Source organism: Mustelus asterias, chromosome 23 (genome assembly GCF_964213995.1).
Source record: "Mustelus asterias chromosome 23, sMusAst1.hap1.1, whole genome shotgun sequence".
NCBI lineage: Eukaryota > Metazoa > Chordata > Chondrichthyes > Carcharhiniformes > Triakidae > Mustelus > Mustelus asterias.
In genome coordinates, this window is record NC_135823.1 from 50,322,948 (window position 1) to 50,899,663 (window position 576,716).

Below are 576,716 nucleotides of genomic sequence, written 5' to 3' on the forward strand. Positions count from 1 at the left end.
AAAACCTTTACTTTAAAAAGCTTGAGCACATAATCCAGGCTGACACTCTTGGTGCAGTACGGAGGGAGTGCTGTTCTGTCAGAGGGTCAGTACTGAAGGATTGCTGCACTGTCGGAGGGTCAGTATTGAGGGAGTGCTGCACTGTCAGAGTATCAGTACTGAGGGATTGTTGCACCGACGGAGAGTCAGTTCTGAGGGAGTGCTGCACTATCGGAGGGTCAATACTGAAGGATTGCTGCACTGTTGGAGGGTCAGTACTGAGGGAGTGCTGCACTGTCAGAGAGGGTCACTACTGAGGGATTGTTGCTCTGTCGGAGAGTCAACACTGAGGGAGCGCTGCACTGTCGGAGGGTCAGTACTGAAGGAATGCTGCACTGTCAGAGGGTCAGTACTGAGGGAGCGCTGCACTGTCGGAGGGTCAGTACTGAAGGAATGCTGCTCTGTTGGAGGGTCAGTATTGAGGGAGTGCTGCACTATCGAAGGGTCAGTATTGAGGGAGTGCTGCACTGTCGGAGGGTCAGTACTGAAGGAATGCTGCTCTGTTGGAGGGTCAGTATTGAGGGAGTGTTGCACTGTTGGAGGGTCAGTATTGAGGGAGTGCTGCACTGTCGGAGGGTCAGTACTGAAGGAATGCTGCACTGTCAGAGGGTCAGTACTGAGGGAGCGCTGCACTGTCGGAGGGTCAGTACTGAAGGAATGCTGCTCTGTTGGAGGGTCAGTACTGAGGGAGTGTTGCACTGTCGGAGGGTCAGTACTGAAGGAATGCTGCACTGTCAGAGGGTTAGTACTGAGGTAGTCCTGCAGTGTTCGGAAGGTCAGAACTGAGATAGTGCTGCACTGTCAGATGTATCATCTTTTCAACAAGATGTTAAAGCCAGGCCCCATAGTCACTATTTCAAAGAAAAGGAGGGACTTCTCCCCAGTGTCCTGACCAATAGGTATACACAAAAATATAGATTATCTGATCATTATCGCTTTGTTGTTTGTAGGAACAAGCTGTGAACAAATTGGCTGCTGTGTTTCCTACATTACGACAGTGTCTACACTTTTAAAGTATTTAATTGGCTGCAATGCGCTTTGGGACATCCCAAGAATGGGATAGAAGAGTGGTAAAGAATTCCACAGATTCGCTACTCTCTGGGAGAAGAAATTCTTCCTCATCTCTGTCTTAAATGGGCGACCCTCTGGTCCTAGACTCTCCCACAAGGAGGAGCAATGTCTAAGCATCCGCCTTGTCAAGCCCCTTGAGAATCCTACATGTCTCAAAAAGGTTGCCTTTCAATCCTTCTGAATGCAAAATGAATACAGGCCCAAACTGCTCAACCTCTCCTCATAAGAAAATCCCTCCTTACCTGGGAACAACCTATTGAATCTTCTCTGGACTGCCTCCAACACCAGTATATCTTCCCTTAGATAGGGGGACCAAAACTGTTCACAGTATTCCAGGTATAGTCAACTAGTTCCCTGCATGCTTTTAGCAAGACTTCCCTATTTTTATATTCTATGCCCTTTGACTTAAAAGCTAACATTTAATTAGCCTCCCATATTACCTGTTGAACTTGCATGCTAGTTATTTGTGATTTATGCATGAGGGCCCCAAATCTCTCCGTGCTGCAGTTTTCTGCAGTCTTTCTCCATTTAAACAATATTCAGTTTCTTTATTCTTCCTGCCAAAGTGCATAACTTCACATTTTCCTGCATTATATTCCATCTGCCAATTTTTTACCCCCTCACTCAACCTATCTGTATCTCTCTGCAGATTCTTTGTGTCATCCTCACCACATGCCTTCCCACCTACGTTTATGTGATCTGTAAACTTGGCAATAGTACATTCACTTCCCCCGTCCAAGTCATTAATATATACTGTAAATAACTGTGACCTCAGCACTGATCCCACTAGTTACCTACTGTGGCACTCCACTAGTTACAGGTTGCCATCCTGAAATTGCCCCCTTATTTCAACTCTCTGTCTTCTTTCAGTTAGCCAATCCTCTATCCATGTTAACATTCTACCCTCAACACCATGCACTCTTATCTTTCTGGTTCCCATTTATCTATCCTGCTCGTTACCACCTCAAAGAATTCTAATAAATTTGTCAGGCGTAATATCCCCTTCATGAAGCCATGCTGACTCTGCTTGATTATATTATGTATTTCTAAATGCCCTGCTATTACATCTTTCACAATGGACTCTAACATTTTCCCAATCAAGCTAATAGGTTGTGCAAGGTGCTATATAAATGCAAGCTTAAGTCTTTATTTCTTTTTGAATTTAAAGTATACACTTTCTTTGAAGAATGCTGGCGAATAAATAGAGGTTTACCCCGTCCCCAAAACATGTTTTTTACAATGGTATTTGTTGCCTTATCTTTCAGTTCCATTAACTCCACAAACTGGTGGAACCCATTTAGTAAACAACAGTGATTGAGGTCCATTCCTAATTTCACAACTTGTAGTTTTTTATTTTAGCATCGAGTGAATTTAAAAGTGACAGTATCATTACCTGCATATTCCAAAATTGTCATTTGCTCCATCTGTGTGGTGAACCATTGTTGGTTCCCACTGGATAGTACTGAGCCAGGGCTGGCTAGTACTACAAGGATGTATATATGTTACTGTTGGATTGTACTACTGTTGCTGTTGGGTTAGGGTGGGGTTGTTACACCTGTGTTTGTTACTGTTGTGGCACATCCCAGTCGGGCTCCGCCTCCTGGGAGAGGTATAAGAGTCTCTGCTCTGGCCGGGACACCTTCAGTCTGGGATAGTGTACTTAAGTTCTGATAGCTTCATTAATAGTAAATAAAAGCCTTCATTTACTGAAGCTTCGAGCCTCGTGTCTAAATTGATGTGCATCAATCTGGTTTATGCTCAATGAATAAGAGTATTGGGTTTGATGAATAAATTCACTGCTCGGATGCCAGTGAACCAACAACCTCAGGTTTTTTCAATGGTTTGAGATGTTTGAGCTGAGGTTGGTGCAGCAGTTGAAGTGAAACATTTCTTCAGCCTGGGCGCAAAACAGGGATAAGCTGATTGCCTGTCCCTTAGAAATTTCATCCCATTGTACCCCCACCCATTTTACACCTGCTGTTACACAACCTACTTGAAATTTGCGCTACATCAAAAGTTGAATTGCCCCAGGCCCAAACAAAGGAAAGAACCAATCAGACTCCTTCCACTTGATTGCTATCCAGTGACATGTTCTGGCAAATGTATGCATAGAATCTTACAGTGCAGAAAGAGGCCATTCGACCCATCGAGTCTGCACCGACCACAATCCCACCTAGGCCGTGTCCCCATGTCCCCATGCATTTACCCTAGCTAGTCCCCCTGCCACTAAGGGATAATTTACCATGGCCAATCCACCTAAGCCGCACATCTTTGGACTGTGGGAAGAAACCGGAGCACCCGGAGGAAACCCACACAGACACGGGGAGAATGTGCAAACTCCACACAGACAGTGACCCAAGCCTGGAATCAAGCCCAGGTCCCTGGCGCTGTGAGGCAACAGTGCTGCCTCATTATTAGAGATGTAGTGATGACTAGTTTGGAATGGGCTACCGTTGGCTCCCAGTGTTTGCTATTTCGACCCATGCTTGTGGAATGGTCAAATTCTGAAGACAAACCCAATGGGAACAGTGGAACATTTTATTCACTTTTCACGCCCACCACTCATTGGTTCTTTCTGGGTGATTGCCAGTTATTATTGAAGTAGGGTTGGTTTTGTATAGAGGTATTGTACAGCTATGAGCAATTGGATTTGGAAAGCAAAATATAGTTCCATTATGGCCAACATATTGTGAGCCTTTCACTCTTACACCAGTACTGGATTTGAACCCAGAACTGAAAGGCCAATATCCTAACCCACCATAAGAACATAAGAACATAAGAAATAGGAGCAGGAGTAGGCCATCTAGCCCCTCGAGCCTGCCCCGCCATTCAATAAGATCATGGCTGATCTGACGTGGATCAGTACCACTTACCCGCCTGATCCCCATAACCCTTAATTCCCTTACCGCTCAGGAATCCATCCATCCGCGCTTTAAACATATTCAGCAAGGTAGCCTCCACCATCTCAGTGGGCAGAGAATTCCAGAGATTCACCACCCTCTGGGAGAAGAAGTTCCTCCTCAACTCTGTCTTAAACCGAACCCCCTTTATTTTGAGGCTGTGTCCTCTAGTTTTAACTTCCTTACTAAGTGGAAAGAATCTCTCCGCCTCCACCCTATCCAGCCCCCGCATTATCTTATAAGTCTCCATAAGATCCCCCCTCATCCTTCTAAACTCCAACGAGTAAAAACCCAATCTCCTCAGCCTCTCCTCATAATCCAAACCCCTCATCTCCGGTATCAACCTGGTGAACCTTCTCTGCACTCCCTCCAATGCCAATATATCCTTCCTCATATAAGGGGACCAATACTGCACACAGTATTCCAGCTGCGGCCTCACCAATGCCCTGTACAGGTGCATCAAGACATCCCTGCTTTTATATTCTATCCCCCTCGCAATATAGGCCAACATCCCATTTGCCTTCTTGATCACCTGTTGTACCTGCAGACTGGGCTTTTGCGTCTCATGCACAAGGACCCCCAGGTCCTTGTGCATGAGACGCCCAGTTCTTGAATTTGGTTTCAGTGAGGTACATGGAAGACAGATCTGAGTGTTCAATCTACAATTACTGTAAGAGTGCCTTATGAAACAGAAATGTGGTTGTGTTACTGGTCTAGATTGAGGACCCAAGAAGCACCATGGTCCAGTATTAGTGTTGATAAATACTATGGGGGCAATCTTACCAAAATTTTCTAAGTGGCGAATGTAATCTTTAACTAAGTGTGCTGGAGTAAAGTCCATTCTGAAGGAGTTGCACCCACAGATTTGTTTTAACTGGATAAAGAGAAAGCTACACAACTGACGAGGGAGAAAGGATTAGAAGCTTCTGTTCCTAGAGTTGGAGGAAGAGGTTAGGAAGAGGCTCGTGTGGAACGTAAACACTGGCTTGGATCGGTTGATCTGAATTACCTCATTTGGGGCGGCACGGTCGCACAGTGGTTAGCACTGCTGCTTCACAGCTCCAGGGACCTGGGTTCGATTCCCGGCTTGGGTCACTGTCTGTGTGGAGTTTGCACATTCTCCTCGTGTCTGCGTGGGTTTCCTCCGGGTGCTCCGGTTTCCTCCCACAGTCCAAAGATGTGCGGGTTAGGTTGATTGGCCAGGTTAAAAATTGCCCCTTAGAGTCCTGAGATGTGTAGGTTAGAGGGATTAGCGGGTAAATATGTGGGGGTAGGGCCTGGGTGGGATTGTGGTCGGTGCAGACTCGATGGGCCGAATGGCCTCCTTTTGTACTGTAGGGATTCTATGATTTCTATTCCATGATGATTTCTGTGCTGTATATTCTATATAACTTAGTCGATATATGATAGGGTTTCACTCTTTGTTAATATTGGGACCAGCCTGAGTTGGTGCCACAATACAATGTTCATTGCTGGCTATCCTTATTCTTGACTCATATGCCTCGGTTGAAGTAGCTGGAAGTCACAAAGGTCTTTGTGATTTTTAAAAATGTAATATACTTGACCTTGAGATGTGGCCAGTTCCCTGATTGATCCACAGTTGCCCCAATTATTTTAAAAGTCAAACCTATATAGAATCATATCACAGAATTATTCAGCCTAGAAGGAGACCATTCTGCCTGTCAAATCTGCGCCAGCTCTTTCAAAGAGAAATCTAGTTAGTTTTTAAGCTCATTACTCCCACTCATATCTCAGCAATTTCTTTTGCCTTCAAGTATTTATCCAATTACTGTTTGAAGTGAACATATTTTATTTGCTATTGTGTGGGTCTGGAGTCATGTGTAAGCCAGAATGAGTAGGAGTGACAGGATCCTTGCCCAGAAGGACAATGCTGGGATTTCCACTACACATTTTTCCTGGACTGAGCACACAAGTTGTCAGATTTATTGGATTCATATTAACGGTGAGATTTGAACTCTTCATCCCTGGGTTTCTGGTTCAATTAGTTAACCATTAGATGGTCTCATCCTTAAATAATCCCCATGGATCTCCTGATGCAGGGAGGGTTACCAAAGACCACTTGCTGAACCTTCAAATGGCAACATTTTGCTCCTCATCTGGTTGGCTCAATAAGGAAATAGGGTGCTTTTTATTGGCAGTGTCAGAAATAACAAGCGTCAGGATATGGTAACAATGTGGTTGTGTTACTGGGCTAGTAATCCAGAAATATGGGCTAGTAATATAAAGACCTGAGTTCAACTCCCACCAGGGCAGCAGGGAATTTAAGTTCAGTTGGTTAATTAACAAAATAGCAGTAACAGTAATGATGGCCTTGGAACTACCAGATTGTCATCAAAATCCCTTTTGTTCATGAATGTCCTTTAGGGAAAAAAATTTGCCATCCTTACTTGATCTGGCCTTTATGTAATTCCAGACGCACAGCAATTGGATGACTCTGAAATGGTCTAGCAAGACACATAGTATTCAAGAAGGCAGCCCACCATCTTCTCAAGGACAATTAAAGATGGGCAATGGACCTTGTCTAATGAAAAGAAAATCACATCCTGTGAATGAATAAAAGAACAAGTTGGCCATTCAATCCCTTGAGCCTGTCCCACCATTCAGTGAGATCATGTGCCTAGCTCCCATATACCCACCTTTGCCCCATCTTCCTTAATACCTTTGGTTAACAAAAGTCCATCAATCTCAGCTTTAAAATTTACAATTTATGATTTACAAATTTAATTGCTGTTTGCAGAGGAGAATTCCTATTTTTTCCCGTCCTTTGCATGTAGGAGTGTCTCCTAGAAGTTTCCCTCCAAGCCACTCATCATCCTGATTTGGAAATATATCATTGTCGTTACATTGTCTCTGACTCCTGGAACTCCTTCCCTAATAGCACTGTGGGTGTACCTACACGATGTGGAGATGCTGGCGTTGGACTGGGGTAAGCACAGTAAGAAGTCTCACAACATCAGGTTAAAGTCCAACAGGTTTATTTGGTAGCGAATACCATAAGCTTTCGGAGCGCTGCTCCTTCGTCAGATGGAGTGGTCTCTGTTCTCCAACAGTGCACAGACACAGAAATCAAGTTACAGAATACTAAATTAGAATGCAAATCTCTGGCTGTTCCACTGTAGAGATTTGCATTCTAATTAGTATTCTGTAACTTGATTTCTGTGTCTGTGCACTGTTGGAGAACAGAGACCACTCCATCTGACGAAGGAGCAGCATGCTCCGAAAGCTTATGGTATTTGCTACCAAATAAACCTGTTGGACTTTAACCTGGTGTTGTGAGACTTCTTACTGGGTGTACCTACACCACAGGGACTGCAATGGTTCCAGTAGGTGACTCAACACTATCTTCTCGGGGCAATGAGGAAAGAGCAATAACTACTGCCTTAGCCAGTGACACCCACATCCCTTAAAGAAAACTCCACTACTGAAAGTTCTGACTATTATTTAGATTATATTTTCTAGTCCTAAACTAAATCCGGGTGGCACGGTGGCACATAGGCGGCACGGTGGCACAATGGTTAGCGCTGCTGCCTCACAGCTCCATGGACCTGGGTTTGATTCCCAGCTTCGGTCACTGTCTGTGTGGAGTTTGCACGTTCTCCCCGTGTCTGCGTGGGTTTCCTCTGGGTGCTCTGGTTTTCTCCTACAGTCCGAAGATGTGCGGGTCAGGTGCTTTGGCCATGCTAAATTTCCCCTTAGTGTCCCGGGATGCCTAGGTTAGAGGGATTAACAGGGTAAATATGTGGGGTTACGGGGATAAGGCCTAGGTGGGATTGTTGTCGATGCAGCCTCGATGGGCCGAATGGCCTCCTTCTGCGCTGTAAGGTGTCTATGATTCCTATGACTTCACTTCTGTCTCACCAACCAGCAGAATTAGTTTCACGCCACCCACCCTTTCTGTTCCCCTGAATACCTTGAAGAGTTCCCTTCCTAACCTTGCTAAGGTGTGGCACCCAGAACGGAACATAGAGCCCAGGTTGGCGGTTCTGTACAGCGGACTGACTGTTTACGCGGTCTAGGTTATGAATCTCCCTCAGTATACAGCGTGGGAAGTGTGGAAAGAGAAGTGGATTTTAGTTTAAAGTGGTAACAGCTCACCGAGGAATAGCTGCAAACAAACGTTTGAGCCAAGGATGATTTTTCCATCACTTTGTTGGCACGAAAAATAAGTAAAATGAAGCCATTCAGAACCTTGTGCTTTAACAGAAGAAAATGAACGCTTTTGTCTTTCAAAATTCCTTGAGAATTGATGGAGTGACGCCAGGGACAATATTTCTGCATTCTTTTGGCATCTGTTGCTGCTCTGTGCTGCTGAGATTCTGCCGGGATCTGCGTTGGTGGTTTTTGGAAATCCTGTCCCACTGTTAACGAAGGGATTTAGATCTGATGCTTCAACGCTCGTTAATACTGTGGCACTAACACTGCTGATGTCTGTTGCTTCAGCTGCCTCTGCTCTGTGATTTATGTTCTTGTCCCCATGGTAAAAAGAAACGCAACAAATCCCTGTGCTTTGGACTGTTTGGGAGAATTTGGATACTGATGCAGTCAAAGAGCAAGTCTCACAGAGGGACAGTGACAGTTTGGCAATAAATGTTGACTAGAAGGAAACAGCAGGAAGGGAGTGTAAGGTCACGAATTGTCAAGATGTAGTGGGGGGAAGAAACAACTGAAAGGAGGTCATCTGAACAAGTCTTGGACAGGAGGAGTAGTCAAAGGAGGCTGAAGAGAAATGGGGTCAAGAGGAATGTAAATGTCCGTCAGAGAGAATAAGGGTAGTTTTTAGGAATTTATGTTCTCTCTGATGGTGCAGCGCTTGGGCAAGGAGGGAAGAGAAACTCTGGGACTGGGGTGGCACGGTGGCACAGTGGTTAGCACTGCTGCTTCACAGCGCCAGGGACCCGGGTTCAATTCTGGCCTTGGGTCACTGTCTGTGTGGAGTTTGCACCTTCTCCCCGTGTCTGCGTGGGTTTCCTCCAAGTGCTCCGGTTTCCTCCCACAGTTCAAAGATGTGCAGGTTAGGTTGATTGGCCAGGTTAAATTGACCCTGGTGTCACGGGGATTAGCAGGGTAAATATGTGGTGTTACAGGAATAGGGCCTGGGTGGGATTGTGGTCAGTGCCGGCTCGACGGGTTGAATGGCCTCCCTTTGCACTGGAGGGATTCTAAAAAATACAAAGCAAAATGTATGTAAAGAACACTAGTGTGACAGGGAAAACCGGGCAAAGAACATGGATGCCAAAAGCCAGGAACAAAACGGCCTTTGTTACATAGGAATGTGTGTAAGCTGAAAACTGTCCACCCGACTTGTCCCACACAATGCCTTGTGCATCAGGATATACCCTTCCATCCCACCCAAAGGCACAGAACTCATCTGGGACAGCTGAAAGTTAAAGACCCTGACCAATTAAAGGACAAAATCTGGAATATTCGTTCCTGACTCTCTTAATTAAGAGATTGAAACATGTCTTGAGATCACTTCTGGCTTTGAATTCCCTGCAATACCTACCTCTGATACAAGGGAATCTCTGCCCCAGGAGGGAATATGCTTGAAAGAATTTAATGAATTCAAGGCCATCACACAAGCCCACAGCCTGTTCCAGAGGTTGTCTTTTCTTTGAGAAAAGAAACATTTTCTGATATCTCAGCTAGTCCTGGCCTTACATAATTTCAAGTAGTGATCCCTGGGTCACCCATCATTTTAGTTGGAACAAATTGTCTACACATCTTGACTACAATGGTTTTATATATTAGAGGCATAGAAATATTGACACAAAAGATCCATCAAAATGTAAGTGCATAATCTCCATAACAATAATTTCTACTCAGCCAAATTTGGATACATTCTAGCTTCAGTGCAGCACTAAGAGAGTGCTGTGTTGCCAGAGGTACCACCTTTCAGATGAGTAAGTGAAACAAGGCCCTGGGCGCTCTCTCAGGTGGATGTCAAAGATCCCAGGGGGCCACTGATTTTGAAGCAAAGCAGCAGAGTTATCCCTGGTGTCCTGGCCAATTTATCCTTCAGCCAACATCACAAAAACCATACCTGGTCATTATCTCATTGCTGTTTGTGGGATCTTGCTGTGTATAAATTGGTTGCCGCATTTCCCATATTAAAAAGTGACTACACTTCAAAAAAAGTATTCCATTGGCTGTAAAGAGTTTTCATGGTGGCTGAGAAAGGGCATTATGTAAATTCAAGTCTTTAGTTCTCTCTTTCTAACTGTTATGCTGAAGGATAATAGGAGGACAAGATGATAAACTACTTTTTCCCTTCACCTTATTCGGTTTCATTTCTGAACAATTGCTTGTTCCTGCCCCAAATATTCAGCAAGTTAATCCAAGTGAACATCTGCATCCTCCAGATTAAGAAATACCTGCACAGACCCCCTGCTATTCACTATCTGGGCACGATGGCGCAGTGGTTAGCACTGCTGCCTCACAGCGCTAAAGACCTGGGTTCAATTTCTGGCTTGGGTCACTGTCTGTGCGGAGTTTGCACGTTCTCCCCGTCTCTGCGTGGTTCCCTCTGGGTGCTCCAGTTTCCTCCCACAATCCGAAAGATGTGCTGGTTAGATGGACCGGCCATGCCATACTCTCCCTCAGTGTACCTAAACAGGTGCTGGAGTGTAGCAACTAGGGGATTTTCACAGTAACTTCTCTTTGATTTGATTTATTATTGTCATATGTATTAGCATACAGTGAAAAGTATTGTTTCTTGCGCGCTATACAGGCAAAGCATACCGTTCATGAAGAAGGAAACAAGAGAGTGCAGAATGTAGTGTTACAGTCATAGCCAGGGTGTAGAGAAAGATCAACTTAATGCGAGGTAGATCCATTCAAAAGTCTGATGGCAGCAGGGAAGAAGCTGTTCTTGAGTCAGTTGGTACATGACCTCAGACTTTTGTATCTTTTTCCTGATGGAAGAGAGAATGTCCGGGGTGCGTGGGGTCCTTAATTATTCTGGCTGCTTTGCCGAGGCAGCGGGAAGGGTAGACAGAGTCAATGGGTGGGAGGCTGGTTTGCGTGGTGGATTGGGTTACGTTCACGACCTTTTGTAGTTTCTTGCGGTCTTGGGCAGAGCAAGAGCCATACCAAGCTGTGATACAATCAGAAGGAATGCTCTCTGTAGTGCATCTGTAAAATTTGTTGAGAGTCATAGCTGACATGCCAAATTTCCTTAATCTTCTGAGAAAGTAGAGGCATTGGTGGGCTTTCTTAACTATAGTGTCGGCACGGGGGGACCAGGGCAAGTTGTTGATGACCTGGATATCTAAAAACTTGATGCTTTTGACCATTTCTATTTCGACCCCGTTGATGTAGACAGGGGCATGTTCTCCACTACGCTTCCTAAAGTCGATGACAATCTCTTTCGTTTTGTTGACATTGAGGAAGAGATTATTGTTGTCGCACTTCATTGCAGTGTTAATGTAAGCCTACTTGTGACACTAATAAATAAACTTTAAGAAAGGGCTAACATTTAAATAGCCCCATTTACATCCTTGGGGAATCCCAATGAAGTATTTTTGGAGTGCAATCAATGAAGACCCAACAGTCAATTTGCACATAGTAAGCTCCCACAAACAGAAATGAGATAAATGACTAGTCATCAATTGGCTAAAGGATAAAATTCTCATCTCTTCTTCAAGTAAAGCCATGGGATCCATGTAAAGTGGGCACACAAGATATGAGTTTCACATGTCATCTGGATGATAGCAGTTCAGACAATGAGCACTCCCTTTGCACTGAAATGTCAGTCAGGATTTCTGTGCGGGGCTTGAACCCAAAATTATTTGACTCAGAGATGAGAAGATGCTACTCCACTAAGCCAAGGCTGAGGAATGCCCATTTGGAAAAGCTGCAAGCATCTGAGGATAATTGAACTGCGTCCCATCAAAAGAGCCCAAAATAAACTCACATTTATACAGCACCTTTAACATTGAGAAATGTCCTAAGGTGATCCATGGAGGAGGAGGCACTGAGTCTTGACGGAAAGCGCTGGGATTGGTGAATGAAACTTTGGTTGGAGAAATGCACTTTCCGAGATTGGTTTAGCAAATGGAAAGGGCGGTGAATGTTTTGGTGAAGGAGAGTTTTATGAAATAGGGCTAAGTAAGTTGCAGGCTGTGAGAGCAAAGTTAGGGCTTGGTGAATGGGTTGCCAGAGTTGAAGGACTACAGGGGATAGGGTAGCGTTGGGAGAATGGAGTTGGAAGAGTTTGCAGGGGCAAACCTCATAGATGAGGACAGAATATTAAATGTAATCTATTTGGGAGAGGGTGAGTGAATGCAGGTCAGTGAGGCGGTGGAGCAGGGTAGGGGGAGTGGGGGAGAGGGGGGGATCTGGCAACAACAACAACAATAACTTGCATTTATATAGCACCTTTAACACAGTAAAACATCCCAAGAGCAATTATCAAACAAATTCAACACCCAACCACATAAGTATATATTAGAACAGGCAGCTGAAAGCTTGGTCAAAGAGACAGGAATGTCTTAAAGGTAAGAAGAGCGCAGTGTGGAGACAGAGCTGTTTAGAGAGGGAATTCTGGAGCATCGAGCTCAAGCAGCTAAAGGCACAGTTGCCAGTGGAAGAGCAATTAAAAGCAGGGGTATTCAAGAGGCTGGAAATCATAGAATCATAGATACTCTACAGTGCAGAAGGAGGCCATTTGGCCCATCGAGAATGCATCGACAACAGTCCCACCCAGGCCCTATCCCCGTAACCCACATATTTACCCCGCTAATCCCTCTTACCTATGCATCCCGGGACTCTAAGGGGCAATTTAGTATAGTCAATGCACCTAATCCGCACATCTTTGGACTGTGGGAGGAAACCCATGCAGACACGGGGAGAACATGCAAACTCCACACAGACAGTGACGCAAGCCGGAACACAAATGAAAGGTCTCAAAGAGGGTAATAGAGTTGGAGTGAACCGGAAGGGGTGAGAAGAGCAAAATATTGGGAGTTGGGAATGTCGCTTTCTAATTCTTATGCCAGCTAAGAAAAGTTATCACTTTAAATGATGGCTGACAATCCTGGAATCTTGCTGTGTCAGGATTCCTTGCCAGAGCACTTCCAGTCGGCACCATTCCCAATCCTGAATATTGCCTGAGCCTGGAATTCGAAATGAGCTTACAAAGAGAAACTGATGCAAGCCAATACTAGTTGGGCATTAAGTGAGTATGGAGGAAGTCTGGAGTGGAGGGAGTGGAGAGGGGACAGTGTGGCAAGAGATGTAAAATTTAGGAAGAATGTTTGAAGGATATAATTTTAGAGCAAACAGCAAAAGAGACAGGAAACAAAAACAATCATTATTTTTGAAAGCAGGCAGTATTTTTGAAGGCAGAGGTAGTGGAATGAGGTGGTAATAATTAGTTCACCTGACTAATCCACATATCATCATTAATGGACAATTGACTAGGATATTTCATCTTTCATTTCCTTCCCATTATTGCCTCATCCCTTTTTTTTCAAAGATAAACTATGCAATGAATTGCATTCCCCTCTCCTTCAGGGCATTCCTTCTGAGGATTTGGCAATCGATAGCCTGGCTCCCTTTGATACCTATTAATAGTGCAGAGTATTTATTGACTGTGAGAGACATCACACTCATACCTAATCTTGACCACCCAGCACCCACACGGGGGCTTGTCCAGCAATGTCTGCTGGCTAGTGAGCAGGAACTGTTGGTGGGTGGGGTTGGTGGACCCTGATGGATATATTCCTTTCTTTAACTTAGGTATATTGAGGCCAGTTGTAGAGTTTTTACTGCTGGCCCCATTGGGATCAGCTAAATCAAAACAGAGCAGGGATGGAAGCTGCTCCCTTGGCCCACTCCCTACATCCCCCTCAACTACCGACCACCTAGCAGTACGGTGGCACAGTTGTTAGCACAGGTGCCTCATAGCGCCAGGGAGCCGAATTCTATTCCAGCCTCGGGTGACTGTCTATGTGGAGTTTGTACATTCTCCCCGTGTCTGCGTGGGTTTCCTCTGGGTGCTCCAGTTTCCTCCCGCAGTCCAAAGATGTGCGGGTTAGGTTGATTGGCCTTGCTAAATTGACCCTTAGCGTCAGAGAGATTAGCAGGGTGGGATTGTTGTCGGTTTAGGCTCGATGGGCCGAATGGCCTCCTTCTGCACTAGTGAACCTCCCACTGCCGGCTGTCATGTGTATGGTTCTTTCTCCACAAGTTTGTCTCCCTCCCTTTCAAAACTACCATCACCACCCCATTCCTCAAAAACTCACCCTTGACCACTTGGACTTTCCAAAATACCATTTATTCTTCTATATTATATAAATAGCAACTTCTTGTTTGGTACATCACTGTCCCATGTGGCTGAACCGTCTTCTAGACAGGAAGACCTGATTGAGATCTTTAAGATCTTGAAAGGGTTCAATAGGATGGAGGTAGGGAAAATATTTCCATTTGTGTGGGTTGAACAAATGTAGGATAGTCACTGACAAATCCAAGAGGGAATTCAGGAGAATTTATCCAGAGAATGGTGATAATGTGGAACTCGCTACCACAGGAATGGCTGAGTTGAAGAGCATTGATGCACTTAAGATGAAACCAGGGAGGAGAAGTTATTGGAGTGAGATGAAGTATAGTGGGAGGAGGCATGTGTGGAGCACAAACCACCGGCATAGAGCAGTTGGGCTGAATGGCCTGCTTCTGGGCTGGAAATTCAATGCAATGTTCACAAGGTAAGTCTGCTGATCATTCACCTCTTAAACAAGTGGGGTTTTCCCATTCTCTGTATCTATCACAAAAAAAATGTAATGACACGTCCCCCATGGCAGGCCGTGGCTTGTGTACATTTCCAGTGGGTGTAACCACAGCTGACAGCTGCTTTAGTAAATAATCGAGGAGAACCTGCTACAGACTTACGGTCTGCAATAATTCATTTCTCAGGGTATCGTCATGCCAAAGTGTCGATTCAGGGATGGGGAGTCTTGGTTATGTCTCATCTATTGGCTAATGGAATACAATGGCATTTAGAGTGGTTATAGACCCCAGAAGAAGCAGAGAATATGGGTGTTTGACTGATGATTAGAAATCAGGTGTGGTACTGAAAGCAGAGGACATGAAACCTGTTGTAATCTGAAAACCACATGATTTTCTTTTCCCTATGGGATTGTGGAAAGTTGCATGTAGTAAGAATGTTCCTCTTGTCACAGAATTCAGACTTATATTAATGGTCAGTGGAGGTCTTGTGGTGCAGTGGGTATCACCCCTATGTCTTGCCCGGGTGCTCTGGATTCAAGTCCCACTCCAAAGACTCGATGGCTATGGAAGATGTATTCGTAACATGGCCAAATAGGTTGATTATCAGACTGTACATCCGTCCTTTATGCCTAACGGCAGACTGTAAGAGCAAAAGAAATTTCTGGTCAGTCATAGTGCAGGAGGCAAAGGCAGACAACTGCAGTATTTTGTCAAACAATCACAATCCAAAGGGAATCTATAGTTGCCATTTCCCTCTTAGGACATGGTATCTGAAGGAGGGGAAGGAGTAATGGTCATTCTTCAAAGTTTTATAAGAGCTGTAGTTTTATCCTCTGATCTTACTATATGCATTTCTAACGAGAAAATAAACCATTCGGCATTTCCGAAAATAAGACTTTTCTTTAAAATAAACTCAGAGACCCGGGTTCAATTCCCGGCTTGGGTCACTGTCTGTGTGGAGTCTGCACGTTCTCTCTGTGTCTGCGTGGGTTTCCTCCGGGTGCTCCGGTTTCCTCCCACAACACAAAAGACGTGCCGGTTAGGTGGATTGGCCATGCTCAATTCTCCCTCGGTGTGGGTTGGTAAGTTTGCTGACGACACCAAGGTAGGTGGTGTTGTGGATAGTTTGGAGGGATGTCAGAAGTTGCAGCGAGACATAGATAGAATGCAAGACTGGGCGGAGAAGTGGCAGATGGACTTCAACCCGGATAAGTGTGTAGTGATCCATTTTGGCAGATCCAATGGGATGAAGCAGCAGTATAAAATGAAGGGTACCATTCTTAGCAGTGTAGAGGATCAGAAGGACCTTGGGGTCCGGGTCCATAGGACTCTTAAATCGGCCTCGCAGGTGGAGGATGCGGTCAAGAAGGCGTATGGCGTACTAGCCTTCATTAATCGAGGGATTGAGTTTAGGAGTCGGGAGATAATGCTGCAGCTTTATAGGACCCTGGTTAGACCCCACTTGGAGTACTGCGCGCAGTTCTGGTCACCTCATTACAGGAAAGATGTTGAAGCCATTGAAAGGGTGCAGAGGAGATTTACAAGGATGTTGCCTGGATTGGGGGGCATGCCTTATGAGGATAGGTTGAGGGAGCTTGGTCTCTTCTCCCTGGAGAGACGAAGGATGAGAGGTGACCTGATAGAGGTTTACAAGATGTTGAGGGGTCTGGATAGGGTGGACTCTCAGAGGCTATTTCCAAGGGCTGAAATGGTTGCTACGAGAGGACACAGGTTTAAGGTGCTGGGGGGTAGGTACAGGGGGGATGTCAGGGGTAAGTTTTTCACTCAGAGGGTGGTGGGTGAGTGGAATCGGCTGACGTCGGTGGTGGTGGAGGCAAACTCGTTGGGGTCTTTTAAGAGACTTCTGGATGAGTACATGGGATTTAATGGGATTGAGGGCTATAGATAGGCCTAGAGGTGGGGATGTGATCGGCGCAACTTGTGGGCCGAAGGGCCTGTTTGTGCTGTGGCTTTCTTTCTATGTACCCGAATAGGCACCGGAATGTGGCAACTAGGGGATTTTCACAGTAACTTCATTGCAGTGTTAATGTAAGCCTACTTGTGACAAATAAATAAACTTTAAAACTTTAAATGTCAGTAATTATCTTTAAGCTCCTCACCATAGAATCCCCATAGTGCAGAAGGAGGCCATTCAGCTCATTGCATCTGTACCAACTTTCCGACAGAGCATCCCACCTAGGCACTATCCCTGTATCCCACATATTTACCTCACTAATCCCCCTCACCATACACCTTGGGACATTAAGGTGCAATTTAGAATCGTCAATCCACCTAACCTGCATATCTTTGGACTGTGGGAGGAAACCGGAGCACCCGGAGGAAACCCACGCAGATATAGGGAGAATGTGCAAACTCCACACAGTCACCCAAGGCTGGAATCAAACCTGGGTCCCTGGTGCTGTGAAGCAGCGGTGCTAACCACTGTGCCACCATACTGCCCCTGGTTCATTATGAGTTGAAAACTTTATCTTAAATCACTTCTAGCGTTTCTGTAGCTAAACATTCCATGCAGTCCAATACTAGGCCATACAGACCAGAAGGGATCCCGCTTCTAACCCAATCCATGTTGTGTGGGCAGAAGCAGCCAGAGAGAAAGCAACAATTAGCCACAAAGCCCCTGTGCTGGGAAAAGAGAAAATCAACCAGGGTTCTGACTTTTTAAAAAGTCCTGGGATATGGGTGATGTTGGCATAGATTGCCCACTGCTCACGCTCACTGCCGTGTGAATGTGGTGGTGGGTCTTCTCTTTAAACCGCTGCAGTCTGTGTGGTCACGGTTCTTTCTCAGTGGTTTTGGCTAGGTGATTCCAGGAGGTTGACCAAGTGATGGTGCAGCATTAGTCCAAGTCAGGCTGGAGCGTGTCCTGAACTCGGAGGGGTTCTCACACGTTGCTGCTCTCGGTCGTAGAGGAAAAGAAGGTGTTGTCAAAGAAACTTCGGTGAGTTGCTGCACGGCAGTCTGTACATGATACAGGCACAAGACCTCCAAAAAAGGGAATGACTTGAATTTTACAATGTCTTTCAAGACCTCAGAACGCCTGGAAGTGCTTCGCAATCAGTTAAGTACTTTAATTTTGAAATATTAACACTGTTGCTACGTAGGAAACATGGGAACCAATTTGCGCACAGGAAGGTTCCACAAACTACTACGTAATAATGACCAGATCATCTGTTCTTTAGTGATACAAAAAAAATGCGGACGCTGGAAATTTGAAATGAAAAACAGAAAATGTTGGAAATTCCTGATCAAGAAAGTCATTGAATTGAAACTAACTGTTCCTCCATAAATGCTATCTGACCTACTGAGAAGTTACAGTGTTTTCCGTGCTGATTTGTTCTTTAGTGACATTGGTTGAGGGATAAACGTTTTCTGAAACACTGGGATGAACCCCCCTGCTCTTTTTCAAAACAATACATCCACCTGAGAGAGCAAACAGGGCTTTGCTTCAATGTTTCATCTGATGGACAGCAACGCTGACAGTGTAGCACTCCCTTTGTACTGGCACTGGGAATGTCAGCTTGGATTGTGTGCTCAGGTCTCTGGATTGGATTTGACTCAGAGGTGAGTGTGCCACCTCCTAAGCCTCACCTGACACTGAAAGGGGTGACCAATGAGTTGTGATCATTATCCAGTGAACCTTTCGTGGGTGATCTTTGGGTAAGGTTTGATGAAATGTCACAGTTAAGTTATTTCTATGACTCTCATCTTCCTGTGCCAGTCATTGCTGCCTATCTTTTTTTCCAAAATTAATTTATGGGATGAGGGTGTCTCTGATTTGGCGAGTATTTATCGCCCACCCCTCATTGTCCTTGAGAAGGTGTTGGTTGGTTGCCTCCTTGATGCAACATGTCGTTAGGACTCCAGATGTAGATCATTTGCTCCCCTTCCTGTTTAGGTGATCATCTGACCAGTCCCTGACCTCCAGCCAGTCTCCATCAATCTAATGCTAATAGGAATCTGCAGTTTTTAGTTTCAAGGTATTTTCATGACTTCTCCTTTCATAGCAGCCGTGATGGCCCCAAAAAGCAAGAAGGAAACCAACTCCGATGTTAAAATGTTGCGTTAAATCTAAGCAGTGTATCAGTTCAGGCCGGGGTGACCCTCTTATCAGGGCTGCTGCTCCACAATGTAACTCAGGAATATGAACCAAATCAAGGTACGACTCTCTCCATTCTATCCAGATTCATACGCATCATTCAGTTCTGGGAGCTTGCAGGTTTGAGTAAACCAGGAAAATTGCTAAATAAAAGGAACCTGATTTGAGACATGAGCGAGACAGTTTTCCAATCTGTTTTATTTTCCAATTCATTCACGAGGCTTTGTTTTTCTCTTTGGATGAAGCAGAAAAGATTGTTGAAGACAAATCTGAAAACCAAAGATAAAAAGGCAAAGAAGGGAAGTAGAAGCCAAAAAAAAAAAGACATTAAACAAATAGGAAAGGCCAAAGAATGAAATTCAACAGGAAACGAGAGAGAATGTGTCGGAAGAGACCACAGCCTGGATCCATTAGTATCAGATGTTCCTCTCAAGCTTTCCAAACATATTTTTAACCACTTAGAGTTTAACAAGACTTATCATCCCAAACTATAGATTTAGCTTTAAAAATAATTCTACAAATTTATGAGTTGTCGTTCTTAACGCTGCTTAGTTTTACTTGATGAACAAACTGGCAAAAGTTAAATTTTGCAGAGGCTCTGTTAAAAGTGTTTTGGAAACCTTTTGGTACAGCAAGGGTTAATTGACCAGTGTAATAGTTCCAAGCTCTGTAAATAGTAAAGAATGTGATTGAGATCCTACTGCTTGCCTGTAGTAATAAAATTCATTTTTTTCCCCTTATTCTTTTTGCTGGATTCCCTTTTGTACTGGCTTGAGAAAGAAAATGCATGAATGTTTTGTGCTTGCATAACCATAGTTGGTAATATCATTGGATTGAGACCTAACCTGTGATCCAGAAGCATTTTATATACGCACATAAACATATCTTCCTCAACCTCAAGTTGAGGTTGTATATGATTAAAGTCATTTCAGACTTGTTTTAAGCACTTACGATTTTTAATTTTTTTTAATGATTTGGGTGTCGCTGGCTGGCCAGCATTTATTGCCCATCCCTAGTTGCCCTTGGAGGACAGTTGAGAGTCAACCACATTGCTGTGGCTCTAGAGTCACATGGAGGCCAGACCAGGTAAGGACAGCAGATTTCCTTCCCTAAAGGACATTAGTGAACCAGATGAGTTTTTCCGACAATCAAGAATGGTTTCATGGTCATCAGTGGATTCTTAAGTCCAGATATTTTTTATTGAATTCAAATTCCATCATCTGCCGTGGCGGCATTCGAACCCGGATTCCCATAACAATAGTTGAGTTTCTGGATTAATAATATAGTGAAAATACCACTAAACCATTGCCTACCCTTGACTCTGGATGCAATGTAGGAAGCTGGAGAGGTTTAATGAGGAGCTCTCCTTTCTGTGAGCCAAAAGGTTCAAGTCCCAATTCCAGGACTTGTTTACCATGGAAGAATCTAGCCACTGGTTCAGGCAAGCCAACCTGTGTCAGTGCCAATCTCTAGCCCAGATAAGTGGGGAGGGATACAGCAGAAGGAAGGGCAACCAGCTGTAAAATTGCCAGCCAAATCCAAAAATATAAACCATGGTTGATACAAAGGGTGATCAACAAACATTGTGGCGACCCTGTGTAACATGGGAAAAACTGAAAGAGAAAGGAAGGAGTGTAGATGCAATGTGGAGCAATTGGAAAAATGCCAGCTCAGGTCACAGGAGTATTCTGTTCACATGGGTTGAATGGGTGAAGCACAGAGGGCAACCAGAAGGGAGTCTCATCCCTAGTAGAGGGGAGAGATTGGAGAGAAAGGATTTGAATTCCAAATCATATCCTCTTTCCCTTGGACTACAGCAGACAGCAAGTAGTTGTGGATAGGAAGCAGGATAAAGGGAAAATACTGCGGATGCCGGAATCCGAAACAAAAACAGAAAATGCTGGAAAATCTCAGCAGGCCTGACAGCATCTGTGGAGAGAGAATACAATGGAGGTGAATGTGTTGCTCCAGAGGGAGCTAACTAGAAGTTTATATAACTACACATTTTCAATATATTTTATTTTTAAATTCACACAGCGTTCAAAGCAGATTGGAAAAGTTCAACAGTTCTTTCAGGCCATCCACGAATTCCGAATGGCCATCTTGATGCTTGCTTGTACTTTCTCCAGCCTTTGTAACAGGAAAATAGAATAGAATAGAATCCCTACAATGCAGAAAATGGCCATTCAGCCCATAGAACTTGCACCGACAACAATCCCACCCAGGCCCTATCTCCGTAACCCCAAGTACTAACCCTGCTAATCCCCCTGAAACCAAGGGGCAATTTAGCATAGCCAATCCACCTAACCTACAAATCTTTGGACTGTGGGAAGAAACCGGAGCAAACCCACGCAGACACAGGGAGAGCGTGCAAACTCCACACAGATAGTCAGTCACCCAAGGCTGGAATTGAACCCGGGTTCCTGTAGCTGTGAGGCAGCAGTGCTAACCACTGTGCCACCATGCTGCCCTAATTGACTTTATGATAAAACCAATTGTTGCATTTTGTTCTTTTTGGAAGACCCCCTACGGGCTACAATGTTTGTCACAGATCCGGTTGGCAATTGCCGGAAAAGTAATGGATGGGAGGGGGAAGATGTAACTTGAAGCCCCACAAGTACATTGACCTAGTGAATAATGAGAAGTGTTACCAGCCATTTCCTCACCGTCTCCATACCATAGGCAGAATGTGATCCTATGCAAGAGATTTAAATTATGCACTTTTCTGGAACTGATATTATAAATACTTTGAACATATTGCATTCTCCTGAGCCAAGTTTACAATATCTGTGCTTCTTTTGGCAGCCTTTTCATCAACATGGCCAAGTTGTAATTGTTCATTTGACTTTCTTTCCTACATACTCCAGCCAGCAGGTACAGTGCACTGTGAGCTCTGCTGACCAAGGAAATGTCCCAAAGCTCTTCAATTCACCTCTCAGGTCGTTCATCTCAGCACGTTATTCTGAAATGAGCAAACTCCTGCTACAGAATGTGAGCTGTAACAGTAACCATGAGCAACATTTTTGGGGGCCTTTGTCAATTCTAGATTATGAGAAACAGAGGATGCCAAAAAAAACTTTTATTTCCCTTTTTTGCATTTCTTAGCTGTGATGTATTCCTTTAAAGTTGTCAGTCATGTGTTCTCTTTTTGGCATTGTATAGTTTATAAAAACCAGCTGTGTTCTCCAGTCTCTGTGTCAAACAAGATGCCATATTTCCTGATGCAAGCCCGTAGCTCGGGAGTTTTTCCATCACGGAAGTATCACGGATCAGCCTCAGCCTGTCCTCAGCGAATGCCCATGCAAGGGTCCCTGGATAGTGATTAGCCACTGGGTGTAATCCTGACCTTCGCCCAAGGAGACTCAGGTCAACCTGAACGCCCCAACAGAGACTCCAGCTCAGGCTGGTCAATAGGACAGTCTCGGGGAGTTGAAGTTAGGTTTTCCCTGCAGTCTTTCTGCTTTGATGACTAGTCCTCTGAGCTCAAAGGCCTTTAGGAAAGTTTTAGTTCTCAATGCCTCTAGTCAGGCAACTCAGTAACAACTCAGGGTCTAGCCTGGGACTGTTCTGGGCTGTAGGATTCAGTATCATATCAGGTAGTGCCCTTACACACAGAGCTATCAACAAAGCCTACGACCTTTTTGTTGAACACACATTTGTGTTTATATAATAACATAGACCGTTGTGATAAGAATGTGGAACCACAGGGAGTGGTTGAGGTGAATAGCCTGGATGTATACAAGGGATAGTTGCACAAACATAAGGGAGAAAGCCATAGAAGGATATGCTGATTGGATGAGAGAAAGAGGAATGGGAGGAGGTTAAGGCAGAGCATAAAAAATGGCGTGGACTAGTTAGGCTAAATGACCTGTTTATGCAGTACATTGTGTGTAATATGTTTGAATATCGGTTGCCATGATGTGGAGATGCCAGCGTTGGACTGGGGTAGGCATGGTCAGACGTCTCACAATACCAGATTAAAGCCCAACAGGTTTATTTGGTATCACAAGCTTTTGGAGCGCTGCTCCTCCATCAGGTGAGACTGATGAAGGAGCAGCACTCACCTGATGAAGGAGCAGCGCTCTGAAAGCTCTTGATACTAAATAAACCTGTTGGACTCTAACCTGGCGTTGTGAGACTTCTTACTGAGTATTGGTTGATATTATCAGTAGAGGCTGTGGTGTTGCATAAATTATTTCCTTTTCTGCAGTTTGGGAAGCGACATTGTTGGCCGTGGCAGAATCGAACATATGAACACACATACAAACATATGCATTATGAGCACAAGTGAGCCATCTGGCCCCTTGAGCCTGCTCCGCCATTCAGTAAGATCATGGCTGATCTCATTGTGGCCTTATCTCCATCTTCTGCCTATCTCTGATAACATTGGACTCCCTTGTTAGTCAAGAATCTACTTCTGCCCCAAAATTATTTGATGACCCTGCCTCCACCTCTGTTTGGGGAAGAGTGTTCCAAAGATTTGCAACTCTCCAAGAGAAAATATTTCTTCTTGTCTCGTCTTAAATGAGAGACCTCTTGTTTTTAAATTGTGTCCCCTAGTTCTAGTTTTGCCCACAAGGAGAAACATCCTCTCAGTATTCACCCTGTTAAGTTGCTTCAGGATCTTATGTTTCAACAAGATCACCTCTCAATCTTCTAAACTCCAATGGATACAGGTCCACCTGTCCAACTTTTCCTCATAAGATAACCACCCCCCCAACTCACGTATTAGTTGATTAAACCTTTTCTAAGTGCTTTCAATGCATTTATATCCTTTCTTAAATAGGGAGACTAAAATTGTACACAATATTCCAGATGTTGTCTCACCAATGCCCTGTACAACTGTAGCAAAACATCCCTACTTTATATTCCATTCACCTTGCAATAAATGATAACATTCCATTTGCCTTCTTAATCATTTGCTGTACCTGCATACTAATATTTTGTGTTTTATGTACTAGGACACCCAGATCCCTCTGTACCTTTGAGTTCTAAAATCTCTCTCCATTTAAATAATATGCTGCTGTTTTATTCTTCCTGCCAAAGTGGACAAATTCGCATTTTCCGACTTTATACTCCATCTATCAAATTTCTGTTCATTCACTTAACCTACCTATGTCCCTTTGCAGACTCCTTATGTCCACTTCACAATTTACTTTCCTATCTATCTCTGCAAATTTAGCAACCATAATTTTGGTCTTTTCATCCAACTCATTTATATAGGTTAGAAACAGTTGAGGCCCAGTACTAATCTCTTTGGCACTCCACTTGTCACATCTTGCCAATCCAAAAATGACCCATTTATGCCTACTTCCCGTTTCCTGTTGGCTTACCAATCCTCTGTCCATGCTAATATGTCCTACACCATGACCTCTTAATTTGTGCAGTAACCTTTGATGTGACGCCTTGTCAAATACTTTCTGAAAATCTCAGTACGGTACATCCACAAGTTTCTTGTTATCCACATTGCTTGTTACTTCCTCACAGAAATTTCTCATGTTGTAATTTTATTGCAAATAAGCATTTTTAATCCAAAGAGAATCGCTTTCCCAGGAATCCACCTAACAAGGTGGGCAGATTGAAATGACAGCAGATTTGTGCCCTTACCCACCTAGAATTCAGCCTAGCTTTTCAGCCAGCATGTAGCACAGTGACAGAAACAATGGTGTGTCACTTGAGCTGTCAGTTGTGAAATTGAATAAACTGGATCAGGGAATCTATTAGCTTTCTTTTAAGGTAGGGGAGAGAGAAGGGAAATGAGGCCCTCATTAAAACTAAGCGAACTGAGATGTCAGGCATGGTTCAGTTGGAAGCAGCCCCTAAGTCAGAATGTCATGGATTCAAATCCTACTCCAGAGACTTGGTGAGACCTTAAACTGAGCACACGTCAACTATCTCAGAAGGATGCAAAAGATCTCATGGCACTATTTCAAAGAAGAACTGGGGAGTTCTTTCTGGCATCCTGGTCAATGCTTAACTATGAACCAATATGACTAAATTAGATTATCTGGTCATTTCTCTCATTTGGATTGGTGGGATCTTGACCTGTACATAAATTTTCTGCTGCGTTTCCTGCTTTCGAACGGTGACTACGCTTCAAAAATATTTCATTGACTGAAATATGCTTTGGGACATCCTGAGGCGGTGGAAGATGCTGTAGATATGCAAGTTCTTTCTTTCTTTCAAAACAACAAGCAACATAACACAATGGAAAGGGCTTCCTTGTTGACTTTTACTGGGGAGGGGTAGGAATAAATTATAGGTGAATAAGAAGATGGATACGACAGCTTGGCAGAGCGTGGAAACTCTGAGCTTTTGGTGAACGCAGAACTGGAAAGCCCCACCCAATGCTTTCAATAGATGTGGATCGGGACTGACTTGTACATAAACCACAGACCTTTCAGTCCCACCACATTGTAAACGAACAATACTTCCAACATTATCTTCAAACACGTCTGCTTAATTCCAAGGCCTGTACACTTGGCAAGTGAGAGGCTGAGAGAACCAGGGCTAAAGAGAACCATTCGCTAAAGTTTAAAAATATTTTACAAGCTACATGGACGAGGGAATATTACGAAATTAAAAGAAGCAAAGCTCCTTTTTGTATCAGTGAATGAAGGATTCTATTTGAACTGGAAGTATGGCTCCAAAAGAGAATTTCTTTCCACAGTAATTTGCTTTTATCCAGTGGTAAATATGGTTTCCTGCTGCATGAAAAAGTTAACTCCTAAGTCCAACTCTTGTGGATCAAAAGCCAGATGGTGATTATTTATATTGATAGGAAGACTAATGTTTAACGAAAAATCTAATGTTGCTTTAATTCTTTTTCATTTCAGTTTATTTTGATCCCATAAAAAGGGTAAACCAATCCTCTAATAATAATTTCAAAGAGCAGTATTTCACTTAACAACATAGTATAAATACATAAAGTAAAACCGCATTTTAGTTTAAGTCAAATAGACATTGGAAATAAAAATAAACTTTTAAAAACTGACTTAAATGACCTACAAATGAATACCATCCAGTGGGAGTTTGTGAGATGAATGAGGGTATTTGTGGTAGCATGGCCTGCTTAAGGGGCCGTTCCTCGCGGGCCACATGGTCAGGTCGCACCCTATGAGGTGTCGAGACATTACTGAGCCGATGGAGTATGAGGGCATGCATCCCAGGTTGGGAAGGATCAGCAGTGGGAGTCAGGGAGGAGTAGTGTACAGTCACATAGTTATTCTATCAGACCCTATTTCCATGTATCATTACTCATTGCTTTAACAATAAAGCCTTTGCATTCTGAAGCCTCATCAAGTCGGCCTTGATTTATTACATTGGCAACGAGGAAAGATTTTCCAAGTTTCTTAGGAATTGCAGTGCATGGCTAGAGGGGGAAGAGACTGAAGCATCAAAGATAACAAAAAGCAAGGGACAGGTGCAGTGTTAAAATGCCTTTAATCAGGAAATTAGAACAGTTTGACTTTGAAGTAGAAAACTGGAGCCAGTATATTGACAGATTATGTTACGTTTTGTAGCGAATGAGATAACAACTGATGAAAAGCGGAAGGTTATTCTGCTCACAGTTTGTGGCCCACAGACTTACAATTTAATCAGAAGTTTAACATCGCCTGATGCTCCAGACACCGAGGATCCGATTTTGCCAACGTATTGCACTTGTTTTCAAAGAACAAAGAACAAAGAAAATTACAGCACAGGAACAGGCCCTTCGGCTCTCCAAGCCTGCACCGACATGCTGCCCGACTGAACTAAAACCACCTACCCTTCCAGGGACCATATCCCTCTATTCCCATCCTATTCATGTATTTGTCAAGACGGCCCTTAAAAGTCACTACCGTATCCGCTTCCACTACTTCCCCCGGCAACGAGATCCTGGAACCCACTACTCTCTGTGTAAACAATCTGCCTCGTAAATCTCCTTTAAACCTTGCCCCTCGCACCTTAAACCTGTGCCCCCTAGTTTTCAGGCGTGAAAACTTGGTAAAGTCAGGCGTGAGCGAGTAGCGGTGAGTGAGGCCTCACTCGTGCATGCATTTAAATTGACCTAATGGGCTGCACAGCCAACTTTACCGGCACTTCCCTCTTTACCACCGAGTTCGCCCATCCAGAATTGGCATGACACAGACACGCTCCATAGAAGTCTGATTCAGGCGCTCCAGTTAGTGAGGAGGTAGGTGTCTAGCGTCTGACGGCTCTCTGCTTGAGATTGGTGGGGAGAGGAGGGGCGGGGGAAAGGTGGGTCTGCTGCCACTCTGCTTGAGATCAGTGGGGGGGGAAGGGGAGGGTCCGCTGCCACTCTGCCTGTGATCAGTGGGGGGGAAGGGGGGGTCCGCTACCACTCTGCTTGAGATCAGTGGGGGGGAAGGGGAGGGTCCGCTGCCACTCTGCCTGAGATTGGTGGGGGGAAAGGGGAAGGGCCCGCAATTGGTCTGGATGGTGGGGGCTGGGGGGATAAGGGGGTCAGTAATGTAATGGGGGTGGGCCAATATCTGTGGGGGTCAGGGGGAGGCATTGTCTGGCCTGAGAGGGATGTGGTAGGGGAGCGGCATTCTATCATTTTGTTTTGCGCATGCGCAGTTGGAGGTACTGATTGGAGCTGCAGGATTTCGGATGCATTAAGCCCCACCCACACAGTCTTCTGCGGCACGATTCAGAATTGCTGATATTTTTGCAGGCGGAGTGCGTATGGGGGCGCCTGAGAACGGGTCTAAAAGTCGGATCTGAAACTCTCCCAATTTCAAGTCCGCCCAGCACTTAGAATCAAAATGGTAAAATAGGGCCCCTAATCTTTTGACCAGATAGTTGAGCTAGTTAAGAATCATTTCAACCCTTGACCTTCAATTATTATGCTGAGGTACAAATTTCACTCAGCAGTCCGAGAGCCTCGGAGATAGGGGCGGCACGGTAGCACAGTGGTTAGCACTGCTGCTTCACAGCTCCAGGGACCTGGGTTCGATTCCCGTCTTGGGTCACTGTCTGTGTGGAGTTTGCACATTCTCCTCGTGTCTGCGTGGGTTTCCTCCGGGTGCTCCGGTTTCCTCCCACAGTCCAAAGATGTGCGGGTTAGGTTGATTGGCCATGCCAAAATTGCCCCTTAGTGTCCTGGGATGCGTAGATTAGTGGGTAAAATATGTAGGGATGTGGGGGTGGGGCCTGGGTGGGATTGTGGTCGGTGCAGACTCGATGGGCCGAATGGCCTCTTTCTGTACTGTAGGGTTTCTATGATTTCTATGATAGACTCAGGTTTCGTGACGAGGTTGAAAGGACTAGTAGAGCATTGCAAATTCGGCCCAGCTTTAGCAGAAATGTTGAGCGACCATTTGGTCTGTGGTGTAAACAGCCTGATTTTACTAAAGAAAATGTTGGCAGAGACCAAACTTTTTCTGGACAAAATGGTGGAGCTAGCCCAGGTGACCGAATGTGCAGAACAGGGTGTAAGCAAATTGCAAGGCGTGCCAAATGAAGTAAACCACTTGTGGCGGGAAGCGGCTGTTGCAAAGGTCGGGTACTAAAGGGTCCAATAAAAAGGATACAACATCAAGGGCAGAAGCTTGCTATCGGTGTGGGGGAGAAGTAGTGTACAGTCGTATAGTTATTCTGTCAGACCCTATTTGTATATATTGTTATTCATTGCTTTAGCAATAAAGCCTTTGTGTTCTGAAGCCTCATCAATTTATTACAATATTGATGAATAAATGGTGGCTGTACCACTGTGCGTCATAGAAAGGGCTGTGATACTAATGGATGAATGGCAACTAGTATGCTGTGTGGGATAGGGCTTTTTTAAATGAATTAATGGATGGAAGTTCACTGGCGTGAAAGGAATTATTTTATTTTCATGGGATGCGGGCATCAATGTTGCCGATCCCTACCTAATTTCCCTTGAAAAGGTCCACGCAATATTGGTACATGAGCAGTGCTGTTAGGAAGAGATTTGATTTGATTTATTATTGTCACATGTATTAGTATACAGTGAAAAGTATTGTTTCTTGCACGCTGTACAGACAAAACTTACCGTTCATAGAGAAGGAAAGGAGAAAGTGCAGAATGTAGTGTTACAGTCATAGCTAGGATGTAGAGAAAGATCCAAATCTGTAAGAGATTGAATTAGAGCATTGCTAGAGAATTTAAAAGACTTAGAATGAAGTTTTAGAAGCATAGAACGAGATTAAAAGATAGAATTAGATGGTATGCTGGGCACAGCTTGCAAGAAATCTCCTCCCTCCAGCGCAATCTTGGATCCTTAAGAGTCTCAGAATTCTATGATTCTATGAGAATTTTGACCCAACAGCAGTGAAGGAATGGTGATATAGTTCCAAACCAGGATGGTGTGACTTAGAGGGAAAATTGAAGGTGGTAGTATTCTCCTGCATCTGTTGGCCTTGCCCTTCAATGCGGTGGAGGTCATGGGTTTGGAAGGTGCTGTCGAAGGAGGCTTGAAGAATTGCTGCAGTGCATCTTGTATATGGTAGACTTCACTGCTACTGTGCATTGGCGGTAGAGGAAGTAACTGTTTAAGGTGGTAAATGTGGTACCAATGAAGCAGTTGCTTTGTTCTTGATAGTATCGAGCTTCTTGAGTATTGTTGAAGCTGCACTCACCCGTCCTGGCTCGTGTCTTGTAGATGTGGACAGGCTTCCAATGGTAATCTCCAGGATGTTGACAATGGGGGATTGCAAAATCACAAAATTGTTACAGTGCAGAAGGAGGCAATCTGGCCCATCATGTCTGCACTGGCTCCCCAATTGAGCATCATGGCTTAGTTCCATTCCCCTGCCTTTTCCCTGTACCCCTGCACATTATTTCTATTCAAGTAATCATCCAATGATGATTAAACAATGGTAATGCCATTGAGTGTCAAGGGGAGATGGTTAGATTCTCTCTTGTTGGAGCCAGTCATCGCTCGCACTTATGTGGCGTGAATGTTACTTGCCGCTTGTCAACCTAGGCTGGGATATTGTCCAGATCTTGCTGCATTTGGACACGGTCTGCTTCAGTATCTGAAGAGTCATGAATGGTGCTGAACATTGTGCAATCATCAATGAACATCCCCACTGGATGGGAGTCATTGATGAAGCAGCTAAAGATGGTTGGACCTAGGACACTGCTCTGAGGAACTCCTGTAGGGTAAGAATGAATGCAAGCTTTATTGCAATGTATATATGGCAGTGTTGTTGGGCATATGAGGGAATATTTTTTCATGTTGAATTTTGTATAAAGGTGTCTCTCTGCTGAACAGAATTATCAGTAAGACATACCCTATCCTAATCTAGATAAATATGTTGCATAAATACTTCCAGTAGTTTATAAAACAGTGAGAGGGCATAAATTGAAGGTAAGAATTAAAGAGATTATATTTATAGTTGATTGGAATCTGAAATACATTGCCATAGCCCTTGTTCTAACAATGATTCAGAATGCACTGCCTGAACAGGGGATGAAAGCAATTTCAGTAGTAACTTCCAAGAGGGAATTTGATAAGTACTTGAAAAGCAAAAAGGGAAACAAGGAGAGTGAGATTCTTTCAAAGGTCCAGTGCAGGAATAAATGGGCTGAATAGTCACCGTCTGTCCTGTATGATAATCAATAAATAATTTCAAAAGGAGAAATTAGATAGTTTGAAAAAGAGTAACATTATGGGCAGCAGTAGGGAAGCAGGATTTAAACTTGTGAAGAAAAATACACGGGCACAGACATGATGGATGAATGATGGGATTCTGCTTGGCACACATTCTCTACAGTTCTATATATTTTTTAATTAAAATGATAAGACAGCAATCCAGTGTTATCAAACAGAAGTATCTCATTTTCAGATAACTATATTTAATATAAAACTATATCATAAAGCAAAGGAAGTGCATAACTTAAATCATGATATAATTATTCATAATATTTCTCATATACTCTGGTCTTTATGTGGCCCACCAGCTGTAGACAACAGTTCAACGACCTGCCTGAGCTCTGATCTTTCACCTTCCATTGACGTGAACTCATTCAACTCAACTGCAACATAACTCACACCATGTCCTGTTCACACATCACTCCTGCACTCACTGACCGACAATGGTATCCCAGGCTCCTAGTCCTGGGATACAAAATTCTCATGCACAGGTATAGACCCCTCCTTTATCTCAGTAACCTTCTACAATCAAGCTTTGTGCTTCTCCAGGTCTGGTCGCTCCAGAATCCCTGGTCTCTGTCACTTTGTTTGTCACATTATCAGTAACCCCCACAGCTTGCCTCCTGGGCATGCAGAATCTCACTAGCTGTTCTGTCTGGAGACAATACACATCTCTTTAACCTGTGTTTAATGCTCCCTCCACCCACATTGTCTGTATCTTTAAGACCTGGTTGGTTGTAGGGATTCGCATTCTAATCAGTATTCTGTAACTTGATTTTGTGTCTCTGTGCACTGTTTGAGAGCACATTTCCACTCCATCTGACGAAGGAGCAGCGCTCCGAAAGCTAGTGGCATTTGCTACCAAATAAACCTGCTGGACTTTAACCTGGTGTTGTGAGACTTTTTACTCTGTCACTTCGCCATTGGGGCATTCGCCTTTAGCTTCCTGAGCACTAAGCTCTGGGAATTCCTTCCTATTACCCCCATACCTCTTATCCCCTCCTTTAAGCCACTTTGAGATCAACTTCTTTGACCAAGCTTTTGATCACCTACTATGTATATATATATATATATATATATATATAAATCTCCTGTTATGTGTAAATTTACTTTGATAACATCCTTGTGATGAAACACACTGGGACATGTCACAGCTCCTTCAGGGCGCTATAGAAATGCAACTTGCTGTGGCCGCCTACGGGTGACGTCACCGGGTGACGTCACCAGGGCGGGGCTGTCAGCAGTGCCACGTGACCGGGTGACGTTGCGGGGCAGCTGGAGCGCTCCGTCTCGAGCCGATTCATAAACAAACCGTCCGAGCGCGAGCGAGCCGCTCACTCTGCTAGTTAGTGAACTAGTTAGCGAGTTAACTCCCAGTTAATCCCCATCACCCACTCCCTCATCCCTTCAACTCTTGTTACTGTATCCAGGATGGAAGCGGATCCGCAGGGTAAGGATTGTTACAGCCCGCGGTACAATCTAACAACTGCTCCCCAGAGAGAGGAGAGAGAGAGGGGAGAGAGGAGAGAGAGGGAGGAGAGGGGAGAGAGAGGGAGGAGAGGGGAGAGAGAGGGAGGAGAGGGGAGAGAGAGGGAGGAGAGGGGAGAGAGAGGGAGGAGAGGGGAGAGAGAGGGAGGAGAGGGGAGAGAGAGGGAGGAGAGGGGAGAGAGAGGGAGGAGAGGGGAGAGAGAGGGAGGAGAGGGGAGAGAGAGGGAGGAGAGGGGAGAGAGAGGGAGGAGAGGGGAGAGAGGGGGAGGAGAGGGGAGAGAGGGGGAGGAGAGGGGAGAGAGAGGGAGGAGAGGGGAGAGAGAGGGAGGAGAGGGGGAGAGAGAGGGAGGAGAGGGGAGAGAGAGGGAGGAGAGGGGAGAGAGGGGAGAGGGGAGAGAGGGGGAGGAGAGGGGAGAGAGGGGGAGGAGAGGGGAGAGAGAGGGAGGAGAGGGGAGAGAGAGGGAGGAGAGGGGAGAGAGAGGGAGGAGAGGGGAGAGAGAGGGAGGAGAGGGGAGAGAGAGGGAGGAGAGGGGAGAGAGAGGGAGGAGAGGGGAGAGGGGGGAGGAGAGGGGAGAGAGGGGGAGGAGAGGGAGAGAGAGGGAGGAGAGGGGAGAGAGGGGGAGGAGAGGGGAGAGAGGGGAGAGAGGGGGAGGAGAGGGGGGAGAGGGAGAGAGGGGGAGGAGAGGGGAGAGAGGGGAGAGAGGGGGAGGAGAGGGGGAGAGAGGGGGAGAGAGGGGGAGGAGAGGGGAGAGAGAGAGAGAGGGGGGGAGAGGGAGGGAGGGAGAGGGGGAGAGAGGGAGGGAGGGAGGGAGGGAGAGAGGAGAGGGAGGGAGGGAGGGAGAGAGGGAGAGGGGGGGGAGAGGGAGGGAGGGAGAGGGGGAGGGAGGGAGGGAGGGAGGGAGAGAGGGAGAGGGAGGGAGGGAGGGAGAGAGGGAGAGGGGGGGAGGGAGGGGGAGGGGGGGGAGGGAGGGGAGGGGGGGGGAGGGAGGGGGAGGGGGGGGGGAGGGAGGGAGGGGGAGGGAGGGAGAGGGGGGGAGAGGGGGGGAGGGAGGGAGAGAGGGAGGGAGAGAGGGGGAGAGAGGGAGGGAGAGGGAGGGAGAGGGAGGGAGAGGGAGGGAGAGGGAGGGAGAGGGAGGGAGAGGGAGGGAGAGGGAGGGAGAGGGAGGGAGAGGGAGGGAGAGGGAGGGGGAGGGAGGGGGAGGGAGGGAGGGGGAGAGAGTGGGAGCGTGGAGGTGGGGGGGCGTGAGAGGGAGCGTGTGTGAAGGAGCATGGAGGGGGGGTTGTGGGGGGGTGTGTGAGAGGGGGCGGGTGTGAGAGGGGGCGTGGAGGGGGTGTTGTGTGAGGGGGAGCGTGGAGGTGGGGGGGTGTGAGGCGGCGGTGTGTGAGAGGGAGCGTGTGTGAAGGAGCGTGGAGGGGGGTTGTGAGAGGGAGCGTGGAGGGGGGTGTGAGAGGGAGGGGGGGCGTGTGCGAGGGAGCGTGCAGGGTGTGAGAGGGAGTGTGGGGGGGTGTGTGAGAGGGGGCGTGGAGGGGGTGTTGTGAGGGGGAGCGTGGAGGGGGTGTTGTGAGGGGGAGCGTGGAGGGGGTGTTGTGAGGGGGAGCGTGGAGGGGGTGTTGTGAGGGGGAGCGTGGAGGGGGTGTTGTGAGGGGGAGCGTGGAGGGGGTGTTGTGAGGGGGAGCGTGGAGGGGGTGTTGTGAGGGGGAGCGTGGAGGGGGTGTTGTGAGGGGGAGCGTGGAGGGGGTGTTGTGAGGGGGAGCGTGGAGGGGGTGTTGTGAGGGGGAGCGTGGAGGGGGTGTTGTGAGGGGGAGCGTGGAGGGGGTGTTGTGAGGGGGAGCGTGGAGGGGGTGTTGTGAGGGGGAGCGTGGAGGGGGTGTTGTGAGGGGGAGCGTGGAGGGGGTGTTGTGAGGGGGAGCGTGGAGGGGGTGTTGTGAGGGGGAGCGTGGAGGGGGTGTTGTGAGGGGGTGTTGTGAGGGGGAGCGTGGAGGGGGTGTTGTGTGAGGGGGAGCGTGGAGGGGGTGTTGTGTGAGGGGGAGCGTGGAGGGGGTGTTGTGTGAGGGGGAGCGTGGAGGGGGTGTTGTGTGAGGGGGAGCGTGGAGGGGGTGTTGTGTGAGGGGGAGCGTGGAGGGGGTGTTGTGTGAGGGGGAGCGTGGAGGGGGGTGTTGTGTGAGGGGGAGCGTGGAGGGGGTGTTGTGTGAGGGGGAGCGTGGAGGGGGTGTTGTGTGAGGGGGAGCGTGGAGGGGGTGTTGTGTGAGGGGGAGCGTGGAGGGGGTGTTGTGTGAGGGGGAGCGTGGAGGGGGTGTTGTGTGAGGGGGAGCGTGGAGGGGGTGTTGTGTGAGGGGGAGCGTGGAGGGGGGTGTTGTGTGAGGGGGAGCGTGGAGGGGGGTGTTGTGTGAGGGGGAGCGTGGAGGGGGTGTTGTGTGAGGGGGAGCGTGGAGGGGGTGTTGTGTGAGGGGGAGCGTGGAGGGGCGGGTTGTGTGAGGGGGAGCGTGGAGGGGGGGTTGTGTGAGGGGGAGCGTGGAGGGGGGGTTGTGTGAGGGGGAGCGTGGAGGTAGGGATGTGGAGGGGGGGTGTGAGGGGGAGCGTGGGGGTGGTGAGAGGGAGCGGGGCGGGGGTGTGAGGAGGTGTGGATGGGGGGTTAAAAGAGAGGGAGTGTGAGTGTAGGATTGGAGGGATTAGGACTGCAGCCCAGTTAGTGCTTTCTTGCCCCAGTCACCCCACAACAGCAGCCACTCCTCATGTATTAAACCGATTACCAGATTGTAATTTTAAATTAATTTTTCAAGCTTGCTCTTTATTGGTTTCCTCCTTAGTTACTCGGGTGATCTAGTTGTGTCCTCCACAGCTTCCCCTCTGCTCTCTCGTGTTTTGCTCAGAGACATTGCTGACGATGGGGGCGGTGTCCCTCGGAATGTGTTTGTCTCCAAGTTAATAACGGGCATCTCATCTTCCCTCATCCTGTTTATTTGATATTTATATTGTAACAAACTTGTTGCTAATCAAGTGTATTGCTTTTGTAGCTCAGTGATGTGTTAAATGTGCATTTGACACCATGTCTCTAACCTCGAACTGTTATTATCACTGAACCCTGTCTGTTTTGCCAAGGGGAGTGGCTATGTGTGTGTTTTAAATCAATTTGGAATTAAATGTTTTCTTTCCCTTTCCACACTGGATTTTTGTTGTGACCCTTGTTAAAGGATTAATCCAGTAAGAAGTTTAACAACACCAGGTTAAAGTCCAACAGGTTTATTTGGTAGCAAAAGCCACACAAGCTTTCGAGGCTCTGAGCCCCTTCTTCAGGGGGGGCTCAGAGCCTCGAAAGCTTGTGTGGCTTTTGCTACCAAATAAACCTGTTGGACTTTAACCTGGTGTTGTTAAACTTCTTACTGTGTTTACCCCAGTCCAACGCCGGCATCTCCACATCAAAGGATTAATCCCCATGTTTTAAATGTTCTTGGTTTTCAAACGATGAGATTCAGTTGCTTGCTATTTATTTGTTGTACTGAACTTGAACCAAACCTGATACAAGTCAACACGGTTCGTTATCAACAGTGACTATTGTGGTTTGTTTTATTGTAAGCCGTTATTATCCAAATTAAGCAGGAGACTTGCAGTCTATGAAGACTGTGTTAAACATAATGCAATTTGATCAGATATTGTAACGAGACACTGTTTATTTTGAATAGGGGTTGTGAGGCAAATCCTATTGTTTTTTTTTCTGGGGTGACTATCTCCCTGGTAACTTGCCCAAATCTCCCTTCAGTATCACGAACCTAGATCGTTCATGTTAACAGACTGTGAGGAGCACTATAACCAAATTCTGTTGCCTCCCACCATCAGACTCCCACTTTCCAGCAGAGGTGGATAGGATTCTTGGATAATTGTGTTTTTTCTCTCACACTACACCCACTCCCTGTATAGGCCTGGAGGTACTTAATACCAATTGTGGTCTCTTTCCCTGCACTGCCATTCTCTACATTTAGCTTGGTGTAATCCCTGCAAATTTAACTGGTTGAAATGGCTTAAAGCCACACCACGCATCGTGCACTTATTCATTGCAGTTGGTTGGGAAGGTGAGTGACTACTAAATTGCTTCAGAGTGGATGAGAATCATAGCATAATACAGAACTGATTGAGGCCAGTCAATTTTATCTCATTTGCTGGATTTATTGCAAAGATATGTTCTAAATTGTTCTTTACATCATCCAGAGTTAAGCATATAAACTTTAGGGATACGCTTGCACAGCAATGAGCTAGCTGTCTTTTGACTTGGGGAACTATTCAGAGTTATCTAATTGAATATTGTAGTGCTGTTTAATGTGTTCCTGTGACCTTCGAACGTTCATTGTCTTTGCACTGACAATGTAACTATTTTTTGCAGGATTCTTTGAAATGATCTCATGGCAAACTTGACAGAGGTTAAAATATTTGGCGCTGTAGTTTAGTTCCACATTTTCTAATGCTAACTTGTTGGGGTTTAGTTAATATTCCTGGCTGACCATAGATGCCACAGAATTGCACGTTTCTGCAATTGTTGCTCTCACATATGCGCAATCTCTTTCTTAGCTTTGGCAGTTTCATGGTCTATTCCCAGCAAACCTGCACTTTCCAAGGGTGTCAATCATTTGACATATTGGTGCACACAATCTACTGTGGTCATTCACTGTAATGTTTTTATTGTATTCCCAGGGCTCCCCTGTGGAAGACCCTATGACAGTCTCCCCAGAATGGTGATTGTCTGATTACTCATTTGATTATTTATTAGTGCCACAAGTAGGCTTACATTACACTGCAATGAAGTTACTGTGAAAATCTCCTAGTCGCCACACTCCGGCACCTGTTCAGTACACTGAGGGAGAATTTAGCATGGCCAATGCACCGAACCAGGATGTCTTTCGGACTGTGGGAGAAACCAGTGTACCCAGAGGAAACCCACCAGACACTGGGAGAATGTGCAGACTCCACACACAGTGACCCAAGCCGGGAATTGAACCCGAGTCCTTGAAAAAAATTATTTGGTTTGACCTATAAAGAGGGCAGCAGTGTTGACCACTGTGCCACCATGCTGCCCCCAGTTGTTGCTGAGGTGGAATCTTGCTGTGTGTAGCATAGTCGATACAGTGGCCTACATAGTACAATGAGCTTCAAAATAACTTCTTGTACACTTCATACACCCTCGCTCACATGATGCCCAAAAGCCTGTCTTATAAATATTTTCAGTAGCAATTATTCTGTTTCTGTGCTTTTGTTAGATGACCAGCTGACCACACTGGCCTCATTCATTTGTTTTACACACAACCTACTACTTCCTCCCAAATAATCTTGTCAAGAATACTTACTGCCAAGGACAGTGTGTGCCTTAACTTGATGCATCCTACTCTATTGAGAATGCAGCTAGCCAAATGTATAAACTCGGCAACCAACTTGCAATTACCAACCAACGTTTGAGTTGTGAAGTGTATGTATATCCTGATGAGCCATTTCCTATGGATCATATGATTTTTCCTATTATTTTTTCTCTTTCCTGAACACACATGAAATGTAGTTCCCATGATTCTTTTTCCCCGCTGGTGTAATTTCCCTCTGTCACTTTTCTGTAATGCATAAAATTTTAATGTTTACTTTCTTGGTTGGTTCTCTTGACAGTAGTCCTTTCCTACCTGCTGATGCTTTGTCCCATAAAGACGGCATGGTGGGCTTAGTGTTTAGCACTGCTCTCTCACAGCACAAGGGACCTGGGTTCAATTTTGGCCTTGGGTGACTATCTGGAGTTTGCACGTTCTCTCCCTGTCTGCATGGGTTTCCTCTGGGTGATCCGGTTTCCTACCACACTCCAAAGATGTGTGGTTTAGGTGGATTGGCCATGCTAAGTTACCCCTTTAATGCCGGAGGATTAACAGGGGTTACGGGATAGGGCTTGGGTGGGATTGTTGTCGGTGCAACCTCGATAGGCTGAATGGCCTCCTTCTGCACTGTAGAACATAGAACATTACAGCGCAGTACAGGCCCTTCGGCCCTCGATGTTGCGCCGACCAGTGGTACCAATCTAAAGCCCCTCTAATCTACACTATTCCAATATCATCCATATGTTTATCCAATAACCACTTGAACGCTCTCAACGTTGACGAGTCCACCACTGCTGCAGGCAGGGCATTCCACGCCCTTACTACTCTCTCTGAGTAAAGAACCTACCTCTAACATCTGTCCTATATCTCACCCCTCAATTTAAAGCTATATCCCCTCGTGCTAGCCAACACCATCCGAGGAAAAAGGCTCTCACTATCCACCCTATCTAATCCTCTGATCATCTTGTATGCCTCTATTAAGTCACCTCTTAACTTTCTTCTCTCTAACGAAAACAACCTCAAGCCCCTCAGCCTTTCCTCATACGATTTTCCCACCATACCAGGCAACATCCTGGTAAATCTCCTCTGCACCCTTTCCAACACTTCCACATCTTTCCTATAATACGGCGACCAGAACTGTACGCAATACTCCAAATGCGGCCACACCAGAGTTTTGTACAGTTGCAGCATGACCTCCTGGCTCCGAAACTCAATCCCTCTACCAATAAAAGCTAACACACCGTACACCTTCTTAACAACCCTATCAACCTGGGTGCCAACTTTCAGGGATCTATGCACATGGACACCCAGATCCTTCTGTTCATCCACACTACCAAGTATCTTACCATTAGCCCAGTACTCTGTATTCCTGTTACTCCTTCCAAAGTGAATCACCTCACATTTTTCCACATTAAACTCCATTTGCCACCTCTCAGCCCAGCTCTGCAGCTTATCTATGTCCCTCTGGAACCTGCCACTTCCCTCCGCACTGTCCACAACTCCACCGACTTTAGTGTCATCCGCAAATTTACTAATCCATCCTTCCACATCCTCATCCAAGTCATTAATAAAAATGACAAACAGCAGTGGCCCCAAAACAGATCCTTGCGGTACACCACTAGTAACTGAACTCCAGGATGAATATTTCCCATCAACCACCACCCTTTGTTTTGTTACAGCTAGCCAATTCCTGATCCAAACCACTAAATCACCCTCAATCCCATGTGTCCATATTTTCTGCAAAAGCTTACCATGGGGAACCTTATCAAACGCTCTGCTGAAATCCATATACACATCAATCGCTTTACCCTCATCCACCTCTTTGGTCACTTTCTCAAAGAACTCAATAAGGTTTGTGAGGCACGACCTACCCTTCACAATCCTGTAGGGATTGATTCTATGAAATGCTTGTCTTTTTCATTGAGAGAGGGAACACTCGTTAGGATGTCCTGAAACTGTAGGAAATACTTCAACTTTGCACATGAGACTTGGGCCAGTCTGGGAGCTGGAGTCAGAACATTTTACAAAATTGATCAAACAGGTGCAAAGAAATACACTGGGCTTAGATTCCCATAGAGCTGTTTTCTTTCATTTTAAATAAATTAGCAACATCCAGGTTTTACTGATACTCATTGGGGGCGAGCATGTGGATAGTTGTTCCTGGTCTTTGGAGTGGGGGGAATGATGGTGGAGGAAGAGAAAAAAATCACTAGTCAGTGACTTGCAGCTGTGCAAGTGATTGGACTTTGATAGTGATGCTTCCACAGTTGAATTGTGTAGTCATATCCACTGCCTAGATTTGTGCATGGAAGAATTGCGTGAAGTAAAGCCCCCAAGTTCTATTGGTGTCTCCTGGAACACAATGGCTGAAGGAATTTTTAACTCTAATATTTGGATATTACCTTGATTAGATCTGGTAGTTTATGGTTGAATATCCAAAATCAGTACAGTTTTTAGTCTGTGGAAGCAAATGTTTTGGGATAGTTATATTAAGTGAAATTAAACCTTCTGGCAAATGTTGTGCAACGATGCATGATGTGTTGCACACTCAGTTATAATATTGGGATTGAGTGACTTGACATCCATTCAGGTTAATGCAGTTATTACAATACACAATTATACATTGTCATTTAGTATCTCAGCAATTTTGTGCTTTTACAATCTTTTCAAAACAGTTTAGTTTGATCTAGTGTTGCAAAATACTACTTTAAAAGCAATAAATGACAGCATTTGCAAACTGATAACTGCTCCTGTCTTTAATGTTGTTTGCTAGTTTTTGATTTTGTTGTTAAAATATTTCAGTGGAAGAATCTATGGTATTTTGTTTTAGAGACTTGGCAAGCATCTAAAACTAAGATTAACTTTCAGAAAAAAATGCATATATTTTCTTTTGTGTCTGCACAAGCAGTATAGAGTGTAGTTTTTGGCACTATTTTAATGAGGGGAAAGGATGTTTTTCAAGAAATGCTGTAGAATTGAGTGGTTGAAAGAGTCATACAGGAACAGAAGGCAATTATGGCAAGCAAGATGTAATGTATTATGAAATTTGAGAGTCTCTAATTTGATGGCAGAATGAAATAAATGATAAATTATATCAAAGCTTGATTAAAATAGTGTAGTGTTGGGCAGACTGTTTTATTCACAGGATGTGGGCATTGTTGGTAAAACTAGTGTTTATTGCTAACCCCTGATGACCCCAGAGAATGTGGTAGTGACAACTGAGTGGCTTGATAGGCTGTTTCAGAGGAAGGTTGAGAACCAACCACATTGAAAGTAGGTCTGAAGTCCCATATCAGCTTGACCAGCTAAAAAGGGGAGCTTTTCTTTCTCGTACAATGTGAGTGAACCCAATGGGCCTTTATGACAGTCTAATAGTTTCTTGGTCATAATTTACTGGTGCTAGCATTATATTCCAGATTTATTTAATTAACTCAATTTAAATTTCCCACTGCCACTTTGAGATTTGAACTAACTTCTCTGGATTATCAGTCCTGGTCTGTGGATTACTGGTCCATTAACATAACCACTATGTTACTGTACCAATAAAATAAACCCTAGAACCTGACAGCAATTTATGCATCCATCCATGAGTGTGTTAGGAAGTTAAGGAACTGTGCATGAAATGTGCCCATTGGAATGAGAACCTTTTGTCAGACCGAATGGTGCAAAGTTGAATATGCTAAAATTGAATACCCACCAGGCTATTTCTCAAAGTCAGGAGGTAATCTTCATTGTGTAGGAGCTCCTGAAGCTCAGTGATGGTTCAGCTGGCAAGGTGCCTGACTTAGTTTGGGTGGAAAACTTTGCAACGGCATAATTCCTTCAGGACAATGATCAAATCATTCTGGAACTGAAGAACAAAGTAGCATGTGTTTCTGAAATTGGGAATGTTTTAATCATAGATTACTTTGCTGTAGTGGTTGAAATGAGGCAGAATTTGTACAGAAAGTTGGTCCCTTGCTTCAGGCTGTTAAATAAGGGACCAGGATCAGCACTTAGCATGTCATTATATAATTTAACCTAAGGGGCTTAAAAACTCTTGGGTATAAAGGGTTGTTGTCAGGGTAAGGAAAGAGTGTTTATGAAATGTAAGAGCTGCAGAGTGATTGCTGAGGAAAAAGATTAATAAAATAAACCATTAAATTAAAACTGGATGCTCTCCAGAGAAATCTGGAAAGGATACAAATTGGAATACCTACTGTCTTTAAAAAAAAAGCTAGGGTGCGCAATGCTGATGCATGTCAAAGTTTTTCAGGCGGAATTCCAAGTCATTGATAAGGTAAAGTATCTTGGGTTCTCAAGGGAATGCGCTCAGGCATAACATCTGATGGTACGCAATAACACATTCAGGCTAACTTTATAAAGCAAAGTCTTGGGGGATAAAAAGGAAGAATTGGAAAACTGTAATTACAGTGGTCATTTGGGAGAGGATTAAACTGTTGTTTATGTGCGTGGGAGGGAAACATAGGGTGGTTATGGAAAGTGAGTTGGTTAGGGATGACTAGTGCAGCCCCAAAGGATTCTGTGCTTGGTTTTCATTATGTTTACTAATGATCTCCATAAGGACATTATAAACTGAATCTGCAATGGTTTGACCTTGAACATTGAAGTTTATTTTTATGTCGGTGTTATGGCATCTCTAAGCCAATAGGGTGGGAAAGTAGTCTGCTTGCAGGCTTTGGTGCATTCTATCATTGCACAGGGAGTTTTATGATCTTTCATTCCTAGCCTCCCCTCTTTTTATTTCATCTCGCTCGCCCCTGCATTACCTCCATTTCGGTTTTTAAAAAAAGATAGGAGGCTGATTTTTTTGAAGCTGAAGATTGTGCCCTATATAATTGTGCAGTCATGTACTATTGACTTGTGGTGTTGGTCCTTTCGTCACTGTGCCAAGATACCTGCATTGATGCATAGGTATTTCCACAACATGGTTGTTGTATAGTAACACTAAATGATTATTTCTGTAAACAAAAAGCTTGCTATCGGAACATGAAGACCAAGTTGCTGCATTTTTCTGTCTGTGTTGGGATTATGTTCCATTTGATTGCCACCTTTGTTTTTTCATGTCTCTGTCCATCTACTTGGCAGATGCTTTCTTCATTGCCCATTTCCAACAAAGAATATAACCATCTCCTTGACATTGTGACATTGCTATCACCGAATTCCCCCAACATCAGTATCCTGGTGATTGTCATTAACTAGAAACTCAACTGGACTAGCCATATTAATGACTACAAGAGCATGTTAGAAGCTGACAATTTAGTGGCAATGACTAATTTATTGTCTCTCCAAAGCCTGTCCACCATCTACAATGCTCAAATCAGGAGTGTGATGGAATACTTTCCATTTACCAGTAATTGCAACTCCAAAAGCACTCGGGGAAACTTGACATCAGCCAACACAAAGCAGCCAGCTTGATCGGCACCCCATCCACCACCTTAAACATTCACTCCCTCCGCAACCAATGCACAGTTGGACCAGTGTAATATGCAGCAATCTGCCTAGGATGCTTTGGTAGCACCTCCCAAGTCCACAACCTTCTTCACCTAGCAGGACAAGGTCAGGAGATGCATGGGAGCACCATCGCCTGCATACATTCCCCTCCAAGTCTCTCACTGTCCTGACTTAGAATTTTATCAATGTGGACAAATCTGCACCAAATCAACTGCAGTGGTTCAGGAAGGTGGATCACCACTGCCTTCTCGACGGCCATTATGAATGGGCAATAATTGTTGACCTTGCCAGGGATGCCCACATCTCAAATAATAAAAAACAGGCAGAGGATTGTGGCAGATGAATTGAGCGCTTGAAGGAAACTGCAACTGTCCACTCATGCATATAGATTCTCAAACTGCTAGATGAGAAATTAGGCCAAACCCCCTCTGTCCTCTTGGGTTGATGTGAAAAATATCATGGCATGCATTAGAATCATGGAATGCTTACAACACAGAAGGAGGCCATTCAGCCCATTGTGTTTATGCGAACTCTCTGCAAGAGCAACATGGGTAGTCCTCTCCTGCTCTCCTCCATAGCCCTGCAGTTTTTTTTCTGTTTGGGTACTTGTCCAAGTCTCTCCTGAAAGACATGATTGAATCTATCTCCAGCACCGTTTCAGGCATAGCATTCCATATTATAACTGTGTGCTATGTTTAAAATAAATTCCTCATTCTGCCTCTGGCTCTTTTGCCCATCTGTGTCCTTGACTTTCAACGCTTCTGGTGACAGGAACCATTTCTTTCTATTTACTCTGTCTGGACCTCATGACTTTGGATATCTTTCAAATTTCCTCTTATCCTTCACTTTTCTCTAAGGAGAACAATCCTGTTTCACCAGTTTATCATAACTGAAGTCCCACATCTCTGGAACCATTCTTGTGACCTTTTTTGTTCTGATGAAGAACAAATTAGTTCTTAGTGTCCTAGCCTATATTTATTCTTCAGTTAAGATCGTCAAAGAGGTTATCAGGTCATTTAGGCTGCTGGGTTTCCCTCTGTTAACACTAACTGCACTTGCAATTAATTTTGACATTAGGAATGTTGTGAAAGGTGCTAGACAAATAAAGAACAAAGAACAATACAGCACAGGAACAGGCCCTTCGGCCCTCCAAGCCCGTGCCGCTCCCTGGTCCAAACTAGACCATTCTTTTGTATCCCTCCATTCCCACTCCGTTCATATGGCTATCTAGATAAGTCTTAAATGTTCCCAGTACAGCCTCCACCACCTTGCCTGGCAGCGCATTCCAGGCCCCCACCACCCTCTGTGTAAAATATGTCCTTCTGATATCTGTGTTAAACCCCCCCCTCACCTTGAACCTATGACCCCTCGTGAACATCACCACCGACCTGGGGAAAAGCTTCCCACCGTTCACCCTATCTATGCCTTTCATAATTTTATACACCTCTATTAAGTCTCCCCTCATCCTCCGTCTTTCCAGGGAGAACAACCCCAGTTTACCCAATCTCTCCTCATAACTAAGCCCCTCCATACCAGGCAACATCCTGGTAAACCTCCTCTGTACTCTCTCTCCAAAGCCTCCACGTCCTTCTGGTAGTGTGGCGACCAGAACTGGACGCAGTATTCCAAATGCGGCCGAACCAACGTTCTATACATCTGCAACATCAGACCCCAACTTTTATACTCTATGCCCCGTCCTATAAAGGCAAGCATGCCATATGCCTTCTTCTCCACCTGTGATGTCACCTTCAAGGATCTGTGGACTTGCACACCCAGGTCCCTCTGCGTCTCTACACCCTTTATGGTTCTGCCATTTATCGTATAGCTCCTCCCTACATTATTTCTACCAAAATGCATCACTTTGCATTTATCAGGATTGAACTCCATCTGCCATTTCTTTGCCCAAATTTCCAGCCTATCTATATCCTTCTGTAGCCTCTGACAATGCTCCTCACTATCTGCAAGTCCTGCCAATTTTGTGTCGTCCGCAAACTTACTGATCACCCCAGTTACACCTTCTTCCAGATCGTTTATATAAATCACAAACATAAATCACAAAAAGCAAGCTTGTTCTTTAGTACTGGTGTTGCAGTTAAGTGGACAGAACCATTTGTTGCTTTGCTAAATGCACCTGTAAACGTGTGTGATTACCATGCAATATTTGTAACTTGGACTATGTGCAGATGATGGTTATGATGAATCTTGCCAATGGTGGCTGACATTATGGGAGCCCTGTGATTTGCAAATGTTTACTTTCAAACAAAGGAAATGTTGTGTTGTAGGGGTAGAGGTAATGGAAAATTGTTAGGATCCCAGTGGATTTTGTAACTGGACCAGAAGATCCCAGAATGGAACCTTGCACAAAACATTAACTTTTAGTTTAGTTACAAGACCACTAACTAGTTTTAACAAGAAGAGAAAAAGCATTTATTAAACATGAAAAGTTGGATTATGATACAATGCTCCTTTATTCCCCCTTAGCTCCATAAATATACACAGATTTTAAGGTTAACACAAATTACAAAGTATATCTTAAGTTACAATGGCCACAATAACACAAAGTCTTATCATTGGCTGTGATCAAATCCACATCCTCTACTCTGAATCCAAGTTAGTGTCTGTGGATTTCTCCTCTGAATCCCCACCCAGATGATTGTCACATGAGAGTTTTCAAACTCCATTCCTAAAAAAAATGCTTTAAAATCTTCTTCCACAACAATGCTTTCCATCAGCAATTTACATTCTGATATCCAATCCTGGCTTCATAAATTACTCGTTGAAACAAAGTTTTCACTTTACTTTCAACAGCAAATCTCATATCCTCCCTCTTCAGGAGTTCTTGTTTTGACTGTGGTACAAACTGTTCACCATTTCTTTAACTATTGATTCCCAGGCTCTATTAAGGTGGCATCAAACTTTGAGTTTGAGTTACTGAAGCTGTCTCTTTAACTCAGAACGCTGTTTACTTTTTCTTTTGAATTCTTCTGATACCTTGGTCTCTGTTCTCTTAACTTCAGTCTTAAGTCATTCTTTCTTTGATTTGATTTATTGTCACATGTATTAATATACAGTGAAAAGTATGTTTCTTGCATGTTATACAGACAAAGCATATCATTCATAGAGAAGGAGAGAGTGCAGAATGTAGTGCTACAGTCATAGGGTTTAGAGGAAGATCAACATAGTTTGAGGTAGGTCCATTCAAAAGTCTGGCAGCAGTTCTTGAGTTGATTGGTACATTACCTCAGGCTTTTGTATCTTTTTCCTAACGGGAGAAGGTGGAAGATAATGTGTCCAGGATGCGTGGGGTCCTTAATTATGCTGGCTGCTTTTCCGAGGCAGCGGGAAGTGTAGACAGAATAAATGGATGGGAGGCTAGTTTACGCGATGGATTGGCCTACATTCATGACCTTTTGTAGTTTCTTGTGGTCTTGGGCAGAGCAGGAGCTGTACCAAGCTGCGATGCAACCAGAAGGAATGCTTTCTACGATGCATCTGTGAAAGTTGGTGAGAATTGTAGCTGACGTGCCAAATTTCCTTGCTCTTCTGAGAAAATAGAGGCTTTGGTGGGCTTTCTTAACTATAGTGTCGGCATGGGAGGGATCAGGACAAGTTGTTGATGATCTGGACACCTAAACACCTGAAGCTCTTGACCATTTCTACTTTGTCCCCATTGATGTGGACAGGGGCATGTTCTCCACTATGCTTCCTGAAGTTGATGACAATCTCCTTTGTTTTGTTGACATTGAGGGAGAGATTATTGTTGTTCACCAGATTCTCTATCTCATTCCTGTTTCTCCTTTGAGATCTGACCCATGGTAGCGGTGTCATCAGCAAACTTGAAAATTGAGTTGGAGGGGAATTTGGCCACACAGTCATAGGTGTATAAGGAGTATAGTAGGGGCCTGAGGGCACAGCCTTGTGGGGCACGATGTTGAGGATGATTGTGGAGGATCTGTCCCAATCCCCAGTTTATCTGGACTAAGGAAGAGGTGGACAGATTTTTAATTAGTAATTAATTAATTTGGAGGGCTATGACGAGCAGGCAGGAGTTGAGGCTGAGATGAGATCAGCCATAATCGTATTAAATGACAGAGCAGGCTCGAGGGACTAAGTTGCCTATTCCTGCTCCTAGTTCCTATGTTGTGTATTGTGTTCCTTGGGAAGTCTACCTCTTGCTGCTCCCTTGTCCTGTCCACCTTCTCCTGGAAGAGTTGAGAGATGTTCACTCCCTGGTATACTTTAACTGCAATATATTCAGCTAAAACTAAATTTTGAAAAGACCTTTCTACTCTATTAGGCCCCCAATTGCTAAGCAAACACTGCTTCTTCTGCAAGCTTCTATTTACTCTTCATGCTATAATCCCCTCTAAGTACAATAGAAACAGTTGGAGTTGAAACCAACCCCACACATACTAACACCTTTGTGCAGCATGGATCTAACAATAGGTTTTACCATTCCAGCCACAGAAACATTAAATTAAACCCATTTAAGATGTACCTTATTTCTATGTTTGCCAGTACAAATATAAATCCCTTTAAAACTACCGTTTGTCTTCCTAACAACAGAGTGCAAAAATATGTTGTAAAGGTGCAACACAGTGAGGTGAAGAGATCCAATTGTTTTTGCACTTTATCCCATTTTCACCTTCTCCTAATCTCCAGAATAGGAAATGGTGTGCAAAGGTGAGTTAGAATACACTTGGAAAATTAGGGAGGTTATGCTAAGCCTGTGTACTGTTCCAGTCACCATTATTAAAGGGATGCAAAGGTAATGCAGAGGGTGTAGAGATGACACCAGAAATGTATGGATGTACATATCAGGAAAGGATTGAATAATTGGGTCTCTTTCCTCTCCAAAAAGAAGGCCAAGGAGTGACATAATAGTGACCTTCAAATTATGAAAGTGGGTACAGAAAATGTTTCCACTTGTGGGGAAGAACATAACTGAAGCCATCAATATCCAACATTCACCAAGACATCCAATTAGGAATTCAGAAGAAACTTCTTTACCCAAAGAATGGTGAGAATGTGAAACTTACTACCACAGGGAGTGGTTGAGGTGAATAGAATAGATGGATTTAAGGGGAAGCTAATGAAAGAGAAGGCAATTAAGGGTTATGAGCATAGATTTAGATGAGTGAGGAAATATGAGGAGGCTTCAATGGAACATAAATGGCAGCATGAACTGGTTGGCCTGTTTATGCTGTATATCCTGTGTAATTGTATGAGTTGTTCAGAAAGCTTGTTGTTCCAAACCTTCAGAATGAAGATTGATTGTTACATTTTTAACACCAGCTGTTGAGTGGAATGAGTGATGAAAAACTGAGTGGAGTGTGTTCACTGCCAGAATCTGTCAGATTTTCCTTCTGTCTTAGTCTCAGTGGAGGGAAATCAGATGGGTTCTGTTTTCAGAATGTGATCCATCTGTTCACAATGTCATTCATGGTCTAGTGGAAGTGTTCTTGGCATTTTGGGTTCAAGCCCCGCTTGAGTCATTAAGGTCCAGGCTGACATTCCAGTGCAGTACTAAGGAAGTGCTGCACTGCCGGAGGTGCTGTATTTCAAATGAAACAGTAAACTGAGCCCTGCTGTCTCAGCTCGGCATAAAAGATCTTATGACATTACTTGAAGTAGATTAGGGGAATTCTCCCATGCCCCTGGCCAATACTTATCCCACAACCAGCATCACAAAAACACACCACCTATTATTATCACATGGCTGTTTGTGGCAGCTTGTGTACAAGCAGTGTTGCCTACATTACAACTGATGGTACTTCATTGGGTATAAAGCACTTCAAAATGTCCAATGGTTGTGAAAGGTGCTATATGAATACAAGTCTATCTTTAATCTGGACTCGCTTTCTGTGCAACACTTGAGGGAGACCTGTACTGTCAAGGTTAGAAGTTGGGTGGCAGCACTGAGGTGGATAGCACAGAGTGCTGCACTGTCAGATGTTAGCACTCAATTATTGGGGGCACTGCTATTTATGTACTTTCCACATATTGGTTTGTGGGGACTATTCAAAATCTGGTAATAATACAGTTAAATATAAGCTATTTCCACTGACGGGAGGGATGTAAACCCAAAGACATTAAATTTAGGATAATTGTCAAAATAACAAATTGCATCTATTTTAAAGGAGATTGTGTAGAGAATTATTCACGTGATGCACATCTTTTGATGTGCTATAAATTATATGTCTTCCTTAAAAGAAAATTAAATTGTGAAAATGGATTCTTAATGAATGGTATAATGCATTGAGGTGACCAGTTTGAGAATAATGGATTACTATTTTGTGCAAAAGCTTTCCAGAAGATAAGCCAAGGGTTGTTGACTCAAAACAAGTGGGCTGTACAGCTTGACAGGTGCTGAGTGCAAGTCCAAAGATGTAATGCTAATACAAGGCTGAGAAAGATGATTCCTAATATGCTTCAAAAAAGATAATGGAAAGGGCATGACGGTATGCAGATCAACTACAAAGGAAAGTTTGTCTTGCGCTGTTTGTTTCCTTCAGGAAAATATGTATTTTTCTGGGAGCAGGGATGACATGTAGTGGTTATGTTATTGGACAAGTAATCCAGAGATATAGATGAATAATTAAGAGAATAGGAATTCAAATTCTGCCATGTAAGTTTGACAATCTAACTTTAGTTTATAAAGAAAACTTGTATCAGTAAAAATGACACAGTTTTTGGATTGTGATAAAATCCAATTTGGTTTACCATTGCCTCTACTGCCCATTCCCAGTTGTATCAAACTGCTATGGTATTTCAAGATAAAAGCCCATCACCATCTCTGGGTAGGTGCTCGTTACACCCATGTTCCAAGAATGAATAGAATAGAACCCATTGCCACTAGTTAAGAGGCACTTGCATTTTAATAGGGCCGTTTTCATCCTCGGAACATCCCAAAGGACCTTGCAGCCAAAGTGTGGCCATTGTTGTGACACAGAAGCTAATTTGTGAATAATAAGATACCCCAAACAGCAGTATGATGATGACCAGATAATCTGTTTTGATGGATGAAATGTCAGTTTATCATATGTCTTGGGGTGGTACAGTGGTTAGCACTGCTGCTTCAGTGCCAGGGACCAGGGTTTGATTCCCAGTTTGGGTCACTATCTGTGTGGAGTTTGCACGTTCTCCCCGTATCTGCGTGGGTTTCCATTGGGTGCTCTGGTTTCCTCCCACAGTCCAAAGATGTGTGGGCTAGGTGGATTGGCCATGCTAAATTGACCCTTAGTGTCAGGGGGACTAGCTGGGGTATATGGAACAAGGTTAATGAGCTTGTTGCGCATATTGAAATTGGCCGGTATGATGTTGTGGGCATCACAGACGTGGCTGCAAGGGGATCAGGGCTGGGATCTAAATATCCAAGGATATGTGTCCTATCGGAAGGACAGGCAGATGGGCAAAGGGGGCAGGGTTGCATTGTTAGTAAAGAATGAAGTTAAATCAATAGCAAGAAGTGGTATAAGATTAGAAGGCACAGAATCTCTGGTAGAGTTGAGGAATCACAAAGGTAAAAAGACCCTGATGAGAGTTATGTACAGGCCCCCAGCAGTAGTCAGGATGTGGGGCAGAAAATAAATTGGGAGAAAGAAAAGGCACATAAAGGCAAGATTACAATAATCATGGGGGACTTCAATATGCAGGTGGACTGGGAAAATCAGGTAGGTAGTGGATCCCAAGAAAAGGAATTTGTGGAATGTCTAAGAGATGTTTTTTTTGGTGCAGCTTGTGACAGAGCCAACTAGGGAACAGTCAATTCTGGATCTGGTGATGTGTAATGAGGCAGAGTTTATTAGGGAAGATGAGGTGAAGGAATCCTTGGGGAGCAGTGACCACAGTATGATAGAATTTACCCTGCAGTTTGAGAGGGAGAAGCTGGAATCAGATGTAACGGTATTACAATTAAATAAAGGTAACTACAAAGACATGAGGGAGGAGCTGGCCAGAGTTGATTGGAAAGGGAGTCTAGCAGGGAAGATAGTGGAACAGCAATGGCAGCAGTTTTTGAGAGTTATTCGGGAGGCACAACAGAAATTCATCCCAAGGAAGAGGAAACGTGCTAAGGGGAGGATGAAGCATGGCTGACGAGGGAAGTCAAGGACAGCATAAAAGAAAAAGCATACAAAGTGTCAAGGATGATTGGGAAGCTTTTAAAAGTGAACAGAGGACAACTAAAAAAGCAATAAGGGGGGGAGATGATGAAATATGCGTAAGCTAGCTAGTAATATAAAAGAAGTTAGGAAGAGGTTTTTTCAATATATAAAAGGTAAGAGAGAAGCAAAAATAGCCATTGGACCACTGGAAAATGAGGCTGGCGAAGTAATAATGGGAAACAAAGCAGTGGCAGAGGAACTGAATAGTTACTTTGCATCAGTCTTCATGGTGGAAGATGGGATGCCAGAGCTCCAGGAGAGTCAGGGGGCACAGGTGAGTGTAGTGGCCATCACGAAGAAGGTTCTGGGGAAACTGAAAGGTCTGAAGGTGGATAAATCACCTGAACCGGATGGACTACATCCCAGGGTTCTAAAAGAGCTGAGAAAATTGTGGAGGCATTGGTGGTGATCTTTCAGGAATCACTGGCAGAAAGGGTATCAGGAGACTGGAAAGTAGCTAATGTAACACCGCTGTTTAAGAAGGGAGGGAGGCAGCAGACGGGAAATTATAGGCTGGTTAGCCTGACTTCGGTCATTGGCAAGATTTTAGAGTCCATTATTAAAGATGAGATCGCAGATAAAGTAGGACTGAGTCAGCACAGCTTTGTCAAGGGGAGGTCATGTCTGACAAATCTGTTAGAGTTCTTTGAGGAGGTAACAAGGAAGTTAGGTAAAGTAGAACCAGTGGACATGATTTATTTAGATTTCCAGAAAGTCTTTGACAAGGTGCCGCATAAGAGATTGTTAAATTATTTAAGTGCCCATGGTGTTAAGGGCAAGATCCTGGCATGGATAGAGGATTGGCTGACTGGCAGAAGGCAGAGAGTGGGGATAAAGGGATATTTTTCAGGATGACAGCCGGTGACTAGTGGTGTGCCTCAGGGGTCAATGCTGGGACCACAACTTTTCACAATATACATTAACGATTTGGAAGAAGGAACTGAAGGCACTGTTGCTAAGTTTGCAGATGATACAAAGATATGTAGAGGGACAGGTCGTATTGAGGAATCGGGGGCGGGGGGGGGGGGGGGGGGAGAGGCGGCGGCTGCAGAATGACTTGGACAGGTTAGGAGAGTGGGCAAAGAAGTGGCAGATGGAATACAATGTGGAAAAGTGAGGTTATGCACTTTGAAAGGAGGAATGGAGGCATAGACTATTTTCTAAATGGGGAAAATGCTTAGGAAATCAGAAACACAAAGGGAGTCCTTGTTCAACATTCTCTTAAGGTTAACGTGCAGGTTCAGTTGGCAGTTAGGAAGGCAAATGCAATGTTAGCATTCATGTTGAGGGCTAGAATACAAGAGCAGGGATGTACTTGTGAGGCTGTATAAGGCTCTGGCCAGACCCCATTTGGAGTATTGTGAGCAGTTTTGGGCCCCATATCTAAGGAAAGATATGCTGGCCTTGGAAAGGGTCCAGAGGAGGTTCACAAGAATGATCCCTGGAATGAAGAGCTTGTCATATGAGGAACGATTGAGGACTCTGGATCTCTACTTGTTGGAGTTTAGAAGGATGAGGGGGATCTTATTGAAACTTACAGGATTCTGCGAGGCCTGGATAGAGTGGACATTGAGAGGATGTTTCCACTAGTAGGAAAAACTAGAACCAGAGGGCACAACCTCAGGCTAAAGGGATGATCCTTTAAAACAGATGAGGAGGAATTTCTTCAGCCAGAGAGTGGTGAATCTGTGGAACTCTTTGCCACAGAAGGCTGTGGAGGCCAGGTCATTGAGTATCTTTAAGACAGAGATAAATAGGTTCTTGATTAATAAGGGGGTCAGGGGTTATGGGGAAAAGGCAGAAGAATGGGGATGGGAAAATATCAGCCATGATTGAATGATGGAGCAGACTCGATGGGCCAAGTGGCCTAATTCTGTTCCTATGTCTTATGGTTTTATGCTCTAAATTTGTGGGGTTATGGGGATAGGGCCTGGGTAGGATTGTGGTTGGTGCAGACTTGATGTGCCGAATGGCCTCCTCTTGCACTGTAGGATTCTATGATCTGGAACCATGGAGTCTATCTAGGTCAATGATGAGCAACCTAGGCTAGTGAGTAGGCTCCATGAATGGCCTGCACGAGTGGCCCTCCTTCATCTCAGTCAGCTGCAAGTTTGAAATCTGGCTTGTTCACTAACCACGACCCCATGAATAAGATTAAATCCACTTGATACATGCTGACTATTTCATAACGAATTACAGAAAATGCTTAATTTTTAAATATTAATAGAACTATCATCAACTTCAAATGGTAAAAACAAAAATATGTACACTTTGGACACAAAGGGAGTGCACAGCTCTGTTAATGTTGTCAATCAGCATGCACCTCACTTCACTAGCCCCGGCTTTATTGTGTGTATCACTTCATTCATACTGGTAGGGAACAAACTACACAGACACACACCAGCATAATGTCGCATTCGTGCGTGTGGGCAGTGGTCAACAAAATGTCTTATGGCTGCACTTGGGACCCAGATGGGTCACATGGTGGGCTGTAGGTTGCCCACCACTGAACTAGGTTGAAACCTTCCCAGACTTACTTCACATAGGCACATAAACACATCGATCGGGGCTGTACTTAAGGAAGTTTTTATTCAAAGAAAATATAATTAGCAGTATTAATAATTGCAGGAGCACATAAGTTAACGGGCACAAAAAATGTTAGATTTGATTCCACAAGGAAATGTCAGTTTCTTATGATGGATAATTATCTTGAGGAGGTGGTGCAGTGATTGCAGCTGTGCCACAATTTAAACAACACACAAGTTTTTCGTGCCAATCAAGCAAACTGTTGCAAATATACCTTCAAAACTGGATGTCTTGTAATGCTGATCAAGCTCATGACGCAGTTTTTAAATTGTCAGAATGATTCATTAATGTGTGTATATTATATGTTTGCATGCGTGAGTGCTCTGGATGACACAAGTGAACTAATCTGCCCGATTTAAATTTAACTAACACTTGCTGTTTTTAATTTGGGTGGTAACTTTAATATCTTAAATATTTTTAAGGCTTAATACAGCATGATTCAGTCTGTAATACTTAAGTAAAGTCCTGGGCCTCTGTTACTTGCAGTGAGACAGACCTTGGCATTGTCCTGTTGTTGAAAGGCCTCATTGTGTTGTCTGATTGTGACTGGAACCTGAGCTCCCTGCCTCGTGTTGCCAGCTTTAGTTAGAGGTTCCATCATGTGAGCTCCCTCTTCCAACCAACCTGCCCCAGTAAAACATCTTTCTTTTCCCTAGCTCCAGTATATTTGCTTAATGTTCCTGTGATATGTCTTTTCTGAGTTACAGCAATTCCTGGAAACTCCAGGGCAATCCTGGAAGTTTGGTGACCATCTCTGTTCCAATTTCAATTCTCTTCCCGCACCTAGTGCACTAAGGCAGATTTTCATCTGTATCTAATAGATAGTGATTTCCTGGAACAAGTCTGCCAAGGGCTTATTGCTGGAGGGGTGCCACTCCACAGAGTGTGGCTGACCAGGGGTGTCTCCTGCTCTTGCAGCTAGCCATTGGCGTGTTTAGAAAGATTTGCAGGTTTATGCATTCAACCTGTTTGCCCATGTTACGAACACATCTTCCTTGGCCATCAAGTCCTGGGGTGAGACTTGAACCTGGAGCTTCTGGCTCAGAGGCAGGGGGGATGTTACCTACTGTGCCAACAAGACCCCCTTTAACCTTGTCTGTAATGGCTCCAAATTGAACAGTTGCTCATTCTAAAAGTGGGTCACGACGAAGGGCAATAACTCAAATGCTCCCAGTTAATCTCTTGCTGCTTCATAAAAGGGAAGAGGAGATTGCTGTAAATTGTATTTACAAATTTCCACCAATCTAGTCAAAGTTCAGATATAAAACATGTTGCCATTCTGCATTATTCATATATAGTTTTGATTATGCGGTTGAATCAAAATAAAGGTGAACAGTATATAGAGCCAGAATATCTCTGTTCTTGAGAGAAGTTATATTTTGTCTCTCCACCAGTTGTTCATTTTTATTTCCCTCCTATTTAAACTTTTTTTCCTTTCTCCCTCTTTTTGTTTTTACTCTCTCCATTTATATGGCGTTTAGCCAAAGAGGAGAATCTTTTTGAATTAACCTGCAGAGGGGGTGTGGATGAAGGGAAAATTGTCCACAGTTCAGTGTGGTGGGTTACTGAGAATTTAATTCTGTGCTGAAGGAAAGGGTAGGGTGGGAATAAATTGCATAACGGATCACAGGATGTTAATCTAACTAAATAAGCAGGAACTAGGTGGTGCTAATTACACATTGTACTCCATTGCACTGACTGTGACCATGCTGTGAACATTTGCAAATTTCCTTTTAGCTTTAAATGATGGGGGATGGGGAAATTGAAATCCGAATAGAAATTCCGACATCCATCAACTGGAGGCCTTCACCAGCGTGGTATCTCTCTGATGTATTGGACTTTCCACCAATCACTGATATAATCTGAACTCTGGTTAAACCCATTAAACAACAAAGGGTCCATCTAAATCCATCCATTTCCACTCTGCCATCATTTGTGTCTCACTAGCTTCAACTCCTTTTAATGTTCAGATTGAATCTGACTTGAGTTACTCGCACTGTAGGTCTATTGCTGGGAATTTTTTCTTCCTGCATCTGGAACATCATTGCACAGGCCAAGGTCCTGATCTCTTCCCTCGCCATTGTGGCAAGGCTCATTCATAATTTCAGAGACTGACTTCTCCAATGTTTTTCTCGCTGATCTTATTGCCATCAAAAAGCTTCCAACTTAATCCTCGTCTATACGAGGATTCCCAATGCCTCTTGCGTGCATCCACCACTTTTGAAAAGCTTCTGGTTCTCAAATGCTTCCTCAATCTTGCTGCTTTGTAGCTAGTGTTCCAGCTTCATAAATTGGGGATGGTTCGCTGATGTTCAGCACCATTTGCGACGACTCAGAATTTCTAAATGCAGCCAGGCTTGGGCTGACAAGTGATGAGTAACATTTGTACCATGCAAATGGAAGGCAATAACCATTCCCAAAAATGGAGCATCTAGCTACTACTCCTTGACATTCAATGGCATTATCATCACTGAATTCCCCCACTATCAACATCTTGGGGGTGACCATTGACCAGAAATTGAACTGGACTAGCCAAATAAATACTGTAGCTACAAGAGCAGGCCAATGGCTAGGAATCTTGCAGTGAGTAACTTCCCTCCTGACTCCTCCAAGGATTGTCCACCATCTACAAGGCACAAGTCAGATGGGATGGAATACGGTCCACTTGCCTGGGTGAGTGCAGCTCCAACAACACAAGAAGCTTGACACCAAGGACAAAGCAGCCTGAATTGGCACCCCATTCACAGACATTCACTCCCTCCACTGAAATGCAATAGCAACAGTGTATCATCTACAAGGTGCACTTTAGGAACTCTCAAGTTCCTTAGACAGCGCTTCCCAAACCCATGACTGTTACTATTTAGAAGGACATGGACAAATGGGAATGCTACCACCTGGAAGTTCTGTTCCAAGTCACTCACCATCCTGAATTGGAAATATGTCGTTGTTCCTTCACTGTTACTGGGTCAAAATCCTGGAACTCCCTCCATTACAGGTCTACAGCAGTTCAAGAAGGCAGCTCACCATCACCTTCTGCGGGACAATTAGGGATGGGCAATAAATGCCTTGCCAGTGATGCCCACATCCAGTAAATGAATTTTAATAAAAGCTCATAGTGTAAGAATCTTGCACAAATTTGGCTTCAATATGAATTTGTTATAAGTAATGGCACCAAAAGGTTAAATGAAGACAGTGGTAACATGTTTATAACCTTCCAACTTCTTTCCAGCAGCCTTGGATTATTCTTTTGGAATTGTTTGACTCGACTCTATTGTAACAAATGATTGTAGTGTTGAGAGTGAGTTGTTGGCAGCAAGCCTAATTCAAAATTGTATCACAACTTGAAATTAATGGGACTAATGACAATGATGGGCTTGAAAGAAATCCTCAGACCACAGTTTGTGCTCGTCTGCTAACTACATAAACAAAGAGCTTGAATTTATATAGCAACTTTTCACAATCATTAGTCACCCCAAAGTGCTTCGCAACCAATGCAGTTTTTTAAAATGTGCTGTTGGAAGATGTGGCCGCCAATTTGTGCCTAGCAAAGTGAAAGTAATCAGTTAATCATGTTTTCATGATGCTGGCTGAAGGATAAGTATTGGCTAGGATGCAGGAAATAAGTCCCCTACCCTTCTACAAATAGTGCCATGAAATATTTTACACCTGTCTTCTCAGGCAGATGGGACCTCAGATGTCTCATCCAAAAGTTGGCACCTCTGACGTTGCAGCACTGCACTGGGAGTGTCAACTTGGACATTATTTGAGCCGCTGGAGTGGGACTCGGGCAAGAGTGCAATGCACAAATCATTAAACTATGCATCATTGGAAGGTGGTGGTGTAATGGTGTTATCACTGGATAATTAACCTAGAGGTTAATGCTCAGGGCTCAAATCCACAGCTGAAGGTGAAATTTAAATTCAATAAAAGCCAGGAATGAAAAGTCTAATGATGGTCATGAAGCCATTGTTGATTATCATTAAAAACCCATCTGGTTTACTCGTCCTTTAGGGAAGGAAATCTGCCATTCATACTTGGTCTGACCTACATGTGACTTCAGATCCACAACAAAGTGGTTGGTTCTTAAGTGCCCTCTGAAATGGCCAAGCAAACCATTCAGTTCAAGGGTAATTAAGGATGGGCAATAAATGTTGGTCCAATCAGTGATGTCCATATTCTAATCAATAAAAAAACTTCATATTCAATAAGTATTGTATTATGTTGATTTACGACTGTGATTGTGCCCAGTAACTTGATCAAACGTTTCATGTAGGAGACCCCTCTCCGTGTATTCTGTTTGGAGAGAACAAGTCAGAACACAGTAGGAATAACCTTCATATTTTCGTTTTTTGATTTGTTCGTATAGAAAATCTGAGCGTAGTACAATATTTGAACTTGTTTCTGCTTCCCAAATTTCCATTCGATGCCACCCAGGCCCTGCCCAGCAATATTCTATTCTTTAGCATCTTGTTTTCTCCCTCGCCTGTAAAGGCCATTGAGCATTTAGTTCACATATTGTTCTTTCGGTGAATTCAGGAAATTCTACTGGGCGAGCTACTAACCCAGTTTCCTTTGCAGTGTTACAGTTTATTCCTGCCTTGGCGAACACACTGATGTCACACAAGTTGCAGTCAGTAAACTGAATGCAATACAACGGTGACTAAAATTCACATGGTACTGCATTGCCTGTAAAGCACTTCAAGGCATCCCATTGATGTTAAAAGCCACATCCCTTGTGTGTGCCACTGTTCTGTGTTGTCCATGTAGAAAAGTGGGAAGCTGGAAAGCACTGGGACCTGTAAACTAATTTGCTCTGCTGTGATGGTTAAAATTTTCCCCTGTATTTCAGGTCAAAGATGTTAAGTACGGAAATTTCTAAAGGAAATGTGGAGTTCATCTGGGTTGATTAGGAGCAGTATCCAACTCCCAAACTTTTCCAAATTGTTTTATCCTTCCTTGTCTGACAACTTAAAACAAAATGTCCCAATTGGTTCATTTGATCAAAAGAACACAATTCTGACCATCCCAATCCCATTCAAAAAAAAAAGACAACACTGGCTTGTGAGGTTTAAGATGAATGTATTCATCAGAGAGAGAAACTATTTTCTCTGGTTGGGGAAGTCAGTAAGAATGGGACATGACCTTAAGTCAGGCTTTCCAGGGGTGATGTCAGGAAGCACGTATTCACACACAATTGAAATCTAGGGGTGGGGTTCTCTAGCTGTTCATGCCAGGGGGATTCTCTGGTGTCACTGCAGCGAACAGAGATTTGGCTGAACATCAAATTCTCTGTCCCTGTTGACAGCGGGGCATGAACTGCTGGAGAATTCTGGCCTCTGACTCCCCTCTAAGTTTGAGGGTGTTGGTTAGTTGAAAATTTCAAAACTGAAGCTGAAAAGATTTTTATGAAGTATTGAGTGACACAACCAAGGTGGGTTGATGAAATTAAGAGACACATTAGCTCATTGAATGGTAGAACAGCCTCGAGAAGCTGAATGGCATACACCTGTTCTAGCTCCTGTCTGTGAGCTATTTGCTGAGCAGCAGATTAATGCAGAGGAAGTTGATGAAAAATGTTGAGAGCTTAATGTTTCTTAAGTGTTTCTTCATAGTAGTGTGTCAAGGATTCTGTGAATTGTTGCAGTTAGCTTAAACATGCAAGTGTTGGTGACTATAACTTGTAAAAATTTACCAAATCCTATTACATTTGAGGTAGGTTTCCTTAAAATCACGGGGAATTTTAACATCCAAAAAAAGGTGGGTTTGAGTCGGATGGGATGTGAAATTTAAATCTCAAGCCAGACCTCAATCCATCCATTTCCAATTTTAACAGAGACAGGGTGGGGAGGGCAACCAGCCGATCTTGGGAAGCATTCGACAATTTAAATATTGAGACTGTGTGCCTCTATTTTATCTCTCCCCGGGCTGACCCAGGTTTCCGGGGCTTCAGGAAGTCCAACAACTAGAGAGGCACAGACCTGCACTTTATTGCCCCACAGGCTTCCTACCTACTCCCGAGGTGCAAAACACTTCAGACTGGCAGCTGGGCGGGGAACAATCAGGCCAACTTCTAAGTGGGGAATCTGTTGGGAGAGAAGATGCACGCTGTTCAGTTACTAATCCAGACTTTTTCCAACCATAACTCTTGTACGTGGCTCAGAAACCGCATCCCAGTTAAGGTTGGTTGGGGCCATAGAATCTTACAGTGCATTAGGGGTCATTTGGCTGATTATGTCTTGTACTGTCCCTTTTGAAAGAATTGGTCAGTTCAATCCCACATTCCAGCTTTCTTCTCGATCGCCCTGCAAATTAGTTCTCTTCAAGTGCATGTTCAATTCCCTTCTGAAAATTCCTGTGGAATCCACTTCCACCACAGATTCCAGATCTCAATCCACTGTGTGACATTACTACTTCGTTAATTTCTTTATTTGGAGCAGAATTGTAATGAGCATTGTTTGTGATGTTACCAGGAACCAAATATGATCACATAGGCGAAGGAATTGTGTGAATAATTTGCACCTGGCTTTTCAGGTGGACCTAAAAGATTCTGTGGAACAATTTGAAGAGGAGTAGGCAAGTTCACCCTGGTGTCCTGGCCAATTCGTCAACATCAGTAAAACTGGTGATCACATTGCTGTTTGGAGCTTGCTGTGCACAAATTGACTGTTGCGTTTCCTACATTAGTAACTACACCTCAAAAGTCCTTCATTGGCTGTAAAGTGCTTTGGGATTTCCTGAGATTGTGAAAGATGCTGTCAGGATGCTAGTCTTGTTTTGTTATTTTTTGTATTTTGAAATGGTGATATTTTAGTTTTTACCTGTTGTTTTTGCAAGTTGCCATGGTGTGGAGCAGAACCAAAAAGTGAAAGGTCTCTGTGACACTACCTTTTTTACAGGTTCAGTCTTGTGGTACATTCTGGCATTTGCTCTTAAAAGAAACACAAGATGGTTTTGATTAGAAATTGCTGGCATCAAATAATTGGTCTCGTACATGTTAAGGGCAGTGAATGATTTTGCCTGAACTTTGAAAAACGTTTATGTATTTGTCACAAGTGGGCTTACATTAACACTGCAATGAGCTTACTGTGAAAATCCCCTATTTGCCACATTCCGGCACCTGTTAGGGTACACTGAGGGAGAATTTAGCATGGCCAATCCACCTGACCAGCATGTCTTTCGGACTGTGGGAGGAAACTGAAGCACCCGGATGAAATGTGCAAACTCCACACAGACAGTGACCCAAGCCGGGAATTGAACCCGGATCCCTGGTGCTGTGAGGCAGCTGTGCTAGCCACCATGCTGCCCCTTTAAGTATTGCTAGTTAGAAATTTTGTTGCCATTTTCAGTTGGAACCATTTCAACGTGTATTGTACAATGGTATCCTGTGACCATGAGAAGTTGAAGCATTCACCATTATTTCCTGCCCTGGTGATTTTGTTTTTTGGTGATTATCCACATCAGGCCTCTGGTTTACTTCAGACAGATTGGACAGAATGTTAAACATTGCACTGGTGTAGTTGTGGGACTGGGACAGAAAAGGGATCAGATGTACTGACTTGTGCAAGTACATTGTTCCATTAAGTATGAACAGTGGGGTGTCTTGGGTTTTTGAGAATTTTCCAAGAATAATAAACGATCAAGATGCTTCTACTTGCATCTGGCTTGGTTTACTCTGGTATTTGTGTGCGATTGGAGAGGGGGGGCGGGATTTCTAGTATATGTTAACTCACTTTTTAATCGCCTCTCCTGGTTACTTTTGAAACTGGGCTCTTTGACAACAACGCCCCCGGCCCCCCAAACGCCAGCCTCGTTATCTTCCTACACATTGGCGCTCTCCTTTGTGGAATGCTTTCAGAGGATTTTGTTTAATTCCAGATTTTCTGTAAGTCTTGTCGCAATTCATGTGCTGCAGCAGTAATCTCAATGTCCTTCACCAGTTAGAAGCAGATTCTTACACACTCTTGGGTTTATTAGATAGTAGTGCATATGTGTCCATTAAGTTATCTTGTGTTGGTGTTTATTGATCAGAGGCAACAAAAATGGAGTGTTCAAAGTCTAATTATTTGTTGTGATCTTTCTTTTGAATCAACATAGTTATACCCTTACCAGATGTAGTTTACAGGAGCATTCTGAATTAATTCACCTAGGAAAAATTATGATACAATACTGTAGATTATGGCCACAAATATTGTGTATATATATCATAAAGCTGCTTGTATGTACTGCTGCTTTCCAATAATTAGGGAATGAATCACAGTTAGTATTCAGTAAAGTGGGGGAAATGTGAAGGCATGGTGGATGATGAAAATTAGGGTGAGGAATGTGAAGGCAGAGGAACTAGACAAGAGCACATAGGGTGATGGTGGAACTGAGGCTCCGTGCCGCGGAATATTACAGATGAAGATCATTGAGATAGGTCATTGTTTCATTTTTTTCTGCTACCATCACCACCTTAATCTGGAGGTTTTTCTTTTGCTGGACTGCAGTTCTTATGGGTGCTGGTTCCTCTATTCCTTTACCATACTTCATGTTTGACTACAGTAGGGGCTGAGGAGCAGAGCTGGAGCGAAGAGATGATCATCTGCCCCCATTGTTGCAAAACTTTTCGTGTATATGCACTTTCAGCGCGCACTAGCCAAATGCTGTCTGGCTCAGCACAAAAACTATCTACATCAGCAAGTGATTAAGAATGGATAAAATAATGAAAAAACTTGCACCCTGAGGTTGTAAAGTGCAGTTTAAAAATGCACCAAAGACTATCTTTGAAGTGTAGTCACAGGTTTAACGGCAACAGTCAATTTTCACACAGCAAGCTCCCACCAGCACTAGTATGATAGTGACCATATGTTGGTTGTGATAACTTTTTTATTCATTCATGGGATGTGGGCATCACTGGCAAGGCCAACATTTATTGCCCATCCCTAATTGCCCCTCAGAAGGTGTTGGTGAGCTGTTGTCTTGAGCTGCTGCAGACCATATGGTGTAGGTACAGTGCTGTTGGGGGGAATTCCAGGGTTTTAATGCAGCAACAGTAAAGGAATGGCTGATATATTGACCCTCGGCACTTGAGAAAACAGTGGTGGTCATCATTGGATAGTGCCATGAGAGCTTTTGCATCCAAGTGAGAGGCAGATGGGGGTTTTTGTTTGATATTTAAGTAATAGAAAGTCCTCCAATACAATTGAGATTAAGTATTGTGATACGTTAAATTTTTCTTGGATCAACTGGGGAAAAATTTACGTGCCTATGTAAGGAAGTGAGTGAAAGCATGCATGTGAGACGTGTATTAAAGCCCATAGCAGACTTAGCATCGGACCAAACTAAGTGGAATGAGCTGTAATGATTGGTTGTCAGGCTTTGGAATGGGTTTGGGGGGGAGGGGGGTGGTTGTGGAGGGAGAGAGGAGAGAGAACGTGGCTTTGAGCCAAGACGAACATTTGGATATTTCCTGTTTACTTGCAGCATCCTTCCACTCTGTCAGCTGAGCCAAGTTCTCAAAGAAAAAAAGTACTCATGACCCTGAATGCTCATTGAGAATTAAAATTCTAGCTTGCCGATCTATCAACTTTGTTGCTGTTTATTGTGTTTATGTACGAGCTTCTCCCAGCTCGTGTAGAACCTGAGTTGTTCAGATACATCATACGTTAGTTAGTCTTTTTAATACCTAGTGCATGAGTCATGAGTTTGGAAATCAAACAATTTTCTGTTTCCATTTTTAAAATGGGCCTTTAAATGGCTGTGTGCAACCGCAGCATTTTATTTTGTACTTAAAACCAATCCTTAAAAGGAGGGAATTTTTATTTCAAGCCATTTAAGATGGGGTTCATAGATGTGAAGAGTTTGTAATCTTGTACTTTTCTTTTCCTTCGATTGGAATTTGACTGTATTGTACCTTGACCATCTCCTCTGACCCTGCAACCTGCCTAAATCTCTGTGATCCTCCAATGCTGACAGTTCTTTAATTTTTGATTTTTACAATCTCAAAACTTACCTTCTTGACCAATGTTCTGGTCACCTGTGCTATGTAGGCTTGGTGCCAAATTTTATTTGTTTACACAATCTGCAGTGTCTTGGTGCATTTTACAATGTTAAAAGTGCTGTATAAATGCAAGTTGTCGTGGCAGGTATTTTGCAACAGAATCAGCTTTTCTTTGGTTCCCACAACTTACTTTCTCCTCTTCCTCAAAGGTCCTGCTTCCTGTGGTGCTGAAGTTTCAGTTCCACAAATGCCAGCGGCCTTCAGTGAGTTGACCTGAGTGGGTTTTCTTGTGTGCGAACCTCACTAGAGTGATTAATAACTATTTGGCTGTGAGAATCCCTCCTCTCAATCTGATGCATTCATTCTCGCATTTGCAGTTTCCAGAAGGAATCACTGGACAATAACAAGAGGCCAGGACTAGCCAGATGTATAAGAATAATATTTCAACATTTGTCTTGATCACCAGTAAATGTTGTAATATATTCACCATAAACATAGCTGTAGGTGTTTGTGCATTACAAATAAGGTGGATATGTATGAAGTCAGTCTTCCTCCCCCCACCCCAACACCAACCAACACACCTCCTCCTCCTCCTCCTTCCCCCCCCCCCCCCCCCCTCCCCCGCCACCACCAGAATATAATCTGAGGCCACTTGAATGGGATTAAGCTCCACTCCAGTGACTTGAGCCCACAATCCAGACTTGCGTACCCAGCGTAACACTGAGGGGGTGCTGCAGTATCAGAGATGCTGTCTATTGGACAAGAAGTTGAATTTGACAGTGTCAGGCACATTGGGTAGATGTGAAAGATCCCATGTCACTATTTGATATGATACGAGGAGCTCCTCCCAGTTTCCTGACTAATATACATCCACCAACCAACATCTCTAAAACAGATCATCTGGCCATTATCACATTGCTATCTGTGGGATCTTACTGTATGTAAATTGACTGCCTAATTTCCCACGTTACAACAGTGACTACAAAAATTCTTAGTTGGTGCTATAGAAATAGAAGTATTTATTTCTTGTGCCTCCAATGCCGTTAAAATAGCCTGGCATGCACCTTTTTTGTTTTTAATTCTTTGGCATGTCCTGCTGCAATTGTACAGCCCCCACCCAGCATGCTGCTTATGCTTTTGATCTCCTAAGGAGGGATATATCTGCATTGGAGGCAGGTCAGAGAAGGCTCACTGAATGAAAGGTTTGTCTTGAGGAAAGGTTGAGCAGGTTGGACCTGTACTCGGAGTTTGAACTTATTGAATCATGTAAGATTCCGAGGGAACTTTGATTCCACTTGTGGGGGAATCTGGAACTAGAGGGGTCACAGTTTCAAAATAAGGGGTTTCCCAATGATCATCTAATTTTATTCACCATTTTTTTGAAGATACCCTTTTTTATGTTGCCTCTCATTTCCACTTCTCCTTCATTTTCTTTGCCAACCAGTCGCTATAAATTCCAAACTGTCTAATACTGAACAGCGTGTACCCTCTTGTTCTAAGACTTGCTTATCAATCACCCACCCATATGCTCAGCAACTTTCACTGCCCATTCCCACATTGATTTCAACATCTCCCTTATTTCATAAATCCTTCCTTATGGTCGACCTTGGAGAGCAATGGTGGGCAACCTGTGGTCTAGGAGCTACGTGCGACTCACAGGATATTTTGTTGACTGCTGTCCATGTGTCGGTTGTCACGTTCTGCTGATTTCCATCCATGTTTCTTCCTACTGGTATGAATGAAGTGGTACACATGTAAAGCAAGACCAAGTGAGGTGCATGCTGATTGCACGTAACATTGACTGAGAGCCATGTGTCCAAAATATTTATTTTGTCTTTACCATTTGAAGTTGATAGTTCTATTAATATGTAAACCATTTAAGGATTTTCTATTACTTGTTGTGAAATATTTGGTGTGTCTTAAATGTATTTAATCGTATTCATGGAGTCATGGTTAGCGAACAAGCCTGATTTCAATCTTGTGGCTTACTGAGATGAAATGGGCACACTTACAATCCTAGGTTTCCTATTGTTGTTGTAGAGCCTACAGGTCTCCTACTATCACATAAGTCATATCTTCTAACTCCTCTTCTGATGCTGTCTGAATTCTTTGAAGTGTCTTGTCACAACGGTCACAAACTGTACTGTATTAAAGGTGCTATATTAGAGCAAGTCTTCATGGGGATACATTTTAAACCAGTTTGCTGGGATTAGAAACCCACCCAGTTGTGGAGAGTTCAATTGGACAGTGTAAAACCAGAGTTCCACCCAAGCCCCTCAGTTTCCCTACAGCTGGCCTCTGGTTGGAGTTACTCTCCCATCCTTGGTGCCTGCTGTGCAAGAGATTTTCTTCACACTTCTGCATTCACAAGATTTAATTTCATGAATCACAATTGCACTGTACAGAATGGTAAACAGATGAAACAACTTTTGTCATCAAATATTGTATGGATCTATATTTTGCATACCAGGATTGGGTTAAGAAGTGTAATTTTGCATCTATTCTGCAGTGATGAGTTAACTGTGCTTAGCATAAATGCCCTATGGTGTTGTCTGTGTTTAATGGGACATAAAGGAGCTGTATGCAGATTAGGGGGACTTTGAATTAAAAAAAATAATGCCTGTTGATGATCCTGATCCAAGTATAATTTTCCATGGCTCATTTAAATTTAGTATTCCTTGGATCATAGAATATTGCTGCACAAAAGGAGGCCATTCGATCCAATGTGCCTATGCTGGCACTTTAGAAGAGTTAGTCCCATAACCTTAAAGAAGAAGCAAAACGTTGACCCAGAGTAGCTGTTTGTAGCAAGGTGCATCCTTGGTTCAGGGAAAAAGACATGTCGGAAGCTTTGTTGTGCTGTGGCCTTGTTCTTTTCACTTTAAGTATTTAAAGAATTTATGCAGTTCCCTTTTGACGGTTTCCGACACCCGTTCGGGCAGAGCAACAATCGCCCTTCTTTCCTGCCTTGACTCGTGCCAGTTGCCTTAAATTTCTGTCCTTTTGTTACTGATCTTTCTTTAAGTCTCTACTTTCGCACTCTACCCGACCCATTGTGATTTTTGAACATCGGTAACCAGTGCTCGGAGAACAAATAATCTTCTCCAGTCTCCACATTACTGAAGTCACTTATTAAGCCTCATATTGACTGAAAGTACAAATCGCTAACTTTGAGTTCAATAATCCTTTTTACGGTCACAAAATTCTTGATATTTTGATCTGTTTGGTTTTTGATTTTAATGAGGGTGGTTTCACGTCTTAACGAGCATTGAAAACTTTGGACAATTTTCTTGAAATGAACGGACTTTATTCAGAGCAAGCTTATTACAATTTTACAAGGTGCTATGCAAGTATAATTTGTTTGGTGCTAGACTATGTAAGAAGTTTTTTTTTACAATACATTGCAAACTAGAAAAGGGCCAGAATCTGATCACCTGTTCACAGCAAGTAATGGCTGGGAAAAGATTTGTATATAGGATATGGGTGCAGGATTAGACCATTTGATGTCTTGAACTTGCTCTGGATCATGACTGATATTCTACCCTAATGCCATTTTCCTGCTCTATCGCTATATCCCTTGATGCCCTGAACAACTAGAAATTTGACATCCTTCCTGCATCTACCTTGCCCGGCCCTGTAAGAATTTCATATGCTTCAGTAAGATCACCTCTCGTTATTAAAGAATATAGGCTCGATCTCATCTATCTCTCCTCGTAGGACAATCTGCCATCCCAGAGATCAATCTGGTGAATCTTTGTTGCACGCTCTCTCTCTGTTGCAAGTATGTCCTTCCTTGAGTAAGGAGACCAAAACCCCACACACTACTCCAGGTACAGGCTCACCAAAGCATTCTATACAAGCCTGTACTCCAATTCTCTCTCAATAAAGGCTGACATACAATTTGCCTTCCTAATTGCTTGCTGCACCTGCATGTTAGTCTTCAGTGACTTATGAACCAGGATACTTGGGTCCCTTTGGTCATCAAGTCTTGGGTGAGTTTCGAACCCAAAGCTTCTGGCTCAGAGGCAGGGCCGCTACCCACTATGCCAAGAGCTCCCGAGGAACAATGGAGAGATGGATAAGAGAGGGGACAAAAAGCCCCTAAGGGGGGGTACTTCATTAAATTCTTTGGGCTGTCCCAAGGTCATGAAAGGCATTAATTAAATTCAAAGCTTCCTTAGTTTTTAAAGAATGGAGTGAAGGAGAGAATGGTACTTTATAGAAGTTATAGTTAATGGATATTGACACTGGCTCAAGATCCCTTCCCTAGTCAATGGATCTAACAATGAGCTTTGCCCTCACCACTTAAGGTATTGTGTTGCCATGGCAAGATCAGTGTCCTGTACTTTAGCAAGGCCTTTGACAAGGTACCACATGGTAGGTTGTTGCATAAAGTTAAATCTCACGGGATCCAGGGTGATGTATCTAAATGGATATAAAATTGGCTTCTTGACAGAAGCCAGAGGGTGGTTGTAGAGAGTTGTTTTTCAAACTGGAGGCCTGTGACCAGCGGTGTGCATCAGGGCTCAGTGCTGGGCCCACTGTTATTTGTCATTTATGTTAATGATTTGGATGAGAATATAGGGGGCATGGTTAGTAAGTTTGCAGATGACATCAAGATAGGTGGCATAGTGGACAGTGAAGAAAGTTATCTCCAATTGCAACAGGATCTTGATCAATTGGGCCAGTGGGCTGACGAATGGCAGATGGAGTTTAATTTAGACCAATGCGAGGTAATGCATTTTGGTAGATTGAACCAGGGCAGGACTTACTCACTCAGTTAATGGTAGGGCATTGGGGAGAGTTACAGAACAAAGAGATCTAGGGGTACATGTTCATAGCTCCTTGAAAGTGGAGTCACAGGTGGACAGAGTGGTGAAGAAGGCATTCGGCATGCTTGGTTTCATTGATCAGAACATTGAATACAGGAGTTGGGATGTCTTGTTGAAATTGTACAAGACATTGGTAAGGGCCACACTTGGAATACTGTGTGCAATTCAGGTCACCCTATTATAGAAAGGATATTATTAAACCAGAAAGAGTGCAGAAAAGATTTACTAGGATGCTACCGGGACTTGATGGTTTGAGTTATAAGGAGAGGCTGAATAGACTGGGACTTTTTTCTCTGGAGCGTAGAAGGCTGAGGGGTGACCTTATAGAGGTCTATAAAATAATGAGGGGCATAGACAAGGTAGATAGTCAATATCTTTTCCCAAAGGTAGGGGAGTCTAAAACTAGAGGGCATAGGCTTAAGGTGAGAGGCGAGAGATACAAAAGTGTCCAGAGGGTAATTTCTTTCACAGAGGGTAGTGAGTGTCTGGAACAAGTTGCCAGAGGTGGTGGTAGAGGCGGGAGCAATTTTATCTTTTAAAAAGCATTTAGATAGTTACATGGGTACGATGGGTATAGAGGGATATGGGCCAAATGGGGGCAATTGGGATTAGTTTAGGGGTTTAAAAAAAAAGGGCGGCATGGACAAGTTGGGCCGAAGGGCCTGTTTCCATGCTGTAAACCTCTGACTCCTCATGGCAAGATCAGTGATTACATTGGCACTGGTGTAATTTTATCTATTTGTGCTTTGACCTGATGTTGTGATTTGTTAGTTCTGTATGTTGGATACAGTCAATGACATTTGTTGCTGCCTTTGAAACATTTCCTCCGCATTTGTTTGATGTAACCTGCATACAACTTGTCAAAAAAATATCTAATTTTAAAGTTTCATTGGGTGGGGGAACAAAACTTGAGACTATTAATATAAGATAGTCAACAATAAATTCAGTGTAGGAATTCTAGAGAAACCTCTTTATCTAGAGAGCTCTGAGAATATCAAACTTATCTCAAAGGACAGTGCAGCACAGGAGCAGGCCCTTCGGCCCATCAAGTCTGTGCCGATCACATTCTACCTAAACCAACCGCCTGTATCTTTCTATACCCTGTCTGTTCATGTGCCTATCCAGTAAGTCTTAAATATTGCTAACGTATCTCCCTCAACCACCCCGCTTGGCAGTGCATTCCAGGCCCCCACCACCCTCTGTTTTTTTTAAAATTCCCCTGCACATCTTTACTGAACCCCCCCACCCCCCCAACCTTGAACTTGTGCCCCCTTGTGATTGTCATTTCTGCCCTGGGGGAAAAACTTCCAACTGTTCACCTTATCTGTGCCCCTCATAATTTTATAAACTTCTTTCAGGTCGCTCCTCAGCCTCTGTTTTTCCAGGGAGAACAATCCCAGTTTATTCAATATCTCTTCATAGCTAATACCCTCCATACCAGGCAACATCCTGGTAAACCTTTTCTCTACTCCCTCCAAAGCCTCCACGTCCTTCTGGTAGTGTGATGACCAGAATTGGACACAGTATTCCAAATGTGGCCTAACCAACATTTTATATAACTGTAACATAACTTGCTGACTTTTGTACTCTGCCCTCTCTGATGAAGGCAAGCATGCCATATGCTTTCTTCACCACCTTTTCCACCTGAGATGCCACTTTTAAGGATCTGTGGACCTGTATTCCCAGATCTGTGTCTACGTTCCTGATGTTCTGCCATTTGTTTTATAGCTCCCACCTGAATTGGATCTACCAAAATGCATCACCTCGCATTTGCTCAGATTAAATTTCATCTGCCATTTCTCCGCTCAGTTTTCTAGCCTATCTATAATCCTTCTGCATTCTCTAACAATCTTCATCACTATCCGCAACTCCATCAATCTTACTATCATTCACAAACTTGCTAATCAGACCAGTTACGTTTTCTTCCAAGAGGTGAATAATATGGATGCATTTAAGGGAAAGCGAGATAAAGGCATGAAAGAGAAAAAAAATAGAAAGATAAACGGATCAGGTGCAATGAAGAGGGTTGGGAGGAAGCTCGTGCTGAATGACATGTTCCTGCACTGTACATTCAATGCAATTCTTGGGACTTTAGATCACTCCTTTAAATGCACTTCCTAATTCTCTAACTTCATGTATTTTCTGAAATATGTTCAAAATAATGAAAGCCGAGACCTAGTCCAACAATGCTGTTCAGCAAACATTTTGACAGTGCAGTTCTACCGTATCAGAAATTACTAATCCCTCTATTACCAACTTCTGAAATTCTTCCTGCCATCATAGTCAAGTTCACATTTTCCCACATTACGTTCCATCTGTGGAGCCAACATTTTGAGTCTGGATGACCCTTGGTCATCTAGACTAGAAACGTTGGCTCTATTTTCTCTGTTAGACCTGCTGAGATTTTCCACCATTTACTGTTTTTGAGTGGTGATGGTACTATATGCACTGAGCCATTCTGATGCTGGGATAGATGGGGAATTCTTTTGAGCAATCTGTGGGTTGCATTGGCTGAATGACAGATGGAATGTAATGTGGGAAAATGTGAACTTTAACTGTGTTGGCAAGAAGAATACAGTGTACTAGTTAAATGGAGATTGCAGAACTTGGTGAAGCAAAGGGATCTGGATATCATGGTACATGAATCTCAAGTTAGTATGTAACTACAGCAAGTGATTAAGTGAATGGAAAGTTGGAGTTTATTGCAAGGGGAGTGGAATATTTTGCTGCAGCTGCATAGAGCCTTGGTGAGATTCCTGTGGAAATAGTGTGTACAGTTTTGTCCTCATTTGAAAAAGGAAGTAATTTGCATTCAAAGCAGTTCAGTTAAGGTTCACTTGGTTCATTCCTGGGATGAAGGGCTGATCTTATGAATAAATGTTGCACTGGTTGGGCCTATACCCAATGGAGTTTAGGAGAATGAGGGGTGATCTTATTAAAAATATAAAATCCTGAGAGGACTTGGCAGGGTGGTTATGGGGAAAATGTTTCCCCCTTTGAGGGAGACGAGAACTAGGGGGGACAGTTTAAGAATAAGGTGTCTCCATTTTAGGGTGGAGATGGGGAGAATTTTTTTTTCTCTGGGTTGTTGGTCTGTGGAATTCTCTTCCCCAAAAACCAGTGGTGGCTGGAGTGTTGAATTTATTCAAGGCTGAGTGAGAGAGATTTTTGATAGACAAACGAGTTGAGGGTTATGGGGGTGCAGACAGCAAAGTGGAATTGAGACCACAACCAGATCAACCATGATCTTGTTGAATGACAGAGCAGGTATGAAGGGCTGAATGGCCTATCCCTGCTCCTATGTTCACTGTTCCTATGTCAGTGAAATCCAGTAATGGGTTTGTGCCTTCAGAAGGAGAGAAATTACTTGCCTAATTCAGCAATGAACAGATTAACGTTTGACTATTGCTCCTTATCCTAAATGCTCATTGAATACACTGACTCCTGATCCAGCAACACCTCAAATTTAAAATTCATATCTTTGGGATCAAATCCTTCTATGGCCTTGCCCCTCCCTATCTCTAATCTCCTCCAGTCCTGTAATCCTCTGAGATCTCTGCATTACTCCAATTCTGGCCTCTTGTATATCCTGATTTTCTTTTTTGGCTGCTGTGCTTTTCAGCTATCTGGGTTCTAATCTCTGGGGTACCTTCCCTAACTCTCCGACTTTCTCTTTCTTTCCTCCTTTTCAACACACTCTTAGAAAGCCTTCTCTTTGTCCTAGTTTTTTGGTCTAATATTGCCTTCAGTGGCTCAGTGTCAAACCTTTATCTGATAATACACCTGTGAAATGCCTTGGGACATTTTGATGTTAAAGGTGATAAATATATATATATATAAATGCAAGTCATTATTTAGGTTCGTTTCACAATAAACAAGCTGCCTTAGGGCTTGGCTGTGTTGGGCTTTACCAGTATGATGATTACCACTACATTTTTATGACTAAGTGCAGACATCTGGAAATGTTGGTGTCATATCCAGAAATCTGACTGAGGATAATTGGAAGCATGAATGATGACAAAAGTCTGATTTCCTCACCACCCTCATGCATCATGGTTTTATTTTCCTCTTCGAGAATCTGGGATATGTTGGTATAGTTCTATCCTACATTACTTCGGGACATCCTGCGATTGTAAAAGGTGCTATAGAAATACAAGTCTCTGCCTGTCTTTGTCTTTATTCCATCATTACTTTGTAAGTATGTAATGCAATTAATGAACAGAAGGTTAATTTTATTGCAACATTACAATTGTCTAGAATGGTCAGTGTAACAAATGGAAGTGAAGGCTGGCTTCAGTTTTACTGTCACACAGCAATTTGAAATGCTTTCTCCTTTTGATTGCTGGGTCAAGTAGAGTTCAGAGTTATAAACAGATGTTGGGTCTAGTGGCCCCTCAGCTGGGCATTGTACAAAGATGAAAAAGTAATGCTGTACTGACATCTCACGTAAGCATCACTCATCAGTCATTCCGTAGAATTGTATTGATTTTTAAAATCTCATTTTGTCTTCAGTGTTGGCAGAAAGAGAATTGTTTGGTATGGGGGTGGGGGTAATGGTTTGGGAGGGAGGGGTGAACAATCTAGGAAGGGGGGTGGATTGCTAAGGGTGAGGAGGACATGTAGCACAGGCCTTTAGAGAAGATCACACTGTTCATGTACTTGTGTATCCAGATATCTGGTCTAGATATGCAGGTCCAAAGCTTCAAGTGAAATATACCCACATCCCTGTGGGAGAAATGCTTCAAACATTTAATATTCCATTTATTTTGACTTTCAGGTTAAATGTCGTATTTAAAATGCAAGCCTGCTTATGAGTGGTATATATTCAAATAAAAAGTGTGTATTTGTATCTCCTAATTACTGGGTGGTGCAGTTCAGTTGTGGCCTCCTCCTTCCAGTTTTATGCGTCCAACTTCCATTCCCCAAGGAAATCGATGCAATTTGTAACATCCTAAGTACACTTGTGGTTATATTGATGTTGTGTGACCTTTGCTGTGATTTACTGCAACTGTGTTCCATCTACTTGGGTTGTAAGTCATTTTGTATTTTTTTCACAATAATGATCTGCTGTATTCTGTTTTCTCTCCAATAGAATATGGACTGTACAATTTGTCCTGATCAACAGTGTGGGCAGCACCAGTAACTTGATAGTCCCCCTGGGGGGGGGGGGGGGGGGGGGCACTTTTAAACTGATTACTACCCAGGTGGCTGCTTATTGCTGGCAACCTTGATGTGTTTTAGTGTGGTTGTTCTCTTGTTGCTTCTGAGGGAGCTCATGCTGCTTCTTAGAAACCCAAGGTGTTTTTCTTTTAAGGCTTCATTTGAAACTGATTGTGTATCATGTCCTATAAACAATGTCTCGGCAGATCTGGACTTTTCATTAGAATATCAGGCAAGTGTCCTATTTACTGTGTGCTGGAACACATGTCTGCTCTTATTTCCAGACTCTGAGGATTATTTGGTATTTAGGACATGTCTCTTTTCAATGGAATTAACTTTGCATCTCACAGGATCAATGTAACATTAACATGGATGTATCTTACCAAAAGGTTCTTGGTGTGTACTAGTGTGGGCTGTACAGAACAGTACCTCCTGCACTGACAGCTACTGAGGACAGCCTGGTTATAGTAAACTCGCCACTGAGTCAACTTTCAGGTGGCTCTTAACACTGAATCTATGACAGTAAGGGTCTAATTCATTCATGGTCCCAGCCTTGAATGTTTGATGTTCAGTTGTTCGTTTATTGAAGCAGCTTGCCATTGCAGTGTAATCATCCTCGGAAACATTTAATTCCTCAAAGACAACATGCAATGTTTTAAAATCCGTCTGTAGCTAACCCTGAGAAACTAGTAAGATGATGATTGGGAGAATGCGGTTTCCTGTAAGAGATTGTTTTGACTTGCCAACTCGGTGTCCTGTCTGTGTATAATGCCTGCTTCTGTTTATTGTAAAATTGAGGCTTTTTCAATTAAAAGGAACATCTTCGTGTACTTTGAAATGAGATGGGGCTAACTTACAAGAGCATTGCCAATCCATCATCTACCTATTATGACCTAGTTGTGGGCTTTCCCAATATATCAGCCTGATTTAATCCTTTTTGAAAAAAAAAAGTGTTGCATTGGCCCAGGCACCACTGATGAGTAAAGCTTGCCTGGAAGAGTGAACGTTAGCAGTACTTGTAATGTGAGGGAGTGTCTTATTACAGAAACATTGATTTGTACAGCCTGCAGCGTGCTGGGGATAATGCTAAACACTGCAGCATCATTTTGCTGTAAAATCAGGGTTGCATTAGCAAGATCTGCAGCAAACAGGTGTCTGGGTAGATTGGCAGAACTCGTCTGTGCTTTTTACTGAGAGTGGCCTTCGTCTCCCACCTCTCGTGGCTGTGTATGTGTGATTGTGATCATTGGATCTGTCTTTTCAGCAGTTAGAGGTCTGGGATATTGACTGCATCTGTACTGCTGCTCAGGTACAGTGAAGAGGAAAGATGTGCGAATGACAAAGGCTGAACAAAGCTGCACTGAGTTGCAGCAGCAGTTTTCTCTGCTGCACAGTGCAGAATTTCATGGGTGCTTGAGGGATGACGATTGTTCCTGGTCGACAAACCCACAGAGAAATTGGTTTAGAAATTGCTGGAAGATGTATTGCATTGTGGACCACTGGCTCTATATTTTGAATGCTATAGCATACGCTCCGTTTCAAAATCTGAAGATGTGTAGCTTCTGGTTGTCAGGGTTAGTCTTTTGTTTGGAAGCTGGTGTTCTGCCATTCAGCAAAATACTTGGAGAAATAAGCCTTGCAGAGATAATGACCGTATAATGAGATTTGATTTTCTTCAGATCTGGTTTTAATACTTGCAGCAGGAGCTTAATATTGTACAGCAACTACAAGTATTCTATTTGAAACTTATAAAATTATGACGACTTGGAGTTGTTGGGTATTTTCACTTAGATCAGAAATCGAGCACAAATAATTGCAGTGTGTATTTTTCACAGGTATATTTATTTGCAATGTTTGTTTTAAGATTGTAACCTGCCACTCTCATTCCTTAATTTGCATTACAATTCTTATTTAAATTTTCTCCTTTTTGCAGTACCACCTGAGCTATCACTTGAAGAGAAGGAGGAACTGGACAATATTAGACGGAGGAAGAAGGAACTAATGGCTGACATTGAGGTGAGTCGGTCTGGCTTTTGAACCTGGTACCTGATTTCTCTGCTGTTATTCCAGTTCTGGCCTCTTGTATGTCCCCCAGTTGCTTTGGGAATCCCAAGCTTTGGAATTCCCTCCCTGAACGTCGTCATCTTTCAAGACACTGCTTGAAACCTACCTCGGATTGAGCGTTTGGTCATCTCTTTCGATGTTATCTCTTTTGGCTTTGTGTCACTTTGTTTGTCTTATAATGGTGCTGTTGAAGCACCTTGAGTTTTATGTTTACTTTTGTTGCCTCTCGATTGGAATGTCCCAATGGACACCTGCCTAACCCCCCACGTTCTATCCTCTGTCATCCAAAACTCTGCCTCTGTTCTAATTTGCACTAAATCTTGTTCTAGGACTAGGGGTCACTGTTTAAAAATAAGGGGTCACTCATTTAAGACAGATGAGGAGAATTATAAAGGTAGGCAGAAATGTGGGATTGAGGTGACAATCAGATCAACCATGATCCTATTGAATGGCAAAGTGGGCTTGAGGGGCTGAGTGGCCTACTTCTAATTTGTATGTTTGACGAGACCAGTCACCCCTGTGTATGCTGACTGCATTGACTCCTGGTCTGGCAACGTCTTGATTTTGAAATTCTCACCCCTGTTTTCAAATCCCACCATGGCCTCCCCACTCCACATCTTTTGTAATCTCCTGCATCCTGACAACCCTTTGAGAAACCTGCACTCCTCTCGTTTTGGCCTCTAAGCAGCCCTGTTTTAATTGTACCACCATTGGTGACCATGCCAGCAGCTGCCTGAGCTCCCAAACATTCCCTGTCTCTATTGCTAAAAACTACTTCTGATCACACTTTTGGTAATCCACTCTAATATCTCAATGTATCTTGGTGTCGGTTTGGTGCTTTGCAATGTTTTAATATGACAAAGACATATAAATACCAGTTGTTGTTGTAATTTGTGCACCCATATTTTTTAATGTTGATTACACGTTATATGGCTTCGCATCTATTACCATGGACTCAATTTACATCAAGGTCAGATTGAATTTGGGTCTATTGATTTTAAGCTTGATTCAATCTCCTTGGCATTAATGCATAACCTCTGCTGTAGGAAAATGTTTTAAAATTAAAGAACTTGTCCAGAGTGTGCTTGTACGTGTGCTGGCACAGGACGCCATCAAGAAAGGGAGACCACCGGGAACTTTAGGGGGACTTGGTGACACAAATTCTAATCTTCTCTTTGATCCATTTGAATTTATGCACATCTGCATTGAAGTTGATCAACACTCTGAACAATTCCACATCTAAAAGCGCTGCCTAATTGAAAATGTGCTTGCGCACTCTGTCTCTGTAGCAACCCCTTAGAAGCATATTTGCAGAAGATTACATTTTATTTGATGTGACAGCAGCAACATTCTTATGTTTGCTGTGCAAAGCATTTGCATTTTTGCAAATCCTGTATTTTTCTATGCTCTCTGCAAAATATGGAATGGCAAATGCAACCTTACAGGTCATAGCTGAGAATGCTGCATCCAAATTGGTGTTTTTAAAAATTTGCTCTCTATATGGGTGTTGCTGGTGAGACCTTGTTTATTGACTATCCCTGGTTGCCCTGAGGAGATGATGGGGAACCACCCCCTTGAATTTCCTCAGTCCTTGTGGGTCCATGTTGGCATTGCTCTAGGTCTTTATTTATGTTTGCATTTTTCTAAAACAGCTTTATAAACCTTAATTTTAATTAAAGTAAATAGTCTGTGTTCTCGGCTACTTTTGAGGTTCTATTATTTGGTGTATTTACCCTTTCTTCTCCCTGTTTATAAAAATAGCACGCCATATTAAATTTAATCTGCTATCTGGCTGCTCAATTGATTAACTTGTCTGACTCTTAAAGTCATTACGGTTGTCTTTTTTCTTTCTAATTGCATCATCCACTCGGGCGGGGGGGGACGGGGACATTACAGTTGCTTCCTGGCCTTCAAACAAATTTATTACGCTGTTGGATTTTATCTGAATCTATGTTGAATACAGTACACATCCTCATTCTAATACTAGAACCAATATAAGACAATCGGACCTTTTCTGCGTCCCACGCTATTGTGTTTTGGGCACCCCATTGTCCTCCGGCATACACTATAACCATGGCAAGTGGTTTGTCATTTGTAAGCTGTCATTTTCACTGCCTCCTTTGTGCAAAATAATGATACTTTGGGAACAATTGTGTTCAATGTGATAAGTATAGAAATCTAACTGTGCTGTTCTACATTGCCCGCCCTCACTTCAACTGCAACTGTAGTAGAGCAGAGTGCATCACTTGGCACTTGCCTTGAGTAAATCTTCAGGATTCTGTCCCAGATTTTCCTGTAGCATTATCCAGTTGCTTTGCAATTCTTGTTCTTCCTTTCGTCCTGGGAGTAGGTTTGAATTCCCAGGAGAGGGGGGAAAAACAGGGGAGTGATTTAGTTTTGTGGTATTGTCTGTCTACAGCTGCTTGCCACATGAATAAGGCTTGCTTTGTTGGGCTCTTATATTTCATCAATTACTTCATCTTTTGAGGCATCAGGATTTTGGAATCTTGTTGGGGGAGGGGTGGGGGTTGTGGTTGGGGTTCTCTCTTAAAGCTATCTTGTAAAACTGCAGTTCAATGCCTTGTAGATTTAACGTTTTAATATTTATTTTACAGAGGCTGAAAGATGAGATAGCTGAGGTAATGAGTGAGATTGAGACTCTGACTTGCACTGATGAGAGGTGAGTTGGCTGTTCATATTCTAACAATTGCTGCAGCTCAGATGGTTTTAAAATCTTTTATTAAGGAAGACATGGGGCGATGTGTCTGCGTGCAGTAAAATTATAAGCATGAATGCTTTTTGAATCTGAAGATGAATGCTGTTGTTGCTTTGGTTGATGTTTTATTCGACTGTAAAAATGCTGGCTCTATTTATATAAAAAAGGACTTGATTTGCATTAATCAATAAAATATGAATGCACCAACTTACTACTCCAAATGTTCTCTGCAAATATGTATTGATTTAAGTAATATTTCCCAATAGAAATTTTACAGCAAGAGATCTGTTTTGCCCTGCTATGAGGGGATCATCATTCCAATGGTTGCTTTTTAGAAACTAAACTGTTACCCTAAATGACCTTTCCGTATGAGGGAGGCCTGCATGTGTGGATTAGAGCAAACAACATTTTTTTTATTTTTCTTGTGTTTTTTGGAGTTGAATTGGTTAAAAAACTTGACGTATTTAATGCTGGACTTGTAATTTAATTGTCTCTCCCACCTTTGAACTTGTAATGGTGGAGTAAGGTGATGGTGGTTTGGGGGGGTAGTGGTTTGGAAAGGGGTGCAAGTCGGAGCGAGACAAATGACACTGATGCTAACGCTAACAATTTTAAAGATTCTGCAGCAACTGAATCTCATGTCCTGTAGATTTTCAGAGCCACATTGCCAACAAGGCCCTACGTTTAACAACAACTTCCATTTATATAGCACCTTTTAATGTGATAATACATCCCAAAGCTTTGTACCAAGCTACATAATGAGACATCCAGATCAAACAGGGAAGTTTGAAAGGTCATCTTAAAGGAGGAGAGTGAGACAGACGTGTAGGGAACAAATTCCAGTGCTCAGGGCTGAAACAACTTGAGGCACGGCTACCAGTGACTGAGTGATGAAAATCTGGGGCCAAATTGGAGAGCGCTGAGTTCTTGAAGGGATTTGGTGTTGGAAGAGGTTAAAGATAGCAGAAGGACGAAAAGCCATGCATAAAAAATGGCTACCATTGTTGAGTTGCAGGAGTTTCATTTACTGTGGGCAGACTTCATGAGTTCCCATGAGAGGATGAATACAAGTTGAATAACTGTGTGGGGAGGAGGAAAAGAAAGTGAGGAATTAGAAGGGAAAGAATGGAGTTCAGTTGCCGAACTGTGTTCTTTGCTTCAGAGGTTCTGCCACAGGGTCAGAATTGAGTGTTAAATGAAGTGTGCCTTAATTTTAAAAGAACAAAAAATTACAGCACTGGACCAGGCCCTTCGGCCCTCCAAGCCTGCACCAATAACTAAAACCCCCTAGCCTTCCGAGGACCATATCCCTCTATTCCCATCCTATTCATGTATTTGTCTAGACACCCCTTAAAACTCACTATCGTACCTCCTACCGCTACCTCCCCCAGCAGAGTTCCAGGCACCCACCATCTGTGTAAGAAAAATATTATGTTAAAATCTTTGGACCTCCTCCAGTTTTACATTACCAGAAATAAGTTGTTTCACTGCTCTCTGCTTCAGTTGACTCAAGTCCCTCCTCCTGTGGGTACCTCAAACTGCATTGTTTAGGAAAACCCCCGTTTCAGCTCCCAGTAAATGACAAGCAGACTGATTTGGAAAGCATTAGATGATTTTAGTGCCTCTGGCTTTTGGATGGCCCTTGATTGAGATGTAATACATGATAAATTAAGGTTGAGGGGCGTGTCATTAAACCAACACCCAGACATACCGCAATGACTCATTCCATAAGCTGTGCAGTTTCCTGGCATAGCAGATACTGTTGCCAGTTCAGGGAAATTTATGGAGACGGAAAGCAACTTCCCAAAGGCTGTGGTGTACATGGAACATAGAACTGTACAGCACAGTACAGACCCTTCAGCCCTCTATATTATGCCGAGCTTTGTCCGAAACCAAGATCAAGCTATCCCACTCCCTATCATTCTGGCGTGCTCCATGTGCCTACCCAATAACCGCTTGAAAGTTCCTAAAGTGTCCGACTATCACAGCAGGCAGTCCATTCCACACCCCAACCACTCTGAGTAAAGAACCTACCTCTGACATCCCTCCTATATCACCCACCATGAACCTTATAGTTATGCCCCCTAGTAACAGCTACATCCACCCGAGGAAATAGTCTCTGAACTCTATCTATCCCCCTCATCATCTTATAAACCTCTATTAAGTCGCCTCTCAGCCTCCTCTGCTCCAGAGAGAACAGCCCTAGCTCCCTCAACCTTTCCTCATAAGACCTACCCTCCAAACCAGGCAGCATCCTGGTAAATCTCCTCTGCACTCTCTCCAATGCTTCCACATCCTTCTTATAGGGAGGTGACCAGAACTGCACACAATATTCCAAATGTGGTCTCACCAAGGTCCTGTACAGTTGCAGCATAACCCCACGGCTCTTAAACTCAAACCCCCTGTTAATAAACGCTAACACACTATAGGCCTTCTTCACGGCTCTATCCACTTGAGTGGCAACCTTCAGATCTGTGGATATGAACCCCAAGATCAGGGATAGTGTCACAGCTGTAAAGAAGGTGGAAGCCGTGGAGGGATTGTCTACGGAGTCTCTGTGGGTGGCAGTTCGGAGCGGGAAGGGGTTGATAACTTTGCTAGGTGTTTTCTACAGGTCGCCCAATAGTAACAGGGATGTTGAGGAGCAGATAGGGAAACAGATCCTGGAGAGATGTAGTAATAACAAGGTTGTCGTGATGGGAGACTTTAATTTCCCAAACATCGATTGGAATATCCCTAGGGTAAGGGGTTTGGATGGGGAGGAGTTTGTTACATGTGTTCAGGAGGGTTTCCTGACACAGCATGTGGATAAGCCTACAAGAGGAGAGGCTGTACTCGATCTGGTACTGGCTAATGAGCCTGGACAGGTGTCGGATCTCAGTGGGGGAGCATCTTGGGGATAGTGATCATAACTCTCTCTCCTTTACGCTAGCATTGGAAAGAGATAGGATCAGGCAAGCTAGGAAAGTGTTTATCTGGAGTAAGGGGAAATATGAAGCCATCAGGCAGGAGATTAGAGGCATAAATTGGAAGGAGGCATTTTCGAGGAAAAGTACCGAAGTAAGGTGGCAGATTTTCAAGGAATGTTTGTCTGGAGTTCTGCATGACAATGTTCCAATGAGACAGGGAGATGTTGGTAGGTTACGGGAACCGTGGTGCACGAAAGCTGCGCTGAACCTAGTCACAAAGAAAAGGAAAGCGTACAAAAGGTTCAGAGAGCTAGGCGATGATGGGGATCTAGAGTATACGGCTTGTAGGAAGGGACTTAAGAAAGAAATTAGGAGAGCCAGAAGGAGTCACGAGAAGGCCTTGGCAGATAAGATTAAGGAGAACCCTAAGGCGTTCTATAAATATGTGAAGAGTAAAAGGATGAGATGTGAAGGAATAGGATCTATAAAATGTGAAGGTGAGAAAGTCTGTACAGAACCGGAAGAAATAGCAGAAGTGCTTAATGAATATTTTTCCTCGGTATTCACGGTGGAAAAAGACCTGGGTGGTTGTACTACAGGATTGAGGCGGCCTGAAAAGATTGAGTATGTGGACATTAAGAAAGAGGATGTGTTGGAAATTTTGAATAGCATCAAGATAGATAAGTTGCCAGGACCGGATGGGATGTACCCCAGGTTACTGTGGGAGGCGAGGGAAGAGATTGCAGAGCCTCTGGCGATGATCTTTGCGTCGTCGATGGAGACGGGAGAGGTTCTGGAGGATTGCAGATGTGGTTCCTATATTCAAGAAAGGGAATAGGGTTAGCCGAGGAAATTACCGACCGGTGAGTCTAACCTCAGTGGTTGGTAAGTTGATGGAGAAGATCCTGAGGGACAGTATTTATGAACATTTAGAGAAGTTTAGTATGCTCAAAAGTAGTCAGCACGGCTTTGTCAAAGGCAAATCGTGCCTTACTAGCCTGGTGGAGTTCTTTGAAAATGTGACTAAACACATTGACGAAGGAAAAGCAGTAGATGTGGTTTACATGGACTTCAGCAAGGCGTTCAATAAGGTCCCCCATGCAAGACTTCTCGAGAAAGTGAAAGGGCATGGGATCCAAGGGGCTGTTGCCTTGTGGATCCAGAACTGGCTTGCCCGCAGAAGGCAGAGAGTGGTTGTAGATGGGTCTTTTTCTGAATGGAGGTCGGTCACCAGTGGAGTGCCCCAGGGATCTGTACTGGGACCCTTGCTGTTTGTCATTTTCATAAATGACCTGGATGAGTAAGTGGAGGGATGGGTTGGTAAGTTTGCCAACGACACGAAGGTTGGTGGTGTTGTGGATAGGTTGGAGGGATGTCAGAAGCTGCAGCGTGACATAGATGGGATGCAAGACTGGGCGGAGAAGTGGCAGATGGACTTCAACCCTGATAAATGTGTAGTGGTCCATTTTGGCAGGTCAAATGGGATGAAGGAGTATAATATCAAGGGTAAGACTCTTAGCAGTGTAGAGGATCAGAAGGACCTTGGGATCCGGGTCCACAGGACTCTTAAATCGGCCTCGCAGGTAGAGGAGGTGGTTAAGAAGGCGTATGGTGTGCTGGCCTTCATCAATCGAGGGATTGAATTTAGAAGTCAGGAGATGATGATGCAGCTTTATAAGACCCTCGTCAGACCCCACTTGGAGTACTGTGCTCAGTTCTGGTCGCCTCATTACAGGAGGGATGTGGAAATGATTGAAAGGGTGCAGAGAAGATTTACAAAAATATTGCCTGGATTGGTTGGCATGCCTTATGAGGATAGGCTGAGGGAGCTTGGTCTTCTCTCCTTGGAGAGATGAAGGATGAGAGGTGACCTGATAGAGGTGTACAAGATGTTGAGAGGTATAGATGGTGTGGATTCTCGGAGGCTTTTTCCCAGGGCTGAAATGGCTGCTATGAGAGGACACAGGTTTAAGGTGCTGGGGAGTAGGTACAGAGGAGATGTCAGGGGTAAGTTTTTCACTCGGAGGGTGGTGGGTGAGTGGAATCGGCTGCCATCAATGGTGGTGGAGGCAAACTCGATAGGGTCTTTTAAGAGACTTCTGGATGAGTACATGGGACTTAATAGGATTGAGGGTTATAGGTGAGCCTATATATAAGCCTAGGTAGGTAGGGACATGACCGGCGCAACTTGTGGGCCGAAGGGCCTGTTTGTGCTGTATTTTTTCTATGTGCTATGATCTCTCTGTTCCTCCACATTCCTCAGAATCCTGCCGTTGACCCTGTAATCCGCATTCAAATTTGTCCTACCAAAATGAATCACCTCGCACTTATCAGGGTTAAACTCCATCTGCCATTTTTCGGCCCAGCTCTGCATCCTATCAATGTCTCTTTGCAGCCTACAACAGCCCTCCACCTCATCCACTACTCCACCAATCTTGGTGTCATCAGCAAATTTGCTGACCCACTCTTCAGCCCCCTCCTCCAAGTCATTGATAAAAATCACAAATAGCAGAGGACCCAGCACTGATCCCTGTGGTACACCGCTGGTAACTGGTCTCCAGTCTGAAAATTTTCCATCCACCACCACCCTCTGTCTTCTGAGATAGCCAGTTACTTATCCAATCGGCCAAATTTCCCTCTATCCCACACCACCTTACTTTCTTCATGAGCCGACCATGGGGAACCTTATCAAACGCCTTACTAAAATCCATGTATACGACATCAACTGCTCTACCTTCATCTACACCCTTAGTTACCTTCTCAAAGAATTCAATCAAATTTGTGGCCTAGACTTGCCCTTCACGAATCCGTGTTGACTATCCCGGATTAAGCTGCATCTTTCCAAATGGTCATAAATCCTATCCCTCAGGACCTTTTCCATTAACTTACTGACCACCGAAGTAAGACTAACCGGCCTATAATTACCAGGGTCATTCCTATTTCCTTTCTTGAACAGAGGAACAACATTCGCCACTCTCCAGTCCTCTGGCGCTATCCCCATGGACAGTGAGGACCCAAAGATCAAAGCCAAAGGCTCTGCAATCTCATCCCTTGCCTCCCAAAGAATCCTAGGATATATCCCATCTGGCCCAGGGGACTTATCAACCCTCAGGTTTTTCAAAATTGCGAATACATCTTCCCTCAACATCTAACTCCTCCAGTCTATCAGTCTGTATCTCACACACATCCTCAAAAACATGGCCCCTCTCCTTGGTGAACACTGAAGAAAAGTATTAATTCATCGCCTCTCCTATCCCTTCTGACTCCATGCACAGGTTCCCACTACTATCCTTGACCGGCCCTAACCTCACCCTGGTCATTTTTTTATTTTTCGCATAAGAGTAAAAAGCCTTGGGGTTTTCCTTGATCCGACCCGCCAAGGACTTCTCATGCCCCCTCCTAGCTCTCCTCAGCCCTTTTCTTTTAGCTCATTCCTTGCTACCTTGTAACCCTCAAGCGACCCAACTGAACCTGGTTTTCTCATCCTTACATACACTTCCTTTTTCCTCTTGACAAGACATTCAACCTCCTTTTGTGAACTATGATTCCCTCACTTGGCCATTTCCTCCCTGCCTGACAAGGACATACCTATCAAGGACACGCAGTATTTGTTCCTTGAACAAGCTCCACTTTTCATTTGTGTCTTTTCCTGACAGTTTCTGTTCCCATCTTATGCTCCCTAATTCTTGCCTAATCGCATCATAATTACCCCTCCCCCAATTATAAACCTTGCCCTGCCGATTGGCCCTATCCCCCTCCATTGCAATAATGAAAGACACCGAATTGTGGTCACTATCTCCAAAGCGCTCTCCCACAACCAAATCTAACACTTGGCCCGGTTCATTACCCAGTACCAAGTCCAATGTGGCCCCACCTCATGTCGGCCTATCCACATATTGTGTCAAGAAACCCTCCTGCACACACTGTACAAAAACTGCCCCATCTAGTGTAGGGCTTCAGTGGCCTTATACCCTCAGCCCCAGGTAGTTACATCTGAATCTATCTACATATGAGATTCTCTGGTCTCCCCGCAGCATCTTTCTAGCAGTGGAAGGCGGCACGCCATTGGTTGGTGGTGGGATCTGCTGGTGGCAGTGTAATTAGCACTGTTGCCTCACTGCACCAGAGTCCCGGGTTCGATTCTGTCCTTGGCTGACTGTGCAAACTCAACACATTCTTCCATGCCAGGTTTCCTTCGGGTGCTCCAGTTTCCTTCCATAGTCTAGAGATGTGTAGGTTAGGTTATGATTATGGTAAATGCACGAGGTTACGGGGATAGGGCGGAGGGGATGCTCTTTCGGAGGGTCAGTGCAGACTTTGTGGGCTGAATGGCTTCTTTCAGTTCTGGAGTGATTTTATGGTTTCTGCTCCCCTCCCTAGAGATGGACTGTATGATGTATGACTGTAATATGGGTATGGTACAAGAGAAATCACCAACAGAAAGCAGATTAAAGGAAAAACGCAAATCCATTTTCAACCAACCTAAACAGGTTCTGAGCTTTACAGTCAGTAATTATGGTAATGAAGGAAACCATTTAGCTCATCAAATCCATGCTGGTTCTCCATAGGGCAATTTAGTTGGTCTCATTTCCCCATTCTACCCCTGTGGCCCTTCAAATTTATTTCCCTTGAGTGCCCATCCAGTTTCCTTTTGAAATAATTTGTCGTCTTCATTTCCACCACCCTTGTAGGTAGTGAGTTCCAACTCGTTACCCCTGCATCTCTTACCCAAAAATCTTCATGTGACCTCCCAGTCCTTGTATCCTCAGCTAATGAACATCTTTTCATCGTCTACCTTGTGTAAACCTGTCATGATCTTGAATACCTCTATCAAATCTCTCCTCAATCCCCTTTGCTTAAGAGATGGAGCCTAACTTCTCCAACCTAATCTTTTGTGCCTAAAGTCCGTCATCTCTGGAACTTCATGACCATGTTATTTGAATGAAGCTGATTGTATTGTTAAATAATATTATGGTCAGGCGGCGTTACCACAATGACAGCAGAAGGTGTGATCTGTGACTTGAACATTGGCAGAGGTTAAGTCACTGGGCATCTCCAGAAAAAAAGTGACTTTGGGCAGGGGATCAGGAACCCCTCTGAGAAGCCTTTGCCACCTTCAAGTGATGCGGTTCAATACTGAAAGAATGACAGTGGACAGTCGCAAACATAATCAGTTATGTTCAAGACTGATCAATAGATATTTGGACACTAATAAGAGTAAAGGGATATGAGAATAGTACAGGAAGGTGGACATGAGGTAGATCAGAAAAACCTCGTTGAGTAGTGCAGTCAGCTAGGAAGGGCTGAATTATCTACTTCTATTTCTCCTGTTTCTTAATGAGGTGAGGAGGGCAAATAACTGGTTGCATTAATGGTCAATCCGTGATATGAATTCATAGAGAAATAGGAAGAGGCGTTCCTCACTACTTTCCTTATTTTCATATTTGCAGTAAGACAACTCAAAGGAACAAACAAATGGCTATGGGGAGAAAGAAATTCAACATGGATCCCAAAAAGGTAATGGATATTTAAGTTTGGATATTTTAATTTATCAGGTGGTGACCTTGTGGCATTGTCGCAGGACTAGTAACCCAGAGACCCAGGGCAATGCTTTGGGATGGCGGTTTGAATCCCACCATGGCAGATGGTGAAATTTGATTCAGTAAAAATCTGACCTAATGATCATGAAACAATTGTTGTAAAAGCCCATCTGGTTCACTATTGCCCTTTAGGGAAGGAAATCTACCATCCTTCCCTGGCCTATACGTGACTCCAGATCCACAGCAAAGTGCTTGACACTTAAATACTGTCAAGCCACTCTGTTCAAGGGCAATAAATAGCCCACATCCCTTGAATGAATTAAAAAAAAAATATTTGTTATACTCTTTGGTTTCTTTTCACTGATCTGTATCATCTGCTCCAATTTGGTATAGCAATGAGATATCTTCAGCTGTGTCCCACTGTATATTTTACTGCATGTTGCAATATAAATGAAATAGAAGTGCAATGCTTACGTCACAGGATTGAATTTAATTTGGACTGTAATTGTTCTGCATCTGTGTATGTATATTGTATGGGGGTGGTGGGCCTGGCCCTTCAGCAGAGAATGTGGGAAAGGGTGGTAGATGTGTGAAACTCACTCCCGTACAAAAGCAATGGATGCTAGCTTAATAATTTTCAATCTGACATTGGTAGATATTTTGCTGTACTCGTGTATTAAGGGATATTAAGGCAGTAGAGTTGAGGCACCAGTCATGGTTTCATTGCATGACCGAACAGGCTCAAAGGGCTAAATGGCCTTCTCTGTACTTGTGTTTTTGCTTTCATTTTAGTCCCCAACACTACTAGTGACAAGGGTAGCCTGGTGTTCAAGAGCCCCAGGATTGGAGAGAGCACAAAAGATCAGCCTTAGTTGGTATAAATAAAAGCACGGAGAAATTTGGGGAGGGCAATTTGGAATTTAGTGTATGTATATATTTTTGGAATTTGCAGTGTTTCTTTTAAAAAGATAGAACAACCTTGAGCACAGGAGATTTTGTGGGATGTCAAGTGAGGATGCTGCAAGGATGGCAGTAGACAAATGGTTGACAGTAGAGGGTGCCAGCTGAGGATGGGGGGGGGGGAAAAAAAGAAAAGCGGATGAGAAATTTCACGAGCGGAAGGAGTGCAGTATGCCCTAATCTGGTCACCAAATTGCATCTAGAATTTTGAGGGAATATTTTACAGATGTGCAGCTTAGCAAATGGATAGTTATTTAGCAAACCAAGCTGATTTTGCATGTAAGAGAATGCTCGGGCAGGAGTGTAGTTAAAGTAGAAAGGATTCTTGATTGAAATCCAAGGTATTGGAACGCTGGCCAGTAATGTGATTGCAATGCTTTGGCGAATGAGAAGAGGAATGGGCCTGGTACAGAACACTGCAGGTCATCTAACTTGAAGAGGGGGCTAGATTCTACTGCACGCAAATGAGGTGATTGAGTAATGCGAGAGAGACTGGAGTGGATGCTGTGGGACCCCCAGCCCACAGCATCCCTTAACCAAGCCGTGTTCTTCATGACTGTGCCCAGGTGTGTACGTAGTGAATGCTGGCATGCTATTCAACTGTGGGAACATTGTGGTTTAGTCAGTCCTGCCTTTATCTGAGATTATTTATGACCCAGAAGGCTGATATGTAGGTCCTTCCTTCTAGAAACTTTGACAAGGTGTGGCCTTCCAGTTAGTCCCAAGATTTCCGCTTCTGTTTGCAATTTGGTGAGCCCTGCTGAATGCTGCTTGTTTGTCTGCATGTTGGGTACGAAGAGAGCTAAGCTGCGCTACTTCCACTTGTAAAACAGCTTGCCTGTACTTGCTGTCCAAGCTCCTCTACAGATGAATGAATGGTCACTTGGATGAGGTGCCCATGAAGTTGTGTCCCAACACCTTCAGAAAAGGTGAGGGGGTGGGGTGAGGGGGAAAAGAGGTGGCCTCAGCATTTCAGTCAGGAAGCTGCCCTGGCAAGCCCAAAATTGTTCTGAGTCTTGTTGTTTTACCTGATTGCAGGGGATCCAGTTTCTAATCGAAAATGATCTTCTCCAGAACACTCCTGAAGACATTTCCCAGTTTCTATACAAGGGAGAAGGGTTAAATAAAACAGTCATTGGTGACTATTTGGGTGAAAGGTAAGTATTTGCATTTAACAGACCTCAGTAGGAATTTATATGCTGAGAGTTAACTAATTGTATTAACTGATGCTATGGACTAGATAAGTACACTGTTTGCAGAGCTGGATAAAGTGTTTTTCACACAGCAATAGTATTGGGGGAGTGGGGGAGGTGATATTGATGGTGTGTGTTTTACTTGAAGTCTGTAAAAATGTGTTTTGTACACCCAAGAGCATTTTTGGAATTTCTTCCCATTTGGGTTCACGTATGCAAGCCTCTAACTTATGCATGACCCAGACTGCCATGGTTCCATGGGGAAATGCAATATGTAAAGTGGCGCTGAGCCTCACAGGTCAGGTTGGTCATGGTCCCCATTCTCTGCCAAGATGGTTGAGCTCATGGGATGGTGCTGCTGTTGGTATTATCTTTAATATTAGTGGACCAGTGGGGATATTTGTGTGGACAGTGCTCTATTGCTGGGCAAAGATCAAAGTGTGACTGGGTTAGATCTAGAAAGTACTGCTCTAGAGTGTGGTGGAGGCAAACATAGAAACGTAGGAGGAGGCCATTTGGCCCTTCGAGCCTGCTCCACCATTCATTACGATCATGGCTGATCATCCAACTCAATAGCCTAATCCTGCTTTTTCCCCACAACCTTTGATCCCATTTGCCCCAAGTGCTATATCCAGTTACCTCTTGAATACATTCAATGTTTTGGCATCAACTGCTTCCTGTGGTAATGAATTCCACAGGCTTGCCACTCTTTGGGTGAAGAAATGTTCCCTCACATCTGCCCTAAATGGTCTACCCTGAATCCTCAGACTGTGACCCCTGGTTCTGGACTCCTCCCACCATCGGGAACATCCTCCCTGCATCTATCTTGTCTAGACCTGTTAGAATTTTTTAAGTGTCTGAGCCCCACCCCCCAATTCATCTGAACTCCAGCGAAAACAATCCTAACCTAGTCAATATCTCCTCATCCATCAGTCCCGCCATCTCCAGAATCAGCCTTCGCTGCACTCCCTCGAGCGAAAACATCCTTCCTCAGAAAAGGAGACCAAAATTGTACACAATACTTTAGATGTGGCCTCACCAAGGCCCTCTATAGTTGCAACAACACATCCCTGCTCCTATACTCGAAACTTCTCGCAATGAAGACCAGCATGCCATTTGCCTTTACCGCCTGCTGCACCTGCATGCTTATCCTCAGTGCTGGTGCACAAGGACACCCAGGTCCTACTGCACACTCCCCCCTCCCAATTTACAGCCATTCGGGTAGTAATCTGCCGCCTTGTTTTTGCTTCCGAAGTGAATAACCTCACACTTATCCAAATTATACTGCATATGCCATTGATTAGCCCACTCACCCAATCTGTCCAGATCATTCTGAAGGATCTCTGCATCCTCATCACAGTTCACCCTCCCACCCAACATTGGTATCATCTGCAAACTTTGAGATGTTACATTTTGTTCCCTCATCTAAATCATTAATATATATTGTGAATAGCTGGGGGTCCCAGCACCGATCCCTGTGGCACCCCACTAGTTACTGCCTGCCAATTTGAAAAGCACCCATTAATTCCTACTTTGTTTCCTCTCTGCCAACCAGTTTTCTATCTATCTCAATACACTTCCTCCAATCCCATGCACTTTAATCTGCATGATAATCTCTTGTGCGGGACTTTGTCAAACGCTTTCTGAAAGTCCAAATATACCTCATTTACTGGTTCCCCCATGTCAACTCTTCTAGTTGCATCTTCAAAGACTTCCGACAGATTTGTCAAGCATGATTTCCCCTTCATAAATTCATGCCGACTCATCCTGCCACTGCTTTCTAAATGCTCCGCTATAAAGCCCTTGGTAATCGATTTGAAAATTTTCCCCACTACTGATAAGCTTACTGGTCTATAATTCCCTGTTTTCTCTCTACCTCCCTTTTTGAATATTGGAGTGGCATTCGCTACCCTGCAATCTGCAGAGGCTGTTCCAGAGTCTATAGAATCCTGGAAGATGACCACAAATGCATCCACTTTCGAGAGCCACTTCCTTAAGTACTCTGGGATGTAGATTATCAGGCCCTGGGGATTTATCCACCTTCAATCCCATCCACCTTCCCAGCACCATTTCTTTACTAATATTGATCTCCCTCAGTAGTTCCCTCTCACTAAATCTTGCATTCTCCAACATTTCTGGCGTCTGATTTGTGTCCTCTTTTGTGAAGACAGAACCAAAGTATGTATTCAGTTGCTTGGCCATTTCTTTGTCCCCTATTATATATTCCCCCGTTTCTGTCTGTCGGGGACCTATATTTGTCTTCACCAACCTCTTTCTCTTCACGTGTCTATAGAAACTCTTAGTGTCAGTCTGTATGTTCCCTGCAAGCTTACTTTCGTACTGTATTTTCCCTTCTTAATCAACCCCTTGGTCCTTCTTTGCTGAATTCTAAACTGCTCCCAATCCTCAGACCTATTATTTTTCTTGGCCAATCTCTCTAATTTCCTTTGTAAGCCATGGATTAGCCCTCTTGCCCATTTTGCTTTTGTGCCAGACAGGAATGAACAGTTGCTGCAGTTCCCCCATGCGTTCCTTGAATGTTTGCCATTGTCTATCCACTGTCATCCCTTTAAGTAACTCTCCCTAATCTATCAAGGCCAACTCGCACTTCCTATCCTCATAGTTTCCTTTATTAAGATTCAGCACCCTAGTCTCCGAATCAACTACTTCACTCTCCAACTTGATAAAAAAAAATTCTATCATGTTATGCTTTCTTGTAAACTCCCTTTCAGAAAGCAAGCTTCTTGATGCATTTTCATTTTTAAAAAACTTTTATCTAATGCACCCTATGGTTATTGCAGACATCTATGTTAATAGGGATCAAGATCATAGCAGTACTGTGTGGGTGTACCTATACCACATGGGCTGCAGTGGTTCATGGTGGCTTTACCACTCCACCTTGAGAGTAATTAGGGATGGGCAATAAATGCTGGCCTAGCCACATCCCATGAGTGAAAACATTAAAACTTATTTAATGCAGAAGCATCATTTTTCTGTTCGTTTCAAACTAAAAGTGAATTTGAGATGTTATAATTTTGAGTAGCATTGATGTGATTAAAATAAGGAGAAGCAACTTTACTGATGGGAGGGTTAGCCAGAGAGAGCGAAGAATTTAAAAAAAAACACATCGAGTTGTGGTCTGGAATGTACTGGAAGCTGATCAGTCATAACTTTCTAAAGGGGATTGGATAAATGTTTAAAAGGGAAATTTTTCACACCTATGGGGAGAGTGCAGGAGGGAATGGGATGAGTAGTTGAATTGCTCAGAGTTGGCACAGGCACAACTGACCAAATTTGTAGAATTGCAAGAATATTAAACGCACTATGTTTTTTCTCGTTGCAGAGATGAATTTAACCTCAAAGTTCTTCAAGCATTTGTTGAGCTTCATGAGTTTGCCGACCTTCACTTAGTTCAAGCTCTGAGGTTTGTTTTACTGCCCCCCCCGCCAAAGTGCTAAGTACAAGTTTAAAATGATTTAAAATCCAGTGCATGAACATTCTTGTTGGGTTTATATACTCTCAAACAGTGCTCTATTATTTTACAGCTTCCTGCATAATATCTCCTCTCTGAGGAGTACTTGAAAGGGGGATTTATTTTATTTAACGAATGCAAATCCTCGAAGCCAAATGATAGCCTCTCAATTTGCTGAGTTTAAGGTGATTACCTGGCCACTTAGTCTGCAGAGGGAATGCATTTCTCGGTAATGTGCAGCATTGTTTGTATTTCACCAAGTGCATCAGGGGTTTGTAATGAAGCCCCAGCAGAGGAGGCTGGTTGTGCAGAGGGCCTTGGCTACTCTGAGCTTATTTAGCAAGGTGCATGAGGGAGTATAGGAGAAGAGTTGACATTTGCTGATGTGATACAAGAATTATTGCTGGCATATGGCTTCTATTAAAAGTAAAGTTTATTTATTAGTCACAAGTCTTACATTAACACTGCAATGAAGTTACTGTGAAATTCCCCTAGTCGTCACACTCCAGCACTTAGTGGCTGCCCCCAAGGTGGAAGTTTGTGGGTTCAAGCCCGACTCGAGAGACTTGAGCACATAATCCAGACTAGCACTCCAGGCTAAGGGAGTGCTGCACTATTGCGTGAGATGTTAACTGAGGAGCTCTGGCTGCCCCCTCGGGTGGACATTCAGATGTACAAGATCTTCTGGCAATAGCCAAAGGAGAGCATGAGAGCTCCCCATGGTAATCAGCATGACTCAACCAGATTACCCGGTAGTTATAATTGCTGTTTCTGGGAGCTTGCTGTGCTCAGGTTGGCTGCTATGTTTCCTACATTACAATAATAAATACACTTCAAAAAGTATTTCATTGGCTATACAGAGTTTTGGACACCGAGGTGAAAACCACAGTATAAATGCAAATTCTATTATGCGAATAGGACATCTGCTCGTGCAGAACCAACACTAACATGGACCTGTCTTTATGTTGCTTTTTATGAATTAAAACCAGTTACATATGGTAGCACAGTGGTTAGCACTGCTGTCTCAGCGCCAGGGACCTGGGTTCGATTCCCGGCTTGGGTCACTGTCCGTGTGGTGTTTGCACGTTCTCCTTGTGTCTGCGTGGGTTTCCTCTGGATGCTCCAGTTCCTCCCACAATCTGAATGCTGGTTAGGTGCGTTGACCCGAACAGGCGCTGGAGTGTGACGACTAGGGGAATTTCACAGTAACTTCATTGCAGTGTTAATGTAAGACTTGTGACTAATAAATAAACTTTACTTTTAATAGAAGCCATATGCCAGCAATAATTCTTATATCACATCAGCAAAGATTTGTTCATGTTTTTGTATGTCGGAGGGCTAGATTTTTACATTTTGTAATTATGTTGAGTTTTATTAAACCATGAATACTTTTAAAAGATGAGAGAACATTCTAGTTAATGGTAGCTTCAAGCTGCTCAAGTACTGAGCGACTAAATGCTTTGTGGAGCTCATTGCAATCAATAAGCCCTCAGCACCTCTTCACTCTGATCTTAAATGACTGGTGCTCACAGCTGTCCATTTTGTTTTTTTATGGTGACAGGCAGTTTCTATGGAGCTTCAGGTTGCCAGGTGAGGCACAGAAAATAGATCGAATGATGGAAGCATTTGCCTCACGATACTGTCAGTGTAATCCTGGGGTCTTTCAATCGACAGGTTAGTTGGATTATGTCTATAAATAGTAAACTAATACAATAGTATTCATTCCTTGGCTTCATTTTTTCTTTTACACCCCGCTAGGTCTTGTCTTTGTTTTACTGCACCACCTCCTGTGAAGCAGGGGAAACCAGATTTTTGTTAGGAAGGGATGCTGAAGGGTTACAGAACCAAGACTGGTCAATGGGGTTGAGATACCAAACAGTCTATATTGAAAGGTGGAATGGGCTCAAGGGGCTGACTGGTTTCCTCCTAATCGTAAACTATGATTACAAATTATTCCACTAGTAGATGCCTCAACAATTTTCTACTGAGTTTTTCACCCCATTTTAATGAGCCTGACTAATAATGGAACACCTGAGTTTGTGTTCAGCAAGCTAATTTCCTTACCACCTCAGAGGATTTCTTTTGGCTATACTGCTTCAGCAGACTAGAGGTTGAGCAGAAGAGGGAGTGGATGACTGTTCAGCAGTGGTGTGGGTAGACACATCTCTGATCATTCCAGCAACTTATTTTGAACCTAATCATTGTGTCAAAAGCTGTTTCTCTTCTGGAAAAGTCTCTGAAAATTTGATTTTTGAGCTGGATGGTGAAACAAGATGAGAAACAGCCAGGATTCTCACCAACAGTGAGGATTAATGCCAGCCTGCATTAATGCATCAAATTGTTATTTGAGCCGATCTAAATATTGGAGGTCTGGGGTAGGACTGGAATGACAACAATAATTTTGCCCCAAGGTAGGTTTTACTAGTGTTGGAAAATAGTGATTACAGGAACCCCAGCAGATTTTCTCAATTTGACTAATACATGAGATTTGTTCAACCCTTGAAGCTTGGACATAAAGATATTGATCAGTTCCATGCCTCCTAATTAAGTGTTGATTAAACTGTGATAGCATTGATGATAAGTTGGTTGACAGATAACAAAGGGCTAGTGCTCACTGGTATTTCAATACCATCCAGGCACAGCTATTCCAGTACTCCTGTGGCTGGCCTCCCACCAACTGTAACCATGAGCTCATCTAAAGCTCTGCTGCCCATGTTAACACCCTAGATCTATCTTTCCCAACCTGTTGCTCCCTCATTTTGGTGGTTTTACCTTCACTGTTCCCTGAATTGATCTGTCTTGCCTATTCTACTAACCTGTCTCAAATGGGCTTCATTGAAGGGGTTCTTTCACCTGATGGCCATTTTTCTGTCATATATGCTAACTAATTAGGCAAACAAGAAGAATTGTTCCCTGGTCTAGGTGATTGTGGTTTGTGGGAACTTGATGTACACACTAGCCGCCATCTTTCCCACATTACAAAGTTGACAACACTTCAAAAGCACTTCACCAGTTGTAAGACATTGAGACACTGGTGATTGTGAAAGGTGCTATAGAAATTCAAATCTTTATTTTTGCAGCACAATCTACTGGACTTGCTGAGGTCATAAACTCTGAAATTCCCTTCCTAAACTTCTCTGCCTCTCCTCCTTCCAGAAGCTGCTTAAAACCTACCCCATTAATCAAGCTTTCGGTCACCTAATATCTCCTATGGTGTTGTCACAATCCCCATAGAGACTGATAACTTTTAAAGAAATATGGCTTTCCCAACATCCGATGAAAAGAATTGCACAAGATTTCAAGTTTAAATTTTGTTGTAACAAACTAAAATCAACATCGACTAAACAGTGCTGGGCAACTCTTATGCAAAACTAAAGAAAAGTTACTTTCCCAATTAACTAATTAACATTAACACAACCGAAAATCCCAAGTTATTTTTGTCCCTTCGGTCACGCTCCCAGCAAATTTGTAACTTTGTAGATAAAATCCCAAACACCTGACTGTTCTGCAGGTCTCTTCTCCCTGCAACACCAGAGTACGTCAGTGTCTCATTTGAAAATTGCTCCACTCAATCTCCTGAGCATCAAACTGACTTCCAGCCACAAGGCACACTCTGGTGACTCTAGAGTCTTTAAGACTCAACAAAGCTCTTCTCTTCAAACAGGAAATCCATTCTCTCCAGCATTGTGATGGTGGTTAACACAAAAACAGTCTTTCCCTCTGCTTGATGCAGCAGCAGATGTTTTCCTCATTCTCTCAGACTTTTAGTCTGAGTCTGTGTCAAAGCAGACCAACTGTGCTCTCTTTTTGGTCTAGAGCGTGAAATTAGCAGTTGGATTTCAACCTGGGTTGTCCCCATGACAACCAAACCACATGTGATATCTCTGGGCAGAGCTTAGAATGATCATTCCCCCACCTCCCCCCAAAATTCAGTCTCTCATTCGTACGGTGTCAATTTTCTGTTGCTGTGATGTGTCTTGGGACATTTTATTAAAGGTGCTATGTAAATGCAGGTTGTTTTTTTACCTGCTGATCTCAAGAGGAATCTCTTCTGAATTATTGCTGCAATGTCATTTAAAAAAAAAAAATCATCTAATGAAACCAAATCCAGCCATCCTCCTAAAGCTCATTAGCACCTTACTGAAAAGAATAATGCTGAAGATTTCGAAATGACCCTGTCTCACTCCCTGGTCTCTGTGGGGTTTGCTGATCTTGGCCGGGGCAGTGGTAGATGATTTGCAAGCTCTCATGTAGGATCAGGAGGTCATTTAGTCTCTTGAGTTTGTCCTACTATTCAACAAAATCATGGCTGAGCTATGACCTAACTCCATATACCTGCTTTTTGCACAAATCATGGATAGCAATCTATTAATCTCTGATCATCCAGAGTTCCACACTAACACTGTTTGCATGTAGGAGATTCCTAATTTCATTCCTGAAATGTTTGGCTCTATCTTTAGACTAATTGCTCCCTAGTCCTGAATTCCCCAAGCAGCAGAAGTGGATGGAACTATCTGTTCCTCGTGATATTATTAAACCTTCCATTAAATCACTCTTAAATTGTTTGTAATCACTAATTTGGTGGGTTAAGTGTAAATTCTCCTTGTAACTTAATGTTTGGAGTGCAGTTATTAAGCCCCCTTTGCAGAGGGTGTAGGTAGATCTGGTCCAGATTCCTAGTTGCTGACTGCAATCTGGTTTCTGATGACTTATGGAGTGCACCAGCAATGAAACTCTGCAGTGAGGGAGACAATGACTTGAAGAAGATTGGCAAGGAAACGGCATGGGTGTCTGAGTTTTAGCAGCACAGTAAAACAGTATGCACCAACTACCCCCACTTAACACTGCTGACCCTAAAATTATTTATTTGAGAAACGCTAATTAAAACTTACCAGGGAGGAAGGAAGAAAAAGTAAAATATTTTGGTTTAGTTTTGAACCTGTTAGTTTCTGTATGGAAGCCTATTTTTGTTAAATCCCTACTTATTTCCCCTTCCTAGATCCAACTCTCCAAAGAATAGATTAGAAAATGGTTGCTTCTGTGTGCAGACGTCTTCCAGCTCCCCATTGCAGCAGACTCTCTAACGAGGCAACAGACCAGCCAGCAGCTTTTATTCAGAATGGTTCTGATGTCATAGAATCATTAGGGTACACAGGCCATTCAACTCATGGTGTCCATGCTAACTCACAATAGAGCAATTCAGTCAGTCCCATTTCCCCCACTCTATCCCGAGTCCTGCAAGTTTATTTACCTCAAGTGTCCATCCTACTTGCACCACCCTCGTAGGCAGAAAGTTCCAAGTCATTACTACTCACTTTGTTTTAAAATGTCTTCCTCGCCACTCCCTGTATCTCTTGTCCCAAATCTCAGGTTTATGTTCTCGTAAGATCAGCTAATAGCAACAATTTTTGTTTGTCTATCTTGTGTAAACCTGTAATAAAATCCTGCGCCTCTATCCAATCTCCCTTCAATCTTGGCTCTAAGGAGAGCAGCCCCAGCTTCTCTTACCCAACCTCATTGCTAAAATCCCTTAATGCTGGAACCATTCTGGTGAACCTCCTCTGCGCCCTGTCAAGATGACTCTCATCTTTCCAAAGTCGTTTGTCTTTTCCTGAAGTTTGCATGATGACTGTCTACTATGGATCAGTGGTAGCACTCTCTCTTCAGAAGGTTGTGGGTTCAAATTCCAATCTAGAGACTTGAGCTTAAAATCTAGGCTAACGCTTCAACATAGGGCACCTTTAGTGTGGCATTGCTGGCCAGCTGACACGTTAAACTGAGGTCATGACTGCATTCATAAGATGTAAAAGATCTCGAGCACAATTTCAAGGAAGAGCAAGAAGTTCTTCTCCATGTCCAGGGATTAATATCTGACCCTTTAATACCACTAGTGAACAGATTGGATGGTCTAGATTGTATTGATGTCTGTGTGCAAATTGGCTGATCTGTTTCCTATGTTACAACAGTAACTGCACTTTTAAAAAAATTCGGGTTGAAGTGCTTTGGGTCATGCATTTCACAACCCTAGCAAGTTCATTCTTTACTTTGAAATGGAGGTGTCACTCTTTAATGGGTTACAGTAAATTGTTGTTGGTCTTTGCCCAGGGCCTGATTTTAAAGAATCTGAAAAGAATGGCTGCTTGGCTTTCATGCACATGAAGCCAAAGTTCAGAAAACATGAACGATCGATTAGTAACAAGAAAAATTTGTAATTGGAGCATGGCACACTTTAAATATAAAACAATTTGCATTTATTTGGCATCTTTAACGTATTTTAATATTTCATGGGGCTTCAAAGGAGATAGTGTCCAAATGTTTGGTCAGAAGTGGAAGGTTTTCTGAGGAGCAGTGGAGAGACCCAAGGCCTTGGCAACTGAAGGCACAATCAACATTAGGGGAGAGTGTACTTAATTGGCTTGTCTTTCTCCTCAACAGACACTTGCTACGTGCTATCATTTGCCATAATCATGTTGAACACAAGTTTGCACAACCCCAATGTGAGGGACAAACCCGCAGTGGAAAGATTTATATCCATGAATCGGGGCATCAATGAAGGAGGAGACCTCCCAGAGGAGTTGCTCAGGGTAAGTGCTTAACCAAAACTCTTTTCCACCATCCCTACATGCTTTCTCAAAATGTAGATGGAGTGGTGACGGTGGATAAGTGGCTTTCAGTGAGTTAATAATTTGTATTTTAGCCTAGGTCAGTTGATAGGAGGGGTGGGGAAATGACCTGTCATTTTAGCTTTTATTGTCTGTGGGATGGTTTTACTGCTGCATTTGTCTGTACTGCAAAATAATGTTATGTCTGTGAACAAATTGAGCTCCACTTGAAATGATTCTGCCAGTATATAAAGCAACAGGGCAAAGAAGATTTATAGGGATTCCAGAACTCGGGGGTTATATCGATTGAACTCTATACTCCAGAAAAAAAATCTCTGGAGTGACCTGATGATAGGTCTTTAAAATTCTGAAGGAGTTTAATAGAGCAAACAGAGATGTTTCCAGTTACGGGGAGACACAATCTAGGGACCGCTAATAAATCCAATAGGGAATTTGGAAGGAACTTTTTTATCCAGAAGTGGTTAAAATGTGTAACTATCTAGCACAAGAATAGTTAAAACAAAAAGCATGTGTGCATTGAAGGAAAAGGTAGATGAGTACATGAGGAAGAATGGAATAGAAGGTTATGTTGATGAGAGCTGGAAGATGTCGAAAATGAACACCTGGTATAGGACAGATGGGCAGAATGGTCTGCTTCTGTGCTCTAAATATTTTGTAATTCTCTAACTGGTGTATTGTGCTTTAGATTCATGTTAATCTCTCTCTTTCCCATCCCTCTGCAGAACTTGTATGATAGTATTAAGAATGAACCTTTCAAAATCCCAGAAGACGATGGGAATGATTTGACCCACACGTTTTTTAACCCTGATCGAGAAGGCTGGCTATTAAAATTAGGTTAGTTGGCTCATCATACTCTAACAGTGTTGTAGAAAACTTGAGATTTATTACCCAAGTCTTGTTTCATTTTGGGTATCTATCAGATTAGGTACACTTGTAACCCATGCCACACTCTCGCCTCTAGTCAGGAGTTTGACGTCCCACTCCAGAGACTTAAGCACATAAATTTGAAGACACTCCAGTGCAGTACTGAAGGAATGTTGCACTATCAGAGGTGTCATTCTTTGCATCTGTCCTCCTTGGGTAAATTTAAAAGACCCCAGGCACTTTTGAAAAGGAGCAGGGAGGATCTTCTCAATGCTCTAAACCAACATTTATCTCTGAACGAACATCAGTAAAACAGGTTATCTGGTCACTTTTGCAGATGCAACTGCTGTGCACAAATTGGCTGCTGCATTACAACAGTAAACATACTTCAAAAAGTACTTCAATGGCTATAAAGTTCTTTGGGATACCCTGAAGTTCTAAATGGTAATGTATAGACACAAGTCTTTCATTCAACAGAAGACGAAATAAAGTGCATCATTTACTGGCAGGGCTGTCCAATTGTATGCTTGCATCGTGGTTTTCCATCCGTTGGTTTCAGTGGGCAGAGTGTGATGAGTGGGCATGTGGACAAGTGTAAAACCACCTACTATGGGATTCCGGTTCATGAGATCCCTCCTGACCAGTTGAAGTTAGCTGTTCTGTTGGGATAAGGCACTGTAGTGGTCTCTGCTTCTGCATGGAATCAAAGAGGTCAAGCACATTCTCTGATGCATCAATGCTGGTAGAATCCTGGGCTTGGGTTATCCTTGAATGGGAAATAGTGAGCGAACAGTTTAAATTGAAGGGATTTTGTCTCTTTTTTTTTTCTGCCACTTTCGTTCTATTGGGAATGTAGCACTGTGCCACCTTTGTCTCTGGATCAAAATCCTGGAAGTCCCTACCTAACAGCGCTGTGGCGGGTGTTATGTCAAGGCTATTGCAATGATACCAAAATGGGGATGAAGTGATGAATTTGCCATAGCTCGAAAGTCACAATACTAAATTGTCTTGCCCATTTTATACTGCTTCAATCTTTCATTTCTTAATTAATTCATGGGATGTGGGCATTGCTGGAAAGACCAGCATTTGTTGCCATTCCTCATTGTCAAAGTGGTGACAATGAACTTGCATCTTGAAGCACAATCCATGTGATGTCAAGTATGCCCACAGCACTTAGAGAGGGAGTTCCAGGTTTTTGACCAAGGAACAGTGATAAAATTCCAAATCTGGATGAGTGTGGCTTGGGGGAGGAAACTTGCAAAAGTCCCATGTTTCTGCTGCCCTTGGCCTTCTAAGTGGTGGAGATCACAGGCTCAGGAGGGGTGTTCTGGTTGTAACCTTTGTGTTGTCCACTGACTGCTACTAGCAATGTCTGTCTGGTTTTGCCCGATGTCTCTTGTGTTGCCCTACCTTGTGTTTCAAAAAAAACAGGTGACGCTAGGAGTGGCTGCCTGTTTGTGCGATGAGCTTGTATACAGTTCGGCCATGAGTATGACGTATTGGCAGCACCAAATGATAATGCCTGAAGAAAGGAAATCAATTGGGCCATTGCCCATCATTTGCCCCAGAAGGTTGGCATAATCAACAGTGTGCAGGAGAAACAATTACTGCAACTATAATACCTGGAAATTACTGTAATTTTTCATATTTTCTGTTTAATAAAAGGAACTATTGTGTGTTGTATTTTAACACTGGTTTCTTTCTACATGCTTTGCTCATCAGTATGTGGGGTTTGTACAATGATGCTGATTTACAGTTCCATTATTCAACCAACATATTGGATAGTGGAGCTGGAAACATTGTTTACAAAACTAAACCATTTGACTTGGTGCTTTTATTTTGCTGCAGTACTGAAGGGAGTTGCATGATTGTTACATTTGAACTGCTTCAACTTTCCACATATGAAGCAGGTTGCACCTTCAGAGTTATAATTTGTATGTGTCTCTCTTTTCCTTGCATTATTTGTGATTTTCCTATTGGTTTGTGTGTTTGCTGTAGTTTTTTTTTATAAAATTGGCTTAAATGTGCCTTCTTGTTTTCCTTATGGCCTATGACCTGTCACCTTTCTGTTCTATGACTGGCTGTCTCTGCTTATTCTGCATTAGGAGGTACGTACCAGAGGAGGTTCCTGATTCTCTTGACTTGGTTGCATTACTTAACTTCTGTTTTCCCTTCCCTCCTTTTTGTATTTTCCCTTTCTTTTTAAAAGAAAACATTGTTGTGAAGTGCCTCCTGCGATAACGCTTTGCTGTGTAGTTTCATTCCACTACGAGATCTGATTCCCCCCCCCCCCTCCTTTCTGCGACACACCTACAGTATCTTGTAAGGATTGTTGGCATATTCGTTCGTGAAACGCACAATCTTTGACTTTTGGGATCCTGGTATGTTTGCTTCTCTCTAACCACCAGACCAAATTAGTGAAATACTTGTATTCGCTGTTTTGCTGTGCCTTGCGTTAACTTCTCAAACACTATGCTAGAACCAACACTGAAATACTAGATGACATGAATTTGTATCTGATTAATACCGAACATGGTATTGAAAAGGTTTGCATGCACTCTGAGATTGTAGTAACTCGCAACAGGCACTTTACTCCGTTATTTGCACTTGGCCAGACCTTTCGGCATGTATGCTGCTGGCAGGCACAGTTAACTAGTAGCCACAGACTGGTAATGTTCTGGATTAATCATTTAGCATTTTAACTGGCTGTTTGCTATAATTCAAGCCTTGCCCATTTACTTTTATCAAAGGTGCTTCCTCACAGATCTTCCTTGTGGTGATGAATATAAACAATGCTGGGGTAGTTTTAGGGAACTGCCTTTCTTCCTTCCTTCCTACAGTTTTCAGGTAGGGCAATTGATCGAACAAATTGATCCAATTTTCCTGTTGTTCTGGATAGGGAATGATTGGAACATTACACATTGGCATTGGGTTCTGCTCATGGTCCACAGTAACATTGCATATCTGTGGAGAGTTTACCATTTCATTCTGCACAAATTATATACGGCATTCCTAAATTTTAGTGCCACCTCCCAGCAACAGTGCTTTCTGTCTCTTAGGCTGGAGTCTTGTTGAGAACTTAAAACTTGCTTGAATAATGTGTTGCTGAGCACCTCCTATCTTAAAAGCATATGGGATCCATGGCTTTAGAAACAAGCAAAATCAAGGAAGTTGTGCTGAGTCATTCTAAATAACTGGTTAGACCTCGGAACATTTTGTCTGGTTATGGGCACCACAATTTAGAAAACATGTCAAGGTTTTCGAGAGGGGTGCAGAGGATATCTACTGGAATTGTATCAGGAATTTGGAACTGGATTACTTGGAGAGACTAGAGAAACTGGGATTATTCTCCTTGAAGAGAATCTTAAGACGAGGAGATTTAATAGAGGTATTCAAAATCAGAGAAACAGGAGGAGGCCATTCGGCTCTTTGAGCCTGCTCTACCATTACGTACAGCCATAGAATCCCTAAAGTTCAGAGGAGGCCCATTTGGCCCGGCGCAGTGGTTAGCACTGCTGCCTCTCAACACCAGGGACCCGGGTTCGATTCCTGGCTTGAGTCACTGTCTGTGTGGGTTTCCTCCGGTTGCTCTGGTTTCCTCCCACAGTCCAAAGATGTGTGGGTTAGGTTGATTGGCCATGCTAAATTGCCCCTTAGTGTCCCAGGATGTGTAGGTTAGAGGGATAAATTTGTGGGGTTAGGGCCTGGGGTGGGATTGTTGTTGGTGCAGACTCCGGGCTGAATGGCCTCCTGCACTGTAGGGTTTCTAAGAGTCTGCACCAACTCTCTGAAAGAGCATCCTACCCAGGGCCAACTTCCCCGTCCTATTCACGTAAACCCGCACATTTACCGTGGCCAACCCACCTAACCTGCACATGGTTAGACTGTGGGAGGAAAGCCATGTAGACACGGGGAGAATGTGCAAACTCCACATACACAGTCACCCATGGCCAGAATTGAACCTGGGTCCCCAGTGCTGTTGGGCAACAGTACCACTGTGCCACCATGCTGCCCTAATCATTCATTCCTTATGATCATGGCTGTTCATCCAACTCAATAGCCTGATCCTGCCTCCTCCTCCCCCCTCCCCAAATATCCTGTGATCCCCTTTGCCTCAAGAGCTATAATCCAGCTCCTGCTTGAAAGCATACAATATTTTGGCCTCAACTTTGATAGCAAATTCCACAGGCTCGCCACTCTCCGGGTGAAGCAATGTCTCCTTATCTCAGTCCTAAAAGGTTTACCCCATATCCTGAGACTATGACCCCTGGTTCTGGACACTCCTACTATTGGCAACATCCTTCCTACATCTACCCTGTATAGTCCTGTTAGATCTTCCTTATTCTTCTGAACCCCAGTGAACATAAACCTAATCGACTTTATCTCTCCTCATACATCGGTCCGGTAAACCTTTTTGCACTCCCTGTATAGCAACAACATAAGGTGACCAAAACTGTAATATTACAGGTTTGGTCTCACTTCGCCCTGTATAATTGCAGCAATTGTCTGTATCTTAAAGACCTGGCTAGCTGTAGGGATTCGCATTCTAATCAGTATTCTGTAACTTGATTTTGTGTCTCTGTGCACTGTTTGAGAGCACATTTCCACTCCATCTGACGAAGGAGCAGCGCTCCGAAAGCTTATGGTATTTGCTACCAAATAAACCTGTTGGACTTTAACCTGGTGTTGTGAGACTTCTTGCTGTGTTCACCCCAGTCCAACGGCGGCATCTCCACATCATCATTGCAGCAAGACAGTCCTGCTCCTGTACTCTAATTCTCTCTCTGAAGGCCAACATACCATTTAGTTACATTTAGTTCCCTCATCTAAATCATCAATATATATTGTGAATACCTGATACCTGTGCTACCCCACTAGTCACTGCTGCCATTTGGAAAATGATTTGTTTTTTTTCCCAGTCTGCCAACCAGTTTTCTATCCATCTCAATACACTATCCCCCAATCCCATGCATTTTAATTTTACACGCTTAACCTCTTATGTGGGACATTGTTGAAAGTCAAAGTAAACCACATTCACTGGCTCTCCCTCATTAACTCTACTAGTTACATCCTCAAGAATTCCAGTAGATTTGTCGAGCATGATTTCCCTTTCGTAAATCCATGCTCTCTCCGATTCTACCACTGTTTACCAGGTGCTCTGCTATAAGATCTTTGATAATAGACTATAGTATTTTCTCCATTACTAACATCAGGCTGACTGGCTTGTAATTGCCTGTTTCCTAAATAGTGGAGTTACATTGGCTACCCTCATGTGTACGAACTGTTCGAGTCTATAGAATCTTGGAAGGTGACCACCAGTGTATCCACTATTTCTAAGGCCACATGTATCAGCCTTCAATCTCCCCAACACCACTTATCTATTGATACTGATTTCCTTCAGTTGCTCCCCCTCACTAAGCGATTTAGTGAATAGGTTTGCTAGTGAATAGGAGAAACTTAGATTTATAATAGTTGACAAAAAAAATCATCTGAAATGTGCTGCTTGAAAAGGTATTGGCAGCAGAAATCATTTTCCAAAGGAAATTGGTTAAATAGTTGAAAAGAAAAATTTGCAGGGCTATTGGGCAAGAACAGGGTAGTAGGGCTAATTAGATGGTTCTTTGAGAACTAGCACATTAACAATAGGCTGAATGGCCTCCTTTTGTTTTGGATTAGAATCCTAGAATCCCTACAGTGCAGTGAACGAGACTATTCAGCCCTTCAAGTCTGCACCAAATCTACACAGGGCCATTCCTTGCCCTATCCCCATAACCCCACATATTTATTCCACTAATCCTCCTAACCTGCATGTTTTTGGACACCTAAGGGGCAATTTAGCATGACAAATCCACCTAACCTGCACATCTTTGGATTATGGATGGAAACCAGATCACCCGGAGGAAACCCACACAGAGAATGTGCAAATTCCACAGGCTGGAATTGAACTCTGGTCCCTGGTGCTGAGACAACAGTACTAACCACTGTGCTGCCCACAGATTCTGACATTGTGTTTATAAATTGCTGTGTTCTTTAATGGGGCCAGCCCGGGGACAGTTCACCTCAACTCTTGAGCTCAGCTGGGGCACAGATTGAGTTTAAAATGCGCTCTGTCCAGGGCAGTGAATATAAGGCAGGGTTAGGACTCTGACTTGCTATTGACTGACCCTACTGGATGGTACATGTGTTGGGTTAGTATGGTAACATTTTTGTCAGTGCCACAACTCATTGTTCACAAGTTTGTTTTTGTTCCTTCAACACATTCAGACTCTGATCAGAACCATTTGCCCTGTTACAAAATGGCTACAGATGGTGAAGGAAGCTAGCTACAAAACAGAAAAGGACTGGTTTTCCAACCCATCCCCTCCCCTTTGTTGCTGAAGGGATTTTAAAAGGGTTGAGTCACCATCTATTAGTAGAAGGTTGCGCCAAAACATCCTGCAGATTGAATTTGTTTCAGCTGTCATAAATATTCTTTGCAGCACATAGTGTTTTCTTCTAGGGAAATGTGACCCCTTCCTGCCAGTGTACTGTGCTTTTCAAAAGTAACATTTGTGTGTCTCGTGTGAAAAATGAAGAGGAAAAATATGTATAATGCCACAGGATCACTTGTGGACTTAAAACAGATGGAACTTTATAGTAAGAATATTTGGACTAGCTAAATAATGAAATGTCATTGTGTGGTAGGAAAAAAGTGTGGGTGTTTTGCATTAGTCATGTGTTTTTTTGTATAAAAAAGTTGTTAAAATGACGTTTTAAAGTTAAGTTGTTTCTAAAGCTTTTTCCTGTGTTTTCAAAACTTCTTTTTTACTTTAGGAGGAAGAGTAAAAACATGGAAACGGCGATGGTTCATTCTCACAGACAATTGCCTCTATTACTTTGAATATACAACCGTAAGTTGCCTGAGCTTATTGAACATAAAGATAATATTTAAAATTAGTCTAAAAAAAAACATTTTCTTGACAGTAATTCTGCCTAAGGCTGATGAAAATATTTGAGTGCAAGAAATTTGGTGTGAATCTTCATCATTAAAGTATAATACATACTGACTTTCCAGATTACTCAAACTGGCATAGTGACATTCGGACAAAGATTATCATAGGCACTGCCTCATTTGCAGCAAGTGTATTGGCAGATTCACCTTTGGATTATCTTTCATTATTATCTGGATTTTTAGCCATTAGTTGTGCTTTGCTTTCTCCATCCATCTCATTATATATCTCAGAACCCCACATGCCTAGCTGGAGTGAAGAAACAAGTAATTTAGTCCTACTTTATTTTATATTTAATCATTATTTCCCATATTTATATTTATAATGGAAACTGGCTATGTAAACATGTCACTAATTAAATGTTCCTGCCAGTGATGGCATTGCATTGCCTCTGCCAACTTGTTAGTGGTATTGGGTCTGCTGCATGTGCAAGTTGAGCTACCATAAAGGGCACATGTCATTGTGATTCAGTACTGGAAAGAAACTAGTGGGCTGTGTGTGTGTTGTGGAATCCAAATTGCTGATGTTCATTAAGGTCTTAATTTATCATTATCACAGGACAAGGAACCTAGAGGAATAATTCCATTAGAGAATCTCAGTATCCGGGAAGTTGAAGATCCACGCAAACCTGTGAGTAATTGACTTCGTGATATTGGGTCATTTGTGATTTATCTGCCTGAGTGAATCAAAGAATTTGGCAATCGGACCATAAAATAAAAAAAATACCATGTTAATGGATTTTAAAAAATTGTCAGTCTTCACTTTGTCACCAGACTTGAATGAATTTTAATCTCAAATATTTAAATACTCAAGGTCAGCTATCCCCAGTCCTTAACTTGTAAGGGTGTGGTTATTACCTGTGTGGGCAATGAATTCATGCTTTAAGCACATCACTGTACCCAATTCAGTAAGGCATAGGCAGGAAGACTTTATAATTGAGAAAGGAATAAAAATTTTAAAAGCCAATGTGCAGACTGCAGGGCTAGCCCTTAATCTATCTCTTGCTCCAAACACCAATTCATTTCCACCACAGAAGAGATGCACCCGATCCAAGCTGACAAGGACGTGCAATACACACCTGATCTTGTGCTTGATCTTAGCCAAAAGACTCATGGAGTAAGCAAGTTCCTGCAAATTGCAGTGCAGTAGAGAGAAGGCTAGTACATGTGACCAGAATCCCATGCCCCTTTATCTTTGCGATTGATGTTTGCTGTCTGGGCTTGTGGATTAAGAATAATACCAATGGGTTGCTAATATTTGTGGAACTGAAACTTGAGAAACATTCAGAATTTTGTAAAGGGTGAGCTAAAATGAATTCACTAACATGAGCACCTAACCCATGTTGGAAATTCTTTAAATGATGGGGACTGAACAAAGGTGGGGCTTCAATTCAACGCCTCATCCAAAAGACAATGTAGCTCAAACAAGGAAGGACAAAGTATTGGAGGTGTTAGCAGTCTTAAAAGTCGTTAAATCTCCAGGTCTAGATGAATTGTGACCTAGGCTGCTGTGGGAGGCAAGAGAGGAGATTGCAGGGGCTCGGACCTAAATTTTCAATTCCTATCTGGCCATGGGGGAGATACCAGATGACTGGAGAACAGCTAATGTGGTTCCGCTATTCAAGAAGAGTTGTAGAGATGAACCAGGGAACTACAGACTAGTGAGCCTTGTGTCAGTGGTAGGAAAACTATTGGAGAAACTTCTGGAGGAAAGCATCTATCTCTACTTGGCACAGTTTGATCAGGGATAGTCAGTATGGCTTCGTCAGAGGGAGTTCATGTCTAACAAATTTGATTTGAATTTTTTGAGCTGACCAGGTGTGTAGATGAGGGTAGTGCAGTCAACGTAGTTTATATGGATTTCATCAAAGCCTTTGACAAGGTCCCACATGGGAGACTTGCAAAGAAGAAAAATTCACATGGGATACAGGGTAATTTAGTGCATTCAAAATTGGCTCATTTGTAGGAGACAGGGTGATGACTGCTTTAGTGATTGTAAGCCAGTGTCCAGTGGCGAACCACAGATCTGTGTTGGGCCCCCTATTATTCATTTACATTGACTATGTCATCCACAAATTTACTAATCCTACCTCCCACAAAGATTGGCTGGGTTGTTAACAGTGAGGCGGCGTGTCTTGGACTACAAGATGATAAAGATGGAATGGTCAAATGGGTAGATAAGTGGCAGATGGAATTTAACCCTGAAAAGTATGAGGTGATACTTTTGGAAGGAGTAATTTGACCAGGAAATACTCAATGTAGAGATGAACCAGGGAACTTTAAAATAATCTTACTGAGTGGACGAAATATATTGTCAAAGGCATTTCTATTATTTGCTTCTCTCGTAAACCTGCTGTAACAAAGTTCTGTGGAACAAAGGGACCTTGGTGTGCTTGTCCACAGATCTCTAAAAGCAGAAGGGCATGTTAGTAGGGTGGTGAGAATGGTATATGGGACACTTACCTTTATCAATTGAGGCATAGATTACAAAAGCAGGGAAGTCATGTTGGAGTTGTATAGAACTTTGAGGCCACAGCTAGAGTACGGTATGTAGTTCTGGTTGCCACATTATTGGAAGGATGTGATTGCACTGGAGGGGGTGCAAAGGAGATTCACTAGGATGCTGCTTGGAATGGAACATAGAAGTTGGGTAGTTTTTGTTGGAGCAGAGAAAACATGTATGTCCTGATCAGGGTGTACAAGATTGAGAGAGACATGGACATAGTGGATAAGAAGCAGCTGTTCCCCTTAGTTGAAGGGCCAGACCTTCAAGGTGAGGGGGGGGTTTGAGGAAAAACCTTTTTACCCAGAGGATGGTGCCAGTCTGGAATGCACTGCCTGGGAGGGTGGTAGAGGAGGGTTACCTCATTCTTTAAAAAGCATCTGGATGAATACTTGGCACATAACATTCAGAGCTACAGGCCAAGTGTTGGCAGATGGGTTTAGGTGGGAGTTCAGGTGTTTCTAATGTGTTGGCGTGAACTTGATGGGCTAAAGGGCCTCTCCACACTTTATTTGATCCTAATAGGACTTGAACTGTCAACCTTCTGACTCAGGGACGAGTGTGCTAACAACTGTGCCATTGTCAATGCAGCTTACTATCGACTCCTGTTTTGACGTCATTTTTCTGCTCTTCAGAACTGCTTTGAGCTTTTCAATCCCAGCCACAAAGGCCAGGTAATCAAAGCCTGCAAGACTGAAGCTGATGGCCGGGTAGTTGAAGGCAATCACGTGGTTTACAGAATATCTGCACCAACACCAGAGGAAAAAGATGAATGGATAAAATCAATCAAGTATGTAAATAGGTTTTGGTGTCTCATTTGGGTATGATGTTCTTTGTTCTCGGTGCATCTGAATTTATTTATAATCTAGAACAAGAGTTCATGAGGGTACCTGGCAATCAAATATCAAACTTGGTACTGAATCATGTTTTAACCTTGTATATATATTTTTCATAGCAGTATCTCTAGTGCAGGAGGCAGCCATTCGGCCTGTCGAGTCTGCACCGACCATAATCCCATGCATTTACCCTAGCTAGTCTCTTTGGCACTAAGGGGCAATTTAGCATGGCCAATCCACCTAACCTGCAAATCTTTAGACTGTGGGAGGAAACCCCTGCAGACACGGGGAGAATGTGCAAACTCCACACAGACAGTGACCCAAGCCAGGAATTGAACCCGGGTCCCTGGCGCTATGAGGCAGCAGTGCTTGGAACTGTGCTGCCCATGCATGAAAATGTAAAAACTTGCAGGGCTTTGGGTAAGGAGCAAATTGGATGGTTCTCAAAGCACTGACGGGCACATTTGCTTGTGGGGGAAAGGCCTGGTGTAACATTGCATGAGACTATGCATGACTGGTCAAGTACATCTTTCCTTAATTGTCTTATGGTCTAAAGATTTGGCTATACTCTATTTAGAAGGACATCCATCTTGTGGATGGTTCAGTGCTCTGCTGCCTTTACCGTGAACAAGCAGAACTGCTACTGAAACCAGTATCTCGGTATCACAACCTCAGCTGAGCGCTAATTACCAGAATTAGTCTTAATTTTATGCTCCTTGGATCTGGTGAATTCCTGCTGCTGTGTAGTTTTTTGGCATCCTATAACAAAGACATGAGGGATAGTTTAGATTGAGCAGAACATGTGGCATAAATATTACTTCTAAAACCCCCCCTATAATCATTAACAAGTGCCAGGCAAGTTACCATCACTGAATCCCCCAATATCGACATCCTGGAGGTTACCATTGACCAGAAACTCAACTGGACTCGCCATATAAATATGGTGGCTACCTTCCAAACCCACAAGCACTACCATCAAGAAGGATGAGTAGCAGATACTTAAGGACACCACCTGGAGGTTCCCCTCCAAATTATTCACCATCTTGACTTGGAAATATATTGCTGTTTCTTCACTTGTGGGGTCAAAATCCTGGAATTCTCATCCTAACAGCACTGGGTATATCTACACCTCAGGGACTTCAGTCGTTCAAGGCAACTCACCATCACAAGGGCAACTAGGGATGGGTAGTAAATGCTGGCCTAACCAGCAACACATACCATAAATGAATTTAAAAAAGGATGATGGAAGCAAACATGGGCACAACGAGAATCTTGAGATTTTAGACACAAAAACACAATGCTGGAAAATCTCAGGTCAGACAGCATCTGTGGAGTGGAGTTTGGATGACCATCAGAGCTAAAAATATTTCCATTGGGATTAACAGTTAAGATTATGACAGGCAATTGGGGAAGAGACCTCACCTTTGAGTGAAAGTGGAAAATTAATTGAAACAGGTACACTACTGGGGTTTATGGAGGGAGAGATGCATTTGATGTAGAAAATAGCCAGCATCAAAGCCTGCATTATAACATGGTAATTGTATATTTATTTTCTTAGTCCAGTTGCAAAATGTTTGTATTGTAATTGTTCTAAACCTGTACTGTAGAATCTTTGGACATTTGCATGCTCATGCTTGTATAGGAGTGACCTAAAGGAGAACTTAAATGCTGGTTGCTCCAAACAGGCTCATTGTTCCTTAGACTACTCAAAATATCTGAAACAATTGCAGGTTATTTTGCCTGCTCCACCGTCATCGTGGCTGATGTGCCTCCCATTCATTCATGTAGTGAGTTATTTGTGGAAACATTTTGGCATTATAATCATGAATGGTATCCGCAGGGAAACTGTCAAAGTTTTTAGAACAGTGGTTTATGGAAAACTGAGGAGTCTGTTCAGAGAACACAGACCATCTGGCAAGTGTTCCAAAGAGTAAACTCAGTGTAAAAAGTAAATTACATAAGGTACAAACCAAATCAGTTTTTTTCAATGCTGTTTGTCGCTCACTACATTTACAATTAGTTAATATTCACAGAACCCATTTCCAAACCTTTGGTGGCCTTTTCTCACTGCATTTGTGGTGGCTGCCACCACAAGCTTTAGTGCACCCCTGGCTCTTAGAATATTACAGTGTGCAACACTATCACTGATAGATGCCAAGGTTGTGTGTATCCCTGGGAAGAGCCCATAGAATACAGATTACTGTTATGGTGAAGCTGCTGGGAATGAACCTTGACAAAAATGATGACCTCGTTCCAGACCTCCTTTGGCAAAGGCACATTCCAGGAGGATGTGGACAATGATCTCTTCCCCATTGAGGAGTCTGTAGTGGGGATGTGTGGAGGTAGATACCAGGCAATCAGGAAGAAAGGGCTTTCTTAACACCAGCCAAGCTATGTCTTGTTGCTTAACTTTGCATATTTAAGGACCTGGTTTAAAGTTTAAATCTGCATGGACTAAGATATGGTTGTTTTTTTTTTAGAGCCAGTATCAGCAAGGACCCCTTCTATGACATGCTGGCCACCAGGAAAAGGAGAATCGCTAATAAGAAATAACGGTGCAATCACATGCTGGCTCCGAGTCGCCTGGCAGTACTGAACCACAAACCAGTCTTTTGAAGCTTTTTTAAAAAAAAAATGAAGGAAGCAACAAACTGTCCTTTCTGGAGTTTATTGGGCATTCCTCTGCCTAGTTTTGCATAAGCCTTGATTTTTAAAAAAGTGTTAAGACAGAATCAGAAACTTCAACTGAAGCAACGTGCAGCTGTATGAAAGTTTGTTTTTAAAAAACATTTTTGCACAAACTAGTTTCTATCTAGGGGCAAATCATAGCACCTCTGACCCAGCAGGCCTGAGGCCGGAGTGCAGGAGGTTGGATGACTTTCGCAAAAACAAATGAGCTGCATCTACACAAGGAAAAAATTGTTTATCAACATATTTTTGTTTATCAATTTATATTAGAAAAACTAATTGTATTAATTTGAAAGGCCATAAAGATAAACAGCTGTAAAATACTTTAAATATTGCTAGAATGAGTAAAACTATATAGAAAAAAAGAGCATTAATCATTCTTGTTGCAACCTGAGAATCATGGATTAGTGCTGTTTCTGGCACAAGTGAAACCAAATGTTGACTATTCTCACCAAGAATGATCCTAATTTAATATATAACCTGCATTATAACATGGTAATTGTATATTTATTTTCTTAGTCCAGTTGCAAAATGTTTGTATTGTAATTGTTCTAAACCTTTTAAGTTATGTGTAAATATTGTACAGTGTTTTGTTGATACTAAAATATTACAATACATATTGTCAATGGCCTGCAGAAATAAAACCTATTACAGTTGGGGAAAAAGGATCCCTTTAGGTTTTCTCTAACCTCTTGACCATGACAAACACTCAATCTAATCTGTGCTGCTCCCATTCTGACCTTTTGCAGACTCTCATTTCCATCATGGCTTTGCCTTCAGCTATCTATGCATTGGATTTCTCTCAACTTCTGCCACCTCCTAAGATCCTCTTTGACCAAGTTTTTGGTCCCCAAGCTGCTATATTAATAGTTTTTGTATAAAGCCAAGAACAATTGAGAAATCCTAAAGTAAAATAACAAGGACCATGACTAGATGTGTTTGTACTGGCTGAAAGACACAGTAGAAATGAACATTGGGATAGATGCCAAGGTTGTGTGCATCCCTGATGTTTAAATAGTTGTTGGTCCTAATTGTAAGAGACTGTAGATGGTCATTTTTCTAATCAGGAATTTCATGGAAGCTACTTTTTAGAAATCCAAGAATTAACTAAGTCATAGAAACATCAACCTTTTGAAGAAACATCAACCTTTTGAAGAAACATCAACCTTTTGAAGAAACAAAAATAGAAAAATGCTGGAAAATCTCAGCATGTCTGACAGCATCTGTGGAGAGTATAGAGCAGAACCAACATTGAGTCTAGATGACTCTTCATCAGAGCTCTGAGGAAGGGTCATTAGCCTCAATGTTGGTTCTACTGTCTCCACAGAAGCTAAGATTTTCCAGCGTGTTTCTGTTTCAGATTCCAGCATCCACAGTATTTTGCATTAATTGTTGAAGAAAGCAGTTTGTGAATCTTTTACTCACAATAGCAACAGATTAAAACTGGGGGTAGAGTATACTGGAGATGCAAAGACAATGACTTGTTAGGATTTTTTTCTGATGATTATGTGGGTGATGAAAATGCATTTAGAGGATTGATGTCACTGCTTTGTTTGAATAAGGCCTTTCATTGCAAAACATCTGTTTGAAGACACTTAATTGAAGCAAACTCTACTTTCACCATAAGATTAAATATCAGGATATATATTCAGTGATACTTTCTCATCCCTCTGCAGAGTAATTGGTAATGAATAAGTTTGAATTCCATTCATACCCCTATATAAAACTAGTCAGTGGCTTTCTCACACAGCTGTCATCTACTTCCAGGAAAAAACGAAAGCCTACTTTTAAAGTTTTTAAATACAACAATCCACAAATGGTTTATAATCAAAGGATGTTTTAGGGAAAGGTTTTGTTTTTCCCAAATAAATCAAATTTAACAATTCTAGGTCTAAAAACAAAGTTACTTTTTTGAAAAGCAATCAAACTCACAAAGGATTAAGAATATTGATTTCTAGACTATTGTCCTGACATGCTGGTCCCACTTCCCAGTATTCAATGCTACATTACCTACCTTTGGCAGGGGTCCTTTTTGTTTGAATGCAGTGTAGCTTCTAAATGCAAACAGACTAGGACATAGTTAACAAAGTATTAAGCTCTATCGATGACATGATCCCTCCCCCATTTTGGACCATTTCAAAATATAGAATGATTGAGACTAAATTGACAAAGATAAAAGCATATTGAGGCCAAGTGTACCTCTGTGCTTTTTACTTATCACAGGTAATAAATAGTATTTACAAAGATAATCTGGGTGCTGTATTACATGTCAATTTAAAAACCGTATGCCATACCTGATACCAAAAGTGTTAATTCTATTCTTTGAGGATCATGATTTCTCCTCCCTCAGATGAGCTGGTGCAACACTTCCTCTCAAACATCTCTGGATTATCCTTTCTCACTAATCGACCTTCAATAATATCAGGTCAGATGTGGAGCCATGAGACTGTTTCCTCAATGGTGTGGCAGCTGAAACATTGTTCTGTTGGATGTTCCTGCAACCATGATAACTGCTTCCTCTTATCAAGCTATGCAAAGCGCTCTTGCTAAGCTCAGAAAAGCTTTGCACCTTTGAAACCTTAACCAAATGTAAATAAACAGGAATATTTGAGGCAGGGAAGGATTAGTGGTCTCAATGCAAATCCTGACTACAGATGCAAATCTTTGCAGGTGACTTCACCATAAAGGAGTGCCAAAGGTTGTTGGGGTCTGACCCAGCTAACAATGTGTTAACTTCCTGCTGCATGAGGTTAGCTTAAAGAATTTACCAGAAAACCTTATTTTTGTGTTTTAACTACAATATCAAGAATAATAGGAATTAGGTCTGGTTGGATTCACTTTCCCAACATGGAGATAAAAATATTTCAATCTTGATCGTAATTCTGGAAAAAAAAACTTTTTTGGTTGTCACATACATTGTATTTTTTTTTCACTACAGATTAGTGGAGAGTTAAAAAATGAACTGAGGCAAACCTCAATTTTGAGAGGGGGGGGGGGGTGGGCAAGCATGTCATAAAAATAAATCCTGTTATTACAAAACTCTTCTTTTTGTGCTCTTTATAAAAAAGACAGCTGAAGATTCTCCCACTATCTCCATTGGTAATTATACCACTTGGATACTCAGCCAAGTCGACCTATGAATAATCTTTGGAGGTAGTGAAGCAGGGCAGCAGGATGCTACCATTATCTTTAGTGTTCCAAACTAGGCACAGGACTCAAGGTCCCCATGATTGAACAGCCTGACCACTACATTGTTGAGGTTTAGGCACAAAGGGTGGAGGAATTTGGGTAGGGTTTCCAGCATTTGTGGAAATGCAGCCTGGAATGAGCTGGTGTCTTTAGGGGAAAGCACTGGGAGGTCAGCAAGCACCTGTCATCCACAATTCAAAGAAAGCTCAAACGTTGTCAGTAAAATTTATACTTCAAGTCAGAGAAAGCTCGCAAAGCTATAAGAAATCAAATTTTACTTGCTGCAATTTAAACAGTAAAACACAACTGAGAGGGAAATCATCTGTGGTGGTACTCATGTGTTACATGAAGATAAAAGCTCTGAATACACAACTTTGAACCAGTGCACAAGGGAAATGCTGTTCTTTGCTTGCATTTGGATGTTGACTTGCCCGATGTGAAAGCAAATGCATCAACACATTGCGTTGTATACACATTTCTTTTCAGCTTTACTTCATGTTTGTACATTCTACAAATTTCACATGCTACAGTACAATATGGGCAGATGGTGGATTATCCATCCAAAAAGTCTCGACCAATCCAATTAATTAAACTTAAACATACTTCAGTACAGCTCTGAGCCACACACACTTTTTATAAGAATCACACAGATTACATTTTTGTTTTGACTTGTTTTCCTGATACAGGACCAAAGTTGAAATCGCTGGTATCACAGTTTGAGTGTGTCTCAGTTTTAATCTAATTGACAGGATCCATTTCTGTCTGTAACTAGAAACATTTAAAATGACTGTTTATGGTCAATACAAGGATAGGAAGCAGCAAATGTGCAAGAAAAGGTAATTGCTGCATTGCAGATAAAGCCCAGCAGAAATATATACCCAAATCCTTTGCCATCACTTTTGGGCAGCAGATTCACATCTTTAATGGTCAAGATGGCACTTTAAAAGAAAACATATGGATATATGTATAATTTTGCCCTGGGAAACATTTAAAAAGAAGTTTAGTTGTACAAAGTGTACACTAATTTAGAACAGTAATACTAAAATAATTTACATTCTAAAGCCCTTTTGTTGCACAAATAACTTGAAAACTTAAAATGAAGAGTATCCATTACTGAATTACTTATTTTAAATTAAGAATGTGGGAAAAAAAACCTCAAAACCTGATATTCTAGGTTCATGTCATTTTGAAAGTTATTTAAAAGTTTCTAGTTTCAGACAGTAACTCAGTACAGATAAGTAGCTGTTAAGATTTCTCTCAAAAGTCTGCTTCTCTTATGACCATTTTGTTCTTGAAAAACTTTGGGTTTATCAAATAAAATTTAGTGCTCGGTTTATTCAAACAAACCAATGATTTCACAGTCTGTTGCACTATTCCTGCTTTCCAAGTAGCCATTTCCTGGTCCTTTTTTTGCACCAGTTTGCACCCGATATTTAACCACTAAAAATTACACATAACACATGAGTAGTAATCAAACCTGAGTCTGTGGCTGAGCAGCATTCGAATCTTTTAAAAAAAATTCCAGGGTGACCATTTATAAATTACAGTTATTTATACAATATTTGTACAGTGTTCATCAAGGAACAGAAACTAACAATCCATTTCGGATTTTTCACTAAATGTGTAAATTAAAAAAAAAATTCCCCAAGAAGAAAACTAAAGTTTTCCCACCCGGTTGGTAAAATTCTGTACAGTATTTTAAGGAATAAAGCACCACAATCTGAATTGCCAAGTGAGTGTTCTTTGACGGTATCACGCTTTGCAGAGATCGTTTAACCCAGTCACGCATCTGAGCAAAAACAGAAAAGATTATGTAATTAGACTCAGCATTAGCTAAATTAGCAAAAGTAATCCCCCATTGACCAGACGGTAGCTTCCTTTGTGAGTAGAGTATGGAATCTTTCTGAAGTTCTTACTACTTCTGGTTCTGAATACTTTTGGATTACTGTATGCCAGTTATCGTTAGCTGGTGACTCAGCCAGTGAAGTAAACCCAGCTCTAAAGATTTAGATCTAATGGCATGATATAATGCAGAAGCCTAATGACTTGCCCATTGCAACATCAAATAAAGATGTATTAACCAGACACCTGCACCATTGCGTAGCATTCGTTAAAGTTACAAATCACATGTTTAACTTCCTGCAACTAAAAAAACCCAACTAATTCCTTTAATAGAAACTGAGTGCAGAGAAACAGGTAAATGGGGTTTAAAAAAACCCTTTTTGTTTCTAATTGTCACAGTTCAAGGGAATAAAAGATGAATTCTTCTTTAGTGTTCACAGACAGCATAGACAGAAGATAAAATGTTCCAGGGTAGAAGGTTAGGTGGTTTGAAGTACTAAAATAGGAATTTTAAATACAGCAATGATTGGCTTCCCCAAGGAAGATAAAGGAAAAGGAGGCAGTGGGAATGGTCTAAGATAATAAACCCATGAAAAATATCTAGAGTAATAATCTAAAAAACTACACTAGATATTGAGTCACCAAACTACATAAAAACATGCATTAATTCTTAGTACTGCATCTCTTCTCGCTAAACATTAACACTCAAGTATGATTATTTAAGTGAATTAGTAGAATTGACATTAACGCAACGCCATCAAGAATTCTGACCAATTTTGTTTAGCTTTTTGTGAATGTTTTTGAAATACTTGATCTATATCTGTGAAGATTATCCATAGCCTCGTAGCAAACAGATTGGTGGATTCAGTTAGGAGGAGAATCTGGAAAAACTGCAGCTCTTTCCATCAGAGATGGTGATGAGGTGTTCAAAATTGTAATATCATTCAATAAGATAGATAAATCAGGGAGGGCACTAAATTAAGATCACCACCAAAAGAGAAAAGGGGAGAAATTCAGAGAAATGTTTTTACACAACAGGTTGTTGCAACATTTCTATTAGAAGTGATTAGGGATTTTGCTTCTGTTACTGCTTTATAAAGGAAAATGGATAAATATTTACAAAAGCATTTCAAAGGTATGGGGAATAGGACTAAGTGGACAGCCGTGTCATGAGAGATGGCAGAGGCACAATAGGTTGAAGCATCTTCCTTGAAAGTCCTATCAAACCACAACCACTTGCCCAGCCCCACACATCCACATAGTTGCTTGCTCAAAAGTCTCACTGACAAAACTTGATTGACTACTCCCTATGATTCATGCATACTTTAGATTTTTGGATTCGGTATTTTATGCAATACCCTCAAGTATTTTAATCATACTGGTGTTTCAATAATGAGGCTAATGAATAATTACCAGGTTTATACCACCCTTATGGAACTTAGAGACTACATTTATAGCAGTCCTCAAGAATGGCTCCAATATTTATACAGCTATGAAAAAAAATTACTCAAGGCATCACTCACTTCCTCTAATTCATTGATGATTCCAGGATGAATTCCATCTGGCTCAGGAATCTACTGGATACTTAGTCCTTCTGGTTTCTGCATTGAATATTTTCTCTAATGCGTGTTATGGATTCCCTGGTCCCATGAACAACAGCTGGAATCTGTCCTCTTTTGGGAGGATTGAAGATTTCATTTGTTACACTGTCCAGAATCTCATGTAGTAGCTTTCGCCAGTTCACCCCATCGTCTATCCTTTGGTCTGCTATTAATGTAACTTTAAAGCCATTAAAATCCCTTTGTTGTTGATCTATTTTTTCTAACTTTTTCTAATACTGAGTTAATCCTTAGATTCCATTTAAATAAATCTCACTCCTCTGCACTTACATATTTTAAAACATTTCTGCTTGTTTTTTTTAAACTTCCTTCCAACCTTTCATCAAAACATTACAGTTTAAGTCCTGCTGTGCTTAACCGTTTAATAATAGACTATTTTCCCCTTCAAGCTGCTTCATATCCTTAAATAACTTTGATTTTCTTCTGTTCTGTTTTTAAGTCTGATTTACTTATTAATTTTCTTCAAGATTAATCTCAACACTTCAAAACTAAACTTCTACCAGTTCACTGTTTCTGGCTTTATCTTTGAAAACAAAGTCAAATTTAACAGTACAAAGCTCTCTGGGACTCGAAGTTAATCTTGAACAAGGTCTGGTACAAGAAGACTTCTTGTAATTAGATAAACTATAACTTCATGAGTTTTTCACCAGTGTTTGATCACCAACCTGTATTAAAGTTTCTCTTCCATGCAAGCTTAGTGGGCTTTCTGCTCTTCATACCTCTTTTCACCAGTCTGTAAAACAAATGTAACCATCAATGCTCAATTCTCTCCAGCCAAGGGCCCATTGTCAATGCAATGTGGACAAGCATATATGTTGACGAAACACTTGAAATAGTGCAACAGGTGAACATTTATTTTAATTTTCTGAACTGTGCGCTTCACAGTTCAGGGAAATTTTGGGAGTTTTTTAAAAAGTGCTGAGCGCTAGAATTGGAAAATGAGACACTTGCACTTATCTCTCATCAGCTTTAAACTCACAAAGATGGCATAATCCTCTGAATGTAAAGGAAACATTTTTAGGGGACTGGATTAAAAACAGGCCTAACTGGATAGGTCTTTCAAAGAGCAAGCATGGACACAATGGCCCAAATGGCTTCCCTTATGTGCTGTATGATGATTCTGCAAGTCTCCAATAGGCCTGGTTTGAAGCAATCCGGTGACAAGAAAAACATGTCAACTCAACTTGGCATTAAGTTTCCCCGTACTAACCTAAAAGCAACATTTCATCAGTTTGATCTGGATTCAAACCCAATTTAATTGCATAAACTTGGTTTATATTCCCTTGAGCATAGATTGAGGGGTGACATAGTCACAGGTATTTAAAATATTTCAAGTATTCTACAGGGCAGATAAAGACAAATAACGTCCTCTGTCAGAGGTATTGAGAGTGAGGGGACAGGACTTTCAAAATTACAGCTCGGCTCTTCGAGGAAAATCAGGAAGGAGTTTTTCACAGGAGATATTGGAAATCTGGAATTTGCGAATGTCTGGGTGCCGGTAAAAATAGAACTTAAGATTGAGAGTAATAACTTTAAAAAAGGCAAAGTGATATCGAGCAACAGCAGGTAAATAAAATTAAGGTACAGATTACTGAAGATCTAATTGAATGGCAGTACAGGCACAAGAGGCTGAACGGCTTCCTCCGGTTGAAAGTAACAAATTGTTTAAACCAATGTTCCATCTAATCACCACTAAAATCTGCAACGTTGCAGTGTTGTTGCTAATCTGAACAAAATAATAAAAAAACAAATCAGGCCATCACAAGATAGCCATTAAAAATAATTAAATAAACTAATGTGCACATACCTTCCACCTTGTTGTAGCCCTAAAAGAACTAACACTAGTCAAATCATTCCTGTTGTCCATTGGACCATATTCTTTGTAACCATGTGAATAGTACTTTTCTTGTACTAGAAAAATAAATGAAAATTAAATTCACTTCAGCTAGTTAAAAATGTCGTCAACATTCAAATGTTATATTTTAATCACTGGATAATAAAAACAGACAGCAAACTGGGACATATGGATTAAAATGCAGCATTCCCTCAGGCAGTGGCCTTGGGTTTATTGGAAGTTATAAATAAGATCCCCCCCTAAGCCAGAAAAAATTATCTCCCTGAGTCAGTGACAAACACAATGGCAAACTCTATTTGATAGAACCACGCTTAGTGAGAGAAGAACAAGTTCAGGCTGCGGGTGGCCATTTCTTCAATCTGCTCAGACTAAATGCCAGCAGTGACAAGCTGACAGATATTGCTGTACTATTTAAAATTATTTTTAAAATCTAGAGCATTTTAATTGGAGGAATTGATATATCTAATTTTAGAATTTTGGAATCAAGGAATACAAAATTTTTCAACAATATTGCAGTAGTATTTAAAAAAGAGTTTTGGAACACAAGTGTAACTAAACATTTTACTTGCATTTTTAAAAATACATCATAACTTCCTGGTCTATTCTTCACCCTTGGCTCTCCTCAGCAGGTGAGTTGCATCAGTTCTCCATTGAAATCCAGAATTTTAAATTCCAATCTTGTGGGGAGGGCAAACTGGTCAGACCAGTTCATTGCCTCAGAATGACGCCACTGTGCCACCAATCTGGAATAGGAAGTGTAGTGACAGAAGGAAACCACGGGAGGGCAATCTAAAATGAAGCCATTTATTGCCACATATACCGTCTGGTAGCGTTTCCCAAGTCAACAAAACAGGCTTCGAGTTTAACTTAAAGCTTGTCAATGGACGACGCACTGCAGATTTCTAACTGTGCAACATTTGAAGGCATTGGGCCATTTTAAAAGTATGGTGGGCCAAATGGCTTGATTAACAGAAGATAAATGAACAGGCGCAGAGTACTTGGCTACGTAAGCTTGGTCTTACATTCAATACAATAATTGGCCAGTCTTCTATCTCAACTCCACTTTTATGGGTGGTACTGCTGCCTCACAGCGCCAGGGACCTGGGTTCAATTCCCGGCTTGGGTCACTGGCTGTGCGGAGTCTGCACATTCTCCCCGTGTCTGCGTGGGTTTCCTCCGGGTGCTCTGGTTTCCTCCCAGTCTGAAAGACGTGCTGGTTAGATGCATTGGCCATGCTAAATTCTCCGTCAGTGTACCAGAACAGGCGCCGGAGTTTGGTGACAAGTGGATTTCACAGTAACTTCATTGCAGTATTAATGTAAGCCTACTTGTGACTAATAAATAAACTTTAACTTTTCCTGTCTCCTTCCCATATCCTTTGATTTCCCAAGGCAACAAAACCTTGACTATCCCAATCTTGAATATACTCAACTATGGAGCATACAACCCTCTGGGTTAGACATTTCCAAAGATTACCAGCCTTCTGTGCAAAGAAATTTTTCATCTCCATTCTAAACGATTTGACCCCTTTTCCTGATACTGCGACCTTTGTAGATTCCCAGATTATTTTCCCTCAGAAAGGTTTAGCAGCCATGATGAAACTAAAGTGCGACACAGATTACCAAAACATTACTGAATTATATCCCAAATAATGCAGATTTGTCGAGCCATAACTTTTGCATTATTTGGACTTCAATGAACAGTCTGAAAATTTTCTGCCACACATCAAAACTTCAACTTAAATGTGTTTATCGTTAGATATTTAGTCTATCTAATTCAAATTTACTTGAATTGGATCCCCCGAATTGAAATCACTACCAGAAAACTTGCATTGTTTAACTATTGTGGCTTAACTGAACCACAGCAACACTTTGTATTTATTACAGCACCTTTATAAAATACTTACGTTGGATAAGAGGCTTTTTAAGCCATACTAAAGAGACAAGAAAAGGTGAGTACAGGATAGCTTGAAAAAGTTGGGATTTGAGGATGTTTTTGAGGGGGAGACAGTTGTGCACTGGTAACATCATTGGGTAAGTAACCTAGATGCCCAAACTAATGACCGAGGGATATGGATTCAAATCCCATCATGGCAGCTGCAGGAATCTGAATTCAATTAGGGAAAATAAAGCCCGTCTCAGCAATGATGACCATGAATCAATTGTTATCATCACTGTAAAAAAAATCTGACTAATTTCTTTTAGGGAAGGAAATCTGCCATCCTTACCTGGTCTGTGCTACATGCAACTCCACACTCACAGCAATGTGGTTGACTCCTGACTGCCCTCTGTTCAAGGGAACTGCCTCACCCACAGCCCATTAAAGAATAAAGGAAAAATGCTCTCAATGGTGAGGCAGAGGTATACAAGAGGCTGGAGTTGGAGGACAACCAGGACTGGAGAAGATTGCACAGGTAGGGGGTAGACTGGAACACTTGAAGACAAAATCAAAGTTACAAACGTTGAAGGATGGAAAACTAGTGTAGGTCGTGAGGAGTTGGTGGAGGACAGGTGAGAGGGAGGGGCCAAGAACAGGAGAGGATTCAGGTAGCTGTGGATATTGAAGTTTGTTCAGGGGAGATATTAGAAGGTCAGTGGGAAAGAACATTGGAGTAATTGATTCTGGACGTGACAACAGTGTGGATAAGGGTTTGCACCTCAGGGAAACAGAGGCGGAGATAGATGGAAGTCAGCAGATGATGAAAAAGGTGTGGAATCTGAAGTTAGGCTGTTGAATATTTGGAAGAAAAACGTTATATAACAAGGACGGATGGCTTTTCCTCTCAACTTTGCTCAACAGATCACCTTTAAAATTGTTATACAGCTCTACTGCTCATAGATGTCCAGAGCTTAACGATCCTTATCTCTCAGTTAAAGGTCAACAGGGAAACAGAAAAACTGAGGAAAAGCAAGCATTTAAATCCCATGTGATTAATATTTAAAATGTTAATGTAAGAATAGACTTACTGTGTTCTTTATTGAATTTTGAATAAGGTTTGTGTGAATCATTGCCATTTTCCAACCTCTGCCTAGACCAGTCAGAAAGAGATCCTGAGCCACAGTCTGAAGGATGCCTGTTTAAACTTCCATTATGTGCGTTCACCGTTTCCTCTGACAATAAATAGTACAGTAATAAATCATTACAGAAAATGGCATCTAGGGTTTAAATGTATAATAAATGCAGCAATTTAGGGCTATGATTTAACAACCCATACACAACAATCACACTGGCCTTACAAACAGCATATCATAATAAGATTAACTTTAAAAAAAAAATTAGAAATTATTTGGGAATGATATTACGTTATGGGATAGGAAATTGATAATAATCTGTTCCAAGAAGATTCTACCCATCACAGATGCACTGAATACAAGACAGACAGAACTAATTCATCATAGGTATATCTTACTTAAAGCTACAACTGAGACCAGCTTTACCATTAATGCACATTGAAACAATCTTAAGTTGATTAGTAAAGATCTACTGTACATGCCTAGGAAACAAATCCAATTAGGCCAAGCTTAATTTTGTCCATTGCAGACAGTTTGGCTGGGTATTTTCATCTCCGCTCAAAAGGTTCATAAATAAAATGTCTTTAATATATTCATGTAGTTATTCTGAAAATATGGATTACCTTCTGTAGTGGTTTTCAACAATTATTTCATTCAGCCATTACTGCTGACATGGCCAGGAAATCTGGTCCAGGACTGAGTTGAAGAGGAACTTCTTCACACAAAGGGTTGTGAATCTGTCGAATTCCCTGCCTAGTGAAGCAGTTGAGGCTGCCTCATTGAATGTTTTTAAGGTAATGATAGATAGATTTTGAACAGTAAAGGAATTAAGGGCTATGGTGAGCGGGTGGGTAAGTGGAGCCGAGTCCACAAAAAGATCAGCCATAATCTTACTGAATGGTGGAGCAGGCTCAAGGGGCCAGATGGCCTACTCCTGCTCCTAGTTCTTATGTTCTTACTTACAAGTATAAAAATACTCTTGTAACTGACAATACAGTTCTGATACTGGTTCATTTAATGCAGCTGTATCAGCAGCAGCATTGACATCCTGTCTTGTTTGTGTACCCTACCCTCACTTGACCCCTATAAAATTGTACTGCTGCCTGCAACACTTCGCAAGCTTTTAGCTTCTATATCCTGCACAATAATTATTGAACATATGGACTGACAGGGAGAGAGTAGCTGGTACTGGTCTGTTCCAGGTGCCCTGCTGGTTCCTACAGTGCTTTTGGAATTTGCATTAGTCAATCACTGCCAATAACAGGAGCCACTGCAAAGATTTAAACAGTAAACTGTCCTGTTCAAACCCCTGTGTCAGATGAAGCACTAGTCTAAGATTGCTTTTCTGGAGAGCTTAATCTAAAGGACTGTGCTTTTGCAATACAGTTTGGTATCTTTATAACACCAAGCACTTAGATTCTGAAGATATTAAATGCAAATATTCAGAAGATGAACCTTGTGCAACAATCTTAAAATAATTACATTATGAATAGAAGTACAATAAAGTGCTATATTTTAAATAGCATCATGTTAATATAATATCTTAGGTTTTTTCCATTTTGAGATTGAATATTAACAATGGAGTCCCCATATTGCTATAAACCAGATGGAATTCTAGACATACAGAATTATTAACCTTCGTTCTGAAAGTATATACGTAATCAAACTTAAGGATATCTGTTCAAATTAAGGCTGGCTTTACATTTTTACCAAAGATGCGCATTTAGCCAATTACAGCTCCTACCTTTGACGTGGATATGGGAACCGTTCAGCTTACTGTCCAAATGTGCAAGCTTTGCTTTCTGTGGTACTTGGTCATCACATGTTTGTTTACATCCATGCATCATCTTCGTTTCAGAGCAGACACTTCGAGCTGGCTCACAGAACCTTTCCCATTTGTTACCAGTGTTAGCTGACTTCGCGCTCTGGTGTTTCCTGGAATGATGATGCTCTTTTTGGTCGTGGCTGTCTTTGTCACTGTGATGATGTTTCTTCTTCTTTTTCTTCTTCTTTTTCCTGTGCTTTCTTTCATCGATATCAGAGTTCACCCCTGACATACCCAACGACTGCTGCCTAGAAAATGCAGACTATGTTCATTAGTGTCCAGCAAAAATGTAGATAATACAAATAAAAACCTTTCACACTGATTACCTAAAGCTTACTGAGCTGGAAAGGGCCATTATTCAAATTTCTGTCCATGCTGCTGTTGCTATTGACAAATGTAAAAGTCAAAATCCTTCTCTGATCTACAAGAGTCACTTGACAGAATACTATTCAAAACATCACAAATTTCTCAGAACTGATTTTATTTTACAAAGTATTGCATCCCAGTGAGTCTCTCAAGGAGAAAGGACAATCTGCCTGCTACAGTCACATATCTCCAGTGCTAATCAAATCCAAACAGATGTCTTATCCTAACTGGTACTCACTTGGAGCATGGGGGTCTCATCCGATCTGGCAAATGAAAATCACATCGGTAGAGTCAGGATTCCTTTGTCCATCTTGGCGTTTGCACAAATTGTTTGGTGAAAGCCAAAGGAGCTTCACCTTAAAGCCAACCAGTGTCAAGGCAGCTTCATGGGTGCAAAAATTAGAATAAGGTTCCAGTTCCCATTCTAATTATATCTAGAATTAACTCTACTCAAATTAAGAAAGCAGAAACAGTGCCACGTTGCTTTGATATTGGTCAAAATGTATGACTTTAGGTGTAAGCATTAATGCAGATCACCGCATTCTCAGCCAACCTACAGGTGGGCTGAACCAACAGTAGCTACTGCAAAGATTCAGCTCAGTTTCTTTGGTATCTGATTAAAGAGACTCCTGAAGACTCTGACGGGTACCAGCCTCAGTCAAAAAAATAAAGCATGCACAGGCAAACTTAGTTATAAGCAAAAATAAAAATTTAGAGGGCTGTAAAATACTCTGCGAACAGTGAAGTTTTTGAAACATTTAAACAGATAATTTAACATTTAATACTGATACAGGAAGCTATGAACACAAAATGGCTACAACAATCCCAAGGAAGCAATGAATTATACCTATGGTCTCTATTTCTGTATTTGTCTTTTGATGTCTTTTTCTTCTTTGATTTCTTATGTTTTTTCATTCTCCTGTCCTCAGACGACCGATCCCGCGACAGTTTTTTGCATTTCCTTTCAGCATCACTTCCGCCATTCTCACTGTTGCTGCGTTTTCTTTTACGCTCATATTTGTGTTCTAGTCCATTATGTTCAAACTGATTGCTGCAAGTCCTTCCATTCGAGCCCGAGTTGTGTTTCTCTCTATAAAACTTATCGTGATAAGTATGATGAGCCAACAATGATCCCGCCTTTGAATTACAGTAGTTTTGCCTGTCAGCTGGACATTCATTATCTCTTCTATATTTATCAATTCTCCCGTCTTGATAACAGTCCTGCTTGTGGGAACAGTTCCTGTAACTACAACTCGCTGATTTTTCAAACTCCCTTTCATTCTGATACAATCTTCTATCTTTGTGTTCCCTGGATTTGTGCCTATAATTGGATTCGCCCTTATAATTATCCTTTTGTAAAATTCTACTCTTTTCTGCATCAGTCCTTTCCCTACTTTGAGATTTTGCATGCACAGTAACCAAGTTCTCTTTCTTCTGAACCCGGTTTTCGTCTGGACCAGCCAAAACTCTGCTTGCAGACAGATTCACATCTTCGGAAGTGTTTTCCTGTTCTAAGATGCTATTCTTATTTCGATTTGAACTTTCCTCAACGGGAGATTTTCCTAGATTTGTTGGTTGCTGTTCTGATTTTTGATGTACATCTTGATTCGGTTCCTCCTCTTTTTGAGACTGATCTTTACTGACAAGTTGACTACTTTCTCCAACTACCCAATTCTGGTTTTGATTATTTGTTCCCCTGTCAGACTGATTTTTTTGGGTGTAATGATCATCCTTTCCTGCTGAACAGTTTTCATCTTGATTAGTTCTTCCCTTATTATAAGAGTATTCCTTACTAGACAGAGTTTCATTTTCCAAGAAACTTTCCTGGTTGCTATTAGATTGAGATTTATTACTGTGATTTTCTATTTCCTGTATCTTATTGCCTAAATCTTGACTAGACTGCTTATTTTCAAAACCATGACCATTGGTTTCTTGGTCAGCTATCTGTACTGCCTCTTTGACCTGACTAGGCCTTAATCTTTCATGAGTCTGGTTCTCAATATCAGTCATTTCTGGGATTGCTTGTACTTTGTGAAGAGGACACTGGCTGTTGGAACTGCTGTTAGCAAGATGGCATTCATTGATATTTCTCTGAAGATCACTGTTGCTTTTAAAAAGATTAACTGTGGATGATGTGGATGGCCCATCAGTGGCTTCTTTTCGTGGGGAGATTGGCAAGCTTGCTTGTTTGTCAGCCGTGTACGCATGGACTGTGTCTGCGTCCCCACCTCCACCACTGTGATTTATTGCAGAACTGGCCTTTGAAGACATAAGGTGGTGGTGTTGATTTCCCCTGTAACAGAAAGAAATTTTATTGATTACTTAAAAAGCACCTCAAACATTTGAACACAAAAAGATTGAAGAAAGATGGGTCGGCTATCAATGCTCATTCTCATGCATCACCCCCTCTTCAATTAATAGTTCAGTGAAATCTAAAGTAAAATTCATTTATTAGTCACAAGTATGCTTACATTAACACTACAGTGAAGTTACTGTGAAAATCCCCCAGTTGCTACACTTGGGCGCCTGTTCGGAGGGAGAACACGGAGGGAGATTTTGGCACAGCCAATGCACCTAACTAGCTCATCTTTTGGACTGTGGGAAGAAACTGGGGCACCCAGAGGAAATGCAAGCAGATACGGGGAGAACGTGCAAACTCCACACGCACACTGACCCAAGCCGGGAATTGAACCCAGGTCCCTGGCACTGAGGCAGCAGTTCTAACCAGGTTGTATTGATGAAATCCTGCTTGCAAAAATCTATGTACATTAATCTTACACTTTCTCCATCAGTCACACGGATCGTTTTTCGCCTCTCCCTGGAGATCACATGGTCTGGAATGGGGGGGTGGGGGTGAGTTAATAGGTTGTAATGAACAAAGCATCGTAGCTGTGAGGGACAGCTCGGTGGATAGGATATTGGTATGTAGATAGGCTGGAAAATTGGGCGGGGATCCTGGATTCAGGATTCAATCCTGGACCGGGGAGCGGCGCGGGCTTGGAGGGCCGAAGGGCCTGTTCCTGTGCTGTATTGTTCTTTGTTTGTTTTGGGTGACAATTCTACTAAAAGTGCTGAGAATATCAACATGTCTGATAGAGGAGATGTCAAACCATAAGCTGATGCATTTTTAGCCAAGCTCTGCTCAGCTGTTTGGAATAGCAAACAGCTGAACAATGCAGATGACCATCCACATTTCCTTTGCAGCTTTGATTGATTAAAAGCACCCCGAAGACAGATTCACGATTTCTCCAATTATACTAGCCATTAGGTCCATGTTTAATTGTAGATCTTTTTTTCTCCTCTCCCCTGAAAATTTGGAAACTCTTTCGGTACAGCAAAGGACGGACAGTTTGAGCAGCATATCAGGGTTCGACAGGGTTGCTAACGAGCTGCGCAAACTACTCCGGTGCCAGCTTGACTTAATTGGGTAGCATTCTCACCTCAAAATCTGGAGACTGTGCTTTCAACCCCCAACCTAGGAATTGATAAAATAACCGAGGTGGACATGCTAACGAGGTGCAGCATTGTCTGGCGAACATGGCGAGAGGTTAACCTGAGACCGTGTGTGTATGAATCTCACGGTTCTATCTGAAGAGGAACAAAGTCTTCCCAAAGTCCCGGTCAACATTTCTCCCTCATCAAATTGCTGCTAGCTCTGCTAATCCAGACTGACAAAAATTAATTTTTTCTTGTTTGAAGTATACACCAATATATATCTGCTGACACTATTGCATCAAAAGTTAATCTTCAAGAGATTGGATTAAAAATCCACTTTATAATGTGACTTGAGCTGTTCTTATATAACTATTGCAATTCAGGACCACTAATCTTACCTGGCTTCTTCCGAATCGATTTCTTGCTTTATACTGCTTGCAGAGATCGTCATTATATTTTCAGTGTTTGGATTCAGAGGAACGGTACTAGCCTGTGATAAAATATTTGAAATAATTACTAATTATCATAACAGAAATAGAAGTAGTTTTTTCATTTGCGTGCCAGCACTTTAATCATCATGCGTTGCTAATATCTTGCGTAGATATCCCATCTCCCAAAGCTGTTCACACTTGGCTTGCTCCAGATTTGAGTATCATGGTATATAGAGGTAAACCAAGCAGGGAAGGATCACTTCACATCACCCAAATATAAACTCAGCCAAGACTACAAGTCGACCATGTGAAGGATAATGTGGCTCATTTTTGAAATTGGAAAGATTTTGGTATCCTAGACATTCAGAACATTCTGCACAAGTTACTTATAATTAACTAATCACCTGCCACACCGCTCTCAGTGCAGATTTTGACGTGCAGTTTCTGATCTTGACTACAACACCATTGGAGTTTATATGAGGGAAATTATGGTTCACTAGCCTTCGGAATACCAGGGTTTAAGAGAATGAAAGATGACTGTATAAAATTCTTAAGGAACTTGATAGAGTTGATGCCAGGAGTATGTTTCCCCCTCACTGGGAAAGTCTATAATTAGAACTCAGTCTCAGATAAATGGTCAGCCAGTTAGGACCGGAAATGGAGATTATGAATCTTTGGAATTCTCTACCCAAGGATGTGGATGCTCATTTATTGAGTACATTAAATAAGATTGATAAGATTCTTGGAATCAAGTTGAAATCAAATGATATCGGAATCAAGTGAAGGTGGGAAAGTTGAGTTGAGGTGGAAGATCAAACATGATCTTAAATGGGGCAGCAGGCTCGATGAGCAACATGGTCTAAACGTGCCTGTTCCTATTTATGTTGTGTTCTTTTTCAGCAATCCGATGGAAGACATCACGCTTGACACGAGGCAAATTATATACCAAATATAGAAATTAAAACAGGGAAACTGGCATCCACCCTGCACCAAAGCTCTTCTCGCTCTGCCCGGTTCGGAAGTGCTCGGTTCTTCTGATCGAAGCTAAGGCCGAGTTTACCCCCGGCGACTAGCATCATCGGACCCCGCAGACAGGCAGCGCCATGGCCTCCACCTCGGAACTCGCCTGTATCTACAGCGCGCTCATCCTGCATGATGACGAAGTCACCGCCACCGAAGACAAACTCAATGCCCTGATCAAGACAGCTGGTGTGAGCATTGAGCCTTTCTGGCCCAGTCTGTTTGCCAAGGCATTGGCTAATATTGACATCAACAGTCTGATCTGCAACGTCGGTGCTGGTGGCAGTGCCCCAGCTGCTGCTGCAGCTGTTTCCACTGCTGCCCCAGTTGCTGCTGGAGAGAAAAAGGAAGAGAAGAAACAGGAAGAATCTGAAGAGTCTGACGATGATATGGGTTTTGGTCTCTTTGACGAAATGTACCATGCAACAGCTTGTTCAGATTTGCAAAAATTGAATATACTTTAAAAAAAAAAATCCTAATTGCATTCTCTCATCTTAATCCTCATGTCCTTTCTTGATTCCCCACTCAAAATATGACCGCTGACATAGGAGTTGCCACAATCATATACCCTGAAATTTATTTCTATAGGCACGTGACTGTGTAAAGATGTTTCTCTTGTTCTCCATTCCAAATCGCTCATATTTGTTTCTATAACTAAACTAAAATATACAACAGTGAAAAGACATATTCCTTCTCTTCTCATTACAACCTGTCTTTAGCTTTAAGGACTTGATCTTTCTCATGTAAATAAAAGCTCCGTTTCTGTGCAAGGCTCACGTACTGGCCAGGAATGGGCTATGTGCTGTGCAAAGCCCAAAAAAGAGAGATACCAAAGTAACTTGTTAGGGATTACTAAGGTGATGGAATAATAAACTTACAGAAACGCACACATGCCGCCCCCAACCCCGGGCACACGCAGAGAAACACGCACGCAAATAATTCATTCCTGGGTGGAAGGGTATATCTCATGAGGAAAGGTCGAACAGGGTGGGCTTATATTTACTGGAGTTTAGAAGAATGAGAGGTAATCTTATTGAGACTTATGATCCCGAGGGGATTGGATACTAAGAGGACGTTTCCTCTTGTGGTAAAGACTAGAACCAAGAAAAAGAGGTGTACCACTTAAGATGGAGATAAGGAAATGATTTCTCTGAAAGAGTGGTTAGTGTGTGTGTGGAATTCTCTTCCCCAGAAAGCAGTAGAGACTAAGAATTTATTCAAGGTAGCGTTAGACAGATTTTTGAAAGTCAAGGGAGTCCAGGGTTATAAGACAGATAGAAATGTGGAGTACAGAATACAACCAGATCAGCCATGAGCTTTTTGAATGGAAGGGCATGCTGGAAGGGCTGAATGGCCTACTCTTGCTCCCAAGTTTATGCTAACTCATCCATGGTGCTCAATGGGTTAAATAAAATTGGTTATGGCACAAGTGCTACAGTTAATTTAGTATTTGTCACAGAGTTAATGACTGGACAGTAATTCAAAATGAAGTGGTCCACTTCAAATAAAATTGACAGGAGCTTACAAAACATTACAAATGATTAAGGGTACTTTGTTTATGTAAACCATAATGTGCAGATGAATATCCCTGTGAAATCACATTTTCTGGTAAAGTTCTCTTCCAGTTAGTTAATCATTTAGAACCGTAGCTTTGCCTCTTAATATTCAGTATCCCTTTATTTCACGATACAATGCAGAGCTACACAGTAACACCAAACAACAGGATGCTGAAACATCAGCTTCAGGTCTACAGATAAATATTAAAAGCTGCACAAGTTACTTAAAAACCCTCCTTACCTGCCATGTGTAAAAATACATCAAAAGAGATGATAAAAATTGAAGATCAAAGATGTATTGGAGGATGTAATATTCTGTGGGTTGGAAGGACTGGAAATCAAAGCGGTTATGCTTCTGGCTCATTTCTCAGAATTCCTTGCGTTTTCCAAACTGTAACATACACCTGGCCATAGCTTAAAACTTTAGCACTAAAAGCCTCAGCTTTGGTGCATTTTGCATGAGACCAGTGTTATGTAAGCTACATCGTTCAGCAAAGTTAAATAGGATTTCTCCTTTACAGCCCCGTGCCTGCTGCCATCTACTGGCCAAAAGATATTGTGATGAAACCATTGTGCAGGTTTCAATTGCTCATGGCCATCCCCTATGCTCGTTAAACCTAAGATGGTGACGTACAAGTACAATCACTGCAATAATGGAACATACTCCTTCTCAAATGGTAAACTATTGAGTAGGGGATCGAATAAAATGTACCATCATTTACTAGATCCTGTCATCGAGCAGGATTTTAGCTCTAGAGTTATTAAAACTAAAACTAGAAACTGGACAGCTCAGGTAAGGGGAAATGATCATCATCCAGCAAATGTGCAATCAGTGGGAATCCGCTCAGTTCCAGGCATTACCATGAAACTGCTCAGTCAGTAAGCAGATGGAAAGCAACTCTGGTTCGGGGTTTTCTTGCCGAATTCAAATTTTACCATTGGCCACGGTGGGATTCGAACCCGAGTCTTATAGATCTAGGTATTGGTCATGAGAATTCAAGGGGAAAAGTAAACAAAGTGTTTAGAGTGACAAGATTTAAAGTGGGAAAACAGACTCGAGGTAAATCAAAAGCTTGACGCCATCTTAATGGAGCCTGGGAATCGCTGGTTAAAGCAATTGTGAACAGTTTGTACAAGAGTCAAGACAAATAAATCCTAAAGGAGAAATGGTAAATCCTGGATTCATTGTTAAAAGTGCATGGAACCTTTGTGTAAAAGAATAATTTGAAAAATGTGAACTGATAGCTGCTCTCCAAATTTTCCAGTCCCACCCATGGTGGGAACTGGTGCAGGTGGGACTGGAAAATCCTGGCCTCTGTTTCAAAGGGCAATAATGAGCAGATGTAAATCAATCTAACTCTTCCAAAGATTACTTACTTTATCTGGTGATCCCTTTGTAGTTGATAAACCATTTGCAGAACAATTCACAGGCTGCAACTGAGTAACAGTGGATTCACAGGGCTGATGATGTTTTCCACGATCATCCACTTCCCCAAGTGCTTCAGTTTTTGTTGCAACTCCCTCAGGCAGATTCTCAGAGTGGGAACTGTCACTGGTGGCTACAGACGCAGAGTTTACTTTGAGATGTGTACTGGGTCGAGTTCCATTAATCGCTCCATTCACAGCCTTCATGTAACCATTTTCCTTTATCGAGCCCTTAGGTTCTTCATCAGAGTCCTCTGAAGATTCTTCATTATAAGGAACCAAAGAACTGGAAGATCCTTTGGACTGACCATTAACCATTAAGTGAGAAGAAGCAGTGTTGGATGCTACTGGCTTAGCAGCTGTGACGGCTATAGCAGTTGGAGCAGAGGGTGGGGATCCTGTGGCTGAGGTTCCTGAGGTAGATGGAGACATATTAGTATGGGAAACACTGGGTGGAGCTTTATACAAATTCTCCAACGGACTACAATGGAGGCTGGCCTGGGTCTGAGCTTGCCTTGTCCCTTGCTTGGAAGGTTGTATACTGAAGGAAAGTTTTTGCCTTTTGGAAGATTCAGGTATCACACTTGGTCTGGGCAATGACCGGCTCTGAGAGGGTCCAGGTGGAGTAGAAATGGTCCTGATTCCACTTGTACTGGGTGCTGCACTGCTGGGGACTTCTTTCTGTGAGCAGTTTCCATTTGTTAAGTGATTTGAGTTCTGCAATGCAGGAAAACAATTAAGTACAAAATGTTTAGAATATTTTAAAAGTAAGTTAATATCAACAGAGCTAATTGGAAATTCAATTTAACCTTCACTTCATGAACAAATTAAAATAGCAGACTATCAAAAGAAAAAAGGTCAGCTTTTTTCCTATCCTTCCAATCTTTGCATATTGGAAAATCGAAAAGGAAAATAGACCCTGATTTCACATGCAGGTCATTTAAAAATCAAACTTCTGATTTTAAATAAAAATTTCTATTTCACCATACTAGATGATTTTAACATCTACAATATTTGGTTTTATACCAACAGAACGAGATTTGGGCTATTTTCATTAAACTAATATCCAGCATAGAGCAACATTAACAAGGATGGGAGTAGGTCCTTATTTGTGATGTTTCACAGAACAAGGATTATGCTGTGCCTGCCTGAATCTAGACAGGCAGAAATCTTTTAGTTCAAAGGCCACAAACAAAAACTAACCGTGCCGTTACAATTTAGGAAGTCCAGGCCTTTTGGCTAATCCAGAGCCCATATATAACAAGTCCAATTCTCATAAATCAAAGTCACAATGCAAATCATCAGATCATTCAAATTCTTAGCACTACATTCCTCACTGTTTAAATCAGATTATATTAAACAATTCTTTTTAAAGCTTTGTTTCAAGGGTCTTAATTCCCCTAAATTAACTCACTTCTGCAAGTATTGACTGCAGGTGCCCATTAGCCTGTGGAAGAAACTTTGTTTCCTCTAAATCTTCAATCATGATCTTGCTTATGAACTTTGTAATGATGCCCTCTAGCCCTATACTCAATGTCCCAAGTTAAACAGCTTGCTTGCTTCACTCTTTGTACCTTTAAAGATCACTCATCCCTCCCCTCAGAAACAGCAACAAAGTTGCTTGGATCTTCAAACCTTAAACCCCCAAGGCCTGGGATAATCACTATTCCCTGAACCCTCTCCTCTGCATTATGATGCTTTTCAATTAGGTTGAGTAAAACTGACCCTATCATTGATTTTTACAATGTCATTAAAACTCTGACCTGCTTTCCTAACGCGTCGCAGTAGCACCTGATTTCATCGGTTATAATCGCCACTCACTAACCAAATGCTTTCAGTGTTTGAATTGTGACCATTTGCAAATTCTTTTCTTTTCTATTCATCTCACAAATAATAAATGGAAGATTCAAGGTATACAATGTGGAAACATGGAACTTGTGGTGTAGAACATTGGTGTCAATTCAATTTGGGTGCATGTTGGTATGGTTAGAGATTCAAGAATGGGAGTGAGAACCATATCCAATTGTTTGGAATACATAAATATATCTGCAATTTTTTCGTTCTGTCCACTAGCTGATCTTTAAAGTGTCACCTCCACATTTCTTTCCTTGAAGGAAGGGAATTTGGAAGCTGGTGAGGCAACAGGGAGTAATGTAATTGACACCGAGGATGGAAAGAGATGGAGACCAGGTAAGGATGGCAGATTTCCTTCCCTAAAAAGGACATTAGTGAACCAGATGGGTATTTAAGATAATCGATTACAGTTTCATGGTCACCATTACTGAGATTAGCTTTCCATTCCAGTTATTAACTGAATTCAAATTCCACCAGCTGCCATGAGTCCAGCAACATTGGGCAGCGCATTGGCAGTGATTGGCTCTCAGCTCCAGGGACCTGGGTTTGATTCTCGGCTTGGGTCACTGTCTGTGTGGAGTTTGCACATACTCCCCGTGTTTGCGTGGGTTTCCTCCGGGCTGCTCCAGTTTCCACCCACTGTCCAAAGATGAGCGGGTTAGGTTGATTGGCCATGCTAAATTGCCCATATTGTCCCGGGATGTGTAGGTTAAAGGGATTAGCGGGGTAAATATGCAGGGTTACGGGGATAGGGCCTGGGGTGGGATTGTTGTTGGTGCAGACTCTATGGGTTGAACTGGGTTTCTATGAACATTACCAGTACGCCCCCATCAACTCTTGATGCAGGAATTGCATTTCTACTACCTGGATCCATACTTGGATATTCTCATACAAACAATGTTTGGGATTCAAAACAGAAATATGTTGAGATTATTTATGGCACAGTTTATGCAACCAGGTCAGAAATAAATGGTTAACTGATCGAACTAAGTCAACTGGTCTGTTAATTGTTCCTACCTTGGTCCTGTGTGGAGGGAGCTGTGGTCCAATAAAGCCAGACATGGTTTGGTTGGTAGTCAATCGTTGATTGACAGGTGGCCTTGGAGATGACTGGCCAGGGTGATTAGAATGTTCTGAGCTATTTTTTGTATCATGGGATCTGAAAAATTATGAATCATTATTTCAGTAAAAGAATCGAAAAAATTCTGAGATTCGTGAAATACCAATTTTAAATAAATATTTTGCTTAAATACCTGATGTAAAAGAGCACATAGGCTTGTTGGTTTAGCACTGATCTGATGTCACTCGAAGATACAATAGAATCATTCATCTGGTACCACTGTCCATTACTGGCCTGGGAATAAATTTATTTGCATTTTTAATTTCAAATATGGTTGCTAGCGCGTGTAGACATGTGAAAGCTGGTAACTTTCCTTGACAAAAGTATATTCAAAAGATATACAAATGAATTACTGCATGAATCCAAAACCTAGAAGCTGTAGATTGGATACTATCTGCAAATGCTTTTCTAGATGAACTTTCATGAACAATTACCTTGATATAACAGTAGTAATGTCCAGCATGGCAGCTGAATCCTGAGTGTACCAATACTGCATAAAGCACATACACAACTGGCTCTCCATTTGACTGTGACATATAGGGTCGAACATCCAGATACTCCGAGTACCTCACTTCCTAAAAAGAAAGACTTACATTACTGATCACATACTAAATGCCATATTTCTTGTGTTGGATTCTTCACTCCCAAAAAATTAGATAAATTATGGAAGGTCTAAGACAACAAATTAGATATGATTTGTTAAAAGGAGCTATCTTAGTAAGTAGAATGATATTTTTCCATACTTAAATGAACCAAGACTAGTCTCCAGACAGAAAACACGTGAATGAATGCAGAAATGAATGAACGAATGCATGCACACACAAATGAATATTGTTGTTCTACCTTAGGTAGATGTTAGAAATGGACCTTAGCCATGGCAAAGAATATAGGATAAGTTTAATGGAGGAAACTATCATACGACCATAAGTAGTAGGAACAGGAGTAGAGCCTGCTCCACCATTCAATAGGATCATGGCTGATTCGACATTCATCAAGTCCACTTTCCTGTTTTCTTCCCGTAATCCTGGATTGCCTTACTGACCAAAAATCTATCTCAGCCTTAAATATACACAAGGATTCTGTCCCCACAGCTCCCTGTGGTAATGAGATCCAAAGCCTCAGAAGAAATTCCTCCTCATCTTAGTATTAAATTGGTGTCCCTTTATTCTGAGATTGCCCTCTGCTCCTAGACTCCCCCGCATGGGGGGAAGCATCCTCTCAGCATTTACAATGTTAAGTCCCAGAAGAATCCTATATTTCAATCAGATCATCTCTCATTCTTCTAAATTCCAATGAGTAGTCACAACCAGTTTAACCTTTCCTCATAAGACAATCCCTCCATACCACGGATTATCCGAGTGTCAGGATCCCAGACCAGAACCCCAAGGTACATTATGAAGCTAGACTAGACCCCAACAATTTTTTTTACTTGGCATAAATGTGAGGATTGGATATTTCTTTCCAGCAATGATCCCACTGACAAAATAGAGATATTTTATAGTGAAACGTTATTTAATAACACAGTTTAACTATAACAAATGAAGCAGCTTAACCATTAACAGTTGAACATATTTTAAAATGAAAGGAAGCAACATTACTTTCTAGCTTATGACTGTTCCAATTTCAGATAAGCCCCATTCATGCATAAATCAAACCCACTTTTAAATAAATACAGCTAGCAAACCAAAACATACTTGGTTTCAGAGAGGTCCAGAAGCCTGAAAAATCCTTCTAACCCCAACCAGGCTTCAGCTACAACTAACTGCTTTCTGCCGAAGCTTTTTTCTCTCTACTGCAAACCCAGTTCTGCACATTAACCACATTATCAAATGACCCTGTCAATCACTCTAATCAGAAATTCCAGAAGAACAAAAATCTATTTGCTCTACTTAAAATAAACATTTGCAAGGTTGAAATGAGTAACTATCCTGCTCTCCCAAAACCTTCACTGCATTCCTTCCAAACATACCGTCTGTCTGTAGCAAGAATTGTTAAATATTCCCCTTAAAACATAAAAATATATCTATTGCACTACCATTATCACAGTAGTGAACTTTCTCTGAACTGCCTCTAATTAAATAACCTCCCCTTAAATAAGGGAACCAAAACTGCTCGCAGTACTCCAGATGTGGTCTCACCAGTACCTTGTATTGTTGCAGCACGACTTCTCTACTCTTATACTCCACCACCCTTGAAATAAGGACCAACATTTTATTAGCCTTCTGGATTACATGCTGCACCTGTATGCTAGCTTTCTGTGTTTCGTGCACAAGTATCCCCAAGTCCCTTTGTCTTACAGCTTTCTGCAGTTTTTCTCCATTTAAATAACATTGTTCTTTCATTCTCCCTTCCAAAATGAACTACTTCACATTTTCCCACTATACCACATTTGCCAACTTTTTGCCCACTTACTTAACCTATCAATATTTCTTTATAAACTGTTTGTATCACTCTTGTACCTTTCCACCTATTTTTGTGTCACCTGCAAATTTTGCTGCAGTACATTTGCTTCCTTTCTCCAAGTCATTAATATGGCCCTTACTAATGTTAAGGCACCAGCACTGACCTTGGTGGAACCCCACTGGTTACAGGACCCAAACCTGAAAAAGAACCCCTTACCCCACTCACTGTTTTCTGCCCATTAGCCAATTCTCTATCCACGCCAATATCCTACCTCTAACACCATGGGCTCTTATGACTTAACTTTCGAAGCATCATCTACCGTAAAGACTGATGCAAAATATCTTTTCAACTCTTTTACCATTTCCTTGTTCCCCATAACAATCTCCCCAGATTCATTTTCTCGGGGGCCTGAATGGGAAAGCTGTACTCTGCAGAAGCAGCCACATCACAAACCTCCAACCTGAAATCCAGCTTGAGCCTGAAAAAGCTGACTGAAAAGTATACAATGCAAAAATTAGGATAATTGAGGAAATAGTCAGAGCTGCATAAAGAAGCTAGAGGTTGTGAAAGGTAATTCACTTGAAATGTTTTAACATGCTATGAGGTAGACAATCACTCACTCCCAACCCCATAGAATTTGCTGCTTTACGGTATTTAAGACAAATAGAAGCTCAAAAACTGCACTACCTTTGTGATCTTTCCACCCGTAAAGTTTGCAAAGCGCTTCAGAGAGAGTGTCAGCACATTTGAAGCTCGATGGATGGTGAATCTCTTTGAAGCAGGCACCATTTTCTTGCACCTGGTTACATTGTGGAAGAAACTTAGTGTCAGAAATCAATTTCGTTACCATGCAATAGAGTCAAAAGTTATGAATGATTGTTTTTCTTTACTGATATTTGTGTAACAAATCAACCAAAAATAAACTAATTTAAACAGGGAAATTAAGGGCAGAATTCAAACATGATATTAAAAGATGAAGAGACAACCTTCATTGCTCGTGCTACTGATGGTTTCCAGGATAACTTGTTCAAGGGGATGTTGATGTATGGTTAAATACTTAACAGGTATTCTGCAGCACGTAATTTAAATCACCTAGCTGGCTCTCTAAATATTGAATATTTCCTAATTATGAAGTTGAATCAAGCATGGGTCCTAGATGCCAGAGTTCTCATTGTCTTTATTAAGCATGGTGTGAAGAGGTGTTACACAATCAGAATACAGTCCTAGCTCTCTTCTACCCTCCATGCAACAACATCGATGAACGAGCCCCAACTGAACTGAACTTGTGGCCTTTTGAAAGCTGGGGATGGCTGTCACTAGACTGAAGTGAAACCTGAACCACTCAATCTAGATGTGCCCTTGGAGAAGTGATAGACTTCTTCCAAAGTCGACAACAATGTAGCAAAACATAGGATAACGAACATGAGAGTATCAATTAAATTGTATAAATGCGATAGTCAAGTAGAAAGTTGTACAGCATCATGATTTGCTAGTGGCAAGAGGAAACTACAAGACAAGCTGCATAGTTCTCAATTCTTACAGTCATCTAGGGTAGGGAGAATGGTTCTTTTAGGTAAAACATAGAATGGGAAGACTGATCATCTCCATGTGGGAGCCAGATGTTCCCCAAATCCCAGGGGGAAAGGTACCATGAGGACTTGCATGGTCAAAAAACAGAGGTCTACATGACCAAAAAGACTGATGTCAAGAAAGTTTTGCTGAAGAAACTGAAGATCTGCGAGACTGATCTAATCTGTCGTTAAAAGAAAAACAGAGGGCTGCAAATTTCACTCAAACTGCTAGATGAGGCAGTCTGGAACACAAAAACCTGTGGCAAGAGGAAGATCTGATATAGTCAACGGCTGCTTTGCCTCAGAGGATTATAAAGGATCGTGCAAGAGGGTGCAGAGTTATTACATGCCTTGAACCCTTAAGGTGTTACAAAAAAGTTAGGAAAAGAAAATGATAAAAGTCCACATTGAAAGTTAAAATTTCTAAAGAACAGTCTCAGGATCCAATGCCTTTTCAACTCTGACTTTACTGAACAGTCATCTGTTCTGGTTCTCAGTTTCCTCTGTTCTGTTAACTCCAGACTTCCTTGGAAACTTCTCATTTCCCTAGTTTCCTTAACTAGCTGGACGTTAGATTTCCGATATCTGTTTCCTTAATCATTACTCCATAGTATGGCTTTTTTTCTAGCAACGCTGAGAGATGTTTCTTGTTTAGCCTAAAATCAACTGCTTCTAGCACAGCTGAGAGCACTGCCTTCTCTCTCCCCCCCATCTCCAACTGGAATCAAATTAGCTAAACTAAAACATTAAAGTTTCTCTACCTCATAAGGCCCCAGTTGCTAAGCAACCGCTGCTGGCTTATTTATTCTCCATACTGTAACCCTCTCTAAGCATAATAGAATTGTAGTTGGAATTGAAACCAACCCCCACACATATAAACACTTTTGTCTAACATGAAGTTAACTCTAGGTTTATCCTTCCAGGCACAGATACATTAAATTAAACCCACTTAAAATTATACCTTATTTTCCTAACAATAACCCTGTACAGGCACTCATAGTTGTTGAGTGTTCTTTTCAATTTAAGATGGTACCCCAAGAAAGTTATGGAAAAATATGGGAAATTGGTTTCATACATTATATTAAAATTGCATGACATGGATTAATTTTAAAAGTAAAAAAATAATTTCAGAAACTGCTAGTGTCATTAACTTTACCTCCACTCTCTATAGCTCCTCAAGTAAGCAGTTAATTAACTTCAATTGCCAAAGGTAATTACTTGCTGTACTAGTTTTGTTGGTCTTGTACATTCAGAGCTTCCAGCACTTCAACCTGTTTCTGAATGGAAAGGCAGGCTAAACAAGAAAGTCTGTTGCAATAGATGATTTGCTGTTAGCTACAAAAACCAAGGGATTGGTATCTCCTTTTATTAGGTGAGCTGACAACTGGAAAACTGATTTAAAAAAACAATCTGAAATTGACCATTCAAAAATGGGAAAAGGAAATCCAATACAAACAATGTAATGGGGATCAGTGTGAACCCTATAAAATGTGTATAGATGCTGAGGAACGGATGTCAATTTGTCTTGCATCACAGGTAAATGATGACCACAAATAGGGAGATGATGCATGGGAAGGGAAAAAATGGTGGGGAAACATGTTGTGAAGAAGGATCTTTGCTGAAAACCAGAAGAGCATTCAATATAATGGTAAGAATGGCTAAAGGAAGAGGTCATTAGGCCCTTTGCGTCTGTGCCAGCTCTCTGCAGCTGGTCCCACTCCCAGTGCTTTTCCAACGAGGGACTAGAAAAGAACCCCATCTGCCTAGTCCAACTAAACAACTAGTGTAAACAGATGGGAACTAATAGAATCAAGAACTGTACTATATAATAGTAACATTGAGATTGTACATATTGTGTTAAATATGAGCTTGGATAGGTTGACAGAATAATGTGGAGGAAGTTATACACACATATTATAGATTAAATATTAGAATTAGTTATAAAAATGATAATGCAAAATTGGAAACAGGAGCCAAGGGCTGTGAAAGATGAGACTAAAGAGTCCAAATGGGAAAGGAAACAAGCTTCACCAGAATGGCTAGGAATAGAAGAAATGGCAGGGTCAGCAATAGTAAATAGAATAAGTATAGACAGCATGTGAGAGCACGATAAGGTAATGAAGAAAACAATTAAAAAGATTAGCAGAGATGAATCAAGTGGATGACAGCTTCAGGGTGCAAGAGAACACTTTGTTCACTGCGCATTGAAAATCTTGGAAGGGTTTAAGATACGATAAATTAATATAGGCAAACAAAAAGATTAACCTTTTTTTTTGCCTAAGTTATATTTGCTATCTTCCAATCTAATGGCACCTTCCCTGAACCTCGGGAGTTTTGGAAAACTTAAACCAAACCAACGCATCAACTATCTCACTAGGCACCTCTTTTAAGACCCCAGGTTGAAGTCCATCAGGACACAGGCTCTTGTCAGCTCAGAGCTCCAATAATTTACACAGTACCACTTCGCTGGTAATTGTAATTTTCCTGAGTTAATCTCTTCCATTTCCTGGTTTATAGCTACTTTTGGGATGTTACTTGTACCTGCTCTGGTGAAGACTGTAGTGAAGACTGGTGCAAAATACCTCTTCAATTCATCTGCCATCTCCTTGTTTTCCATTATCAACTCTCCAGACTCTAGAAGACCAACACTCACTTTGTTAACTTTTCATTTTAAAATATTTATAAAGACTCTTACTATCTGTTTTTGTATTCTGGCTAGCTTTCTCTCGTATACTATAATTTTTCTCTCCTTAATTTTTAAGTCATCCTTTGCTGTTCCTTTTATTCTGTCCAATCTTTTGATCTGCCATCTGTTTTTGCATAATTATATGCTTTAATTTTTCTTGTTAACCATGGATGGTGGGTCCATCTCTTGGACCTTTTCTTACTCTTTGGAACATATTGATTCCATGCATTCTGAAACATCCCCTTAAATTTTTAGCACTGCATCTCTATTGACCCATCGCTTTAACCTAATTTGCCAGTTTAGTTTGCCAATGCCAGCTCAACTTTCATGTCCTTGTAATTGTCCTTGTTTTTAAAAACAGTCTACGACGCACTCCTCTCTCACACAAATTGAATGTAAAATTCAATCGTATGTTGCTGCTAACTTGGGGTGTCTTCACAAGATCATCTCCCATCTCACTGCATATTAGCAGCTCTGGTATAGCCTGCTCTCCTGTTGGCTCCAGAACATGCTGTTCTGAGAAATGATCCCGAAAACATTCAATGAACTCCTTATCCCAGCTACCTTTGCCTATCTGACTAAGTCTGTGTGCAAATTAAATCCCCTCATGATTATTGTTATGCCTTTCTGACAAGCTCAAATTATTTCTTCCTTTCATGTGTTTACTGTTTGGGGGCCTCTACACAACTTCCACAAGTGACTTCTCACCTTTATCATTTCTCGTGTCCACATCCTGGTTTTCTGAACTTGGGCTATCCTCTATATTGTGCTAATACCATCATTAACAAACACAGCAACCCCCACCACTTCTTCTTCACTTCCTGTCCTTCCTAAATTTCCTGTACATTTCAATATTCAAGTCACAGTCCATATCCTTCTGCAATCATGTCTCTATAATGGCTATCAAATCGTACTTATTCATCTCTATGTGCACTTTCAGTTCATCTGTTTTGTTCTAGATGCTCAGTGAACTCAGGTACAGAGCTTTTAGTTTTATCCTTTTTCATTTTAGAACCGCCTGGGGGCAGCACGGTGGTACAGTGGTTAGCACTGCTACCTCACGGCGGCAGGGACCCGGGTTCGATTCCCGGCTTGGGTCAGTGTGTGGAGTTTTCATGTTCTCCCCGTGTCTGCATGGGTTTCCTCTGGGTGCTCCAGTTTCCTCCCACAGTCTGAAAGACGTGCTGGTTAGGTGCATTGACCCAAACAGGTGCCGTAGTGTGGAGACTGGGGGAATTTCACAGTAACTTCATTGCAGTGTTAATTTAAGCCTTACTTGTGACTAATAAATAAACTTTAACTCTAGTCTCATCTGTTGACTTACTGTTAGATTTGCATCCTCTCACCCTTCCTGCCATGGCCTGTTTTCCATATCCTGGAATAATACCTTTCTCTTTTGCCTTGTCTCTGCTCTTTGATCTACGGGATCTTCCGAAATTTGATCCCTTGCCCCCACTATTTAGCTTAAAACCATATTTATTTCCCTAATTACGTGGTTCTCAAGAACAATGGTTCCAGCACTATTCGAGTGTAGACTGCCCCAACAATACATATACCCCTTTCCCTGATACTGATGCCAGTCCTCCATGAACCGGAACCTATTTCTCCCACACCAGTTTTTGAGCCACACATTCATCACTCCAGTCCAATTTGTCCTATGCCAATTTGCACGCGGCTCAGTTAACAAACCAGAGATTGTCACCTTTGAGGTTCTGCTTCTTAATTTGGTGCCTAGGTCGTTACACTGATTATGCAGAACCTCCTTCTTTGTCCTGCTTATGTCATTGGTACCTATATGGATCACGACGACTGGATCCTCCCCTCCCACTGCAAGTTCTGTTCATGAGCAGATGTACCAAACCCTGGCATGAGGCAGACAATACAATCACCTGGATTCTCAGCTCTTTTTGCAGAGAACGGTATCAATCCCTCTGACTATACTATCCCTACCTACCACTGCATTCCTTGTTGCTCTCCCAACTTGAATGGCTTCCTGTACTGCAGTACTATGGTCAGTTAGCCCATCCTCACTGTCACCCAAACAAGCTGAAAGAAACCTCAATTACCATTGACCAGAAGCTGAAATGGCACCTTCCATTCAAGTACTTTGGTTACAATAGCAGGTGAGAGACTGGTAATTCTGTGGCAGGTAACTCACTTCCTGACTCCCCAGAGTCTGTTCAAAAAGCATAAGTCAGGAGTATGATGGGATATCTGGGTGAGTGCAGCTCCAACTACGCTTAAGAAGCTCAAAAGCATCCAAGACCAATTAGCCTGCTTGATCAGCACCCCATGCACCACCTTAAACATTCACTCCCTCCATCATCAATGCATTGTGGCAGCAGTGTGTACCATCTTTCAGATGCACCTCAGCAACTCAACAAGGCTCCTTCGACAACACCTTCCAAATCCACGATCTCTTATCACCTAGAAGGACAATGACAGCACATGCGTGGAAACACCACCTGCAAATTCTCCTCCAAGCCATACATCATGCTGACTGAAACTATATCACCATTCCTTCACTGCTGCTTGGTCGAAAATCTTGAAACTCGCTTCCTAACAAGGCCGATTGCACCTACACCACATGAACTGCAGGGGTTCAAGAAAGCAAGTCCCCATTATCTTAAAGGACAATTAGGGATAGGCAACAAATGCTCAATGACACCTCATCCTGTGAAATAATGTTTTTTTTATATTACTTAATACAAGAGGCTAGGATGTGGAGGAGAAATTGTCTAAATACAGCCGACAAAAGGGAAAAACATTGCATGACCAACACAGACATTTTTACAACTACTGCAATGGCTAGGTGCCCCATATCAAACAATTCTGCATGTCCTACAAATGAAAAAGACCCAAATCAATAAGACACTGGTATCAATGCATTATAATGTGATCCATCTCCAAGTGAAATTGCCCTTGGAGAATGAGGCGATCCAAGCAATTCTTCGTATCAGACATTATATACCCACTCTATCCCCAGACTGAAATCTATAATTCAAAGAGCAAGAAACTGAAAAATATTTTGTGAAACAAGTTACAGGATAGGAAATTGGAGTAGAAAATTCAGGAATTAGGTAGGAGGCAAGAGTAGAATTACATCCAAGGGTCCAAATGGGACTAACAGTTATTCAACTGACAGTATTGTATTGATAATGGATGTTCCTGCTATGCAAGAGTATTGGTGAAATAAAAGCTTTGAGAAATGAGGATTGGATAGCCCAGACATCACCAAAAAAACAAAGGTGGTGGGGCAGATGCAAGGAGAGGAGATTCAATTGCTATTTAATTATCAGTGCTCAAAACAATAAAAGAATAATGAATGGGAGGAAGAAAGTTGGAAAGGATTAGCCTAATTACAGTACAAAGACAGGAAACTGTTTGTGATGAAAAATCCATTTCTAGGCATGGAGGAGGATTATTGAAGGGGACACAAATATGAAGCTGAGGCAAAAGGGAACCAACAAGGGAGGACAAGTGTCTTGTTAAATGTTAACTAATGAACATGTAAAGCAAACTTTAGTTTTAATGGTACAATGCTTGAAGAGGTGCCTGGTGTATTAGCTGAAGGGTATCCAAATTTGAAGAGCACATATGTATGAGCATCTGCAGAGATTGCTTGTGCAACTTCTCACATCGAGCTTAATAAAGGCTGAACAAAAGCACTCTGGCATTTAATACTTAACTTTGTAATTAACAAATAATTCAACGGTCTAAATGCAAAATCGAAATAGCCCTAGACTGATGCCAGTTAAGAGGCAAATATGCTCTTCTAGAATTCACTCTGTCGAGAAAGACTTAACTGAGATAGCTGCAAAATGGTTGATTCCATTTCATGCCATATGTAAGGCATGCATTTCAATGGATAAAGGAAAATATCCACATAGAAATGAATTCCTTCCTGTAGAACACTCAAGGCTATACAGTTACATTTTTAAAAAGGTTATAGTACCTCTGGTGATACTGCTAGACAGCACAAAAGTTAAAGCACAAGGAAGATGATCAAGTTTCTCATGTATATTATCACTATAGGGAAGCAGGTCATGTAAATCATAAGCACAAATGAGTGTTAGCAATTCCAATTTAACTGTTATGTAGTAACAAAAAGGGAGGGAGAGAGAAAACCGGGAACTATAGACCTGTGAGCGTGACGCTAGTACTGGGAACCTTGCTAGAATATAATTTAGCATTTGGAAAGCAGTAGTATCAAAGTCAGCAAGAATTTACATAGGGGAAATCATGTTTGACGAATCTATTGGAGTTCTTTGAGGATGGAACTAGTAGAGTTTACTGAGGAGAACATGTGGTTTATTTAGACTTACAGAAGGCTTTTGACAAGGTCTCACATAGCAGGCTACTATGTAAAGTTAAAGCGCATGGTATTACAGGTAATGTCTTCAGATGGATAGAAAGCTGGTTAGCAGATAGGAAGCAAAGAGTTGGCATAAATGGATCTTTTTCTGATTGGCAGGCAGCAACTAGTGGGGTACCTCAGGGATCTGTGCTAGGACCCCAACTGTTCACATATTAATGATTTGGCAGAGGGAACCAAATGTATTAGCTCCAAATATGCAAATGATACAACGTTGAGGAGAGTGAGCTGCGAGGAGGATGCAGAGTTGCTTCAGCGTGATTTGGATAGGCTGAGTGTCTGTGCATAAGTATGGCTGATGCAGTATAATGTGGATAAATGTGAGGTTATCCACTTTGGAAACAGTAATAGGGAGACATTACTTGAATGGGTGTAAATTGAGAGAGATGGATACTCAGCAAGACCTTGGTGTCCCTGTGCTTCAGTCGCTGAAAGTAAGCATACAGGTACAGCAGGCAGCAAAAAAGGCAAATGGTACATTGGCCTTCATAGTGAAGAGATTGGAATATAGGAATAGAGATGTTTTACTGCAATTGTATAGGGCATTGGTGAGGTCACACCTGGCATACTGTGTGCAATTTTGGTGTCCTTATCTGAGGAAAGATATTCTTGATGTAGAGGGAGTACAGCAAAGGTTTACCAGGCTGATTCCTGGGGTGACAGGTCTGTTATATGAGGATAGATTAAGTTGGTTAGGATTGTATACACTGGAGTTCAGAACAGTGAGGGGGGATCTCAAAAACTTATAAAATTCTAACAGGGTAGATTCAGAAACAATGTTCCCGGGGGAATCCAGAACTGGGGTCATAGTTTAAGAGCAAAACTTTTAGAACGGAGGTGAAAATTTCTTCACCCAGAGAGTAGTGAATGTGTGGAATTCACTACCACAGAAAGTAGTTGAGGCCAAAGCGTCGAGAGATTTCAAGAAGAAATTAGATATAGTTCTTAGGGCTAAAGGGATCGAAGGTTATGGGGGTGGGGGGGGGGGGGGGGGGGGGTGGGGGGGGGGGAGAGAGAAGGGGGATCAGGATATTGAATTTGATGATCAGCCATGATCATATTGAATGGTGGAGCAAGCTCAAAGGGCTGAATGGCCAACTCCTGCTTCTAGTTTCTAACATCAAATTTCATAGAATAGCTCAGTATGCAAATGAAATAGGCAACGTAAACAAAGACAGGAAATTAGAGAGTTTCCAAATTTCACTCCTGATTTGAAGCCTAGTCAATTTCAGCTGGGGAGACATTTTAACACCACTAGTGTAGGAAAGAGGTAGGACAAGTGCATTTCTGCTCCTACATCATTCAAGGATGACTAATTACAATTTCTAGAGTAATTGCTATTAATTTTATTTCCAGCTGAGGGCTGGGTTAGGGGTCAGTTCTTGCCTGAGTCACAAGATTGTGGGTTCAAGTCCCACTCTAGGACTTGAGCACAAAAATCAAGGCTGGCAAAACAGTAGCGAGAGTGTTGGACTGTTGGAGATGCTATCTTTCAAATGAGATGTTAAAGGAGGCCTCGTCTGCCCCATGAGTCAGTCTGAGATAGATAATCAGCATGAGACTTGTAACAGTGACTCGTCATGTAACAGTTCGGATGGTGTGCTGGTCAATTTCACAGCAATCTACAAATAAAATGAAAAGCCAGTCAAAGTCCAACCAACATGTCCCATGAGTCTTCCTACTGCAGTCACTCAGACATGGGAGCATTCTACTTGGACCTACACTCATCACCTAATGAGTCAAAGAATTAATGCGAGATTCACAATGGTGATAGTGCCATGCACACCTGTCTGTGCCATCAACAGTGTTCACCAGCAGTTGATGACAACTGCAATTCTTACCACCTACCATGTGAAAACATGCCCTATTCTTCTGAAAATTCAGATTTTACAGCATGTTTTCAAAGTCAAGCAAGACTAGTTGTTGCCACTTATTACAAAATTACAAAAATCTCAAGGCACAATACTGAAGAGGGGAGGGGGGTATTTTTGTCCAGTGATTTATCTCTCAATCAATCATAAAAACGGATTACCCGCTCATTATCACGTTGCTGTTTGTGGCAGTTTGCTGTGGGTAAATTGGTAGTTGTTTCCTACATTGGAACAATGTCTACACTTCAAAGTACTTAGTTTGCTGCAAAGCGCTTTGGGATGTTTTGTGATTGTGAAAAGTACTACATAAACTAAGTATGTCGTTAGCTTTCTTTTATTTGAATAGGCTAAGCACCATTGTCATCTAGCCTTTGTATGAAGTCATGTGGGTAAGGCACAAGTGAATAGACAAAAGCTTGCAGCAGGTGGATGGAGTTAAAATACAATTAGCTATGGTGTAATCAGGCTTAAGGGACAATGATATGTATCTATATTCCTATTTACACCTCATGAGTCAGATTGTTTGGCTGGGTTGCCTATAATTGAACGGCTTGGAAATATACACTACTTAGGTAAGTGAAGCCACATTGAATTTAACAGCGGGTACTCTGGGAGTTGTAATTAGTCACTCATCTGACGCTCATGCAAACTACAGATCCCAAAGGGCACAGTTAGAAACTGCTGGCACAGTGAATGTGCAGCTCTTGTTACACTGCATTTGAAATTTGTGTTATGTTAGTTATAGCTATGTGACAATCAGTAATTATGCCTCCAGCATTAAGTAATTTGCAGTGGCAATAATGGGACAAATTTTGTTCGTCTTGATCAATGCACATTTGAAGAGCACATATGAATGGCACTTACCAGAGATTACATAGTTGGCTACACTGTCTATAAACACAGCAACACAGTAATTAAATCAAAAGTAGCAATGTGGACGAATCAAATTAACAGCTACTTTAGAGGATTAGAAAACAAGGATTCGTCCATTAAGTTTATACATCAATAAGAGGCGGTTTGGTGGCGCCGTGGTTAGCACTGCTGCCTCACAGCAGTAAGGATCTGGGTTCAATTCCAGCCTCGGGTGACTGTCAACGTGGAATTTGCACATTCTCCCAGTGTCTGCACAGATTTCCTCTGGGAGCTCCAGTTTCCTCCCACAGTCCAAAGATGTGCGTATTAGATTGATTGGCCATGCTCAATTGCCCCTTAGTGTCAGTGGGATCAGCAGGGTAAATACATGGAGTAAAAAGGGCCTGGGTGAGATTATTGTTGGTGCAGGCTTGAGAGGCCGAATGGTCTTGTTCTGCACTGTAGGGATTCTATTATTCTATAGTTCTAAACTGCATCAGATTTGACCTAACATAGAACCCTGTGAATGGTCTTATTTAATCATAGAATCCTAAGTGCAGGAGGCCATTTGGCCCATTGAGTCTGCACTGACCACAATATCACCCAGGCCCTATCCTCACAACCCCATGCATTTACCCTAGCTAGTCCCCCTGACACCAAGGGGCAATTTAACATGGCCAATCCACCAAACCTGCACATTTTTGGACTGTGGGAGGAAACCGAAGCACCCGGAGGAAACCACGCAGACACAGGGAGAATGAGTAAACGCCACACAGACAGTGACCCAAGCCGGGAATAGAACCCAGGTCCCTGGTGCTGTAAGGCTGCAGTGCCAACCACTGTGCCACTGTGCCGCCCAATGGCAACTTATTGAGGGGGGCAAATGACTCAATTGCTGGTATATCTGCAATGGAAAGGAAGACCTCAGAAGCTACAGGGTTCTAAGATAAAGCTGTGAAATAGTTTTTGGGCTAGATTATTTTGCAATAACCAAGACTGTACTCCTTCAGTTTTCAGGGAATGATTGAAAATGCTGTATTGTGGGCTGCTTTCCATTACCTCACTACTTGCCCAAAAGTAAAGGACAAAACAACATGAATGAATCAACCCAACAATGGACGCTGCTTAAATTGAATGACTGATCCTTTGATCTTATGAACCTGCATTGTGGCCTGCCTAGGAGGGGATAATTAAGTGTCTGCTGGTCCTCAGATTATCAATGTGATGCACAAGGAAAAGGGCAATTAGATGGGATGGTACACAGCCAATTGCAACAGAATATACTTTTGTTAATTTAGAAAGCACAGCTTAATCCTTATTTAAATGGCGAAAAACATAAAATTAGAGAACTATAAATATGGTGGTGGTGATTTAATCTACAGGATTCCAATATAGATTAAGTCACAGTTATTTTGCATGAGTCAGCTGTGGCTCAATTGGTAGCAATTTTGCCTGAGTCACAAAGACTGGGTGCAAGCCCCACGCTCAAAACAAAAACAAGGCTGACACTCCAGTGCAGTACTGATGGACTGCCACACTGCTGCAGGTGGCATCTTTCAGAGACCCCATATTCTTGCTTGGGGTGAAATTAAAAACTCATGGCACTATTTCAAAGAAGAATTGGGGAATTATCCCAGGTACTCTTGCCAAAGATTTATCCCTCAATCAACATCACAAACAGATTATTGGGTTATCAAATTGTTGTGCGTGAGAGTTTGTTGTGCTATTACTAGCTGCCACAACGCCTACATGACAACAGTGACTACATCTCGTAAGTACTCAATGACTCTAAAGTGCTTTCAGACTTCAGGTGGTCATGAAAAGTGGTATATAAATGCAAATCTTTACTTAGACCTAATTTTCCATACTGAGTCAAATGCATTATGTGCATGTGGGCTGAACTCCATTAGCTGGAACGTTATATTCATAGTTAAAATAAAAATCCACCAGATATTATTATTATTAAAAGGGCAATTAGATGGGATGGTACACAGTCAATTGCAACAGAATATACTTTTGTTAATTTAGAAAGCACAGCTTAATCCTTATTTAAATGGCGAAAAACATAAAATTAGAGAACTATAAATATGGTGGTGGTGATTTAATCTACAGGATTCCAATATAGATTAAGTCACAGTTATTTTGCATGAGTCAGCTGTGGCTCAATTGGTAGCAATTTTGCCTGAGTCACAAAGTCTGGGTGCAAGCCCCACGCTCAAAACAAAAACAAGGCTGACACTCCAGTGCAGTACTGATGGACTACTTGAGAAGCTGAGTTACAGAGAGAGATTGAATAGGTTGGGACTTTATTCCCTGGAGCGTAGAAGATTGAGGGGAGATTTGATAGAGGTGTATAAGATTTTGATGGGTATAGATAGAGTGAATGCAAGCAGGCTTTTTCCGCTGAGGCTTGGGGAGAAAAAAACCAGAGGGCATGGGTTAAGGGTGAAAGGAGAAAAGTTTAAAGGGAATGGGGGGGCTTCTTCACGCAGAGAGTGGTGAGAGTGTGGAATATGCTGCCGGATAAAGTGGTAAATGCGGGGTCACTTTTAACATTTAAGAAAAACTTGGACGGGTTCATGGATGAGAGGGGTGTGGAGGGATATGGTCCAAGTGCAGGTCAGTGGGACTAGGCAATAAATGGTTCGGCACAGACAAGAAGGGCCAAAAGGCCTGTTTCTGAGCTGTAATTTTCTATGGTTCCATGGTTCTATATGACATTTGAAAACAGTTTTACAAAAATAAAGCCATTTAATCAACCATCTACAGAATAAATAGGTGGCTTGTTTGTGACAGGTAGATGCTTTGGTGTTGTTCTCAACCCTAGAAACTTTTTAAAAAGGGAAATTGCAATACATAATAAAAATTGAAGTGCTAACTGTAATTTATTTCAATTGCTGGAAAGCGCATAACTACATATAGGTTAATGGATACTGTTGATTATTGAAAAATTGCACATCCCTCAGCAACTAATAGATGTCTGTGGAATCAAACAATTATATATGCTGGATAGTCAAGAATGGTTACAAGTCTGTAATCAAACTGAAGGGTTCAGTGACAAACAGAGTAATTTATAAACAGCTAAACTTAACAACCTGATTATATAATTAACCACTTCCCATTATTTGAAAATAGGACCACCATTGCGTTGTATTACATGGTGGTAGAGATTGCTTTGCAGCCACTTCTCCCCTATAGTGGATTACTGATCCAAGCCCTAGCATTCTTAGAAGGCACAGAGCACAAAACATGCATTGTGGGTAGAACTGGGTTGTTCCCACACACTTCCAGATCTTGAACTGTATAGAAGCCTGGGGAGGATAACACTTCCTCTCCTGGATTGGGAACATACAGAGTGCATGCAGTACAAGGCAAGCTTACTTCCCTTTCACTTCTGTTTAATCTACTGTCCTCTCCCTTCCTTTTACAACGTAATAGCACTTATCAAACAGGTCTCCATTTTGCTACGAATGCTAGTGTGTAATTTTTTATTTATTCACCTGCTCCTGAGGAATTTTCCTTATTTGAAATTTAAATTCTAATCTTCCCAAAAAACGTATCAAAACAAACTACACCATAACATGAAATACATCAATGAAAATGCTTTTCAGTCTGGTTTTTAAACATGCTGTCAGGCTTGGTGGACAAATATAACTAACTTGGCTGGTGACTGACAACTAGCTCCAAGTCCTTTACATTTTTATACTCTTTACGAAGTGCAGTGGCAAAATAATAGTGCAAAAAATTCAAAATATTAAAACATTCTCCCCGTGTCTGGTTTCCTTGGGTACTCCGGTTTCCTCACAGTCCAAAGATGTGCGGGTTAGGTTGATTGGCCATGATAATCCCCCTGACACCAAGGAGCAATTTAACAGGGTAAATAGGTGGGATTATGGGGATAGGGCCTGGGTGGGAATGTGGTTGGTGCAGGCTTGATGGGTCGAATGGCCTACTTCTGCAATAAGAAGTCTCACAACACCAGGTTAAATTGATAGCAAAAGCCACTAGCTTTCGGATAACTCTGAAAGCTAGTGGCTTTTGCTACCAAATAAACCTGTTGGACTTTAACCTGGTGTTGTGAGACTTCTTACTGTGTTTACCCCAGTCCAACGCCGGCATCTGCACATCATGGCTACTTCTGCCATGCAGGGATTCTATTCTATGATATTGCGTGCAAATTTGTACCCACAATAAATTATAATTTATTAGTTTACAAGACACACATGTATATACATACACACACAGACCGCAGTTATAGTTTTAGAAAGGTTGTGTTTTCTGCCAACACCATGCGTTGCAGTTGTACGGTCTTACTCTGATGCCATTGTGAGCGACGGAGTAGGCAGCAGCCAGGAGTGAGCTGCTTAACAACTATTAAAGAGAGTGATTAAAAAAGCCTCACCTTCTCCGAGTCGGTGGGCTAGAGGTGAGGAATGGAGCTGGGGATTGGGATGGGGAGGGAGGCGGCTGCAATTCTGGACTGCAACTTCTGCACTCCACCTTTGGAGCTCTGGGGTTTCTTCTGGGTGGATCTTATTCAGATTGGGAAGCCATTCACCTAGTTTCTGAGCCCCAACGGGTAGGGTGAGGCAGTCAAGCCGCAGTCTCCCTGCAGTTTCTGAATCACCCGGTTGTAATCCAGAATACAAAGATGATCCAACTGGCACTGTCTCTCCTGCAAATGATGCAATTGGTTTTCTGCTCATGCTCAGTCAAGTGCACATATGCAGAGGAGTATTGGTGGTCATCTTGCATTGACAGGAGTGTTTTGGAAACTGGTGGGCCTAGTCATTCATGTTGCTGTTCAAAACTGTGGAAGATGTAGATAGTATCTCAGTGAATTGTCTCATTTTGGCAAAAGGGCAGCTAATGAGCCAGCATTGTAAATTGGTGATCCAGTATGCATTCTTATACTTTATCAACATGCTTACATAAATTGTAAACTGCAGATAAAAGCATTGCTTTATATTTCATAAGAGAAATCCACTGTTCTTATGCACATTGTTTTACCTCGTAGCCTAGCTAAGTATTGTTTCATTAGTATTTTTATTCTCTACTTGATATATAAGATTTTAAACATTGTATCTATTCTGCAGAAAAAATGGGATACCGACCTACAAATAAAGTTTCAAGCTAATGAACTTGGTAATGCTGAGATAGCAAGTTGTGCTATCAATTGGTCAAACAGTACTCTGGCAACAAGAACAGAATGATTCAGTATATGTGGAAGGTCACTGCCATGGTCATGAAGAAATTAATAGTTACACACAGAAGAGGTATTCAACGACTTACTTACAAATCTTTATTTTTGTAATGAGAATGTTTACTCACTTGGTGCATTTGTAGGCATTTTCACCATCCAGCTGTTCAGGCTTTACAAACTGTTCCAGAGCTTTTGTGATGTTTGGTGCAGTCTATAAAATATTTCATATTTTTCACAAGTAACTTACAAGTCAAAAAATTTTCAGATAGCGACACAAATAGGTTTTATTTTAACAAAAACAGAAATGCTGGAAAATCTCAGCAGGTCTGACAGCATCTGTGGAGAGAGCAGAGCTAGCATTTCAAGTCTGGATGCCACATTAGCTTGGTTCGCTCTCCACAGATGCTGTCAAACCTGCTGAGATTTTCCAGCATTTTCTGTCTTTGTTTCCGATTCAAGAATCCACAGTAATTTGCCTTTTTTTGGAAGTCTGTTTTAAAATACTTCCAAATTTAAAAGAGACCACATATTAAGCATTTTGGATTTATGGCCAATATTTCAAGAAAACTTAGAACTGAATTTCACCATGCACCAACTACCACTGAATTACAGCACAAGTCACCAGTAACCTAACTGGTCAGTAATCCAAATAGCTATAATAATTAAAGCAGCATAAACAAGATCAGAACGTGGATTTGGAATCTACCTTGCAGCACAAACACATGTCCTTTAGTTATACAGATCACAAGCTAATATTTACTTGGTTTTTGACGGCAAGGGATACTCAATGCAAGATGCATCTGTTTGCCATCCACTTCAGATCAGATTTACACTTTTTATACTGTAATTCCTGTACAAGATTTTAGTTTCAGATTTTGTAACAGGTATAATCTAAGTAAATTCAACTTGCATCACAAATTATGAATTGGTATTTTTCTAGTTTGGATTAAAAAAAGGTTACTTGTGATAGAAGATTTACAGACATTTAATGTCACAGTATTTAGAATGTGCTTTTTTGATATTTAATTTTGGTCAATGTGTCAAAATTTCTTGCTACTTATCTGTAATAATACTTTATGGCATGTCAAAATAGAATCATACAGCATAGAAGAGGCCCATTGTGTTTGTGCCAGCCCTCTGAAAGTTATCCAATTAGCCCCACTCCTCTGCTCTCTTCCCATAGCCCTGCAAAACTTTCCTTTTCATCCTTGTAGATCCTTTCTGAACCTTCTCATAAGGTCTTGGTGTCCTTCCTAAAATGTGGTGCTCAAAATTAGGCACAATGCTGTGGTTGAGGCTTGATTTATAAAGGTTTAACATAAATTAACATAAAGTCCTAAGATGTGCGGGTTAGGTTGATTGGCCACGCTAAAAAATTGCCCTTAGTGTCCTGAGATGCGTAGGTTAGAGGGATTAGTGGGTAAATCTGTAGGGATATGGGGGTAGGGCCTGGGTGGGATTGTGGTCGGTGCAGACTCGATGGGCCGAATGGCCTCTTTCTGTACTGTAGGGTTTCTATGATATTCTATGATAAATTCTTTGCTTTGTACTGTCTCTATTTACAATGCCAAGGATCCCCTATGTTGTTTTTTAAGAAAAGGCTTCTTCATAAAGCAATTCTGACCATAGCCATGCAAATACCATGACCTGTCTATGCAACTGTTTCAAAAAAACAGGAAATGCAAGCATAAAGTCTAGGGCATAGTTTATAATTAGAGCAGCTGTCAAGTCTGAGCAGTGTCACCTCTGCAAGGAAAGGGAGCTTGAAGAAGTTGCACTTGTGGATTGTGCAGAATAAAATCAACTCAGAGGGAATGCAGTATATATTTAGAGGAGAAAAATGGCATCTTAAAAATGCAAATTGTAGCAGCTAGCAGAGAATAATGCATAGCAATACCTTTATTTCCAGAGCAATATCCAAGTATGGATCATACGTGTCAGAAACTCCTTTGCAGTTTAAACATTTTACTAAAATAAGAAAAATATTGTTAGAAAAATGCTCTGTAAGGCAACATATAAATTCATATAAAAGCATTATAAAACAGTCAGCAATTTAATGAAATATCTAATTTTTCAATGACTGACTATTGACGAGTAAGCAAGATATATGGTTTTTAATTTCTGTAAGCATCAACTTTTGTAAAATCATTGCATACATATAAAACTACTTTGATCTTTATATAAATGGAACATACCTCTTGACCTCAAGTACCCTCCAAAAATTTGATATATCATTGTGGTTGCCTGAGTTTGTCTATCCAATCTACAGGAGTATTGGAAAGAACATTTAGTATAATTTTCATGTTCAAATTAATTTTCGGTTAAACTTAAAATTAAACACCACTCTAGTTCAAAGGCAGGTTTGTGACATTACACATTGCCTCTGAAGAATTAGCAAATCACAAGCTCCCAATCTTCAAAGGATCAACCTTTCCAAGTGGTGGGGCAAAGGAAAGCAAGAGCGGAAGAAAGGTGACTGGAATGGTGTAACTTTTCAACTAATAATTTTCTTGTGCTTTCAACGCCCATTCTGACAATATCAGCAAGCCTGATTCAAAGGTGTTGCATGATGTGAAAAAAAAACTGCCAGATATAAATCTGTATAGAACATAGAACATAACAGCGCAGTACAGGCCCTTCGGCCCTCGATGTTGCGCCAACCAGTGAAACCAATCTAAAGCCCATCTAACCTACACTATTCCAATATCATCCATATGTTTATCCAATAACCATTTGAATGCTCTTAATGTTGACGAGTCCACTACTGCTGCAGGCAGGGCATTCCACGCCCTTACTACTTACTGAGTAAAGAACCTACCTCTAACATCTGTCCTATATCTCTCACCCCTCAATTTAAAGCTTTGTCCCCTCATGTTAGCCATCACCATCTGAGGAAAAAGGCTCTCACTATCCACCCTATCTATTCCTCTGATCATCTTGTAAGCCTCTATTAAGTCACCTCTTAACCTTCTTCTCTCTAACGAAACAATCTTACATACTTTTCTGTTCAATGTGGAAGTGATCTTCATTTTCCCCCCCCCACTTGTTTGTATTTTTAAGTTGGCCTAATCAAACTATGACCATTTGATCCATTTTGCTACGTAGACGTATTTCTCAATGCATATACACTTAGTTCTTGCATAGATATTAATAGTAAAATAATAAAGTCATTCTAAATACCTTGAAATTTTCATTTAGACTTGTACTCACTTGTTGCTTCCATTTAGGCATGCTTTCTGGAGCGCATCAACAGTGTAACGCAAGAATTCGTGTGCATCTTCCTGGTTTCCAAATCGAAAATGTTTTGCTATTCCTAAAAGGATGAAAGTTTAAAATAATGGATGCAGATATAATACACAAATTTAAGTAATTTCGAAAAATTAAACATTTAGTACAAATTAGATTGAGTTTTTTTGTCACTTCAAATGTTTCTCCCACAAATTTGGGAGGGAAGAATTACAAGGACGAGAAAGTACGACTTGTGCTGAATTGGTTGACCGTAGCCAAAGCAGCCACGGGCACAAATGTCCTCAGTGCCCTTGACTAGCAAGGGAAGTGGGAAAAAGAAATCAACAAGGATTTCTACTCCTGATCATCATACAAATGATTCCTGCTGAAATGTGACCGAGGATAGGATCAAGCTTTGGTGTGATGTGCTCTAACAGCTTGTCAACCCAAGCACATTGATTACAAATATGCAATACAGTGGGGTGGTCTAACCAGTTCATGGAGCTATTCCTCATTAGGAGAAAGATAGCACGTTCTCAGTGGGTCAGTTGGTAACAGAAGAGTGCAGCTACCATGTAAGTCACAGGTTTCATTTCCTGTGCTGAGTCAGTGAAGACTCAGCACGACATTATACTGGGTGCAGGGAATGGGAATCAGCCAGAGTTCACTCATTGCTATCCAATGGCACTTACTGAAAAAATTAGAAATGTTTGACTTCAGGATTGGGATTAACTGCAAAGTATGCCACAATCAAACTGCCCAAGTTAGCAAGTGAACATATTCAAGAAGAAATATCACTTATACAAAATTGCCTCACAGTATCGGATCAAAATTAATACTCTGATCCCAAACAAGCATTAAAATTCTAGGCAACTTGCAGGTTTCTATATTTCAGCATAATAAAAAAAGCTAAACTAAGGGTTTCCAAAATAATTTTTTAAAAGTCAGTAAACAAGGGCAGAAGAGTCCAATCTGTAAATTAAACCAACCCTAAACCTGTCACACCAACAGCACACAATATGAATCAATAATGGACTATTAAAACTAGCATAGGTGTGCAGAGTCACAATGCAACAGAAAAATCAAATATTCAATATTATTGTATATTTTACATAGATTGTCACAACAACAATGATGTGTAACAGCTTAATACCCGAACAGAGTTAACACAAACTCACTGAAGTCTAAATATTTAAAAACTTCACTGTACAATGACAAGTAATGAAAATTGCAATCTGGGTATGACTGATATACCAGCATTAAATACAAATCAGCTAACCATGAACTCAAATTCTAGAAATAAACCTTCTGTACAAAATCAAATTAATGTTTTTGTCGATTAATTACTTAGATAATCTGTCTGATGCAATAACCAAATAAACAATTTTCAAGGGAGTTTTCAGATACATATTCTATCTGCTAAACTTCATTGGTAACAAACTGGAGGCAAGAGGACTTCAGCAAGTACAAAATATGATTGAGCAATTTCAAAACATCCATATAAACTGAGGAAACTGTTATGAAACATTTTTTTCTCTTTTTAATACCAATTTAAAACACTTCTCTGTGTAAATGCCAACGAGAGCTGTCTGTCAAACTAGATTGACCAAAGGCAAGGCCTATTTGAGTTATAGGAAAGCGCTATTATAGAATTGTCTGGATGGTTAATTCAACATTTTTATTTAGTGGCTAAAGAGAATTAACTTTTTGTCTTATTTTCCAGCAGCTCATTCTCCAGGTCACTTCACCAAATTGTATAACATCCTTGTGTTGCTTTACACACCAATCTATCTCAACCAGAAATTTGCAGACCACTGGCATCATACACAATGTCTAATGCAAAATGACTAAACATCAGGACAATTACACTAATTACAATACCACAAATATAGCTTAACGTTATTAATTCATCCAGCAATAAACAAAATTGAAGTGTCCATCAGCTGCAGAATTCTGCATGTAAAAACATCTACGATTTTAAAAAAAATGTTTCCATGGGATGTGGGCATCCAGCATTTGTTCCCCATTCCTAATTACTCTTGAGAAAGTGATAGTGAGCCACTCACTTGAACTGCTGAAGCCTGTGTGGAATAGGTACACAGTACTGTTAAGGAGTTCCAGGTTTTCAGTCCAATGACAGTGAAAGAAGAATGATATCGTCCTAAGGCAGGGCAGTGCGTGGTTTGGAGGGGATCTTGTAAGTGTTGGTGTTCCCATACTTCTATTGCAGGGTTCAAAATAATGGATAGGTGATTTCTCTCAAAAGCCCCCCCAAAAAATCAATGGCGGAGATGACAAATGAAAGATAAGTCGCCCCAAATGAGGAAGAGGCAGAATCAGTGAGGGGCTACCCTCCAATCAAAAATTTTGCCTCTCCCATGCCCACTGCCCCAACTCCTCCAAACACAGGTTCCCTCTCTCACACACCCTTGATGCCTCGAGACACAGAATTGATTGGAGGAACAGGGAGGGCAGGAATGAGGGAACCTGTTATTGAAGGAGCTGGAGCATTTATTCTGACTGGTCCTACTGCTGCAATCACACTGGACCCAAACCAGGACAAGGGAGAGCAGGATAACAATGAGGGCTCATGCAGCTCTCTTATCTGAGATCAGCGGCCGTGATGCTCAGGTTGGGGCTGGGACCTGGCTCAGGTCTGGGAATGCCGCTGGAAGAGAAGCAGCAGCAAGGGAGGCAGACACAAGCTGAGGTGATGAAGAAACTGTGGGGCCTCCATCTGAACAAATTCTACATTCTGGCTCTCAAATTCATTAAAGATACAGAGACCTTGGTCTTCAGAGACACTTAAGACGACAATTGATTTTGAGCCTCTGCAGTATGGAGCAGGAATACAGCCCCATTTGGAAACAGGCGTTTGGAAGGTTTTCTGCATCAGATGGATGACAGTGGGGAGTGGTTCAATCTCAAGGAAATTATGGTGAATCAATGGTGGTATTGTTGGAAGCAATGGTGCTGGTAATTTTGCACTTAAGAATTTTTCATGTTTCTTCGTTTATTTTATTTGAATTGACTGTAAAATTTAACTTGATTCAGCCCTTGGCTGTGACAAGAGTGGAGTTTAATAAATTATAATAGTGAAGAAATGGACAAACATTCAAAGGACAAACATTCAAAGGGCTCTAGGAAACAGTGAGCAGGAGTGGGGACTAATTTGATAGCCCTGTCTCTCACATTCAAAGAGCCAGCACAGGCATAAGACATTGAATAGCCTCCTTCTAAGCCGTAACATTCAATGATTTTGGACAGCCAGCATATTTCTGTCTGTTTTTATATTTTTGTACAGGTTTTCAATGTCCACTGTAAAAAAAATGGCATGGAGAGCATGGTTAAGAGGTTAACCACATCTATAAAGTGGTATGTGTCTTTAATGTAATCGGGGTGCTTCTGATGTGGAGCTAGCGTTGGACTGGGAAGGGCACACTAAGAAGTCTCGCAACACCAGGTTAAAGTCCCAACAGGTTTATTTGTAATCACAAGCTTTCAGAGCGCTGCTCCTTCGCTCACCTGAAGGAGGAGAAGCGCTCCGAAAACTCGTGATTACAAATAAACCTGTTGTGACTTTAACCTGGTGTTGGGGTGCTTCTGAGCTAAGGGATTCCAATCCATGTCTTACTAAAACATAGATGATCATGCAAGGAGGTGCACTAGCTTAGATCACTGAAATGTGAAAAAATGTGTGAATTAAACCATTCATTCTTGGATGGTGCTGCTGGATTAATTTGTGTATTCCCCTTGCTGCAGTTTGATCTTTAGAAGTCAGTGTCCTGATGTAAACACTCACTTTTAAACAGAAGTACTGAAGGGGAAGAATCTTGAAATTGGCAGAATAAAACCAAAGGATGCAACAGAGTGCTAACTGTTTGCAACATTATTTTTTTTAAGGGTTTGCAGATTTGAGACTTGTTCCCAATAAGTTACCTTGTGCCAAGTAGCTAGAATTTTCATTTTGGAAATGGAGTATGGGAGATTTATTTCTAATAAATAAAAAAAAGTATTTACAGATTCCAAAATGAAAGATCTTCTGTAGTTATGAAAGTCAAACTTACCATAATGCTGAGTGGTGGAGGTCGAGAGCTTCAGCTCCCGATGGGCCTCAGTTTCTGTGCATACGCAGGCTGGCAGCAGACTACACATGCACAGGTCTGCATTTTTCCATTCTTTGGCCCCAGCACACCTGTGCCAGAAGGAAAATGGCAGTATAAAAAGTGCCATAAAAGGCAAGTGTCCCAGGCAGGGGACGGGGGTGGGGGGGGAGAACAGGACGATCCCGGAGGATGGGTGGGGGTGGGGGGCTGTGCCTGTAATTTGGTACTTGATTGTGGACTCAGGAATCCAGGGGAACGGAACCTTAAGAGACGAGACTGAAACCCTGTGAGGAGAGCTGTTGTTGATCCAGTCCGAGTTGGAGCGACTTTTAAAGTTTAATTATTAGTCACATGTCGGCTTACATTAAGACTGCAATGAAGTTACTGTGAAAATTGCCCAGTTGTCACACTCTGGTGCCTGTTTGGGTATACCGAGGGAGAATTTAGCATGGCCAATGCACCTAACCAGCAAATCTTTCGGACTCTGGGAGTAAACCAGAGCACCCGGAGGAAACCCACACAGACATGGGGTGAATGTGCAGACTCCACACAGACAGTGATCCAAGCAGGGAATTGAACCTGGGTCCCTGGCGCTGTTAGGCAGCATTGCTAACCACTGTGCCACTGTAACTTATGGAGAGAATTCCAAGGCAAGATCCCTTACGGTGAAGACTAGAATTCCTTGTTAGAGAGAGAGAGAGACAGCGTTTTAGTGAGATTGATTGTTGCACAATGCTTACTGATGTCTGCGTGGGTTTTTGAGAAATCCACGGACTGTCTCTTGGTCACATCTGTCAGTCACTTATTGTGCAAAGTGGTGTGTTCAACCAGTTTGCCTGTTAATTCACATGCACCTTATTAACCCTGAATGCTTTCTGATCTTGCATTGTAAAGTTCATTTTTGTTTGTTCAAAACCTGTGGCACCTGGTGCCTTTATTCACTGAACAAGTGTCTTAAATCTCAAACACTTTCTACTATACACACACCCACATCGCTGATTGATATGAACCATAAAGTATGTTAGCCATTTGAGTGGTGCGTAGAGGTCAGCCTGCTTGTCACCTCTTGCTTTCAGCTTTCACCACTGGCCAGCAGTACCAGTTATCCAAAAAGGGAGCCAAGTACTTAAGCCTCTCTCACCAGTACACAATCTCTTCAGCAAGTCTGACGCATATATAAACAGGCTAAACTACAGGGGACTTGGAGGAGGTCTGGCTCCCATACTCTTCGCACACAGGGCACCTGCATGCAGTTATGCCCTGACATCCATGAACCAGGACCCCAGCTAAGGGTAAAATGCCCCGTTGCTTTGTGGGTCTCTTGGAGAGAATAAACTTAAGGGAGTAAACCCCAACAGAAAACACAGTATGGAGTCCCGTAGGTTGTAATCTGGCAATCAGGCAGCTTTCCGGCAACTGATACAGCACAGCTGGTACCAAACAGTACTTTTTCTTAGAACAAAACTAGCAATGCCAAGAGGGGGGCCCTGTTCCTTGGGCAACTCTGGGTCTCCATCTTAGTTTCCCGGGCCTGCCCCCTGGAGTTTTGTGGTTTACATTGGCACGGTGGGAACAAACAGTTACCAGTTACAAGCTTTTTCCCAAAAGGCATAGAGCAAGAGCGCCAGGGTTATTTCCAACAAGGTGAGAGATCATGTGTCCCTGGAAAGCTAACACCCACCTCAAGTTGGGCGGCCCCCAATCAGTTCACTGCTGTCCTGCCACAGCCTGCTTACTTTGAGCTTAGAGAGTCATCGCTCAACATTTAGGTTGCTAATCTATGCACCAGCCAAGACAAACTCAACAAAGACAACACCAGTCTTTCACATTGCAAGCTTGGACACAAGGACCATGCATCTTTACCGTACCAACAACGGTCTGCAAGTTTCAAAATAGCTGTGACCAAAGAACAAGTCTAAGAATTTACAAGTTTCAATGTGGACATTGCCATGTTGCAAGAAATTAGGCTCGCTCAAATGGATCCTTAAAGTGAAACACTACATGTCCCTCTGGCAGGGGAAAATTCCGAGGCAATGCATGAGCATGAAGTAGGTTTTGCAGTAAAATAGACTCTACTCTCGATTATTGAACCTCCCACCACCACCAATCAAATCACAAAAGACTCAGGGGACTTGTTACACTTCACTTGCCAGCAAGAGCCCAGTTAACCTCGTGTGTACCTTTGCCCCAAAACTCACCTCTACTCCAAATATCAAGGACCAATTCTGAGGGGCTTGACGTTGCCATCAGCAGAATTCCCAGGACTGCATATACATTCTAAGCAACCTCAATGCAAGAGCGGGCACTGAGTATACATGTTGGCCAATGTGCACTAGGGAACCAGGGAATCGGCAATATGAACAAAAGATGGAAACAGGTTGCTCGAGTTATGCTGTTATCATGGATTTTATGTGACGAACAGCTACTTCCAAACTAAGGTGTGCCACAAGGTGTCTTGAAGACATCCAAGATCAAGCCACAGGCACCAGCTAAATATCATGACCAGACGTACCACAGAGTCCACAGAGTCCTCATCACTCCTAGCCATCACAGCACTGAATGTGACACTGAATACTCCTGGTGTGTAGCTAGATCAGGTTTCAGACAAGGAAACTATACCACTCCCAAGAAGAAAGGATGCCCTCAGATCAACACTTGCCTTACCACTGACCCAGAGACGGCCCAGAGGTTCCTCAACATCCTCAACCAGGCTCTTTCAGACAATGCCCAAGGCTAGACTGCAGGGCTGAAGTGAGATCACCTGCACAGCACCATCTAACTCTGCACTCACTGCATATGGGAACAGAGAGCTGGTGGTTACTGGACTGAAATGGAGCCAACTACTGCAAAGCCAATTGCTTCAACAAGCCCACATTAACTACAAGCAAGTTCCCAGCAAACAAAATCCAGCTGCTCTCTGAGCTGCTGGAATCAATTTTCAGCAGACAGCTCACCACCGCGTCAATCAATACTGGTTGAAACTTGGCAACAGCATACAACCTGCTGCTGAATCCAGGGACACTAAGAAATCAAGGAGACAACAGGCCCAGCAGCAACCAAACCAGCCCCTTTTAAGAGAGAGGGAGGAATGATCACTGAACCTAGCAAGCAAGTGGATAGATGGGTGGAGACTCTACGCAAATTCTATGCGAAGGAGAATGTTGACACTGAAGTAGTTCTCAGTGACATTCCAGACCCTTCTGTTGTGGAGCAGCTGGACAACAAAGTCACAATAGTAGAGCTGAACAAGGCCATGATTAACTCTGCCAGTGGTAAAGCTTCAGGAAACAATAGCATTCCACTTAAAATCAGTGTGTCTGGAAAACCGGCATTGCTGCCCACAAACTTGCGTCTCTTGGGTGGAAGGAAAGACTTGTGCCTTAAGACATGCATGATGCAAAAATGATCACCTTGTACAAAAACAAAGGAGATTATAGTGGCAAGGCTGATCAAATCTCCTTGATAAGCATGGGGGGGATGGCAATGTCAAAGATTTTCAAGATCAGCAGCAGGGTAAAGCAGGGCTTTCTCCTGGCACCAACTCCATTTTGCTACTATACGCTTTTGGGGACTCAAACGAGGGCATCTACCTGCATTGTAGAGCCAACAGCTAGCTGTTCAACTTGGCAAGACTGCGCAGCAAGACCAAAGTGGGTAATGACATAGTTTGAGAGTTGCTGTTTGCTGATATCCTATATCGAAGTTGTTTGTAGGTTGGTTCTCGCAGACATTGAACGTCCAAAGTTTTGCATTAGGATGTAGAGATTTCCATCATTATTGACGATCTTATTCTGGAGGTCATGGACAGTTTCACACACCTTGGATTAATCTAACCTGTCCCTTGATGCTGGGACTAGGATTGCCAAAGCTGCAGCTGGCATGTCAAAGATTAGACGTTGAGTATGGACTAACAGCAAACTTAACCAAAATCAAAGCTGTGTACCAGTCTTGTTACTCAGCACCCTCCTTTACAGTAACGAGGCACGAACAACTTATGCAAGGCAAGAAAAGTAGCTAATCAGCTCCCAACTCCGCTGCCTCAGGTGAATATTGGGCATCTCCTGGAAAGACAGAGTATATGGCAATAAACCAGCATGCAGTAGTCCCTAGCATACTACAGAAATCTTGTTGTTGGCACAAGAGCAAAGTTCACCCACACCTGCAATACAAAGATGCCTGCAAGCAAGGCTCCCCATTGACTCAGATCAGAATGGGTGCATGGCCAGTCCCTGCTACTGATGGGAATGCCTGGAGACAAGCAATTGGGAAGAGCATGAAAAAAGCAGAGGACAAAAGAAATGACCAGATGGCAGAAAAGAGCGCATGCAGAAGGAAAAAATAGTTGACTGCAGGCCAAAGCTTTTCATCTGTTCCAGTTATGGAAGGGCCTGCCAGTCATGAATCTGCCTCTAAAGCTTCAACAGACAATGTTTAATAAAGTAGCAGCATATGCCTGATCTCCCAAGATGAATATATATATACACACACACACACACACACATACACCCAGTCTTTGATATGTGACACCTCATCTAACTAAAGAAGAAAACCCTAAAAAAAATCTACACAAATACAGAAGGTAATGTTACTATGTGACTGCATCACCTGATAAAGGGTAGCACAGTCGCACAGTGGTTAGCACAGTGCCAGAGACCCGGGTTCAATTCTGGCCGTGGGTGACTATGTGGAGTTTGCATGTTCTCCCCGTGTTTGCGTGGGTTTCCTCTGGGTACTCCAGTTTCCTCCCACACTGCAAAGATGTTCAGGTTAGGTGGATTGGCCATGGCAAATTGCTCCTTAGTGTCAGGGGGACTAGTGGGGTAGATGCGTGCAGTTGCGGGGATAGGGCCCGAGTGGGATTGTTGTCGGTGCAGGCTCGATAGGCCAGATGGCCTCCTTCTGCACTGTAGGGATTCTATGATAAAGGAGTAAGAATGAAAAAGTAGCCCTCTCCCAAAGATCCCTCAAAAAATAATGTTCTGAGCCTTGTCTGCTGGCCTTGTCCTTCTAGATGGTAGAGGTGATCATGGGTTGGGAAGATGCTGTTGAAGGAACATTGATGCATTGCAGCAATGCATCTCATATATAGTACACACTGCTGCCACTGTCCATTGGTGGTGGAAGGTTAATGGATAGGGTGCTAATCAAATAGGCTGCTTTGCCCTGGATAGTTTTGAGCATATTGAATGTTGTTAGAGCTGCACTCATCCCGGAAAGTGGAGAGTACTCTATCAGACTTCTGACTTGCGCCTTGTAGATGGCGGTCAGGCATTGGGTAGTCAGGAGGCAAGCTATTTGCTGCAGAATTTCCAGCCTCTGGTCCACTCTTGTAGCCACAGTATTTATATGGCTGGTCCAGTTCAGTTTCTGGTCAATAGTAACCCTCCAGGATGTTGATAGTGGGGAATTCAGTGATGGTAATGCCACTGAATGCCAAGAGGAGATAGTTCAATTCTCTTTTGTTGGAGACAGTCATTGCCTGGCACTTGTGGCATGAATGTAACTTGCCACCTGTTAGCCGAAGCCAATATGTTGTCCGGGTATTACTGCATATGGATACAGACTGCTTCAGTTTGAGGAGTTGCAAATGGCACTAAGCATTGTGCAATCAGTGAAAATCCCAACCACTGACCTTATGATGAAGGGAAGGTTATTTATTGATGGAGTAGACAAAGATGGTTGGACCCAGGACACTATCCTGAAGAACTCCTACAGCAATGTCCTAGGAGTGAGATGATTGGCTTCCAAAAACCTCAACCATCTTCCTTTGCACTAGGCATGACATCAGCTGGTATATTTTTTCACCCGGTTTCCATTGATTTCAATTTTGCTAGTGTTCCTTGATGCTACACTCAGTCAAATGCTGGCATGATGTCAAGGACAGTCACTCTCATCTCCTCTCGAGTTCAGCTCTTTTGTCCATATTTGGAGCAAAACTGTACTGGAGTCAGGAGCCGAGTGGCTGTGGCGGAACCCAAACAGAACATCAGAGGGCAAGTTATTGCTGTGAGTGTCACTTGAAAGAACTGTCAATAACACCTTCCATTTGCTGATGATTGAGAGGAGGTTCAATCAAGGCATTCAAGAGGGAATTAGATGGTTATTTGAATAGAAACAATGTGAAAGGGAAAGGGAAAAATGCAGGAGAATTACACCATGTCATAATTCTCATTTGGAGAGCCAGTGCAGACATGATGGGACAAATGGCCTCCTTCCGCGCCAAATCAATTCTAAGATTCTGTGATAATAGGGTGGTAATTAGTTAGACTGGCTTTGTCCTGCTTTTTGTGGACATGGGCAGCACGGTGGCACAGTGGTTAGCACTGCTGTCTCAGTGCCAGGGATCCGGGTTAAATTCTGGCCTCTGGCCAGAACATTGAAGGGTTGTGGCTGTACTGGAGCAGCTTGGCTAGGGGCATGGCTAGTTCTGGACTTGGTAGAATTCGATACGATTGCCAGGTTGTTGACAGGGCCCATAGTTTTTGCAGTATACCATTTCTTGATATCATGTGAAGTGAGTTGAATAGGCTGAAGATGCCGACATCTGTGATGCGGAGGACCTCAGGATGAGGCCTGTTAAAACAGCAGATTTTCAGTTTACCACAGCTGTATTGAAGGTCCTTTTGAGTCCAAATCTAACACAGCCAAATGGTATGTAAACTGAAGCGATGCTCTACTGCACTTAATAATGATGAAGAACTTTTTTTTTAAATCAAGAGAAGGTGCATTTTGTTTCACAATACCTACATTTTAGGGACAGAATGCCTAAATTTCTATGGTCTGAATTTTTATCTTGACAGGTGAGTGCGATTGGCAGCATCAGAAGCGAAAGTGAAATTCGCTCCTACCCTCCGTCAGCTCCTGACAGCGATTTCATGCAGATTGGCCAACTAATTGGCAGCCAGCATGAAACATGCTCAAAGGTGGGGCAGTGGGGCCCACAGGAAGAGGGTGGACGCTGAGACAAGCAAGGGTGCAGGCGGGCAGTTTAAAACGAGCTCCCTGAAGTCTGACAACTGTTGGAGAGCTGCCTCAGGGAGCTGTAACAGGGAGCACACAATAAATACTGCAAGCTACGTCTAAAGCAGTTACAAACAACTGACAGCAATATTCCCAAGTCCTCAACCTTCAAACATCATCTGGGCATATTACACAGTCCTGGCTCGAAAATGCTGCAAAAATGTGATGGCCGCCTGGCTGATTGGTCCGTGTGCCAAATGCAAAAATCATACAGGCCACTAAAAATCCCAGTTGATTGGGGCTTTTATTGGAACTTGAACTGACAGTGGGCACACACTGACCATGATGAGATGTCGCTACAATGTCGGGATGCCTGTCCAACATTTTCCCGTGCAATTTCGTGCTAATTTGGGACCAATCACAGCACATAAAATTCTGGTCTATGAATTGCCATCATTGCACCAGTCAAAGGAATTGATTATACTTATCAAGAGAAAGTATGCACACATTTTTTATTTCATTTAAACTTGTTTTGGTGCCCTCCATCCATTTCTAATCAATTTCAAAATTCCTTACCAGGTGTTCATATTTTGCATGGCCTACACAGTATTAATTATGGAAGCTGTTTCTGAAAAGAGATGATTTATAAGAATGCACTGAAAGCATCAACACAACATATTGCACCACAAAATAGAGCCAATTGGTGTGATTCCCCTTCACTACCAACTATAGCCATCCCCATACGGAAAGATGCCAATCAGAGCCCTGGCAACCATGCCCTGCTTTTGCTGCATTCCTTCAAATCATCCCTAATAAAGCAGCTATTTGCAATAATGCAAACAGCTTTCACGACAAGGAGTGCATCTCTTCTTTAAGCAAATCATTATGAATGATTTATTTCAATCCTGAAATCCCTTAAAAGGCTCAGAGAAACTAACACAAGCTCTACTCTTTCTTGCCTGAAGAAAATTGTACTAGTGATTCAGAAAGTTTCAATCCTTCTGTAGCACAGAATTATATTTTATACACTGGAAGAGTCAGCAGAGCAGAAAATTTTATAGGAGAGTATCAAGAGAATAAGGACATAGTCATTAGAAGGTTATCTTAAAACTTAAAAGGGCCTGATTTTCAACAATTCAGCACTCGCAAAAAATGTGTTTTGGCACTTTGTTTTGTGTATGCCTGTCATTTTGCAGTATGCATTTTGGTTTTTTTTTTGGCATGTTGCAAATTTGTGTATCGATCAGGGTATCAAATCAGTAATCACAAATGCAAAGTTTCTCCCATTTTTAATGAACGCATTAAGTGTAGAGGAAGTTCCTTATAAGTTTGGTAAAAATCTAATAAAGTCTAACTTACTGAGGTCACGAGTCAGTGCTTAGGTGCTGTATCCAGTTCACCTACTGATTTATCAAAAGGTACCACGAGTCTGAAGAGAAAAATCACTGATCAAGTTTGGTGAAAATCAGATAAAATGATAAGTTACTGAGGTGATAAGTTAGTGTTCATGTATAAAGGTCTACAGAAGCACAGTCCAGCACACCAAGCATGCCCATTTTCAAAAGGAACCCCTGAGATAATAGACAGGAAGTCACGAGTTCTGTGAAAGTCCTCATGAGTTCTCGGGTTATTGAGATGCAATATCAATGAAGCTTTAAAAAAAATACAAAACTGTACATCAAAACCTCCTTATATTAGCCCTTAAACTTAGCTTGTATCTGGTACAGCATTTTTAAGAAACCCTCCCTTATCAGCAGGTCTACTGTTTGAAGGACTGTTAAATCAAATTGCATTTTTGCCACATGGGATACTGGGAGTTTTTAAAGAAGAGTTTTGGGAGAAATTGCATTATGCAAGTCTGCCCATTTTTCCACAAAAATTACAAACCAATGGTTTCATGTCACAAAAGGCATCAAGATTTTCGAATTCTACATATACAGTGGAACATCCATTATCCAGTTAACAGAAAATGATTGTGCAAGACTTTACTGCACATCTTTTTAATACCAATCTCCTCCTGACCCAAATTAACCTTACGGGACAAGAAAAATTGAACTTAGTTGATATTACTTTTCTTGGATTAGTTTTCAATCCTGTGCATTCTTGAAGTGTATCTTTGTATCATGTATTCAAGAAGTGTATTCTTGTATCATAAATATATGATCAAAATTTGGGCACAATATTATCTACCAATTTTCAACATTATGGAACGCTATGATAGATAATGGAGGTTGCATTGCATTGTTATTTTGACAGTTTGTGGTTAGTTACTGCAAGGTAAAAAACAATTCTTACGTCGGAGGTCATTAATGACAGACATAGGCTTGATGACATTTCCAGAACTGGAAAAGACCTGGGTGATATGATTCTGCATCATACACATCATACAGAATCCTTGTTCATTACCTACAAAGAGAAAGCAATGGCAATTATTCTTGACTCAAATTGAATGAGGCAATATATTGTTTGACAGAAATAGGGAAGTTAGCAAAACAATTTTGTACAAGTGTTTTATAAATGACTCTTCTACCTTTATCTATTATGACCCTTCACTCATTTTCCTTTATGCACTAAAGTACTTGAAAGTGTTGTCCTCTTTCAGCTGTGCCCACCTCTCCTACAACTCCTTGTCCGAATCACTCCAGTCCAACTTCTGACCTCCTCGGTACCAAAGGTCCGAACCAAAATCCCTTCTAATACCCTCAATGATCTTGGTACATTATCCCTAGTCAACTCCATTAAATTTAACACTGTTGATCACGTCGTCATCCTCCTCTAATCCCTCTCTTTTTTCAGCTCTATAGAACAGCATTTTCATATTTCAGCTCCTATCTGTTCAAACTATCTCCAGCAAATGCTTTTCCCACTCTTGCAGTCATCCTCAGAGTCCCCCCAGAATCTAACTTTGGCTCTCTCACTTTTCTACTGAAGACCTTCGATATGCCTGAATCTCCAGGCTCAATTACTCTGGCTTCCCTTCTTCTACCTTCTGTAAACTCCAACTTTCCCAAAGTTTTGCTGCATGTTGTCTTGTCTCACGCTAATTTGTGCTCTCATAACACTGGCCCTTGCTGATTTATATTGGTTCCTCATACCTGAATGCATCAAGTTTAAAATTGCAACTCCTGCTTTTAAGTAAGTACCTTCATGCTTCCATTTAGTGTCAATGGTGGCCCAGATGGTAGCACCCGCGCCCAAGTCACAAAGTTCCAGGTTGAAGTGTCACCTAAGGGCTTGAGGTGCAATCTTTCAGGTGAAACATTAAACTGAGGCCCATCGGCACTCAGCTGAACATAAAAAAACTTCACTGCATTATTTTGACTAGGAGCAGGGGAGCTCTCCTTGGCCAATATTTATCTCTCAATCTACACCACAAAATAGATCATCCTGTCATTATCACATTTGTGGGCGTTTCATATGCACAAATTAGTTGCTGCGTTTCCTACATTACAACAGTGATAACATTTTAAAAATACTTTGTTGGCTGTCAAGTGCTTTCAGATGCCCAAAGGTCACAAAAAGCACCATGTAAATGCAAATTGTTCCTTTCATAACCTCACTCTACTCTATTATTGCAATCTCCTCCAGCCCATTCCATACTACACGCCTCTTTATTCTGGTCCCGTGAACTTTGTCACTCGCCATAAACCCCTCCACCTTTCATTTTCCTTTCAGAACATTTACAAAGCTCATCTTTTGGACCAAGCATCGAGTCCTACTCCTAATGTCTCACTCCCATAAGCAGCTGTTCCTTTTCTATAAGGATTGTCGAAAAGTGCCTTGCGACTTTGTGTTAAAGACATCAGATTAATGCAGGCTGCTGCATAAAACAGGAGAATGTTTTTTGCAAGAATTTTAACATTTATATTTAAAGTACTCACTGCAAACTGATTTTCAAAATGTTACACAAAAAACACAATCTTAAACCGTAATATGGAGCAACCTATTCAGGCAATCAATCAAAAACCTTGGCCAGAACTTTCTGCTTGTTCACGCCAGCGGGATCTTCCAATCTACTGACAGTGCACACCTACCGCGGGTTTCACAGTGGCAAGGATGCATTCAATGAGAAACCTTGTTGGCAATGACGGGACCAGAATATCCCACTGCTGGCCAACGGTGGGCTGCCTCTGTTGCTGCCGTGAAACACACAGTGGATTGTGCGGAAAATTCCACCCCTGGTAACAGTATACAAAAAGTACAATTGCAATAATGAACATTAATTTAATGCTAGCAAGAACAAGAGATTTCAGTGGAGAGTATACCCAACCGAAATATTGCCACAGATGTAAAAATAATCTAATGCTTTCTACACATTTTGATATCTCATGCCAGCTTGCAGGAAATCCACCATAAGATGATCAAAATTAACTCTTCTGGCACTTTGGAAATTTGATTTAGGCTATTCTTAACAAGAATCAACAGTGTAAATCACCACGGTGTTAATGGCAAATGTTTTAAGTTCATGTTTAAAATGCTTTTGCCAATAATCTAGAGTTGCAAAACACACATTGGTACCACAACATAGCTTTCCTAACCCAAAAGTTGTCTGAAGGTATTCATGGAAGACAAATTTATGGTTACACCATGTAAAAGTTGCTCTGAAAAGAGTTGTTACCGTAAGAGTTTCTCAGAAGAACTGATTAGCCTCGATATTTCAGGCAGCATACTCTACCCATATTGAAGAAATGTCTGAACCAGGTGCAAGTGGTTGCTATGTATAATGGAGGATGGTAATACGGGCTAGATCTTGTTGCCAAATGGAGAGTCTATCGTGTTTGTAATACATCAATACATGTTAACATTCTTGCCGTTGATTGGCAGACTATGCAGAATGGCAGTGTATATCTTGAATAAGGATAGCCAGATGTCAGCGATGGGGAGGTCACGATCTTGGCGAATGGTGCAATGCTGGTAGATTTTCATAGCCTCATTATTGCGCCTTGTATGCCAGAGTGCATGGACAAGATAAATTTAGAATTGGACCGTTAGATGTGGTGATTATTAAGTCGAGCATGTTTAACAATAGCTGACTCATCCCATTCATTGTGTTTGAAGTTTGTATTTCCTTGAACCTGGTATGTAGATTGCAGCTTGTTTTCCCAATGTAAGCAAATCCACAATCGCATGGTATGCTGTAAAGTTTGGGTTTATTGCAAGATGGCTTCTTATCATTGTTGGTATGAAGAATGGAGTGGAGTTTCTTAAATGATGTGTTGGACTTCTATATTGGCTGACTTGAATACATATTGTAATCTGTGCAAAGTGGAATCAATGTACAGAAGGTTTACTCTTGTCTTAATGGAAGTAGTTGTTATAATCTTATGTGAATGGAATCATTGAGTTGAAGTGTAGATTTAATATGGCAAAGTAGATTTTTTTGTCACTGATGGAGGAGGCTCTGCTAATAAGGATGTTGGAAACGGATTAGAGGGATGATAGAAAGACTGGTAGTTCAAGTATTTCAGAATAAGTGGGTTTATGGTAGACTTGATATAATGTTGTGCCAGTATGAGACTAATTGATGAGAACATCAAGGAATAGAATGAAAATTTACTGTCCTGTCTCCATGGCAAAATTAATAATCAAATGTTGATTGTTAAGGCATTGCAGAAAAACCATGAAGTTCTCTCGCATCATGTTGTTATATGGCAAAATTATCAACATATCAAAGCCAGAGTTTAGGTCTGTGACCAGCTGATTGAAGTGCTGCTTGTTCAAACTTTTCCATAAAGATGTTAGTGGCAATGTTGTTGTTAGCATCTCTTCACACCCATGCTGTTTTTTTTAAAACTCTTTTTGGGGAATAGTGGGGAAAGTGGTGGAAGGATTTTGAGTTAATTATTAGCCCACTGGACTGTGCTGTATGCGCCTTTCATGGCCAACAAGTCCTGGCATTGGATTTGAACTCTGGGCTTCTGGTCCAGCATTAGGGCACTACCATTGAGTCTATTGGTGACAAAGGAGAACCCATAGCAGCACCATTTGTTTGTTTGAAAAATGAACTTCACCATTGGAATAGTGTTGAGTTTAGGCACATCAGCAGATGATCAAAAATTTGATCAGTGATATTACAGTTCTTTTGGCTTCTTCCAAACATTATTTGATGAGAAGACAAACTTCTGGGATGGGCACACTGATGAACAGTGACTTGACGTCAGAACTGACCATTGTGTCCAATGAGTTGATTGTGGTTTGCGGTATCCTCTTAATGAAATTATTTGGATTTGGTGATATGATACATGGATTTGTCCAACAGTGGCTGGAGCACCTCTACTTGGGGAAACAGGCACAGCCTACATAGTAATGGAACATCAAATCTAGTTCAAAACAGTAAATGGGACAAGTCCGCTGTTGTCAAAATGCTCAACTTAATAACCACCACATCCAATGATCCAACTCTAAACTTATATAAGAACTTAACAGAAGCGGAGTAGGCCATTCAGCCCCTTGAGCTTGCTCCATCATTCAGTAAGATCGCGAATAATATGATTGCGCCTTAACTCTACTTTCTTGCCTGTCCCCAGTAATCCTTGACTCCTTATCAATTAAAAATCTGTTTAACTCAGCCTTGAATATATTCAATGACTAACCTCCACCTCTCACTGTGGAAGAGAGAATTCCAAACATTAACAATCCTTAGAAGAAATTCCTACTCATCCCTTTGTCTTGAAACTGCGTCCCTTAGTTCGAGATTCCCCAGGAGGGGAAACATCTTCTCAGCATATATCCTATCAAGCTCTCTCAGATCACCTCTCATTCTTTTAAATCTGAGTGTAGGCTCAACCTGCTCAACCTCTCCTCATAATATAAAACCCTCATCCCAGGAGTCAGCCCAGTCAACCTTTTCTGATATAACGTCCCCACGTTAGGCAAGGTGACCAAAACTATACACAGTACTCTAGGTGTGGTCTTACCAATGCCCTGTACCATTGTAACAAGATTTCCCTACTTTTATATCCATTTGTCTTGCAGTATAAGTAAACAGTTTGTCTAATTATTTGAACAATCTGTATGCTGACTTGTTTTGATTCATATACAAGGATACCCAGGTCCCTCTGCACCTTGGCATTCTGCAGTGCCTCTCCATTTAAATATTCTGCTTTTCAATTCTTCATGCCAGTGGACCTCCTCCAATTTCCTCATTATTTCTGTCAAATTTTAGCCCTCTTATCTATGTCCCTTTGCAGACAGATTGCATCCTCCTCATAACTTGCTTCCCATCTTCGTAACAAATTTGGCTACAATACATTTGGTCCCTCAAAGTCATTAATATAGATTGCAAATTGTTGAGGCCCCAACACTGATCCCAGTGGCATTTCACTAGTTACAATTTGCCATGTTGAAAATGGCTCATTTAATTCCTATTAGTTAGCCAATCCTTTATTCATGCTAAATATCAGCCTCAACAGCATAAACATTAATACACAATGAGAGTTTATGTTGCATCTTATTCAATACCTTTTGGAAATCCAACCATACTACATCTACTGATTTCCCTTTATCCACCCTGCTTGTTACATCCTCAAAGAACTCAAATAAATTTGTCAAACACTACTTCCCTTTCACCAAATCATGTCGACTCTGCCTGATTGTATTATGATTTTTATGCTACTACCTCTTTAATAATAGATTCTAGCATTTTCCCGATGACAGACGTTAGGCTAACTGGTCTATTGTTTCCTACTTTGTCTCCTTCCTTTCTTGAACCGACTTCTACCCACAGCTTTTTAATCCGCTGGGATCTTCCCGGAATCTAGGGAATTTTGGAAGATTACAACCAATGCATCCACTATCTCTGCAGTCACTAATTTGGCAGTCTCAAGATCCATTAGTGTTTTTATTTTTTTCCCCTCGCATGAGAGTGATTGTTTTAAGTTTCTCCTTCCCTTTTGCCTTTTTGTTTTCTAATTACTCTTGGGGTGTTTTTATGTATTCTACTGTGAAGACGAGGTACAAAATACTTGTTCTAAGCCTCTGCCATTTCCTCATTTCCCACTGTTAATTCCCCAGTCTCATGCTAAGGAATCAATGCTCACTTTGCTACTCAATTTATTTTCATATACTTGGAGAAGCTTTTACAGTCTGCTTTTATATTTCTTACTAGTTTTCTCTGACACCAATTTCTCTCTCTATTAATTGTTTAGTCATACTTTAGTTCTAAATCTTTCCCAATTCTTCGCAGCATTGTACACCTTTATTCTCAATTTGATACCATCCTTAACCTCCTTATTCACGAATGGTGCATCCTTCTGGTTGAATCTTTCTTCCTCAATGGAATACATCTTTGTTGAGAGTTACATACTTACCTGGTCCATCACACACTGGCATACAAGTAGTGCCAGGGTGGCTATGGAAATCTGCCAATGCCACACTGGCCCCAAAGGCAGTGGACATGTGGCTACCCTTAAGAAACACACTACCATCCATTCCACTTGGTCAGCTAATTGGTAGCAAGAATGTTAACATGTACCGACCAATCAGCGAGAATGTTGACATGAACTGACCTGCTACAAACACAATAGCTTGTCCAATCAGAAGTAAAATCCCACGCAAATTTCCATCCCCCACATAAGACAACCACTTTCACTTGTTTGAGTCATTCCTCCAGACGACAGGCAGAATATGCTGCCCAAAATGTTGAGGCCCATCAGTTCTTCAATGAATAATTTTAAGGTAACAACTGTTCTTCAGAGCAAATCTGACATGGTGTAACTGTAAATTTGTCTTCCTTAATGCTTCCTAACATAGGACTTAGGAGCAGGAGTCAGCCCTTAAAACCTGCTCCACCATTAAATAAGAACAGGGTTAGTCAGTTGTGATCTCAGCTCCACTTGCTTGTCTTGACCCCATAACCCTTGACTCCCCTGTCTAACATAAATCTTTCTATCGATCCATCTAACCTCGTCAGTCAGGGATTTACGTGCATAAACCTGATACAATGACATTCTGATGCTTGTCATGCTAGCAGAACTAGAAGAGACAGTAAGGAGGTGAAAATTGAAGATTCACTGGCTGAGTCACCACTTCATTCCTATACATCTTTACCTCGCAATCCCAGGAACTGGTAACTCACCTCTCACCCACTCTGATGTGAGCATACCGTGTGATATGGAGAGAGAAAAAAAAGCAACAATTAAATTAAGGACAAATGGCTGTTAAGTACATACATGTTCTAGAATGTTCCCGGGAAAGCATGTAGTTTGCAAGGGGTGGCGTATAGGTCAAACACTGCAGTGCAGAATTTAGAAAGCAGGTGTTGCCCAGGTTTTGAAGGCCAGCTCCTATTTTGTGCATTTGTTGCCATTTCAAGGAGATTTTCTCTGCTGGAAAAAGTATTTTCTGTGGAGGTGCTATCCCATCACCACTGCCAAGTACATCTGAAATTAAAAAAGGGAAATTAATGGAAGAAAATAGCTATTTAAAAAGCCTTAACATTGAACTAAATGTCAGGGCGAACTGTTCACATTGAAACAGGTGGACTCCGCATCGTAGACACCGTTTGCACAACTGCATTAAATGATTCAGGAATCAACAAGAAATGCGCTAATTCTAGAACCTTCTCAAGGTGATGTTAAATTGCATGGCAACTAAAACAAGTCACTGAAATCAAATTTTATAATTCATTTCTGAAGCAATAAATTGCTGTTTTGCTACTGTTTACATTGCTTAATTATTGAATACCCAATTCCCAAATTGTTCATTGTATGCAGCCTACTTGGGACTCCAAGAGATTGTGCCAATATGTTGGGGGGGCTCAGTAAAGATCAACACTTCTCCACAACGGAAATAACCCAAAATTGCACTAGATCTGCAAGTTGTGTCAGGTTGCATGTCTCAAATGCAGCATTAGTATAGGGTTTATAGGAAAATTAACTGCTTTGAATAAAGCATAGTCTGTACCAAATACCTAAAAATTCAGTGTCAACATCCAGCACCCCAGAGTCAGGTACAACAGATCCCTTAACCATGTTTCTACTCTGATATCCCAGAACCGACTTCAGAACAGACTAGAAATTTGTTCAATTTCTATGAAATGTTTTGAATAGATAAAACTTGTTTGTCCAAAACCTTGATCTTTCTTTATGAATTGCAATGATTTACTATGAAAGCATTGATCAAAAGCTCAGGAATATATTACCGAATCCACACTAATTTAAGTGAAAATACAGAACAGTGCATCTGTGCAATAGAATAATGGGACAAAAGTGGGCTTGCTCTTTTGACCCGAAAGATTAGCAACTTATCCAGATGGGATTTAATAAGATTGGCAACTTAGAAATCAATATAACAAAAGTAAAAACATTTGATCTATTTGAAGGGGCGCTCAAAGAAAATATGTCCAAGAAGAAACTAGCAAGAGGTGTCAGCGATAGAGTAGTTAAAATTATATGGATAACCTGAACTATTAAGGCAGCATTAAATAAAAATACAAGTCAAAGATTTAACATACAAGAAAACACCCCAGAAAGGAAACAAGGAATCATGCAAAAGCCAGTTTAAGATAGTTGGAAGATCTACATAAACAGTGGAGAGGTAGATCGCAGAAAGCAGCAATATTTTAGAAATCCAAGTATCACCTTGGCTCAGCTAGTATCATTCTTGAACTAGGGTCAAGTTAAAAACACCACTTGACAACTTGACCATAATTTAGGTTGACACCTCAGTGCATTAAAGGCAGTGTTGGGCTGTTGGGAGAGGTCATCTTTCAAGAGCAATGCTAAGCTGAAGGTCTGTGTCTGTTCAGATGAATGAATGGAATCACACAGCACAATTTGATGAACAGCTTTTTAAGTAACCATACACCACACACAGATCAATACTCACCTACAGATTGCGGGGCCCCATTGTGCATACTTAATGTCTCAATTTGTTTCATTATATGTAATTGTGAAGCAGCTCAAGACATCCTGCGAACATGTCAATGCACAATCCACACAAGGGAGAAAGGAATAAATAGAAGGATGCATTGATAGGATGGGGCGGGAGAAGAGTTTTGGGGAGTATAAACACAATCATAAACCAACGGCAATCAATGGACTGTTTTTATATTGTACATTTGATGTAATAATGCCTCAATGCTGCAGAATTTCTAGCCTCCGGTTTGCTCTTGCAGCCACAGTATTTATATGGCTGATCTAGGTAAGATTCTGGTCTATAGGGGTCCCCCCAAGTTGTTGATGGTGGGGGATTTGACAAAGATGATCCCATTGAATGACAAGGCTCGTCAGATTCTCTTGGTAGAGATGGCTTGGCACAAATGCTACTTGCCACTTATCAGCCCAAGCCTGGATGCTATCCAGTTATAAATGGAAAGACTGGCTTGTAGTATATCACAGGCGTGTAATTCTGGAACTTTTGTTCAAGATATTCATAAACATATGTAAATAATTTCTTGTATTATTAAATTTGCTCACCACCAAGGGAGATTCATAGCATTCGCATTAATCCGGAATCATTATGATGCTGCACAGATGGGATTTAATACAGAATTTTATTTGAGGGGAGTGAAAGATCAACTGTTTGTGGAATTAAATTGAGCAAACAAAATCCCACTTTGGTTATTTGTGTTGCAAAATGGCACGTAAAGTACCTGTACACAACACAGGGAACAGTTAATAGAAAAGATCTTGTTGTGAGCATTGGATATTTATTGAAATTTTTCATTCATTGGCAAGCTGGGAATAAGAACGAGAATGGAAAAGACAAGTAGAAACAGACACCAGCTGGCCCTCCCTCAACTTCTCCACTCCCAGACCAATGTAACTATATCCCCCATGCCATAAACCTTTAGCGTTGCCAACTCATTGCAAGTTTGACCCAACAACTGTTCAATACAAGTATGAAGTATATTTATTAGTGTCACAAGTAGGCTTACATTAACACTGCAATGAAGTTACTGTGAAAACCCCCTAGTCACCACACTCCGACGCCTGTTCGGGTACACTGAAGGAGAATTTAGCATGGCCAATGCACCTAACCAGCCTGTCTTTCGGACTGTGGGAGGAAACCCACACAGACAAGGGGAGAATGTGCAGACACCGCACAGACAGTGACCCAAGCTGGGAATCGAACCGAGTCCCTGGCGCTGTGAGGCAGCAGTGTGTCACTGTGCCGCCCTAATTCCTAAATAGAGAACCTGTTCAGTAAACTTGATTTTTGGCAAGGACATTTGAGTAAGACTCTCATCTGGAGCAAATTTCCACAGTACAATTCAGAAACAAGGTGAAAAAAACTCTGCAACAAAATCAGGAAATTTTCAATTACATCTAAAAGTATCAACCCAAATTCCAATTATTTCTTTGGAAACTCAATTTTATCTCTAAACTTGCTCTCTCCTTTTTGATGCTCCTTATGTTCATCATGACTCTGCTGTTAAAATAACTTATTAGGGTAAGTCAATGGTGTAGCATTTGACCTTCTGGAAGGAGAGAAGTGGCATATTATTGGAGTCAGGAATGGACACTACATTGTGGAATAGACTATCTGTTCATCAAGTATTGCCATTGATCCTGGAACTTATTGATTTATAACACCGTGCTTTCAATAAGGCAATGAGGAGCAGTGTGTGCAGTTTTGGACATCCAAAAGGACACAGAAAGCACGGGAGGAAGCTCATTAAGAGACCACAATGGTTATTCTGCAAACTTGGGCTCTAAATTAGAGACTCATAAGTGATATTCATCAGAAAGGTTGGAGTGAATACCAGTGTTGTTGAACATGAAGCACAGGTCTAATAAAAAGGAGAAATTGTTGAAGTTGAACTGGGAGTACAGAACTGGAGGATACATAGGTGAAATTAACCAGCCTCAAGTGAGATCAGAGCAGAACAAGTGGAACAGACGGCAAGCAAATGCAGTATTAGCTCATTCAACAAAAATAAAAATGCTTGTCAAACTTACTTTGATCTTTTTGCACTGGTTGCTTCGGTTTCTCTTGTAGAGACACTGCATTGGTGTACAAAGCAGCTCCAGGCATAGGTCCTAAGATTTTGTTCTTTGGTACCTCCGTTATAGGGGACGTTGCACCCCAACTTGCTGCCCCTGACTCCATGTTATTTTCTTTGACAATTCCAGAGAAAGGTGCCACGGAGCTGCAGGTTTGGTTCTTGCAAGCTGCAGTGTTCAAGGCCTCTGTCACTTTGTCAACTATGGTCATCATTCATTTCTGTAAGAACGTGGATTAAAACAAAGCTAGTTATATAAAGTATTGGGAAACCATTAACTATTAAAACTTAGCTGCTTTGGTCTATAAATATCCCAAACCCTATAATGGATCCGGTATTCACTTATTCTTCAAAATAGGTTCTCCTCTCCATAATAAGCATTCCTTCAAACTACCAAATTCCAAGGGAGAAATTTGACCTCAGCTGCTTTGAGCACTGCACTCTCTCTCACGACTTTCTTTCTATGCAGTTCACTGCAGAGATACAAATGATAGGTCTGTGCCCAAGTTCAGACTTTAACTTTTTTCTTACTTTTCTTTCTCTCTCATATTGATGCCTCAAGCATAAGGAAAGTCACAATTACTCAAAATGCATTTTCATGGATGCGTTTGCTGAATGCTTTTGAGCTACAGTCAAATCCTGGTGAGTCAAATCCCAGGGGGATCAGCCCACAAAAGTGTGTTAATGGAGTTTTGTGATAGCCAGAAACCCCTTTCCCACATGAATGCATCTCTGTCACCCTCTATGCCAATAAACGTGGCCCATGTCAAAAACAACATATTCAAATGCTAAACAAAAACACAGCAAAGCAGCAAGTGTGAGAAAAAGTCTTTATTGAATTTGTTCATCACTGACAATGGCCTGACCTTATAAAAGGTTCGAGCTTTGCATTGAAAATGTTGGGAGTTAGCCCCAGAAACACTATTCTTTTTCGGTTTAGCGTGCGGCTTTCAGACATGTGCGATACAGTCCACAATGCTGTCAACACAGGCAACCAATTTTTTGGTGTCTTCATCCTGCTGTGCGAAATCCCAGAGCATTTCTACAGCCTTTGTGGCATTGTCTAGGGCAGGGTTTCCCAAACTTTTCCAGCCAAAGAATCATTTTCATCTCCCAAAATACTGACAAGAACCCGAGAAACATTTGTGCTCAAGGGTTAAACCACAGAAAAATTATTCTTTCTGTGCAATAGGTACAAAAACCTAATTTATAGAAGTCTATTTCTTTAATGCTTACATTTATAATTATAAAACTCATTCAAAAAAGTACTTTGTCAAGTATTGCACTCATGACTTGCCACACACACACACACACCTGCTCACCGCATCCATACACGCTCGCGCTGTCCCACATGCACAAACCTGCTCACCACAACCCCACGTGCGCCTGCTGGCCCCACTCTCGCCCTAAGCCCTGGAGTACATGCCCTCTCACTCCCACCCCTCTCTCATACACACGTATGCCTCACTCACCCCGCCTGCCCCCTCACTCACGCTTCTGGGTGCTCCAGTTTACTCCCACAGTCCAAAGCTTAGGTGGATTGGCCATGCTAAATTGCCAGTTTCCAGGACGTGTAGATTGGGTGGATTAGCCATGGTAAATGCATGGGGTTACTGAGGGAAGGGACTGGATGGGATGGTCTTTTAGTCAGCGGTCCCGGCTCGATGGACCAAATGGCCACTTTCTGCACTGTAGGGATTTTATGATCTGGAAATTTGAATTTTGTGCTGATTCTAGCTCATCCAATTAGTGGCTGGATTCTGGAGAGGCCAGCCTGATTGGACACGCAGCCTCGCAATTTTCAAATTATATATATCAGCCTGGTCTGTCGCTGAGCCCCTGGGAGCCTCTCACGATACTCAGTTTGGGAAGCCCTGATCTAAGGAAACAAGCAAGAGGCGAGCACGTAACGTATTTGAACCTAGTGTGATTGATGTAGTTGGCAATTGTGGCCTCCATCATGATCTTCATCATAAAAACAGCCATAGAACAGTTGGATTGTACTCCTTCTCATCGATGGCCTCTATAACCTGAGAGATCAGCTGTTGACAGTGGGTTTTCAGGTTCCTAATCATGCATTCATTGGCTGGAGCTTGGCCATTATGTTGGGAGGCAGGAACATCAGTGTTGCTCGAGGCTAGTGATGTCAGGATGCACGAGGCAACTGTGTTAATACAGATAATCTTCCTTTCCCATCACTGATATATTTTGTCCACTTATCAGTACCTCCAAATTGCTGAAGGTGATCCGGACAGTTTTGTTAGTACGATGTGGGTAGTGTCTTGACATTCACAAAGCAACGTGACTTTTTTAACAAGCAGCAGTTTCTCGGTGTCATCCATGTTGGCACAGAGCATAGCAGTGACATGTTCAATGCTCTGCTTTCCACCGTTAAACAAAGAGTGCTCAAAGAGAAGAGTGGTAAAACAGTTTACATTCATCCCTGCTGAAAATGGCTTGTGGTGCATACCTGTGCAAGATGTGGATGAGACCACTTTGGAAACAATCAGCTTTCATTACTGGAAAACTGCCATACCGCGCCACTTATTATGCAGAAGACAATGCCGTGCCTTGAGCCAGTCTAGTCACCCATCACTGCAGGTAAATGCCAAGTAGTCCACCTTTGACAGGGCAACTCCCGTTTCCAGTAGAATTGGACTGGAGATCCTGCTTTTTGAACTGCCCAAAATGTTTGCCTTCTGTTTCATAATGATGGACAAACTAGATGGTGGAATCGCCCATTCTTTCATGCCATGGTTTTCCTCCTGCTGTATCAATTTCACTTTTTCTCCAATCGACAGCACCTAACTTTCTCAAAGGTTTTGCACACCTTTCACAGGGAGATTTCAATGTCAAACAATGGCCTTCCCAGTGCTCCATGACTTTGCATTCGTGTGGTCTGACTCTGCTCTGATCAGCGCGGTCATATGACAAGCTTAGATAAATTCAGCTAATCCACAGTTATCAGTGCAGAATTTCAGATCATCACATGAATCATCCTGTGGGATTTGCTATTTTGCCGGCAGAAATGGTTGACAACTTCAACATAAAAGGCATTTTGTGTTTTCTGAGTTTGACTCATGGCGATTTCACTCTACGTATTGAAACCACAACACCATGACAATATTGAATGCCTTTGTACTTTGAATATGATCAATACATTTAGTATTCCTCCCATAACTGGATTTATTCTTGGGAGTATGATTCACAGGATAATAAAACCATTTATTTTGAAAAGTGTGAACTAGTTTTTTTTGTGTCCGCATACCTATCATGGTCAGGTACAGACAATAAGGAGCATTGTAAAGCACAAAAAGGAGTGTCAAAATTATCTTTTAGCCAATGTTTGTCAGACCAGAGGTGTTTTGCCCCATTTTTGGTTATTGCTTATCCTACATTCAATCTGAAGAAAAGTCCAGAGGCATAATAGGGGCAAGATCTGAAATAATTTTATTAACAATGGGTCAATTTCTATATTCCAAGAACATTAATTGTAAGATTCAAAACCTAGTGAGAACCTCAAAAGTACTTGCACAGTAACCTATATAACCTGAATGGACACCAAGTATTAGATAAGATAGAAGCAGGGAAGTTGTTTCCACTGGCAGGTGAAACTGTAACTAGGGGGCACGGCCTCAAAATAAGGGGGAGCAGATTTAGGACTGAGTTGAGGAGGAACTTCTTCACCCAAAGGGTTGTGAATCTGTGGAATTCCCTGCCCAGTGAAGCAGTTGAGGCTACCTCAGTGAATGTTTTTAAGGCAAGGATAGATAAATTTTTGAACAGTAAAGGAATTAAGGGTTGAGCGCAGGCGGGTAAGTGGAACACAAAAAGATCAGCTGTGATCTTATTGAATGGCAGAGCAGGCTCGAGGGGCCAGATGGCCAACACCTGCTCCTAGCTCTTATGTTCTTATTAAATGAAAGCTAGGCTTAAGAATGGGAAAGACTATGAAACTTCTGGAGCATCTACAGGAAATCAATTTAGCCGATGACAAGAATTCTTCAACGCTGGCACTCTCTCCAACAATGCAGTTCTTAATATCCATGGACTTACACCTTGAGGACCTTGTTTACGAATGAAAATTAAAACTGAGGTATCAACTCAGGGCAGCCGTCTTCACTAGGTGTGAAATTTGGCAGAAAGTAAGAGTGGAACGAGGGGGCTCACTTGAAGGCGGTTTACGGAAAGCGCCATTTCTTATCATATATGATGTTTGATGATCAACTCCAGATTCCAGAACTCAATCATTGAGAATCTTCCCTGGAATTAAGCACAGGACTTTAGGACAGAGTGGCATCAGCTACTATATATCAAAGTTGCTAGGAAGACCCTCAAGCTATATAGATCTTAAAAACTGAATTTACACAAAATCTATAGGTGAAGATCAATGTGTGCTGATGAAACACAAGTTTAAAAATAAAAACTCAAATCACATTAATACAAGCACAGAAATGCTTAGAAAATTTCAAATAGCACAATGCCATTTTTTCTATTTGAAGCAGCTAGCAATCAATGATTAACAGTTGCCATGCAAGGCAACATGGAAAGATGAGATTCTCCTACAGTAGCCATCCAAATGTTTGATGTAGAATGTTTAGGATTGGCTACAGCATACTGATATATTACCATGTAACGTCAGAGTAGAGAACACAACTTTACAGTGACAATCTTCCATAAATCATAGAATGATACAATACAGAAAGGGGGATCATTTGGCCCATCTTGGCTCTGCCGACTTTTTGAAACATAGCGAATCAATCCCATTCCCCTGCCCTTTCCCCATCAGCCTACTTCCCCGCTGTCATTTTCAGCTCAATCATCAAATAAGCAGAGAGGAAGTGAATCTTTAGAATTCTCTTGCCCAGAGGGCTGTGAACACTCAAGTCATTCAGGATATTTAAGACTGAGATCAATTGACTTTTGGTCTCATCAGGGATTCAAGGAATATGGGGATTGGCCAGGAAAGTGGAGTGAGGTCGAGGATCAGCCGTGGTCTTATTAAATGGCAGAGCAGGATCTACAGACTGTATATCTTACTCCTATTTCTTATATTATGAAAAATGGAAAAAGAGCAATACCAACATGAGACGTTAAAAGGGCATAAATACTTTGTTGTGAATGGAATCACTTCTTCACCTCTGCTGTGATCCAGCTTCAATTGAGCAAAACCTCTATCTTGCCTAGATTATTTCTACTATTAAGAGTATTTTATCATGTTAAAGTTTCAAACCTCTTCAATGTAATTAATTAGTTATGAAGACAAATATTCACCAGGCAATCGAGTTGTGCAAGCCAAGGAGGTGTCAGCTTCAATGCTCCATCTGAGCCGATCTCAGTTGAGTGCAACCAGTCTTAGAGCTTTGGGTTGGTAAGAGAGGGAGAACAATGACTGGGGTTTGCATCCTGATCACTTTCAAGAAACCATAGCTAAAATTATGCATGTGAAGGTCAAGCAAGGAGATAGGCTTAGATAATGGTCTGCCACACACGCTGAAGATTGCACTGAGATCAATCCCGCTCTGTTGAGAGAAATGGAGAGAAAATAGTCCAGGGAAAGAAGTGTTTGCTGGAGTGGGAGTGAAAGGATAAAAGATTCGTGTCTACATTAGGATATCCAAAGGCTTGTTATTTATTCTGTTCAACAAAACGTGCAGCAATACTGTGGTGTTTACTTATGTGCAAGGTTTACTCCAGAATTTACAGTTCTTTAATTTACAGGCAACAACTTTTCTTAATTTACAGATTTCCAGCACAGTAAATAAAGTAAGATAGAGGAGTTGTAAAAGTTAAGCTATCCAACATGATTCCTTCGGATTTCTTGTAATTTATCAGTACATTACCAAAAATATATAATTACTAAAATGTTCAGTTAACATGTTTTCTGACTTAATATAAAAGTTTATCTTATTACTGTAATCAATAGACGGACATTTTATCATGAAAAGTGCACTGAACTGAAGGCTGTGTTGCAATGTCGATAACAGAAAATTGCCTACAATTTACTTAGTTCATCTCCAAAAAATGTTATTTTACCTCAAAGTGAATAATGATATAGCCACTACATTTGTGTCTTAAACAAATTACACTACATCTCAATTTGTTTGTTAACTCAGTTACCACATGTAACTGAATTCTAATGATACCGTAGTTATAACCTAAAAGCAGTCTGGAATGGCATATTACCAGTAGATTTGATAACTGGATTTAAATCCAGCCCAAACTGCAAGAAGAATGTTTTCTCTGCAGGCAATGGATAGCATGCTTGAACAATGTCAACCTATTGGATAGGAACCTGTACTATGAAACTCCCTGAAACTGGCTGTCAGAAACTTAATCTAAATGGTCAACAGTTGCAAACAGCACAACTGAAATCCTCAACTGATGGCAATCCTGGCTCATTATTTGGGTAAATCAGAGGAAGTTCTACTCTGAAATGGACAATCATACTCTTGACTTGTGAATCATAGAATCATAGAAACCCTACAGCACAGAAAGAGGCCATTCGGCCCATCGAGTCTGCACCGACCACAATCCCACCCAGGCCCTACCCCCATATCCCTATATATTTTACCCACTAATCCCTCTAACCTACGCATCCCAGGACACTAAGGGGCAATTTTTTTAGCATGGCCAATCAACCTAACCCGCACATCTTTGGGCTGTGGGAGGAAACCGGAGCACCCGGAGGAAACCCACGCAGACACGGGGAAAATGTGCAAACTCCACACAGACAGTGACCCAAGCCGGGAATCGAACCCAGGTCCCTGGAGCTGTGAAGCAGTAGTGCTAACCACTGTGCTACCGTGCCGCTCAATGTTGATATTGAGCGGCACGGTAGAATGTTGATATTTAAGGTAGAAATGCACTCAATTTCTTATCATTGATATCACCTCACCTTGATACAGCAAAATATTCGCTACTAAATACAAGGCAAATCCTACCGAGACCGGTGGTTTCAGAAAAAAGTAAATTGCAATTAAATTTGACACTCCGTGGTTACATCCTTGAATTCTTAAGCAAGAAATGCTTAGTTAAATGGGTGAACTTAGCAATTACTGTAGCCAACAGTGCATATTAATTAACACGCTGTTTGAACATGTCAGCACCTCTTCAACATCAGGAATTTGTGCTGCGTGGGGAATCTCAAATGCAGACACATGCCCCAATTCCACTGCACAGTGCCTTGAAGCACCAAGCTACCTAAACGAGTCACAACAGAGGAGAAAACTAATCACATTAAGACTAATGATCCATCAGTTTGCTCGTCATGGGGCAGCTGCAGCTCAAATTGGGAAAATCATTGTGAAGACAACATCATACAAGGTAGTAAGGAATCAAACCTTGTGTATTTCTACCTTAAGTATCAATATTCACAAGTCGAGAGTATCCTAGTCCATTGCAGAGTGCTGTTTGCATAACCGAAAAAAAATAATAGATCAAGGAAACACAGTCAAATATGATTAAATTGTCAACAGTTAGTACACAATGCCCCAAATCAATAGAGTTCTATCAATGCTTCATTCAAGATGCATAGTGTTTTGTTGTTTGACACATAGCTAAGATAACTGTTGAATTACAAACGCTGGTGTTGACTGGGAAACTTAGACTGACATCCTTTAACTGTTTCTCAATTCATTTGTCAACAGATATCATTAGCCTTGATTATAAGTCATACTTCCCTGCCCCACAAAGCATCTTTTTCTGGGGTTGTCTGGCTCTTTATTCTTCAGCCCATCACATGGGCTGGATAAATTTGAATGGCTGTATAGATCCAGACATGTGTGCAATAGAAAAAGTCATAACATTTCAGAAGTTGTGTAAAATTCAATGTTGATATAAATGCAATATAAATACAATACTAAACTGAAAGGTTTTGATGCAAAATTCCCCTAACTGTACATCAATATTCTGCAGAATTTTCACTCACTGCACTTAAACTGCTCTTACAAGTGAATGAATAATCCACTGCTATCCAAGCAACTTTTAGTAATTTAAAATATTTGACTTCATGGCAATGCCATGCTTATTCAGACTTTAAAACCTAAGATTCTAACAGGACAGGGTGAAACGGATTGGTGATGTTGTTAAAATTTGTCTCTTAAACCACTGCTATCCAATAGAAATTGCTGACTAGCCAGAATGACAATTTTAGTTACATTAGTAGCGGACACGTTACACACCTTCACACAATATAGGGAAATTCACTTTAGGTACACATTTATTGGATCCCCACAAATTCAGTAACCAAGTAAACTAGTTGCAAAGATCAAACATTTGCACACTCTGCTTTTCATCTGATAATTTTAGCAAACTCGTAAAAAGGTCTAAAGTTCACGTGCAAACCCTGTGTGAATGAATACAAGATCAACTACGGAATCAATTTCTCGTTTTTTATTTACTCGTCAGAAATACAATTACTCACATCCTGATTCCCAATTTGTCACAACTGGCTTATCACCAACATATTAGACAACATCACGAAATCTCAATGGCCATGTAAAAGCCATGATACATTCTAAATAGTTCTCACATCCAATGGTCAAACTTGGGATGGCTTTGTTAAACCACAGCAACCTCAAGGTGGCACATTTGTCTTTTTGGTATCTTAAAACTTGAAAAGTAAAATCCTTTACCTCAATAGCTCAAAGAAAGGCAAGAACAAAAGTACTTGTATTACAAAACAAAATTGCATTAGCTTCCCATGTGCAGCACACATACAAGTTAGGAGCTACCATGCACACTTGATATTCACAAGAAATGTTTATATTACTGTCTTCAAAATGATTAGTATGGATTAAATGCACCAATCTGGTGTTTGCCCTATTCTTGTACATGTTTATAAACTTAAAATTACCCACTGGAACTGGAAATATCCACATATTAACAAGATGACAATTACTTTCCACTTTTTGCAATCTGAGAAACTAGCAGATCAGTTCATTAGGGACCACTATGCAGCCAGTTAACATTACTGTTTACTGCTTTGGTTCCAGCACTACAATAATTTTAAAAGCTTCATGCTGCTTGATGGATGGCCAACCATGAAAAACTTACCTGAACCTTAACCAAGGAAATTAAATTTTAAAAAGGATTTTAAAAATTATTTTGGAACAGGCAGGTAGGATACAACACAAAAACCAAGTAGGAATGAAAACAGTAATGCAGCATTACTTCCAAATTGGTGAATTACTTGTTTTTAACCATGCAAATTTGAGGGACATTTATCTTTTGTTTTCCAGCATACATAGGGCACAAAGTTAACTATATAAGGAAATATGCAAGATCAGCCAGTTAAAAAACAAAGCATTCTTGGGATGTGGGAACCACTGACAAAGCAGATATTTACTGCTATTTTGAGTTAAGCTAAATCTTTCTAACAGTTTGATGTAACCAAGTGGCTTGCTAAACCACTTCAGGGGCAGTTAAGAGTAAACCATGTTGGTCACAGAATCCCCTACAGTGCAAAAGGTGGCCATTTGGCCCACTGAGTCTGCACCGACCACAATCCCACCCAGGCCCTATCCCCATAACCCTATTTATTTACCCCACTAAACCCCTGACACTAAGGTGCAATTTAGCATAGCCAATCAACCTAACCTGCACATCTTTGGAGTGTGGGAGGAAACCGGAGCACCCGGAGGAAACCCATGCAAACACGGAGATGTGCAAACTCAACAGAGTGACCCAAGCCAGGAATCGAACCTAGGTCCCTGGTGCTGTGAGGCAGCAGTGCTAACCACTGTGCCACCGTGTTGCTGCCAATGTAGACGTTGGTGTACAACTCGTCTCATGTTAGCCAGACTGAATAAGGATGTGGTAGGTTTCCTTTACTAAAAGATGTTACTAAAAGATGTTAATAAAGACAATCCAATAGTTTCTGGGTCACTTCTACTGATAAAATTTACCAATCCCTCTCTTTGGGAGCATTTTTATGCTGGCTGTTTCATCATTGAATAGATAATGTAATTAAAGTTTGTAATCAGATAATGAATATTTGGCACTAAAAGTACACATTTCTGTTTTGCTGATAAAATCATAGAATCCCTGCAGTGCAAAGGAGGCCATTTGGCCCATTGAGTCTGCAGAGACTGTCTGACAGAGCATCTTATCCACCCCCTCCCATATTTACGCACTAATTTCCCCTAATCCACACATCTTGGGATATTAAGGGACAACTGAGCATGGCCAATCCACCTAACCTGCACATCTTTGAACTGTAGAAGGAAACTGGGGCACCCGGAGGAAAGCCCACAGACATGGAAAAGAATGTGCAAACACCACAGTCACCCAAGGCTGGTGTTGAACCCAGGGTTGTGAGGCAGCAGTGATGTATCACCCCAATCTGATAGGAGTTTCATTTTTTTTTACAATAAACCTTAAATATCCAGTTATTTAAATTAAGCATTGAACAGCCAAGTGGAAATGTATAGTGGATAACAAATTGTCTCAATTTGAATTAAGCAATTTTGAATGGAGACATTTTTCATCAACATTAACGTGGCAGAATCGGATTTCTATTTCAAGGCATGCATTTCAGCATTTTAGCGCAAAAGACACTTAAAGTGCTTTAAACACACTTTCCAGATAAAATGCCACAAAGCTGTGGGATGAGAAATTAGTACACTGCTACATCTGTCAAGTGGAAAAGCTGTTGTATTTTCAACTAAAAAGTATATTTACAGAAATGTCACAGACAACTCAAGAAATTATCATTTTATCTCACTTTACAATTTAACTACTTTGCTAAAAAAAATGAAACTTAAATAGCAAAAGCTCATATATGGAAATGTAAAAGTTTCGTCTTTCCACACTTCTTTTCAGGTACAAATCTGAATTTTTTAGGGTACTACTGGCTAGCAAAATGCGTGGCTGGGTTGTAAAGTGACTCGCGAAACAATCCATTCAAAAAAAAAACCCAACCCAACCAAAAGTGTGTGAATGGAGTTGCACCTTAAAACTTGCTCAATTTCCATCTCCGGCTCCTAGAAACTGAAAGCTTCCCCTCTTAAGGGTACAGAGAAGACTGGGTGGGGGGGGGAACCATTGCCTCTTTTACCCAGTTTCGGTGTGCCTTTGATTGCAAAAAGACCCCCCACACCCTCTGCAAAAAGGGAAACAAAGCGGATGAGCACAGCCTGGGAGGCTGACACGCGCATGCGCACACATACACGTGCGCGGCTCCTCTCCCCCTCCCCCTCAGTGAGGAGGGGGAGCCGGCTCCGGGGCCTAACAGCCCCGCGGCTGCACAATGCACCGTCAACCGGTATAGACATAACCTGTGGGAACGGCGAGGGAGTGGAATCACCACAGGAGCTGACCCAGGCCTCCCTAGCAACCGCATTCCAAGTGAAGGGGAACAAGAGGGGAGGGTGGAGGGACTGGAGGGGGGTGGGGAGCCGTAACCATGGGAGGGAGAATCACCGGCCGGCCTGTGAGAGGAAAGCGCTCTGGGAGACTATGGTGGTGGAGGCCGCCGCAAGTAACACACGAGTCCCGAGCGGGAGCCGCGGCTAACACCCACCCACCCCCACCCGAGCCCCGGTACATACCCCGAGTGTTTCCATCACGACGACGGCAACGCGCGGCGATAAACCCATCCCCCCCTCCCCCCCCTAACGATTACGACACGGAGCGAGCTCACAATCAGCACATCCGGGCTCCGCGACCCGCCCCACAACGCACCGCGGGGAGGTGGAAGAGGGCGGGGTCGACCCGGCGGAAGCAGCGCCGCCACCGGTGGGAGGGGGCGACGCGGCGGAAGCAGCGCCGCCACCGGTGGGAGGGGGGGGACGCGTCGGAAGCAGCCGCCACCGGTGGGAGGAGGACGCAGCAGCAGCGTCGCCACCGGTGGGAGGACAATACTGCAAGATTTAGAAAGCGACCTTGACAGAAGCAGGAGGACCACCATGTGGGAAACGCTATATTTGGTCTTATAGTTAGTGTTGTTTTGGGAGAAGATAAAATTGAGAAGTCCATACTTCTGAAACAAAAACAGAAAATGCTGGAAAATCTCAGCAGGTTCTGACACCATCAGTGGAGAGAGAATAGAGCCAATGTTTCGAGTCAGGATGACCCTTTGTCAGAGCTGCCAGCTCCACAGATGCTGTCAAACCTGCCGAGATTTTCCAGCATTTTTAGTTTCTGTTTTGTTTTGGATCAGATTTTGGATTGGTCTCCAAGAAGATGTAATTTGATTCAATTATTGTTCGCAGGCTGCAGAGTTCAGCACTCACAATGACGTTGCGATTGAACAGCATGGCAACGTTGCCTCTCCAATGTGGAACATAGGAACCAGAATGGCCCATTTGGTCCCTCATGTCTGTTCCACTATTCAATAAAATCATGGCTGAGCTGGTTGTGGAGTCCTCTCCTGCCATAACTGTTAACTCTCTTGCCGAGAGCTTCAGGTTTTCAGGTGTCCAGATCACCAACAACCATGCCTTCCGTCAGGAAAAAGATACAAAAGTCTGAGGATACATACCAACCGACTCAAGAACAGCTTCTTCCCTGCTGCCATCAGACTTTTGAATGGATCTACCTCGCATTAAGTTGATCTTTCTCTACATCCTAGCTATGACTGTAACACTACATTCTGCACCCTCTCCTTTCCTTCTCTATGTACGGTATGTTTTGTCTGTATAGCGCGCAAGAAACAATACTTTTCACTGTGTACCAATACATGTGACAATAATAAATCAAATCAAAACATCTGTCTAAATCTGCCTTGAATAAATTCAAAGATCCAATCTCCATGACTTCCTGAAGAGAAATCCACACATCAACAATCCTTTGGGGAGAAAAAGTTTCTCTTCTCTGTCTTGAAATGAAGACTTATTTTCAAATTATACTCTCTAGTTTTAGTGTCCCCATAAGAGGAAACATCCTACCAGCATTCACCCTATCAAGTCCCCTCAGGATCTTATGTGTGGGTTCAAAGTGCTCAACCTCTCCCCGTAAGTTACCCAGAGACCTAGGCTCTGGGGAGCCAGGTTTGAATCCCATCATGGTGAAATTTGAAGTTTAAAAAAATCTGGAATTAAAAGTCTAATGATGACCATGAAATCATTTTCAATTGTCGGAAAAACCCATCTGGTTCACTAATGTCCTTTAGGGAAGGAAATCAGTCCTTAACTGGTTTGGCCTATATGTGACTCCAGATCCACAGCAATGTGCTTGATTCTTAAATGCCCTTAAGGAGGGATGGGCAATAAAGGCAGATTCTGTTTGCTTTCCTGATTACTTGAACAATCTGCATGCTGACTTTTTGTCATTCAGGTCATCCAGGTCCTTCTGCAGTGTCTCTCCATTTAAATATTATGCTTTTCAATGCTTCCTTCCCACTGGACAATCTCAAATTTTCTCATATTTAATTTTATTTATATCACTTTGCAGACTCTTTGCATCCTCCGCACAATTTGCTTTCTTACCCATCTTTATGATAAATCTGACTATAATTAGTTGGTCCCTTCAATAAGATCACCTTTCATTTTTCTAAACTCCAATGGGCATAGGTCTCACCTGTTTAACCTTTCTTCATTAAAACACCCTTTTATCCCAGGAATGAGTCCAGTGAGCTCTCTGAAATTCTCCTAAAGCAAAGATATATATATATACATTTTAATGTAGACATGAATATGGTCATCAGGTGTGAGGCACTCTAGGGATTGCTTTACATGGTGCAGACCTGGCCTTTTCCTGCACCTTGGCAGGCACGCAAATCAACTTCCACTTTATCTGGAGATCAAAATGAGTTGTATCCACAGGGATGACAGCTTGTACAAATCTCTAAAGAGGTGGGAAGAATTGTGCCCAACATCACTCAGTTGGATCATGCTGTACCACCTATTCCTCCACACGTAACATCCTTCAGACCCTGTGGATAAAGGAGATGATGGATCCCGTTGATGCTTCCCTGAGCAGAGTGGCAAAGTGATTTAGCTGAATGGTTCATCATTAGAACGTTAAAGCATGTGCCAAGGTGTACCTTGGCTGGCAATGAGCAGGGCCCTCCCATCAGATTTTTCTTACACACCTGGAATTTCACTCCCTCCACTTACTGCCCTGGAGCCAGTTGTAGCGGGGAAATCACCATTGCCCACTTCTTTCTAGAATGTGCCTTTCCAAAACAGGTTTGGCAAACGATGCAGTGTTTTTAATCAAAGTCTGTCCCAAGCATCTCTGTAACACAGGACTAAGCGTATTATAGGCTGTTCCTAGGAACACACACCAAAATGCTGCAAGGAGGTCCATCAGTTTACTAAAAGATGCTCTTTAGCCAGCCTGAAACCAGCTGGTCTTCCAATTTAAAGAGTTGTTGATGACTAGATATTGTAGACTGGCACATTTGAAGGTCCAGGACTACATGCTTGAAGGATGTACTCAAGCTTGGGGCAGCCCCAAAAGGCATATTCCCTTCCCTAAAGGACATTTGTGAACCAGTGGGTTTTTCCAACAATCAGCAATGATTTCATGGTCATCAGTAGATTCTTAATTCCAGATATTTTTAAATTCCACTATCTGCCATGGGAGGATTCAAACTCGGGTCCCCAGAACATGAGCTGAGTTTCTGGATTAATAACCTAGTGATAATACCATTAGGCCATCGCCTCCCCTCTTGGCCTTGCTGATTGGTCAAGACATCTATAGATGAAGGCACATGGATTGTCAAATCCAAAAGAATCCCTCCCAGGAGACAGTGAAACCTGGCCTACGTGTCTGTATTTCAATTGCTTTGGGACTGCTGTCAACCACTGCAGGACCTGGGGATGCAGCCAAACAAATTCTGTCAACTGTAATTATAGACAATCGTCCCAAACAATGAAACATCTCCAGGAATGCCCTCTACTACCAGAGCTGCGCAGCCCTGAAGATCTGAAGGTTTTCAACTCTTGAGCCACTGTGGAACAATGGTGAGAGAAAGTATTGTGGCACAAGAGGATGCTACATCATCTTTAGTAAAAGTAGCAATAATTTTGTGCTTTGGTGCAACTGGGAAATAGGCCTGAAATGTATAGGCCTACTGGAATTTGGCAGTGCAAAGTTGATTTGTCATCTCCATGAAGCGGAAGTCTGGAGTGTTTACAGTACTGTGAAATACAGAACTGAGGTTTGACACAACTTAAGTGCAGGGTTTCACGCACAGTGGACTCCTGATCTCTGGCAGACCTGAGGACAAGGACATGACATGGGCCTAACCACATTGCATTTGGTAATCCATGATTTACCATTGGCTTGTGGCTATTGAAGAATCTCTATAAGCCCTCTTAGGTGAATATAAAAAATCTCATTGCATTATTCTGAAGAAGAGCAGGGGAGTTCTTTCTAGTGTCCGGGTCAATACTTGTAAGTTAACCAAAGTCACAAGGGCAGACTTTTTTTTACATTATTTCACAAGATGTGATTAGACCAACAATTATTGCCCATCCTTAATTGCCGCGAGAAGGTGGTGGTGAGCTGTCTTTAAAGTTTATTTAATAGTGTCACAAGTAGGCTTACATTCACACTGCAATGAAGTTACTGTGAAAATCCCCTAGTCACCACACTGCAGGCCACCTGTTCGGGTACAGTGAGGGAGAATTTAACACGGCCAATGTACATAACCAGCACATCTTTCGGACTGGGAGGAAACCCACGCACATATGGGGAGAACGTGCAAACTCTGCACAGTGACCTAAGCCGGGAATCGAATGCAGGTCCCTGGCGCCGTGAAGCAGCAGTGCTAACCATTGTACCACCGTGCCTTCTTGAACCACGGCAGTCGAGATGGTGTAGGGACAATGCTGTTTGGGAAGAAATTCTGGGATTTTGATCCAGCAACAATGAAGGTTATTAAGGGGGTCATAACAATGTTGTTTGTGGGAGCTTGCTGTGAACAAATTAACTGCGGCATTTCCTACAATGAAACAGTGACTACACTTTTAAAAAGTATTTCATTGGGACGTCCTGAAGATGTAAAAGTTGCTCATAAAAGCAATTTTTATTTTGGGATGGTATAGGATCAAGCTATCTCTTGTAAATGACTCTCTGAGCAGTATGAATGTGTGTTGTAACGCTCAGTGTGAGCTGCAGTTCCGGTTCTGGAACTCTCCTAGTGGCCTCGCTGCGCCCTGGATGTGCTGCCCGGGTTCTGTCGCCCCGATGCAGAGCGAAGCGGGGATAACCCGGCGCCCCCGTGATGTGGCCTCCGGTGTCTGCAGCCCGCGGAGCTCCGGCGATGATTCGCAGCAACCCCGGAACAAGCTGACCTTCAGCCTCCCGCAGGATGGCCCAGCTGATTTCGATGGTAAGTGTCGGCTGTCCCGGCTTCTGATGCAACCTGTGCCCAGATGCTGGATCTAGGTTCAAATCCAATCTCTCCAACCTCACACCGCCCCCCCCCCTATACCCCATATCACCGGATAGCCAGCCCCCTGAGGCCATTCATCTAGCAAAATGGTTCACAGAATAACGGCAACAGGAGGCCATTCAGCCCACCGTGCTGTGCCAGCTCTTTGAAAGTTATGGTAAACCGTTGTAACACTGGTTCAACCTCAACCGAAATATGGGACCGGATTTTCCACGCAACCCACCGCGCTTTTGGCAGTGGTGAAGGCAGCCCACCATTGGTTGGCAGGGGGATCTTCTTGTCATGCTGTTGTCAACGGGATTACCATTTTTAAAATTCATCTGTGGTATTCATAGAAATCATAGATCATAGAAATCATAGAAACCCTACAGTGCAGAAGGAGGCCATTCGGCCCATCGAGTCTGCACCGACCACAATCCCACCCAGGCCCTACCCCCACATATTTACCCACTAATCCCTCTAACCTACCATCTCAGGACTCTAAGGGGCAATTTTTAACCTGGCCAATCAACCTAACCCGCACATCTTTGGACTGTGGGAGGAAACCGGAGCACCCGGAGGAAACCCACGCAGACACGAGGAGAATGTGCAAACTCCACACAGACAGTGACCCGAGCCGGGAATCGAACCCAGGACCCTGGAGCTGTGAAGCAGCAGTGCTAACCACTGTGCTACCGTGCCGCCCTTTGTATCTGTAAAAATTTTTAAAATGGTAATCCCGTTGACAACAGCATGACAAGAAGATCCCCCTGCCAACCAATGGTGGGCACCTTCACCACTGCCAGTTCATTTGAGACATGGGGGGTCAATGGCTGGCCAGCATTTATTACTCATCCCTACTTGCCCGAGGGCATGTTGAGAGATTGCTGTGGCTCTGGAGTCGCATGTACCCATGATGTGGAGATGCCGGCGTTGGACTGGGGTAAGCACAGTAAGAGGTCTCACAACACCAAGTTAAAGTCTAACAGGTTTATTTGGTAGCACAAGCCACAAGCTTTCAGACCGCTGCTCCTTCACCAGGTGAGTGGGAATTCTGTTCACAAACAGGGCATATAAAGACACAAACTCGATTTACAAAATAATGGTTGGAATGCAAGTCTTTACAGGTAATCAAGTCTTAAAGGTACAGACAATGTGAGTGGAGAGAGGGTTAAGCACAGGTTAAAGAGATGTGTATTGTCTCCAGCCAGGACAGTTAGTGAGATTTTGCAAGCCCAGGCAAGTCGTGGGGGTTACAGATAGTGTGACATGAACCCAAGATCCCGGTTGAGGCTGTCCTCATGTGTGCGGAACTTGGCTATCAGTTTCTGCTCAGCGATTGTGCGTTGTTCTGTGTCGTGAAGGCCGCCTTGGAGAACGCTTACCCGAAGATCAGCGGCTGAATGCCCGTGACTGCTGAAGTGTTCCCCAACAGAAAGAGAACACTCCTGCCTGGTGATTGTCGAGCGGTGTTCATTCATCCGTTGTCGTAGCGTCTGCATGGTCTCCCCAATGTACCACGCCTCGGGACATCCTTTCCTGCAGCGTATCAGGTAGGCAACGTTGGCCGAGTTGCAAGAGTATGTACCGTGTACCTGGTGGATGGTGTTCTCACGTGAGATGATGGCATCCGTGTCGATGATCCGGCACGTCTTGCAGAGGTTGCTGTGGCAGGGTTGTGTGGTGTCGTGGTCACTGTTCTCCTGAAGGCTGGGTAGTTTGCTGCGAACAATGGTCTGTTTGAGGTTGTGCGGTTGTTTGAAGGCAAGAAGTGGGGGTGTGGGGATGGCCTTGGCGAGATGTTCATCTGAAGACGAACATGCTTCTCAACTTGCCCTGCCACCTTCAAAGGTTTGAGTATACCCTTCCCTGGTGGGGGGAGTCTCTGTTCCTGTACCCGCACCCCCCTTTGAAAATTGTACCATTCACAAGTGTGAGCTGCTTAGAAAAAAGAGGTGCATTTCTGTAGCACCTTTCGTCACCTCAGGATGTCCTAAACTGCTTTACCACCAATGAAGTACCATTTTTCTTGAAGGGTAGTCATTGTTGTAACTATGGTAGCCAATTTGCATACTGCTCTTGTATAATTTTCAAATCTTCCCCCCCCCCTTTCCTACAATTACAGAGTCCGATCTGGTGCAGGAGCGTGGTTTGGATTGTAACCGAACAACCCCAATGTTGATGGATTTCAGAGTTGCCATTCCTAACCAGCTGTTGTTGGTCTCACTCCTGGAACATCTCTGCTTCGTCTACGAGCAAAATCCTCAGCGCTCCATGAGCCTGTTTAAGTGTAAGACATAAAGGGCATTGGACCATCAAGTAATCTAGCTGAAGGACGGGGTTTAAAAGAAAGCAGAGTTGAAGAAGATGGGCGGCACGGTGGCACAGTGGTTAACACTACTGCCTGCCAATGCCAGGGACCCGGGTAAATTCCTGGCTTGGGTCACTGTCTGTCTGAAGTTTGCACATTCTCTGGGTGTTCCAGTTTCTTTCCAAAGTCCAAAGATGTGCAGGTTAGGTGGAATGGCCATGCTAAATTGCCCCTTAGTGTCAGGGGGACTAGCTAGAGTAAATGCATGGGGATAGGGACTGGGTGGGATTGTGGTCTGAATGGCCTCCTTCTGCACTATAGGATTCTATGATATTCTATGTTTTAGAGAGCCTGGAAATAGCGGTAGGAAGAGAAAGTGGAAGAAGCTAAGCTCTTACAACATTGTCAATCAGTTAGCATAAGGGGTAGAATCACAGGAAGATGTAATAAAGCTACAGGGAAGAGGAATTAACGTAATGTAGTTCTGAAAACTATTTTGTAATGGGGGTTTGATAAATGAAACCACAGATATTGTAACTTAAATCTTGGTGACCTCCTCCAGCTGTACAACCCTGAGATATCTCTGCGCTCCTCCGGTCCTTCCCTCAGACTGCGGCCTGTTTCTGTATAGTGAAATTCTATATAATTTCAGAGAAGTGAAGTATTTTATTTCAGAAAGAAGCTTTTACATCCAGAATTGATATTTAGCTTGATCATCCAAAACCCAATTGTTTGTATTCTAACTCCCAAGTCCTTTCACTCCCGTGCTTGCTGATCTACATCCACTTTCAGTCTGGAAATGTCTTTATTTTGAAATTCTGATTCTTATGTACTAATTCTTCTGTAGCCTTGTCCCTCCCTATCTTCGTAACCTCCTCCAACTTTGCGTGTCAGCCATGGCCCAGGTGATAACACTCCCGTCTCTGAATCGCAAGGTTCTCGGCTCAAGTCCCATTCTAGGGCTTGAGCATAAAAATCACTTTGATACAGTACTGAGGGAGTGCTGCACTGTTGAATGTACCATCTTTCGAATCAGATGATTGTAAACTGAGGCCCCATCTCCTCACTCGGATGGCTGTTGAAGATCTCGTGGCATTGTGAAGAAGTGGAGATGCCGGTGTTGGACTGGGGTAAACACAGTAAGAAGTTTAACAACACCAGGTTAAAGTCCAACAGGTTTATTTGGTAGCAAAAGCCACACAAGCTTTCGGAGCTCTAAGCCCCTTCTTCAGGTGAGTGGTATCACCTGAAGAAGGGGCTTAGAGCTCCGAAAGCTTGTGTGGCTTTTGCTACCAAATAAACCTGTTGGACTTTAACCTGGTGTTTTTAAACTTCTTATTGTGAAGAAGAACAGGGGAGTTAGACCTGGTGTATTAGCCAATATTTATCCCGTAAACAACATCTCAAAAATCAGATTATCTGGTCTTTAACACATTGCTGTTTGTGGGAGTTGGCTGACCACATATTGGCTGCTGCATTTCCTATATTATAACAGCTATCACACTTCAAAAAGTACCTTATTGGTCGTGAAGCACTTTGAGACATCTGGTGGTCGTGAAAAGTGCTATAAAAATATAAGTCTTTCTACCAAGGTTTCTTTCTTCCAAGATCTCCATGCTCCAATAATTCTGGGGTCCTCTGCATTCTCAATTTTCATTGTCCTTCATTGGTGGCTGTACCTTCAGCTGCCTGGGTCATAAGCTCTGTAAATTCCTTCCCAAAGCTCACTGCCTCTTTCTCCTCCTTTTAAGACACTCCTTAAAGCTGACCTTTTTGACCAAGCTTTTTGGTCATTTGTCCTACAATCCTCTGAAATGGCTATGTGTCACATTTGTCTGGTAACACCCCAGTAAAACACCTTGGGATTTCTTAAGACATGTAAAGTGTAAATTGTTGTTGTTGATTGCTGTTGGCATGATACACTAAGTTAGGATGTGAATATGACTGCCTGTTGTGCAGCTGTTTCTTCAGTCAATACTTCCATCAAAACCTTTCTTCCTTTGTGTCAGCCTGGCTTAGTTGGTAGGACTCTCGCCTCTGAGTCACAGGTTCAAGGCCCATACCAAGGAGTTGATTACAAAATCTCGGCTGATACTGTCAGTGCTGCACTGAGGGAGTGTTACACTGTTGGAGGTGCTGAGTTTTGGAAGAGATGGTAAACTGAGGCCCTCTCTGTTGGCTGTAAAAGATTCCATGGCACTAGTCGAAGAAGAGCAGGGTAGTTATCCCCAGAATCCTGACCAATATTTATCCCTCAATTAACATCACTAAATAAAATATGATTATCTGATCTTGTTTGTGGTTTGTGATTCCGGGGATGAAGGTGTTGACGTATGAGGAGAGATAACAGTTTGGGCTTATACTCACTGGAGTTTAGAAGGATGAGTGGGGATCTGATCGAGGTATATAAAATTTTTAAAGGGACTGATAAAGTAAATGTAGACCAAATATTTCCTGTTATGGGGCAATCTCGAACAAGAGGTAACAGGTATAGGTTGAGAGGCGATAGATTTAAAACTGAGATGAGGAGAGGGTGGTGAATTTGTGGAACTCACTGCCCTATAGTGGAGTCTGAATCGTTGAATGGTTTCAAGAAGGAGATAGATATATTTCTAATTTTTAAAAAAGTAATAAGGGCAAATGGGGAACAGGTGAGGAGGTGGATTTGAGACCAGGGAGAGATCAGCCATGATCTGATTGAATGGCAGAGCAGGCTCAAAGGGCTGAATTTGTCTTCCGCTCTTAATTCCTACATTCCAATGTTTTTGATTTGATTTATTATTGTCACATGGATTAGTATACAGTGAAAAGTATTGTTTCTTGCACACTAAACAGACAAAGCATATCGTACATAGGGAAGGAAACGAGAGAGTGCAGAATGTAGTGTTATAATCATAGCTAGGGTGTAGATAAAGATCAACTTAGTGCGAGGTAGGTCCATTCAAAAGTCTGATGGCAGTAGGGAAGAAGCTGTTTTTGAGTCAGTTGGTACGTGATCTCAGACTTTTGTATCTTTTTTGGACAGAAGAAGGTAGAAGAGAGAATGTCCAGGGTGCGTGGGGTCCTTAATTATGCTGGCTGCTTTTCCAAGGCATCAGGGAGTGTCGACAGTGTCAATGGATAGGAGGCTGATTTGAGTGATGGACCGGGCTTCATTCACGACCCTTTATAGTTTCTTGCGGTCTTGGACAGATCAGGGGCCATACCAAGCTGCGATACAACCAGAAAGAATGTTTTCTATGGTGCAGCTGTAGAAGTTGGTGAGAGTTATAGCTGACATGTCGAATTTCCTTAGTCTCCTGAGAAAGTAGAGGCGTTGGTGGGTTTCTTAACCATAGCGTCCACATGGAGGGACCAGGACAGGTTGTTGGTGATCTGGACACCTAAAAACCTGAAACTCTCGACCATTTCTACTTCATCTCCATGTGGGAACTTGCTGAGCATAAATTGACAGCCGCTTTCCCTATATTAGAACGGTGACTACACTTCAAAAGCATGTCATTAGGTGTAAAGTACACGGTGGCACAATGGTTAGCACTGCTGCCTCACGGGACTTGGGTTCGATTCCCGGCTTGGGTCACTGTCTGTGTGGAGTTTGCATGTTCTCCCCATGTCTGTGTGGGTTTCCTCTGGGTGCTCTGGTTTCCTCCCACAGTCCAAAGATGTGCGGATTAGGTGGATTGGCCATGCTAAATTGCCCCTTAAAGTCAGAGGGACAAGCTAGGGTAAATGTGTGGGGTTATGGGGATAGAGCCTGGGTGGGATTGTGGTCGGTGGAGACTCGATGGGCCAAATGGCCTCATTCTGCACTGTAGGATTCTATGGAAGTCTACTAGAAAGATTCTTGATAAGCAGGGGGGGTGAAAGCTTTTTGGGTGTAGGCAGGAATGTGGGGTTGAAGTCATAATCAAGTCAGCTATGATCTTATTGAATGGTGGATCAGGCTCAAGGGGCTGAGTGGCCTACACCTGCTCCTAATTCGGGTGTTTGTAAGTATTTTGGGATGCACTGAGGTCATGAAAGGCGTTCTATAACTGTACGTCCGTCTTGTCTTTTTCAGTGTTGTGTCAAAAACTAGCGGGAATGCACTTGATTTCACCAATCACCTTCAGTGATGAGTTCAGCACCGTAAGGCTGCAACACAATCAGACCTTCACAAACCTGCTAAAGGCAGCAAGAAATGGCTTGTATCGACAGGTGAGTCCAATCCAAGCTGATGTTAGAGAGCTTTACCTTTCAGAGGCTTGTGACGTGTTTGAAAGTAAGACCTTGCACGGTGGCACAGTGGTTAGCACTGCTGCCTCACAGCATCAGGGACCTCGGTTCGATTCCCGGCTTGGGTCACTGTCTGTGCGGAATTTGCACGTTCTCCCCATGTCTGCGTGGGCTTCCTCCCACAGTACAAAGCTGTGCGGGTTAGGTGGATTAGTCGTGCTAAATTGCCCCTTAGTGTCAGGGCCTGGGTAGGATTGTCGTCGGTGCAGACGCGATGGGCCGAATGGCCTCCTTCTGCACGGCAGGATTCTATGGATTTTGTTGTACTTTTCAAAACCCCAGGACATTGCAATGTCCAACATCCAACTAATTACTTGTTGAATTGTTGTAACTGTTTTAATGCAGGAAATACATGCGCACAACGTGTTCCGACAAACACTGGCGTGATAATGACCCGATAACCTGTTCAGCAATGTTCGCTGAAGGATCATAAAAATTTAAAATATGGGTGGGGCACATATGATGGGGGTGGGTGCCCATCCTACCCCTGAACCCACCCCCCATAAAATGCTAAATCAACAGCTTGCCCGCTGTATTTAAATGAAGAATTAAGGGTCAATTATGCTTTCCAATTGACCCTGATAACATGGCTGCCGCATCATAAAACATTCGCTGTAGGCAGCTGGGCAGAAGAAGGTAGACCGATTTTTTTTTTTTCACCCCAAGTGGTTAAAGATTAGGAAGGAAGTGGGGGGAGGGTGGGGTTCACTCTTTGGGGCTACTCCTGGCCGATCGACAACCCCCTCCCCCTTAGGTTGAAGCACTCCTCCCCTTCGTTCCTACTCATTTCCTCCCTTAAACTCATCCCCCTTCTCTTCCCCGCCCCTTTCCCTAATCTACCCAAATCTTTCTTGCCCAAGCCCTTGGACTTGATTGTTCCAGTGATCCAAGACCTCGGGGTCCTTTCTTCTCCAGCAGTTTTGGCAGCGGCCAGCAACACGTTCTTGGGGCTGCCGGGACTGATGGAGCTGTCGGTCAAAGAGGGACAGAAGTCCCTTGTTAATCAGTGGTACAGCTCTTTATAGGTCTATGTCAACGTGATTTGGGGGCCGGGGGGGGGGGGGGGGGGGGGGGTAGCGTGCCCTATGCCACTCCCTCAACCCCATATTATTCAACTCGATATTTGCCTTTTAAGGCTGAGATAGGATTTCTTTTTCTCTCAAAAGGGTCATTAGTCTGTGGATTTTCATTTGATTTATTATTGCCACATGTATTGGTATGCAGTGCAAAGTATTGTTTCTTGCATGCTATACAGACAAAGCATACCATTCATAGAGTAGGAAGGAAAGGAGAGGGTGCAGAATATAATGTTCCAGTCATAGCTAGTGTGTAGAAAAAGATCAGCTTAATATATGGCAGGTAAGAGAATGAATTAGAGCATTGTTAGAGAGTTTAAATGAGTTAAAGAGAAGAGTTTTAAAAGCATAGAACAAGAGTAATAGAATTAGAGGATATGCTGGGGTCAGCTCGAAAGAAGTTGCCACGTTCCGGTGCCATCTTGAATATATCTTCACCAGAATTCTTTTCACCAGAAAGTTGTGTCATTGAATTTATTCAAGACTGAGTTAGTTAGATTTTTGATGGACGGGAGAGTTATAGGGAGCAGACGAGAAAATGGAATTGAGACCACAACCAGGTCTTATTGAGTAGCAGAGCGGGCTTGAAGGATTGAAGGTCTACTCCTGTTCCTAAGTCCAATGTTCCCATGTTCCAGGACACCAGGGATAACACTTCTCTTCAAAGTGGTGCCACAGGATCTGTTATGTCCTCCTGAGAAGGGTTTGCATCCCTCCTTAAACATGGCACTTCTGAAATGCAGCCTTCCCCCGGTACTGTGCTGAGGATGTCAGCCTAAATCCTGAGGTCAAGTCTCTGGATTGGGACCTACAACCAACTGACTGGTCATCCATCTTGTGTGTGGGACCTCGTTGTGCACAAATTAGCTGCACCAATTGCGAGCGATAAAAGTTCAAAAACTGACTGTGAAGCCAACTGAGATCAGGCCGTGGATTGAAACTTACTGGGTCCAAATGGCTGAGTACAGCACCTCATGGTCCATCTATCATGTGGATGGAAGGTTGGCCAGCAGAAATCTCCTGGGATTCCATTCCCCTTGTCACTATGTACCAGCAGTAGCATCATTTGTACCAAGTAGTAAATATTAGCCCCATACTTGAGCTGCATTTTATATTTTGGAGCAGGTATTGTGTTGAGCCACAGTCAGGGCTGCTTGAACTGGCGCGTCATATTGTTGGCTATCTGTTGTCACTTTTGGAGAGAGAGGCAGTTGAAAAATTGGGGAAAACGAGCAAGGAGATGGAAGGATTTTCATTGGGAAGGCTCCAGCTGAGGGCAATGTTGGCATAGTTGTTGAGAGTTGGGCAGTTTAGATTGCAGTGGACAAGGTCAGCTTCTAATTCACATTGCCTTTCATTTTTTTTTTAGAGACATGCTACAAATGGAGATGCACCTGCCCTTAACCCTTGCAGGTATGTGATAAATGTAGTGGGTACGAAGTGCAGTGATTATGTTACTAGACTAATAACCCAGAGGTGAGACTTCAAGTTGCGCCATGGATAGAACAAAGAAAAGTACAGCACAGGAACAGGCCCTTCGGCCCTCCAAGCCTGCGCCAATCATGATGCCTGCCTAAATTAAAACCGTATGCACTTACGGAGTTTGTATCCTTCCATTCTCATCCTATTCATGTATTTGTCTAGTTGCCCCTTAAATGCCGCTTTCGTACCTGCTTCCACCACCTCCCCAGGCAACGCCTTCCAGGCATTCGCCACCCTCTGTGTAAATAAAACTTGCCACGCACATCTTTAAACTATTCCCCATGCACCTTAAACCTATGTCCCCTAGTACTTGACCTTTCTATCCGAGGAAAGAGCATCTGACCATCCACTCTGTCCATGCCACTCATAATCTTGTAAACCTCTTATCAGGTCACTCCTCAACCTCCGTCGTTCCAGTGAGAACAAACCAAGTTTTATCCAACCTCTTCTCATAGCTAATCGCTCCAGACCAGGCAACATCCTGGTAAACGTCTTCTGTACTCTCTCCAAAGCATCCACATCCTTCTGGTAGTGTGGCGACCAGAATTGTACACAATATTCTAAATGAGGCCGAACTAAGGTTCTGTACAGCTGCAGCATAACCTGCAAATATTTATACTCAATGCCCCAACTGATGAAGGCAAGCATGCTGTATGCCTTCTTGACTACCTTATCCACCTGCGGTGCCATTTTCAGTGATCAGTGGACAGGTACGCCCAGAACTCTCTGCCTGTCAATACTCCTAAGGGTTCGACCATTTACTGTATAATTCCTACATGCATTGGACCTTCCAAAATGCATTATCTCACACTTGTCCGGATTAACTCCATCTGCCATTTCCCTGCCCAAGTCTCCAACTGGTCTATATCTTGCTGTATACTCTGACAATCCGCTTCACTATCCGCAACTCCACCAATTTTTGTGTCATTTGCGAACTTACTAATCAGACAGCTATATTTTCCTCCAAATCATTTATAGATACTATGAACAACAAAGGTCCCAGAACTGATCCCTGTGGAACACCGCTAGTTACAACCTTCCATTCAGAAAAGCACCCCTCTACTGCTACCCTCTGTCTTCTATGGCCAAGATGTGGAGATGCCGGCGTTGGACTGGGGTAAGCACAGTAAGAAGTCTCACAACACCAGGTTAAAGTCCAACAGGTTTATTTGGTAGCAAATACCATAAGCTTTCGGAGCAATGTTCCTTCGTCAGATGGAGTGGTCTCTGTTCTCAAACAGGGCACAGACACAGAAATCAAATTACAGAATACTGATTAGAATGCAAATCTCTACAGCCAGCCAGGTCTTAAATGTACAGACAATGTGGGGGGAGGGAGCATTCAACACAGGTTAAAGAGATGTGTATTGTCTCCAGACAGTACAGCTTGTGAAATTGTGCAAGTCCAGGAGGCAAGCTGTGGGGGTTACTGATAATGTGACATAAATCCAACATCCCGGTTTAGACCGTCCTCATGTGTGCGGAACTTGGCTATCAGTTTCTGCTCAGTGACTCTGCGCTGTCGTGTGTCGTGAAGGCCGCCTTGGAGAACGCTTACCTGAAGATCCAAGGCAGAATGCCCGTGACTGCTGAAGTGCTCCCCCACAGGAAGAGAACAGTCTTGCCTGGTGATTGTCGAGCGGTGTTCATTCATCCGTTGTCGTAGCGTCTGCACGGATGAATGAACACCGCTCGACAATCACCAGGCAAGACTGTTCTCTTCCTGTGGGGGAGCACTTCAGCAGTCACGGGCATTCTGCCTTGGATCTTCAGGTAAGCGTTCTCCAAGGCGGCCTTCACGACACACGACAGCGCAGAGTCACTGAGCAGAAACTGTTAGTCAAGTTCCGCACACATGAGGACGGTCTAAACCGGGATGTTGGATTTATGTCACATTATCAGTAACCCCCACAGCTTGCCTCCTGGACTTGCACAATTTCACAAGCTGTACTGTCTGGAGACAATACACATCTCTTTAACCTGTGTTGAATGCTCCCTCCCCCCACATTGTCTGTACATTTAAGACCTGGCTGGCTGTAGAGATTTGCATTCTAATCAGTATTCTGTAATTTGATTTCTGTGTCTGTGCCCTGTTTGAGAACAGAGACCACTCCATCTGACGAAGGAGCATTGCTCCGAAAGCTTATGGTATTTGCTACCAAATAAACCTGTTGGACTTTAACCTGGTGTTGTGAGACTTCTTACTGTTCTATGGCCAAGCCAGTTCTGTGTCCATCTTGCCAGCTCTCCTCTGATCCCGTGTGACTTCACCTTTCGTACCAGTCTACCATGAGGTACCTTGTCAAAGGCTTTACTGAAATCCATGCATACCACATCCATTGCCTTTCCCTCATCTATCATCTTCGTCACTTCCTTGAAAAACTCGATCAAGTTAGTGAGGCACGACCATGCTGTTTATCACTAATAAGTCCATTTGTTTCCAAATGTGAGTAAATCTTGTCCCTAAGAATCTTTTCCAATAATTTCCCTACTGTTGATGTAAGGTTAACCGGCCTATAATTTCCTGAATTATCCCTACTGCCCCTCTTAAACAAAGGAACAACATTGGCTATCCTCCAGTCCTCTGGAACTTCACTTGTAGCCAATGAGGATACAAAGATTTCTATCAAGGCCCCAGCAATTTCCACCCTTGCCTCCCTCAGTTTCCTGGGGTAGATCCCATCAGGCTCTGGGGACGTATCTACTTTAATGCTTTTTAAGACTCCCAATATTACCTCCTTTTTGATATCGTCATGACCCAGAATATCTACACACTCTACCTTAAGCTCCTTATCCATCAAGTCCCTCTCTTTGGTGACTACTGAGGTAAAGTATTCATTTAGTGTCTCGCCCATTTCCTCTGGCTCCATGCATAGATTCCCTCCATTATCCTTGAGTGGACCAACCCTTTCCCTGGCTACCCTCTTGCTCTTTTCATACGTATAAAATGGCTTAGGATTTTCCTTAATCCTGTTTGCCAAGGACTTTTCATGACCCCTTTTAGCCCTCCTAACTCCTTCCTTAAGTTCCTTTCTACGTTCTTTATATTCTTCAACGGCTTCATCTGTCCTAAGCCTTTGAGGCCTTATGAATGCTTTCTTTTTCTTTTTGACAAGGCTCATAATATCCCTCGTTATCCAGGGTTCCCGATACTTGCCACATTTATCCTTCATCCTCACAGATACAAGCCAGTCCTGAATTCCAATTAACTGACATTTGAAAGACTCCCACATGTCGGATGTTGATTTACCCTCAAACAGCCTCCCCCCAGCCTACACTCTCCAGATCCTGCCCAATGTTGTTGTCGTTAGCCTTCCACCAATTTAACGCCTTCACCCGAGGACCACTCTTGTCCTTATCCACAAGCACCTTAAAACCTACGGAATTATGATCACTGTTCCCGAAATGCTACTTTGAGAATCTGAATTCAGTTATGTTTTAAATTCGGAAAATAATATATAGTTGTCAGTAAAACTGACCATGAAGCTTTTGGATTGTCATTTAAAAGCCCAACTGGTTCGCTGAGATTTTAAAGTTAAAGTTTTTTAAAAAAGTTATTTATTAGTCACAAGTAAGGCTTACATTAACACTGCAACGAAGTTACTTTGAAATTCCCCTTGTCGCCACAGTCCGGCACCTGTTCGGGTCAATGCACCTAACCAGCACGTCTTTCAGAATGTGGGAGGAAACCGGAGCACCCGGAGGAAACCCACGAGACACGGGGAGAATGTGCAAATTCCACACAGACAGTGACCCAAGCCAGGAATCGAACCCAGGTCCCTGGCATTATGAGGCAGCAGTGCTAACCACTGTGCTACCGTGCCACCCTTTAATTCTATTAAGGAAGAAATCTGCCGGCCTTATCCAGTGGGCCTGTATTTATGACTCCAGTTCAACACAAACATGGTGGAGTCTTAACTGCCCTTTGATGTGGCCTAGCGATCACTCACTCAGTTGTATTGAAACTAACTCGGGGATGGACAATAAATACTGGCCTTGCCAGTGACGCCCACATAACAAGCACGATTTATTCTTTCAATGTGGTTTTAGCTACATTACTAAAGTCTAATTACTTAGAATGCGTTAACTAGAATATTGTAAACTGAACTGTTGCTTTTTGGCCTGCACTCAGAACAAAGGAAACCCTGTTACAGGGACAGACATCTCGCTATCTCAATGAATTTGAAGAGATCGAAAGACTGGGAAAAGGTAGTTACGGGAAAGTCTATAAGGTTTGTGGCAAAATCTTTCATTTCTGATTCTGGTCTAGGTATAAGTGGTATGTTTGCAAATCAAATAAAGTAATGCATGGAGCTGAAGAAACAGTAGGAGATGGGCGGCTCGGTGCCACAGAGGTTAGCACCGCTGCCTCACAGCGCCAGGGACGTGGGTTCGATTCTGGCCTTGGGTGACTATCTGTGTGGAGCTTGCAAGTGCTCCCTGTGACTGTGTGGGTTTCCTCTTGGTGCTCTGGTTACCCACCCACAGTCCAAAGATGTGCAGGTTAGATGGATTGGCCATGCTAAATTGCCCCTTAGTGTCCAAAGATGTGTAGGTTAGGGAGATTAGCGGGGTAAATACGTGGGGGTTACAGGGAAAAGGTCTGGGTAAGGTACTCTATCGGAGAGTTGGTGCAGACTTGAAGGGCTGAATAGGATCCCTCTGCACTGTAGGCATTCTATGAGATATTGAACATGTTCTAACATGTTATTCTTCCCTTTACCTACAAGCATATGAAAGCTGACATGAACCTGAGGCTGCAGAACATTTGAATGACACTCTTCTTTTAAGTGGGAAATAACTTTGGCGGGGGGGAGCGGTGGGCAGCAGGAAGCTGTGGAGTGGGAGATGAGGAGCTGACTGGGCGGTGTGGGGGGGTGGGTGCAGTTGAAACATTATACAGTGGGACAGAAATAAGGCCATTCAGTTCCTCAAGCTTGTTCCATTATTCAATTGGTTCATGGAGATCCGTATTTTAACTCCATTTACCCGCCCTGGTTCCGTAACCCTTAACACCTGTTGCCTAACAAAAAAACAATGAATTTAAATTGAAATTTTCAATTGACTTCCAGCTTCAACATTTTATTTTTGGAGAAGTGGGGGTGGGGGGAGTGGGAGACAGAGGAGAGTGTTTTCTAAACTCCCTTTGTGTGTAGAAGTGCTTCCTGACATCACCACCCCCCCTCCCCTCACTGGCTCTAATTGTAAGGTCGTGCCAGTAAATATTTACATTGTTCTATTTGTACATTGACGGCTTAATGAAAGCGTGAACATGAAATAGCGCTCATTAAACATCATCAACCAGAATTTCTACCCTTGTATTTCTATTTAATCCAGGTCAGGAATAAATTGGATCATCAGCTATACGCCATCAAGAAGATTCTCATGAAGAAGATTACAAAATACGACTGCATGAAGGTATCCAGTTAATGGCAGTGGTGTTAATGTTTATGTAGCAGCCTACTTGTTGATGAAAGTAGAACTCCCTATCGCCTTCTCCAGCCCTGCAACTCTCTGTCCAGATATCTGTGCTCATTCACTTCTGGCTTCTTGCACGACCACATTTTCTATTGCTGCACCCTTGGCAGCCATGCCTTCAGCTGCCTGGGCTTCCCTGGACCTCCCTCCCAAAACCTCTCCTCCTGCCTATAACTCTCTTCCCCTGCACCCGCCTCCTTTAAGGCCCTCTTAAAACCACTACTTCAAACAAACTTTTGCTAACTTTATCCTTATGTGTCAAATATTGTTTGATAATGCTCCATGGGATGTTTTACTATGTTAAAGGTGCTACATGAATGCAAGTGGTTGCTGTTGAACTGCACTGTAGGTAGGCAAAGCCTGAACTAATGGCTGTGATAGTGTTGATAACTAAGCAGTGGCGTGCTGGTACTATTGCTGGACTAGTAATCCAGAGACCCAGGATAATGGGGACATGGGTTCAAATCCCGCCATGGCAGATGGTGAAATTTGAGTTCAATAAAAATCTGGAATTCTAAGTTTAAGGATGACCATGAAACCATTGTCAATTGTCATAAAAACCCATCATTAATGCCCTTTAGGCAAGGGAATCTGTCATCCTTACTTGGTCTGGCCTACATGTGACTCCAGATCCGTAGTGATGTGGTTCATTCTTAGATGCCCTCAGGGATGGACAATAAATTTAAGTAAGTTTATTTATTAGTCACAAATTGGCTTACATTAACACTGCAATGAAGTTACTGTGAAAATCCCCTAGTCGCCACACTCCAGCGCCTATTCGGGTACACTGAGGGAGAATTTAGCATGGCCAATGCACCAAACCTGCACACCTTTGGACTGTGGGAGGAAACCAGAGCACCCGGTGGAAACCCACGCAGACATGGGGAGAATGTGCAGATTCCACATGTTCGTCCTTACCTGGTCTGGCCTACATGTGACTCCAGATCCACAGCAATCTTTTTCCAGCATTTATCCAATTCTCTTTTGAAAGTCACTGTTGAATCTGCTTGCACCTTTTCAGGCAGCGGCTTCCAGACCAGAACAACTCGGTTAATCGGGGAAGTCCAGTGACCCAAGCCGGCAATCGAACCCAGGTCCCTGGCACTATGAGGCAACGGTGCTAACCACTGTGCCACCGTGCCGCCCCTGCTGACCCAGCCAGCAACAACCATGTCTTATGAATGAATGTTTAAAAAATCAGTTAATTATTGGATTCTCTGCCTGAGAACATTGAACAATAAATTATCCATATGCTCTGTAATGGCTTTATAGGTAAGTGGATCATGCATCAATTTAAAATGATAACTGAGAGTGAGGAGAGAGATTAAGAGACATTATTTTACACACTGGGTTGTTGGAAAAGGGAATGAATTGCCTCAGAGAATGGTTTAGTCAGTGACCGTTAACAAAGAATTGGATAAATATTTGAAGAAGAGGAAGGTACAGGACTGCAGGGTGGTGTGGGGGGAAGGCGTACGAGCAAGTGGGGCAGTGCAATTAGCTTTAATGGCCCTAGCAACAAGCTGTCACAAACACGGGGCTAAATGGCTGCCTTCCTGCTGTATACAGCTGTGTTAATAGACTGCAAGGCTCCAGTTTGATCCTGATTTGTGCTGATGTGGTAGATTCAACTGGAAAGTTATTGGGGTTTTTAAAACTGCCCCCTGTACCTCTGAGCTTAGGTACAGGCGGTGGGGGAAATCATCTTATTCATGATCTGTATACAGTGATACTAAGCAGTGGCGTGGTGGTACTGTCGCTGGACTAGTAGAAAACTAAAAGTGTGTCAACCTTTGGCTAAGGACAGGGTGTAGCTGTGGTTTCCTCATTGTGAACCTGCACCAGGTAGGTGAATGAGTTATGGTACCCATGGGGCAGTACCTCTGTGAGGGTCAGCGCTTTGCTCAATGGGGTACGATCTATTCAGCCCCTCAAGACGCACTTAACTGTGCCATTTAGTTAAGTTAGTCCTCACTGCCAAGAAGGTCGGTACTAAAGAAAACAGCTGGAAGATAATTGGTGAAAAGGCCAGGGTGAAATTTTATTTGATTGAGCGAGTTGTTCTGGTCTGGAAGCCGCTGCCTGAAAGGTGCAAGCAGACTCAACAGTGACTTTCAAAAGAGAATTGGATAAATGCTGGAAAAAGATTGCTATGGATGTGGAGTCACATGTAGGCCAGACCAGGTAAGGACGACAGATTTCCTTCTGGAAAGGACATTAGTGAAACAGATGGGTTTTTATGACAATCGACAATGGTTTCATGGCCATCATTGGTCTAATAATTCCAGATTTTTCTTAAACTCAAACTTCACCATCTGCCATGGTGGGATTCAAACCAGGATCCCCAGAGAATTATCCTGGGTCTCTGGATTGCTAATCCAGTGACAATACCACTACACCACTGATTAGTTATCACCACTGGGGGGGCACGGTGGCACAGTTGTGCCTCACAGCGCCAGGGTCACGGTTTTGATTCCCAGCTTGGGTCACTGTCTGCCTGGGATCTGCACGTTCCTCCTGTGTCAGCGTGGGTTTCCTCCGGGTGCTCTGGTTTCCTCTCACCAAAAGACGTGCGGGTTAGGTGGATTGGCCATGCTAAATTCTCCCTCAGTGTACCCGAACAGGCGCTGGAGTGTGGCGACCAGGGGATTTTCACAGTAACTTCTTTGCAGTGTTAATGTAAACCTATTGTGACATTAATAAATGAACCTAAAACTTAAAAAGAACTTTAAAAAAATGATCACATCCATTATTTCAGGCTTTGCCTACCCACAGTGTAGTTGAACAGCAACTACTTGCATTTATATAGCACCTTTAACATAATAACACATTAAAAAAAAATTCTGGGTTTTGAAGCGCCACCGGAGTGTTTTGTGTTTTTTATTTCAGATTCTGAGGGAGGTGAAGGTTTTAGCTGGCCTGCAGCATCCCCACATTGTTGGCTATCACACTGCTTGGATAGAGTATGTACAGCCACTACCTCTGAAAGGTATTGTTAAACCTCAGATCTTTACAAAAATCAATGCAAAGTGACATGTGCGTCTTGTTTCATTAATGCATCTTAACCAATACATTTTTCCTCTGCTTATATCATTTAGATAACCGAATACATCTCAGTAATTTATGTGCATTAACGGGTCCCTCTGGTCAGGAAGAGTGTCGGTAAGAATTTATTTTCATAAATTAGATGCACAGATACTGAAGAAGGAAAGAAACATTCATAGAAGTAGGGATTGTATTGCCCCAGAGAATGTGTGTAGTGCAGTAGTGGCCAATTGGCCCATCAAATCTGCACCGATTCTCTGACAGAGCACCTTACCTAGACCCCCCTCCCCGCCCTATCCCCTTAACCCCACATATTTCCCATGGCTAGTCCATCTTGGGACGCTAAGACTCCCCTACCTTTGGGAAAAGATATTGACTACCCTATCTATGCCCCTCATTATTTTATAGACTTCTATAAGATCACCCCTAAGTCTCCTATGCTCCAGGGAAAAAAGTCCCCGTCTATCCAGCCTCTCCTTATAACTCAAACCATCAAGTCCTGGTAGCATCCTAGTAAATCTTTTCTGCACTCTTTCTAGTTTAATAATATCCTTTCTATAATAGGATGACCAGAACTATACACAGTATTCCAAGTGTGGCCTTACCAATGTCTTGTACAGCTTCAACAAGACATCCCAACTCCTGTATTCAATGTTCTGACCAATGAAACCAAGCATACCGAATGCCTTCTTCACCACTTTGTCTACCTGTGACTCCACTTTCAAGGAGCTATGAACCTGTACCCCTAGTTCTCTTTGTTCTATAACTCTCCCCAGTGCCCTACCATTACCTGAGTAAGTCCTGTCCTGGTTTGGTCTACCAAAATGCATCACCTCGCATTTATCTAAATTAAACTCCATCTGCCATTCATCAGCCCACTGGCCCAATTGATCAAGATCCCGTTGCAATTCTAGATAACCTTCTTCACTATCCACTGTGCCACCAATCCTGGTGTCATCTGAAAACTTACTAACCATGCCTCCTAAATTCTCATCCAAATCATTAATATAAATGACAAATAACAGTGGACCCAGCACCGGTCCCTGAGGCACACCGCTGGTCACAGGCCTCCAGTTTGAAAAACAACCCTCTACAACCACCCTCTGCCTTCTGTCATCAAACCAATTTTGTATGCATTTAGATACCTCACCCTGGATCCCATGAGATTTAACCTTTATGCAACAACCTACCATGCGGTACCTTGTCAAAGGCCTTGCTAAAGTCCATGCAGACAACATCAACTGCACTGCCCTCATCTACCCTTATCTACCTTCTGCCCTCATCTACCTTCACTCAAAAAACTCTAAATCAAATTTGTGAGACATGATTTTCCACTCACAAAGCCATGCTGACTGTCCCTAATCAGTCCTTGCATCTCTCAATGCCTCTAGATCCTGTCTCTCAGAATACCTTCTAACAACTTACCCACTACAGATATTAGGCTCACCGGCCTATAGTTTCCAGGCTTTTCCCTGCAGCCCTTCTTAAACAAAGGCACAATATTTGTCACCTTCCAATCTTCAGACACCTCACCTGCGGCTGTTGATGATTCAAATATCTCTGCTAGGAGACCCTCAATTTCCTCCCTAGCCCCCCACAATGTCCTGCGATACACTTCATCAGGTCCTGGGGATTTACCTATCTTGATGTGCTTTAAGACTTCCAGCACCTCCTCCTCTGTTATATGTACATTCCTCAAGCCATCACTATTTATTTCCCCAAGTTCCCTAACATCCATGCCTTTCTCAACAGTAAATACCGATGAGAAATATTCATTTAGAATCTCACTCATCTCTTGTGGATCCACACATAAATGATCATCGTCACAGATGATCATCACATTACTGTTTGTGGGAGTCTGTTGTGCACAGATGGTCTACATTCTACATTGCAACAGTGACTACACTAAATGCTTAAATAATTGTAAAGTGCTTTGGACATCTGGTGGTCATAAAAGACACTGTAGAAACGCAAGTCTTTCTTTTTTTTCGGTTGAATATCTATGGTCAGCACCATTTGGACTTGTGTTTGGGAAATAAAGATCTTGCATTTAGGTCGTACCTTGTTATATCCGCAGGATGTCCCAAAGCCTTTTACATCCAATGGGTTTCTGCTGCAGGCAAAGCATCTGATCTGAACACAGCAATGAATCATCAGGTTCCCTGCGTGAGGTGGGGTTGGTTGAAGGAAAAATATTAACCAGGAATGTTAGGAAAACACCCTGCTGCTTTTCCACGTTTATGCCGTGGGATTTTGCTCGTCCATAGTTTTAAATTATTTCGTAATGATTTAATGTCTCAAATGAAAGATGGCATCTCCAACAGTGCAGTACTCCCTCGTTTCCGTACTGAGGTGTCAGCTTAGATGATATGTGCTCAAGTCCATACCACATAAAAAGATCACCCGAGGGCTGCTGGCATTCGCAGAACAAAACCTCCAAGTTAATCTGTGTCATTATGAGAAAGAGCTTGCATTCATATCGTCTCTTTCACAACCTCAATGTTGCAAAACACTTTACAACCAATGGATTATTTTTGAAGTCACTGCTGTAATGTGGGAAACACAACAGTCAATTTGTACACAGCAAACTCGCACAAACACTAATGTGATAATCAGAATATTGGGATTCTCCCAAAAAAATTCTAAGTGTTGAATTTACGTAAAAACTGGGATTTTCAAAATGAATCTCCCAAACTCTGTCTCACTAAAAATCAGTGAGCGGGGCCTATTCCCGCTGGAGAGGCCGGCAGCATAGATTTGAGCGGGCCACTGTGCATGTGCTGATCTAAAAGCACCAAAATCGGCACATACGTAGTAGCCCGCACTGCCGGCCTCCCGATTGATCACTGGCTACCACAGCAACCCTGGGTCGTTGCCCCACTGATTTCCACCCCCCCCCCCCCCCCCCGACCATAGCCCAATCACTGGCCCCCCCTGAACATGTCTGGGCCAGCCTCGACTCCTCGTCACCGGCAGTTCCCCCCCCCCACCCCCCCCCCACCCCCCCCCCTCCCAACACCCACCCAAGCAGGCTGACCCCCACCCCCACTCCATCCCGATGTCCAGCCCGATCGCTGGCCTCTCTCCACTGAGTCGCCGCTGAGTGCAGAGTGGCAGCGGGATCCCCCCCACCCCCACCGATCGCCTCCCAATGGCCTGTCCCCAGTAGGCCCTGCTTCCCTTGACACTGCCCGATGCTCGTTGGGCAGTGCCAAGTTGTCCCCTTGGGTATTGCCATTTTGCCCCTTGGGCAGTGCCAGGGGGCCAGGCAGGCAATGCCCAGGGTGCAACCCTCTTGCCCCGACCTTGAGGGGAGGGAGGGGGGGTGGTCCTGGATGGCCCCCCCTTCACTCCAGCGGGGTCAGGCTACCAGCTCCCCGCTACTGGGGAGCTATTGTAAACCCCACTGGAGTGAAACACCCCTGGTGGTGGGGGGGAGACTCTAGCGGGTCCAGAGGCCTCAGTCCCGGGTCCGCTGATTACATGCAAAATGCTATTTTAAATAAATTATACAACTCCACGCTGATTTCTGGTGTGGAGCTGACAGTGCTGGAAATCCGGCGGCTGGAGACTGGCGAAGGCCGTGGGCACCCAGCGGCGAGCCTGCCTATTGGCCTCCGCTTGAGTCTTCACGCAGCGAGCTGGGAGAATCGCCCCCATTATTTTTGTGATGTTGGATGAGGGATAAATACTTGCCAGGACACCAGGGAGAACTCCCCTACTCTTCTTTGAATACTGCCAGAGGACATTTTGTGGCCCTTTAGGACCTTTTATGACTTGGACGAAGGAAGTGAATGTACTAATATTGCCAGGTTTGCGGGTGACAAAAAAAATAGATGGGAAGGCAAGTGTTGAAGGTGACACAAAGGGTGGAATTTTCCTGTCCCGCTCGCGACGGGGACCGTAGTGGGGCGAGGGGCAGATCATGCAAAGATCCGTTGACCTCAGGCGGGATTTTCCAGTTTTAGGGCAAGCACGGCTGGAAAATTCCGCTGAAAGAGTCTGCAGGAAGATATAGAGAGGTTAGGTGAGAGGGCAAAAACCTGACAATAGTGAAGTTATGCACTTGGTAGGATGAATATTATTTAAGTGGAGAAAGACTACAGAAATACAGCACAGAGGGATTTGGGGGTCCTCATGCATAAATCACAAAAAGCTATCAAGCAATTTCAGCAGGTAATTGGAAAGGCAAGTGGAATGTTGGTCTTTACCTCAAAGGGAATGGAGTATGAAAATAGGGAAGTCTTGCTAAAACTATGCAAGGCACTAGTTAGACCAAACCCGAATAGTTTTAGTTCCCTTATCTAAGGAAAGATATATACCGGCATTGGAGGCCATCCAGAGAAGGTTAACTAGTTTGATCCTGGGTATGGAGGGATTTTCTTATGAGGAGAGGTTGAGTAGGCTGGGCCTGCACTCATTGGAGTTTAGGAGAATGAGAGGTGACCTTATTGAGACATATAGGATCCTCACGGGTCTTGACAGGTTAAATGCTGAGAGGTTGTTTCGCCTTGTGGGAAAGTCTAGGACCAGAGGGCATAATCTCAGAGTAAGGAGTTGCCCATTTAAAACAGAGATGAGGAGGAATTTCTTCTGTCAGGAGGTGGTGAATCTGTGCAATTCTTTACCACAGAGGGCTGTAGAGGTTGGATCATTAAGTATGTTGCAGGCCCAGATAGACTGGTTTTTAATCAGTAAGGGAATCAAGGGTTATGGGGATAAGGTGAGAAAGTGGAGTTGAGAATTAACATATCAGATGAGTCATGATGCCATTGAATGGCAAAATAGTCTTGATGGGCCAAATGACCTATTTCTGCTCCTATGTCTTATGGTCCGATGGCCTCTTGAGAGGGGCCATAGGACCATAATAGGGGCTCGACTACTGTCTCATCCAAAAATGGTCTAGTGGTATAATTGCTAGATTATTAATCTAGAAACTCAGCTGATGTCCTGGAGACCTGGGTTCGAATCCCGCCATGACAGGTGGTGAAATTTGAATTTGGGGCAGCACGGTGGCACAGTAGTTAGCACTGCTGCCTCACAGCGCCAGGGACCTGGGTTCGATTCCCAGTTTGGGTCACTGTCTGTGCGGAGTTTGCTCATTCTCCCCGTGTCTGCATGGATTTCCTCTGGGTTCTCCGGTTTCCTCCCACAGTCCAAAGATGTGCGGGTTAGGTGGATTGGTCATGCTAAATTGACCCTAGTGTTAGGGGGACTAGCTAGGGTAAGTGCATGGGGTTATGGGGGATAGGGCCTGGGTGGGATTGTGGTCGTTGGGCCGAATGGCCTCCTTCTGCACTGTAGGACTCTATTATTCCATGAGTTTGAAAGTGATCAAAATTGTATCTTTACAGAGATTCTTCTGTCCAGAACACGCAAACCAATGGTTCAAGTATTGTTTTTGCTGACACTACTTCTGTTTCAAGATTAGCAGAGACTTTGTCAGGCAGCAACCTGGTTGAGGAAGAGATGTGCACGAACATATTAAAGGAAAATGACAATCAACATTTCTTTGATGATGGTAATCATGGAGCAAGCCAGCTAAATAATGGCAGATGCCAATCACCAGCCTTACTCCCGGGAACAAAAAGTCTCCAGGTCCACTCTTCATTCTATTCTTTGAAACATCTAAGATATGAGTCACTGACGCCCCGTTTGGTAAGAAACAAATTGGACTCACTGGTTGAAGCAACGGAGACGGAGACAGAAGACTTTGAGAGGGATAAGGAACGAGTAACCAGCGCCACGGAGGAGATTTCAGGCTCATCTGTTTACTCTAACAGTAGCTCAAGTTCAGATGATGGCTCATCATTCACAGGTGTATACCCTGAGTCCAAGGTGAGGAAACAGAATACCTTGGGAATGATTTCCAGCAAGTTTATTTTTTGAAATTCAACATAAGGGATGTTAGTGCTGGAGATAAGAAAGCTTTCCCTATACACTAGGATGGGGAGAGAGCACCAAAAACACTCCCAGGACAGGTACGGCATGGAGTCAGATACGTGGTAAAGCTCCCTCTACACTGTCCCCATCAAACACTCCCAGGACAGGTACAGCACAGGGTTAGATACAGAGTAAAACTCCCTCTGCACTGTCCCCATCAAACACTCCCAGGACAGATGCAGCACGGGGTTAGATACGGAGTAATGCTCCCTCTGCACTGTCCCCATCAAACACTCCCAGGACAGGTACAGCACAGGGTTAGATACAGAGTAAAGCTCCCTCTACACTGTCCCCCATCAAACACTCCCAGGACAGGTACAGCACAGGGTTAGATACAGAGTAAAACTCCCTCTGCACTGTCCCCATCAAACACTCCCAGGACAGATGCAGCACGGGGTTAGATACGGAGTAATGCTCCCTCTACACTGTCCCCATCAAACACTCCCAGGACAGGTACAGCACAGGGTTAGATACGGAGTAATGCTCCCTCTACACTGTCCCCATCAAACACTCCCAGGACAGGTACAGCACAGGGTTAGATACAGAGTAAAACTCCCTCTGCACTGTCCCCATCAAACACTCCCAGGACAGATGCAGCACGGGGTTAGATACGGAGTAATGCTCCCTCTACACTGTCCCCATCAAACACTCCCAGGACAGGTACAGCACAGGGTTAGATACAGAGTAAAACTCCCTCTGCACTGTCCCCATCAAACACTCCCAGGACAGATGCTGCGTAGGGTTAGATACAGTGTAAAGCTCCCTCTGCACTGTTCCCATCAAACACTCCCAGGACAGATGTAGCATGGGGTTAGATACGGAGTAAAGCTCCCTCTACACTGTCCCCATCAAACACTCCCAAGACAGGTGCAGCACGGGGTTGAATACAGAATAAAGTTCCCTCTACACTGTTCCCATCAAACACTCCCAGGACAGGTACAGCACAGGGTTAGATACAGAGTAAAACTCCCTCTGCACAGTTCCCATCAAACACTCCCAGGACAGATGCAGCACGGGGTTAGATACAGAGTAAAGCTCCCTCTACACTGTCCGTTTATAATTCTCAAACATACGATCAGCAAAAAGTGAGTTAAAATTAAATAGAGTTGAAGGGTCCCATTGCTTTGAATTTCACTCCCCTTATCCAGGAATATGTCTTACATTCAGCAGAAGATGTGTTTTAAATTGAACCTGTTATGTCTACTGTGTGTCTTGAGCACAGAAACCTTAGGCCAACTCTCCCACACTCCCAGTGAAATACTGAGGGAGTGTGGCAGTGTTGGAAGTGCCATCTCTCAGATGAGATATTAAAACCAAAGTCCTACCTTCACTCTCAGATGGATATAAATTTTCCTAGGACACTATTTCAAAGAAGGGCAGGAAAAGTCCTCCCAGTCTCCTCGCCAATATTTATTCAACATGACTAAAGCAGATTATCTTATCACATTGCTGTTGGTAGGAGCTTGCTGTGTGCAAATTGGCTGCCATATTAACAACATTTCCACATGTGATCGCACATCAAAAATTATTTAATTGTCTGTAGAATGCTTTGAGATGTCCAGAGGTTATGAAAGGCATTAGAGAAATGGAAGTCTGACTATCTTATCTCTTAGATCCATTCCTACCTCATGCTGCATATACAAATGCAGCTGTGTGAGAGGTCCCTTCAAGATTGGATTTTGGACAGGAATAGCAGACCAGGAGAGGGCCCATCCCTTACTTGTGAGCGGTTGAATTCTTTATCATCCTTTTCTATTTTATTAAATATTTCAATTGCTTTGTTTTATCCCTCTCATTTCGTACAACATAGTTCTTCGGTTAAAACAAAAAAGTTGTAAATTTCAATTTGCACCTTTTTTGATATTATTCAGGTGCGTTTAGTTTGGTGGAACCTGACTGCGCCGTTCACATATTCCGTCAGTTGCTTGAGGGGGTGCGTTTCATCCACTCCAAGGGTGTTATGCACAGAGACTTGAAGGTGAGTACATATCACTATGTTCATACAAGCCTTTAACTGTGCATAGAAAGAAGCCATTTAGAGTCATAGAGCCCGATAGCCCTACAGTGCAGAAGGAGGCCATTTGGCCCATCGAGTCTGCACTGACCACAACCTCACTCAGGCCCTATCCCCATAACCCGATGCATTTACCCTAGCGAGTCCCCTTGATACTAAGGGGCAATTTAGCATGGCCAATCCACCTAACCCGCACATCTTTGGATGTGGGAGGAAACCTGAGCACCCGGAGGAAACCTACGCAGACACTGGGAGAACGTGCAAACTGTCCGCACAGACAGTGACTCAAACCAGGAATCGAACCCGGGTCCCTGGCACTGTGAGGCAGCAGCGCTAACCACTCTGCCACCATTTAGCTCATCATGCCCACGCCTACTCTCGGAAAGAGCTACTCTACTGATTAGTTCCACTCCCCCTGCTCCCCGTAGCTGAGCAGATATTTCCTTTTCAAGTATTTATCCAATTTGCTTTTGAAAGTTGTTGCTGAATCTGCTTCCACTACCCTTTCAGGCAGTGCATTCTCGATCACAGCGGTTCGCTGAGTAACAAAAGAACTCGTCATCTCCCCCTGGTTCCTTTGCCATCCTAAAACTGTGACCTCTGGTTACTGACCCTGCAGGCAGGACAAACTTCTTCTTATTTATTCTATCAACCCTCCTCATAATTTAAATCCAGTCAAACCTCCCCTTGTCCCCCTTTGCTCTGAGGAGAAGATTGCAGCTCTCGTAGTCTAATCAGATGATGGAGGTAACCTCATTTCTCATAAATACTGTATGCACTGAGCAATCTCAATCTGACCAGGGACCTTTTGTTCCTCAGTTACTCTTTCTAGAGTAATCCACGGCCCCTTCCCGCTGTTTTCATGATGAAATTAAGAACCACGGTTAGATAACAACAATATTTTATTTTGTTTAAGAAGAGCCCAGTGTTTCATTTAAGCAGTGGCAGCTTTGGGAAGGTATTTAGATTTTGTTCACAATCTAGTCAAATGCAAGGCGGGAACAAAAGACACAAGAGTACCATTCTCTGTTGGATCCGAGTTTGTTTCACGAGAGCAAAACCATAACATTTCAGTAAGGAAACTGATCTATCAAATGGTTCATAGACTACCAGTATCTACCTTTGATAAGGTACTGCTGACTTGTGACCAAAGTCAGAGCATGTGATGACACAAATAGCAGAATGAATAGCAAGTTGGTTACAGAATAAGAAACACAGAGTAGGGGGGGAAAAAGGTAGTTAGACTAATAATAGGTGGGAAGTAGTGGTTCATAAGGATTCATGCTGGGAAAGAACACTGTTGTTCACTAGTTACTTAAAGAACTTGAACTCTGGGATCAAAAGTGAAATTTCAAAATTTGCACATGACTCCAAATTGGGGGGTGAGGTTGATACAGAGGATTAAACAAAATACAGGAAGACATTAACAAACATGCAGAATGGGCGTGTAATCAGCAGATAGTCTTCAATGGAGGTGAGTATGAGGTGATACATTTTGGCAAAACCTCCTTGGAAAATAAGTGTCTAAATGGAACAGGATATCTGAGGACACAGAGGTAAATCACTAAAAATAGTAATGCAGGTTAATAAGATCGTTTTAAAAAAATAGCAAGGGGTAGAAAATTGAAAAGCAGGGAAGTTGTGCTCTTTGTACAGAATTTTGGTTAGACCACAGTATCGTCAACAATTCTGTTCTCCATATTAGAGAAAGAATAGAGAGAGGCTGGAGAATTTTGAATTTACAAGAATGATAACATGACTGAGAGGTCATAACAGGCTGGGGGCTCTGTTCTCCAGAAGGTGACCTCATAGAGGTCTTTAAGATTATGAAAGGGTTTGACAGGGGAGACGTGGAGAAGGTGTTCCCAATTGTGGGAGATATCAGAACTAGAGGCCATAAATATAAAATGGTCACAAATAAATAAATCCATTCAAGAGAGAGGTTTTGACCCAGAGAGTGCAGAGAATGTGGAACTCACTACTGCAAAGAGTCGCTGAGGCGAATAGCATGGATGCCTTGAAGGGTAAGCTGGAAAAATGCATGGAAGAGAAAGGAATAGAAGGATAGGGTGAGATGGAGAGAATTGGAAGGAGGCTCATGTGAGGCATAAACACTGGCACAGACCAGATGGGCTGATTAATTTGTTTTGGTGCTGTAAACATTTTATAAATGGAGGAATCTTTTCAAAACTGTTTTATTTTCTGACTGATCCATTGATAGAGTTATCCATCACCACCAGGTTATGTTAATCCCATCGGTGCTTCAAAAAGTAAATAAATGCCTGTTGGTAAATTCAGTGCCCACTCAGGTGCATGTGGAGCAGGCTGTTGTCAAGATCACCTTGACCCTCACGGTCTGGCCATTCTGTTGGCTTGACCGCAATCTCTGCCAGTCTCTTTGCATAGTCCCGGTAACCGTACACAAACTGCCACACAGAAGTGGGCAGGATCTCTTTGAGACGTTGCCTCTGTCGGTGACCATAGACCTTCCTGACTACCACCCGGCAGAGATCCTGAAGGGCTGGTGGTTCCTGGCTCAGGGCAAGCAGAAACTCGCGGTGCTGGCGGAATTCTGGGTCTAGCAGCCCGCCAGGCAGCTGGCCCCCTTCCTTGCTGGTGAGCCGTAGAGGACAGGAGAGGCTGAGCAGTTTGGCCAGCAGGCGGCTGCACCGGAGATTGGGCTTGCGTTCCAGGAAGAGGGAGAGGGGCGACTCGCCCTGCCCAGTACGCAAGCCCAGGTCAGCGTCGTGCTCCAACAACAGGTCAATGAGCTCCTCCCGGCCCCCGAAACAGGCCTCGTGAACTGCTGCCCTCCCATGCAGGTCCTGGGCATCCACATTGGCGCCCGCTGTCAGAAGCACCCGCACACAGTCCAGGCCGGCCCCCAGCTGCTGTGCGCCCTTGCCCGAGGCGGCACAGACAGCCAGCTGGAGAGGTGTGCTGCCAGTGCCTGCCACCTTGCTGTCCAACCTCGCCCCCCGGCCCAGCAGCTCCTCCACCATTCGACGGTCCAGTAGTCCACTGGCCATGTGCAGCGGGGTCATACCATGCTGATTAACTGTTTCTAGGTTGGCGCCATGCCGTGACAGAATGGCCACTGCTGGCCAGGCCCCATGGCGCACAGCCAGGTGCATCGCTGTGTCCTGGCTCCTGCTCTGGGTGGCTACATTGACCTGCACCCCATGCTGGCATAGCAGCCGCAAGCAGCATTCAGCCCGACTCTGCATGCCTGCCATGGCCTTCTCAAACTTGGTCTTTGGTACGATCCAGTCTTGGATGATGTTGGGCCAGTGGACAATGATCAGATGCAGTGCTGTTCGGCCCAAGGCGTCCCTAAGGCAAAGAAAGAGAAGAGAAAACACGAGAATTTTTGAGAGTGGGGATTTACGTCTATATCGTGCCTTTCACAACCTCACGATATCCCTGTGCACTTTACGGCCAATTAAGCACTTCTGAATCTTAGTCAGTTGGAATGTAGGAAATGAGGCAGCCAGCTAGTAAATAAATATTTGTCCCAGGAGACCAGGGACAAATCCTCTGCTCTGGAAAATAGTGGCTTTAGGATCCGCCTGAGAGGGCAGACAGGGTTTCAGTTTAATGTCTCTTATGAAAGATGATGTACTGGAGTGCTGCTCTGGAGTACTTTTATCTTAGAATTGGCAAATGATTTGATATCACATATCTCAATAAATCCCATGCATTTTGTGCCTGCAATGTGATTTGTACCTCAAGTATAGCTGTTGTGTGGTTTTTTAAGAAGCCCAGGAGTTGGATTTCTAAAGCCCAGCATGGATTTCTAATGGACAAATCATGTTTAACCGACTTGCTGGAGGTGTTGAGGAGATAACAGAAAGGGTTGATGAGGGTAATGCTGTTGATGTGGTGTACTTGGACTTTCAGAAGGTATTCCACACAGTGCCACATAACAGACTTGTGAGAAAAGTTATAGCTCATGGAATAAAAGGAACAGTAGCACCCTGGATACAAAACTGGCTGAATAACAAGAAGCAGAGAGTAATGGTTAATGGATATTTCTCAGGCTGGAGGAAGGTTTGTACTGATGTTCCCTAGGAGTCCATTTTGGGACCCTTGTTTTCCCTGATGCATAGATCTTGGTGTGTAGGGGACAATTTCAAAGTTTGTGGACGACACAAAACATGCAAGTATTATAAACTGTGAAGAGGATAATGTAGATCTTGAAAGGATATAGATAGACAAGTTGGTGGAACGGGCAGGTAAGTGGCAGATGAAGTTCAATACGGAGATGTGTGAGGTGATACATTTTGAAAGGAAGAACATGGAGACAATATAAAACAAAGAGTAAAATTCTTAATGGGGTGCAGGAGCAGAGGGACCTGGGTGTATATGTGCAGAAGTCACTAAAGGCGGCAGGACAGGTGGAGAGGGCAGTTAATGAAGCATTTGGTATTCTGGGCTTTATTAATAGGGGCATAGAGTACAAGAGCAAGGAGGTTATGCTGAAACTATACAAGACACAAGTCTCAGCTGGAATATTGGGTGGAATCTTGAGCCCATGTTCACCATCCCATATTGGGTGGGATCGGCAGCAGGGCTCAATATCCGGCGAGATTCGTGACTTCCAATTTTTACCGCGCCTCACCGGCGACGTATTCTGGTTCACCTCCATAATGAGAAACCTCTGCTATGATGGTAGAATGGAGAGGTTGGGATTGTTCTCCTTGGAGAGAAGATGGCCGAGAGGAGATTTGATAGTGACGTTCAAAAATCATGAAGGGCTGGAGAGAGTAGATAGGGAGAAACAGTTCCCGCTCGTAGAAGGATCAAGAACGAGATGACACCGATTTAAGATGATTTGTAGAAGAAGCAAATGTGATGTGAGGAAAAAAAAGCTTTTTTACACAACGAGTGGCTCAGGTCTGAAATGCACTGCCTGGGAGTGTAGTGGAGGCAGATTCAAGTGAGGCATTCAAGCGATCACTAGATGATTACTTGAATAGAAAAAATGTGCTAGGGCATGGGGATGCTTGTTTGGAGAATTGGTGCAGATATGATGGGCCAAACGACCTTCTCCTGCACTGTAACAGTTCTGTGATTCTGTGAAAATGTCAGTTTCTCGCCAATAACTTGTAACAATAAATTGGTATCAGTCGTGGCTCAGTGTGAAGCACTCTTGCATTTTGAATTGGGAGTGACAGCGGGGGATGGGGACTGAGTCGTAGAGGCAGAATCCCTCCCTCATCATGTTTATAAAATACTTGGATATGTACTTGAAGTGCAGTAACCTATAAACAAAATGCTGGAAAGTGGGATTAGACTGGATGGTTCTTTCTTGGCTGTGTATTTTCTGCATTTCTATGGGTAGTCATGGGTTCAAGTTCCAATCCAGAGACTTGAGAACAACACCTTAGGTGATGCTCTACTGCAGTAGGGAGTGCTGCATTGTCAGAGGTGCCGTGTCTCTTTTATATATAGGCTCGACAGGAAACCTAAAAGAATTCTTTTAATGTCTATATGTCCAAAGATGTGTGGGTTAGATGGATTGGCCATGCTAAATTACCCCTTAGTGTCCCAGGATGCGTAGGTTAGAGGGATTAGTGGGGTAAATATATGGGGTCACGGGGATAAAGCCTGGCTGGGATTGTTATCGGTGCAGACTCTCTGGGCCGAATGGCCTCTTTCTGCACTGTAGGGATTCTATGATTCTATGTGTAATCCATTGCTCAGCATTGAGTGAATGGCAGTATTTGAGTTGGATTTCTATTTTGTGTCCTTCACGGAAGATCCACATCTCTGCTCAGCTCTCCCACTTGAATACCTGATTGATTTTTGAATGAGCAGAAAGATTGTGACTACAAATCTGTAACCTCCCATTCTGGAGCAATGCTTTGTATTTTATCCTATAATACCAGAGATCCCTGAAGGTACTAATTTGATGAGTAGGAGAGTTCTCCCCCGTGTCCTGGGATCAATATTTATCCTTCAACTAAAGAGAAAATATAGACAATCTGGTTATTGCTCTTTACGGGAACTGTCTGTACTCAAATTGGCTGTTGTGTTTCCCACAGTGTAGCAGGGATTGCACTGTTATTTCAAACAAAAGGATTACTTAGCTGTAAAGTAAAGCGCTTTGGGTTACGCTGGGGTTGTAAATGCAAGTTCTTTTTTTTCACTACTATCATCACTCTGATTAAATATAAAACATTCATTCCACCCATTGTCCCATCCCATCTAGAGAGGCCTCACACAAACAGCTCAAGAGCGACCAGAACAGATTGGAACACTTAACCTGCATCACTTACCTTGTCTCTATATCAGCCTTTAGTTGAAGTAAGCATTGTAAACTCTTTGCCTTTCTGTATGTCGCAGCCAAGTGGATTGGAAGGATGGCTAATCCCTTAGGATGATAGAAATGCATTACAAGTATTAGACTGATAACACCTTTTTGAAAAGTATTTGCTTCTTGGAGGTTGTGTTAAATAATTGAATTTGCTAAAATTTAACAGCTTAGCTACAAGGAGAATGTTACGCCTCAATATCACCGCTCATGTGTTATTGCAACCTCTTTTTCCTTGTTGTCTTTTACTTGTGCTGGAATCTGTGTGTTTTGTCAATCCTGTAATGAAACGCAGACAGTAGCAGATGCAGCTAGTGTACAACTGTGATGGTGGTGGAGGCAGGGGGAGGGGGTGGGATGGGGCAGGTGGAGGGGTGGTTGGTTGGGGGGTGGGGGTCTGATTGTACCCTCATTAGTTGTCTGTATACCTGAAATTACAGCAGGGGTGGCAACTTGGAGTAGGAACTCTGGTTGACAATTTAATCCTCTTTCCTCTGCCTCTAAAAAGTTTATTTATTTATTAGTCACAAGTAAGGCTTACATTAACACTGCAATGAAGTTACTATGAAATTCCCCTAGTCGCCACACTCCGACACCTATTCGGGTCAATGCACCTAACCAGCACATCTTTCAGAATGTGGGAGGAAACCGGAGCACCCGGAGGAAACCCACACAGATATGGGGAGAACGTGCAAACTCCACACAGACAGTGACCCAAGTCGGGAATCGAACCCAGGTCCCTGGTGCTGTGAAGCAGTAGCGCTAACCACTGTGCTATTATGCCGCCCATGTAACACCTCATAATTTTCTTACTCCCAAGAATGGTTAGCACTGCTGCTTCACAGCGCTAAGGACCTGGGTTCGATTCCCGGCTTGGGCCACTGTCTGTATGGAGTCCGTGTGTTCTCTCCAAGACGTGCTGGTTAGGTGCATTGGCCATGCTAAATTCTCCCTCAGTGTACCCGAACAGGGGCGAATAGGGGATTTTCACAGTAACTTCATTGCAGTGTTAACATAAGCCTACTTGTGACACTAATAAATAAACTTTAAGTTAGCCTGAGAGTATTTCCCACGTAAAGGTACTGTTTCATTTTGAGACTAATCATTAGATTTCCTTATCAGACAGCCTAAGCATTTGAAAGGTAATAAAGGGATAACCTTATCTCTCCTCAGGTTAGCCAATTGATGGGAATCCTGGATTTTTTTTTACCAACTGAAGAGTCAGAGACAAGTAGAATATGTTTGATGTAAATTAGGTGACATATATCCTGAGGGGAAAAACTCTACATCTTGGGCGTTGTCACCAAGATACCAACAGTATTTGAGAAACAATGTTTAAGGAATAAATCAATCAAGTATATTACAGATGTGAGAGTTTGCATCAGAAAGCCCCAGCGTCTTTCTTCTTTCTGGTTGATCATCTATCATAGTCTCCGACTTCTGTCACAGGGAGAATAGCATAAGAGGATTGAGGTTTCAGGTTGCCCACCAGCATCTTATCTTTAACTATTTTTATGCTCCAAACCTTGGCTCACTCTTTCGAAAGGGATGAATTATAAATTTGGTGAATTTTTAGAAACAGGAGGAGGCTATTCAGCCCCTCGAGCCTGTTCTGTCATTCCTTGAGATCATGGCTGGTCTGTGACCTAACTCCATAAGGCTTTTGTGCCATATCCCTTAGTACCTTTGGATAACAAAAATCTATCTTTGTTTTAAATTAACAATTGATATAACATCAGTTACTGTTTACAGAATAGTTACAGACTTATATCACCAATTGTAAGCAGAAGTGTTTTCTAATTTAATTTCTGAAACTTCTGCCTTTAATTTTTAGATTATGCTCCTTAGTCCACACCAACCACCAGAAGTAGTATCTGTCTATCCTACCTGTTCCCCATAATCTCTTGGAAATATTAATCAATTCATCCCTTAACCTCTTAAATTTCAGAGAATCCAACCCTATTTTGTTTAATCTCTCTTTATAATTTAACCCTTGAAATTTAGGTATAATTCTGGGAAATCTACACTGCACTCCCTCCAAGGCCAGCATATCCTTCCTAAATCGTGGTCCCCAGGACTGTCCACAGTGCTCCTGTGTGGTTGGTTCATGCTGGTTTTCACTCGAGGAAAGTGGGAAGATCAAATTTACACTCAAGAGACCTGGAAAACACGGATCTATTTAAAATCAGAGGATAATCCTGTTTTATTTTGACAAATTGATCAGAAAGGAATAGGTTTGATAGAGGTGTTTAAAGTTATGAGTTTAGATCGAACAAAGAAAGAGAAACTGTTCTGAAATGCTAGAAAGGTTGATGATTAGAGGGCACAGATTTAAGGTGATTGGCAAAAGAACCAGAGGCAACATGAGGAAAAATATTTTTATGCAATGACTGGTAAGGATTTGGAATGCACTGTCTGATGAGATGGTGGAAGTATTCAGTAGTAACTTTCAAAAGGGAATTGGATAAAGACTGACAGGAGAAAATACACTCAGGGATTTGGGGGAAAGAGCAGAGGAATGGAACTACTCTAACTCGATTGCTCTTTGAAAGAGTCAGCACAAACTCAATGGGCCAATGTCTCCCTTCTGTCTACGTCAGTCTATGATTCTAGACTTGTTCTGCCTCTATTGATAGGAGCTGGACACTTGTTTTTACTGACAAGGTTTTTATTTGGAAGGAGAATTAGGGAGAATCTCATGATTCTTACAACACTCCATGGAGAGTTATCCCCCAGTATAGCTGGGATGCTGTGGAGCGGCACCCCTCAAACTATAAGCCCCTGGTGACAGACTAGCTACCTGTTCTGGGAATTACTAGCTGTGGAAACAGAACAAAAGTCTGCCTTCGTGCTTCACCAGGTGTGGGAGGAGAATTGGATGGATAGCTGGGATGCAAGCTCAAAAATGAGGAAAGCTAAACTATTTAGTTAGATCATTTTATGGTCAATCGTTATACATTTCATATAAAACCTCTGATACACTTAAGACAAAGTAGAAGGATTGTCTGAATGAATTGCTGGATTTACCTGAGCTGGAAGAATGGGGAATAAGGAACAGTTTTTCCAGATAGTAATGGGATCGTTGATTGGATGGACCTTCAGCAAGCTTTTGATATTCTCTTGGTCTCCTTTCATAATAGCATCGTGAAGCTTGGCATGAAGATTATTAAACTCAGCCTGGCATTCGCACATTTTTGGAAGGTTCTGAAGCTGGGACTTTATACAAAGTGACTTCGGGATCAAAACATTGCCTGGTCATGCATTCTTCATGGAACTGATCTGTGGAAAAGTTGATGGTTGTCACTTAGATGTGGTCAGATCGAGAGTCTTGCAGACTCTCTTCTTGCTTTGACATGTGGGAAAGGTTTCCTGTTAAGTGGCAGCGGTTGGAACTGCGCAATTTTGATTTGTTTAACGTTGCGATGGCAACGAATTGTGACATCATCATCTTTGTGTTCTGTCTGGAATTTGGATTGCGATGTCACAATCCTGAGTTGGTTTTCGGAATTGACAAACAGAGGTACTTGACGCTGTAAGACCATAAGATATAGGAGCTGAATTAGCCCATTCGGCCCATCAAGTCTGTTCCACCATTCAATCATGGCTGATATGTTTATCAACCCCATTCTCACGCTTTTTCCCCTAACATTTGATCCTCTAATCAATCAAGAAGCTACCCATCTCTGTCTTAAATACACTCAATGACCTGGCCTCCGTAGCCTTCTGTGGCAATGAATTCCATCGATTCACCACCCTCTGACTGAAGACCCTGGTCAGACCCTATTTGGAGTATTGTGAGCAGTTTTAGACCCCATATCTAAGGAAGGATGTGTTGGTCTTGGAAAGGGTCCAGAGGAGGTTCACAAGAATGGTCCCTGGAAGGAAGAGCTTGGCGTGTGAGGAACGGCTGAGGACTCTGGGTCTGTACTTGTTACAGTTTAGAAGGATGAGGGGGGATCTGATTGAAACTTACAGGATACTTTGAGGCCTGGATAGAGTGGACGTGGAGAGGATGTTTCCACTGGTGGGAAAAACTAGAACCAGAGGCACAACCTCAGGCTAAAGGGATGATCCTTTAAAACAGAGATGAGGAGGAATTTCTTCAGCCAGAGAGTGGTGAATCAGTGGAACTCTTTGCCACAGAAGGCTGTGGAAGCCAAGTCATTGAGTGTCTTTAAGACAGAGATAGATAGGTTCTTGATTAATAAGGAGTCAGGGGTTATGGGGAAAAGGCAGGAGAATGGGTATGAGAAAAAAAATCAGCCATGATTGAATGGTGGAGCAGACTCGATGGGCTGAGTGGCCTAATTCTGCTCCCGTGCTGTGCGGCACGGTAGCACAGTGGTTAGCACTGTTGCTTCACAGCTCCAGGGTCCCGGGTTCGATTCCCGGCTCGGGTCACTGTCTGTGTGGAGTTTGCACATTCTCCTCGTGTCTGTGTGGGTTTCCTCCGGGTGCTCCGGTTTCCTCCCACAGTCCAAAGATGTGCGGGTTAGGTTGATTGGCCAGGTTAAAAAAAATTGCCCCTTAGAGTCCTGAGATGCATAGGTTAGAGGGATTAGTGGGTAAATATGTGGGGGTAGGGCCTGGGTGGGATTGTGGTCGGTGCAGACTCGATGGGCCGAATGGCCTCCTTCTGCACTGTAGGGTTTCTATGATTTCTATGTCTTGTGGTATTACGATCTAAGAAATTCCTCCTCATACCATTGAACTGATCGTGTCAGGTCACACAGTGCTGGCTGAGGTAGTCATGGCAAACACCAATTTAAATACCAAATATGTTCATCCTACACCTCCTGCCCTCACAGCAATCAACTCCATATGACAAATTATTTTTTCAGCTGAGAAAGCATTACGAAAGAGCTATAGTATATTTTGATCACCAGCTGATGTATTTTGTTACAGTAATTATATAATAGACTCTTACAGCACAGGGGAGCAGATTCCAATAGCTCTTTAAAAGAATCGGCACAGACAAGATGGGTCGAATGGTTCCCATTGGTGCTGTAAGATTCTGCAATACGTGCCATGAGAGCTACTTAATTCGTGATTAAGACTTGCTATAAGTAAACTAACATAAGAACATAAGAAATAGGAGCAGGAGTAGGCCATCTAGCCCATCGAGCCTGCCCCGCCATTCAATAAGATCATGGCTGATCTGATAGTGGTTTAGTTCCACTTACCCGCCTGCTCCCCATAACCCTTAATTCCCTTATTGATCAGAAATCTATCTACCTGTGACTTAAACATATTTAACGAGGTAGCCTCCACTGCTTCAATGGGCAGAGAATTCCAGAGATTCACTACCCTCTGAGAGAAGAAGCTCCTCCTCAACTCTGTCCTAAACTGCCTCCCCCTTATTTTGAGGCTGTGTTCTCTAGTTCTTGTTTCCTTTCTAAGTGGAAAGAATCTCTCTGCCTCTACCCTGTCTAGCCCCTTCATTATCTTATATGTCTCTATGAGATCTCCCCTCAGCCTTCTAAACTCCAACGAGTACAGCCCAATCTACTCAATCTCTCCTCATAAGCTAACCCCCTCATCTCCGGTATCAACCTGGTGAACCTTCTCTGTACTCCCTCCAAGGCCAATACATCCTTCCGCAAATAAGGGGACCAAAATTGCACACAGTACTCCAGTTGCGGCCTCACCAGTACCTTGTACAATTGCAGCAAGACCTCCCTGCTTTTATGCTCCACCCCCTTCGCGATAAAGGCTAACATTCCATTTGCCTTCTTGATCATCTGCTGCACCTGCAAACTGAGTTTTTGTGATTCATGCACAAGGACCCCCAGGTCCCTCTGCACAGTAGCATGTTGTAATTTTTCACCATTTAAGCTACACTCACAATGTGTTCTCTTAAAGCCAAGGAACATTTTTCTCCATGGCTCTGACTATCATGTTCGGATTGGGGATTTTGGACTAGCCTGCAGCGACATCATCACCGAGACTTCTGATCAATGGCCAGCACCAACCAAAGTAACTGGTGAGTATTAGAGGCCATAGCTACATCTGCACAAGTGAAAAATTCTTGCTTTCTCTTTCATGTGGAGAGTAAACCGTAAAACCCTTGATGACATTTTTCTCCCTGAAAATGAATATTTACAACACTTTACAACTTTCTGATGTGTGACTGCTTTTGAAACTTAATTATACCAAGTTTTTAAACCGTGGATTTTTAAAGTTTTTGGAAGTTTCAGGTAATTAGTCCCAATTCATAAACCCACATACATTTGGTTACAATCCCAGAACGGACTGGTAACTTTTAAAAGTGGGCGACACGGTAGCACAGTGGTTAGCACTGCTGCCTCACAGTGCCAGGGACCCGGGGTCGATTCCTGGCTTGGGTCACTGTCTGTGTGGCGTTTACATGTTCTCCCTGTGTCTGCGTGGGTTTCCTCCGGGTGCTCCAGTTTCCTCCCACATCCTGAAAGACATGCTGGTTAGGTGCATTGACCCGAACAGGCGCTAGAGTGTGGCGACTAGGGGAATTTCACAGTAACTTCATTGCAGTGTTAATGTAAGCCTTACTTGTGACTAATAAAGAAACTTCACTTTAAAAGGAAATTTGAACTCCCAGTTATTGACTGAAAGAATTAGGCCACAAGATTTCACGGTTGAAATAAAAACCTTCTTCTGTACAAGAGTTAAACAAAGCAATTCCTACTAACAAAAAAATCAGAAAGTGCTGGAAAAACTCAGCAAGTCTGACAGCATCTGTGGAGAGAAAAACAGAGTTAACATTTTGAGTTCATTATGACTACTTTGGAAACAGCTAACTTCTTCGGAACTACTAATTTAACATTATTTTGTAAACACTTATACTTTTACACCCAAACATCTCAACAGAACATAGCTTGTTCTACTTTTATTTCCATCCAAGAGTTTCCATATTCTTTACAGAATCTTGAAGGTTCCTTCACTTTTTTTGGGACTAAACCAAGATTTGCCTACAGTTCTCAGAGATTCAGTTTGACTCTCCTCAGTGTTCCTGCTATTTTCTGAGGTTTGAGATTTCTTGCGGTCCTTCCACTAGCATGCGGCTAAGCGACCCTCCAATTCTCCTTCAGTACCTCATGATTGTGAACACCCCACCTCAAACATGGGTCTCGCTTGCAATTTCTGCACAGTAACGTCAAATCAGAAAGCACCCTCGGCTTCTGAGGAACCCTCTGCTATCGGTTCCAGTTGCTTTATTGTCTCTACTCCTGGCAGTTTTCTCTCTTTTAACCTCAGCAGCCTCCAGGCACCAGCTGCCTTTCTGTGAGAACAGTGAGAAGTCTCACAACACCAGGTTAAAGTCCAACAGGTTTATTTGGTAGCAAATACCATAAGCTTTCGGAGCGCTGCTCCTTCGTCAGATGGAGTGGAAATGTGCTCTCAAACAGTGTCTGTTTGTGTCTCTGTGCCCTGTTTGAGAGCACATTTCCACTCCATCTGACGAAGGAGCTGCGCTCCGAAAGCTTATGGTATTTGCTACCAAATAAACCTGTTGGACTTTAACCTGGTGTTGTGAGACTTCTTACTGTGTTCACCCCAGTCCAACGCCGGCATCTCCACATCATTTCTGTGAGAAAGCAGAGCCTTAACCCCAAACTCCAAGAGTCCCATCCTGTATCACTTATCCCTATAGCAAAACATTTGGGATGTCAGAGATAACTAATTACCTTTACCTTTAAAACATCCCTTTTATTCTTGGGCCCACATAAATAATTCCTATTTCTAGTGAGGACATCTGGAATCTTACAGACTCACAGAGCGTGATTTTATGGCCTCGCTCTCGTGAGACTGGAAATTGATTTGATTTGATTTATTATTGTCACGTGTATTAGTATACAGTGAAAAGTATTGTTTCTTGCGCGCTTTACAGACGAAACATTTCATTCATAGAGAAGGAAAGGAGAGAGTGCAGAATGTAGTGTTACAGTCATAGCTAGACAGTAGAGAAGGATCAACCTAATGCAAGGTAAGTCCATTCAAAAGTCTGACAGCAGCAGTGAAGAAGTTGTTCTTGAGTCGGTTGGTACGTGACCGCAGACTTTTGTATCTTTTTCCCGACGGAAGAAGGTGGAAGAGAGAATGTCTGGGGTGCATGGTGGGGTCCTTAATTATGCTGGCTGCTTTGCTGAGGCAGCAGGAAGTGTAGACAGAGTCAATGGATGGGAGGCTGGTTTGCGTGATGGATTGGGCTACATTCCACTACCTTTTGTAGTTCCTTGCTGTCTTGGGCAGAGCAGGAGCCATACCAAGCTGTGATACAACCAGAAGGAATGCTTTCTATGGTGCATCTGTAAAAGTTGGTGAGAGTTGTAGCTGTCACGCCAAATTTCCTTAGTCTTCTGAGAAAGTAGAGGCATTGATGGGCTTTCTTAACTATAGTGTCGGCATAAGAACATAAGAACTAGGAGCCGGAGTAGGCCATCTAGCCCCTCGAGCCTGCTCCGCCATTCAGTAAGATCATGGCTGATCTTTTCGTGGACTCAGCTCCACTTGCCCGCCCGTTCACCATAACCCTTAATTCCTTTACTGTTCAAAAATATATGTATCCTTGTCTTAAAAACATTCAATAAGGAGCCTCAACTGCTTCACTGGGCAGGGAATTCCACAGATTCACAACCCTTGGTGTGAAGAAGTTCCTCCTCAATTCAGTCCTAAATCTGCTTCCCCTTATTTTGAGGCCATGCCCCCTAGTTATAGTTTCACCTGCCAGTGGAAACAACTTCCCTGCTTCTATCTTATCTATTAAGATTATGAAATCTTATATGTTTCTATAAGATCTCCCCTCATTCTTCTGAATTCCAATGAGTATAGCCCCAGTCTACTCAGTCTCTCTTTATAAGCCAACCCTCTCAACTCTGGAATCAACCTAGTGAATCTCCTCTGCACCCCCTCCAGTGCCAGTATATCCTTTCTCAAGTAAGGAGACCAAAACACAGTACTCAGGTGTGGCCTCACCAGCACCTTATACAGCTGCAACATAACCTCGCTGTTTTTAAACTCCATTCCTCTAATAATGAAGGACAAAATTCCATTTGCCTTCTTAATTACCTGCTGCACCTGCAAACCAACTCCTTGTGATTCTTGCATAAGGACACCCAGGTCCCTCTGCAGCATGCTGCAATATTTTACAATTTAAATAATCGTCCATTTTGCTGTTATTCCTACCAAAATGGATGACCTCACATTTACCAACATTGTACTCCATTTGCCAAACCCTCACCCACTCACTTAGACTATCTATATCCCTTTGCAGACTTTCAGCATCCTGTTTCTGTTAGTTAACCAATCGTCTATCCATGCTAATACATTACCCGTAACACGGTGCACCTTTATCTTATGTAGCAGTTTTTGGTGCGGCAACTTGTCAAATGTCTTCTGGAAATCCAAATACACCACATCCACAGGTTCCCCATTGTCCACTGCACATGTAATGTTCTCAAAGAATTCCACCAAATTAGTCAAACATAACCTTCCCTTCATGAATCCATGCTGTGTCTTACCAATGGGACAATTTATATCCAGATGTCCTGCTATTTCTTCCTTGATGATAGATTCAAGTATTTTCCCTACTACAGAAGTTAAGCTAACCGGCCTATAGTTATCCGCCTTTTGTCTACCTCCTTTTTTAAACAGTGGCGTCATATTTGCTGTTTTCCAATCTGCGGGAACCACCCCAGAGTCCAGCGAATTTTGGTAAATTACCACTAGTGTATTTGCTATTTCTCCCACCATCTCTTTTAGTACCCTGGGATGCATTCCATCAGGACCAGGAGACTTGTCTAGCTTTAGCCCCATTAACTTGCCCAACACGACCTCTTTCGTGATAATGATAATTTCTAGGTCCTCACCTGCCATAGCCTTCCTGTCATCAATTTTTGGCATGTTATTTGTGTCTTCCACTGTGAAGACCGACACAAAATACCTGTTCAATGCCTCAGTCATTTCCAGTTATTACATCCCCCTTCTCATCCTCTAAAGGACCAATGTTTACTTTAGCCACTCTTTTTCGTTTTATATATTTGTAGAAACTTTTGCTGTTTTTATTTCTGAGCTAGTTTACTCTCATAATCCATCTTACTTTTCTTTATAGCTTTTTTCGTGGCTTTCTGTTGACCTTTAAAGATTTCCCAATCCTCTAGGCTCCCCTCTAATCTTTGCCACTTTGTATGCATTTTCTTTCAATTTGATACCCTCCTTTATTTCCTTAGATATCCATGGCTGATTATCTATTTTTCTACAGTCCTTCCTTATCACTGGTATATAAGTTTGCTGAGCACTGTGAAAGATCGCTTTCATGGAGGGACATGGGGCATGGGGGGATCAGGACAGGTTGTTGGTGATCTGGACACCTAAAAACTTGAAGCTCTCGTCTCTTTCTACTTTGTCCCCGTTGATGTAGACAGGGGCATTTTCTCCTTTACGCTTCCTGAAGTCGATGACAAGCTCCTTTGTTTTGTTGACATTGAGGGAGAGATTATTGTTGCCGCACCAGTTCACCAGATTCTCTATCTCATTCCTGTACTCTGTCTCGTCATTGTTTGAGATAAGGTCCCCCATGCAAGACTTCGATAAGGTCCCCCATGCAAGACTTCTTGAGAAAGTGAGAGGGCATGGGATCCAAGGGGCTGTTGCCTTGTGGATCCAGAACTGGCTTGCCTGCAGAAGGCAGAGAGTGGCTGTGGAGGGGTCTTTCTCTGCATGGAGGTCAGTGACCAGTGGAGTGCCCCAGGGATCTGTTCTGGGACCCTTGCTGTTTGTCATTTTCATAAATGACCTGGATGAGGAAGTGGAGGGATGGGTTGGTAAGTTTGCTGACGACACCAAGGTAGGTGGTGTTGTGGATAGTTTGGAGGGATGTCAGAAGTTGCAGCGAGACATAGATAGAATGCAGGACTGGGCGGAGAAGTGGCAGATGGACTTCAACCCGGATAAGTGTGTGGTGATCCATTTTGGCAGATCCAATGGGATGGAGCAGCAGTATAAAATGAAGGGTACCATTCTTAGCAGTGTAGAGGATCAGAGGGACCTTGGGGTCCGGGTCCATAGGACTCTTAAATCGGCCTCGCAGGTGGAGGATGCGGTCAAGAAGGCGTATGGCGTACTGGCCTTCATTAATCGAGGGATTGAGTTTAGGAGTCGGGAGATAATGCTGCAGCTTTATAGGACCCTGGTTAGACCCCACTTGGAGTACTGCGCGCAGTTCTGGTCACCTCATTACAGGAAAGATGTTGAAGCCATTGAAAGGGTGCAGAGGAGATTTACAAGGATGTTGCCTGGATTGGGGGGCATGCCTTATGAGGATAGGTTGAGGGAGCTTGGTCTCTTCTCCCTGGAGAGACGAAGGATGAGAGGTGACCTGATAGAGGTTTACAAGATGTTGAGGGGTCTGGATAGGGTGGACTCTCAGAGGCTATTTCCAAGGGCTGAAATGGTTGCTACGAGAGGACACAGGTTTAAGGTGCTGGGGGGTAGGTACAGGGGGGATGTCAGGGGTAAGTTTTTCACTCAGAGGGTGGTGGGTGAGTGGAATCGGCTGACGTCGGTGGTGGTGGAGGCAAACTCGTTGGGGTCTTTTAAGAGACTTCTGGATGAGTACATGGGATTTAATGGGATTGAGGGCTATAGATAGGCCTAGAGGTGGGGATGTGATCGGCGCAACTTGTGGGCCGAAGGGCCTGTTTGTGCTGTGGCTTTCTATGTTCTATGAGATCCGACCCGCTACAGTGGTGTCGTCAGCAAACTTGAAAATCGAATTGGAGGGGAATTTGGCCGCATAGTCATAGGTGTATAAGGAGTATAGTAGGGGCTGAGAACACAGCCTTGTGGGGCACCGGTGTTGAGGATGATCGTGGAGGAGGTGTTGTTGCCTACCCTTACTGATTGTGGTCTGTGAGTTAGGAAGTTCAGGATCCGGTCGCAGAGGGAGGTGCCAAGGCCCAGGCCATGGAGTTTGGAGATGAGTTTCGTGGGAATAATCCCGCCCGAGGTCAACGGACATTTCCATAATTCGCCCCTCGCCTGCTCCGATTCCATGGTGGGCGGGGCGGTAGAATTCCAGCGACTGACTCCATTATAAAGCTAAGAGAGGATCACCAGTTGTTTGTTGTTTTCATGCCCTAACCATAACCTCTTTAAATAAACATGAACCATCCTTTGAACTGAAATTATCTTAGGGGTGTTTAGCAGTTTCTCAAACCCAGTTTTTTCCATTTATCTTACATTTAAAAATTCAATTCCCAAAGTTAAAAGTTATACTCTTTTATATAAGAGTGCTTTCCATGACCTCGGGACACCCCAAAGTGCCTTTCAGGTACCTTTGAAGTGCAGTCATGGTTATAATATGGGAAACATGGCATCCAATTTATACACAACAAATTTCCACAAATACCAGTGTGATAAGGATTAAATAATCTGTCTTTGTGATGCTGATTCAGGGACTGATATTGGCCAGGACATCAGGGAGAACCCCCCATTCTCATTTGAATAGAGGCAAAGGACCTTTTAGATCCACCTCAGAGGACAGAAGGAACCTTCATTTACTTATCCAAAAGGTAGCAGCTCTGGCCATGAAGAACTCCCTCAGCACTGCACAGGGGTGTCGGCCTAGATCCCAGTCTCTGGGACTAGGATTGAGCAATGGAATAAGACATCTTTTTTCAGTTTTGATCAGAAACACTGCAAAGTCCTCAACAATGGTTAAATGAAACATCTTCACTCAAAGAACTGTATTCCTTTTTTAAAGATGTGAGAATTTGTATCTATGTAGTGCCTTATCGTGCACATGAAGTTAATGAGTACTTTTTTAAAAGCGCCATTATTGTTGTAATCTAAGCAAATACAGCAGATAATTTGTAGAAAGCAATGTCACACCAAAGACAAGTGAATATATAGTTAGACAAACTGTTTTGGTAGTAATGACTGAGGGTAGTAATGCTGGCCAGGATACGAGAATCTTATATCAACAAATCTTACAACATTTGGCCCAACATTGTGGACCGGCTCTTTAGAAAACTATCCAATTAGTCCCAATCTTTCTCCATATTCATTTTTAAATATATATCCAATTCCCCTTTGAAAGTTACTGTTGAATCTACTTCCACCACCTTTTGAGGCAGTACACTCCAGAACTTTTTACCCTTCAAATAGTTGTTGGGATCTAAGTAGAAGGTCTCTCAAATTTAATATCACATCTGAAAGACAGCACCTCTGACAGTGTAGCACTCTGACAGTGCAGCATTCCATTAGCACTGCAGTGAACTATCAGCCTAAAGTTTGTGCTCAAATCTCTGGAGTGTGGCTTGAACCCATAGCTGTCTGTGTCAACTTAATTATGGATGAAGGAAGGAAAAATAGGTTAGCTGATTCAGGAAAAGCATGTTGTATTTTGAATTATAATTTTGACCTTCTTCATCATTGCTGTTCAGATGTGTGTGAATAAAATAGCTAAGCTTGGCTGCCACTGAGCACTTTATGCATTAGCTAAGCCAAGCACACTTTTGACAATGGAGGGAATGCAGAGAGAAAATGAATACAGATAGTAATGTATCCAGTTTGTGAAGAGGAAAACTGACTTTCATTTCAATTGAGTTTTCTTCTTGTACTGTTGAGGTCTTTATTGACTTTTCATTTTCTGTTTACTACCAGATTCAAAGCATACCTCAGGAGTGGGGACTTGTCTATACGCTTCCCCCGAACAATTGAAAGGCTCGACATATGATTTCAAGGTACGAGTATCTCATATAAATGTAATCCCTCTGTTTCATTTCTATTTTCTAACTGTGTTTTCTCCAGGGCAGCTTGTTAACTAATGGATAATTACAGGTAGTAAAAAAGAATGCAGAATATAATTCAAGGTGATGGGATGTTTTATTGAATGTATCAAGTTAGTAGAAGTCTGGAACTCTTCCCCTGCTAAAACAAAAGCTGTTGAGGTTGGGGTCACTTGAGATTTTGAGAGATATTAAAGGTTACAGAACCAAGGCAGGTAGATGGGACTATTCTCCAGTTGAATGGAGCAACAGACTCAAGAAGCCACAAGTTTTTCTTTGTTATACTATCAAGTCAGAATTATTACATTAAGTCCTTGTTTTTTCATTGTATTATTTGATATCCTGTGGTGTTGAGGCCAAGGGGTAACCAACTGAATGAAGCAGGGTGGTCAGACATAATAATAGTCCACATACAACCTACTCTAATTTTTACATGAACATTGATTTTTTACATAATTATATCTAAGAAACAAAATGTTTAAGAACTTGAGAGGTAGATTTAGTTGGATTGTAGGAGAGTTTCTGCAATAGAGACAGAGGAGCTGAGAGATGTCAAATAACAGCAACATCTTTGGCTGTAAAGGGTAATTTCAGTGTGACATAGGCAGGTACCATTATAAACATGGAAATATGAATTTATAATGTAATATTTGACAAAAGTAACAAATTTGACAACTGGAAAGCAGATTTTATACACAAGAAATAGAAGCAGAAAGTGGTTTATTCATTTCTTATAGTTATATAAATGACTGCATAAATATAAGACTCTTGTAAAATTGAGAGAACATTTAAAAGTTATATCTTCTTCACTCCATACTTTGCAACTATCCACCCTGGGGATTCTAACTAATATTTTTGTAATGGTTTAAAACATGGATTTTAAGCTTAGTCTGTGGTGTTCATGGACATCAAACCTGCAACAACTTGTACTTGTATAGCACCTAAACATAGCAAGACATCCCCAAGGTCTATCACAAAAGCATTATCAAACAAAATTTGACAATGAGATATGCATACTGACAAGTGACCAAAAGCTTGGTCAAAGGAGTATGTTTTAAGATCCAGGCATTGCCAGACTGGGAATTAGTCTAGGCCAGTGAACACAGGAGTGATGGGTGAACAGGACTTGGTGAAAGTTAGGAAAAATACAGCAGTGTTTTGGATGAGCTTTAGACCAATAACTGAAGAATTCTACCCTGCACGATGGCACAGTGGTTAGCACTATTACCTCACAGCGCCAGGAATCCGGGTTTGATTCCCGACCTGTGTCATCATCTGTGCAGTCTGCATGTTCTTCCCGTGTCTGTGTGGGTTTCCTCCGGGTGCTGATTTCCTCCCAGTCCAAAGATGTGCAGGTTGGTGGAATCACCATGCTAAATTCTCCCTCAGTGTACCCGAACAGACGTCAGAGTGTGGTGACTATGGGATTTTCACAGTAACTTCTTTGCAATGTTGATGTAAGCCTACTTGTGACACTAATAAATAAACTTTGAAACTATGCTTCTGGTGGTGTATAAAAATGTTTTCTGCAATGATGGTGCTGAAGTTCCTTCTGCAGCTAGCACAAGGGATTCCCCATGATAGCGTCAGTATTTACTGACTGTCTCCCCTACAGGAAAGGTTGATAGCCACTGGCTCTCACCATTGCCAGCTATGCCTTCAGTTGCCAGGGAACATTCTTGATTAGATTCAATAGGCAGTCGAAGGAAAAAGATTAAGGATATTGGAAGAGGGCGGGTAAATGTGATGGAATTCATTTGCTAATGTGGAGGATGAACTCCAACAAGGACTGGTTCTTGCAAATGTTCCATGCTGTAATGTCTTTGTTTCAATCTCCATTTTTAGTCAGATATGTACAGTGTCGGTATCATCTTACTGGAGCTCTTCCAGCCATTCAGAACAATGATGGAAAGGATAAAGACACTCACTGCACTTCAAGAATGCCACATTCCAGAGGACTTTATACAGTGGTGGCCTGTACATTCTAAATATATTAAGAGGCTAACCAGTGGAATTGCTTCATGCAGACCGAGTGCGGATGAGATGTTGGCCAGCGAACTCTTCCATAGTTCACCTGAGGTAGGGGTGAAAAGCGTAGTTCTTTAAAGCTGGCTTAGAGAGCAAGGATAGAAACTCCTCATCCAACACAAATAAACTCCCTATCAGCATTCTTGCTTTTCTCCATAAACACCATTGACACACGAGGGAAGGAGATTTACAAAAAGGTGATTTCTAAGAATGCAGTTTTGTTAACAAGCCATGAGTTGATCTGGAGAAGTGGGCGCTATCCTGTTTCTCACCTGAGGAATTTAATTTTGCCTACTGCATTTAATCAGCCATGGTTTAGTGGGTAGCTCTATCTCTTTGTAGTAACAGGATTGTGGGTCAAGCCTCACTCCAGGACAGCACTTGAAGTGCAGTATTGAGAGAATGCTGCATTATTGGAGATGCTGTTTTTATGGATGAAACATTAAACTGCCTTCTCAAGCAGATGTAAAAGATACCGTAGCCACTATTTGAAGAACAGGATAGTTTTCCCTGGCGCTCTGGTCAACCTTTATTCCACAACCAACATCTTAAACATATTAATGGTCATTCATTTCATTGTGGAATCTTGCTGTGTGAAAATTAGATATTGCGTTTCCTACATTACAGCAGTGACTACACTTAAATCGGCTGTAAAGTACTTTGGGATATCTTGCGATCACAAAGGCACGATAAAAATGAACATCTTTTTGGGGACAGGGTTATGTAGTTTAATCTAATTAATGAGGTCAACTTTGGCCTCGAGTGAAAATTGAAAGAAAATTTACATCGAGAATCTGGGGCTGTAGCTGAATTAGCTTTGGATTGTTCAAGGAAAGAGTTGATACTGAGTTTAGGGGCTCGATAACCTCTTGTGCTGTCTTACCTAATGCTTCATTGATTTTATCTCTTCCCCTATAATGGCTGATATTTCTCATGTAGGTGACTGCATCTCAAGACCATCTCAAGCAGAGACTAGTGACCCAGGAGCAAGAAATTAAGAGCCTACAAAAGAGAGTGATCAGTCAAGAAGATGAAATCAGAAACCTCAAAGAAAAGATTAGATTACTGTCTGGAGAGGGGGAGCCCAATTAGAGATCTTCATGGCTTCTTGGAGAAAACTTCTCCCAGTCTTTTCCATCCAAACTCATTTTGAATGCTTCATTAGGAGTGTGTTTTTTTGAATGTACAAGTTTAATTTAATGAGTTGGTTATGTAAGGTGAGAAAGATCAAACATTAAATTGAGTGATAAGTTTTCAAGGCTTTGTTTGCTATGATTCAGTGGGTAGCACTCACTCAAGTCACAAGATTGTAGGTTCATGACCCAATCAGGAATATCAGAAGTTTTGTCTGTCAGATGAGATGTTAACTAGAGAATTTTCTGCTCTCTCGGTTGGACATAAAAGATTATTTGACCCTAATCATAGATGGAAGTTCTCCTTGAGTCCTGACCATGATCTAACCTTCAGACAATTTCACAAAAAAAAACAGCTTATTCAAACATTGTTGTTTGAGGGAGCTTGCCGTTTCCTATATTACAACACTTAAAAGTACTTCATTAGTGCTGAGACATCCATAAGTGCTATATGAATGCAAGTCTTTCTCACTTTCTAAGTAGCAGGTAGTTGTGTCCTGGACATTTTCTTAAGGCTAGTGTAACTGGTCATTCATCTCATTGCTGTTTGTAATACCTTTCTATCTGCAAATGCAGTTGCCTGTTTTCCCCATGTGACTGCATTTCAACTGCACTCTTGAAATATAAATCAAGCCCATTTTAAGAATGTTAGGAAAGTAGGGAAGTACATAACTTCACCAAACTGACTACAGTCGTTCAAGAAGGTTGCTCATGTTTATCTCCAAGGGCAAGTAAAAATGGCCAATAAATTTGATGCCCATATCCTGAAGAATAAAATCAAAGTAGGCAAAAAGTGTAAGTGTTATAAATCTGCTTATCAATTTACTCCTGTATAATACTAAAGCAGTCGCTCAAATTTGGATTACGTATGTACTGTGACTTTCTAACTGGCGTCTCAGTACATGCTATCTTACAACACTTTCAGACTGCTTGACAATTCATACAAACCGTAGTTGTGCAGTCACAGGGCAAGTTGTGATCAAGCTGTTTCAGTTAGTTTGTCATAGACTGTATTACAGTCCTTAGTACTGGAGGAACCACATACAGTGCAGGTGGTTCCTCCGGTATTAAGGACTTTATTAAAAGTGCAAGTTGGTTATACTTTAATCCTTGTATTGTTTGAAATGGCAGTAAGTTTTATTTGAATGAGGTTGCATTTGAGATGTATATTTCTGGGAAAAGAACAAAAGGAGCTCTGGGGATTGGATGTGATGAAAGAGTGGAATTTACAGGGAGGGGAAGAAAATCCAAATTTTTGATGTGATTTTATGGATGGCCCTAAAGTAGTTACTTTCCCCAACAATTTCCATTTGGCGTATAGAAACCACTCAGCATTTCAGATCACTGAACCTACACATGAATTCAGTTACATGCCTGGCTGGTATTACAGTGGCAGAAAGAACTGATTTTTTAATTCAGGTGAACTGGTGTAAAACTTTTATCAAAAAAAGATGCTTCTCAGTTAAATACCTTTAAAAAGATATTTATTAAATGCTTTAAATAGGTACTTCATTTGCAAATTGAGATTTAAACGCACAGGTATTAGCTGCAATGGGCTAAAACTACAATTTCAATGATAAATTATTCACTTCAGCAGCTTCAGTGCTAGATTAAAGCAGGCTAGATTCTCACATGATTTCACCCATCTCTGGACATTGGCTGGAAAACTGGCAATCTCCGCCTGCCTCAAGGCACAGTATAGCACAACATCAGCCAGTGTCAGATCAACCCCCACAACCCAGGGGTTCTTGCCGAGCGCGGAATTCAAGGAACGTAGCACGGCTGCCTTCTCCTTGTTGCTGCCCTTTCTCATCTGGAAGATGGCGACATCCACCCAGTTGTCGATCTGTGTTGAGGTCACTGCATCGTATCCACGGCCAAGTAGTGCAAAAAGGAAGCGGGCAATATTTCCCTCGCCTTCAATGGAACACATGTTTTGGATGCTGAACTTCATCTGAGGTTTGTGTACTGTGAAGAGAGAAAGCTGTCACACATGGAAAGTCCATCTAAAACACATAGGCAAACCTCAAGCCTTATGCATTCAGAATTTCTATATTTCCCTATTTCATTCCCTGCACTTGGCAGACCTCTGACCAGATTAAGGAACAACCGATAAACAAAGAGCTGCTCCAATATTTGTGTTATGAAGGCCCATTATCATATCAATTATACATTGAAAACCAATAGCCATGCTGCTGGAAGAAATGGCATTGTCCCACATGATGTGGAGATTGTCCCACATGTCAGGGACTGAGATTAAAGAATATTTGATGGGAAATTCCTGACCCAACCACCATCTCCAGGATGATCCCCAGGCAGGAGACACACTGAGGCACTATACCCCTGGTCTGGTAGTGTGGATAGGAGGCTCTGATCCACTGTGTCCCTGATCTGGTGGGTAAGAAGAGACTTTGATCCACTCGGCCCCAGGCCTGTGGGTGAGTGTGAAGGTATTGCCAAAGCTTGCGTCAGAATCAGCATAGTTGCCGTGGTTTCTTACACTGCCTGAACTGTTGGAAGATTATCCTCCTGTATCAATTCCAAACCTCTATTAATATCCCTCCAAATGCTGTTCTAGAATGAACAGTACAGCAAAACTCATGGCACAATTTACTTTCTTGCTTCTTTTGCCAAATCTCAAGATTTTACTCTCACTGATCTAGGTTGTCTGGGTCTCTCTGGATCATTCCACATTTGTTAGTATCACCAACTATTGCACCCACTTTTGAGCGAGATAACAAGGCCAATATTTTGTCCTCTGAGCTACTTATGACAACAAGTTGCTTCAGTATAAAATTTCCCGAATACAGATTTACTTTTAAATGCTTTAGCAGAATCTTATTACAATGAGCAAACTTACTGATTACTTACTAAAATTAACAAAATTGTCCTGTTTAATTACCTTTACAGCAGAGTGTCTCAAACTTCTGCAGTACATAAAGAAATCAGGCTACTGAATTGGATGATCAGCCATGATCATAATGAACGGCGGAGCAAGCTCGAATTGCTTCATCCTGCTCCTATTTTCTAAGAGCTTGATTTGGTTTTCAAAATTACTAAACTGCAAACTCCAACAATTCAGTTTGTTTTCAGAAAAGTTATAAATATGCCCTGATATTTTTTACTCACCATCCTTCCAGACGAGAGTGAAGCCGAGTTGATATTCCCTCCGTGAACGACAATGGTTTCCTTCACCTAGACAGTTCCAGAGTTTGGAGGGAACATTTTGCACCGAGGAGTGTACATGTACTGAGGATAGCACCTTGTATTGTTCACACAACAAACCATGCAGGGCTAATAGGGACAGTGGCACCTCAGAAGGGCTTGCATTGATGACAATGTCTCGGAGAACACCAGAACTCTAAAGTGAAGCATAATTGAAGACAATTGTGAATGCAACACAGATATACAAACTGACTAAAAGGAACAGAAGGAGACCATTCAACCCCTCGAGCCTGTTTTCAGATCATGGTTGGTCTGTACTTCAACTTTATTCCCTTTGATACCATTACCTGATAAAATCTAGCAATCTCAAATCTTACAAATTCAATTGGCCCAGTAATTAACGACAAGTTCCTTTATTAGATTTCACTGGAGCCAAGGATACTATAATATGGACAGACATGAATAGAGACGTGTAAAACATGTTCTTTATCGCAACAGGCTCCAATTGCATGAAAGGATGTCATTAGGCAGTGATTTCATAATCACTACACTGATACAGAGGCTGTTTTCAATCACAATTTGTGTAGAAATGCACGCAGGGTCCAATGATTGGGCCAGCGGCATTGATATCAGAAGCATACCAGGAGATTATAATCCAACGTAAAGTAGATATGTTAGGGACAGTCACATTCTCATTTTTAAAATCTGTTTTACATATCGATCATTTTTATTAATGACCAAGTCTTAAATCAGAAATAATTAAAACTGCTCACTATGTAAACATTTAAGAGGTTGTACATTACTAATATCTGCACTATTGTTGGGGAGGTCAAAGTACAAGTTAAAAAAATTATGTTGCAAATTTCAGTAGCTATTTGCATTAATTAGAAGAAAATAGGAGCAGGAATAGGCCATTTAGCCCTATGAGCCTGCTCAGCCATTCATGATGATCATGGCTGATCATCCAACTCAGTAACCTGAACTCGCTTTCCCCCATATCCTTTGATCCCTTTAGCCTGAGATTTCCCCGCCCCCCCCATTTTTTCTTCTAAACTTCAGCTAATATAATCCTAACTGATTCAATCTCTCCTCATACAGCAATCCCACCATCCCAGGAAGCAGTCTGGTGAACCTTCGTTGCACCCCTCTATAGCATAAACATCCTTCCTCAGATAAAGAGACCAAAACTGCACACAATATTCCAGGTGTGGTCTCACCAAGGCCCTGAATTAACTGAAGCAAGACATCTGTGCTCCTCTGCTCGAATCCTTTAACAGGTTTAAGGTGCGAGGGGCAAGGTTTAAAGATGTACGAGGCAGATTTTTTACACAGAGGATGATGGGTGCCTGGAACCCGTTGCCGGGGGAGGTAGTGGAAGCGGGTACAGTAGTGACTTTTAAGGGGCATCTTGGCAAATACATGAATAGGATGGGAATAGAGGGATATGGTCCCCGGAAGGGTAGGGGGTTTTAGTTAAATCGGGCAGCATAGTCGGTGCAGGCTGGGAGGGCCGAAGGGCCTGTTCCTGTGCTGTAATTTTCTTTGTTCTATTAAGGCCAACGTACCATTTGCCTTCTTCATTGCTTGCTACCTTTCAGCTACTGATGTGCAAGGACACCTAGGTCTTGTTGCACATTCCCCTCTCAATTTATAGCCATTCAGATAATAATCTGTTTTCTGCGACATAAGTGGATACATCTTTCCATGTTATACTGCATCTGCCATACATTTGCCCACTCAACTGGTCCAAATAACACTGAAGCATTTCTGCCTCCTCTGCATAGCTCAGCCTTCCACCCAATTGTGTGTCATCAGCAAATTGGAGATATTACATTTTGTTACCTCATCTAAATCATTAATATTCATTGTGAATAGCTTGGAATCTAGTACTGATCCCGGCGGTACCCCGCTAGTCTCTGCCTGCCACTTGAAAAAAGACCCGTTTATTCCTACCCTTTGTTTCCAAAGAGAACAAAGAACAATACAGCACAGGAACAGGCCCTTCGGCCCTCCAAGGCCGTGCCGCTTCCTGGTCCAAACTAGACCATTCTTTTGTATCCCTCCATTCCCACTCCGTTCATATGGCTATCTAGATAAGTCTTAAACGTTCCCAGTGTGTCCGCCTCCACCACCTTGCCTGGCAGCGCATTCCAGGCCCCCACCACCCTCTGTGTAAAATATGTCCTTCTGATATCTGTGTTAAACCTCCCCCCCTTCACCTTGAACCTATGACCCCTCGTGAACGTCACCACCGACCTGGGGAAAAGCTTCCCACCGTTCACCCTATCTATCTATGCCTTTCATAATTTTATACACCTCTATTAAGTCCCCCCTCATCCTCCGTCTTTCCAGGGAGAACAACCCCAGTTTACCCAATCTCTCCTCATAACTAAGCCCCTCCATACCAGGCAACATCCTGGTAAACCTCCTCTGTACTCTCTCCAAAGCCTCCACGTCCTTCTGGTAGTGTGGCGACCAGAACTGGACGCAGTATTCCAAATGTGGCCGAACCAATGTTCTATACATCTGCAACATCAGACCCCAACTTTTATACTCTATGCCCCGTCCTATAAAGGCAAGCATGCCATATGCCTTCTTCACCACCTGTGACGTCATCTTCAAGGATCTGTGGACTTGCACACCCAGGTCCCTCTGCGTATCTACACCCTTTATGGTTCTGCCATTTATCGTATAGCTGCTCCCTACATTATTTCTACCAAAATGCATCACTTTGCATTTATCAGGATTGAACTCCATCTGCCATTTCTTTGCCCAAATTTCCAGCCTATCTATATCCTTCTGTAGCCTCTGACAATGCTCCTCACTATCTGCAAGTCCTGCCAATTTCGTGTCGTCCGCAAACTTACTGATCACCCCAGTTACACCTTCTTCCAGATCGTTTATATAAATCACAAACAGCAGAGGTCCCAATACAGAGCCCTGCGGAACACCACTAGTCACAGGCCTCCAGCCGGAAAAAGACCCTTCCACTACCACCCTCTGTCTTCTGTGACCAAGCCAGTTCTCCACCTATCTAGCCACCTCCCCCTTTATCCCATGAGATCCAACCTTTGTCACCAGCCTACCATGAGGGACTTTGTCAAACGCTTTACTAAAGTCCATATAGACGACATCCATGGCCCTTCCCTCGTCAGCCATTCTAGTCACTTCTTCAAAAAACTCCACCAGTTGAGTGAGGCATGACCTCCCTCTCACAAAACCATGCTGACTATCGTTAATGAGTTTATTCCTTTCTAAATGCGCATACATCCTATCTCTAAGAATCTTCTCCAACAACTTCCCCACCACGGACGTCAAGCTCACCGGCCTATAATTACCCGGGTTATCCTTCCTACCCTTCTTAAATAACGGGACCACATTAGCTATCCTCCAATCCTCTGGGACCTCACCTGTGTCCAATGACGAGACAAAGATTTGCGTCAGAGGCCCAGCGATTTCATCTCTCGTCTCCCTGAGCAGCCTTGGATAGATTCCATCAGGCCCTCTCCTTTGTGAATACCGACGCAAAGTATTCATTTAGGATCTCCCCTACTTCTTTGGGCTCCAAGCATAATTCCCCACTTTTGTCCCCGAGAGGTCCGATTTTTTCCCTGACAACCCTTTTGTTCCTAACGTATGAATAATACGTTATTCTCCTTAATCCTATCTGCCAAGGACATTTCGTGACCCCTTTCTGCCCTTCTAATTCCCCGTTTGAGTTCTTTCCTACTTTCTTTGTACTCCTCCAGAGCTCCCTCCGTTTTTAGCTGCCTGGACCTAATATAGGCCTCTCTTTTCTTTTTGACCAGTCCCTCAATTTCCCTGGTTATCCACGGTTCTCGAATCCTACCCTTCCTATCCTTTTTTACAGCCACATGCCTGTCCTGTAGCCCTAACAACTGTTCCTTAAAAGACTCCCACATGCCAGATGTGGATTTACCCTCAAACAGCCTCTCCCAATCAAGAGCTGCCAATTTCTGCCTAATCCCACTAAAGTTAGCCTTCCCCCAATCCAACACCTTACCCTTGGGACGCCACTCATCCTTTTCCATCACTATCCTAAAGCTAACAGAATTGTGGTCACTATTTGCCACATGTTCCCCTACCGAAACTTTGAAGACCTGACCGGGCTCATTCCCCAGTTGTAGGTCCAGTATAGCCCCCTCTCTAGTCGGGCTATCTACATATTGTTCCAAAGAACCCTCCTGTACGCATTTTACAAATTCCTCCCCATTCAGAGTCCCAGCTCTCAGCGATTTCCAGTCTATACCAGGGAAATTGAAGTCTCCCACTACAACAACCCTATTTTTCCTGCACCTATCCAGTATCTCCTGACATATCCGTTCTTCCACTTCCCTTGGGCTGTTGGAGGGCTTGTAGTATACCCCCAACATAGTGACTGCACCCTTCCTGTTTCTAAGCTCCACCCAGAGTGACTTGTTACACGACCCCTCTGAATTGTCCTCCCTCTGCACCGCTGTAATATGCTCTCCAACTAATACTGCTACTCCCCCACCTCTTTTGGCCCCTCCTCTGTCTCGCCTCAAACACTTGTACCCCGGAATATTCAGGTGCCAGTCCTGTCCCTCTTTCAACCAAGTCTCTGTCACCGCAACCACATCCAAATTCCTCGTGAGCATTAAGGCCCTAAGTGCGTCTGTCTTACCTGCTACGCTCCTTGCATTGAAGTATAAGCACTCCAGACCTCCAGGCCCAGTGAAGTCATCCTCCCCCAGAGTGCTCTTCTTCTTTGCCAGCCTTGTCCCAGCCCCAAGCTCGTCCCCAGCCTCTACACTTGTAGACCTAATATTTTGATCCCCACCCCCCTGCCATACTAGTTTAAACCCCCCCGAACTGCACTAGCAAAACTCCCAGCCAGAATATTCGTGCCCTTCCAACTTAGTTGTGACCCGTCCTTCTTGTACAGGTGCCATCCTCTCCTGAAAACTTCCCATTGATCTAGGAAAATGAAGCCCTCCCTCCTGGACCAGTCCTTTAGCCAAGCATTCAATTGTACTAACTCCCTATTCTTAGCCTCACTGGCTAAGTCGGTAAACCAGTTTTCTATCCTTCTCAATAAACTATCGCCAATCCCATGCACTTTAATTTTATACACATCTCTTGTGTATATTTTACCTTTCGGACAATTTTGTGATAGAAACTATCCCCATCCATTTAAAAGCAAAGAAACAACCATGGATCACACAAGTGTTGGTATCTGAACTGGATTCTTGATATAGAAACAAATCTTTGTGACCAAAATGGAATCATAATCCGCCAGATAGTGGTAAGGATCAGAAAAGTGGAAGTTGTTGTTGACGATACAAATATGAAAATGGAAATCACAGGAGTTGAGAAAAACAACATATCTATGGTATAGCATAAAAGCAGAACAGTAAACTGCAAAAGAAGAATAAATTGACATCGATAAACAGTCCTAATGCCAGTCTCAAGAGTGCAGCTTAGCTTTTAAATGGCTTCTTTGCAAAGGAAGTTAATGTTAATGTTCCTGATCTCAAATATAAAGGACAGCTTGAATCAGAACAATCCATTAAGATAGGCATTGTAATTTTAATAAACAGCTATGCTCAGTATCATTTGCAGAGCACCGTTTCAGCATATTTTACAGGACAGTACACAAGTGCATACTAAGGCCAGAAGGGGTCAGGGGAGGGTGGTGAAAGTGCTTTTGAAGAGGAAGGTCTTTAGGTTGATTTTGAAATAAGGAAGGTAACCTATAAGTGAACTGAAAAAAAAAGCGCATTGGACAGCATGTACCCAGTGCTCCAAGGAGATCAACAGAAATATCTGTATCTCACTGAGCTGTGTGTGTTAGCTGTGGCTCAGTTGGTAACACTTCCACCTCTAAAATCAGGAGATTGTGGGTTTGAGTCCCACTCCAGCATAGCAATCTGGGCTAATACTCCAGTACAGTAATGAGGGAGTGCTGCATTGTCAGAGATGATTGTTTTTGGGTGAGAAGTTAAACCAAGGCCCCATGTTCTCTCGCAGGTGGCTGTAAATGATCGTGTGGCACAATTTTGAAGAGCAGGAGCTTTCTTCCTGGTGACCTGGCCAGTATTAATCCCTCCATCAACATCACAAAAAAACAGGTTATCTGGTCATCATCAGCGTGCTGTACAGTTTTCAGTGCCGAGGTTGGCTGTCATGTTTCCAACATTATGACAGTGTCTATACTCAAAAGTACTTCAGTGGCTGGAAAGGGCTTTTGAAAAATCCAGGGGTTATAAAGAATGCTTAATAAATACAATATTTCTTTTCTCCCCAGTTAAACAATAGTGATTAAGGAATGAAGTTAAGAAACGAGTTGACATTCAAACTTACCTTTCCCAGTATAGAATCTAAATTAGCTACAGTATGGATTGTTGGTATAAGACAGGTGTGGTTAATTTCTGTAACATCGAGGTCAGCATCTGGTGTAAGGACAGTCTTTGAGAGCCCGTCAACAACAGCCTTCAACTCGTACAAACGTTTCAGAATTTCTGTTTGCCTTGATTCCAAGTTGTGAAGTGCTGGACACTCATCTGCATCCTGAAAAACCAACCAATGGAAATAAGCAGTCATTTTTCTCATTGTTGTTTGTGGGACCGTGCTTTGTGCAAATTGGCTGCTGTATTTCAGCAGTAAGTGGGATTCAGAAGTTGACAAAGAATTGTACTGCGATTCCCAAAGCTGAGAAAGGTGCTAAATAAATGGCAAATTCTTCACTATATTTGTATTATCGGAGATAAAAAAAATAACAACTCACTAAATGTTTTGAATATTTGATGCTGGCAGGCTTGGCTACATGATGCAATAATAATTGTTCACAATGTGCTTTGGCTTTTGACACCCAGATTTCACAATAAATAATCCCAGGAATCATTAAAGGTTAGGGTTAGAAAATAAATAAAGAAATAAATTAGGCCAATGCTGGCTCTTTGAAAGAGTACCCAATTATGTTCCACTCCGATGTTTTCCCCCCCCGTAAACCTGAAATCCTTTTCAGTAATATATATAACTATTAAATCTGTTTCCATCATCATTTCAGGAAATGCATTCCAAACTCAGGACAAATAAAATATGCATTTTCCCCATTCATTCAGTTGCCCATTCCCTTAAATGTGTCCTCTGGTTTCTCACTTTGCATCAATGGAAACAGTTTCTCCATATCTCATCACACTGCACAAGTCAGGTGTAATGGCCATCTCCAACAAGAGAAGCTAGCCATCGCTCCCTGACATTCATTGGCATTACCATCACTGAATCACCCACGAATCAACATCCTGAGGATTACCACTGACCAGAAACTGAACTGGACCAGCTGTATAAATACCGTGGCTACAAAAGGTAAGTCAGAGGCTGGGAGTTCTGTGGAGAGTAACTTAAACATTCACTCTCTCCACCACTGATACACTGAAGCAGCAGCGTGTACCATTATGATGTACACCAGCAATGCTTCAGGCCTTCTTTGACAGACCCAAACCCGTGACCTCTAACACCTAGAAAGGCAAGGGTAGCAGGAAACGCTACCACCTCCAAGTTCTCCTCCAACCCACACATTACCTTGACTTGGAACTATCCTTATTTCTTCACTGTCACTGGGTCAAAGTCCACAAACTCCCTAAAAGCACCGTGGGTGATCCTGTACCACATGGACTGCTGTGGTTCCAGAAGGCTCACCACCACCTTCTCAAGGGCAATTAAGGATGGACAACAGATGCTGGCTTAGCCAGCAACACTCCCATCCCATGACACTTGAACATCACTTCGTAAATCTCTCCTTAACCATCCGTTTCTCCCCACAAAAGTCCCTCATCCCTGGTGGATTCTGGTACCATCTTCTCCAAGGCCTCAGCATCCTTTCTGGTATGGTGCCCAGAATTGATCCTGTACTCCTGCTGAGGCATCATCTGTGATCTATGGAGGTTTATTTAGTATCACTGCCCTTGTTTTTGGTCTGTGTCTCTAGTTATAAAGTCCAGGATCCCATCTGCAATTATAAAAGAGAAAAACCTCAATCAACTTGTCTACCATCATCAAAACAAATAAAATGGCTGTAAATACAAATTATATAATATCTACAGCACAGAAACAGGCCATTCAACCTCTGCTGGTCTTTATGCTCCAGGCAACCCTCGTCCCACCCTTCTTAAATCCAATCCTATTACTTTCTCTTTCCTGTGTTTATCTAGCTATCCCTTAAGTACACTGATGCTATTCACTACAACCACTCCCTGTGGTAGAGTTCCACACGCTCACCGCTCTCTGGTAAAGGTGTTTTTTCTGAACTCTACATTGGATTTATCACTGACCGTCTAATGTTTATGGTGCTTATTTCTGGTCTCCCTCAAGTCAGTGTCACCCTATAAAAATTTCATAATTTTAAAGGCCTCTTATCAAGTCACCCCTCAACATTCTCTTTGTAGAGAAAATAATCCAGCGTGTGCAGTCTTTCCTGGTAGATATAATCTCACGGTTCTGGCATCATTCTCGTCAATGGTCTTGCACTTTCTTCAGTCTCTCTATCTCCTTTTTATAATAGAGACCAGAACAGTGCACAGAACTGGATGACAAGAGTCAATATTAATGAAGACCGTAACAAAGTACAAGATATTAATAAACAGAAAGGACACAAAATAAATCAAGTTAAATATAGATTGCATGCAAGATGGTGCATTCGGTAGGAAGAATAAGGAGGCCACATGCACCTTGAAAACCAAATACAGTAGAGGAACAAATAATTATAGATGCATAAATTACAAAGTGGTGACATATTCATTTCTAGAGGGATAGAACTGAAAAACTGAGGTTTAGAGATGAGATGATCCCCTTTTAATGAAAAACAGGAAAAGTTCCTCATGTAAGTGGATTGTAAGACTTCACAAATGCTGTTTTGAAATACAGACTTCTCACGAATACAATTTCATAGCTACTGACAAACAAAAATAGCAACTCATCAAGATACAACACTTCTGAGATGAGATGTTAGCCTGAGGGCACATTTACCCTCTCAGATGCATGTAAAACATTCCATAGAATTATTTTGAAGGGAAGTTTACCCTGATGTCCTAACCAATACTTATCTCTCAATCAGCAATTTAAAAACAAATAAATTTGTGGGAGCTTGCTGTGTGCAAACTGGCTGTCCCGACAAAAGTGACATTTCAAAAGTAACTGACTAACCATAAAACATTTTGGACATCCCGAGGATGGGAAGGGCGAGTCTCCCTTCCAAAATGATCCTTAACCACGTTACATTTGTAGCTGTTCTGAAGTCAAATTCGACTTTTTAAAAATGGTTTCTCTCTCCACGGACACTGCCAGATCTGCTGAGTATTTCCATTCCCAATACTTTGCTTCATTTAAAAAAATAAACTTGCACAAAACCTTGATTAGACCTCTGCCATACAGCGCGAATACACTAACATTCGCATCCAGCCACCTTCAAAAAAAATAAGTGAATGGAAGGCAGTGAAATATGAAGCTTTGCTGAGGTCTCCCCCCACCCTCCACCACCCCGGGCGAGCTGCGGCCTGAGGTCCCCTCCCCGGCGAGCTGCAGCTTGAAGCCCCCACCCGGGAGAGCTGCGGCCTGAGGTTCCCCCCGGCGAGCTGCGGCCTGAGATATCCCCCCCCCCCCCCCCCCCCCCCGCGAGCTGCGGCCTGAGATCCGCCCCCCCGCCCCCCCCGCGAGCTGCGGCCTGAGATCCGCCCCCCCCCCCCCCCCCGCGAGCTGCGGCCTGATATCCGCCGCCCCCCCTGGCGAGCTGCGGCCTGAGATCCGCCCCCCCCGCGAGCTGCGGCCTGAGATCCGCACCCCCCCCCGCGAGCTGCGGCCTGAGATCCGCCCCCCCCCCCCCCCCGCGAGCTGCGGCCTGAGATCCGCCCCCCCCCCCGCGGCCTGAGATCCGCCCCCCCCCGGCGAGCTGCGGCCTGAGATCCGCCCCCCCCCCCGCAGCCTGAGATCCGCCCCCCCCCGCCCCCCCGTGAGCTGCGGCCTGAGAACAGCATGTTACGGAACCGACGAGGGAACGAGCTATTTTGGATCTGGTATTGTGTAACGAGGTAGGTAGAATTAAGGATCTTATTGTGAAGGACCCTCTTGGGTCTAGTGACCACAATATGGTCGAATTTCTGATTCAGATGGAAGAGGAGAAAGTTTGGTCCCAAACCAGTGTCCTCTGTTTGAACAGAGGGAAATATGATAGGATGAGGGATGAATTGGCTAAGGTAGACTGGGAGAGCAGGCTGGCAGGTAGGATAGCTGAGGAACAGTGGAGGATTTTTAAGGAGATCCTTTTCAGTTCTCAGCAAAAATATATTCCAGCAAAAAACAAGGATTGTAAGAAAAGGGAGAACCAGCCGTGGATAACGAAGGAAATAAAGGAGAGTATTAAAATAAAAACAGCTGCGTACAGAGTGGCCAAAAATAGTGGAGAAACAAGTGATTGGGAAAAATTTAAGAAACAACAAAGAGAGACTAAGAAAGCGATAAAGAAAGGAAGGATAGACTATGAAGCTAGGCTAGCAATTAATATAAAAAATGATAGTAAAAGTTTTTATAAATATATAAAAAGGAATAGAGTGGCTAGAGTGAATGTTGGACCCTTGGAGGACGAGAGGGGGGAGTTAATAGTGGGAAATGAGGATATGGCTGAGTCTTTAAATAAGTTTTTTGTGTCGGTCTTCACGGTGGAGGACACAAATAGTTTGCCAAATATTAACGATAGAGGGTTGGCAGCAGGAGAAATACTTAATACAATTAATGTTACCAGGGAGGCAGTGCTGGGTAGACTAATGGGACTGAAGGTGGATAAGTCCCCGGGTCCGGATGGAATGCATCCCAGGGTATTGAAAGAAATGTCAGAGGTAATAGTGGATGCGTTAGTGATTATTTATCAAAACTCGTTGCATTCTGGGGTAGTGCCGGTTGATTGGAAAACGGCTAATGTTACGCCGCTGTTTAACAAAGGAAGGAGACAAAAGGCGGGTAACTATAGGCCGGTCAGCTTAACGTCTGTAGTAGGGAAAATGCTGGAATCCATTATTAAAGAGGAGATAGCAGGGCATCTGGATAGAAATGGTTCGATCAATCAGACGCAGCATGGATTCATGAGGGGAAAGTCGTGCTTGACGAACATGTTGGATTTTTATGAAGATGTGACTAGGGCAGTTGATGGAGGAGAACCGGTGGATGCGGTGTTTTTGGATTTCCAAAAGGCGTTTGATAAGGTGCCCCATAAAAGGCTACTGAAGAAGATTAGGGCACACGGAGTTGGGGGTAGTGTGTTAAAGTGGATTGGGGACTGGCTATCCGACAGGAAGCAAAGAGTTGGAATAAATGGGTGTTTTTCCGGTTGGAGGAAGGTAACTAGTGGCGTGCCGCAGGGATCGGTACTCGGGCCGCAACTATTTACCATTTATATAGATGATCTGGAGGAGGGGACGGAGTGTAGGGTAACGAAGTTTGCAGACGACACAAAGATAAGTGGAAAAGTGAATCGTGTGGAGGACGGAGAAGATCTGCGGAGAGATTTGGACAGGCTGAGTGAGTGGGCGAGGATATGGCAAATGGAGTATAACGTTGAGAAATGCGAGGTTATACACTTTGGAGGAAATAATAACAAATGGGATTACTATCTCAATGGAAACAAATTAAAACATGCTACCGTGCAAAGGGACCTGGGGGTCCTTGTGCATGAGACGCAAAAGCCCAGTCTGCAGGTACAACAGGTGATCAAGAAGGCAAATGGGATGTTGGCCTATATTGCGAGGGGGATAGAATATAAAAGCAGGGATGTCTTGATGCACCTGTACAGGGCATTGGTGAGGCCGCAGCTGGAATACTGTGTGCAGTATTGGTCCCCTTATATGAGGAAGGATATATTGGCATTGGAGGGAGTGCAGAGAAGGTTCACCAGGTTGATACCGGAGATGAGGGGTTTGGATTATGAGGAGAGGCTGAGGAGATTGGGTTTGTACTCGTTGGAGTTTAGAAGGATGAGGGGGGATCTTATGGAGACTTATAAGATAATGCGGGGGCTGGATAGGGTGGAGGCGGAGAGATTCTTTCCACTTAGTAAGGAAGTTAAAACTAGAGGACACAGCCTCAAAATAAAGGGGGGTCGGTTTAAGACAGAGTTGAGGAGGAACTTCTTCTCCCAGAGGGTGGTGAATCTCTGGAATTCTCTGCCCACTGAGGTGGTGGAGGCTACCTCGCTGAATATGTTTAAAGCGCGGATGGATGGATTCCTGAGCGGTAAGGGAATTAAGGGTTATGGGGATCAGGCGGGTAAGTGGTACTGATCCACGTCAGATCAGCCATGATCTTATTGAATGGCGGGGCAGGCTCGAGGGGCTAGATGGCCTACTCCTGCTCCTATTTCTTATGTTCTTATGAGATCCGCCCCCCCCCCCCCGCGAGCTGCGGCCTGAGATCCGCCCCCCCCCCCCCCCCGGCGAGCTGCGGCCTGAGATCCCCCCCGGCGAGCTGCGGCCTGAGATCCCCCCCGGCGAGCTGCGGCCTGAGATCCCCCCCCCCCCCCCGGCGAGCTGCGGCCTGAGATCCCCCCCCCCCCCCCCCCGGCGAGCTGCGGCTTGAAGCCCCCACCTGGGAGAGCTGCGGCCTGAGGTTCCCCCCGCCCCCGCCCGGAGAACTGCGGCCTGAAGCCCCCCCGCGGAGAACTGCGGCCTATGGGAAGCGCAGGCCTGTCTAACCCACCACAAACAAACCCCCGGCCATCTCGTACCTGAGCATCGGCCGCGCCTCGATGAACGTTCGGCAACTTGTACATGCAAGTGGGCAGGTCGAGGTCGACGCCTCCGCCATCATCATCCAGGTGGTACGGGTTTAGCTTGTACATCTCCATGTGTCCAGCGCACCTCTCACCAGCCGGCCCTGTCAAAGCACCATAGAAACCGGACACCTCGCTCGCGCTGCTCTCGCCCACCCACCTTCACCCGATTGGCCCGTCACACCCCCACTGCTGCTTTCCGATTGGGTAGCGTGGACGTCAATCAAATCAAAAATCCTAATAGTTTGCTCTAAATAATCGAAGATTTGAAATAAATATTCGTCTCTTTATCATGATTAAAATTCGTACACTCCTGTCGAAAATGTTTACTTTGAAGGAAAACAGGGTGGGCGACGGGTTCTGAGTGGCGCTTGGTATTGTGGGTATTGTAGTTTGACGGAGCGGGGTTCGCAAGGGGAGTGTCCGCGTTCGGACTACATTTCCCAGAGAGCACTTCCGCGCTCCGGACCGCCGCGCCAGGCATCGGCAGATTGGTCCGCTTGAGGCGCAACCGGTGGCGGTGGGGGCTGTCTGGCGGGGTGTCCATTAATCAAGTGAAGAGCTCGGCGCTGGCTGAGCGCATAGGAGTTGTTGTCTGTGGTTTTACTGCCGCTCTGTGGGGGCGATGGAAGCCTGGTGAGTCCTAGAGAATCGATGCACCTCGGCCCAGTGGACTGGAGTCGCTCTACTTTCCCTTCAAGCTCCCCTGGCACCGGGATGGTCCTCGAAAGCTTGTGTGGCTTTTGCTACCAAATAAACCTGTTGGACTTTAACCTGGTGTTGTTAAACTTCTTACCGGGATGGGTCAGCCTTTGGTGCAGTGGGGCAGCAAGCACCTCTGCCTTCTCTGAGTCAGAGTTTGTGGGTTCACGTCCCACTCCAGAAATAAAATTCAGGCTGGCACTGCAGTGCAATACTGAGAGAGTGCTGCATTGCCAGAGCTGCCAACTTTCAGATCAGGCAAGAAGAGCAAGAAAGTTGTCCTTGTCAATATTTATTCTTTGACCAACATCACCAAAACATTAATTGCTCATTATCTCTGCTGCTTATGGGCACATTGCTGTGTGCAAAGTGCTTGCTGCATTTCCTACATTGCAACAGTAACTGAACTTCAAAAAGTATCTCTTTGGCTATTAAGTGCTTTGAGATGTTCAGTAGTTGTGAAAGGCGCTACATAAATGCAAGATTTTCTTTTCTACCCACCATTGCCCGTTATTGCATCCAAAACTTTGCCCCCTTTATCCAAACTCACACCATGTCCCATTCACCCATTACCCCTGTGCTCACTGACCTGCACTAGTTCTCAGTCTGATAACACCTTGATTTTAAAATTTACATCCTTTTCAGATCCCTCCATGTCCTTACCCTCTCCTATTGTAATCTTTGCAGCCCTACAATCTTCTGAGATATCTACGTTCTTCCAATTCTGGCCCCGTACATCCAGACTTCCAATGCTCTGCCATTGTTGGCTGTTTAAAACCTCCCTTAAAGCTTCCCTCTTGGTCAGACTTTTGACATCTATATTTTTCTTTGGCTCAGTCTCAATTTTGTATTTCTTTTGATACCAGCCAAATAAACGAACTCAAATTAACTTAAGGACAAATTAAAAGGGGCAGCTCCCCAAAAGGAGGGGGAACAGCCCGCACAAAAAACAAAGTGCAAAGGAAACTTAAAACATTAGCCTCAATTTTGTAAATTATCTTGGGATGTTTTACTTAAAGGCACAATATAAATGGAAGTTGTTGTTGTAGAGTGCCGAGCACACATTCTAGGATTGAAGGGAGTGGCTACCGCTTTCTGAAGAGATGCTAAACCGAGACCTCATCTCTCTCGGGTAGTTGTCAAAGATCCTTTGGTGATATTTGGGAAAAAAAGAGCATGGGGCTCTCCCACAGCATCCTGGCCAACATTTAATGCTCTATCAACACCACTACGAAGCAAGATGACTGTTCTGTCATCTTGCTTCTGTATTTGCCTACATACCAAGGCTTTGAAGTGCTTTGGGATGCTTGAGGATGTGAAAGATGCAATTGCTTGTTTTTATTTCTGTGACTTCTACCTTTTGCTGAAAACTGGGCTGAATTAGATCAGGAGTGATGAGGTCAGTATGGAAAAAGAAGGCCTTCCAATTTTAAAAAAACTGTAGTCTGCCTTGCAGCACTTAATTGTCTGTTATTGTGTTAAGTCCCTATGGATCTGAAACCATATAACAAAAGACAAAAAAAGTAAATTGTCAGATTATTGAAAATAACATGTAATGTACATTTAAGCAGTCAGTATAAAATTCAATTTATCCAATATTAAACCACAGTGATTGTATGTGAGTTTCGTTGTGGGCCTATTAACTGTACCATAACTGACATAACATATTTTATGTGCATAGTGTGGTTTTGTTTCAATCTTGTTCTATTTTCTTGTTGATTTAGCTCAGCGTCTGCAAGAGTGATCAAACCAATTGACCGGCAGTCAGTTCACCAGATTTGTTCAGGGCAAGTTGTGTTAAGTCTCAGCACTGCTGTAAAAGAGTTGGTGGAAAATAGTCTGGATGCTGGAGCTACTAATATTGGTGAGGAAAAAAATGACTAATCCAAATCAATTTTACTTTCCAGCAGTTTACATTTATATATTGAGCAGGAAGTAACTCTTTCCAAGAGCTGGAGTGGGCACACAGGGCTGAATGGCCTCCTTCAGTGCTATGTAATTCTAAGATAAAGTTGTTGTGTTTTCGTGTATTTCAGACAGCTGTTTTGAAGAGATCCATCCTCCTGGGGCATTAGTTATACCTCAATTAACAGCTGGTAGCAAATACCAGTGCCAATTTTCAGTTATCAACTTTAATGTAATTAAATTCCTTAAGGCAACAGGAGCTTGGCAGGAGGGAAAGGGGAAGTCATTGAAAGTGCAGCTCAGGTAAGTTTTGTGGAGGCCGATAGGAGACGTAAAAAGATGAGGAATTTTAGGAAAAGAAATTCTGATAACTGATATGCAGAGACTCTTTAAAAAAAACTAAAGGTGAACATGTCTTATCACTTTAGCATTTGAAATCATCTAATTAGTACCTGATTTTAAAATAAATGAAATGAGGCTTGAAAGCTGTCCCTTTGTCAATCATTGGTGTTTACAATTCCTTAAAATGCCTCAGTTGGTAATGAACAGCACTTCACAGTGCCATTGTGCCTTCACAGTATCATTTACGACTCTCACCAACTTTTACAGATGTACCATAGAAAGCATGCCTTCTGGTTGTATCACAGCTTGGTATGGCTCCTGCTGTGCCCAAGACTGCAGGAAACTACAAAAGGTCATGAATGTAGCCCAATTCATCATGCAAACCAGCCTCCCATCCATTGACTTTGTCTACACCTCCCGTTGCCTCGGCAAAGCAGCCAGCATAATTAAGGACCCTACGCACCCCGGACATACTCTCTTCCATCTTCTGTCGGTAAAAAGATGCAAAAGTCTGAGGTCACGTACCAACTGACTCAAGAACAGCTTCTTCCCAGCTGCTGTCAGACTTTTGAATGGACCTACCTTGCATTAAGTTGATCTTTCTCTACACCTTAGCTAAGACTGTAACACTACATTCTGCACTCTCTCGTTTCCTTCTTTATGAACAGTATGTTTTGTCTGCATAGCGCGCAAGAAACAATACTTTTCACTGTATACTAATAGATGTGAAAATAATAAATCAAATCAAAATCAATCAGTGATTAAGTATTCACGGTAATTCCATCTGAGCTGTGGATTGTTCGCTGAATACCTGGTTCTGCCCAAGTTGCTTGCTTAACGCAACATAAAGGGATAGTAATGGCAAATGGTTTTCATTATTTGTCCAATTTAAACATGAGTGATCTAAGTGGTGGAGCCTGCAATGCTTTCTATAAAGGGACAGCTGTTTGCCACTGCAGCTTGGAGTAGATGTCACATGGCAAACCGTTCTCGCTATTACAGTTGAACTTTCCAGAGCAACAGACTTCCTCATGAGAACAATCTGGTACTTTCATTTTTATTCCTATCTCTTGTGCTGCATGTATTTCAGATATTAGGTTGAAAGAGTTTGGAGCGGATTTGATTGAAGTCTCGGACAATGGGGAAGGAGTGGAAGAAAAAAACTTTGAAGGGCTGAGTAAGTTTTAATTTTAAAAGATAGTTACAATTTCTGGGTGAGAAATGGAAGGGCAATCCAGTTTTTTATATTTGAAATGTTATAATTTCCTATTCACTTCCATAATGTGTAGGAAGGGATCCCCTCAATGGCATTTTGAATTCCATTGGTCGGATGTACCAGGCAAATCTGATAAACCCCTGCCTTCCATGTATTTGAGTGAAGATCCGAATTGACACTAGCATTTAAATTTCAGTCCAATTAGTAAGAAGTCTCACAACACCATGTCCAATTAGTGTTTCAGTTGGTCGGTTACAGCAGAAGCTCTTCCCCTAAAAATAGCTGTTGGGGGCTTGGGGTCAACTGAAAATGTTAAAACTGAGATTAATAATGGAATTAAGATACAAGTTAACACTGACCTAATTGAATGGCGAAACATGTTGAAGGAGCTGAATGGCCTATTCCTTGTTCCTACAGTTGACAGATTGCTTGCTCTGTTAGTATTCAGATATTTTTTGCAGTGAAACCTTTGAATTATGGATACCGAGGGACTGGCATCAACTGGCTGATTTTTGCAAGTTCCTTTTTCCCCCAATTGGTTAGTGACAGTGTACTGTGTGGAGTTTGCACGTTCTCCCTGTGTCTGTGTGGGTTTCTTCCAGTTTCCTCCTACAGTCCAAAGATGTGCGGGTTAGGTGGATTGGCCATGCTAAATTGCCCCTGCTTTCAGGGGGATTAGCAGGGTAAATATGTAGGATTACCGGGATAGGGTGGGATTGTTGTCGGTGTAGGCTCGATGGGCCTAACGGCCTCCTTTTGTACTGCAGGGACTCTGATTCTATGACTCTATGACTAGAGATGGATTATGACCGCACACTGGAACCACTCCCACATCATATGCCTTACAATTCAGTTGCAATCTCCTGCCTGCAATTAGACACAGGTGACATTGCTCAGGAAAACTTTTACAGGGGCTGTGGTGTAAGATGTAAAATACATTTAGTAAATAGGGCTTGCTATGTTAAAAACTGTTCATGGTCTATAATTTGTAATTGTCCTTCATTTCAGAGAGCCACTTGTATATTTTATGTTGTGAAGTGTCCCTATTTTAACAATATGGCCGTTGTTTGTGTCTGTGAGGCCAGATGCCAGTATTTATTTTGTCTTTTATGAGTTAAATTCTAATGTGTTAAGATTAAAATAGACTACTAAATTGCCAGTGGTAAAGGCAAAATATCGCGGATGCTGGAATCTGAAACAAAAACAGAAAATGCTGGAGAAACTCAGCAGGTCTGACAGCATCTGTGGAAAGAGAATAGAGCCAGCGTTTCGAGTCTGAATGACCCTTCGTCAGAACCAGTGGTGTTGCCCAAAAGCATGTATATCACTCTGTATACAAGATTGGGAAAGAGAAGTCAAAGACTTCATTCACAGAGCCAGATGTTCACCAAATGCTGAAATTACACTGTCACTGTTGACATTATATGATTACAAAATTGAATATTGAATAAAATTGAATATCTATGATTACAAAATTGAATAGCAAATGTTGGGATAGCAATGTGCAGTGGTAAGAAAGATCACTTGTGGTAATGTCTTAAAAAGCAGGTACACACATGTGCAATAATTCGTAATGCAATCCTCAACTAAATAATAAAACACATGGCTGTCACATACAGACCTTTCAACACTTCGATTTGAGTTTGAAATTAGCCTGGGCTCGTATTGAAAGTCTTACAATTGTTGGCTGGGAGGAACCTCAATAATGAGAGTTTGGACAATCTGAAGTTGGGTCTAAGTAAGCAGAGGTCAAAATTGCCCAAAGTTTGACATGAAATAAATTGAATAATAAATTTGAAAGTCAAAGGGTATGCTTTTCTCTGATTCAGGAAGCTTTATTCTGCGTCTAAGTATTGTCCATGAACTGAGAGAACTTTTACACTGACCCTGAATGAAGAAGCTAGCACCGGCATCCCTTCTTGCTTGAAATTTGAATTCAATCAACATCTAAATTTTAAGCTGGAATAATTTATATAATTCTAAAAACTTGCATAATTTCTTAAGATTTGTTAGTAAAATGTGAAATTTGTTCAAAATTTAATTGCGAATCTGATTTAGAAATTACTGTAGTCACCTTTGTGTAAGAAATATTTTTGCATGTCGCAAACTTATGTTTATTCATTTGAAAGCACTGAAGCATTACACCTCCAAGTTACAAGATTTCTCCGACCTCTTACATGTGGAGACGTTTGGATTTAGAGGCGAAGCTTTGAGCTCCTTGTGTGCCCTGAGGTATTATGATCGCACCTTCATTATCAACAGTTATGTTGCACTCTACATGTAATCTTCAGTGGGCAGTGTTGTCTTTGCATTTACAAACTCTTCCTTTAGAGGAATGTGTGAAATAGTGGAAGTATTTGAAGGCTGAATGATTACAATCAACAGGCTCTGAAATAACTACTCATTTCATGGTTGCAACCACCTTTATACCAACCATTGGATGGGATAGTCCTGTTCTGGGGGGAGGAATTTTATGAGCTCCTACAATCCATATAATGGGGAGGAACACACTCATCCACCAGGCACAACTGTGCAGTAGGGATTGCACACATCGATTTGTAAGCAGCTGTGTTTAAAAAGTGCTTTTAACAGAAGAATTGTACCAACAGTCTCTGTAACTAGGGTAAGAATAATTATTACCAAGACAGGTAGTGTTGGGGCTAGTAGGGGTGATTGAGAGCTTTGTCAAGGAAATGTGTTATAAATTGGATTTTAAGGGAGGATGGAGTGATGCAGTTTTAAAGAGTTGGTCCATTATACTGAAAGATTTGCCTCAAAGCATAGAAGGCCAGAATCATAGGCATACAATATTTGGGAGATTGTATAAAAAGTGGGACAGTTGAAGAAAAATGTGAAAAGGGTTGTAGATTTAGACAGGGGAAAAGTCCATGGGGCTATTAATAGATGAGGACAAGCGTTCTGACTTCAAGTTATTTTCTACATTACAACAATGACAACATCTCAAGATCACTTCACTGGCTGTAAAGCGCGTTGTTACATCCTGATGTTGTGAAAGACTATATAATTACACATCTTTTTATTTTTTTATTGGGAGGCCAACATTTTGTTTAGGTAGGGAGCAAGAAGGACAGGTATTTTCAGATTATGGGAGTGCAGGGATAAAACAATAAGTGTAAACAATTCTGGAGTTGACGAATATATATTTGAATCTACTGGTTTTGCTTTGTTTTAATTTTTAAGATGCAGGGATGGTATGATGAGGTGCTGGGAATGTGCTCTTAATGTCCTTTTGTTCTTATCAGCGACCTTAGTGTTGTGACATGTCACAAAACCGCCAAGGTCGGGACCCGCCTGGTCTTTGACCATAACGGGCGAATCCGTGAAAAGATGCCGCATCCTCGACAGCAAGGGACGACGGTTAATGTTCAGCAGTTGTTTTACTCGTTACCGGTCAGGCACAAAGAGTTTCAGCGAAATGTTAAAAAGGTGAGTTTGTGTCTTTTTAAGTTTTTCATAAAAAATCCAAGCAGTCAACACTAAACATTTTATATGTTCAATTCAATAAATCCTTCCCTGGATCTAATAATCTCGGTACCTGTCTGTAATAGGTCCTCGGAGGCAGAAGCCCCTTCACCAAAAATCCCTTTACTTACAAGTCTGACAACAGCATACAGAGTGCTTTTCGTTAGCAGTGTACACTAGGAGTGCCAGAGGAACTGACACTCCTGGTTAAATACAAAGCAAGTGGCTCCTTGATTGGCCCATCAATTTGGCCCTTAATCAGGGATTCCATATTCTAACAGGCCAATCTTAATTGCCTGATTAAAGTCGTTACACTGTTTTCACATGCAATAAAGAAGATGGGATGGCTCAGGAACTGGAGTTCTTTTATCTATGCCGCTCTGCATTGACTCACTGCCACTAGCTGTATTGCTGGAATTTGTACACTGGCACAAAAACAATATAAGCTGGAAACGTATAGCACCTGTAAAATATTAATATTTTAGTGTTAACTCTTTGTAAAGAACCCATCTTTTATTTTACAAATATATGACTTGCTGTGCATTTCCCTGCGCTTTTTGCTTTTGTTTCAGTTTCAAGCACTTTTAAAGTTTTTTTTAACATAGAATGTGTGACACAGAAACAGACATTCAGTCTAATGGGTCTATGCCCAGGTTTATGTTCTACACAAGCCCCCACTCATCTAACTCTTTCAGAATAATCTTCTGTTCCTTCTTCCCCTCATGTGTTTATCAAGCTTTACCGTCAGTGCATTTTTATAGTATAAATTTCGGCATTTGGTTCTCCTAATGCGTCTGCTTGCAACATTCATCCTGTAATAAAAATATGTTTAATGTTCAGGCTGCACCATTATAAATCTGGAGTTTTTAATTTTGTTTATTTAAAACAGGAATATGGTAAAATGGCCCAGGTGCTACAGGCCTATTGCATCATTTCTGCAGGCGTACGGATAAATTGCATAAATCAGCTTGGACAAGGAAAGAGGAATCCTGTTTGCTGCACCAGTGGATGCACCACGTTGAAGGAAAATATCAGTGCAGTATTTGGATCAAAGCAGGTAAAATATAGTGCAACTGCCCAGTACAAAAGAACTCCAGCTGCACGAGCAACCTCTATCTTGTGTATCCACTAGTGTATGCAAAGTAATGTTGATGCTGCCTCCTCTGTGAGGGAGAACTTGAGGTATTGTGGATTCCACTGTAACAGCTACCTGACTATCAGCCAGAGGCAGGCACACTCTGTTATTGTGCTCGGAGGATTCCTCATCCTGGGCCTATCGGGTTGGGGAGACCTCTCAGTACAGCTGAGGTAACATAGTCAGCAAATATTCAGTATGTTTGCAAGCTGAGTGAGTCACTCTTTTAGCTTCTTTCACACACTCATAGTTGCCAAATGCAGGCAGTCTATTTTTAGCTCGCAATGTCAAGCAGGCTTCTCTGTGGTTGATGTATTTGTACAATGTGATGGACTAATTGGGTGAAAGGATTTTCCATGGGACAGGGCAGATAACATTACCTATTCAGATACAAACTGTGTCTGCCTCAGTGGTGTGAGAAATAGAGATACCACAAATGTGCAACAAAGGGATGTGGAGTTTGGGAAAGCTTTTTCTGGGTGAGCTTGATGCTGAAACTGGGAAATGCTATGTTCAGCAGCAATGAGCAGTACAAAAAAAATCATTAAATACCAAGCACTTTAATACCCACAGAATATATTGTACACGTTGCACACATTGAACAAATTGTCTGCTGGATAGCAGTAATTTACAACTTGCTTATTAAGAGCCCAAAAACATGAGGACTTGAGCTCAATCTCGGCTCATAGAACATAGAAAAGCTACAGCACAAACAGGCTCTTCGGCCCACAAGTTGCGCCGAACATGTCCCTACCTACTAGGCTTACCTATAACCCTCTATCTTACTAACTTCCATGAACTTATCCAAAAGTCTCTTAAAAGACCCTATCGAATCCGCCTCCACCACCACTACCGGCAGCCGATTCCACGCACCCACCACCCTCTGAGTGAAAAACTTACCCCCTACGGGCGGCACGGTAGCACAGTGGTTAGCACTGCTGCTTCACAGCTCCAGGGTCCCGGGTTCGATTCCCGGCTCGGGTCACTGTCTGTGTGGAGTTTGCACATTCTCCTCGTGTTTGCGTGGGTTCCCTCCGGGTGCTCCGGTTTCCTCCCACAGTCCAAAGATGTGCGGGTTAGGTTGATAGGCCAGATTTTTAAAAAAAATTGCCCCTTAGAGTCCTGAGATGCGTAGGTTAGAGGGATTAGCGGGTAAATATGTGGGGGTAGGGCCTGGGTGGGATTGTGGTCGGTGCAGACTCGATGGGCCGAATGGCCTCCTTCTGCACTGTAGGGTTTCTATGATTTCTAACATCTCCTCTGTACCTACTCTCCAGCACCCTAAACCTGTGACCTCTTGTGGCAACCATTTCAGCCCTGGGTAAAAGCCTCTGAGAATCCACTCTATCAATACCTCTCAACATTTTATACACCTCTATCACCTCTCATCCTTCGCTTCTCCAAGGAGAAAAGACCTAGCTCTCTCAACCTATCCTCATAAGGCATGCCACCTAATCCAGGCAACATCCTTGTAAATCTCCTCTGCACCCTTTCTATGGCTTCCACATCCTTTCTGTAATGAAGCCACCAGAACTGGGCACAGTACTCCAGGTGGGGTCTGCATAGTGCTAACTACAAATGAAATGTTTAAAGTCAGGTCCTGTGTGTCTGCTCAGACGGAAATTTAAGGATCCCAAGGCCTTATTCAAAGAGTAAGGAGTTTTTCTAGTGTACTGACTGACATACTTCTCTCAACCAGAGCCTTAAGGAACAGAATAACTAGCCATTCATCTCATATAATCATAGAATGGTTACAGCACAGACTGAGGCCATTTGAACCATTGAGTTGGTGCTGGCCTTCTGAAGGAACAGTTCACCTCGTGTCACTCTCCTCCCTTTTCCCTGTAGGCTTCCAAAGTTTTTCTTTGCAAATAATGATCTAATTCCCTTTTGAAAGCCTCAATTGACCCTACCTCCGTCACACTCTCAAGCAGTGCATTCTGGATCCAAACCTCTTGTTGCATGAAAAGGTTCTTTCTCATATCGCCATTGTTTCTTAGCCAATTATTTTTAAATCTGTGCCCTCATTCTCGATCCTTCCACCAATGAGAACAGTTTTTCCCTATTTGTCCAGATCCTTCTTGATTTTGAATATGTTATGGCCCTGGACCCAAACCCTAAAGTATGTTATAAAGCCTGACTGGACCCCAGGGGTAATTCGACTGACAAATTAGGAATCTTTTATCAAAACAAGCGTTATTCATAACACAGTTTAAATATAACTCTATCAAAATGAAACAGCTTGATTTTTAATCGTTGAATAGTTTTAAAAACAGGAAGTAACTCTAATTTCCAACTTATCGCTAAAGGTAAAGTCGCCATAATCCCAGGTGACCATAGGCTGCTCTGACCTTTGAGAGGGAGAGCTGACTGCTAGTGATTTAACCTGAGGATCACCATTTCTCAGGCAAGGGCAAGGTTGAGAAGATCACTATTTCAGTTCCAAATAAGCAACAGTGTCCTCTTAGATGCAAATGTTAATTTAAATACAGTTAGCAAACCCAGGCATACTTGCTATTAATTGGGCTAACAGCCACAAAGCTTTCAAAGAGGTTTTGATTTTCAGAACAGCTTGCAGACTTCTGTCTTTAAACAGTCCCAGCCAGAAACAACTCTAAACTATTTCTCTGCTACAAACCTAGTTCCTCCATTAACCACATTATCACGCATACCTAAACCCACCTTCCATTCCTTTAATCAAAAAACCCCAGGGGATCTTCTCATCCATGAACAAAAATCCATTAGTCCTCTCCTAAATAAACGCTACATTGCTAAAAGGAGTAATTATCCTGCTTTCCCAGTATCTGAGCTGCATGATTTTCAGATAAACCGACTGCCTGCAGAAAAAAACAAAACTTTAAAATAGTCCCCTTAAACATAAAATATAGCAATAGCACAGTATCACCACACCACCCTCCCTTAAAAACTGAACCAACAATATGAAGAGATTGCTTCATTTTTCTAAAGCCTCTAGTTGTCACACTATTAGTACTCTATAAGATGTATACCTTATTACATCTAAGCATGCAAATTTAACAGTAATATAGTCCAGTTCAGTTTTTCTTTTCTCCTTCTTTCACATCAAAGTCATGATAAAGCATCTGCAGTCATGTTCTTTCTTCTTGCCGTGTTTTATAATCTTCAAATTAAAGCCTGTAATAATAAGTTCCATCCAAACAATCTTGCATCTTTATCTTTAAACTTCCCCAGAAACTTCAATAGGTTCTGGTCAGTGTGAACAATTATCTTTGATGAATTGCCGGCAACATAAATGTTGCAGTGCCAACACCAAACTCAATGTCTCCTTCATGATGGTCGAATATTTCTTTTGAACGGATCTTTCTATCCTTTTGTTGTCGTCTTGTAACCGTACAGCACCAATGTCCACATCACGTGCATCAATGGTCAGCTTGAATTGCTTTGTATAATTCAGTGTCACCAAAACTAGTGTGGTGGTTAACGCAGTTTTCAGATTGTCAATTGCCTCCTGACATTCGGACGCCCACTGAAATTTCAGTCACTGGAGCAACCACACTGCTAAGATTTGGCGTGAATTTCCTGTAGAAACCACTCGTGCCCAGGAATCTCAGAACTTCTCTCCTTGTTGATGGTGTTGGGAACTCCCCAGTACTTTTCACATTTCTTGGGGACATCTGTCCATGTCCAATTGTATGTTCTAAAAATGCGAGTTGCTTTTGTGGATTCACTTTTAGCCAAGTTTACCACCAATCCCGCCTCCTGTCATCGAACAAGCAGTTCCTTTAAATGCTCCAAACACTACTTCCAGTCTGACTGAAAACCACCAGATCGTCGATGTACACCACACAATTATTTAGTCCAGAAATGACCTTGTTGATTAGTCTTTAGAATGTTGCTGGCACATTCTTTATTCCACACAGCATGACTTTAATTGATACAGACCATTTGGTGTCACAAAAGCCAAAATCTCCTTCGCCCTTTTTGATAAAGGTGTTTGCCAGTATCCTTTAAGTAACTCCAGTTTGGAAATAAAACGTGCTTGCCCTGCGTTTTCTATAGTCTTCCAATCGAGGAATAGGATATGAATCTGACTTTGTAACCACATTGACTTTTTTATAGTGCAGACATAATCGTTGTGTACCATCTGGTTTGGGTACCATCACTCTGGGGTGAACTCCAATCACTGCAACTCACTTCTATTCCATTATTCTTAAGCATGCTTTCAATCTCTTTTTGAACCTGTGCCAACTTTAGTGGATTGAGTCTATACGGGTGTTGCTTAGTTGGAACAGCATTTCCTATACATCATGCAAAATTACTTTGGTATTTCCCAGTTTGTTCTCACATATAGCTCTATGTGATTGTTATAACTCTTTCAGGTCATTTCATTTTCTATAACTACCCTGGATAACTTTGATGTAAAATTGGATCTCTGATCTGGTTGGATTTCTGTGGGCAGTCCGTATCTGGTTTTTAAAAAATTAAGTAACTCCTCTACGATCCTCTTAGCTGTAATATAAATGAATTACCTCTGGAAATCTAGTGGATACATCCATTATGGTCAACCAATACTGATTCCCACTTTTTGTTTTAGGCAGGGGTTCCATGCAATCAATTAGGGCCCTAGTGAAAGGTTCCTCAAATGCAGTCCAGGCTAATAAAGGTATTTTTGATTGAGTTTTGCTTACTCCTAAATGACCTCCTACTGTAACCTCATGCACTACTCACAAAACTGCTTTTCTATAACCCACTGATAATACAACTTGATGAACTTCTTTGATTCAGGTCTCTGTTATTGCCGCAACATCATATTTCTACGTGGCTATCTACATCTGCAAACTGTATTCCGAACTGAGTACTAGTAGGAGACTGAGAATGAACTTGTGAATCCAGCACTCCCTGCCTACTCCTTGTTTACTGCCTGGTGGTCTCTCATTCCCTCCCTTCCTGCATGCTCTTGAGCTGCGGGGTGATCATATCTATAAATATGCTATTCACAAAGATGTCAATCTTGCAGATGTACCACAGTGAAGCCAGCTGCTGCTCAAGTTTTAAAAGCAGAGTTTGAGCTGCTACAATGACTCTACCTCTTGCACACAAGGTTATCTAGGACACAGGAAATATCCTGGAGTTCCTACACAAAACAGGACGTGCATTCCAGGGGACAGAGCTCTCCTACCATACCTCTTTTAGATAATAAAACCTAAAACATTCACATCTACCCACTTATTCTGTTGTCACTTAAATATAAGGAGGTTAATTGAAATATTTTATTTAACCCTTGTTATCAAAATAAATGTACTTTTAAAATTTTCCTACTCATTAGACTAACTTCCCAACCGTTGGAAGTAAAGCTACAATGCTCTCCAGTCAACATACAACCTTCCTGTGATGTAACGGTTTGATTTATTTTCCTGTCTCATTTAAGTGATCCTGACCTGCGTTATACTCCTCCCAGTCTGTTTCATAGTGATCCCAACCTGCTGCACATTCCTCCCAGGAGTTTTGGGATGACATTGCTCATGCAGAATAGCTGCCATGTTTGTCTATGCAGCAATCTAAGAAATAAAGATGAATAAGATGTCATATACATGTTAATCCTTTTTTATCTGTATTACTAACTGTGTTATGGAAGTCATGGGTTTGGAAGGTCCTGCCAAAGATGCCTTGAGGAGTAGCTTCAGTGCATTATTCAGATTGTCTACACTGTAAAATCAAATGTTGTGAAAAACTAATGTTGCCATCGAAAATGTGCCTGTTAAACATAAGCCAGACCTCTTATCCAAATTGCAGTATAACCAATATTGAAATAGAGAAGTGAGGAATGTCCTACTTAAAAGAGTAGTGGAAGCAGATTCAGTAACAACTTTCAAAAGTGAATTGAATAAATAATTCAAGGGAAGGACTACAGGGAAAGAACAGGAAAATTGGTATAGGCAAAACATTGCGGATGCTGGAATCTGAAACAAAAACAGAAACTGCTGGAAAATCTCAGCAGGTCTGACAGCATCTGTGGGGAGAGAATAGAGCCAACGTTTCAAGTCTAGATGACCCTTCACCAGAGCTAAGAGCAAAGAGAATCAGAGATTTATACTATGGGGGTGGGGGGTGGCGTGGAATGGGACAAAGGGAATGTAAATGAGGATACAGAAGGCTGAGAAGGTGCTAAGGAAAATGGGTATAATTGGATTGTGCTTTCAGAGATGATGTCTTTCTGTTCTACATGATTCTACGTAGCTTTCATTTGCGCTTTCCAGTTACAGAATCTTGTCCCTTTTGTTCAAATAAGCCCTAGTGAGGCTATTTGTGAAGATTATGGAATTAACCTTGCTGACATTCCAGAAAAGCTGTACAGGTGAGTGATCAATAGTTAATATATGGAGTTAAGTCAGCCATGATTTCATTGAATACCGGAACAGGCTCACGGGGTTAAATATTCCTCTACTGCCATATAATGTATCTGATTTTAACATTTGTTTTAATAGTGGACAAAAATTGAACAATTGTAAAATAAGATTTTTTTTTCATTCATGAAATGTGGGTACCACTGGTAAGGTTGGCCTTTATTGCCGATCCCTAGCTGCCTTGAAAAGGAGGTTAGCTATTGCCTTGAACTGCTGTACTCCATGTGGTGTAGATTCACATACAATGTAGTTTGGGACGGTGTCCCAGAGATTTGACCCAGTGACAATGAAGGAACAGCAATATATTTCCAAATCAGATGGAGTGTGACTTGGAGATGCTCATGTTCCCATGTGTCTGCTGCCCTTTCTCCTTCTGTGTTATGGAAGTCATGGGTTTGGGAGCTCCTGCCAAAGATGCCTTGAGGAGTAGCTACAGCGCATTATTCAGATTGTCTACGCTGTAAAATCAAATGTTGTGAATTGATTTCAATTAACCTGGCAATTTGATGCCTGTTACTAGGAATATTAACTCAACTGGTTTACTAATGTGTCATGATGTGGAGATGCCGGCGTTGGACTAGGGTAAACACAGTAAGAAGTTTAACAACACCACCACGTTAAAGTCCAACAGGTTTGGACCTGTTGGACTTTAACCTGGTGTTGTTAAACTTCTTACTGTGTTTACTAATGCGTGTCAGGGAAGTGAACATGCTGCCCTTACCTGGTCTGTCCTATACAGGACAATTGTAGTCCACAAAATATGTTTGACCTTTATGCTCCCTGAATTGGCCTAGCAAGTGTAGTTGTGATTCAGTTGAGTATTACTCTGGTCACTTGAGTCAGAAGGTTGTGGGTTTGAATCCCACTCCAGAGACAGGAATCCATAATCCAGCCTGATGTTCCAAGTGCTGCATTGTGAGAGGTGCCATCTTTTGAATGAGACATTAAACTGAGGCCCCCAAACTGCTCTCTTGGGCGGACATTACAGAATCCATTTGAAACTGAGCAGGGGACTTATTTCTGTGTCCTGGCTATTGTTTATTCATCAACCAACATCACCAAAAAGCAGATTAATTGGTCATTTTCACAATGGGGTTTGGTTGTGTGCAAATTGACTGCCTCACTTCTTGCATTACAACAAGTACACTTAAAAAAAATTATTGGCTGCAAAACTCTTTGAGATATCCCAAGGTTATGAAAAGCGTTATAAGAATGCAGGTATTTCTTTGCAGAAAGCCATACATTCGTACAAATTAAGAACAAAAGACTTCACTTTCTCAACTAGGAATGGGTAATAAAGGAGCCCTTGCCGGTGTTGCCCATATCCTGAGAACATATGTAACGTATGAAGGTAGCTCTTCATATTCCCTTTTATCATGCTAACGCATAGGGGGTAAGAAATGCTAAATGCTTAAAGGGAAGAATTTTTTTGACATACTTCATTCTGCTTTTTGCATCAGAAAACTTTCTCGGCTTTTAAGCCTCTGGGGTTTGTACAGTTTTGAAATTCCTGAACAATGATGTTTCTTGGAATGTAGAATGCGTGGGCAGGTGCAAGCAAATGAAAGAATCGAAATATCCCACTTAAAAAGAAAGCCATATACTGTACTAATAAATTACAGTAGTTTTGCGTTGACATCTTCAAATGCTCCACATTTTATGTGCTCGCTTTCTAATTGTAAATGATGAATCATGCCAGTCCAAGTGTGCAATCATTTACAATGTGAATCAAATGCCTTTCTGTGGCTGTCAATGAGCCCTACAGGTATTAGTGCTTTCAAATGATTCATTTTCTGATCAATGTTTCCAAAGACTTTCAAACGTACCTTAAACTCCCCACTTTTTGTACAATAATGGGAACATATTCATAGTTGAATATACTTGAAGAGGAAAGAAAGTGTTTTGTGCGAGACAGCATACGCAGAATTTACAGCACAGGAACAGGCCATTCAGTTCAACTAGTCCATGCTGGTGTTTATGTCGCCCTCCTTACTATCTTATGCCACCCTCCTTCATTTCCCTCTTGTTGCATATCCTTCTAACGAGCTGTCAGATGCCTGCAGCTCCACCTCCTGCCATGACTAAGGGAAGCTAGTGAGTAGTTAAGTCACTCGGACTGGGAAGATTCCAGGTAGGAGTCCAACAAGATAGGGAAATTGCGTCCAGTGCACCAGGTGAGAAGGGGAATAGAGATATAGAGAAACCTCTTGAATATTATCTAGTGACCTCTAGTGCAAGTGAGTGTGTGTCGGTCCTGGATGTGGACAGAAATGATGCCCTCATGTGTTGAATAGCAAGGTGTTGCTTATTCAACACACATGCTCCTCTTCTACTCTGTAAATGGATTTACATAATTGTCATCAAGACCCTTTGGTCAGATCTGCATAACTAATGGCAACTAAACATCAGTGATGGGAAGCATCTTTCTGTCCTGGGAGCCGTTTTAGAGGCAACAACAGCACGGAGGGAATAGAGGGTCACCACTGTTCTGCTGATTAGGCAACAAGTACTGAAGAATGATATTTTATGGTCAATAACAGTAACTTTTCTTTCTGTGGTACACTGAAGAATCATAGGTTTCGTGTCTCGTAGCGATCATGGCGTTGGCAGGAGTTCAACTGATCGACAGTTTTTCTTTATCAATCAGCGACCATGTGATCCAACAAAGGTAAGGAGCAATAACTATGAGAATTTGTGAATTATTAAATCAGAGTGACTTCTGACAGAGTGACTGTTGACATGCATATCATTGCAATGGCTACAGCCAACCATACAATCTACTATTGGCCTCATGCAATTGAGGGGTTATAATTAACAAGCGTTGTTCACAACACAGTTATCATTAAATGCGTCCAGTCCCTGATTATAGTTTGTGTCCTTGATTCTTTATGGTCAGTCTCTGATCTGGTCTGTGCTAGTGGTTCTTTGTCAAAAGTCCCTGATCAGTGTTGATGGCTTGCAATGGTCCAACTGAGATCAATGAACCTTCTCCTAGGAATAAATGAAAAACTCCTTCCCTTGGCAGACAGCTCATTTCGAGGGATGGTAAAAAATTGAAATAATTGACATGTTGGGAACACTGGAGAAGTAAAATATGCGGTCTTACTAGATGTGACCATCTATCATTGTGTTTGTTTCTTTGGTGGTGACTAAAGTGGTTTAACATTATTTTTAGGTTTCCAAACTTGTAAATGAAGTATATCACATGTACAACAGACATCAGTATCCATTTGTTGCCTTGAACATCTGCGTTAATTCTGGTAAGTTATAGTCAGACATATGTTTTGGAACTTTTTATTTGCAAATAAATTGGTTGAGAAACACGGTGAACATGGTGGCACGGTGGTTAGCACTGCTGCTTCACAGCGCCAGGGACCCAGGTTCAATTCCGGCCTTGGGTCACTGTCTGTGTGGAGTTTACACATTCTCCCCTTGTCTGCGTGGGTTTCCTCTGGGTGCTCTGGTTTCCTCCCACAGTCCAAAAGATGTGCGGGTTAGGTGCATTGACCATGCTAAATTAACCCGAGTGTTAGGGGGATTAACAGGGTAAATATGTATAAGGGGTTACGGGAATAGGGCCTGGCTGCAGATTCAATGGGCCAAATGTCCTACTGCACTTTAGGGATTCTATGAGGATTCTAATGCGTTAAATCGTTTGTTTTAAATGGGAAAAACAAATAAATTGTGTATTGATTGTAGTAATGGACGTCTGACTTGTACAACATAGGTGTTATGTACCCTCCTGATAAATTCAGCTATCTTCATTTACCAGATGTGCTTTGCCATTTTTAGAGTGTATTGACCTCAATGTTACACCAGACAAAAGACAAATTCTTCTTCAGGAGGAAAAGTTGCTTCTTGCAATCCTAAAGACATCCCTTATTCAGATGTACGATTCTAATGTTAACAAGCTCAACATTAATCAGAAGTTTCTTCAAATGCCAGGTAAGGAACATGGTGACAGTTCTTCTCAACAAAAAAAAAGACTTTGGAGTGTGAGGAAACTGAGGATAAAATATTCTACAATTGCTGACCTTTAGTTCAAGCATGCAACATGTTAGCTTTTATTAACGGGGTTGGAGTTTAAGAGCCGTGGGGTTATGCTGCAACTGTACAGGACCTTGGTGAGACCACATTTGGAATATTGTGTGCAGTTCTGGTCACCTCACTATAAGAAGGATGTGGAAGCGCTGGAAAGAGTGCAAAGGAGATTTACCAGGATGCTGCCTGGTTTGGAGGGTAGGTCTTATGAGGAAAGGTTGAGGGAGCTAGGGCTGTTCTCTCTGGAGCGGAGGAGGCTGAGGGGAGACTTAATAGAGGTTTATAAAATGATGAAGGGGATAGATAGAGTGAACGTTCAAAGACTATTTCCTCGGGTGGATGGAGCTATTACAAGGGGGCATAACTATAGGGTTCATGGTGGGAGAGGTAGGTTCTTTACGCAGAGAGTGGTTGGGGTGTGGAATGGACTGCCTGCAGTGATAGTGGAGTCAGACACTTCAGGAACATTTAAGCGGTTATTGGATAGACACATGGAGCACACCAGGGTGATAGGGAGTGTGATAGCTTGATCTTGGTTTCAGATAAAGCTCGGCACAACATCGTGGGCCGAAGGGCCTGTTCTGTGCTGTACTGTTCTATGTTCTATGTTACAAGTTTAACAAACTATAGAAGGACAAATATTCTATCAAAGCCTATTGAAAATAAAAACCTATAGTGTAACTATTAGTTAATGTATGATTGTCAGTGAACTGCAAGTACTGTAGATTAATATATGTCAGTGAGTTATAATTACATTGTAGATTAATATATTGCTAAATGTGATCTCATCACTTTCGGAATCACATCATTCTGATATAAACGCTTCATAGCATAATTCTGTAGAAGTTTTGTTTAAGATTGTTGAAAACAAACACATAACGTGTTTTTATAAAATTCCTCTCTTCTCTGTCTGTTCATGAAATGTGGATATCACTGGCAAAGCCAGCGTTTATTGCCCATCTCCAATTGATCTTGGTACGGTGTTAGTGAATCACCTTCACCCATGATAGTCTGTGTGATGATAATACCTCCACAGTGCTGTTAGTGAGCGACTCCAGAATTTTGACTCATTGGCGTTGAAGGATTGGCAATGACTGCTGCTATATCAGCAATAATTCAGTTAAGGTAATGTGACCCAGGAGTGGCGTAGGAAGGTGACAAGTGTTCATGCAATAATATCACAGATAGTAATTTTAAGCTTGTATGTTTTATGTGGAATGGTTTAAAAATATTTTTAATTTAGTTGTATAACTGCTACCTTGAGAATTAGAGATGGAATGATTCAAGTAAAAAATACTTCTGTAGTACTTGAAAGTACATTTTGTGAAGGGCTCTGAATTTTTGAGTGCTTTAAATTGCAACTAATTATGGTTAAATTATTTCCGAGACAATGCTACTTGTGCATATGCTATATGTATAAACTATAATTGTTGCTGACTTTTCGCTTGCCATTATAAGTATATTTTTAATTCAAAGCTGTCAATCTTTGTAATTTTTTTCATTTCTGAACATTTCCTATTTCAAAATTACACCAGTTTTAGCCTTCTCATCAACCAAAAATATTAACATAATAGTTCTTTAACTTGTAGCACAGTGGTTTTGGCACTGAATTAACAACCCAAAGGTCACAAGTTCAAATCCCATGATGAAAAAAATCTGTAAATCTGGTCATCTGAGGGCTGACACCAGAAAAAAACAATGAAAAGTTGCCAGAATGTTGATTTTTTTTAAAAAAACGTGGTTCATAATATACTTCAGGGAAGAGAACTTTACCATGCAATGTGCCTTATTTGGTTCAAGCATGACTACAGTCCCGGCTTGCATTCCTTCTTGAAATCAATAGAAACTAGAAACAGGAGTAGGCCATTCGGCCCTTCAAGGCTGCTCTGCCATTCATTTTGATCATGGCTCATCTTCAAATTCAATATCCTGATTCTACCATCCCCTCCCCCACCCCATATCCTTTGATCGCTTTATCCCTAAGGGCTATATCTAATTTATTCCGTGACATCCATAAAGCAGGAACAAATTTAAAAACTTGAGTAACTAGTGTATTGGAAATTGCCCAATCAGGTGTGCCTTTCTACTGACTGAATGATAAAGGTCTAACCAGCATAAAGTGTAATATTGGATAAGATCATTTTGTGATTCTAAATATTAAGCTTTGCTCCCAATTTTAGGAATCTCTGAAAAAGTTACCCAGCCAATCAGTACAGAGTCCTCTGTTCCAACCAGGCAGGAATCAACAACTGTGCAATCATTTTCAGAGAAAGAGAAGTATGCAAGCATTGTCAGGTTACGTGAGGCATACTCCCTCCACCAATCATCATTATGCGGGCCCAAGTCTAACAAACAACAGGACTTAACGGTTCAAAGAAAACTACACAAGTTTTTCACCAGTTGTAAACTGAGTAACCCTCAGCCTGAATGTAGGACTGACTGCTGCCCAGAATCTGGAAATCCTGGACAAATGGAGCAGAACTCCATGAATTCTGAAAGTGATACAGATTCTGGGAAAAGCAGCACAACAGCGAGCTCAGAACCTGGCTGTGACACACCACAGGCTAATGCTTTGTCCACATTTACTGATGGCTCTGACAGTGCGGTTAGCTTGCCCAAAGTACTCCAGAATTTTTCAGAAACTGGGAAAGGAGAAGACGAACTGAGAACTGAAATGACTGGCTGTGAGGTTTTGGTACCTAACGTTGCTGTGCTAACAGAAAAGGTCGATTCAACAGGAAATAACAGCCAACCATTGGCGGCGGGTTTTTGCTCACACGGTTATATCACCCAGGGCATAAAACGCATGAAGACTGGCAGCTTGTGTTTGGATGATGGCTTGTCTTCAGGTCCTGGGATGTTTCAGACTTCAGGAGTTGATATACCAGTAGAAATAAATAAAAGGGTTGTGAAGCTCCCTTTTTCTATGGGCCTTCTTGCTGAAAGGATGAAGTTGGTCAGTAAGCAGCAAGCACAGCAGAAAGAGGCACAGAGATGCAGGCGATTTCGAGCCCAGATTAGTCCAGGAGACAATCAAGCAGCAGAGGCTGAACTCCGAAAAGAGATCAGGTAATTAAATTGTCAGCATTTAAAAAATTCATTCTCAGAATCGTGCGGTCTTTGTCAAGCATTTATTGGCCATTCATATTTGCCCTTGAGAACTCTCCATCGCATCGCTTAGAACTGAGTGGCTTACTAGGCCATTTCAAGGTTAGGGTCAACCACATTGCAGAAGATCTAGAATCGCAGGTATGCCAGAACATGTAAAGACAGCAGATTTCCTTCTCTAAAGCACATTAGTGAACCAGATGGATTTTTATACAATCTGGTAGTTTCATAGTTACCATTAGTGATACTAGCTTTTTATTTCTCATTTATTTCATAATTGAATTTAAATTCCTGACTGCTGTGGTTGGATTTGAACTTGCGTCTCTGGAATTAGACAGCTCTCAGAATTATCATTCCAGTAATATAACCACCTTCTTGCTGTATCTCCAAATTCATCATTTGTATTATGCATTCGTGGTTGCTTTGAATAGGTTTATACATTATAAATCACCACGTGTTTTTGCCTGATTGCAAAGACTATGTAATGCATGATCTAGAATGTTCTATGGAGTATAAATTAAAGGCAAATTACTGTGGATGCTGGAATCTGAAACAAAAACAGAAAATGCTGGAAAATCTCAGCAAGTCTGACAGCATCTGTGGAGAGAGAGTAGAGCCAATTTTTCAAGTCTGGATGACCTTTCATCAAAGGTCTGCTGAGATTTTCCAGCATTTTCTGTATTTGTATTCATATAAATTGTTCTCTTGCAGTAATCAAAGCTAAGGGCAGATTTATCTCAGCTATTGTTAACAGTTGAAGAATTGGAAGCAAATTTAGGCACAAACCAAAAACCCCCTATCTTCCCTGTTCAATGCTAATCATCGTGGCCTCCTTCTGCACTCTTGGGATTCTATGATTCTTCCTCAATCTTAGCAACACGAACCATTGATTTAGATAATCCATTATCTCAGTATGTACAGGTCTCTACAACCTGATATTTATCCAGCTCCTTTTTAAATAAGTTGTTTCATGCGTAAGTGCTCCAGCTGTTTGTTGTACAGATCCACTGGAGTAGCTCTTAGGTTTCACTTAATGCAATGTTATTGCTAATTTTTAAGTGTCGCTAATGTTGTTTCAATTTAAGGCCACACTATTTCTAAACATAATTATGGTCCACTTTGCTCCATTGATCACTCTTCCTGAATATCACTCCACCTGTCAGCATTTTTATGGTCCATTTAAACAAGCAGATGGGACCTCAGTTTAGCATCTCATCCAAAATGCAGCACTGTAAATAAAGCAGCACGCTTTCGGTACAGCGCAGGAGTGTTAGTTGGTAGCACTCAAAGCCAGACTGAGCTAAGCCAACAACGTATCTCTTGAAAACAAAGTTCAAATAAAAATCTGATTCTTTACCAATTGATTGCATTGTTGGGAGGAAAAGAAGTCTTAACTTAAGATTGTGTTGGCATATGTAGAGTAGAATCCCTACAGTACAGAAGGAGGCAATTCGACCCATCAAGCCTGCACTGATAACAATCCCACCCAGGCCCTATCCCCGTAACCCCACATATTTAGTCTGATAATCCCCCTGACACTAAGAGACCATTTGCCACAGCCAATCCACCTAACCCGCACATCTTTGGAGTGTGGGAAGAAACTGGAGCACCCGGAGGAAGCTCACACAGACACAAGCAGAATGTGCAAACTCCACACAGACAATGACCCGAGGCAGGAATTGAACCCAGGTCCATGGCGCTGTGAGGCAGCAGTGCTAACTGCTGTGCCATGTAAGTTATCTATGACTACCTGTTGATATAGATAATATAAGCTATGCTACGTCTCAAATTAAATCTTATTTTGTGTTCGGAATAATGGAACTTTTCTCTAGCCTTGTATCTTCAGTGGCCTTGTCTTGTACTGTTTGCAGCAAAGACAGATTTGCCAGTATGGAGATTATTGGCCAGTTTAACTTGGGGTTTATCATCACCAAGCTGGATTCGGACCTGTTCATTGTGGACCAGCACGCTACTGATGAGAAGTACAACTTTGAAATGCTGCAGCAACACACAGTTCTTCACGGTCAAAAGCTGATAGTGTAAGATTGTCTTTTTGTTGTTTGTCACACTGTTATCCAAAATAAATTATTGATTATTTCCTGTAATGCACTTCTCATTAAACTTTATAGTCTTAGTAGAAAGTGTTGGAATTTTCCCCCAAAAAGGCTGTGGGCCTTGGAACAATTAGAAATTGAGATCAATATGTTTTTCCTAGGATATGGAGTTTAGGCAGATTGAGTTAAGGTACAGATTAACCATAATCTAATTGAATGGTGGAATGGTCGACTCCTGTTCCTATTTTCCTAATCTTTGTAGAATGACTAATCCTCAGTGAGAGACATACACTTCCCATCCCCTAGTAGTAGGATGGTTTTCCGTGTTAGATTGAATGTACTCCAATTGCACCGTGACCACTACTACATGAGTGAATTGAATAATTGAGTTAACATATTTAAGTTTGGCATATGGAGTTAATTGCCTGTAGCTGTGTTTTGCTGTACACAATCTATAAATATTCCTGTCATGGGGGAAGTTAGATTTTAAACTTGCTTCTTTTAAAGATTATATTCTTCTCCATTCATATAGTTAAATGTTGTTTTCAACTTCTAGGCCCCAGAGTCTTCATTTAACTGCAGTGAATGAAACAGTATTGGTGGAAAACATGGACATTTTCAGAAAGAATGGTTTTGATTTTGTTGTAAACGAGGAAGGTTGGTTTGTTTCCTTGTTCTGTATTTAAAACACAGGACAGAGCTTTGCTTTGTTCAAGGATTTTATTATTTTATTATAGATGTATTAATTATCATAGAATCCCTACAGTACAGAAGGAGCCCATACGGCCCATCGAGTCTGCACCGACCATAATCCCACCCAGAGCCCATTCCCACAACCCCACAATTTATCCTGCTAATCACCCTGACACTAGGGTCAATTTAGCATGGCCAATCCACCTAATGCACCCGGAGGAAACCCACGCAGACACGAGGAGAATGGGTAAATTCCACACAGACAGTGACCCAACGCTGGAATCGAACCTGGGTCCCTGGCACTGTGAGGCAGCAGTGCTAACCACTGTGCCACCGTGCCGCCCCAATTATCTTTGATGTGGAGATGCCGGCGTTGGACTGGGGTGGGCACAGTAAGAAGTCTCACAACACCAGGTTAAAGTCCAACAGGTTTATTTGGAATCATGAGTTTTCGGAGCGCTGCTCCTTCATCAGGGTGAGTGGGGATAAAGGATGAAGGAGCAGTGCTCCGAAAGCTTGTGATTCCAAATAAACATGTTGGACTTTAACCTGGTGTTGTGAGACTTCTTAATTATCTTCTTCAAACATTGCTAATCTAGAGGAATTATTGTGAAACAGTTGAAACATTGAACCAATGCCTTTTTGAGATCATCAGCCCATTTTATTCAACACATGCTTATTGAATGTGTCTTTTTGTTCTTGGTGGTTTTCCATGCAGCTCTTCCCACTGACAGAGTGAAGTTGGTTTCCTTGCCAATGAGCAAGAACTGGACATTTGGTCCACAGGATATTGAAGAGCTGATTTTCATGCTGAATGATAGCCCTGGGGTCATGTGCCGGCCATCCAGAGTCAGGCAGATGTTTGCTTCCAGAGCTTGTAGAAAGTCGGTAAGTGCTCCTCAAACATTTCTCACAAGTGCATTTAACAGTCATCACTAATCCATTGCATAATCCTTAAACCCATTGCACGATCTTACAGGAAGCTGAGGATCAGAAGGATCATTATATTTGTGTCCTTGTTGAACAGCAATCTCGCTGCTGATTCAATAGAATCTTTTTCCCTGCAATGATGTTGATCCTGCAGAATAATACTGTTGTTTTCTTGGAAATTGACATCAAGAAACCCAAAGCGACGCTCCTAATAGGGATCATCCTTAGTACAACCAGAAAGCTACATGCCACCAATTTTCTACGTTCAAACTTTTATAAAGGCCGCTTTGTATTGATTCAAGTTTTGGATAATTAAAAGAGCTATTTAACTAATTAGATTTCTCCCCCATACTCCAAAATTGAGCACCCTGTGCATCGGGCAATGCTTTTCTTTCCTTGAGATGTGTTGGCTGTTGGTTTCTCCCATATATGCTCCCCCAGTGGATTGAGTGCATGTCCCATGCGCTGTTACACTGTAAGAAGTCTCACAACACCAGGTTAAAGTCCAACAGGTTTATTTGGTAGCAAATACCATAAGCTTTCGGAGCGCTGCTCCTTCGTCAGATGGAGTGGAAATATGCCTCAATTTATTTAAATACCCTTTAACTGGGCAAGGGAAGAATCAATTAATGATCCCTGCTGGAAAGTGTGTGCGGGTGAAGAGGAGAGGAACAGACTAAACTATGATGCCCTCTGCAGGAAAATAGTCCCATAATCACTCATTGCCCTGGATTTCCAGTGAGGAATAAGCAATAAGACAAGATGGCATCAGGACCATCCCAATGAATCCCCTGGTGAACCCCCTATCTTGTCAAAGGGGACACTGGCATAAATGACATCTGAAGTAAGGAGGTTGCAGCCAGTACTATTGTGCTTTAAATTATGCAACTCTTTATTTTCCCAGGTGATGATTGGAACTGCGCTTAACATCAGTGAGATGAAGAAGTTGGTTACACACATGGGTGAAATAGAGCATCCCTGGAACTGCCCACATGGACGTCCAACCATGAGACATTTAGCCAACTTGGACATGATAGTGGTGGAATAAATGGGCTATGTTCAGCCATTGTATATGAGACTAATTATTGAATGTTATATTACTTGAATGGCTTCCATTTTAAAATGTAATAATCAGAGCTGATTATTTTGTACAGGCAGTGAGTGAATTGCCCTGTTTTTGGAATACTGTATATGCTAAACTGCAATTTTAATCAATATTTTACTTCTGTGAATTTGTTTTCATTGCAATTTTTTTTAAAATCACTGCTATCTTGTTTTCAAAACAAATGGCTTGTTGAATTTTTGCCTGGAAGTGTGAAAGTCGTACATTCTTCAAAAACCTGCATTCTGGAACAAGATCGACTGGCAAAGCCCATTCTGAACTAATCATTAAGATGTGTTCCAGTCTGCATTATGTTAGAATTGATGTCTTTGGGCTGATTAAGCAGCCTGTTGTCCTCTGTTCTAGCATAAAATCAAGCAATGATGCTACAATAATTCATCGTCAGCCGGGCTCAGTTGGTGGCCCTCTTATCCGAGTCTGAAGGTCGTGGATTCAAAGTCCACTGTAGAGCGCAAAAATCTAGGCTGACACTACGGGGCGATCTTTCCAAAAAAATTCTAAGTGTCTTAAAAGTCTGAAAATAAGAATGTTCCACACCATTTTTGTGGTCACGTTTGGCACTGCAATCTTCCCAAACTGTCAGTTTTTTTCTGACAGCTGGGAGATTTGCACCTGTGGGGGGGTAATGGTGGAGCCCAAGTATGTTAGTGAAGCCAGCTGCAGCTTGTGTGGGGTGCCATTCTGGGAGGTGCCCCAATTTCCCAGTGAACTGGGAGACCTGCCATCTCTCTCGCCCCCACCCCTGTCAGCGGCAGCATGTTCTCCCTCCACACCAGCATGGGTTGCTGGCATCAGGACCATCCCAATGAATCCCCTGGTGAACCCCCTATCTTGTCATGGGGTAATGTTTGGAAATAAGTGGACGTATTAGTGAGAGGCAACATGTTTTGTGAAGGGGAGGTCATGTCTCACTAACTTGATCGAGTTTTTCGAGGAAGTGACAAAGATGATTGATGAGGGTAGGACAGTGGATGTTGTCTACATGGACTTCAGTAAGGCCTTTGACAAAATCCCTCATGGCAGACTGGTGCAGAAGGTGAAGTCGCATGGGATCAGAGGTGAGCTGGCAAGTTGGATACAAGACTGGTTCAGTCAAAGAACAGTAAGAAGTTTAACAACACCAGGTTAAAGTCCAACAGGTTTATTTGGTAGCAAAAGCCACACAAGCTTTCGGAGCTCCAAGCCCCTTCTTCATGCGAGTGGGAATTCTGTTCACAAACAGGTCATATAAAGACACAAACTCAATTTACATGAATAATGATTATTCATCTACATTTCATTTACATTTACATAATTCATTTACATGAATAATGATTATTCAGCATTATTCATGTAAATTGAGTTTGTGTCTTTATATGCCCTGTTTGTGAACAGAATTCCCACTCACCCGAAGAAGGGGCTTGGAGCTCCGAAAGCTTGTGTGGCTTTTGCTACCAAATAAACCTGTTGGACTTTAACCTGGTGTTGTTAAACTTTATACTGTGTTTACCCCAGTCCAACGCCGGCATCTCCACAGCAGTCAAAGCAGTGGAAGGGTGCGTTTCTGAATGGAGGGCTGTGACAAGTGGCGTTTCTCAGGGATCAGTGCTGGGACCTTTGCTGTTTGTAATACATTTTCCTCCAAATCATTTATATATAACTGGTTTGATTAGTAAGTTTCCGGACGACACAAAGGTTGGTGGATTTGTGGATAGCAATGAGGACCATCAGAGGATACAGCAGGATATAGATCGGTTGGAGACTTGGATGCAGAGATGGCAGATGGAGTTTAATTCAGACAAAGGTGAGGTAATGCAGTTTGGAAGGTCTAATACAGATAGGACATATACAGTAAATGGCAGAACCCTTAAGAGTATTGATAGGCAAAGGGATCTGGGTGTACAGGTACACAGGTCACTGAAAGTGGCAATGCAGGTGGAGAAGGTAGTCAAGAAGGCATATGGAATGCATGCCTGCATCGGCCGGGGCATTGAGTTTAAAAATTGGCAAGTCATGTTGCAGCCTTATAGAACCTTAGTTAGGCCGCACTTGGAATATAGTGTTCAATTCTGGGTCGCCACACTACCAGAAGGATGTGGAGGCGTTGGAGAGGGTGCAGAAAAGATTTACCAGGATGTTGCCTGGTATGGAGGGCATTAGCTATAAGGAGAGGTTGAAGAAACTTGGTTTGTTCTCACTAGAACGACGGAGGTTGAGGGGTGACCTGATAGAAGTCAACAAGATTATGAGAAACATGGACAGAGTGGATAGTCAAAAGGTTTTTCCCAAGGTGGAAGAGGCAATTACTACGGGGCACAGGTTCAAGGTGCGAGGGGCAAGGTTTAAAGGAGATGTACGAGGCAGACTTTTTTTTTTACACAGAGGGTGGTGGGTGCCTGGAACTCTTTGCCGGAGGAGGTAGTGGAAGTGGATACGGTAGTGACTTTTAAGGGGCATCTGGACAAATACATGAATAGGGTGGGAATAGAGGGATATGGTCCCGAAGGGTTGGGGGTTTTAGTTAAGTCAGGCAGCATGGTCGGTGCAGGCTTGGAGGGCCAAAGGGCCTGTTCCTTTCCTGTAATTTTCTTAGTTCTTTGTACAATAATCCCCATTTACACCCAGTGACCATTCTGGGCAAAACATCCTGAGGCTCATTTAGTAACAATATTTCTGGCAAATACCTGTCTAAAGTTTATTAGTGTCACAAATAGGCTTACATTAACACTGCAATGAAGTTACTGTGAAAATTCCCTAGTCGCCACACTCCGGTGCCTCTTTGGGTACACTGAGGGAGAATTTAGCATAACCAGTGCACCTAACCAGCACACCTTTTGGCCTGTGGGAGGCAACCTATGCAGAGGGAGAATGTGCACACTTCGCATGGACCGTCACTCAGGCTGGGAATCGAACCTCTGGTGCCCTGGTGCTGTGAGGCAGCAGTGCTAATCATTGTGCCACCCCTCAGAGATGATTAAACAAGTGCATTCCACCCTCTGAATAAAAAAAGCCTTCTCAGTACTGCTGCTCCACAGCACCAGGAACCTAGGTTCGATTCCCGGCTTGGGTCATTGTGCGGAGTTTGCATGTTCTCCCCATGTGTGCGTGGGTTTCCTCTGGGTGCTCCGGTTTTCTCCCACAGTCCAAAAGACGTTTTGGTTAGGTGCATTGGCCATGCTTACTTCTCCCTCAATGTACCCAAATAGGTGCCAGAATGTAGTGACTAGGGGATTTTCACAGTAGCTTCATTGTAAGCCTACTTGTGACAAACTTTTCTTTGAATCTACTGATCTTCATCCTAAAACTATGCCCTCCTAAGATGGACCCCCCCAGTGAAGGGAAACAACTGCTCCCTACTCACCTTATCTGGGTCCCCCACAATTTTATACACCTCAATCATATCCAGAGGGAAACCCAAAAGTGAAGGACTCACTCATCATCCTCGTGATACCCAGCGCTCTCTTACACATGGATAACCGCCTTCGTCCCCAAAGGGCCTGACCGTCTCCCTTGTTAACCACTACCGCTCTAGGCATTTACAGAATATCTCGAGATTCTAACCAATGCAATATACAAGCCCCCTTCCCTCAGGCCCCCTCTTTACCTCACTTCCCAAAAACTTCCAATGTGTGTCCCCTAGTTCATGTACCATCAGCTAATGGGAGCATTTTTTTCCCTTTACCTTATACAAACCTGTGCATCTCTATGAAATAAATCTCTCCTCAATCTCCCTTGCTCCAAGATATAAAGAAAAAAGATTGCAGACATAGGAACTGGAAAAGGAAATATGAAAACAGGCTGTTGGTGCATTAAACAAATGAGATTTGGTGGAGATGTGGTACAAGGTGACACTGGTCACGAATTACACATTCTGAAAGACATGCTGGTTAGGTGCACTGGCCCGAACAGGTGCCGGTCTGTGGTGACTAGGGGAATTTCATAATAATTTCATTGCAGTGTTAATGTAAGCCTTACTTCTGACTAATAAATAAACTACTTTTTTGTGACACGAATTAATAAACTTAATAGGAGCATTTGTTTTCCCTTTACCCTATCCAAACCTGTGCACCTCTATCAAACAAATAGGGCGGTGGGGCGGCACAGTGGGTAGCACTGCTGCCTCACAGCGCCAGGGACCCGGGTTTGACTCCTGGCGTGGGTCACTGTCTGTGTGGAGTCTGCATGTTCTCCCCGTGTCTGCGTGGGTTTCCTCCGGGTTCTCTGGTTTCCTCCCACAATCCGAAAGACGCGCTGGCTAGGTGCGTTGGCTGTGCTAAATTCTCCCTCAGGTGTACCCGAAGGAGGTGCCGGAGTGTGGCGACTAGGGGATTTTCACAGTAATTGCACAGCGGGGTTAATGTAAGCCTACTTGTGACACTAATAAATAAACTTAAATCAAACCAGTCTCTCCTCGATCTCCTTTGCTCCAAGATATTATGGGAAAAAAAGATTGCAGACGTAGGAGCTGGAAAAGACAAGACGAGAACGGGTTGTTGGTCCATCAGACGAGTGTGAGTTGCTGAGGATGTGGTACAAGGGGACAATGCACCCTGGCTGCTGTACATTTCGAATTCCAAAGCGCGTGTTTGGTGCGCATGCCCGGAATCCCGCGGGGCGACCCGTCGCTCAGGGTTGTTCGTGCAGGCAGAGTGGTTGCTATGGTAACGGCGGGGTGACACCAAGATGGTGAAATCATCGGACAAAAAGAAGAAGAAAGGGAAGGAGGAGAAGGAGAAGGAGAAGCCCAGCAAGGGGAAGTCTGGCGATCTGACGGAGGAGGCCGTGTCCGAGATCGACGTGCTGGTGAATTCGGACGCGAACCTGACATGTCGGCTGGTGTCTGAGCAGCAGTATGAAGCCACCCCGGAGGCCATGTCCGAGGGCTCCGAACGCCACGGCCAGCCGCAGGAGACCGCACATTACTACGAGGAACCCGTGTTGACCAAGTTAATTGTAGCAAGGTGCGGTCCCCGTCCTATGTTTGACAGGAGCCGGGGGCTCGATCACCTCTTCATAGGACACCAGCCCCACCTCTACACTTGCTACCTTAACTACAAACCATAACCCCCAACTTCTCATCCGAATTTTAACCTTCACCCGACCACTCTCTCTCATCTTCACCCTGTTAACCGCTCATCTTAACCTGCACCTGACCACACTCTCTAATCTTTACCTGTTAACCACTCATCTTAATCTGCACCTGACAGCGCTCTCTAATCTTCACCCTAACTGTCAATTTAACCACTCATCTTAATCTGTGCCTGATCGCTGTCTCTAATCATCACCCAAACTGTTAACCACTCACCTTAACCTGTACCTGGCCGCTCTCGCCAATCTTCACCCTAACTGTTAACCACTCACCTTAACCTGAATTTAACACCAGTTAACCCGACTGTTAATCTGACCTGAGCACTAAATCTGACCGTAACCCTCTACTGCTAATGCAAAACTTAGCCTGTACCCAGCTGTTAACTCACTTTAACCAAGATTTCAAACCTAACGACTAACCTTAACCTTAGCACCTGTTGCTAATCCAAAACTTTAACCTGAATTCTAAACCTCACTACTAACCCATACTGTAACCTTAACTCTAAATCTAACCATTAACCTCAACCTGAACCTTGACCCCAACCACTAACCCAAAATCTCACCCTGAACTCTAAGTCGAACCACAAACCCGAACCTTAATTTCTGCTACTAACCCAAACCATGGCTTGCACCCAGCCACAAACATTTTAACCTGAAATTTAAATCTATCCGCTAACTTTAACCTGAACTTTGTCCCTTTCCACTATCATTGAATCTGACTGTTAACTCAATTGAATCTTAACCCAAATCCTAACTATTAAGACACACATTGCCATTGGTAACACAGGTCGCCTGCATTCTCACTAGTTAGTCTTAGATTTAATAACCTTATTACTTTTACAGTTCACCTGGAGGGAAGCAATGTTGCTAAAAGGTGTAACTTGCCAACATACTGTGGTAACAAAAGGCATAAAAAAACAAGCTGGGAATCAGAAATTGTGGTTAGAATGTGGAACTTAGGTGAAACGAGTAGTACAAATGCAACCATAAGCACACGAGGAAGGATATGATGAGACAAGGAGGTGAGAGGAGGGTCTTGTGGTACATGTACACCAGCATGAATTAGTCAGGCTGAAGGGTCTGTATCTGTGCTGTAAATTCTATGTAATATACAGGAAACATCCAACAGATCAGGTAGCATCCATGGAGAGAACAGTAAGTTAACATCTGGTATGGACCTTTTATCAGATAAATTCAAACACAGGGCCTATGTGCAAAACTTTTGACTCAACTGTACTCCCCATGGATTCCTTTTCTAAATAAACCCCTGAGAAGACACTGGGAAACCCTCAGTGTCATCAAACAATAAACCTAACAAAAGTTACCCTTTTTAGGGAAGAACTAATGAAGAATTAAAATGTAATAAAAAGGAATCAAATTAAATCCACCTGACAACCTCTTGGAAATAATACCCTGTATAAAAGTCAACCTCATGACTTGGCCTAAAATATTGGTCTTAATTCAATTTTACATGAGTGTATATAGTGATATTACATCTAGTATCCAACATTCCCATCAGTTTCTACTGTATCCACTGTCAGGGGAGTCTCTTTATAGATGTTCACTGAATCTGCTAAGTGTAAGAGATGAAGACCATTGACATGACAATATTACACACCCCTGACTAATCTAAATTTAAATGAGTCAGAAGGGGGTGATGGTTGCACTACGAAACACAAAAAACCAACCACTAATGCTTAGAATTTTTAGAACTGCATAGAACTTCTACTGTTACCCTGTTTTGCTTTGCACCATCATCACTGTTATAATTTAATCACTCCAACCTTCATCCTATTACAGACCTTTCCTTTCTGTTCTTCCTATGCCTTGCCCTCACTTTTCTCTTGCTCTGTATTTGCTTAAATGCTCTTCATTTCCAACATATTTCAATTCTGATGAAAGGTCCTCAACCTGGAATATTAACTCTGTTTCTCTCGCCACACATGCTGCCTGATCTGCTGAATATTTCCAGCATTTTCTGTTTCATTGCATAACTTCAAAATGGTTTTGTACTTTTTTGCTGCATTGTTTTGTGGACTTTGATCTGTTGAAAACATGCATGAACAGGTGTGCAGAATTTAATAAAGTACAGTAGGGGCACACTATATGTTAATAATCAAAATTTGCAATCAAGAAAGTAGCAAACTCTTTAATAACATTTTTTTTTAGAACTGTGGAACATTTTCTTTTGGATTAAGCCTTTTATTTTTCCCTAATCTATGCAATTGTTGTAAGTAGACTCTCCAACTTCAGTAAACACTACTTTGAGTCAGTTGCTCAGAAAGTGCATGGAACAATTTAGGAGAAAAGTATTTTTGCCAACCATCATGTGACTTCAACAAAGCTAGAAAATTCCCTGGAATGAAGACGAATTTATAATTGATGTAATTTAATGAGAAATGACAAAATTGTATCCACAAAGAAGTTCTGAAACAACCATGTTGATAAGTTACAGTGAAAAGAGCAAATGTATTTCTATATTATCAAAAGGAACCATTTCTTTTAAAGCTATGAGGGAGAGACAATACGAGGCCTTTATGAAGGTGTAGGGACCATCTATTTCCAAGGAGGCCATGTTTACGAAGTAAGTGGAATTCTGCTTTCAATTCTTTTTCGTTCAGTATCCACCTTCAGAGCAGAAATTTGAATTCTCTATGATGATTATTGCTGAGGAATTTTCTTTCAGAATATATCAACTGAGGTCATAAGAATTCGATTTTGGAGCAAGAGTAAGCCATAGAGCTCCTCCATTCAATAAGATCTGCTGAACATCTACCTAAGCTTCACTTTCCCAATCCATCCCATAGCCCGAGATTCCCATCATGCCCAAAAACTTGTTGCTCTCAGTCTTGGCTGTACTCATTAACTTAGCATCCACAGCTCTCTGGTGTATTGAATTCCAAAGGTTTACAATCCTCTGAGTGAAGAACTTTCTCCTAATCGCAGTAAAAAATGGCCAACCCCTTATCCTGAGACAATGGGCTTGATTTTTAATTTATGTCAATGCCCGGATAATTCTGGATCCTCTCCCTATGCCGCAAGTGACACTATTTTTAAATGTAAGTGCCTTAATTGGGCTGAAGTTGACCTCAGTGCCTAATTAGTGATACTGAGCATGACCAGGAGCTTGGAAGTGCCTGCAGAGCACAAACAGATGGCAACCAAGATGGAGTCTTCTGCTGCCTTGCAGAAGAGAGCAGGCAGCACCTCAGAGCCAATGCCCTCACCATGCATGGATGTGACTATGTGCCAAAAGGGAAGGCAATGTGCACAATCTGATGCAAGATTCCAGAGATCCTTTTCATCTGGATAAAATAACTTCTCCCTACATTGAACCTGACAGTTGTACAATAACATGCACCAGATTATTTGGATTTGCTGGTTGAAAATTGAGTTCTTGCCCTCCCTGGCTGATTAACAAGCTTCTCAAGGAACTTATTGAGCCGTTAATGGGAGACGAGCATGTTCCCCATTTCCCCACCCCGTCCCCACTACCCTCCCTTTGAAAATTGCTTCACATCAAGTTTCAAAGTTTATTTATTAGTGTCACAAGTAGGCTTACATTAACACTGCAATGAAGTTACTGTGAAAATCTCCTCGTCGCCACTTTCCAGCGCCTGTTTGGGTACACTGAGGGAGAATTTAGCATGGCCAATGCACCTAACCAGTACGTCTTTCGGACTGTGGGAGGAAACCGGAGCACCACGCAGACACGGGGAGAACCACTCTGGAGGTGGCGGGATCCAGTGTCACCCTCTGGAGCATAATTTTCAATGTATGGCTGCACCCATTCCCAACCCGACCAATAATTGAAAATCCAGTTATATGACTCTAAGTTCTGGACTCTTCAACCAGGGAGAAACAAGCTCTCAGCATCTAACTCATCAAGCTCTCTAAGAATTTTATATGTTTCATTGAAATCACCTCTCATTCTTCAAAACCCCAAGAATATAGGCCTATTGTGTTTACTCTCACCTCACAGGACAGCCCTGTGTACCCAGGAACACCCTTTAAGGGAAGAAAATCCCTCGTTCAGTCAGTCCTCTGTCACTGGTTAAGGTACGCTCTCCATTAATGGTATTGTCAGCCAAACAGAATGACGGCCAACCTTGCTTGCTCTGCCTGCTTCAACTACCCAAATGAGCTTCTGTGCTTTTCTCAGTTGAAAGGCAACATGCCTCAGTGAAAAGAAATAATCAAATGAGTTTAATGGAAATTTATACTAATAGTTTTTAAATGTCATGACCTTGTTAGTTCAACACATGAACATTCAAAAAGGTTGCATTTGTGGTTTACATTTGTCCTTTGAATATTGCTCCCAGAAGAGCAGATAAGTGAATATCTGGTTTTGAAAGTTTACTGCTCCCTTGCTACAGTGTTGAGATAAACACTAATATTAAGTATTAAAACTCAAACATCACAATGGCTGAATAATTATCACACAATTTTAATTAACAAGAAAATGGAAATATTCACTTCGACAGCTACAACTTATTTTCCCATATGGTCAGCCAAATTAGGAAGATAATGGTTATCAATGAGTGAGTATAGTTACCAATTAACAGCCCAAGATAGAACCTTAACAAATAAACTCATATGCAAACAAAGTGCCTAATGCCTGCCTGAAACTTCCTTCTGTAATATTGATGTGCCCTGATGTAGCTGCATTTAGAGTGGCCAGGCCTACAGACGGCCTAACAGGCTACCATCAACAAGATTACTTAATTGGATGTTGAGATGGGAGGAGCACTCAATAAAAGTATTGCTGTCCAATGCTGCCACACCTAGATCACCACTGTTGCCATCTCTCAATCTCCATCCCTATGTTCCACAAGCTTTAAAACGTTGTTACATTTTCTATAATGTTGTACGGGTTGTTACTTTTAATATTTTCCCACAGGGCATGTTCTCTGAAGGCCTTATGCACGGTAGAGGCACTTACACGTGGAAGAATGGAATAAAGTATGAAGTAAGGAAATACCAAGACGCATCCGTGTTCTCGGTCTTTTCAGACTGATTTATAATACATGCCTACTGAAATAGAGATATAATGAGATTAGCAAATTGGTGAATATGTTTGTGTAGATAAGATATACAATGCAACACTAATTGCTGCAGAATGTAATCATGCATTGCTGTTAGCCTAGGGTTGGCTTTTGGTGCTGCCTGGACATAATCTGACCTTTCGGAGCAACACAAGATTCAGTCTTGGACTTTTGTTAAAGAAAAAAGGACATTATTTTTTCATGACCTCAGGATGTTTCAACCAATGAATTATATTTGCCTCTGGTGATTCAAGTCCCACTCCAGGTTTACACTCCGAGTGTAATACTGAAAATATCCTGCACTGTCTTTCGGTTGAGACATTAAAACCTCTCCAGTGGATGTCAAACACCCATGGTCACTATATCAAAGAAGAGCAGGGAAGTCCTCCTCAGTGTCCTCCAGGCCAATACTTGTCCATCAGACAACATCTGTAAAAAAGATTATCTGGCGTTACAGAAAGGAGAGATAATTCAAACTACACTTATCTCCTCTTGCCACCTGTCCATAGGCAGAAAGTGTTTGAATTAGTTTTTAAACAGTAATCAATGGCATGTTTACCTAACCTCTTGGATTTTGTGATCCTATATTCTACCAATCCACAGCAAAAATGAGTTAGGATTAATTCAGAAGGTTAGTTTATTATACATATTCATTCCATACCTGTAAAAAGGAGTGTCCACACTGATACACTCCACACATTGACACAGGGAGGAATAGAGAAATGGAGTTTTGCAGTACAAGAACCACAGAAAAATGAATATTAGTTCACATGAGTTCCAGAGGCCAATGAGGAATTCTTTCACGTAAGCATTCGAGTTTGGCTGGGCCGAATACCGGTATGGTAGAATCAGCTTTTCTGTTGGAGCTGACACCTCAAGATGAGGGAGGCACGCGGAGATTGAGTCAGTTCTGTGGGCAATGGCATGAAATCTTTCAGCAAAGTCAGGTTAAATGTGTGGAGGAGCCTGCTTCTTTGTGTCTTACTAGTTGGATGTTAAACAGAAGACTGCCTGTAAAAAATAACGATGTAATATTAAACTGTCCAGAAACTTGGGTCATGTGATCTTCCTTCTCCGCAATGACTTCAAAGAGATGTTTATCTAACATCTGGAATTGACTTTAGTTTCAGGATTGATAATGTTCCAACCATTAGTTATTGAAAAGGGTGTCATTTATGTTGAGGGTCTGATGTTTGGAAAGTCATTGTCTCAGCAGACCCACTGAGGTTGGCTTAACAAATGCAAATTACATCTCAATCGTTCTCGTTACAATTGGTCTGAACAGTCCCTTGTGTGATGTAACTTCAAAACTCTCAAAACATGATTCAAGACATGGGTGGAATGCGCTTTCAGAGGCTCAATGGACCGAATGGCTTCTTCTGCGCTGTAGGGATTCTATGATTTGAGGGAGGTGATGGACTAGTGGTATTATCGCTAGACTATTAATCCAGAAACTCAGCTAATGTTCTGGAACCTGGGTTCGAATCCCACCATGGCAGATGGTGGAATTTCAATTCAATAAAAAATATCTGGAATTAAGAACCTACTGATGACCATAAATCCATTGTTGGAAAAACCCATCTGGTTCACTAATGCCCTTTAGGGAAGGAAATCTGCCGTCCTTACCTGGTCTGGCCTACATGTGACTCCAGAGCCGCAGCAATGTGGTTGACTCTCAACTGCCCTCGGGCAACTAAGGATGGGCAATAAATGCTGTCCAGCCAGTGACGCCCATGTCCCATGAATAAAAAAAAATCTATGATGAGGTGTGGCATACCAGAAACTGAGAAAAAGTACTTTGTCCTGAAGCTCCTGGGGATAGCTCCTAGACAGAGGGCCAACTGTAGCATCAGGTGACTTGTAGCAGCCATCTTAATCTTCTTTGCTCAGAAGAAAAAGTCCAGTTTGAAAATACAAATAGCAATAGGGATAATGTTTTTAAATATATACAGTGGTAGGTTCCTTTCCATGTCATAGGAAGCCAACACTGGTCATTATCCTATTGATGTTTGTACGACCTTGCTGTGTGTAAACCAGCTGCTGTACTTTCTAAAATACAACACTGACTACAAGTGTACTTCATAGGCTGTAAAGCACTTTGGGAAGTTGTGAGGTCATGAAAGGTGCTACATGAATGCAAGTCTTAACTTTACAATTATTTCCTTGGAACCACTTTATTTCAAATAATTAAATATGTCTAACTCTGTAAGTCTGCGATTCCCAATGGTAGTGAATAATTAAGACTTCATGCCATTAACATGATGTAAATGTTTTTCTACAGGGAGATTTTTCAATGAATGCCCCTACAGGCCATGGCACCTACACATGGACTGATGGCAGCACATATGCTGGCGAGGTGCTAAATGGAATACGCCATGGACAGGGGATATTCACAAGTGCAGATCAAACAATTTCTTACACTGGAGACTGGCACAAAACCAAGAGACATGGAAAGGTGAGAGCAAACTTCTTTTTTGGACCATTGTTTTTCTTTAAGTGTTGAGCTGTCATTTACCAAGTTGACATCCTTTACTCTAATTAAGAACTTTTAAGTTCGATAAATCATTATAATTAGAGGACTGGATGCCTTATGGGTTAAGCCACCTCATTCACCTAGTGGTGTAGTGACAAAGTTTGAGGTGCAGGAACTTTAAGCAAATGTGTCGGCTGTATCATTTCTAAATATACTATTATGTTGTTTTCCTATGTATTAATCATTTGTGTCCCCTAGTGTGCTGCCAGAACAGACTTGTTCTGTCAGCATTGTAAATTTAAGTTCAAGTTTATTTATTAGTCATAAGTAGGCTTACATTAACATTGCAATGAAGTTACTGTGAAAATACCCTAGTCATCACACTGGTGTCTGTTCGGGTACACTGAGGAAGAATTTAACATGGCCAATGCACCTAACCAGCGTGTCTTTCGGACTGTGGGAGGAAACCGGAGCACCCGGAGGAAACTTACGCAGACACAGGGGGAATGTGCAGACACTGCACAGACAGTGACCCAAGCGCACAGACAATGACCCAAGCCGAGAATCAAACCCAGGTCCATGGCACCGTGAGGTAGCTGTGCTAACCATTGTGCCACCGTGCCATCCTTATTTGTGCAGGAGAAATGTTTTCATTTGAAGTTAGCATAGCAAACTCATCAATAGATTTTCCAGTGGCAACATGATCTGTAAATGCTTTGTCACCATAAACTTTCAAAAGCTTGATACATAAGAACATAAGATACCATGTCGCTTCTTGGATTTCTGTAACCACGCTTTGCAATAATTTCCACACAGGTTTGGTTATATATATGTGCTAGAGGGAGAGGCTGAATTTGTCCTTGACTTCACCGCCGATCAGTTTTAAAGGTTTGATTTCTCCCCCCCACCTTCCAATTACAAATATAGCAGTCATTTGGGCTTGGAGAATTTAGAAATTGTCCTGTTTCTTATGGGCAGCTGTTAGCAGTCCTGACTGAGGTCTTTCTCCCTTCAGGATGGCAGTGAGTACTGAATAGTTTTAGCACTATGCTCACCTCCAGGGTTTCAATCTCACCTTCTGCGATTTCTCTGGATCTCCACATATACTCGAGCTTCAACTTCCAATCAAACTTTCAGATCTTTGGCTGTATCAAGCAGAACACCACTGCTCTAAAGACCCACAGTAAGGAGTCATTAACCTTCGACTGCCTCCTTGGATCTTCACACCTTCTTTCAAGCCCACTTTGTTTCAAGTTTACTTCCCATAGCTCTTTCTTTAACTTTCAGCTTTCTTTAACTTTACTTCTGGAAGTTCTGGGACCTAGGATCAGTTGTGTACAACTTTGAACTGCCTTTTTTCAGAATTCGTTGCCACTAATTTGGAATCCAACCCATAGAGACCTAGGAAGACTGTTTATCAATGTATGTCCATTTTTAAGATATAGCGTCAGAGCTTTGAATATGTCCGATCATGAGGAAGAGCAGAATTCTCCCATTTTGAGACCAAGTGCAGTGGCTTCATTGGCACCTGTCCCGCTGACCAGAATGGCACGATCTCATACCAGATTCAGCACTTGGAACCTCATTAATTATGCATAGGTGAGTTCCCCTCCAACTCTCCTGGAGTGCCAGCAGCTGATTTGTCCGCCCGCACCATAATTAAACACCAGCCCAGCACACTCATCTCACTCTCTCCAGCCCACCTGTCTTCACCACACCATATCCCTTAGCATCCCCCTGGGCTTCCTGCACCAAGATGTAATGGTATGGTTATGGAAAGTGAAAACGTTTTGATGTTACCTCAGGGTCACGGGTGCTCCATCACTTTATATAAATTGCACTTTTTGAATACCATTCCATGGGTATATAAATGTAATGGTCAGATGAAAGTATTCTGGTTTGGATCTTTGCAATCCTCTTATTCTGAAGTTCAATTTTTTTCACACTCAGAGTGTCCCCTTTTAAGATTAATATTCGTATGACGTCAGCCTCAGTGCCACTTGATACCGTACTCTTGTGTGTTGTCGGAGAGACGTGTGTGATTTATTCAGGAGTGTATGATAGGTGAGTTCTCAATTATTAGTCCTCAAAGAATACCAATAGCAGATGAGGACCCATCAGATATGTGACTCTGCGCATCTGGGTTTCCTAACTGATAGTGTCCCAAACCATGACATGCACTTTAGGATGAGAACCCGACGTTGGTCCGCACTCTCTTTGTGGAAGTTTTTGCTTCCTTACAGGGCATGGGAAACATCCAGCCTCAACCTACACCACTGTTCTTCCTTGTTGGACTTTAAGTTGACTGAGTGAGCACATTATCAGGACAATGATGACCACAGCTAAGATCTGACCCTGGTGAGGCATGAGCACTTAAGGCCCAAGTGTGAATACAGGACCCATCCCCTCAGGGATGGTTTGGCTATTTCTTCAGAAGTCACAAAATGGCTAGCATGGCTAGGGGAGATGTCTCCTGATTATTGGACTTAATGTTTTACTCCTCTTGTAACCTTTCAGCTGTGGGGGTATCACAGGTACGTTACCCACTTCTTCCTTCCTCCATGACATCATGGCACTTATGTTATCCCTTAGCATCCCCCTGGGCTTCCTGCACCTCATCTTCACAATCTGAGGAGGGCTCCTTCTCCTGCTCCAGTTCACCCTCTGGTAGGCCTCACCTCTCTGCATAGCCAGATTGTAAAGGGCACAGCAAACTGCAATGATGCAGCAAACCCTCTCCGGTGCATATTGCAAAAAGCCACCTGAGTGGTCCAGGCATCTGAATCGCATCATCAGCAGTCTTATGGTCTGCTCTATGAGAGAGCGTGTGGTGCCATGAGCAGCGCTGTACCTTTGCTCGGCTGGAGTCTGAGGGCAACGCACCAGAATATTGAGCTACTGTTTAAGTGGCTAGCCCTTATTCCCAACAACCACCCCTGCAGACCTTCTGGCCCCTCGAAGGTCTCAGGCATCTGGGAGCGACTGAGGATGTAGGAGTCTCGACAACTCCCAGGGAACTGCACAAACGTGCAGGATGTGCACGTACCAACTGCACATTGATGGAATGGAAGCCCTTGCAGTTGATGAACCTCAGGGGCTGCTGCCAGGGAACTCATATAGCCACATGGGTGCAGTCTATTGCTCCCTGCACCCTCGAGAACTCAGAGATAGCTGCGAAGCCTGTGAATTTCTGAACCTGGCTACCCTCATCCAGAGCAAAGTTCATATAATGTTGGGTCCTCCTGTAAAGGACATTGGTCACATCCTGACTGCACCAGTATGTTGCTAACTGTGAAATGCCGCACAGTTCCCCAGTTGCTTTCTGGAAGACCCCAGAGGCAAATAAATTGAGTGCTGCTGTCATCTTCAGGGCCACTGGCAGGGGGAAGCCTCCAAAACCCGCAGGGTTTCAGGTCTTCTCAGAGCATAGAGGACCAAATGTCTGGACAATTGTAGCCTTGCCCAGCACTGCCCCTCATTCATTTGTAGAACAGTAGATCCTTGGTGTTGCCAGTCATCTCTGCAGTCTGGGTCTCTGCTCCTCGGCCTCCTGTCGATGTTCACACTCTCCTGACCTCGTCCCACATGTAGTGCCTCCTGCTGGAGATGCACATGCAGATGCCTTTCCCTCCTACACCTCCTGACTCAAGTGAGGTTTCGTAGAAAAGCTCCCTGGACCACTGGATACATTCTCACTTTTGACTGCACTCTAAAAAGAGAAAGATGAGAATGGATAAAGGGTGTTGACTACAAAGGTGTGAATGAGCAAGCAATGGGAGAAGTTGGACAGCTAAGCTTTGGCACCTTAGATCACATTCATGCTACCTTGCTGCTGGGACTCTAGCATGCACATAAAGGTGAGCAGCATTCCATTCCACAGGTGTTACATCTGGTGCTGTATAGGGGTTGAGAATCTGTGAATTATATCATTGAACCAATGTGGCTCTGAACTTCACTCATTGATTTGGCATAACCGAGCATTTTTTAGAATCATAGAATCCCTACAGTACAGAAGGGGGCCATTCGGCCCATCGAGTCTGTACCCGACCACAATCTCACCCAGACCCTACTCCCGTAACCCCATGCATTTACCCTGCTAATCCCCCTGACACTCGGGTCAATTTAGCATGGCCAATCAACCTAACCTGCACGTCTTTGGACTGTGGGAGGAAACCAGAGCACCTGGAGGAAACCCACGCAGACACAGCGACAAACTGCAAACTCCACACAGACAATGACCCAGGCTGGAATTGAACTTGAGACCTTGGTGCAGTAAAGCAGCAGTGCTAACCACTGTGCCACTGGTTATTTGCTCATAGTGAATGAATGGAATTTATTTGGCCACTGTTGAATGGTATTAATTGTTAACCCGTCACTCCCCATTACTGATGGGATGGCAGAATTGATGTAACTGTGCCCCTTGACTATAGCCTTCACTCCCAAAGCTACATTACTGTCTACCACAATGTAGCTTATCCAAATTTGATGTGAGCCTTTTGAGTTGTGCCAATCCCTTTCAAAGCACTACTTTCAAAATCTGGCTTGCCCTTGCTTCCTAGACAATGGGCTCTGAGTCCTACGTAATTGTCCTGGACCCTGTCCACTGTAGCGGCACCAACAAGTATGCGTTTCAATGAGGAGCTCCAGAGGCCAGCTTAGTGATCCTTAAACACTTCATCATACTGCCCCCAGACAGAATCAATCTTACTTTTGATTCTGGAAGATGCCATTTTACCTGAGTTTTCAGATGCTAGTCCGACACCTCTATAAGAAGTCGAACAACACCAGGTTAAAGTCCAACAGGTTTATTTGGTAGCAAATGCCACTAGCTTTCGAGGAGGATCCTACACCTCTATTACAGGGCAGAGTTCAACCCCAGATTTACCTGGTGCCTTACAATGAGCAGGTAGAGAGTTGCCAGATGTCACCTGTTGTTCTCCAGCCTCCCCCTCTAATACTGGACATTGTCATTATGGTGTTGGACATTGACACACGCCCTTATCCCATCACCTATGAGGCACCCAACCCCCACATGGACCTGTACCCACTCTAATTAGAGGCTGTGTGCTCTGTGACTTATAGGGGCTCCCCCCACCTCATGTGAGATTCACACACCCCTTGACCCCCCCCTCTGCCCAAATTTGTGTGTGTGTGAGAGGCAGAGGCAGATTGAACACAGAATTCTAACCAAGCCACATCACAGAGTTTTGCCCAATTATTTAGGTTGAAATAAGGGACTTAGTTATATCAGAGAATTATTGGGTTCTCATCAGTTAAGAGTATAATTAAACAGAAGGGAACACAATGCCAGGTTTTGTTGTATTTGTGATTTTCATTTGTCCTTTGCATCTTGCTTTCTAGGGCACCATATACTACAACCAAGAAAGGAGCTCGTGGTATCAAGGTGACTGGGTGAACAACGTCAGGGAAGGCTGGGGTATAAGGAGGCAAGTACATTTCCAAGGATATTTATTTCATGTTCAGGCTACTGTCAGTTGAGTTTGTCTTGTGTAAAAGACATGTATATCCAGTAATTTGAAATAGACATCGCAATTAACACAGAGTCTTCTGATACATGAAGCAGACTTAATGGTTTTGTTTTAAGTGCAGCATGCAAGTTGTTCTTGTATCCAGTTAACTCAGTGGCTGGAAACTTCCATAGAACCATAGAATCCCTCTAGTGCAGAAAGAGGCCATTTGGCCCATCAAGTCTGCACTGACTTGCCGAAAGAGCATTCTACCCAGGCCCTCCCTCCGCCCTATCTCCGTAACCCCGCACATTTACCATGGCAAATCAATCTAACCTACACATCTTTGGCAATTTAGCATGGCCAATCCACATCTTTGGACTGTGGGAGGAAACCGGAGCACCCAAAGGAATCACATGCAGAAATGGGGAGAACATGCAAACTGCACACAGACAGTCACCCAGGGCCGGAATCGAACCCGGGTCCCTGGCGCAGTGAGGCAGTAGTGCTAACCATTGTGCCACCGTGCTGATGAGTCATAGTACTTGCCCACTCTATTGCATCATTCATATATTTCATGTATTTCTGTTGTAAGAAAATAGTTTTACTTTACATGAAATTATCTAACATTACCAGCTCAAGTAACTTCCATCAACCTTATTGCAGCAAACCTGACCTTTCTTACTCCACCCCCCCCCCCCCACCCCCCCCATCGATTTGGGGTGGCACTGGGGCAGCACGGTGGCACAGTGGTTAGCACTACTGCCTCATTGTGCCAGGAACATGGGTTTGATTCCCGGCTTGGGTCACTGTCTGTGAGGAGTTTGCATATTCTCCCTGTGTCTGTGTGGGTTTCCTCCGGGTGCTCCGGTTTCCTCCCACTGTCCAAAGATGTGCGGGTTTGGTGCATTGGCCATGCTAAATTCTCCCTCAGTGTATCCGAACAGGCACCAGAGTGTAGCGACTAGGGGATTTTCACAGTAACTTCATTGCAGTGTTACCGTAAACCTACTCGTGACTAATAAATAAACTTTACTTTACATCAAACCCCAAGTTTTCTACCTTTTCACAGACATGTAGATATTGATTCAAGTTTCCATTATTGATTTGTGAACTTGGAGTACTGGGTATTTGACGTTGCAACTCACCCTAATGTTATCCTATCTTGACATCCACGTGCATATGTTTCAACAGTTCAGTGAATGGCAATAAAGACTTGTTGATTTCCATTCTCCCACACACCCACCCACACCCCTCTTAGTACAGGGCTAGGGAGGATATTGTAATGTTCCCGCCATAAGAAGTTTACAAAATTTTGAGAGACATGGATAGAATGGATAGTCAGAGTCTTTTTCCCAGGGTAGAAATGTCAATTACTAGAGGACATAGGTTTAAGGTAAAAGGGGGAAAGTTTAAAGAAGATGTGATGGGCAAATTTTTTACACAGAGGACAGTGAGTTCCTGGAATGTGTTGCCAGAGGAGGTGGTAGAAGCAGGTACAATAGCAATGTTTAAGAGGCATCTTGACAGATACATGAATAGGCAGGGAACAGCACGGAAATAGGCAGGGGCGGCACAGTAGCACAGTGGTTAGCATTGCTGCTTCACAGCTCCAGGGACCTGGGTTCGATTCCCGCTCGGGTCACTGTCTGTGTGGAGTTTGCACATTCTCCCTGTGTCTGCGTGGGTTTCCTCCGGGTGCTCCGGTTTCCTCCCACAGTCCAAAGATGTGCGGGCTAGGTTGATTGGCCATTCTGAATTGCCCCTTAGTGTCCCGGGATGCATAGGTTAGAGGGATTAGCGGATAAATATAGGGATAGGGCCTGGGTGGGATTGTGGTTGGTGCAGACCCGATGGGCTGAATGGCCTCTTTCTGCACTGTAGGATTCTATGATTTCTATGAATTGAGGGATACAGACCGCATAGGGACAAAAGGTCTTTAGCTTAGAAAGGCATCATGTGTCAGTGCAGGTTTGGTGGCCCAAAGGGCTTGTTCCTGTGCTGTATCTTTCTTTGTTGTTCTTTGTTTTATAAGCTAATTCGATTCAGCAGAGACCAAGAACTAAACCAATTAGGGTGGGAGGTTATTGCTAGGCAAGACTCTTATTTAGGTTTCTAGTAGTAGACAATTTCTTTAACTGAACACTTCATAAAGAGCAGTGTTCAAATATTCTGTATTGTAATGTGTTCTGTAATTTGAACATGTCTCTGTAGGTATAAGAGTGGGAATATATATGAAGGAGAATGGAAAAACTTTCAACGTCATGGGGAAGGCACCATGAGTTGGATTTCTACTAATGAAGAATACACAGGCCAGTGGGAAAATGGCATACAGGTAGCATTCCAGTCCTGTTAAACTTCCTTTTGATGGGAGGTGGTAACTTTGCTAATATGACAAATCATCCTATGGTTTCCATACTATAGTTCCCATAATCATAGGTGAGATTTTAACTCACTCAAAACTTACTTACATAGAGTAAAACTTGGACCCGTGGTTTCACAAATTCCAACTTTGTGTAAAAGTAAAATTGCAGCATGCAAGTTCAGGAAGGGGTGAGCAACTAGTGACACTGTACATAGCGTTGATTATAACACAGATTTTTTTTCTTTTATACTTTTCCAATTCAATCAAATCAAATCCAATTCAGAGTCTCAACAAGTTGAGACATTTCAGATCCAGGCTGACAAGACAGGGCGAGCGACCAAACCACCCTGTCCTGGGCCTGATCTACATGAGCCAAGCTGATTGGAGAAGGGGGAGGTTCCTCCTCCAAGACTTGAGCTCATTTGCATCTTAGCCAAAAGGCCGAGATGCCGCTTTTAAAAATTGCTTCATAGGAAACATATGAAGCCTCAGTGCAACCTAATGACCTCAACCAAGTGCGACCGACCATGGGCTGCCGACCACACCACACCCGATCTTAGCCAAAAGGCCGAGAAGCGATTATAACACAGATTTTTAAAAAAATACTTTTCCAATTCAATCAAATCAAATCCAATTCAGAGTCTCAACAAGTTGAGACATTTCAGATCCAGGCTGACAAGACAGGGCGGGAGACCAAAACCACCCTGTCCTGGGCCTGATCTACATGAGTCAAGCTGATTGGAGAAGGGGGAGGATCCTCCTCCAAGACTTGAGCTCATTTGCGAAAAGCGAAAAGCTTTCGCGTCAGCGACGGGGACTGGATTTGTCCCGATAAAAAATGTTGGAATGTTAACTTTGCAAGAAGAACAAATTGTAACAGATGTGGAAAAGAAATTAGCCAAAAGGCCGAGATGCCGCTTTTAAAAATTGCTTCATATGAAACACATGAAGCCTCAGCATAACCTAATGACCTCAACCAAGTGCAGGCGATCCATACTACACTTGATCTTAGCCAAAAGGCCGAGATAACACAGATGGGTTAGGTGTGGGTGGGTTGGGATTGGGGGGGGGGCGGAGGAGCTCATCTGCATGGCATTGGAGCCATTATACTTCCAACCCCGTCATTTAAGTTTGTCTGAACTGTCCCCCATCCTGAAGTCACTGAGCAGGAATGGGGAACAGACCCTGGTGGAATCTTTGTAACTCTTTTATTGGTAGAAAAGAGATGTGAGGATATGGGGCTTCAGGTCTGCCTGAGCTATTAGTTGGTGAAAATCCACTCTGTATCTAATTAAAATATGCAGTATCTGGTGCAAATATTATGTGGGAATTATGTTATTTAAGAATATGGATAAGACTCGGACAAGATACATTATATAAACTTACTCCTGAGTCATATACAGCACAGAAAGATACAGAGTAAATCTCCCTATGTAGTGTTCCATCAAACACTGTTGGGACAACGCATATTAGTACAGATTAGAGCTCCAACTACACTGTCCACTCAACCCTTGCAGAACAGATGATCAGATGCATTCAAAGATGCAAACTATGAGCAGTATGTATATATGCTCTATATATAGAATATGATATATAATAGAGAGGTTGTACGGTCATTTAGAAATTCAGTGCTAAGTACAGCATGGGAGAGGGATGGGTTTTTTCCATACATGTTGATTCTCAATATACTCTATTACATTATATACAGATATACAGGGGCAGTGCTGGTTGTTGATTTATATCTCTGCTATTAGAATTATGGAGTCCATACGTTATAGAGGTGCAGTGTTGCATATTGTTCGAGAGAAACCAAGTTCTTCCCAGCAATTACCTCAGAGCAAATTAAATTACAGGATCAGAAAGGTGAAGTGAGGCGAGAGTGACTGCTCTTGACATCAAGGCAGCATTTGACCAAGTGTGACATCAAAGAGCACTAGCAAAACTGGAGTCACATAATCACAGAATTACAGAATCACAGAATACTACAGTGCAGAAGAGGCCCTTCGGCCCATCAAGTCTGCACCGACGCATGAAATGCCCTGATCCCCCCACCTATTCCCACTTGCCAGCACTTGGCCCATAGCCGTGAATGTTATGGCCAAGTACTCATCCAAGTACTTTTTAAAGGATGTGAGGCATCCCGCCTCCACCACCCTCCTAGGCAGTGCATTCCAGACTGTCACCACCCTCTGAGTAAAAAGGTTTTCCTCAGATCCCCCCTAAATCTCCCATCGCTCACTTTTAACTTGTGTCCCTTAGTAACTGACCCTTCAATTAAGGGAACAGCTACTCCATATCCACCCTGTCCATGCCCATCATAATCTTGAACACCTCAATTAGGTCGCTCCTCAGTCTTCTCTGCTCCAATGAAAACAACCCAAGACTATCTAACCTCTCTTCATAACTTAAATGTTCCATTCCAGGCAGCAGACTGGTAAATCTCCCCTGTACCCCTTCCAGTGCATTTATGTCCTTCCTATAATGTGGCAACCAGAACTGCACACAGTACTCCAGCTATAGCTTTACCAAAGTTCTATACAACTCCATCATGACCTCTCTGCTTTTGTAATCTATACCCCGATTGATGAAGGCGAGTGTACCATATGCCTTTTTCACTACCCTATTTACCTGCCTTTCCACCTTCTGAGATCTATGGACAAACATGCAAAGGTCCCTTTGTTCTTCGGAACTTCCCAGTGTCAGACCTTTCATAGTATACTTCCTTGTCAAATTACTCCTTCCAAAGTGCATCACCTCACACTTCTCAGGGTTAAATTCCATCTGCCACTTATCCACTCATTTGACCATCTCGTCTATATCTTCCTGTAACCCAAGACACTCGACCTCACTGTTAATCACCCAGCCAATCTTTGTGTCAACGACAAACTTACTGAGCCTACCCCCCACATAGTCATCTAGTCATTTATATAAATGACGAACAATAGGGGGCCCAGCGCAGATCCCTTTGGTACGCCATTGGTCACTGGCTCCAGTCACTAAAACAGCCATCTGTCACCACCCTCTGTCTCCTACTGCTAAGCCAATTACGAATCCACCTGGTCAGATCACCCTGTATCCCATGTGCATTAGCCTTCTTAATAAATCTCCCATGTGGGACTTTGTCAAAGGCTTTGCTGAAATTCATGTAAACTACATCAACTGCACTATCTTCATCCACACATTTGTTGGGCATGACCTCCCTCTGACAAAACCATGCTGACTATCCCTGATCAAACCTTGCCTCTCCAAATGGAGATAGATTCTCTCCTTCAGAATCTTCTCCAGTAGTTTTCCAACCACAGACGTGAGACTCACTGGTCTGTAGTTCCCCGGCTTGTCTCTACAACCTTTCTTAAATAGTGGGACCACATTAGCTGTTCTCCAGTCCTCTGGCACCTCCCCGGTGGCCAGGGAGGAATTAAAAATTTGGGTCAGAGGCCCTGCAAATTCCTCGCTTGCCTCCCACAACAACCTTGGACACAATTCATCCGGACCTGGAGATTTTTCCATTTTTAAGCCTGCCAGTACCTCCAATACCTTGTCACTCCCTATGATAATTTTCTCTAGAGCCTCACAGTCTCTCTCCCCGAGTTCCATAACTACCTCCTCATTTTCATGGGTGAAGACGGATGTGAAATATTCGTTTAATACCCTACCAATGTCCTCTGTCTCCACCCACAGGTTTCCCCATTGGTCCCTAATGGGCCTACTCTTTCCCTGGTTATCCTCTTCCCATTGATATAGAATATCTTAGGATTTTTCCTACTTTTACCAACCAGAGCTTTCTCATATCGCCTCTTTGCTCTCCTAATTGATTTATTAAGCTCCATCCTGCACTTTCTGTATTCCACTAATGCCTCCGCAGACTTACTCTCCCATTCTTGTTAAAAGCCTCTCTTTTCCTTCTCATTGTATCCTGAATGTCTCTGGTCATCCATGGTTCCCTGGGTTTGTTACACCTTCCTATTACCCTGGAGGGAACATGTTGGGCCTGTACCCTCCCCATTTCATCTTTGAACACCCCCCACTGTTCTTCTGTAGATTTCCCCACAAGTAATTTGTTCCAGTCCTGCCTAATTTTGTTAAAATCTACTCTCCCCCAATCCAAAAGCTTTTTCTGCAACTTGTTAATTTCTTTGTCCATAACAAATTTGAATTGAACCGTGTTGTGGTCACTATCACCAAAATGCTCCCCCACCAACACATCAACCACCTGTCCGGCTTCATTCCCCAGAATTAGATCCAGCACAGCTCCTTCCCTTGTTAGATCTTCTACATATTGACCTAAGTAGTCTTCCAGTATACATTTTAAGAACTCTACTCCATCTAAGCCCTTAACATGATGGCTATCCCAATTAATGTTGGGAAAGTTGAAATCGCCTAAAATAATTATCCTCTTATTATTTTTACATCCCTCTGCGAATTGTGCACATATTTGCTCTTCAATATCCCGCTGACTATCTGGGGGGTCTATAATAAACACTTAGCAACGTAGCTGTCCCTTCTTTATTACTAAGTTCTACCCACAAAGCTTCATTTGATGCCCCCTCCAAGATATCATCTCTCCTTACTGCAGTAACTGCCTCCTTAACTAATAATGCAATGTCTCCTCCTCTTTTACCCCTTCCTCTGTCTCCCCTGAAGATTCTATATCCCAGGACGTTGAGTGCCAATCCTGCCTCTCACTCAACCACGTCTCTGTGATGGCTATTATATCATAATTACATGTGTCAATTCTCACCCTTAACTCATTCCGTTTTACCTTTAATACTCCTGACATTGAAGTAGAGGCCCTCCAGCCTTGTCTTACTCCCTTGAAACTTACTACCGCTGTATTCCTTCTGACCTGATTGCTTTTCTATGTTATACTGTGTCCCTATTCTGCTAACAGTCTGGGTCCCCTCCCCCTGCCAAACTAGTTTAAACTCTTCCCAACAGCACTAGCAAACCCACCAGCAAGGATGTTAGTCCTGCTCTGGTTCATATGTAGACTGTCCCCCTTGTACAGGTCCCACCTTCCCCAGAAACGGTCCCAGTCGTCCAGGAATCTAAAACCCTCCCTCCTACACCAACTCTTAAGCCATGCATTCATCTGTGCTATTCTCCTATTTCTGTACTCACTAGCTTGTGGCACTGGGAGTAATCCAGAGATTACAACCCGAGATGTCTTGCTCCTTAGTCAATTGCCTAACTCCCTGAATTCTTGGTGCAAGACCTCATCCCTCTTTCTACCTATGTCATTGGTACCAACATGTACCATGACCTCTGTCTTATCACCCTCCCTCTTCAGGATGCCCTGCAGCCATTCAGTGACAGTCAATTAGAATCAGAGGGAAAATTCTTTGCTGGTTGGAATCATACCTATCACAAGGGAAAATGGTTGTGGTTGTTGGAGGGCAATCATCCCAGCTCCCGGACATAACTGCAGAAGTTCCACAGGGTAGAGTCCTCGGCTCAACCATCTTCATCAGTGACCTTCCCTCCATCAGAAGTCATAAGTGAGTATGTTCACTGATGATTACGTGATGTTTAGCACTATTTGTAACTCCTCAGATACTGAAACAGTCCATGTCCAAATGCAAAAAGACCTGGGCAATAACTAGGCTTGGACTGACAAATGGCAAGTAGCATTCACGCCAACAAGGGAGAATCCAACCATCACCCCTTGACATTCAATGGCATTACCATTGCTGAATCCCCCACTATCAACATTCTGGCGGTTACAATTAACCAGAAACGAAACAGGACTAGCCATATAAATATTGTGGCTGCAAGAGCAGGTCAGAATCCAAGAATCCTGTGGTGAGTAACTCACCTCTTCACTCCCCAAAGCCTCTCCACCATTTACAAGGCAAAAGTCAGGATTGTGATAGAATACTCTCCACTTGCCTGGATGAGTGCAGCCCCAACAAAATTCAAGAAGCTTGACAGCATCCAGGACAAAGCGCCTACCTGGTTGGCACCCTTCCACAAACATTCACTCCCTTCACCACCGATGCACAGTAGCAGCAATGTGGACCATCTACGAGATGCTTTGCAGAAACTCATCAAGGTTCCTTAGGCAGCGCCTTCCAAACCCACAATTGCTACCATCTTGAAGGACAAGTGCAGCAGACACATGGGGACACCACCACCTGGGGGTTCCTCCCCAAGCCACTTACCATCTTGACTTGAAAAGATATTGCTGTGTCAAAATCCTGGAACTGTGTCTGTATGGCTGCTTTAACCAGTGTGCTGGTGTGTATATGCAGTGGTGCATGCAATTATTGGGCATGGATTGTCAGAAGTAACAGGCATATATTGCTAGCAGCTGGCAGTAAAAAATAGTAACAAATATTCACCATGTTGTCCATAATTAACAGAAGGGCATAGTCAGTGATTAGCCATAATGCATTGGAAACAAACTTTATATTCTCTTAAATGAGCTGATTTGAAGCTTTTCCAATAAACTTCTTTTTGTTTCAGCACGGATTTGGCACCCACACATGGATTCTGCAGCGGCTGCCAGGTAGTCAGTATCCACAGAGGAACCAATATGTAGGGGAGTTTGTGATGGGAGCCCGGCAAGGGCAAGGAAAATTCTTCTATGCCAATGGAGCTGTGTACTCTGGAGAATGGGTGGCTAATAAGAAGCATGGTTTGGTAATTTATTTTAAATCTGTAATCTCTCTCAAAGCAGCAAAACCCTCTGATAAAAGGTCTCAGACCTGAAACCTATAACTTTGTTTCTCTCTCCACTGCCTGACCAGGTGAGTATTTCCAGCATTATTTACTTCAGATTTAACATTATTTACAATAAAAACAGAAAATGCTGGAAAAGCTCAGCAGGTCTGGTAGCATCTGTGGAGCGAGAAACAAGAATTAACATTTCATGTCTGTATGACTCTTCTTCATATGGACTCGAAATGTTAACTCTTGTCTCTCTCTCCACAGATGCTGCCAGACTTGCTGAGTTTTTCCAACATTTTCTGTTTTTATTTCAGATTTCCAGCATCTGCAATATTTTGCTTTAATTAAAGGTTATTTTGCTTTTTTATTGATCTTGTAAATAAAGATATGTATTTCCATTTTAATGGTATTATTTTAAGGAAATGACTTTGGGTGGGAAGCCTATTAGCTATTTTTAAAAAAAGATTAGATGGTCTTTGAAAAGATCAAGGGAATGAAATGCTTTTTTCAGTGATAAATGGGATATTGCCTTTTTTGTTCTGAGGGTAGAAAGCAGGAATAACATTGTGGGAAAGTGTGAAATATTTGATTATCAGTTTGATCATTATGGACAAAAACAAGCTTTCTCTGCTCGTCAATCGAAAAGGAATTTTACCCAGAATTCCTTGAAATATCAGCCTTCATGATGTCCTCAAATCCCTGGAGTGGGACATGAACCCACAATTTTCTAACTTATAGGAGAGTGTGCTAAATGCAAATCAAGCAGATTCAATTAGGAATGCAGGAAGGCATGCCAGGAGTAGCACCTAAAAATGAAGTGTCATCAGCCTAGTAAAGCTACAACACAGGACTAGCATTAAACAGCAGGAGCAACATGTGATAGACAGAACAATCCCACAACCAACAGATCAGATCAAAGCTTTGCAGTCCTGCCACATCCAGTTAAACATCTACTGGACAATATGGAAAATTACCCAACTATGTTCTCCAAGATTATGAGGGGCATGGACAAAGTGGATAGTCAGAAGCTTTTTCCCAGGGTGTAAGAGTCAGTTATTCAGGGGCATAGGTTTAAAGTCATAGAGTCATAGAGGTTTACAGTATGGAAACAGGCCCTTCGGCCCAACTTGTCCATGCTGCCCTTTTTTTAAAAAAAACCCTGAGCTAATCCCAATTGCCTGCATTTGGCCCATATCCCTTTAAGGTGCGAGGGGCAAGGTTTAAAGAAGATGAACGAGGCAAGTTTTTTACACAGAAGGCGGTGGGTTCCTGGAACTCGCTGCTGGGGGAGGTAGTGGAAGCAGATATGATAGTGACTTTTAAGGGGCGTCTTGACAAATACATGAATAGGATGGGAATAGAGGGATATGGTCCCCCGGAAGGGGACTTTAGTTCAGTCGGGCAGCATGGTCGGTGCAGGCTTGGAGGGCCAAAGGGCCTGTTCCTGTGCTGTAATTTTCTTTGTTCTTTTGTTCTATGTCCTGTCCACAAAAAACAGATGTCATGGACGGAGTGCAGTTCCAAAAACATTTGAGAAGCTTAACACCATCCAAAACAAAGCAGCATGCTTACTTGGCACCCCAATGATCAATCTAAACATACCCTCCCCCAACAGTACTGATGCACAGTGACAGTAGTATGTACCATGTACAAGATGCACTGCAGCAACTCACCAAGGCTACTTTGACAGCACTTTCCAAATGTGTGACCACTGCTACCTAGAAGGGTAAGGGCAGCAGACACATGTGAAGACCTGCAAGTTCCCATGCACCATCACGATTTGGAAATATGTCATTGTTCCTTCACTGTCACTAGATAAAATCTTGGAATTCATTTCCTAACAGCATTGTGGGTGTACCTACACCACATGGAATGCAGCCAATCAGGAAGGTGGCTGACTACTACTGACTCAAGGGCAACTGGGGATGGGCAACATCCCACATTCCGTAAAAGAATTTTAAAAAGCTCAATTTAAGTAAAGTATTCTGTAGCTAGATAACAATTCCGCTCCCTCAAAAATTATACAAATCATCTGTAAAATTGATACATAAATTGCTATCTTTCTTGCATCTGTTAAAAAAAGACAAAAGTTCTGTTAAAATGCATCATGGTTTCTCCTGATTGTTGTCCTAGGCAACAGTTTACCAATACACTATTTTCAGACTGATTTAGTCTGGTTAATTAAATCAGGTCTTCTACCTTTCATAATATTAGGGAGTATTCACATTTAAGAATGGTCGTACTTTTGAAGGAGAGTTTTTTGAAGATCGTATGATAGAATTTCCTAACTTTTCAATTGATGGAATGAACACACCGGACCTCAGTTCTATACGTACCCAATCACCACTTGAAACTGGTAAGAAGTTTTGCAGAGAGATTGATCTACAATTCGTGAAAAGGATTAGTTTTGAATCCTCTGTATAAGCATTAGCGACATTTTCTTCTTTCCCCACCATGCTGTTGGTGAGTACTTCAGAAATGAAACTCTGGGTATTCATCTCGTTGCAAACTTGCGCCATTGTAATGGCATATCTATGGCATGTGTCATTATTACTAAATTACATGAGTCACTTTTGCCATTATGTGCGTTGCATCTACCAGTTTACCAACTTGATGCTGTGAAACCAGCAAAGGAAGTTGCTGGTGTGGGAGAACATGCTGTTAGGGTCAGGTTAGGGAATTTTGCAGTATCAGAGTTGCTGAATCTGGCAGCAGCTGGGGTGAGGGTTTGGGGGGGAGGGGCTTGGGGCCGGGTGTGTCAGGATGCAAATGTTTTGGGGCAGTAGCAGCAGAGATTTTTTTGAACAAGCAGCAGAAGAGAAAGAAACCGAAGAAAATTTACATGCAGGTTGAAAAATGTTTGAAGACTCGTCACTAAGGAGAAATCAATCCATGACAGCTAAATATAATCGACCTGTTTTTAACCTATTCAAAAGCTACCTACTTGCACAGGAGTAGCTTCAGGAGGCTGAAATGTAAGTGTAATTATAAAGGTACCTTACATCTTCAGGTGACGCCTCTAGCGTGAAACACAGGTATTAATGGAAATAGTAGTAATGTGACCATATTGTAAGCATGGGAAGTCCCTGTAATATTTAAAACATTTTAAGATATGTACATAGATAGCATTAACAAATGATTTAAAAATCTGAAAAGGAATAAAAGTTGAATATTATTTTCTATGATAGATAACATCAAAACAGGTGGTTCAAAGGGTGCCATTAAATCAGTTCTGGAGCGTAACGTGGAACTTGATATTGCTTCTCTTTTGAACATGATCCCAGAGAAAGACAGACAAAATGAGCTTACACAGGTAAATGGAAACTCAAGAAGGTTACAGAATGCAGAACCTTAGCCTGAAAAGAACTTTTATTTATTTAATATAAATATTTGCTTCCATAGGAACTTAGGAACAGGACTGAGCCATTCAGCCTGTCGGGCCTGTTCCGCCATTTAATTAGATCATGGTCTGATCATCTACCTCAATGCCACTTTCCCACATTATCTCCTTGATGTCATTAGTCTCCAAAAATCTAATGGTTTCTATCTTGAACAAGCTCAGTGATTGAGCATTCACAACCCTCTGGGGTAGTGAATTCCAATGATTAATCACCCTTTGAGTGAAGAGGTTCTTCCTCATCTCATCCTTAAATGGCCTACCCTTCCCCTAGTTTTAGACTCAGCAACCAAGGGAAACATCTGCAACCATCCTGTCACGCCCTGTAAGAATTTGGTAAGTTTCAACGAGGTCACTCCTCATTCTTCGAAACTCTAGGGAATACAGACCCAATTTCCTCAATCTCTCTTCATAAGACAATCCTGTCATTGCAGGGATTAACCTGGTGTACCTCTGTTGCATTCCCTCTATGGCAAGTACATCCCTCCTTAGATATTGGGGGCCAAAACTGTACACAATGCTTCAGATAAGGCTTCACCGAGACTCTATACAACTGCACCAAGATATTTTTGCTCCTGAACTCAAATCCATTTATGATGAAGGCCAACATACTATTTGGCTTCCTAATTGATTGCTGCACCTTCATGCTAACTTCTAGTGACTCACAAACAAGGACATTCAGGTTCCTTTGCACACCCACACTTCCCAACCTCTCACCACTTAAGAAATATTGTTTTTTTCTACCAAAGTGAATGACTTCACACTTATTCACATTATATTCCATCTGCTGTATTCTAGCCCAGTCACTTAGCCTGTCGAAATCTTCCTGAAGCCTCTTGCATCCTCCTCACAACTTATGCTCCCTCCAAGTTTGGTGTCATTAGCAAATTTGGAAATATTACAGTTGGTCCCGCATCCAAATTATTTATATGGATTATGGACAGCTGTGGACCTAACACTGATCCTCCCCCTAGTAACAGCCTGCCATCCTGAGAATGACTTGATTATTCCTATTTTCCGCAATGTGTCTGTTAACCAATTTATTTATTTAGTAAATGCAAAGTCCCCAAGCCAAGCAGTCTCTTCTGGTCCTGCTATGTTAAGTGCAGATAGGCCTCCACTGAGTCCGTGGGTTGGACGCTCTTCTGTGATGTGGTGCATACTTTGCTCTCTCCTACAGGCACATAGGGGGGCTTGCACTAATGTCCCATCTGTGGAGGTTGGCCAAGCAGGGGCCGCGGCTGGTCCAGAACCTGTTGGGGGTGGACCACTCTTTCCGAGGAAGGTTGAAACCAGGCAGCTGTTGGGTTGGGTTTGAGACCAGGTACATGTTTTCCTGGCCAATGATTCCCATTCATTTAACCAATTTTAATTTATTTTGTTTACCAATTCTCAATCCATACTGGTATATTTCCCCCAAATCCCATGTGCTTTACTATTATTTACTAACCTTCTTTGTGTCCGACCTTATCAAAAGCCTTCTGAAAATCCAAATCCACATCTGCTGGTCCTCCTTTATCAATGCAACAAGTAATATCCTCAAAAAACCCCAACAAATTTGTCAAACATTATTTCCCTTTCAAAACTCCATCTTGACTCTGTCCAATTTTACCATTATTTTCTAAATGTCCAGTTATCACATCCTTTACAATAGATTCTAATATTTTTCCCTACTATGTTAAGCTAACAGGTTTCTTGTTCGCCATTCTTCCTCTCCCTCCCTTCTTAACTTGGTGGGGTTACATTTGCTACTTTCCAAACTCCAAGAATGTTTCCAGAATCTATAGAATTTTGAAAGATAACCATGATGCATCCACTATCCCTCTAGCCATCTCCCACAACGCTCTGGGAAGAAGCTCATCTGGTTCAGGGGACTTATCAACCTTCAATCCAGTTAACTTTTCAAGTACTCTTAAACTAATTTATTTCAGTTCCTCAGTTTCACAAGTCCCTTGATCACTTAGTATGTCTGGGAGATTTTTGTATCTTCTTCTATGAAAACAGATGCAAAGTAACTGTTTAGTTTCTCTGCCATTTCTTTGTTCCCACCAGTATTGAGCCCACATTTGTCCTATTTGGTCTTTTCCTTTTCACATACCTAAAGAAGCTTTTACAGTCTGCCTTTATGTCCCTTGCTCATTTGCATTCATATTCTCTTTTCAATTTCTTAATCTGTATCTTGGTGCTCCTTTGCTGTGTTCCAAATCCTTAGGTTTACCACTCTCTCTGGCATCCTTATATGCCACTTCCTTTGATTTAATGCAATCTTTAACTTGTTTTGTTAACCATGATTGTTTTACCTTTCACTTTCACTGTTTATCCCTTAGAGGGATGCATATCTGTTGTAGATCTTGGAGTATTTCTTTAAATACTAGCCATTGCCTGTCTGCCATCAAATCTTTTAGTGTATTTTCCCAATGCACTAAAGCCAACATGCCCCTCATACCTTCATAATTTCCTTTCTTCAGATCGAAGATGCTATTTTCAGAATGCTCTCTCAATTTTCAAATTTCAATTTTCAATTTTCAAACTTAATGCAAAATTCTATCATATTATGGTTACTATTTCACAAAGGCTCCTTTACCACGAGGTTCTCATTACATAGCATTAAATCAAAAATAGCCCAATCCCTAGTTGGCTCCTCAGTGTACTGCTCCAGAAACCCAACTCGTTCATACTCCAGGAATTCATCCTCTACAGCATTGGTGTTAATTTGGTTAACCAAGTCCATGTGTAATCTGAAGTTGCCCATTATTACTATATTATCCACATCATATGTACCTCTAATGTCCTTTCTTTATGTGGTCAACATTAGCACTACAGTTTGGTAGCCTCTCAACAACTCCCACCAATGTTTGCGGTACATTGTTGTTTCTGAACTCTATACAAACTGATTCTACAACTTGATCCAAGGTCCTGTTTTACTGATTACTGATCTTGTCCCTTATTAAGAGTGTTACTCCATTTTCTTTTTGCCTATTCCTCCTAAATGCAGTATGTCCTTGGATATTCAGTTCCCAATCTTGGTCACCCTGCAGCCATGTCTCCGTAATGGCAATTAAATCATACCCATTTACCTCAATATGTGCATTCAAATCAACCTTTTTGCAAATGTTAAATGCATTCAGATAGAGCACTTTTAATTCTGCTTTGTTAACATTATTCTCTGTACTGATCCTATTTGATACTTGCTTTGTCTTCTACTTTTGCTTTCCATTTTTCTACTTCCTTTTACCAGTTTTACTTCCCTCGGATCTGAGTGCCCTCTCAAGTTCCCATTCCACTGCGAATCTAGTTTAAACCTTCCGCAGCAGCACTAATGAGTTACCCTATGAGGGACATTAGCCCCAGTCCTGCTAAGATGCAGCCCATCCATCTTATACAGGTCCCACCTGCCCCAGAGCCAGTCCAGTGCCTTTGCCGGAAGGATGTGGAACCTTTGGAGAGGGTACATAAAAGATTTACCAGGATGTTGCCTGGTATGGAGGGCATTAGCTATGAGGAGAGGTTGGAGAAACTTGGTTTGTTCTCACTGGAACGACGGAGGTTGAGGGGCGACTTGATAGAAGTCTACAAGATTATGACGGGCATTGACAGAGGGGATAGTCAGAAGCCTTTTCCCAGGGTGGAAGAGTCAATTCATGGGGGGCATAGGTTTAAGGTCCGAGCAGCAAGGTTTAAAGGAGATGTACGAGGCAAGTTTTTTACACAGGTGGGTACCTGGAACTCACTGTCGGGGAAGGTAGTGGAAGCAGATACGATAGTGACTTTTAAGGGGCGTCTGACAAACATATGATGAGGATGGGAATAGAGGGACATGGTCTCCGGAAGGGTAGGGGTTTTAGTTCAGATGGACAGCATGATTAGTGCAGGCTTGGAAGTTCCAAGGGCCTGTTCCTGTGCTATAATTTTCTTTGTTCTTTGTAAATCTGATACCCTCTCTCCTACAGCAGTTCTCCGGGCATGTGTTCAATGGCACAATTCTCCTATTTTTATGCCCATTAGCCTGTGGGACTTAAAGTAATCCTGAGATTACTGCTTTAGACATCTGCTTTTCAGTCTTGTTCCTAGCTCCCTGAATTCTACTTTCAGGACCACGTTCTCCTTGCAATCTAAGTCATTGGTACTGACATGGACCATGCCCTCTGGCTGTTCACACTCCCAAGAAGAATGTCCTGCTGGCTCCTTGACATCCTTGACTGTGGCACCAGGGGAGACACCATACCATCCTGGAGTCATGTCTACAGCCACAAGAATGCCTGTCTGTTCCTCTGACTAACAAATCCTCTATCACTACTGCTCTTCTCTTTTTCTTCCCCTCCTGTACAATGAGCTGCTCGTGGTGCCACGAACTTGGTTCTGACTGCACTCTTCTGCAGAGCGAACCAGTATTCAAAATGGAAAACCAATTAGTGAGCGGGATCACGGGGGGCTTTCTACATTACCTGCCTGGTTTTCTTGGACTGTCTATCAGTCACCCATTCACTTTCTGCCTTCATGCTCTTAGCCTACAGTGTTACCACCTCTCTCAATGTGCTATCCACATAGCTCTCAGCCTTGTGGATATGCCACAGTGACTCCAGCCTCTGCTCAAGCTCTGAAAAACAAAGCTCAAGGTTCTGCAGCTGGTGACATTTCTTGCACATGTGGTAGTGTAGGTCATTAGCAGCATCCAAAACTTCCCACATACTACAGGACATGCAAGGTGAACTGCTCAGCTATATCTTAACTTTACTTCACTGATGTTAATTTTATTTTACTTTGGTTTACACAAATTAATTGTACTTGGCCTTAACTTAATAAACCTAATAACTATTGATAAACCTTACCAGTAATAATAAATCTGACTAATACTTAACATACTTTACAAGGTGCAATAAACCTTACTTAAAGTAACTCTTTCCCTTGTTCACCAAGCTCCTAAGTGAATTCACTACTCACCCAATATATAGGCATAGTTCCTTGACCTTGACCCTTACTGACCAATACTAGTGGATATGGTGAATATTCACAGGATGGCACAGTGGTTAGAACTGCTGCCTCACAGCTCCATTGACCCAGGATCGATTCCTGGCTTGGGTCACTGTCTGTATGGAGTTTACACATTCTCCCCGTGTCAGTGTGGGTTTCCTCCGGGTGCTCTGGTTTCCTCCCACAGTCCAAAGATGTGCGGGTTAGGTTGATTGGCCATGTTAAATTCCCATAGTTTCCCGGGATGTGTAGGTTAGAGGGGTGAGTGGGATAAATCTGTGGGGATAGGGCCTGGGGTGGGATTGTTGGTGCAAACTCGATGGGCACAGTGGCCTTCTGCACTGTAGAGTTTTTATGATTCATTTCTATGATTCCTAATTGCAAATGCATGCTTTCTTAATACTTCAAGGCCTAGCTTGCCCACCTGCAACCTGACTCGAACAACATGTGCAAGGCACCTTCACAGAAACCCAGTTCCTTTATTTTGGCAAGCTGCCTTTTCTACATGCCAGCAGAGTACTCTCAGTTCCCATTACTTTCTCCAGCATCTGCAACACATGTGATTTCTCCAGCTCTGGCATTTTCTAAAAGACCGTTAATTTCATCATATTTCCTGGATCTGGCCAACATGAACAGGGTCCTTCATGGTAATTAAATCTCCTTTGGAGGCACCATCATCTCATGTGCCACAGGCCACCAGTCTCCCACTGCAACCCTTTTGTTGTATTCCTGCCTACCTCAAATGTCTGCAACCTATCTGCCCTGGTTTTCTTTTCTTTCATAGCCTCATGACCAACTTTTCTTTAAAGTTAAAGTTTATTTATTAGTGTCACAAGCAGGCTTACATTAACACTGCAATGAAGTTACTGTGAAAATCCCCCAGTTGTCACACTCAATTTTCCCACTCTTTTAGACTCACTACCTCTCATCTGCTCTCTTTTGAACTGGTTGCAGACCCACATCTGCAGCTCAGTTACAGCTCAATGCATCTCACTCCAGCCTTGCGACTGTGTCTGCTCTGTTGTCACATTCGCTACTGGCAGTTTGCATTTCAAATATTAGTTTTATTATTACCATTGGGCAATTCATAGAATCATAGAATCCCTGCAGTGCAGAAGAGGCAATTTGGCCCATCAAGTCTGCACTGACTCTCTGACAGAGTATCTTGCAATGGGCCTATCCCCGTAACCCCACACGTTTCCTACGGTTAATCCATCTAACCTATACATCTTGGGACACTAAGGGGCAATTTAGCATGACCAATCCACCTAACCTACACATCTTTGGAGTGTCAGAGGAAACTGGAGCACCCGGAGGAAACCCACACAGACATAAGGAGAATGTATAAACTCCACACAGACAGTGACCCAAGGCTGGAATTGAACCCGGGTCTCTGGAGCTGTGAGGCAGCAGTGCTAACCATTGTGCCACCTTGCCGCCAATATATAAATGTGTGTCAGATTGGAATCATGACAATTTATTAGGTAATTAGAAAATAATATATTTATTGGGTGTTTACACACAGAACTTCCTGTGATCATTAAAATACTGCGTAAGCAGATAGATGTATAAATTATTACCTTGGATGTTTCATAATCAGTCACAGTATTAGAGTTGTTTACCTGTTTGGTATCTATATAAGTAAACAGATTTTTTTCTAAATTGCCTTACGTACCTGTTTGACCTGTGCTAATCATATGACGTTAATGAAATCTCACTCACTCAGTTATCAAGGAATGATTCTTGTGTTCCTTGCCCATCTCCTACTGTACAGCCAACTATATCATTCTTTTGTTCTTCCTTGCCTCAGTTTGCACTTTTTCCTAACCGCAATGCTACCCCTTCACCTCATCTTTGTTTGAGGATTTTAATTCAGTTGTTTTATAAGAATTCAGTGTTAAGTGACTTTAAATTTTGATTTTTTTTTGTGTAGTTAGACTATGCTACTCTCCGATATCTGACAGAACTGAAGAAAATATACAGTTTCTACAGTAGCTTGGGACATCAGCAAACACTGGATAATACTTTCTTACTGAGCAAGCTCCAGTTCTGGCGTTTCCTGAAAGACTGTAAATTTCACCATTATGGCCTGAGTCTGGCTAACATGGACACGATCCTTCAAGGTAATTAAATCTCCTTTGGAAGACAAAACCACATCCTGTAACTCAGTATTTCTGCATGATAATAATGATGTAATGTAGCCAGAAAATAACTTTCCATTTAGTCAATTACTCTTGAAGAAAGATTGTACTGCTTGATAGACTTTGAATGAAAAGATACAGTCGTGCTTAAAATGATGAGGGGCTTTCATAGGATAAATAAGGAGAAACTGTTTCCCCTGTTAGGAGGGTTGATAGTCAGAGGACACAGAAAGAGACAACGGGTGAGTAGAATCACTTTTACATGCGAGTTGTTATGATCTAGCACAGTAAGTAGTCTCACAACACCAGGTTAAAGTCCAACAGGTTTATTTGTTAGCACGAGCTTTCGGAGCACCGCTCCTTCATCAGGTGAGTGCAGGATTTGTTTCACAAACAGGGCATATATAGATACAAACTCAATTACAAGATAATGGTCGGAATGCGAGTCTTAACAGGTCATCAAGTCTTTACAGGTGCAGACAATGTGAGTGGAGATCTAGAATGATCTAGAGTAAACTGCCCGAAAGGATGGTGGGAGCAGATTCTGTAACTTTTGAAAGGAAATTGGAAATTTAGAGGAAAAGGAAATTTTAAGTTTTAAGTTTATTTATTAGTGTCACAAATAGGCTTACATTAACACTGCAATGAAGTTACTATGAAAATCCCCTAGTCGCCACACTCCACTCCAGGTACACTGAGGGAGAATTTAGCATGCCAATGCACCTAACCAGCATGTCTTTTGGACTGTGGGAGGAAACGGGAGCCCTTGGAGGAAACCCAGACAGACATGGGGAGAACGTGCAGACTCCGCACAGACAGTTACCCAAGCTGGGAATCGAACCCGGATCCTTGGTGCTGTGAGGTAGCAGTGCTAACCACTAGGATTCTGAGCGAAACGTGTGGAGAGAAATACTAATTGGATAGCCCTTTAAAAATATCAAATGACCTCCTGCTGTGTTGTATGATTCTAAAACTGCTAAGTTTGAAGTAATGCATAGTGAAGGTAACTCATTATGCTGAGAGGTTGCTCACTAGATAACTTTGCATAAAGGCACTGTGAAATGGATAAGAAATAGATTGACTGGCAGGAAGAAACACATTTCTGTAATGAGACGTATGCCTAATGAGAGTTCAATGAAAGGTCATGAGCTGAAACATTGGCCTGAAATTTACTTTTGCCATGCAGGCGTGAGACAGTCATGATGGAGCGCGAAATGGTGCATGATGATGTTGGGAGGGCTTCCTGACATCATTGCTGCATCTTGCGATATTTGGGTTGACAGGCATGCATAAATATCAGAAACATGCCCGCCGGCAATTAGAGGATCAATGAAGATCGTCATTAAAAGTCCAATCGTTCCTGATTTTGAGAGTCCTGTGCACTATTACGCTTGGCACATGGGCCAATCGGACAGGCAGGATTCATGTTCTAGATCCAGGGTGGGATACAAGTCCCAGAAGAAATGGAGATGTGAGGAGTTAGAAGTATTAAAATGAGTTAATACAGTCCATTTTTGGAATCATTTTGTTCATTTGGATAATTTGAGGAGGTTAAAATCTTTGCAGAGACATTCTACAGGCAGGCGCCTTTATTGTTCAAGCCTGTGTAAGCGTACGGTTAAACATGGGTAATCTGCTGAAATGATCTCCTCAGATGAGAAATATAGGGCAAGAAGGGAGAGAAGGCCAGTTACCCATAACAGTTTGCCTTCTAACTTTTTCTGGTAACTATTGATGTATCCCCCCAGTCAGAAATATCCAAAGTTTGTGATTTAAAATGCAATTTTTGAAAGTTCCCAGTGCAGGCCAATTGTCTCAGAGAAATTTGCACTTTTGGATAATTGCCATGAAAACCTTACCTCCGAAGGATATTCCAACTCGATTTTGGGATACCCCACAATATGCTGCCCTGGAGCTTGGATGTTAGGGGCCCATGTTTCTTGTTATGACCTTTCATCAGGCATTGATGAAAAATCACTGCCTGAAGTGTTAACTTTAGGCAGAATCTTACCAAAAAATGGCAAAATGTCAGGGTCTGACTGAAAACCAATGTATTTTTCTACCAGAGAAACAGGCCGCTTTATACTTGAGATCTTCTGACACTTTGTCAAAAAAGAATAGGGGGCGTATTTGGATGGGGCCAATAAAGCCCGGCTTCACTGAGATCGGGGCACTGTTTAAGAAGCACCTCGATCAGAGAAAAAAATAACCCCCTCTACCCTACCATGGAGGCCTCCTCCCAACCCCCCCCACCCCCCCATCAAAGCCTGCATCTCTGCCCCCGATCAGAGTCAGCATCTCTCCCCTCTTCCTTCCCCTACAACCTTGCTGACATTCCCAATCCCCCTGCCCACTCTCCCTAACCACCAAAATAAATGAGTTCCCCTCCCCCCATCAAATGAGGCTCACACTAGGGTCTGCCCCAGGCACTGCCCCGGCACAGGTTGGCACTGCCTTGCCATGTCCCTCTCCCCTGGGGCTATACTCATCTTCACACCCCGGAAGGGGTCCATAACTGGTTCACGTCTGGGTGAACGGGTTGTAAAGCCCGCCAACGTAACGTCATGTCAGCGGGTTTTGAAAATACACCTGGGGGATTATATAGTTGGGGGGGGGAGGGGGGTCTTTAATTATATTTAAATTTATTAAAATAGTTTGAAATCAGGTGGCGGAAGTCACGATGGTGCCGACGAGATTTGTGATTTCCAGGCTTTGTTGGATTTTGAGTCCCCACTGCCAATCCCGTAGATGGAGAGTGCTGACTCTAGATTCCCCCTTTGTTTCTCTTTTCACAATTTCTACAGTTGAATATTTCTTGCATTTTGTGTTTTTGTTTCAGATTTCCAGCATCCACAAGAGTTTGCTTTTAGATTAGTGAGAAATGTCAATGCTGGTAAATGGGAGATATTACCAATTTTAACATTTAGTGATGCCTTGCACACCAAGCTCAGTGTAGCACGGTAAAAGTGGCAGGATATCTTCCTGTACTGCAGAACAATGATTTGCTTGAAACCCCAACTTCAGAGGAGCACTCCCTTCATACCAGTATGAAGTTTCCTTTTTTACCTTGCCAGGCCTCTCTGAATGAGATTTCCATTTTAATGGCAAATTGTGGACAGTTTTGAGCAATGGATCTGTGATCAGCAGGATCTGTTGTGATGGCCATGGGAATCATCAATGGATCTCCCCATGGGCTTTGTAGAGAATGAGCTGCCTTATTGAATGAGCAGAGGCTTGCCCAATGGAAAGCGGTCGGCATGGATTAAAACCTGTTACTCTACCTGGACCATTGTTGTAGGTCCTGAGGTGAAGACTGTCTGACAGTAAGCCGCAGGCATGGCTCTTTCCTTTGGTGTACAATAAAGGGTGTTGGTGATGGGAAACTGGCATTTGGCCGAATAATTACACTGGTGATGAGGAGAATTTTTTTCTCCATCTTTCCCTCTGGACAACCTCTGTAAGTCAAGAAATTTCTGGTAAGAAAAAGCCATATCTCTTCAACGTGGCTGGGAGAACTCTTGGGGAATCTGTCATTGAGTCCTTGGCTTGGTTGTGGAAAATAGCTGAATGTTGCACCTCTTAATGCAATGTTGTGAGACAGATTGGTATGTGGCATAAATGACCCAACCATCCAAAAGAAGCTATTGGCAGAACCCAATTTGGACTTTAAAAAAACTGTTGAAATGGCCTTGTTCCTTGAGAATGCAGAAAAAAGAGCTCAGGAATTACAAGGGGCATCAAGCAGCAATGTCCTCCAATTAGGGGGAGGGTTCTCAATGGAGAGTACCTGTGTAAATCAGGTGTTAAAGGGTCCCCTTTGATATAGGAACCCTAATGTCACCACCAGACAGTCAAGAAAGGCAGTGATGGCTCTAAGAGTTTTAGAGAACATAATTCAGAAAGGTGCAGCTGCCAGATGATGGATTATTGCAAGCACTGTCGAAGGACACAGCCACAGCCAAGTTTCAAGAGTGCGTGGGAAAAATAAAAGGAGCCGAGGCCAAGGCCTATGTTGACCCTAACACTACACCTAGGTATTTCAGACCCAGACCAGTCCTTAATCTGTGTTGGAGAAGGTGGAAACTGAACTAGGGTGCCTTGAAAGCTTGGATATAATAAGACCTGTGCAATTTGTAGAATGAGCCACATCTGTAGTCCCTGTTCTTAAGCCCGACAAATCAGTTTTTCTTTGTGGGGACTACAAACTGACAGTCAATTGGGTCTCCAAACTCGATAAGTACCCCATGCCTTGAATCGAAGATTTGTATGCAAGATGTTCTCCAAGTTGGATATGAGCCACACCTATCTTCAGCTTGAATGGGTGAGTCCTGCCAGAAATATGTGACAATACTCATAAGGGATGCTACCAGTACACCCGTTTACCCTTTGGAGTCTCACCAGCATGTGCCATCTTCCAAGAGTTATGGAGAATGTTGGAGCTTTTCAGAGGCCTAAGTATTATGCTAGCTTTTTTGTGTGAGATTTCTCTTTCCTCAGCAAATACAAATAACTCACTCTGGTTGAAGACGAACTTTATTTTGCCCAGGCCTGGTCCATATATATGGGAAAGGATTTTAAAACAGCTCAAATTACTCTAATTAAATTATCAAGATGTTCTGTAATTACATTTCTTCAGAAATCATCTGGCCGCCTACTCTGTCCACCTTAATAGGATGGACCAATCATGTTAATGTGGATTATTTACTGTGGCCAATTACATCCTACTCTCTGACAGCATGAGAATTCATTGGTTCATAAAATCGGGAAATTATGCCTACTGTCTCTCAGCAACCACTACGTAAATCCGGAAAGCCTATCTCCACCATCTCCTGGCAACCTTGGCTGTGTAAGTCTGTGGAGTTCAAGAGTTCTTTTTCTCACTGTCTTATCAGGGAAAATTGTTTCTTTATACTGCCTGGGAAGCTTACACTGTCTATAACCCCTACTGTGCTCTGTGACCGTATTGTTCTTCAAGAATATTGTTCGTCTTAGCTTTATCCCATTATGCCTTGGGGCAGTCTGCAGTTGGCCATGATGTACTCTTTTATTACAGGAAACATAAAAAAACACATGTTTAAGTTCTCTAACAACGGTTATATGTGTTTCTATTCAAAACAGTACCTTGTAACGTCAGGCACTTTGTGCTTTTTCTATATTATTTTTATTTTCTAAATTAGTCTATCCCAAATTTATTAGTCTTTTAGTACTAGGTTATCCCAAATCCCTCTATCAGAGAACATCCTTCAAGGACTACCCAAGGTAGCAGTATACTTAGATGATGTCTTGGTCACAGGAGTTTCAGAACAAGAACATCTGGCCAACCTAGAAGTCTTGCAGAGTTTTTCCAGGTTGGGAGTTCGCTTGAAGAGGGAGAAATGCATTTTCCAAGAGGCTGAAGTAATCTATTTAGGCGACCGAGTAGATGGCAAGGGGTTACATCCAGTACAAGATAAGGTAAAGGCTATCAAGGAACACCACAGAGTTAAAACCCTTCCTGGGATTAGACAATTATCATGGAAAATTTATTCCCAATTTGGCTTCCAGGTTGGCCCCCTTACGTGCCTGACTATGAAAATACAAGGGATGGTCCTGGGAAGCTCCACAGGCAAAGGCTTTTTCACAAGTTAAACATCAGTTGTGGTCATCTAAAATAACTTATGTTAACTTGTGATGCTTCCCCGTACGGAGTTGGTGCAGTGCTATCACATCGCTGGAAAGACAAGACAGAAAAACCCATCAAGTATGCGTCCAGGACCCTTTCAGATGCGGAGCGAAGGTATTCTCAAATTGAGAACCAAAGTTTGGCGGTCGTATTTGATGTGAAATAGCTCCAATATGTCTACGGTCGACCGTTTTATTATAGTCACCGACCATAAACTCTTATTGGGCCTCTTCAAAGAGGACAAGGCCACCACTCTCGCCTCCGCTCAAATACAATGCTGGGCCTTGTTATTGGTGACCTATTAATATCTTCAGGAACACCACCCAGGAACCTGGATAGCTAATGCTGACGCACTGAATTACTTCTCATTGCCCTCAAGCCTGGCTCCTTTTACCAGCATTGGAAGAATTTGTGATTACTTTAAACTTTTTGGAGACCTATCCAGTATCAGCAGGGCAGATTAAATAAAGTCCGGACCCAAAAAAAATCCAAACTTATCCAAAATAAGGCATGTGATCCTATACGTTGGATTCCAAGGACGATCCTCCAAAGAAATGAAATCCTACCTCATTAAAAAAGCTGAACTTAGTGCTGAGGACAGGATCATGTTTAATATGTTTAAGGCGGAGGTAGCTAGATACTTCTTAGGCAAGGGAATCAAAGGTTATCGGGATAGATGCAAATGTGGAACTTAACGCAAACAGATATGTCTTAAGATGGATAAAAAGCTGGTTAGAAGATAGAAAGCAGAGAGTTGACATCAATGGGTCTTTCTCTGATTGGCAGTCAATGAGTGACTAGTGGAGTTCCACAGGGATCTCTACCCCAACTGTTATTATATATTAATGATTTGGAAGGGGAAACTGAATGTATTATCTCCAAATTTGCAGATAATACAAAGTTGGGTGGGAGGGTGAGCTGTGAGGAGGATGCAGAGATGCTTCAGCCTGATTTGGACAGGTTAAGTGTGTGGGCATCTGCAGTATAATGTGGATAAATGTGAGGTTATCTACTTTGATAGTGATAATAGGAAGACAGATTATTACTTGAATGGGGGTAAATTGAGAGAGCTGAATACTCAATGAGACCTTGGAGTCCTTGTGCATCAGTTGCTGAAAGTAAGCGCTCAGGTACAGCAAGGTAGTAAAGAAGGCAAATGGCATGTTGGCCTTCATAGCGAGAGGATTTGAGTATAGGGATAGGAATGTTTTGCTGCAATTGTATAAGGCGTTGTTGAGGCCACACCTGGAGTATTGTGTGCAGTTTTGATTTGATTTATTATTTGATTTGATTTATTATTGTCACGTATTGGTATACAATGAAAAGTATTGTTTTTTGCTCACTATACAGACAAAGCATACTGTTTTCAGAGAAGGAAAGGAGAGAGCACAGAATGTAGCGTTACAGTCATAGCTAGGATGTAGAGAAAGATCAACTTAATGTGAGGGAGGTCCATTCAAAAGTCTGATGGTAGCAGGGAAGAAGCTGTTCTTGAGTCGGTTGGTACGTGTCCTCAGACTTTTGTATCTTTTTTCCGATGGAAGAAGGTGGAAGAGAGTATGTCCGGGGTTTGAGGGGCCCTTAATTATGCTGGCTACTTTTCAGAGGCAGCGGGAAGTGTAGACAATGTCAATGGTTGGGAGGCTGGTTTGAATGATGGTCCGGGTTTCATTCACGACTCTTTGTAGTTTCTTGTGATCTTGGATAGAGTAAGGAGCCATACCAAGCTGGTATGTGTCCTTATCTGAGGAAGGATGTCCTTGCTATAGAGGGAGTACAGTGAAGGTTTACCAGGCTGATTCCTGGGATGGCAGGTCTGTCATATGAGGAGAGACTAAGTCGGTTAGGATTATAGTCACTGGAGTTTAGAAGAGTGAGAGGGGATCTCATAGAAACTTATAACATTCTAACAGGATTACACAGGCTAGGTTCAGAAAGAGTGTTCCCAGTGTTGGGGGAGTCCAGAACTAGGGGTCATAGTTTGAGGATAAGGGGTAAACATTTTAGAACTGAGGTGAGGAGAAATTTCTTCACCCAGAGGGTGGTGAATGTGTGGAATTCGCTACCACAGAATGTAGTTGATGCCAAAACATTGTCTGATTTCAAGGAGAAATTAGATGTAGCTCTTGGGGCTGAAGGGATCAAGGGATATGGGAGGAAGGGGGGATCAGGATATTGAATTCGATGATCAGCCATGATCAAGATGAATGGCGGAGCAGGCTTGAAGGGCCGAATGGCCTACTCCTGCTTCTAGTTTCTATGTTTCTTTGATATTGTGTTATTAAATGGCAGAGCAGACTCGAGGGGCTGAATGGTTGACTTCTGATCCTATTTTGTATGTTCATATTAAAAAAATCAATTAAAATGTAAACATCCATTAGTATATCAGCACCTTTCATACCTACGACCACCATCATCCTGAAGGACAAGGGCAGTAGATACCTGGGAACACCACCACCTTGAGGTACCCCTGAAAGCCACTCACCATCCTGACTTGGAAATATATCGCCGTTCTTTCACAGTCACTGGATCCTGGAAAATCCTGGAACTCCCTCCCGAATAGCCCTGTGGATGCTGCTCATTACCACTTTCTCAAGGGCAATTAGGGATGGGCAATGAAAAACTTTATTTATTAGTCATAATGTAAGGCTTACATTAACACTGCACTGAAGTTACTGTGAAATTCCCCTAGTCACCACATTCCGGCACCTGTTCGGGTCAATGCACCTAACCAGCATGTCTTTCAGACTGTGGAAGGAAACCGGAGCACCCGGAGGAAACCCACGCTGACACGGGGAAAACGTGCAAACTCCATCCAGACGGTGACCCAAGCCGGGAATCGAACCCAGGTCCCTGGCACTGTGAGGCAGCAGTGCTAACCACTGTACCACCTTGCCGCCCAATTCTGGCCTTGCCAGCGAAGCTCACATTCCTTGAATGAATAAAAGAAATGTGGACTATCAGGCTGGAATTTACTAATTGATAAAGGGGAGCCTATTCTAATCTTTTATTTCACTCTTTGTGAATCAAGATTGCTATATCCATAAATTTTGAATTCACTAACTGTGCAGTGTGACAAATTCAAAGTAACTTGAACTTGTTAAGCATTTATCCTTCAGAAAAGCTAAATATTAAGCCACAAATTTTCTGACTTTTGCAGGAAAATTTACTTCAGTGGAGGAAACTCACTCTCCGTTTGATACGTTGCTGCTGGGGAAATTCCTGAGCTATGTCATTATTCTGGCATACCATATTTACCACAAGGAACTCGAGTAAGAGACTAGTATTTATCTGCTGCCTCATTTGGGAAAAGTGCTGTAAATTACCCAGCCCTTTTCTTTCCATCCATTTTAAATTGGCTATTAATATATACATTATATTTTAGGGTACATTTTCAAGGGTCCGTAAAGGCAGATATGGAGGTGGGGTCCAAAAATGGGAGGGAAACGCCATCAGGACCATTCCAACATCCTACAGAATTCTGCAGGAGGCAGGGTGACAGTGGTACTGGTTACCTGACTGGCCTCGGCAGATAGCTGATTAAGCTCCCAGAGGACTTAATTAAGGACATTCTCCTGACCAGGCTTGGATCTTCCAACCAGTGCATGGGGTTCTTGTCCAAACCAGGAAGCCATTCACGAAAGATTGACAGCTTCCCAGCTGCAGACTGGATAGCTGTTGGAGCTGGAGGTACCATTCAATGGAGTTGATAAACAGCGATAAACAGCCATAACCGCAGCAAGACAGTTAATGGGAAGGCTTTTCCTCTGTGTGTGATGTCCCCTCACCCTTTTGGATCTTGTTACATCCTCCAGTTTATGGCCAGGACCAGCATGGAGTTGCCTTCGTACGTCCCTGTACAATTCAGCATCATCCACCTCTGACTGTGGAGCTGCCAGTCTTTCACTGTGCCTGCCTGCAGCCTTCTGCAAAATCCCCTCAGGAACCCATCGCTGACATTCTGGGTTCTCAACCCACATTTCATCTCCATGAAGGAATCGGGACCCAGGAACGAAAATTCCACAATTAATGTTGATCATGCATTTTGGTTTTGAATCACAATATTTGAGCTTCGCATGACATGCAATTAAAAATATCTACATTGTCTGATAATGTCCATTCTGTAAGGGTTGGCATTTGAAAACTGTTGGTTTCTTGAAGTTTAACTCAGTCTAACCAAAAGAGAAAATGCTGGAAAATCTCAGCAGGTCTGGCAGCATCTGTAAGGAGAGAAAAGAGCTGATGTTTCGAGTCCAGATGACCCTTTGTCCGCTTTGATAGCCCATGATGGCATTTATGTTCCATTTGAACTTCCTCCTATCCATCCTCATCTAACTCTATCAGCATAACCCTCAATTCCCTTCTCCTTCATATGTTTATCTAACTTCCCTTTAAATGCTTCTATATTATTTGCCTCAATTGCTCCATGAAGGCCAATCAAGGATGCAACTACTGTAAGTAGACTATTTGTACTGAATATTCTTGATCTGTTTAAAGATAAATCAATTTTTCTGTTTGTTTATAGATCAAGGTTTGGTTAGATAGAATATATATTGTGACATCATTTACGATGCAGTGTTTAACTCGTGCTACATTTGCACTCTTCATATTGGGCTAGAGTAGGCAACCATGACTCAAAAAGGATGCAAAGTCCAGTTATATCAACGAACCTCATTCAAGGAAAACGTATTGCATAAAATTCCCAAAATGTAACTTGTTCCTTGTCTACTGTAACTTTCTTAAATTGAATCAATATCCTTTGTCACAATGATGATTTTCATTTCAGAGGCCATGGTTCAATACTTGCTGCTTGTTTATCGAAGCTAATGACAAACAACCTTATTCCTTATGCCTGCAGAGTTAACGGTAGGTACAATTTACAAATGCATATTAATAAACTAACTACTGAGTGCACAATGATCTACTATGCTTCCACTTTGCTTAATCTGAATAGAACACGGGATTGTGAGAATATATTCTGAAGTTTCATAGGAATGATTTGGATCCAATTGGTGTGCTGACCTTGTCACATGTGAATTATGAGATCATTGCTGGGAATTATTTTGTCAATTGTTCTTCCTCTGCTCTGCACACTGAAATAAGAAATGGCATTGTAGCCCTTCCTCCATACATAATGAATCATCCCATTCATTTATATAGCTGATTACATTTTGTTGTCTTTGATGTGAAGTTCAGATGCACCTTGTTCAGGTATTCTTTGACTTGCAAATTTTTACACTATGCATATTATCAGCAAACTGTTTGCTGTCAAGACAAACTTCAGTTTATACATGTAAATGTGTCCATTATAGATGCAGCATGTGAGAGTAGTTCCACATACAACTCTGGCATTCATCTAGAGAAAATACAACTTCATATTTTATTAATAAAAGATTCACATATAGTATTAAAATCAAATGTTGTAACAAAATTGCTCATCAACACTTCCACATAGTGAACTTTTTGTGAATTTATACACACCACAGACAATTATGTTGAGCAGGATAGATATTCTATCTGGGTTGGTTGTCCACATAATCTGTTTTTCAGATCTAAACTATTTTGTACTTAGGAATTTATTAAATAGTCATCTTCACTGGCCCGAGAAAATATGGATACACAATTGCTGCTGAAAATTGTTTTGGTTAAGATGGGGCGGCATGGTGGCACAATGGTTAGTCCTGCTGCCTCACAACTCCTGTTTGTGAACTGAAATCCCACTCACCTGATGAAGGAGCAGCGCTCCGAAAGCTAGTGGCTTTTGCTAGCAAATAAACCTGTTGGACTTTAACCTGGTGTTGTGAGACTTCTTACTGTGTTTACCCCAGTCCAACACCGGCATCTCCACATCATGGCCTCACAACGCCAGAGACCCAGGTTCAATTCCGGCCTTGGGTAACTCTGTGGAGTTTGCACATTCTCTCCGTGTCAGTGTGGGTTTCCTCCGGGTGCTCTGGTTTCCTCCCACACTCCAAAGATGTGCAGGTTAGATGGATTGGCCATGCTAAATTGCCCCTTAGTGTCAGGAAGATTAGCAGGGTAAATACTTGGGGTTATGGCAATAGGGCGTGAGTGGGATTGTTGTCGGTGCATGCTCCATGGGCTGAATAGCCTCTTTCTGCACTAATGGGATTCTATGAAAGGATGTAGTAAAACATATTGGCAATGTAATTTTCACATTCTTATAACTAATGAAGGACATACCTTAAATTTGTTTTTCTGTTTTCGTTCGTAAAAAAATATAAACTTTATCAGTTTATGAGTAATTAAATTACTATTGTTTGGTGTCCCAAGGGGAGGCATAGTGAAAGTAACATTTAAAAGGAGAAATTGAGAGGTTAAAAAATAAATGTTACCAACCGTGCTATTTTCCCATTGTCCTTTGAGTCCTGATGGATTCCCTTTCGATGCAGGGAATCTGTTTCAAGAAAATCAATGTATTGTAATCACACTTGGCTATATAAATAAGTGCTGGGAGGTGTACAGAGTCTGCTGCGAACAAAATCGCACGCCACCCAAGACCAACATTATGACAATGAGGCACTTCATGTGGATGCTCAAGGTACAGTCTTAGTCTGTTTTGTGCAACAATTATATATCTCATAATTGACTATAATGTTAAAGATTATCACTAGTCACTGACATGGTTATATTATTATAATGCTACTATACTAAACTATAAATGTTTGAAAGTAACTTGCTCCCTCAAATTCTTTCTGTATAAAATGATTAAAACATCTCAATGTGACTAATATAATGCAATAAAAATATTAGTGAATATTTTGAAGTAAGCCTATGTAACTTTGATATTTTTGTTGATACAATTGCAGCTTTACCTTTTTTTTAGCATTGAAGCATAATTTTGAATATATAAGCAGGAGTTTTTTTTACATCATTATCTTACCTCAACAAAATGTTAATTTAATTACAAGCATCCTTAGGTCCTTATTATGACCTTCTCTGTTGCATTTAGGATGCAAGAATCCTATAGAACGGTTCATATGATGACATAGATTACTAAAGCAGGGAAGTCATGTTGGAGTTGTATAGAACTTTGGTGAGGCCACAGCTAGAGTATTGTGTGCAGTTCTGGTTGCCAGATTAAAGGAAGGACGTGAATGCACTGGAGGGGGTGCAGAGAAGATTCACCAGGATGCTGCCTGGGATGGAACAGTTAAATTATGAAGAGAAGTTGGATAGGCTTAGGTTGTTTTCGTTGGAGCAGAGAATATTGAGGAGGGGACCTGATTGAGATGTACAAGATTATTAGGGGCATGGACAGAGTGCATAAGGAGCAGCTGTTCCCCTTAGTTGAAGGGTCAGTCAAGTAAAGAAGTAAATTTTGGTGAGAAAAAGAATAATGAAATACTAAATGATGTATTTAAGTGAGCCATACAAGTTAAAGGTGAGGGGCAGGAGGTTTAGAGGGGATTGAAGAAAAACATTTTTACCCAGAGGGTGGTAACGGTCTGGAATGCGCTGCCTGGAAGGGTGGTAGAGGCGAGTTGCCTCACAACCTTTAAAAAGTACCTGGATGAGCACTTGGCACATCAGAACATTCAAGGCTATGGGCCGAGTGCTGGTAAATGGGATTAAGTGGGAGGTCAGATGTTTCATATGTGTCAGTGCAGATTCGATGGGTCGAAGGGCCTCTTCTGCACTCTATGATTCTATAATCCAATTGCACCTTTTTTGTGGATGCCAGACCAAACTGGATTTGCCCTTCACTTTGCTTGCGTTCTTGGGAAATGTAATTTCTCAAAGGTTTGGCCTACATGTGACTCCAGAGCCACAGCAATGTGGTTGACTCTCAACTGTCCTTCAAGAGCAACTAGAGATGGGCAATAAATGCTGGCCAGCCAGCGACGCCCATGTCCTACAAGTAAATATTTAAAAAATGATACTGTAGCAGTAGGAAGTAAAGAAGTACATTTTGGTGAGAAAGAGAATAATGAAATACTAAATGACGTATTTAAGTGAGCCATATAAGTGGAGCTTCATTCTCACTTCAGGTGTAGACATCAAAACCAGCAGGTGGAGACAAGTAGCTGTTGCATTGGAAAAGGAGTGGGTTTAGTGTTATATTATTTGACAAGGGAAATCCATGGGCTGCAGCATTAATTGCTCCCAGAATAGTGGAAACCTGGAAATGAAGGGGTGAAATTTTCTGCCATCTCTTCCGTCTCTCCTGAAAGTGTTGATACCTTTTGGGTGCTCATTAGACTTTCTTGTCCAAGTAATTGTTACCCACTGGTGAGCTTAGTCAGTGAGCATTGGCGTGCAGCTTGACAGCAGCATCTAATCCTAGCCAATTTCAATGCTTTTCACATCAGGGTCTGCTGGATAATCATCAAGTGCTGGCCATTTAACCCATCCCTGTGGGAGGGGAAGTTCCATGGCAAATAAAATGTGATATTTTACAATTAAAATCTGCTAAATTCTGAATATTCTTGCTTTTTACATATTTATAAAAGTACATTTATCCCGTTGTTCATGTCATTTTGTAACTGCAGGATCTCAATTTATTGAGCAAGGAATTAACAGCAACCCATATAGTAAAGATCTTGTCTAAGGATAACCCTGCAGTGTCTGATGGAACCTACAATAACATGAACATAGAGGTATAGTAGGCCTTCATTTAAGAAGCTAAATATTTTAACCTATATCCTTCACACTCTGGGATAAGAGTGCAAGCAATTAACACTTGGAAAAGATTTGATTTGATTTGATTTATTATTGTCACATGTATTAGTACTCAGTGAAAAGTATTGTTTCTTGCGCGCTATACAGACAAAGCATACCGTTCATAGAGAAGGAAAGGAGAGAGTGCAGAATGTAGTGTTACAGTCATAGCTACGGTGCAGAGAAAGATCAACTTAGTACGAGGTAGATCCATTCAAAAGTCTGATGGTAGCAGAAAGAAGCTGTTCTTGAGTCGGTTGGTACATGACCTTAGACTTTTGTAACTTTTCCCTGACAGAAGAAGGTGGAAGAGAGTATGTCCGGGGTGCGTGGAGTCCTTCATTATGCTGGCTGCTTTTCCGAGGCAGCAGGGAGTGTAGACAGAGTCAATGGATGGGAGGCTGGTTTGCGTGATGGATTGGGCTACATTCACGACCTTTTGTAGTTTCTTGCGGTCTTGGGCAGAGCAGGAGCCATACCAAGCTGCAATATAACCAGAAAGAATGCTTTCTATGGTGCATCTGTAAAAGTTGGTGAGAGTCATAGCTGACATGCCAAATTTCCTTAGTCTTTTGAGAAAGTAAAGGCATTGTGGGCTTTCTTAACTATAGTGTCAGCATGGAGGGACCAGGACAGGTTGTTGGTGATCTGGACACCTAGAAACTTGAAGTTCGCGACCATTTCTACTTCGTCCCCATTGATGTAGACAGGGGTATGTTCTCCACTAAAGTGTTGAATCATACAGTGTTAAATCATAATGTAAAGCACATTTTACATTGGATAAATTGGCAGCTGTGTTTGATTACATTACAACAGTAATCACTTTACAGAAGTATTTGGAATATTCTGCAATTTCTCAGCTATGTTTTTACGTCAGTGTAAAAAATTCAAAAGCAAACTTCATCATAGAACCCCTTCAGTGCAGAATGAGTCCATTTGACTCCAACAGAGCATTTTACCCCCCCGTCTCATCCCTGCAACCCCACAGATTTACCCCACTAATCCACCTAACCTGCACATCTTTGGACTGTGGGAGGAAACCGAAGAACCCAGAGGAAACCCATTCTGACATCGGGAGAACGTGCAAACTCCACACAGACAGTCACCCAAGGCCGGAATTGAACTTGGGTTCCTAGTACTGTGAGGCAGCAGTGGTAACCACTCTGCCACCATGCTGCCCTTTGTGAAACTTGTGAAACTTCTAGTTACAAAGTGTTTACAAACTTAATAAATGTTTTATTATTTGATGATGTGAGCAGCAAATCTTTTTTTCAGATGGTTTTCTTGGAGTTTCTGGAAGCCCTTCTTGAATGTGCAGAATTGTATGTGACTAAAAGATTGCTCGAGAATTCAGAAACATCCTCCAGAACTTCAGTTGAAGTGAGCGTAATACATATAGCAAGTGATATGTCTATGCAAGTGGTCCAAGCACCTTCAGAGCAGGTAATGAAATGGCTTTGATTTCAGGTTACAGAATAACAGATTACTACAGTGTAGAAGAGGCCCTTCGGCCCATTGAGTCTGCACTGACGCATGAAATGTCCTGACCTGCCCACCTAATCCCATTTGCCAGCACTTGGCCCATAGCCTTGAATGTTATGGCCAAGTACTCATCCAGGTACTTTTTAAAGGATGTGAGGTATCCCGCCTCTACCACCCTCCCAAGCAGCGCATTCCAGACCGTCACCACCCTCTGAGTAAAAAACTTTTTCCTCAAATCCCCGCTAAACCTCCCACCCATTGTATTAGCCTTTTTAAATAACAGCTGTTCTGCTTAACTGCAAGCTAAATAAGAATAAGATCCTTATAAAATAAATTTGATCTACATGAGTTGCACATTGCTCTGCCATTCAATTAACCCATGGCTGATCCATGACATAACCCCACGTACTCAACTTTGCCTTCTTTCCCTGAATACATTTTTGGTTTACCAGATCTATCACTCTCAAATAAAGTTACCAACTGAACTAACAACAATTGGCTTTTACAGAAGAGAGTTCCAATTGTGTGTAGATGTGTTTCTGAAATGTGTGGCTCTAATTTTTAGGCTATGTCCTCTAGTCTTAGACTTCCCAATAAGTGGGAATGGCTTATTGTCTCAGAATCAGAGTTTGAGGGCTCAAGTGGCACTCCAGAGACACAAGCACATAATTCAGGCTGACTTTCCCAGTGTACTACTGAGGGAACATAAGAACGTAAGAAATAGGAGCAGGAGTAGGCCATCTAGCCCCTCGAGCCTGCCCCGCCATTCAATAAGATCATGGCTGATCTGAAGTGGATCAGTTCCACTTACCCGCCTGATCCCTATAACCCCTAATTCCCTTACCGATCAGGAATCCATCTATCCGTGATTTAAACATATTCAACGAGGTAGCCTCCACCACTTCAGTGGGCAGAGAATTCCAGAGATTCACCACCCTCTGAGAGAAGAAGTTCCTCCTCAACTCTGTCCTAAACTGACCCCCCTAGGGAATGCTGCCCTATTGCAGGCACTGTCTTTAGGATGAGCTGTTAAACAAAACTGTCCTATCATGCTGTAACACAGAAGTTCTAGTTTAGTATTTCACTAAAGAGGAATTCTAAGAGTACGTCAATCCTGGTGCTCCCAAACACCTCATGGTGCCCAGCTTGGGTGGAAGAGGAGGAAAGTCTGATAGCAAGTTGCCTGTCATAAGTCAATTATTTTATTCTTTCATGGGATGTGAGCATGAATGGCGCCTGTCCCTAATTGCCCTTGAGAAGATGGTGGTGAGCCACTTTCTTGAACTGCTGCCGTCCATCTGGCATCGGTATAACCCGCAGACCTGACAGTGCTGATTAACAGGTGGACTGCAGCGGTTCAAGAAAGCACTTCACTATCATCGTCTCATGGCCAAGTAGGGATGGACAACAAATGCTGGCCTTGCCAGCAACCCTCAAATCCCATGAAAGAATAGCATCTGTTTTAAAAAAAAAATGTGAATTAAAATTTATTCAAAGACAAATTTGGCTCTCCTAATGTTTGATTTTCATACATATGACACAAGAGACCAAAGCTATTCTTCTGTATGACCTTATCATCTCAATTAGATATAGTAATGAGCAATTTGCACTACAGCACTTAATGCAAAAAATCTGACAAAATGCTTTTAACGGCGATTACCATATATCATAGATTTTCAATACCCATTTATTTATTTTAGTTAGAATGTTGAGTAAAACTTTACAGTGATTTTTTCTTAAATCAATCAGATCATTACCCATGAATCATTGCCAGCAGATACGAATGAACAAAGCACAAAATCCACAACAAAGAAACGTGGAGACTCTACCGTAAGTACTTGAAGGAAATCAGAAGTTTAAATTATGGTTACATGTCTTATTTATTTACAATCAGAATTTATGATATTTTATATGTAAAATATTAGGTGCTTTTTTGAATGCACCTTTGCCAGTCTCTCTCTCCTCTGGAGGTAGTAGCCCTTTGCAAGGGTACACTCCCACAGGTGCAGTGGAACCAAAGTTGGCACTGCATGTGTGAGCTCAGAGTTTAACTCAGTGAATCCTGTTCTCACTTGACATCCATCCATTGCACTTTGCAGCTGGATTACAGGATAATAATCAGCAGAAGGAACTCTGAATGATAATTTATTATTATTTCTGGATATCAACAGACAACGACAGCAACAACTTGTTATAGGGTACCTGTAAAATAAAAATAAAATTCCCAAGGTGCTTCAGGGAGACATTAGGGAGTGATTGGACACAACCAAAGAAGGGTGATGTTGGTCAAAGATGTGGATCTTAATGGAGGAAAGACTGAGGAGTATATGGTGGAAATTCCAGAATGTGGAGCCCTGAAGGGTTTGGTTGCCAATAGTGAGGCAGAGGTCAGAGACACGGAATTGGTAGTTTGGAATGGGGAATTAGGGTATGTGTTGTAGAGCTGGAAAAAGTTATACCAATGTTATAAGTTATAACATTGTTATACAAAAGTTATACCAATCTGATGGGCACTGCTGCTTCACAGCTCCAGGGACCTGGGTTCGATTCCCGGCTTGGGCCACTGTCTGTGTGGAGTTTGCACATTCTCCTCGTGTCTGCGTGGGTTTTTTCCGGGTGCTCAGGCTTCCTCCCACAGTCCAAAGATGTGCGGGTTAGGTTGATTTGCTATGCTAAAATTGCCCATTAGTGTCCTGAGATGCGTAGGTTAGAGGGATTAGCTGGTAAATATGTAGGGATAAGGGGGTAGGGCCTGGGTGGGATTGTGGTCGGTGCAGACTTGATGGGCTAAATGGCCTCTTTCTGCACTGTAGGGTTTCTATGCTCTTCTAATGGTCAATTACATAAAGGGTTCTGATACAACGTAAGATCATTTTAAATTGGAGCTGTTAGTTTGGGAGTTGATTGGAATCTAATGTAAATTAGCAAGTACATGGATGGTGGATGAAAAGTACTTCAAGAGAGCTTTGGATGAACAGATGATATTCATGCTAGACAGAAGACAGGAGACCAGCCAGGAGACCAATGTAATCAATAATTGAGTCTAAAAGTGACAAAGGCATGAATGAGAGTTTCAGCAGCAATGATTGGTGCACGGGTGGATATGGAATTGAATTGGACGCAATTAAGAGTCAAATAGGATTTCCCAACTGAAAAAGTGGCAGTGGTGGGGATTGAATTGGTGGGAAGGATGTAGAGCTGGGGCAGGAACTGCACATAATGGCTTCAGCCTTGCCACTTCTGCTGGAGAAATTTTGGCTTATCCAAGACTGAGCGTCAGACAATACAGAAGTATTGGAGGGGTCAATGGGACACAAACACACAAGAGTTAGGAGCAGGAGTAGCCTGTTTAGCTTCTCTACCCTGCTGTGTCATCTGATAAGATCATGTCTGATCTGATTGTGGCTTCAACTCCACTTGCCTGTCCATCTGGACAGGCTGACAGAGAGGAAGGGCTAGTTGTTGCCGCATATATGGAGAAGCTACAATAGCAACAATTTGTATTTATATAGCACCTTGTATGCGATAAAGTGTCCCAAGGCACATCACAGGAGCGTTATAAAATAAAAAGTGATGCTGAGCTGCACAAGGAGATATTAGGGTAGTTGACCAAAGCCTTGGTCAGATATATAGATTTTAAAGGAGAAAAGCAGAGAGATGTAGGGAGGGAATTCCAAAACTTGGAACCTAAACAATTGAAGATGTGGTCACCAATTTGGAACAATTTAATTGGGGATGTGCAAGAGGTTAGAATTATAGGAGTATAGACACTTGTTTAGGATTGTGGAGCTGGAGGAAATTACAGAGGTAGGGTGGAGTGAGGCCACGGAGGGATTTGAGACCAAAAGAGAAAATGCAGAAAATCTGGCAGCATCTGTAAGGAGAGAAAAGAGCTGACATTTTAAGTCCAGATGATCTTTTGTCGAAGCATTTGATATATATCTATAAATAATCTATATATCTAATCAAATCTATATATTTGACCAAAGCAAGGATTTGAGGACAAGGATGAAAATTTTAAAGTCAAGATGTTGTTTGACTGGGAGTCCGTGTAGGTCAGCACATATAGAAATGAAAAGTGAATGCGATTTGGTAGAAGTTAAGATAAAGGCAGCAGAGTTTTGGGTGACCTCAAGTTTACAGATGGTAGAATGTCAGAGACCAACCAAGTATGTTTTGGCATAGTCAAACTTATAGGCAACAAAGACATAAGGGAGAGTTTCAAGGGCAGATGAGCTGAGACAAAGGTGAAGTTGGGGTGATGTTATGGAATTGGGAGGTCGGAATGATCATGAGAATATGAGGTCGGAAGCGCATCTTGGGGTCAAATGTGACAGCAAGATTGCAAGCAGACTGGCTTAACCTCAGACTGTTGCCAGAGAGACAGGTGGATCCTCTTGTGCTCGGATTACATTGTTAAGCGGCAGCATATAGATGAGGAAAAATTAACTTGTATATTTGTTTTAGAAAAAGAAGAATAAAGCTCCTCCCTCTGCAGCTGTGAAGAGTTCAAAATCATCTGGCCATCATGGTAAGTTTAGTACATCGATGTGTGCAGTAATTTCAGTATTTTATAAAATCAGAAAAAAATTGTCTGTCTCTCGCAGTTCAGTACAAGGCAATGCATTGAATAACTGCAGTACTGTCCAGTCCTCCACTGCTAAATCCTATCCTATTGCAAGCCATTATTCCTCCAGGGGAGGGGTGAGGGTTGGGTAGAATTGGATAAGCAAGAAATCAAAAAAAGGCATATTCACTCACCCATTGAAACAATCTTTGAACTTGATAAAAAGGAAACAACTGTTCCAGTGATTTTTTTTACATGTGATCTAGAACAGGCCATTTCAGTATGTTGTCAATCCTAATTTTGGCTTAATGCAGTGCTGACCTCCAATATACATTTTGATTTGATTTGATTTATTATTGTCACATGTCATAGAATCATAGAATCCTACAGTGCAGAAAGAGGCCATTCGGCCCATCTAGTCTGCACCAACCACAATCCCACCCAGGTCCTATCCCCATATCCCTACATATTTACCCACTAATCCCTCTAACCTATGCATCCCGGGACACTAAGGGGCAATTTAGAATGGCCAATCAACCTAACCCGCACATCTTTGGATTGTGGGAGGAAACCGGAGCACCCGGAGGAAACCCACGCTGACACGAGGAGAATGTGCAAACTCCACACAGACAGTGACCTGAGCCGGGAATCGAACCCAGGTTCCTGGAGCTGTGAAACAGCAGTGCTAACCACTGTGCTACCGTGCCGCCTTGTATTAGCATACAGTGAAAAGTATTGTTTTTTGCGCACTGTACAGTCAAAGCATACCATTCATAGAGAAGGAAATGAGAGAGTGCAGAACGTGGTGTTACAGTCATAGCTAGGGTGCAGAGAAAGATTAACTTAATTAAAGCATTGTTAGAGAGTTTAAAAGAGTTAGAATGAAGTTTGAGAAGCATAGAATGAGAGTAAAAGATAGAATTTGAAGGTATGCTGGGCACAGCTTGCAAGAAGTTGCCTCGCTCCGGCGCCATCTTGGACATGTTAATAATCGCCTGGACATTGAGTCCTGTTGGAATACTTAGAGAGCTTTTTTTTGGGAAGTAAGTAGTAGCAGATATGAGACTTATAATGACCTGTTTAGGCTCAGCAAGTGAGCCTTATGGTACATTTTTTTACATTTCCATCAAATGGGGTCATGTATCATGGTGGCATGTAGTTCTTCTAGGTTTTTATGTAGGACTTTAGAATGATCCGGAACAGAAGGAGGCCACTCAACCAATCATAACTGCTTTAGAATGTGAAAGAGCTTTCAGTTACTCTCACTGCCCCTTTGATATACAGACAAAGCATACCGTTCATAGAGAAGGAAATGAGAGAGTGCAGAATGTAGTGTTACAGTCATAGCTAGGTTGTAGAGAAAGATCAACTTAATGCAAGGTAAGTCCATTCAAAAGTCTGACAGCAGCAGGGAAGAAGTTATTCTTGAGTCAATGGGTACGTGACCTCAGACTTCTGTATCTTTTTCCCAACGGAAGAAGGTGGAAGAGTGAATGTCCAGGGTGCGTGGAGTCCCTAATTATGCTGGCTGCTTTGCCGAGGTGGCGGGAAGTGTAGACAGAGTCAATGGATGGGAGGCTGGTTTGCGTGGTGGATTGGGCTACATTCATGACCTTTTGTAGTTCCTTGTGGTCCTGGACAGAGCAGGAGCCATACCAAGCTGTGATGCAACCAGAAAGAATGCTTTCTATGGTGCATCTGTAAAAGTTGGTGAGAGTCGGAGCGGACATGCCAAATTTCCTTAGTCTTCTGAGAAAATAGAGGCGTTGGTGGGGCTTTCTTAACTATAGTGTCAGCATGGGGGGACCAGGACAGGTTGTTGGTGATCTGGACACCTAAAAACTTGAAGCTTTCGACCCTTTCTACTTCACTTTCTTCAATAATCCTGCAAATTTATCCCTGCCGAATATGTATGCAGTGTGCTGTAGTTAAACCTCTGAACATTCATGGAGGTTAGATATCAGCTAGAAGGAAGCAGGATCCTTGGAAGCATGTTGGGATCCTGAAAGAAAGATCTGCCCGTCACTCACCTTGCCAGCCACCTTTTGTGGCCTGAGGATGGTTGTAGGAGAGCAGGCCACCCCTGCCAGTTTCTTGTGGCTCCCCTCAAAATTAGTGCCCCGTTCATTCAAATGAGTGAAGGAAAGATTCAGAAATGCTTGGAACTCCTATCCCACCATTCCTGTTACCACAGTGATGCTGCCACGCCCTGCCCCTCATCAGAGAAGTATTGGGAATCTCAGTGAAATATGAAAGCATTGAATATCATAGTGGTCATTTTATTGGATTAATAATCCAGTGGCCTGGACTAATGACTCAGAGGCATGATTTTACATCCCACCATGGGCTTTCAGCTGGGGGATTTAAATTCTCAAACGTATCTGGAATAGAAAGCTAGTGTCAGTAAAGGTGACCATGGAATTACTGAACCTACATAAAAGCCCATCTGATTCATTGATGTTCTGCAGTTCCTAGCTGATCTATATGTGGCTTCAGATCCACAGGGATGCTGATCCTTAACTGCCCTAGCAAAAGACTAATTTGTATTCAGTAAGGCAGTTCAGCACCACCGTCTCAAGAGCAATTCAGCATGGACTAGAAAAATTTTCTCTGAGCCTCTGGATTCTCCAGGCCTCTGGATTACTGGTCCAGTGATATTACCACAACGCCCCACTGTCTCCCTCCATGCTATTTCCTATACTCTAATGTTTTTATGAAATTGGTATGTTTGCAGACATTGCCCCAGTAATTTCATAGGCCCTTACAATTGTTTGTTATTGATTTATGCAGATCAAAGTAAAGCTGGTTCAATCTCTGCAAAGGCAGCTCCGAAAGACGAGGAACAAAGCCATAAAGCGACATCAGCTGGACCTACCAGGGCTGCCAGCAAAATAGTGTCTGAGAGCCCTGTGACTGAAACAGGTGAATACAGTGAAGCTGGCTTTATTTTCAAGCTTGGGAAATTTTTTTTTGTTTCCATTTGTTACACGCACACCTTTCCAAAGCAGAGAACATCCCTATCGGGATAGGGTTTCAGCCCTAACTTCCAATCGCAATTGAAGTATGAATTCCAAGGCAAAGGGGCAAAAGCTATTTTTCAAGAAGCTTCTGTGTGCTGAGAAGACAAAGCTGGTGAGAAGCAGTCACAAATCTTATGAGAAAGGTCTGTCGGACTATACAAGGGGAGGAGGTGGGAATTCATGGAGGCTGCAAAAGCAGGAACCATGACATGCAGAATAATTGAATTAGGCGGGAGCCAGATTTTTGTTTTCCTGGCAAAAGGTTGAGATGCAAAGATTAAGGTCAGTGGCATGTTTGTGGCATGTTGGGCCTCATACTGTCCTATGGCAGGTTCCCACTTTTCATGCCATGAATAAGGATTAATATAAGACCTTTTAGCTACATCCTATCTTCAAGATAAGGTCAGTAGCGCATGAGAGTCTTGTAACACCCGGTTCACATTTGTTTAAAGGTACAATGTGACAGTCAGATTTGTAGTTGTCGCTGAGGTCATTGGTTTTGCTTCTGGAACTCATTGGCACAAGGGAAAGGAGGAGTAGAATTACAGACCAGTTAGCCTGACATCAGTAGTGGGGAATATGATTTGATTTTGATTTGATTTATTATTGTCACATGTATTAGCATACAGTGAAAAGTATTGTTTCTTGCGCACTATATAGACAAAGCATACCGTACATAGAGAAGGAGAGGTGCAGAATGCAGTGTTACAGTCATAGCTAGGGTGTAGAGAAAGATCAACTTAATATGAGGTAGGTCAGATCAAAAGTCTGATGGCAGCAGGGAAGAAGCTGTTCTTGAGTTGGTTGGTACGTGACCTCAGACTTTTGTATCTTTTTCCCGATGGAAGAAGGGGGAAGAGAGAATGTCTGGGGTGCGTGGGGCCCCTGATTATGTTGGCTGCTTTTCTGAGGCAGCGGGAAATGTAGACAGAGTCAGTGGATGGGAAGCTGGTTTGCATGATGGACTGGGCTTCGTTCCTGACCCTTTGTAGTTTCTTGCGGTCTTGGACAGAGCAGGAGCCATACCAAGCTGTGATACAACCTAAAAGAATGCTTTCTCTGGTGCATCTGTAAAAGTTGGTGAGAGCCATAGTGGGGGGGGGCAACCGATGGCACCCATGTTGATCTGTGAGTGGCGTCTCAACATGCGGTGCCCTTCATAAACAGGAAGGGGTTCCATTCCCTTAACATCCAGCTGAACATCATGCATGTTTGTGCACACTACCCTGAGAGTCTGCACAATGCCTACATTCTGGGGTCACCCTCAGCTGAAGGATTGGCCGGTGGGTGGACAAAGGTTACCTGCTAAGGTCATGGGTAATGATGCCAGTGCAGAGGCCCGAGACCAAGGCAGGGACCCACTGCAATGAAGCTCACTCTGCCACCAGGAATGTGTTTGAGTGGTGTGTAGGCCTTCTGAAGATGCAGTTCCACTGTCTGGCGGGGCTCTCCAATACAGCTCTTAGAGGCTTGTACAGATATTGGTTGCATGCTGTGTCCTCCACAATCTGGAACAACAGCGAATGGATTTGGTGGAAGAGGAAGAGGAGGAGGAACAGTAGGCCTCATCGAATGAGAACCAGGACGGGGTCGAAGAGGAGTCTGAGGAGGACCAGGAGGATACTGCACAGGTGGCAGTCGGGTCCAACGGGGCCAGAGGATACCCTCATAGGCTCCAGGTTTGGCACCCAGGAGCCTTTTAGTCCAGGAGCTCAACCCCCCCCCATCCTCAGACCCTCTTGCCGAATCCCTTGCTGCCCCCTCTTCCCATAATCCTTTTCCACCATTCCCAAGCACCTTGTTTCAACTTGACATCACACCAGGGTGATGGGCCTGGGCTGGCAGTGTCAGCAGGTCTCTTCTCAAGACAGGAGAGTAAAGAAGACTTGCTGTGAGGAAAGTTGTGGTGCTCCTCAGATCCTGACAAAGTCTGATGACAGAGCACAGACTCATTCCTGAGTGTGGGAGGTGGGTGTGAGGGTGTGAAGAGGGATTGATATTCGACCTCATAGACTGGTGAGATACTAGGATGTCTCAGACTGGTGCGCTCATGGCCTCCCACTTCTGGATAAGACTGGAGGGCCTGTGGGAAGATCAGAGGTCCGATGTGCAGACAGAGCAGCTGGGTGGTGCTCACCAGAGAGTGTCCCAGAAGCCTGACTGCTCACATGTCCCACCAAGGGGTCCTCTGAGGTATTGGATGGGGGGCTGCAACCTCAGATGGCCTGGCCTCATCTGATGGCGATCCTGGGAGAAAGATGGCATGGGGTCAGCTTTTGAGAATATCAAGGATGTGCGAAATGAGAGACTCACTTGAGATAGGTCATCTGGACAAAGTTGCATTAGACTCTCACTTCTTTGGGTCATGCTGACCTCACATTCTGCAACAGCTTGCTCCGGGACTTCTTCCGCAATTTCCAATGCCCCCTCCTCAAAACGGGTGAGGGTACATAGCTCGGGCATGCCCCCGCCCATCTTCCCACGCTCTCTCCAGTTGTGGGCTATCTTGTCCTTTGGGGACACAAAGAGGATATTGTGAGGCAATGGCCTGGCAATTATGGGGGAGTTCACAGCAGGTGGCATGTGTGGGCTATGAGGGTTTGTGATGGGGATTATTGGAGAAGGCGGGGCTACTAAGGGGGATACTGATAGTTCGAGTGTTCGAGGGTTGCAAGGATTCAGGGTGAGATGCCAGAGATTAAATACTGGAGTGATGCCAGGGGCAGACAAGTGGGTACTCACCCTTGCAGCTTGGAAGAGGTCACTCATCTCCTTGCAGCAATGAAGTCCAGTCCTCTTCTTGATGCTGCTGGAGCTGACCACCTCTGCCACTTCATTCCAGGCCTCCAACACCACATTGGCAGGTGGTCACCTGCCAACCCCTGGAAAGAGGGTGGTCCTCCTCCTCCTCCACGGCATCCAGCATGCGGTCCACATCTGTGGCCAGGAATCTTGGGGCTGCTCTTCTTTGAGCCATGTTGCGACCCGGAATGAGAGTGGGTGCTGCAGGAAACGTTTATATACCACTCCTGCTTGTAAAGGGCTTTTTCCCCAACTCCAGTGAACCAGGTGCCGGTGGAGTCGGGAATTCAGTGTGATTCTCATCGGGGGGAATGCTAGCCCATTTGAGTAGGCTGAATGGGGCCTGTTCAATGCTGGCATGAACATTTCGAATCAAATCAGGAGAATTACGCCCAATGTTTGACACATCATTCAACATGAAATTCAAAAGTAAAGCTGAGGTATAATAGGAGACAACTGGCTGAACAAAGTAAAAGGCAAAGCAATACATTTCTAAGAGTAATTAATAAAAAAAATGACCATTAAGAGGGTGGGAGTATGTGTGTCCTGCTCATTCCCAGTCTCACGGTGCTCATTCACTTACCCTCAACTACTGTGAGAGTGGTGTTATAATTCAGGTCAGGAACTCCAAAGTGTTTTATGAAGCACACTTGGATCATAAGTTTTGCACTTTAAATTTGGCTAGAGTAAGCATGATACGTTTCACGTCAGGTATGATTCAACTAGGGAGCTTTTATCAAACAAAGTTTATTTGAGAATATAAGTAACATGTATGGAAAGAAAATTAGCAATACCTTTTAACAATTACAAAAAAAACCCCACGATAATGTATAACCCTTAACAAATATATCTAAAATGTTCCAATCAAACAAAACTTCCCTTTGACAAAAAAGACCCTTTCCACAGGTTTAACACAGCAAAGACTAATGCTCACGTGATACTGGGACAGAGTCCTTTGGATGAATGCTGCAGTTCTCTTGAGGCACACACAGATAAGCTTGGAGCCAGAACAGCTTCCCAGAGCACCAGGGAGAGATTCTGGTCGAGCCACCAACAGCAGATTCTCTACTCCAGGAAGGCAAGAAGCTTTGCTTTCAGAATTTTCAAAACCAGAGAGAGAGAGAGAAACACTTATTTTCAGCTTGATGTCCCTTCTAAACTAAACTGCTGCCAACCAAAACAGAAAATGAAATCTTAAATTCACTAGGAAGGAAAAGAAACTGTCTAAAACACATGGCCTTCCTCCTAACAATGCAGGGTCATAAAAAAGATCCCAGAGTAAAAATACACAAACCACATTTAAGTAGCAATAAAAGGACTTCTACAGACAACTCAGCAACACAGAGCTGCAGAGAACATGATTTAAAAAAAACATTTCTTAAAGATACACTAACGTCACCGTGGTGAGAGTACACGTTAGTTTGTGGGGGGTGAGAGCGATTGAGAGTGAGCCAGTTACACACACTCTCCTCTTTCTCTCTCTCTCTCACACACACACTTTCTTTCTCCCCTCTCTTATATACACACACACACACACACTGCCCTCTCTCACATACTCACTCTCCTCTATCTCACTCACACACACAAGCACATGTACGCACTCATTCACATTCTCCCTTCATACCCACATACACTCACACTCTTCACTCACTCTCACACACACTCACTTTCACAAACAAACTCACTCTCACACCTTCTCTCTTATACACACACACACACTTCCGGTGGGCCCCCCTCTTGCTCTGGGCCCTGCTGTTCCCCTGTGCTTGCAAAACTTAAAACATGGAGTGGGATTTTACGGCCTTGCTCGATCCAAGACCAAGGTCCACAGACATTTCCATTGCCTGCCCCTTATCCGCTCCAATTCTGAGGCTGGTCGGGCGGTAGAATTCCGGCAATGGGGTCTAATATTGGATATGATTCCATGATTGAACAGCACTTGCTAAATAATCCTGATTGTGCTAAGAAATACCTGAAAACCAATTTAAGATCATCAGTTGGGCTTGCGGCGTGGCTCACTTATAGAGTCATAGTTTTACAGCACAGAAAGAGCACTTCGGTACATTGTGTCTGTGCTGGCCATCAAGAACCTATCTAATCCTATTTCCCAACTCTTGATCCATAGCCTTGTATGTTATGGTGTTTCAAATGCTCATCGAAATCCTTCTTAAATGTTGTGAGTGTTCCCGCCTTCACCACCCTTTCAGGCAGTGAGCTCCAGATTCCGACCACCCTTTGAGTGAAAACGTTTTGCGCAAATCTTCTTTAAATCTCTTGCCAGTTACCCTAAATCTATCCCCCCAGGTTGCTAACCCTTCTGCTAAGGGGAAAACTTTCTTCTTATCTCCCCTAGCTATGTCCTTCATAATTTTGTACACCTCAGTCAGGTCCCTCTTCCTCCATCTCTGCTCTAAGGAAAACAACCTCAGCCTAACTTATGCATGCTAGAATCCACCTATATTCACAAACAGGGCCCTACCCCTTGCAGACAGAAAGACACTGTATGCCTTTTTCAACTAAGCAAAAGCTTGGGGGAGCTCCATTCCTTGGCTCATTCCCCTTGGCAATGCCTTGACCAACCAGCCTTGTTGAAATTTGAAACTAAAACTTGGCAGTTAATAGTTAACATTTTATGTTGCATGCTTCGTGGTAATGCCTCTACCAATCAGAGTCCACTTTTTTTTATTCATTCATGAGATGTGGGCATCACTGGCTCAGCCAGCATTTATTGCCCACCCCTAACTGATCTTGAGAAGGTGTCTTCTTGAACAGCTGCAATCCATATGGTGTAGGTCAACCTACAATGCTGTTAGGAAGGGAATTCCAGGATTTTGATCCAGCAACAGTGAAGGTACGGTGATATATTTCCAAGTCAGCATGGTGAGAGGCTTGGAGGCGAACTTGCAGGTGATGGTATTCCCATGTACCTGCTGCCCTGTCTAGATGGTAGGTAGGATCATGGGTTTGGAAGATGCTGTAAAAGAAGACTTGGTAAGTTCCTGCAGTGCATCTTGTAGATAGTACACACTGCTGCTACTGTGCCTAGATAGTGAACGTTTGTGGATGGGGTGCCAATCAAACGGGCTGCCTCATCCTGGATGGTATTGAGCTCCTTGATTGTTGTTGGAGCTGCACTCATCTAGGCAAGTGAAGAATATTTCATCACACTCATGACTTGTGCCTTATAGATTGATGGACTTGCTTTAGGGAGTCAGGAGATGAGTTACGAGCTGCAGGAGTTCTGACCTCTGACCTGCTCTTGTAGCTACAATATTTATATGGCTAATCCATTTTAGTTTCCGGTCAATGATAATCTCGAGGACATTGATAGTGGACAATTCAGTCATTGAAAGTCATAGCTGATGATTTAATTCTCTTTTGTTGGAGATGGTCATTGGCAGCTCAACACTCTCTTTTCATACAGTATAAATTGTTGTTCCTATTATTGTTGGTTTGTCTTGCGTAGTTGTCTTGATGAGTCCAAGATAAAAATCTTTGATAGTGTGATGGGCGGCACGGTGGCACAGTGGTTAGCACTGCTGCCTCACTGCACCAAGGACCTGGGTTCAATTCCTGCCTCGGGTGGATTGTCTGTGGAGTTTGCACATTCTCCCCGTGTCTGTGTGGGTTTCCTCCAAGTGCTCCAGTTTCCTCCCATGGTCCAAAGATGTGAAGGTTAGGTTGATTGGTCATGCTAAATTGCCTCTTAGTGTCCCAATACGTGTAGGTTAGGGGGATTACCAGGCTAAATACGTGGAGTTATGAGGATATGGACTGGGTGGGATTGTTGTCGGTGCAGGCTCCATGGGCCGAATGGCCTCCTCCTGCACTGTAGTGATTCTATGTCTTTTTTAGTAATGTTCGAGTTCTGTACCATCGGACTACTATTTTCATGACTCTTTTGACAGTATTTTTTGCTCCCTGTAGTGAGTTGGGGTGCCCTCAGCAGTTTAAACAGATTGTGCAAAGTCACTGTGTAGAATCACCCATTCTTTGATATCTTGATAAACTTGCGGTAATGACTTTGCAACTTTACAATTCTTGATCACTAACAGGATTACACATGATACACCTGCTGCCAGCTCTACCAGAATCAGAGCATTGCTACATGCATTTTAAAACTGTAAATATTATAAATTGCAACAATTAAAGGAGTCAACAAATCTCAAAGCTGTAGTGATGCCAGTTGAGCAAATTTGCTATCGTGATTCTGTCATTTGAAACACTTAAACAAATTGTAACAGAGTGTTCTCTCAGACATTCAATTTTACCAAAGAAATACATGTTGGATCTAAGCTGTCAAAATGTTTTATTTGCTTCTTTTGTTTTCCTTTTTGTTAAGACAAAATGACAGAAAAATCCCAGTCAGAAAAGGCCTTTTCGGAAAAGGCCCAGTCGGAAAAGGCCCAGTCAGAAAAGGCCCAGTCGGAAAAGGCCCAGTCGGAAAAGGCCCAGTCAGAAAAGGCCCAGTCGGAAAATGCCCAGTCGGAAAATGCCATATCAGCAAAGGTTTCAGCAGAAAAGGCTGCAGTCAAGTCAGAGGCTGAGTTGGAATTCTGGTTGAGTCAAATTTATTTTTTCTTCATGAAGAGGCTGTTTCCAGCTTATGCACATGCTCAAGTTCTGAACATGGAGGCAAAGAGGGACATGGTGCGACGGAATGAGCTGGCACGCCAGGCTGCGATAAAGGCTGCAGAAAGATTTAGGTCTGTATCATTGCATTTACTCGGAAAATCATTGATTGGAGCGGCACGGTGGTACCGTGGTTGGCACTGTTGCCTCACAGCGCCAGAGACCCGGGTTCAATTCCCAGCTTGGGTCACTGTCTGTGCAGAGTCTGCACGTTCTCCCCCCATATCTGCATGGGTTTCCTCTGGTGCTCCGGTTTCCTCCCACAGTCCGAAAGACGTGCTGGTTAGGTGCATTGACCCGAACAGGTGCCGGAGTGTGGTGAGTAGGGGAATTTCACAGTAACTTCATTGCAGTGAAAAACAAAAGATTTTCACAAGGCTGGGATTCCCTTGCACTGAAGTTTGTTGAAGAGGATGAATCTGGTCGACACAGGTCTGAGGCAGTGATTGCTTGTTCTTTCCTGGTGGGTATGCCATACCTGAGTAAGGTCACCTAATGATTTTATCTCAGACTGGTAGCCCAGATGGTCATGCGATCCAAATTCACAACTTGAATTCCACATTGGGGTTCAAGTCCTACTGTGAAACTCAATTCAATAAACCTGGATTCTTATGGGCCGGTGCCAGAAAAATAATCACAAAAACTTTTGTAAAAACCCAGCTGGTTCTCTGATGTCCTTCAGGAAAGGGAACCTGCTGCCCTACCCTGGTCTGGATCTACAAAGTGACTCAAGTTATCACATATGCACTCTCAGCAGTGGGAATAACCCCAGTATTTTAAGTCTCTCCTCATAACTATAGATTCTCATGCCTGGTTTAATCGTGGTGTAACAAGATTTTAACTTTATTTGGCTTTAAAGTTCTTTCCATTATGTGGCAGCCCAAAACTGTGCACAATCCTTTAAGTGTGGTCTAACCAGTGCTCTGTACAAATTATCATTACCCCTCTGGTTCTTGTACTCAAGACCTCCACTTATACAACATTGATGATGGATCATCAAGTCAATAAGTTAATTTGTTGCATATTGGGATTTGGATATTAACTGATGCCTACACAGCTATTTAAAGTACATCCCAACTAATGGTGTGTTCTAATATGATTGTAGGTTGAAAGAGGAAAGCAACAAACATGAACAGGAGAAGGAAATGGCTCTGATTGTATCTTCTCCTGGAGAACAAAGTGAAGAAGAAGATAAGCCTATTAATCCTGTGCAGAAGGTGCCCACAGAAACTGTCCATTTAGTGCCAAACAAAAAAACCAGTGGAATCAAAAGGAAGAAAAAGTCCTTTTAAAAAAGATCCTCTTGTCAGTGATTGGGCAGAATTTATTAGATGGCTAGATTCTATTTTAGCAGGTAAATGGAGCCAGGCCATATTCTAACTTTAACTGAAATGTCAAATCAGATGTTGGGAAAAACAATTACATTTTTTTTTGCAACAGTTTAAGCACAAGTCAAGTTAGCGTCGGTGCACGAAGATCTATCCCCAGGCAAAGTGTGTCGTGACCAATAACTATTTGTTCTTACATCTCTTCACAGTCTCATCCTTTTCCATTTCTGCAACCTTCTGCAGTTCTACAACCTTCCGAGATATCAGCAGACCAACAGTCCAATCTTCTTGCGAATCCCCGATTTTAATCTCTTCACCATTGGTGGACCTGCCGTCAGCTGCCTTGGCCTTCAGCTCTGGGGCTTCCTCACTAAATCTATCCATCTCATTCTCTATCACTCTCCTATAAAACACTCCTTAAAATTTACCTTTTTGGCCAAACTTTATGTTCCCTGTCCTAACATCTCCTTATGTGGCCCAGTGTCAGTTCTTTTGATAACACTTTTTTTTAAAGGGTTTTATGTTAGTTTTTGTTGTTATTGATAGATTTAAATTTTTTGGCTTTATTGAAATGTCCGTTCATTGCTAAATAAATATTTAAGTATTACAAAAATGTCAAACCGGAAGTAACTTATTGGCTGAAATCTTCACTTTTCTCTCCTCACTTTCTTACTTGCCCAACGCAATTGGGGCCTCGGTGATTTTAAACATTGAAAATTTACACCAACCTCCCCCCCCGCCAACCCTCCCTATCCCCGGCTCCTACACACAGGAAATGTTTATAATGGTGACCCTTAACGTCCAAAAGATTCCTGGTAAAGGTAGGCTGGAACCTACTTGATATGAAGAAGTCATTGGCAGTGTAAAGTGATATTACCCTTGCGTCACTGCACTACCTGCGGTCTAGGAGGACAACCAAGGTGGAAGGAGCTCACTGCTCAGCAGAGACCCAGATTCGGCATTCAAAATTACTTCTGTTAGAATTCCATATGGCTCATGAAGAACAGGAGTAGTCTCACCACAAACTGCAAGGAGCCCTTAGGCCCTCCAGTACCAGCACACACACCCTCTTTCCCTTACCTACCCTGATCTGCCTTTGAACTCATGCATGCTATTTCATTCAATCATTATTCAAGATGGCATATAAAACTCATATTTATTAATGTGGTGAAAGTTTAAACAAATGTGGGGATTTAAAAAGTTCTCCTTATGACTCTCAATTAATTTCACTCTGTTCTATTCTATATCAGACACAAGGGCGGCACAGTGGTTAGCGTTGCTGCATCGCAGCGCCAGGGACCTGTGTTCGATCCCGTCTTGGGTCACAGTCTATGTGGAGTTTGCACGTTCTCTCCATGTCTGCGTGGGTTTCCTCCGGGTGCTCCGGTTTCCTCCCATAGTCCAAAAGACGTGCTGGTTAGGTGCATTGGCCGTGCTAAATTCTCCCTCAGTGTACCCGAACAGGCGCCGGAGTGTGGTGACCAGGGGATTTCCACAGCAACTTCATTGCAGTGTTAATGTAAGCCCAGTAATAAATAAACTCAATTTAGAACATTGATGTTGCTCAGGCTGTTGTAATACAGAAAATTAACACTAGAGATCACTCTACTCCTTAGATGTCAAAACAGTGAGTACTGTTTTTGGGACTGAGCTACAATTAACTCATCTTCCTCTTAATTCACAAGATTAAAAGTTGAACAAGTGATAAAGACCATTTGACGTTCTAACTTGTCAATTCAGAAAAATAGTCACTGTATTCACTTCCCTGCCCCAGTGTCTGCTGCTTCCACACAAGTGTAAAAATTAGAGCCAAACCTTTCAGTCACGCAATTAGGAAACACTTCTAAAATATGGAGAGTGGTAGCATATAAAATTCAGATTTATTAAAGTGGTGAAAGTTTAAACAAATGTGGGGATTTAAAAAGTTCTCCTTATGAGGTTCAATTAATTAATTTCACTAAGTTCGACACTATATCAGACACAAGGATGGCACAGTGGTTAGCACTGCTGTCTCACAGCGCCAGGGACCCAGTTTCAAATACTGACTTGGGTCACTGTCTGTGCGGAGACAGACAATTCTTCCACAACCCAAAAGGGAGGGAGGCAGCAGACGGGAAATTATAGGCCGGTTAGCCTGACTTCGGTCATTGGCAAGATTTTAGAGTTCATTATTAAAGATGAGATCACAGAGTACTTGGAAGTGCATGATAAAGTAGGACTGAGTCAGCGCGGCTTTGTCAAGGGGAGGTCATGTCTGACAAATCTGTTAAGAGTTCTTTGAGGAGGTAACAAGGAAGTTAGATAAAGGAGAACCCCAGTGGATGTGATTTATTTAGATTTCCAGAAGGCCTTTGACAAGGTGCCACATAGGCGACTGTTAAATAAGTTAAGTGTCAAGGATAAGATCCTGGCATGGACAGAGGATTGGTTGACTGGCAGAAGGCAGAGAGTGGGGATAAAGGGGTCTTTTTCAGGATGGCAGCCGGTGACTAGTGTGCCTCGGGGTCAGTGCTGGGACCACAACTTTTCACAATATACATTAACAATTTGGAGGAAGGAACTGAAGGCACTGTTGCTAAGTTTGCAGATGATACAAAGATATGTAGAGGGACAGGTAATATTGAGGAAGCGGGGGAGCTGCAGAAGGACTTGGACAGGTTAGGAGAGTGGGCAAAGAAGTGGCAGATGGAATACACTTTGGAAGGAGGAATGGAGGCATAGACTATTTTCTAAATGGGGAAAATGCTTAGGAAATCAGAAACACAAAGGGACTGGGGAGTCCTTGTTCAACATTCTCTTAAGGTTAACGTGCAGGTTCAGTTGGCAGTTAGGAAGGCAAATGCAAAGTTAGCATTCATGTCGAGAGGGCTAGAATACAAGGGCAGGCTGAGGCTGTATAAGGCTCTGGTCAGACCCCATTTGGAGTATTGTGAACAGTTTTGGGCCCCGTATCTAAGGAAGGATGTGCTGGCTTTGGAAAGGGTCCAGAGGTTCACAAGAATGATTCCTGGAATGAAGAGCTTGTCATATGAGGAACGGTTGAGGACTCTGGGTCTGTACTCATTGGAGTTTAGAAGGATAAGGGGGGATCTTATTGAAACTTACAGGATACTGCGAGGCCTGGATAGAGTGGACGTGGAGAGGATGTTTTCATTAGTAGGAAAAACTAGAACCAGAGGGCACAACCTCAGGCTAAAAGGATGATTCTTTAAAACAGAGATGATGAGGAATTTCTTCAGCCAGAGAGTGGTGAATCTGTGGAACTCTTTGCCGCAGAAGGCTGTGGAGGTCAGGTCATTGAGTGTCTTTAAGACAGAGATAGATAGGTTCTTGATTAATAAGGGGATCAGGGGTTATGGGGAAAAGGCAGGAGAATGCAGACGAGAAAAATATCAGCCATGATTGAATGGCAGATCTCTCGATGGGCCGAGTGGCCTAATTCTGCTCCTATGTCTTAGAACAAAGAACAAAGAAAATTACAGCACAGGAACAGGCCCGTCGGCCCTCCAAGCCTGCACCGACCATGCTGCCCGACTGAACTAAAGTCCCCTTCCGGGGGACCATAATCCCTCTATTCCCATCCTATTCATGTATTTGTCAAGACGCCCCTTAAAAGTCACTATCATATCTGCTTCCACTACCTCCCCCGGCAGCGAGTTCCAGGAACCCACCACCTCGTTCCAGGAACCTGCCTCGTTCATCTTCTTTAAACCTTGCCCCTCGCACCTTAGAGGGATATGAGCCAAATGCGGGCAATTGGGATTAGCTTAGGGATTTTAAAAAAAGGGCGGCATGGACAAGTTGGGTCGAAGGGCCTGTGTCCATGCTGTAAACCTCTGTGACTCTATGACATTAAACCTATGCCCCTATGGTCTAACTCTTCCGCAAACAGCAATTGACGCTGTAGCAAGTGCTACTTTTAAAACAGATTTATAGACTTATGTTACCCAAAGGTATTAAAGGAACTGGGACCAAGTCAGGTATATGGAAATAGATTACAGATCAGTTATGGTTGAATTAAACTCCTACCACATACTTCAAGATATGGGAGAAAGTCCTGGCCCAGTGGTTGAGAAAAATCGTGGAAATCCATGAATGTCAGTTCAGATTCACATCCAGGGGAAGCACCACTGGTGTCATTTTTATTTTGAGACAGGCGATATAGAAATAGCGGGAAGGTCAATGCATCATGAGGACCATTCATCAATCTAGAGGCTTGTGACTGGGTGCTGAGGAAGGTAGAACGAAGATGTGCTAGAATTTGCAAAATCTCTGAGAAGTAGGTACAGTTATTACTGGAGGTCTACAAAGGGCACCAGGCAAAAATAAGAAACCAAGTGAAGGAGAGTGAGCATTTGGAAAAAGTTGGATTCCACCAAGACTTGACACTGAGCCCCTTCTTCCTGTTTGTCAAAAGGTTTTCCCACTCAGTGGATGAAACGGGAAGTGCCATGGTCAATCTTGTTTGCAAATGACATTGAGCTACATGAGGAGGATGATGGGAACAAAATTAAGTATCTGGAGAAGAAAAGCACTGGAAGACTGAAAAGTACTATGAAGATCACTGGACCAGCAATCCATTATATAGACTATCAGTTTCAGCCTAAGGAAAAGATCGGAGCCAAGGTGTAAAGATTAAGGGTAAAACTTGGAGAAAGTGAGTAGTTTCAAGCACCTGGGGTCAGTGGTGGCAGATGATGAAAGTGTGGCAATGTATATTACCATAAATTGTGAGGTATTAATTGACCTAGCATGCAAGAGAACCCAATTGTTCCAGCCCCAATAATCATCTTGCATACACTTGGCATCCAGGTTGACCACTCCTCCCTTTCAGCCGCATGCTATACTCACAGTAGAAGTCAGCCTCAATTTGTCTCCCCACCAGTGTATGTTTTACTTACATGGGCCCCAAGGGATGGATCAAGCAATCGATGTGGACAGTGTCACGAAGGGGAACAGGAGTTTTAAGACGCCCCCACTCTTTGCATCATTAGCAAAATGGCAACCACCTACACCCATGCCGACAATTCACTTTTACATTCGGTCAACCCTCAATTTTGAAGGTTTTTTGAGGCTTCAAAAGTTGACATTTGACATGTATGGTAAGCAATGAATTAGCTCTGGTTGGAGTAATTGGAGGAAGGACAGGGGAGTGCTGTGAATTAGAAAAGTATTACTGAAAGGAAGAATCTACAATACAGGCCAACCATGTTAGCCAGTGCAGTATCTTGGGGAACATCAAGAAGAGAGGAACAAGAGAAAACAAGATCAGGAACAAGAAAAGAAGGACCAGATCAGGAGCCAGTACATCGGGATGGGGGGATGGGGGCGGGGGGGGAGTCAGTAAACATTGTGGAAGCATCAAAGTAAGTAGCCAAGAGATTGAAATGATATGGTCATCTGTTGTGGAGAAAGAGGGCTTGTGGTGAGGCTGGGACTACCAGGAAGAGAAAGAAGGCCTCATACCAGGTGGAAGGGTGTGGTGGCCAGAGACATGACAGCAGTGGGACTGGAAGGAGAATGGATGTTGACGGAGAATGGTGATTTACCAGCACTGTGGTGACCCCAAGGAAAATGGGAGGAACTGAAAGATCAGTCATGATCTTATTGAATGGTTGAACAAATTCAAGGAGCTAAATGGCCTTTTCTTCTCCTAGGCACTGAAGTTCATTTTATGCAGGTCAATTTATACAAGTTACAGTTTCCTAAACATGCCTTTCACTAGTTATGTATAATGCACAACACATCACCTCATACATAGTCTGCTGGATCATGAGCCCATTCTCTCTGTGCTGAAATACAAGTAAAAATTTACGTTATGAAAGGACGGCAGCAAGAGAATTACATAGAATTTGCAGCACAGAAACAGGCCATTCAGCCTGACCAGTCCATTCCTGATTTTATAATCCACACAAGTCTTTTAGGCTTATTTCATGGTTGTGTGTGCTGCTGCTGGTGTGCTAGTCTACCATCGACAAAGAAAAATTACTGAGTAATACACCTTTTATCAAAGCCAAAAAGTACAAGAGTGCATGTATGCACAGATTCTACACAACAGAACAAAGAAAATTACAGCACAGGAACAGGCCCTTTGGCCTTCCAAGCATGCACCGACCATGTTGCCCAACTGAACTAAAACCCCCTACCCTTCCGGGGACCATATCCCTCTATTCCCATCCTATTCATGTATTTGTCAAGATGCCCCTTAAAAGTCACTATCATATCTGCTTCCACCACCTCCCCCCACCAAGCAGCGAGTTCCAGGCACCCACCACCCTCTGTGTAAAACACTTGCCTTATACATCTCCTTTAAACCTTGCCCCTAACACCTTAAACCTATGCCCCCTAGTAATTGACTCTTCCACTCTGGGAAAAAGCTTCTATCCACTCTGTCCGTTCCCCTCATACTCTTGTAGGCTTCTATCAGGTCACCCCTCAACCTCCATCATTCCAGTGAGAACAAATCAAGTTTCTTCAACCTCTCTTCATCGCTAATGTCCTCCATACCAGGCAACATCCTGGTAAGTCTTTTCTGTACCCTCTCCAAAGCCTCCACATCCTTCTGGTAGTGTGGCGACCAGAATCAAACGCGATATTCCAAGTGCGGCCTGACCAAGGTTCTATAAAGTTGCAACATGATTTGCCAATTTTTAAACACAATGCTCCGGCTGGTGAAGGCAAGCATGCCGTATACCTTCTTGACTACCTTCTCCACCTGCATTGCCACTTTCAGTGACCTGTGTACCTGTACACCCAGATCCCTCTGCCTATCAATACTGAGGGAGTGTAGCACTGTCAGAGCTGCAATCTTTTGGAGGTCCCACCTGCCCTCTTAGGTGGACGTAAAAGATCCCATGGCACTATTTCAAAGAAGAGCAGGGTGGTTCTCCCTGGTGTCCTGGTCAATATTTATCCTTCAACCAACATTACTAAATTAGCTGGTCCTTGTTGTTAGTGGGATCTCGCTGTGTGTAAACTGGATGATGCAGTTTCTTTATTACAACTGTGACTGTGCCTCTAAAGTACTCAGTTGTAACGTTCTTTGAGATATCACCTGGTCATGAAAGGCAATATAAAAATGAAAGTTCTGTCTGTTCTATTTAAATTATCTGATAATGCACGTTTTTGGCAATGAATTCACATTTTGTTCTAATATTTCCACTGCGTAATTCTACTTTTAATACCATATGTTTGAATTATCATCTATATTTATAAATGCAAGTTTGCTCTTTAATATACATCTTTAATTAACCTGGTATTTAAGGTCCTGCTTGCGAGTTCAGCAAAGGCCATTGAGCAGAAAACTGCAATTGCAACTTGCAAACTGCAATCAGCAACCGAGGATACAATTTCATTCCAAGTTAAATCAAACTCAGTGTTGATTTTATTTTCCAGAAGTGCAGATAAATAAAGCTTTAATTTTCTCTCTGGTATCTTGAATTGGACCCAACTTTAATAGGGCAGCACGGTGGCACAGTGGTTAGCACTGTTGCCCCACAGCGCCGGGGACCCAGGTTTGATTCCCGACTTGGGTCACTGTGTGTGTGGAGTCTGCACATTCTCCCCGTGTCTGCGTGGGTTTCCTCAGGGTGCTCCGGTTTCCTCCCACAGTCCGAAAGACGTGCTGGTTAGGGTGCATTGACCCGAACAGGTGCCGGAATGTGGCGACTAGAGGAATTTCACAGTAACTTCATTGCAATGTTAATGTAATCCTTACTTGTGACTAATAAATAAACTTTAAAGCTTTACTTTAAAACACAGAGTCTCGAGTTAGTGCAGGTAGATTTTATTTTATTTTAAAAAAAATATGCATCATTACATGGATAAATCAGCACCGTTTCTCAGAAAACCCGTTTTTTTTATGCGTTGAAGAAGTAGGGAAAACGAGGAGGCAGAATTCTTGAACACTAAAATACAGTCGATTGGGTATACACTGTACTTGTCTGATGTGAAAAATGTTAAGTTTGAGGTACAAAAGTTGTGCTAACCTTCCTTTCTAACAAAAAAGTTGAGAATTTACATCATGCAACATACAAGATCAGACATCCAAAAAGGTGACATTTGAGGATTAGATTGCATTTTGAAGACACAGTATTGCGATTCGGACTAGGTGGTGTGTGCCAATTTGGAACTAGCGCTGAGGGAAGGGAGGCAAAACCCTATGAGAGTGAGCTAACTGGATACCACGCAGACCAGAGAACACAAAAGAAGCCATCCGTACATATGATAATGGACCATTCCTTTTCCATTACCTTAAAAGAGGCTCCTTTGTGTTAGATCAGCTGTACATTTCATGTACAAATGTTTACATAATGCAAATATTTCCTGCAACTAGTTTTTGAAACATTTTCTTTAATTAAAAAGTGGAACTACAAATGTGGGATGTGTGTCCAAGTGACAGTCAGTTTCATTACTTAACTCCATTTTCTTAAAAAATAAGCGAATTCTTCAAATTATAATTACATTTTGCTTCGAGCATTCATGTCTGCAAATATGACAGAGTAGGTAGCCTTGCTTGAAGGCCACGTTACACAGTACATAGCTGCAGACTAATCTTTGCGACAGTAACCCACACTTGCTGAACCAGAACACTTGTTCATAAATACAGCTTTTAATTCAGGCATAAACCCACAATTTTTAAGTAAAAAAAAAAGCCCATATCATATAGGAAGATCATTTGCCTTACGGTAGAGAATATAATTTTCTACAAAATATCCAATGATCAACCCTCCTAACTGAGGGTTAATATATAAATAAAGCAAAAATACACAGACACAATTGGAAAGAAGTTAAAATCTCACTCAAATGTTACTGTTAATTTATTTTTTCTTTACAGTATAGGCTTGTCATATATTACAGACCGGAATGATAAAGTTGACATTCTTTTTAATTCAGTTATCATAAATATTTAAAATCTAATTATCTTACATTCGATGGAAATTTCCTATGACAGCGACTGTTCTCTGCGAGGGGAGGTGGAGCCTTGCCTTCCTGGGACAAGCAGCATTGGTGAGGATGCTGCACTAGCCGTTGGCAGAGTGAAGAACACAGGTTATTTGCTGCATACGGCATCGTACAGTTACCTCCTGTGCTGGCAGGGTCACCAATGCTCACCCAAGTGTCTGTGCCATACCCGAAACCAACAATGGGTGGTGAGCTTGATGGTTAATCCAAGAAGAAGATGTTGTTAAACTGCATGGCGCAGAGTTTCTTAACTTCCTCTGGAGGGAGAGAGACAGTCACAGAAAGAACAAGGTGAATGCTGGGCATGTTTGAGATTTCCTCATTACCAATGCCCCCCGCCCCCTCCCACAGAAAGAACCCTCCAGCAGTTGAGGCCGCAGTGGGACTCACTGATCACATCCTACCAATCAGACAAAGACCCATTTATGCATACTCTCTGTCTTCTGCCAGCAATTTAATTTTCTATCCATGCTAATATGTTACCCCCTACACCATGAGCTTTTATTTTCCACAATAACCTTTGACGTGGCACATTATCAAATGCCTTCTGAAAATCCAAGTACAGTATGTCTCCAGGCTTCCCTTTATCCACAGTGCATGTTACTTCATCAAAGAACTCCAATAAATTGGCTAAACATGATTTCCCTTTCACAAAACCATGCTGACTCTTCACGGTTACCTCGAGTTTTTCTAAGTGCCCAGTTAGAACCTCCTTAATGTTCGATTCCAGCACCTTCTCAGTGACAGGTGTCAAGCGAACTGGCCTAAACTTTCCTGTTTTCTGCCTCCCTCCCATCTTGAATAGAGGGCTTCTATTTGCTACTTTCCAGTCTGATGGAACCTTTCCAGAACCTAGAGAATTTTGGAAATTTAACACCAATGCATCTACTACTTCATTGGTGACCTCTTTTAAAACCCTAAGATGAGGTCCATCAGGATCTAGAGACCTGCAGTTCCATCAGTTTGCTTAGTAGCACTACCCCAATTATTGTAATTTCACCAAGTTCCTCTCTCCCTTCCATCTCCTGATTTACAGCCATTCCTGGAATGGTTTTGTATCTTTTATAATGAAGGCAGAAGCAAAATATTTGTTCATTTTATGTGCCATTTCCTTATTATCTATTAACTCCCCATTGTCACTGTCTAGAGGGCCAACACTCACTTTACTTTCTTGCTGATCTACCTATCACCTTACTATTTCTTACTATGGGGTGAGATTCTCTGTCTCTCTCAGTATTCCTCTCTCATATTACCTCCTGGTTTCCACGCCCACCCAAAAAGGACAGCCATATCACCTTGCAAGCAAACTGGTCTTGACTCTGGGTGCAACCTAACTGGCCCGTACAAGTCCCGTCTCCCCTGGAGTTGGTCCTAATGTTCCAGGAATCTAAAGTCTGGTGTCAGGTTCAGGGTTCACTGAACAGAACACCATGAGTAGTGGGTGAACAGTCTCTGATCTTGGTCTACTCCTGTATCATCTCTCCAACCACGCATCCATCTTACCTTCCTATTTCTGTACTCGGGGGTAATTATTACTTTTGAGGTCCCGCTTCCTAACTTCCTTCCTAACTCCCTGAATTCTGATTGCAGGACCACATCCCTCTATCTACCCATGTCATTTGTACCCATGCGGACCCTGACTGCTGGCTGTTCACCCTCCTTGGAGTGCTCTGCAGCTCCTCAGTGAATCTGTGACCCTGGCGCCTGGAAGGCAAGAAACCACCCTGGATTCACATCTGCGGCAGCAAAAACGCCCGCCCGTTCTCCTAACTATCAAATCTCCCATCACTTTGCTCTTCTGGTCTTCTTTGTGTCCCCCTGTACAGCTGAGCCAGTCTTGGTGCCATGGACTTGGCTCTGGCTGCACTCCCCAGAAAGCGAACCATCACTCTCGTCAATACCGGGTGGAGAGTGAGATGAACTCGTGGATTGCCTATCTGCCCGTTTCTTCTTTACTGCCTGGTGATCATACACTCCCTCTCTCCCTGCATACTCTTAAGCCGCAGAGTGACAACATCTCCGCGACTACCTGTTCCACGACTTAGTTAGATCATGGCTGACATGTTTGGTTTTCTGTTTGATTTGTGCCAGACTAGAGGCAGCATAGTGGCACAGTGATTAGCACTACTGCCTCACAGCGCCAGGGAGCCGGGTTCAATTCCCAGCTTGGATCACTGTCTACGCGGAGTCTGCACATTCTTCCCATGACTGCGTGGGTTTCTTCCGGGTGCTCCGGTTTCCTCCCACAGTCCAAAGAAGTGCGGGTTAGGTGGATCGGCCATGCTAGATTGCCCCTTAGTGTCAGGGGGCTAGCTAGGGTAAATGCATGAGGTTATGGGGATAAGGCCTGGGTGGGATTGTGGTCAGTGCAGACTCAATGGGCCGAATGGCCTTCTGCACTTTAGAATTCTATTAACTGGAACAATGGCTGAACACATCGTGAGCTCGGTTCTGGTAGTATCAGCAACTTGACAGGTTTGCACATTAGTGGGAACAGGGATCAGAATGTTAACCTGTGGCTCCCAGGCCTTTCAACCCCTCCAACCAGTTCCATGATTTAACTGGCTGTCTGCCGATCTGTATTTTAACTCCATCTATCCTTGGCTCTGTAATCCTGAAGAGCCGTGCCAACATTCATCTATCAATTTCCGCTTTCACATTTATCTGGTGAATTGAAACTTGTGTGAGGGACTGCTTCATGACTTCACACCTGAATGCCTAAATTCAAGGTTACGCCACACCTTGTTCTGGGCTTCCCTCACCAGAGCACCACCTCTGCCTGCCCTATCCAATCCTTCAATCATTTTAAACACCTCAGTTAGATCTTCCTTTAATCTTTGACACTCCAGAGAACACAGGCTGAGTCTAAGCAATTTGTCGCCATAAATTACCATTTTTAGCCAAGATATCATAGAAGTATCAGAAGGATACCGTGCAGAAGGAGCCCATTCGGCCCATTGAGTCTGCATTGACTACAATCCCACCCAGGCTCTATTCCCATAACCTCACATATTTACCCTACTAATCCCCTGACACTAGGGTCAATTTAGCATGGCCAATCCCCCCAACCCACACATCTTTGGAGTGTGGGAGGAAACCGGAGCACCCGGAGGAAACCCACGCAGACACGGGGAGAACGTGTAAACTCCACACAGACAGTGACCTGAGGCTGGAATTGAACCCGGGTCTCTGGCGCTGTGAGGCAGCAGTGCTAACCACTGTGCCACCATTCCTTTTCCTCAATAGAATGGGGTGGAATCTTCTCCCTCCCCTGAGTGCAGGGCATCACCTTGAATGCAGAGCATGAAGGAGAATCAGGTGGACAGGGTCGCGCGCCATAACGGAGCAAAGTTGTTCTCCCCCCACCCATAACCCACCCATCCCACAGGTGTATGATCCACCCAGTTTGAATTTCCTCTATTTCTTATACAATGGCAACAGCATAAAGATGTATTTATAAAGCACTGCTAATGTACTATTGTGTCCCAAAGCGCTATGAGGCAAAATTGGACACCAAGCCACATGTGATATTAGGATAGGTGACCAGAAGCTTGGCTAGAGAGGTGGACTTTAAGGAGAGAGAGGCAGAGAGATTTTCAGAGGAATTGTTTCCCCAACAGGAAAAACAGCGACAGTTTTAAAGGAAACGTCATGAAGTATAGACATTGAGCTATGAGCACACTGTGGTGTTTAAGACAGAAACCAAAACCAGGAAGTGATATGATCTCAGGACGCATCCATAGTTAATGGAGGAGTCTGCCATTTCACTTAGTCCTTGTTACCTGAAACCTATGCAGCATGTAAATGACAAACACAATCTGCATATCAAAGGAGAGCCGATCTACTCGGGCCAAGTCCCATTCACCCATCACCCCTGTGCTCACTGACCTACATTAACTCCCAGCCCAACAACGCCGGGATTTAAAAATTCCCATCCATATTTTCAGATCCTTCCATAGACCTTGTCCTTTCCTAACTTTGCAATCTCTTCCAGATCACGTGATCTCTGTACTCCTCCAATTCTGGCTACTAGTGCATCCCTGATTTTAATAATTCCACCACTGGCAACCATTCCTTCAGCGGCCTCGGCCCTAAGCTCTGGAAAGCCTTCCTTAGAACCCTCTGCATTACCAACTCTCTTCCTGTTCTACTACCTCTTCGGAGGAACTACGATATGCGATAGTTCCAGGTCAGGATGGCGTGTTACTTGGAGCAAAACTTGCAGGTGGTGATGTTCCCACACATCTGCTGCCTTTGTCCTTTTAAGTGGTGGCAGTCACAGATTTGGAAGATGCTCTTGAAGGAGCCTTGGTAAGTTGCTGCAGTGCATCTTGTAGATGGTACACACTGTGGGCACTGCTCTAGCAGTGAAGGGAGTGAACATTTTGAGGTAGAGAATGGGGTGCCATTCATACAGGCTGCTTCATCCTTGATGGTGTCAAGGTTCTTGAGTGTTGTTGCACTCATCCAGGCAAGGGGAGAATATTCCATCACGCTCCTGACTTGTGGCTTGTAGATGGTGGAAAGACTTTGGGGAGTCAGGAGTTGAATTACTCAGAATTCCCAGCCTTTGGCCTATTCTTCTAGCCACTGTATTCTCACCATTCTCTGGATAAAGAAGTTTCTCTTGTATTCCATATTGGATTTTTAAGGACTACATTATACTTCTGGCCCCTTGTCTCAGTGTCCCTTGCCAGTTGAAATATTTCCTCTACATCTACCCTATCAAATCCTTTCATAATTTTAAAGACCTCTATTAGATCACCCTTCTCTTTTATAGAGAAAAGAACCTCAACCTGTTCAGTCTTTCCTGATTGTTATAACACTCTCAGTTCCGGTATAATCTTCGACAATCTGTGGGGGGGATTGGAAGACCAAGTTCCAAGGGCACCGTCCACTCACCATTAACTTCAATCAGATTTGCGTTCTTCTGATTCAAGATGACATAAAGTTCCCGCTGGTCGGATTTTTTGCCAACAACCCAATAGTCCGTCATCGCCTTCACAATTATCTCTTCATCCTCGTCAGCTCTGCGCAAATTACAACACGCAAGGTAAGCCAAAACAAATAAAGCTTGCCACCAATAACGATTCAGCTTTGAAAAGGGTTAGTTCAAGAAAATCAAGGGAGTACCTTGCGAAATCACTGTTAATGTCACCCAGGATCTTCATTAGGTCAGGGTGGACCGATGTCAGGGACATGCTGGATGTTTTACGCATGTGGATAGTTGTTTTCTCAGCCAGGTTCATGTGATTGAAATAAATAAATTTGAAATGAGGTTCCTTTTCAGGTCTGCAGGATAAGGAAATGTATCAAAGTTCGACTGGTGCCACTTTTTTCCGTACTTATCCCAATCATAATTATTTGTAGTGTAATTCTGAAAATATCCTTTTACTGACAAAGTTGGTGAATGTTAAATATTATTTTTTCATACACAAGATGGTGAAAGAGTTGGGAAATAGACTTCAGAAATGCTCCAATGAACCACCGAATGACCAGAGACTGCAACGGCATTGTGACAGCTGACATAGCAAAATTAAATGGTTTACAAGAAGTTTACAATAATGAGAGAAAAATGTCATCACAAATTGTGACAATAACAAGTGTATGTGATACCCAAGCTTTGTAATAGATTGGTGGAATTTCTTGCCACTATCAATTTCCCCATTCCCTGCTGGTCGGCACAGTGGTTAGCACTGCTGCCTCACAGCGCCAAGGACCCAGGTTCGATTCCCGGCTTGGGTCACTGTCTGTGTTGAGTTTGCACATTCTCCCCGTGTCTGTGTGGGTTTCCTCCGGGTGCTCCGGTTTCCTCCCGCAGTCCAAAGATGTGCTGGTTAGGTGCACTGGCCATGCTAAATTCTCCCTCAGTCTACCCACACAGGCGCCAGAGCGTGGCGACTAGGGGATTTTGACAGTAACTTCATTGCGGTGTGAATGTAAGCCTACTTGTGACTAATAAATAAACTTTACTTTAAAGGTCAAGTCTATGCTCTCTATTTCCTGATTCATAATTTTCCTAAACAACATTGTGCAAAACCTGTCCCCCTTTTGGTACTGGCTGCCCAATTGCATGATGGCAGCCTGCCCTGTTTGGGAAAGGTTGGAGGCTCTCACTATTCTGTCCATCCTTGGCATCTTGTAGCCCATGGCTGCTGATACTGAACAAACAGCAGGAACTGGTTGAACGAGTGAGAAAAGTGATGGAGGTCAGTGGGTGTAAATAAGGTGCAGCAAAACAACATGTGGGGCATCCCTCACAGTGCCCAATGCCGTAGGCGGGAGAGAGAACATGTCGAGGAAGGGACCCTACTCAGGGGAATGGCGGAGGGTTGGAAGAGAAGAGAGACCCTGCTGACAGGCAGCAAAGGAATGAAGTGGACAATTCTCGTTATTTTGATTTGATTTATTATTGTCACATGTATTAGTATATAGTGAAAAGTATTGTTTCTTGTGCGCTATACAAAGCATACCGTTCATAGAGAAGGAAAGGAGAGAGTGCAGAATGTAGTGTTACAGTCATAGCTAAGGTGTAGAGAAAGATCAACTTAATGCAAGGTAGGTCCATTCAAAAGTCTGATGGCAGCAGGGAAGAAGCTGTTCTTGAGTCAGTTGGTACGTGTCCTCAGACTTTTGTAGTTTTTTCCCGACGGAAGGTGGTGGAACAGAGTATGTCCGGGGTGCGTGCAATCCTTAACTTATGCTGGTTGCTTTTCTGAGGCAGTGGGAAGTGTAGACAGAGTCAGTGGGTGGGAGGCTGGTTTGAGTGATGGACTGGGCTTCGTTCACGACCCTTTGTAGTTTCTTGGAGTCTTGGACAGAGCAGGAGCCATATCAAGCTATGATACAACCAGAAAGAATGCTTTCTATTGAACATCTGTAAAAGTTGGTGAGAATCGTAGCTGACATGCCAAATTTCCTTCGTCTTCTGAGAAAGTAGAGGCGTTGGGCTTTCTTAACTATAGTGTCGGCATGGGGGGACCAGGACAGGTTGTTGGTGATCTGGACACCTAAAAACCTAAGGTTCCCGATTATTTCTACTTCATCCCCATTGATGTAGACAAGGGCATGTTCTCCACTATGCTTCCTGAAGTTGATGACTATCTCCTTCGATTTATTGACATTGAGGGAAAGATTATTGTCGCCGCACCAATTCAGTAGATTCTCTCTCTTTCCTGTACTCCGTCTCATCATTGTTTGAGATCTGACCCACCACCCCCTGGTGGTGTCATCAGCAAACTTGAAAATCGAGTTGGAGGAGAATTTGGCCACACAGTCATAGGTGTACAAGGAGTATAGTAGAGGGCTGAGGACACAGCCTTGTGGGGCACCGGTGTTGAAGATGATTGTGGAGAAGGTGTTGTTGCCTGTCCTTACTGATTATGGTCTGTAGGTTAGGAAGTTCAGGATCCAGTTGCAGAGAGGGGAGCCGAGCCCCAGGCCACGGTGTTTGGAGATGAGTTTCGTAGGAGTAATGGTGTTGAAGGCTGAGCTGTAGTCGATAAATAGGAGAATGACATAGGTGTCTTTGTCACCTAGGTGTTTCAGGGTTGAGTGCAGGGCCAGGGAAATGGCATCAGCTGTGGATCTGTTGCGGCGGTAGGCGAACTGTAGTGGATCCTGGCAGTCAGGGAGGCTGGAGTTGATTAGTGCCATGACTAACCTTTCGAAACACTTCATAATGATGGATGTCAGAGTCACCAGATAATAGTCATTAAGGCACGCTGCTTGGCTTTTCTTTGGTACTGGGATGATGGTAATCTTCTTGAAGCAGAAAGGGAACTCAGGTTGTTGTAAAGAGAGGTTAAAGATATCTGCGACTACCCCCGCCAGCTGGTCCGCACAGGATCTGAGTGCTTGTCCGGGTACCCCATCCGGGCCAGTCCCTTTCTGTGGGTTGACCTTTGAGAAGGCTGCTCTGACGTCTGCAATGGTGGCCTCGGATACAGATTCTTTCGAGGCTTCTGGGGTGGAGGGTGTGCTCTTGCTGACCTCTTGCTCAAAACGGGCGTAGAATGCATTGAGATCATCAGGGAGGGGTGCGTTGGAGCCGGCGATTTTACCTGCCATCATTTTGTAGCCTGTTATGTCTTGCAGACCTTGCCATTGTCAGCGGAAGTCCGTGTGCCTAGCCATCTTTGATGGATCTCCTTGGATCATATCTGGCTTTCTTGTATAGGTCAGGGTCACCTGACTTGAACACTTCAGACCTAGACTTCAGCAAGCAGTGGATATCCCTGTTCATCCATGGTTTCCGGCTGGGAAACACGCAGATTTGCTTCTTTGGCGCACAGTCTTCTACACACTTACTAATGAAGTCAGCAAATGATGTGGAATGCAAATAGAAGGTTGTCGTTTATTGGAGGGGGAATGGATTATAAAGTATGGATGTTTTGCTACTGTGGTACAGGGCATTGGTGAGGCCACACCTGGAGTACTGTGTATCGTTTGGCCTCGTTTTGGCCTTTAAGAAAGGATATAAATGTGTTAATATCAGTTCAGAGAAGGTTCACTTGACTGATACCCGAGATGGGGTGATTATCTTATGAGCAAAGATTGAATAGGCTGGGCTTGTACCCATTGGAGTTTAGAAGAATGAGAGGTGATCTTATTGAAACATATAAGATCCTGAGGGGACACGACAGAGCGGATGCTGAAAGGACCCTCTTGTGGGAGAAACTAGAACTAGGCGACACAGCTTAAAAATAAGGGACTCCCATTTAAGATGGAGATGAGAAGAAATATTTTTTCGCAGAGGGTCACGAGCCTTTGGAACTCTCTTCCCAGAGAGTGGTGGAGGGAGGGTCTATGAAGATTTTTAAATGCAGAAGTAGATAGCTCCTTGACTAAGAAGGGAGTCACATGTTATCGAGGGTAGGCAGAATGTGGAGTTGAGGCCACAATCTTACCGAATGGCAGAGCAGGCTCGAGGAGTTGCATACCCCTTGTATGTTTGTACATATGTTCGTATGTAAACTTAGCAAGGAATCCACAAGCCGTACCAATGCATTACAGGTAACTAGATCAAAGAAGTTCTCTATCTATTGTAGGGCACTTAAAATGTGTGTTACATAAAAGCATTAGACTCAGCAGATATAACTTGATGTCATCATCAAAATGCCTAGCATCCATTTCATACTCATTTGCGCTGCAGTTAAAAATTAATTAACAATATGGCTGATCCAAGATATCGAGTAACAAGAGGCATATCCTATTAATTATTTTGATGATCACGAACAACTGCTTAAAGACTGGGCCATCAGCTCAGACGTGCCACTAGTTTGCACCGTCAATTCTTTCCCACACTAACGAGACTGCAAGAAAGGTCCGAGATCAAAACAATAGCGCAGTAAGCCTCAAGGCTGTACAGCCTCATTAGCTAATCTCCAGCCTAACAAGTACATTTAGCGCACTGAACATTCACGTTTTGACGGTGGCTCACTGGGTGGATCCATTGTGAGGAAACTGTGTGGAAACAGCTGATCTCAGTGAGGGTGACACTGTCGCAATTATATTGAATTACAGATTACGACAGGGAAACAAGCCATTCGTACTGAACCAGCCGGCTTGCTGCTTACCCTCAGCATGGACTCCAACCTCATGGAGAAGGAAATGGAGGAGTGTGTGGACAGCGTTAAATTATCAGGGGGAAATGGGAGTGCTTCAGGTGCAGCATAAACACCAGCATGGACTGAACGGCTCTCTTAGGTTAGAATCCTACAGTGCAGAAGGAGGCCATTCGGCCCATCGAGTCAGCACCAAATCTCTGTCAGAGTATCTTACCCAGGCCCTCTCCCCCGCTTTATCCCCGTAACCCTACACATTTACCATGGCTGATCCATTTTTAAACACTAAGGGGCAATTTAACATGGCCAATCCACCTAACCTGCACATCTTTGGAGTGTGGGAGGAAACCGGAGCACCCGGAGGAAACCCACACAGACACGGGGAGAATGTGCAAACTCCACACACTCACCCAAGGCCGGAATTGAACCTGGGTCCCTGGTGCTGAGAGGCAGCAATGTGCCACCGTATCGCCCGTGCTGTTAAGTCTATATCAAGCCATGTCATTCTATATAAAACTCTCAGAAGACCACAGCCGGACCACAGCCGTGGCTTATAACTCCCCACAACGGAAAGGATATTGAAGCACTGGGAGGGTACAGAGCAGATTCATCAGGATGCTGCCTGGTGTGAGGAAACATAAGTACAAACATCCGAGGAGATTGAGGGGTGCTTTAATAGAGATGGTTAAAATTATGACAGGATGGAGCAAGGTTCAAACCAAAAGAAAGACTTGTATTTATAAAGCGCCTTTCATAACCTCTGGCCATTTCAAAATGCTTCTCAGTGAAGTACATGTCACTGTGGCAATGTGAACCCAATATTTCAAAACAGGCTGTTCCCAGTAATGAGGGGGGTTTAGAAGATGGGAACATTGATACATAGAACATAGAACATAGAACAGTACAGCACAGAACAGGCCCTTCGGCCCACGATGTTGTGCCGAGCTTTATCTGAAACCAAGATCAAGCTAACCCACTCCCTATCATCCTGGTGTGCTCCATGTGCCTATCCAATAACCGCTTAAATGTTTCTAAAGTGTCTGACTCCACTATCACTGCAGGCAGTCCATTCCACACCCCAACCACTCTCTGCGTAAAGAACCTACCTCTGATATCCGTCCTGTATCTCCCACCACGAACCCTATAGTTATGCCCCCTTGTAATAGCTCCATCCACCCGAGGAAATAGTCTTTGAACGTTCACTCTATCTATCCCCTTCATCATTTTATACACCTCTATTAAGTCTCCCCTCAGCCTCCTCCGCTCCAGAGAGAATAGCCCTAGCTCCCTCAACCTTTCCTCATATGACCTACCCTCCAAACCAGGCAGCATCCTGGTAAATCTCCTCTGCACTCCTTCCAGCGCTTCCACATCCTTCCTATAGTGAGGTGACCAGAACTGCACACAATATTCCAAATGTGGTCTCACCAAGGTCCTGTACAGTTGCAGCATAACCCCACGGCTCTTAAACTCCAACCCCCTGTTAATAAAAGCTAACACACTACAGGCCTTCTTCACAGCTCTATCCACTTGAGTGGCAACCTTTAGAGATCTGTGGATATGGACCCCAAGATCTCTCTGTTCCTCCACAGTCTTCAGAACCCTACCTTTGACCCTGTAATCCACATTTAAATTTGTCCTACCAAAATGAATCACCTCACATTTATCAGGGTTAAACTCCATTTGCCATTTTTCAGCCCAGCTTTGCATCCTATCTATGTCTCTTTGCAGCCTACAACAGCCCTCCACCTCATCCACTACTCCACCAATCTTGGTGTCATCAGCAAATTTACTGATCCACCCTTCAGCCCCCTCCTCTAAGTCATTAATAAAAATCACAAAGAGCAGAGGACCAAGCACTGATCCCTGCGGCACACCGCTAGCAACCTGCCTCCAATCCGAAAATTTTCCATCGACCACCACCCTCTGTCTTCGGTCAGACAGCCAGTTGCCTATCCAATCGGCCAACTTTCCCTCTATCCCACACCTCCTCACTTTCATCATAAGCCGACCATGGGGGACCTTATCAAACGCCTTACTAAAATCCATGTATATGACATCAACTGCCCTACCTTCATCAACACACTTAGTTACCTCCTCAAAAAATTCTATCAAATTTGTGAGGCACGACTTGCCCTTCACGAATCCGTGCTGACTATCTCGGATTAATCCGCATCTTTCTAAATGGTCGTAAATCCCATCCCTAAGGACCCTTTCCATCAATTTACCAACCACCGAAGTAAGACTAACCGGTCTATAATTACCAGGGTCATTTCTATTCCCTTTCTTAAACAGAGGAACAACATTCGCCATTCTCCAGTCCTCTGGCACCATCCCCGTGGACAGCGAGGACCCAAAGATCAACGCCAAAGGCTCTGCAATCTCATCCCTTGCCTCCCAAAGAATCCTAGGATACATTTCATCAGGCCCAGGGGACTTATCGACCTTCAGTTTATTCAAAACTGCCAAGACATCCTCCCTCCGAACATCTATTTCCTCCAGCCTATTAGCCTGTAACACCTTCTCTTCCTCAAAAACATGGCCCCTCTCCTTGGTGAACACTGAAGAAAAGTATTCATTCATCACCTCGCCTATCTCTACTGACTCCATACACAAGTTCCCACTACTGTCCTTGACCGGCCCTAACCTCACCCTGGTCATTCTTTTATTCCTCACATAAGAGTAAAAAGCCTTGGGGTTTTCCTTGATCCGACCCGCCAAGGACTTCTCATGTCCCCTCCTAGCTCTCCTAAGCCCCTTTTTCAGCTCAAGTTTAAATGAAAGAGATTTAGGTCAGAGAGCAGGAGAAAGTTTTCTTGTACAGAGGAGTGCAAAGGATGTGGAACACATTCAAGGAGTAAGCGACCGAAATGGAGGTCAGGTCAACGTTTAAAAATAGATTGAAGGAAAATAAATAAATAAATAAAGGAATATGACAACAAGACAGGCACAGGAAAAAAAGAACTTGTATTTATATAGCACCTTCCGTGATTTTGGAGCATTCTCAAGCACTTTACAGCCAGCGAAGTACTTCTGAAGTGTAGTCAATGATGTAATGTAGGAACCGTGACAGCCAATTTATGCACAGCAAGATCCCACAAATATCAGTGTGATAATGATAGAATGATCTGTTTTGGTGATGTTGGCTAAGGGATAAACATTGGCCCGGACACTAGGAAGAACGCAGCTGTTCTTGTTCAAAATAGTGCCTGGGGTCTTTCATGCCCACACGAGAAGGAAGACAGGAGCTCAGTTCAGCATAGCACCTGTAAAATGGCACCTCTGACAGTGGAGCATTCCTCGGTGCTGCACCCAAGTGTAAGTCTTGATTATGTGACTCAGTATCCACAGCTAGGCTGGAAACCCACGACCTTCTGACTCAGAGCTGAGGGTGCTACCTAGTGAGGCACGTAGAATGGCAATGCCAGATCATCCTTCATGGTCTCTGCCACGTGAACCTGGACAGTGAGTGCCAGCCAGTAGCACTTCACCACATCCAAGCCTGACTGCAGCCCCGCACATCAGTGTGGTCACTAAATGTCAATTTGGAACAAAATGCTGCCTCGTTTCTCCTCTCTTTCACCCAATCATACGGTGGCTGGATTAAAATTTGTCCCAGCCCAGCCAAAAGCTTAAATACATTCATTACAAATTATGTCGAATGTACTGTACAGAAACAGGACGTTCAGCTCAACTGGTCAGTGCTGGCATTTATCTCCAATTGGTGGGACACCTATCCCTCACCATTTCACCCCACGCTTTAACCTGCTACTCTTTTCTTGTGCAAATTGTGCAGAGCCAATGGAAGCCTACTTGTGACACTAATAAATAAACTGCAAACGTTAGCAAATCAAATGATTCTTCTCCCCTGACCTGTTCTGACGAAAGATCACATTAACTCTGTTCCTCTCTCCACAGATGCTGCCAGACCAGCTGAGCATTTCCAGCTTTCAGTCCCACCCCTGTCCTTCATTTGCCACTCTTAGTCGCAACACTGTCAACATTTCTCAATATTAAACCCTACCCCACCCCCATTCATTGCCCCATAATTACTCATTTTCCGCAGATTTCATGAATGACATCCCTTTTGTGGGGAGCTGTCTAGTTCCCCATTGGTGCTCTGGGCTTTACTACCAGAGTCTGTTTATACTCACGCGGATAATCTCTTGTTTGTATTGAACTGTTCACAGATATCTGAAGCCAGGAGTGTGAGCTGAGGTCCTACAAGGTTGTCCAACCTCTGGCAAAATTCTCGAGTCAGTTCCACTGAGGCTGAGGGGAAGGATAAAACATTAATATTAGCATCGCCATCACAACAGCCAAAGAGTTGGGGGGGAGGACCATCAAAGGAAACTTTATTTTAAATTTGTTCATGCGGTGTGAGCATTGCTGGCTGGGCCAGCATGTATTGCCCAGTCCTAGCTGCCTTTCAACTGAGTGGCTTGCTAGGCCATTTCAGAGGGCAGCTGAGAGTCGACCACATTGCTGTGGCCCTGGAGTCACATGTAGGCCAGACCAGGTAAGGACGGCAGATTTCCTTCCCTAAAGGACATTAGTGAACCAGATGGGTTTTTCTGACAATTGACAGTGGTTTCACGGTCATCGGTAGATTCTTAATTCCAGATATGTTTTATTGAATTCAAATGCCACCATCTGCCATGGCGGGATTTGAACCCAGGTCCCTAGAACATTAGCTGAGTTTCTGGATTAATAGTAAAGGTTATAAATATTGGAAGTTAGAACAGGTTTCAAACAATTAAATAAAGCAACTCACCATTTATCAGAAAACAAACCACTGCACTCATAGCCTAGAAACACAAACAAAGCATGTAAGCATGCTAAAAGCTGAAACGCCAAACCTTTTATATATTACATGGGTGTGATTAATATATATATATATATATATATCGTCGTCTGGTGGTGCAGAACTTGAGTATTGTTGAAAAAATGCATTTTGTCAAAGAAAGCGGGATCAGAATATTGAATTTGATGACCAGCCATGATCAAAATGAATAGCAGAGCAGGCTTGAAGGGCCGAATGGCCTACTCCTGCTTCTATTTCCTACGTTTCCTTTAGTCTTGCACTCATCAGGACAACTGCAAGAATACCAATGTCAGGGGCAATAACTTTATAATGTATGAGAAGAGGGTGCTGACTGGTTAGCAAGTGGATTCTGAATGGTAGAGGCTTTGCCATGGAGAATGCACCATTTGATAGCCATTGATAGTTAACTGGCAAACATTGTTTAATTGCCAAGCACTTGTTTAAGTTTCACCTCTATCAATTAGAGTCCACTTGTCAACTAATCAATGGCCTCTTCTCATATAATATAAAGTTGTTGTTTCCCCTAATATTGGCATTCTTATGATTGCCCTGATGAGTGCAAGATGAAAAACTTTGACAAAATGTCTTTTTTCAATAATATGTAAATAAAATAAGAGATCCTCAAATAAATGGTATTTTTGACCTAAAACAAAGCCACACGAACTACATACAATATGTGTTTTGATATGCTGAATGCAACAAAATCGTATTATCATGTCCAAGTAAGGATAAATCATTCTATTCTTTAAGGACTAAACATCTGTTTGTGATGAGCTTTGTAATGCGCAAGTTAATTGATGCACAGATGTAGGAAAACATAACATATACACTGTAGGATTACAAGAAAACCCTGATATATAGTGAGCTACACAGAGAAAAATCTGATAGAAACACAGTGGGAGATGGCGTGAAGACTCAAGTGGATACACTGTGGGATACGGAGTGAGGAGTCTGATAGATACACTGTGGGATATGGAGTGACGAGTCTGATAGATACACTGTGGGATATGGAGTGAGGAGTCTGATAGATACACTGTGGGATATAAAATGAAGAATCCAATAGATAAACTGAGATATAGGCCGGAACTCTACCACCTCACTAGCTGCAGTGGGTCCGACAACGGAAATCTCCGTTAGCCTCGGGTGGGAATTTCCGCTCTTGCCCAAGCAAGGCTGTAAAATCCCACCCCTACAGTGAAAATTCTGATAGATACAGTGCAGGATATCATAGAATCCCTACAGTGCAGAAGGAGGCCATTCGGCCCATTGAGTCTGCACTGACTCTCCAACAGAGCATCCTACACAGGCCCTGTCCCCGTGCCTATCATAGGTTTTCCCAACATTACCCATTATCCCAGCAAATTAAACAACCCTAGTTTGTGTTCAATATTGACTTTAAATTATTTGATACCTCCAATTGTTGAGCTCTGGTGAGAATGCCTAGCGCAGCAACTGAAATGGTTTTAATTGAATCATACAGTGACACATTGAGACAGTAGAGCAAAACACATGACGGGAAACACAGACAATAAAGACCTCCAGATCCTGTTCCGGGTCTAAAATAAACTGCCTATTCATCATGCAACAGGCCATCAAATGCTTCACTGCATCTGGCCATTACTAAAATGGATTGAGGAGTTAAACATAATGAAGAACAAGAAGATTAATGTGAAATTTACTGTATCATCTTGGGCGCAATCTGTCATGTAGGGGTAGTCATGATGTGGAGATGCCAGCGTTGGACCGGGGTAAACACAGTAAGAGTTTTAACAACACCAGGTTAAAGTCAAACAGGTTTATTTGGTAGCCAATACCAAATTGCTACCAAATAAACCTGTTGGACTTTAACCTGGTGTTGTTAAAACTCTTACTATGTAGGGGTAGCACAGTGGTTAACACTGCTGTCTCACAGTGCCAGGGACCCGGGTTTGATTCCCGGCTTGGATCACTGTCTGTGCGGAGTCTGCACGTTCTCCCCGTGTCTGCGTGGGTTTCCCCCGGGTGCTCTGGTTTCCTCCCACAGACGTGCTGGTTAGCGCATTGGCCATGCTAAATTCTCCCTCAGTGTACCCAAACAGGCGCTGGAGTGTGGCGACTATGGGATTTTCACAGTAACTTCATTGCAGTGTTTTAATGCAAGCCTACTTGTGACACAAATAAAATAAAATCAAATGTGGGCATTGTTTTGAAGTGAGCCAAACTCTGAACTAAAGTTTAAACGATCAACATTCTTTACAAATTTAACATGTTATAAAACAATCGCAAGAGAAAAATCATCAAACTCAAGACCACAGCCTATTTAATATGAAATATTTGATTTCATTGAAGGACAAAGTCTTGCATCTCTATAGCACCTTTCACAACCTCATCCCAAAACGCTTTACAGCCAATGGAGTACTTTTTGAAATGTAGTCACTGTTGTAATGTAGGAAACGCAGCAGCCAATTTGCACACAGCAAGCTACCACAAGCAGCATGGAGATAATGAGGAAATAATATGTATTCGGTGATTTACACAGTTACTCTGGAGGTCAGGAATTCAAGCTGGTGACTGTTCAATGATGGTAGACAGCGCCATCAATCTCTGATCGCCCCACCCAAATCTTGGATGAAGGTTAAGTAATCCGGCTAACCCGAGGAAATGTCAATGGCCAATAGGTAGCAGGTTCCAGGGGATAGGAGGAGGCACAATCCTTAATGGAGAATGGGCGAATGCTCAAATTATCCAACTGCCTCCACAACCTAAAGGGAATGATGCTGCCCCAGTACAGAACAGATCAATGATGGAGAGACTATGGGAGCATCCGAAACCCAACCCTAGCGTTTATATTGCTTCATCGTGGAAGGGAGCAAAAGAATCCTGGGGTGGGGGGCGGTGGCTACAATGATAGTAAACCCAATGATGGCGATAGCCTACCAGCAACAGTGGTCTCCTATAAGAAAGAGCTTCAATGTAGATCATAACCCCCATTCAACTGTCCTATTTACTTGCTATTGGCCAGGTTAAGCTATCTGGGGCCACACATCTCCGAGTGCCACAGCTTCACTTGTACAGGTAGAGTTTTTGTGGCCTTTTTATCCAGAGCAATTGAATGCGCGAGATCAGCTGAAGGGAGGATCAGTTACCATTGAGCTCAAACAACTGCATCACCAAATAACTTTTCACAGTTCTCCGAACAATATGGCTATCAATCAGCCTAAATCAGACAATGGCAGCGGCACCCACACAGACTGGCATCAGGTTAGTATTGCTTTTGTATTTTGGCCATGTCACAAACTAATGAGGGGAGGGCTCGATTACACAATTTTGTATTTACCTGCAAACTCAGAGTTGTTTTAAGTCCCTTGTTAATTATTTAAAATTTGCTATACTACACAAGAACAAAACGAATGTTACTGCAGATACTGGACTTTAATAGCTGCCAAAGCCCAATGGGGTGCACTCTGTCCTCTTGAGTTAGAAGGTTGTGGGTTGGAACCCCACTCCAGGGACTTGAGCACAAAAGCCCAGGCTGACTTCAGCACTGAGAGAGTGCTGCACTGTTACAGATGCTATCTTCCGCCTGGGATGTGGGGCTCAGATTCCGCCTGGGATGCGGGGCTCAGATTCCGCCTGGGATGCGGGGCTCAGATTCCGCCTGGGATGCGGGGCTCAGATTCCGCCTGGGATGCGGGGCTCAGATTCCGCCTGGGATGCGGGGCTCAGATTCCGCCTGGGATGCGGGGCTCAGATTCCGCCTGGGATGCGGGACTCAGATTCGGTCTGGAAAGGATGTGAAAGATCCTATGGGGCTATGCAAGGAAGAGCTTGATGGTGTGCTGGTCAAACTTTAATCTGGTCATTAGCACACTGATGTGTTGCTTGCTGTGTTCATATACCGTGGGCGGCACGGTGGCACAGTGGTTAGCATTGCTGCCTCACAGTGCCAGGGACCTGGGTTTGATTCCAGCCTTGGGTCACTGTCTGTGTGGAGTTTGCACACTCTCCCCGTGTCTGTGTGGGTTTCCTCTGGGTGCTCCAGTTTCCTCCCACAGTCCAAAAGATGTGCTGGTTAGGTTGATTGGCCATGTTAAATTGCTCCTTAATGTTAGAGGGACTAGGAGAGTAAATATGTGGGGTTATGGGGATAGGACCTGGGTGGGATTGTTGTTGGTGCAGACTCGATGGGCCAAAAGGCCTCCTTCCGCACTGTAGATTCTATGATCCTATATTGCTGCCGCATTTCACACATTATAAGAGTGACTTCACTTCAAAAAGTGCTTCATTGGCTGGCTGACATTTCGGGATGATCTCTTTGTAGTGATGCTTTTAAAAAGGGAGCGGTTTCCTGCTTTATACTCATTTGCTAATCATTTATTCAACTATTGTCTGTGGCGTGAGTCTGTCTCCTGCTATCTATCGGCAAGAGGTTTTCTGCACGTAAGGTTGAAGACAGATTTCACCTTGTAGACAATTAGATGCAATTCTTCACAGGCACTGTCAGTATTCACAAAGATCCTGGGAAACCGGACCACGAGTTCGGGATTGTTGATATCGTACGGGCCAGTGAGAAATCTGAGGAAAAACAAACATCTTCAGGATTAGAATCCTTTCACGAGGATTACGACTGTGACAGAGTAATGCAGAAGCCTAGCCTGCTGCCTTCTGCTAAATCATAGAAATCATAGAAACCCTACAGTACAGAAAGAGGCCATTCGGCCCATCGAGTCTGCACCGACCACAATCCCACCCAGGCCCTACCCCCATATCCCTATACATTTACCCACTAATCCCTCTAACCTACGCATCTCAGGACACTAAGGGCAATTTAGCATGGCCAATCAACCTAACCCGCACATCTTTGGACTGTGGGAGGAAACCGGAGCACCCGGAGGGAACCCACGCAGACACGAGGAGAGTGTGCAAACTCCACACAGACAGTGACCCAAACCGGGAATCGAACCCAGGTCTCTGGAGCTGCGAAGCAGCAGTGCTAACCACTGTGCTACCGTGCCGCAAGAGTGTGGCAAGTGGGCATTTCCAACAGTGGAGATTTCCTGACCGTTTGGGAATATCAGTTCTCGGGCCAGCTTAATGCCAAAACAAATTCAGTGGCCGGCACGGATAGACCCAACACTGCATTCTCTCCGGAGTATGTGTTGAAAACAAAATACTGCAGATGCTGAAAATCAGAAAAAGAAACAGAAAATGCGGGGAAACATGCAGAAGGTCTAAAGAAAGGTCATTAATCCAAAATGTTAACTCTGTTCATCTCTCTCTGCAGATACTGTCTTATTTTTTTTGTAATTAAAAGGATTGTGCTGAGTATGGAGTGCTGAACCCAGAGCTGATACAAGCAAAGTGTTCAATGTTCAAGGACATCCTGGCCCAACTTCCCACAGTTTTACAAACAGATGACTTCTCAAAGTAATAGAACATAAAACATTAACGCACCGTACCCAAGAGAATCCTTAAAGGGAAAGAGTTTCCATAGTTAGATTGAGTTAACCATTGGAATCTCTTGTTCTTCCTCCCTCAACCAAGACACAGATTAATTGCTCTCGGTGTCACTCCTCACAGGTTCCTGCAGAGCACAAAATGTCTGCTCCCAAACTAAACGCACTGACCTCCCCATCCCACCTCAGGTACAGAGTCCCGAGGGAAACTTTCCCTCATGAATGATGGCCTCAGTTCGTAGAAGTGTGTCTTTTTCAAAGACCAGATCTCCATTCTAAATGGAATACCAGGACACCTGCCCCCAGGAATCTTTAGGTGACTAAGTTTCAAGATCGACTCTCCATAGCCAATCACGCAGCAGACTCCAGTTGCTATTTGTGAGACAATTCAAATCGTGACTTTAGATTCTTTATTAGAGTTTGATCTCTATATTGGAGTTTGATCACTCTGTTGTATTTAGATCACTATATTAGGTGGATTGGCCATGCTAAATTGCCCCTTAGAGTCAGGGGGACTAGCTAGGGTAAATGCATGAGGTTATGGGGATAGGGCCTGGGTAGGATTGTGGTCGGTGCAGACTTGATGGACCAAATGGCCTCCTTCTGCACTGTAGGGTTTGAGCCATAGTAATATACTTACTGAAATCGGGAACGGATCACATTTTCATTCTCAGGATGTGGGCAGCACTGGCTTAGCCAACATTTATTGCCCATCCCTAACTTCTCTGGAGCTGGTGAAGAGCTGCCTTCTTGAACCGCTGGCCATGTGGTGTGGGGTACACCCACAATGCTATTAGGGAGGAAGTTCCAGCAACTTGACCCAGCGACAGTGAAGGAACGGCGATATATTTCCAAGTCACAGTGCTGTGTGATTTGGAGGGGGACTTGCAGGTGGTGGTGTTGCCATATGTTTGCCACCCATGTCCTTGTAGGTGGCAGAGGTTGTGGCTTCGGGAGATGCTGCTGAAGGAATCTTTCTCTCCACAAGGATCTGTTGCCAACATCTGAGCTTATTTTGCTCTTTGTGGGGCGCAGGTCTGTGAAAACCTGTCCTGTCCCGCCTTCCACCCTCATTCCTTGCCCCCACACAAAATACAGAGTAAGTCGTCTCACAACACCAGGGATCAGTGCCTGGGCAGGAAATGAAGCACTTTTAATTGTGTTGGATGGCAGCTTTTAAAGCGCTTGCTTACTTATTGCATCTTCCTTAACACTTAAAGAGTTTCCATAGTTAGATTGAGTCAACCATTGGAATCTCCAATAACAAGGGACTACTGCCTGAATCTATTTCTGCACTGTAGGATTCTATGTACATCAGAGTCCTAACATAATAAATAAATCACCAACGGTTGTCATGGGAGACTTTACCTGCCATAATGGTTGAGGCTCACAGTTATTCCACCTCGTCCCGGGGAATCACGACCAATTAGCTAAGGGCAAAGGAAGGAAACAAGTTCAATACGGCCAGAGTTATTAATGCAAAACATCATCATTAACATAATTTATTCACAAATTACTATACCCTGTAGAGGTTCAGATTAATAAATTTCACCTCTGGGTTCAGATATCAATCTCAGCCTGAATGGTACAGCACGGAGGGAAACCATTTGGCCCATTGTGTCCGGGCTGGCTCTTTACTCATAATCCTGCAAATTTCTTCCCTTCCAAATATTTATCCGATTCCCTTTCGGAAGTCACCACTGAATCTGCTTCCACCAACCTTTCGGGGCAGCGCATTCCAGATCACTACAACCCGCTGGGTAAAAAAAACAATTCTCATCAAGTCTCTGATTCTTTTGCTAATTACCTTCAATCTGTGACATTTGATTACCAGCCTTCCTGCCAGTGGACACGGTTTCTCAGTTAGGCTGTCAGGGCCTTGACAGAATCAATGTCACTTTAACAGCTAAAGTTGCTGCACGATAGAAATCTGAGCTGTATTAACCCTGGTCCCCGGGGCTGGGCTGAGGAGGGTGGCATGTGATAAGGCATTGCAGCACCAGACTGCTCTGCTGGAGCAGATTCCTCCCCCCCCAGCACCACCATGCTCCCCAGAGAGAACATAGAACATAGAAAGCCACAGCACAAACAGGCCCTTCGGCCCACAAGTTGCGCCGATCATATCCCTACCTCTAGGCCTATCTATAGCCCTCAATCCCATTAAATCCCATGTACTCATCCAGAAGTCTCTTAAAAGACCCCAACGAGTTTGCCTCCACCACCACCGACGTCAGCCGATTCCACTCACCCACCACCCTCTGAGTGAAAAACTTACCCCTGACATCTCCTCTGTACCTACCCCCCAGCACCTTAAACCTGTGTCCTCTCGTAGCAACCATTTCAGCCCTTGGAAATAGCCTCTGAGAGTCTACCCTATCCAGACCTCTCAACATCTTGTAAACCTCTATCAGGTCACCTCTCATCCTTCGTCTCTCCAGGGAGAAGAGACCAAGCTCCCTCAACCTATCCTCATAAGGCATGCCCCCCAATCCAGGCAACATCCTTGTAAATCTCCTCTGCACCCTTTCAATGGCTTCAGGACAACTGGGATCTAAGGTTGTGGGTGAGGCACCTCAATGAGGCAGAGCAGAAGAGGTGGTAACTGTGTCTAACTGCGGTGTTCTGGGCCCTCAGTGAGTTCCCAAAAGAGGACACAGCAATCCTCTCGCCAGTACCTGACCTCTCTCATTGCAATAGGCACAAAGGTTCACTGGTTTTAAAAAAACTTAAAAACCCCTTGTTAATAAAAGATCTGACAGAATGCCGAGTCTTCAACTCCTTGAATATGCTCCGCCATAGAATCCCTACAGTGCAGAAGAAGGGCCATTCAGCCCATTGAGCCTGCATCAACTCTCTGACAGAACATCCCATCTAGGCCCTATCCCCATAGCCCCATGTATTTACCTCGCTAATCCCCCCCAACCCCTACATATCTTGGGACATTAAGGGGCAATTTAGCATGGCCAATCCACCTAACCCACACATCTTTGGACTGTGGGAAGAAACCGGAGCACCCGGAGGAAACACACACAGACACGGGGAGAATGTGCAAACTCCACACAGACAGTGACCCGAGGCCAGAATTGAACCCAGGTCCCTGGCACTGTGAGGCAGCAGTGCTAACCACTGTGCTGCTATACTATGAGATCTTATAGATTAACTCCATCTACCCACCCCGATTCCAAAACCCTCACCCCCCAAAAAATCTAGTTCTCTCGTGAAATTTTTAACTGATCTCCCTCAGCATCAGAGAGACAGAGTTCCTGATTCCCACCACCCTTTGTGTGAAGAAGTGCTTTCTGAGGTCACCCCTGAACAGCCCCGCTCTAATTTTAACCTTATGCCTTAATGTTGTACTTCTTGAGCGTAGCGACAGATTAAACTTTGAGAATACCTCAGGCTCCAATTGCCTTGGGAAGAGCGATGTTGTAAGATACTTATACAGGATTCGCATATCGTCCTGTTCCAACCCACTCCTGAAAGAAAGAAGAATGGAGAAATGGTTTTGGGGAAATCGATGGGATTGAAGGTGGATAAATCTCCAGGTTCTGATAGTCTTCACCCCCAGAGTGCTTAAAGAAGTGGCCCTGGAAATAGTAGATCCATTGGTGGTTATTTTCCAAAATTCTGTGGACTCTGGAATAGTTCCTACAGATTGGAGGGTAGCTAATGTAAGTCTGCTATTCAAAAAGGGAGGTAGAGAGAAAACAGGGAACTATAGACCAGTGAGCCTAACATCGGTACTGGGGAAGTTGCTAGAATTTATTATCAAGGATTTCATAACTCGGCATTTGGAAGGCAGTGATATAATCAGACAAAGTCAGCATGGATTTACAAAAGGGAAATCATGCTTGATGAATCTATTGGAATCCTTTGAGGATGTAACTAGTAGATTGGCCGAGGAGAACCAGTGGATGTGGTTTATTTAGACTTTCAGAAGGCTTTCGACAAAACCCTCACCCCAAAAAATATCTAGTTCTCTCGTGAAATTCTTAACTGATCTCCCTCAGCATCAGAGAGACAGAGTCCCTGATTCCCACTACCCTTTGTGTGAAGAAGTGCTTCCTGAGGTCACCCCTGAACAGCCTAGCTCTAATTTTAACCTTATGCTTTAATGTTGTACATGAGCATAGAGACAAATTAAAGGCACTCTGAGAATACCTCGGGGCTCCAGTTGCCTTGGGAAGAGTGATGTTGTGAGATACTTATGATGTGGAGAGGGTGTTGTGAGACTTCTTACTGTGAGATACTTATACAGGATTCGCATATCGTCCAGCTCCAACAAAACAGACTACTATGTAAAGTTAAAGCACATGCAGGTAATGCCTTGAGATGGATAGAAAGCTGGTTAGCAGATAGGAAGCAAAGAGTTGGCACAGATGGGTCTTTTTCTGATTGGCAGTCAGTGAATAGTGGGGTTCCACAGGGATGTGTGCTAGGACCCAACTGTTCACATTATATATTAATGATTTGGAACAGGGAACTGAATGTATTATCTCCAAATTTGCTGATGATACAATGTTGGATGGGAGGGTGAGCTGCAAGGAGGATGCAGAGATGCTTCAGCGTGATTTGGACAAGCTGAGTGTGTGGGTATGTGCATGGCAGATGCAGTATAATGTGGATAAATGTGAGGTTATCCACTTTGGTAGCAATAATAGGAAGACAGATTATTACTTGAATGGATGTAAATTGAGAGAGGTGGATACTCAACGAAAGCTTGGAGTCCTCGTGCATCAGTCACTGAAAGTAAGCGCTCAGGTACAGCAAGCAATAAAGGCGGCAAATGGTATGTTGGCCTTCATAGCGAGAGGATTTGAGTAAAGGGATAGGGATGTTTTGCTGCAATTGTATATGGTGTTGGTGAGGCCACACCGAGAGTATTGCATGCAATTCTGGTGTCCTTATCTGAGGAAGGATGTCCTTGCTATAGAGGGAGTACAGCGGAGGTTTATCAAGCTGTTTCCTAGGATGGTAGGTCTGTCATATGAGGAGAGACTAAATTGGTTAAGATTATATTCACTGGAGTTTAGAAGAGAGGGGATCTTATAGAAATTTATACAACTCTAACAGGGTTAGACGGGGTTAGAAAGAATGTTCCCAATGGTGGGGAAGTCCAGAACTTGGAGTCATAGTTTGAGGATAATGGGTACACCTTTCAGCAAGGACAAATTTCTCCACCCAGAGAGTAGTGAATGTGTGAAATTCACTACCACAAAATGTCGTTGATGCCAAGGTGTTGTGTGATTTCAAGAAGGAATTAGATATAGCTTTTGGCGCTAAAGGGATCAAGGGATATGGGAGGAAGGGGGGAGGGGGTTCAGGATATTACATTTGATTCAGCCTGATCAAAATGAATGGCGGAGCAGGCTCGAAGGGCCAAATGGCCTCCTCCTGTTTCTAGGTTTCTATGACTTGTATTTATACAGTGCCTTTCTCAGTGTGCTTTACAGATAATGAATGATAGAGGTGTAATCACTACTGTGATATGGCAAATGCAGCAGCTAATTTGCATGCAGCAAGCTCCCACAAACAGCACTCTGCTAATGACCAGATAATCTGCTTTAACGATCATGGAACTCCTACAGTACAGAAGGAGGCCATTTGGCCTATTGAGCCTGCACCAACAACAATCCCACCCAGGCCCTGTCCCTGTAACCCCCATGTATTTACCCTGCTAATCCCCATGACATTAAGGGGCAATTTAGCATGGCCAATCAACCTAACCTGCACATTGTTAGACTGTGGGAGGAAACTGGAGCACCCGAAGGAAAGCCACACAGACACGGGGAGAACGTGCAAACTCCACACAGACAGTCACCCAAGGCTGGAACTGAACCCTGTGTCCTGGTGCTGTGAGGCAGCAGAGCTAACCACTGTGCCACCGGTGTGGATTAAACAATCAATACTGGCCAGGACACCGAGGGTTACTCCCCTGATCTTCATTGAAAGTGTCTTAGGGTCTTTTATGTCCACCTGAGAGGGCAAACACAGCCTCAGTTAAAGGCTCATTCAAAAACTGTCACCTCCGACAGTGCAGCACTTTCTCAATCTTGCTCCTGGCGTGTCAGCTAGAGGGGGATGCACCATGCAGCTTTTCACAACACAGACGCAATCAAACCTGCTGCCTTTCATGCCTGTTCTTCAGCTTCACAGTTCCCCTAAACTAGGTTTCTTGATGGATAATTAAGATAGAGAAAGTGACACATCCCTTTCAACCAATAACCAAGTTCCCCCGGATCTTAGTGTTCATCTCTAACCTGTGCCTAGGGTCTGTGAATCCAGAGACAGACCCGACAGGATCTTGAACCACAATTTATAATTTAACATGTATAATTTCAACAAAGCCTGGCAGTTAACTGTCAGTTATCAGTCAACTGGTGGATTCTCCATGGCAATGCCTCTACCAATCAGTCTACTCGTCAACCAATCAGCACTCTCTTGTCATGCAGTATAAATTGTTGTTCCCTTTACAATTTGGTTTTCTTGCTGATTGTCCTGCTGAGTGCACAACGGAAAGCTTCGACAGCATGTGCCTTTTTCAGCAATATTCAGGCTCTATACTATCAGCCGACTATTGATATCAGTTATGTTGCACACAGGTACTGGGCAGTGTGTCATGGACATCCTGCACATGTTCTGTCACAATTTAAAAGCAACTTCCCCAGAAACGCACAAATCCTCATTGAAACACAGACAATTCTCAGGGGATTGAGGGGGTACATGTTGAGAGGACGTTTCCCTGGCTGGACAGCTCAGAACTCAGACTTTCAGTATCAGACTGAAAAGAGGAGGAATTTCTTCACTCAGAGGGTTGCGAATCTTTAGAATTCTCTGTGCTATGGAGTTGTGGAAGCTCAGTACAGATAGCGATAGATTTTTGAATGGACCTAATGGATTTAGTATGGGGATTAAGGGATATGGGGACAGTGAGGGAAGAAGAGGTCAAGATAGAAGTTCAGCCATGGTCTTACTGAATGGTGGACCCGAATGAAGGGGTTGTGGCCTCATACAGCTTCTTTTTTATTCATTTATTTTATTCATTCGTGGGACATGGGCGTCACTGGCTGGCCAGCATTTATTGCCCATCCCTAATTGCTCTTGTTCAACCTCATTGTTATGGCTCTGGAGTCACACACAGGCCGGGCCAGGTCAGGACGGCAGATTTCCTTCCCTAAAGAACAATTAGTGAACCAGATGGGTTTTCCCGACTATGGACAATGGTTTCATGGTCATCAGTAGATTCTTATTCCAGATAATTTTATTTCAAAATTATTGAATTCAAATTCACCGTCTGCTGTGGCAGGAATTGAACTCGGGCCCTCAGAACATTAGCTGAGTTTCTGGATTAATAGTCCAGCGATAATACCACTAGGCCATCACCAACACACCTAGGGTGTATCACCCTTGTCTCTGAGTCAAAAGGTTCAAATCCTGTTCCAGAGACTTGAGCACAAAATTTAAGCCAAGATTCTCTGTGGAATAATAATTATCGCACTGCTGGTGGTGTCTTTTAGATAAGGAGTTAAACCTGCACTGGTCTGGCTTCCCAGTTAGCCTGAGAACTTTTCACTACCGCCCCCAGTCAAAGCAGACTCCAGCATCAGCTAACAATGGACTTACCAGATGAGTTGATCGTTGTACAGAAATGCTGTGTACTTAACGAGATCTAGACTCTCCTCCATCCTGTTGACAAACGACTGAATCTTCAGGTAGGTCATCTTATCGAGAGGGAAGAAACTGATTCCGCCAAACACATCCAGCAGGTCACACGACTGTAAGTGCAACGTTTGCAAGTACTGTGGAAGGAGGATCAAAAAGATTCTGTATCTCCATTTTTATTTGCCCTATTGAAAAAAAAATCTATCACCCTGACTTAAACTGGGGAAGGCCATTCAGTCTCTTGAACCTGTTACTTTGATTTGATTTATTGTCACTTGTATTGGGACAGTAAGAAGTCTCACAACATCAGGTTAAAGTCCAACGGGTTTATTTGGTAGCATGAGCTTTTGGAGCACTGCTCCTTCATCAGGTGAGTGGAGTATTGCGATACAGTGAAAGGTATTGTTTCTTGCGTGCTATACAGACAAAATATACCGTTCATAGAGTACATAGGGGAGAAGGAAAGGAGAGAGTGCAGAATATAGTATTAACAGTTATAGGTAAGGTCAAGAGAAAGATCATCTTAATATATGGTAGGTCCATTCAAAAGTCTGATGTCAACAGGGAAGAAGTTGTCCTTGAGTCTGTACGAAAGTCGGTTATTCACTGCTTTTGAAGTGTGGTCACTGTTGGGAGTGTAGGAAACGCAGCAGCTAATTTGTGCACAGCAAGCTCCCACAATAATGTGATGATGGCCAGACAATCCAGGCTTTATTTGAGTAATATCAGTTGGGTTACAAACTCGAGGGAGTGCAGCAAAGGTTTACCAAGCTGATTCCAGGGATAGCGGGACTGATGCATGTGGAGAGATTGACTAGGTTAGGATTTTTTTCGCTGGAGTTCAGACGAATGAGGGGAGATCTCATAGACACTTATAAAATTCTAACCGGACTAGACAAGGTAGATGCAGGAAGGATGTTCCCAATGGTGGGGAACCAGGGGTCACAGTCTGAGGATTCAGGATAGATCAGTTAGGACGGAGATGAGGAGACATTTCTTCACCCAAAGAGTGGTGAGCCTATGGAATTCATTACCACAGGAAGTAGTTGATGCCAAAACATTGAATGTATTCAACAGGCGGTTGGATATAGCACTTGGGGTGAATGGGATCAAAGGTTATGGGGAGAAAGCAGGATTAGGTTATTGAGTTGGACAATTATTCATGATCGTGATGAATGGCAGAGCAGGCTCGAAGGGCCAACTGGCCTCCTCCTGTTCCTAACTTCTATGTTTCTATGTTACAAACATCAGCCAGGACACTGGGGAGAATTCCACAGCCAAGAGCTCTGTGGGATCTAAACATTTCACCCAAAAGGCAGCGCCTCTGACAGTGTTGCACTCCCACGGTACCGCATTGGAATATAACCACTTTCGCCCAAGAGACACCTTATCCGCCGTTTTGATTAATGAAGTCAGTAACTGTTGAGGTTTTACATTGCCAGTGGTCACTGACCTAATTAGCAAAACTTCCGGAGTTCTCAATGAAAAATAAATGGGGATCGTCTCGTATGTAATGGTGCTCGATTTTCTGAATGGGTGAAATTCCGAAACCATTGCTAGAAAGTTTTTAAAAGAGACAAAATAAACCCAGTATTGACGGGATTTTACGCTGATATGTACTTGAGATTAAAAAGAGTGAGGAAATCATTTTAAATTGTGCTGTCGCTTCAGATGAATTATTTAACTGTAACATTATACAGGCTTCATTGCAGAGTTTGGTGTTAAAGGCAGCTTCTCACAAAGCCCATTTCTCCTGACGCATGGCATAAATCAGGCAGCAGTGACCAGTTTAGAATGTACAAGAACTAGGCAAATAATGCAACGACAAAATATGTTTGGACAGATCAGTATAAGAGAGCCTGATGTAATTTAATGTCAAACTGTTGATTAAATTGTTTATAGCAGTGGGGTTAGATCGCAGTGACATTTAGCCAGCTCAATGTTTAAACTAATCCATTATCTATTATTCAGGCCTTGAGGACTACGAGGCTATAAGGATATCAGAGACCAGGGAGTGGGGAATAAGAGGAAATGCAAGCACACACACACACACTCAAGTTCAGATCACCAAAAAAAAACCACATGGAGCTGCTGAAATAAATATGTTTAACAGCTCGAGCAGCTAAAAAGGAATCAAAGTGTTGGAAGCAACACTGGGGGGGGAATGAGAATCGGCGGGGGGGGAGGGGGCAATAAATTTGAGAGACACAAGTGCTGCCTCAGACACAGTTGGTAGAATTTTCCTGCAAGCTTCAGGACGCCCGATTAGGCATCCTGAGTCGGCACGTGCCGGGAGCCAGACCGGAGGCGGCCATGGCTGTCTCCACACTGGCGGATGACAAATGAACCCTCAATGCTGCCGGACCACTCAAGAGGGTCTGCAATTCTAGAGTGTCTGCAGCCCCGCTGGGAGATGAGGTGGCTGTTGGGGCAGCTCTGAGGGTCTTAACATGGAGGAACACCCAAGGGTGCAAAAACAGTTCAATATTTTGGAGGAGGGGGAAGGCAGCACGCCCCTCGGAACGGACAGGAGATACCTCTGGTTGGATGGCTGGGGATGGCCTGTTCTGCCAACGGTTCCTTCTTTTGGGGATGGAGCTTTGGACTAGGATGCACCCCCACCTGAGGGCTGCCGCTGGGTTACTGACTGCCTTCCTGGAGCAGGCAGCCTCTCCAAATGGCAGGGATTCTCAGTGGTGGTACAAATGCTGACAGTGCCGCAAAATTGCCTCCAATTGAGGCTTTGGAACGACTAAAATTGCCTGCCCCACCTTTGTGCATCAGTCAGTCAATTCACTCCCCAGGCCGCCCCCGCAGAATCTCCCTGGCGGCAGGAATGCGTCAGGGAGGTGTCCCGACATTGCTCTACTTTCCTGGCCATCCACATTCCCTGGGGCCAGGAAAATCCAGCTTGGATCGTGGCTTTAGAGTTGACATGGTCCGTGTGTTTTCCTGGAATAGCTCTGACTGCCTGAGAGGGCTGGAAAGGAATTTCCTCCGAGTATTTCTTTCCAGAAGCGGGGGGGGGGGGAACCTGGATCTTTTTTTTTCACAAGGATTATGAGAGGATGAAGTGGTTATTGTCCAGTCAAGCAGGAATGCCAGGATTATATTCCCATCCAAATAGAAGATATGGGATGACCTAATTAAAGGGTTTGACTTGATTAAAGGATCTGATAGGATATATAAAGAGAAATTATTTTCTCGGGCTCGAGTGAAAATTTCAAAGCTGAGACTGATAGATTTTTATTGGGTTACAGAACCCAGGCAGATAAATAGAGTTAAACTATAGATTAACCATGATCTAACTGAATGGCGGATCTAGAATCCATAGAAACCCTACAGTGCAAAAGGAGGCCATTTGGCCCATCGAGTCTGCCCTGACCACAATCCCACGCCGGGCCCTATCCCTAACCCCACATATTTACCCTGCTAATCCTCCTGACATTAGGGTTAATTTAGCATGGCCAATCCACCTAACCCGCACATCTTTGGACTGTGGGAGGAAACCGGAGCACCCGGAGGAAACCCACGCAGAGACGGGGAGAATGTGCAAACTCCACACTGACAGTGACCCGAGGCCGGAATTGAACCGGGACCCTGATGCTGTGAGACAGCAGTGCTAACCACTGTGCTACCGTGCTGCCTGGCTCAAGAGGCTGAATGCCACCTTCTAGGAAGGCTTGGGTTGGTGGACGGGAGGTGACAGGAGCAGGATCGCTGGAAAGTGACTCGGCAAAGACAGATTCTGACTATTCCCAGTCGTGGAGCACTGATCTTAATTGCGGTTATCTTAACAACTTCAACTGCGTTAAACCGTAACCCTTTTGTACTTGAGGCAATACAAGCCTAGTCTATGCAACCTGCCCTCACTATTTAACCCTTTTAGCTCCAGTGCCATCCTGATGAATTTGCACTGTATTTTCATTAAGGTTACTACAGCACACTTGGGGGAAATGGTGGGGGGGCGGGGGCTGGTGAGAGAATACCAGGAATGGTTGTGCAGCAACCTGCAGTCAAACAGTCCACTGACCCTGGCCCACCAGAGGGCAAGTTGGCAGGAGGTGGCCGATGGAAGTCACAGTGAAAAAGAGTCCGCACCTTCGGGACAGGAGGCGAGGAAAGGACAACAAGGCTGCCAAAACAAATCGTGGATTCTTACAGCATAAGAGGCGGCCATTCAGCCCACCATGCCTGTGCTGGTTCTTTGGAACAGATATCCAGTTAGTCCCACTCCTCTGCTCTTACCCTGCAGTCCTGCAAATTTCTCCTTTTCAAGTGTTTATCTGATTTCCTTTTGCAAGTCACTACTGAATCTGCTTCCACTGCGCTAACATGCAGCGCATTGCAGATCACAACAACACGCTGTGTGCAAAAACATCACCTCATCTCTCCTCTTGGCCAATTATCCCAAATCTGTGACCTCTGGTTACTGGCCCTCCTGTCAGAAGAATTAGATTATCCCTACCTACTTAATAGGCGGCACAGTGGTTAGTGCTGCTACCTCACAGTGCCAGGCACCCAGGTTTGATTCCGGCCTCTGGTGACCGTCTGTCTGTGTGGAGTTTGCACATTCTCCCTGTGTCTGTGTGTGTTTCTTCCAGGTGCCCCAGTTTCCTCCCATTCTCCAAAGACATGCGGGTTAGATGGATTGGCCGAGCTCAATTGCTCCTTAGTGTCAGGGGAGACTAGCCAGGGTAAATATGTGGGGTTACGGGGCTGGGGTGTGGGTGGGACTGTTATGGGTGCAGGCTTGATGGACCGAATGGCTGTAGGAATTCTATAAGCATGCTACGATCAAAACCGCCTCATAAATTTGAACACCTCTATTAAATCTCCTTAGCCTACTCTGCATAGAACATAGAACATAGAACAGTACAGCACAGAACAGGCCCTTCGGCCCACGATGTTGTGCCGACCTTCATCTGAAACCAAGATCAAGCTATCCCACTCCCTACCATCCTGGTGTGCTCCATGTGCCTATCCAATAACCGCTTAAATGTTCCTAAAGTGTCTGACTCCACTATCACTGCAGGCAGTCCATTCCACACCCCAACCACTCTCTGCGTGAAGAACCTACCTCTGATATCCTTCCTATATCTCCCACCATGAACCCTATAGTTATGCCCCCTTGTAATAGCTCCATCCACCCGAGGAAATAGTCTTTGAACGTTCACTCGATCTATCCCCTTCATCATTTTATAAACCTCTATTAAGTCTCCCCTCAATCTCCTCCGCTCCAGAGAGAACAGCCCCAGCTCCCTCAACCTTTCCTCATAAGACCGACACTCCAAACCAGGCAGCATCCTGGTAAATCTCCTCTGCACTCTCTCCAGCGCTTCCACATCCTTCTTATAGTGAGGTGACCAGAACTGCACGCAATATTCCAAATGCGGTCTCACCAAGGTCCTGTACAGTTGCAGCATAACCCCACGGCTCTTAAACTCCAACCCCCTGTTAATAAAAGCTAACACACTATAGGCCTTCTTCACAGCTCTATCCACTTGAGTGGCAACCTTTAGAGATCTGTGGATATGGACCCCAAGATCTCTCTGTTCCTCCACAGTCTTCAGAACCCTACCTTTGACCCTGTAATCCACATTTAAATTTGTCCTACCAAAATGAATCACCTCACATTTATCAGGGTTAAACTCCATTTGCCATTTTTCAGCCCAGCTTTGCATCCTATCTATGTCTCTTTGCAGCCTACAACACCCCTCCACCTCATCCACTACTCCACCAATCTTGGTGTCATCAGCAAATTTACTGATCCACCCTTCAGCCCCCTCCTCTAAGTCATTAATAAAAATCACAAAGAGCAGAGGACCAAGCACCGATCCCTGCGGCACTCCGCTAGCAACCTGCCTCCAGTCCGAAAATTTTCCATCCACCACCACCCTCTGTCTTCGATCAGATAGCCAGTTACCTATCCAATCGGCCAACTTTCCCTCTATCCCACACCTCCTTACTTTCATCATAAGCCGACCATGGGGGACCTTATCAAACGCCTTACTAAAATCCATGTATATGACATCAACCGCCCTACCTTCATCAACACACCTAGTTACCTCCTCAAAAAATTCTATCAAATTTGTGAGGCACGACTTGCCCTTCACAAATCCGTGCTGACTATCCCGGATTAATCCGCATCTTTCTAAATGGTCGTAAATCCCATCCCTAAGGACCTTTTCCATCAATTTACCAACCACCGAAGTCAGACTAACCGGTCTATAATTACCAGGGTCATTTCTATTCCCTTTCTTAAACAGAGGAACAACATTTGCCCAAGGAGAACAATCCCAATTTCCCGAGTCTTTCCACACTGAAATCCCTCATTTTCCAGATACCATTTCAGTAAATCTCTTCTGCCCCTCCCCACCTCTCCCAAAGGTCTTGACCTTCTTCCTAAAAAGTTGCGGCGCTCAGGGCTGAACGCAGTGCACCGGTACTGGAGCCTGACCAGCGATGAATAAATTTAAGGGCCCCTACCCTGTAGAAAAACTTCTGGAGTCTCTGCTGCAGATGGTCAATGCCTCCAGCCTCCATGGATTTTGCGAAGGTGCCATTGAAGAGCTGAACATGCGGGAAAACCAGAAGCGGGCGTTAAGCTGGGAAAATTGGCTCAGTAAAGAAAACGAGAAAACGGGTAGGAAATATTCGATCCACATCACCTTGTACATGCAGTAGCACTGCCGGATCACTGCTCCATACACTGTGTCCTGAAATACAGCAGAAGCAAAGATTTACTTCACAGAGGGAAGTATTCAATAGAATTCAATAGAATTTCCAACACAACAAACACAGAAAATGCTGGAAAATCTCAGCAGGTCTGACAGCATCTGTGGGGGGTGGGGGAGAATAGAGCCAACGTTTTGAGTCAGGATGACCCTTTCAGACACGAAACGTTGGTTCTATTCTCTCCCCACAGACGCTGCCAGACCTGCTGAGATTTTCCAGCATTTTCTGTTTTTGTTTCAGATTGCCGCATCTGCAGTATTTTGCTTTTATTTTTTTATTGCAGGCCATTCGGCCCAACTAGTCTATGCTGGTGTTTCTGCTCCACAAGCCTCCTCCCATCCCTCTTCATCTCACCCTATCAGCACCTCCTGCTATCCCTTTCTCCTCATGCGTTTAACCCGCTTCACCTTAGATGCATCTATACTATTCACCTCAACTAGGGGATTTTTACTGTAACGTCATTGCAGTGTTAATGTAAGCCTACTTGTGACACTAATAAATAAACTTAAATAAAAAAAACCTTAAAACTGTGCCTTGTGGTAGTCTGTTCCACATTCCCACCACTTGCCGGGTGAAGAAATTTACTCTGAATTTCCTGCTGGATTTATTAGCAATTATCTGCTATTCATGGCTCCTAGTGACAGTTTTTCCATTAATGGAAACATCTTCCTTCCACCCACCCAATCAAATCCTTTCACAATTATAAAGACCTCTATCATGTTACCTCTTAACTTTTTTCCCCCCAAATAAAACGAAAGCCATTTTTATGGCCTTTCCATGTTTGCAATGTCTTTGTGACATAGGAGCGGAGGAGGCCCTTTGAACCTACCCCATCATTCAGTACCACCCTGGCTGCTGCCTTTTAAAAAAAATGACAATAGCTTTTACTGTAGGTTTGATTGAAACTTATGAGAGGGAAGTGATTGACACTGAACACCCATAGACCCTTGCAATACAGAAGGAGGCCATTTGATCCATCATGGTAGAACCATCTTAGAAGGAGACATTCAGTTCACCATAGCTCACATGGTTAGCACTGCTGCCTCAGAGCACCAGGGACCCGGGTTTGATTCCTGGCTTGGGTCACTGTCTGTGTGGTGTTTGCATGTTGTCTGCGTGGGTTTCCTCTGGGTGCTCCAGTTTCCTCCCACAGTCCAAAGACGTGCAGGTTAGGTGGATTGGCCATGCTAAATTGCTCCTTAGTGCCAGGGGGATTAGCTAGGAAAAATACATGGGGTTACGGTTATAGGGCCTGGATGGAATTGTGGTTGGTGCAGACTCGATGGGCCAAATGGGCCTCCTTCTCCCTGGTGCTCTGAGGCAGCAGTGCTAACCATGTGACCTATGGTGAATTGAATGTCTCCTTCTAAGATGGTTCTACCACGATGGGCCAAATGGCCTCCTTCTGTGCTGCAAGGGTCTATGGATGTTCAGTGTCAATCACTTCCCTCTCATAAATTTCAATCAAACCTACAGTAAAAGCGATTGTCATTTTTTAAAAAAGGCAGCAGCCAGGGTGGTACTGAATGATGGGGTAGGTTCAAAGGGCTGAATAGCCTCCTGCTCCTGTGATCTAATTTTCCATTCTCTCTTAAAAGGTTGCTCACTATAATGGTGGTAATTCTGGGATGAGGTTATTGTTCTGCTGATCGCTGCTATCCATCGCTAATATTCAGATCCATTTGTTTTTTTATTTTAAACAGGGTGATTTCCAGTGAGGATGTCCTAGTGACATCTAATCGTGGAGCTGGAGTAAATCACGAGTAGAGACCGACTAACCAGTAACTCGTCCTCCTGGTATTCCGGGACACGGGTTCCATCCTTGTTCACCTTTTCAATCACAGGATTCGACACCACCTGGGCACAGCAAGGGAAAGAGCAAGGAGGTGTGAACGGACAGAAACAGCAGCGGCTTTTAAAAGGGGAGGGGGTGGGGGGAGAAGAGGAAAAGGAGAGGGGGAGGAAGAGGAGGTGGCTGCGGGCGGGGCGGGGAGAAGAGTTATTAAAGTGACCCAAACGGTGCCAAAACATGAGCTCCAGGCACCAATACCCTCCAACCACCAGGGGGAAGTCAACACCGAACAGAGTGCGTCTCCCTCAAAGCTAGAGGGAGAGCTGAAGAAATAACTTGTGCAAGCAATCTCCCACAAGCTCCAGGGGGACCTGACCAGATCATCTGTTTGACTAATGTTGGTTGAGGGATAGGTCGGGACAGCAGGGAGAACTCCCTGCTCTTCTTTAAATAGTGGCAATGGGAATCTGCTAAATTCGCCCGAGGGCGCAATTGGGGCCTCGGTTTAATATTTCATCCAGAAGGCGGTGCCTCCGACAGTGCAGCACTGCCTCAGTACCGGTACAGTCAGCCTGGAGTATGGGTTCGAATCACTGGGGTAGACTTTAAAGCCACAGTCTCCAGAGCCGGAGATGATGAATGCTGCCTCTTCATCAAGGGTAAGATCTGGAGAGAGATTCAGCTGCCGGCTGCCACCCATCCAGCCTTGGAACGGCCAGGGTCAGGGTGTAAGAGGTACATTTGACAAATGCAGTGTCCGCAGCTCCGCCTTGGTTTCGCTCAGCCTTATGAGCAAAGCAACAGATCGAGGTGACACACACACAAAAAAACATCTACAAGATTTCTGCCGATAGTAAATGTGTACCATAACCATCCAGAAACTCTCCTCTGCCTCATGAAAGAACTGTCTATTCTTCTGTGTATGCAACGACTTGGCAGGCTTGGTGGGACAGAAGGTCCTGTAAAAAGGGCGGAGAAGAAACACTTAGGTTAGTTTAGAGTCTGTTTCTGTAGATCTGTGAGCTAACACAGTGAGGTTCTCTCAGATTGCAGGTAACATGTGATTAACTCTCATTCGGGAACAGTTTACCATGCTTGCAAAACATCAGGATGAATGAGAAGATCAAGCCATGGAACAAAAGAATGAACAAGTTTGTATTTCTATAGCGCCTTTCACAACACTGGGACATCGTAAAGTGTTTTACAGTCAATGAACCACCCTTAGACGTAGTTACTGATGTCACGTAGGAAAGAAGGCATACTTCAGCACAGCAGTAAGATAATGATCAGATCGTCTGTATTTCATAGAGTCCGTACAGTGCAGAAGGAGGCCATTCGGCCCATTGAGGCTGCATCGACAACAATCCCACCCAGGCCAACATATCCCCATAACCTCATGTAATTACCCTGCTAACACTCCGACACCAACAGTCAATTTAGCATGGCCAATCCACCTAACCCGCACATCTTTGGACTGTGGGAGGAAACCGAAGCACTCGGAGGGAACCCACGCAGACACGGGAAGAATGTGCAAACTCCACACAGACAGCGACCCGAGGCCAGAATTGAACCTGGGTCCCTGGCGCTGTGAGGCAGCCGTGTTAACCACGGTGCCACCAGTGATGTTGGTCGAGAGATAAGTATTGGCCAGCGAGAACTCCCCCCTGCTCTTCTTAGATCTTTTACATCCACCCAAGTAGGCATTGGAGCTTTAGTTTAACGCTCTACCCACCTCTGACAAAGCAGCCTCCCCTCATGACCACATTGGGAATGTCAGCCTGGATCATGTGATCCAACGTCTGGTGTGGGGATCTGAACCCACAGTCTTCTGACTCAGAGTGCTTCCACTTAGCCACAAGATGCAGCAAGCGGTAATGTCAGAACGTCGAAGGAGAGACTGTTCAGATTAGGAGACCAGGTATAATTGACCCCCATCGCCTAGCTCACATTCTATCAATGTTATCAATGCTCCCTCATCTCCAGGTCCAGTCAGAATAACTTCACACAGCTCACCTTTCCTGCACGGTGGCACAGTGGTTAACACTGCTGCCTCACAGCGCTAGGGAGCTGGGTTCAATTTCCAGCTTGTGTCACTGTCTGTGTGGAGTCTGCACGTTCTCCCTATGTCTACATGTGTTTCCTCCAGGTGCTCCGGTTTCATCCCACAGTCCGTCCAAAGACGTGCTGGTTAGGTGCATTGGCCATGCTAAATTCTCCCTCAGTGTACCCGAACAGGCACTGGAGTGTGACGACTAGGGGATTTTCACAGTAACTCCATTGCAGTGTTAATGTAAGCCTACATGTGACACTAATTAACAATAAACTTTAACTTTAATTTAACCCTGACCTGCTGTCCTCCAGAGAAGATCCTCCCTCCCCGAGAAGTAACTGTGTGATCCCCACGTGTTACCTGAACACTCCGATTCTACATTTATAATTTCCGGTCTCATTCCGAACCAGATACTAATGCAGCTCATGTTGCCGCGGAACCACTTTCGCCGGGGATTCTGTTCCACAGCTGCAGCTCAGCAAGAACGAGAGTTTATCCAACCCCTCGAGCCACTCGTTAATTTGAAACTGGTTTTCTCTGTGCTCGGTCCCTGGGAAACTGCTGCATTATTCACCTCCCACAACATTGAAAAATAAACCTGGAAGATAACATGTCTCGTGACTGGAAAAGCCAACGACACAGAGACATTTCTTCCCTCATATCAACAGGGATTCACACGTACGCCCAGCAGAAAAGCTGCGTTGGGAGAGCGGTGTTGTTTTGTTAAAGGAGTTCTGCTCTAAGATCCTTACCTTGTAAACTGCACAATTGCCTCACACAATCCAACATTTCTAATCTTTTCATTCTTATCAACCTCACTGGGGTGATAGAACAAGATCTTCTTTTCTTCCTGCAAGAGAAACCACAGGTTGGTCAGTGAATCACAATGACCCACCTCACCTTTAAATAATAACAACTTGCATTTATGTAGCACCTTTAACGTAGTACAATGACCCAAGGTGTCTCACAGGAGGCAACAAATACAATTTGACACCGAGCCACAGAAGGTGTTATTAGTACAGGTGACAAAAGAAGCAGTTCAAAGAAATTGGCTACAAGAAACATCTTAACAGAGGAGAGTGAGGCGGTGAGGTTTAGGGAGGGAATTCCGGAGCTTTGGGTCTTAGCAGCTAAAGGGTCAGCCATCAATGGTGGGGTGATCAAAACTGGGATTTCTTAAAATGCTATAATGACGGCACAGTGCTGCTGCCTCACTGCGCCCGGGACCCGGGTTCGATTCCTGGCTTGGGTCACTGCCTGTGCGGAGTCTGCACGTTCTCCCCTGCATGGGTTTCCGCCAGGTCAAAGAACAGTACAGCACAGGAAACAGGCCCTTTGGCCCTCCAAAAGGGTCCTCCGGATTCCTCCCATAGTCCGAAAGACGTGCTGGTTAGGTGCATTGGCCATGCTAAATTCTCCCTCAGTGTACCCGAACAGGCGCCAGAGCGTGGCAACTAGTGGATTTTCACAGTAACTTCATCGCAGTGTTAATGCAAGCCTACTTGTGATACTAATAAATGAACTTTAAACTTTAGAGGAGTGCAGAGATTTCAGAGCGTTATCAGTGCTGGAGGGGGGGTTACAGAGCTCAGGGAAATGTGAGGTCATGAAGCGTTTTGAAAATGAGGAGGAGAATTTTTAAATCATGCTGTTGCTCAACTGGGAGCCAGTGTAGACCAGCGAGGTGATGGCTGGACGGGACTTGGTGCGAGTTAGGACACAGCACTACAGTCGGCCTTCACATTTTCACCGATCAGTGTCACAAAATTAGTGCTGATATTTTGTAATCAGGCAGCAAAGGTGGGGACAAAAACAGAAAATGCTGGAAAATCTCAACAGCTCGGACAGCATCTCAGCTGCCTCCGACAGAATGACCCTTCGGCAGAGATACGAAACATTGGCTCCATTCTCTCTCCGCAGTTGCTATCAGACCTGCTCAGGTCTTCCAGCATTTTCTGTTTTTGTTTCAGATTCCAGCATCCGCAGAATTTTGCTTTTAATGAAGGTGGAGTTTTCTGACAGTGTCCGAGATGTTCCATCAGCCTCAGAGCCGGTACTGACAGACCGCAGCACAAGGTCAGCAAATACCATCAATTATACTCATCGTGCTGTTCACCTACCTCACCTTCTCTTGGTCCAAACTTCGGGTTGTAAATGAAAAAGCTCAGCAGTGACGGGGGACATTGCTTTTCATGTGTTGTTGTCATCCTGGGGCTGAACAGAAAAAAAAGCAGGATGTAAGGGTTCCATGTGTCCAAAACCCCGACAGGAATTCAATCCCATCTGTATCAGCATCCAATAAGCAACTAAACTGATGTTAATTCTGCAAGCTTCAATGAGATTCCCCCTCATCTTCTAAACTCCATCAAGTACGGACCAAGACTCGTTAATGGGGAGACGATGGCCTACTGGTATTATCGCCAGACTATTAATCCAGAAACTCAGCTAATGTTCTGGGGACCCGGGTTCAAATCCCGTCACGGCAGATGGTGGAATTTGAATTCAATAAAAAAAATCTGGAATCAAGAATTTATTGATGACCATGAAACCATTGTCGATTGTTGGAAAAACCCATCTGGTTCACTAATGTCCTTTAGGGGAGGAAATCTGTCATCCTTACCTGGTCTGGCCTACATGTGACCTCAGAGCCACAGCAATGTGGTTGACTCTCAACTGCCCTCCAAGGGCAACTAGGGATGGGCAGTAAATGTTGGCCAGCCAGCGACGCCCATGTCCCATGAATGAATTTTTAGAAAAGGCTCCTCATACGTCAGACTTTTCTTCCCACTATCAGTAACAGAGCAGTAACCAGAGTATTCTCAAGAGTGTTTCAAACCGACTACTGAAGGTTCAGAGGCCAGTTGTTGGCTCGGTGACAACATGGGCAACAGATCATTCTAAAAGTTGACACAATAAAGTTATTAGCATAGAACTGAAAAGCAGAGAAGTTACGCCAAACTTGTTTAGAACATCATTTAGATCATGGCTGGAATTACCGTACAGAGTTCTGAGTTCAAATACGTGAGAGGATATAGAGACACTGGAAAAGGTGTAAAATGGATTTAGTGGAATGATACCGGAACTGGGACATCATTCGCTGTTCCATTTCTGTTTCGAAAAGAGAAGACTGAGGAATAATCTGACAGAGTCTTCAAGATTCTGAAAGGGTTTGTAGAGATGTTTCCACTTGTGGGGTAGATCAAAGTAGGGACTGTAAGCATAAGATAAGCATTAATAAATCATATAAGGAATTCAGGGAGCACCTCTGTATCCAGAGATTGGTGAGAATGTGGAACTCAACTACCACATGGCATGGTTGAGGTGAAGATAGATGTATTAAACCGTATGAGGGAGAAAGGAACAGAAGGATATAATGACAGTGTGAAATGAAGCGGTGAGGGAGGAGGCTTGTGTAAGGCATGAATACCTGTCTCTACGTGGGTTTCTTCCGGGTGCTCCGGTTTCCTCCCACACTCCAAAGGTGTGCGGGTTAAGTTAATTGGCCATGCTTAGTGTCAGGGGGACTAGCAAGATAAATACATGGGGTTACTGGGACGGGGGCCTGGGTAGGATTGCTGTTGGTGCAGGCTTGATGGGCCAAATGTGCTCCTTCTGCACTGTAGGGATTCTATGAATGCCCATATGTGTAATCATCTCCTCCACGTCTCCCCTCTCAAAGTCCATCATCATTTTACAGACTCCTATCAGCCTTATCTTCTGAGCCCCAGCCTGTCCAATTGTTTCCTGGTAGTTCTAACCGCTACACACAAGTATCATCATTGTACTTCGTCCTTCACATTTCCCAATGCCTCTGTAACCCTTTTGTAATGTGAAAACCAGAAGTGTACACAAGTGTCACCAGACCAAGGCTCAATACAAGTTTAACTCAACTTCCTGGCGTTTCAATTCTGTCCCTCGATAAATGAACCCCAAGGCTTGGTTTGCTTTTCTCAAAAATATCCTTATTGACCTGCATCTTAACGATTTTAAATCGCTCCACCATTGGTAGCTATGCCTGCAGTTGCCTGGGCCTTAAGCTCTGGAATAGTCTCCCTACACCCCTCAGTCTCACCGCCTATCCCTCCTGTCCTTTGAGATGCTCCTTAAAACTCACCTGTTCCTCTCAGCTTTTGATTATCTGACCTCATGTCTTAAGGTGCTCAATGTTACCCTTTGTTTTATAACATTCTTACCATGTTAGAGGGACTCTATAAATATTTGCTGCATCACTACTTCTAGTGATTGGTGTATCTGTATCCTCCAGATCCCTCTGCCTCATTTTATTATCCAGGAAGTATATGGCCTCCTTGTTCTTTCATTAGGTATAAATTTAATCACCTGTTTTGCGTGTTGTATTGCAGGAACGAAAAAGACACTTGAAGGCTTCCTGCTTAATATATTATTAATTGTGTGCAATTATCATCTGACAACAACTTCAGACAATATTTATACTGTATATTGGTTTACAAACATTAACGCCATATGTATTCAGTTTCCGTTCATCAGCCCGGTTTTCCAATTGACACTATTTATTAAGAGGGAAGAAAAGATCCAGATGTGAAAGCGCATTCATCAATTCCAGCTCCCTGATTTGATCACCTAGTGTCAGCTTCAACTCAAACCAATCTCCAGGGCTTACCTTTAGCTTTTAAAATATTTGTAACTTTAACACTTTCCTATCCTCTTCTCACCATCTAACGCAAGCCAAATGTATTATCTACTTTCCTTTAATGTATTTACTTTATAACCATGGAAATATGTCTTTGTTCCTCCGGTATTAATGAATGCAGAGCAGTTGCTGGATGGCCCTGTGTGGAGCTTGTCTCATGGCGGTTACACAGAATACCACAGAGAAACAGTACCCTGACTGAAGACACGTTGTGGGTGCAAGGTAATTTAGTCAAGACACAGCCTTGCAGGAATTAGCAAGATCCGCAAAGTGAATTACAAAGCGCAGGAGAACTGGCCTCAAACTGTGAGAAAGATGGATCCCTTGTTTTGAGGTGGTAAAGAAGTCCGTCTGTCCCAGCCTGGGGATTGGATAACAGCATGAGAGATAACAAAATGGAGTCAGGCTGGCTTTATTCCTTTCGGCCTGGCCTTGTGAGAGGCCCAGGACAAGGGAAAAGACACTGATATAATTAAAGACCAATTAAATGGGCTAGAACAGGAATTAGAGAACCTTGCCTGACACAGGGCCACAGAAAACAAAAGATATAAAGAAGGATCCACCAAAACATCTTGGCTGCAGTGGGTTGGAGTGATTTGGTCAGTCACTCAGAAGTCACACATGGAGGATTTGCCATCCGACTGACTGCTGAGGTGGTATTAGCATGAGTATGTACTATTGCTTAGTGGTTTTGATAAAGATGTTCACCTTCGTGGAACCTCATTCAAGTCATTGTGTGTCACTGATATCCAGATTAGAGGCAAGAACCTTTAGGCCAGGTAAAGAATCTTATAATAACACCTGGTAACTCATCAGGGATTTGGCTAGAATTTAAAGTTCTCATCCTCCCCCTAGCTTTGTAATCTCCTTCAGCCTCATAAACCTCCGAGAGATCCGCCCTCCTCCAATTATGGCCTCTCCTGCATCCCCGATTTTAATTACTGCGGCTGCCAAAGCCCTAGGTTCTGGAATTCCCACTCTAAATCTCTCCGTCTCTCTTGCCTTCTTAATGATGTTCCTTAAATTACACTGATTATGTTTCAGAGAGTGTGTTTTGCAATGTTGAAAGGGGCTATATAATGCAAGTTGTTGTATTTATGGATTACATAGAAACAAGAAGGAGTAGGCCATTCAGCCCTTCGACTCATTCATTTGGATCATGGCTGATCATCAAATTCAATATCCTTATCCCCCCTTCCTCCCATATCCCTTGATCTCTTTAGCCTCAAGAGCTATATCTAATTTCTTCTTGAAATTACACAATGTTTTGGCCTCAACTACATTCTGTGGTAGTGAATTCCACACATTCACCACCCTCTGGATGAAGAAATTTCTCCTCACCTCAGTTCTAAAAGGTTTACCCCTTATCCTCAAACAATGACACCTGGTTCTGGACTCCCCCACCATTGGGACCATTCTTTCTGAATCTACCCTTTCTAACCCTGTTAGAATTTTATAAGTTTCTATGAGATCACCTCTCACTCTTCTAAACTCTGGTAAATATAATTCTAACCGACTTAGTCTCTCCTCATATCAGCTTGGTAAACCTTCGCTGTATTCCCTCTATAGCAAGGTCATCCTTCCTCAGATAAGGACACCAAAACTGCACACAATACTCCAGATGTGGCCTCACCAACACCCTATACAACTGCAGCAAAATAAAAAGAATTGAGGCAGTGGGTCCTACTCTTTCCTCTACATTTTAATTCTGCTCTCACTCATGTGAACAGGAGAATAATTAGTTTCTACAATTACCTTATCATCAACATTAGCAATGGTTTGATTCAAGGAGTTTCTCTGTCCAGGTGCTGCAACACATTACGCAAAGTCTCAGATAGCCATCTGCTGAAAGAGGAGAGAAAGAAATATCAGAACAAAACGCTTCTCAATCTCAAAGCCCAAAGGTTTCAGCCTGGATTTACGCAGTTAATGAGAGATCTACCACCAACCACTTCGGAAAGAGTTAGCGGAAGGGCAACAGCAGGATCTGAAACTGGTGGAGAGGGGGGAGGACAAGGCTAAACTGGACGATAATACAAACTGTCGAGACAATCAAAGCTACCCCACAATGTGGAGCGGATATCGGCCGTGGCTCACTGGGCAGCCCTCCCAGCTTAGAGCCGGAAGTCATGGGTTCAAGACCCACTGCGGAGACTTGAGCACAAATTCTCTGCTGGCACTCCAGTGCAGTACAGAGGGAATGCTGCACTGTCAGAGGTACCATCTTTTGGGTGAGAGATTATAGTGGCAAACGTCTGCTCTCTCAGACAGATGTAAACATCTCATGGCAGCATTTAGAAGAGTTGAGGAGCATTCCCAGCGTCCTTGCCGATATTTATCCCTCAACCAGCACCATTTAAAATAAAATTACCCAGTCATTAACTCATTGGTGGCACATTGGTGCTGCCTCACAGCGCCAGGGACCCGGGTTCAATTTCCGGCTCAGGTCACTGTCTGTGTGGAGTCTGCACATTCTTCCCATGTCTGTGTAGGTTTCCTCCCACAGTACAAAAGACGTGCTGGTTAGGTGCATTGGCCGTGCTAAATTCTCCCTCAGTGAATCCAAACAGGCACTGGAGTGTGGCGACTAGAGGATTTTCACGGTAACTTTATTGCAGTGTCAATGTAAGCCTACATGTGACACTAATAAATAAACTTATAACATTGCTGTTTGCGGGAGTTTTCTGTGCACAAATTGGCTGCTGCAGTTCCTACATTACAACAGTGACTAGAGTTTAAAAGTACTTAATTGGCTGTAAAACACTTTGGGACGTCCAAAGTGAAAGGTTGTGAAAGGCACTATATAAATGCAAAGGGTGTGAAAGATGCTATATAAATGCAAGGGGTGTGAAAGGTGCTATATAAATGGACGGGGTGTGAAAGGTGCTATATAAATGCAAGGGGTGTGAAAGGCGCTGTATAAAGGCAAGGGATGTGAAAGGCACTGTATAAAGGCAAGGGTGTGAAAGGCGCTATATAAAGGCAAGGGTCTGAAAGGCGCTATATAAAGGCAAGGGATGTGAAAGGCGCTGTATAAATGCAAGGGTGCGAAAGGCGCTATATAAAGGCAAGGGGTGTGAAAGGCGCTGTATAAAGGCAAGGGGTGTGAAAGGCGCTGTATAAAGGCAACGGTGCGAAAGGTGCTATATAAAGGCAAGGGTGCGAAAGGCACTATGTAAAGGCAAGGGATGTGAAAGGCGCTATATAAAGGCAAGGGTGCGAAAGGCGCTGTATAAATGCAAGATTACATTTTCTTTAATACCACAGCTATAGAAATGAAGATAAATACATTTTAGCACTCGTGTTGATGCACACACAAATTACTCTCAGCACCGGACGGTGTAACATCTTCTAGAGACATAAAGAGAAACTCAGAACAGGAAACAAAAGGGTTCTGATTCTGTCCTCTGCGGTTATTGTTAACAATATTTAACACAGGGAAGGAAGCTACAGATGGCTTGTCTAGGATTTAAACCAACGGACTTCTTGTTCCCAAATTACTGACTGGCGAATTGGAAAGATTAAATGTTGTAAGGGGATTTCTCAAAGCTAAGCTGAGACACGGCTGGGATCCTAGTTCACAGAAAGTGATAGCTCAGGCTGTAGAGAGCGTGGGCTCCGAAGAGAAACAGAATGGCCCATGGAGGCATTTAAATACAAAAAGATGGCAACAAGATGCAAAGAACTGTGCGTCCCCCTAGCTCAATTGGTAGAGTATAAGACTCTTAATCTCAGGGTCCTGGGTTCGAGCCTAACGTTGGGCGCTGTTGTTTTGGGTGGCACAGCAGCACAGTGGTTAGTATTGCTATCTCACAGCGCCAGGGACCTGGGTTCAATTCCCGGCTTGGGTCACTGTCTGTGTGGAGTTTGCACGTTCTCCTGCGTCTGCGTGGGTTTCCTCCGGGTGCTCCGGTTTCCTCCCACAGTCCAAAGATGTGCAAGTTAGGTTGATTGGCCGTGCTAAAATTGCCCCTTAGTGTCAGGGGGACTAGCAGGATAAATGGGGCTACAGAGATAGGACCTGTGTGGGATTGTGATCAGTGCGGACTTGATGGGCCAAATGGTCTCCTTCTGCATTGTCAGGATTCTATGGAAAGAACTGAAGTGCACAAAATAGCCAATGAGCTGAAAGTGTGACAAAACGATGTCTTTGTAACTAGAGCCTAAACTAATGGAAAATGGATAGCACCGTTTCTCATGTTGTAAAACTGATTGATTTTAGGAAGGAGGTTTACATTTTGTACTCTGCAATATGCAAAATGTCTGTCAGAAAGGTTTTTTCTTGGACAGTTATTTGAGATAATGAAATTTCCACTGTATAATATTTTGTATTTTGAAAACTTCCGTTTATAAATCTCTATATTTACCACATTATGTCACTGGCTATGCTTCAAAAAATACTTCATTGGCTGTAAAGCGCTCTGGGCCATTCTGAGATCATGAAAGATCTTACAGAAATACAAATCTTTCATCGTATCCCTCACTGTCTCTGTAATCTCTTCCAGCCCTAAAGCCTCTGAGATCTCTGCGCTCCTCGGATTCTGGCCTCTTCCACTCGCTCTACCATTGGCGGCCGTGCTTTCAGTTGCCTGGGCCTTAAGCTCTGAAATTCCTGCCCTTAAACTTTTCCCTCCTCCTTTAAGACACTCCGTAAAACCAATCTTGTTGACCAAGCTTTTGGTCACCTGTCCTATTATCTCCTTTTGTGACTCAGGGGTCAGATTTTGTTTTATAATGCTGCTGTGAAGCACCTGGGGCCTTTGCTACACTAAAGAGGGTGCAGGGAAGATTTGCCGGGGTGTTGCCTGGTGTGGAGGGCATTGGCTGTGGGGAGAGGTTGGAGAGGCTTGGTTTGTTCTCGCTGGAGCGACGGAGGTTGAGGGGAGACCTGGTGGAGGTCTGGGGGATTGTGGGAGGCATGGGCAGAGTGGATGGTCGGAGGCCTTTTCCCGGGGTGGAGGGGTCAATTGCTGGGGGGCGCAGGTTTAGGGTGCGAGGGGCAAGGTTTAAAGGAGATGTACGAGGCAGATTTTTTGCACAGAGAGTGGGGGTGCCTGGGGCTCGTTGCCGGGGGAGGTAGTGGAAGCGGATACGGTAGTGACTTTTGAGGAGCATCTTGACGGGTGCGTGGGTGGGATGGGGGTGGGTGGGTGTGGTCCCCGGAGGGGTGGAGGGTTCTGGTTGAGTCGGGCAGCATGGTCGGTGCAGGCTTGGAGGGCCGAGGGGCCTGTTCCTGTGCTGTAATTTTCTTTGTTCTTTGAGTGTCTGGAACAAGCTGCCAGAGGTCGTAGTAGAGGTGGGTACAATTTTGTCTTTTAAGAAGCATTTAGATAGTTACATGGGTAAGATGGGTATAGAGGGATATGGGCCAAATGTGGGCAATTGGGATTAGCTTAAGGGTTTAAAAAAAAAGGCGGCATGGACAAGTTGGGCCGAAGGGCCTGTTTCCATGCTGTAAACCTCTATGACTCTAAAGGTGCCACTAAAGGTGCTATATAATGCAAGTTGTTACCATAACCTCACCACTTCACAACCAGTAAAGAAGTACAGTTAAAATGCAACCAATTTGTACACAGCAAGCCCTCAATTACAGCAGATAAATAAGTGAGCAATTCATTTGTTCTTGGTGATTTTGGTTGTGGGGAGAATGTTGGCCAGGGCAACTGCCCCGTCCTTACCATAAGATATAGGAGCAAAAGTAGGCCATTTGAGTCATCGAGTCTGCTCCGCCATGAGATCATGACTGATGTGATCATTCTCAACTCAACTTTCCCTCCTTATCACCCAACCTTTGATTCCCTTAATGATTAAAAATCTGTCTATCTCAGCCTTAAACATACTAACAACCCAGCCTCCACAGCCCTCTGTGGTAATGAATTCCACAGATTCACTACCCTCTGAGAGAAGAAATCCCCCCTCTTTTCTGTCTTAAATGGGTGACCCCCTTACTCTGAGATTATACCCTTTGGTCTCACACTCTCCCACAAGGGGAAACACCCTCTCAGCATCTACCCTGAGAATCCGATATGTTTCAATAAGGTCGCCTCTCATTCTTCTAAACTCCAATGAGTAGAGGCTCCAACCCACCCAACCACTCCTCAAAAGAAATTAAGAAATACTTAAAATAATAGCTGCGGGACCTTTTAATTCCACTTCAGAGGACAGCCAGGACCTCACCTAAAGTTTCAGCTTAAAGGCAGCACCTTTGACAGTGGCAACAAAATATAATTAAAAGGGCATCGTTGACCCTGCACAATAATTTACTAGGTTTGCAACCCAACAACATGCAAGAACAGACTGATATAATCAAGCTTTTGATCTTCCCTGTCACATAAAGAATGGCTTTAAATAATATCCAAAGGCACTAGATTATCAAGTGAATGAAGAAGTAATTAATCTGTTATTGGTAGTAATGTTTGAAGGAAGAATGCTGACCAGGACACTGGAAGAACTTGCTACAACTGGACAAGGCGTTGGTGACCATACCTAGAATACTGCATACAGTTTTGGTTTCTTTATTTGAGGAGGGATTTCCCTGCATTGGAGACAGTTCAAAGAAGGTTGACTATGTTGATTTCTGGGGTGAAGGGGTTGTTTTATGAAAGAAGAAATTCCTTCTCATCTCTGTCTTAAGTGGGAGACCTCTTATTTTGAAACTGCCCCCTAGTTCTAGATTACTCAATGAGGAGAAACATCTACCCTACCTCAGAATTTAAAAAAATTCTTTCATAGGATGTGGGTCTCGCTGGCTAGGTCAGCATTTATTTTCCATCCCTAATTGCCCTCGAGAAGGTGATGGTGAGAATCTTGCATGTTTCAATAAGATCACCCCATATTCTTCTAAACTCCAATGAGTATAGGCCCAACCTGTTCAACCTCTCTACTTTGAGATCCTCAACCTCTTGCTCAGGTCCCTCCACAGCCTAACTCAATACTTCCCAGTGCTATGCTGAGAGAGTGCAGCATCGTCAGAGGAGCTGTTTTTCAGATGAGGCGATAAGGGGTTGTCTTTCAGAGAGTTAAGAAACATTGGAATTCTCCAGAGAGCCGTGTCCGCTGTGTCACTGAATAGATTCAAGGCTGAGACAGACAAGATTCTTGAACTACAATGGAATCAAGGATTATGAGGGCTGTAGGGTTGAGGCCAAGATCAGATCAGCCACAATCTTACAGAGTGGCAGAGCAGGCTTGAGGGGTCGAATGATCTACTCCTGCTCCTTATGTTCTTAACTCACCCCTCGCTTCTTTCACAAGTGCCAGGGACGAATCCACCCAAGCTGCAAAACAGGTTTAACGGCTCATCTGAAAAACAGCTCCTCTGACAGTGCTGCACTCTCTCAGCATAGCGCTGGAGAGTGTTCAGTCAGGCTGCGGAGGGATCTGAGAAAGAGAGGGAGGATCTCAAAGTAGAATTGTTTGGCACAAGGAGCTGCGCCAGGCTGAGCGGGGAAGGGAGGGGGCAACATGTGTTTGGAATTTGGACTAACTGAGGACTTGGCAGCAGAGCACTGGGTCAGTTAAGGGTAAGTGAAAGCTGGACATTCAGCTTCCAGTGAGACCCTGTATCTTGGCTCTGCAGAACAGTTTTGAAAGGAATATCAGACACAAATACTCAATAAACGGGAAGATATTGAGAGGGATTGAGGAAGTGAGAAACCCTGGAGTGTGTATCCACCAGTCCTTGAAGATGGCAGGACAGGTGGACAATGTGGTCAAGAAAGCATTGGGAGAGGTATTGAATACAAAAGCAGGGATGTAATGTTGAAGCTGCATAAAAACAGATCACAGCTGGAGTTGTGTGTACAGTTCTGGTCACCACACTATAGGAAGGACATAATTGTTCTGGAGAGAGTGCAGAGGAGATTCACAAGAACGTTGCCAGAACTTGAAAATGGCAGCTACGTGGGCAGATTGGAGAGGCGGTTAAGGGGTGACCTAATTGAGGGGAAGGAAATTAGGACGGGCCTTGGAAAGTCGCATTTCCCCTAGCGGAGGGGTCAGTTACCAGAGAGTATAGATTTAAGGTGATTGGTGGAAGGATTATAGGCGACATGAGGGAAAATGTTTCACCCAGAGGGTGGTGAGCATCTGGAATTCACTGCCTAAGTTGATGGTTGAAGCTGAAATGCTGAACTCATTTTAAATGTATCTGGATCTGTATCTGAAGTGCTGTAACCTGCAAGGCTACAGACCAGGTGCTGGAAAATGGTATTAAAATGATCGGCACAGACACGATGGGCTGAATGGCCTCTTTCTGCACTGTAACTTTTCTAAATCTAAGACATGGATTGTAGCTGTAGGCGGGTTGAACTGAGAATTTTAAGTCCTTGCTGAACATAATGAAACGGATTCCGAACCCAGCCTGTCCACTATGACTTGCAGAACTGCTTTGAATTAATAGATTAGATCAGAAGCTGCAATAAAAGATTGCTGCTTAGTTGAAGGCACAGTAATTACAAACAGGTTACACCCTGGGCTGGAATAGTTTTCAGAACCATTTCATTTTAAATGTGTTGCTGAACTCTACAAATATATCAGGTTTGATCCTCGGTGTATACTGAATTAAATGGCCTAAGCCAAGGGCAACAGTGAAAATGTTATAATTGGTTTCAGAGACCCTGGTTTGGGGAAGTGAGAGAAAGAAAACCACCAGGATTCCTCTCCTGACCACCATTCTGTTTCAGGTGTCAAGGCAGAACAAGGGGTGGCACAGTGTCACAACCAGGGATCCGGGTTCAATTCCGGCCTCGGGTCACTGTCTGTGTGGAGTTTGCACGTTCTCCCAATGTCTGCGTGGGTTTCCTCCGGGTGCTCTGTTTTCCTCCCGCAGTTCAAAGATGTGCAGGTTAGGGGATTGGCCATGGGAAATGTGTGGGGTTACAGGGATACTGCAGGGGAAAGGGACTGGGTAAGATACTCTGTCAGAGAGTCGGTTCAGACTCGATGGGCCAAATGGCCTCTTCTGCACTGTAGGGATTTTATGAAACTGAGATGACCTCTGAACATCAAGCATGGTTCCCAACTAACAAGGAATAAAAAGGATTTGCATTTATATGGCATCCTCCATGACCTATAGAACATTACAGCACAGTACAGGCCCTTCGGCCCTCGATGTTGCGCCCACCAGTGAAACCAATCTAAAGCCCATCTAACCTACACTATTCCAATATCATCCATATGTTTATCCAATTACCATTTAAATGCCCTTAATGTTGGCGAGCAGGACATCCTAAGTGTTTCATGGCATTAAGTATTTTTTTTTCAAAGTGTAGATAGTCACTGTTGTAGGTGTAGGAAATGCAGCAGCCAATTTGGGCATAGCAAGATCCCCCAAACAGCAATGTGATAATGGCCAGATGCTTCAGTAATGTTGGTTGAAGGATAAACATTGGCCTGGAAACCGGGGAGAACTCCTCTGCCATTCTTGGAATTAATGGCTTAGAGATCTTTTACATTTCTAGCTAGGAGGGCAGAGGGGCCTCATCCAAAAGACGGCACCTCCTGGGAGTGTCGGCCCAGATAAATGCACTTGAGCTCTGAAGTGGGAATTAACACAACATCCTGATTCAGAGGTGGGAGTGCGGCCCACTAAACTGCGCTGTTTGATTTGAGCCGATTCCTACATTGTGCAATGAGGAACGTAGATCCTCTCATTAGCTGGTTATTGTTGTTTCTGGAAGTTTGCTTTGTGAAAATTCCTGCAAATTTTACATTAGAACAGTGACTACATTTCAAAATCTAAAAAGAGTTAGCTGTGAAGCACTTGGGGATGTCTTGAACCCAATCGTGAAAGGCAAAATATAAATGCAAGCTCTTCCTCTCATACCCCAAATTCTAGAACACCAGGAGGCAAAGATTCAGCACGATCCGTAAATAAATACGTCTCTATGCAATTAACAACAAACTTGCATTTATATTGCACCCTTAACATAGAAATAATGTCCTAAAGCACTTCACAGGAGCAATTACCTGACAAACATTTATACCAACATAACAGATCACTCTGGGGCACGCGCTAACAAGTTCAAGGTTAACAGGGGCATCATAAAGCATGTTCAAAAGTACCAGAACTGGTCACAAATATAACATAATCCTCGGGTGTTAAGAACAAGCACAATCTGTTTATCTGTACGAGTTGAAAGCTGCTGTTTCCTTGAAGAGCCCCAGTTCGGCTGTTAATCAGAGATTTAACAGCCGAAGATTTATTTTTGTTTTCAAAATTAAATTAAATTTTTTAAAAAACTTTCTCTAGGTTGTTGTGTGTTTTTGTTTGTAGGCCTCACTGGGGTAGAAGGTTAAATTTGGAAATCCAAATTCAGCTAGTGTATCTGTCTGGTCGAGTTCTCCCAGAAAATTAGCCCTAGTTGGAAATTTGAGACACCGACAGCAATAATATATTAGTTTTAAAGTGCAAAAGTATATATAAATGAAATGGAACATCTTACTGATACACACACAGACCCAAACAGAAAAATATATTAGGCCTCAGGCTTCCCGCAGGTTAAATTTGATCAGTTCCCCCACTGACAGTGCCTGTTGCCTGGACACTTCCTACAGATGGATCAGTCAGAAAGCTGAGGCCTAGAACACTACACACACCAATCGTACTATTCCCACATATTAAGCTTCAATAATGTATGGTACTCCTCTGTAATAAATTAAAACACTTAAAAAGAAAAATACCTTTTTGTTTGTTTGTCACTGGATTTCTAGTCTAAATTCCTGCAGCATTTCCCTTCCTCTGTACTGGAAGAAATTTGTGGGACTCTATAGCACCACATACTGGTTAGGGGCACATTTTTGTTTCTCAAAAGACTTGATCAAATATTTTTTTTAAATCACCACCTTTGAAAATTGGTTTTGCATTTGCATGTTTTTGGAAATAAAATTGTACAAAAATAAAAGTGCCTCAGTTTCCTTCAGGTACCTTCTCCCGGTGAAGTAATGACTTGCATTTATGTGTACAGCACCTTTCGCAAGTTCCCAAGGCAACAAACTTATATTTCCACAGCACCTTCTGACAACCTCAAGCTCTCCCAAATTTTTTTAAAGCTAATGAATTTCCATGGACGTCTAGTCAAAGAACAAAGAACTATCCAGCATGGGAACCGGCCCTTCGGCCCACCAAGGCTGTGCTGATACGTGGTTTCTATCCCTCTATTTGCCTCCCGCTCACGCGTCCATCAAGATACACCTTGAATGTTGCTAACATGCCTGCTTCCACCACCCACACTGGCAGTGCCTTCCAGGAACCCAGTGCCTTTTATGTGAAAAACGTGCCCTGCACGTCTCCCCAAAACGTACCATCTCTCACTTTAAACCTATGCCCTCTTGTAGATCCTTCCACCCTGAGAAAAAGCCTTTGACTATCCACCCTATCTACGCCTCTCACTGCTGTAAAGTGGGAAACACAACAGCCAATTTGTGAGTAGCAAGCTCCCGCAGGCAACAATATGATAATGACTTGATAATCTGGTTTTTGAGATTTTGGTTGAGGGATGAATATTGGGCAGGACGGGGAGAACTTCCCTGCTCTTCTTTGAAATAGTGGTAATGGAATCGTTTACATCCACCTGAGAGAGGAGGTTTAACAGCTTATTGGAGAGAACATTTAACAATGCAGTACTTCCACTGGGATTGTCAGCCTAGAGGGAGCTGGGGTAAGACTTGAACCTGTCCACGTCAGACTCAGTACTGAGAGCACAATCAGCTTCACCTAGAGTAAAGGTTAGGTCCTTTGGCTCATTATTGCAGCTTTATTACCTTGCCCTCTTTGTCTCTCCCAAAAGCTCTGAATTCAATTTCCATACTGTTCCATCAATGAGCCTGGCCTACGGTGCAAGATGATTTTGTCATGACCCCAGACAGTCGGGGCTGGTAAGGGGAGATGCCTTTCAATTAGGTAGGTGAGGAAGGGGTGTAAAACTTGCTCCATCAGATCACCACTCCCTGTATAACCCCTTTCCTTTTGACCAATTTCAGCCGACACAAGGCAAAATTGGGCAGCACAGCGGCACAGTGGTTAGCACTGCTGCCTCACAGCACCAGGGACCTGGGTTCGATTCCCAGCTTGGGTCACTGTCTGTGTAGAGTTTTGCACATTCTCCCTGTGTCTGCGTGGGTTTCCTCTGGATGCTCCGGTTTCCTCCCACACTCCAAAGATCTGCAGGTTAGGTGGATTGGCCATGCTACGTTGCCCCTTAGTATCAGGGGGACTAGCTAGGGTAAATGCATGGGGTTATGGGGATAGGGCCTGGGTGGGACTGTGGTCGGTGCAGACTCGATGGGCTGAATGGCCTCCTTTTCTACACTGTATGATTCTATGAAAATCAGGCAGCGTTTCCAGAAGGTACTGATCTAACACCACTGGGTTTACATTCTTCTCCGCATGCCATGATGGAATGTACCACTCAAGGTATTCCACAGCAGAGGGCCTGTCCTCAGCTATCCATGAACATTGGATGGTGATCAGACATAGATACCTCTGGCTGATTTCCGGCTTCAACTTTGAACAATGCTTTCACTCAATTGGCGTTAGAATAAGGATAAACTAATTATATGTGATTAAATATTAATGCTGTCTTTTCCATAGCACATATCTTTAACCAATAAGAGATGTTCAAAATTGCAGATCCTGCCAGTTGATGTCAAACAGTGACATCTGTACAATACTCCTGGAACAAGGTAAGACAATAGCAGAGATGAAAAGCGATGAGTGAGACTGGAGTACACGGCTGAAGGCAAATTCATTCAAATTAAAAGATTTAGGAAATAAAATTCCCCTTCATGCCAACATTGCTTTTCACTGAAGATAGAAATGCTTCAGATGATTTTCCAATAATGTCCAGTTGCACAGCACAATTTTGATATCTCAATTTATCTCAATGTATCAGTTGTGATATTTGATGAGTGGCACAGTGGCACAGTGGTTAGCACTGCTGCCTCACAGCGTCAGAGATCCGGGGTTCGATTACCGGCTTGGGTGACTGTCTGTGTGGAGTTTGCACATTCTCCCCGTGTTTGCGTGGGTTTCCTCCGGGTGCTCCGGTTTCCTCCCGGGTGTGCGGGTTAGGTGGATTGGCCATGCTAAATTAGCCCTGAATGTCAGAGGGACTAGCTTGGGTAAATGCATGGGGTTATGGGGATAGGGCCTGGGTGGGTTTGTGGTCAGTGCAGACTCGATGGGCCGAATGGCCTCCTTCTGCATTGTAGGATTCTATGATTGATCTCTACTGAGAGTCCTGTGTAAAAAAATTCATAATTTAAATTTTGGAAGATGTTCTTCACATGTTGTATCAGCATCATGATTATAGTTCACATATCAAATCCATCTCTGCATGGATATTTTTTTCCCTTCCCCAAATTATCTGTTTTTGGATTTCATAACTTGGCTAATGTGCTTCCTGTTGGTTAAATGCTGCTTCTTGTGACCAGGAAGCTCCCAAGTTCAATTCCTGGATTCCATTGAGTCCATTGATCTAAACAGTCACTGCAGCTGGTCTCAATGGGCGGCACGGTGGCACAGTGGTTAGCACAGCTGCCTCACAGCTCCAAGGACTCGGGTTCAATTCCCAGCTTTGGCCACTGTCTGTGAGGAGTTTGCATGTTCTCCCAGTGCCTGCATGGGTTTCCGCTGGCTGCTCTGGTTTCCTCCCACAGTCCAAAGATGTGTGGGTTAGGTTGATTGGCCATGGTAAATTGCCCCTTAGTGTCTGAAGGGCTAGCAGGGTAAATATGTGGGGCTATGGGGATAGGGACTGGATGGGATTGTTGTCGGTGCAGGTTCAATGGGCTGAATGGCCTTCTTCTGGGGTGACACGGTGGCACATTGGTTAGCATTGCTGCCTCACAGTATCAGGGACCTGGGCCAATACTGGCCACGGATGACTGTCTGTGTGGAGTTTGCACATTCTCCCCATGTCTGCATGGGTTTCCTCCGGGTGCTCCAGTTTCCTCCTGCAGGTCAAAGATATGCGGGTTAGGTTGATTGGCCATGCTAAATTGACCCTAATGTCAGGGGGATTAATGGGGTAAATACATGAGGTTATAGGGCTAGGAGGGCATGAACAATGGGAAGCCCTGTTGACAGCGGTGGGACCAAAACATCCCGCTGCCGGCCAATGGCAGGCTGCCTCTGTCACCGCAAAACACATCGCGGAAAGCCCTACCCTAGATTGGTTACAGCAGAGAACGAGTCTGTGAGGTCTTTGAGCCCAAGTCAACTCTCCGCAAGAGCAACTTAACTGGTCCCATTCCCCTGCCCTTTCCCCAGAACCTTGTATTCTTTCCCTTCAGGAACTTATCCAATTCCAGAACTTACTAGAAACCTAAATTAAAAACAGAAAATTCGGGAACCACTCTGCAGGTCAGGCAGCCTTTATGGAGAGAGAAACAGAGTTAACATTTCACATTGATTGCCGTTGGAAGCCATGGAGCTGACATCTTAACCCTATCGTCGAGGCGTTCACTTCCTCAACCATTCCATGGTTTGACCTTGCCCATTTTCAGAAGATGGTAAATCTTTGACCAGACTGTGGCTCTGAGTGTTTAGTTGTTTGGATGGTGTCTGACCTTCCCACTCTGAGTTCACTTGATCCGCAAGTTTTCGGACTGAAATTTGGGATGTTGACAATTTAATGCTCGAGGTTGTTTCCCTTGACTTGGCAACACAACGAAATCCCGTTGCCTGATATTTCTTCCACGTTATCAGTGAAAGGCTGCTTGGATGAAGATGAGGGAGTGATTAGAGGTACCAAACAGTTGGGGGGGGATTTTCCCTTCCTGTCCCGCCCGTAGCGGGCAGTGGGGTGGATCATGCAAAGGTCCGTTGACCTCGGGCGGGCTTTTCCATTTTTGGGGCGAGCGCTGCCGGAAAGTCCCACCCTTGGGCCGCGATTCTCCCATTCCGCTGCACTGAGATTTTAGTGCAGTGGGCCGGGAGATTCTAGTGCCGGCCGAATCACACAATTCACGCTGGGCATCCGGCTCTGAGCACATCTTCCAGTGCCGGATTTCCGTCACCGTCAGCTCTGCGCCAGAAATCGGTGCGGAGCTGCATAAGTTATGCAGCAGGTAATTTAAATATCGTTTAAATGGCATTAGTGGGCCCGGGGCTGAAATCTCCAGGCCCGCTAGCCTCCCCTCCTGCCCCCCGGCCAGCGGGGTTTGGTATAGCTCCCCACTAATGGGAAGCTGGCAGCTGGGCCCCACTGGAGTGAAGGGGGGGGCAATTGAGGCCCCCCCCCGCCAGAGTGTCGGGCGGTGCCGCCTGGGCATTGCCAGCTTGGCAGTGCCCAGGGGGCACCTTGGCACTGTCCATCAGCCATAGTGCCAAGGGGGTGGGGCCTAATGGGGGCAGGGCCTGGCGCAGGCAGGGCCTCTGGGCGGGTGATTGATGGGCTGAGTGACAGGCGGGAGGCCAGCGATTGGGGCTGGCCATTGGGGTTGGGGGAAGTGTGGATGGCTTGCTGGGGGGGGGGGGGGGGGGCAGGGCTGGGCCTGGGCATGTTTGGGGGGCCAGCAATCAGGCCATGGTGGGGGTCCGGGGTGGAAGGCCGGTGATGCGGTGTTGCAGGGCTGGCCAGCGATCGAGCTGACCAGTAACTGGGAGGCCGGCAGTGTGGGCCAATGCGCATGCGCTGATTTTGGGCGCTGACAAATTGGCGCATGCGCAGTGGCCCACTCAGCACTATGCTGCCGGCCTTTCCAGTGGGAAGACGTCCCGCCCACTGGTTTTTAACGGGATTTATGCTGAGGCAATCTGCAGTGCGCAGAGTGTGGGAGGTTCTTTTTTAAGCTCCCACTGAAAAAAACGGCATGATTTACATGCAAATTCAACACTTAGAATTATTTTGGGAGAATCGCCCCCTTGGTGTTCACAAGTAATGAAATAGGGATTTAAACATTAATCTTGAACTTAAAATTGCTGCAATCTTTATAAATGGCAATCACAGAATATGCATCCCCATGCTAGTGTCAAACAGGTCTGGACAGTTTCAGTGCAGTTTGTTTCTCTTTGGTCTGGAATGAGTGTGTGGATATACAAAACTTTCATGCCTGTGCCACATTTCATGACCTCAGAATGCCACAAAGCACTTTGCAACCAATTCAGTACTTTCGAAGTGTAGCAGCCAAATAATACACAGCAAACTCCCCCAAAACAAAACAGCAAGAAGGCAAATGACCAAATTGAGGGATAAATTGTGGCCCACGATGCCTCGGAGAACTCCCCTGCTCTTCATTGTAGTAATGGCTGTGGAAACTTCTAAGACCACCTGAGAGGGATGGGGTCAGTTAGCTTAGATGGATGGTGAAGAATGACACCAGTAATGTGGGTACAATCCCTGGATCAGCTGCGATAGTTCATAGATACCTGCCCCCTTGCCTTGCCTCATACTTGATATCAAGTGGTGCTCCTCAAGCCAGTTGGCTCTCTCTAACAGAGAGAGATACTTATGGCCCCTCATGGACAATGGATAACTTATCCTCACTTACCTACTCGAGATGGCAGATGGTGTCTTCGTTTAACATCTCGTCCAAAATTCAGCACCTCCGACACTTCCACAGTACTGAGAGTGAAGGCAAAAAAAGCAGGAGCAAATTTCCAATTGTGGCTGAAACCTTCCATCCTCCTTCATGGCTGGGATTTTCCAGAGTCGCTGAAAGTGAATAGAGTTTTGGCTGGAATGCCAAATTTTCCAATCTCGCCACTCATGAGACCGGAGAATCCTGCCCATCGTACTTAGGATATGTTCCACAGGCATTCAGGAAACCACAACAATTTGCATATATATAGTTTTAAGTTTAAGTTTATTTATTATTGTCACAAGTAGGCTTACATTAACACGGCAATGAAGTTACTGTGAAATTCCCCTAGTCGCCACACTCCGGCACCTGTTCGGTTACACGGCAAATGTTATATTAAAATACAATTGGACAAATACTCCACACACTTCGTTGTTTTAGCAACACTTAACAAGGAATTATGGAATTTGGTTGCTATTAAATCTTGAGGAGAAACACTTGAGAAGATGCCAAGGGTAATGCCAGGTTAAAATTGCTATAAGAAAAGGTGCATTTTCCAGCAATCTCTGTGGTTTCCTCTTTGGAAACATGGGATCATTGCGTCCTCAACTTTGCGATTATATCATTTGCTTTGGCAATAAATCATTAAACACAACGAAACCTCACAGGTCAGCAACTCGTCTGGTGAAACCGTATCGCCTGCATAAACTTTTAAAGGCAGCAAAGCAGGTGAGAAACCAGTATTGTGATTACAGATCCTCCCATCACCCTAATTGTCTGCAAGGCTAAACCCTGCTTTGAAACAGGCTCAATGTTATTAGAGAGCACAGTATCAAATGTATCTCTGACTGAAATCTGATCAGGTGGGTCATTCTTCCATGTAAAGGCTTTAGTTCCGCAATTCTTTTTTTTTTGATGACACCAGTGTTGGAAATTAGACTATCAATAAATGGTTTCTTGCACCTCTGTGTTTTCACATCAATTTTCTTGCAGGCATGAAGAATATTTGCAATGACCTTGGAATCGATGGCGATACAGCAGGGTGTTCCACGGTTTAGTGCAGACAGGAATTCCAGGTGATAGTCAGTGTCTTGTCTTTCAGCTGAAAGCTGCAGACTTAACTAAGAACCCTGAGAGCCTGGGTGTGATGGATACTATCAGCAATCCCAGCTGGCAGCCAAAATGTTGCCATGAGGTTGATGCCGATGGACAAATAGCTCAGGGATGCATTTTTATTTCAATAGTTTGAGCGCGGCAACTTCTTGCGTGCTGTCCCCAGCATACCCTCTAATTTCATCTTTTTTGATTTGATTTGACTTAATTGTTTAAGGCGGCATGGTGGCACAGTGGTTAGCACTGCTGCCTCACAGGTCCCAGGTTAAATTCCGGCCTCGGGTCGCTGTCTGTGTGGAGTTTGCACGTTCTCCCAGTGTCTGCGTGGGTTTCCTCCGGCTGCTTTGATTTCCTCCCACAGTCCAAAGATGTGCAGGTTAGGTTGATTGGCCATGCTAAATTGACACTTGTGTCGGGGGATTAGCAGGGTAAATATGTGGATTTATGGGAATAGGGCCTGGGTAGGTTGTGGTCGGTATAGACTCGTTGGATCAAATGTCTTCCTTCTGTACTGTAGGGATTCTATAATTGTTACATGTATTAGTATACAATGAAAAGTATTGTTTATTGTACGCTATAGAGACAAAGCATACTGTTTATAGAGAAGGAAAAGAGAGAGTGCAGAATGTACTGTTACAGTCATAGATAGGGTGTAGAGAAAGATCAGCTTAATATATGGTAGGTCCATTCAAAAGTCTGATGGCAGAAGGGAAGAAGCTGTTCTTGAGTCAGTTGGTATGTGACCTCAGACTTTTATCTTTTTCCCGATGGAAGAAGGTATGTCCAGAATGCATGGGGTCCTTGATTATGCTGGCTGTTTTCCCAAGGCAGCAGGAAGTGTAGACGGAGTCAATGGATGGGAGGTTGGTTTGCGTGATAGACGGATGCGTCTTTTACATCTGTTCTGCGCTTCTAAAACGGAATTCTAAGTCTTTTAAACTATCTCACCCCTACCTGTAACTGCAACGCTATATCCTGCACCCTATCCTTTTCCTTCACCCCTGCGTACTGCGAAACAATACTTTTCACTGTATACCAATACATAGAACATAGAACAGTACAGCACAGAACAGGCCCTTCGGCCCACATGTGACAATAAATCAAATTAATCAATCCCTGAGAATTTCTGTCTTCAGTAGAGAGGACAAAACAGAGGGAAAACTGGAGAGACTTTTTATTTTAAATAAAAGCTGGCACTTCTGATTGCAAAATCTGCACCTCAATTCAAAATAGCTCAAAATTTATTTAAATTAGAAATTAACTTCAAATGTTTTTTTGCCATTCAACATAATGGAGGGAGGTATATTAATATCCCCTTACAGTCGCACAACCTTCCGAGATCCTCCTCCAATTCCAACCTCAATTTCCTTCATTCCAGCCATACCTTCAGCAGCCTGGACTTTTGTTCCCAGGTTCGGGTATACAGAGTTTGGAAATTTCCCAGCTCTGCCAACCCAACCTGGGAAAATGGAGCCCAGAGGCTGGGCTTTTCTTTTTGGTGGTTGGGTAGGCGGTGGGGGGAGGAGGGGAAGCTGGATTAGAAATTAGGGCCGCCGGCCTGTGGTACGGGTGCAGAGGCTGCTGGGTCCAGAGGCGGGCTGGGTGGAAGCCCTTTGTGAAAATTGAAAATAATACGAAACCAAAACATCTCAGCAGCCCCCACACTCCCTCCCCCCCACTCCCCCATGCCCCATCCATGTCAAGCCATGCCATCTCATGCCCCTTTAACCACACACCATGGATATCCATACCCTCCATGTCAACCTATGCCTCTATTCCTACCCCCATATCCCCATATCCTCCATGCCAACCCATGTCCCCATACCCATCCCCCATATTCTCCACATCCTCCATGCCGATCTATATCCAACCCCATATCTCCCACATCCTCTATGCCAACCTTTGTCCTTATACCCACCCCCCCATATCCTCCATACCAACCTTTGTCCTTATACCCTCTCCTATACTTAGTCCCTATACCCAGCCCCATATCCTTCATGCTAACCTTTGTTCTTATACCCGCCCCTCCATATCTATATACCCTCCGTGCCAACCTTTGTCCCCATACCCACCCCATATCCTCCATGCCATCCTATATCCAACCCCATATCCCCCATATCCTCCATGTCAATCTATATCCACCCCCATATCCCCATATTATCCATGCCAACCTATGTCCCTATACCCAGCCACCATATCCTCCATGCCAACCTTTGTCCTTATATCCACCCCTATATTCCCCATAACCTCCATGCCAACCTATGCCAAGGCTACATGTGGATTTGAACCAAGGATGAGAATTTCAACAGTGGGCTGTTGAAGGACCAGGAGCCAATGTATGTCAGCAAGCGTGGGGATGCTGGGTGAATGGGGCGTGGTGCAAGTTAGGACACAGGCAGCAGAATTCCAGATGGGGTCAAGGAGGGTGGGAAGGCAGACCGGAGAGCATTGGAATAGTCAAGCCTCTAGATAACAAAGGCACGGATGAGGGGTTCAGCAGCTGATGAGCAGAATCAGGCACAGGAATGAAGGATAACTATGACAGCAATGAGAAATGTCACAGGTGACACAATTTGACAAAGAGCCAGTTAAATATCAGAAAATATAAATGTTTTCTAGTCAGCAGTACTATAGGCTGTGCAGCAGTGAATGCACTTGGGGAAAGATTAGAGAAAATAAGAACAAAATAAAGGTCTTAATACAGAACAGCAATGCTGTAAAAGCATTCTTTACTTTTTTTCCTATATTCCTTCATGGAATGTGGGGGTCACTGGCAAGGCTGGCATTTGTTGCCCATGCCTAATTGCCCTTGAACTGAGTGGCTTGCTAGGCCATTTCAGAGAGTGGTTAAGAGTCAGCCATATTGCTATGGGTCTGGAGTCACACATGTAGGCCAGGCCAGGTAAGGACAGCAGATTTCCTTTCCTAAAGTGAACCAGGTGAGTTTTTACAACAATTGGTGACAGTTTAATGGTTACCATTACTGAGGCTCAATTCATGTTCCAGATTTATTAATTTAATTTAAATTCCATTAGCTACCATGGTGGGATTTGAATCCTTGTCCCCATAGCCTCGGCCTCTAGATTTCTAACCCAGTGACATTACCTCTGCGCCAGCGTCTCTCCTTTAGCTAATGAAAAACCACCATAATATCTTGTAACATATCTTTCCAAATAATTGACTGCCACTTTGGGTTAATTAACCTTATCAAGATAGTTAGGCCATAAGGTAGAGTACAGAACAGGCTTCTTGAGGCTACAGAATTAGATGATTAAGAGTGATGATAATGGTTTGTTAGGTGAGATGTTGGAATCATATAAGGCTCTGTGCATGTGTCGCCATTTCAGGAGAGGAGAGATGAGAAAAAGAAATAGGATTAGGGCAGCATAGTAGCACACTGGTTAGCTTAGCTGCCTCTCAGCGCCAGGGATTCAATTCCTGCCTTGGGTGACTGTGCAGAGTTTGCACGTTCTCCCCGTGTCTGCATGAGTTTCCTCTGGGGGCTCCGGTTTCCTCCAAAGATGTGCAGGTTAGATGGATTAGCCACAGTAAATGTGCAGGGTTACAGGGATAGGGCAGAGGGGAGGCGCCTGGGTGGGATGCTCTTTTGGAGAGTTGGTGCAGACTCGATGGGCCGAATGGCCTCTTTCTGGACTGTAGGGATTCTACAGTTACATGGACTAAGTCTTTGAGGCTGTTGCAAAGGCTGATTTGCAGCACAGACACAGGCCATTTAGCTAAGCTGGTCCATGTTGGCGTATATGTGGAACTCACTACCACTCTCTGATTTCTCCTGAATTCCCTATTGAATCTATCAGGGAAGCTTTAGGGTGGGATATTCTGGTCATGCTTGCCCCAAGACCGGAAAATCCCGTCCGAGGTCAATAGACCTTTACATGGTCCGTGTCCCGTCTTCTGGCGGGCAGGATGGAAAAAGTCCACCCCTTAAGTTTCTGGCCTCTAGTTTTACTATCCCTGACAAAGATAAATTTCTTCTCTACATCTACGCTGTCAAGCTCCTTCATAGTCTTAACTATGGGACCACTTAACCTGGGACCACTACCAGGTTACCCCTCATCCTTTTCTTTTATAGAGAAAACAGCCCTGTCTGTTCAATCTATTCCTTTGAATCCATGTCTGGTTTGTACCTTAATACAATTTACTTTCCATATTCAAAGAATTGCACGTGTATCAATGGAGGAAGGGACATGTCAGCCAACTGCTGCAGATGCTGGAGATCTGAAATTAAAACAGAAAATCCTGGAAATATTCAGCAGGCCTGTCAGCATCTGTGGAGGGAGAAACAGAGTCAACAGGTGGGATTTTCCAGTCCCGGTCTCCAGCGGGGATCTTCCGATCCTACTCAGGTCAATAGACTTTTGGCTGCCTCGCCGTATCAGCTGCAGGGGGAACCCTGTAGTGTAGCCAGAAAATTCCGCTCAACATTTCAGGTTGTTGACCTTTCAACAGAACTGGGAAAAGTTAGAAGTGTTACAGGTTTCAAGAAAGTGAATAGGGAGAGATGGAAAAAGAACAATAGGGAAGGTCTGTGGAGAGATTAAAAGACAAAAGAGTTGGTGGTGAAGGGCCAAAGAGAATGGGACAAGAAAACAAACATAACATGTGCCTTGAGAATACTCCGCATGGCAGAATTTCTCTTCTCTGAGGTCCCAGGTTCGAATCCTGCCATGGCAGATGGTGGAATTTGAATTCAATAATTAAAAAAAAAAAATCTAGAATTAAGAATCTACGATGACCATGAAACCATTATTAATTGTTGGAAAAACCCACCTGGTTCACTAATGTCCTTCAGGGAAGGAAATCTGCCGTCCTTACCTGGTCTGGCCTACATGTGACTCCAGAGTCACAGCAATGTGGTTGACTCTCAACTGCCCTCAGGCAACTAGGAATGGGCAATAAATGCTGGCCAACCAGTGACGTCTATGTCCCATGAAGAAAAAAAAATCCATAACTCTTTTGATGCCCTCCATCATTTTACCAGTTCCAATTTTCCTGGTATCCTCTTTACTACAGATGTTCAACCCCTCTAGGCCTCTATCTCCTACCAGGATGATCCGACGGTTCTCTGCTTCTCCCTTGAACTGGCCAAAGCAGTCTCCATCCATCACTGCCCTCCTCTGCCTGGCTTAACTTGTTCTCACAACTTCTCTTTCAACTTCACTCACTTCCTTCAAACAAAGGATGTTCCAATGGGTATCTACAGGGGTCCGAGCTATGCCTGCCTTTTTGTGGGATATCTGGATTTTAACTGGGGCGCTCCCTTAATTGGCTGGAGACAGTTTCCCTGTCAATCAAAGGCAGCAAGTGGGCTCAGGAAACAGGACGGCCATCAGAGACCTTCAGCTTGAGAGGACAACAGCAGGACATTTCAACAGGAAGGTTTCCTCTCAGCAACTTAAATAAAATAATTTAAAATCAGCCAAGGAGCCAGACCATGACTGTTTGGGGGCAGGTGGGTTGGTGGGGTAGGGGGAAAACCTCTCTACAGGATGGCCTTTGGTTGTTCCCATGGGCAGGCAGGGAGGACATGGAGGTCTGCTTCGGACAATGACACCCCTGACCTGCTGCTGGTAGCCCACCTCCAGACAGTTGAAGTGCCCTCCACCATGTTGGGAAACTGAAGGCCAACAGGAAAATCCCAGTCGGCATCCATAGCCTATTCTGAATAAGGCTTTTACCCAGGCTAATTGCCTGTCAGCCTCATGTGGGGGAGGCGGCCTTTGCCAGGTCGGCCAAAGCCTGAGTCTGTCATAATGGCCCATGTTGTAAATGGGTGGGAAAGCTGGCACATTGGCCAGCCTCATAATCTCCAAGCCCCATTCACTTCTGTTCCTGACCTCAGCCAGGCCTGAACAAAACACAAAAAACAATACAGGGCAGGAACAGGCCTTTCGGCCCACCTAGCCTGGTTTACTGATACATAGTTTCTATTCCTCTGTTCACCTCCTGTTCATGTGTCAATCAAGATACACCTTGAATGTTGCTAACGTGGTTGCTTACACCGCCTCCACTGGTAGTGTGTTCCAGGCACACACCACCGTCTGCGTGATAGACCTTCCCGCACGTCTCCCCTAGACTTATCCCCTCTCACCTTAAACCTGTGCCCTCTTGTAGTCGCCCCTTCTACCCTGGGAAAAGCCTCTGACTATCTGCCCTGTCTATGCCTCTCATAATTTTGTGGGCTTCTATCGGGTCGCCCCTCAGCCTCCATCTTCCCAGTGAAAACAATCCGGGCTTATCCAACCTCTCCTCATGCCTAAAACCCTCCAGACCAGGTGTGACACCCTGGTAAACCTTCTTTGCACCCACTCCAAAGCATCCACATCCTTCAGGCAGTGTGGCCACCGGAAAACCCTTCCCTAAATGTGGTTTGCCTTATAAGCACCTAGAAATCAGGAGAAAATAAGGAAAGACAAGAATGGGAATGCACCCAAGCAAATCATAGTCATTATCTTGGTCACTGGAGGGTCCTGAGGAAAATAATCATTCTCATTGTGTGGGTAAAGTAGATCATTAAAGACTATTGGATCATTTAAAAACCATGTCACCGATGGAAAGCAAAGTACAAAGAAAGGGCAACTTGAGATGTAATTTCTCAGCGAAGGTTTCAGTCACTTATCAGTTTATCTTAATGTGGAAAAAAGACGTCATGGAAAGCCAAAATGTCCCATGTCCTTCTTGCATTAGATCTTATCTTCCTCACTTGGCAACTCTTCAGGTGGTGATGTGCTGATTGCTGGAGGGCGTCAAATTATTGATTTAATGAGACATGAAATATCTCCAACAACTTTACAATTTTATGTCTGTACACCAGACTGTCGTAGGTTCATTGCTTTATCAAACAAACGGGAAGAAAAAAAATTGGAATGTAACCTGTTCAGATTTAAGTATCTTTCTCTTTTTTTAATCACTTGTTTCCTCCGCCTTGATGCTCGCAGAAACATTCAAAGAAAGATAGGAAAAGTCCCACAGTGTCCTGGGACACGTGAGAAAAACCTTAGGCTTTTATACTCCAGGTCAGAACGGGAAGAACTGAAAAGTCCACAATTGCATTCTCCTGCAATTTCCTGCTCTCTGTGTGTTCGTGAAAGTCTTTGGGGACGATTCTCCCCCAAAAATTCAAAGTATCCCGAATTCATGGGAAAACTGGAGTAATTCACGCTGTTGTTTTCAGTGGGAGTTCACACGAGTATCTCCCACACTCTGTGCAATGCAGAAGCCACCAGCATGAATATCATTAGATTTCAGGAGACGGGGCCTATTCACACTGGAAAGGCAGAAATAAGCAGGGCTCTGTGATGCACAGTGGCCCTCTACTGTCAGCCTGCAGTTTGCTGGCCAGCTTGATTGCCCGGGACCCCCGCACTGCTGCCCCCCCCAGCCACCCCATAACCCAATCGTGAGCACCCCATCCATTCGCGGGCCAGCCCCGAACATCCTCGCCCTGCCCCACCCCGGTCCCGGCCTGCCCCAATCTCCAGCCCCCTCAATCCCCCACCCCCCCCGCAGGCAGACCCCTCCCTGGCTTAACCCTCCCCCCCCACCCCCAACCCGCCTCAGTTGCTGGCCTCCCTCCAGCCCTGACCGGATCCCAATGCACAGATCCCCAACCGATTACCCACTAGGCCCCTCCCACAGCAGGCTCCGCCCTCCAATTGGCCCCCCTCCCTTGACACGGCCCCATGCCCAGTGGGCAGTGCCAAGGTGCCCTCTGGGCATGGGCACTTTGCCCCTTGGGCAGTGCCAGGGGGCACAGGTTGGCACTTTCAGGGTGCCCATGATCAGGGGGCACGATCCCCACCACCCGACTCCCTGGGGGGCTCTGATTGCCCCCTTTACACTCCAGCGGGGTTGTCCCGCTAGTTCCCCGAAAGTGGGGAGCTATAGTAATTAATCCCCGTTGGAGTGAGACACTCTGGCGGGGTGGGGGATGTGAGTGGGCCTGGAGAATTCAATCCCGGGCCTGCTAACAGCTTTTAAGTAGTATGTAAAATACTATTTAAATGCTCACCCCGCCTCCCATCCCGTTTCTGGCACCGCGCAGGCGCTGCCGGAAACCCAGGCCTGGGAGACACAAGCATGGCTCAAGGGAATCCCACAAATCGGGACGATGCGCGATTCTCCCGGCCCACTGTGCTACAATAATTAGCGGTGTGGCAGAATCGCCTCCTTTATCTTCTCCTTGGGTATCCCATTTTGCATCACAGAGATCATTCCTCTTATCTGTATCTCCAAATCCTCAGCCGTTCCGAAATCCGGGCAGCACGGTGGCACAGTGGTTAGCACTGCTGCCTTCACAGCGCCAGGGACCAGGGTTCAATTCCAGCCTCGGGTGACTGTGTGGAATTTGCACGTTCTCCCAGTGTCAGCGAGGGTTTCCTCCGGGTGCTCCGGTTTCCTCCTACACTCCAAAGATGTATGGGTTAGCGTTGATTGGCTGTGCTAAATTGGCCCTGAGTGTCAGGGGGCTTAGCAGGGTAAATACATGAAGTTACGAGGATAGGGCCTGGGGGGGGAGTTGTTGTCGGTGCAGGCTCGATGGGCTGAATGGCCTCCTTCTGCACTGCAGGGATTCTATGATTCTTTCTCGTCAATCACATTTTCTCCACTGACTCAAATCTTTCCCCATTCACAACCCTTCTTACATTTTAAAAACCTCTCTCTCAGCCATACTTCTCCAGTAGAGCACAGGCTGTAAAGTGCTTGGGGATATCCTGAGGTTATGAAAAGTGCTATAGAATGCAAGTTTTATTTTTTCCCCTGAAAGCATTTGCATTTGAAGTTTAGTGCCAAGAGTGGCTTATTCAGCATCAATGTCCTTAACCTTGATGGGCATAAAAAGTACCTATCTTTCAATATCCCAGTAGCCCTCAGAGCCCCTGGGAAAGGTCCATGAGCATATAGCAGGCAGACAATTCACCAATGTCAGATATGTGTTGATAGTGAAAATTATCATCTACCCCATGGTGTCATTGTGGTGGGGCTGGATTTTCCGGCCCTTCCTGGTGGTGGGATCTTCCAGTCCCGCCGATGACGACCCACCCTGTCAGATTCCCCAGCAACAGGATGGGCCAGAGCATCCCACCCATATTGTCCGCCAGATGAGTTTTGTTTGAGGGAGGACATATTTTCCTTCAGGACACAGAAAAATGTTCTCCCAGTGTCTGTGTGGGTTTCCTCTGGATGCTCCGGTTTCCTCCCACACTCCAAAGATGTGTGGGTTAGCGTTGATTGGCTGTGCTAAATTTACTCTGAGTGTCAGGGGGATTAGCAGGGTAAATACATGGAGTTACGAGGATAGGGCCTGGGATGAGTTGTTGTTGGTGCAGGCTCGATGGGCTGAATGGTCTCCCTTTTGCACTGTAGGTATTTTCACCCCTGCTTGCCAGTTGTGGCTTTAGCTGACAGCATTCCTACCCCTGAGTCAAAAAGCTATGGGTTCATGTCCCACTGCAGCCACATAATCTAGGTTGACGCTCCAGTGCAGTTCTGAGGGAGTGTCGCACTGTTGGAAGTGCCATCTTTTGGATGAGATGTTAAGCTGATGCCCCATTTACCCTCTTGAGGGGATGTCAAAGATCCCATGGCACTATTTTGACGAAGAGCAGTGAAGTTCTCTCTTGTGTCCTGCTTAGGATGTATCCTTCAACCAACATCATGAGAAAGAATAACACAAAATCAAAATACTGCAGATGCTGGAAACCCGAATTAAAAACAGAAAGTGCTGCAAATATTCAGCAGGTCCATGAGCGTCCTTCAATGCCACAACCTGAATCACTAACTCTGTTTCTTTCACCACAGCTGCTACGCATTTCCAGCACGTTCAGTCTCTATGATAAATGTTTGTGAGCGTTTGCTTCTGTTTGCAAATTGGCTGCTGTGTTTCCGATATTATCATAGAAATCATAGCTTCTGACAGTGCAGAAGGAGGCGATTCAGCCCCTCGATCCTGCATCAACAACAATCCCAACCAGGCCCCACTCCCGCAACCCCACCCATTTACCCTGTTAAACCGCCAACACTAAGGGGCGATTTAGCATGGCCAATCCACCTAACCCACACATCTTTGGAGTGTGGGAGGAAACCGGAGCACCCGGAGGAAACCCACGCAGACACAATGGGCAGGATTTTATGGCCCCGTTCGGGCGGGACCGGAAGTTCCCGCCCGAGGAGACTTCCGTTGTCGGACCCGCGCCCGCTCCGATTCCGATGGTGGGCGAGGTGGAGTTCTGGCCGGGGATAATGTGCAAACTCCAACACAGTCACCCGAGGTCGGAATTGAACCTGGGTCACTGGCGCTGTGAGGTAGCAGTGCTAACCACTGTGCCACCGTGCCACCCTATGACAGTGACTACACTTCAAAAATATTTCACTGACTGCCGGGTCCTTAACGGTGTCCTGAGATCATGAGAAGTGTGGTAGAAATGCAAATTCTTTCTCCCTCACCAGAAAGTGTTTGCTTCTGAAGTTCAGTGCCCAGAGCAGATAACTCAGCATTAATCTCCTTAACCTTGACGGCCCTAAAAAAAAACCCCTGTCTTTCAATTTGCTTCCAGAGGTCTGTCATTTACCACGTTCAAGCACATTATTTGCAAAACAGAAACACGTTTTCCTGAAGAGGTTCACAGGGGTCAAACTTTGCCTCATTGAATTGTGTCGTACAATAAATGCAAAGTCATAAACAAACGATCTTGCTTTGCGACCATACACCAAAACATGATGGCAAAGCAAAAAACACTTATCGCGAACAAGATTGCCTTGAGGTTAATTGACCACTAATTGGTTATGACTTTAGAAATCTAATGGGCAGGACCCCTTTATGACACATTTTCCAGAAACCCAAGTACTCATATTATTTGAGCTACTTGTTAATTTAGTCAGCCACCAGAAGAATTCCATCGGATTTGTGAGGCATGACCAGTTCTTTGCATCACTAATTGCCTGGTCTGCTTCCTCTGGGGATCATTCGACCCTAAGGTGATGGTTTTGTCCTTGGAGGTGTGCACAGGACATGTAACAGGCTGAAGTGTAACGACAGGAGATGCACTCGATAGGTGAATAGGTGAATCTTACACTGCAACAGTCAAGTTCCAACGGCGTCCCCTGGATTCCGAGGCGTCTTGTATCCTTGGAGCACAATCCAATGAGGCTGTTTCATTTTGCTCACATCACTCTTTTTCTGCAAAGGTGAACTTCCTGGTGGACAATCTGATGATTGGTCAGTCTTCACAACTAAATCACATGATTTGAGGCGATATTGGGCTTGATTTCACTGCATTGAGTGATCAGTTATTTTCTTGACCTGGGTGAAATACTTTTGAGACAGTGGGTAGGATTTTATGGCCTTGCTCGGGGCCTGCCCGAGGCCAATGGAGATTTCAATTCTGGGAACCTCACCCCCTCCGATTTCGGGGCGGGCGAGGTGGTAGTTTCGGCCAGTGTGTGGTTTTATTTATTCAGCATGATAACGGCCCATTGGAAGCACATCAGCTCACCTAGAATTCTACTGTCTAGATCCTAGGTTGTACTAAATCCCACTCATCCATCACCCTTGTGCTCACTGACCTATATTGCTCTCAATTCGTCAATCTCTCAATTTTAAACTCTTTTATTTTGTTTTCAAATCTTTCCACAGCCTCATGCATACAAGCATATGAATTCAGAGCAGGCGTAGGCCACCCAGCCCCTTGAGCCTGTTCCGTCATTCATTAAGATCATGGCTGATCTGGTTGTAACCTCAACCCCACATTTCTGCCTGTCTATGATAACTTTCACCTCCTTGTTAATCAAGAATCTATCTAGCTCTGCCTTAAAACTATTCAAAGATTCTGCTTCCACTACCTTTTAGAACATAGAACATAGAAAAACTACAGCACAAACAGGCCCTTTGGCCCACAAGTTGCACCGGTCATGTCCCTACCTACCTAGGCCTATATATAGGCTTACCTATAACCCTCAATCCTATTAAGTCCCATGTACTCATCCAGAAGTCTCTTAAAAGACCCTATCGAGTTTGCCTCCACCACCATTGACGGCAGCCGATTCCACTCACCCACCACCCTCTGAGTGAAAAACTTACCCCTGACATCTCCTCTGTACCTACTCCCCAGCACCTTAAACCTGTGTCCTCTCATAGCAGCCATTTCAGCTCTGGGAAAAAGCCTCTGAGAATCCACCCGATCTATACCTCTCAACATCTTGTACACCTCTATCAGGTCACTTCTCATCCTTCATCTCTCCAAGGAGAAAGACCGAGCTCCCTCAGCCTATCCTCATAAGGCATGCCACCCAATCTAGGCAACGTCCTTGTAAATCTTCTCTGCCCCCTTTCAATAATTTCTACATCCTTCCTGTAATGAGGCGACCAGAACTGAGCACAGTACTCTAAGTGGAGTCTGACGAGGAGATATTGGGTAGACAATTGGGGTTGTTCTCCTTGGAAAGACGGAGAATGAGGGGAGATCTAATAGAGGTGTACAAGATTATGAAGGGTATAGATAGGGTGAACAGTGGGAAGCTTTTTCCCAGGTCGGAGGTGACGATCACGAGAGGTCACGGGCTCAAGGTGAGAGGGGCGAAGTATAACTCAGATATCAGAGGGACGTTTTTTACACAGAGGGTGGTGGGGGCCTGGAATGTGCTGCCAAGTAGGGTGGTGGAGGCAGGCACGCTGACATCGTTTAAGACTTACCTGGATAGTCACATGAGCAGCCTGGGAATGGAGGGATACAAATGATTGGTCTAGTTGGACCAAGGAGCGGCACAGGCTTGGAGGGCCGAAGGGCCTGTTTCCTGTGCTGTACTGTTCTTTGTTCTTTGTTGTTCTTTGTTATAAAGCTGCATCATTATCTCCCGACTCCTAAACTCAACCCCTCGATTGATGAAGGCCAGCACACCATACGCCTTCTTAACCACCTCCTCTACCTGCGAGGCCGATTTAAGAGTCCTACGGACCCGGACCCCAAGGTCCTTCTGATCCTCTACACTGCTAAGAGTCTTACCCTTGATATTATACTCCTTCATCCCATTTGACCTGCCAAAATGTACCACTACACATTTATCCGGGTTGAAGTCCATCTGCCACTTCTCCACCCAGAAGGAAGAGTTTCAGAGACTAATGACCTTCTGAGAGAAAAACTACTCCACATCTCCGTCTTAAGTGAGTGATTCCTTACTTTTAAACAATGACCCCTAGTTCTAGATTTTCTGACAAGAGGAAACACCCTCTCTACATCCACTTCATCAATACCCCTCACAATCATAAATGTTTCGATGAAGTTGCATCTTATTCTTCTAAACTCTAGTAGATACAAACTTAACCTCTCTGACCTTTCCTCATAAGACAACACATTAATTCCAGGTATTAGTCTGATAAACCTTCTCTGAACTGCTTCCAACACATTTACATCTTTCCTTAGATAAGGAGACCAATGCTGTTCACAATACCCAAGTGTGGTCTCACAAACGCCCTGTACAACTGAAGCATAACCTTCCTAGTTTTGTAATCAATTCCCCTCACAATAAATGATAAAGTTGTCTTTGCTTTCCTAAATATGTGCCGTACCTGTAAACTAGCCTTTTGTGATTTATGCACTCAGACACCCAGATCCCTCTGCATCTCAGAGCTCTGCAATCTCTCACCATTTACATAATAAGCTTTTTCATTCGTCCTGCCAAAATGGAAAATTTCACATTTTACACACATTATACTCCATTTGTCTGGTTTTTGCCCACTCACTTAACCCATCTATGTCCCTTTGTAACCTCCTTTTCACAATTTATTTCCCCACCTATCTTTGTGTTGTCAGCGAATTTAACAACCATACCGTCAGTCTTTTTGTCCAAATTATTTATATAAATTGTAAAAATTTGAGAACCCAGCGCTGATGTCTGTGGCACACCACTTGTCATATCCTGCCAACCAGAAAAAAACCCATTTACGCCAGCTCTCTGTTTCCTGTTAGTTTCCAATCTTCTGTCCATGCTAACATGTTACCCCCTACACCATGAGCTTTTATTTTCCACAATTATCTTTGATATGGCACCTTATCAAATGCCTCCTGGAAATCTAAGTATAATACAGCCCTTTGTATTTCTGTAATATCCTCCAATCCTGCAGCGTCCAAGGTCATAGAATCATAGAATCATAGAACCCTACAGTGCAGAAAGAGGCCCTTCGGCCCATCGAGTCTGCACCGACCACAATCCCACCCAGGCCCTATCCCCATATCCCTACATATTTTACCCGCAAATCCCTCTAACCTACGCATCTCAGGACACTAAGGGGCAATTTTAGCATGGCCAATCAACCTAACCCGCACATCTTTGGACTGTGGGAGGAAACCGGAGCGCCCGGAGGAAACCCATGCAGACACGAGGAGAATGTGCAAACTCCACACAGACAGTGACCCAAGCCAGGAATCAAACCCAGGTCCCTGGAGCTGTGAAGCAGCAGTGCTAACCACTGTGCTACCGTGCCGCTCTGTGGTTTCTATGATCCTACAATTCTGATCTCTTAAGCACCCGCCCGCCGCCCCCATTTTCATCACTCCACCGTTGGCAGCTGTACCTTTAGCTGCCGAGACCCAAAGCTCTGGAATTCCCTCCCTAAGCTGCTACCTCCCTGCTGCTCTTTCCTGCTTTAAGATGCTCCGTGAAACTTACCTCTTCGACCAAGTTTTTTCCTCATATCTTTTGATGCGACTTGGTGTCAAACTTTGCCTGACAACGCTTCTGTGAAATGCTTTGGGACATGTTGCTGCATTAAAGGTGCTATATAAATGCAAGTTGTTGTTGGAGAGAAATCAAAATCACATGAATGATGGAGTACCATATTAAAATCTCTTTATTTTCTCCCATCCAATCTCAGCAACTATTACCTTCAACCCCAGATCAGTTAAGTGACCCTGTCTTGCCAGGAATGCATGCCAGGAATTTAGACACATTCTCAAGTTGCTGATACATGTTTTAGTCAGCATAGCTCTGTGTCGCATTACATTCTGAAATGAACAGCAATTAAATTGTCAATCTTCAACCTGCATGGTATGGGATGGAATATAGAAAGATCTTGCATTCTCCGTTGATAGTAGATCCAAGCCAGTTGATGGAATCGAAATTAGGACACAGGGGTTTTCTTCTTCAAAAGAGTTTTTTGACTTTGTTCAGTGTTACAGCTCTCTTCCCACATGCCTAGTGTCCCAACTATCCCCGTATTTATACTATTTTGAGGTTAAACTAATGGAATCCCCTATTTATAAGTACTCAAAGTACTTAATTAAACAATGGCGTAGAACCATAGAATCCCTACAGCGCAGAAGGAGGCCATTTGGCCCATTAAGTCTGCACAGACTCTCCGAAGAGCATCTTACCCGGGCCCCACCCCTTACTGTCATTAGTTGACATTCAGTGGCAGTATAGTGACCAAGCTTGACTTCTGAGCTTGATTTGTCACCAGACACTTAAAATCCCTTGTACAAGTGTAGTGGGGAAAATCGATTAGGGTTTATAATTTAGAGAGGATTACTACTTGCCGAATTGAGGGTGGTCTAGAGAAGCAAAGAAACCACAATAAGACCCTGACAGAATGCAGAATGCATTCTGCATCCAGATTTCTGCATCCAGAATGAATCCAGACTTCCACTCCATCTGACGAAGGAGCAGCGCTCCGAAAGCTAGTGGCGTTTGCTACCAAATAAACCTGTTGGACTTTAACCTGGTGTTGTTAGACTCCTCAGAATGCAGAATTACAGCAGACTTTAATATTGTTGCAACGAGAGAAGACCACTCTCAGAAAGAGCCACCACAGCAGAGAGAGAGGCCTTTACCAAGTTCTTATAGTCTGACTTGTACACCCTGTCCCATTGAAACATACCTTCCCAGAGGTCGTGTACAATGCTTGGAGATCATTTACCATTACATATTCAATGATGTTACATAGCAGAATTCCGGTTTTGATGGGTCTAGGGTACATGTTAATGCACAGAGATGAAATCTGCTAAATATTAATGTACATCCATTATCAATTTCCAGACACTTTGCAGTCCTGTAACTATAACCCCTCCCCAGCACTCAGAGTTCCGAGACAGTTCTGATTCTGTCCCATACCAGTGTCCTCTGTTTGAACAGAGGGAAGTACGATAGGATGAGGGCTGAATTGGCTAAGGTGGACTGGGAGAGCAGACTGGTAGGTAGGACAGCTGAGGAACAGTGGAGGATTTTTAAGGAGATCCTTTTCAGTACTCAGCAACAATATATTCCAGTGATAAAGAAGGACTGTAAGAAAAGGGATAACCAGCCGTGAATAACGAAGGAAATTAAGGAGAGTATTAAATTAAAGACCGATGCGTACAGAGTGGCCAAAAATAGTGGCGAATCGGAAGATTGGGAAAACTTTAAGAAACAACAAAGAACGACTAAGAAAGCGATAAAGGAAAGATAGGTTATGAAGCTAGGCTAGCTCTAAATATAAAAAATGATAGTAAAAGCTTTTACAAATATATAAAATGGAATAGAGTGGCAAGAGTGAATGTTGGACCCTTGGAGGACGAGAGGTGGGATTTAATAGTGGGAAATGAGGAAATGGCTGAAACTTTAAATAAGTTTTTTGTGTCGGTCTTCACAGTGGAAGACACAAATAGTTTATCGAATATTAACGATAGAGGGTTGGTAGGAGGAGAGGTACTCAATACAATTAATGTTACCAGGGAGGCAGTGCTTGGTAGACTAACGGGACTGAAGGTGGACAAGTCCCCGGGCCCGGATGGAATGCATCCCAGGGTACTGAAAGAAATGTCAGAGGTAATAGCGGATGCGTTAGTGGTTATTTATCAAAATTCGTTGGATTCTGGGGTAGTGCCGGCGGATTGGAAAACGGCTAATGTTATGCCGCTGTTTAAAAAAGGAAATAGACAAAAGGAAGGTAACTACAGGCTGGTTAGCTTAACGTCTGTAGTTGGGAAAATGCTGGAATCCATCATTAAAGAAGAAATAGCAGGCCATCTGGATAAGAATGGTTCGATTAAGCAGACACAGCATGGATTCATGAGGGAAAAGTCGTGCTTGACGAACTTGACAAATTTTTATGAAGATGTGACTAGTGCGGTTGACGGAGGGGAACCGGTGGATGTGGTGTTTTTGGATTTCCAAAAGGCGTTTGATAAGGTGCCTCACAAAAGGTTGCTGAAGAAGATTGGGTCACACGGAGTTGGGGGTAGGGTGTTAGCGTGGATTGGGGATTGGCTATCCGACAGGAAGCAGAGAGTCGGAATAAATGGGTGCTTTTCTGGTTGGCAGATGGTAACTGGGGCTGAAACTATTTACCATTTATATAGATGATCTGGAGGAGGGGACTGAGTGTAGGGTAACAAAGATTGCAGACGACACAAAGATAAGTGAAAAAGTGAATCGTGTGGAGGGCGTAGAAGGTCTGCAGAGAGATTTGGACAGGCTGAGTGAGTGGGCGAGGATCTGGCAGATGGAGTATAACGTTGACAAATGCGAGGTTATTCACTTTGGAGGAAATAATAGCAAATTGGATTATTATCTAAATGGAAAAAAATTACAACATGCTATTGTGCAAAGGGACCTGGGGGTCCTTGTGCATGAGACGCAAAAACCCAGCCTGCAGGTGCAACAGGTGATCAAGAAGGCAAATGGGATGTTGGCCTATATCGCAAGGGGAATAGAATATAAAAGCAGAGATGTCTTGCTGCATCTGTACAAGGCACTGGTGAGCCACAGCTGGAATACTGTGTGCAGTATTGGTCCCCTTATTTGCGGAAGGATATATTGGCCTTGGAGGGAGTGCAGAGAAGGTTCACCAGGTTGATACCAGAGATGAGGGGTGTTGATTATGAGGAGAGACTGAGCAGATTGGGTTTGTACTCGTTGGAATTTAGAAGGCTGAGGGGGGCTCTTATAGAGACCTATAAGATGATGAAGGGGCTGGATAGGGTAGAGGTGGAGAGATTCTTTCCACTTAGAAAGGAAGCTAGAACTAGAGGGCACAGCGTCAAAATAAAGGGGGGTCAGTTTAGGACAGAGTTGAGGAGGAACTCCTTCTCTCAGAGGGTGATGAATCTCTGGAATTCTCTGCCCACTGAAGTGGTGGAGGCTACCTCGTTGAATATGTTTAAATCACGGATAGATGGATTCCTGATCGGTAAGGGAATTAGGGGTTATGGGGATCAGGCGGGTAAGTGGAACTGATCCATTTCAGATCAGCCATGATCTTATTGAATGGCGGGGCAGGCTCGAGGGGCTAGATGGCCTACTCCTGCTCCTATTTCTTATGTTCTTATGTTCTTAAATACACAGATGCTTATTTCACTTCTCTCATTGCATACCTGTTTGTATTTTAAATCAGTTCAAAACTTAGCCTTCGTTTTAACATCTCCAAGTTAAATCTCACTCTGCAATGGGTTTCGGCTCCGAGGTATGTATTCCTATTTATTCTGCAATCTAACTATGTCTGTGTATTCCCTCCCTATCCAGTCAGGGAGCTCCCTTCCTGAAATCCAGGACAACACAGTGGGTCGCGCGTATCTGGGTGTGACAGTGTCCGTGAAGAGCAATGATTGATATAAGGACAATTGATTCGCAAGGTCCAGCTGAAGGGAATTCTGAATTGGAACACAAGCTGACACAACATCCCTTGTTATCTTTCAGATGTCCTTCGGCTCACCTGCTGGAAACTGCTAGATAGTGGAAAATATCGCTGAGAGTTCCACAAATATGAATGGAAAATTAATCAGGTTTGTCACAAAAAAACCCTGATTTGCATCTCCATGACCAAGACCTTTGTTCACATGCAATATCAGTGGAAACTCTCAGGTGTTTAAAGTAAAACTGGAAGTTGTAGTTAGTAAAACTCTTAACCCTCAGTTGTTCATTTTATTTGTCTAATTTCCCACTCACTCACACCCCCTGAAAAATATTCGTTCCCATTTTCTCTCATTTAATTCTAATTAACTCCCTCCCATGATGTAGAATTACACAGAACTTGCAGCACAGACACTGGCCATTCGGTCCAAGTATCCCAGTACCAATGCTCTATATGAGCCTCCTCTCATCCTTCTACATTTAACTCTATCAACAGAACCTTCTATTGTTTTCTCATTTTTGTGCTTCCCATCAAAACTTATACTAGAATCATAGATTCATAGATACAATCATAGGATCCCTACAGTGCAGAAGGAGGCCATTTGGCCCGTCAAGCCTGCCCCAACAATAATCCCACCCAGGCCCTATCCCCATAACCCCATGTATTAATCCTGCTAATCCCCCTGACACCAAGGGGTAATTTAGCATGGCCAATCAACCTAACCGCCACATCTTTGGACTACAGGAGGAAACCAGAGCACCCGGAGGAAACCCACGCAGACACACGTGCAAACTCCACACAGACAGTCACCCAAGGCCTGAACTGAACTTGGGTTCCTGGCGCTGTGAAGCAGCAGTGCTAATCACTGTGTCTATTCATCTGAACTTTTCCTTGTTGTAGCAACTTCCACATTCTCACTTCATCTCCGGCTAAGGAAATTTCTCCTGAATTCCCTGTCGGATTTATCCATGGCTATCTTACAATTACGAACCCTTGCTTTTGTCACCCTTGCAAAGTGGAATCATCTTCTCTGCATCAACCTATCAAACCTTTTCATAACCTTAAAGACCAAGGGTGGAATTTGCCATTAAACCCCACCCCCCACGGTGGGTTTTCCCATGGCGGAGGTAGCTCATCATTGACCGCTGGCAGGATCTTCCAGTTCCGCTGAAGTTGATGCTGTGGGGAACCTATGGGCCAGTGGCAACTTCAACAGGACTGGAACATTCCTCTGGTGGGAAGGGCTGGGGGATCCTGTCCCCAAGTCACCAGTCAATCTTCTCTTCTCTGGAGTAAAGAGCTGCCGTCCCCTCAGATTTTTAATTCTGTAACTGGGCGGGGTCAACTGCATGATGTCTCAAATCATGTCCCCTTGCAAAGTGTTAGTTTTTATAATGATATGGCTCACTAAAATGATATAACAGAGATGTTTTATCCAGTTTTATCTCCTTTCGCTATTTATTTTTAAAAAAATTTATTTATCAGTGTCACCAGTAGACTTACGTTAACACTGCAATGAACTTACTGTGAAAATCCCCTAGTTGCCAAACTCCGGCGCCTGTTCAGGTACACCGAGGGAGAATTTAGCATGGCCAATGCACCTAACCAGCACGTCTTTCAGACTGTGGGAGGAAACCGGAGCACCCGGAGGAAACCTGCACAGACACGGGGAGAATGTGCAAACTCCACACAGAGAGTGACCCAAGCCAGGAATCGAACACGGGTCCCTGGAGCTGTGAGGCAGCAGTGCTGACCACTGTGCCACCATGCCGCCACCATAGAATCCCTACAGTGCAAAAAGAGGCCTATTTCTCCCCAAAGTGGGGATTGACGCTGCTGGGCAGTTCCATGGGCACCAGTAACCTGACATTATCCCATTCAAATGGTCACCTCATGGGTAGCTGGATAGTGAGTGATGGAAGGTCTCTCAATCTTGTGAGCCACTGCAGCTGATCCAGACACTTTCAGTTTCTTTACACTTGCCAACCACGGGAGGAGTGTCACTCGAGAGTAATCAGGACCAGAAATATGGTTTGCTTTCCCCCTCCTCAGTTTTTCAGGGTCTCAAAGGCCAATTCCCTTTCGCAACAGATGCCCCCGCCCCCCCCTCCCCGCCACCCCCCACAGCAGCACTCTGAGAAAGCCTTCCCTCTCCGGTAGAAATTTGAGTGCATTGACATCAGATGGACTGCAGCAGTTCAAGAAGCGGCTCACCATCACCCAATCAAAGCCAGTTAGGGATGAGCAATGGATGCTGACCTTGCCAGGAACGCACACATCCCAGGCAAGAATGAGAAATAAAAAAGCTTTCTAACAATCTGTGCTAAAGTGAATCCAGCTGCTGAGAGTATTAATTTCTTCCAGGAGCCTGTTGATTAGAATTTAAAGTTTACTCGTTAGTCACAAGTAGGCTTACATTAACACTGCAATGAAGTTACTATGAAAATCCCGTAGTCGCCACATTCTGGTGCCTGTTCGGGTGACACTGAGGGAGAATTTAGCATGGCCAATGCACCTAACCAGCACATCTTTCGGACTGTGGGAGGAAACCGGAGCACCTACAGGAAGCCCACGCAGACACGGGGAGAATGTGCAGACTCCCACACAGACAGCGACCCAAGCTGGGAATCGAACCCGGGTCCCGGACGTTGTGAGGCAGCAATGCTAACCACTGCGCCACCGTGCCGCCCGATTTGGCGTCAAACATATTATTGATCCAGGATGGACTAAATGGCAGCATAAGACTGAGATCGTTTGAGAATCTTCACCATGAGGGAAAGGCAAGTAAAAGCTGGTGTCCTGACAGGGAAATTCCTCTCTCTGATGAACAATAATTTGTCATTCCCTGTTTTGTCAACAACAACAACAAGTTGTATTTATTTAGCACCTTTAACATTGTAAAATATTCTAAGGTGCTGCACAGGAACATTTTTAAACAAAACTTGACAATGAACCATATAAGCAGGGGCTTGGAGCAGATGACCAAAAACTTTGGCAACTGACAAAATGAAGGTTTCCCAAATTATAGTTTGCAGTTTGGTTTTTACTGAACTTTACCTTCTTGTTCCCCCTAATCTATCTCCTTGACAATTTATTTACGTAGGCCATCTAGCCCCTCGAGCCTGCCCTGCCATTCAATAAGATCATGGCTGATCTGATAGTGGTTTAGTTCCACTTACCCGCCCGCTCCCCATAGCCCTTAATTCCCTTATTGATCAGAAATCTACCTACCTGTGACTTAAACATATTTAACAAGGTAGCCTCCACTGCTTCAATGGGCAGAGAATTCCAGAGATTCACTACCCTCTGAGAGAAGAAGCTTCTCCTCAACTCTGTCCTAAACTGCCTCCCCCTTATTTTGAGGCTGTGTCCTCTAGTTCTTGTTTCCTTTCTAAGTGGAAAGAATCTCTCTGCCTCTACCCTGTCTAGCCCCTTCATTATCTTATATGTCTCTATAAGATCTCCCCTCAGCCTTCTAAACTCCAACGAGTACAGGCCCAATCTACTCAATCTCTCCTCATAAGCCAACCCCCTCATCTCCGGTATCAACCTGGTGAAGCTTCTCTGTACTCCCTCCAAGGCCAATACACCCTTCCGCAAATAAGGGGACCAAAATTGCACACAGTACTCCAGTTGCAGCCTCACCAGTACCTTGTACAATTGCACCAAGACCTCCCTGCTTTTATACTCCATCCCCTTCGCGATAAAAGCCAACATTCCATTTGCCTTCTTGATCACCTGCTGCACCTGCAAACTGAGTTTTTGCAATTCATGCACAAGAACCCCCAGGTCCCTCTGCACAGTAGCATGTTGTAATTTTTCACCATTTAAATAAAAGTCCATTTTACTATTATTCCTTCCAAAGTGGATAACCTCACACTTGTCAACGTTATACTCCATCTGCCAGATCCTCGCCCACTCACTTAGCCTATCCAAATCCCTCTGCAGACTTTCCGCACCCTCCACGCAATTCGCTTTCCCACTCATCTTTGTATCATCCGCAAACTTTGTTACCCTACACTCGGTCCCCTCCTCCAGATCATCTATGTATATGGTAAACAGTTGAGGCCCCAGCACCGATCCCTGTGGCACGCCACTAGTCACCAGCTGCCAACCAGAAAAGCACCCATTTATTCCAACTCTCTGCTTCCTGTTAGATAGCCAATTCTCAATCCACACTAACACTTCACCCCCAACTCCGTGTACCCTAATCTTTTGCAGCAACCTTTTGTGAGGCACCTTATCGAATGCCTTCTGGAAATCCAAAAACACCACATCCACCGGTTCCCCTCTGTCAACCGCACTCGTTACAGCTTCATAAAAATCCAGTCAATTCATCAAACACGACTTTCCCTTCATGAATCCATGCTGCGTCTGCTTGATCGAATCATTTTTTTCCAGGTGTCCTGCTATTTCTTCTTTAATGATGGATTCCAGCAATTTCCCAACTACGGACATTAAGCTAACCGGACTGTAGTTACCCGCCTTTTGTCTGCCTCCATTTTTAAACAGTGGCGTCACATTAGCTGTTTTCCAATCAGCCGGCACTTCCCCAGAGTCCAGCGAATTTTGATAAATTACAACCAACGCATCCACTATTACTTCTGCCATTTCTTTCAGTATCCTGGGATGCATTCCATCCGGGCCCGGGGACTTGTCTACTTTTAAGTCCCATTAGCCTACCAAGCACTACCTCTTTAGTAATAGTAATCGTTTTAAGGACCTCACCCCCGACAGTCCCACGACCATCAATTTTCGGTAAGCTATTTGTGTCCTCTACCGCGAAGACCGACACAAAAACTTGTTTAAGGCCTCGGCCATTTCCTCGTTTCCCATTATTAAATCCTCCTTCTCGTCTTCTAAGGGTCCAACATTTACTTTAGCTACTCTTTTCCTTTTTATATATTTGTAAAAACTTTTACGATCAGTTTTTATATTTTGTGCTAATTTAGTTTCATAATCTATCTTTCCTTTCTTTATCGCTTTCTTAGTAGTTCTTTGTTGTTTTTTAAAGCTTTCAATCTTCTAATTCCCCACTAGTTTTGGCCACTCTGTACGCATCGGTTTTTAATTTAATACTCTCCTTTATTTCCTTAGTTATCCACGTCTGGTTATCCCTTTTCTTACATTCCTTTTTTATCACAGGAATATATTTTTGCTGAGTACTGAGAAAAATCTCCTTAAAAATCCACCACTGTTGCTCAGTCTGCACTCCCAGTCTACATTAGCCAACTCTGCCCTCATCCTATTGTACTCCCCTCTGTTCAAGCAGAGGACATTGGTTTGGGACCCTACTTTCTCTCCCTCCATTTCTATTAGAAATTCAACCATCTTGTGATCACTCATTCCAAGAGGATCCCTCACAAGTCATAGTCATAGAGGTTTACAGCATGGAAACAGGCCCTTCGGCCCAACTTGTCCATGCCAGCCTTTTTTTTAAACCACTAAGCTGGTCCCAATTGCCCGCATTGACCCATATCCCTCTCTACCTATCGTACCCACGTAACTGTCTAAACACTTTTTAAAAGACAAAATTGTACCCGCCTCTACTACTACCACTGGCAGCTTGTTCCAGACACTCATCACCCTGTGCGTGAAAAAATTGCTCCTCTGGACACTTTTGTATTTCTCCACTCTCACCTTAAACCTATGCCCTCTAGTTTTAGACTCCCCTACCTGTGGGAAAAGATATTGACTATCTAGCTGATCTGTGCCCCCCATTATTTTATAGACCTCTATAAGATCACCCCTCAACCTCCTACGCTCCAGAGAAAAAAGTCCCAGTCTATCCAGCCTCTCCTTATATCTCAATCCATCAAGTCCCGGTAGCATCCTAGTAAATCTTTCCTGTACTCTTTCTAGTTTAATAATATCCTTTCTATGATTGGGTGGCCAGAACTGTACACAGTGCTCCTTCCTAAAGGTGGCTTTAAGTGAATAATTAACAACTTATTTTATTCAACCAACCGGGAACTTTAACTAAACCAGTTACAATTTTAATTAAAGGATGGTTCGACTGAAATGCTGTTCAAATAAGGATAAGGATCATTTAGTACCAAAACAGTAATAACAGAATCTTAGTCACTCTCAAAAAAACTAGATACAACCAGGTCTGGTGGCTTGGAAAAGATTTGGAGGTTCTTCTGTAGTTGTTCGCTGTCTGTAAGCGCTGTCTGATTGGGTACTTTTCGCTGGTTGAATGGTGAGTTCTCTTAAGGCATATCTGAAGCTGGCAGAAGATCATTAATTTTACCTGTCTCATTACACAGGACCAGATCCAAGATAGCTCGCTCCCTCATAGGTTCTGTAACATACTGTTTGAGGAAACTATCCCGACAGCATTCTAAGAACTCTTCCTCAAGTCCACTGTGTCCGACTTGAGTCAACCAATCAATATGCAGGTTAAAAAGCCTCCCACCAAGTATTATCAATTCACAGTTGTGGCTCAATGCCCACTCACTGAACTGCCAGCCAAAAGGGGCAGTAAGCACATTTTTGAAATTGGTTCTAGGAGGTCTTGTAGAATCCCTGCCTCTGAGCCAGAAGCTCGAGGTTCAGATCCCGCCCCAGCTCTTGAGCGCCAAGGAAGGTTCGTAACATGGTCAAACAGGTCGGGTGTGTCAACCTACAAATCCTTCCAAACATGCCAATGGCTGGCTGTAAGAGCAGGATAGACTCTTGGTCAACCACGCTTGATGTGGAGAGGCGCCCCTCAAACTATAAGCCCCCGGTGGCAGACCTGTTCTTGGAATTACTAGCTATGAAAACAGACAAAAGTCTGTCCTAGTGCACCACTGGGTGTGGGAAGAGAATTGGAATTGCGTTTGTTCGGGGGTGTGAATTTTGCTGATAAAGCCAGCATATATTGTCCACTCCTAAGTACCCATAAGGGTAGTTGATATTTGATGAGGTGAATAGACACTGTCAGGTAGATCGTAAACATTTTGCGGGCTATCACACAACCTTTCTTGATGTCAGTCTGGACTCTGAAGGCATCTGTTTCAGATCTCCTTCTCAAGGCAGTCAGAGTCATATCAATATGAAGCAATTGCAGGATTGTGATGAAATTTCTCCAACATCCAAATCATTAGAGCATAATCTCCAGAGACTCATGATTTACTGATATCCTGTATTAAATACCATCTGGAAGGAAAGCTCCTTAACTTTAGTCACATACACGCTAAAGTTAAACTGATCATCATAGATATGTATAATCTACAATTTGTGGATGATGGCATTGTCATTGCCCACTCTGCCCCAGATTTCTAAACCACTCTTCATAAGATATAAGAGCAGAATTAGGCCATTCGGTCCATCGAGTCCACTCCAATCTCTTCAATTCTGCAGACAAGAAACTTGAATGTTGCCAAAACAAAACTCAACTACACTGGTCATCCAGATATTCCACCTCATGTATGTGTTTAAGGAGAGACTCTGGAATATTTTCTGCACTTCCCAAGCATGCACCTCTCTCAAAAGTCAATCATTGACAAGAAGATCCAACACTGGATCAGCTGCACTAGTTTAGCCTTCTACAAATAGCGGCAGTGACAAAAAAAGACCCATGCGGTCAACAAAGTCCTAGTGTCCAGAGCAGTTGTCGCCACCATGCTCCTGTAGTGAGGTGAGACCTGGGCTGAATATCAGTGGCACGTAGAGAAATTCCATCAACCACACCCACCAGATTCAATGGGGGGATGGTCAAATAGATGTTAGTGTCCTTCTTGATGCCAACCCCGCAAGCATTCAGGCAAAACTCCTGCAAAATCAACTTCGATGGACTTTGTCTGTATGGCTGAGAACTGTCTCCTTCCACCAGGTTATCTGCCAACTCCCAAATGGTCAACCTTCCAGGGAAGACAAAGAAAACACTTCAAACACACTGTGGAGCTCTTTTTGAAGTGTGGCAACATTGACCTCAATGACTGGGAGGAGCTTGCTACCAATCCTTCAAAATGGCGACAACTTGTCCATCAGGATACGTAATTCTTTTCAATCACGACACTTTAATGATGAGGCAGAGCAATAGCAGAGGAGGAAAGAAAAAGAAGCAAATTCTGCTCTTCCTCCGGGTTTCCTCTGGGTTTCCTCCGGGTGCTCCGGTTTCCTCCCACAGTCCAAAGATGTGCGGGTTAGGTTGATTGGCCAGGTTTAAAAAAAAAATTGCCCCTTAGAGTCCTGGGAGGTGTAGGTTAGAGGGATTAGCGGGTAAATATGTGGGGGTAGGGCCTGGGTGGGATTGTGGTCGGTGCAGACTCGATGGGCCGAATGGCCTCCTTCTGCACTGTAGGGTTTCTATGATTTCTTCAGATCCCATCAACTCACGGGGCAGTCCGTCCAGATGGGTCGAGAATTAGCCTGTTCAGTTACATGAAGACCCGTAGCTGAAGCTTTTGACTCTGGGTAAACATCACCCTCAGATTGAGGGACAGCTGACGGTGAATTGCCCTTGAGAAGATAGTCAGTGAGCCGTGTTCGTGAACTTCTGCAGTCCATGTGGTGTTGGTGCACCCACAGTGCTTTTTCTGTAGTGTTTGATACAAGCAAAAGGCTTGCTAGGCCATGTTAGAGTCAACTATATTGCTATGGATCTGGTAAGAATGACAGATTTCCTTCCCTGAAGGGCATCACGGAACTAGTTAGGTTTTTAAACAACAACCTGGTAGTTTCATGATCATTATTAATGAGGCTAGATTTTTTATTTCTGATGTCTTAATTAATTGATCTTAACTCCCCCCAGCTGCCAAGGTGGGATTTGAACCCATTTCCCCAGAGTATTAGCCCATGTCACTGGATTACTAATTCAGTAACAATTACCACAATGTTGTTGTTCCCCCAGCGTCTGCGAGCATTGTCAGATCTGTCAGTAACTTTGACTTCACACCAGAAATATTCCAAATTAGAGGCAGAACAATGAATTATTCATATTGCATAATATATGCACACTACCTATCAAACCAACAGCCAAATACATAAGAACATACTCTCCCAATTGCCAACTAGAAAGGGGTAAGTGAGCTAGCAGTCTAATTGATTTCTGGTTTCAAACCTCTAAGTGTGGATGTGAGCAAAGTGTTGAATGTGGAGAAGGTTAAGACTGTCACTCATCAGATCACACCATTGGTCATCGGGATTACAGAGAGCTGGGTGCTACATCAGTAGTTGAAATTTCTCCACCACCCATACTGCCTTTTCTTGAACGGAATGTCTCCTCTTTGTGATTTGAGTTAAAGCTTCGCTAAGGAAATGTTGACTTCGTACCAAATTTTTTTTGAGATGATTAATAGTAAAGATCCAATTTTTGCCACATACCCCATAGAAGCATTGAGCATGAATGTTCCTCCCCTCAACTCTATGCATCAGGAGCACTGAAAAAGTGTCAACGGTTTCCTTCTCGATCCTCCAACAACTGTTCCTTCTGGTGCCCATCAATTGACTTCAGTAAATCCTCCTTTTTGTCCCTTTCCCATCCTGATACTTCAGCTGCTGGTCACCTTTGAAAGGAATGTGGCCTGATTGACACACTTCTTTCCACTCTCCCCATGAATGACACACCAGTGGAAAATCAATAAATTATTAACAAGGTTCTGAGCTTTTGGCAACACTGGTGGTTAGAGGCAAGAGATTAGAGAAAGATCACTTATGACGCACTTTTAAAAAAAAATCTTATGTACTGGCCTGGAATATTAGTGGAATGCCTGACAAGCCTCCTGGATTTGAGAACAGTATTCTAGACTTGAATGGGCTTGGGTGTTATTGAGACTTAAGAGTCACTGAAGGGGAAAGACATGTTTGCCACAAAAGAGTAACTCAAATTTCCTTAAGGCATCTTTAGCATTGGAGGAGATGTGTGCATTCCAATTGGGCTCAGAGCAAACTATAAAGTTGAGATTGAAGAAGTACATAGGTGAACTAGTGGCATCATTACTGTAATAAACACAAGTAGATTTATATAGCACAGTTTTCTATCATTGGACATCCCAAAACACTTTATAGTCAATTAAGTACTTTTTAATGGGTCATCGCTGGTTTAATGTAGGAGTCAATTTGCAAACAGCAAGCCTCTCACAAACAGAAATGTTTGAAGTTTATTTATTAGTGTCACCAGTAGCCTTACATTAACACTGCAATGAAGTTACTGTGAAAATCCCCGAGTCGCCACACTCCGACACTGAGGGAGAATTTAGCATGGCCAATGCACCTAACCAGCAAGTCTTTCAGACTGTGGGAGGAAACCCACGCAGACACGGGGAGAACGTGCAGATTCCACCCAGACAGTGACCCAAGCTGGGAATCGAACCCGGGTCTCTAGCACTGTGAGGCAGCAGTGCTAACCACTGTGTCGCCGTGTTAATGATCAGATAATGTTTTAATGATATTGACTGAAGGACATCAGGGATAACTCTTCTGCTTTATTTGAAATGGCGCCTTGGGATCTTGTATGTCCACCTGAGAAGGCAGACAGTGCCTTAGTTTAACATCTCATTTGAAACGCAGCACCTCCAACAGCGTAGCCCTCCCTCAGCGCTGTGTCAGCGTTGATATTCTTGTGCTCAAACCCTAAAGTAGGACATGAACGCAGAACCTTCTGACTCCAAAATGAGAGTACTACCATCCAAGCCACTGCTGACACTTAAAGAGCTGCTATGAAGTACATTTACTGTTCTTGTCTTTCCTTTCTAAATAGTTTGGAGACAGGAGTTAATCATACTCATTAACTGAATGGGCTTTTACCAGATGAACAAATGGATTAAAAATGTACAATGTAGCTTGGATAAAAATGTAAATTATTCTCAATTTGCATGATAAAATCAACTTTGGGCTTCTTACAACCCTCCCATGGAATGATGGCCGCACGGTGGCACTGCTGCCTCACAGCGCCAGGGATCTGATTCAATTCTGGCCTTGGGTGGCTGTCTGTGTGGAGTTTGCCCTGTGTCTGTGTGGGTTTCCTCTGGGTGCTCTGGCTTCATCCCACAGTCTAAAGATGTGCGGGTTTGGTTGATTGGCCGTGCTAAATTGCCTTTTAGCGTCAGGGAGATTAATAAGGTGGATGCATGGGGTTACGGTTGGGATTGTTGTCAGCGCAGGATTGATGGGCTGAATGGCCTCTTTCTGCACTGTGGGGATTCTATGATTCTATGATTAAATAGAAACAAATAAATAAATACCTGGTGTTATTTGAGTGTGATATAGTCACACTAAGTTATATTCTGGGACATGTGCAGGAGATTATAGTACACCATAAGTTAGGTGACACATAGTGCCCCATTTCTCTGTTCAGGTAAATTTGAAAGATCCCAGGGCACTATATGAAGGGTAGCATTTATCCCTCAACCAACACAACAAAATGTAGATTTTATCTGGTCATACATCTCATTTGCTGGATCTTGTTTTGTTGCACTGGTTGTGTCCAAGCATAACAACAGTGACAGTACTTTAATTTAATTCTATCCTCCTGAGGGTGTGTGAATCACTTTACAAATGCACGTCCCTTCCTTGTTTAGTAGAGATCAGTGACCAAAAAAAAAATTTGAAAGTAAAGTTATTGGAATTAATAGAGGCCTCTACAATGTGGGAAATGTATTCAAAGATTAAACCCAAAGGATTTTTGAAGGATGGAACCATACAACCATAGAAAAATTACAATACAAAAAGAGGCTATTCAGCCCATCGTGTTTGCACAGATCAAAAAAAAGAAAAAAAGAAGCTAGCCACTCATTTTAATTCCACTTTCCAGTACCTGGTCCGTAGCCTTGCAGGTTACCGCATATCAGTTGCAAATCCAGGTGAGTTGAACGTTTCAGCAATGAATCCCAGATGCCCTCCACCCTCTGAGTGAAAAGGTTTTTTCCTCATGTTCCCTCTAATCCTTCTACCAATCACTTTGAGGGGTGGTTAGTATTGCTGCCTCACAGCGCAGGGGACCCAGGTTCGATTCCCAGCTTGGGTCACTGTCTGTGCAGAGTCTGCACATTCTCCACGTGTCCACATGGGTTTCCTCTGGGTGCTCCGGTTTCCTCCCAGAGTCCAAAAGACGTGCTGGTTAGGTGCTTTAGCCATGCTAAATTCTCCCTCAGTGTACCAGGACAGGCGCCAGAGTGTGGCCACTAGTGGATTTTCACAGTAACATCATTGCAGTGTTAATGTAAGCCTACTTATGACACCAATAAATAAACTTTTTAAAAAATACTTAAACCTATTTCCCCTGGTAATTGATCCTTTAGCTAGGGGTATGGGTGGAAAGAAGAATAGTTAATGTGTTGCATGAACTTATGTTGTAGATTATAATGCTGGATAAAACCTTGAGAAGTTATTGATGTGAGTCAATGTCACGGATGTCAGTTTCCCTCACCTTGCCTTGTGAACTCAGTTGCCACTGAATGACTCTAGTCTCCTGAAGAGACATTACACATCAAACAAGAGGAGAATTACAAAGATGTAATAAAAGCGTGCAGGCTTTTATCATTAGGATTTTACTCATATCAGCAAGACTCTACTTAACTCCACAAACAGCTAAACAATCTTAATTGAAACAGACATTCACAACAACATTTGGGTACAAGGCAAGTTTTTTTTATTGCTTTCAAATTTCCAAAGACATTACATTTACAGAGCAGGTCATACCACACATTACACAAACACCGGGCTACATCCGAATGCCTGAAGTGCTCCAACAATCCCTTCGTTACAACAGAAATATGTCATTAATGCTGCAATCGTGCCATACAAACATGAGCCTTGTTTTTAATGTACCCTTGCACTCAAATGCAGATGGAAGAAACGCTTGTCCTACGAGAGTACCAGGTCGACAAATTCTGTAAAATAAGATTGCCTGTTAAGTGTTGAGACTTTTCTGGTTCTTAAATTCAATGGAACACATCAGGTTTTTATTATAAACACGTCTTCGAAATACCACAAAGAAATATAAAGAAAAAAGGATTTATAAGCATGAATAAAGCACCTTTTTTTTAATCATTTGTGGGACATGGGTGTTAACAAAGAACAAAGAACAATACAGCACAGGAACAGGCCCTTCGGCCCTCCAAGCCCGCGCCGCTCCCCGGTCCAGGATTGAATCCTGAATCCAGGATCCCCGCCCAATTTTCCAGCCTATCTACATCCTAATATCCTATCCACCGAGCTGTCCCTCACAGCTACGATGCTTTGTTCATCACAACCTATTAGCTCACCCCCACCCCCCCATTCCAGACCATGTGATCTCCAGGGAGAGGCGAAAACCCAGAGTGAAAACCCCAGGGCCCAGAGTGAAAACCCCAGGTGTTGCTGGCTGGCCAGCATTTATTGCCCATCCCTAGTTGCCCTTGGAGGGCAGTTGAGAGTCAACCACATTGCTGTGGCTCTGGGGTCACATGTAGGCCAGACCAGCTAAGGACAGCAGATTTCCTTCCCTAAAGGTCATTAGTGAACCGGATGGGCTTTTAAAACAATCAACAATGGTTTCATGGTCATCAGTAGGTTCTTAATTCCAGATATTTTTTATTGAATTCAAATTCCACCATCTGCTGTGGTGGGATTCGAACCCAGGTCCACAGAACGTTAGCTGAGTTTCTGGATTAATAGTCTAGTGATAATACCACTAGGCTATCACCTCCCCAAATGGCAGAAACAAAGTGATCACAAATGGTTTATGACTGTTAATGTTGGGAATTAAAATCCCAATGATATCCTGGTCAACAGTTCTCCCTCAGAAGTGTTCAATCGTGTTTTGAAAATTATAATTAATCGCAGAGATTATTCAACATACCATTAGTACCAAGTTTACCGTCACCGTCTTTATCTCCTTTGTCCATGAAATTCCTGGTTTCATTGTCACTCAGGACTCTGGCCCCAGCAGAGAATCTTTGCAGGAAAAACCTGGGCGGGCAAAGCCAGTTAATGAGGATAGTCAGTCATTTGGGAACATAACCTTCACCCCATGAACCGCACCCACCCATCATCTAACCAAGCATTGGAGAATACTTTCAGGTAACAATGATATTTGCGCTTATTTCCAAATTCAATTCATGACTGATCTTTTCTTTATCTGGTGTTGGGTGGCACGGTGGCGCAGTGGTTAGCACAGGTTCAATTCCGACCTCAGGTCACTGTCTGCGCGGAGTCTGCACATTCTCCCCGTGTCTGCTTGGGTTTCCTCCAGGTGCTCCGGTTTCCTCCCACACTCCCTAGATGTGCGGGTTAGGTTGATTGGCCATGCTAAATTGACCCTTAGTGTTGGGGGGATTAGCAGGGTGAATATGTGGGGTTAAAGGGATAGGGCCTGGGTGATATTGTGGTCGGTGCAGACTCGATGGGCCAAATGGCCTCCTTCTTCACTGTAGGGATTCTCTGATTCTATGGTGGTACAAATGCCTCCGAAAGAAGATTTTTGCACTGGATTAGAGAGAGTATTGCACCTCGTGTTAATTTACTTGATATTTTTAAAATCATATAATCATTTTTTTGAATCTAGAATTACCTTGTGGAATGACCAAAGCATTTGGTCACAAATCTGAGCAATATTGTTATTGGAATTAGTCTGGATAATGAACAATTCTTTGGTCAAAGAGTGGTCAGGATGTGCCACGGTCAGTAACTGAGATGAATAGCACAGATATATTTAAGGATAAGCTAGGAAAACACGTGAGGGAGAAAGGATTAGAAGATTAAGCTGATCGGATGCACCAGAGTTCATGGAGGGAGGAACGTTATGTGGAACATGAACATTAGCATGGATCAGTTGGGCAGAATGGTCTGTTTTTGTGCTACATATATAATTCATGCACCCAACAATCTCCCATTAATTGGATCCAAGAGACATTGTGTAACAGAAAGATACAGCACCATTTCACACAAATGAGGACAATCCCAGGCCTGTTCTGATATCCGCCAAGTTTGCAATGATGGCTGTCCAGCTGAGTTTGGTTCCCCCAGGTAGGGGAAGTGAGGACATAAGTGAATGAACTAAGGTGTGTTGTTGTTATCCATCAGCCATGCTGGGGAGTTGCTGTGTGAAGGGAGGCTTGGGGTGCGGGGTATATAGTTAGCTGCTGACTTGTTTCCTTCCAAGCCTCCCTGATGGATGAACATTTTGGAGCAGGTATGAAGAAAGGGTCTGTTGTTATTTCAGGAATTATACTCCAGTATTCGACAGTTCTATAAGAAAAAACACGAAACTGCGGAAGAGGTCTTTGCAGTGTTTCCATTGCAAAAGTGCTGAGGAGTCACTTGCTCATGAGTTAATGAAACAGACCAATGGGTCAGAAATGGTAGAAAAGCAGCAATACAGAACAGTATCGCAATAAAAGGAGTGACCATTTATACAGCACCTGGCAACAACCATCAGACTTTTGAATGGACCTACCTTGAGTAAGTTGATCTTTATACCCTAGCTATGACTGTAACACTACATTCTGCACTCTCTTGTTTCCTTCTCTATGAACGGTATGCTCTGTATAGTGCGCAAGAAACAATACTTTTCACTGCATGCTAATACATGTAACAATAATAAATCAAATTAAATCAAACGTTACCCAAAACACTTTACAACCAATGGAGTACTTTAGAAGTATTGTAATGTGGTGGCCAATTTGCACACAACAAGATCTCACAACAGCAATGTGATAACCACTAACGGTGTTGGCTGAGAGATAGACATTGGCCAGGACACTGGAGAGATCTCATCTGCTCTTCTTCACCTAGTGCCATGTGATCTTTCCCATTCACCTGAGATGGTAGAGGAAGTCTTGATTTAAGGTCTCACCTAACTGGTCGCACCTCTGACAGTGCAGCATTCAGTCAGTACTACATTGGACTATCAGCATTGGGCCATGCGCTCAAGTTTCTGGCGTGGGGTCTGAACCCACAACCATTTCTAAAGGAAAAGGTGAGACTGCTGCCCACCGAGCCACAGCTGACAGCACCCAATGGCCGATACTTGTTTGCTGTGTATCTTCATGTGCAACTTCCCCCCCCCCCCCTTTGGGGAACAGTAGGCCAGTGTTGAAAGGATTAGCCAGCTGATCATCAACCTATTTGAATGGTATTATGGATGCTCCTTCTGTGGTCAGCAAGTCCAAGGGTGGGATTTTCCAGCCCTTCCTGCCAGTGGGATTTTCCAGTCCCGCTAAAGGCCACCCTCCCTGTGGTGGGTTATCCAGCGGCAGGATGGGCGAACCAGGCAAAACATTGTAGACATTGGTGGTTCTGGAAGATCCCGCTGGCAGCCAATGGCGATCCACCTCCTTTGCTGGAAAACATGCCATGGGGGGAGGGTGGGGGGGGGGCGGGGGGGCTGGAAAATCCCTCTCTAAGTGGGACTTGAAACTGGAGCTCCTAGCTCAGCGGCAGGCATGTCACCTACTGAGCTACAAGACTCCGGAATAAAGGATTATACCCTCATTTAAGCCTGGAACTGAATTCACCACCATTGCTGTTTTAAATCCAGTGTCCAAGAGTGACAAAGGAACCCGAGGTAGCTGATGTCTTACTTTAACTCGTCCTCTTCAATGAACCCACTGTCATCATCGTCAATGGCTCGGAAAACTTTTCGGACGTCTTCAGCGGATTTTTTAGACAGGCCGCAAGTCATAAAGAATTTCTTGCAGTTGAAGGTTTCGTTGCCTGTAAAGCAAGACAGGAAATGTTTGTAATAGAGTCATGTCCTTCTGCCTCGATCCAAAAACAAATGATGCGGATATGCAAGAAGGGTCCTGGGATACATTACCTTGGCATTCCTTTAATGCAGTGGTAATGTCAGCAACAGACAGAACGTCAGTGATTTCCATTGTGAAACTGCCGGGAAATGAAACACAACAAGGATTGATGACATTCGAAGTGTGAAGTGTCCTGCTCCCTCTTTCTCTTACACACTCACTCTCTCACATCCTGTCACACATACTCACCCATAATCACACTCTCTCCCTCTCACACATTCAGTCTCTCACACGCACTCCCATTTTCACCCTCTCTCACACCCACTTTTCTCTCCCTCACACACTCACTGCTTCCCCATACACTTTTGCTCACTCTCACACATTGTTCACACACACATTCACAGCTTCTTGTTTACACACACAATCTCTCTCACACACAGTTTCTCTCTCACACAGTCTCTCACACACACAGTCTCTCTCTCACACACACATACCCACACGCACTCTCTCTCCAACACTCTCACAGTCCCACACACTCACAGAAGTGCTCTCTCTCTCACAATCTATCTCTCTCCCTCTCTCACACAGACACTCTCTCACTCACTCGCATACACTCGCGCTCCCACGCACTCCCTCACGCACACATTCTCACACACACACGATGGGCAGGATTTTCTTGCCGCGCTCGCCCCAAAACCAAAAAATCCCATCTGAGGTCAAATCCCTTCCCCTCCTCCCGCCCAACCCCCCCTCGCCACTGTTTCTCTCTCACTGTCTCTCTCTCACACACACACTCACACTCTCACATGCACTCGCTCTCTCATGCACTCTCCCACACTCTCACACGCACATCGCTCACACACACTCACAATCTCTCACACTGTCTCTCTCACACTCACTATTTCCCAGTCTCTCTCTCCCTCACACAAACCCTCGCTCACATACACACTCTCGCTCTCACACACACACACACACACACTTTTCCCCAGTCTCTCACACTCTCTCTCACACACTCTCACACAGTCTCTCACACACTCTTTCCCACAGTTTGTCACACACTCTGACACACACACTCTCACTCATTCACACTCAGTCTCACTCACACTCTATAAGTCTCTCAGACACATTGTCACTCACACACACTTACACAGGCATACTCTTTCTCACACACTCTCCTACAGTCACACACACACATTCACACACATACAGTCACTCTCTTTCTCACACTCACACACACTTAGGCATGGAATTCTTTTTCTTACGCTCACACACACTTACACAGACACTCTCTCTCTCACACACACACACACACACACACACTCTCACACCCACTCTATCTCACATCCACTCACACACACTCACTCACACACACACACGCTCTCTCTCTCTCTCACACTCCCTTTTTTTCTCTCCCACATAATACACACCAGCTTTAACTCCAAACATCAGTGTAACCAATATTAGGATGAAGAATAGAACTATGGTTACCCGACAACTGATCTTCCAGCAGGCTTAAGTACATCGATATCAGGATCTCAGATGAGCTTGCAATATTTCCCATACAGAATACAAGTACATCCATGGCTGCTGACTGGACTAAATCATAGCCGCACTGCACAGGGGAAGCCATTCGGCCCATTGTCAATGCTGCTTCTTTGAAAGAGTTATCTAATTAGTCCCACAATCCCCCCCCCCCCTCCTTTCCCTACAGTCCTGCATATTTGCCCATGGGAAAATGATATTCATTCATGGGATGTGGGTGTCACTGGCTGGCCCAGCATTAGCTGCCCATCTCTAATTGCCCTTGAACTGAGGGCTTGTCTGACCATTTCCATGCAGAATGTATACACATAAAAATCCGCACCACATCTGGGCTGTTCAGCTCAATGGGAAAGTTATTAGCCCAGGTTGCTTCCTCGCCACTGACGGTTTGGACAACATTCATGAACGGGTGGGGGTTTTACACCTTCCAGATGTTCACAAGAACCGTTACGTGGAGACTGTTATCTCCAACTCACGAACTAACTGTGCTCCCCAATCCGACCCGGTGCCCCGACCCTCAGCACAACTACATTGAGGAAATTGGACATTTATCCCCCCTCATCCCAAAAGCTCAGAAACTCCGAGTACAACCCCTCTCACACGCCGAAACCACTCAAGTTAGCTGCATTGTCTTTTTCAAATGTGTGTTGAGGGTGTTGGGGAATCGACCTACTGTGGTTAAATTCAGAGCAGTGGATCCCTCCCCCACCCCAATGCCAGAGACTCTCACCTTTAACGAACCTCTCTGGGCCTTGCAGCAGATGGGAGCGATGCACCTTCTCTGCGTGTGTCCGGCAGGAAGACCTGCTTTATATGCAGTCCATTAAGGTGACTCTTTACTGTACTTGGGTTGCGTCGCATGGATCAGATGGACGAGTTTCACCTGCTATTGAATTTCCTCCCCAGCTAATGAACTGGTTGTATTTATATCGCCCCCCCCCCCCCTCCAGCACACCTGATACAGCCCCTTTTCAAAGATACTTCAGTCGCTTCTGCTGTTGTGTTGTGTCGGGCTCTTTGTTTCTGTAGCAAATAAGTTTCGTGGATTTGGGCAGCGCAAGATTTAAAGGGAGAATGTTTCTCAATTACCTCTCTAGTATTTGTGGTGATCATAGTCTTGGCTTTCCGAACCCCCCTCTTTTCATCCTCTAAGAGTGCCTGCCCATTCCACTCTTACTTTAACTGGGAGACGTTACTTGCTAAATTAATGCCCAAGCAAGAATTTCTTCCACGCTACGGTCTTGGCAACTATTGGGTGTGGGACCTGTCTGTCTGTAACTGGGTTAGTGAGAATGTTTGTGGGGGAAAGGGGGAAGATAGGTTGAGCCATAAGACAGAAACTGAGGGAGACTTGCAGACTGGAGGATGTGGGAGATCATGATATGACCCAGTCTCCCTGGTTAAGTGAACTGAGGACGTGGCATCCGGTCCTGAGTCCAAGTTATGTCATCGTAAAAAGGGGAATTCTGTGCAAAAAAACCCCAAATTAAATCTCCTAGCTAACATTGGGACTGGTTCCCCGGGCAGACACTGGAAGCAATAAGCCTCCCATCCATTGACTCTGTCTACACTTCCCTCTGCCTCGGAAAAGCAGCCAGCATAATTAAGGACCCCTGGACCCTGGATATTCTCTCTTCTACCTTCTTCCGTCGGAAATAGATACAAACCTCTTAGATCACGCACTAACCGACTCAAGAACAGCTTGTTCCCTACCGCCATCAGACTTTTGAATGAACCTACCTTATGTTAAGCTGATCTTTCTCTACACCCTATCGGTAACTGTAACACTATATTCTGCACCCTCTCCTTTCCTTCTCCCCTGTGTACTCTTATGAACGGTATGCTTTGTCTGTATTTAAAGTTTCAAAGTTTATTTATTAGTGTTACCAGTAGGCTTACATTAGCACTGCAATGAAGCTACTGTGAAAATTCCCTAGTCATCACATTCCGGCACCTGTTCGGGTACACTGAGGGAGAATTTAGCATGGCCAATCCACCCAACCAGCACGTCTTTCAGACTGTGGGAGGAAACTGGAGCACCCAGAGGAAACCCACGTAGACACGGGGAGAATGTGCAGACTCTGCACAGACAGTGACCAAGCCGGCAATCGAGTCTGGGTCCCTGGCGCTGTGAAGCAGCAGTGCTAACCACTGTGCCACCCCTTAGTATGCAAGAAACAATACTTTTCACTGCATCCCAATACATGTGACAATAATAAATCAAAATCAAAAAGCATTGATTCACTCAAGTGAAAAACATGGATTTATTTCAGTGAATTATACTTTTGGATGCAGTAATGTGAGTGAGACCTGACCGCTGGTGGATGTAAGGTGCTTGGGAGGAACGGGTAGTTTTGGACCCATGATTCCCCAAGCTTTTCTCCTGCAAGTTATTTCCTCAGGTCATGCAAGGGTCTGCCCTACACCCATTGATAGAGATTGGTTGCTATGAGTAGTCAACAACTCTCTATCACCCCTATATCATGGGGATGGTAGAAGGTGAACCAGATTGGACCTTAAGCCTTTGTTTTTTTGTCCAACAGTTTAACTGTGAGGCACAGACATGTCCTGGTGCTGATTTAGAGCCATTTCCATATTACAAAAGCATTGTATACAGCTCATGGTCACTTCCAGTTACTTCCTTAACCAAATCTAAGGCTACAGTATAAAAATAAAATACTGCAGATGCTGAAAATCTGAAATGCAAACAGAAAATGCTGCAAGTACTCAGCAGGTCTAGCAGCATCTGAGGAGGGAGAAACTAGGTTAAGGTTTCAGGGTGATAGCCTTTCATCAGAAATCACTCAGTGAGTTTAATGATTAGAGGTTGTTGAATGAGATTCATGGCTTTTCCCTCTTAAAAAATTTTGTTGCAAATGTGTTCATACCCTCCTGGTCATTTGTCCGAGTAACTATGGCGACGGGTGTTCCCGGTTGTCATAAAAGCGAAATACTGCAGATGCTGGAAATCTGAAATAAAATTATGTGTGTAAAGTGTTCATGGTCTTTCTCTGTAAAGTCACTTCTACACCAATGCTTTCTTGCTGAAGTTAAGTTGACAACAGCAGCAGTCTATTGGTGATGTTATTGGACTTGTCATTGGATTACCCTGTTCTGACTCTGTTCTTTTCTCCAGAGATGCTGCCTGACCTGCTGAGCATTCACTGTTTTTTTCTGATTTCCAACATCTGAAGTATGTTGTACATGTTGTAATCCAAGAGGTCTGGACTGATGCAGCATGGTGGTTAGCACTGCTGCCTCACAGTGCCAGGGACCCAAGTTCGATTCCTGGCTTGGGTACTGTCTGCGTGGAGTTTGCACGTTCTCCCTTCGGGTGCTCCAGTTTCCTCCCACAGTCTGAAAGACGTGCTGGTTAGGTGCATTGACCATGCTAAATTCTCCCTCAGTGTACCCGAACAGGCGCTGGAGAGTGGTGACTAGGGGATTTTCACAGTAACTTAATTGCGGTGTTAATGTAAACCTACTTGTGACAAGTTAGGTGCATTGGCCCTTAGTGTCCCGGGATATGTAGGTTAGAGTGATTAGCAGGGTAAATATGTGAGATTACGGGGATAGGGCCTGGGTGGGATTGTTGTCGGTGCAGACTCGATGGGTTGAATGTCTTCCTTCTGCACTGTAGGGTTTCTATGATTCTTTTATGATTCCTAATAAATAAACTTAAAACTGATTGTCCATCATGGCAGCTGGGAAATTTAAATTAAGCTAATCAACTCAATTTTTAAAAAAACTACTATGGTTTGGTGACTGTGTAACTAGGTTGTTATAAAATTATATCTGGTTCTCTAATGTCCCCATAACCATTGATTCCCTGAATGCACAAAATATGTCTATTTCAGACTTAAATCAACTCAATGATACACCATCCACTATCCTCTTGTGGAGGGAATTCCAAAGATTCACAAGCTCTTGAGTGGAGAAATGTCTCCTCATTTCATATGGGTGGAGGGGGGAGAGGGGGTGGGTGGGCCTGGGTAAGATGCTCTGTCGGAGAGTAAGTGCAGACTCAATGGGCCGAATGGCCTCCTTCTGCACTGTAGGGCTTCTATGGTTCTACTTCAGTCCAAAATGACAACCTATCAAACAGGAAAGACTTGTTTCCCCCAGTGAGAGGTCAGTTACGAGGGAACATAAATGTAACATACTTGGTAGAAGGATTAGAGGGAGACATGACGAAAAACCTTTTCACTGAAGGGTGGTGACCATCTGGAATTTACTGCCTAAATTGGTCATTGAGGCTGAAATGCTGAACTCATGTTAAAGGTATCTGGATCTGCATCTGAAGTGCTGTAATCTGCAAGGCAACGGAGCAGATGCTGGAAAGTGGGATTAAAATGGATGGCTCATTTTTTTATCACTTCCTTTTCCTTTACAGACATGATGGGCTGAAAGGCCCTTTCCGCACTGGAAATTTTCTATGGTTCTATCATCCTGAGAACGTGCCTCCATGTTTTAGATTCCCCAGCCAGGAGAAAGAGTGGCTGGTATTCATCATTGAATCATAGAATCCCTACAGTGCAGAAGGAGGCCATTTGGCCCATCGAGCCTGCACTGACTCTCTGACAGAGCATCTTACCCTGGCCCACCCCTGTAAACCCACATATTTACCCCACTCCAACCTCACCCAATGGCTGGGATTTTCCAGTCCCGCTGCAGTGAATGGAGTTTTGGCTGAGCGCCAATTTCTTCATTCTTGCTAGCAGCGGTGGCCAGACTGGAGAATTCCAGACTCCTCTCGGTGTCAAGCCCCCTTCAGAATCTTGCTTGTTTCAATGAGATCACTGTCACTCTGCTAAACTCCATAGAATATGGCCCCAATTCACTCAAACTCTCATCATAGGACAACCCTCCCATTCCAGGGACAAATCTAATGAACCTCCGCTGTACTGATTGATCCCTGAGACTGATTAAACCTCTTTTCCCTTGTTGCTGCTGGTTTTTACATCTACACCAATGCACCCCACAAGTTATGCTCAAAGTGAGCATCAAACATGACAAACATAAGGGAAGCTTGGTGAATGGGCAACGGGGAAGGCGAGGTGGGGGGGGGAGCGGTTGAAATAATATGGGTCGGAACTTCCCACTCCCACCCCCGCGGCGGGGTTGGCTAGCATGGGTAGGACCGGAAGATCCCACTGGAATGCGGACAATTCCAGCCTTGGGAATGTAGGGAAGGGAAGAGGCCATTTAGCCTCCTCCCTCCGCCCCTCACCCCCCCCCCCCCCCCCCCCCCCCCGGACTCCATACCCACCTTTCCCCTCACATTCCTCAGATTAACAACAATCTATCAATGGGTCATCAATTGTCCTTGGCCTTAGAGCGTTCCAAAATTCCTGCCATCCTTTCTGTTTGGAAGCGATTTCCAATTTCATTCGTGGCTGCCGTCCTAGCTGTGATTTTTGGATTGTGTCCTCTGGTCCCAGACTTCCCCAATCAAAGTGAAAGAACTTGTGGACAATATTAGTGGGAGCGGGAATTCAGCCACTGAATAGCAGAGTGAAGAACTGGACTATCAGGGCCGCAGTATAATATCCAATACCCGCTCAGGGAATATTTATTTTCAATAATTCCTGAAGTCAGCTTGATCAGAATATCCTGCAGGCTGAAATGTAGGAATCACTCTCCGGCAGTGTTTTGAGTCAAGTTACTTAATTTGAAGTTAATAATTACAACTTTTTATTGTGGCAAATAACTGCAATATCGCATTGGGAGTTGATGGAAAAAAATGTAGGCAGAGGGATCAGTTGGGAATGACTTCTCTGAGTGTCAATTATTGCCGGAGAGGGAACTGGGTTTTTTAATGTGCAGTTACCACATTCACAAGCCCAGTTTCACCTTCAGCCCGTCCCGCAGCGTATCAACCAACACATCTGTAGCAGCATGCAGATGTTGCTTTCTGCTGGATGAAAGTGTAGATGAAGAGAATCATATCAGAAGCCCTGACTCTAGGTTCTTGACAATTTTTGCCCAGCCTATGCAAGCTACAAGGAATCTGAAACCAAAAGAGAAAATGCTGGAAAATCTCAGCAGGTCTGGCAGCATCTGTAAGGAGAGAAAAGAGCTGACGTTTCGAGTCCAGGTTACTCTTTGTCAAAGCTCCTAAAGAGCTTTAAGCTCCAAGGAAAGTGTATGGTTACAAAGAGACAGTAAGCCCTATGCAAATCTCTCTCTCTCTCTATATGTGGTTTCCTCAGTAGTTGGGCTTGGGGCCTCTAGAAGGAGGTGATAGGTTTCTGTCTGATCACCAATTTGACAATGACATCCAAAGACAGCGATGCAACCCCAGTTTGTCGGTTGAGGAATTGTCAAACCCGCTTTATGAGCATCTGTGGCTCAGAGCCGTTTAAATATTATATCCATCCGGAGCAAGTCTGATGATCAACTTTATGGCCGGAATTCTCCGACCACGCCAGCGGCTGGTCAGGGATTCTCCGGTCCCGCTGCAGGGAACGGGAGATTTGGCTGGCGGGTCCGAGTCTGGAGAATTTGTTGAAATTTGTTCTCAGATTAGAAACTTTCTTCTCACTGTGATGTTCAGATTGGGGGGGGGAGGGGTGCTGAGTGCGTGTAGGGGAGTGTGTGTGGGGAGGTTGTGTGTCTGTGTGGGGGGGAGAGCTGTGTGTGTGGGGAGAGCTGAGTGTGGGGAGCTGTGTGTGTGTGTGTGGGGCTGTGTATGTGTGGGGGGGTCTGTGTGTGTGGGGGGGGCCTTTGGGTATGTAGGGGGGGGGCTGTGTGTGTGTGTGGGCGGGCTGTGTGTGTGTGTGTGTGTGTGTGTGGGGCGGGGCTGTGTGTGTGTGTGTGGGCGGGTGTGTATGTGGGGGCTGTGGATATGTGTGTGTGTGTGGGGGGGTCTGTGTGTGTGGGGGGCTGTGTGTGTGAGGAGGCTTTTGGGTATGTGGGGAGGGCTGTGTGTGTGTGTGGGGGGGCTGTGTGTGTGTGGGCGGGCTGTGTGTGTGGGGGGGCTGTGTGTGTGTGGGCGGGCTTTGTGTGTGTGGGGGGGTCTATGTGGGGGGGTGGGTGTGTATGTGGGGGCTGTGTGTATGTGGGGGCTGTGAGTATGTGTGTGTGGGGGGGGGGGGGGGTTGGGTTGGGGGAGGGGGGGGTTTCTAGCTCTGAATTGCCAACTTTTTTATTCTTTTATTGGAGGCAAACGCCGCTGGCATTAATTGCTCACCACTAGTTGCCCTTGACAAGGTGGTGGCGATCCATCCGCTCTAACCATTGCAGTACATGTGGTGTAAGGACACCCAATGCACTGTCCGGGAGGATGTTCCAGGATTTGGACCCCAGCCACAGTGAAGGAACTGCTCCAGGACAGGATGATGGTCAGATTCGGTGTTTCTCACCTGTTAGTACAGATTTGACGGCCAAAGGGCCTCTTCTGCCCTGTGTGATTCTGTGATTCTATGTGCAACTTTGAGGTGATGTTCCCATTCACCTGTGTTCTTGCTATTCTAGGTCAGGCTTGTCCAATCCACAGTCTGTAGGCTGGATTGTGGTCCCTAAAGCCACTGTTTGAAACTCTGCTACAACGGGTAAGTGAAGTTGGAGATTCCCGCAGGCGGCTGCTCCCCCAATCACCTGCACTTACTGATAATAGTTTCACCAGTAAACCTATCAGCAGCAAACGTGTGAGAGAAACAACCTCTTCATTGACAAACTGTGAACACCAGCAGGGGAAGGTGTGAAGAATTTCAGGGTGGAAGAGCGAAAAGGGGCTGGGGCCGAGGGGAGAGAAGGTGCTGGGGGGCCCTGGGGAGAAAAGGGGCAGGGGGGCCCTGGGGAGAAAAGGGGCTGGGGGGCCCAGGGGAGAGAAGGGGCTGGGGGGCCCAGGGGAGAGAAGGTGCTGGGGGGCCCAGGGGAGAGAAGGGGCTGGGGGGCCCAGGGGAGAGTGAAGATGCTGCAGAACCTGGAGGGGGGAGATGGTGCTGTCGGGTCAGGGGTGGGGGTGAGGGGGAGATGGTGCTGTAGGGTCTGGGGGTGGGGGGCTGAGATGGTGCTGTAGGATCTGGAGGTTGGGGGGATGGTGCTGTAGGGTCTGGGCAGGGGGGTGAGATTGTGCTGTAGGATCTGGGGGTGGGGGGGGGGGAATGGTGCTGTAGGGTCTGGGTGTGGGGGGAGGGAGAGATGGTGCTGTAGGGTCTGGGGGTGGGGGCGGGGGGTGGGGGGGGGGGGGGTGTTAGACATGTTGCTCTGGGTCCAAGTGGGTTTTGGGGAGAGAGTTACGTGAAAGTGAGAGAAAGACCAAATGTGTGTGTGAAAAAGAGAGTGAGTGTGTCTGTGTGTGTGTGTGTGTGTGAGAGAGAGCAAGAGAGCGAATGTGTGTGTGAAAGAGGACTGAGGGTGTGTGAGAGGGAATGAGAGTGTGTGAGAGGGAAAATGAGCGTGCGTGAGAGGGAATGAGTGAGTGTGTGTGAGAGGGAGAGTGAGTATGTATGAGAGAGAGTGAATGTGTGTGAGAGGGAGTAAGCATGTGTGAGAGGGAATGAGTGTGTGAGAGAGGGAGAGTGAGTGTGTGTGAGGGGGACTGAGGGACTGAGGGTGTGTGAGGGAGTGAGAGTGTGCGAGAGGGAGAGGGAGTGATTGTGTGTGAGAGGGACTGAGTGCATGTGAGAGGAAGTGAGTGAGTGTGAAAGAGAAAGGGAGAGAGTGAGTGTGTGTGTGAAAAGAAAGGCATAGAGTATGTGTCCAAAAGAGAGAGGGAGTGTATATGATGTGTATATGTGAATGAGGAGAGAGAGAAAAGAGGTTTTGTGTGTGAATGAGAGAGAGTGAATGTGAGTGTGTATGTATGTGTGTGTGTGTGTGTGAGTGAGTGAGGGTGAGTGTGTGAGTGAGAGTGTGTGTATAAGTGAATGAGTGTGTGTGAGTAAGTGCGTATGGGAGTGAGTGTGTGTGTGTGAGTGTGACTGAGAGAGAGTGTGCGAATGCGTGCGAATGTGTGTGAGAGAGAGTGTGCGAGTATGTGTGGCTCATTCCCATTCTCACTCACCCTCATCCCCACACATCATCACATACTATCACCCACTTTCACAGTGAGTGAGGGTGAGTGATTAAACACACTGATACTGGGAGGGAGCTGAAAACACACACTCATCCTCTTACTCTCTAAAGGTCATTTTTATTAATTGCTCTTTTTTAAAAAAATCATCCATTTAATGCTCCAGTGTTGCTTTATTTTTGCTCAGCAAGTTGTTTCTTTCTTTCAGACTCAAATTATTTTGAAATTCACATATCTCTCTGAAATCTGCTCATCGAATACTTGAGTGAGAAAACATGGAAAAAAGTTGGACAAGTTTGTTATAGATAGTAGAGATCGTAGGTTTAGGAGGTGCTGTTATTGGAAGCTTGGGAGGTTGCTGCTGTGCATCTTTTGATGGTACACATTGCTGCTATTGTGCACTGATGGTGGAGGGAGTGAATGTTTTAGGTGGTGGATGAGGTACTAATGAAGCCGGCTGCTTTTTCCTGGATGGTGTCGAACTTCTTGAGTGTTGTTGGCGCTGCACTCATCCAGGGAAGTGGAGAGTAATCCATTCTATTCACCCTCTTAGCGTTGGTAGTCAAGAGGATCTCCCAACTTTCAACTTCTTTCTACAAATGGTCCACATTCAAACCTCACTTGTTGTCTGTTGCTACAGTGGGTTGCAGGGAAGGGAGGTGGAGGGTGGGAAGGAGTGGGGTTGGCTGTCTGTGGACTCCCAGAACATTCTGGTGTTCAGGAGACTTGACCATAATGGTATATGGATCTTCCGGGCTATCATGAAATCCAATAGTTTGGTTTAAAACTTTAATCATCTCCGATTGAGTCACCGTCGGGTCCCTTCAGTGGACACACACAATGGAAATCCCTAGACATTATTGTTAATTTCTGTCTGTATACATACAATCTTGTTGCTATTTCTGATCATTCGCCAAGAGTTGCTGAGGTAAGTTTGGTTCTGCACCGCATTTGATTGCCAACCTCGCTCCTTGGGAAATGTTCCCATTTGTATTAAATCGAACATCCCCTGAGGTCCATTTCTCGAAGCTTCTGTCCCAAAGTGAAATTTCAGTCTCCTGTTTCTACCATCAATTATTTATCACCTGGAAAGTAATGTATCTTCGAATGGAACTCTCTGTATAATGAATTTGCACACGATGCATAATCAGATGAGAAGACTGATGTACAAAGGACAATATACACACAGCGGTGCTTTATGAGACCTTAGTGCAAAAATAGAAGAGTTTGATATGCCGAGGGTAAATAGTGTGTCGGCAACACTCATTCTGACAGCCATTGTTTGTGTGGAAGGTTAGAACACTGTCACTTCACAGAAATGACCACCGATCATCTTGGAATTATTCCATTGGCAAACCTGAGCTGCACACCAAAACTAATTCAGTTCAGATACGAATAGGAATAGGGGAACAACAGGAAGCCATTCAGCCCCATGAACCTGCTTCGCCATTCAATTAGATCACAGCTCAAATATATGCAAACTCAATTTATCCAGCTTATCTAACATTCAGCATTAATAAATCTGCAGTTGGGCAGCACTTGCTGAACAATCCTGTGTGTGATAAGGATTACACTACAACCAATTCAAAATTATCAGTCAGGCTCGCAATGTGGTTTATTTACACTTGTTAGAAAGCAACATATATTTATACGCAAAGACCAGTTCTCTGCTGACAAAAGGAATGGACACAGTAAGAAGTCTCACAACACCAGGTTAAAGTCCAACTGGTTTATTTGGTAGCAAATGCCATAAGCTTTCGGAGCACTGCTCCTTCATCAGATGGAGTGGAAATCTGACGAAGGAGCAGTGCTCCGAAAGCTTATGGTATTTGCTACCAAATAAACCTGTTGGACTTTAACCTGGTGTTGTGAGAGTTCTTACTGTGTTCACCCCAGTCCAATGCCGGCATCTCCACATCAAAAGGAATGTATCCAGGAACTGGGCCTTTTTGCTACCATATCAAACTCCTCATAAACTTAAAGACCTCAATCCAGCCACTCCCTCTATCCTCTCTGTTCAGTCTTTCCCGATAGTTAGAAACTCTCCGTTCTGGTATCATACTTGTAAATCTTTTTTGCACCTTCATCAATGCCTCCATGTACTTTTTATAATATGGAGACCAGAACTATCAATGATCTTCCCAGTGTGGTCCAACCAAAGTCTGATACTCCTCCATTGCTTTTCAATTCCATCTTTTTGGAAATTTAACCCTAGTTCGGCTTGCTTTTTTAATGACAGTATTAAAATGTGTCACCACTATTGGTGATCTGGTAACTTGTATGCCCAGAAGTTAATAGAAGAGATGGGCCCTGAATTGAGAATGGTGTCTGTTCTTGTCCATCAGCATACATACTGAGAGAGAAGGACCCACTCAATGCACAGGGCGTATATAAAAATAGACTTCATCTTATATCCTCATAAACACACAACTTTACACTGAGGGCTGTCTTGAGAGGGTGCCTTGCAAAGAACACACCTTGTCCTGATGGTAGACATGCTTGTTAACTATCTAAAGCAGCCAATGCATACTGTAGTAATAGTAAAAGTTACCATAGTCCCAGATGACCGTAGGCTGCTCTCCCCTATGAGGGCTCCCCCCGACTTGTGGTGATTTAATCCAAGGTTTGCCACACCTCAGACGAGGTGAGGGGCAAGGCTGAGAAAGTGAGGCCTTCATGAATAACCCCAGCCCGTACGGGAAATGAGCCCACGCTGTTGGCGTCGCTCTGCATCATGAACCAGCCGTCCAGCCAACTGACACTGGATAGTATACACTGTGTGTATCCAGTTTCGGGATGTGCATTTTAGTGAACAAGTTACGAGGGGGAATGATTATGGAAAAAAGTGCAAAATTCACCAGAAAAGGAGGAATTAAATACCCTCTAATTCCACAGAGACCAAATAAGACTCAAGTTTCTTTGTACTGATCTTTATTCAGTACAAGGTACAGGGAAGCTGTACCCATAGTATAAACTTCTCAACCAATTACGATACATCATTCTTACACTCTTATATAGATAATAGTTTGTTTGCATTCATCAATCGCAAATTAACATGATTTGATACTTTACTACCCAATCAATATTCATACACATTTGCAGTGATTATACCATCATGTTCACACTATAGCTATGAGCTTCAACACTGAGATACAACGGATAAAACATAATCTTGTATCTTTGTCAGAAATCTTCTTGATGGATTGAGTTATAAGGAGAGGCTGGATAGACTGGGACCTTTTGCTCTGGAGTGTAGGAGGCTGAGGGGTGACCTTATAGAGGTCTATAAAATAATGAGGGGTATAGACAGGTAGATAGTCAATATCTTTTCCCAAAGGTAGGGAGTCTAAAACTAGAGGGCATAGGTTTAAGGTGAGAGGGGAGAGATACAAAAGTGTCCAGAGGGGCAATTATTTCACAGAGGGTGGTGAGTGTCTGGAACAAGCTGCCAGAGGTAGTAGTAGAGGCGGGTACAATTTTATCTTTTAAAAAGCATTTAGATAGTTACATGGGTACGATGGGTATAGAGGGATATGGGCCAAATTCGGGCAATTGGGATTAGCTTAGGGTTTTTCTAAAAAAAAAGGGCGGCATGGACAAGTTGGGCCGAAGGACCTGTTTCCATGCTATGACTCTATGACTCTATGACTCCGACCGTGCTCAGTTCCCACATGGTCTTGCTGTTGTATCTTGAGTCCTTGTAATACAATTTTACTTATATGTTGTCATTAATCCTTACTTTCCCCTTACCCAACAGAAAATGCCCCAGAAATATTTGCGGATAGCTGGATGCCCCAGTGGAGCTCGCTTGTTTTGATGTGAAATGCCAATCAGGAATAAGCATACAGTTCCATGAGGGTTCAAGTTACACAGGAAATAAATGTAGGGTCACCATCTCAACCACCTGAGGACATACCGCGACTTGATGGTTTGAGTTATAAGGAGAGGCTGGATAGACTGGGACCATTTTCCCTCCAGTGTAGGAGACTTGAGGGTGAGCTTATAGAAGTCTATAAAATAATGATGGGCATAGGTCAGTTAGATAGTCAACATCTTTTCCCAAAGGTAGGGGAGTCTAAAACTAGAGGGCAGAGGTTTAAGGTGAGAGGGGAGAGATACAAAAGGGTCCAGAGGGGCAATTGTTTCACTCAGAGGGTGGTGAGTGCCTGGAACGAGCTGCCAGAGGCAATAGTAGAGGCGGGTACAATTTTGTCTTTCAAAAAGCATTTAGACAGTTACATGGGTAAGATGGGTATAGAGGGATATGGGCTAAAAACAGGCAATTGGGACTAGCTTAGTGGTAAAAACTAGGCTGCGTGGACAATTTGGGCTGAAGGGCCTGCTTCCATGCTGTAAACCTCTATGACTCTATGACCTGAATGAAATTTGAAGTTTGTACGTTGAGCAGTGAGGAAGTTTACACATAATCTGGGGTAAGAACAACAACTTGTATTTAGATAACGCCTTTATCATAGTAAAATGTCCCAATTTGCTTCACAGGAATATAATCAGACAAAATTTGACAATAAGAAACGAGGAGGAATTAGGACAGACGACCAAATCCTTGTGAAAGAGGTGGGTTTTAAGAAATGTCTTAAAAGAAGTGAGAGACGTGGAGAGGTTTAAGAAGAGAATTCCAGAGCTTAGGGCCAAAGCAGTTGAGGGCACAGTTATCAACAGTGAAGCAATTAAGATCAGTGGGTGCTCAAGAGACCAGAATTGGAAGAAATCCAATTGAAATCTTGGAGGGTTGTAGAGCTGGGGGAGGTTACAGAGATAGGGAGGAGGCAAGGCAAGGAGGGATTTTTAAAATCCATTCTTGGGATATGGGTGTCACTGACCAGGCCAACGTTTATTGCCCATCCCGAAATGCCCTTGGCAAGACGGTGGTGAGCTGCTTTCTTGAACCGCTGCAGTCCATTTGCAAATAAAGATGCAACATCATATGGAAGCAGCCATTAAGAAGGCTATCATTAATGATTATTAATTGCAGATATCACATACTTCAGTGTGAGTGCATTTAAACTGTACACTTAACCTTCACCAGAATCTTCCTGCAATTGGAATCATAGAATCCCTACAGTGCAGAAGGAGCCATTCGACCCCTTGAGTTACACCGACCACAATCCCACCCAGGCCCTATCCCCGTAACCCCACATATTCACCTGGCTAATCCCCCGAACACAAGGGTCAATTTAACATGGCCAATCAACCTAACCCGCACATCTTTGGAGTGTGGGAGGAAACCGGAGCACCCGGAGGAAACCCATGCAGACATGGGGAGAATGTGCAAACACCACACAGACAGTGACCCGAGGCCGGAATTGAACCCAGGTCCCTGGCGCTGTGAGGCAGCAGTGCTAACCATTGTGCCACCGTGCCGCCCATCCTTAGAAAGTAATGAAGATTGTTGATAAGCAATAGAGTAGGCCACAAAATATTGCAAATTTTTGATGGTGAAAATAATTATTATTAGGCACACAATGAATGAATAATTCCAAAATACTCAGTTAGCGCCTGGAAATTATGTTACCGAGGCAACGTAAACTCTGTAAGCTAGGCTACAAAATGTGATGTCAGCACTGCTCCCTCGTCAGCCCCCCTCACCCAGCCCTGCCACCCACCATATCCAAATCTTCCTTCATTTTGCAGAATAAATCACATTTCAACAGGTGATTGAGTGTCAGAACAGGCAGGACAATAGATTAAAAACCAATATTCACTTCAAAGCAGCTGTCGTGAAGTCTGTGAAGCCGGAATCATAGAATCATATAGTATTGAAGAAGGCCATTTGGTCCATCATGGCTGTGCCTCTGGAAGAGCTATCCAATCAAATCTAACCCCTCGCTATTTCCCCATAGCTCAGGTGGAGATTCAATTCCATTTTGAAAGTTAATATTGGATTTGCTTACACCATCTTTTCAGGTGATGCAGGAGGTGGTTCAGTTGGTAGGGGTCTTAAATCTGAGCCAGAGGGCTATCAGTGTAACGGGTGTGTGTCCAGGTAGTGAGGCAATTTTGCCTTCTCACGTTTGCCCTTGAACCTCAGGAACAATGGGGGCCAACACAAGTCAACACAAAGTTAAGTTAATTCGCAGGACATGGTCATCACTGGCAAGGCCAATATTTAATATCCATTCTTAATTGACCTTGAGAAGGTACCGGTGAGTCACACTTTTGATTGGAGCTGAGCGGCTTGCTAGGCTATTTCAGCGCTAGCCATATCACTATGGGTCTGGAGTCACATGGAGACCAGACCAGGTAAGGATGGCAGAATTCATTCCCTGAAAGGTATTGGTGACACTAATTCTTATGACAATCTGATCACCATTACTGATACGAATTGTTCAATTCCGTATGTGTGTGTAATTAGCCAAATTTCAGAACTCCAATTGCCATGGTGGTGTTTGAACTTGAAGCAGCAATCGAGGCCTCACAGTTGCTACATTAGTGACACAACCACTATGTTGCAATATTTCATTGATGGGGGGGGCGGGGGGGGGGGGGAAGCGACTTGAGTAATGAAAGAGGAGACAGAGGAATAATTTCAATTTATCCTGCACATTTCCCATTCTCAGGGTTAGAATAGAATAGAATCCCTACAATGCAGAAGGAGGCCATTCGGCCCATCAAGTCTGGCCCTATCCCCATAACACAGTAAGAAGTTTAACAACACCAGGTTAAATTCCAACAGGTTTATTTGGTAGCAAATGCCACTAGCTTTCGGAACAGACTGTCCCTTCGTCAGGTGGAGTGGAGAAATGCTCACAAACAGGGCATACCCCATAACCCCATGCGTTTACCCTAGCTAGTCCCCCTGACACTAAGAGTCAATTTAGCATGGCCAATTCACCTAACCTGCACATCTATGGACTGTGGGAGGAAACTGGAGCCCTCGGAGGAAACCCACACGGACACGGGGAGAATGTGCAAACTCCGCACTGACAGTGACCCATGCCGGGAATCGAACCCGGGTCCCTGACGCTGTGAGGCAACAATGCTAACCACTGTGCCATCGTCTTGCCCCAGGAGTGTTCTCACCCCAGGGTGTTCTGTTATGTTTTGCAGCCGGTGAAACACTTTGGAAGTTCAGTCAGTATTGTAATGTGGGAGATGCCGCAGCAAATTTGAGCAAAGCAAGTTCCCACAAAGGGTGCTGAGATCATTTATTTAGTGATGTTAATTGAGGGTCAAATAATTTCCAGGATGGTGGGAAGAACCCCCCTGTTTTTCTTTGAATGATGCCATGGGGTATTTTGTGTAGTCCGAGAGAGCAGAAGGGGCCTCGCCCTAAAGACTCCGATAGTGCAGCCAGCCCCCGGTATGGTACAAAGTCTCATCAATGCATCGTTTGTTAACACTTTTTCAAAAAAGTTCCAGATAAGTCATGCCATAAATTTGTTTCCAAAAGAGTATTTTATTTAGTCATGAGACATAAATCATGTTGCAAAGCAGTTCAATGAGTGTACGTTTGTTTATGCACCTCGACTGTACAGACACATTGCGTCACAGACGGTCTCAGAGATTTTATTTGACCATTTTACTTGAACTCTGACTTCAGTTTCTAGTCTTTCTTTAGGATCGAACTAGTCGCTGGAATTCTGCAATGAAAAGATAAAGATGTGATTGCACTCGAGAGGGTACAGAGGCGATTAATGAAGATCTTGCCTGGACTGTAAAACTTTAAGTTTGAGGAATTGTGGATAGGCTGGAGTCATTTGCTTTGGAACAGAGTAGGCTGAGGGATGACCTAGATGAAGTGTATGGAATGATAAGGGGTCTAAATAGAATGGATAAGGAGACTCTATTCCTCTTGGTTAGGGGGTCCAGAACCAGGCACGTGGATTTAGAATGGGATAAGAGGTTTAGAGGGGATTCAAGGGGAAATTCTTCATCCAGATGGTGGTGGGTATCTGGAATTGACTACCTGAAAAGAGACAGAAACCTTATAATATTTAAAATTTTCCTGGATATGTACTTGAAGCTGATAAGTCTATGGACCAAGAGCTGGAAAGTGTGATTAGGCTGGATGTGTTGGCCAGCACAGACATGATGGGCTGAATGACCTCTTTCCATGATGTGAAATTCTATGGCTCTTTAATTATGCACAATATAATAAATTAATAGCAGGGTGAGATGGCGCGTGATGCAATACAGATTCAGCTCGCCTCAACACTGAAGTTAAGTTGCATCAATCTGATGGGTGCCAAGAGGAGGCTGAGGACCAGGGTAATAATCTGTGAGTAGCTTGGCCTGGTATGCAAACCTCGGTGGCAGCCTGACAGTGGGACCACTTTTTTGTCCCAGGTGAGTGGCGCCATTGAATGAGACCGCACAGAAGGAGGTCATTTGGCCCATTGCGCCTGTGCTGGTTCCTTGAAAGAAGTACCCAACCAATTCCTCTCCCCTCAATCTTTCTCCTGAGCTCTGCAATTTCTTTCACTTCACATGTTTATTCTGTGATAACTTTTCCCCTTTGGGGATGGTAGTTAACAGCAGAAGCATTTCATAGATTGTTGGAATTGCTGCTTACAAATAATTGATGGAAGTGCTGTACCAATAGCAAGAGTGCAAACAGAGAGAGAGCGTAAAAGGAAGACTGAAAGAAGAAAGAGAGAGAAGAACAAATGGATAGACAGGCAGACAGACGGAAAGCTAGACAGACAGACGGACAGAAAGCTAGACAGAAAGAAAGAAAGCTCGACAGACAGAAATCTAGAAAGCTAGACAGACAAACAGAAAGAAAGCTAGACAGACAGACAGGCAGAAAGAAAGCTAGACAGACAGGCAGACAGACAAGGAGCAAGGAGCTTTTGGTGCGCAGAACTTTTAATGCAGTTATTGAGGACTATTCATTTCAAGCAACATATACGAAGGGAAAAATCAGAGAGACACATAAAATTACTTTGAAAAATACCCTGCATTATTAAAAATCAGTGAAGAAATAAAATCTATCACATTTTATAAAGAAAGAATTTGTATTTATATATTACCTTTCACTGAATCAGGACGTACCAAAGTGCTTCACAGACAGTGAAGCACTTTTGAAGTGTAGTCACACGCAGCAGTTAATTTGTGCACAGCAAGCTCCCAGTGTGATAATAAGCAGATCACCTGTTTTTAAAACTTTCCCAATCCTCTGGTTTACCACTAATCTTTGCCACATTCCTTGCTTAGCCGTGGTTGATTTGTCTCCTGCTGAGAATCCTTCTTCCTCACTGGGATATATCTTTGTTGTGAGTCATGAGCTATTTTCATAATTGTCTGCCATTGTTGATTAACCGTCTTTCCTGCTAAACTCCTTTCCCAGTCCCTTCAATCAATTGTTCCCTCATTCCTTTATAATCAATTTATTTAATTATAGCACAGTTGTTTCTGACCTAAGTTTCTCTCTCATTGCCCAAATGTTTTGTTTAAAAAAAGTGTTAAACTTACCTTCAAATCCAATTTTACCATCACCATTATTGTCAGCGGCAGAGAGCATTGACTGAGCCTCGCTATCACTCAGCACTCTGGCATCAGTGGAGAAATACTGAAGAAACAACCTGAAGCAGAGAACCACGACTTGGTGATCAATCGACAACAATACTTGCGTTTAAATGGCTTTCTAACTTAGTATAAACCTCTCAAGGTGATTCACAGGAGCAATTATCAATTTATCATCAGGAAATATTGAAGGGTTAAAGGTTTTAAGGAGTCTCTTAGAGGAGAGGTAGAAAATTTGGGGTGGCACAGTGGCACAGTAGTTAGCACCGCTGCCTCACAGCGCCAGGGACCTGGGTTCAATTCCTGGCCTGGATCACTGTCTGTTGTGGAGTTTGCACGTTCCCCCTATGTCCCGGGTGCTCCGGTTTCCTCCCACAGTCTGAAAGATGTACTGGTTAGGTGCATTGGCCATGCTAAATTCTCCCTCAGTGTACCCGAACAGGTGCCGGAGTGTGACGACTAGGGGATTTTCACAGTAACTTCATTGCAGTGTTAATGTAAGCCTGCTTGTGACAATCGGAAATAGACTTTAAACTTAAACTTTCGGAGGAAATTCCAACGCTTAGAGCCAAGACAGTTGAAGGCATGGTGGCCGATTGTCATAGAAATGGGATATTTATAGGAGGACAGAATTAGAGGAGTGCTTAGATCTTGGAGGGTTGGGGATTACGGAAGTGGGAAGGGGAACAAGACAATGGAGTGAAAAAAATGCAAGTTATAAAACTGAGGCACTGCCAGTGTAAGAACCAGTGTAGGTTAGTGAGCCCAGGGGTGATGCAAATAAGGCTTGTGATCATCACAAAATAGAAAATAAAATGAAATTTAGAACGTGATTCCTCACAAAAAAAAATCCAGGATTCCACATCATAATGTGACAGGGAAAGAAGCCCATCAGGCCTGTGCTCGATCCTTGTAAGAGATATCCAATTAATCCCACTCCTTGACTCCTTCCCCATAACTTTGCATTCATTTTTCCCTTTCAACCTACAAATCCCAACTCCCTTTTGAACATTTCGATTGAGTCTGCTTCCACCGCCCTAACAGGCAGCACATTCCAGATCACAACAACTTGCCTGTGTAAAATAAAATTCACATCTTGTCTCTGGCTCTTCTGCCAGTTAAGTCACCCAGGTTGTTTGGAATTGAATAGAACAGCGATGGCTTAATTAGTTGATCTGTGTCAAGCAGTTTGAATTACCCATGAAGACTGATGATTAATGTGTTACCCAGTCATCCATCGAAAGCATGATTCAGCAGATTGACACCAATCATTCTTCATTCAATTGATGGTAGGGTATTAAACTCTTTGTTCATTAACATCAGCAAGCAGGAGAGAAGACAGTGGTGTAGTGATAATGCCGCAGGCTTAGTCATTTCAAGGCTAGCTCTCTGGCAGGCCATGGTTCAAATCCCACCATGACAGATGGTGAAATTTAAGTTTCCTTAATAAAGCTTGGGACCAGCCAGGAATCAGACAAGCATTCATCTCTGTGGTTCTGAGCAAGTGTCCCTTCCCACAGCTCACCCATTCTCAACATAAATGGGCCTCCCCAGACCTGCGGGGTCTTTCTAGTTTTCTTTGTGTCAGATTTGCAGCATCTGCAGTATTTTATCATGGGATCTTTGCTGCTGTTTTCCATAGCCTCTTTAACAGACAAGTTGTGTGGCCAAGAGCTTCCAGTGTGGCTTTATAGATTTGGCCTCTGCCGTTAATTGACCAACAGGCCTCTAGGTGGCAGGGGGCCTGAGTTAGAGCCGGTCCTGTGGCTGTTCTTACCACACTCGATGTGAGCAACCACCTTGCGAGATCAGTTTCAGTTCGGTGCATAAGGGAGGTTTGCCAAATCTGATTGGATTGTTCCTGGAGTTAAGTCATGTGAAAGGAATAGATTTGGGAGGTGGGGGGGAAGGGGGGAGGTTGGTGGGAGTGTGTGTGAAATATGGGTATTAAGGGATATGGAGTTATAGAATCATAGAGGTTGACAGCATGGAAACAGGCCCTTGTCGATGTCGCCCAGTTTTTACCACTAAGCTGGTCCCAAATGCCTGCATTTGGCCCATATCCCGCTATACCCATCTTACCCATGTAACTGTCTAAATGCTTTTTAAAAGACAAAATTGTACTCGCCTCTACTATGCCTCTGGCAGCTTGTTCCAGACACTCACCACCCTGATTTGTTAGGTAACAAATCAGTAATCATCTGATTCAGTGGCAGAACATAAAGGGCCTCTTTCTGTTCCTATTACAGTCATAATCAGCGGATTCTAATTTTCTGTTATGGGTGATAGTGAATTGGTAAAAAAAAAATCAACATGTGCCTTTCCCAATGAAGCCAACAGATTAAACAATGGGGCAGAATGGGAAGCGGGCAGCCAATTTGTGCTACCTCCCAACATAGTCAGTTTGAGCTCCTCTGTCTCTTGTTTAGGACCATATGCCTGTGACTGCAATGATGAGACACTTTTATCTGTATGCCCACTCCAATGCCAGATAGACTTTGTCAGAAATGAACAAGATGTCACAAAAGCAGTACCAAGGCAAGTCATAGGTAAGAGATGGCTGCATTCTTTCAGAAGAAGATAATAGAATTTGAAACACAAACACAGGGGCAAATTCTAGTCAATGGAACAAAGAGGAGGCAAGTCATTGAATAAATGGGCACTTGGCTCCATCAGATTGCTGCCCATGTGTAGGGTTGCCAACCTTCCAGGAGTCTCCAGGAATTTAAGGTCAAACTCCCGGACACTGTCATGTGTAATCCTGGAGAAAAATTGTAGGGACATTAAAAAAATTAGTTTATTAAAATTTTCTTTGAATAATTCTCCTTACCAGATCTAAAAATATTGAACCTGGGGGAAGAAAAGACTGCTTGGCTGAGAGTCAACCATCATCCAATTGGGTAATGAATCATTTTGCTTTCCAGTTGGTGGAGGAAGTCAGTATGTCACCAGGATGGATAAATTGGCCGACGAATGGCTGGAGTGTTGGGTAAAGGCATGTGATAGAAACTAGAAGCAGGAGTCGGCCATTCGAGTCTGCTCTGCCATTCATTTTGATCATCGTAATTCAATATCCTGATTCCCCCCTTCCCTGCATATCCCTTGATCCTTTGAGCCCTGAGAACTATACCTAATTTCTTCATGAAATCAGACAATGTATGAAGCCTTCAGGATCACCTTACCCACGGGGTGAATATTAAGACCCACCCTGTTGAACCTAGTAACGTAGAGCTTTACATGCAATGTGTGCTTACTTGAGCTCAGTTTTATCGATGCAGCCGCTGCCATCCTGATCCAGAATTGCAAAGACTTTCCTCAAATCCTCGATGGATTTTTTGGTCAGACCGCACGTTCCAAAGAACTTCTTGAAGTCAAACGAGTCAGGAGCTGGGATGGGAAGAGAAATGCAGAGACAATGAGAATGTCAGGAAGAGGGTTGAGAAAACCTTACAGTCTTTATATTTGTGGCTGCACTGAATACTTTGCCCTTCAACTCGCTGATAAATTGGGATGAAACACAAAGGACTCTCAGCTTCTCCACAATGGCAATGTTGTTGTTTGTTATGACTGTAGAGTCTTCATTAAAATAGCAAGGAAACAAATTTCATACCAATGTTAACATAGTCAATGCTGATATTGCACACAATGTTTTGAACCCCCTGGACTCTTGTCCCACTTTGCTGCAGTGATAGACTTTGTAGCGCACAATGCTACTGTTGGTACTAGGACCATTTTACAGTAGCGGACTTGCACCAGCACATGCTACAGTATAACTGCAGTCAGTGGGGGGGAGGGGGGCAGCATTTTAAGCTTGAACAAGTATAATTTAAGAGGAACTCACTGCAACATCTTTAATTTCCCAACAGTAGAAAGGTTTTGTCCATCCTCTCCTCTATTTTCAAAAATTTCTAATAGTTTCATCATTTACAGCCTATTTGGCAGAGTTGGGTGCAGAACTTTAAAGTAAGTAAAGTTTATTTATTAGTGTCACAAGTAGGCTTACATTAACACTGCAATGAAGTTACTGTGAAAATCTCCACATTCCGGCGCCTGTTCGGGTACACTGAGGGAGAATTTAGCATGGCCAATCCACCTAACCAGCACGTCTTTCGGACTGTGGGAGGAAACTGAAGCACCCGGAGGAAACCCACGCAGACACGGGGAGAAAGTGCAGACTCCACACAGACAGTGACCCAAGCCCAGAATCTAACCCAGGCCCCCGGTGCTGTGAGGCAGTAGTGCTAACCACTGGTGCCACTGTGCCGCTTACATCAACATGCCCAGTTCAGCTTTATCTAGTCTGAGTGTGTGAAATAGAATTACATAGAATGTGCAGCACAGAAATAGACCATTCGGCCCAACTGATTTTGTCTGCATTTATGCCCACATGAGTCATCTCTCACCCTCTTCAGTTAACCCTAAGGGGCATTTCCTTCTGTTCTTTTCTCCCTCATGTGTTTCCCTAGTCTTCCCTTATCTGTGTTATTCACCATAACCACTCCCTGTGGTGGCAAGCTCCACATTCCAGTCACATTGTGGTTTCCCCTGAATTCCCTATTGATTTTATTTGTGGCTATCTTATTAGTGCCTTCCTCAAGTCAGAAATGCTGCTCTGGCCATTTCAGGCAGGCTTGCATTGGAAAATTCCAAACATTGCCATGTTGGTGGCAACAATTTCACAACTACAACCTCAGGTGAAGGAGGACCTTCAGCGCCTCTAGTTCCTCCTCCCACGTAAATCAATGATGCAGGGCTAGATTATACCTATGCTGCAGTGGGCAGTAATTTGGCAAAGACCTGGTAGAACTTACTCAATATTTATCCCATTGATCTTAATGGGACTGATAATCCACCAGGTTCTAGCCAGAGATAGCAGAGTGAACACATTTAAAACTCTCTACAGTAGAAGAAAGAAGGAACTTGCATTTATCTAGCATCTTTCAAATATCTTAGGACATTGGGATATTGACCAGATAATCGGTTTTAATGATGGTTGAATATTGATCCCAAGACATTGGAGAAACTTGCTTTGCTCTTCTTTAAAATAGCAGCTGAGATATTTTACATCCTCTTGTGAAGGTGGATAAGGTTCTCAGTTTAACATTTCACCTGATAGATGGCATCTCTGCCAGTACAGCACACCCTCTGTACTACAGAACCATAGGATCCTGACATTGCAGAGGGAGGCCATTCAGCCCATCGAGACTGCACCAACTCTTTGAAAGAGCATCTTATCCACACCACCCCAACCTCATTTGCGTAACCCCGAGCATATACCATGGCTAATCCACCTAACCCATACATCCCTGGACACTAAGGGGCAACTTAGCATGGCCAATCCACTTAACCTACATATCTTTGGACTGTGGGAGGAAACTGGAGCACCTGGAGGAAACCCACACAGATAAGAGGAGAATGTGCAAACTCCACACAGTCACCCAAAGTGGAATCGAACGTGGGTCCTTGGCGCTGTGAGGCAGCAGTGCTAACCACTGTGCCACCGTGCCGCCCTACACCAGTTTTGCACAAAGAGTGTCAACCCAGATTATGCACGCAAACACCGTTAAATGGGTCTTCAACCAATGATCTTCCGACTCAACTGATGACCTTTTGACTCAACCAATGATCTTGTGCCTCAATTGATGACCTTTTGACTCAACCAATGACCTTCTTACTCACAGATGTGAATGTATCCATTGAATCACCAGCGGAGGATAATTCCTTCAGTACTTTCTGTATAGTAATATAAATTATTAAATTATATAGATGTTCTCCTTATAAAGCAGCTTAATGTTTTCCACCAGAGTTAATCTCACAATCTCCCCCAGGCTTATATTACTATTTAGACTCCTGTTGTAAAATGTAATGGCACAATGGTCTCGGACTGCAGTCTCACATTGTTGTATATTTAACTAAAATCCCTTTACCATTTCTGATTTCTTTTTGCGGATTAGTCCACGAAAGATGAAAAACATTACCTTTGCATTCTGAAATGGCAGAGTTGATGTCACCAGCTCCCAGGACGTCAGTGATTTGCATGATGAAGCTTCTAGAGGAAAATAACACCGAAACTTCATACAAACTTTAAAACTCAAATATATTACATCTGAACAAAGAATACTGTTGGAATATTATTTTGCAGATGTGCTCACTGTCACCAAATTTGTTTCGATAGAATGAAATGATGTTTCACTCTTCTTGGAGCAGGACTGAGAGGGGGAGGAAAGTAGCTAAGACCTGAATGCAGGTGAGTGTAACTGATTTGATTTATTATTGTCACATGTATTGGGATACAGTCAACAGTATTGTTTCTTGCGCGCTATACGGGCAAGACATACCGTTCACAGAGAACTAAGGTGAGGAGAAATTTCTTCACCCAGAGGGTGGTGAATGTGTGGAATTCACTACCACAGAATGTAGTTGAGGCCAAAACATTGTCTGACTTCAAGAAAAAGTTAGATCTAGCTCTTGGGGCTCAAGGGATATGGAGGGAAGGGGGAGGAATCAGGAATCAAAAGAGAAAATGCTGGAAAATGTGCTGGAGGAATCAGGATATTGAATTCGATGATCAGCCAGGATGAAAATGAGTGGCAGAGCAGGCTCAAAGGGCCAAATGGCCTACTCCTGCTTCTAGTTTCCATGTTTCTATATAGGGAAGAAGAAAGGAGAGGGTGCAGAATATAGTGTTACAGTCATAGCTAGTGTGTAACATTATTAGAAAGTTTAAGAGTTAGAGTACAGTTTTAAAAGCATAGAACGAGAGTAAAAGATAGACTTTGAGGGTATGCTGGGAACAGCTCACAAGAAGTCGCCTCGTTCCACCTTTCATTCTTAGAATAAATTCTTTAAAGCAAAATCTTACCTGGTTACAGCCCTCAGAGATTTCAAATCTTCTTACAAAACCACAGAATAAAACCCTATGATCAATAAACTTGGGAATTTGTCCCTTATCACGATGAAAGGTTTTACCTTTCAAAGTTCTCAGTGTCACAAAGTGCTGTGGAATAAGATGCAAGATTCCTATTAGATCGACGGTTGTGCATCTCCACTCTGTTCCATAAGGGAAGCAGCAGAAAGATTCACAGCTAGATGATTCACAGTCTGACAGGTTTTGACATGAACTCTCCTTCTATGGCCTTGATCATCATAATCACAGCTGATGGGGTGGGGAGAGGGGTGGGTGGGCTGCAGGGTGGGGTGAGGATAGCCCACTACAATGGGAGGGTTTCATAGGCTCCCAGAACCCATGTGGTGGGGTGAGGTTGGGTGGGTGAGGGAGGGGTGCGGAGGTGGGATGGGGGGGGAAGGGGTGGGTGAGGGAGGGGTGCGGAGGTGGGATGGGGGGAGGGGTGGGTGAGGGAGGGGTGCGGAGGTGGGATGGGGGGGGGAAGGGGTGGGTGAGGGAGGGGTGCGGAGGTGGGATGGGGGGAGGGGTGGGTGAGGGAGGTGTGCGGTGGGGGGGTGCGGAGGTGGGGTGGGGCGGGGGTGTGTGCTGCAAGGAGGGAACATTCAGACCCACTGGAGGTCAGTCCAGTGTTCTGAGTCAGAGCTTCAGTCTCCACTCACTGCGACTTGCTAAATCTGCATTTTGATGCTGAGTTGTTTAAAGTAGGGGGTGGGAATGCCAGCCCCTCTCCCCCCCCCTCAAGTCCCAGGCTGGCTCCAGACTCCAATGTAAAATCAGTCTGATCCAAGGCCAGTTTCTGATCTGATGTAAAGGGAGAAAGACAAAGTGAGAGAGAGAGAGGGAGAAAGAGCGAAAGTCTAACACCACTCACCTGCCTGTGTTCCTGCTTTCCCAGCACTAGCAACTTTCAACGTGGAGAGAGTGAGGCTGAGTGATATCTGCAATGTGCCTGCTCCTTTATATACCTTCATTCTGTCCAGCATTTGCAGAATTCAGCGTTATGGCTCATTAACAAGAGGGCGGAGACTGTGTCAAATGAAAAGCTGGCTTATTCTCATCGTCTTGCTTGGGAACCACCAATAGAATTTTTCCGCTTGTGTGTGAGAGAGGGAGAGAGTGATTAGTGCTGCTGCAGGTGCGGGTTGATGGTGCTGGTTGGTGAATGATGGCTGATCATTTTTGGTTCCCACCAACCCTCTCCCTTTGGTTCCAGCATTCATTCCCCCTCCCCCCCATCCCATCATAACCTAATGCAGGTGCAGCGACCCTACTGTGTCTCTGATAATCTCATTTAAGTTCATCTCACTCAACTGGGGCCATTCCAACATCTCGTTATAAATGTTCCTTTTGGGGCTCCATACGAGTAATTCAGCAATGTCTTTGAGCAGTGTTAGGTCAGTGCAACCTCCAGCCTGTTAACTCAGTCAACAACTGGATAAAAGCAAATTACTGCGGATGCTGGAATCTGAAACCAAAAGAGAAAATGCTGGAAAATCTCTGCAGGTCTGGCAGCATCTGTAAGGAGAGAAAAGAGCTGACGTTTCAAGTCCAGATGACCCTTTGTCAAATCTTTGTCAAAGGGTCACCTGGACTCAAAACATCAGCTCTTTTCTCTCCTCACAGATGCTGCCAGACCTGCAGAGATTTTCCAGCATTTTCTCTTTAGGTTTGAACTCAGTCAACAAACTGGGGCTCTATTTCTCGGGAGAAGAGAAGACTGAGGGGTTGACTGACAGAGGTCTTTAAAATGATGGAGGGGTTTGATAGGAAGGGTGCAGGTTAGGTGGATTGGCCATGCTCAATTGTCCCTTAGTCTCCCAAAGTTAGATGGATCAGCCTAACGATCCTAACGATGGATCAGCCAGGGTCATAGGGATAGGATAGGGAAGAGGGCCTGGGTAAGATACTCTGTCAGAGACTCGATGGGCCAAATTGCCTCTTCTGCACTTTAGGGGTTCTATGATTCTATGACGTAAGAGGGACGTTTCTATTTGGGGGCATCCAACACTAGCAACCATAGTTAGAGTCATAGAGTCATAAACATTTACAGTATGGAAATAGGCCCTTTGGCCCTACTTGTGCAAGCTGGCCCTTTTTTTTAACCATCAAGCTACTCCCAATTGCCTGCATTTGGCCCATATCCCTCTATACCCACCATGTAACTGTCCAAGTGCTTTTTAAAAGACAAAATTGTACCCGTTTCTACAACTACCTCTGGCAGCTTTTCCAGACACTCACCACCCTCTGTGTGAAACAATTGCCCCTCTGGATCCTTTTGTATCTCTCTCCTCTCACCTTAAACCTATGCCCTCTAGTTTTAGACTCCCCTACCTTTGGGAAAAGATGTTGACTATCTAACTGACCTATGCCCCTCATTATTTTATAGACCTCTATAAGATCACTCCTAAGTCTCCTATGCTCCAGGGAATGAAGTCCCAGTTTATCCAGCTTCTCCTTATAACTCAAACCATCAAGTCCCGGTTGCATTCTAGTAAATCCTTTCTGCACCAGGACTGTACACAGTATTCGAAGTGTGGCCTTACCAATGTCTTGCACAACTGCAACAAGACGTTCCAACTCCTGTATTCAATGTTCTGACCAATGAAACCAAGCACTTTCAAGGAGCTATGAACCTGTACCCCTAGATCATTTTGTTCTATTACTTTCCCCAACACCCTACTATTAACTGAGTAAGTCATAGAATCATAGAATCATAGAAACCCTACAGTACAGAAAGAGGCCATTCGGCCCATCGAGTCTGCACCGACCACAATCGCACCCAGGCCCTACCCCCATATCCCTACATATTTACCCACTAATCCCTCTAACCTACGCATCTCAGGACACTAAAGGGCAAATTTAGCATGGCCAATCAACCTAACCCGCACATCTTTGGACTGTGGGAGGAAACCGGAGCACCCGGAGGAAACCCACGCAGACACGAGGAGAATGTGCAAACTCCACACAGACAGTGACCCGAGCCGGGAATCGAACCCAGGTCCCTGGAGCTGTGAAGTCCTGTAATTCAGGAGAAATTCCTTTACCCAGAAAGTGTTTGGAATGTGGGACTCATTACTGCAAGTAGTGGTTGAGGGGAATAAGACAGTTCAGTGGTTCTCAAACACCTTGGGTTGAAAGACACCTTTTTAAATGGATTAGCAAGCACAAAGTCTCCCAGGCTAAATAATACTCTATAATGAGCATAATATGAAAGTGCAGCAGGTAAAGAGTTTTTTTAATAAATAGAATCATATAATCACAGAATCCGTAAGTGCACAAGAGGTCATTTGGTCCATTGAGTCTGCACCGACTCTCTGACACAACATCTTACTCCCCCCCCCCATCCCTACAACTCCACATATTTATCCCACTAATCCACCTAACCTACACACCTTGGGACACGAAGGGACAATTTACCATGGCCAATCCACCTATCCTACACATCTTTGGACTGTGGGAGGAAACCGGAGCACCTGGAGGAAACGCATGCAGACACGGGAAGAACTTGCAAACTCCACACAGACAGGCATAGGTCCCTGCCGCTGTGAGGCAGCAGTGCTAACCACGGTGCCACTGTGCTGCCCATGTGATAAAACAGCTAACTACTTACAGATTATTTGATTGGGTATGCCTATTAGAGTCTGTTATCCTGGAGAAAGTAGGGTGCCTGGAACCCAGGGGCAGCAGAATCTGATAAGTGTGTGAGGGTAGTACAGAGAGAGCAGGAGCACAGAGGGAGAACAGAACATGCCTCCAGCTGCCAATCTTTGACCGTGGCACCCTGAGAGGTCTCTGCATCCCCAATATCCTGCAGGAGCCAGTTTGAGATCCAAAAGCATGATTGTTTAACTGGAAACTAGATAAACACGTGAGAGGGAAAGGAGTAGAAGGATATGCTAATTGGGTAAGAGATAAAGGGATGGGCAGAAGCTTGCGTGGATCTTTAACGCCAACATGGACCAGTTGGGCTGAATGGTCTGTTTCCATGCTGCACAATTTTTGCGATACAATTTGGAGTAAAGTCCATTCTTCAACAGCACCTGTCAAACCCATGGAAGGACAAGGGCAGCAGATGCATGGAAACACCACCACCAGCTGCAAGTTCTCCTCCAAGTCACTCACCATCCTGACTTGGAACTACATCACTGTTCACTGCTGTTGGGTTCAGATCCTGGAACTCACTTGTATACTCACACCGCATGGACAGCAGGGGTTCAGGAAGGTCGCTCACCACCAACGTCGCAAGGGCAATTAGGGATGGACAATAAATGCTAGCCTCGCTCGTGACACCGAGATCCTGAGCATGAATAATAAAAACATTAACAGTTCTCTGGGGTATAAACAATTGACAATGTCTGTTTTGGTGATGATGGTCAGTGAAGGCGACCTGGGATATAGAAAGTAGTTTATTTATTAGTGTCACAAGTCAGCTTACACTAACACTGCAATGAGGTTACTGTGAAAATCCCCCAGTCGTCATACTCCGATGCCTGTTCAGGTACTGAGGGAGAATTCAGCATGGCCAATGCACCTAACCAGCATGTCTTTCGGACTGTGAGAGGAAACCAGAGCACCTGGAGGAAACCCACGCAAACATGGGGAGACTCCTGGAGCTGTGAGGCAGCTGTGCTCATCATTGTGCCACCGTGCCGTCCATGTTGCTGTTGTTAACTGTAAATTGCACCTTGGAGAGAATGTAGCCTAGTTCCTCAGAGGGCAAACAGTTAAAGCAGAATGGCTCCATCCTCCCAAGGGCGGCACAGTGGCACAGTGGTTAGCACTGCTGCCTTACAGCATCAGGGACCCAGGTTCGATTCCCGGCTTGGGTCACTGTCTGTGTGGGTTTCCTCCGTGTGCTCCGGTTTCCTCCCACAGCCCAAAGATGTGTGGGTTAGGTAGATTGGCTATGCTAAATTTCCCTGTACTGTCAGGGGGACTAACTAGGGTAAATGCATGGGGGTTATGGGGATGGAGCCTGAGTAGGATTGTGGGGTCAGTATAGACTCGATGGGCTGAATGGCCTCCTTCTGTGTTGTAGGATTCTATGATCCTATGAACTTCCAATTATAATGCAGCTGGTTTTAGCAATGGATGATGTACAACGCACCCCCCCCCCACCCCACAACCCCATGTGAGAGCTCTCCTCACTGGTAGCTGCCCCGTGCCCCCCTCATGACCGCAACATGGTAAGCGAGGCATTACAACTAGTCTAAGGAGTTAAGATATCTTAGGCCCATTGGAACTTTGGTACTCGAATCAGGGTTAGAGTTGGTGCCATTTTGTTCAGGAATTATTTGTTGTAAGCACTAATATGGTTGATTTATTATCACCCTTGAGCTCACTGACCTATGTTGGATTCCATTGGGCGGCATGGTGGCACAGTGGTTAACACTGCTGCCTCACAGCGTCAGGGACCTGGGTTTGATTCCTGGCTTGGGTCACTGTCTGTGCGGAGTTTGCACATTCTCCCCGTGTCTGCGTGGGTTTCCTCCGGGTGCTCCGGTTTCCTCCCACAGTCTGAAAGACGTGCTGGTTAGGTGCATTGGCCATGCTAAATTCTCCTTCAGTGTACCCGAACAGGCGCCGAATTTTCACAGTAACTTCATTGCAGTGTTAATGTAGGCCTATTTGTGACACTAATAAATAAATCTGTCAGTGCCTTAAATTTAAAATTCCCATCCTTGTTTTCAAATTCCTCCAAGGCCTCACTCCTCCCTATTACTGTAATCTCCCTACAAACCTCTGGGATCTCTGAGCTCCTCCAATTCTGACCTCTTCTTAGAATCTTAGAAGAGATTCGAAGAAGAGGTCAGAATTGGAGGAGCTCAGAGATTCAATATCTTAAGTTGCACAGTTGCCTCACAGCTCCAGGACTCTCCCCGTGTTTGCGTGGGTTTCCTCCAGGTGCTCTGGTTTCCTCTCACAGTTCGAAAGACGTGCTGGTTAGGTGCATTGGCCATGCTAAATTCTCCCTCAGTACCTGAACAGAAGAGCTCTTGAACATTTCTGATTTTAATCACTCCACCATTGGCACTTGCTCTGAGATTCCAACTCTAAACCTCTCCTCCTCGCCATCACTCCCTCCTCCATTAAGATGCTCCTTTGAATCCACCTCTTTGACCAGGTTTTTATGCAAAGGAGGGAGCCATAATCCATAGAAATGAATGCGGAGAGGTGATTTTGGTTCCATTTCAATTCAAAAGTGGCTGCGTGACTTAGGAAACAGGCTCCTACTCTGACCTAGATTTGACCCGAGGCCAAACTTTCAGCCTCAGTATTTTGGAGGCTGGAGGGTAGGCTCTGGTGGAACCTGGGGTTAATGCGATGCCAACCCATTTCCTGGATCAAAGAAAATAACTTGTGTTGCTCATGTGCCTTTCATTAACTTCAAGGCATTCCAAAGCATTCAATAGCAGGCAGTAAAGAAGGTCAATGGTGTGCTGGCCTTCATAGCGAGAGGATTTGAGTATAGGGATAGGGATGTTTTACTGCAGTTGTATAGGGCGTTGGTGAGGCCACACCTTTGGTATCCTTATCTGAGGAAGGATGTCCTTGCTATAGAGGGAGTACAGCGAAGGTTTACCAGGCTGATTCCCGGGATGGCAGGTCTGTCATATGAGGAAGGACTAAGTCAGTTAGGATTATGTTCACTGGAGTTTAGAAGAGTGATAGGGGGTCTCATAGAAGCTTATAAAATTCTAACAGGGTTAGACAGGGTAGATTCAGAAAGACTGTTCCCAGTGGTGGGAGAGTCCAGAACTCGGGGTCATAGTTTGAGAATAAGGGGTAAACCTTTCAGAACTGAGGTGAGAAGAAATTTCTTCACCCAGAGGGTGGTGAATGTGTGGAATTCACTACCACGGAATGTAGTTGAGGCCAAAACGTTTCCTGATTTCAAGAAGAAATTAGATATAGCTCTTGGGGCTAAAAGGATCAAGGGATATGGGGGGAAGGGGGATCAGGATATTGAATTTGATGATCAGCCGTGATCAAAATGAATGGCAGAGCAGGCTCGAAGGGCTGAATGGCCTCCTCCTGCTTCTAGTTTCTATGTTTCCATTTTTCTGTTTCCAAAGCATTTTACAGCCAATTAACCACTTCGGAAGTGCCAACTTGTGCAGAGCAAGATCCCATCAATATTAATGTGGTAATGACCAGTAAACCCAATTTAAACCTGTTGGGTGAGGGATAACTACTGGCTGCTACACAGGGGAGGACTCACATTCTCTATTTTTTCTGAAGCCCGGGGAGATCTTTCACCATTCACCCAAGAGGGTCTCAGTTAGGGCATTAGTTTCACATCTTATCTGAAAGACTGCACCTCTGGTGGCACAGTGGTTAGCACTGCTGCCTCACAGCGCCAGGGACCCGGGTTCAATTCCTGGCTTGGGTCACTGTCTGTGCAGAGTTTGCACGTTCTCCCCGTGTCTGCGTGGGTTTCCTCCGGGTGCTCCGGTTTCCTCCCACAGTCCGGAAGATGTGCTGGTTAGGTGAATTGGCCATGCTGAATTCTCCTCAGTGTACCCGAACAGGTGCCTGAGTGTGGTGACTAGGGGATTTTCACAGTAACTTCATTGCAGTGTTAATGTAAGCCTACTTGTGACACTAATAGACACTAATAAATAAACTAAAACTCTGGCACTGAAGTTCTCAGTAAGAGTTTTAACAACACCAGGTTAAAGTCCAACAGGTTTATTTGGTAGCAAACACCATTAGCTTTCGGAGCGCTGCTCCTTCGTCAGATAGAGTGGAAATGTGCTCTCAAACAGGGCACAGAGACACAAAAATCAAGTTACAGAATACTGATTAGAATGCGAATCCCTACAACCAGCCAGATCTTAAAGATACAGACAATGTGGGTGGAGGGAGCATTAAGCACAGGTTAAAGAGATGTGTATTGTCTCCAGACAGGACAGCCTGCAAGTCCAGGAGGCAAGCTGTGGGGGTTACTGATAATGTAACATAAATCCAACATCCCGGTTTAGGCTGTCCTCATGTGTGCAGAACTTGGCTATCAGCTATCGCTGAGCAGAAACTGATAGCCAAGTTCCGCACACATGAGGACGGCCTAAACCGGGATGTTGGATTTATGTCACATTATCAGTAACCCCCACAGCTTGCCTCCTGGGCTTGCAGGCTGTCCTGTCTGGAGACAATACACATCTCTTTAACCTGTGCTTAATGCTCCCTCCAGCCACATTGTCTGTATCTTTAAGATCTGGCTGGCTGTAGGGATTCGCATTCTAATCAGTATTCTGTAACTTGATTTTTGTGTCTCTGTGCCCTGTTTGAGAGCAGATTTCCACTCCATCTGACGAAGGAGCAGCGCTCCGAAAGCTAATGGCGTTTGCTACCAAATAAACCTGTTGTACTTTAACCTGGTGTTGTTAAAACTCTTACTGTGTTCACCCCAGTCCAATGCCGGCATCTCCACATCATGACTGAAGTACTCCCTCAGTGCTGCACTCACAATGTCAGCCTGGATTTTATGCTCAAGTAAATATTGTGAACTGTGAGGAGGATAGTGACTGAATTCAATAGAATGATCAGACTAAGTGGCAGTGAAAACTTAATGCAAAGAAATATGAAGCCTTCATCAGCCGGGGCATTGAGTACAAGGGTTGGGAAAGTTAGCAAGTTGGAGGGGGACTTGAACCCACAAACCTCTGGCTCAAAGGTGAGAAGGCACTGAGCCACTGAAGCAATTGCTGACAAATCTTTTCTCTCTCTCCTCCCTCCCCACAGGAACCCAAGGTGAAGTTGACTTTCTATATGCCTGAGCCTCGGGAATGGGAGCTGAGTGCCCCCTACAGGCAGTACCTCTGAATTACTGGCTGACCGAGCCTCAGAGCTGTGGTTGGGGCAGGCGGTAATTAGAAGAATACGCATGCTGGATACAAATTTTGATTTTTATTTGCAACTCTTATTGCAGAATAAAGGTTAAATATTTCACCCCGTTTGGGATTCTGACCTTACAGAATGTACCTTATTCTCTTCAACTCTACAAGCGATTACATTCTGAACATTAGCACTCACACCATGAAATCAAAAAAATACTGTCGTGTATTCTTGCAGTTATATAATCAATAAATCATATCCGGGACTCAGGAGCACCCGAGAAAAGTATATTTTCTTGATTTATAAGATACTGAAACTGCAACAGAAGGACGGGAGAAGGCCATTCAGCCCCTCAAGCCTGTATTGCTATTTGATTATAGACAGAGCGTGCAATTAAGTAGTGCTTTTTGTGACCTCAGCATGGCCCAAAGTGCTTTACAAACACTGACTCACTTCTGAAATGCAGTGACTGTTGTGATGTAGGGAGTGGCAGCAGCACATTGCACACAGCAAGATCCCACAGACAACAGTGAGACCAATCACCATGTTTAATAGGGCTTCTGCCGCCAAGGATGACAGCTGATGATTTATATGTGAATATTTCTACAACATCATGGTCGGCTAGCCTATGCAGGCAGCTGGGGTGGAAACACTGACTCCTTCCATTGTTTGGAATGCACAGATGCTGTGAAGATGAGTTCAGCTGATAAAGCGTGGGACTCAATAACCTGCCCTCATGGCCTGACTCTCGATAGCTTGTAACATCTTAATGTACGGTTCACTTTCTGCCTTTCTAATAGAATCACACGGCAGAGATAGAGAGTTATAGAGCACGGAAACTGGCCCTTCAGCCCAATTTGTTCATGCCGCCTTTTTTTTTAATGACTAAGGTAGTCCCAGTTGCCCGCATTTGGCCCATATCCCTCAATTGTCATCTTCCTCATGTAACTGTCTAATGCTTTTTAAAAGACAAAATTGTACCCGCCTCTACTACTACCTCTGGCAGCATGTTCCAGACACTCACCCCCTCTGTGTGAAAGAAATGCCCCTCTGGACCCTTTTGTATCTCTCCCCTCTCACCTTAAACCTATGCCTTCTAGTTTTAGACTCCCCTACCTTTGGAAAAAGATGTTGACTATCTAGCTGACCTATGCCCCTCATTATTTTATAGACTTTTATAAGATCACCCCTCAGCCTCCAATGCTCCAGCGAAAAAAGTCCCAATCTATCCAGCCTCTCCTTATAACTCAAGCCATCAAGTCCTTGTAGCATCCTAGTAAATTTTTTCTGCACTCTTTCGAGTTTAATAATATCCTTTCTATAATAGGATGACCAGAATTGTGCACAGTATTCCAAGTGTGGCCTTACTAATGTCTTGTACAACATGAACAGGATGTCCCAACTCCTGTATTCAATGTTCTGACCAATGAAACCAAGCATGCCGAATGCCTTCTTCACTACTTTGTCTACCTGTGACTCCACTTTCAAGGAGCTATGAACCTGGACCCCTAGATCGCTTTGTTCTATAACTGTCCCCAGTGCCCTACCATTAACTGAGTAAGTCCTGCCCTGGTTCAATCGACCAAAATGCATCACCCCGTATTTATCTAAATTAAACTCCATCTGCCATTTGTCAGCCCACTGGCACAATTGATCAAGATCCCGTTGCAATCTGAGATAACCTTCTTCACTGTCCACTATGCCACCAATCTTGGTGTCATCTGCAAACTTACTAACCATGCCTCCTAAATTCTCATCCAAATCACTTATATAAATGACAAATAACAGTGGACCCAGCACTGATCCCTGGGGCACACCGCTGGTCACAGGCCTCCAGTTTGAAAAGCAACCCTCTACAACCACACTCTGTCTTCTGTCATCAAGAAGTGGAGATGCCGGCGTTGGACTGGGGTAAACACAGTAAGAGGTTTAACAACACCAGGTTAAAGTCCAACAGGTTTACCTGTTGGACTTTAACCTGGTGTTGTTAAACCTCTTATTCTGTCATCAAGCCAATTTTGTATCCATTTGGCTACCTCACCCTGGACCCGGTGAGATTTAACCTTATGCAACAACCTACCATGCGGTACCTTGTCAAAGGCCTTGCTAAAGTCCATTAGACAATGTCGACTGCACTGCTCTCATCTACCTTCTTGGTTACCCCTTCAAAAAACTCAAAAAAATCAAATTTGTGAGACATGATTTTCCACTCACAAAGCCATGCTGACTGCCCCTAATCAGTCCTTGCCTCTCTAAATGCCTGTGGATCCTGTCTCTCAGAATACCTTCTAACAACTTACCCACCACAGATGTGAGGTTCACTGGCCTGTGGTTCCCAGGCTTTTTTCTGCAGCCCTTTTTAAACAAAGGCACAACATTTGCCACTCTCCAATCTTCAAGCACCTCACCTGTGGCTGTCGAAGGTTCAAATATCTCTGCTAGGGAACCCGCAATTTCCTCCCTAGCCTCCCACAACGTCCTGGGATACACTTCATTAGATCCCGGGGATTTATCTACCTTAATGCGCTTTAAGACTTCCAGAACTTCCTTCTCTGTTATATGTATACTCCTCAAGACATCACTATTTATTTCCCCAAGTTCCCTACCATCCATGCCTTTCTCAATAGTAAATACTGATGAGAAATGTTCATTTAGGATCTCACCCATTTTTTTTGGATCCGCATATAGGTGACCTTGTTGGTCATAAGAGACCCTACTCTCTCCTTAGTTACTCTTTTGCCCTTTATCTATTTGTAGAATCTCTTTGGATTCTCCTTTGCCTTATCTGCCGAAGCAAACTTGTGTCCCCTTTTTGCTCTCCTGATTTCGCTCTTAACTCTACTCCTACACCCTCTATGCTCTTCAAGGGATCCACTTGATCCCAGCCGCCTATGCATGTCATGTGCCTCCTTTTTCTTCTTGACCAGGGCCTCAATATTCCGAGTCATCCAGGGATCCCTACTTCTACCAGCCTTGCTCTTCAGTCTAAGAGGAATGTGCTTACCCTGAACCCTGGTTAACACACTTTTCAAAGTGTCCCACTTACCAGACATCTCTTTGCCTGCCAACAGATTCCCCGAATTAACAGATGGGGGGTGGGGGGAGGGGGGGTGCCATTCAGCCCACTGTGCCTGCACTGTCTCTTTGAGAGACCTATCCAATTAGTCTCACTCCACTACTCTTACCCTACAGCTCTGATTATTCCAATCCCCACTTCTCTCCCCATCACCCGCCTCAAGTATTTATCCAATTGTTTTTTGAAAATTGCCATTGAATCAATTTCCGCCACTTTTTCAGGCGGCGCATTCCAAATCGTGACAACTCTCCGCCTAAAAATCTTTCTTCTTTATCTGCCCCCTGGTTGTTATGGCAGTTAGTCAAAGGTGCCATCTTTCAGGTGAAGTGGTAATCTGAAGCTCCATCTCCCCTCACAGTTAGACGTAAAATATCTCGTGTCAATGCTCTGGGGAAGAGCAGAAAGGGGAAGGGGGAGTTCTTCCCAGCGTTCTGGCCAACATTTATCCCATAACCAACATCACAAAAGCTGAGATCATTATCTTATTCTTTTTTTGTGGGATCTTGCTATCAAAATAGATTGCTGCCCATCTCTAACCTTACAACAGTGACTACATGTCCAAAATAATTTGTGGACTGTGACACACTTTGGGATGTTATGAGAGTGTGAAAGAAATATAAGCCTTTATTTGCTTGTGATTTTATCTAAGTCACAGAACATTGGCTCATAAAACATATGGATTTTGTCATCTTAATTTGATTCACATTTCTGTAGAAAGTTGGGGAGTCAACAGCCCAAGGGGCACCGCCCGGCCCTGCCCCTGAACACCCAGGGGGCTTCATTGGCCTCCAGTCCCACAAGGGAGCCCATTACACCTTGTTCCCATTGATGGGGACCCTATGTGATTCTTGCCGGTGAGGACCTCGAACGGTAAGCAGGTAAGGTCAAGTGAGCTTGAATGATAGCTTCCAGGACCAATGATATCTAAATTAACTACTGAATATTAGAGGTCATTGAAGTTTACAGCATGGAAACATACCCTTCAATCCAACTTGTCCATGCCGCCCAGTTTTTACCACTAAGCTAGTTCCAGTTGCCTGTATTTGGCCCATATCCATCGATACCCATATTACCCTTATAACTGTTGAAATGCTTTTTAAAAGACAAAATTGTACCCACCTATACTACTACCTCTGGCAGCTTGTTCCAGACACTCAGCACCCTCTGTGTGAAATAATTGGCCCTCTGGACACTTTTGTATCTCTCCCCTCTCACCTTAAACCTATGCCCTCTAGTTTTAGACTCCCCTGCCTTTGGGAAATGATGTTGGCTATCTAGCTGATCTATGCTCCTCATTATTTCATAGACCTCTATAAGATCATCCCATCCTCCTATGCTCCAGCGAAAAAGTCCCAGTCTATCCAGCCTCTCCTTATAACTCAAACCATCAAGTCCCGGTAGCATCCTAGTAAATCTTTTCTGCACTCTTTCTAGTTTAATAATATCCTTTCTATAATAGGGTGACCGGAACTGTACACAGTATTCCAAGTGTGGCCTTACCAATGTCTTGTACAATTTCAACAAGACGTCCCAATTCCTGTATTCAGTGTTCTGACCAATGAAACCAAGCATGCCGAATGCCTTCTTCACCACCCTGTCCACCTGTGACTCCACTTTCAAGGAGCTATGAACCTGTACTCCTAGAGCTTTTTGTTTTATAACTCTCCCCAATGCTCGACCATTAACTGAGTAGGTTCTGCCCCGATTCGATTTACTAAAATGCATCAACTCACATTTATCTACATTAAACTCCATCTGCCATTCATTGGCCCACTGGCCCAATTGATCAAGATCCTGCTGCAATCCTCGATAACCTTCTTCATTGTCCACCATGCCACCAATCTTGGTGTCATCTGCAAACTTACTAACTATGCCTCCTAAATTTTCCTCCAAATCATTAATATAAATAACAATTAACAGTGGACCCAGCACCAATCCCTGAGGCACACTGTTGGTCACAGGCCTCCAGTTTGAAAAGCACCCCTCTACAACCATCTTCTGTCTTCTGTCGTCAAGCCAATTTTGAATCCAATTGGCTACCTCACCCTGGATCCCATGAGATTCAACCTTATGAAACAACCTACCCTGCGGCACCTTGTCAAAAGCCTTGCTAAAGTCCATGTAGACAATGCCTACTGCACTGCTCTTGTCTACCTTCTTGGCTTCAAAAAACGTAATCAAATTTCCATTCACAAAGCCATGCTCACTGTCCCTAATCAGTGCTTGCCTCTCTAAATGCCTCTTAGGATACCTTCTAACAATTTACCTACTATAGGCATTAGGCTCACTGGTCTGTCATTCCCAGGCTTTTCCCTGCAGTCCTTCGTAAACAAAGGCACAACATTTGCTACTCTCCAATCTTCAGGCACTTCACCCGTGACTATCAATGATTCAAATATCTCTGCAAGGGGACCCGCAATTTTCTCCCTAGCCTCCCACAACGTTCTTGGATACACATCATCAGGTCCTGGAGATTTATCTACCTTGATGCACTTTAAGACTTCCAGCACCTCCTTCTCTGTAATATGTACACTCCTCATGACATCACTATTTATTTCCCCAAGTTCCCTAACATCCATGTCTTTCTCAACAGTAAATACCAATGAGAAATATTCATTTAGGATCTCACCCATCTCTTGTGGATCCGCTCATAGATGACCTTGTTGATTGTTGATCCTTAAGAGGCCCTACTCTCTCCCTAGTTAGTCTTTTGCCCTTTAAGTATTTCCAGAATATTGGGCGGCACGGCAGCACAGTGGTTAGCACTGCTGCCTCACAGCGCCGGGGACCTGGGTTCAATTCTGGCCTTGGGTGACTGTGCAGAGTTTGCACATTCTCCCCATGTCTGCATGGGTTTCCTCTGGGTGCTCCGGTTTCTTCCCACAGTCCAAAGATGTGCAAGTTAGGTTGATTGGCCATGCTAAATTGACCCTTAGTGTCCAAAGATGTGCAGGTTTGGTGGATTGGCCATGCTGAATTGTCTCTTAATGTCAGGAGGATTATCAGGGTAAATGTGTGGGGTTATGGGAAAAGGGCCTGGGTGGGATTATTGTAGGTGCAGCCTCAATGGTCTGAATGGCCTCCTTCTGCACTATGGGGATTCTATGATTCTATATGATTCAGGGCACAAAGCCAATTTCGCTGGCCAAACGGGGCCAGTGACATCACGGGAGGCGAAAAACTGGACACAAACCCAATTTTCCGCCTCTCGCCCGTTCTTATCGGCTCGTCACACCGATGGACCAGTGGGACAAGCTGGCACGATCGCCCCCTTTGAAGAAGTTATTACTAGGTTTTAATTTAATGCAGCCAATTTCCACCAGAGGGCAGTACTGAATCATATGTTTACAAAAGCGACTCTCAAATGTTCAGGAGTTGACAGCGCAGTAATTCACCCCCCAGTCTGCTCCGTCTGTACTGGGCAGAAATCCATTAATTGCCTTCCAGTATCTGACTGAACTCAGACTTGTACTTGAGTACAATTCCAGGCTGACTCTCCCAGCGCAGTGTCTTTTGAGTGAGTGTTTTTTTGGATTGATTTAGACTTGGGAGTGGGAGGGTACAATTTCAAAATTTGCAGCTGACACGAAACTTGGAAGAATTGTGAACTGTGAAGAGGATAGTAACTGAATTCAATGGAATGAGGAGACTAAGTGGCAGCTAAAATTTAATGCAGAGAAATATGAAGCCTTCATCGGCCGGGGCATTGAGTACAAGAGTTGGGAAAGTTGGCAAGATGGATACAGAAGTGGCTCGGTCATAGAAAACAGAGGGTAGCAGTGGAATGGTGCATTTCTGAATGGAGGGCTGTGACTTGTGGCGTTCCTCAGGGATCAGTATTAGGACCTTTGCTGTTTGTAAAGTATATAAATGATTTGGAGGAAAATGTAACTGGTTTGATTAGTAAGTTTGCAGATGACACAAAGGTTGGTGGATTTGCGGATAGCGATGAGGACCATCAGAGGATACAGCAGGATATAGATCGGTTGGAGACTTGGGCGGAGAGATGGCAGATGGAGTTTAATCCAGACAAATGTGAGGTAATGCATTTTGTAAGGTCTAATACAGATGGGAAATATAGAATAAATGGCAGAACCCTTAAGAGTATTGATAGGCAGAGGGATCTGGGTGTACAGGTACACAGGTCACTGAAAGTGGCAATGGAGGTGGAGAAAGTAGTCAAGAAGGCATACGGCATGCTTGCCTTCATCGGCCGGGGTATTGAGTTTAAAAATTTGCAAGTCATGTTGCAGCTTTATAGAACCTTAGTTCGGCCACACTTAGAATATAGTGTTCAATTCTGGGTCGCCACACTACCAGAATGATGTAGAGGCTTCGGAGAGGGTACAGAAAAGATTTATCTGGATGTTGCCTGGCATGGAGGACATTAGCTATGAGGAGAGGTTGGAGAAACTTGGTTTGTTTTCACTGGAATGACGGAGGTTGAGGGGTGACCTGATAGAAGTCTACAAGATTATGAGGGTCATGGACAGAGTGGATAACCAGAAGCCTTTTTCCAGGGTGGAAGAGTCAATTACTAGGGGGCATAGATTTAAGGTGCGAGGGGCAAGGTTTAAAAGAGATGTACGAGGCAGATTTTTTACACAGAGGGTGGTGCGTGCCTGGAACTCGCTGCCGGCGGAGGTAGTGGAAGCAGATACGATAACGACTTTTAAGTGGCGTCTTGACAAATACATGAATAGGATGGTATTGGAGGGATATGGTCCCCAGAAGAGTAGGGGATTTTAGTTCAGACGGGCAGCATGGTCAGTGCAAGCTTGGAGGGCCTGTAATTTTCTTTGTTCATGCTGCTGCTATATAAAAGCTTGGTTAGGCTGCTTTGGGAGTATTGCGTGCAGTTCTGGTCACCACACTACCAAAAGGAAGTCGAAGCTTTGGAGAGAGTGTAATGAAAGTTCACCAGGATGTTGCCTGGTCTCGAGGGTGTCGGCTATGAGGAGCGATTGAATAAGCTAGGATTGTTTTCACTGGAAAGACGAAGGCTGAGGGGAGACCTGATAGAGGTCTACAAAATTATGAGAGGCACGGACAGGGTGGATAGTCAAAGGCTTTTTCCAAAGGTGCAAAGGTCAATTCCAAGGGGGCACAGATTCAAGGTGAGAGGGGGAAAGTTTAAGGGAGATGTGCAGGGGAAGGTTTTCACGCAGAGAGTGGTGGGTTCCTGGAACGCGCTGCCAGAGGAGGTGGTGGAAGCAGGCACATTAGCAACATTTAAGAGGCATCTGGATGGGTCCATGAATAGGGAGAGAATAGAGGGATAAGGGCAGAAAGTTTTTTTTAGTTTGGTTAGGACATCATGATTGGCACGGACTTGGAGGGCCAAAGGGCGTGTTCCTGTGGTGTACTGTTCTTTGTCCTGTGACACATTTTGGGAGGAAGAATGAGGAAAGGCCCATCGAGCCTGCTCCACCATTCAATATGATCATGGCTGATCTTCTATCTGAACGCCATACGCTTGTGCTCTCCCCATAGCTCTTGACACCTTTACTGTCTAGAAATTACTCTGTTTCTTTCTTAAATGCATTTAATGTGGCCTCCACAGCCTTCTGTGGTAGATAATTCCACAGGTTCACTACCCTCGAAGTGAAGATGTTTCTCCTCATCTCAGTCCTAAATGGATGTATCCTGAGACCGTGACCTTGACCTCCAGCCACAGGAAACAACATCCCTGCATCCAGTCCATCCAACCCGGTCAGAAGTTTATATATTTCAATGAGATCCCCTCTCATTCTTCTAAATTCCAGTGAACATAGGCCCAGTCGACTCAATCTCTCCTCAAACAACAATCTTGCCATCCCAGAAATCAGCCTGTTAAACCTTCGGCTGCACTGCCTCTTTTTTTAAGGAGATGAACATTGAAAGGTTCAAATCTCACAGAGGTGCAGGAGCAGAGGGACCTGAGGTATTTCATTATTAAAAGGTTGAGAATGGTTAATGAGCCACATTAGGCGTCATATACACAGGCATAGAGAACAAAAGTAAGGAATTTATGATGAACCTTCATAAAACATCAGTTGAGCCTCAACTGGAGTATTGTACCCAATTCTAGACTTCACCCTTTAGGAAGGATGTGAGGGCTTTGGATAGGTAGCAGAAAGGATTTGCAAGAATGGTTCCAGGGATAAGGGACTTCACTTATGAGGGTCGATTGGAGAAGAGAAGGTTGAGAGGAGATTTGATGGCACTATTCAAAATCATGAGGAGTGTTGACATACAGAGAGAAACAGTTCCCACTCGTGAAAGGATCAAGAATCAGAGGACACTGAGTTAAGGTGATTGGCAAAAAAAAACCAGAGGTGACATGAGGAAAATCTTTTCATACGGCGTGTGGTTATGTTCGGGAATGCACTGCCTGAAATGGCCTCCTTCTGTGCTAGATTCTAAATGAATGCAAGTCCCTTTCTCCTTTTGGTATCAGAGTAAATAGTGATTGCTGGTGAGCAAATCAACTATAGGGGGCATCGCAGATAATTTGAGGCGGTGATGGTGGGCTTTCCTCTTGAGTCACTGCAGCCCGTGTGATGAAGGCACCGTGTAGACAGGTTTTGGACTTCCAGGGTTTACTTTTGGGGTTTCCCGCAAGGTGAGTCCCCCTACTGGTTGCTAGATGAATAGCAATGGTGGTGGGATGAGGCCGTTAAATGGACATTAATTGCCCACTCACTTAAGGGCCTTGATTGGCAGTCCGGGGGGAGGGGGGGTGTGCTGTGGGGGGTGGGGGTAGGGGGGGAGAGGCCATCAATGAGCCTTCTTCCCCCAGACCTAATCCAGGCAGAGGCAGGAAGCAGTGCAACCCCCAACCACCACCTTCCCTCCCGATTAAATGTCCCCCGCCATTAACTCGCCATGGAGGAGGCCATTAAATCACCCCTGTGATGAAACCTCCAGAAACGCATCCCACCTGAGTTGGTAATCCCCAAGATGTTATAATTCTCACTCAGAGCAGAAAGCAGGAGCTACAGCTCCCGGCCAGTCCAGGAGATTGCAATTACGACTGAAATACTACTTTTGTGTTCGCTTTGGTTCAATTGTGATCAGGCAGTTTTGTGGAATGTAATCAGAACAAGTAGTTGGGACGCACTTGGCCTGTGAGTGACCATGAAAGCTGCTGGTTTCGTTGTTAAAAACCAAAGTAGTTTCTTTCAGGAGAAGGCACCTGCCACCTGCACATGGTGTTGCTCAAGCTGAAGTGGCTGGCTTTAACAGCCCAGTCTGCGTCCCTTCCAAGGATAGACAATAGACACAGGCTGGGCCAGTGTCAACCACAAGGATGGATAAAAGCTCTTCACGCATCCTAATTTTAGAACGAGTAGACGATGTAAATTTGAAAACTCGGCTTCAGCTCTTCCTTGTCGAGGGAGAGGCTTCCATCACAACAACAACCCCTTGCGTCGATTTAGCGACTTTAGCTCAGCAAAACGTCCCAAGGCACCTCTCTGCAGCACCAGCAAACTAAATTTAACCCCGGGCATAAGGGGATATTAGGGCAGCTGACTGAAAGCTTGGTCGAGGATAGGCTTTAGGGAATCTCTCGAAGAAGGAACGCGAAGATGAGATGTGGAGAGGGGCAGGGAGGGAATTCCACATTTTCAGGCCCAGGCACCTGAAGGCACGGCTCCGAAAGGTAGAGCGATTAAAATCAGGGACGTGAATTGCAGAGATCTTTGAAGATTATGGAATCGTAGAATCCTACAGTGCAGAAGGAGGCCATTCGGCCCATCAAGTCTGCACCAACCACAATCCTACCTAGGCCCTATCCCAATAACCCCATGCATTTACCCTAGCTAGTCTCCCTGACGCTAAGGGGCAATTTAGCATGGCCAATCCACCTAACCCACACATCTTTGGACAGTGGGAGGAAATCAGAGCACCCGGAGGAAACCCACGCAGATATGGAGAGAATGTTCAGACTCTGCACAGGCAATGACCCAAGGCAGGAATTGAACCAGGGTCCCTGGCACTGTGAGGCAGCAGTGCTAACCACTGTGCCACCGTACCACCCTCTTGTAGGGTTAGAGGAGATTACAGATTTAGGGAGGGATAAGGCCAAGGAGGGATCATGCCCAAGAACATTAAAGGACCTCAATTGTATCAGCTGCAGGTTTCCTGCCTAGTATGTAGGTAAAGCAAGTAATCAGGAAAGCTAATAGAACGTCATTATTTATTGCAAGGGGAATTGAATACAAAGGTAGGGAGATTATGCTTCAGTTGTACAGGGCACCAAAGAGAGCACATTTGTAGTGTTGTCTACAGTATTGGTCACCTTATTTAAGGAAAGATGTAAATGCATTAAAAACAGCTCTGAGAAGGTTTACCAGACTAACACGCAAAGTGGGTGTGTTGTCTTGGACAAGTTTGTGATGTGGAGATGCCGGCGTTGGGCTGGGATAAGCACAGTAAGAAGTCTCACAACACCAGGTTAAAGTCCAACAGGTTTATTTGGTAGCACAAGCCACAAGCTTTCGGAGCACTGCCCCTTCATCAGGTGAGTGGGAGTTCACAAACGGGGCACATATAGACACAAATTCAATTTACAAGATAATGGTTGGAACGCGAGTCTTTACAGGTAATCAAGTCTTAAAGGTACAGACAATGTGAGTGGAGAGAGAGTTAAGCACAGGTTAAAGAGATGTGTATTGTCTCAAGCCAGGACAGTTAGTGAGATTTTGCAAGCCCAGGCAAGTCGTGGGGGTTACAGATAGTATGACATGAACCCAAGATCCCGGTTGAGGCCGTCCTCATGTGTGCGGAACTTGGCTTTAACCTGTGCTTAACCCTCTCTCCACTCACATTGTCTGTACCTTTAAGACTTGATTACCTGTAAAGGCTCGCATTCCAACCATTATCTTGTAAATTGAGTTTGTATCTATATGTGCCCGGTTTGTGAACACAGCTCCTCACTCACCTGATGAAGGAGCAGTGCTCTGAAAGCTTGTGGCTTGTGGCTTGTGCTACCAAATAAACCTGTTGGACCTTAACCTGGTGTTGTGAGACTTGGACAAGTTGAACAGACTAGGCTTGTATCTCCTGGAGTTTAGAAGAATAAGAGACAACTTGATTGGAATGTTTAAGATCTTGAGGGATCTTGACAGGGTGGATGTGGAGAGAATATTTCCTCTTATGGGAAGAGCTAGAACTAAGGGTCACTGTATAAAAATAAGGGGTCGCCTATTTAAGATGGAGATGAGGTGAATTTTTTTCACTCAGAGGTTTATGAGTCTGTGGAATTCACTTCCTGAAAAGGTGATGGAAGCAGTCTTTGAATAGTTTTAAGGCAGAGGTGAATGGTAAGCAAGGCAGCAATAGATTATTGGGAGTAGGCAAGATGCAGACCTGAGGTTATTATGAGATCAGTCATGATCTTATTAAACAGCAGAGCAGGCTCGAGGGGCTGAATGGTCTACTCCTGTTCCTTCTCGAATGTTCTTATGCACAGGTTGCTATCGTCAAATTAAAACTTCTTTTGAGTTACTCAGTAGAAAAAAACAGAAGCAATGGAAACTTTGATGATTAACTTTAGGGATCCCCTTGGAGAAAATGAAGTGTTGTCTGTCACAAATTCATTTGTTCAAAATTCCCCACTAAAATAAAAATGATTTGGTTCCCAGTGTGAAGAGAAACATGAATTGACAATTCTGATGATAGTTAATTGACCTAGAAAGTGAACTCTCTTCCTTTCTGGCCATTCTCACATTGCTGTTTGTAGGAGTTTACTGTGAGCAAACTGGCTGCCACGTTTCCTATATTCCAACAGTGACTACACTTCAAAAATACTTAATTGGGTTGTAATGCACTTTGTGACTTCCCAAGGTCATAAATTGAAATGCCAGTCTTTCTTTCTTCTATAATTAAAATGGTCCCTACAACATTTAACCTATTCTACAACATTTAATTATGTGCACTTTAAAGGAAATAGTACTAAATTCAATGCATGGGGCCACATAAAATCAAATTATACTTTTAATGAATGCATCTATTAAATTTGCAGGACAGTTAGATGCACAAACCATATTAAATGCAGAGGATTTTTTAAAAATGCAATAGGATCACATGAACTGGATTAAATGCAATATGATTGTACCAAATGCAGTATAATTGTGGGCGGCACGGTGGCACAGTGGTTAGCACTGCTGCTTCACAGGGCCTGGGTTCGATTCCCAGCTTGGGTCATTATCTGTGTGGAGTCTGTACATACTCCCTGTGTCTGCATGGGTTTCCTCTGGGTGCTCTGATTTTCTCCCATATGTCTGAAAGATGTGCTGGTTAGGTGCATTGGCCCATGCTAAATTCTCCCTCAGTGTACTTGAACTGGAGTGTGGCGACTAGAGGATTTTCACAGTAACTTCATTGCATGTTAATGTAAGCCTACTTGTGGCTAATAAATGTGTCTGCGTAGATTTCCTCCGGGTGCTCTGGTTCCCTCTCACAGTCTGAAATATGTGCTGGTTAGGTGCATTAGCCAGGCTAAATTCTCTCTCAGTGTACGTGAACAGGCGCCGGAGTGTGGCGACTAGGGGATTTTCAGCATTTTTATTCCCTGATTGTTCTTGAGAAAGTGATGGTGAGCCACAGTTCACGCGGTTAAGATACTGCGGCCTTCCACCTGATAGAGCAAACTGCACTGTTAATGTAAGCCTACTTGTGACACTAATAAACACATTTTTTTATTTATTTACAGAACGTGGATGTTGCTGGCTAGGTCAGCATTTATTGCCCATCCCTAGTTGCCCTTGAGAAGATGCTGGTGAGCTGCCTTTGATAAGGTTCACCATGGTAGGCTTCTGCAGAAAATGCAGATGTATGGGATTGGGGGTGATCTAGGAAATTGGATCAGGAATTGGCTAGCGGATAGGAAACAGAGGGTGGTGGTTGATAGTAAATATTCATCATGGAGTGCGGTTACAAGTGGTGTACCTCAGGGATCTGTTTTGGGGCCACTGCTGTTTGTAATATTTATTAATGATCTGGATGAGGGTATAGTTGGGTGGATTAGCAAATTTGCTGATGACACCAAAGTCGGTGGTGTGGTAGACAGTGAGGAAGGGTGTCGTAGTTTGCAGGAAGACTTAGACAGGTTGCAAAGTTGGGCCGAGAGGTGGCGGATGGAGTTTAATGCGGAGAAGTGTGAGGTAATTCACTTTGGTAGGAATAACAGATGTGTTGAGTATAGGGCTAACGGGAGGACTTTGAATAGTGTGGAGGAGCAGAGGGATCTAGGTGTATGTGTGCATAGATCCCTGAAAGTTGGGAATCAAGTAGATAAGGTTGTTAAGAAGGCATATGGTGTCTTGGCGTTTATTGGTAGGGGGATTGAATTTAGGAGTCGTAGCGTTATGTTGCAACTGTACACAACTCTGGTGCGGCCGCACTTGGAGTACTGTGTGCAGTTCTGGTCCCCACATTACAGGAAGGATGTGGAGGCTTTGGAGAGGGTGCAGAGGAGGTTTACCAGGATGTTGCCTGGTATGGAGGGGAGATCCTATGAGGAGAGGCTGAGGGATTTGGGATTGTTTTCGCTGGAAAGGCGGCGGCTAAGAGGGGATCTTATTGAAACATATAAGATGATTAGAGGTTTAGATAGGGTGGATAGTGATAGCCTTTTTCCTCTGATGGAGAAATCCAGCACGAGGGGGCATGGCTTTAAATTGAGGGGGGGTAGTTATAGAACCGATGTCAGGGGTAGGTTCTTTACCCAGAGGGTGGTGAGGGATTGGAATGCCCTGCCAGCATCAGTTGTAAATGCGCCTAGTTTGGGGGCGTTTAAGAGATCCGTAGATAGGTTCATGGACGAAAAGAAATTGGTTTAGGTTGGAGGGTCACAGTTTTTTTTTAACTGGTCGGTGCAACATCGTGGGCCGAAGGGCCTGTTCTGCGCTGTAATGTTCTATGTTCTATGTTCTATGTTCTTGAACTCCTGAGGACTGTAGCATTGTTATAAATTTAATAAAGTCATAGTGAATACATTAAACAATATGGACAATATTAAATAATACTGGGATGTATTGAGATAGTTATTAACTGCATGAAGTTAATGGTACAATATTTTTTCTATAATACTATTTATTATAAGCCTATTTACTTACGCAGGTTGTGAGTAATTTTGTTTTAGAATGGAGAATTAAGAATTTTAATTTCAAGGTTAAAAAAGTTAAGCCAACTCCGAGGTACAAGTGCAAACATTTACCAGTCAGAGCAATGAGCCAGAACTGGTTTAGTGTCATAGGCATGGAGAGCTTCAGTCACTGTGAAACCCGGGATAGAGTCCCAGGATGAGGGTTGTTGGATTTGTGCTAGGCAGGACAATATACTTGGCTCACATGCTTAATTATAAATAAGCATTTGACAGCTCAACACTGATACTCTATATGGGCAGATTATCAATTCCAGATCACTACCTTGTTTGGAGTCAGTGGTAGGAGATTTAGTAGGTGGTGATTGCATGTAAAGAATTCAGTTGCTATTGGGTTTCATTGCTGTGTTTCTCATAGCAAAGGAAGTAATAGATCAAAAATGAATGATCAATATGCAAAGGGCTCTTTCTGTTCAAGCTATACAGGACCAGAGCCTCTGAAATCCTCACGTTGTTCACGTGGCCTTGCCAAAATTTCTAATATTGGGATATTGAAATCATGTTAGAAATCAGATTCATAAAATATCAACCCATCCAAAACTCTGCTGCTCACATCTTAGCTCATGCCAAATCCTGTCCACCCAATACCCACTTTTTCCTTATTGAAACCTACCTCACCTTGTCCTAAGATTCCATTCTGTGACTCAGAGCGGAATTTTCCCATTCCCCCCTCCGCCACGGGAATCGTAGCGGGCGGGACACGGACCATGCAAAGGCTTGTTGACCTCGGGTGTGATTTTCCAGTCTTGGGGCGAGCGTGGCCAGAAAATCCCACCCCCAGTGTCTGACCTACATTGGCTCCAATGCCAATGCCTCCATTTTAAAATTCTGACCCTCACATTCAAATCCTACCGAGGCCTCCCACTCTATATCTCTGTCACCTCATCTAACCTCTCCAACTCCTCCACATCTGGCCTTTGTGCATCCCAAATTGTCATTTTTCCATTGTTGGCTGCCTTACCTTCAGCTGCTTGAGTCCTAAACTTCAGATTAACTTCCCTACGTTTCTCTGGATCTATACCTCGCTCTTCTCCTTTGAGGGTCAGCTGTGGCTCAGTTGGTTGTGGGTTTAAGTCTCACTCCAGGACTTGAGACCAAAAGTGAAGTCTGGTGCTCCAGTACAGTACCTGTACTGTTGGAGATGTCATCTTTCAGATGAGATTTTGAGGCCCTAATTGCCCATTTAGGTAGAAGGTCGCAGTATCTTAACCGCGTGGATTGCAGCTCACCACCACCTTCCCAAGAACAATCAGGGAAGGGCAATAAAAATGCTGGCCTCGCCCTTGAATGCCCTCGTCCCATGAAATAATTTAGAAAGTAAAGCATCGCATGGTGCTATTTCAGAGAATACTAGGAGAGTTGTTCTGGGAGAGCTGACCAATAGTTATCCCTCAATCAATATTACAGAACAGATTATCAGATGACTATCACATTGCTGTTGGTGGAGTTTGCTGTGTGCAAATTAGTTGCTGCATTTCCTATATTACAACAGCTGCTATACTTCAAAAATAATTAATTGGATATCCTATGGTTGTAGAAAGTGCTATACAAATGCAAGTCTTTTATCCTTATTAAAACCTACCTCACCTTGTCCTAACATTCTATTCTGTGACCCAGTGTCAAATTTTGTATGATAATGCTCTTCCAATGTCTTGGAATGTTTTACTGTGTTGAGTGAACTTTATAAATGCAAGCTATTGTTCATGTTATGTAAGGGTGATGTGGAAAAGTAAATGAGCATTTTTGATAGTGCAAGAATGTACTGCGGATATGAATGTCCTGGAGTCGCTCAAACCCAATACCTGATTACAATCTGACCTATGGTAAAGTTGTCCATTCCTTCCTCATGGGTTCACTTTAGTAAAAACTAATTAGCCATTCTGCAATGAAAAATAGTCAAATTCGTCAGACCGAAATTAGGATTTTATCTATTCCACTTTGCATAGAAAGACTTATATTTATATGGCGCCTTTCATGATCTCAAGACATCCCCAAGTGCATTACAGCCAATGAAGTATTTTTGTAAATGTAGTCACTGTTGCAATGTGGGAAACACGGCAGGCAATTCGCACACAGCAAGATTCCACAATTTGATAATGACCGGTTAATCTTTTTTGCTAATGTTGGTTGGAGATTAAATATTGGGCTGGGACACAGAACAGGTGTCTGAATATTTTTCTTTATTTTCCATCTCATGTTTCCACTGTTTCTTAACAGCTATTATAATGCCTAAGCGGCAATCCAAGTTCAATTCTTTCTCTTTTCCTTGTCAAGGAATACTAAAAACAGGTTTGAATGTGCTGCTGATAATGTTCTCAGGAAACATTGCCAGTTCAAAGCTACAGCTGAAAGAGGTTTGAGCATTTAGTGTCAATTCTTTGAATGGATGCATTGTGTCACTTTAGGTTTATTTTATTAGTGTCACAAGTAGGCTTACATTATCACTGCAATCAGGTTACTGTGAAAATCCCCTAGTCGCCACACTCATGCACCTGTTTGGGTACACTGAGGGAGAATTTAGAAAGGCCAATGCACCTAACCAGCACGCTTCACAGACTCTGGGAGGAAACTGGAGCACCGGGAGGAAACCCATGCAGACACGAGGAGAACGTGCAGACTCCACACAGACGTCCACTCATGAAGTGCCAGTACAAAGGTTCAAAAGATGCACATCCTTGTTTCCACATACTTTTGTTTGGAACAAATACCTAATCCTTCAAAATTCATCTTTCCTGGCAGAACCATTCACACTTACCTACCAAAGTATGGGCTAATGAATTCCATTATTGCTATGTTTCTATGTTTTATTAACAGCCTGGCCAAATTTGATGCAAATTGATTTCCCAAATTTCTCCATCTGCTAATTGCTACTTTCATGATGCCCATTCAGCAAACTCAACTGACGGAGAGTCCAGAACAAAATGGGCAAAACTTTAAAATTAGAGCTGAACCACTCAGGTGAAATACTTCTTCACACAAACAGATTTGAATGTGCTGCTGATAATGTTCTCAGGAAACCTGATTACAGTACAGAAGGAGGCCATTTAACCCATCGAGTCTGCATCGACTACATTCCCACCCAGGCCCTATCCCCACAACCCCACATATTTACCCTGCTAATCCCCCTGACACTAGGGTCAATTTACCATTGCCAATCAACCTAACCTGCACATCTTTGGACTGTGGGATGAAACCGGAGCACCTGGAGGAAACCCACGCCGACACGGGGAGAACATGCAAACTCCACACAGACTGAGGCCAGAATTGAACCTGGGTCCCTGGCGCTGTGAGGCATCAGTGCTAACCACTGTGCCACTGTGCCGCCCAAACGATAATGGAAAACCACCAACTCCACCCACTCCCATCCCAACAAAAAAGCTGCTGGAGTCTGGAGGTCAATATTTCAAAATTTAGATTGATAGATTTTTGTTGAGCTATTTTGTAAAGCTATTAAGACATATGGAACCAAGGTGGGTAGATGGAGCTAAGGGACAGATCAGCCACAGTGTGACTGGATGGCAGAATATACTGAAGTGGCTGAATGGCCTCCTTTATCCCTATACCTTTTTACTGGTTGTGTCAGCTATATTCTGGGGTATTGACACATGAGGCAGGAAAGCATCAGGTTTAATCCTGACCTGTTGTGAATTATTTTTTCTCAGCTGTAAATACCATTGGCAGGGTGGGGTACATTGCAGGTGGTGGGTACAGCTGGCATCAACATCCCTGAGCTCAAGGAGTGGGAGTGGAATAAAACTTGGCCAGTCTTTCTACTACTGACCCCTGTGGGAAGGGTGTATGTGGATGTGAGGTGAGATCAGGATCAGCTGTGATGTTTCACAGTTGAAGAATGATGAATGAATTATTTGAAGAGATACCACTTCCGCTAGCTTGAATTCTCCCTCCAAAACTTTAATAAGCTTATAATTGGTTCCTGCTTCTGTACCATTCATCTAAGAAATAACAAAATGAAAGTGTCTTCTTCCTCATTTTAGTTTGCTCCAACATGACTCATTATCTTGTGCCATGCCACCTATTGCATGGCCCATTCTCTTACTGCCTTTTGCTTCCTGTGGTCAAGGTCTGGGAAATGGTGTTGCTGGCTTCCAGTGTTGGTGTTACACATTTCCAGGTTAGTTATGGAATATTATGCTAAAGCCAACAGATGACCCATAAGCTATAACTCAAATTATCGGATAGTTTAGAAATAAGTGAGTTTGTGGAGAAAAAGAACTTGCGTTTACCGTGTGAATTGTTGCACTGTTAAGATGTCACGTAGGGCTTGACATCCAATAAATTACTCTTTGAAATGTTTGTGATTATGAAATGATTAGTAATGGTTTTCACTTTAATTTCCAAGGTTTATTTAGGGATCCTACTTACTATCTGCATATTGTTTTTTTATTTTTAAATGCCAGAGTTAGGGTACAAATATTCTGTGACATTACATGCCAAACAGTGAAAAAAATCAAAGGCATTGGTAAATACAGACAAGGGTGTGGACAAATTGAAGCTCTCGACTAATTGAAACTCTGTACTATGCATTTCACGAGCAGAGCTGACAAATGTCTGAGAGGTCAGTAAATCCATGAGCCTCTTTCAATGGTTAATGTGAGCCAGAGGTGAATCTTGGGAACATTGCCAATCAGGCGTCGAACCGTCGTCGACTATAGCTGGCAAAAGTAGAGAGGAAGAACTAAGATGTTCAGAATGCACTAGGACATAACGGAGGGATGAAAGCCTTAGCAAATGTGGTGAAGCATTGGTTAATCAGATTCAGTATCACTATCTCCAAGCTACGTGCCAGTCTCTAACTTAACTTGGGAATGTTTTTGACAATAGGACCCAAAAGCTATAGGTAGGGTGTGCTGAAATTTCAAACTCATACTCATACACTTACCTACCGTTATTTTTGCAAGCCTTAACCATTCATCCCCTTTTGATTGCAACGTCTAATGAAGGTATGATCATAGTGCAGTCTTTGGAATGTGCAATAAATCAGGAAGGAGAAAGACACTTCACATACACTGGGCTGGAGCCCGTTACGTTATCACTGCAATCAAGTTACTGTGAAAATTCGCTAGTCGCCACACTCATGCACCTGAGGGAGAATTTACAAAGGCCAATGCACCTAATCAGCACATTGGGAGGACCGTGGAGCACGGGAGGAAACCCATGCAGACACGAGGAGAACATGCAGACTCCACACAGACTTCCACTCATGAAGTGCCAGTACAAAGGATCAAGAGATGCACATTCACTTGTAGAAAATAATATTTCTGTTTATCTCTTGTTTCAGTAACCATGGTGATTAAAAATTAATTACTTTATTTCAACTTCTCTTCAATTAAAACCACTGGGAGCATATGCTTAATCTTTCAGTCATTTGAGGCTATTTAAAATTGGAATGATGCTTGCCTATCTTACCAAATCAACGGTAAAGAGGGACACAGTATTCTAATCCATCTAAAGGACACAAGCAAACCAGTCAAAGAAATTACTTTCAATAGTGATCTTTATTAATTTGTGAATTTGGCATTTTGAGGCTCTTTCCACAATTAATATATCGAACAATAAATATCAATTAGACTGCACAGAAAATGCTCCGTTAAAAAGTTCCAACAAAGGAAACGACATTTAGACATTTATTCATGTCATTCAACTGTATCAAAATGTATAAATAAAAACGTGCTTGCTATGTGTGATGATAGTAAAGATGTCCAAACGGCTCAGCATTGAGAGAGTGGTCTTCTGTTTCAGCTCCTTTATGCTTTGACCATGGACTTGAACTCTGGAACATAAAACAAAGAATTTCAGAATGAATGTGTTTGAATATTAAAGTGACGTTTTCAAAAGAACTTTACAAGTACAAAATATGAGTTTCTCCCAAATCATCAGCTTGTTCTGAAGCATAGCCTTTTCATTAGTTATTCAAGTCCTCTGGGATAGCGTTGGGTTCACCCAGATTTGATCTCTGGTCGGTGTTGAGTTTTACCTTAGCTCAACTAAGGATGGGGAGGTCCATCGGTAGCATTATAATTTGACTCATGCCCCTCCCTCCTCCCAACTCCCAGGTTAGGAAGCAGATACACAATCAGCCTGTGTTTAATCACTATTTAATGATCTTTACTGTCAAGTGCAGTAAGGGTAGAATCAATATTTTTCTACATTCTAAGACAAACCATCAACATTGAAGAATGTAAGATCCTGAAGGGGCTTGACAAGGTAGACACTGAAAGGTAATTTTCCCTGGCTGGGGAATCTAGAAAACAGGGACACAGCCTCAGGATAAAGGATTAATCATTTAGGAATGAGATAAGGATACATTTCTTTGCACAGGGGGCTATGAATCTTTTTGACAGTATATTACATAGGATTGTAGATGCCCCATTGTTGAATATATTCAAGCCTGAGATTTTTGATTTCTCAGGGCATCCAGGAATATATAGGGAGTGAGCAGGAAAGTCGAGGTAGAAGATCGGCCATGATTGTATTGAATGGTGGAGCAGATAAATGGTGCACTTCTGTTCCTATTTCTTATGTTCTTCTGTTATTAAGAAGAACATAAGAAATACCACTTTACTGAGATTACAGAACAAAAAAACAATCAGCATTTTTAGGACAGGAAGGTTACAAAAGTGGAAACAAAATACATTCACAAATGCTAAGATAAAGTAGAAAGGAACTTATACACTGTTATAGATCACTCAACACTATCTTTGCTCATTATTAAGAGTCTTTAGAAAAGTTAGTTTTGTAAAAGTGCTTAACGCACCGTCAACTCCGATCTTGCCATCATGATCACTGTCTCCAGCAGCAAGGAAAGCTTCGGTCTCAGATTTGTTCAGTTCCCTTGCAGTGCCAGAAAAGTTCTGCAGGAAGAGTCTAAAAGCAAGAAAAGCAACTATGTAAATCATCTACATTGCAACAGCGACGACACATCAAAGTAATCCATTGGGTCTACCCTGAGATTAAAGTGCTATATCTATACAAGCATCTTATTGTTGCATATTGACTAGAAATGTGATATTAAATAGGCCTTAATCAGGATGGCAAACAAAATTGGTGTTCTAAATATTCATACATCTATTCACTTAGAATCCAATCAATATCCAATCAATGCACACTTCTTGCAATTGTAATACTTTTCCTATCACACTTTATTAATAACACACCCTCATTGTGAGCAATGCCACTGTAATCTGCTAGTTATGTAGAGAAATTAAGGTGCATCAATCATGCAACCATTTTGTCACACACTGCTTAAAATAGTACCAACAAAAGACTACCAATCATATCCAATCAACAGGGGGCTATGCCCAGCAGCAGAATATATATTTACAATTGACCTCAGCATATTCTTAACAGCAATTAGTTTCTGATTGATCAAAACCAGTGTGAACCAATTTTTTAAGAATGTATTGTTCTAAGTTTAAAAATTCTCAGATAGTCGTATTGCAGCTCACTTTGGACCAACTTTATCGATCTCATTGGGCCTCTGTGTAAGTTTAAGCATACTGGGTAATTGTTCCAGATGTGGAGATGCCGGCGTTGGACTGGGGTAAACACAGTAAGAAGTTTAACAACACCAGGTTAAAGTCCAACAGGTTTATTTGGTAGCCTACCAAATAAACCTGTTGGACTTTAATCTGGTGTTGTTAAACTTCTTACTGTAATTGTTCCAGCACAGAGCATTTGGGTGCAGCCAGCAGAATAACTTGTTGCAGTCTCCCATTGCCCTGCAACAGGGAAGATCGCTTGGGTTTCAATTCTCATTTGCATTTCTGGAATTGGTAATGAATGAAAGCCAAACATTTCCCCAAGTTTAGAGATTAAGTAAACTGTGGATACATAGCTCTGGTTCGATTGAGGTATTACATAGAAAGAATAGGGTAGAGAGAGAGAGAAAAACTGTGTTCACTAGTTGTGGAGTTGGGCATAATCTATAAATTAGTGCTATACATTTCAAGACTGAAGCACTCCTGTACAAAAAGGGATGGTAAAAGTTTGGAACCCTCTTCTGCAAACAGCAATTGATGTTAATTCAACAAACTGTTAAGTTTAAATCTAATATTGATAGATCGTTGTCAAACAAAAGGTACTAAGGGGAATGGGGCAAAGGAGGGCATGTGTTAGGTCACAGGTTAGCCGTGTTCTCAATGAATGGCAGAACAAGCTGATGGGGGCTGGACGTCCCCCTTTGTTGCTATGATCACTTCCTATTAACAATTCGCCTTAATGTTAGAAAAGAGGAGAGAAAAAAAAGACATCGGATGAGGGAACTTCTCTTTCAGAAATAAATGGATACTAAAGAGTGAAGACGGGCTGGGAATGGCGGGGGGTGGTTCATCATAATTAGGATGAAGCCATAAATATTAAGAAAGGTGTATAAACCGTCTGCTTTCTGTTCCAATACTTTCCAATATCCTGGGAGCAGAGTTAAGACCCTCCATTACTATTTATATTATATATATAATGTATATTTATATGCATTAGGTGCACAGATATGATTAGATCAGCAATCAATATTCAACATACAATCTATCAATAGACACAGTACAGCAAAATATAAGTTTGTTCCTACTTCAGCTCCTCCACTTCAATGAACCCACTCCCATCCTGGTCAAGGATGCCGAAAACTGTAGCAAGTTCGGCATCTGATTTCTTGCTCAGGCCGCTGGTTGCGAAGAATGTCTTGTGATTGAATGAACCTGATATTGGGAAGGGGGAAGTGGGGGTAGGGGGAAGAGACGCAGAGAAAAGTTGCAACAGAAAGTTACGGCCAAAGAACCACTTCTAGCAATGAGCCCCAGAATCCCCCTTTTAAAAAAAAACCCTTCCCACTCGAAAATATTATTGAATGGGATCCATCTACCCCTTTAACCGCTAGCCTCACACAATCAAGCAGGAGGTGTTTTAATTCCCGGTGAATAATGAATCTTTTGGCATTTGTACATCCCCTAGAACTTGCTTAGACTTTGGACTATTTTCACCTACAGTTGTCTAAAGGTCGAAGTAACCATTTGTTGACGGGAGAGAGGAGGAGTGAGGGCTGCAGTTTCAGAGTGAGGAGCCCAGCTTATGAATTGTCCTGGCCTAATATCATTAAGCTGCTTCAACTCAAAAAGAACGCGCCTGACCCAACAATGAACATTTGGAACAATCTATTGGTGTCAGCCAAGCTACTGTGTAAGAAGAAAATGAGATACTTCACCGGCACATTCAGCCAGGGCTTTGTCGATGTCACCGGATTTGAGTACCGTGCTCATAGACATTGTGATACTGGAAAATAACAATGAAAGGGTCAGTCACTCAACTGCTGTCTCCTGTGCATTCCACAATAACATTCTCTTTACTTAATAACAAGACTCCTCTCTACACCTCCTTATCAAGTGTCCCGTTATTTTTTTTATACATAATGAATGAGGTGTAACAGCATCGTATCTCCTTCTCCGCTTGCTGCGCAGTTTCTTGGTCAATGGAGACTTCTTCGGGGCGACCACTTTTCTTGGGACCAGCGAACAGGGTGTCCTGTGAATGGAGAAATGATGTCGAAGAAGCTTCCCTCAGCACCGACTGTCTCTGGACGAAGGGTGGTCAACTTTTAAAGTCCCAATGGTATGCACCAAGTTGCAAGGCTTCCCCACCCCCAAGTGTCCATAGTTAAATTAGCTCTGGCGGTCCAAGGCATCGAGAAGGTCGGCTGAAGAAGTTCCGAGGACCCAAGCCGCGTTTAGTTTTTTTTCTTCTTATTGATGGTTGGTTGATTGGTTGGATGCGTTGAGTCCACCTTGAAAAGTACCTGAAGGAAGATTGAGAGGAGGCTGGTACAACTCACCTGTTCTGTAGGTCTTCTACCCTTTCCAAAGGCGAACCAGGAGGTGAAGAGAGCAAGTGCAGCGCACAGCTCTGATCTGAGCTGCTCTTTATATACACTTCAATTTGCCAGGCGTTTGCAGAATTCAAATTTCAGCGTCATCACGGCTCCTTGAACACGGAGAAGGGATCAGTGTCAAATGAACTTACCAGCTAATCACTTTCTTCAACCTATTTTTATCTGAACAGAATTTATATTTAATAATGATCAATAACATCATAGCTTCAGCGATTCTCTGTAACTGGCTGCTAGGCGATATTAAATATATGTCTGATTCTAAAAGGGTAAATAAAAGACAATAAACTCAAGTGATACAAAACACTAAATACAAGTCGAATGCTTATTTGGGGTAAGCAATTGGAATTTCCCTGAAATGCAAACTTGCTCCACCATTCAACTGTGTGTTATAGGAACACAAAGATTTAAGGCTCAGATGGATAACCATTCGGCCCATCGTCTCTGTGCATGCTGGAACATGTCCCTTCCTCCAAAACCTGCTTTGTAAATGGGATTGGACGGTAACTGAGCTGGATTAGTCAGCAGTTCTATTGTTGCAGGGCCGTGGGTTCAATTCAACTTGAATCATTGAGTGATAGAGCACAGAAAGAGACCATTTGCTGTATGGTACCTTTTGGAAGAGCTACTAAATTAGGCCTAGCCCCCTTGTCTTTTCCCTGTGGCCCTGCATGTTTTGTTTAAGTTTTAAAGTTTATTTATTAATCACAAGTAAGCTTATATTAACACTGCAATGAAGTTACTGTGAAAATCGCCTAGTCGCCACACTGTGGCGCCTGTTCGGGTACACTGAGGGAGAATTTAGCATGGCCAATGCACCTAACCAGTACGCTTTTTGGACTGAGGGAGGAAACTGGAGCAGCTGAAGGAAACCCACGCAGACATGGGGAGAATGTGCAAACTCCATACAGACAGTGACCCAAGCCAGGAGTTGAACTCAGGTCCCTGGTGCTGTGAGGCAGCAGTGCTAACCACTGTGCCACCATGCTGCCCATACAATACCTTTGAATAATAAAACAACTTGTGGCACTTCACAGGAGTGTTGTAAAGTCAAATTATAAAGACAGCTGGTCATATAGACTAGCTTTGTATTCCCTTGAGTTAAGTTAATGTGACTAGTCAGTTAAAAATTTAAAGGTGAAGTTGATACACAGATTGTTGGGGCATCTGCTTAAATTCTCTGCCCGATGCAGGCCCACACTAGAATGCCATAGAATGCACCATGAGTAGGGCAAGGAAGCAGGTTCTGGATCCACCCCAGCCAGAATGGGGATCGAAACCCATGCTGTTGGCACCAATCTGATTACCACTCACCATCCAGTCAACTGGCCCTCACCAAGAAGTCCGAATTGTTGTGACAATACTCAGTTTTACATGCACATTTTAGCCTGGAGCTATGAGTTAGTCTGGAGCTGTGAATAGTGATGGTGGAGGCTCTAATTTCTTTCCATCACATGGTTGACTAAGAATCTCTCCCATTCTTACCACCTGCCATTGGTGTATGTTAGAAGGATTTACAAGTCGATAACTGTTTGGCTGTATAATGGATGCACCATCTTTGGCCATCAAGTCCTGGAGTGGGTCTTGAACCTGGAACTTCTGGCTCAGAAGCAGGATGCTACCCATTGCATCACAAGACCTCCTATGGGACAAGACTGTTAGGCAAAGGTATTAAAACATTAAAAGTTAGGTAGATGGGTTTAATATAGAGATTAATATATATTATAGATTATCTAATTGGATGGTGACCTATGCCTATATCCTGTGCAACTTAACTCTGTTGCTTTCACTAATTTAATTAATGTTTACTTTCCAGTTAAATAAGCTAAGTGACTGACTCCTACATATGGTTAAACAGAATAACTGCCGCAGTATCTTGTTACTTGCACAAATGTCTCTTGTGCATTGTTTGATCCACAGGAGTATAAAGATAAATTTGAGAATGTATGTATCCTTGTTACTGATAGCAACCACTAATAACCCTGGAATGATTGTTGGCAAATCATACAGCAATGCTGTTTGCTGTTAGCTTGATCTAGGCACTGATCAGTGTTCAGCATCTTTTTGCATTGTTTTCCTTCTCTTAACATGGTGGGCAACAATGTTACTATTGTCAGCTCTGGCCTACTGGGAATCGCTCTCATCTCTGACTCAAAAGATCACAGGTTCAAGCCCACTTCACAGGCTTAATCACCAAGCCTCGAGTGAAGCTCCAGTGCAGTACTGAGGGATTGCTGCAGTATCAGAGGTACTGAAGTCATGAAAACTTTTGTCATAGGATAATACAGCATGGAAGGGGTCCACTGAATCTGTGCCGGCTCTTTCAAAGGGAAATCCAGTTAGCCTACTCCCCTGCTCTTTTCCCATATACCTGCACCCTCTTTCTCCTTCAAGTATTTATCCAATTCCCTTTTGAGGGCTACTACTGAGTCCGTACCCATCACCCCATCAGATCTCCTCTTATTCTTTTCTGCTGGGGGAACAACCCAGTCTCTCTAGTCTATCCATGTAGAATCATAGAATCCCTACAGTGGAAGGAGGCCACTCGGCCCATTGAGTCCACACTGATTCTCCAACAGAACATCTTACCCAGGCCCACCCCCATCCTATCCCAGTAACCCTGCGGATTTACCCTGCCAATCCACCCTAACATGCACATCTTTGGACTGTGGGAGGAAATGGGAGCACTTGGTGGAAACCCACACAGACGTGGGGAGAACGTGCAAACTCCACATAGACAGTCACCCAAGGTTGGAATCGAACTCAGGTCTCTGGCGCTGTGAGACAGCAGTGCCACTGTGCTGCCCCTATAACTGTAGTTTTATTCCCTCAGCCCTGGGACTATTGTACTCAGTTTCTTCTATATAAATGCAACTATTTCTTTTGATAATTTGAGCAAAAGCCCTTTGATTCATTTAACTCGTCCATCCGATGTACATCCTCCCGTAATGTACTAAATTAAATTGATCCCTTGAGATAACAGGAATATATCTACTTTCCTTTTGAAAGCCTGTATAATCTCTCTTTAACCACCTACAGGGCCACTTTGTCTCATACATTGATCACCCTTTTGCACATTCCTGGCTTGGGTCACTGTCTGTGTGGAGTTTGCACATTCTTCCCATGTCTGCATAGGTTTCCTCTGGGCGCTCCGGTTTCCTCCCACAGTTCAAAGATGTGGGGGTTAGGTGGATTGGCCATCCTAAATTGCCCCTTAGTGTCCGGGAATTAGCTAGGGTAAAAGTCATCCAATTAATTTAGTTTCCTTTCATTGCAATCTGGTTTGGGAACTCAACTAATGACAGAACACTGTGTTTACCTCCAGATTACCAACCCTTGTCACAATCTTAGTGATTTCAGTCTGCACACCCTCAAGGGTTTTGTGTCCAATTTTAACCTTTGGTCAGAAACAGCTGGTTGGTGGGGAAAGTCTGCACTTCGCCCATTGTCCAACTGTTCTGGCTGCCTTGATCCACTCTGTCCACGCGGTGAAGTGGAAAGTTGACCCCATTGTCCTTCATTCCTTAACGAGAGCTCCACCTTAATGTTGTAGAAAGTGAGACCACACCAGGAGAGGGTTGGGCTTGTTAGTGTCAGCTGTGGCTCAGTTGGTAGCACTAATCATTTCTGAATCGAGGAGAACATGGGTGCAAATCCCACGTGTGACATTTCAACGCAGAGGACTTTTGGATGAAATGATTCCATCCACCAAACTATGCACAACAATGCTGCACAAACGCCAGCGAGTCAATGACAAGAGATAATTGATCGAGAGATAAATATGAATCAGGTCACAGAAAGAACTCCCTTACTCTGCTTTGAAAAGTGCCATGTAATCTTTTACAACCATTTGAGAGTGAAGATGGGGCCTCGATTTCATAGAATCCCTACAGTGCAGAATGAGGCCATTCAGTCCATTGAGCCTGCACTGACAGCAATCCCACCCAGGCCCTATCCCCACATATTTACCCTGCTAAGCCCCCTGACAGTATTTAGTAGAGCCAAGTAACCTAACCCGCATGTCTTTGGATTTAATGTCTCAAAATAAATGTTCCTGGACAGGAAATGTGGGTGACATAAATGTAACAGTCATTGGCTGTAGGTATGAAACTGACTTTAATAATTTTGTGATTAACAGTGTATTGGCTCAGCCAGTGAGTTGATGAACGTGGCATTGAAACAGGTTTGGTAAGAGAGAAACTGTGGAGCATACTGATGCTGGAGCCGCATAATAAATTCACAATCAATCCACACTGCTGTTATCCTAACAGGGAGAGGGAATGAGAAATGCTGGTGATGCCCGGCAAAGTAGAGGCCTTCCTGTCTACAAAGAGGCAGCCGCGGTCATCATTGGCAGGGACACTACAGAGGATGTTGGCAATGTCAAAGCTGGGTGATGAGGCTGAGCTGCTGATTTGTAGCATGTTCAGATAGTGCAGTGTTGCCAAGAATTACTACTATCATGTGCTGATAGACAGCGATTGAGTGGCATTGCAGTTCCCCTGGGTTTACTGAGATAAAGATGAATTTCCAGAGACAAAACCTTTCTTTATTTGTGCTACAGAGCTTGGGCCGATGCTTAGTATCATAAAGAGTGAACAAAGTGCTGTGCCATTTGCCATATTTATGTAACTAAGTAAGTTAAGATATACATTCTACAGTCAAGTAATATTTGTTGCACTGATTTTTTAATACTGCCTGAGAGTTACATTTAATAACCTTATTTCAAATACTTCCATAAGATGATAACAGGCACGGTAGCACAGTGGTTAGCACTGCTGCTTCACAGCTCCAGGGTCCCGGGTTCAATTCCCGGCTCGGGTCACTGTCTGTGTGGAGTTTGCACATTGTCTGCGTGGGTTTCCTCCGGGTGCTCCGGTTTCCTCCCACAGTCCAAAGATGTGCGGGTTAGGTTGATTGGCCAGGTTAGAAATTGCCCCTTAGAGTCCTGATATGTGTAGGTTAGAGGGATTAGTGGGTAAATATGTGGGGATAGGGCCTGGGTGGGATTGTGGTCGGTGCAGACTCGATGGGCCGAATGGCCTCCTTCTGCACTGTGGGGTTTCTATGATTCTATGAGGAGCAGAGTTTTGATTGAATTACTTGCTTCTAAGCAGTGCTCACTGTTTCACAAAATAGTTCTCAATATGTCTCTTCTTAACAGGACTCTCTGAACTATTAGTTTGTTGGACCTTTCCCGGGTCAGTCCTGGAGCTGCTTCCATTGTCAGAACCTGCTCCATCATTCAGTAAGATCATGGCTGACCTTTTGCACAAACTTCACTTCCCCATCCTGTCCCCATATCCTTTGATTTCCACATTGGTAAAAAACTATCGATTCTGTTCTCAAATACATTCATCAACTGAGAATCCACAGCCTTCTGGGATAGAAAATTCCACAAACTCATCCTTCCAGAGGTGGATTTACAATGCAACATACAGCGCGGGGTCCCAGCAAATGGGAGGGCCCCATACTGAGAGGTAGCTGTGGGAGCACCAATCAGAGTCTGGTAGCTCTGAATTTGCTGATGTGCCTATCAGCAGTCAATGTAGAACAACATCAGGCTCTGATTGATGGAGTCCTCTTAAGAGCGGGAAAACACTGTCCCAGACGCTGAGAGATGGTGGTGACTGGAGGGCAGTTCGGACCAGGATCTCCTGATTGTCTGGTCTAAAGCAGCAGCCAAGTTTCTGACATTTGGACCTGGCAGCCTGAAGCAACAGGCTTTCAGTGAGGACTGAGGAGGAGTACTTGGCCAATGGCCATTGGGCGAGCAGCTCGCGACCTCCAGGCCAGGGCTGAGGAGAGCGGGCTACCAACCAACCAACCAATGAAAGGACAGAGGCCAGGCCAGATAACGGCAGCAGCAGCCAGGCAGTGAGCCAGGAGCACATGCAGTCACCGAGACTCAGCCACTCGAGCGAGAGATGAGAAGTCAGGGGGTACAAGGGCCAGGCAAGTGGCAGCACAGTTTTTGTGGAGCAGCAAGGTGACTCGATCAGAGGCCGGGGCTAAGAGTGAGAGGACTGGGTGGCAACTGGGCCGGCGAGGGTGTGGTGGCCAAACTGAGGGCGAGAGCAGAGGCCAGGCAGGCCAGATAACGGCAGCAGCCAGGCAGCCAAGAGCACACCAGTCGTCGAGGCTCGAGGTCCAGCCAACCAAGTCAGAGGTGAGCAGTCAGAAGGTGCGAGGCAGGTGCTGGTGTGGTTTTCGTGGAGCAGCAAGGCGACTTGACCAGAGGCCAGGGCTGAGAGTGAGGAGGGCTGGGCAACCGAAGAGAGTGAGAGCAGAGGCCAGGCCAGAGCCAGAAGCAGCAGCAGCCATTGATGGGAGCAGCTGCAGAAGTGACTTGATGTGGCGTTTCCCCCCTGCCCCCCGGTGATGTCAAGCTCCACCCACCAGTAATGTCAAGTCCCACCCTAAATGACATCAAGCCCTGTCCCCAAATTACATCATTGCCCTCCTGACCCCAGGCCAGGGCTGAGAAGGGTGGGGTCAGGAGGGCAATGATGTAATTTGGGGACAGGGCTTGATGCCATTTCGGGTGGGACTTGACATTACTGGTGGGTGGAGCTTGACATCACCAGGGAAGGAGGGGGGGCGAAATGCCACTCACCAGGAGGGGGGTGGGGAGAGGTGGGGCAGGGCGGGACGTGATGCCATGGGGGTGTGGTGGGGGTGCCCTAGTTCTGATTATTGTCTTTGGAACCCTACCCACCACTGATATTAAACTGACTGGTTGTAGGGCTGGAAGGGTTTACAGAGATGAGAGGGATGCAAAGGCGGACTTACACTCTTGGGGGCCTGCAGAGCCTCAGGCCCCCAAGAGTGTAAGTCCGCCTTTGCATCCCTCTCATCTCTGTAAACCCTTCCAGCCCTACAACCAGTCAGTTTAATATCAGTGGTGGGTAGGGTTCCAAAGACAATAATCAGAGAAAAACAATTAACAGGCACTTGGGAGAGGTTTGAGCTAATTAAGGAGAGCCAGCACAGACTTGTAAAAGGCAGAGAGATGGTGGTATAGTGGTGAGCATAGCTGCCTTCCAAGCAGTTGACCCGGGTTCGATTCCCGGCCATCACACTGGTAGTTTGTTTAGAGCGTTTTCCAGAGCGCCTTGTGATTAGGGCGGCATGGTGGCACAGTGGTTAGCACTGCTGCCTCAGGTTCAATTCCTAGCTTGGGTCACTGTCTATGTGGGGTTTGCATGTTCTCCCTGTGTCTGTGTGGGTTTCCTCCGGGTGCTCCGGTTTCCTCCCACAGTCCAAAGATGTTAGGTGGATTTGCTATGCTAAATTGCGCTTAGTGTCAGGGGGATTAGCAGGGTAAATACATGGGGTTATGGGAATAGGACCTGGGTGGGATTGCTGTCAGTGCAGACTCAATGGGCCGAATGGCCTCTTTCTGCACTGTAGAGATTCTATGCTTGACTAATCTAATTGATTTTTTGATGAGGTAACAGATAAGGTTGATGAAGGAAATGCAATGGAATTTTGCCTCTATGGACTTTAAGAAAATGTTTGACAAACTACTACATAAAAATCTGGTTAACAAAATTGAGGGTCATGGAAAAGAAGGGGCAGTGTCAGCTTGGATAAAAAACTGACTTAACAACATAAAACAGTGAGTCACAGTAGATGGTAATTTTTTTTAGATTCGAGGATGGTAGTGCTCCCCAAGATTCAGTGCTAGGACTACAGCTTTTTATTTATATATAAGGCGGCACAGTAGCACAGTGGTTAGCACTGCTGCTTCACACCTCCAGGGACCTGGGTTCGATTCCCGGCTTGGGTCACTGTCTGTGTGGAGTTTGCACATTCTCCTCGTGCCTGTGTGGGTTTCCTCCGGGTGCTCCGGTTTCCTCCCACAGTCCAAAGATGTGCGGGTTAGGTTGGTTGGCCAGGATAAATTGCCGCTTAGTGTCTTGAGATGCGTAGGTTAGAGGGATTAGCGGGTAAATGTGTAGGGATATGGGGGTAGGGCCTGGGTGGGATTGTGGTCGGTGCAGACTCGATGGGCCAGATGGCCTCTTTCTGCACTGCAGGGTTCTATGATTTAAATGACTTTGATATTGGAATATGGTTCAAAATGTGCCGATGATACTAAAATTGCAGGTGTAGCAAACAGCAACGATGAGACCAGTCAACGGCAACAGGATATAGATAGCCCAGCAGAATGGCTAGATGAAATTTAAGACAGAGAAGTGTAAGGTAATGCATTTTGGCAGAAGGGGTAGGGAGAAGCAATATAGGCTTAATGACACAGTTCTCAAATGTGTGCAGAGACAGAGAGACAAAAGTGTTCATGTGCAAAGAGTTTTGGGAGTGGTGGGACAGATTGAGAGTTAGCAAAGCGTATGGGATCTTGGGCTTCATAAAGAGAGGTATGGAGTACAAAAGCAGAAAAGCTATGCTGAATATTGGTAAAGTCCTGTTTAGGCCATAACTAGAGCATTGCATCCAGTTCTGGTTAACACATCTTGGGAAGTCCTCCTGAGGATGCAGAATGATTGCAGGAACGAGGGATTTTAGTCACAATATTAGGTTGGAGAAGCTTTCCTTGTAGCAAAGAAGGTTGAGGGAAGATTTGATAGAGGTACAAAATAATGACAAGTTTAGATAAGGAATACCGTGTGCAGTTTTGGTCTCCTTACCTGAGGAAGGATGTTCTTGCTATGGAGGGAGTGCAGCGAAGGTTTACCAGACGGATTCCTAGGAAGGCAGGACTGACGCATGAAGAGAGATTGAGTCAGTTAGGATTATATTCGCTGGAGCTTAGAAGAATGAATGGGGGGGGGGGGGGGGGGGGTCTCATAGAAACCTATAAACTTCTAACAGGACTAGATAGGGTAGATGCAGAAAAGATGTTCCCAAAGGTGAGGGAGTCCAGAACTAGGGGTCACAGTCTGAGGATACAGGTAAGCCATTTAGGACAGAGATGAGGAGAAACTTCTTCACCCAGAGAGTGGTGAGTCTGTGGTATTCTCTGCCACAGAAAGCGGTTGATGCCAAAACATTGTTTGTTTTCAAGAAAGAGTTAGATATAGCTCTGGGGGCTAAAGGGATCAAAGGATATGGGGGGAAAGTGGAAACAGGTTACTGAGTTGGATGATCAACCATGATCATAATGAATGGTTGAGCAGGCTCAAATGGCCTACTCCTGCTCCAATTTTCTGTTTCTGGAAGGTAAACAAAGAAGTAATATTACTATTGGTTGATGGTACAAAGGCTATGGGACACAAATTTTAGGTTTTGTCAAGAGATGCAAGGAGGATGTGAGAAAGAAGTTTTTTTTATACAGTGAGTGTAGTGACCTGGAACTCTCTGGTGGAAATGGAGATCAAAGATTTCAAAAGCAAATGGGATGGACACTTGAGGGAAATAAATTTGCCAGGCTTGGGAAATAGAGTGAGGGAATGGGTATGACTGGATTACTCCACAGAAAGATGGCATGAACTTGATAGGCTGAATGCCCTTTTTCCGTGCTGTAATGACTATGAAAGCCCACGGGATCTCTGTGTTCCTCCCTCCTGTCGACCTCCCCCCACCCCCAGCTCCCTTCATCCCATCATTAGTGGCTGTGCAGTCTATCCCAAAGCTCTGGAATTACCTCCCTAAACCTCTCTGCCTCTCCACATCTCTCTACTTTAATACACTCCTTAAAGCTTACTTCCTGGTCAACATTTTTTGGTTATCAGTCCTAATAGGTCCTTCTTTGGTTAGGTGTCAATATTGCTTTGTCTGTTTATACTGCTGTGATGTTTTGGGACATCTCATTATGTTAAAGTTGTATAAATGCAAGTTGTTGTAGTTATTAGTGCTAAAGAAATGGAATTGCTGTTAGATGAGACTGATAGAGGTATCCAGGGGATAGTATTTGACTCTAAATGAAGTGGTCTGAATTAGATTCCAACTGTGCAAAATCTGTTTCTATGATTTAGTCCAAAAGAGAAAATGCTGGAAAATCTCAGCAGGTCTGGCAGCATCTGTAAGGAGAGAAAAGTGCTGACATTTTGAGTCCAGATGACCCTTTGTCAAAGTGGATAAAGGGTCATCTGGACTCGAAACATCAGTTCTTTTCTCTCCTTACAGATGCTGCCAGACCTGCTGAGATTTTCCAGCATTTTCTCTTTTGGTTTCAGATTCCAGCATGCGCAGTAATTTGCTTTTATCCATGATTTAGTCATTTGGTCCTTTATGCTAACACCAGGGCAGGGAATAAAGTGAACAATTTGAATTGGAATCATTTTAGTTATTGTTTGGAAGAGGTGGAGATAATTATCACAAAGCATATCTCAAGAACAAATCAATTGGAAACTACAGCAATGAATGGTCAGACCATCTACCAACATCCAGGATGACTGGAAATCATTGACATTTATCATCTCTCACAAACGCTAAGAAATCTTTGGACACACCGCTAAAACACGCCGAGTCTGGTTTGATGAGAAAGATGCAAACTTGTTGATTGTAAATGGACAGCATACAAAACTGGCAATAAGATCCAGCTCCAAAGAAAAGAAACTTGCCCACCAGATAGTCAAAGCTATAGTTCAAAAATGAACCCGCAGTTTGAAGAACAAATGGTGAACAGAGAAAGCTGAGGAAATTCAACTCCTCATTGACTTTGATTTGATTTGATTGATTATTGTCACATGTATTAGTATACAGTGAAAAGTACTGTTTCTTGCACGCTATACAGACAAGGCATACCGTTCATAGAGAAGGAAAGGAGAGAGTGCAGACTGTAGTGTTACAGTCATAGCTAAGGTGCAGAGAAGATCAACTTAGTGCAAGGTAAGTCCATCCAAAAGTCTGATGGCAGCAGGGAAGAAGTTGTTTTTGAGTTGGTTGGTACGTGACCATAGACTTTTGTATCTTTTTTCCGAAGGAAGAAGGTGGAAGAGAGTATGTCTGGGGTTCATGGGGTCCTTTATTATGCTGGCTGTTTTTCTGAGGCAGCGGGAAGTGTAGACAGAGTCAATGGATAGTTTACGTGATGGACTGGGCTTCATTCACATCCCTTTGTAGCTTCTTGTGGTCTTGGGCAGAGCAGGAGCCATACCAAGTTGTGATACAACCAGAAAGAATGCTTTCTATGTTGTATCTGTAAACGTTGGTGAGAGTCGTAGTGGACATGCCGAATTTCCTTAGTCTTCTGAGACATGCATGACACACATGCCTTGTTCAAGGCAACCAAAGAGATCAACATGTGAACCAACACCAATACAATCCATAGATGGTAAGGCTCTCCTCAAAAGCACAGGCAGTATCAACACTCGCTGGAAAGAGCGCTTTGTAGAACTACTCAAATCAGAACTCTACGATGGATGTGCAGCTGCCCAAGAACTTCCAGCAACATAACAATCAGAATGTGACAATGATCCAAAGTTCAAAGTGATAACTGCTGTCAGTTAGATGAAAAGCAACAAAGCTACTGGTCCTGACAATATCCCTGTGTAAGTTTTAAAATATGGAGGAGACATACTAATCTCTCAGAAAAAAAATCTTTTTATAAAGATCTGACAGAATGAAAAAAATTCAGTGACGTTGGAGATGCCATGATGGTCATAATCTTCAAGAAAAGAGGCAAGTCAAACTGTAGTAACTTCAAGGACATAGTATTGCTCTAAACTGTTGGCAAAGTCCTGGACAAATTACTTCTTAATTATGATTTTTTAAAATTTTGCTTATTTATTAGTGTCATAAGTAGGCTTGCATTAACACTGCAATGAAGTTACTGTGAAAATCCCCTAGGTACCATACCCCGGCGCCTGTTCGGGTACACTGAGGGAGAATTTAGCATGGCCAATGCACCCAACCAGCATGTCTTTCGGACTGTGGGAGGAAACTGGAGCGCCCGGAGGAAACCCATGCAGACACGGGGAGAACGTGCAGACTCTGCACCGACAGTGACCCAAGCTGGGAATCAAATCCGGGTCCCTGGCACTGTGAGGCAGCAGTGCTAACTACTGTGCCACCATGCTGCCCACAGACTCACCATTTGCAGAGGAAGTTCTTCCAGAGTCCCAATGTAGTTTCCATCTGTCACTTCAGGAAAAGTGCAGAGAGCAGAACATCCCTTTGTACATGGATTTCTTTGATTTCACAAAAGCCTTCAACTTGATGAATTGAACCGCCTTTGGAAGGTGCTGCAGCGATGTGGAGGTCCAGGTAGGTTCATAAAGATAATTTTTCTCCTACATGACAATATGTAAACAACAGTTCTATGCAATGGTTCCACCCTTCTCTGTCAGAACAAGTGCCAATCAGGAGTGTGTCGCTGCACCAATGCTATCCTCAATCTTTTTTCATAGAGTCACAGGGCTTTACAGCGCAGAGAGATCCTTCGGCCAATTATGTCTGCACTGGCTATCAAGCACCGATTTATTCAAATCCCATTCTCCAGCATTTTGTCCGTAGCACATCTAATGTTTTTGTGTTTGCGGTGGTGGTAATGACTACTGTTGAAGACTTCTGAGGTGGGTTTTAGCATCAACTATATTCAAAATTATTATAACAAAGAATAACTACATCTAGAATGAGACTTACCATGAGGCTGCAAGAGGGAACCTGATCAGGATAGTCATGTGATCTTACCCCACTTCTCCAAGATGATCATGGAATCATAGAATCCCTACAGTGCAGAAGGAGGCCATTTGGCCCATTGAGCCTGCACCGACAACAATCCCTTCCAGGCATTATCTCATACCCCATGTATTTCCCCTGCTCATCCTTCTGATACTAAGGAGCAATTTAACATGGCCAATCCACCTAACCTGCACATCTTTGGAGTGTGGAGTGTGGGAGGAAATTGGAGAACCCAGAGGAAACCCATGCAGACACAGGGAGAATGCTTAAAGCTTATTTATTCGTGTCACAAGCAGGCTTACATTAACACTGCAATGAGGTTACTGTGAAAATCCCCTAATCGCCACACTCCGGCACCTGTTCATGTACACTGAGGGAGAATTTAGCATGTTGAATACACCTAACCAGCATGTCTTTCTGACTGTGGGAGGAAACCAGAGCACCCGGAGGAAACCCACACAGACACGAGAGAAAGTGCAGACTCCGCACAGACAGTGACCCAAGCTGGGAATCGAACCTGGGTCCCTGGCGCTGTGAGGCAGCAGTGCTAACCACTGTGCTGCCCCATGTGAATTGTCTCAGTTACATATTCAGATCAATAATCTGAATTGTACAATGATAACTTTGCAATGTCAGGATAATGTAATTGTTCCTTTTTTAAAATAAAGCCTATACTGACCGTGTTCCCCTTACAGCATCACCATTAACATGCAGGCATCTTGTTGAGCTAGTCATGCAGACAAACGCAGAAGATTCACTGAAGTCTCTGAAGTATTCATTGACAAACTCTGGGCCTTTGGCTGAAATGATGAGGTCTGGAATCCAATGTCTGATAAAAATTTATTTCAGTGATGCAATGATAGCCTCAGGCATTTGACCATGTGGATGTTTTATCTCAGTCCACCTTGAATAGTGGTCAACCACTATCAAAAAGGTTTTCCCTCTGAGTTCCAATAGATCCAGCCTGAGATGTTCCCACGGTATGAATGGAAACCAGGATGCCATCAGTGGTCTCCTCTGCTCCTGCATGTGATGCAATTGGATATCATCTCGTCCAATGACCTGGAGAGCCCTGGACACCGAAAATAATTTCTTGCTCTGGCACAACAGTTAATGATACCCGTGACCTTGGTGTAGCTTCTGCAGTGTATGAAGTCATCGGGCTATAGGTATAACCAGCCTCTCATCATAAATCAACCACTCATCCAAGACACTGAGGTGCCTTATTTGCTCAAAATATTGCCTCATAATAAGATTTTGAGAGGTATATTCCAGCCATCCTCTAATGCAGCACTCATGGATTTGAGCACATTCTTCATTTGACATTTGTGCATTTCTGATCCCATTAAAGCGTAGCGTCGTCGCAGGTAGATATTTGGCTGTTTGTGAAGTAAAGGTCTTCATATCTTCAACAAAACATATCCCCTTGTTCCAGCCTTGCTACAGGAATACGCGACAACGCATCTGCTGTAATCCATTTTTTCCCTTGCACATATTCAATTGCTGCATCAAATCTCATCAACTTCATATAGAACCTTTACACCCTTGGTGGCATCTTTGCTAATTCTTTAGCATTCAATAGAGTAACCAAAGATTTGTGGTCAGTCTCAATTGTGAATTGAAGACCCAAGATGTAGTCTGCAAACTTCTCGCCAACGCTGTTGACAGCTATAGCTTCTTTTTCAATAACTGCATACTTTTGTTCTGTTTTGGTTAAAGAATGAGATGCGTGGTGCACCAGTCTAAGTTTCCTCTGAGTTCTGAGTTGATAAGTATTCTGTGGCAACAATCGTATGCACTTCTGGATTGTAATGAGTCAGGTTTCTGGTGATATTAACATTTCCTGGATCCTATCAAACGACATCTGTTGGGTTTCTGCCCAGAACCAAGCCTGGTCCTGTCTTAGCAACTGACCTAATGGTTTAGTTATGTTTGCTAAGTTGCGTAAGACCTTCTTCATTTGATTCACCATTCCATAAATCACTGGAGCTCTATGACATTTCAAGAAGGTGAAAATTCTTTGATCGCTCAATTTTTCTGAAGATCTGCACCGACCCCTGACACATGTACAAAAATTTAATATTTGTGAGAGCCCACAAATGGCAAATCCTGCTTCTTGTAGACATTGTAGCACAGCTCTCACAGTGGCATCCTGCTCAGTTGTAGTTGAACTATGGATTAGGATGTCATCCATTTGGTAAATTACTCCCTCCAATCCTTCCAGGTTACACACCAACATCTACCGAAAAATCTTAGGGGTAGACGTGAAACTGAAAGGTAATCTGTTAAAGTAATATCTCCCAAATGGTGTAACAAAGGTTGTAAGTAATTTGGATTCCTCACCTAAGGGTATTTGCCAAAAAAGCACCATTTGCATTGAGTTTTGTGAAAATCGAACTGTTTCCCAGCTTAGCCAGATGACATTGGATGAATTTCCCTTTCAATAGCTTTAATCAACTGCATGAGATCTACAGATTCTTGGGTGATCCATTTGATTTTGGTACTGAAACCATAACCGAATACCAGCTTGTGGGGAGGGCCTGGGTAGGACGCTCTGTTGGAAAGTCGATGCAGACTCGATGGGCCAAATGGCCTCCTTCTGCAATGTGGTGATTCTATGATTCTGTAAAATTTACCAAACTGCACTGAATTAGCGCTTCATTGCAAATGAGTCTCCCTGTCACCTACAGACAGGCTCTCCCCTGGATGTGGAAATAACTTATCGCACTGATGGTCAGCTCTTCAACCCAACCAATTGAAGTCCATGACCAAGACAACGACCACTTCTGTAAAACAGTATGCTGATGATGCAGCTGTTAGTGTTCACTCTGAAGAATCACAACAGATAGTTGATGTACTCACTGAAGCTTAAGCGAGCACAGGTCTTGCCCTGAACACCAGGAAAAACAAAGACCTCCGTCAACCCATTCCAAATGTATCAAAGCTAATGCCTTCAACTGAGATTTATGGTGTTGGAAAATGCCCCTCACTTCTATCTGTCCCAGAAAGCTGTTGATGAGAAGGTGCACCATTGAATCTAGTTCAACCTATAGTAAATTATGTACTCGAGTTTGAAAATTTAATATCAGATGCAACACTAAACTCAAAGCCTACTGGGCAGTTGAACTTCCCATGCTATTCCAAGGTGCTGAAGTTTGGACAATTTATGGACACTATATTAAGGCCCTAAATCAATATTGTCAATGCTTTCGTAGAGGGATCTTGTGAATCAAGTGGGAAGATCAAAGAACAAACATTTGCATCCTACAGACACAGATATGCCAAGTATGGAAGCCATGATAACCTCACATCAACTGCTATGAATGGAACATGCGATCAAAATGCCAGACTCAAGACTGCCTGATCTATACTCCAGGGAGCCCATTTACAAGGGGGCTAAAGGAAGTGTTTCAAAGAATCTCAAAACCTCAATGAAGGCTTGCTCTATTAGCATTAACATTTGGGAAGCAGAGGCCCAATTGTTACCAAAATGGTGATTCATCATTAAAAATGATGTCAAGATCATCCAATCAACAAGAGCAGCCACAGAGAGAATGAAGAGAGAGATGGAAAGAGAGGGCAGCTGCTCAAGTCAACGTCCCATCATTACCTCTAATAGCTGACAACTGATGTCCTCATTGTGGGAGAGCCTGCAAGGCTAAGATAGGACACATAAACCATTTGAAAACCCACAGACAAGGCTGACATCTCAGTTCCACTCAGCCATTTGCAAGAAAGAATCATCCTTGATATGAGAGTTGCAGATGGAATAGGAGAAACGATCACTGATATTACATTAGTATAGATTTAATGAACTGCAGCCTAACCTTTTATTTAGAATAGATACGATTGGATATATTGAAAATGTGGAATTCGTTTGTGAAGGTTATTTTGTAAATTGATTGATGTACCAGCAATTTTAACCTTGTTTGGCCATAAATAAAGCATTTGCTTTATCAATAAATACTCTACCAAAGGGGAATAATCTCTGTAGGAACAATCTCTGCAGGAGTCCCTCAGGGTAGTGTCCTAGGCTCATCTTCAGCTGCTTCATTAATGACCTTCCCTCTGTCATAAGGTAAGGAGTGGGGATGTTCCCCAATTATTGCAGAATGTTCAGCACCATTCACGACTCCTCAGATACTGAAGCAGTCCATGTTCAAATGCAGTAGGATCTGGACAGTATCCAGGCTTGGGCTGACGAGTGGCAAGTAATATTTGCACCACACAAATGCCAGGCAATGACCATCGCCAATCAGAGATATTCTAACCACTGCCCCTTGACATTCAATGGTGTTACCATCACTGAATCCCCCACTGTCAACATCCTTGGGGTTACCATTGACCAGAAATTCAACCGGACTCACCACATAAACACAGTGGCTACAAGAGCAGGTCAGAGGCTAGGAATACTGCGGCAAGTAGCTCACTTCCTGACTCCCCAAAGTCTGTCCACCATCTACAAGGCACAAGTCAGGAGTGTGATGGAATACTCCCCACTTGCCTGGATGGGTACACTCCAACAACATTCAAGAAGCTTGACACCATCCAGGACAAAGCAGCCCGCTTGATTGGCACCACATCTACAAACATCCACTCCTTTCACCACCGTGCTCAGTAGCAGCTGTGTATAGTATCTACAAGATGCACTGCAGCAATTCACCAAAGACCCTTAAGTAGCACCTTCCAAACCCACGACCAATTCCATCTAGAAGAACAAGGGCAGCAGATACATGAGAACACCACCACTTGCAAGTTCCCCTCCAAGCGACTCACTATCCTGACTTGGAAATATATCACCGTTCCTTCACAGTCACTGGGTCAAAATCCTGGGATTTCCTCCCTAACAGCATTGTGAGCCAACCCACAGCACATGGACTACAACGGTTCAAGAAGGCGGCTCACCACCATTTTCTCAAGGGAAACTAGGGATGGGCAATAAATGCTGGCCAGCCAGCGATGTCCATGTCCCATGAATGAATAAAAACATCTGAAATCATAAAAATATTGTTAGAACAGGAAAATATGAATGAGAGTTCACCATCCAGCTCCTTGCATCTGCTCTGCTCTTCCATTAGATCGCGGCTGATTGGTACTTCAATTTCATATACCTACCTTTCCTGCATATTCCTCAAAATCCTTATCGAACAAATATTTATCAATCTCAGCTTTGACACTTTCTATTGGCCCCCAACACCCACTGCATTTTAGCGAAAGAGTTTTCCAGATTTCCATTACCCAATGTGTGAAAAAGTAACTGTCTGATTTCACTCCAAAATGGCCTGGTCCTAATTTTAGAATTATGCTGCCTTCATAGAATCATAGAAACCCTACAGTACAGAAAGAGGCCATTCGGCCCATCGAGTCTGCACCAACCACAATCCCACCCAGACCCTATCCCCATATTCCTACATATTTACCCACTAATCCCTCTAACCTACGCATCTCAGGACACTAAGGGCAATTTTTAGCATGGCCAATCAACCTAACCTGCACATCTTTGGACTGTGGGAGGAAACCGGAGCACCCGGAGGAAACCCACGCAGACACGAGGAGAATGTGCAAACTCTACACAGATAATGACCCAAGCCGGGAATCGAACCCAGGTCCCTGGAGCTGTGAAGCAGCAGTGCTAACTACTGTGCTACCGTGCCATTCAATTGTGAATCAGATGGGATTTTGTTTTTGTTGGTAGTTTTGTAATCACCGTTCCTGAGACTAGAATTTTATTCTGGACTTAGTAATTAAACCACTATGCTACTATAGCCTGCCAACCCCCTCCCCCCCAACCCCCATCCCATCCCTTAGAGGCATAGACACAAACTTACAGAAAGAAAATCAGGTTGTTGGATTGTTGGAACCAGGATTCTCCGAATTTATCCACATGCAAAGGAACCAATGATGACCTCTATTCACTGCTGAATTGAAACTTCTGCCTCTGGATTTTACTGACCCTGTAAATATAAATAGATACTTAAAATTGGCAGGAAAGAACTCGGGTGGGGAAAAGTACCTTTGTACACTTGAAAAGTGCCTTGTTTTGGATCCTCCCATTGGACTGAATATTTTTATGTATCTACCCTATCTACTCACTTTTGTCATTTGAACAACAAAATCTACGAACGTTGACACTCAGTGATTTTGATCGAGTGGAAATGATTTAAGAAAATATTTCAGTTCAAGTGTTGAAATAAATAGGGGCAGCATGGTGGCACTGTGGTCAGCACTGCTGCATCACAGCGCCAGGGACTCAGGTTTGATTCCCGGCTTGGGTCACTGTCTGTGTGGAGTCTGCATGTTCTCCCCCATGTCTGCGTGGGTTTCCTCCGGGTGCTCTGGTTTCCTTCCACAGTCCGAAAGATGTGCCGGTTAGGTGAATTGGCCATCTAAATTCTCCCTCAGTGTATCCGAACAGGAGCCGGAGTGTTGCGGCTAGGGGATTTTCACAGTAACTTCATTGCAGTGTTAATGTAAGCCTACTTGTGACACTAATAAATAAACTTTAAAAACATACTCTCTTCCACCTTTTTACAAAAGTCTGAGAACACGTACCAACTAATTCAAGAATAGCTTCTTCCCTGCTGCCATCAGACTTTTGGATGGGCTTATTATATATTAAGCTTATCTTTGTCTTCACCCTATCTATAACTGCAACACTATATTCTGCACCCTCTCCTTTCCTTCTCCCCTATATACTCTATGAATGGTATGTTTTGTCTGTATAGCATGCAAGAAACAATACTTTTCACTGTATCCCAATATATGCAACAATAATAAATCAAATTAAAAGTCAATGGTGAATGACCAAAGAAACACTGGAAAAAACACCTTTTGTTAATGTTACATTTTTGGTCATTTTACCATGCTGAACTTGAATTGCCATCAAAATGAAGTGATCCAGAATGCATCATAGAACATAGAACATAGAACAATACAGCACAGAACAGGCCCTTCGGCCCACGATGTTGTGCCGAGCTTTATCTGAAACCAAGATCAAGCTATCCCACTCCCTATCACCCTGGTGTGCTCCATGTGCCTATCCAATAACTGCTTAAATGTTCCTAAAGTGTCTGACTCCACTATCACTGCAGGCAGTCATTGCTACAGAAAATTCTGGAAAACACTCACCAGATCAGGCAGCATCTGTGCAGAGGGACATGGAGCTCACAAGAAGAAATATGAGAAAGAGCCAGCCCCTCAAGCCTGCTCTGTCATTCAATAAGATCATGATCATTTTCCTCAGCTCCACTTTCCCACCTTATCCCCACATCCCTTTGATTCCTTTAGTGTCAGCCATAGCTTAATCTGCTATATCTAATTCAGAAGGTTATGGGTTCAAGTCCCACTGGACTCGAGCACAAAAATCAAGGCTGATACCAGTGGAATAGTGAGGGAGTGCTGCACTATCAGAGATGCCATCTGTCACAGGTGTTAAACTGAGGCCCTGCCTGCACTCTCAGTCAAATGGCACCATTTCAAAGTTGAGCAGGAAATTACCCCCGTGTCCTAACTGATACTTATCCTTCAAACGATGTCCCATAAACAGATTATCTGATCATTATCACATTGATGCTTGTTGGAGCTTGTGGTGTGCAAATGAGTGGCTACTGTCTTTCTTACATAACAGCAGTGCTGACACTTCAAGACTCCATCATCTAAATAAAACATCTACTCCATCTCCTCACATAGGACAACCTGCTCACCCTAGGAATCAATCTAGTGAACCTTTGTTGCACATCTGTAAGTCAAGTATAACATTCTTTAGGTAAGGAGACCAAAACTGGACATAATACTGCAGGTGTGGTCTCACCAAAGCCTCATACAACTGCAAGCTAACCTTCCTCACACTAATACTCCAAACCAATGCACCCACTAAGCTACTTGCACACACGGCCAAACAGCAGCCTGAAAGGTGTTGCATAGGCCTTGGCCTGTGATAAATACTGTGATGTGGAGATGCCGGCACTGGACTAGGGTGGGCACAGTAAGAAGTCTCACTACACCAGGTTAAAGTCAAACAGGTTTATTTGGAATCACAAGCTTTCGGAGTGCTGCTCCTTCATCAGCTGTGAATCCAACTCTCCACTCACCCGATGAAGGAGCAGCGCTCCGAAAACTCGTGATACCAAATAAACCTGTTGGACTTTAACCTGGTGTTGTGAGACATCTTACTACAAATACTGTGTGTGCATGGCCAGGCAAAAGAAAACAAAGAGACCACGCACTACAACTAAATTTCTGAGGGAACATTTCTCCAATCCCTTGGAGACACTGATGACACTGGTAGAGAAGTTGAATATTAATTTGAGCTTCATCTGTCAAGAAAGGTCCACGGAATGTGGGGAGGGAAGATAACTCATAAACGTTACTTCCTGGTGTGTCAAAGGGCCATTTATTGCCACAGTGGGGCATCTTGCATGGATCCCACTCATTAGATTTGTTCACCCACATTTAGGGTTTAACATTTTTTTGTCCAGAAAGTTGTAGAGAGTGAAAACTGATAATGTGAGGGCAACAAGACACCGGGATCCTTTAGCGAAGACAGGGCAGCCCAACTGAGATTTAAAAATTAAGGGATCAACAGAAGAAGAACTGATGAATTCAATGTCATTAGGTATAGAAAGAGATGTAAAGAGAGGGATAGGTAGATGGATTGGATTAAGAGGGAGAAATGGGACAAAGGAAAAAAACTAAGAATTGCGAAATTTAACTTTTGGCATTTTAAACATTTCCAACAACATGAAGGACTGAGACTCCAGTTTTAATTGTTCTCTTTCTGGGTGGGAGATGTTGACTTGGCAGTTGGTACCAGTTATCACATAATTAAAGAGGTGCTTAACCTATTAATTACTTGACTTAACTTTCTGTGGCCAGTCTAATGTGCAAACACAAATCAGAGTATGGTGTGTGTGTTTTAATCAATGCGGAAGGGAAGCGCGCAATTTGATCAGATGGCTGAAAGCATTTAATTCAGGCACAGTCTGAAATAGTGCAAGAATGTGCGGAGCCAGTTAAATCCGTGTAATCACAGCTGGGACCCTGAAACCGTATAGCGTCCCTCCAAGCTTTCACATAAGTGATAATTATTGCAGTCAGTTTCTGGTCTGGGAGTTAGCCCGTACAAGGAGAATTTTGGCTGCTGCCGGTTTCACAGTCACCGAGAGGTCAGGTTTTTAGAGGGAGGGCGAAAGAAAAGTCGCATTACTATATACAGTGAAATACATGTTACAATATCGATAACTGGTGATTAGAACCATGCGTGCGTTAATAAATGTATATAATGCTGTGGAGAACCGGGGGCCATTACATCTAAACTTCAGTTTAAAAAATACATGTAAGACTTTTAAACCTTGACTGTTTATAGTAAACGGGACATCAAGTTGTATGTATGCTAGTGGATTTGCAGAATGGCAAATTAATTCCGGTTCTTGATTCTTTATGGTATCTTGCTCCTTTTTTTAATTATTAATTTCGCGGGAATACCTGGATTAAAATTTTAAAAATGTGTGAGAGGAGAGAGAGATTGAGGCCATTTCATTTCTGTTCCTTTTCAATGGAGATGTGAAAGCAACAGCTGGCCCGAGCAGGTACTTCTCCCACTTGCTGTCTAGCATTTTATTTGATTTAGGGAGTGAAGGGCTCTCGAATCCGCAATCTTGTGAGGGTGAACCCCCGGGGGTTGCTGGGTTGCCTGTGGGTTGTGTAGGCTGAAATCAGCACTTGTAACTCTGAAACGCAGCAGAATACATTGCAGGTTACAATAAGGCCAGTAGCTGGACCTTCCAACATTATCATGAAATATATACGCATGTACATATAGAACTTCTATCAACCTACTGTGAAAATTCACTCCATTAGACATCAGGCTGCGTTGATCAGTCGGCGTGTTACCCACAGCCATTAAGCATTCAGACTATAAAAGTTGTGATGTCTGATGCGAGTCCGACGCACTAGGTGACATTAACTAGGCTCAAACTGAGTATTCATCGCCTGCAACGGGGTTGCACTTTATGTATCCGGAACAGTTTTGTCTCGACTAACATTATCAGCTATAGATCAGGTGTTAGCGTGGCACTGTCGCATCGACCACCCATTTACTTTCCAAACTAGCACACTGTTTGCGGAATGATTGCTGTAATATGAGGTGCTGGATGGGCGGAGTTATCGAATTCGCTTGATCAAATGTATTCTATTTATATCTGGGGTGGAGAGGATTGCCTTAGTGTGAAATAAGGAGCATTGCGTGACACTGGCCGGATTAACTTTTATTTGATCAGATTTGCTTCGACTAACTAGAAAATCGAGGACGTTGGGCATCTCCCTGGGAATGAAGTGGCGTCCTGCTTTGGATCGAATTGACACTTAGACACAATCCAGGAGAACTGGGTTACAATCAGTTGATATCAGCATAGGATAGAGGGTAGGGAACCTGCTTTTACACCTTATTAACTTTCTTTAACTGATGTCTTGACGCCCCCCCCCCCCCATATTTGATTCCTCAAGTACTCCAGATCAGGCAGTTGGCGCAAGGTTGTGGGGTGGGGGTGGGGACCAATTTAGTGTGAGATCTGATCGCTCGCTTCATTGACAAATTTAGGACATGCCTATAATTCATGGAGCGGTTGACAGTTCCTTTTAAGGTGCTAAAAACAGCAACAAAATGTTTGCGAAAACAAAGCTCAGCAGAAAATAAAATAAACATCTTCAATAAACGTGATATTCATTCCGACGGATCGTTTTCACAAAACTCCCACAATAAAATTTCAGATGCACGCCGTCTCCATTTAGCCTGCCTATGTGAACCTATATATGGTTTGGCAGCTCGCGAGAAACCGGGGATTTAATAACACAACTCCCGCGTTCTGGTGGTTGTAACTGCAGTTAACAAAATATTCGCATAAGGGCCCGATATCCCGCACATGAATGATTTGATTTGATTTTGGTTTGATTTGATTTGATTTATTATTGTCACATGTATTAACATACAGTGAAAACTATTGTTTCTTGTGCGCTATACAGACAAAACATACCGTTCATAGAGAAGGAAACGAGAGAGTGCAGAATGTAGTGATATTGATGTAAAAGGTTTGGACCAGAAAATCAAAATATAAAACCTCATATTTTGCATTCCTGTAGCGAGTATTGTTTTGTTTTCGTTTGCAGCTACTCCAACCCAGGGGTCAAATGATTTCTGGGAGATAGATATATTCAAACTATGGACTGATAAGATGGCTAAGCATCTTGTAATCACCCATTTCGTATTTATTTTGTTTTTAAAATTGTGAATTCCCTCCCTCTGCTTAAAAAAGAAATAAAAAGCTTCATAACAGAGGATTTGAGTATAGTAATAGAGATGTTTTACTGCAATTGTACAGAGTGTTGATGAGGCCACACTTGGAGTATTGTGTACAGTTTTGGTGTCTTTATCTGAGGAAGGATGTCCTTTGTTATAGAGGGAGTGCAGGTAAGATTTACCAGGCTGATTCCTGGGATGGCAGGTCTGTCACATGAGGAGAGACTAAGTCGGTTAGGATAATATTCATTGGAGTTTAGAAGAGTGGGAGGGGGTCTTATAGAAACTTATAAAATTCTAACAGGATTAGACAGGGTCATAGCTTGATGATAAGGGGTAAACCATTTAGAACTGAGATGAGGAGAAAGTTTTTCACCCAGAGAGCAGTGAATGTGTGGAGTTTGCTACCACAGAAAGTAGTTGAGGCCAAAATGTTGTGTGACTTCAAGAAGAAAGTAGATATAGCTCTTGGGACTAAAGGGATTAAGGTATATGGGGGAAGGTGGGATCAGGATATTGAATTTGATGATTGGCCATGATCAAAATGAATGGTGGACCAGTCTTGAAGGGTCAAATGGCTTACTCCTGCTTCTACTTTCTATGTTTCTATGTAACCTTGCATTGCTATAGCACCTTTCATGGCCTCAGGATGTCCCAAAGGCTTTGCAGCCAATGAATTACACTTGAAGTGTAGTTACTATTTTAATATGGGAAACACCGCAGCCAATTTATGCACAGCAAGGTTCCGCAAAGAGCAGTGTGATAATGAGCAGATCTGTTATAGTGATGTTGGTTGAAGCATACATGTTGGGCAGGACACTGGGGGAACTCCCTTGCTCTTCTTCTGTGGAACTTTTCACCTCCACCTGAGAGGACAGATTGGGCCCTGGTTTAAAATCTCATCCAGAAGATGGCAGCCATGCCAGGACAGGGTTTAAATTGAAATAGATGATCTGGTCAATTGTTTTATTGAGATCTTGTCTGTCACTGTCTCCTTGTGCTGTGGGCCTGTGTCTGTGTGGTGACCACCTAGAGTGTGAGCCCGATCCTAAGGTAGATATATGAGCCACTGAAGTGTGTGTCTCTGGGCTGGTGGAGGGTGCAGGTGAACTGACAGCTGTACAGGTGTGAACTCATTGTCCTCCTCCTCCATGTCCTGGGGGCTGGGACTTATTTCAGGTTGCGGGAACTGGCCTCACCCTCTTCTGCTGGGCACCTACAAAGGAGAGAAGAGAGAATGAATAACTGCCTCGGGTAGCTTCAACTTGGAACTCAGTTTGATTGTCCGAAGTTGTCTGGCTTCCTCACTAGATGCTGAGGGGGGCCTTTTCGTCAGCACAGGAATGGTCATGATCCTTCCTGGCCAGCTCGGCAGCCTGTTGTTTGAATGCATTGATGGGTCTGAGTTTAGGCACCCCCACTCCCATTTTCTGCCACTCCCTCCTGTTGTGGGCCACCTTCTCCTGCATATAAACATATGGATGGATTGTGAGCATGTGTGATGAGTGGGTGGCAGGCTGCTAATTCTGTGGCTGCGAATTGAACTAAATGTTCATGGTCGGACAAAAAATAAAACTGCAGAAAATCTGAAATCAGACCAGTCCACAATCAAGGGTGAAAGATTGGTTAAAATGTGATGTTTTATTAATGAGGATAAAGCACCGAATCACGCCTGGTAATAGTGAATATTAAATGAGACCTGTGAGTTTTTAAAAAATAGACATACAAACCAAAGATAGCTGAGGATGTGAAGTTAGTCACTGGCTGAATTGCTGGTGGGTGATACTCTGAGAGACAATGGAATCTCTCTCTGTTTCCAGACAAAGATACTTCTGAAGCTTTGGGCGGCACGGTGGCACAGTTGTTAGCTCTGCTGCCTCACAGCACCAAGGACCCCTGGTTCAATTCTGGCCTTGGGTCACTGTTTGTGTGGAGTTTGCACATTCTCGCTGTGTCTGCGTGGGTTTCCTCCGGGTGCTCTGGTTTCCTCCCACAGTCCAAAGATGTGCCTGTTAGGTTGGCCATGATAAATTGACCCTGGTGTCAGGGGGATTAGCAGGGTAAATATGTGGGGTTACGGGAATAGGGTGGGATTGTGGTCGGTGCAGACTCGATGGGCCGAATGGCCTCCTTCTGCACTGTAGGGATTCTATGATTCATACAGAAATTAATTGCCATCTCTGGTGGAGACAATGGAACATAATCGGAGATGAGTGTCATCTCATCAAGAAATATCCCGTGCACAATGTCCAGATGGATTTGTCTTCCAGGAATATATAAAGACTGGGATAAAAGGCAGCGAGTGTGTGTGTGTGTGTGTGTGTGTGTATATGAACCAGTGCCGGGCTGTCGGAACATCTGTGACACCAAAACGAAAGCCAGCCAGCTGAACAGCACCCCTGCAAACACATTTTGCAGGTATATATCTCTCTCTCTCTCTCTGATTGCCAAGTCGGCAAACACCACAGCTGGAGTGGAAACAGGGAAACTTCTCCGTCAAACTGCAGAACACTGGAATCACAAAACCAACTATTTGCCTGCTGAAGTCAGTGATACCGGAATCTCAAATCGCAATGGTCGCAACACTCAATCATCTACTTCCCACGAGTCAAGGACCATTTTGTATTCCTTTTTTTAAACTTACTTACTTTCAGCTCAATTCTCACTTCTAATCTGTATGAATGTATACCCATGTGTTTCAGCATTTCCTTGCCTTTACTGTTAATAAACTCGCCCTACCCTTAACTCAAGAAAGCCTGGTCAAATTGATTCCTTTCGATACATAAATAATGGGGCTGGAAAAGAGTATCCGGAAAGAGAACGATACCTTTTTAGATTAATATTGTTGTGACCAGCAAGGGGGGGTTGAATAAAGAAAGGGGGTCAGTTCATCCCTCCTCACCCTGGACAAAACAATTTGGAGGTATCCGGATGGTAACAAATTGTTGGAGCTCTCCCGGATTAACAAATTTGGGGATCCTCACCTGGGGACCGGTTGTAACACTTCCAGCTAAACTAGTGACCTTTACAAGTTCAAATATAATATTCTTGCTCCATGCCCATATTAATAAAGCCATATGCTTTATAACCATGCTCTCAATCTGTTCTGTGGCTTATGCACATATATATCAAAGTCCCACTGCTCCTGCGAGCAAATGCGAATACTTAGAGTTGTACCCTTTGTTTTGCACCGTCTGTTCAGCTTCTTTTTGCCAAAATGAATCATTTCACATTTCTCTGTATTGAACTTCACCTGTCTGTCAATTTCATCACTTGTCCTTTTGAAGATCTACATCTGACTCACACAAAGCATTCTGTTTCATCTCAAAACTTTGAAATTGTGCCCTATACAACAAGAACTAGATAATTAATATATACCAGGAAAAGCAAGGGTCCTAACACCTTGAGAATTGCAATACAAACCTTCCTCCAGCCCTAGAAACATCCATTAAGTCTCTGTTTCCTGCCACTCAGCTAAAATCCAGGGGGGATTTTAAAGTAACGCAGTGCGCTGGGAGACTCAAGCGGAGGCTGTTTAGTGGGCTCCCTGCTGGGCACTACGGCTTCAGCGAGTCTCCAGCTGCTGGATTTCCGGCACCATAAGATCCGCGCCAGAAATCGGTGCGGAGCTGTGTAAATTATGTAAATATAATTTCCATCTAATTAGTGGGCCTGGGACTGAAGTATCCTGGCCTGCTAGTCTCTCCACCCCAGCCAGGAGTGTTTCACTCCAGCGGGTTTACAATAGCCCCCCCACTAGCAGGGAGCAGGCGGCCCAACCCTGCTGGAGTGAAGGGGGCCATCGAGGCCCCCCAGAGGGTCGGGGGTAAGGGGGGTGCTTCCTGGGCATTGCCTGCTTGGCATTGCCAGCCTGCCCCCTGGCACTGCCCAAGGGGCAAAGTGGCAATGACCACGGGGCACCCTGACATTGCCCACTGGGCAAGGGGGTGGGGCTTAATAGGGGTGGGGCCTCTGTGGGGTGGAGATCAGTGGGGATGGGGGTCCGGCTTCCACTCTGCAGTGACAGGGAGGGAGGCCAGTGATCGGGGATGAGCATCAGGGTTGGGGGGGGTGGGGTCGGGGTTGCTGGTTGGAGGGATTGAGAGATTGGGACTGCCAGGGGAGGGGGGGTAGATTGAGGCAGGCCGGGAGGTGGGGGTTCGAGGCTGGCCCAGACACGTCCAGGGGCCAGCAATTGGGCCGGGGGCGGGGGGGGCCTTGGTGAGGCAGCAATGTGGGGTCGCAGGGCTAGCCAGCGATTGGGCTGGCCAGTGATCAGGCTGGCCAGTGATCAGGAGATTCACAATTTGAGCTACTGTGCATGCGCCGATCTCGGCGCTGACAGATCGACGCATGCACAGTGGCCCGCTCAGTGCTGTGTTGCCAGTCTCTCCAGTGGGAATAGGCCCACACCACAGATTTTTCACATGAAGCGTGCCAGGGCATCTGCAGAACAGAGAGTGTGGGAGATTCATTTTGAAAGTCCCGCTGAAAAAAAAGCGGGATTTACTCCAGTTTTTACACAAATTTGACAGCTTAGAATTTTTTGGGAGAATCCCACCCCATATCTATGTATCCACTGTCCCTTTTATTCCACAAGCAATAACTTTCCTCATAAGTTTGTTGTGTGGCACCTTTTGGAAGTCTAAGTGCACCATATCAATAGCATTGCTCTCATCAACCCTCTCTGGTACCTCTTCAAAAACTCCACCAAGTTAGTTGACTTAGTGGGGCGCCATGGTGGCACATAGTTAGCGCTGCTGCCTTACAGCACCAGGGACCCAGGTTCGATTCTCAGCTTGGGTCACTGTCTGTGCGGAGTCTGCACGTTCTCTGTGTCTGCATGGGTTTTCTCCGGGTGCTCCAGTTTCCTCCCACAGTCCGAAAGACATGCAGGTTAAGTGCATTGACCATGCTAAATTCTCCCTCGGTGTAACCAAACAGACGCCGGAGTGTGCCAACTAGGGGATTTTCACAGTAACTTCATTGCAGTGTTAATGTAAGCCTACTTGTTGGCTGGCTTTCCTTAATTAACCCATATTTGTCCATGTAACTATTAACTTTGTCCCAATTTGTTGCTTTTTTAAATAATAAAATGTATCACAGAAGATGGTGCGTATACTGCAGAATGGGAACTGGTGCATGCATTACCAAGTACGGAATTGCTATTTTAGATTTCCTGCACTATGCATACAAAAGGTTGGAAATTATATGCAGTTTGGTCTGCAAAGAGAAAGGCCAGGTTAATGTTTAGAGCAAAGTGTTTCCTCCGAAAGGGCTAGGTTCTGGAGCTGAGATTGTATATTAGTGTCAATCTCTTAACCAATTTTCAATGTTTTCTCTTTTTAGTTACAGAGTACAGTCTATGTTTGTATTGTTAAAATTTATGCTGCTGTCTCAGCCATGGCCTAGTGGGTAGCACTCCCGTGGTATTATTTCCAAGAGGATGTGGAGAGTTCTCGGAGTATCCTGAACATTATTGATCGATCAACCCGAATGAACAGATTATCTGGTCATTTATCTCATTGCTGTTTGTGTGAACTTTCTGAGTGCAACTTTGTTGGTGTATTTCCCCACAGTGGACATCGTATGTACTTTATTAGCTATAAAACCTTTGCATGAGATGTGAAACCGAGATCCCATCTGCCTGTTCCCTTGGATGTAAAAGACCCTCGGCGTCCTGGCCAATATTTATTCCGCAATCAACATCACGGAAAACAGACTGTATGGTCATTTTCACAATGGAGTTTGCTGCGCACAGTTTGGCTGCAGCATTTCCTACAATGTAACTGTCCTCTTTCAGCTCTTCCCAAGTTACATGTGGTCGCCACAATGCTGGCTGGTGACCTTCACATTTGGATCCATTATGTTTGGATTTGGCAGGTGGTTTTACAGCCAGACGCCCTTTCTGCCAACAACCCTACCCAGATATCTGGCCTGGGGACCAGCATTGACATACACTGGCATGCCTGCACCACTGGCTGGGTTCTTTCATAGCTGCAAAGTCCAGGCAAGAGAGCTACCCACACTCCAGCTGCTACACTGCCCACTCGTCAAGAAGTAGCCCATTAGCTGTAAAGCACGTGAAAAGCACTATATAAATGCGAATCCTTCTTTAAAATGTTTTGTCACCTTCTAAAATTGTGAACAACTAGATTTAAATGCAAGTTTAACCTGTATTTCGACAGAAAACAATCCTAATTCATATACCAATAATTTACATAGGTTTAAGGTGAGGGGGGGGAAAGATTTAAAAGGGATCTGAGGGGCAACTTCTTCACGCGGAGGGTAGTGCATGCATGGGGTGAACTGCCAGAGAAAGTGGTTGAGGCAGATACAATAGCAACATTTAAAAAGCATTTGGGCAAGTACATGGGTGGGAAAGGATTAGAGGGATGTGGGCCAAACGCGGGCAATTTGGACTAGCTGGGAGGGCCCCATGGTGGACATGGACCAGTTGGGCCGAAAGGTCTGTTTCCATGCTGTATTGCTCTATAGAGTGTCAATGCAGAAGAGTTGCAAAGCTGTGTGTGAGTGGTGGGTGCAGGGGGATGGCACTAACTAGACAACTCTTTTCAAGTGCTGGCGTTTCCCAATGGCTTCCTTCTCTAGGGGATAATTCTAACACACGATGATACATCCACTTTGCGCCCCAATTCCCCATCGTTCCCCCCGCCAGACTGGCGAGCTTGGATTTGCTGTCTCCCTCGTCGGGTGCTGACATCCCTGCCTTAGCAAGACTTTGTGCAGCGTACACACGTTTACCCCAAAGCTGCGCGAACGCTTCTGTCTTTATTTAGGTCTTGCATCAGGGCTATCTTCGGATTGGGCAGCTCGGCTGGCTGCTGGTTTTTTCTTTCTGCTATGGCAGGAAATTCCGAACTGGAAAAGCCTATCCGATGTCACACTGTCGAGTAGGATTCCCGGGGGCTGTCCAGTCTTCTGGTCTGTACACAGCTCAGCTTAATGCAGCCATGACCATATCAGAGTCAACGGCCATAGCGTGGACACGAATACCCGCTGGATCAGGCTCAGGTTGCATAAGCCCTAACACTCAGTGTCTGTGTGTATCTCATACTATCCTTCACCACACTAGGCCCAGACTGTAATTCTCGTCTTTTCCGGATAGGAATATGAACATGTGTCTGTGTGTCTCGCTGCTTGCAGACGATCCCGACCTGATTGGGAGCCCGTTTCTACTCAATCAAACCCAAAGTGCTAGGGTGAGCTGGTAGGTTGCAAATACTGGCTTCCGCTTCCTGGCAGGGCGGTCGCCTCGTTGTGGAGTTCCCGGTCCTTCCAGCCCGTCTCCTTGACGTCTGATTTTGCGCTCAGATTGTGCAAATTAACAGGGTTTTGCAATTAGCGCCATACAATCATTGATTCCGTGATTGGCCAGTTGCAGGCGGTTTCCAATAGCATTTCCTGGCATCAATGGTCTATTTCTCGATATTAACAACCACTGCCCCTTTCCTACTCTGAGACAGTACATTGCATCCATAAGAATGCATGTGATGCCATTGTGGCGAGAATGAGGATGAGATTAGGCTTGAGGATGAGATCAGGATTGAAGATTTGAAAAGGATGATGAGTCCAAATCCAATTCAGACCAATCCCGCTTCAGGCCAGAGTAACAATCAGGAAGTGCAGTTATAATCTCTAACGCAAGACCCAATACAGCTAAACTGATAAAAGCAAAATACTGCAGATGTTGGAATCTAAAACAAAAACAGAAAATGCTGCAAAAATCTCAGCACATCTGACAGCATCTGTGGAGAGAGAATAGAGCCAACGTTTCGAATCTGGGTCCTGGTGCTCTGGTTTCCTCTCGTACTCCAAAGATGTGTGGGTTAGGTTGATTGACCCTCCTGTCAGGGAGAATTGTAGGGTAATTATGAGGGGTTATGGGGATAAGACCTGGGTGGGATTGTTGTCGGTGCAGGCTCAATGGGCCAAATGGCCTTCTGCTGCACTGTAGATTCTATGATTCGTCAGAGCTGAATTAATGCTGGTGCACTATTTTGTATCCCTCAAGACCATTGCTTTAGCTGTTTTCTAGTTTATTCTGAACTTCCATTTTTTGGGGACCTGGCTCCAAAATGTCATTTGGCCTTGATCCCAGTGTGTTTACACAAGAGTAGCAGCATTTACTGGTGGACTCTGAAATCCCTTTTCCACTACTCAAAATCTGCATAATTGCAAAGTAGTAACTTCTATTATAATTACATAATTGCAGGGTTTCTTTGGCCCAAATTTACCACACAGATTTTGGCTGATCAAACAGAGTTGAAATATTACCAGGACCGGTTGGGATAAAAGGGGCATTTTTAGGATGGCAGCCTGTGGAATGCCACAGGGATTAGAGCTGAGCCACAATTATTTACAATATATTTTAATGGCTTGGACAAGGGAAGTGAATGTACTTTTGCCAAGTTTGCGGATGACGCAAAGAATAGGTGGGAATGCCAGTTGTGAGGTTGGCACAAAGAGTTTACAGGGGAATATAGACAGGTTAAGTGAGTGGAAAAAAGACTTGGCAGGTGGAATATAATGTAGGAAAATGTGAAGTTATGCACTTTGGAAGGAAGAATAAAGGAGCTGAATATTATTTAAATAGAGAAAAATTGCAGAAAACCGCAGCACAGGGATCCTCATGCATAAATCACAAGAAGCTAGCACGCAAGTTCAGCAGGTAATAAGGAAGACAAATGGAATGTTGACCTTTATTTCAAAGGGAATGGAGTATAAAATAGGGAAGTTTTGCTAAAACTGTACAAAGCACAAGTTAGACTACACCTAGAATACTATGAACAGTTTTGGTTCCCTTATCTAAGGAAAGATGTACTGGCATTGGAGGCAGTCCAGAGACAGTTCAATAGGTTGATCCTGGGTATGGAGGGATTTGCTTATGAAGAGAGATTGAGGAGGCTGGGCCTGCACTCAGCGGAGTTTAGAAGGATTGAGAGGCGATCTTTATCGAGATATATTGGATTCTCAGGGGGTTTGACAGGGTAGATGCTAAGAGTTTTTTTCCCCTTGTGGGAGAGGCTAGGACCACAGGGCATAAAGTCAGAATAAAGGGGCACCCATTTAAGACGGAGATGAGGAGAAATTTCTTCTCTCAAGAGGGTAGTGAATCTGTGGAATTCTTTACCCCAGAGGGCTGTGGAGGTTGTGTCATTAAGTATGTTCAAGGCTGGGAAAGACAGATTTTTAATCAATAAAGGGTTATGGGGATAAGGCAGGAAAGTGGAGTTCAGAATTATCACATCCAATCAGTCATGATCTGACTGAATGGCAGAGCAGACTTGATGGGCCAAATGGCTTATGGTCTTATAGTAGAACATTGGAGATGTTTGTAGCTAAACTTGAGTTTTTCCTTATTTCTGAAGGAAAATTATACAGGGATGAATCAGTCTTGTAGGTAATAGCATAGAATTTCCAGTCGAAGCAGTGTAGTTGTGGCCAGGTGTCCAATAGCCAGAGTTCCTTGTCTGTGAGGCTACTTGTAGGATGGTAAAGCACGGACTGAATTTGTCATTCCACAAGGCAATACCACTGGTTCCATAAACTAGAGGTGCATGTCACATGACTCCAATCTCTCTGCAACACCTTTGACAAAGGTCATCTATCTCTTGGCTGGGTCTCCGAGATTGTTAAATCTCTCAACCATTAAGAATTGAAAGGAAGTTTGCAGGCCCTTTGTCTTAGCAGATGAGTAGACTCCAGTTGGCCAGTCTGGGTTATAGAAACATAGAAAATAGGAACAGGAGGAGGCCATTTGGCCCTTTGAGCCTGCACCGCCATTCATTACGATCATGGCTGATCATCAACTCAATAGCCTAATCCTGCTTTTTCCCCATAACCATTGATCCCATTCGCCCCAAGTGCTATATCCAGCCGTCTCATGAATAAATTCAATGTTTTGGCATCAACTACTTCCTTGGTAATGAATTCCACAGGCTCACCACTCTTTGGGTGAAGAAATGTTTCCTCACCTCCATCCTAAATGGTCTACCCTGAATCCTCAGACTGTGACCCCTGGTTCTGGACTCCCCCACCATTCGGAATATCATCCCTGAATCTACCCTGTCTAATCCTGTTAGAATTTTACAAGTCTCTATGAGATCCCCCCCTCATTCCTCTGAACTCCAGCAAAAACAATCCTAACCTAGTCAATCTCTCCTCATACATCAGTCCCGCCATCCCCGGAATGAAATGCAGATGGCCTTAGTGTGGCTGTTTTGTTCCTTGCAACCCAGAGGGGTTGAGGGGGTGGTGGGGGGCGGCGGGGGGAGGGGGGTCATTAATGGCTCTCCAGAGATAATGATGCATGAGTTTCCCAGATTGTGCCAGATAGATTATTTCATCTGAGTGTCACAGACAGACATGGATGCAACCATTTTTGGTCTTTGTCCAGTTTAAAATTTTTAGAGGTAGCATTGAGGTAGCTTTGCTCTATATATTTTGTTAAAAAAATACAGGGTAAGATTTTAGTCCCTCTGAATGTTGTTAATGTTTATGTCCTTAGTTTCTTCCCTTGTTGCATTGGAAGTTACTGCTGGTTGTTTCTAATTTAATTATGCTTAGTTTTTCAGGTTGTCTGGCTTCAGTGCATTGACACAGTATCTGGGTCAAAGAGTACTCCTTCAATGCCAACTTTCTCTCATACTAGCTGCTGCCTGGCAACTGTACTTTAATTAACCCGATAAACACACTTAGTAACAGCTTTCAGATCATGAATTTTTTGCACGGTCCACAATATCATTCAGATGTTCAGCATTCATTTCTTGAGAATTTGGTAATGAAAGACTAACATTTTAGTGATAGCCACAATTTGAAGCATTGCCTTGTTTGAAGCTCACTCTCAGGAATGCTGTAACACTTTGCACCATGGAGTGAGGGATTGGGATGGCACGTCCGCCGAGACTCATACGATCCTGTCCGAGGCCAACAAAGAATGCCATTTTCTGAGCCTCGCCCGCCCCCGGAATCGGAGCGGGCGTGCCGGTAAAATTCCAGTTATCAAATCTTTATACGTTGAGCTTTCCATTTCACATGAGCCACTGGGGTAGTTTCTGAGTGTAGGCTAGTCACGCTTCATGATAAAAAGAGAAAGACTGCACAACCAAACCTACACTTTGTATAGTATTAAAGGAACACATTCACTTGCTCTAATGTTATTAGGATAATCCCATCTTCTTCCTTACATTTTTTGGCCACAACATATAGGAAACAGAGGGTTGGTGATATGTGGGGAGACAGGAAATTATCTCTGTCAAGGGCCATGGGCAAAGTAAAGGTGAGGTACAAGTGAACACAACTCTTTTTTAAATTGAGACTCAGCAGATAGTATACAGCGATAGTCCCCAGGAGTCCTTTGTTCTCATCAAATTATTTTACATTAATTTATCTTTCTTTGCTAGGCTGGGATATTTCGGCTCAAATGGCCAGTTGTTTTACACTTATGAACATACGAACAAGGATCAGGAGTAGGCTATTCAGCCCCTTAAGGCTACTTCACCCTTTAATATCATAGCTGGTCTGATAGTAACCTCAAATCTGCACTCCATCTATTCCCATTAACCTATCACTCCCTTGCTTACCAGGAGTCTATCCACCTCTGCCTTAAAAATATTCAAAGACTCTGCTTCCCCACCTTTTCAGGAAGAAAGTCCCAAAGACGCATGGCCCTCTGAGTGAGTAAAGTTTGCCTCATCTCCATTTTAAATGGGCGACCCCCTATTTTTAAACAGTGACCCCTAGTTTTAGATTCTCCCACAAGATGAAACATCCTCTCCATATCCACCCTGTTAAGACCCTCAGGATCTTATATGTTTCAGTCAAGTCACGTCTTATTTTTCTAAACTCCAGTGGATACAAGCCTACCCTGTCCAACCTTTCCTTATAAGACAACCCATTAATTCCAGGTATTAGTCTGGTGAACCTTCTTTGAACTGCTTCCAATGCATTTACATCTTTCTTTAAATAAGGTGACCAAGATTTTACAAAGTACTCCACATGTGGTCTCATTGGTGCCCTCACAACTGAAGTATAACCTCCTTACTTTGTATTCAATTCCCCTTGCAATAAATGATAACAATCTGTTAGCTCTGTAGCCTCATTATGTTCGCTTCATAACTAACGTTCCTACTTACCTTTATGTCATCATTAATATGCCAACCATCCTTCATCCAAGTCATTTATATAAATTGTAAACAGCTGAGGTCTCAGCACTGATCCCTGTGGCACTCCACTTATTACATTTTGCCAACCTGATAAAGACCCATTTATGTCTACTGTTGTTTCCTGTTACTCCATAACATGAGCATTTACTTTCCACAATAACCTTTGATGTGGCACTTTATCAAATGCCTTCTGGAAATCTAAGTACAGTACATCCACTGGTTGCCCTTTATCCACAGCGCAGATTACTTCCTCAAAGAACTCCAAAAGCTTGGTTAAATATGATTTCCCTTTCACAAAACCATGTGGCCTGATTACCTGGTGTTTATCCAGGTGCCCTGCTATCATTTCTTTAATAATAGCTTCTAACATTTTCTCTACGTCACAGATGTTAGGCTAACTGGCTTGTAGTTTGTCGCTTTCTGTCTCCCACTATTTTTGAATACTGTAGTTACATTTGCTATCTTTCCCAAATCTAGGGAGTTTTGGAAAATTAAAATCAATACATCAACCATCTCAATAGTATTTCTTTGAAGACCCTAGGATGAAGTCCATCAGAACCCAGGCCCGCAGCTCCAACAATTTACTGAATACCACTTCTTTGGTAACTGTAATTTTCCTGAGTTCCTCCTTCCTTTCATTTCCTAGTTTATAGCTGCTTCTGGGATGTTACTTGTATCCACTATAATGAAGACTGATGCAAAATACCTGTTCAATTCATCTGCTATCTTCTTGTTTTCCATTATCTCCAGACTTTCTTTCTATAGGACCAATGCTCACTTTGTTAATTCTTTTCTTTTTAATTATAAAAACTCTTACCACCTGTTTTTGTATTTCTGGCTAGCTTTCTCTTATTAGTCTTTTAGTCATCCTTTGCTGTTCCATATATTATGTCCGTTCTTCTGACCAGCCACCTGTCTTTGCACAATTGTATGCTTTTTCTTAAAGTTTGATACTATCTTTAACCTTTCTAGTTAAACATGGATGGTGGTCAGTCCCATGGACATTTTCTTAATTGTTGGACTGTTTGCCACTGTATCTCCATTGACCTATTGCTTACCTAACTTACCAATTCACTTTAGACAGCTCAGCTTTCATGCTCTCAAAATTGCCCTTATTTATGTTTAAAAACCAGTCTCAGACCCACTCCACTCTCCTTCAAACTGAAATGTAAAATTCAATCATATTATGATTTTTGATTTGATTTATTATTGTCACGTGTATTAGTATTCAGTGAAAAGTATTCTTGCATGCTATATAGACAAATCATACGGTTCATAGAGAAGGAAAGGAGAGAGTGCAGAATGTAGTGTTACAGTCATAGCTAGGGTGGACAGAAAGATCAACTTAATGCGAGGTAGGTCCATTCAAAAGTCTGATAGCAGCAGGGAAGAAGCTGCTCTTGAGTCAGTTGGTGCGTGACCTTAGAATTTTGTATATTTTTCCCGACGGAAGAAGGTGGAAGAGAGAATGTCCAGGGTACATGGGATCCTTAATTATGCGGCTGTTTTTCTGAGGCAACAGGAAGTGTCGACAAAGCCACTGGATGGGAGGCTGGTTTGCGTGATGGACTGGGCTTCATTTACGACCCTTTATAGTTTCTTGTGGTCTTATGTTCATTGCTACCTAGGGGCACTTTTAATATGAGATCATTAAATACTTACACCTTATTGCGCAATACCAGGTCTAGTATAGCTGGTTGACTGCAGAACATGCTAAGAAAGTAAAGTTTATTTATTAGTCACAAGTAAGACTTACATTAACAATGCAATGAAGTTACTGTGAAATTCCCCTAGTTGCCACACTCCGGCACCTGTTCGGGCCAATGCACCTAACCAGCACGTCTTTCAGACCGTGGGAGGAAACCAGAGCACCCAGAGGAAACCCACGCAGACATGGGGAGAACATGCAAATTCCACATAGACAGTGCCCCAAGCCGGGAATTGAACGCGGGTCCCTGGCGCTGTGAGGCAGCAGTGCAAATCACCGTGCCGCCCATTATCCTGAATTATCCAATTATCCTGAAAACATTCAATGAACTCCTCATCTAGGTTACCCTTTCAAATGTGACTTTTCCAATCTATGTGTAATTTAAAATATCCCATGATTATTGCCTTGCCTTTCTGACAAGCTCCAATTATTTCTTCCTTTGTGCTTCACCCTACCATGTGGTTACTGTTCGGGGGCCTGTACATAACTCCCATAAGTGACTTCTTGCCTTTACCTTTCCTCATTTCTACCCAAACAGTTTCCACATTATGGTTTCCTGAACTTGGGCCTTTCCTCTATATTGTGTTGGTACCATCGTTAACTAAAAGAGCCATCCCTCTACCTTTGTTTTTGCTTCCTTCCTTTCCTAAATATCCTGTACCCTTAAATATCCAGGTCCTAATTCAGGGATTTTCACAGTAACTTCATTGCAGTGTTAATGTATGCCTACTTGTGACTAATAAATAAACTTTAACTTTTACATCCTCCTGCAATCATGTCTCTGAAATGGCTATTAAATCATACTTACTTATTTCTATGTGCGCTGTCAGTTCATCCGTTTTATTTCGAATGCTATGTGCATTCAGATACAGAGCTTTTAATTTCAGCCCTTTATTCTTTTTATAACTTCCAGTCTCATCTGTTAATTTACTGTTAGATTTTTACTCTATCACTCCATGTCACAGTCTGTTTTTCATTTCCTGTAATAGGAAATGAATGTATCATTTTCTTTTGCCTTGTCTCTGCTCTTTGATTTCCCACATCTTCCCAAATTTGATCTGTTGCTCCCACTATTTAGCTTAAAACCATCTCTACTTCACTAGTTATATGACTTGCAAGAAGACCGCCCCCCCCCCCCCCCCCCCCCCGCCCCAGCACAATTTGGGTGTGGACAGTCCCAGTGGAACAGATCACACTTTTCATTGTGCCAGTACCAGAACCCACTTAGAATCATAGAAAGCCCACGGTGCAGAAGAAGGCCATTTGGCTCATCGAGCCTGCACCAGTAACGATCCCACCCACGCCCTATCCCTGTAACCCCATACATTTACCCTGCTAATCCCCCTGACACTAATGGACAATTTAACCAATGCACCAATTTAACCAATGCACATCTTTGGACTGTGGGAGGAAACCGGAGCACCTGGAAGAAACCCACGCAGACATGGGAAGAACGTGTCACCAATTCCCTCTGTCACTGACAGAGGGAATTGGCGACAGCACCTGTAGGCCATCATGTGCCACCATGGATACATCTGCTTGGCAACAGGCACTGACACCAAATACACAACTCACAATAACACCTGAGAACCACTTCATATATGGCACTTGTGGCAGAACCTGCTCCTTACAGAATGGCCCTTCAGCTATCAGCAAAATTGCACTATTTGAAGCCACCCCAGCCTCAAAGGATTTGTTTTGCTACATGTCATTACCTTATGTAAATTGAAGAGTAGTGACGCTCGATGTTTGATGAAGCTGATTCATACCATATTGTTGCATAAATATAAATATCTCCATTGCTGATAGTATGTGTGATTTTGTGCTCAGAAACATTTTGTAGTCTTCTACAAACATTAAATATAAAGTACTTAGTATGTCGGACAACAGATTTAGCATCTCTATGTCACTAACACCTGCTCAATTCACCTTGAGCCATAAATACTTTTAAACAGCTCTCGTGCATGCCCACCGCCAAATGAAATAAAATCCTATTTGCTGTTGTATCCTTTAATCAAATCTTGTAGTCAAATGTGATAAGTAAGCAAATACTGTATATATTACATTCACGTCTTTGTTGCCGTGTTGTTTACAGCACATATAAATAGCTCACAACAATGCCAGTTCACATAACACATCTAAAATGATTAATGGAGATGAAAAAAAGCAGAGAGTTGGATGTTGAAAGGGGCCAGTGCTGCACATTCTTTTCCCAACATCTGTCCAGGAGCAAGTCAGATTTGCAAAATGAAGAGCTTGCAGACACAAAGAATGTAAGGACGTATCCAAATATATTCACCAACAGTTCCTCGTCTGTTACTTTGCTGTAGTTTGCTGCCACTGTCTGGACACATCTCTCTTTACATTTAAGCCAACATAGATGTTTCATATCTTGTAACTTGATGCAGTTATAAAAACACAAAACAGTTTTCCAAAACAAAAACCCCTCTCACTTTATGTAGCACCGTTCAGGCTGTAAAGGTGTCTCACAGTCAACGTGGTACTTTTAAAATGTGATCACTGGTGTAATGTAGGAAACATGACAGCCCATTTGCACTCAGCAAGATCCCTCAAAGAACAACAAGATGATGATTTTTTCAATTCCATTCATATTCCAATTTATTCAGCTGAACGTTCAATTGGGTTTTGAACCCTCCCAACACCTTTGATCCCATTATCCGAACTGGTAGTTTATTCCAATTGCTTATTGCCTATTGGGTACAGATCGCAAAATGATTCTTGAATAGTCAGTTTATTTGAAACAAGTTGAATATCCTTTCAGCGTCAGTCCTTACTGCTCAGGTTTAAAGGTACGTTTTGCTTTGGTGATGTGCAGTAGACTTTCACTTTTTTTTTGAGGAATAAATACTGATTCCTTTGAGGAGCTTCCCTTCCTCTTCCTTGAAAAAACGTCTTGGGATATAGTATTTCCCTGAGAGGGCAGGTTTGGCTTAACGTCTCATCCAAAAGGTGTCGCCTCTGATAATGCAGCATTCCCCACAGTACTGCATTGAGTGTCAGCTTGTGCTCAAGTCTCTGGGGTGGAACTTGATCTCCGAAACCTCTGATTTCTAATCTGTATGTTCACAAGGTGTTGTACTCCAAGTTAGTCAAAATATTTCTTGTACTTTCTTTTTTAGGGATTATTGGATTTCTCTCCAGATTTAGTGGATTAGTGCCACATATGAATTATGAGCTATAATTTTAAGTCTGATGGTCATAACAGAATCCAAGTGAAGTCAAAAACAAGACACAAAGGTTTTTTTTACAGAGGGAATTTATTGACTTTGTTCAGTCACATACCTCTTTCCAAAACACCCAGTGTCCCGTTGTCCCCCATTTATATGATCAAAATACTTAATTAACAATGCCCTTCACCTTGTAATAATCCCAGCTGGTGTTAATAACAGACATGTCTGATCGTAGAGTGAAATCTGGCTTGATGGATAGAACTATAGAAAAGTTATGGCACAGAAAGAGGACATTCAGAACGTTGTGTTTGTGCCAGCTGAAAAATAAAAAATTAGCTGCCCGTTTTAATCCCGCCTTTTCAGCACCCAGTCTGTAGCCATCTAGGTTACAGCACTTTAGGTGCAGATCCAGATACCTTTTAAATGAGATGAGGGTTTCTGCCTCCCCCACCAAACCAGGCAGTGAATTCTAAACACCCACCATCCTCTGGATGAAGAAAATGTTCCTATGTCCTCCCCCCCACCCCCCACCCCCCGAGTCCTTCCAAAATCACCTTAAATCTGTGCCACCTGGTAATTTACCTCTCTGCTAGGGGAAACAGGGCATCTTTGTCTGCTCTATTTAGGCCACTTATAATGTACAATTCACTCAGATCACCGCTCAGCTTCCTCAGTTCCAAGGAAAACAACCCCAGCCTATCTCATCTTTCCTCATAGCTGCAATGTTCAAGCCCTGGCAACACTCTTTTAAATCTCTTCTGTAGTCTCTCCAGAGCAATTTTGTCCTTCCTGTAATGTGGTGACCAGAACTGTGGACAAAATTCCAGGTATGGCCAAACCAGTGTTTTATACAGTTTCACCATTACATCCCTGCTTTTGTATTCTATACCTCATCCAATAAAGAATGACCGTCCTATAATTCCTTGGCCTATCCCTCACACCCTTTCTAAAATAATGGTATAATGTTCGCAGACCTCCAGTCCTCTGGTACCTCACCTGTATCTAGTGAGGATTGGAAAATTATCTTCAGACCATTCGCTATTTTTTCCCTGGCTTCCTTTAACAGCCTGGGATACAATTCATCTGGCTCTGGTGATTTATCCACCTTCAAGGATGTCAGTCCCTCTACTACTTCCTTTCTCACTCATGCTTAATGTAACTAATATTTTACACTCTTCTAACCAGACTGTCTACATCATCCCTCTCCTTAGTGAAGACAGACAAAGTACTTATTAAGAACTCTGCCCACATCTCCAGCATCAGCGCACAAGTTGCCACATGTATCTCTGAAGGGCCCAACCTTTAGTTATTGTCTTGCTCTTAATGTAATGGTAAAATATCTTTTTTTAAAAAATTATACCCATTAATATTGTTTCATATCCTCCCTTTGCTTTCCTAACTTCATAACTTCACCCTTGTACTTTCTATACTCCTCCAGGCTTTCTATGATATTAAGTTTCTTGTGACTATCATCAGCTTTCTTTTTCTGCTTTATCTTACCTTCTATGCTTCTAGATAACCAGGGGGCTCGAGGTTTGGCATAGCATCTTTTTTCTTTATGGGGACATATCTACACTGTGTGTGTAGAATCTCACTTTTGGAAGTCTTCCACTAGTTTATCACTGATTTCCCTTCAAGTAGCTGTAACCAGTCCACTTTCGCCAGATCATCTCTCAGCTTTGTAAGATTTGTCTCTCCCCAATTTAGAACCCCTGTTCTATCTTTACCCTTGTCCATAACTATGCTAAATCTAACCTAACAAAAATTTCTTATAAATTTTGTTAATTTTTATTATGGTCATCTCCAAAATGGTCACCCACTGTTACTTCATCCACTTGCCACAAATTGGGTAAACTGTTAACCTACACATTTCCCAAAAACAATTGCTTTATTATCTTCCATATCTAATTTTATTTGAGCCTTTTTCATTGATGGCTTACTCAACAGTATGAGTATTTCACTGGATGCTACATCTGTGCCGATAAAATGCTTTACCCCAGCTATTTTATATGGAATCACCAAACTGCTTAATGACTTTGACTAGTGTTATTGTCTTGAACCTGAAGTAAGCAGAACTTTCATATTCCTTAACCTTACTTTGGTCTTTCACTCTTTAGAAAAGCCAGATAACATTTTAACCGATCCACTACACATACTGTGGATTCACACTCACTGTCTAACACAACACAATTGAATGAATCCGCAACTTAAGTACCCATTACCGGACTGAAGCATCTGGTAACCAGTACAATTCCTAATGACTGATTAGAATTGTCATCTGCCCCTTCCAAATTTTCTTTTTGCGTTATGTCATTTCAAAAAGCTTGTTATTCTGTTTTGGACAAATAATCACATAATGATTTTTCGAGTTACACCTGAAACATCTGTTTACCATTCCTCGATTATTCTTGGGGTTCATTTTCCTGCCATCCCAATTTCTGTTGTCTGTTTGAGCTACAAAAAGGTTCTCTATCGTCATTTCTACTGACTCACCTGATGAAGGAGCAGCGCTCTGAAAGCTCATGATAACAAATAAACCTGTTGGACTTTACTCTGGTGTTGTGAGATTTCTTACTGCACTCATTTCTACTGTTTGTGGTTCTTCTTTCATATTGGTGCTTGTGCCCCACATCTAAAACAATCTTGAAATGCTGTCAGCATTGAATCCACCATGTTCCTGCTGAACATCCCAGTGGTGCCATGAACGTGGCTGGAAATAAATGTTTCCCTGGAAAGTATTTTTTCAAAGCTTCAGACATCTGTTCCAAAAGCTTATCGCTTTCTGAGAATCCAACTGTAGTTAAAACCAGGAGCCTATCCATGTTCGATCCTTTAGCATAATCCAACAATTTGAAAGCTGGCACTGAATATGGATCTCCAAACAGAATTTCTGTAATCTTGTATATAGTCTGTTAAGTTCCATGATATAATCTTCTGTGAAATAACCTTCTATGGAATAACCATCCATCCTTCTAAATTTATCAAAATCTGACCATGTCTCATATCCATTCCACAGATCATCTTTCTTATAAATCTTGTCCAGAAATTTTAAGAGTTTATTCAAACCTTCCTTAGTGTCCAATTGAGGAGCCTCTTGCTCCGAAAATACTTCGCACCTTTAAAAAAAAATTCATTTCCAGATGTGGGCTTCACTAGCTAGGCCAGCATTCATTGCCCATCCCTAATTCATAGAATCCCTACAGTGCAGAAGGAGACCATTCAGCCCATCGAGTCTGCACCAACCACAATCCCACCCATCCCTATTCCCGTAACCCCACGTATTTACCCTAGCTAGTCCCCCTGACATTAAGTGGCAATTTAGCATGGCCAATCCACTTAACCTGCGCATCTTTGGACTGTGGAATGAAACTGGAGCACCCAGAGGAAACCCACGCAGACACAAGGAGAATGTGCAAACTCCACACAGACAGTGACCCAAGCCGGGAATGGAACCCAGGTCTCTGGCGCTGTGAGGCAGCAGTGCTAACCACTGTGTCACTGTGCTTTCTCTTGAGAAGGTGGTGGTGAGCTATCTTCTTGAACGGCTGCAGTCCATATGGTCTAGGTACACCCACAGTGCTATCAGAGAGGGAGATCCAGGATTTTGATCCAGCAACAGTGAAGAAACGGCAATATATTTCCAAGACAGGATGGTGAGTGGCTTGGAACTTCCAGGTGGTTGTGTTTCCACGTATTTGTTCCCCTTGATCTTCTAGATGGTAGTGGTTAGCGTTCGGAAGGTACTGTCTAAGGAGCTTTGGTGAATTCCTGCAGTACATCTTGTAGATGGTGCACATTGCTGCTCCAGTGCTTTGGTGGTGGAGGGAACGAATGTTCGTGCAAGGGATGCCAATCAAGCAGGCTGCTTTGTCCTGGATGGTGTCAAGCTTCTGGAGTGTTGTTGGAACTGCACTCATCCAGGTAAGAGGAGAAAACAATAATCAATGAATCAAACAAATTAAAGATGGGAGAAGCCCCTGATGAGACACTGTAACTAAGACAAAATGTCAAAAGGAAACTTAACTAACTAAACCAAAATACTCCCATAGAGCCCACTGGTGATGGAAAACTGTCCCCTATTTATACTCTTTAAATAAAATAATAATCAACAAATTAAACAAAAATTAGAGGGGTGACAGCCTCTGTTGGGACAATGAAATTGAAACATAACATCAAAAGGAAACTTAATAAATTAATTCAAAATCATGGCATCATAGAATCCCTATAGTGCAGAAGGAGGCCATTCATCCCATTGAGTCTGCACTGACTCTCCAAAAGATCATCTCATCCAGGCTCACCCTATTCCTGTAACCCATTGGATTTACCATGGCTAATCCACCCAACCTGCACATCTTTGGACTGTGGAAGGAAACCGGAGCAGACCCGGGGAGAACGTGCAGACTCCACACAGTCACCCAAGGCCAGAATCGAACCTGGATCCCTGGCACTGTGAGACAGCAGTGCTAACCACTGTGCCACTCTGTCATTCCTGGGGGCTGATGATGCCCCACAGTGCCCACCGATAACATAAGTGACCCCTATTTATGTGTGATCAAAGTACTTGACACTTAACATATATCTTAACTATATAACTAACAAACTATTAACAGATGGCATCAATCTTATAAAACAGTAGCTCACAAATTCCTACCTATGCTTTAGTATCCAATGGTATTGTTTATTTCAGGATCTGAATGCTTCAGTATCACCGGTGAAAAATATTAGTGTGTAAATTAAGGCTTCACTTCAGGGTGAAATATAACTGCCATGGACACCATGTTAGTTGTAAATCCACACCTGTTCTCTGCTGCAAACCCAGTCAAACCTTTCATCACATAACTTTCCCTGCCACTATTAATTCACACTTAGCTTTACAGAAGTCATTTTGATCACAACTTTGACCCTTAGGTGGTGATATGCTTGAAATTGGCCATGCAACATAATTGTTGGATAATGCATGGGCTTTATCCTCACAATGTGTCCATTACTTGAGCACTTCTGCTGTGTCCTGCTCTGTTCCACACAATTGCAGCATCCATTGCCGAAGAAAAGGCAAGAAGAAGTGGCCATTAAGTCGATCAAATTACATTCCAGTCATGTTCCAACACACCAAACTGAACATTCAGTTGCATTTTGAACCTTCCCAATGTCTTTGATTCCATTATCCTAACTGGGAGATTATTCCAATTGCTTAGCACTTATTGGGTAGAGATCACAACATGATCCGTGAACAAGTTTGTTTGAAATAAATTGAGTATCCTTTCGCTGTCAGCCCTTATTGCCCAGGATTGAAGATATAGCCCCTCATTCTGCTTTGGTGAGGCACATTGGACTTTCACTTAGCATTAAGCCGATATGTGGAGCAATGCAAACTTGTGGCATCTTTATACTCTTCCAGCTAATATTTTTTGTGCATAATGAATAATCATATTTGATGGCAGTAGACAACAAATTCTAGGTAATTTGCGTTTGCGTAATTTGCATTTGATAAGGTCCCCCAAGGTCGGCTTATGATGAAAGTGAGGAGGTGTGGGATAGAGGGAAAGTTGGCCGATTGGATAGGTAACTGGCTGTCTGATCGAAGACAGAGGGTGGTGGTGGATGGAAAATTTTCGGATTGGAGGCAGGTTGCTAGCGGAGTGCCACAGGGATCAGTGCTTGGTCCTCTGCTCTTTGTGATTTTTATTAATGACTTAGAGGAGGGGGCTGAAGGGTGGATCAGTAAATTTGCTGATGACACCAAGATTGGTGGAGTAGTGGATGAGGTGGAGGGCTGTTGTAGGCTGCAAAGAGACATAGATAGGATGCAAAGCTGGGCTGAAAAATGGCAAATGGAGTTTAACCCTGATAAATGTGAGGCGATTCATTTTGGTAGGACTAATTTAAATGTGGATTACAGGGTCAAAGGTAGGGTTCTGAAGACTGTGGAGGAACAGAAAGATCTTGGGGTCCATATCCACAGATCTCTAAAGGTTGCCACTCAAGTGGATAGAGCTGTGAAGAAGGCCTATAGTGTGTTAGCTTTTATTAACAGGGGGTTGGAGTTTAAGAGCCGTGGGGTTATGCTGCAACTGTACAGGACCTTGGTGAGACCACATTTGGAATATTGTGTGCAGTTCTGGTCACCTCACTATAAGAAGGATGTGGAAGCGCTGGAAAGAGTGCAGAGGAGATTTACCAGGATGCTGCCTGGTTTGGAGGGTAGGTCTTATGAGGAAAGGTTGAGGGAGCTAGGGCTGTTCTCTTTGGAGCGGAGGAGGCTGAGGGGAGACTTAATAGAGGTTTATAAAATGATGAAGGGGATAGATAGAGTGAACGTTCAAAGACTATTTCCTCGGGTGGATGGAGCTATTACAAGGGGGCATAACTATAGGGTTCGTGGTGGGAGATACAGGAAGGATATCAGAGGTAGGTTCTTTACGCAGAGAGTGGTTGGGGTGTGGAATGGACTGCAGTGATAGTGGAGTCAGACACTTTAGGAACATTTAAGCGGTTATTGGATAGGCACATGGAGCACACCAGGATGATAGGGAGTGGGATAGCTTGATCTTGGTTTCAGATAAAGCTCGGCACAACATCGTGGGCCGAAGGGCCTGTTCTGTGCTGTACTGTTCTATGTTCTATGTAATTATATAGCAATTCTGTGAATCATGCTACACAGGTAGAATGATAGTGGTGTTCCCATATCACCTTTAGATGATCATTTTGTTCCCCCTTTCCTCATTTATTGTCCTATGAAATGTATTATTACAGCATCATCCTAAGGTTATATCATAGTCCGCCCCTCTATTGCGGCTATGTTCACAGCTGGATGGCTCTGGAAAGGGAGCACACAACATCTGCCAGTAAACACAAGGCCTTCCTCTGGTGGGTGCCACGGGGTGGGGTTGCATCATCACTCCCCGGGAAAGACATTTTAATTTGATCTTGTAAGATTCCTTGGAAGTTTTGAGTTTTTGTTACTGTGCCCCATCAGGGGCAGTCACTTCTTGTTTATTTTGATCATTTGTTTTATTAAAATAGTATAAATAGGGGACAGCCTTCCATGGCTGGTGGGTACCATGGGGCTGGACTGCTTCTTCACCCCATAAAATGACATTTTAATTTATCATAGAATCATAGAAACCCTACAATGCAGAAGAAGGCCATTTGGCCCATCGAGTCTGCACCAACCGCAATCCCACCCAGGTCCTATCCCCGCAATCCCACATATTTACCCGGCTAATCCCTCTAACCTACGCATCCCGGGACACTGAGGGGCAATTTAGTATGGCCAATGCCCTTAACCTGCACATCTTTGGACTGTGGGAGCAAACCGGAGCACCCGGAGGAAAACCAGCAGACACGGAGAGAACGGGCAAACTCCACACAGACAGTGACCCAAGCCGGGAATCGAACCCAGGTCCCAGTGCTGTGAGGCAGCAGTGCTAACCATTGTGCCACCGTCCCAAACCAAAATTTGACTTAATAAGTTTCTATTAAGACTTTGTCTTTTGTTACAGAACCTCTTACAATCTCACTTTAATTCAACCTGTTAATTTGATCATTGATTGAATGGACAGACTCAAAAGAGTACAAATACGGGACAGTTGGGACACTGGGAAAATGGGAGGAGAGTGGTGAGACTGAACACAGCCTTTGTCCAGTGCCTCACACTCAACCTCTCTCATGCTGTGGATATTGGAGAGAGAAAACAAGGCTTTCTTTTTTTGTTTTGCTTAAAGACAAAGTTTCTTAAAGGCTGCAAGAGTCGGACTGGGAGCTCATTAATGGCTTAGCAACTGCCTACTTGCTGAAACAACTCTGCAATCAGGTAAGAAGACCCGGGGCCTATTGCTGCTGCTTTCTCAGCCTGTGCTGTTTCCTGAGCCTATTGCTGTTATTCACTGCTGCAGGTTCTACTGCAGATCCAGGAGTCTGAGAAGCCGATAGACCCAGGAATTGGAGGGGAGAGAGAGAAAGGAGGTACGGAACCGGGAGACCAGGCGAAAGATTGTAATATCTGAAAGAGAAATTATTTCAACATCTACAGGTGAGCCTGAATATTTGTGGGGATCTGTCAAGAACTGTGTTTGTAGGGGAAGGAGAGAAGAATCATAAAGGACTTGGGGAGGAAGGGCTGTGTGAGTGACTGGGCTCAAGTGCCTTTTGCTTTGAGCTCATTTAAAAGACCCTGCCTGTTTCCGCAAGTGTTTAAATCCAAGAGACAAACAAAGAAAGAACATCTAATCCCTGTGTGTAGGAAAACTGCGCCCTCATCCCCTCCTGTTCTCTCTCAATCCCTTCCTCCCTACTCTGTTTTGGGGGAGAAAAATTCTATCACCCCACCCAGAATATTGCTCAATCATAAGGTAAGATTGGAGTGGGTGTATCTTGGACCCCAATGGCAGCAACGTCTTCGCCGGTGGTGAGGCCTCCTAATATGTATGAAGGAGCAGCTGCTTCTGCATCCCTATCACCTTTCTGCCTTCTGATCAAGACTCTTGGGATAACTCTGTGTGTTAAGGCTGTGGCTGGGGTTGTCAGCTCCACACTCATAGATGCAGCTTTTAAGATGTAAGCCATACTCTTCC

The 576,716-nt window shown here is 43.5% G+C and overlaps 11 protein-coding genes, 1 non-coding gene and 1 pseudogene across 29 annotated transcripts; 6 read left to right on the forward strand and 7 right to left on the reverse strand.

Annotated features, from left to right (window-relative positions):
- The first annotated feature begins 31,725 nt into the window (after positions 1–31,725).
- On the forward strand, positions 31,726–114,731 carry cyth3a (cytohesin 3a). Its single transcript, XM_078240605.1, has 13 exons — positions 31,726–31,949; positions 75,437–75,519; positions 78,183–78,247; positions 86,643–86,709; positions 88,731–88,849; positions 92,229–92,309; positions 93,919–94,031; positions 98,793–98,941; positions 99,703–99,814; positions 106,658–106,734; positions 107,392–107,463; positions 109,971–110,125; positions 112,652–114,731. Exons 1-13 carry the CDS (start codon positions 31,931–31,933, stop codon positions 112,722–112,724), a joined length of 1,185 nt encoding a protein of 394 aa, XP_078096731.1. The 5' UTR covers positions 31,726–31,930; the 3' UTR covers positions 112,725–114,731.
- A 1,576-nt stretch (positions 114,732–116,307) lies between these two features.
- On the reverse strand, positions 116,308–195,304 carry usp42 (ubiquitin specific peptidase 42). 5 transcript variants are annotated; one of them, XM_078240601.1, is made up of 21 exons: positions 195,161–195,294; positions 188,883–189,130; positions 183,565–183,829; positions 179,833–180,042; positions 172,958–173,068; positions 159,579–159,681; positions 158,564–158,631; positions 158,266–158,336; positions 156,497–156,579; positions 140,498–140,609; positions 137,842–137,982; positions 137,541–137,641; positions 137,305–137,446; positions 134,386–135,150; positions 130,400–130,491; positions 127,414–128,859; positions 126,120–126,448; positions 124,331–124,474; positions 121,317–121,420; positions 120,175–120,242; positions 116,308–117,837 (listed from the first exon to the last, which is right to left on the reverse strand). In XM_078240601.1, exons 3-20 carry the CDS (start codon positions 183,821–183,823, stop codon positions 120,204–120,206), a joined length of 4,320 nt encoding a protein of 1,439 aa, XP_078096727.1. In that variant the 5' UTR covers positions 183,824–183,829; positions 188,883–189,130; positions 195,161–195,294; the 3' UTR covers positions 116,308–117,837; positions 120,175–120,203. The 5 variants fall into 5 exon arrangements, with proteins under 5 accessions (XP_078096727.1, XP_078096726.1, XP_078096725.1 ...); XM_078240600.1 differs by having other exon boundaries at positions 188,883–188,969; positions 195,161–195,198; XM_078240599.1 differs by lacking the exon at positions 188,883–189,130 and having other exon boundaries at positions 195,161–195,304.
- LOC144510896 (large ribosomal subunit protein P1 pseudogene) lies at positions 131,434–131,916 on the forward strand (annotated as a pseudogene).
- A 4,358-nt stretch (positions 195,305–199,662) lies between the features above and the next one.
- eif2ak1 (eukaryotic translation initiation factor 2-alpha kinase 1) lies at positions 199,663–249,924 on the forward strand. The gene is made up of 15 exons (XM_078240606.1): positions 199,663–199,893; positions 202,061–202,225; positions 206,307–206,443; positions 208,967–209,010; positions 213,212–213,311; positions 214,417–214,497; positions 217,447–217,546; positions 217,656–217,719; positions 222,957–223,440; positions 225,159–225,267; positions 225,417–225,523; positions 237,738–237,858; positions 245,517–245,596; positions 247,487–247,720; positions 248,609–249,924. Exons 1-15 carry the CDS (start codon positions 199,722–199,724, stop codon positions 248,759–248,761), a joined length of 2,151 nt encoding a protein of 716 aa, XP_078096732.1. The 5' UTR covers positions 199,663–199,721; the 3' UTR covers positions 248,762–249,924.
- Positions 227,639–235,067, reverse strand: LOC144510897 (ankyrin repeat domain-containing protein 61-like). Its single transcript, XM_078240955.1, has 3 exons — positions 234,903–235,067; positions 231,841–231,935; positions 227,639–228,892 (listed from the first exon to the last, which is right to left on the reverse strand). Exons 1-3 carry the CDS (start codon positions 235,065–235,067, stop codon positions 227,854–227,856), a joined length of 1,299 nt encoding a protein of 432 aa, XP_078097081.1. The 3' UTR covers positions 227,639–227,853.
- A 345-nt stretch (positions 249,925–250,269) lies between the features above and the next one.
- Positions 250,270–264,925, reverse strand: aimp2 (aminoacyl tRNA synthetase complex interacting multifunctional protein 2). 2 transcript variants are annotated; one of them, XM_078240607.1, is made up of 4 exons: positions 264,719–264,925; positions 258,313–258,519; positions 251,932–252,163; positions 250,270–250,770 (listed from the first exon to the last, which is right to left on the reverse strand). In XM_078240607.1, exons 1-4 carry the CDS (start codon positions 264,836–264,838, stop codon positions 250,388–250,390), a joined length of 942 nt encoding a protein of 313 aa, XP_078096733.1. In that variant the 5' UTR covers positions 264,839–264,925; the 3' UTR covers positions 250,270–250,387. The 2 variants fall into 2 exon arrangements, with proteins under 2 accessions (XP_078096733.1, XP_078096734.1); XM_078240608.1 differs by lacking the exon at positions 258,313–258,519 and having other exon boundaries at positions 264,719–264,911.
- A 259-nt stretch (positions 264,926–265,184) lies between these two features.
- pms2 (PMS1 homolog 2, mismatch repair system component) lies at positions 265,185–292,065 on the forward strand. Of its 2 annotated transcripts, XM_078240610.1 has the most exons (16): positions 265,237–265,399; positions 267,190–267,329; positions 268,803–268,889; positions 269,696–269,811; positions 271,058–271,160; positions 272,192–272,375; positions 273,301–273,468; positions 279,783–279,880; positions 282,498–282,597; positions 283,105–283,189; positions 283,722–283,874; positions 286,151–287,039; positions 288,950–289,117; positions 289,689–289,789; positions 290,544–290,713; positions 291,660–292,065. In XM_078240610.1, exons 4-16 carry the CDS (start codon positions 269,727–269,729, stop codon positions 291,801–291,803), a joined length of 2,448 nt encoding a protein of 815 aa, XP_078096736.1. In that variant the 5' UTR covers positions 265,237–265,399; positions 267,190–267,329; positions 268,803–268,889; positions 269,696–269,726; the 3' UTR covers positions 291,804–292,065. The 2 variants fall into 2 exon arrangements, with proteins under 2 accessions (XP_078096735.1, XP_078096736.1); XM_078240609.1 differs by lacking the exon at positions 269,696–269,811 and having other exon boundaries at positions 265,185–265,399.
- Positions 292,066–296,499: 4,434 nt separating this feature from the next.
- Positions 296,500–362,257, forward strand: rsph10b (radial spoke head 10 homolog B). The gene is made up of 20 exons (XM_078240612.1): positions 296,500–296,818; positions 299,454–299,529; positions 301,846–301,914; positions 304,272–304,445; positions 309,825–309,910; positions 312,146–312,266; positions 318,762–318,938; positions 321,180–321,321; positions 322,154–322,278; positions 329,267–329,456; positions 338,297–338,408; positions 339,923–340,002; positions 341,550–341,698; positions 343,650–343,757; positions 345,094–345,261; positions 347,050–347,130; positions 349,768–349,831; positions 352,658–352,789; positions 360,032–360,395; positions 361,427–362,257. The coding sequence occupies exons 1-20, from the start codon at positions 296,541–296,543 to the stop codon at positions 361,611–361,613; spliced, it is 2,883 nt and encodes a 960-aa protein (XP_078096738.1). The 5' UTR covers positions 296,500–296,540; the 3' UTR covers positions 361,614–362,257.
- Positions 362,258–369,421: 7,164 nt separating this feature from the next.
- On the reverse strand, positions 369,422–424,288 carry ccz1 (CCZ1 vacuolar protein trafficking and biogenesis associated). 4 transcript variants are annotated; one of them, XM_078240614.1, is made up of 17 exons: positions 424,034–424,288; positions 415,106–415,192; positions 410,802–410,895; positions 409,434–409,531; positions 407,497–407,590; positions 406,619–406,696; positions 404,773–404,820; positions 404,591–404,674; positions 398,063–398,238; positions 393,834–393,915; positions 391,808–391,869; positions 389,447–389,558; positions 384,954–384,987; positions 384,334–384,451; positions 375,747–375,905; positions 375,516–375,643; positions 369,422–370,870 (listed from the first exon to the last, which is right to left on the reverse strand). In XM_078240614.1, the coding sequence occupies exons 2-17, from the start codon at positions 415,117–415,119 to the stop codon at positions 370,815–370,817; spliced, it is 1,437 nt and encodes a 478-aa protein (XP_078096740.1). In that variant the 5' UTR covers positions 415,120–415,192; positions 424,034–424,288; the 3' UTR covers positions 369,422–370,814. The 4 variants fall into 4 exon arrangements, with proteins under 4 accessions (XP_078096740.1, XP_078096739.1, XP_078096741.1 ...); XM_078240613.1 differs by having other exon boundaries at positions 415,106–415,195; positions 424,034–424,136; XM_078240615.1 differs by lacking the exon at positions 375,747–375,905 and having other exon boundaries at positions 415,106–415,195; positions 424,034–424,136.
- A 37,881-nt stretch (positions 424,289–462,169) lies between these two features.
- On the reverse strand, positions 462,170–466,397 carry LOC144510776 (parvalbumin, thymic CPV3-like). Its single transcript, XM_078240631.1, has 4 exons — positions 466,336–466,397; positions 466,100–466,232; positions 463,378–463,487; positions 462,170–462,427 (listed from the first exon to the last, which is right to left on the reverse strand). The coding sequence occupies exons 1-4, from the start codon at positions 466,394–466,396 to the stop codon at positions 462,402–462,404; spliced, it is 330 nt and encodes a 109-aa protein (XP_078096757.1). The 5' UTR covers position 466,397; the 3' UTR covers positions 462,170–462,401.
- A 17,832-nt stretch (positions 466,398–484,229) lies between these two features.
- On the reverse strand, positions 484,230–517,988 carry LOC144510775 (parvalbumin, thymic-like). Of its 8 annotated transcripts, none has more exons than XM_078240629.1 (5): positions 497,413–497,515; positions 492,290–492,360; positions 489,566–489,698; positions 486,261–486,370; positions 484,230–484,426 (listed from the first exon to the last, which is right to left on the reverse strand). In XM_078240629.1, exons 2-5 carry the CDS (start codon positions 492,348–492,350, stop codon positions 484,401–484,403), a joined length of 330 nt encoding a protein of 109 aa, XP_078096755.1. In that variant the 5' UTR covers positions 492,351–492,360; positions 497,413–497,515; the 3' UTR covers positions 484,230–484,400. The 8 variants fall into 8 exon arrangements, with proteins under 8 accessions (XP_078096755.1, XP_078096754.1, XP_078096756.1 ...); XM_078240628.1 differs by having other exon boundaries at positions 497,401–497,515; XM_078240630.1 differs by lacking the exon at positions 497,413–497,515 and adding an exon at positions 494,090–494,244.
- A 4,792-nt stretch (positions 517,989–522,780) lies between these two features.
- LOC144510777 (parvalbumin beta-like) lies at positions 522,781–549,879 on the reverse strand. Of its 2 annotated transcripts, XM_078240632.1 has the most exons (7): positions 549,601–549,879; positions 545,592–545,717; positions 527,122–527,270; positions 526,498–526,565; positions 525,868–525,994; positions 524,059–524,168; positions 522,781–523,074 (listed from the first exon to the last, which is right to left on the reverse strand). In XM_078240632.1, the coding sequence occupies exons 4-7, from the start codon at positions 526,556–526,558 to the stop codon at positions 523,049–523,051; spliced, it is 324 nt and encodes a 107-aa protein (XP_078096758.1). In that variant the 5' UTR covers positions 526,559–526,565; positions 527,122–527,270; positions 545,592–545,717; positions 549,601–549,879; the 3' UTR covers positions 522,781–523,048. The 2 variants fall into 2 exon arrangements, with proteins under 2 accessions (XP_078096758.1, XP_078096759.1); XM_078240633.1 differs by lacking the exon at positions 545,592–545,717 and having other exon boundaries at positions 549,601–549,876.
- Positions 534,185–534,256, forward strand: trnag-ucc (transfer RNA glycine (anticodon UCC)). Its single transcript has one exon. It is a non-coding gene; the product is annotated as a tRNA-Gly (tRNA).
- Positions 549,880–576,716: the final 26,837 nt, after the last annotated feature.

What these genes read in the sequence shown, in the direction of transcription:
- cyth3a (XM_078240605.1), top strand. An exon ending in CACTTAGTTCAAGCTCTGAG is followed by an intron (nt 92,310 to 93,918) that starts GTTTGTTTTACT and finishes TTATGGTGACAG; the next exon opens with GCAGTTTCTATGGAGCTTCA. An exon ending in TGGGGTCTTTCAATCGACAG is followed by an intron (nt 94,032 to 98,792) that starts GTTAGTTGGATT and finishes TCTCCTCAACAG; the next exon opens with ACACTTGCTACGTGCTATCA.
- usp42 (XM_078240599.1), bottom strand. Translation starts at nt 183,823, where the DNA reads ATGATGACCATAGTTGACAAAGTGACAGAGGCCTTGAACACTGCAGCT. An exon ending in CCGGGAACATTCTAGAACAT is followed by an intron (nt 173,069 to 179,832) that starts GTATGTACTTAA and finishes TTCTCTTTGTAG; the next exon opens with GTAATGAACAAGGATTCTGT. An exon ending in TCCCTCCACACAGGACCAAG is followed by an intron (nt 135,151 to 137,304) that starts GTAGGAACAATT and finishes CCTGCATTGCAG; the next exon opens with AACTCAAATCACTTAACAAA.
- eif2ak1 (XM_078240606.1), top strand. Translation starts at nt 199,722, where the DNA reads ATGTGCTGCCCGGGTTCTGTCGCCCCGATGCAGAGCGAAGCGGGGATA. An exon ending in TCTGGTCAGGAAGAGTGTCG is followed by an intron (nt 217,720 to 222,956) that starts GTAAGAATTTAT and finishes GTATCTTTACAG; the next exon opens with AGATTCTTCTGTCCAGAACA. An exon ending in GCTCGACATATGATTTCAAG is followed by an intron (nt 245,597 to 247,486) that starts GTACGAGTATCT and finishes CTCCATTTTTAG; the next exon opens with TCAGATATGTACAGTGTCGG.
- LOC144510897 (XM_078240955.1), bottom strand. Translation starts at nt 235,067, where the DNA reads ATGTGCGAATGCCAGGCTGAGTTTAATAATCTTCATGCCAAGCTTCAC. An exon ending in TCCCCATTCTTCCAGCTCAG is followed by an intron (nt 231,936 to 234,902) that starts GTAAATCCAGCA and finishes TATCATCCTAAG; the next exon opens with GGATTAGCCATCCTTCCAAT. An exon ending in AAGGCTGATATAGAGACAAG is followed by an intron (nt 228,893 to 231,840) that starts GTAAGTGATGCA and finishes TCTTTGCCTTAG; the next exon opens with GGACGCCTTGGGCCGAACAG.
- aimp2 (XM_078240607.1), bottom strand. Translation starts at nt 264,838, where the DNA reads ATGGAGATGTACAAGCTAAACCCGTACCACCTGGATGATGATGGCGGA. An exon ending in GAGGCGCGGCCGATGCTCAG is followed by an intron (nt 258,520 to 264,718) that starts GTACGAGATGGC and finishes TTGGTTTTTCAG; the next exon opens with GATGCAGATGAGTGTCCAGC. An exon ending in TAGATTCTATACTGGGAAAG is followed by an intron (nt 252,164 to 258,312) that starts GTAAGTTTGAAT and finishes GCTTCACTTTAG; the next exon opens with AGTTCTGGTGTTCTCCGAGA.
- pms2 (XM_078240609.1), top strand. An exon ending in TTCAGCGAAATGTTAAAAAG is followed by an intron (nt 272,376 to 273,300) that starts GTGAGTTTGTGT and finishes TATTTAAAACAG; the next exon opens with GAATATGGTAAAATGGCCCA. An exon ending in CCAGAGCTTGTAGAAAGTCG is followed by an intron (nt 290,714 to 291,659) that starts GTAAGTGCTCCT and finishes TTATTTTCCCAG; the next exon opens with GTGATGATTGGAACTGCGCT.
- rsph10b (XM_078240612.1), top strand. Translation starts at nt 296,541, where the DNA reads ATGGTGAAATCATCGGACAAAAAGAAGAAGAAAGGGAAGGAGGAGAAG. An exon ending in ATTTACCACAAGGAACTCGA is followed by an intron (nt 338,409 to 339,922) that starts GTAAGAGACTAG and finishes TTTTCATTTCAG; the next exon opens with AGGCCATGGTTCAATACTTG. An exon ending in ACTTCATGTGGATGCTCAAG is followed by an intron (nt 341,699 to 343,649) that starts GTACAGTCTTAG and finishes TTGTAACTGCAG; the next exon opens with GATCTCAATTTATTGAGCAA.
- ccz1 (XM_078240614.1), bottom strand. An exon ending in GCAATTGTGCAGTTTACAAG is followed by an intron (nt 407,591 to 409,433) that starts GTAAGGATCTTA and finishes CCCTTTTTACAG; the next exon opens with GACCTTCTGTCCCACCAAGC. An exon ending in AGTGCTACTGCATGTACAAG is followed by an intron (nt 404,675 to 404,772) that starts GTGATGTGGATC and finishes CCGCATGTTCAG; the next exon opens with CTCTTCAATGGCACCTTCGC.
- LOC144510776 (XM_078240631.1), bottom strand. Translation starts at nt 466,396, where the DNA reads ATGGAAATCACTGACGTTCTGTCTGTTGCTGACATTACCACTGCATTA. An exon ending in TGCATTAAAGGAATGCCAAG is followed by an intron (nt 466,233 to 466,335) that starts GTAATGTATCCC and finishes CTTGCTTTACAG; the next exon opens with GCAACGAAACCTTCAACTGC. An exon ending in CGGTAAACTTGGTACTAATG is followed by an intron (nt 462,428 to 463,377) that starts GTATGTTGAATA and finishes CTTATTTTACAG; the next exon opens with AATTTGTCGACCTGGTACTC.
- LOC144510775 (XM_078240627.1), bottom strand. Translation starts at nt 492,350, where the DNA reads ATGCAAATCACTGACGTCCTGGGAGCTGGTGACATCAACTCTGCCATT. An exon ending in TGCCATTTCAGAATGCAAAG is followed by an intron (nt 489,699 to 492,289) that starts GTAATGTTTTTC and finishes TTCCCATCCCAG; the next exon opens with CTCCTGACTCGTTTGACTTC. An exon ending in ATCGATAAAACTGAGCTCAA is followed by an intron (nt 486,371 to 489,565) that starts GTAAGCACACAT and finishes TCTCTGCTTCAG; the next exon opens with GTTGTTTCTTCAGTATTTCT.
- LOC144510777 (XM_078240632.1), bottom strand. Translation starts at nt 526,558, where the DNA reads ATGTCTATGAGCACGGTACTCAAATCCGGTGACATCGACAAAGCCCTG. An exon ending in AGCCCTGGCTGAATGTGCCG is followed by an intron (nt 525,995 to 526,497) that starts GTGAAGTATCTC and finishes TCCCAATATCAG; the next exon opens with GTTCATTCAATCACAAGACA. An exon ending in TGGCAAGATCGGAGTTGACG is followed by an intron (nt 523,075 to 524,058) that starts GTGCGTTAAGCA and finishes TTTATGTTCCAG; the next exon opens with AGTTCAAGTCCATGGTCAAA.